The sequence below is a fragment of the Rhea pennata genome, chromosome 1 (genome assembly GCF_028389875.1).
Source record: "Rhea pennata isolate bPtePen1 chromosome 1, bPtePen1.pri, whole genome shotgun sequence".
Classification (NCBI taxonomy): Eukaryota; Metazoa; Chordata; class Aves; order Rheiformes; family Rheidae; genus Rhea; species Rhea pennata.
This window is the reverse complement of record NC_084663.1, coordinates 37,909,983-38,486,698: the sequence shown is the minus strand read 5'-3', so window position 1 is coordinate 38,486,698 and position 576,716 is coordinate 37,909,983. Positions and strand designations below refer to the sequence as shown.

Here is a 576,716-nt window from a genome sequence, read left to right as displayed (position 1 = left end):
AAACAACACTGCAAAACAAATCACTCGCAACCTTTGTAAAAAGGCGTAATTTTTCACTGTCCTCTCATTTCTCAGTTTCCTGCTTCCCTTTTTTCAGACGTTACTAGGCTTACCTTGCAAACTTCCTCCTTTTTAGCTAAATTCCATCCTTTAATTTTTCCACCTAACGCTACAAAAAAACAGCATTGCTTGTTTAAACCCATAAATTTTTGTTCAGTGGTAACAATCTAGCTGTTCTGCCAAAGTGCTCTTAAGGTTTCGATTGGTATTTACTCATACAAACCTCTCCACCGACAAGCTTGGGCACCAGCCCTGAGCCCTTGGCTCATGCATGCTCACGATGCATCAGCATTTCGGAAGGCACGAGCTATGCAGGCTTGCAGCTGCGAGGGGGGGGAGTGCTTGCTTAGCTAATCATTTTACCACTGGAGGATATGGATTTTTCAGTACGCTTATCTTGCTAAATAATCTTTAATGAAACCAGAATTGCCGCTACAAATAAAACTAGGAAATAAAAAGATTTACAGCCTTTCAAAAAGAAGGGGGAAAAAAAGGCCTTTCAAAGATCCTGTTTTCAGACCCAGTATGCTATCACAGTTTCAAGCAAAACCACAGGGTACTGCAGAGATCACGGCAATATGCAACATGAAATATGTAAAATTCTGCAAGTAGAAATGCTGAAAACTGTGCTTTACACTGTATGAAACTTCTTAAACACCACTATTTAGAGTCGGCCAACCAGTGCAGTGATTTCGTGGAAGTATAATGGTCTTTACAACTGTTCTTTTAAGTGCAATGACTGATCTAACAGAATGATCCTATAAAGCGCATCGCGTCATCTGAGGTCCAATGAGCCCAGACTCAGCTGTGCATCCAGTCCATTTGCAAGCTGTGGTGTTTTATGTCAGGGAGTTCACATATAAACTTTCCTCAGGTTTTCAGGAACTCTGAACTACTCGTCATTTACTTCTAATTCTATGTCATTACTTCGGATAAGACGCTGTAAGCATCCTTTCAGAGAAGACTGCATTTGACTCCTGTGATTTCAGCATTTTTAACAGATTTTCCTGCCAGAGCACAGAGGTGCTGGATCTTCCAAGAAGATTTTGCTCTCCCTGGGCTAGGCAGCCAGCAGGTCAGCATGACTCTGCTCGGTGGCATCATGGCACTTCAGTGACTGACTGTGAGGTGCCAAAGAACTGCTCTCAGGTTATGTCAGTATCTACCAAACAACCCAGCACCAGCTTTGCTGTATAGGGCTCAAAGCAATTGCCCACATATGATGAGCAGGAAGGGGACTGGCGATGTCCTGAGGTGTCCCAGCTACCACCAAAGGGCTAGAAGATGTGCTGCAGGATCAGTAGGAGGCTCAGACCCATCTGGAGCACCTCTGTGTAGGCAGCCAAACCTTAATCCACACAGTCAGGGGGCCCAGAGGGAGGTTCAGCTAAGTCAATATCACTCCTGAGCCACTTTGCTCTATGCAGGCTTCATGGCCGCCCACCTCCCTGCTCCTGCCAGTACCACCATGGTGTCTCATTTCCAAGACCTCTTTCATAGAATCACAGAATCACAGAATCAGTAAGGTTGGAAGGGACCTCTGGAGATCATCTAGTCCAACCCCCCTGCTCAGCAGGGTCACCTAGAGCATGTTAGACAGGGCTGCATCCAGGCAGGCCTTGAATATCTGCAGAGAAGGAGACTCCACAACCTCTCTGAGCAACCTGGTCCAGTGCTCCCTCACTCTCACAGGGAAGAAATTCCCCCTCACATTCAGGCAGAACTTCCTGTGCTTCAATTTCTGCCCTTTGCCTCTTGTCCTGTCACATGGGACAACTGAAAAGAGTTTGCCCCCATCCCCTTGACACCCTCCCTTCAGGCACTTGTACACATTGATAAGATCCCCCCTCAGGCTTCTCTGCCCCAGGCTGAAGAGGCCCAGCTCTCGCGCAGCCATTCCTCACAGGGCAGATGCTCCAGCCCTCTGATCATCTTCGTAGCCCTACGCTGGACTCTCTCCAGTAGCTCCATGTCTCTCTTGTTCTGGGGAGCCCAGAACTGGACACAGCACTCGAGATGAGGCCTCATGAGGGCTGAGTAGAGGGGGCAGGATCACCTCCCTTGAGCTGCTGGCAACACTCTTCCTAAGGCACCCCAGCAGACCATTGGCCTTCCTGGCCACAAGGGCACATTGCTGGCTCCTGGTCAACTTGTCATCCACCAGCACTCCCAGGTCCTTCTCTGCAGAGCTGCTCTCCACAAGGTCAGCCCCCAGCTTGTCCTGGTGCCTAGGGTTATTTCTCCCTAGGTGCAGGACTCTGCACTTGGCCTTGTTGAACCTCAGGAGGTTCCTCTCCGTGCAGCTCTCCAGCCTGTCCAGGTCTCTCTAAAAGGCAGCACAGCCCTCGGATGTGTCAGCCACTCCTCCCAGCTTGGCATCATTGGCAAACTTGCAGAGGAGGCACTCTGTCCCCTCATCCAGGTTATTAATGAAGAAGTTGAACAGGATGGGACCCAGTACTGAGCCCTGGGGGACACCACTAGCCACAGGCCTCCAGCTAGACTCCATGCCACCGATGACGACCCCCCGAGCTTTACCTTTCAGCCAGTTCTCAATCCACCTCACTGTCTACTCGTCTAACCCACATTTCCTGAGTCTCTCTAGGAGGATGTTATGGAGGACAGTATCAAAAGCCTTGCTGAAGTCAAGGTACACAACGTCCACTGCTCTCCCTTCATCTATCCAGCTGGTCATTCCATCCTAGAAGGCTATCAGATTGGTTGAGCAGGATTTCCCCTTGGTGAATCCATGCTGGCTACTCCTGGTCACCTTCTTTTCCTCCATATGCCTGGAGATGACATCCAGAACGAGCTGTTCCATCACCTTCCCAGGGATGGAGGTGAGGCTGACTGGCCTATAGTTTCCTGGGTCCTCCTCCTTGCCCTTTTTGAAGACTGGAGTGACATTGGCTTTCTTCCAGACCTCTCCAGTTCTCCATGACTTTTCAAAGATGATGGAGGGCGGCCTCGCAGCAACACCCGCCAGCTCCCTCAGTACCCGTGGGTGCATCCCATCCAGGCCCATAGATTTGTGGATGTATGGCCTGCCCAGAAGGTCTCTAATCCTATCCTCCTCAACCAAAGGAAAGTCTTCCCTTCTCCAGACTTTCTCCCTCACGTCCAGCCTGCAGGATTCCTGGGGGCTGCCCTTAGCAGTGAAGACTGAAGCACACAAGGCAATCGGTAATTCTGCCTTCCCTGTATCCCTTGTCACCAGAGCCCCTGCCCCATTCAGCAGTGGGCCCACATTTTCCCTAGTCCTCCTCTTGCTGCTGATGTATTTGAAGAAGCCCTTCCTGTTGTCCTTGACATCCCTTGCCAGACTCAATTCCAGCTGGGCCTCAGCCTTCCTCGCCACATCTCTACATACGCTGACTGCACTCCTATGATTCTCCCAAGTAGCCTGTCCCCTCTTCCACATTCTGTGTACTTTCTTCTTCTGTCTGAATTTGGCCAGGAGCTCCTTGCTCACCCATGCAGGTCTCCTGCCCCTTTTGCTGCACTTCTTACTCATAGGGATGCACCACTCTTGAGCTTGGAGGAAGTGATGTTTGAATACTAGCCAGCTCCTCCGGACCCCCCCCTTCCTTCTAGGGCCTTAACCCACGAGACTCCACCAATTAGGTCTCTGAAGAGCCCAAAGCCTGCTCTCCTGAAGTCCAGGGTTGTAATCCTGCTTGTTGCCTTACTTCTTTCCTGCAGGATCCTGATCTCCACCATCTCATGGTCACTGCAGCCAAGGCTGCCCCCAACCTTCACATCTCTAACCAGTCCCTCTCTGTTGGTAAGGACAAGATCCAGTAGGATGCCCTTCCTCATAGGCTCCTCCACCATTTGTGACAAGAAGTTATCATCGATGCATTGCAGGAGCCTCCTGGACTGTTGGTACCTAGCTGTGTAGTTCTCCCAGCAGATGTCAGGGAGGTTGAAGTCCCCCATGAGAACCAGGGTCTGTGATTGTGAGGCTACTTCCAGCTGCCTGTAGAAGGCCTCATCCACTTTCTCTTCCTGGTCAGGTGGCCTGTAGTAGACAGTGTCCCCCACAACAGTGTCCCCCATGCTCGCCTGTCCTTTGATCTTTACCCATAACCTCTCAGCTGCCTCCTCCTCCACCACCCCTAGGCAGAGTTCGATACATTCCGGTTGCTCTCTCACATAAAGAGCAACTCCACCACCTCGCCCTCCTGGCCTGTCTTTCCTAAAAAACACGTAGCCATCCATGGCAGCATTCCAGTCACGTGAGCTATCCCACCATGTCTCCGTGACTGCAATGAGATCACGGCCCTACGATGGCACACAGATCTCCAGCTCCTCCTGTTTGTTCCCCATGCTGCGTGCGTCGGTGTACAGGCATTTCAAAGAGGTAGTCATGCCTGCAGGTTTCCCAGGAAGGGTGTATGCCAGTGAAGTCTCATTAAGCCCTGTGGAAAATAAAAAACCAAAGGCTGCACTGTTCTGTAATGGCCACAGCATGATTGAATTAAAATGCAACAGCAGCTAAATAATTATCACTTTACTCCATTAGGCCGCATTCATAAAGCAGAGTTATCAGCACTCAGTGACTTTCAACAATTATTTTAAATGTTTTTTTAAATGTGTTAATGGGGAAAATTTATGGAGTGTTTCTAAAGCTGCCTGCTTCTGAAGGACTTATTCATCAACTGTTCGTTTATTCCTGTATTAACATTTGCAAGTCAGCTTCTAAGGAAATTTTGTATATTTCCATTCATAATAAATAGGCAGGGTTTTAAAACATAAACCTCTAATGACTAAATGTTGCATAGAAGCAAGAAACATTTTTGGTCATCATTCAAGAAAAATACCTCCGTCAAAAGGGGAACTTGGTTCTCTTTTTTCAGGGAAAACAGAACAAGGATTCAACTTTTTAGTGCTAGGGACAAATTCAAAAGCAACAGGCCATCCATGCCCAGACTTTTGTCAACCCATTCAGTTGTTCTTAGAGCGCCAAACCATCAGAGCTACTGATCTCTGTGTCTGAGCTGTAAGAAGACACTGCTCATGTCATTGCTGTTTTTAAAAATGTTCCTTCTGCTGCTCTGTTAGAGTATTGCAATGATTACGGTCTGTAAGAGATGGACAAAAAGGTTCTCCAGTCCTGTTCCTGAACACATTAAATGAAACTGAGGTCAATGAGAGAGTAAAATTTGAGGTTACTTGCAAAGCTGTACTTGCGCAGTATCACTGTTCCTGGGCCAAGATAAGCTGATGTTGACATCATGACTAGTCTCCAACTGCCGCATTAGAGGAAGATGCCAACTGTTCAGGAAGCACTTTCAAGCGTATTCAATGCCCGAGTGTCTGAAAGTGCACGGGCTGCAATATTTGATCCTCCATGGTGAATATCCCTAATGAACCAGTGAACTGTTAGAAAATGCCCTTAAATCAGAATGCATTAGAATAACAACAATTCAGCAGGCAGCACAGGTATGTAGAGAATTCATTTACAGCCACTTGGGGAGGGTAGAAGAACAAACACTGCAGTACTGAGGTATTAAGTCAATTCTAAGAGAACCTCCTAACCATTATTTCTTTGAAGATTACAGAGGACAAAGGAAGGGACACAACAGCCAGCAACTATCCATTGTAGAAATGCTCTCTCAGCAACTCATGAAATGAAACTTTAACAGCACTTAATCCACATTGGTAATCCCCTATGTCATATGCCTTATTATACTAATAACAGTCATTTGTGATCTGAGCAATGTAGAAGGCCTTCCGAGAGACTAAAATTATTTCTTTACTTCAATTGAGACATATCATATATCAGATCAACAATGTTTGAGGAATATTTCATTTCATAGGCAACACAATAAATTTAACCGGAAACTCCAGATTCTTAAAAAGATGTCTCCTTTCTGAAGTTAGAGCTGCAGTTCTTGCTGCAGCTTTAGTGGAAGCAGGGAAAATCCATGCTGCACAGAGCTGCTGTGTATTTGCACTAAAACTTTCTCAGGCTCAGGTTCTCCGAAAGAGCTGGAGGACTTCTGCTAACTTAAGGCACACAAAAGCACTTCATAATCCTTCAAAAATATCCTAAGATGCAAAGTGGATAGGAATTATTTTTGTTACATGTTCTGTAAAGCCAAAAGCCATCAAAGGATTGGCTTAAAATTAAGCATGTGCTTTAAAGAGGAAACATCAGAGAAGTTCATTCGCACACTAACAAAGCCAAGACACCCACGGAGACAGTGGTTAGAGAGAAAGCCTTCCACTGGTGCAAACTTCTCATGCACCACCCATCTCTGTCCTGGCTCTTCCTTCCTGATGCCCCAAACACAAATTCTAGCCTGGATCCCAAATCAACTACTGTAGAATAGCTCTACCGCTGTTTTTTTTACCCAGCCTCATGGTAACTGGAAAGATCGTGGGAAAACTTCTCTGTAGAAGGATCACAGGCAGCTTGAGGACGAGCTCCCATCACAGAGAACAGCCAACAGTGGGACAGAAAGGAAAGCACTTCAGGGAAGCTGAAACTTATTTCAAACCCCTCTGTGAGAAGAAATAACAAACATTTGCTCCTCCTTTCACACCTCATACCTAGCTTCCAGTATAAAACCACAGTTTTCTCCTTGCTTGTTGCCCTGTTACTCCTTGTGGCAGCACGTGCTACTAATGCTTCCTGATGGTCCATGCTGGTGCATGGGAAACGTTCTCCTACTCAAAGAATCCAAGGAAGGGAAAAACCAATCAAACAAAAGAACACCAGGACTGAAACCAATTCAGTGTGATTTTCACTAGATATTAAGTAAAACACTACGTATTCATAGATGCACTGCAAAGTTGTAAACAGGCAGACCTGGAACTGCAGCTTCACTATTAAACACTGCTGCTTCCCAAGATCCACTCAGTCTGCACTGCCCTCCAAAAAATACTCCCTTTTTTCTTAATAAAAAATACGGACACTCAATCCATACGCAGCACTTCCTGTAATTAACCCTGATTAATGCCGAACAAGAGGAGCGCATGCACTGTGAGTGTAAAAATGAACAGGAACCGTGTTGGTCACGGCTTAGACCAAGGTACCTCTCAACAGCCGCTTTCCCCTGATGATGCTGCAGAGCCAGCTCTGACTCACACCATCATACCACCTGCTCTGCTACTTCCTACTGCCTATTTCTGAAAGGGAGGGTTGCTAGTGAGGGAGGGACTGTTACCGCAGACTTTTTCCAGAGTCTGAGCCCTACCGCACTGGCGAACGGCACGGATGTGTTTCCCAGTTTGAATGGCCTTTGCCCGATATTTATCTTCCATCAAACTATCCTTGAAGTGAAGGGCTGCAGGCAGAGGGAGGCAATAGCTGCTGCTGCTTCCTGAACAAGTGAGATACAAACTTGTTCCAAACGAGCATTTTATTTGAGCAGCAAAACTACAATGACTAATCTAATTTTCTTTTTCCTTTTTATTAAGCATTTTCTTTTCAGCCAAAACATGTTTTAAAAGTGATAGAGGAATTTTTCATCTCATTTCTGCACAGATCAAATACAGTAAAGCTGTTTCTGGAAACTTAAACTCTTGCCTATTCAGATTTTCTGGCTCAAAAGCTGTCTTTATTCGATAAGCCAACAAATCTCTAATTAGATTTGACATATATTGCAACACTGTATTACTCTAAGGTCAGTGGAAGTCAAATCAACTAATTTTCATAAAATATGGAATCTTCACTTCTGAAAAAAATTTTCACATAAAGCATACTGCAACTATTCATAAGCGCAGTAACACTGCAAAATCCATTTTAGTTAAAGCTTTCGTAGAAACCTGTTCTACTCCCTTTCAATTTCTAATGGACCAAAAGTTTTGATCAAAATCTCAAAATAAAACGTCGAGGAGAAATTTTGATTTAGCTACTCTGAAGACCTAGAGTCCAATATCAACTATTGCTATTATGCTATTTGTGTTTTGCCTACAGTAGAAAACTTTGATTGTATTCAGCTGTCCTGTTGAGGCCACTGCAGAATCCCTATGGCTTCATCCACCCTTGAATAAATGTTACCCAACAGCTGCTGACTTGATGCAGCAACTCAGAAGCTGTTAGTTGTTGTCCATGTTCAGTATCTCTTCAGAAACTGTGGTTTGGTTCTGGTCACCCTGAAAGCATGTTTGTCACCTTTTTTTTGGCAAAGATAAAAGGCACGTTCTCTAGCGCGCTTTCATATTACCAGTGCTTCATTCTTTCTGCAAAATGCCCATCTCAAAATTGTGTGTTCTGTTGTGAAGGATTAGAGGAGTAATGCGCAGTAATAAATCATTTATCACATTAACAGTGTAGAAAGAAACTATAACAGGCTTAAAACTCAGCTAGTGTGATGTGAATAACTTCTGTATAACTGAAAATTTAGAGACACGGTGTGGATTTAGAAAAGCACTTTTGTAAAAATTTCTCTTATTCTATGGTGGATATTGCAAGGCATAAAAACAAAACACTTTTATCAATCTGAAAGAAGCCATGTGATACAGATTTGGATCAGACTATGCTCTTCTTTATCTGACAGCACCATGTACAAGCAGCACTGTGCAATGCTAACGTAGCCTCTGTGACCGGCTGGAAAAAGGCAAATACTGATTATGTGGTTTATGTCCTGCCTTTTTTGTAACTATTTCCAACATTGTAATCAAACATAATCGTCAGTGTCATTTACCCCTAACTAGTTGTATGCACCGTGTTCAAGTAAAGAGGTGGGCACTGGATATGCCATTAGTAGGTCTGAAAGCTCCGGGGCGCTTCTCCAGCGGACCCGGCATGGGCCTGTCCTCTCTGCCAGCCGGCAGGCACCCTTGAAGGGCTGCCAGCGACACGTGCCGTGGAGAGAGAGGCCACCCCGCAGGACCAACCAGCAGCTCACGTTAACAGCACGCTGGAAAAGATCTTAGATCAGGCAAAGCCAAGTCGTGTGCGGGACGGGTTTATCGCACATGTCCCGATAGCCACCCCCTTTCCTAGGGGCTCGAGGAGGACCACCACAGTCAGACCCTGGTGCGTTCCTGTGCCGCCTGAGGCCCAAATCTGTTCTCAAAAAATGGTCATGGATTTAGCAAGTGCTCGAGGCAAGACTCCCAACTTCCATGTTTGCTTTGAACTCCTTTTTCCTCTTAAGTTAGTCTATGTTCCTACTTTTAACAGAAATACTCGTTTTTTTCAGCAAACTGGGTGATCACTGCATGCCAGTGGTCCCAGTTCCTCATGGGAGAGCCGGCTGATACTGCCATCCCAGAAGGGATTTTTTTTTTAATATAACCCTCCGATTTATTTTGTCTGTTTTGAACAGTTCGACTTTGTAGGAGTGATTAATATCCACAGGGCAAAAGAGAGATTGCCCCTTCTTTCGCAGCATTCAGAGCCAAAGTTCAAGTCCCAGTTCCAGCAGATATTCAGTATTTAAGTATGAGCATCTAAACAAAGCAGCTTGAGGGAGACTCACTGCAGAGTAATCAACAGGTTTAGACCACTGGTCTGGGTTCCTGGTCTGAAACCAGGCTAAGAACGAAACTAGATTTCAGCTCTGCAGGATGAAGATGATGCTGTCACTACTGGCCTGCAAACTCTTTTTTGGAATGAAATATAAATGCAAAGTGCTTAGGAAATATAAGTATTACTGTAATTCATGAAGGTATGCGAACCCACAGAAAACTTCATTTTAACTCCTTGTCTTATAGAACTTCCAAGATTGTTCTGGGATTTTGTTTGTTTTTTAAAGAGTTTTCCAGCAGGAACAGTAAGACAGATCTTCTATCTGTTCTAATATTTCAAGAGTTTTTGTGCAATAAAACATTGAGCATATTTTCATTTAACTATTTTTACAATATTTAATCATTTTCCGTATGAGGGGAAATAGAAAATACGCCACAATTTGGAAAAACAAAATCAGGTAATTAAATGTGATAGAAGACTCTGTGCCACTGATATCTCATCCATTAGCAATATTGTAAAATAACTGACCTTTCCTTCTTTAGCACCCACACATGACCAGCAGCCATTCTCCTTGTTCAGCTGGGCATGGATAGGGAAGGGTTATATTTCATTCCCAAGTTTTCCCTTGTGGCCTTTAACATTTTAGTGAAGCACTTATAATATTATTTTAACTTCAAAAGTTTTTTTCCCCCACAAAGCACTAAAATCCAGCATTTTAAGGCTGACATTAAATCAGCGGTAGGATCCTGACATGGCAGATGCTGCAATATCTCTTATAGTGACACCTGAAGGAAAGGCTGGGCCCAGCATTCATAGTTTTCATAAAAGTGCAATTCGATAAATTCCTATCAATCAGCTCTTTGGATTTTAAAACAATAGTACTCCGAAGTGATTTTGCAGTATCATAGGAGAAACTGAGCAAGGAAATTACAGTAGTAGCTCTGCTGATATTTCCATCACGCTAAAGACAAAATAGACTTGTTTGATTTTTCTGTGGAAAGCAATTCTTCAGTTTAGCCAACACCATCACCTGCACGTGAATGCACCTCTGGATGGGACAGCTGGTTTCCACTTGCAGCCACACAAAGGGGCAGCTTGGCAGAAAAGGACCTGGGCATCTTGGTGGACAACAAATTGAACGTGAGCCAGCAACATGTCCTGAAGCAAAGGCAGCCTGGGGTACCCCGGGCTGGTCGAGGAAGATGATCCTTCCCCTCTGCTCAGCCCTGGTGAGACACACCTGGAGTGCTGGGTCCAGTGCTGGTCGCCCAGTATGAGAGAGGCATAGACTTACTGGAGCAAGTCCAGTGAAGGGTTATCGAGATGGTTAAGGGCTTGGAGCATCTGACGTATGAGGAGAGGCTGAGAGAACTGGGACTGTTCAGTCTGGAGAAGAGAAAGCTCAGGGGGGAGCTCAGCAATGTGCGTAAGTGCCTGGTGTAAAAAAATAGATAAAGCCAGACTGCTCTCAATGCCTTTTTGTTCGTTACTGGAAGGGTGATTGAGCCCTGGAACAGGTTGCCCAGAGAGGTAGTGGAGTCTCCATCTTTGGAGATATCCAAAACTTGCCTGCACATAGCTCTGAGTAACATGCTTTAGGTGACCTTGCTTAAGCAGCAGGATTGGACTAGATGATCTCCAGATGTCCCTTCCAACCTCAGTCATTCTGTGATTCTGTAAAAGTACATATATAAATAAGGGCTAAACACCCTCTCTACTGTAAAGTACCTCCTGCAATCCTAAGCACACCAGAAGCTTTGTGGTCTGCATCTTTTGCCAAAACTTCTAATTCCGTAACATAAATTCTCACAAGTAGTGGTGTCCCTGTGACTGGATATTTCTGCAGCCATTGACGATTCATGACATATCCTCCGGCTGTAGCTGCAGTGGGGCTCCAGTTGGGAAACTCTCAGCAGGAGTTTTTAATCAAAATTGTTTATTATGGGGAAAGAGCATCAATAATCTCCAAAATTTGATATTTTGGAGCCTGGTTTTTGACCACATCAGAAGATAAGCAATTGCTGTACGCACTAGCTGAACTTACCACAGACAACTGATAAAGCAGTGAAGCACCCACTTAGCAATAGGAGAATATTTTTCATGAAATAGTTGCTCCACCTCTGATCTGTCAGTCCTCCATTTCAGGGGCATCTACAACAGAGAGAAGCCAGAGTCACAAGTCTCCTGGATGCTAAACACCACCACCTCTGCAGTCAGTGATCCCATGGCACATCTCAGCATTTTGCAGGTGCACAGCTAAGTCCTCACCTCCTCCTGTTCCTTGAAGACAGCCATGAGCTCTCTTTTTGCTAACCCTCTACTCTGCTCTGCAGGTACCAACGACATTTTTTTTCTCAGTTTGGCTGCCCGGTCAGTATGACGGAGCTCAGAGCAACTCTCCTCAGCTGCAACTTAGCTTTAAGTCCACTTCTTAAGAAAGAAGGGTCTACATGCTCAAAAACTTGTCTCTTCCCTACGTTTTATCACCAGGTCTAATAAGATGTTACTTCTTTCCACAAGCCTTGCTTTGCATCAGAAACCTAGCAACAACAGAGAAAGAAAAAGATAAAATAAAGGTTAAAAAAAAAAAAAAAAAAAAAGAGGGAATTTTCCTTATTAACAATCAGCATTTCTGTAACGGTGTTCACAAACACAACTTTCATTAATAACTTCCAACGCCGCATGCCCACAACGCAGCCAGGCTGCCCAACCAGTAAAGCGGCACCGGTTCGGGGACATGGCTACGCTTGGTAGGAAACACCGTAAAGGCCTGGCAGCCCGCGGGGCCTCGGCTCGGCTCGAACTGCCCTTTCGGGGCATGCCACGGGGGATTGCTCTTTATATCCAGCTCCAAAGGGATTTTATACCATGGAGCTTTAGGCGTGGGGTCACTCCTCTACTGGCAATTCGTGGCCGGTTTGTAATCTGGATGGCTCAGAAAGAGTCCCACAGCCCTACATGCAAGTTTATAAAAACCCCTAAACCCTTAATCTACGGCTCTGTAGCTGCCCCATACAACCCCCTGGTCTGGTTTTCTACAGCTGCCTCTTTTCTGACAGTAACTTACTCCCTAATTCAGGGGAAACTTCCTCCCCCTTAAAAGATAGTCTTGACTGTCGAGTCAGTGCTGCATGGTTGATAAGTGGCCTGGGCTATAGTAACGGAGGGAGATAACCTCTGCAGGACGGAGAAGGGGAACGGTATTTTTGTTTCCAGCTTGCACAGTTCCTATAACTGCTCTGAGGGGGAAGCAAACGACTGATTTATAAAGTGCAAGATAACGTGAAAATTATGATTCTGAGAAATAACTAGCACGAGAGAATTGCAGAAGGCGTTAAGCTCTTTTGTTATCCATTAAGACATATCTCGTGTAAACCTCTGTGGCCCCACCGAGGCACACTACAGTTAAACCAAACATTGATAATGCCTGTCAATATATATTGAAATTAAATAAAGTAAAAAGAAAAAAAAAAGACCTTTAGATGTTTTGCTGCCTAGAGAAACCCATAGGATTACGCGTAGGGTAAACGAGGGCAGGCTTTTGCCCTCAGTTGTTCCCTAGAGCATTTATCATCATCCAACAGCCTGCCAGAGTTCACAACAAGTTCTCGCTTGCAGCCAAGAAACCACAATTCAGGCAGCAAGCTGTAAAAACAGCAAACGAAGGCCCCTTTTGGCTGTCACGATGCAGCAGAACCTAAAAACATGGTGATAAGGTGGGTTGTTTTTCTTTTTTTTGCATTGCCATCTCGGTGCAATTTTTTTTTAAATAAACCGGTTATACATATTCTAGTACATGCCCTGTCATATTGGATCTCCACAGTGAAAGGCTGCATTTGAAGCCTGAAAATGCTCTTTAGTGCTCACTTGTTCAGCTAAAACAGCCTGTTCAGTCCTTGCTAGTTGAGCACTCAATCATGGCATTTTTATTGCATCCCCATAGGCTTTGTTTCTCATAGAGGCATCACACACATGCTAATTAATCAAGACCTGGTGCATGATAAGTACAGACCAGTTAACTAATAAATATTTTAAAGTAAATATATTTTCCTTTTGAAATTTCTAAAGCCTGAAGATGTTCCAGTTAATCACATGTAGTTCACATGAGCCGAGGGACAGTGGGGGCGCAGCAGTGGGGTGACGAAGCTGGGCCGGTGGCAGTGAACGGAGCCCATTGCCGAGACAGTCCATTTTCATCTGTGTTTAGTTCAGTGAAATTTTAGAACCTTCTGATAATGAGACGACATTTAGAGAGAAGATATGCCTAAGAAAAAGACGTTTCAAAAACTTTGTCTTTGTAACTTAGAACTAGCATGATTTCAACAAAGTTTTAACTGACACTTAATTCAATGCCATAAAAGTCAACCTTGACAAGTTCCCATCAAAAATTTTTGTCATCATTTTAATAAACTTCATTGCTATTTGGATGCCTTAAATTCAGCCTCTTTCTGAAAGGTAAAACGTGTAGTTGAAACTACCCCCTTGCAAAAATACTGAGTTAATAGCCACTTAAATAAATTGTTACATCCAGGTGGTAGGACAGCCTAATATTGTATTTTGTAATTTTATTTTTTGAATATGTACAAATATTGTTTTTCCTTTTCTTTTTCCTTGCATACTCAACAAGTTTATGAATTACAGCCAGCTCCACGTGATAACTACTTAGGCCGCTGAACTGAGCCGTATGCGCTCGCTGAGCTGAACCACTCTGCAGGCTCTGCTGATTATTTTGAGTGGATCTCCACCAGCCGTAGTGGGAGGAATATGCCTGATTCACATGCTGAGCCTGCTTAACCCCCTCAATTTGGATGATTTAATCTGGAGGAGATTGCCCAAGTGGAGCTGACAACACAGCCCAAATCCTGGCTGAACATGTTCCAACAACACATGATCCACCTATTTTGAAAGGCTATGGCATACTTGCACATTTTGTTTGAAGCCTTTCCACACAAGACCTGGACTAAACAAGGAAGGTAGAAAATTCTGAGTGATCATCCACAGCTGTGTTGAAGTCAAGACTTGTGAGACAGCTGACATTTTCAGCATGGAAAGCTGTTCCCTGCATTAGACAGTGGAGGCAAAAAATATCCCAGTACACGAACCTCTTGATTTAGGTAGAATCCAGAAGAAGAAAGTGGAGCACAGAGACATCCTATCAGGGAAGAAAACTGTTGATCCATCATGAAAGCCTGACTGCCATCTGCTTTGTGAAAGAGGTAGGTAGCAACAGGGAACATCACCTCCATAAAGAAGTATGGAGCCATAGCAGAAGCTCCATGCTCAGTGAGACAGGCAGAAGAACAACAAATTTAGATCCTGCAGAGCTAAGGGATCCCTTTGCAGGTGAAGAGCATTAGCAGGTTGTGAATGAACAGTGCTGAGAAAGCTCTGAAGATGGCCAGCAGGAGGACAAGGGGCACAAAAGCTGCTGAGCCCTGTGGGTGAAACCAATTGGCAGTGCAGATCCTCACAGCTTAAACAGACACTCTAAAATAACCGAAGGACACCTGGAGCTGTGTGAGTGACAAAATGAGAATCTACTTCAGTCACCAAACTAGTCCTTCTGGGATGTGTCCTGTTCTAAGCAAAGGTCTCCATGACTGCAAAGGAACAAGCTCCTCCAAGCCTTTGAAATCTAATGATGAAGGTTCCCACGGGAAGCATTGAAGTCTGCTCCAAACACCAAGGCAGGCAGCCGTGGGGTCGGTATCAGTCCGTTCATAGCTCTGCCTCATCTTTGCTTTCCCTGAAACTTGGGTCAGATACTTGTACTCCTCTGCTTTTTTCACAAGTCCACACAAGGCGACATACATTGCCTTGGGACAGTCCTGGGACAGAATGCGCTCCGCAGCCAGACAAAGTGTTCAGAGCCTATTTAAAGCCTTTTTGGTCGGAGCCTGAGCCCTTGGCCCCAAGCACCCAAGTGACTGCAGCTTTCAGTCCTTGCCTGAGCACTGGGAATCCTCATCTGCGCCAGTGTTGAGGAGCTATTGAAGTGTGTGGACTAGAAAAAAAAAATTCCTGTTGTAAGGGCACCTGAAGGCCAGGGTATAGGCTGAAAGAAAAAAAAAAGACTAGAAATGCAAGTTAAAAGGGAAATAAAGTAGGCTTCAACTAGTTATCCAAATCGTTCCATCTCACACACCGGTGATTGAAAAGGACGTCTGTCACCAGCGGTGGGCTTTAGCCTCTGCTCATGCCCGCACTGGGCATGAGCAACATCTCCGGCTGCTTGCAAGGGAAAGCAAGCTCTGGCTGGCCCAGCTCACAGTACTAGAGCAGGGATGGACAGAGCAGTCAAAGCACAAATCACTCGATTTTAACTGTTCAACAGCAAGCCCAAAGACTTGCATGCTCTAGAAGGGCCAGCTTTGCTATAGCAACCCACACATTTGTATGGCACAATTTATTCTGAATGGATTCCCTTAATAAGGTATTCATTTTTTTTTAATAAAACTCTGGACACAAAAAGCAAGCCCATGCATTCTTAGCAAAACAACTCAATTTTTGCACTTCCAGAAAAGAAACTAATGCACTTCTGACAAAGGTAAACGCTACTGAGAGATCAGGGTCTGCCTACTGGGATCTGATGCCCCGTTTTGTCGGGCTTCCTGAGTTAAGGGCCACCATTCCCTTTACAACTGCCTACTAAAAGCATAGGAGAAGTGATTAGCGAGACAGAAAAAAATACATAATTATGCTACAGAATTTGTGCTTTTTTTTTCAACAAGGTATTCTTCATATCTTAGTTTACTTACTAAACTAAGGGTTTACTTAAAAAGACAATTCAGAGCCTCTCTAGGCACTTAACTGGAAAAAACACAGTGGTAGATCACAGCTGAGGGAGGCTAACGGAGACACGGAGTGAAACGTGCGGGACTGTCCAGTTTTTAACAAAACACAGCTTTCAAGACTTCCATGAGATCTTTCTGGAAAGAATGACTGAAAAACGTGGGAAATCCGGCCGAATTGAAGCAGAAAGGGCCCAGGGCAGAGCGTCGAGGCAGCAGCCCCCGGGTACCCTTCTTCGCCGCTGCGGGAGCGGAGGGCGGAAGCGGCCAGTCAAAGTTGGGAAACGACCCTCGAAGCGGGGCAGCCGCGGGGGGAAGCGTCGGTGCCCCGGGCCGGGCTGAGGCGGCCCCTCTGCCCGGCGGAGCAGCCCTGCGTGTCCCCCCAGCCCGGCCCGGCCCGGCCGCTCGGCGTTTTTAGCGAGGTTGCAGCACCATCTCCTGGAAGGAGGCGAGCGGCCGGAGCGGTTCGCGCTTCCCCTTCCCCTGCGTCCCCGCAGGCAGCTGGCGCCCCGGCGCCTGGCGCGGGGAAAGAGTTGGGCAGGAAAAGGGGGGAAGGGAAAAAAAAAAAAAAAAAAAAAAAAAGTGCATTAACTGCTGCTTTTTGCTCGGGAGGCGCATTGCAACGAGCACGGGGAACCACGGGCAAGGTGCGGAAACACTGCGGCGCCGGGACGGGCGGCTCCGGGCAGCTCGGCGCAGCGCTTCCCCCTAGCTGCTCCCCGGGGAAGGTTGAGGGCTCCTGATCAGGGGCTATAGGCACCAAAAAGCCTTGAGAAGATTGACACTGTTGTAGAATTGAAATGTCACTTATAATCAAATTATGTCTTGATTTATTTCTGATTTCTTTAAAGACGACTGAGAAATGTAGAGTAACCAAACCATTTTCATGTACAAAATGCTCTTGTCAGGAATCATTTGTATATAAAATATTACTATGTGTTTTTATTTAATGTTTAGCATTAGAGAAATATGAAAGCATCTTAATTTTTTGAGATGACTGAAGTTACTTCCACAACTATAACGCTGATTACTGGCATCCCCGAAGAACCATTGCTTCAAAAAATTTGAAGTGTTGAACAACTGAAAAAAACATTTTTTTAAAAAAATCATCCATTCTTGGCTGCACACATACACCTATGTGTACATATATAGCGGAAATATCAGTGTGTTAGATGGCCGTTATATACATACATATATATATATGTATATTATAAACAAACATATATAATGATTACCCTAAAGACAGAGAGAGAGTGTGTGTGTATAATATGTATATACACACACACACATATATACACACACACACACACACCCCTGCACACACATACATACACATACATACATAAAATCATAAGCCTTTAGGGTAATCAGCAAGCAGGTATTTTAATCCTACAGCTATATTGTCATGTTAAAATAGTCATAGGTACTTTGTTATATTCATAGCGTACTCTAAATACTTTATTATGTGGCATAATACTTTTATTATTTGGGATTACATAAGTTATCATGAAGAAACAACAACTGGTCTAAGAGAATTAAAATGATTTGCAGATTACCCCATTCAGTGGAATATTTCACCCAGTGTCTTAGTTACCATGTCCAACTCTACAAGAGTCAGAGGAAAAAAAAAAACTATATATATATTTTAAAAGATTAAAATACTTCAGTTATAAAAAACATTTCTCTGCATTAAAAGGTTTTAAGGCTTGATATTTAAGGCTCTTCCTGAGAAATATGAAAAAATGAAATCAAAATTATAGGTATTTTAATGATCCAACCAATGTAGTGTAATACTCTTGGGGAATCACGTCTCATTTGGGAAAATGGTAGTGTCTGCAACGATTACAAAATTTTATTTGTAAATCACTCTCAAATGGGAAGATGGAGCTATAGTAATAACTTTTACTTAGCGCAGCGTCTCGCTTTTGAACACAAAAATAACCTCTAGCCCTGTGCTGTGTTTACCAATATAGCCAGGCAGAAAGATTTGCGTTTTTCTTTAACAGAGACCGACAACCAAGGAAGCCAGACTTCACCCTGAATAGGCACTTCTTTAGCCACACAATCAACCAGCTGTAACAAGATATTTATCAAAGACGCTTCTGATGCTCTTCTCAGATGCTATACTTTTAATAAACCTATTTCCACGGCTTTGTCAAAGAAATAACTGGTCTACAAAACAGAGTGCATTAATTATGACATCTTTATAGTCAAACATATTATTCCGTATGCAGTCCTCAGACATTTCCTAGGGCTCTGTTTCTGTAAGTAATATTAGCTTTGTCAGAAATGAAATCTGTTTTCATTGCTATAGGCTGAACTCCAGAAAAACTACAGAAAAGTATGCAAGATTTCATCATTTCATCAAGGCAAGCAAGGCTAGTTTTTGTAGTGACATAAAGCAAACAAACATTCACAATAAAAAATCTCAGCAGATCACAATCTCAAAGTGCATGTGTGCGAACACTTGTCTACTAAGCAAACAGTACAGCAGCTCAGAAACAAAGATGTAACATCCGAGTTTAAGATAAACAATGTAAATAACTACTTAAATTTTGTATTATATTCTTTGTCTTTTCAAAGCATTATTCAGAGAGATTACTTTCCGATAGGTCCAAGCATTAGCCAGTCTACAGCGTTAGCAGCCCCCTTTATGAAAAGGGCAAAGTGGTCTATCTCTTTCAAAGCTGATTTAAACAACTTATCAGACAAGTCTGAAAATATATATATACATATATATAAAAATAAAGGATGCTTATATATATATATATAAAAAAATAAAGGATGCTTATATATATATATATATATAAAAATAAAGGATGCTTTTATATATATATATATATATATATATATATATATATATATATATATATATAAAGCATTCTTTATTTCAAATTGTATTTATCCACTGGACTGTGTTAAAACTCAAATTAAGGAGTTGAACAGAGTAACCTGTTCTTTGCTGTTGACAAAAGCAGGAAGTAGGAAGGACAGAACATCTGACTCAATTCCTGCCCAGCAGATTAGCTGATCTTGGGAACACCAGTAAGGTCTTGGGTGTGCATTTTGGTTGCTTGCTTTACTTGATTAGTTAACACAGCAGCATTTCAACATTTCCTTTATTGGAAAGATTAAGAGCATTACTATTACCTTTAGCTATTACATGCTATCAGGTGAAATCATTTAAAATTTTGTTATTTGATGTTTCTTTTCCAAAAGGAGATTGAGGGAAGCAAATTTGGGGAATGAAAATATAATTGTGTACTTATTAAAGTTATGATTAAAATGACACATCAAGAGTAAGAATATTGCATCCTTGGAGCAAAGTGCATTGAACTGATGTAGCCAGTGGCAAATGAACGTAAATTCACTATCTCAGGCTCCTCCACGTCTCCTTACCCGTTGCAAGGCAAAAGGAATAAGGGGAGAGTAGACATGATTGGACTCATTCTGCACCATCCAGGAAGATCGTCCTCATCTTACAACAACTGCATATCACACCTGGCATCCACACCACACGAAACCCTGGTTCCTCAGTGTACACATCTGACAGGTACTTTCCTAAGCAGCTTCCAAGTTCTCATCTTTCTGGAGTAGAGAGCGCACTTTGCTTCTGTGACCCAGCTAAGCATGTAAGTGACATCCGTATTGCAGTGGATTGTTCTGAAACAAGTCCATTTCTTCTGAGTCATTCCTCTCACCTCACGGTCTAGTCTCAAAGACATACAGAATTTTACCAGGTCTATTCAATTAGCCTTACAAGCCATTGTTAAAAAAATGGAAGCTTAAAAAAAAAAAAAAAAAAAAAAAAAAAAAAAAAAAAAAAAACTTTGACCAAGAAATTTATTTCATAATATTGTGCTGTATTCTTTTTCCTCTTTTTACAGAACTATCTAAACCTGATCGTAGAACTGTTATTCTTTGGCAGGTCAAAAGATTCATGGAAAAAAAACTAAACCCAGTCAGTTCCCAACTCTGTTTCTGTCCTCTTCCCAAACTATACATCAAACTCGTTTTCATGTAATAGAAGAGAACCTGGATACAATTTAAAATCTTCAGTTGATAGCTAAGGTGTTACAAATTGTGCAGCAATAAATGCCTAACGATAGGAGTATTAAAAAACAGACCAACAAATACTAATCATTTGCCAAACAGCAATATAATGCAGATTCACATATTTATGTCATGGTCCTCTCCTTTTAGCTTTATGTTTCCTGAACAAGCCATATTCAGCCTAACTTAACAGACCTGAAAAAAACCTCATTCATGGAAAACCAGAAATTCTACAATTTCAGATTTTTCTTTTCCCTTACACAGCCCTTGATGATATCCAACTGTTCAACGTGAATAAATCTATTCAAATCATTTATTGAAAAAAGTGTGAAAGTATAATTTCCTCTGCAGGTAAGAGCTGCTTAACCTCTCTTGATTTTTCTTAAAAAACTCTAAATAGATTGACTGGATGCACAAAGCTGAAAGTCATTCAACTTTATTCTTGACATTCCTGCCCACCCACACCCCAGGCACCCTGAAAAGAATAAAAAAAATTATGAAGGCTGTTTCTATAGAAATCAATATCAACAACACTACAGTACAGATTTATAGAACTGTGTTTTTCCTCTTATTTTAAAGAGCCAGAAGTAAAGGAGGGGAGAACTGAAAGAAATTGTTTAGTTTTAGAAAACGACCTGCAATTTAAGTCACTATGTCTACCTGTATATTCACTAAATATGAAGAGTGTATAATTTTCCAAGTCAAACAAGTAAACCACCAAGCCTGTAATCTTCTAACCAAGCCAGCACTTTCACGTCAGCCACTCAGAGGTACAAGTGCTCTTCTACCATTCAACCCACTTAATGTGCCAAGATCAGTACCAAGTGAGAAAGCAGCAGTTCAGAGTATTTTGCTTTGCTTTTTTCCCTGCCCCAGATACTGAACTCAACCATCTCGCCCACTGGCGACCTCAGTTCTACAGCTCTCTATAATTCCTATGATTAACCCATTTTGGTAAACTTGCCAAGGTCTAAACCACGAATATGAGTTTGCAACTCACCATGTTAAGAAAAAAAACAAAATTCAGTGCAATTCAATCACTTTTTATCTAGCATTCTTACCCTAATATGGGCTCAATCAGTCATGTTTATAGTTGGCAAAATTACGCTAAGTTGTTAGGCTACGTGGTTTGATTTCCAAAAAGAATTAGAGTTACTGGAAATAAAAGAGTTTTTCTCTGATTTCTTACCTGCCCAAATCTTATTGTTGTGTTCTATCCTGTGGTCAAAAATGGCAACAATTGGGCAGGGAAAAGACTCAAAGTAGCAGTACCCATAAATTTGCTCAATTAGAGGCAGAACTTAACCATTACACTGCTTTGCAGACACAAAAAACAAATAACAGCCTCCTACTGGCAAGCTGGTCTAGAGTTGCAGCGCACACAATTCTTTGCACAGTGCAAGCGTTCAGAGATTTAAGGGATAAGGGACAAATTTACAAGCCATTAGTCATGCTGCTCATGGAACACGTTGTTCCATTTTGTTCTTGAGTAAGTTTATTAGATTAAGTTGGAAACTTACACTATTTTCATATGATATTTTAAACTTCATTAAACTTTAAGTATGTTGGATGTTCACTGCAAGGGTGGAGTGGTTGAACTAGGAACTTCCTCAAAAATTGCTTTTGATTGCATTTAAGCATAGCATCTCCCAGAGATCCCTGAGTAAAACAGGCAATACATGCAATTTGTAAAAGAATTGTCTTCATACACAGGGGAAATGTAGTAAGGACAGAAGATGTAAGCAGACTTCCTGAGCATTCTAGAAAATAATCTTAGTAAGGCTTGCAGAAAGAGAAGAATGTCTTCTGGAGGACTCCTTTTGAGATTAAAAGTCAAAGGAAACATTCCTTTCTTCACTATAGCAAGAATGTCTAGAGAATCACATAGGAAAAACAGATCACTTCTATTCTTCATTCATAATGCATGGATAATATTTCCAGATTACAGAGCTAGAACAAAGATATAAACATTGTTTATCATGGGAAGGTCAATAAAAGCCCACAAGGGAAAAGCCCACTACAGGCACCATACTTTTCCATTTGCACACAAATAAGAGGCTGCTGAAATTAGTATGTGTTAGGCATAAGACATTTCATAGTTACATTAAACAAGTTATTTAATGGCATAAGTTCAAGTAAAGGAGTGATAATAAATCTTTTTTTTTCCATGAGATTCAAAAAGTAAAAAAAAAAAAAAAAAAAAAAAAACCCTACTGGCACAATCCAGCTCATGGCTCTAGTATTTTATTTGTACCATGAACCTGAATCTCTCCAAGTCTAGAAAAAGAACAACTCTTGATCACAATTAAGTTCTTTGATGGCTTATATTGAAATATTTTCCAGCAAAAATAGTAACCACAGGTGCTTTCTGGGCAGATGAGATACCTCATTTGTTGAATCAATGTAGTCAAGAGCAAGCATCAAATTTTGCTGTGCAGAAACAGTTACCCTCCAGTGCAATGATTTAGACAATGACTTTATAGTTCATCATGTAGCAAGCACGTACAAAAGAACTCCCTTTCCTTGCCAGAGAAACTTTAACGTGCAAACAGCAAATGTTTGGGGATCTCTTTAGGAAATATCTATCTGCTATGTGAGCCTGAGCCTACCTACCTCCTTACAGAGGGCTGCAGAAGAAAGCGGTAAGCATTTTCCTAGATTTCTTCTACACATGCAGAGGCCCAGGAAACAAATAGAGAACTTAAACTCTCATCTCTGCTAAGGTACTTGCATGTACACATTGATAAACTTTACTGATGCAACACTTGATCCGTTTGTCTAAAGAAGAGTTAGAGGCTTTCACTCTTGAGTTTTCAGATAAAACAAATGATTTTCCTGTTTTTCTTTTTCCTGTGGCCTACAAGAGTGATTGCATGCAGCAGGAGCAGTAAAAATAGTATTTAACAGAACCTAAATGCTCAAAAAATAAAAAAATCTCAGGCACAATGTTTATAGATTGTGATGCAGGAGCTGAATTATGGCTCAAGCTAGAAAAGATTTCAAAGGCTTCTTAGAGAGCATGTTGTTCTTAAAAGGAAATAAATAGAAGTAACTTAACCCTGATAACTAGTGACAAAATTATCACTTCTATTACAAACAAGTAGTATCTGTTCTTTATGGAATTCACAGACATACTAACACCATTGTCTGTCACAAACACTGTATTTCCCATCAGCACAGGAGGCAGCAGAAAAAGCCTCCAAAATTCATAGAAATATCCCAGCAACAGAGTAATACATTTGAAAACTTGAGATCTAACTTGCACGATTATAATCTTAAATTTCCCTATCAGTTTTTCCTTTTATATTCTAGTCACAATCAGAATCAATGTGAATGCTGAATAAGGGGGAAAAAATGTCAACAATAAGAAAGTTACCATATACAAATTTTTCATTCTCTTGCATAGATAACTCATTTTTCAGAAGTAGGAAGTTACAAGCAGCGATGCACTGAAAGGTAACAAACTTTAAGCTAAATAAGAGGTAAAACATGTATTTCCTTTATATGAAGCAAAAGCTCCAAAGTAGTTACTTGGAAGGCAATCCAGCAGTATTGCTTTACGAAAAGATGCATCTTCAGGGGGAAGCAATACCAGTTTTGCAAGTTTGACTCTAATGAGGTACAAGGTTTACTTTTTAGCAAGCAGCGAGAATGCACACATTCTTGTAGGAGAATTACTGCATGCAACTTCAGGCATGACCTACAGCTTCCAAACATCAGCGCAACTCAAAAATTTCATACCCTCACCCAACAAAATTTAGCACCTTTTGGAAATCAGGCATAGCTCCAAAGCCTCTGAAACAGTCTATTAAAAAACAGATATGTTTAGTAGCTGAACAGTAAATTTGCAGGACACTGGAAATACTTCCCAGGTAAGTTACACAGATATACAGATAGCATTTGTTCAAAACCAGTGGAATGTACATGGTTCAATTTTTGCAGGTAGGGTGTTTTTTTTTCTTTTTTTTCCTTTTCTTTCTTTTTTTTGGTTGTAATTCCTTCCCTTCTCCTGTTAAAAGGCATTAGGAGCCCACAGGAAGGGTAGCACCCTTCCTAAAGCAACAACACAATCAAGGGTTCAATACCTCTTTAGCTGAAGAGAAGATAAGCAAAGCTGGAAGCTGAAAGGAAGTCAATCACACAAGCAAGGGGGGGGGGGCTTATTAAAATGAAAATATTGTTCTATCCCAGGAATAGCTTTATTATGCTGAACCAAGTGGCACAACTGAGTTCTCAAAGCCTTCAGTAAGAGTACTGAACTGCCTCCAAGTTGTCATGAGAGACATTCACATATGAAGGGAAATAATTTATTCAGAATATGCATATATATGATTAAAAAATAAAACTAGTAATTTCTAAAACCTTCATAATAAAAGTCTCTTCAGGCTTATTTGTCAAAATAACTGCAATACTTTTTTTTTGGTCTATTTAAGGAAGCAGCAGGGAAGGATAGAAACTAAATACTCAGGGTCTAGGATCGCAGAAGTTCATAGCTTGCTAATCACTTCTTCCTTTGTTCTGTAATTCCCATTCTTCAAAAATATTATCAAAAGTAGAACACAAAAAGAAGAATTCTCTTTTGGTTTTATTTGATGAATGTCAGATTCCACTTTCTTTGTCTCTGTTACATTTCATCTAAAATCTGTATTCCACCCGCTCTGTGGTTCTCAAACACACTCATTTCTTCTCTGGCTCAGGGTTGTATTCTAAAACACTGTACATAGCCTAAAAATTAAAAACTCTTTAGCTTCTTTTGGGGAACAAATAATTTTTCTGAAAGGCAGTCCTCACCAAATGTTATGCCGAAGCGTTAAAGCTTCATGCCTGGAAAGACTCTAAGCAAGCATAACTCCCTACCAAGACAAACGGTCAGATGTTCACAAAAGCGCATCTTGCTGAGAACATCCCCCCTTTGCCCACACTGCTCCTGGAAAACTAACTCACCTTCAGAGTCAAAAGCTCTTTCTCCTCCCTCCAAACTCCGATACAATGAAAAATTTATAATCGATACTGATAAAAAGTTCGGTTTTAGTATAAAAGTCCATTTGGACTGTAACCCTACTACTGAGAAGCAACTCTAGAGCACTGAGGCAATGCTCAGGCAGAAAGTCTCCCTGCTCACCTTTAATAGTGCAACAAGGAAAGCTTGCCGTGTCACATCAAGGAGGAAGCAAGGACAAGAAGTAATGCAGAGACCAGTACAAAATTAATTTTAAAAAGCAGTAACAACAAAGAAGTACTTTTTATCTGAGGCTTAAAGTAGGCAACAGGGGAATAACAAAACCCAGGTTTCAGGTTTAATGGCTTGGTATTTGTGTGAAACAGGTGAAGAGTAAGCTTTCTGTCAGAATGATCAGTTTTGGTTTGGTTCTTAACTTCTAAGGCCACAGGTTAGCTTGCTTTTTAATGTTTTCCCAAGGTAAGGGAAAAGAGGGAAATACCACTAAATATAAGAAAGGGGGCTAAGTCACTACCACCAACCAGCTCACCAGAGCAGAGTGAACTTGTTCCTAACAGTATTTGGCTTAATATAACTCGGTCATACAAGTCACACACATGAACTTTTCATTCATAATTCTGATTTGATTTGACGTCAAAATAATCTTTTCATGAAAGAGAAGTGATGTTGCCTACCTGTGAAACAAATTTACTTCATACAAACAAGAGCTGTATTAGAATTGTTTAGTTCATATAAATACAACCTGAAATTAGTTCAGCTTTTTTTTTGTCAACTGCTCTGCTAGCTGCAACATTCTGAAGGAAAATGAGTCAACTCACGTGATTAAAGTGCAACATTCTTAATGTACCTGTAGTTTTCAATTTATAAGAGACTTTCCTTGCAAAGATGTCAAGGTTTTTCATGCAAGATCAGAGCACACTGGACAAACTTTCCTACTGAAGACATATATAACTTCTGAGATACAAAAACAACTAAAGGCAAGAATCTATACTATGAGGAATGGCCAATCATTTTTATACTATGTGCAAGTTCATTAAATTTTCTTAGTTGCCTCTATGCAAAATCACAAAGAGAAAGCTCTAATCATATTACAAGTCTTTGAGAGATCCTCAGAGAAATTGCATTTTGCTTAATGAGGATATTTTCATATTTTATTTTCAGACATTTACTCCTGGAAGGAGGAAAAAAAAAAAAAAAAAAAAAAAAAAAAAAAAACGAGTGGTATTTCTGGCATCATCCTTAATAGAATTACCTGAACCAAATTACACTAAAAACACAAGTACACCAGATTTCCATTTCCAAAATACTTAGATATACAGTGAGGAACACAAACCACCTCAAACTGGGCAATCCAGTGAAAGTCAGTTGAATGTGAGCTCCTAACCTAGTTAGATTTCAATCAAATAATTTCAGAAATTATGGTGCAGTTATGCCCTTTGTGAGCCTGTCTTCCTGCCTTAAGATTACTGAAATATCTGACAGCTACTTGGAGAGAATCATACTTTCAGAATTTTTGCAATTTACACGGAAGACTGGATTCTTATACTTCCATCTGCTTCATCAGTGGTCAAAGCAAGCACTGTTTTCTCCTGCAAGAGAACATGCACTATGCAATATATCTCAACCTTCCCTTTTCTCCTTAAGCTATTGCAAGGTATCATAGAACAAAATAAAAATTAGTAAGCATCTTGTTTACCATCATCATCTATTGCATTTATATCTTAGCCTCACATTTCATGTTTATCAAACCATTCTTACACTTCTATTCTATAAAACATCTAAATGCATTCTGAGAATGTAACACAAAAGTACCAAGATTAGTTTGACAACTAATTAGCACAGCAGATTCTTAATTAGGAGGATTGTATATTGCTGTAATTGAAGTAGATGAATTGTACAGCAGGGGAAAATGCACCTAATCCACAGTGCTTTTCTCACCATATGGTCTCTCTCTAGTCATTCATATTTTTCCATGACATTTAAATATATTGATACAGTTAATCTCATTTATTTCTACTACTAGAAGACAACTGTTACATTAGTTTGAAGACTTTGGAGACAGACAAAGCTACAATTTCAAAAATTTCTACAGCATTAAAATTGTTACTACGGAATGAGTTCATAAACATCTTAGTTCAGGTCCTTTTATTAAAATAAAATGCACCAATACCTCCTCTGTTTTCCCCAACCTGCAAGTAAGATGAAGAATTTGCCCCTAAAAACCCCAATGCTTACAGAAAACTATCTCAGAGGTCATAAAACTGCATGTTTTTGTTTAATCCTGTAGCAGCATATGCCACATATTTGTGTAATAGGGTTCCAAAATATCTAACTAATAAAATAGTTACCTAGATAAAAAAAACCCTCAGAGCTAATTAAAAAAGAAAAGCACTATGCACTGCATTAAACAAGTAATGGCAAGTCTTAATTTGAGGCAGTGGTTCCCAGTGGTTCTTCTACTATTAAGGGACATTGAGGGACTTACCAGCTATCACCTTCTGTTCCACATTTAACATACCTCAACATATTTATAGCAGATTTTGTCTTGTGGTATCTGTTTGCTGTCTAACACTTCTCCTTCTCTGCAGTCTTATGATCATTCCCTGTTTTGTATCTCACCAGGTCATAAGACATCTGCAGGACTACAACTTATTGGTGGCTCCCTGGGCCAAAAAACATTTTGATAAGCACAGAATGATGGTCTGACAATATTTGTCTAGGTAACACTGTACAGTGCCTTAATGAAAGCAGTAGAATGAGGAATAGGAGGCAGAAGCCACTTGAAACTCCTTTCCCACATTTAACAAAAGCAGTGTTGAATTCAGAGTTCAGCAGCCATCCAGCAGCTATTGTTCTTCTCTGCCCATTTTACCTCCATCTCATCTTATTTTCCTCTGATGTTCTGGTTTGTCCATCTCAATTCCAGGGGATCCAGCCTTCGAGTCTGAAATACCATGATACTGCAGTGGTTGTAATATTTACTATAAGTACATTTGCAGATTATACCACTGGCATTTTAAAAAGCCAATTTAAGACAGCCAGCCTACATTCATCCCCTCCTCTATGAAGGTTTTGTATGTCAAAATACCTGAAAACTGCACTGACACAGCAGCACTTATTTTAAACTGCATTACAAATAAACGGCACATGCTGTTTTACAGACAATATATATTCGTAAACTTGCTCATGCAAAATTAGTGTGCACAACAGGGATGTTTGTTTTCTAATCCCCACGCTTTCAAAAAACGACATTTGTCTGCTTTTTTGAACTGTGCCCAAACCTTCTCTTTAATATAAGAAATCTTGCACAGAATTTGTCTGCCAGCCTGATCAATTTATGAAGCTGAAACAAAAAAAGAATAAAAGTTATACAAAAACATGGTGCACCTGGAGGACTGATTCCCACCCATCTTCATTCTTTTTGCTTTACAAGTAGAAAGAGTGAAAAAAAGAAAAAAAATCATGGTCACAAAATTTTAACATTTTAATCCTAAACATTACAGGGCAAATGGATGTTGGAACCTATTTCCATACACCATGCGTCAACTTTTCATTCCCAAATGTGGCCAAATCCACTAAAACAAGAGTGGCTAACAAACTCTGGTTATGGAAATACATTTCTGGAATAAATGCTAGAAAAGCAACAATGGGAAAAGCCAACGGTCTCCGTAAAGGTAAATGAAGTGGAACAATGTGTAGATTAGATACTTTTCTGTTTCTTACTCATAACCTGTCAATTCAGTGCATCATATGGTTCAACATAATGGTCCCTGTTTTGGACAAACATTTAACTAGTGTCCATTGATTCCAAGTTAGTGGATGATGAATCTTTTTGGATACTTTCAAAGATGGCTGCCAGCTCAGGGTTAGAGCTTATCTGTGACTGAAATTCACTCATTAATGGGCTCTTCTCTGCTTCTGGAATGGTTAGAAGCGCTGCTACTGCCCTCATAGCAGATCGTTTCAGTTCATCTTGCTTTTCAAACTCCTGTTTCACTGAGTTTGCCTTTACCTAGGGGGAAAAGAAGTTAAAACACGTATGAGACTTTTGCTTAACCCTTTCTCTACACCCATCTTAAAAATCTATTTCCTTCTATATTGTCATTTTGGACAGCTTTCAAAACAGCCTAAACACTAAATCTAAGAAGGTCTTAATGGGGGGAAAATAATAATAAAACCAACTAATCAATCTACCTAAAAGACTCATTACCAGCAGTATACAAATTGACTGAAACCTGAATATTGCAAGTTAAGCAGAAAAGATGAGCTATCAAGCCAATTACCACATCAAAATAATTATAGTAGCCAACTTCCAATTAGCTAGGTCAGTAAACATTAAAATGTTGTCACAATACTAGGACTCCAGAGTACCAAAAATTCAAGAAAAATATTGACCTTTATTAAAATATCTGGTTAACCTTTTGTTATAAGTCTCAGACATGTTTCAATGATACAAACAATTTATTATTAAAAGCAGCCCAACTTCTTAATCTCAAATGTAAGAGAGATTACAGTAATGGATAAGAAAGGTAAACCAGGCATTAAATCACTATCAGAGAATGTAGGTGTATCTAGACATGAATAGCGAGGAAGGAACCAACTGTGTCTCAATCTCGTAATCATTTAAATGAAGGACAAAAACATTTAATACATGTATAAAGCTCCAAGTATTTACATTATACTGCCTATTGCAGCTTATAAAAAAACTGTTCAGACAACAATGCAATACAGTCAGTCTCAGCAATATTCTTCATACATAAGTTCATTTATACTTCTAAGAAACAACACACAAAAAAAATCATGAATAGAAGTTTAAATTTAAAACAATACCTTAGTTGTACACGTAGCACGCAAAGGTTCAACAAGCCTATCCAACCTCTGCAGCACTGCACTTGGACAAAGGGTAGATAGTCGAACCAACATTAAAAAGGTTAACATCTGTTTGAGAGAAAAAACATTTAATAGTCAGTTAAGCTCAGCACTTTGACAGATATTTCCTACAACATTATGCAACCTTTTTAATAGGAACATTTTAAGGAAAGGAGGTAAATATAGCAAAAAATGTAAGCATATGGAATACTCTTACCATTTCAGTCTATTCAATATTTAAAATATTTTGACTAATTTACTGCTGAGAGAGAGAAAAATGACACCTAACCTTAATGTCATAGTGATCCTTCAAGCCATCTTCAACGTGGTTTAAGAATTCAAAAATATCTAATCTATCCAAACAGCTATCCAAAAGGGTATACATGCACTCAAAAGCTGCTTTTCTTATGTCCAATCCATCATCAACTGTATGCTTAAATGGTCCCATTTCCACCTGTCAGCAAATAAAAATAGAAGTTAAAAAGCAATATAATAAGAAAAATCCAGAGTCTATTTACATGTATTTAGACCTGATTTTCTCAGTTAACATACCTCTCTGATTAGTTCCTTCCTGACTTTTGTTTCATTGTAAAGGTGAGGAAGCACAGTATCTAGCAGGTCCCTTATTAATGATGGTTTATTATGTGCAGCTGAGTTAAATGTCACTAGGGCTACTCTCCTGACATTGAGATCTGGGTCTTCCAGTGTTTTCAGAAAATCACCTACAATCATACACAGAAACAAATCAACCAATGGGGATTTTTCTTCCTACTTTGAAAAATATTCTTGCTTAGTTTTAACCTTTCAACAAGGTGTTTTTAATGCAAAAGTTATTTTGATGCAACAGAGACCAGTACCTGCTATTTAGCAAGGCTATGCAAATATATGTATTCAATTATACTCTTACGAAAAATACATATTTGAGTTATAGAATATTTCAAATAAGAAATAGAAAAACAGCTTCAAAATAAATCTGTATCATTTAATAATATTTAAACAGAGTGTTGGTTTTTAAGATAACAGTCAGCGAGTAGTGAAAATTATATTTAACAGCTACAAAAAAGTATCTTTTCTCCATTAAAGTGTCTCAAAACATGCTTTAGAAAACCAACATGAACTTACACTTTAAGAATTAAAGAGCCTCTCTCAAGAAAACTATCAATACTGCTTTTTTTTAACTCCTTAATTTGCTTACATTAAGAGTTCCTAAATTGCCAGAAGATAAGCCTACTCAACATATATTAACATACAAACACTTCTACCATTTCACACACAGCAAGTTTTCAAATCCCCTAGGGTTCTCCAACATTGCTATAGTAAAACAAACACCTGCAGGAATATATTGTATTTTTCCCCATGTCTGTTATGTTTTATTAGCAACTTTTACGACTAACAACATTTTTAAAGGGAGAAAAAAAGTGTTTAAACATCAAAATGACTACTTTACACACTGAGATACTGGGCAACAAAACTAAACGTGACTGAGACTTTTGAATTACTAAATGCTAATAGGCTCTTTGGTTAGAAAGCCAAAAAGTTTCTCTAGAAACCAAAGGGGCAACCCTGCTACAGCAGGTGGGAGGGTTAGGTGAAAAACTTAAAACATAGTTCATTCTTTAATACCATTAAAAAAATTGAAGCTTAGTGATTAAAAATAATGTATATGAACTAATGCCACCCCCCATAAATAAGGACTTTGCTCTCTACAAAAACTGTATTTTTAAAAGATTAATCTTTTCCCCCTCTTAGACTGAGCAGTATATACAAGTTTACAGATGTTTAAACCTATAATCAATCCACTATAATACACAGCATATTAGACAAATTTACAATACTGTTGTGTCATACAAATGAGAACATATGCATAGATCAAAAAGCCACAGCATTTCAATTCTGTCATACTAATGCTATACTGCAAGTTCTGATCACTGTATCCCTACACAAAAGTACACATGCCTCCAATAACTTTCAAACCACAAAGCATTACTGAATCACAAGCATTTAAACTTACAATTCATCACTTTGTATGTGAATTTTGTATTAATTTTGTATTACACTTACATTTTGAGTGACAGAATGTTACAGATATTCCTAAGACCACTGTTGTGAGTGAAGATAATACCTCCTTACGCCAAACTGATTGGAGCAAGAGCATGAGAGGAAGCGCAAGAGAGCGAGCCAAAAATAGCTTTTGGGCACCTTCTACCATCATAGCTTCAATACGCACTACTTTTTACCACACATTTTTTACTACTCAGAATTTAAACAAGCTAGAATTTCAGCAGAAATAATTGACTTTTGAAGAATCATTTTGTAACTGTTCCTACCAATAGCTACCACTAACAGCTATGCAATTCGGATATCTGCAAAGCACTTTTCTGAAAAAAACGATGAACAGATTTTAAATGTAATTCTATTGCCTGAAAACTTAGAAGTTGTTACGAAAAATAAAGATCTTACCTATGCAGTTCTTCAAGAGTGGGTCTATAGGTTGTGGATGATCAGAAATAGTGAATTTAACAGCAGTAACCACTGAACTTCGAGCATATGATGACCCTAATATGAAAAATAATTGTGAATGTTAAAACAGTACAATTAGAGAATTTAGACTATGTGCAACTTCTTTTCAAAATAAATACGGTATTCTTTAGGATCCTTAAGAGTGTTCATTACTACTAGCATTGCAGTATCTTTCCTCTATTTATGTAAGTGTGACATATTAAACAAAAAAAATTGAATGTTTATTTCAAACTTTTTGTAGAAGACGACATTGAAGTAATGCACCTATTAGGAAAGATTTTTTAATTCACCAAGAACAGGTCTACAAATTCCACTCTAAGTAGAAGCATACAAAGAAAATTATGTCAATATACTTCATGACATGAAACTGATTCACAAGTTACCCACAAAGATCCTTCAACCTTCCTAATCCTTACATGTTCCAATCCTTAGATTAAAATTCTGAAAATAGTACGATTTATTCCAGCATGTCAACATGTTGCAATGCATCTGTCAAGTAGTGCTGTCCCCTTGTTCCCCATGTTGATCCCCTTAATTTTACAGCTCTTTGCTAAATGGAACATTATTAGTTAAAATACCATAATCTCACAGGAAAACACAGAAACAATTCATGTTATGTATGGCTAACTTCCACAATGAAAAAGGGAAGTGCAATGGCTGGAAAGTATGTCCAGTAAAATACCACGTGGAAAACTCAAATTTTACTCTTGCCTAATTAAGCTTCACATTGTTATTGAGGGAAAAAATACTTCGTTTCTGACATATCACAAAATTTAAGCATAAATTTTATAAAACCAGATAAATTTGTTAATAGGGAACACCAGGTCACTTGCTACAATATATACATCAGTTACTACTCACCTGATGCCAAGTAACCCTTGAGTCGTGGAAGCAGAGTCTCTGGGTCTATTAAAGTAAGCTTGCCTAAGCATTCAGCAACAACATTCCTTGTACCCTCTTCCGCACATTCGCAGTGTTTCAGGAGTAAGGCCCAGATGTTCTCAACGTATGGTTTGAGACCAATCACTGATGCAGAGCTAATTATTTCTTTCAAGGAATGAAGAAGAAGGTATTGCCTCTTAGGTTGACTGGTTATTTCTTGTAAGACAAATGGCAAATACTCAGGAAGATTGCCAACACTAATACTGCCTAATGCATAAGATGCTGCCGACTTGACTTCTTCACTAGGAGAGGAGAATGCTTCTAGTATTACAGATTTCAGCTCAATTTGTCCACTTAAGTCAATGTGATGCCCAACTTCCCCAAGAGAAAGTAAAGCCAGAAGTCGAATGGAATCTGTGGACCTGGAGTTCTTGACATCTTGAATGAACTGACCTACAACAGCTGGTCCTTCCTTAGGGCAAGCTCGAGTAAGAGCAGCTACACATTTGGCAATAGAATAGTAAGACTGCTTGTGAGTAAGTGCTGTGCTCTGAGAGTACACTGGACCCGTTAACATGCGTAGTAAATCCATATAGCCTAAATTATTTGTCCCAGTCACAACCAAAGCTTGGAAAAATTCTAGCATGGCACTAAGTGCTCCACCCTGGAGTAGAGGTGATCTCACAAGCCCAATAAGTTCGTTGAGAATGGACCCACTGATCTTTGACAGGGAGGAGGGATATACTTTAGCCAGTGTCGTAAGAAAACTGATGGCCATCTGTGATACATGCATATCACTTTCACTAATGAGAGGTGGAAGCTCATCCAAGACAGCATCAATCATAGCAGCTGTCAAACTGTCACTGTAATTTTTAATTAAAATATCTAGAGCAGAAAGAGTGCCCAGTTTCAAAGCTCGCTGGTTTTTTCTCAAAAAAGAGGCAAGAATAGGAACTCCTTCTCCAAGTATTGGTCTCAAATCTATCTTCAAAGGAGAACCAGCAATCAGTGTCATGGCCTTCACTGTAGTTAATCGAGTGATCTCATTCTTCAGTCTCTCTAGGAAGATCTGAAGTGTACTGGGCAAGTCTGTGCCAAGGCTGTCACCAAGGCTACAAATGATTTGACCCATGCAAGATATTGCCCTCTCTTTTACCTCCTGATCAATGTCAGCAGCCTTTAACCTCTTGATTGTACAAGTAAATAAATCTTTGATGTAAGGAGTAGCATCAAAGGAAGAAGGCTGGTCTAAAGGACGAATGACCTTCACAAGTTGCTGTGTAACCAAAAGAGCCTCTGATGTTATCTTGTAAAATGGGTCTCCAACACAAGCAACAACTGGAGGTACCAGTGCTTGAACATGAGGATGAAAGACTTGGGGAGAATGATTACAGAGGATCACATACAAACAGGACAAAGCATCTATCTTCAGATTAGAAGAACTTGATTTGTCATTAAGTGAAAAAATTATTCCTGTAAGAGAAAAGAAAAAATTATTTTTAGGTTGTGTATTTATTCTTTCAGAACACTTTAAAATTTCTGAAGGACAGCAGCTATACTGTGCTGATGTTTTTTGCTCCTAGCCTTTCCTAAATGCCTCCCAGTCTTTTTCACTATTTTATTCAAACAATTAAGTCTTCAGTTTCCTCTACACTGAAGAGCTACAGAATAGACAAACTGATTCCTAACTCTAAAGGGATCCTGAACCCTGATTTTGTCAAAGTTTACTTTTCCTCGTTACTTCAGAATTCAGTATTTTGGTAAAAGGTAAAATATGGGCAATATTTTGCTCTGCTCAGACAAAAAAGAAGGCAGAGCTTGACCCTGCAATTAGAGGCAAATCAGCTTTTTTCAAACTTTGGGGGGGGGGGGAGTAGGAAAATCAATCTCAGAGCAATCCTCGTTTTCAAGATTAAAGGAAATACATCATTTAAATATCTATATGTATTCACACAGTAGTTAATTATTTTGCCAGTTTCTTTAAACAGTAGCAATACTTCAAACGTTTATAAAAACACAGTCAAGATTTAAAGATTGAGAAAATTCACATCCAAGTTACTAGTAAATGTTTTTAAGTTAATAGTATGTTTCTCATACCTGGTACAAGCACAGGAATATGTTGTGTTAGGGCTCCAGGTAACACATTTACCAGCTCAGTCAGCATGTTAAAGCAACACTGTCGAGTCTTCACACTTTTCTCCTTCATCTGTTTGTGCAACGCTTTAACTATGTTGGGAACCTGTAATCATCACACTTCCGTTAATGAGTTCAATACCTGACATTTCTCATTTCTTTCATCATACATCACTGGAATAGAGTTGGGGGGGGGGGGAGGAGAGACATATATCCTCTATTTCTGATTTCTCTGCAGAACTAGAAAACTTTGTGTAAGTATTGTGGAATGAAGGTTCAAATCAATTACTATCCCCCAAAGCACTAAAGCAATTTAATTTTAAAAGGCAAGATGAAAAAAGCAAAATTAGATTTGCATTAACAACACAACTGTACAGAACATCATTTGAAAAGTCATCATAATAATTCACTTACGAAAGGAAAATACTGTTTTTCAGCACTATCCATCTTTTTATTCTTTAAATAAAACACCTTGTAGCAAATCAAATTTTACCTTGAGCATTAGGTATTATTTCTATATTACTGAAAGCAAAAAAAAAAATATTTTGCTGTTAACTTGGTTAAATTATCTATGACATATAAGTTTTAGAGGTGAAAGTAAAGAACTAAAGTCAGAGTAGAGCTTCAGTGTGCCTTCTGAATGTATGAAATCTTAACAAATAACCTGACTCTGAAGCATCGTCAAAGGTGTTTCTCCTTGCTCCATTGCATCAGGATCACAAAGCCAACTCTGCACAGGTCGAGTTTGTTTTAAAAGAGAGAGATACGCATGAAAAACATCTGCTTTTACATTCTCTTCACGCTCTTTGAATCTGGCTATTAATGCAGGAGATACAGTTTTGTAGAATTCTGGAAGCATTTCATGTCGCGTGCTAACCACAGCATCCAGACATTTAGCAGCTGCACGTCTCACTTTCCAGCTCATGTCATCATCATCACTATATTCATCATCGCTCCCTTGAAAAAATAAATTATGCATATGTTCAAGTCTAGACAATCAAATCATCAAGTTTTATCTTAATTAAAAAAAAATACACTTGAATTCTTCGTGTAAGGCATACCAAATAAAGAAGCATAAGTACGTTAAGAAATACATACCTAAAAAGCCTTGTAAACTGCCTAAATCTTAAGGCTAATAATTTTCTCCGCTAATTTGCTCAAACTAACCCTAAACATCTACTAATTTAAACTGCAAAAAGAATAGAGTGTTTTTACATCATATTTACAACCTGACTACTGATTTAAAGCATATTCTTCTTTATTTACCATATAAGCAACAAGGCAGCAACAATTACTAGTTGATCAAGATTCCTCAATTTATTCTGTTTGTTTCTTTCTAGGAAGAAATCAAATCAAACCATTATACCCACTAAATAAAGCAAATGTTTTGTGTTGCTTACTCTGTATCTGCTGTTGTTATAAACTGAAGCAACAGTGTAGGGCTCACTGATTCTTAAAGTAACAAGAACATTACGCTTTGGGTTTAGATTGCTTGTGTGTCCAAGTTTTCATAGAGCTTACATATGACAAGGTATTTAGCAACAATAAACACCTTATTCTTTTCAGTCTAAAACATTTTTATCCTACAGGAAAATATTAAGAGTATTCTGCAATTCTAAATTGTTTCCAATTTTATGCATTAGGCAACGATATTTTCTAATAAAAAGCAGTAGAGAGCTCTTTCCCATGCTGAATATGCAGTTTCAATTCACTAACGTATTTTTTTTTCATTCTAGTTATACCATCCTACACGCTTCTGCCTTTTAACATCTCATTTTTTCAATTATTCAAAGTTAAAATATTTATTGTGTACTTTATATTGGAATTCATTGTCTCTAGTAGATACACTGCAGATACATGCTGAAAACTAAATCATCATCCTGTACTTCTATTCTGAGAAGTGAGCTCATAAAGTACGTTTAAAAGCAGTACAAGAATTGAACGCATAAGTATATAAGTCATTCAAATGCTGGTACTTAGTGGTGATACCAGGCATTTCAGTTTCCTCAAACCAGTGTAGGCTAACTTCATAAGCTCTTCCTGTCCTCAAAACCAAAAAAGATTATACCTTGATCATCATCATCACCACCATCAGCATCCATAGCATTTTCATCTTCATCTTCATCATCATAATTGTAATTTGGATCATAGGTAAGATATTTTAGACAAATGTTTATAATAGTAGATACATGAGGATAAACTTCTTTAGGACATCTGCATAACACAAAAATAAAAGTAATTGCAAGTTACCTTAAAGAGTTAGTATATTTCTGCCTAGAAGACTTCACATCATCACTTACTGTACTTCGAGGACGTTAACCAAAAAGTACTATCAGTGCATCCATAACTATGGATTTTGTGGGGTTTTATTTTCTTTTAGAATTCAACTTCATCAGAAATTCAGTTTACTCTCAAACTTAGGATACAAATAGATCAGGTCACAACGCATATGGATAAATATGTTAGAAATAAGAACCGGAAAACAGCATGAATTTTTACTGTAATAAACAAATAATAATCAATATAAACACAGTTTATTGGCTACCTGACAGTGATAAAATCCCTTTCTCCTCATAATAGTTTCCAAACTACTATCATAATTCTTGCCATTAGCAGCAAAGGTCAGAAGAAATGAAGTCTTAAGAAACAGAACCCCCTACACACACAACAGCAGAATGAAGCATACTCTGTCCTGTCTACAAGTTCATAAATTAAGGACAAAAAGGCAGAGTACAATGCTACCATGCAACCTGATCTGCCATAGAGAAAGCCTGCAGAAGCTCAAGATATGCCTTCAGATAACAAACTTTTGTCACCATAATTGGACAATAAATATTGTATTTATTAAAACATCTCCCCACTCCTGCCAGTGTGTACAAGCAACACTGGCACAGAAGAAATTTTCCAAAGCACAGACATAACAATGCTTAACAGTTAAATTAGAAGATAGGGTCAAGGAAACAGTTCCAGCTCAAAACTTCCAAAAATAATTGGTACAAAGGAGCCCACTTCTTCTATGAGGAAGTTATTCTAATCTCCCTTCAATTACTCAAAAAGCAGCAACGGCCATTTACATCCACATGGCACACTATCAGATCCTAAGAAAACCCAAACCAAGCATTTGAGAATAACTTACCTCCTAACAAAGGATTCAAAGGCTTGAATGCAATACTCTCTTAGCTCGTCATCATCTACATTACAAAACTTTACAACCAAAGGAATTATTTTCTCAAGATATTCACCTGATAAAAGAAAATTAGCAGAGTAATTACTCTATTCTAAAACCTTTTAGAGTTGCAGATAATTTATATATTTTTTTCTTACCTATTCTATGACCTGCTTGCCTACTGATAGCAGCAATACACTGTATATAGGTTCTAGTTGTTGACATGGAATCATTTTTAGACAGCTCTGTCAACAGATGTTCAATGAGGTCAACAAAAACTATATTGCCACAACTCATAACCAGGTGACCAAGAGCAATGATGGTTCTTTTCCTCACAGCAAGTCTGGGGCTAGTCAGCTGGGGGAGCAGACAGGTCAGAATTGAAGGATGGAAGTTAACAAGCAGTCCTCCTTGCCTTAAAACAGACAAAACACAAACTCAAACCAATTGAATCTAGATAACTTTGTTCATATACTCTACCAGTTTGTTTAAATATTCCCAAAGCATCACACAAATTCCAATCACAGTATTTAAGTTTTTAGAACTTTCAAAAAACAAGAAATGAGTTTATAATACATCTTCAAAGCAATAAACATTAAAATAAGCTTTAAAATACCATTCAAGAGGTAACAATAATCCTAACCAACTTATCTTCAGGATACTTACTTTTTTTTTTTCCCTTTAAAGTTTCATCTATACTTAAAACTTTACCATATCATTTCACATAATTTACAGAAAGTAACTCCAGTTTAGTATTTGGAGAATTAAAGTTCAAAGTTTATGGAGTATTTTCTACTTCATCAGCATTTTGCAAGATAGACATTTACCTGCTCAGCATATCAGCCATGATATCCAATGCCTCTAGCTGAACAGACACATCCTCCTGCTTGGCTATAGCACTAGTGAGACGCCCTGTGATCTTTTTGCAAACATTAGCCGCTAATGCAGAACCTGAAAGTGCAACAAAACCTCAGTATTGTCATGATAAAGAAGCACAATTTTAACACCAGAGATCATGTTTGCAACTATGGGAAGCTACCTGGTCTTTACTTGAAGGAATTTTCCACCCAAAGTAAGCTTGAACAATCAGTTCCTTTTGCTAATATAAAGCACACTCTACATCAGAACGAAAGACTGTCCGTGTGGAAACATACCAGGGAGGGCTTTTTTGTTTACAATGGCCTCGTAAGGTGTATCAAATGGAAAGGACACTGCTTTTGGCAAGGCAAGCAATAAGAAAAAAAGAAAAATGAAAAGCCAAGACAAGCCTAGAATAATAAATAAAGGGATTATAGGTAAAAGCAAATGAATAAGTAAATATTACAGGAAAGCACAGAAGTAGAGTCACCTCTAAAGAATCACTGCGTAATGAAGTAGCAAGATAAAGTGATGTCATACAAAAACTTACTTAAGTCTACCTGAAGTACTACTGAAACATTGGGGGGGGGGGGGGGAAAAGGGTATCTCTCCCTCTCAAACTATCTTAAAATTTAAGTATTAAGTAAAATGTCTTCACAACAACTGTACTAGTTTTTTTCCCTAGAACTGCCTAATATTGTTCAAGTAACTATGTGAATCAAAGCAACTCATCTGTCATGATAACTGTTACCCAAGGCTAACTTCATGTACACGATTACTTTTCAATAGCTGAAATTTTCTCAGTGATTTGATCATTTATAAAATCTTCAAATGAAAGATTCTCATGAATTTATTTATGCTTTAAGAGAGGTTTTTTGAGGTTTGAAAATCAGATCCAAAATTCATATCTGTTCTATCCTATAATAAAATAAATTTATGTTTATGGCATATTCCCAACTACATTTTTATTTTGCAATAAAAACTATATAGCAATTGGACAATACAAACATATTACTGTAGAGGCTAAGAAAAAAAAAAAGAGACAATCTAACATTCAGTTGAGGACAAGTAGTAATACATTCCTTTTGCATTATTGATTATATTGAAGATTTTGCTACAGTTATTATTGAGCTTTACATCCATCCTCAAGATCTACTTCTGTGTTGTGTAGGCAAAAAGAAAAGAATAAAAGCTTAATTTTTTTAAAAAAAACAACTCCTTTAATGCTTCCCACTACTGCTTTATATAAACATGACTTACTTGTGGTAAAGAAAGGATGTCAAAATCTGATTAGTTGGGTAACTTAAACTTCAGAGTCTCTAAAAACTCTGCATTCACAAAGCAGCCTTTTTAATCACTTTTCCATTCTCAATCATACTCTGTGCTACGATACTTGAATATCATTTTAGTAAAAAAGAAATCTCATTAACTGATGAGCTGTTCATCATTATTACCTCTCTTGGAAGAAAGACTGTCTTCATTTAAAAATTGCAGGTAAATATTTCAGTAATTCAATTGTTAGAAAAACAAGGTACATTCTAAAACACTTACCAGAAACTAAGACAAGAAATCAGATCATTAAAGAAAAATACCAGAGTTATAATTAATTTAAAAGCATAAATACCAGAGTTATAATTAATTTAAAAGCATACTATCAAAAAGCAAGATGAGATCTAGCTATTACTGCCGTCTAGAAATGCTCTACGAGACAACTACTAAAATAGGAGTCTTATACTCAATTTGTTACACCAATATTCCTATGCTGCAAGTGTTTTTCACATAAATGTGATGTTACAGTAAAAAAAAAAAAAAAAAGAAGAAAAAGTTAGTTAAATTAGTAAATCTGGAAGTACACTCACAGAAGTCACCAAAAGAATATTTCTACCATACAGTTTTCCTCTGACAGAAATTAATTTCAGTGTTAAATGAACTGAATCTCCTTCACTAAAGAACTCTGCTTTTGCATTTTTAAAATTAGCAACGGAAAGAGATAAAACTAACATTTGATACTTCAAGTAAAAAATGACTTACCACTGGAAGCCGGGGGAAGTTCTCCAATCACAGTTTTAAGGCCAATGCTTGAAATGTCACGTAACTGTTCCTTATCTGAAAGCATGTTTGTACAGAGGGTATCTACAATGGTTTCCACTTGATACTCCTTCACTTTACTCACCAAAGGGCCAAGACTGTAAACAAAACACAAGAGTATTAAACCTGCACTTTTAAATAAAATTCTTTGATTTCAATGCAAATATTGAAATAAAATGAACTTTTGGCAGCAAGAGCAATCAGAATTTTTCAATTTGAAAATCTTCAAAATATTAGGTTGATAGCTTCCTGGTAAATCTAGTGACAAAATACATCCGTTTTTTATTTCATAAAGGAAATAGTACTTGCATGGTTGTTATGCTTCACAGTCTCAAAACCTAAGTGCCTCCTCCTTCTCACTTAATACCAAGATTTCTAACAAAGTTAGACAGACACAAAAACTGGTTTACATGCTTTACCACCAGTGCCTGCTTAGTTCACAAAGCAAGTAAGTAGCCTTCTTTATTACTGAATCTTTATTCTAGACAAAGCTTGAGTCCAATATGATACACACCCAGATACTTATTCTGCACCTTAGAGTGCATTAAAATAAGTGGTAAAATATAAAACAATGAAATGGCATGCCCTCTTTCACACAGGCTCCAAGCACCACTATACACACAGCACAGACTAATGTTGCCTCTTTTCATCAGAACTGAGTTTTTAGTCACTCCAGCTGTTCTGAGGATTATAGCAATCTTGTATTGCCTTGTCACCTGCTCCTATTTGTTCAAAATACTGAAACTGCAGAATTTCCTAGTAGTTTCCAGTTCACTGGTACACTATCCTTTAGCATCCTCCTAGCCCTATCACTAATTTCCAGGGTCCCTCTATTGTTAATGCTCTGTTCCAAAAGGGGAATTTTGAAAAAACAGCAGCACCTTATTTTGTCCCTGTTTCCTCCCTTTCAATGGGTTAGACTAATAAGTCTTCTATTTCATTTTTTACACTCCAGGAAAAGACACAAGACACGAGCCTTGATTTTACTGACCTTCACAGTAAAGCATACACATCATATTTCAGCTACAAACCAAATGCTGTCCTGTTACAGATAAAGAGATCTAAAGGATCTTGCAGATTATATGTAATAATACATGGGACAAAAATTACAGCTTGACTTGCACATTCCACATTCAGTCTGTAGTGCTGAAACACTGGGTATCGTAATGACCAACATATGTCTCACCAGCCTCGGATGCCTACATCCATTTGTTGTTCTTTATACTAGTATTGAAAGTATGTTCAAGCATCAGTCATGTTTTTGCTGTGTTATATCTTATCGTGTTTAATTACTAAACAATGCATGACTAAGTATACTAGCTCCTGCACAATCAAGGTAGTTAGAAAAAAAGCTCATTATAAAAATATCTTTCGTACTGAAATAAAGTAATCAAAACTAAAACAAAAGAGCAATATCTTTTTCTCTACGCTGTAAGACTGATACTGGCAGCAGCTGGCCACAATCACCAAAGCTTTATCAGGAAAAATCAGAAATACTGCCTAGCAAGAAAAGGTTGCTTTAGAGCTCCATTCACCAGTGAAAAACCTCCAAAAGGCGAACTCAAATAACTTGCTTTTTCCCCTACTATTTCTCCAAATTTTCACTCTGTAGTTGCATAGTTGCTCCTCGCATTTTTAAAACGCTTCCCTTTAAAAAAAGCATCTCAGACAGGGGAAATTAATTTTGAGAGACTTTCTATTATCTGCTCTTTTAACCTAACTCAGCTCCTTCAAATATACTACACTAAGCACAAGTGTATGAAATTCTGGAGAATGAGTGTCACAAGCTGCATTTCTATCATTTCTCATAGAAAGAAACAGTACAGTAACCTACACATATATAGTAATGACTCAAAGACATAGATCCTTTGTTTTAAACATCTCTTTGGTGACATCCATAACATTACTACTACCTATCAATGAAGTATGCTTACTAATGAGACTTGCCAACACTAGAGGTGAGACGTAGCATGAAGCTAAAGTTAATAAGCTCTACCAGACTTCAATTCTGCACTGATCCTGACAGAATCAAGGGGAGGAGGACAAGAAGTTGGTAACAGCAAAATAGTAGAAAAAGCAATTGCCTAAGGCAAGAAAGGAGACAGCAACAGTGAGGATCGTCTACAGAAAAAAAACAGGAATTGTGAACTCAAAGTATAGCCCACCAACACAATTAACAAACATAGACACATCTCCAGCAAGCTACTATTTGTTCTTATTTCCATCTGAATTATAGGCATTATGGATACCATTCTGACTTGGTCTTGAGTTCAGACCTTCCCCTAGTTGTTTGGCAGCTGCTCCAAATGTCCCACCTTGGAAATTTTATGGTCTGATTTTCAACGGCATCTCAATGCTTTTCCTCTCATGACACAAACCTCAAGTTGTACATTTCACCACAAATTCAGCTTAGGCCAAAGTAAGAAAGCACAGAAGATTTTCCAAAAGATTCTACATATGTTCTCAGTGTAAGTTTTGAGGAGTAGTGAAGTATGAGGACTTTAAGCTAGCCCTTCATATAAAAATAATCCGGCTCACCAAGTAGATCACAGTATCACTTGTAAAACAGATTAGCATAGTTAACAATAAACGCTTCTAGTCTGAAAGTTGTTTTGTCTACTTCAACACCTTTGTCAAGTGTAAATAGGTCCAGGAGAGCTGGCTAGTATTCATGCATCACTTCCTCCAAGCTCAAGAGTGGTGCATCCCAAGAAGAAAGAAGTCCAACAAAGAGGGCAAGAGACCTGCATGGATGAACAAGGAGCTCCTAAAAAAACTCCAACAGAAGAGGAAAGTACACAGAATGTGGAAGAGGGGACAGACTACTTGGGAATACTATAAGAATGTTGTCAGAGTATGTAGAGATGTGACGAGGAAGGCTAAGGCAAATTTAGAATTAAATCTGGCAAGGGATGCCAAGGACAACAGGAAGGGCTTCTTCAAATACATCAGTAGCAAGAGGAGAACTAGGGAAAATGTGGGCCAGCTGCTGAATGGCATGGGGACCCTGCGGACAAAGAACACGGAGAAGGCAGAATTACTGAATGCCTTCTTTGCTTCAGTCTTCACTGCTAAGGGCAGCCCACAGGAATCCCAGAGCCTAGAGACAGGAGAGAAAGTCTGGAGAAAAGATGACTTTCCCTTGGACGAGTTGGATCAGGTTAGAGATCTTTTAGGCCACCCTGACATCCACAAATCCATGGGCCTGGATGGGATGCACCCATGAGTACTGAGGGAGCTGGCGGGTGTTGTTGCCAGACCGCTCTCCATCATCTTTGAAAGGTCCTGGAGATCTAGAGTGGCTTTCTTCCAGTCCTCAGGAACCTATGTCACTCCAGTCTTCAAGAAGGGCAAGAAGGAGGACCCAGGCAACTATAGGCCGGTCAGCCTCACCTCCATCCCTGGAAAGGTGATGGAACAGCTCGTTCTGAGTGTCATCTCCAGGCATATGGAGGAAAAGAAGGTGATCAGGAGTAGCCAGCATGGATTCACCAAAGGGAAAATCATGCTTAACCATTTCGATAGCCTTCAGGATCGCATGACTAGCTGGGTAAATGAGGGGAGAGCAGCGGATGTTGTCTACCTTGATGTCAGCAAGGCTTTTGACACTGTCTCCCATAGCACCCTCTTAGGCAAGGTCAGGAGGTGTGGGTTAGACAAGTGGATAGTGAGATAGATTGAGAACTGGCTGAAAGGCAGAGCTCAGAGGGTCGTCACCAGTGGTGCAGAGTCTAGTTAGAGGCCTGCAGCTAGTGGTGTCCCCCAGGGCTCAGTAGTGGGTCCCATCCTGTTCAACTTCTTCATCAATGACCTGGATGAGGGGACAGAGTGCCTCCTCTGCAAGTTTGCTGATGATCCCAAGCTGGGAGGAGTGGCTGACACACCCGAGGGCTGTGCTGCCATTCAGAGAGACCTGGACAGGCTGGAGAGCTGCACGGAGAGGAACCTCCTGAGGTTCAACAAGGCCAAGTGCAGAGTCCTGCACCTAGGGAGAAATAACCCTAGGCACCAGGACAAGCTGGGGGCTGACCTTGTGGAGAGCAGCTCTGCAGAGAAGGACCTGGGAGTGCTGGTGGATGACAAGTTGACCAGGAGCCAGCAATGTGCCCTTGTGGCCAGGAAGGCCAATGGTCTGCTGGCGTGCCTTAGGAAGAGTGTTGTCAGCAGCTCAAGGGAGGTGATCCTGCCCCCTCTACTCAGCCCTCATGAGGCCTCATCTCGAGTGCTGTGTCCAGTTCTGGGCTCCCCAGGACAAGAGAGACCTGGAGCTACTGGAGAGAGTCCAGCGTAGGGCTACGAAGATGATCAGAGGGCTGGAGCATCTGCCCTGTGAAGAATGGCTGCGCAAGAGCTGGGTGTCTTCAGCCTGGGGAAGAGAAGACTGAAGGGGGATCTTATCAATGTGTACAAGTACCTGAAGGGACGGTGTCAAGATGATGAGGCCGGACTCTTTTCAGTGGTGCCATGTAACAGGACAAAAGGTAATGGGCACAAACTCAAACACAGACAGTTCCATCTGAATTTGACAAAAAACTGAACAGGTTGCCCAGAGAGGTTGTGCAGTCTCCTTCCCTGGAGATATTCAAAATTTGCCTGGATGCAACCCTGTCTAACATGCTCTGGGTGCCCCTGCTTGAGGATGGGTGTTGGACTAGGTAATCTCCAGAGGTCCCTTCCAACTTCAACCATTCTGTAATTCTGTGATATTCTAACTGTATCAGATTACTGGAAGAAAACTATTTGGAGGCAAAGTATTTTCTTTCAGACCTTAGTGATTACACTGAAAAGAGAAAGTACTTGTTTTTATTTTATTCCATAAGATTCTGATAGTGACTCTGTGTTAAGGGTGAGCCTCACATTAAAAAAATAAATAAATAAAAGCAGCAGCACTGGAATTAAGTCCACCGCCCAAACAAGGAAAATCTATAGGTAAGCAGGAATTCTGTCTGACATAGTAAGATACTAAGTTGTCCACAAAGACTATTCTAAAAGTCCACAAAGACTACTATTCTAAAAGTAGATAGTCCAAAATCCAAAGTCGAGTTATACTACCTGGGCAAAAATTTACTTTCAGCTTAACACTATTTATTTAGATCTTTGCATTCGCACATTATTGTGTTAGAGAAATCAACAAGTATTTTAAGACAAAAAAAAAATCATTCTCAAGTCTTTACAGTTTAAAGTCTCTTTCTGGCCTTTGCTTACAATATGTAGACGGAGAAGCATAGGATGTACAAGGTGACATGCAAAGTGGTCTTCCTCATTTTACTAGAAACAGCTCTGCAGTTTATGTCTAATGAACACAGCTGACTCCTTGTTTCACTGCTTGCTAATAAAACTGTCATCCAGTTGCAATGGAACACACAGGTTACCATTCAGAAAGAAAGGCTTAAGGCTATGGCATACAGGATACAGGTACTAACATTATCTTAGGAGCGTGGTACTGTACTCACCAAGAATGACAGCAGAGACAGCTCCATGGTTTTACTGCCTTGCTGGTCTGCTGCAGAAAAAAACCCAGTTGCTGCATTGTTTTAGCAGTAATAATCTGAGGATGCACAGCTTAATTCCAAAGTGCTGTCAACAGGGAAATGTTACTTTGTATTAGTTTTATTCCTTGCCTTACCTGCCTGGTATCATCTAAATTTTTAAAGGTAACTTAGTAGTTAGGACTTTAATAAACTAGCTTCTGAATGAGAACTATAGCCAAATTCCACAGTGACTTTGTTCACTTTGAAGTTGTGATTCCTACTTCTAGACAGGGCTATTGTCCTTTCAGCTGTATATGAAAAAAAAAAAAAAAAAGGAATAATCTGGTCTGTAGAAGCATCTACAGGGTAACTTCAAATCCATGTGTCCATGTCAGTTTCTTGCCTTAGAGGTCCTCAGTTATTCCAAAGCTGTTCCTCTCCACCATACATATCACAGGACTACTGTAGACCTCCCAGGTCATTCCATCACTTCTACCATCCACTCCTGAAAAAAGGACAGCGTTCCAACAGCTGAAGCCGTTTGCCATGTACATGTACAAGCACATGTACAGCTAAGGAACTGCATTCATACAAACCGACATACACGGTTGTTGAAGGGAGTTAGTTTGGAGAACTAGGCTTAGACTCGGAAAACTGCAGGTCAGTGATTCAAGCAGGACTCTAAGGGCTGAGAGCTATGGCCAACACTGGGAGAACCGGCAGATATAGCTTTATATGGTGGGACAAAACCCACACATCCTAGCCACCACAAAACCTGCTATATGCAACCCAGTGCTGTTATCTTTCTTCCCCAAGTCCAAGAGTTAAGAGTAGTTAAAGCTAATTATCCTCTGGAAAAGTTCAGGAGAAACAAAAGACAGCAAGCAAGCAAGAGTGCAAACAGGAAAAGGATGTAGACAAAGGAGATTTATCTATCATCTAAAGCAAGCCTTTGAATTCAGCCACAAAATATAACTTACAATAATATATTAACAAGAATAAGACTCAGATTTTTAGTACCAACAGCCTGTCAGCAGGCAAAGTTGTGAACTTCTCTTTAAATGGCTAAGCCTGTAACGCCTTACCCTCATGAACTCAAAACAGTGTTTATGCTTGAGGCATAGCAATTAGATACATATCCAGGAATATGAAATTCCCAAGACAACCACACCTAACACTTTCAACACCTTTCTTCACAAACCACGACCTGCTTGGTTTCCTTCTCTCCTCACCCACCAAAATGCCCTAAACTCTGCTTAAAATAAGAGCACTTTGGGAATCTTTTAGAAAAACAAAGCATTGGAAGCAGAACATATTTACCAAGACAAGTATTGCAATATCACATGCAACTAATTCAGGTTTTTTAATGCACAAAACTTCTAACTAATCTGAGATGGAGGTCAACTCCCCAAATTAGGCCACAGACACCTCAAATTACAACATTATAACCCGAACTCCAATTCAAAAAGGCCACAATTTACTCCTTACTTTGCAGTGTATTTGACAAAACTGTTAAAAATAATTATATTTAAAAAAAAACTTCAGTACAACATTTCTAGAATATACTACATAGAGATAATCCAAAAAGACCTGTTAACTGAGGTACTGACTAGTCTCTGAAGAAAGGCAGAAGAGAAGCCCTTTAAGTCCACAGAAGCAAAGATGTAATGTTTCTTGCTTGTTCCAGCAGGTACATATGCACATGCAGATGCATAGAAATGAACGGCTCTAACAGAGCACACTTTAGTAAACACAGCCAAACCTCAGGTCCAAAACTGGCACTGCTCTTTAAGAAAGGGACACTGCACTAGAATCTAAAGCAAGCTGTCTCCCACAGCTACTAATCCTCCAAAAGCAAAGGCAGTAGATGACCGTAACAACAGTCCAAGCCTGATCTTGTTACTGTTTCAGTACTGTTACATTAAATTAATACTACAATCTTATTTAAGTATTTTGGGGGAAAGCACTGATACCAGTAAGGTGTATTTACCTACACAACTAAATTCATAATAAATTTTTACACAAGCATTTCCCAAGATGATTACCCACAATTATCCTCCAAATGAGATAGTATTTCAAATACCTCAAGTCATCTCCAGTTGCTTCCCTAAAAGTTAAAATGTTTTCTTCTGCTACTCAAAGTTCGCAAGTTTCTCCACAACCTGACTACAGCCAAACATTCCTCCTTCAGTGTTTCATTGACACTAGTTTCTCTTGAAATACACACCGCTGCTATTCAGTGGCCATTCACAGCACTGTTACACCATTTTGTTTAGTGTACAATAAACTTGTTTCCTAAGTGACAGAAGCGAAAGTCAGCAAGAACAGAAACGGCCATAATTCAACGGTAAAACAACAGTCTGTAATTCAAAGAGAAAAAATTCTTTGAGTGTTCTAGTCAACAGTCCAAGCTCTAGAAAGGTGTGAGGGCAGAAGCAACAGAAGCCACTGCACATTCATAATGCTGCACGCTCCAGCAGAAGCACTATAGACAGAAGCACTAGGAAACAGAAACAAGCACGTGTACAGTTAAGGAAGTGCATTCATACAAAACTGAAGTATCCTTTTAAAAGTAGGACAAGCCTTCAGAGTGGCAGTACTGAAAGTTAGTGAGCTCTGTTGCTATTAATCAGAAGCAATCTGGTTTAGTAAGTTTCTAGGTTGCAATGTCACCATGCTTTTCACTGCTAGACAGATTAAGTCTTTAACTTTGAGATTAGGAATGACTTGTGCAGCCCTAGAAAAATGTGCATCCTCCACATTCAACATGTCTGTGGCTGACACCCATCCCATCACACAGCAATGACTTTGACAGACTAGAAGTAGACCTCCACTAAAAAAAAAAAAAATTGATCCATAAGTAAAAGTATCTGAAATGCAAGTAAGGATTTTGTTTGTTTTAAAACTCAGCTATAACAACTAGTAATTTTTTTTTATTTAAATATTTTCTTTTTCCATGTGAAACCTATGAGTAACTGAAATAACTAGGCTGGTCAATTAGATTAATCTCAATTAAATGCAGAAATTCAGGATTTTGCTGAGATTTTAAAGACCAAAACACTGAAATGACAAAAATCACACAAACACCTGAAACTAGTTTCCAGAAAATCTTAATCCAGATGACTGTCCTATTCATTAAATTTATTAGTTCAATAAAGTTGATATATCAATTGTGGGAAGGGGAAGACAGCCTCAAGCTTTTTTGGCCTACCAGATTTTACAGCCAGTAAATATAACTCTTAGAGACTTCATTATTAGTCTTGGATTGTGAACTGAACTTATCAAAAGAAATGAACAAATTAAACCTTTTTTTTTAAATGAAATCAGTTCTGAATATCAAGGATCTGCACTTAAGTATGCATTGCTTATATTTGAAGACAGTTTTAGATATTGTTTCAAATGCTCTTTGATCTTTTTCTTTTCACTACTCAATTACATTTACTAGTAATTTGTGTCCAGTCCTCTTAAATCAAAATCACATTCAACTTTTTGTGGAAGTAGAAGTATAGAGCACCTATAACACACTTTAATTAGCTACATACACTCGAAAATAAAGATGTACACAGTATACTCTCCTTACTGGCAAGGGGATCAGAGAATCATAGAATGGTAGGGTTGGAAGGGACCCCTGGAGATCATCTAGTCCAACCCTCAGCATAGCCCTGCAGGCGGACTGAACCCATGACCTTGGCATTAGCAGCACCACGCTCTAACCAACTGAACTAAACCTGGACATCAATTCATCTTATAACTAAATATACCAATTAAATTATGCTGGTTTCAGCCTATCAAGCAAGCACATCTACTTCAATAGAAGAGCTAAAAATGTACAAGTGGAAAAAATATATTTGATTCAAATCACCAATACAGCGGGGTGTGCATCAGCATGTTACCACAGCATCCAAAACACTTTAAAGCTGCTGAACCAGATCAGTCACACAACTGCCAATATGCCCATCATCCTTTCACATTAATGACTCATCACAAAAACAAGCAGAGTTCTCCTTATTGAACTACGGCCCAGCAAAGTCACACCAATAAATACAGATAAACTACAGAACTGCAAGGGAGGAAACATGAAAATAGTTAATTCAACTCCACATTAAGAATTTTTCTAACAAGTATTTCACAGTGTGAAATAATAAAAATCTGTAGGCATAGATCTGAATGGCAGAGTATCACACCACAGGTAACTGTTCAGAATGACCGGCAGTTCATCCTTAAACTGCAGTGCTGAACATGTGAAATTATTAATGAGCAATTTGGATTGATGGAGTAAATACTCCACAAAACTACCAACAGTGAAGAACAATCCATTCAACAGGTATGTTTTGACAAACCATTCTGCTTGTCTAATCCAGATGCATGCAGTCCTGGATAGAGCAACAGGCAGCATAACTACTAACATAAGGAACACAGGATATCGTGACAGACTAGATGAATAGTCTTAAACTACAAGCGCTGAGAGAATGTCTGATAGCATTTTCTGAATTGGTTGAGTAAAACAGGCTATGACTGTCAGGTAGGGCAAAAAAAAAAAACTCCTCCAAACAACAAGAACACATTTAAAATTTTACACACTCTTTAAGAAAAACAAGGTAGACTGCAGTCACTGAGCTATTTTGCACTTATTGTCTGCAACAACAGAAGTTGGATGAATATACTCCTTTCTCTTCTTCAGGGTCAAAGCTCAGACCCAGTACGCTTTTATTCCAACCCTAACAAAGCAGTTCATTAATTTTCACTTTTATTCAGAACAGAATAGCACAACCATCTTGCAACGAGCTGCCAGAATATCCATAAACCCCAAGTTGACTTCTGCTAACCAAGAAAGAACATTTTATCCAATTCAGAAGTTGAATGATACAACTGAGAGATTCAAGAAAAAAAAAATATATCACTGGTGAATCTCTTCAAAGAGAGAGCAAGAAACAAGATCCTCCGCATTCTAACAAGCGGATCACTTCCTACCAAAAATGTGAAACTAAGTAGAGGGTAAGACAAAACTAGAGACATTACTTACTTGTTACACTTGCCCCAGATTCAACATTGTCTTTAGACTGCTCTGAGCTATTTTAAATTTGAAGTACAAATCATCCACTCTGTTCAGTTAACTCAAAAATCAAATCTTGAAAGAGTGATCCTTCCCCAAGAGATTCTCACCTGTTCAAGCAGTGATCGGTATTACTACCATAAAATATTAAAGATTTTTATGTACACACTGCGTCTATATGCATTTTGGGATGCTCCTTAATCTAAGCTTCAGGCTATATTAAAAATGAGTATTGCACATATGTTGCAACATAATTTTTCCACAAAATATTTTTTCACAGAAAGATAATTCTAGGCCTGACCCAAGTTTCATAAGTATCAACTTAATGCTTTTTATGCACGTCTCATCTGATTGAGCGGTAGCGATATTTTTCAAAGGCATAGAGCTTGATCTGTACCACAAACAGCACTGCCATTTCTAAAGCTTGAATGTAAAAGAAAGATGGTACTTTGTAACGCTTGTTAAAAAATAGAAAAAATAAAACCCCAAAACCTCAAACACATTTTAACACCATTGCAAATCTGGTAAGAGTAGTGAAAAAGTACTGATAATTATATTACTATACTGCCACTGAACATTAACTTTGGCTGCAAATGTCCTATTCCCAATACTAGCTTCTCTGTACTAGGTTTTAGTTACCCTCACTTAAAATAGTTCTGGTAAGTACTGATTGCTTCAGCTTCTGTACATAAGCAGATGTACACGCAGGCTTTAGTTCAGTGCTTTTTTGATTTGATACACCAAACCCTAAGGAATAACAAGCTGAAACAAACTAGTCACAATACGAAATCCCTCCTTAAAGCTGTCCCAAGCTCTTCTGTGGCAAGTTTACTTCAATCCATGCCTCAGGGGATACAAGATAAGAGTCAGACAGATAGCATGTTAAAAAAGCTGAGCTGAAGAACAACAAACATTTCTTGTGAGTTCTTGGAGCTCCTTAACAAAGAGGCTCTCCTCAGAGGGCACAAAAAAGTCAGAAGGGTGAAGTACAAAAGCTATATACTAAAAGGTGAATCAAAATAAATGTATCCCCTCTCCAAAGGGATAGGATACACCTAAGAAAGCCACAAAATGTGTAAAGTTTAATAAAGAAGAGAGATAGGACTGAAGCAACAGAAAACTCTGAAAGGTAAATAACTGCATCCGAATTGCATAAAACATTTATGGTTCATGTAAAGCATGTAAAATCTCAAAATACTACTTTGATGAAGAGAGAAGTTCCATATTTCATAACAATAATGTACATTTACCTTTTCAAGTTTTTATTTCTGTTTAAAAACTAGTCCAGTACTAGAATTCCTCACCTACATTTCATCTACCTTCTTGTGGTCAGACATCAGTGTGGCAACTATCACTAAACTGTAATCTTTTAAAATCTATTTAATATTTTAGAGTTATCACCAGGGAACAAGCATGTTCTTCATACAGCTTCAGGAAATACTGCATGTACTAACGTTCATCCACAACATAAACAAAAGTTACATAAGAGACCAGAACTAAGGCAAGTAATCCATATTAAGGTCCCTTTGCAGACATCAATGGCATATGTATTTTGCATAGCCATGGGTCCTTCACATTTTTCAAGAATGCTTTATGTTGTCAATCATTAGAAAACTGTTTATAACATGGAAAAAGAACACGTACCATTTGACAGCTAAGTTTTGCACCTCACCATTTTTATCTTCCAGTAACTTCAGAATCATCTTCACCACCTTTCTTTCACTGTCGTCATCCAACTTGATAGAATCTTTCTGTAGTTCAGTCATCAAGTCATTAGTAGCCATAAATCTGACAAAAGAGAGTCAGATAACAATTATTAAAAGGATATGGATTATTCATGGTGCTCTACAATTCCAGATTCCTGGTTTCCAACATTTGTGATCAAATAAATCACATTTAATGTCAGATTACTGTTACTTGCTTTGTGATTTTAATTTCACAATAAACAGGGAGAAAAGAATGCATTTGATAATTCTATTTAGGCCATTGTCTTTCCATGAGGAGAAGAACTACATATTTCATTTCCACTGTCTCATTATGTTAGAGCCAAGGTCTAAATTATTTCCACAAAGTAAAACTGACACCTTCCCAGACTCGGAGCAGTCCTTTCATTAGCCACGCTGATTTTGTAGGAAGCAGATTTCTGGGTAGGTTTTTGTGAGGGTGAAGAGGAGGGGGCAAACAAACCTAAAACCAGCAGAAGCCTTCCTCTAAGTTTATATAAAAGCAACTTCTAAGCAAGTATTTGTTTTTTCAAACTTTCTCCCACAAAACCTACAAGCCAAACAATAATAAAGGGAAAAATGAAGCTATATTGATGCCTTTTTCACATTTTCTTCCCCTGTGCAAACCAGTTTGTTTATAGTCCAGACAAACATTAATCATGCTTATCCAGCTCTCAGTCCAGGTGTGCCATATTAAAGACCAAGATTAACTCTTGCAGGATCAAGAGAATAAAATCAGCTTTCCTATCAATCAATTTAACATTTAATGCCACTGTCACATTCATCAATCCAAATCCAAAAAACAGTGAGAAATGACTTTCCAAAAACATTATTTTTATATTTTTCATTTCTTTTTCTTCCCAATCTGTTCCATTCTGTTGTTTTTTTTTCCTGAATGCCCTTTCTTCTCAGAAAAAGTAATACAGATTTATTACTCAATGAGAAGTCCCATGGGCTTCACTGCTAATCCCAACTCCCATTCGGGCACAGAAATGCTCTCTAATTAAACAGTTACGGCTGACATTTGGACTTCAGACACATCAGCCTCAAGCAGACATCACTTAAGTTCAGGTCATACTTGGAAGGTTCTCTCTACAGCCTGACACACTAGATGCTCTTTACTGAAAACAAAAGCTACGCCTCTGCCTACCCTCACACAATGGACCCCAACTTGGGCTACCTTTTAATACCTGTAATTCCAGTCTAATAAACTCAAGGTATTTCTAACTAAGGTAAGTTAAGGCCTCACTCATTTTTATTCACTCCAACAACCCAACTGAAGCAGGTCTGTTATCTGACAGGAAACAGATGTATGCATAGACAGATGATGAATGTGAACAGCATCAGCTTTAAACAGAGCAAGGAAAACTGCTACTTAATAAGTAAAGGTAATGGACAAATAGGATGGGCATAAGGACTTGCACAAAGTCATGCAGTATTAGAACATCTAAAAATTGTCTCGTTACAGCTATCTTTACCTTCTTTTCTTAAATCTGCTTAATATCCTCTGCTCGCTTTCTCAGTCAACAGCTCCCATTTCCTAGACTTAGCAGTCCACTGATCACCTATTTGCAGCAATTCTCTAAACCAAGCAGACATTGATTCTCAGCCCATCAGCAGCTTATGCATTCAACTACAACTGCCTCCTCCTGGCAGACTGCTCCATTAAGAAAAAAAAAGAAAAAAAGCAGGAAATTAGAACCATGGTTTTGACTAGTCTAGATGTGGTTGGTAGTTACAACTGCTTCCACCTCAAACACGCTGATCCTTATATGTTACAAAGCATCAGCGTATGGGTGGTGCATGTCAGTAGCTTTTAATACTTTACACTCAGAGTAGTCATCCTCTTTCTCCAGCAAGGAGTATAGCCTCAGTATAGACTGCAACCTGGCACTGAAGCCACATGACAAAAAAGAACAAACACACACCCCCACACACCAAAAAACTCTACTTCCCCCACAACCACAAACTAAATTGCCACCTTAACATTACTGCTCATTTTAGAATTGAGGGCTGAGCTTCCAGGCTATAACCACCACAAACAATAGCATCAGACAATTTAGCTTATCCACAAAAATGGAAGATAAGTTTTACTGTAAAATGCTTAAGATGTGACTTGTAGTTAGCTCCCTAGTATCAGGAAGTTCACTAAGCTATCTCTCTTCAGATATATGTGGTCTATGAAAAAAAGCACTTACTGTTACTGTTACTAATACTTCTTCACTGAGAAGAACTATTTTATTCATTATGCCAGAACATGATACATGTAAAGCTTTCACAAAAAACATTACTGTGTAATAATCAGTTTAGAGAGGCCTATCATCACCCATATTCTTATGATTTGTAAATTCACTTCTTAATCTACACTGAAAAGACTTTAAAATATTTGAGAATTTCAAAGCTCCTAAAAGAAGTAATTTCTAAAGTGCTTCCTAAAGCAATTTCCTAAAGCAATTACAAAATAAGTTTTAACTATGTACAGCTGAAGGAAAAAACGTGCTTGCTGCATCAGCTTCATTTGGCAGGTATGATCTCTCTCGTATGATCTCTCTCTTTTACATAGAGTTTTAAATTCATTAAAATCAGAATTAGAGCTTTTCGTAAGTATCCTCCCCATAAAGACAAATTGCAAACCTCACTTAACCACACAAACTGTTGAAACTTTTTTTTTTAAAAGAGTTCAATGACTTTCCCAATAAAAAGTTTGAATTCATTTCTAATACAACTTAAAATCAGTCTTTTTTCTAAAGTTCCTAGTCAAAAATCTGGAGGGAACATCAGGCTATTACATTCTGAAAGAGACTGAGGTAAAAAAGTCATGAAGTTCACACCTGTGTCCAGTGCTACAACAGCTTTGTCAAAAGCAAACAAGGTATTTGTTGACTGATTTGAATAATTATTTCTATTCTTTAGATTTTAATATATTAAAAAGAGTTTTTCCGATGTAAACGTGGTCTTCAATTACAAACGAAGCATTGTAGTGCTGCAACAAAGCAACAAAACGCAAGAGCATTTTATGCTTTTTCCCTTGTTAGTGCTGATGTACCTACTTTGACAGGTAAGACCTACAAATAAGAATTTCTGGATGCGCCAGGAATGCAAAGTAATTTTATTATTTTTAACCTAATGCACTGAGAAGCTTTTTCCTAGAACTATAGAAGCATATAATCTTAGCTTTCACTAGAAGATTGCTATGCCATTTTCATTTTTCTAATGCTCAATGTTTGCACTTTACCTGCTATTAATTTACTGCAAAATAAACAAATGATCCAAGGAAAAGTAGTGTTCCTGTGACAGACCCTAAACTTAAGGGGGGGGGGGGAGAGGGAAAGAAAGAGAAGTGGGGAGACAGAAACGTGGTTATATTAAATCAAGTCGCACAGGCTGCTAGAGACCGCACCAGACTCCGAGAGCCCCAGAGCACAAACCCCCTCCGCCCGCAGGACGCAGCATCCAGGATGCGTGCGAGCCCGGGACGCGGCGGCCCGCCGCGCCGGGCGGCCCTCCCCGCTACACCCGCACCACCGTTTTCTGAGGCGGGACGGGGCCCCCGGAGGTCACCTCGCCCCGGGGCGGCGCCCCGGGCGGCTCGGGGCCGCGGGCAGGCGCACGGACGGCGACCCAAGGCCAAGCGTGACCCCCTCGCCCCGCACGGCGCAGGCCAGCGGAGGCCGAGGCGCTCGGGGCGCCGCGTCCCCGCTTCGCGGGCAGGAGGAGGCCGAAAGCGGCGCCCAGCCGCGGAGCGCCGCCAGCACCTGCCGCCGCCCTGACGGCGGCGGCGCCAGGCCCGGGAGGGCGCGGGAGGCGGCGGCGGCGGGCGGGGAGGGGGGCGGGCGGCGGGGCCCAGGGCGGCCGCACCTGAAGTCCTTGTCGCTGGACGTCATCTTCTCCAGCAGGTTGGAGATGTGGTACGAGGCGCTCGCCATGTTGACGGACCGGGCCGCGGGGGGGAGGGGAGAGGAGGCGGAGGCGCAGGAGGCGGCGTCTTCTCGGCCTCGCCGGCTCCACCTCGCCCGCTTGGCTGGGGACGGCGCTCGGCGGCGCGGGCTGGGCGGCCGGTGGGGGCGGCGCGGGGCCAGGCGGGGGATGGAGAGGGGGGCGGGCGGGCGCGCGCCGCCGGCGGCTGCTGCGGCTGCTGCTGACACGGCGCGGCGGGGGGGAGGAGGGGCGGGGCGGAGCGAGCACCCGCGGCGGCGGCTCGCGCTCGGCGCCGGGTCAAAGGTCGGGGGGGGGGCCTTGGCGCCCGCCGCGCTACCGGCGTTCCTGATTGGCTCGCCGGGCGCGGCTCTCGTCGTGTGACGCCAGAGCGTACGTGGCTCAGAGCGTGCACGGGAAGTTCAGGGAGCCGTTGGAGAGTGGCGGGAGGAGGGGGAGGCGGAGGAGGAGAGCGGGGAGGCTACCGAGGACTACGAGTCCCGGCATGCGCTGCGCCGCTTTCCCGGCCGAGCCCGGTGGCGGTGCATATCGGGATTTGTAGTTGGGGTGATCGGAGTCCCCTGGTCGCGCGTTGCCTGCTGGGATGTGGAGCGTCGTTTTGATGCAAGCCGGGGGGAGGGAGGAGCCGTGAGGGGCGGTTGGGCCCGATTCCACAGAGAGGGCGGTGGCGCAGGACCCCTTCAGCTCTATAGCTGAATGGAAGTCGTCAATGGAGCTCCCTTGCAACGCGTTTGGCCTAAGTAAACGTCCATATCTAAAGTGTTTGGCAGCGCTGCGAGCATGCTGCAGCGCTCTGCCTGAGACATAGTGTGTCATGCCTTTGCTCCATGGCCGTTAGAGACCCATGGCCTGCCTGTCCTGGTATTTATGGAGCCCCTTCCCTTTCAAGCTCTCTTGTAATTGTGCAAAGTCTCCCATAGTAGCTGAAAACATCAGTTGGAAGGCAGAAGTGCTTATATCAAAAATATAATTTTCTTATGTAGAGAAAGGTATGTTTCTCTCTGTTACGGTTGCAGCAAGCAACTCAAAAATAATCTGAGTGCTGTCAGAGGTTTTGGAAGCCATCAGACAAATTTGGAGAATTTCTCTTGATTTTTTTTCCTTTATTTCTATTCACATGACTTTAAAACCCAGCTCATCAATGAGAAGAGCCTGGCAGCAACATCCAATTGACAGTTATCCAGGAAAAGGAAGTCTATCCGGAAGCAGGTGCAGATGCTTCCCCTCAGCTGTCTGCTTTGGCTCAGGCTGGGTGGTGAAGGCGCAATGCTTGAGTTATTGTGGTGTATGCCTGTTGTATGTGACTAGCATGTTTTATGACAGTCCTCCTGCATGTTGGAGGAAAGCAGAAGTTGTGATACCAATAGCCATGTAAAATAAACAGCCTTTGTTCGTTGCTTTTGTCTGTCTCATCATTGTTCATGTCAGTCTCATTACTTTCCAGGCGATCTGTGTAAGCCTGGATATGAAGTAGTAGAACTGGGGGAAATATTTTCACAGGCTGTCAAAACAGTCTACCAGGGTACAATCCACCTGAGGTACATTAAATATATATATATGTATATATATGTATATGTGTATATATATATATATATATAGTTTAATCCTCTCAGTTACATGAATATATAGAAAAACTCTTAAAGGCCTTTTGAGCCTTTTTTATATTAAAAAAGTTTTGAACCAAAAAGAACATTTCTTTAGAGTAAGCATGTGTTAGATGAAGCTTACAGGCAGCCTTTTGTGGCAGCTGAAGAAGAGCATGTCCTCTTTACCCAGTCCATGGATAGAAAGTATGTACATCTCTTATGCCATCTGTCACCACTCAGAACGTAGAAGCAAGTATTTTGGAAGCCACACATGCTGACCTGTTTGTTTCCCTTTATCACCTTTTTTATGATTGCTCATGTTGGAGTTTCAGGTTGTCATACCCATCTCTCTTTCTCTTAAAGGTTTTTCCAGGACAGAAGAAAGATAGAAGTTAATACACGGTATGATGGTCATGTCTTCCCTCTACTCAAAGGAAATCTTAGACTGGAATATATAATATATATAATTAGATGATATTAAAAGCAGGAACTTCTGTCTTTTCCTCTGTGTGCAAGATGTAAATATAACCAATGGTCTCTAGCGCATCCAAGATGCTATACAATCTTGAACACTTTTTAAATGGTTTTAGCATCTTTAACATCCTTCCCATGCTGTTTTTTTATAACTCAGCAACTGACAGCTTAGCCTGCCACTATTTAAACCTGGTTTCATATTACTAACAGAAACATAGGCTGTCATAGAGACAACCAAAGTATTTTTTCTTCAAGTACATTTATTATAGTTGGGAGTCAACTATAGTAGATGCAGTGTTCCAGAGGAAGTTAGATACAGACAGAGGCTAATTGAGAAGAGATTTTTTCCAGCTGATAGCAAACTTCACAGATGGAGTGGTACTCCTGATCTGTTCCCTGTAGACACACATATTAAAGGCTCTTCGTTCATTCACAAAGATAGCTGAAAGCTTAATTAAATGCTGGAACCTGAAAGGATTTATCTTGCAAATATATTCCCCAACTGCTGAAGATGAGAGAAGAATTGAGATGAGAATGAGATGAGAGAAGAACAGAGTCATTTTAGAGATGCATTCACAGCAGTAGCATTTGAACCCTTGTCAGTTTACCCTGTCACTTCACGGGGGAGTTCTGAGCCCACCTGCTCGCCTGATCAGGAGAGGAAGCCAGAAATGCGCTGCATGTTCATATATTGCAATGTAAAGAGCTATACCACACAGATTTACCAGGCTTAAAGGGAATCCTTTCGGATGACAAATTTTAAAGCTGATTATCAGTTTTTACAGCTGGTTTGGGGAAAATAAAAGGAAAACTGCTGTTCAAATGCAGCTCACTGCTGTAAACAGATATTTAGAGCCAAAGATCCTTATCAGCTTGGTTTATCTCTTACATAGGTGACTGACTTTGTAGCTCTGAATTTGAGTCTTGAAAAAGATACTTGGAAAGCAGGTCTTTAAAAGCTCTTAGCTAATTATAGTAACAAACTGCAGATGGTGTCAAAGAAATGATCTAGATTTAAATATGAAAAAACATAAAAATGAATAGTATGGCATCTTTAAATTAGAGCAAATAAAGTGAGAGAGCAAAATAACCTACAATACAACAGCTGTATGGGTAAATGTATGTTTTAAGGCATTAAAGTTAATCATGGAATCACAGAACCATAGAATCAGTAAGGTTGGAAGGGACCTCTGGAGATCATCTAGTCCAACCCCGCCTGCTCAGCAGGGTCACCTAGAGCATGTTAGACAGGGATGCATCCAGGTGGGCTTTGAATATCTCCAGAGAAGGAGACTCCACAACCTCTCTGGGCGACCTGGTCCAGTGCTCCCTCACTCTCACAGGCAAGAAATTCCTCCTAATTTTCAGGTAGAACTTCCTGTGCTTCAATTTCTGCCCTTTGCCTCTTGTCCTGTCACGTGGGACAACTGAAAAGAGTTTGTTCCCGTCCCCTTGACACCCTCCCTTCAGGTACTTATACACATTGATAAGATCCCCCCTCAGGCTTCCTTTCCCCAAGCTGAAGAGGTCCACCTCTCGCAGCGTTTCCTCGTAGGGCAGATGCTCCAGTCCTCTGATCATCTTCGTAGCCCTACGCTGGACTCTCTCCAGTAGCTCCATGTCTCTCTTGTCCTGGAGAGCCCAGAACTGGACACAGCACTCGAGATGAGGCCTCCCCAGGGCTGAGTAGAGGGGCAGGATCACCTCCCTTGAGCTGCTGGCAACACTCTTCCTAAGGCATCCCAGCAGACCATTGGCCTTCCTGGCCACAAGGGCACTTTGCTGGCTCCTGGTCAACTTGTCATCCACCAGCACTCCCAGGACCTTCTCTGCAGAGCTGCTCTCCACAAGGTCAGTCCCCAGCTTGTCCTGGTGCCTAGGGTTATTTCTCCCTAGGTGCAGGACTCTGCACTTGGCCTTGTTGAACCTCAGGAGGTTCCTCTCCGTGCAGCTCTCCAGCCTGTCCAGGTCTCTCTGAATGGCAGCACAGCCCTCAGGTGTGTCAGCCACTCCTCCCAGCTTGGCATCATTGGCAAACTTGCTGAGGAGGCACTCTGTCCCCTCATCCAGGTCATTGATGAAGAAGTTGAACAGGATGGGACCCACTACCGAACCCTGGGGGACACCACTAGCCACAGGCCTCCAACTAGACTCTGCACCACTAGTGACAACCCTCTGAGCTCTGCCTTTCAGCCAGTTCTCAATCTATCTCACTGTCCACTCGTCTAACCCATACTTCCTGAGCTTCTCTAGGAGGGTATTATGGAGGACAGTATCAAAAGCCTTGCTGAAGTCAAGGTACACAATGTCCACTGCTCTCCCCTCATCTACCCAGCTGGTCATTCCATCCTAGAAGGCTATCAGATTGGTTAAGCATGATTTCCCCTTGGTGAATCCATGCTGGCTACTCCTGATCACCTTCTTTTCCTCCATATGCCTGGAGATGACACTCAGAACGAGCTGTTCCATCACCTTTCCAGGGATGGAGGTGAGGCTGACCGGCCTATAGTTGCCTGGGTCCTCCTTCTTGCCCTTCTTGAAGACTGGAGTGACGCTGGCTTTCTTCCAGACCTCAGTCACCTCTCCAGTTCTCCAGGACCTTTCAAAGATGATGGAGGGCGGCCTGGCAGCAACATCCGCCAGCTCCCTCAGTACTCATGGGTGCATCCCATCCAGGCCCATAGATTTGTGGAAGTCTAGCCTGCCCAGAAGGTCTTTAATCCTGTCCTCCTCAACCAAAGGAAAGTCTTCCCTTCTCTGGACTTTCTCCCTCATGCCCAGGCTGCAGGATCCTGTGGGCTGCCCTTAGCAGTGAAGACTGAAGCACAGAAGGCATTCAGTAATTCTGCCTTCTCTGTATCCCTTGTCACCAGAGCCCCCACTCCATTCAGTAGCTGACCCACATTTATAATGTTATATTACATTATATAAAATATTATCAACCACAAGATGGAGTTGGGTTAGCTATAGAACGAAGACATTTGAGTTTCTTGACTTTGAAATCTTGATCTGTGTAGAGTTTTTTATTTCTCCTATTTTCCATTTTCCTTATTTTTAAAGTTAGGTGGTATTCCATAGCGAATAATAACAATTTTCAAACTAGGCCACATTTGGAACAAAATGATTCATCAGCGGTGTTTGAACCTATAAGCCAAAATACTTAGGTTTTTACTTAAAGCTGAAAATATATTTGTGTGAAAGTTAAGTGAGAATCCCAAAACATCTTTCCAAGTATGCTTTAAAGCATTGGTGTTACTGTGTTGATTCTTACTTAAGACTGCTTCATTTCAGGACAATAGCACATACCACCTATCTCATTTATGAGTAATTTCTACACATTTACAGAGAAGTAATACATACAACTGTAAATTAACCGACCTTTCCTTTCTAACCCAGATAAACCCTTTTGTAAAGCAAAGGAAACTGTTTCTGTGTATGATCGTTCCATGGGCTTTGTAAAGAGAAGGATCTGGAAAAGATTTGGAAAGATTTGGTACTGAAAATAATATATGCATCCAGTTGAGTAATGGACTGAGGCAATTGTCAAATGGGTTGAAATTGCCTCTCTAAAAGAACAGAGCTCCAATAGCATCCTCAACATAAGATTAAGTTTCAGGAAACTTGATATCTCGAAGAAACAAGTATAATAATCTTCTGATTACAAGCAAAGCTGAACCACAGGAAGTTCTGCCTGAGTATGAGGAGGAATTTCTTCCCTGTGAGAGTGACGGAGCACTGGCACAGGTTGCCCAGAGAGGTTGTGGAGTCTCCTTCTCTGGAGATATTCAAAGCCCACCTGGATGCAACCCTGTCTAACATGCTGTAGGTGACCCTGCTTGAGCAGGGGGGGTTGGACTAGATGATCTCCAGAGGTTCCTTCCAACCTTACTGATTCTGTGATTCTGTGATTCTAAACACAAAAATGCTTAAAAGAAATCTACGTTCTGGTTACTAAATGCTACACAGCTACCTGCAACATTCATGGTCAAAAGTTTTCAAATATATGGCATCCCCTCAAAATTAAAATGAATCTTTCAGATAAAGTCTAGTCTGAAATATGAGCCAGAAATCTATTTTCCAGATTTTTCTTGTTTTATTATTTTTATGTCAAATGAATTCAATTTACAGATGAAAGATCTTTTTCTTCATTAGTACCTCTTCTGAAAATCAAACCAGGGTGCTTTTCTTTTCAGTTGACCATTCCTTATCACAGCTCTAAAATTGAAATTCCCTCAGGACAAATGAAGTTTCCCTTCAGGTGAGCACACCCCAGCTTTCTTTATATAACAGCCTCAGCAACTTTTGTTTTAGAGACACTTGCCTCAGGTAAGCTTACAGGTGTCTCTTTAATTAGAACTTCAGATGCTGAACAATACTGTTTGTGTTTCAGAAGCAGTATAAACACAGTATTTTTAAGTGTTTTAACTACTCAGCCTTACTAGAACCAGAGGTAGCTGTGCTTTGGATTCTATTTATTCTGGATCCCACAAGTCAAGAGACCCTTGACCATATCAATAATACAAAAATTTCTATGTTAATGCATTGGGTAATTACAATATGAGCCAATATTCGTCAAAGTTGATGCAAGAGATAATCTGTTTAGCTCTGTAGCATTGTAGTACATTGGTGAATTTGTGTTGATTCTTGCTTAAGACTGTTTCATTTCAGGACAATAGATTGTACCATCTATCTCATGTAGGAGGCTATCAGTAACAGTCACTAAAGGTGACAACATATAAATTATTCTTTCACGAACCAAAGTGAATATAGAGGCTAAAACTAAATAGGAATGTGTAAATCTATGGAACACAGTGCACCTTTGTAGTCTGTCTTCTTGGAGCAAAATTGACTCATCCAGAGGATCGTCTAAGGTAAAGTGACTCAGTGACACTCTACTCTTGGAGCAGATGATGTCAGTTGCCAGCCAACATCACTCAGAGAATGCATGTTGTCCACTGCCTGTCAGGATGTGGCTCTGTTGGCTGCCACAAACTGACTCATATTTGGGGCTTTTTCATGCTCTGTGGACGTTTCACTAACAGTAAAAGGCTGTGTTAGTCTTTAATTCATATGCTAGAGCTGGAAAGCCTCTGAATGTGTTATATATTGTTTTCTTTTAAATTTGCTCCTTGAGAAATAAACTCTGATTAATAGTAGTAATTCATTATATGCTGTCATCCAGATTCTCGCATCAGAAGATCTAAAAATATCCTGATTTCCATACACACTCTGTAGATAAAACTTCTCCAAGAGTTTCCATACACAGTTCACATCAATTCGTAGATCCGATGTGTAATATCTGTTCTGTTTAGGTCCCCCCAACAGAAATATACACACTTGCCGTTCTTCATTAGATGTTCTTCTGAGACGAAGGACCTCTGCTCCTAATCAATTCAAAATTTCTTTGATTTTCTTAGCAAACTGAAGAAGTATGTATAATGCGTGGGAAATGGTTCTTATCCACACAATCTTGTCAGAGCAGTACTGAGTCCAGTGCTGATTAGAAGTCATCTATGTAGTTTCCTTTTGTTACTTACTTTTGCGAAGAGAACAATGACACAGCACTGTAACAGACTGAAAAATTGCTGTGAGCCTACTTTTGCCATTTCCACCCACAAAACTGCCACTTCTTCCTTCAAAATCTTTAATCATAGGATGCTTTGAATTTAAACCTTAAAAGGATGCCTGCTAAGATCTAACCTCCAGATCATATTAGTCTGCTAACTTGTGAGAAAGCTGCATAAATCCTTATCCTTGTTAGGGTTTCTACCCAGACTTGGATAACTAAGCCTAGCTCATCTGAGTCAAGAGCAAGTTTCTTTTCTTGTCCTGGAGACAATGCTGCTGCAGGGGATGGAGTTGCCAGAGTCTTCCAAGTTTTCTGACTAGGCTGCATATAGGTTGTGGTACCACAGAAGAGACAATGGTCCCTTCAGCTCCACACTGAAGGGCTTTGTGGAGGTCAGCCGCCACTTGGACAGAAACGAGAGTTGTTTTAAAATGTAAATATTCTGACCATAACCTATTGAACCTTGGGGTCTGGTTTATTTCAAAATGATTTTGCTTTTTGGTATAATTAAGTAACTACATGTTTGTGTGTTCAAATTAGTTAACACAGAGACACAGATGTGAAAGTTTTTTAAATGCATTTTAAAAGGCTATTCTTATCTCTCTAAGATTAGCAACCGTGCGTTATAATAGTAGGATATAATGTAACGTTAGGACAAATACTATAACATGTATGTTTGAACTTGTCAGAGCCACTGTTAGAATTTTTAAACCTTCCAGGGATGTACAATTTCTGTTCTATTCGTAATGAATTTGTATAAAATTGAATAGGATTGTCAAGTGTTGCTAGCTCATTTGTGAATTTATGTATAAGAATGGCAAGCACAAAACACAGTATCAAAAGAAGCAAAAATAGTGGCCAAGAATCTTATATAAGAGTAAGAGGCACTTAAAGAAAACATCTGCAAATAGTTATAGTACTTCTGAAATAATTACATGCCAGTTAGAAAGACATATATCGAAAAGAAGATGTTTAAATTTCAAAACAATGTTAGAAATGCCTCCTGTTGTTTCATTAACTCTCTGGGAGTTAATGATGCCAATAGTTCTCGCTGAGAGAATGTGTTTTTTAATAGCTTCTATCAAAAAGTCAACCCATACTGCTATAGTTTGATACAGAGGAATGTCATTACAAAAAAAAAAAAAAAAAAAAAAAAAAAAGTAGTTCTACAAAACTTTTCAGTCTTTTCATGAATTGAAATGTTGAGCTCTGTTATTTATGTCAGAAACAGCATCCCCTGCCTGTCACAGTCAAGGTGACCTATTTAATATTTTATTTTTTTTATCACTTCTGTGGTAGTGCCCATTTCCAGGCATAATTTTATCTCTGTATTCAGCGAGAATGATACAAGATCAAGACTTTGTTCTGTTGTCACGCACTAATGCCAAAATTAGACATTTCTGTAAGATTTTTATGTTACCAACCAGTTCTTCAGAGAGTCTGAAACTAATATATTGTAAAAGCAATGTCATTTGGAAGGATGAGATATAGAGAGACAATTGTCTGCTCGCATATCACAAGATAAAGATGATTTTGTCTTGCAGTGATTTGTAAGAATGTCCTCAAATTCTATTCTTACAATATTTCTGGAGGTGATGCTTTCTTTGCAATAGAAGGAAATAAGCTTGTTTCTTCATTGTCTTGTACCTGATGTTGTCATTTATGCCAGTGCATTCTCGGTGTGAAATGGGTGATACAGTGGCATTTTGCAGTCCTTTTTGTTTTCTGATGTGAATAACGGCACTGTCGGCAGCCACAACGGACATGGAGGGAAAGATGCTGCAGTTTTGCAATTCCTGCTCACTTGCACAGTTGTGAAAGTGTGATGTGAAGACAGAACCTCTGTGAATTAATGTCCCCTGCGCTCTCCTTCTAAGCCTGTCCTGCTAAGAAGCAAAGACACAGATCTAGAACCACTTACTGCAAGCTGCTCTCCTCACTTGCACTGTATGTGGCTAAAATCTGTTGTCTTTTTGAGATACAGGTTGCTTTTGGTTCCACATTTGCTGCTGTGAATAAACCACAGATGCTCACTGCTCTCAGTGCCTTTTCTCATGTTGCTCCCATTCCTTGCTATGGTATCTCTTTCCCTCTGCTTTTTTATGTGGTGTTCACAGTGTCATCCTGGGAATCCAGCAAAGGCCAAGAAGCAACATGAGATCTGTAATATGTTAAATTTACACAGCATCAGCAGCTGAGGCTGAAAGAGAACCTTGATTATCCCTTAGTGCAGAGTCTCAGACATCTAGCTGAGAAGCTGTGATACCATCTTGGAGGAAAAGTATGTACGTATTTCAAGGTCAGCTTGTAAATATAGCTATTTTATTGCAATGGAAATACCCAATTTTAGTAAAAGTTCAAGATCAGGACTTTACTAGAAGGGCAGGAATACCTGTAGGAGGCATTTTTTTCTGTTCAGAACTGTTTGTCCACAAAGCAAAGCAAAGAGTTCTTGTTTCAAGAAGCCAACTTCAAAATTATATTTCTCTCTGATGACTCATATAGTAGTGCAGTAGTGCAGTACCTGCAGGGCAATTCAAGTAGATTGGCAGTAATCCATGGTATTTCATCCTTGTGGGAGAATGGTGAATTGTGTAAGGTGGTTGGGATTTGCGAGCCATCTTCTTTTATTCAAGTCTGGCTTAAATACAGCAAAGCACATTGCTCAATTTTAAACCAGTTAGGTTATTCTTACGACCTCAAGTTAAGCATAAGTTTATGTACTTTGCTGGAACAAGACATTGTGTAATGCAGGGATATCAAGCAGGGAGAAAATTTGTTTCAATGTTCACTGTATAAGACCTGAGACATGTTTGCAAAACCAAGTTGAGCCAAAGATAAGGAATACATTTCCAGAAGTGTGAGGACTGATTGAATGCGACATCAGTTTGATTCTGTTTTATTAGCAACCTCCTGGATGTCCAAGTAGATAGTTCGGAGCAAATTTGCTCCTTTGAATGACTGGAAGCTGAACTGGAATGAAAATCCATTTTCACATCAATTGCTAGACGCTGACCAAAGGAGCAAATATTATGCTGAATCACATTCTAATTTGTGGGAGGATAGAAAATGACACTCTTTCAAGATAAAATATTGGGTTGTGTATGGTCCAGTGTTAGAAGCGACAAGAGCTACATGTTGCAATTATGCCTATATTTCCCACTAAGTAAAAAGTCTTGCGCAAAATTGCTCTGTAGTTTCAACCTTGGGGTATCTTTTGGACCTGCTGCTCAAAGCTTCAACTATGTTGAAAACAAACCAACTCTTGGGGTCACATTTGCTATCAAATGACATTTTTTGTTTATTTGTGTAGCTAGGGCTGTAGAATTAAAAAATCTTTCTCTTCATTTCAAGATTTACTGTGGATTCTCATCATAAAATAAAATTTCCTAGAGTCAGTGAAAATTCTGAGTCTTTAAGCTTTATTGCGGGAAAAAAAGAAAAAGCATAATTATTCCTAGATTCCCCTACAATAATATACCTATATTGCTAATACAACTGTATGAGTAATCTTGTATTCACCCAAAAGGCACTTAGGTACCCCAAAAAGGCCATGGCATGGCAATTCATTCTTTCATGGGCATCTGTTTTAACCACTTTACTCCCCCCTTTTAATGATGTTGTTACCTAGTCTTTGTGTCAAGTATCGATTCAGCATTCTTCAAGTTTGTGAAATGTATCATAAGAGCAATAAGAAAGTGAGAACAGTGGCTACTTTTGAAAAATAAGGTTTATACATGGCATGTGTAAACCAGCATGTACCCAGCATATCTTTTCTAGAATATTTGCAGAAGCTTTTAATACAGATATTCTTAATGTAGAATAATATTCCTACAGAGAGACATTTGATGAGATCTACAGTTCTTTAACTTTGTGCAGGTCATATTCCAGAATAATTTATGTAGATAAACTCAGTGACATTCAGAAGTAATAAACTGTAGAATTATCTACATTCATAGTTTTTACTTTAGCAGATTAGCCATTAGAAATATATCTGCATGGCTTGGAAATTTTAAAATAGGAAAAAGCTGACTAATCAGAGCCATTGACAAAAAGATAAAGGAATATTGGCTGAATATACATGACCATTTTCTACAAACTAATACGAACAAGGCAATCCCTAAGTGTTGCTTCCTTAGTGATACTTTTGGTTTTGACGTCTCAAGATCGTTTACCTAAGCTACTACATCCTCTTTGGCACTTACAATTGGTTGTATATAGAGTCAGGTAAGCTTCAGCTTTTTGTCCTTTTTTCCATCAAGGAGTAAAATTTCTATGTAAACATGATCAGATGATGATTCAAAATGGAACCTTCTAATTCCATTTTATATGTTGTTAGGCCCCTCAGTCTTGGTGTACATTCACAGTTACTTCTAACTGAAATCCACCAAATTTGCAATCTCATGAATATGCGTTTTGCTTACCAGCATTCTCAAGAAAATCTAATGTAAGAGGTTTAAAATGATTTTTTAGAATTATGTCAATTCACATGTCATCTTAACAGCCATCTCAAGTTATGTTTCGTATAAATGCCTAAAGAATAACAAGACTACAATTCTAGGAGTGGGAGCCAAATAGGGGATCAGCAGAAAACTATTCTCTAGTTGGGCCGGAGAAAGGACGTCAAATTGTATATTAGTTATCAGAGTATTTCCAGTGATTAGGGAATGTAAACAAATTGCAAAAGAAATGAATGTTGCCCTGAATACTGAATGATAGCAAGAACTAATGGAGGCAATCAGTCTCTCTTTCTTCCAAAGTCACCGTTTACAGTAGAGGCAGAAAAATGCAGCAATCATAACCTATAATACAATGATAGATGATGCAATGTGAGTGATATTCCATTACAGTTCATCTTCCATTTTTCAGTGATGATCAGCAAGTTCATATAGCTGAAATCAGATTGTTATAGGCAGCTGTTGTTTCAGCTGCCGTTACTTTTTCATTACATGCCATCAGTGAATATTTTCAAGCAGCTGATCCAGTCTTTACGTTAGCTGTGTTCACCTGGTCCACCAAGACTCATTTAGAAAGGAAATGCTGAAAAGAGGTTTAGTAAGCACTGATTTAAACATGGGGGAGAGTTAAAAGAAATAATAAAATTGTTGTGCACTGAATTACAAGCAGGATATGGTTTCATTTTGCTAGTAAGGCTACAAACAAATAAAGATTCATAGCAATGGATATATTTCAAGTCCAATTGATACTGACAGAGTTAAGGTTCCCAGTACATAAAGTTGAATCACACTATGCACCAGGTGTGGTAGTTTTTCTCTTGCCCATAAAAATCTTGTGATTCCAATAATAAAAACAGTTTCACTCAGCTGCTGCAGCTCTATTCTTATCCCTTCCAACGAAACCCAAGGAACTGATGGCACAGAAGATATGGAAATTATACATCACATCAGTGCAGAGTAATCTAATTTGCTCTGATGCAGAAGTCCTGAAGAAATACACTGTTAAGACAATCCAGTCAGTCAGGGTTTATTCTTTTCCTGTTCTAGTTCAGGAAGAAAAAAGTCATCCGAAAAATAGAGCTATGCCCTCCAGAGAGTTATCTTATCATAAAATCAGTCACAACTGGAATGTAGAAATCTTTCAGGGAAAATAGGCATTGAACCCACCCTGGTGGTGGTGGTTTCTTCATTTCAGAGCTACTGTAATGATGTTTTAGAGGAATTCATAATAAGCCTGCAAAAGGGAGTAATATGGAAGTCTCACTTCAATTTCATACATGAGCTTCAACAACAGCTCTCAGATGGAGACATTCTTCTCTAATGGTGGCAAGCAAACCTCTGCCTGAAGAACTGCATCAACAAAATCTTTTTGCCAATCATTTTGCCAAATGCAAAGGTACTGAAGTGTGTTGTCACTGTCTGATTCACGCAGTACAACCAAGTATGAAGGTGTAGAAGGCTCAGTGTGTTTGCGGTTGGGTATGGCCTCTTTTACATCTAGGACAGGGATTAACATTCAAAGGAAGTGAATACACATGACTCCGTGTGTTCACTGAATACAGAGATTCAATTCTGTATTTGCCCTCTCTGCTAGCGCAAACTTAGTGTCAGAGTTCCTGGTAGGCAGGTATATCACATACAAGATGTCTCACTGTGATTGCCACTCTTATAACCCCCAGAGAGGAAAAGATATAGTATAGACTGGAGCAGCTGTGTGAACAAAAAATCTCAGTAATTCTTTAGGCTGTTCCCCTTCGGGTAACAAATTTACATTGAGGAATTTGGCAAGAAATAGCAAAAGGAAGCTTGTAATGCTACTTCCCACGCAAGCTTTTAGGATCAGCTTTTTGCTTAGACAGACTTGGTTAGTTTTGTTTCAGTATTCTTCACAAACATTAGAAAGGTACTTTCAGGCTTGCACAGAATCATTAAATGTCAGCTAAAACCAGCAACTAAGGAAATTAAAGCAAGAAGTCTGTTTTTTCCTCTCAAGAAAATACTTTTCAGATTTGCATTCTACTTCATTTTCTCTTGGTAATAATTTATTCTTTAATCTTGTGCAACAGGTCATTACCCTGCTTAACAACGCTAAACCTAGATGTTTTTCCTTTAGAGAAATGTAGTGAAAATCAGGAGGGGAAAATGCCAGTTCTTTCTTCTGATAAATCTTCTCTGATAGTTCAGGAGACTATACGGGCTAGGATTTTTCTCTCGCTGTGTATACTGATAGTTTAACCATTAACTACGAGAGATCCAGATTTGAGACCCTTATTATGCTTCTGTATAGACTCATCTGATGAGTCTCATTATATTCTAATCAAGGTTATCTAAAGACTGTGAGTACAGGTGAGAAATGTAAACGATATTTCAGCTTTCATTGCCTTTTGAGACTAGGCAGAAAGTATCACTGCAAAATTTCTTTTCCATTTTGGTCTTTTACCTAATCAGAAACAACAGGAAAAACCTTGAGAGGAGAATTCAGTTTCTGGATCTCTGTCTCTCATGTTTTAGCTGCAACATGAAACATGTAGCTGTTTAAGAGACGGATCATACAAATACAGCAAAAGTTAGAGCTACTCCTAAAAGCCTAATGACAATTCAAAACCTCTCTTAAATTTTGCCTGTCTGTAATTTGCATTGCTACTTTACTAGGGGTTACTACTCTTCTATGTCTTTCTGCACATGTTCAGTCTTGTACTCGCCTGTATCAACGTTCTTTTTTCAAATGCATAGCCTGGAGGCTAAGACCAAAGTCTTCCTAGCTATAGAAGCAAATATATTACTGATTTTATTTGAAGTTATTATAAAACCCCATCTCTTTGTCAGAGATGCTCACTGAGAGAGATGTCAGCCAGTATGGTCTTCCAGGATTAATTAGAGAGTTTGTCTGCCAGACATTCTTTAAGTGTACTTTAGTCTTATTTTTACTTTTTGGCATGTAGTGGTATTTCCATACTTATTAAATCCACACTGATAATTATATGCAAAAGAGCAATTAGCAGCAGGCAATTTTATGGCAAAGAATTTATAATTTGAACCGTTTACCATTCAGAGATGACTGGAAGTGATGACAACCTGTTTCCAGTCCATTGGACTTCTCAGCTATTAGAGTGATGGGGCCCTATAAATAGATGCAGAACTACACGAACTGAAATGTAATTTCAGTGATATTGTTACTGTGGAGCTTCCAGCTGAAGTGGCCATTTTTAATTCTGTTTCTCCAGTCTAGCTTCATATTAAACATTAAATCATACCTGTACAGCAGATAGTTACCTAAATGGCAGGCAGTATATCAGATGTTTTCCTAAATCCCAAACTTAATTTCACTGCTAATCGCTATATGTGAATGACCTGCCTCCTATTTTTACTACGAAATAGTTCAAGTTCATGAATTAGACACAGAAACCCAGTGGAGACTGAGCTCAACAGAGGTTTTCTATGCTTCTTTTCTATACTTGTTTTAATAGAAACTTTAGTTCTCTATCTGCAGGAAAGTAGATTCTATGTTCCAAAAATAATATTGCATTTTCAAGTACAGTAATTGGACCAGTAAATGCAGAACCCCAATCATTTAATTCACACATTAAAAAAAAAAAAAACAGATGGGCATTGCAGAGCATATCCTGAATGAGAAGCTCAACCAAAGTGAATACCTGTCTGGTCATGAACTCACCAGGAACGAGAATCTCTCACTTTTTTGACAGCCATTTCAGCTTGAAATGTTTCAATCCATTTACATATGGACAAGAAGATGCACAGGCACTACCTTTTTTATAAGAATTATCATCAGCTTCCCTTGCCCACTCTGATATATATAAGAGAAAAGATTTGAAGCTAGTGCTAGATAACCAAAAAGAAGAGGAATGCCTGGAAAAGCAAGGACAGCCACAAAGGCTTTGAGGTGTGGTTTCCTTCTCATGTTCGGATGCTTTAGGCTCTTGCTCTTTTGCCTTGTTACATTGCACTTACACAAAGTAAGGTCTTCTGTGTAGACCTTGCTCACAGTCATGAGGTTTTTTGGTCAGCCAGCCGACCAAAAACTACAGAAAAGCCACTACACTGATGATGGAAAACTAGTCATCTCCTCAAAGAAATTTGGTTGCTGTTTGTATAGTAATACTACAAAAAGAAAAGACTGAAATAAGGAATGACATTCAGGGATCCCTTTAAGATGGGCAGATGACAAAATATAGCCATGACAGTTTTAATACTGTCACTCCTGTGAAAAGCCTCGTGGATTTCTACTGTCTTTGTCAACATAAAGACTTGCAGTGGCATAGTGCCCTTTCAAATACTGGTTTAGGGCTGATCTGAAAGGGAGTCTGCTCTCTACTGATGAACCATTTCCTTTCCGATGCACTTGCTATATCTTTCCAAACAGTATTGACCTAATCAAAACTCATTTAGCTTATGCGATCTGATGTGACTGCAGCCCAGCAGGTTTGTAATAGTTCAGAACTCCGCAGAAGAAAACATGCCCATTTTTTATTTTATATACACAGCCTTGAGCATGCATTTGATTCATTATGAGCTAGTGCACTGACGTTTTTAGCAGGAAATCAAGGAAGAGGATCTGTTTTGAGGCTATGGCATTTTCAGTGTTTATTTGCATTTGTAAGTACTTTTTCAATCCAACTGACATAACAGGAAATTCTTGTCTGCTTTACAGTGCAAGTACAAGTATAATGAAAAGCATCCTCCAGTCTTTATGAGTATGCACAACTATAGCTCCATAAGGAGCTTTCAAGTCAAAATACAGGAGCCTGGGAATCTTGTGAGTGGCTACTTGTTGCATCAGTCACATAGATCATTGCCTACATTGTCCTTACCAGGAGTTTTATAACTTCAAAAGTGTTTGTAGCCTTCACACATATGATCTGTTGCACATCTATAATTGTGGCCACTTGATTTTGTTCGTCAAAATCTATGTTCAATTTTAGTTTTGTAACCCCAGCATAAAACAGAATAATCCAGCAAGCTACTTAGACAAGTTTGTTCTAAAGAGAAAAGGTGTGTTTCTTTCGTAAAAAATAAGAGAGCACCATGCAATAAGACTGTTTAAAATGTTCACGCCTACACAAAGCATAGCTAGATGGAACTATTATTTATTTTATAATAGAGGCTCTTGATCTAGTGGATGGAGGGTCCCGTCTGGCAGAGATCTCTACCCCACAGAGCTTACAATCTGTGCATACAAAAAGGCACAAAACTTCTCAAAACAATAAAGGATGATTTGGACATTGAAATGTTATGACTTCTCTGTACAAGGCTGGGAAAAATCAGTCGCAGATAGATTGCGAGAGTGCATCTGGCATGTGTGGGGGCTAACAAACCTTTCCTTGCTGAGCGGGGAGATGCTTATCTCTCCCCAGAGCTCATTCTTCCCTGCCCGGCTGCCTGCACATTCATAACAAGGAACAGAATCCATTCAGAGATTGATACCAGCTTCTGCTAGACAATGTCCCCTCCTGTTTCCAATAAACATAGCTGTTCACCCCCCCAGCCTGCCTTAGATGTCCTTTAGCTGCTCCATTGTGATGGTAATGAAACCAAACAGCATTTCAAAGCAGGCTTTGATTAGCATGATAACCATGTAGTAGCTTGATGGCCGGCATGGAGTGGTTAGCCTTCCAGCACCAGCAGTTAAGAAGGAAAGTTATACAGTGTGTTCAAATGCATGCATGTATGTAGGTATGTGTAAGTGTTTGCATTTAAATAATATATGCAGATATAACTCTGGTATCATGGAAACCTGGTAATTGATATTCCCCATAGAACAGTGTTTTCTTGAGGCATAGGGTAATTGCACCAATTTACCACAATTTGCCTGGATATTGCATATGCATTCAAATAGGGGTGGGGAGGTGGGACTGTAGCAGAGCTCAGTAATTAGGCTTATCCTGAAGAGCATCATCACAAACTAGTCAAGCCACTGGTGATGGTACATTTGGAAATGGTGTACCTGAGGGGGACTAGAGAAAACGCAGTGTCTTGAGACCAGCGTAACACTGCCAGTACGAACACCAAGCCCTGAAATGACAGTGCCAGGGCGCCACTAAAATCGTCTTCCAAATCAGATGACTCTGTACTAGATCTTCAGCTGCAACAAAGAGGTAATGCCCTGTCAAAATCAACAGAGATGCACAAGCACGTGCTTCTTTCTCCTTTATAACATTCATTCCTTTCTTCTGAAAAATAAATGTAAGACAAAAGAGTATCTCTGGGCTGTAATTACCTGACAGGGGTGGGTCATAGTTTTAAGAAGTTACAACCACACCATGTGACAGGATGAGCAATTATGGAGTCTGCTGGCTATTTCACAGTACTCAGACTTTATGATGCATGACTGGTCTCCTCTTTTCTGTTTTAATTTAAACTTTCAGTTGTCCTTTTTTGATTCTTTGGAGCATGAGCATAAAAAATTGCCTTAATTAAAATATGTTTTCCCTGGAATTCATTTTTTGTAACGTCTGTATATATTTTGGCAGCACTTCAGGATGCTGCGTGTTAAGCAAATATATGACAAGTGGCATCTTGGTAATCCACAAATACTTAAATACCATAATGTGGAGAGGCACTAGGCCATCTGTGTTAGCAATATATGTGTGTGACAACTGAAGTAGAAAGTAAGAGGTGAGCAGACACGTTACAGAGGTAACATGAGATGGGTTCAGCAGCATCGTTATAAAACCAATCATTATAAAAAGCAATGTGTCTTATTTGAAAATGCATTCAGAGTGGGGGGCTATGGTTACTACAGAATATCAAAAAGCTTTATAAAGAGGTTTAACTTCTTTATCTCTAAAAGAAGTCAGTACACACTTTGCAAATGCTTTCTGATTTATTTCTTGTGTGACTTGTTACAAAATTCAGTAACCAGACATTAAAATAGCAGGTGAAGTTGAGGTGTACATAAACATAGGTCCATTTCCATGGGCTAAAACAGTCTTAACTTCACAGGTGAAATAATGGGCTTTGATCTGACCGTTACTACTCGGGAGTTAGACCTAGTGGTTATAGTACATATGCTTCAGACAATTACTTGCTAGATGCTCAAAACTCAGCAGGATACTAGGAGTTATTTGAAATACAGAAGAGAAAAGTGACTAGCTGAACGCTGCTGAGTAGAATGAATGTAGAGTGACCTAGATGAGCTGATGCATGACTGAAGGTGGGGACTGACTGTCAGGGGGCAGTTCTGCAGGAAAGGACAAGGGGATCCTGCCTGGAGTCAGCTAAAACATGAGCCTGCAGTAGGCCATGCTGGTGGTGAAGGCTTACAGCATGCTGGGCCAAATCACTAGAAGCGCAGTGATCAAGAGATTAACCCTTTTACTCAGCACTTTTTAGTCTACAGCTGGAATACTGTATCCAGTTTTGAGCTTCCCAATACAAGAAAGTGAGTTCAGCACAGGGCTACCACGATGGTCAGGGCTGGAGCACTTGTTCTGTGAGGAGAGGCTGAGGGTGCTGAGCTAGTTCAGCCTGGAAGAGAGATGGCTTCAGGGGACCTTCCAGCAGTAACTGCTAACCAATACTGGTACCTACAGGGCAGTTTTTGAGAAGACAGAGCCAGGCTCTTCCCTGCAGTGCACAGTGGGAGAGTAAGGGACAATGGTCATAAAGTGAAACATAGGTCAGACTAGAAGTAAAGAAAAACATTTTCCTTATGAAAATAACAAAATATTGGGATAGGAACCCATAGAGGATGCTGTTTCCGTCCGTAAAGGTTTTCAAGACCCAACTGGATAAAGCCCTGAGCAAGCCGGGCTGACCATATCCCTGACCCTGTTTTGAGTAGAGGGTTGCACTAAAGACCTCCTGAGAGCCCTTCCAATCTGATTTATCCTGTGATCCTGTTTTTCACATAATGCATAGATAGGCTATGCAACTGTAAAGTGCTGCAGATACCAAAGATCAGTGTGGTTTTAAGGAGAAGCTGGACAGGTTCACGAAAAGGAAATCCACTCAGGTTTACTAAATGTGCAGAAGCTGCCTAAACCACAAATGCTTGGAGGCTCAGAAAATATTAAGAGGAAAAATCCAGGTCTGCCATAATCTCATATTCTTCCTTGAGCAGCAGTTTATGGCCACTGCCAGAGACAGATTATTGGGCTAAATGAGCTGGCTGTCCATGTCCCAGATCATTACAGCTCTTCACAGGCTGAAGAGACGAGGGGAGAGAAATCTCATGAAGTTCAACAAAGGGAAGTGCAGAGTCCTGCACCTAGAGATGAATAACCTCATGCACCAGTACAGGCTAGGGGCTCACCTGCTAGAAAGCAGCTCTGTGGAGAAGGACCTGGGGGTTCTGCTGGACAGCAAGTTGACCATGAGCCAGCAATGTGCCCTTGTGGCCACGAAAGACAATGGTATCCTGGGGTGCATCAGGAAGTGATGCAATGGCCAGTGGTGATCCTCCCCCTCTACTCAGCCCTAGTGAGGGCACACTTTGAGTGCTAGGTTCCGTGTTGGGATCCAGAGTACAAAAGAGATACAGAGCTACTGGAGCAGGTCCAGCAAAGGCTACATAGGTGATGAAGGGACAGGAGCATCCCTCAGAAAGCTGGGATGGACATGAGAAGACTGAGGGGAGATCTTATCAATTAGATTAATATCTGATGGGAGTGTAGGGTATTAAGAGGATGGGGCCAGACACTTTTCAGTGATGCCCAGCAATAGGATGAAGGGCAACTGGTACAACCTGAAATTTGCTTTAGGGCAACTTGCTTTAGGTACCCCTGCTTAAGGAGGGGGGGTTGGACTAGATGATCTCCAGCAGTCCCTTTCAACCTCAACCATTCTGTGATTCTTACGTTCATATTTCTTTGAAATATGCCATCAGCATAATCAACCATTTCAAGCCAAAAATTTTGCATAGCCTCCAATTACAGAGAAGTGCAGTTTTTAGACTGTCATCCACACTCTTGGAAGGAGTATCAAAATAATGAGGTTTTCAGAATATTTTTCAGTCAATTTTCATAATGAGAGTATTTGGGGGGAAATTGAAGATTGTAGTTTGTTACCAAAAAGCACCAGAAATGCTGTAGAGATTTATTTTTATTTCATTTTTTTACATTTTCAAAAGTTCAACAAGTTCATTGCAGCTTGCCTCTCAAGGTCATCCATCTGAATCAATGATCTTCTTAGTTCCTCCAGTTCTGATTTTTGAATAAAATTGTAATTACCAGCCTTTTAAGTGCCAGCTGTTCCATTGAAACATGATACTGGTGGTGTACTCAGTCCTGGTGGAAAATATCTTTGTGCTGCTCTTCACTGAAGCCTCCTAGCTGATTGCAAGCAACTTTCACAGTCACAGAATTAAAGGGGCCACAACCAGATCCTTACTTTGGAACCCTTGATGGGCACAGTTATCTCTCTCCTGTGTATTATCCTGTTCAAACATACTGTTAAACCACCTCTGTACTCGTTTCTTTGAAAATTACAAGCCGAAATAAAATATAATACAATATGTAAAGGAATAATGTATTAGTTCATCTGCCAAACCCTAAGTGCCTATCACCGCATGCAAACAGAAACACTTTGGGGAAATACTTATCTCTGATTATTTAACAGCACCAGAAGTGTGTACAGTTTTATCAACAGAAGAACAAGATTAAAATCTAAGGTGAAGGTTACAGTCTACATGTGGTAGGACACAGTGCCAGAGAGGAAATCAGTGATGAAAAGGAAAGCTAAAGAAGTGCATTTAAGGCAGGATTTGAAGGAGAATTGAAAGGCTGATTGGCACAGGAAGTGGCATGGGAAAATAAAAGCAAGAAGTAGAATTTGTCTTGGCAGGAAAGTAATGTTCCACTATTAGAAATGCCTGCAGGCCAAAAAGAAAAAAAAATCCTATGCTGAGATTTAGCACAGATTTTCCAACCACTTTAAAGCTCAGACCTTATACAAAATATCTCACTAACACATATATAGTTTTAGCCATACAGAACATTTCTGCCGTGGTCAAAGAGTCCGGACTCCGGTGCTTGTTTAATCTTCCAGATTGGGACTGTAGCAGCCTCCAGTGTGGACGGCTGAGATGGGAGCTGGGTGCCGGGGTGCTCCCCCGAGTGCTGCAGCCTTGTCTCCCCGCCAGCAGCTCCTGCCAGGTCCCGGCACCGCTCAGGGCCGCTGGCGCTGGGAGGGAACCTGCCATGCCAGTCACAGCATCTGAAGCACTGCAGCAGTACTGGTTGATTAGTTATTGCTGTATTTTTCCTCATTAATTGCCTGGCCTCTGTTCTCTCCAACACCAGGAAAATACCCATGCTGTTACAAGTCTTTACTTACGGGGATGCTCATCCCTTCGCTGCACGCTCTCTGGGAACACAGGATCTGGCAAGTCCCTGCTCCCTGTAAATCTTTCACAACAGACCTTAAGCAAAATCGCTGTATTCAGCACTTGTGCCAGTCAGACCATTAACTCATAAGGTCCTGGTTCAAGAAGGTCTTTACTCACATAATGAAATACACCTTTTCCGAAGACAGCACTTAGCATGCAATTATTACACCTAAACATGGCCTGAAGGAGGGTTTCTTCCTGAGTTGGAGCCAAGTGGATATCTGCAGTAAAAAGGCAATACACGAGCAGGAATGCTAAGAACTGATTTATTTTTCCTTCTGTATCACATAGAAATTAATATTGAAAAGATGGGGAAAGTAATGCATGTACACTTCACTGGAAAATAGTAATGCAAGTGAAATGGTGCCAGCCGTATTATTTCTTTTGTCCCACCCCGTCCTATGCCTGACTGCAGATATTTGTGACTGGGATTGTATTTTACTACTTTTGTATACAGCACCTCCGACCGCAGCAGTGCTGATCCCCCCCCTTCAAGGCCGGGTGAAATAACTGGGAACAATTAGGGAACTCTGCATCTACCACGAGGACTCTCACGGCTCATCGCTAAGGCATTTCTGATGCGGAACGATGGGAAATTCATGAATGACCGCGTGAATTAATAAATAAAAGCATGCAGGCCAGAGAGCTCAGGCTGTTTCATAAAAGGTTGTGTGAAAGACAGAGGCTATTTTTATTTTCTAGGGATGGTCATTTTATCACTTCATTATTTGTTCTTGCTTTAAAGAGTATCTTCAGGGTGTTGCATGGCGATAACTGAGACTGCACGGACAGTCTTGATTTTAGACCCTGCAATTAGTGATTCACAGCACCAGAAGGAGCCGCTACGGAGCAGCCTGCGCTCTTCTGGTTCCCGTGTCTGCCCTGCGCCGGGCGCCAGCGCATTTAATCACGGTGTTTGATTGAATTGGTGCGTTAGTGAAGCACCAAGGACTACGTCTAAAGGAAATGCAATCACGAAATACAGTCATGGCATTTAAAGGCTATGCAAGAAAAAAAAATTGTCTGTTTACTCTAACTTAAAAAGGGAATCTGATCTCTGTACTTCCAGAAGTTCAAGGCTCCAGGCGCGGAGCAGGCGAAATGCACAGTGTGCATTTGGTGTTATGTGAATTTTAGAGTTGGTGACAGACATGCAATCCCAGTCTGTTGGCGGGGATTCACAAGCAGGCAAAGGCTGCTGCAACCATGTACGCTTCCATATGTTGCTGTGTCTCAAGACTGATCTGCAAGCAGGGAGAAAATAATTTGTCGTAGCCTGGCAAATTCTTGCCTTCACAGGCAGAAATGCTGGTAGGGTTTGCATTTAGCGTCAGATATGTGGTGCTAGCGTTTTCTCATATGGACACTGGACTGAGACCACCCAGTGGATCCTGTACAGGTCACCACTGGTCTTCAGTGGCTGGTGATCCGTGGCCACTGGTAACTAGTAGCTAGTGTTAGAAGCAGAGAGAGTTCAAGGAGAAAGATCTCCATATGCTGCTCTACCTGTGCTCTAGGCTATCCATCTGATGAAAATCAGATCTCAAATATACCAGAAAATTAAGATTCCCAAATTAGCAACATCGATAATTCATTAATTCCTATTGACAGAATAATATTTTTGCCTCATATGTCATTATTTGTTACCAGGAGTCCTTTTTTTTAAAAAAAAAATCTCTGAGACTGCAATCTTAGAGAAACAAAAAAGGTGTCAAAAGGTGATCACAGTTGTACTGTATGTTGATGTTTCTCCTTGAACAGATTTTCACACTTTTTTACCTCCTGTTCCAGTTAATCATTTGATACCTGAATGCATCGATCTCTCTGGCTTTCCCAGAGGTCTGGAAAAACTCTTTCCCCCAGCACCTCAGCCTATGCATTACTTACAGATGCAATACACACTGCTTCTTCCAAATGTGATCTATTAAGCTTGTGGAATGACTGATCAAGCTGTTGGCTCAATTTGCTATCTGGTCATTTAGTTGATAAGGTAAATCTTGACTCGCTCAGATTTTTTCCATGGTGGATTGACGAAGAGATGGAAGCTGAATACTATATTTTCTCCTGCTAAGATAACCAGAGAAAGGACATCACTAGACATCTCTTTCAGTAGGTAGCTTGAGTGATATTCTCAAGCTTGATTTTTATCATCTATTAACAGGTATGAAAAATAACTGCATATCAGAATGACAGCATTTATACTCACTCTTCCTTAGTAAATAACTGTTGTATATCTGTATATATATAAAAATATTTATATATGTAAATAGCTACAGAAAGTGCACAGGAGCTATGAATTGACCCCAGTGTCCCCCTAAGTGTGTTTTACTGGTGAATGATATTGCATGAGATTGGCTACAGATGACTAGCAAGTGAAATACTCTGTTCTAATAATAGAAATCTATAGTAGAATTGACCTACCCTAAGAATCACCTTTGACATTTTAAAATGAGTTCAATTTCCTCTGCTGGACTAATTCATTCTTCATTAGCAAGAAGACAATAGGAAATTTATTCTTGGAGGAACAAGAAGGAAAAAATCGAGTTAAACATAAAATATATCATTGGGCAAGGTTATAATTGATCTCTTAATAGTAAGGAAGTGATACAATTTTCAAATTCTCTTTAATTCATTAGAACTGAGTGGTACTCAAAACCACTGGATTCCATCTTAATACACCTTTATTCTCCCTTCATAGAGAAGGTACCATCCACTGTTGAAAATGGTGCATTGAATTCATTAAATATGCTACATGACATGACTTTTGTAACATATTTTTATTACATTTGGCTAGTTTACACATAATTCCTTTCCCTGTTCAAAAGTTTGCAAATGACTAAGAAATCCAGAGAACAGCTACTCTTAAATAACTTTTCCTTTTTTATTACAAATTATCAATAATCCTATGGATCATTGGAAATCCCAAGTCCCTTTTGAGGAAAAAAGTATAACATTCGGGAATATTTTAATTGAATGTAACAATTGAAAAATGAATGAGACCTTTTACATATTTTTGTTTAATGATAAAAGACTTTACAATTAATTTTAAATGTTTTCATGGAAAATGAAAGAACTTAAATGACTATAACATTCAATCCACTGGCTATTTGCTTCTTAATAAGGTTTAATTAGATATAATCACCTTCTTTCATTTCCACTTCTCCTGCCTTCTAAAAGAGTGACATTATAAAGAAATGGTTTACCTGTTCGGACAGGAATAATTTTCAATTAATCATAGGTGTGTTTATTCAATCTGAATTTCTGAATAATAAACATGCTGAATTATTCTGAAATAAAGGTGCTTGAACTACTGTTTATTCTGAAAACCACTGAGCTTCCTCTTTAGTAGAAATTTCTTCATTATTCTCTGTGACTTCTAATCTGAATGACTGTTACAGGACATTAAATCTATCAGCGTTAAAGTTGTTGCCAGTAACTTTTCTGCATGACATCTCAAAGTTACCAAAATGAATATACCTGCCAATCTCATGCATATTTGTTTTTGTTTACCTAAATGGCCAATTTTCTTGTATGCATCTTTATTAAGAAATTCCCATTAATTCAATGCAAATCATGCAATGGCAGGGCTTAGTTACAGGAGATTTACTATGGCCTGAATTTGAAAGACACTCTGCCTTTAGGCAGAATCAAAAAAAAATCTTTCTTATATCCAGTCTTCTGGTGTGATAATGCTCCAGCAAAACCTTACTCAACTCTATACAAGATTAATAGTTTCTATTATGAACTTTAGTCCTAGAAATGAAAAAAAAAAATCCACTCATATCATTTTTAGACCTTTATGGAAGTCTCTGTACCAAATGGAAAGGAACTCTCTTATCTGCTTAGGAGACAGATGTGAGAAAAAGCAATATTGCCTGTAGATATGTATTATCTAGATGAAATACCTGCTTTCCAATAATGTGAGAAGATGATGATAGTGGCTATGATATCCATATGCCTGTAAAGCTCTGTATTTTGCAGATATCTTTATTTAGACATCAAGCAGAAAGACGAATCTTCCAGTTTCTAAAAAAAAAAAAAAATGATGCTGTGAAGTGGTTGAGAACTGGTCGTGGCACATTTTTTTCCATCAGTCTCTTAAATTAGTACAAAAGTCTTATACCTGCTTGTTAGGCTTATAAATACAGACTGCTCCCATTTCTGCTCTGGCTGGTTTCCACAATGCTGGCTGGCTTGAAAGGATGGGAAAGAGAAAGCATGCTGTACTTTCTGTGAATGGATTTCTCTTAGTGCAGCCTTTAGATCATACAAATTTCGGCTCTGAAGCATTTACTTGTGTAGCAATCACATCACAGACAGCTTCTCTGTCTGCCTCAGATCCTTTCCAGCTCTTCCTTTATTTTAAGGCTGCTATTGCACCGTATCTTCTGGGTGAAAACGGACAAACAAAAATAAATGTTTATGCAATGTTTTCTGGATACAAAACAACTTAGCAGCTAAACCCTGAAGTTATCTGTTGGGAAAATGCTTGCCACATTCATTTAGCTCAGAAACGCCGAGTACCTTTTCTGTATTGGGGCCTTAAGTATCTCATAATTAATCAATAGAGGATTTGTGCACTTAATCCTTTTTGTGCTGAAACTGCTTGAGCCAATTTCCCATACATAAGTACTAGGGCTATCTGAGATGTGTCCGAGATAGCCACACCATGAAGGTGTATATGTCAAGGATCATCAAGCGGCCCGTGTCCTCCCAAAGCAGAAGTGGAAGGCCAGGAGGGACATGGTTAGTGCATCTCAGATAGCACTAGCCACCTCCCTTTTGCAGCTGCTTAACTTTATGCTCTGAAATGAGCTGAATTTCCCTCTCGCAGCTCCTCTGACTCCACTGACCGCCCTGTGAGCTTAGATACATAGCTCACCTGTGGACATGTATATGTAGGCATCTGCATCTAGGTATCACAATTTGGAGCTGAATCCCTCCATGAGACTCAGCACTGGCCTCCCACTTTAACCCCCTTGTGCTAGACTGGTATATATGGTCTGTTTTCAAAGGCTTGCGCTGTAGCAGTACCTGTAGAGCTGAGGGTTCTGGAGAGCTTCCTGACTAGTTGTAGTAATAGGAAACTGTGTTCATTAGGAAGCCTAGTAGAGGAGGCTGTTTGTGAAACATGCAGATTTAAAGCACCCCAAGCGCATAGCCACTGCTTTGGAGTATAATCAGGCCTTAGGACAGCTGAGCATAGATCAGACACGGGCAAATCCTCACAGACTGGAGACCTGCTGACACAAGCTAGGAGCATCCCTAATACAGCTTGTCCCTAAACATTTGCTAGGATTAATTAGTCACTTTCATCTGTTTTTTTTCCCATGTCACTCCTTAGTTCCTGCACTAAGTATAGCTTGCAGGATCTGAAGGGGCTCTGTCACCCAATACATTTTAAACTGTGTATCCTAAATTGGAAAGTATACATTGAATACTTCGGATAACTTTTGAGAATATATTTACATTTCCCTTTCATACAACTTACTGTCAAAAAAAAATGATGAGAGATAGCACCAAGGCTCATCCTGTGAGAAGAGTAAAGTCTCTGACCATCCCTCTCAGACACCCAGACTGGCTTTGTAGGAACTAACCTGATCAGGAAATGTGAGAGTCTGTTGTGTGGAAACACTCAAAGCCAGTTCAGATCTGGAATTGTGTAGCTGCATGGGCGTGACGCTGCCGCTGAGCTAATAAGCTCTGCAAACACATCCAGCTGCCAGGAGACTGGGGCTGCTATGTCAGTGCGGCGTTGAGCTGAGGCTCAGCAACTTGCTGGCTCCAACTCGCTGTAACTCAGGTGAGCCATTACATGGCAGAAATTTGCCCTTCATGCCTAAGGGTAAGCTTGTAGCTTGCAGACAAATTTAAAATACGAACTTCTGCTTTTCTTTACTTCAGCTCATCTGAGTATGTAATATACCCATGTAATAATACATTTCTTCGGGATAAACGTAACGTTTGCCCTAGTGCCAAACTGTACAAACTTCAACAAATTTCCTGGTTAAGTCATTTTTAGACACAGAAGGTTGCCTCCACTCTAATATCTGGATGCACAAAAGACTAGTGTAATCATAGTCACTCCCAACTATTTGGGTTTTTTTTTGTTCAACTCTCTTTTCTAGACCCAAGTTTCTTCTTCCACTGTTAACTGATGTAGCGTTAGTTCTGGGAAGGCTCTATCTCTCAGCATAGACTTGTGGGTTTTAAAATTCCTTACTTTGTGTGGCAGACTTAACTGATGTGGTCCATTTATTCCCCCTCCGGCACATTATCTCCAGTACGTAGAATGAATTATTACTTCTGCTCCAGCATAATGATACATTATGCTCAACAGGAAACAAAAGACTTACTTTTCCATGAAAATGTTCTTCCATAGTGTCTGGGTGTCTCTAATTATACTCACTACACTAATTGGTCATTGGTCACATTGTTCTACTACTATTACTAATTTTATACGCACATAAAAAACTTTATTGGACTGGTTTCCAAAGACTTTAGCTTTTGAGGGTGAAACTCATTCCCATGCAACTTATTTAATGGCCAAAGGAATACAGATTTTACACGTGATTTATTGATGTATGCCCAGCCGTTCAGTGTCTGTACAGGAGCTTTTCATCCTGATTGCATAAACCCTGTAAAAAACCTAGTTGCTGTCTCACAGAAGGAATCCCATCAATTTTGAATAATGCTATTTAAATGAGTAAAGTGAGCAGCTCGCGACATCTATGTGAGAATCAGTTTGCCCAGTGCTAGAGCAGGAACCACTTCTGACAAGAAATACAACGGCTATTTAACATCTCAAAAATACTCTAGAAAGTTTAAGATGAAGTTTGAAAAATATTGTAGTCCTCTGAAATTGCAGCAGTGTAATAGACAAGAATATAAGTAACCTGACTGAAAGTAAGACTTCATGATGTTAATTTGTAGTAAATATATCCAAGTCCCTCCTAAACTTATTTTGTGATCTACTCCTCTGAGTGAGTCAGCAGAGAGCCTTGTACCTACTGAATCATCAGCTGTGTTTCCAATAGCATATGGGTTCTTCCCCCCCCCCCCCCCCCAAGTAAGTACCAGTGCAGCCCAATCCTGCTTAGGTTGTGATATCTGATTAGAGCACAGCTTGAGGCTTACACTATAATTGCTATCAACTTAATTATTTTGCCTCATATTAAACACTCTACTGCTTTTCCACTGTTCCCTCTCCTACTATTCATTTCCTATGTTTCCAATTAGAAAACAAAATCATCCAAAACCTATCCAGCACTGGATAAAAGGCCATGAAACGACCTCTCTTGCCTATTTTTTCAGTTTCTGTTTTTGAAGAAAATAGAGGCTCACACATACCGGTTAACATATGGCTACCCTTAGATTAACACTCTTTTGTTTTGATGATGATGATAAGGCAGCTGAGAAGAACTTTTTCAAGTGTTTCCCTGGCTATTGTGTAGGTTCATTTGTAAACAGACTTGCTGTTAATCACATTATTGCACCTATTCAATTGGAAGAGCAATACACGTTTTGCAGAAGTCATCAACAGTTTGGGAAGGGTGGACAATTACAGCTATCTACCTGTCTATTCCATCTGCCCTCGCATCTGCTACATATCCCTTGCTTTGTCTTTTTCTTCTATGCTCCTTTCTCCTTTTTTTCTCCTCAATAATACTGTCTAAAATGGGAGCCTCTTTTGTACTAACAAAAAATCAAGGGAGAAAAGGTCAGAACAGCATTCTGGTCATGGAGACACATGCTAAATTGGAAACCATTAGCAGTGTGAGGCACATTAAGCCTAAATTATATGTCAAGATCCCTGATTTATGCAGCAGGACTGCACTGAACTTTACACTGACATTAATTGCTCACAAAACTACTTTATTTCCTTCAGTTTCGTAGGCACATTTGTAAATTCATACCAGAAATTAAAAATACCAGAAACTCTAAGCAATCACCTGCTATTTACTTGCGTTGTAACATAGCATGGGAATATCCTCCTTATGGGGCTTTGGACTTCTTCAGGAGAAGAGCCTGGCAATGCAGTGGGGTTAGGAGTCCCCAACCTGCAGCAGCAGCACTCTGCAATGATTAGCTGTGCGTGGGAGCAAGCTTTCTTTTTTCTACAGAAACTAAGTTATGGAGAAGTGTCCAGCTTTGCCCAGGAAAAGACCTTCCCTTTTCCAGCTGCATTTATCCTAGAGGCCTTGAGCTGAATGGCAAGAGAAGGCAGCTAACAGCCAAGGTAGGCATATAGACAGTGGAGAGTCATTTTCATCTTACTGAAGACATTTGCCAATTTTATTTCAACAGAAAATCCCATTCTTGCTTGAAGCTTGTCAAGGCAAGAGCTCTTGCCTTAATAAGCAAGAGCTGCAGGTGTGCATGGAGTCCCTATCAGCTGGCCTCACACCTGAGTACATAATGGAGGCTGTACAGACATTTGATTTGATTATTTTTCTAAGGTAAGAGATCACGGAGAGGTGGCCATTCTGATTATATGAGACCTATCTTCAGACTTTTAAATCTCTCGCCACTGAGTGTTACCCTATTTGAACGAGGTTGCAGCCTCGTAAACTGAGAGTGTATCCTGTTCCTATCAGTGATTACACATGAAAACGTCAAGCCTTTCTCTAAAACACTTTTACCTGCCAAATTACTCAGGCTAAAAGTTACTAAATCTTTTGAAATATACGCAAAAATGTATGAGATCAGGATAAACTGAGATATTTTGGAAGGCAAACTGTCTGCACACAGACGTAATTTTCTTCTATGGCTCCTTATGAAACTGGTTTTGCAAACCATGACCTACCCTTTAAAATCCATGCAGATGATCACTAGTTACTTGGTACTTGTGAACATATTCTACCTTGTCACTGGCACTGGCCAGTTAGCAAATCTTCCTCAGCATCAGTGTCAGATATTAAAAGATTCCTTAGTTTTTCCTTGGAGTTCTGCATTTCTGAGAAGGATTTTATTAGCCTATTTCTGGTTCTCCTTTTTGCTCCTTCTTTAGATCGTTATTTTGAACAATCTTGTCTTTTTAACGCTTATTCCAATGGAGTGGTATAAATATTTTATCTTAAATGTATTCCAGCAGAAGCTCAGTCAACATTAGCTGCCTGTAAGGGTTAACCCATTAGTGAAAAGGATGCCTGAAAAATTGAAAGTGTGGCTCTTAGCCAAGACAGATCAGTATATTCTGAGGATGCACTTCCTGCCTTGGGAGTGGCAAATCATGTTGCCTGTATCCAATGTGCAGCTTCTGAGATGCAATCTCAGAGGCAAATTCTGTACTTTGCTATTCAGAGCACTGAATATCCACTAACTGCAGATGTGAATTAAGGGCAGTACTTACTTACAAAGCTACACCACATCTGAAATCCTAAATTGTCCCTGGAAAACGGTAAAGAAAACAGTAAACCAGTAAAAAAGAAACAGTAAACTTTAAGACAAGTCAGCTTCCAGTTTCAAAATATCATATGGCATCTGTAAAACAGGTGTCTCTATTAATGTAAGCTTTTTTTAGAAGGCATTTATTAGACTAATATATTAAGCACTAGCTGTCATATTTTAAACATTTTCAGCCATTCTTTTTTTCTGTTCTGAATAGTAAAAGCCACAGTAAAGTCAGCAGTCAGATGCCTTGATGGAGTTGTTAATACTAAAGTATTCCAATAGCCTCAGTATGGCTAAGCACTGCTAATCAAGATGTTTGGAAGTGCATCTCTCATGCAACAATACATGTTTTAAGGATAATTAAACAGCAGTTAATCTTTTTTTTTTTTAAAAAAAAAAGATTCTCTGTATTTTTCTTTACAAACTGATTTTTCGTTATAATCTCTATCTACATATTGCACATTTTTCTACTTGCAAACTGCACTCTAATTAATTCACCAGCACTGTATATCCATTCTGTGTGTAGTTTACATTGGTATAAATGACTGCACAAGAGCAAGGAACTGAGAGTCAGTCTTTGCCAAAACCAGGCTATATTTAGCCTATATTCAGAATTCTTTGCAAGAAGAAACATTCAGAGCCCCATTGCTAATATTGCTTTGAGGTACAGCAATTTATGACAGATCACATTGCTCATGGACTGCTACCACAGGGAAGCTTTCCTGAGGCCTTTGTTTTCTCCTGGCATTAGGCAGATTATGCAGAAAGCAAAACACACCACTAATCCCTGACTCCTATACTGTGTAACATCCATGCACTGGCTTCCTATGTCACCCATTTTGTGTTAAATAAAACCCGCCTTGAGCCCTCCTGCATTACATGGGGATGCAACGCCAGTGCCTCCGGTCCCGCAGCTTTGGTTTAACATCAGCGCCGAGACTGATCCATTCCCAGCACCTGCGGTGCCCTTCAGCAGCACCAGAGAGCTGGGGGCACCGGCCCAGCGGCAGGCAGGGCTGAAGGGACAGATGCTGAAAGGCTGCCAGGCGCAAGAGCATCCTCGCAGAGACAGATGGAGCGAGAAGAGAGGAGAAGGAGGCAGAGGAAGTTGGGGAAGGCTACTGTAATCCTCCCAGTCCTTTCTGCTGAAAACCCCCTTCATGTACTTGCTCTAGCTCGTGAGTCCTTTGCCCTCTTCAGTTTCCAGACTGCTGCCTGGCTTTCCCAGAGCTTCCCTCCCATTTGTTCCCTGGGGGGCAGAAAATGCAACTCGCAAAATCAAACGTATCCAAAACCAGCAAGAGTTTGAGGGCCAGATTGACAGCAATAACAAAGACAGCATAATTTCAGGATGCTTAGGATTGTTTCTTCTAAACCTGCATCTTGCTGTAAACTCTGCCTACAATTCAGAAATTACTTTTTAAAATAGGAGGAAAATTTATACAGCACAAAGAAGATCTTGGTGCAGAATGAGAATGTCATATTCCTGAATGCTCTAGCACTATCCTGCAGTGGCCCCTTTCACTTGCTTTTACATTTTTTTTTTTTTTATAATCATTTAAAGGTGATTCATATTTAACCACATGCATTTGTCTTTCCTGATAAAAGACACTGAATTTGTCTTGCATATGAAATTACTTTTTTTTTTCTGTATAAAAGTATTTTATATATTCAAGCATTACAGAACAAGCTCACACATGAATATGGCAGGCTCTGAAACATTTAAACAGTGCATTCCTTCACTAGTTTGCAGCCTATTGCTCAAAAAGGAAAAAAATCAGTATATTTTAAAGAATGTGGAAAGTTCAGATTGGCATACAATTATGGGGGATGTGTTTATGTACACAACTTTCATGTATTTAAATTAAACACCTGTGTAAAATGCCAGTCATTCACTATCGATATACATTTTCAAAATTTTCTATGGATCCTATGAATTCTATGGATCAAGATTTTCTATGAATCTGTGGATATGTTTCCTCTTGTTCAAGTAAAGCAGGAGGAACCCATTTGTTGACACTTTGCAAAATACCCAATGATTTCCCAATAAATGTTATGTCTTTGTTCTGTTTTCCTCTCCCTTAAGTTTTCTGGCATAAAGAGAAGCATATAGGTAGTTCACATAGAGCTTGCAAGCACAATTTTATTTTTTTGAAATGTGATTATATACTCTTGATATATCAGCAGTCCGTGGAGAAACATCCTGTATATTCATGGATTGACTCAGGAAAATTATCATTTTTATTCGTTTCCAGCTGTTCAATAGCAGTATATACTTAACCACAAACAATTTGTAATCATTTTGGGCTTATAATTCATCATTCATTAGAACATAAATACAAACATTATGTTTTTCTTTCTCCTACACTGAAGGAAATTTGCAACTCTAGGAAATAGTAACAAAATAGTCTGAAAGAAACTGTACTCCAGTATGGAAATTAAACCTCTAGAAGTAAAATCCCAGCAACAACAGTTTTGCAAGATGCTTTACGTATGCCTCTATTTTCTCATTTACTTCATTTTCTCATGTATTCCAAGGATTGGAGCATTTTCTATGGAGTTCCTGGAGACTTGTGTTTCCTTTGCCATATGTAACAGGGCCCCAAAGTGGCCTGAAGTGCAAGAGCAAACCGTGCCCGTCTCCTCTTGAGACTGACCATCCCAAGTGCACCAGAACAGCTTTCAGCTTTTAAATGTAGCAATTTATTTGAACAGAAACCACAGCTGCGAAGTTTCTTAAAATAGCAAACTATTGCCTAAGACAAAATGTTGGTGCAGGGAGTTGTAACCAGTTTCCTTGTTTCTCCCACAAAGCACTTTTTTGCAGTGCGAGTTTAATCCTTCAGGCTTGCTCCAAGACAAGCAGACATGTCCTGGGCTGCAAGAAACCCTGTAAAACCTCCTCTGCTCCCTAGAAGAAGTTTTCCATCTGCCCCCTGGCATGTCCAGAGCTGCTGCAGACCTTCTGGCAGCTATGTGGAGGTCTTGGTGGGACTGCAGACTCGCTTGGCGTGGGCTGTGCCATCCTCTGCCTCCTGCTGCACCCTCCAACCCTCCCTCCCATATTGCCTTTAGGGAAGGGGAAGCTCTTCTCCCTGCAAAGAAAGTCGCTCACACCTGCAACATTGCGCTGCTGTGCATGTCTTTTTTATCAATCAGAAGTCTTTTTTTTATCAATCAGCCACCTCATTAAAGAGAGAGACCCCACTGCTGTGCGCGAGGGAACACAAGGACCATAAGCACGTCTTGAAACAAGCACAATGGTATGTTCAAGTCACAGGAGAAAGCAGAATTACACGTGTGCTAGACAGGCAACTACTTTCTGCCAGCTGCCTTTCATTCAAAACCAGAATTCGCAACTGGTATAAAATACCACAAAGAAAATATGATACACATAGCAAAGAAGAAGGTGGAGTAAGATGTACTCTGAACACTTACCATGCCAAAGTTTTTTTATCACGATGTTTACTTTTTTTCTTTCATGCAGTTACGGTTCCTGTGTGACTTAGGAATTGCAACCAGTTCTTTTACAGCAATACCTCAAAGAAAGATTCATTGTTTTAGTCACTGTAAAGCAGATCCAAAACTTCAGCCTTATTCCCAAATACCTCACAGCTTACCATTTAAGGCAAAAGATAGCACTGATTGTCTCAGTAGTGAATGGCAAGGCTCCCAAAAATTTATAGTGAGCTTGTATGCCCTGTATTTAAACATGAAACAGCAATATCCTTTGGAAACTTTCTGTATTTAAATGCAGACAGTGACTATTTACCCACTGACCACAGATGCTCCTCAGATGTCTAGGCACAGGAGCTGCCAGGTAGGCGTTAGTCTGAGATGCTCACATTTGCAAATTGATGTCCAGGTGTCACTGAGAGATGTCCAATGGAGAGAGGCAGTGAAAACAGTAATTATACTAGGTGCAGAGGATGTTTTTATGTAGGTTTTGATCCTGTGTGAAATAAGCCAAGCTGTGCTACAAATCACTTTTGCATGGTTTGGCACTTACTGGTCCTGCAAGAGATGGTCACTGGGCCAGTAGATCCCTGCTAGGCTCAGTACTGTGGCTCTTGCTAAACCAAGTGGAAGCTAGACACAGCCAGCCTCGAGGAAGTGATCCAGCAGCTCCTGCAATGACAGCAGCATTACTATTATTTCACTCTGTTAACCACAGCTTCTCCTGATTCTCTGCTGATCTTTCTCTCAGGATTGCAAGGGAGAGCTGGATCTTTGCTCCCCAGGCTCCAAAGAAGCATCTCTGTGTTAGCGTTCTACTGGGCCCAAAGGAACAAGAACATTGACACCTAAGCAGGCTGGGATCCTCTGCATGATGATGGCTGCTTCCTGCTGACCCCATGAATTTCCTTTTTGAAGCTAATAGTATGGCAGAGGCAATGCTTACATGCAAATCGTACAAGGGCAGCTCTGAGTTATCTGTCTCTGCACAGTAGCAAGCACTCAGATAGCATCATCTGCAATACCACTCAAGCTGATTTGAGTTAAAATACTGCTGTGCAAATAAAAAGGCATATCCTGCCTCTGCACTTTGGGAGCTGTCCAGGAAGATGTTACAGACCTTGTCAGGGCAGTTTGATCTGACAGTCTGTAGCAACTCTATGAGCCGTAGCAGTCATGGAAGAACAGTCGGAAATGCCCATGCGGTGCCTTGGCCTCCACAGGGATCTCCTGGGGTTTCCTGGCTTGCAGCATGGCTCTCCATGTACAGCTGGGAAAAGCTGTGGTGGGTTAAGGGGTGGTGGAAATGCTCTGCAAGAAGATCTCCTTCCTCAAAGGCCTTGTGCAGTGAACTGTAACGCAGGATTTGTCTCAGAGGCTTGAGAGTCAATAATATTCCTTTAGAAAATTCAAATTGGGGTAGAGTGTTTTCCCTCAGAAAATATCCAGTGAGATACAAGCAAGGGAGTCAGTGGTGTAGACTGAAACATTGTATTTGAATTGTTTTTAATTGCTTTTGTGGATCTATACATAGCCACAATGGATTAGTTGCAGTTTCTGAGCTGGTTCTATTAGCGTTTATCTAATGAGATATTGGGCTTCAATATAAACCTGCAGGCTCCCTTGTTTGAGAAGTCTCAGCTTCTCTTCATTGTCGCGACACTACCTTTACACAGTTTTGCTGTTATATGTTCTATGACTCACAGGTATGCCTCAAAGGATTTTTTTTTTTGAGCCAGTCTTTGTTGTTGTAAAGGGTTTGACAGAGTTTATGGAATTTTTGTACAGGAGCAGGAGCCTTGTATGACAGAAAGCAATGAATAGGCTCTTTCCCTGGTAGCAAAATATCATGCTACCCTCAAGTTGTATCACAGTGAAAATTACTAGCTAGGGAGTTTTATTAAAACATTGTTTGATATAGATATGCTTATTATATTATACAAAAGAAAGCTCAAAGCAATGTGCTTGCATTGACTGCCATAGAGGTGCCACTTTCTCTGACAACCATGTGTTACTTGATTATTGTTATCCTGCATTTCTTCTTTTTCCAGGCACTGTTAAAACAAAGAAATAATCAAACACCTAATGAGGTTTCTGGCACCCCAGGGCTGTGCTCTGCAGCTGGCTGGCTCTTCTCCTCCTCTCTGTTCTCATGGGGAACTGAGGACACTCGGCTCCTCGCAGGACTCACTCTCCATTGAGACACAAGCAAGTATTCCTCAGCAATTCCAGTTTCTCAAAAAACAGACTGCTATTTTAATGCTATTGGTGGTATTTTTTCCCCAAAACATTTATTCTCTCTCATGGCAACATCTACTTGTAGTTCCAGATTTGTTTTCCCACCCTTCCTTTCAAAAAGATGGCAAAAAGATGACAGAGGAAAGCTTAAATTTATTCCTTTTAAATGAAAGGTTCATATTTTTCCACTTTTAATGATTATAAATGGTTAAACCAGAAGTTGGTGAACCACTTTGTATTTGCTACCTGAGTGTAAATTATTATTTTATAATTCATACGGTCAACTGCTATTGCAACCATCTTTTTTAGCAATGAGTAAAAAAACTGAAGAAAGACGATTAAATTTTCAGTCAAAATCAAATTTACAATAAGTACAACATGTGTTATAAGCTTTTTAGCAGAGAAATGACAACAAGGAGAGGCACAGCAGAATTAGCGTTCCCAATACATATTTTAAAGTCAAGATGTACGCTAAAAATAATCATATTTAAATGGGTAACAGAGAAAATCAGTGGTCCAATTTTCTGTGACCAGTTAACTTTAGTAGGTTTGCATGAGTGCAAATGCATTTGAACAACAGAAAGTTCAAATTTTTGATATAAACAGTTGGATGTTTCATTGTCTGAGCCAGTGCTAATGGAAAGGTTAAGACCCTGAACAAATGTACCACAATTAATTGTTACTATCTTTTTATTATTATTATTATTTATTTGAGTTCAGAGATCTGCTTTACTATATTTGTACAATTCTGGAAGTAAAATGCTGTGGATTCAAAAATAGATACTTTCCAAGTGCAATCGGACGATTGCATACTTTGGTCATATTAAGAAAAGACTCAGCTCTGCAGTAATAATCCAACGTGCTTTTTCAGAGTGGTCTGATCACCAAGCAATTACAGTGAACCAAATTTAAGGAAGTCAAATAATAAGGAAAGCCAAATTGCTAGTACATGTTAGTCTTTTGCTTATGCAAGCAAAATGAGATCTTCACCTTTTTTATAAAGATGCTCAAACAAAAGTTTTGACTGCGAAGTGATCATTATAAATCTTTATTCAGCTTGCAAGTATTTGTAAGAAAATAGGACAGTGTGTATATGTATATATGTAAGTATGTATAAAAAACTGAACAATTAATTCATTTTACAAAGGAAACAAATATTCTTGTGACCTTTCTGGCACTTCCTAAAATTACCCCCACAGGGAAGGGAGGCCCCAGCTGCCTCCAGCCAGGGCTGTCGCAGGGCAGTGCCAGCCCCATGGTGGGGGGGAGCCTAGCACCATGAGGCCGCAGAGGTGGCCCTGGGCGCCTTTCGGAGGGTGGTGGGTCACAGCCAAGGGGTTTAGGGCCCAATGCGGGTTGCTGGGTAAGAGCATTTGGGGATTGTGCAAGCCTTAAGATAGGATGTTTAGGGGAGGAGCCAAAGGCAGGGATCTGGGTGATTTGGGGAAGAACAAACATGGGAAAAGAGAAGAATAAGGGGATCAAAAGGGTCCAGCTGCACACAAATGTGGCTTGTCAGCATGCCTGGCTGGCCATGCCCAGTGCCTGATCAGCACAGTCTGTCCTGTCGCATTAAACGCCTTTCTGACTGTTTCCCTGTGCGAGGGAATGTATATTCTCTGTACTGTGTGTGTGTGCATGTGTTACACGCTCAGCCTTCCTGCTGGGTGGCCCTAGTGTTGTGGAGCTGCAGCAGCCTTGCCCCAAGGGGTGAGCGGGTTGGCATCCTTACCTAACCTATAACACATTCCCCCCCCCCCCATTTTTTTTCCAAAATAGGAGCATGAATTTCTAAACAGCACTGTGAGTATTGCTCTACAGAGAACTTGCTGCATTTCCTGATCCAGTAAAGGACTTTTCACTCCATTGGTGGAATGAATCATATGGTTAAAATTATGGTTTGCCATACATCCTCTTCTGGATCAGGACTCCTAGCATTGGATAACAGTAATAATTAAAAATAAATGGTATATTTTTCTTTTAGAAAGCTCATGCCAAAATACCTATTATGTCTCTCTAATCCTAATATTCTTTGAATGTTTTAATAAATTTATGTAAGAAAACAATCTTTTCTGCTTTAAAGTATAATTGTAAGATTTTTTCCTTCATTGGTACAAGGGTTAATAACACAATCTCTAAGATCATAACTTTATCTCAAAACCCTGAGAAGAGCTGCTCTCTGATCAGCTCAATGTTATATGTATTGTAGGAATTTGAGACCTAACCAAGCATCAGCTTTGCGGCTGCTTGATAAAATAGGTAGAAAGTAACATCATTTTATTTAAGATTTGGGGTAAAATTTAGAAATTGTTCAGCTATCTATGAAGCTGAGGTCCCATTCTTCAAAGATACTTGGAGTATGTCTACTCTGTAACTTGTATTCACATAATTCATTAATACTCCCGGGCTTCTGCTTGTACACCAGCCTAATCTTTCATATCCCTAGCGGAGGGCTTGTTCGTACCTTTTGAGAGCTATGCTTCACTCATGTTACAGTTACAAAGATTTGGCGTTAGGGATGGTGGAGTGTTTAGTGTCTCAAAACTTGCATCCATTCCAGGAAATATTTCATACATTATTGTGTAAAACTGAGTCCATCTTTTCTGGCCCCTTAAAGTGTTAATGGCTTTAACTCAGCTATACCCTCACTTGAGGCACTTCAGAGTCTGCACATTGGTTGTTTTCCTTCCTTCCAGATCACTACTGTTTGCTCCAGCTGCCCAGAGCTCATGCAACATGGAAAACTTTGTGCGAGATGCCGGACACGATCACTAGTTTTTGAATTGTTGAAGGCAGTAGAAATCAGATCGAACAATACTGGTAGCAAATGAGAATTCACATGCTGCAATTGCTTTGGATCCCATACCAATGAGCGCTTCTGGTGTAAGGTGTATTCAGTGTGGGTCAGATCACATCGACATGGAGACCTGAGATGATGAGCAGTGGCTCCAGATCTTCCATCCTCACAAGCAGATTCATTTCATGAGCTTCCCCTAAACCTCCAGGAATGGGACACTTACGGCCTGCAGCAGAAACATGTGCCCCACAGAGCTAGTTACACCAAATTGCTGCCAGTTCATGACTAGTTCAATACTGGCAAGTCATTATTGTGGCTTATGTGTGAATAATGAGTATAACTAATGTCCCTGAAATAGCAGCTGGCTTTCCGATAATGGGCTTCCCAAAGTGTGCTGAGTGTCATTAACAGTATTCATGTCTGCAGGTCACTTGCCAGAAAAGACAAGTAGATACATTTACCAGAATTCAAAAGAGACAAGCATCAAAATGGAACATACAGGAAAGGCATGAACAAAGCATATCCACCTTGGGGCTGTCAGGAACTAAACTGAGTCTGTCTTGCATGGGGTGTTCTCTTGCACTGAGTGCTAGAAAGAGGAGAGACCTGAGTGAACACTGACAGACTGCTGAACTAGGAGCACAGACTTGCTGAAAGCACAACTGGCACCCTCTAAATCTCTGTGCCCCCACCCAGAGAGCATGCTGAGAACAGATAGAGCACGAACCTCAAGAAAAATCAGATTCACAGAGGAATTTACCACTTAATACGACCACTGGGGCTTGTAAACCATGCAGCCAGTGACAGCACTTTAATGATGTTCTTTGTATAAATCTAAATCATTCTACTAGTGCGACTATGCCACTATAGAAAACAATATTTGCAAAAATACATTCTCAGACTACCTGTAACTCATCTTTTTTTTTATGGAAAGATTGTCAGCTACATGTTTGGACTCTCTCTCATTCTCTTTGTCCCTCCACACAATCTATCTTCAGTGACTTGAGACCAGGGGAGAGAAAGGAAATACATAACTTTCTCTAAAACTGAAGCAAAACCTTGTTTCACTACCTGTTGTATCCTTGACAATAGCAATCTCATTGGTCACAATTTGGAAGTCATTCCCTGTAATTCCTGCAACAAAACAATGAGTGGCAGTCACCACAGTCCAGATTTGATTCCTATTGGTCCAGATCATCTTCAGTCTTTTCTCTAAGCCATTCTCAATTGATCTTCAGAAAATTATCCTGGGATGCCTCACACTCCACTCCTTTGTGGAGGCTGATCTTGAGCTTTAACCTCCTTGGGTTGTTCCCAAAACTGCATCCCCATTCTCCTGCAGGCTTTATTGTGCTCCCCTTCCCTGCAAAACACAGCATGCGGAGATGCATGCTTTAAAGGATAGAAGTCTTCTCTATGCTCACAACGAAAGTTAAATAGAATTCTGGTACCTTCCTCCACACAGGCAGCAGAGTGCTGGCTGCTGGGTATCAAGCTGTTTGGTGCAACTGAGATGGACTATACAGAAGGTTGTGAGCAGCAGCATGAAGCTGCTCACAGCAGCAGCAGCAGCTGGATGCCATTCTCTCTAGTGGTGTCCCCCGGAAGTGGATACTGGGGCCAGTACTGTTTAACATCTTCATTAAAGACTTGGATGATGGGACAGAGTGCAACCTCAGCAAGTTTGCAGATGATATAAAACTAGGAGGAGCATTTGATACACCAGCTGCTGGTGTTGCCATTCAGAGGGATCTCGACAAGCTTGAGAGGACAGAGAGGAACCTCATGAAGTTCAACAAAGAGAAATGCCAGCTCCTGCACTTGGCAAGGAATAAACCCCATGCACCAGTATAGGCTGGAGGCTGACTGCCTGGAAGGCAGGTCTGCAGAAAAAGACCGGGGGGTCCTGGTGGACACCAAGTTGGCCATTAACTGCAATGTGTCCTGGTGGCCAAGAAGGCCAATGGTCCTGAGCTGCATTAGAATGAATGTTGCCAGTACATTGAGATAGGCAATTCTTCCCCTCTATTCAGCCCTGGTGAGGCCACATCTGAGGTGTGGGGCCAGTGCTGGGTTCCCCAGTTCAAAAGAGACATGGACATACTGGAGTGAGTCCTGTGAAGGGTCATGAAGATGATTAAGGGCTTGGAGCACCTGACATACGAGGAGAGGCTGCAAGAGATGGGACTGTTCAGCCTGGAGAAGAGAAGGCTCAGAGAGGATGTGATCAGTGTATAAGTACCTGATGGTGGACATGAAGATGGAGCTAAACTTTTCTCAGTGGTATCCAATGAACGGACAAGAGGCAATGGGCACAAATTGAAAAGCAGGAAATTCCAGATACACATAAGAAAAATCTTTCTTACTATGAGGTTGCTTGAACACTGGAAGAACTTGTCCAGAGAGTTTATAGAGTCACCATCCTTGGAGGTATTCAAAACATGACTAGACAAGGCCCTGAGCAACTTGTTGTAGTTGATTCTGCTTCAAGCAGGGGGGTTGGACTAGACAGTCTCCAGCGGTCCCTTCCAACTGCAGCAATTCTGTCATTCTGTTTTTTCCTGGAACAGGATGTATAGAAAATATAGGTTAAATGCAAAGTAGTTGGCAAGGCCAGGGCTTACAGCACCACATATGCTACATCTCCATTACCAGAGGTGGGAGTGCCAGCAGATGTCAGTATGTGATATCATTTAAGGATTTTTAGTATTGTCAGTAATTCTGGCACATTGGAAATATAGATACATTGGTCAGGTTCTTCCAACAAAAATCTTGGGTACTTCCAGGTACTTTTCTCCGGATGTTTTTCTCTTTATCTCTTTCTCTTTATTTGTAGCAGCTACTTACTTATAGAGAGAGATTCTGCAAAGAAGAAAGCTTTAAGTACTTCATTTTTTAAAGCCTCTTTCTAGTTAATAACCTAGCTCTATTTATACTTCAAAAACAGCATAAAAAGCCAGCAATAGGTTGAATTGTTAATATTTATGTAATTCGCTTCTTTCCTTACATTAGTAATTCTGTAGTCCTTTGCAAATAATTTACAAAACTCATTCCTATGTAAACAAAACAGTTATGAGGGTCAATTAGAATATTTTATTTTAATATCACATGAAAAGCAAAATTTCAAACATGGGTACTTAGACCAGTCCAGATATTACAGTCTCAGTATGCTGGGAAACACTTTCTCTTTGGTTTTAGGGTGGCTTACAGAAACAGGAAAAGAAAAATAAGCAGCACCTTAAAGTCTGCTGTCTGTTGTGGCTTATATGTCTGTTTGGCATCAGGATGCTGGCAAGACCAAGACTTTACAAATTTTCTTCTGCTAACTAGAAGCTTGCTGTTACACTTCAAGACTCTGAGTTAAATGATGTTAAATTGTCTCTTCTAATGGAAATGAAGAAAAGCTTCCAGCTTTCTTAAGCATTAAATGCCCTAATGGCTAAATCCAAAGGCAAACAGACACCTAACATAGGCAACAGGTAGAATGCAAGCTCCTAAAACTGCAAATACAATCCATAAATCTCCCACCTAATCTTTTTGCTATTTGGGGGGATAGCTACCTAAGTTCTTATCCAGAATCACTTAGGTACCTAACTTTCTAATACTGAGCATACACAGAATTGCTGCCAACGTGAGGAACTAATTGTTTTCTTCTAACTCCTAAATATGTTTGGGGTGTACAGATAAGTAACCTGAGTCTTGGGCTCCTGAAGGGCCCAGCTGCATGGGCACTGGGCAAGAGCAGAAAAAGCAAGCAGAGGAAGCAGGTCCTCTGCACTGGCACTGGGAGGGTACTCCCCAAAGAGGCTGATCTTCTAGCAACAAATATCTACCAGTTGGCAACAGTGTGCTACACTAACAAAAACTATTTTGTTAACATTTGTTAATGAAGGTGTTAAAAGGCATCTAAAAACATCAGTTGTTGGCATACTCTTTATGTCTCATCTAGGAACTTTTGGATCTGATGTTAGGCAAACGTGACAAATAGCTTTCAAGATAAGCCACCTTTTTAATAAAAGGAAAATAAATAAAGAGAACATTCAAGAGCAGTGTGCAGGGAAGATAATGCTGCAGAGAAAGCATCTACACGTTGCCCAGTGCTCATGTCTGACAAGATTGGTATCACATTTTTAATGAAAGAACATCACATTTTAATATGATTTGTAAGCATTTATGAAACCCTCACTACAAATACGTCACCCTTAGGCATGTATTGGTGTCTGGCCCGTTTAAACAGATAAGCACTGACCCTTCCTTCCCCACAGAAAGCACAGGCAAATACCACTGAGTACCACCGGTAGGCTCAAGTATTTTGCATCTATTTGGAATGATATGGAAGTTTCTGGGACTGGAATGATCACAGAAGTTCCAAGACGCTATTATTACCAGAGTTATTCTAACAGATTCTTGTTTGCAGGAGAGATTCTCTCAGCACTTTCTTAAGTTTCTTTTGATCATGAATGTATATATGAACATGGATAGACAGTGTTAGTAGCTAAAGCTCAGGCATCTGTTGTAATTTAGAGGTATTTGTCAGCATACATCTGCAGTTACTGAAAAAAAAAAAAATCCAGATAGTCCCCCATAACTGAACTTTCAGTTCCATCCAACAGCATATTTCTCCTATCTCAATTTTAGAGAATAAGTAAGAACAGGAAATCAAGAAATGAATTTCTTTTTTAGAATGTTTCACAGACCAAAACCTTTCCTTGGGAAAATCTTACTTCTTTTGCTTTTGGTGAATTCTGGGATGTTATTATACGTGCTCCAGATGACCTCCATGCTGCAGTATTAAGCAAGAAAAAAAGATGTCTCCTGAAAAATCAAGATTCAATTCATTTAAAATTCTCTGGGGGAAGAAATGTAGACAGAAGACAACTGGCAGGAAGTTTATATGCTAGGGAGCGGTGTGATATATTCACAAACATACATCTAAATCGGGTGACTGCTTTTTTCCATTACTAGCATTTGGATACACAGAAGCAGTAACTGAATGCAATTAAATTACCTGAAGTGAGGCACCCATGCAAGCTTTTACTGTTAGCACATAAATGGAGAGTTGGAAAGAGGATCATTGCCTAGAAGAACTTATTTGTAGTCTTGCATATGACAGAGAGAAGCATACATAGTCCACTCAATGATACGAATATTGTCAGCTGTTTGATATGCAATACACATATTCCTGAAAAGTCAGTAACATTAAAAGAATAGCTCTTTCCCCTCTCTTTTTTAACACACTTTTGGAGCAAATCCAAAACAGCAAGTGGGGTTTTATGGCTCTTGCAGGACCTTGAAGAATCTTGCATTCAGTCCTACAGAGTCTCACTTTAAAAGTGATGGCACTATAAAAAAAAATAGCTAGAAAGTGGCTTATTGTCGGCTGAAGAGTACAGCAATCTACTATATTTCTCTGATCTGAAGTTTTGCTGAACACTAATGCTGGCAAAACGTCGATTGGAGGATCAGAACTACAATGTTATGGCTCAATGTTCTCTCATTCATAATGGAAAGACTAAGAGTAAAAGCTAGGCATCAGTGCTGTAGATAAGATTTAGTAAGAGAATGATATAAAATCATCTGAAGTTTTGTTTCATTCCATAACACTTAAAAGTCCAAGTTTGCTTTAAGAAATGGCATAGGTTAGGAGAGTAAGTGCCAAAGTAATTTTTAAAAGTAGCAATATGGCTTCTAAAACACTTCATTGCTTTGAAAAATGTTTTGCAGTCGTGTCTACTCCAAAAACTATTCCCAGAGCTTTTAGCTCCTGATCCTTCTGCAGGGCAACTGCTGCATGGGAGCAGGAGCGGTGGGTGCGCTGCACATTTGATTCCTGACACTGTCAGTTCCTGTGAATCTGCCTTGGGCATTTCAGTTGCTCTGGCTGCACTCCCTAAAGGCACCTTCTGGAAGCTTTGCCCTGCGAGCAAAGCAGCTGGCTACAGATCTTTATTGCAGAATGTGCAGGAATTCACACGCACACCCAGATTTTTCTTTAGAAATACCAATAAGAAAAATAACACTAGGTAAATAAAGGGAGTATGAAAGGAAGGAGAATCATGCCTCTCTTCCTGAACAAAGGATAAGAGACTCTGGTTCAAGGATACAGTAAATCCAAATTTAGCACCCCTAATAATGAAACAAAAATGCCAGCTGCCACATGACTCAAACTTCACATAAATTCAGCCTATCAGTTTTAATTTGTTAAAATATTGTTGTTTTGTTAACATCATGCCACCAGTTTTTGTTCTAGATGAGGTATCATCTGTCCTCTCACAGTCAGCAAGAGAGTCATCAGCAAAACCAACTCCTAATTCCGGCTAATGCAGCAGAAATCCAGAATATGCCTCCCCCCGCCTGGGATCAACGTGGCATTGCGCAGGGACTCAGCCATACATGAATACGCAAATTCAGTATTATCGATCACAGAACTGGCCTAAGTATGATCAAAGAAAAGCCAGCAGCGACAGCTCTCATCAATGGGAATTTAATCAAGGGGTTTTCACGAGTAGCAATAAACACACTGTGCTTTATGCACTGGCACAAAGTCAATACAGAAAAATGCTGTGTCAGGAAACTGTTGTTATGTTTACTACCAAAATTAAAGAGGGGAAATCCTTCAAGTTTTCCTCTAAATGAAGGGCTCATATGTAGCTGTCTGACCACATAAAGTTTCATAATTTCTATAAATACGAGGAAATGACAGACAATGCAAATCAATCACAACATAACCGTGAGGCGTAGTGAAGCTCATGTATTATTCCACCTCCAGAAGTGCCTTTAAAAAATAATGCTTCACATAGATTACTATCATTACTTAAAAATGACATTCAAACCTGACACTCTGAATTTTTATAAAGTGTTCTTTCCCCGAAAAAGAATATTTAACTGCTGAAGCAGTCTCCTATTAGAATATTGCTGCTTCAGAAACAATTTCAGTAGTGAGATTTGAGGCCTTTTGGTCAAAAGGCCGCAAGGAATTGGCTGTAATAGGGACGGAAATCTCATCTGTCACACCAGGGTCTGAGACTCTTTATGGTGCAAATCCTGTGTTATTTGATCGGAGGGAGGGGAGGAGGAAGGGGCTGTCAGTCCTAGTCCTTGCGGGGGTGGTGGTGGTGTTGTTCTAACTCATTTCCCGGTTGCCACACGCGAGCACTGGGAAACTTGTCAGTCTACAAGAGTAAAGGGAATGGCAGAAGCACGTTTTAATTCTGCATCAGTAAAACGTGCTTCACTGGCCGAACTGCAAGGCAAGACCGTGCGTCAGCACACAGCTGCAGGCACTTTGTCCAACGTTTGGTGCTGGAGCGACACCAAACTCTCCATTCCCTCAACAAGTGACAGGCTGGTGAAGTCCAGAGCAGTCCGGGGAGACCCCTTCCCCCAAGCCCACTCGCTCAGAGCAAGCCCCGGCGGGGATGTGTGTGTGCGCTGGGGGGAGGAAAGCGGGGGCACCCGCGGCTCTGCCCGCCGAGCTGTGCCCACCGGGGCCGGGCCTGCCTGCGCGCTGCGGCAGGACCCGCGGCGCGGGCCCGCGGCCTGTGCCCGCCTGCGGCGACACTGCGCCTCAGGGCGCGGCCCGCCGGCCCCGCACCTGGCGGCTCAGCGCGGGTGCAACCGCCGCCCGGCCGCGCGCGAGGAGGGGGGCAACGGCCGCGCGCGCGAAGAGGGGCAACGGCCGCCGCCGCGGCGCTCCATTGTGCTGCGGCGGCTCGGGCAGTCCCACCTGCAGGCGGCCGGGAAAGCCGGGCAGGCCACCCCCGCGCACCTCCCCCTCCCACAGCCCCTCCCCTCGCCCCTGTCCCTGGCTGAACCGGGCGAGCCCGTCCTGCTCTTTCTCTCCCGTCCCTCAAGCGTGGGGGAGCTCCGCCGCCACCTTCATTCCCTCCCTCCCTCCCGCGGCGAGGCCGCCGCCCCTTCGCCGCTGCCCGCCGCCGACTCCCCCCCCCGAGCGCCAGTCGCCACCGCCTCGCCCTGCCATGAGCCCCCCGCCGCCGCCGCAGCGCTGAAGGAGCGGGAGGCGTGCGGGAGCCATGCCGGGCTGGAAGAAGAACATCCCCATCTGCCTGCAAGCCGAGCAGGAGCGAGGTGAGCGCCGGGGCGGGCCGGCTCCGGCGCCCGCGGGCAAGGCAGGCGGGGCGCGGCACGGCACGGCACGGCACGGTGCGGCGCGGGCGGGGGCCGCCGCGCGGCCCGTTTCCCCCCTTCGCGCCCCTCGGCCGGCGGGGCGGAGGTGGCCGCCCCGCAGGGGCTCGGGCCCCCCGGCGCCTTCCATCTTGCTCCGCCGCCTCGGCAGGAGCGGGCGCGGCGGCGGCGGCGGGGAGCCGCCGGCTGGCGCCTCGGGGCGGGCAGGGCCTTCCCCGCGCCGGCGGCAACTAACTTTTCTCCCCGGTGCCGCCGCCGCAGCGGCCGCCGCCTCCCTCAGGCCTCGCTTGCGGCGGCCGAGGGACATCTGTGTGTGTGTGTGTGTGTGGGGAGAGCGTGGGTGTCGCGGGGGGTCACGGAGCCGAGGGCCGCGCGGCGGGTGGGCCCCGGCCAGCCTGCTCTGCCCCGCCGCCCGCGGGGCCACAGGTGTCCGGCGCGGCCCCCGGGGAAGGGAGAGCGCCGCGGCTGCAAGCTGCTGCCGGGAGAAGCAGCCGCGCACATACATCCTTCTCCCGCGCCCCTCTGGCACCCGGCGTCCGCCAAGGCAGTGATGCTTGTGGTTTAGAAATAGTGTAAGAAAAGGAAGCAGTGGATGCGTTCTGGTCACTTTCGAAAGTAAACAGTCTATTTATTTTAAATAAAACAGTAACTTTGTCATTTCCACTAAGAGGGCTTCCATCATCAGAGATTACTGTGTCATTGCTTTATGGGCATTTTGTAGGACAAAAGAATATAAAGCTAAGTACAGTGTTAACATTTGGGAACTTTAAGGTATACCAGTCATCTTAAATTTTTGCTATACCTGTTGTTAATTCAATGCTACAGTGTAGAATTACGCAGTTGCACTTCACTTTTAGGTTGACTTTCTCTGTGATATTCAGCTGTGTTGCTAGGACCAAAATTCACCATACGTTAAAAACAGGATTTGGTTTGCTCTTTGGAAAAGTATCCTACTCTTACATGGGAGATGGAGGTCTGTTTCAGTACTGCACTGCTTCTTACAAGTAAATCCTATTCTTAAGGCAAAGTTGTTCACAAACTTATGACATAAAAATAGTTACTGAAATAGAGCAGGTATTTCAGCTGTGAGACGCTTGAATTTTTAGTCTTTCCTCTCAGTGTATACAATCATTACTAAAAGCTGTGGTTATATATATTTTTTTTTTGTCAAAAATTTGCCTGTGTAATTGAGAAATCACAGAAATATGGTAGATTACAGTTGTCAAAGTGGATCATGCATTTAGAGATGGGGAACTTTAAAAACGATCTAATCTGGGTATGTCAGAAACTGGAAAGACTTTTTTCGTCTCATTCTTCATGAAGCTTGTGTCATGAGCTGTATCGTGCAGGCTTGTCTTTATTAGAAGTAAGCAATGGTGATGTTTTTGCTCTGATGGGTTTTAATGCCACTCTGAAATACTGATTTGTGAACAGTGTTGCTGTTTTCTCTCTGGCATCTTCATTATGAAGCTGGAATGATTTACATTTTAAAATTGTTATCACTGATGCTTTCCTTCTGTGTATTTCCACTGTATAAACGAAAAGCTCTTCTGCACCTAAAGAAACCATTTCTTTCAAAAGTGTGTTTCATTGTGTATTGTTCAAGTTTAGCTAGTAATTTAGTAGAATTCCAGTTTACTGGAACTTTTCTTCTTTAGACTTAAGAAAAATATTAAATGGTCAAAATAGTTACTCAATGTTGAATTGAATTGTCCTTGACTATGAGGAATAGATTAAATAAAGCTTTCAAAGTAGCCAGAAAAATGGCCAGTGCCATAATGAAATGAAAGTGAATCCTTAGCTAATGTAGGAGTTTAGTATGGCATTGAGTTAAAAGGCAATTACAGATACAGTTAAATTCTGGTTCAAAGCCAGTTGTGCTAACATCCCCCTCTGCTGTTTCTAGAAAATATTTCCATTCAATTTTTCTGCAGAATGTTTTACATACATTGTGCCATCAGAAGACCTTTGCGAATGTAAATGCTGCTGTTTTAAACTAACACTGAAGCCATCTTTTTATATAGTCAGGTTCTATAATTTGGATATGGAATAATATGGAATAATATTGAATATGATATATTTAATAATTGTATGTGTCACATATACATGCCCATACAGGATATTTAAAAGCCATTTATTTATTCATCCCAAATGTCTGTATGTATGTATTGGATATAATACATGCACAGATTATGAAATATTTAATAACATACAAGAAACATTTCATGCATGTGTATTTTTGTGTGATTTCTTTGTATTCTATGTCTCTGTAATCTGATTGGTTAGATCCAGTGTTTTCTTCTAGAGGGGGGAACTAATTTTTATTGTATCCTGTGAACACTATCAGTGTTCACAGAACTGGTGGTGATTTTGCTGTTCTGAATAACTTGGTACTGAAGTTTCTTGTTAGTGGATAATCCCAAAGCAGGCTATAAAAAAGCAAGCTTTCTCTCCCTACTCCCTTCCTGAAGAAGCAAGTAGTTAAATAATCCTGGTTCATCTGTGTGCCTCTTGCTGACTTGCCTCTTCAGTCCCAGCTTGAATATGTTCATGCCTCTTTCCTGTCATAGCAAACAGTTGGGGTACAGCCTGCATTGCAAGTCTAGATGGAGGTGTTATAGTAGCAGATTCAAACCAAAAAACAAGTGTGATGCTGGAGGAGGTGGGGAAAAGCGGGAAGGAAGAGATTTCCCTTTGATCTGTGTGTGGTTTATTACAGACCGTCTTACCCCAGGCTTTTCTTCCTCAAACCTCAGAGACTCCCTTTTCAGCATCTCCTTGGGAGCTTAGCTCACTGTACATGTGCATTTATAGAGTTGCTCAGGCCTCTTTGTCCTTAGCTGTGGAAGGAGGAAAATTGTAGGAGCTGAGAAGTGATGGCTTGAGAGGAAGGCGGGTTTGTTAGAGAGGGTCTGTTAGAGGGATTTGTGGGAGTCAAGTATATCCCTGAGGCACAGCTGCATGAAAGGTTCCCTTGGTACTACTGATATGCTTGTCTCCATCCAAGCAAATGTGGCATTGCTTTGGGAAGCATTTCAAATGTTGTTGTGTCACCCCGATGCTCAGTCCATCTAGTACATAAAAACTAGATATTGGAGCTAGTGCCAGCAGCATGTTTCTGGCATTTAAATTTGACTCTTAAAAATTTTCTGCAGAGCTTTATTGTCAGAACTTTATTGTTTTGATGCGAAGAGATGTCCTACAAACAGTGATATGTTGGTGTAGACACAATGGGTTTGCTCTAAGCGGAGTTATTTTAGTATATCAGTATTATCAGTATCCTTGTTTGCCCCTTCCTTGCTTTAGAGCCCCGCATCTGTGTTGAACAGCCCAACTCAAAATCCTTAGCTCAGCCTGTCTTTGTGGTCCCTACAAGTCAGTTACTGAAAACATGATGGTATGAGAGTAGAGGTTATCCAGAACCTTGACAAAACCAGCACCTTTGGATGGATGTTTGCAGTTTTTACTAAAATGATATACCAGGGACGTGAGCAGTGCTGTTGGTTCACCTTGGCAAAAATCGATACCCTCAGTGGAGGAGAGTAACATGGGTTAAATGTTTCAAGCTTTGCCAGTGTCAGAGAGAATGCATGCATACATCTGTGGTTTAGAATTTATGAGATAAATTCATTTTGTTACTGAGAAGGTTGTTGCACTTTGAAATGTCACTGACTCTCTTCCAAAAGAGTATTTTTAGATATCTTCACTGCAGAAATTATACAGAATACTCACGTCAAATTAAAAAATTGTATTGTGCCAGTTTTTAGAGACTAAAACTGTATTTAAAAATGAAAGGAATAGCATTTTTTTGTGTGTGTGTGTGCAAATTGTGGCACAGCCGTTGAGTTGCCACTGCTGCTTCCACAATCAAGCAGTATTCTGCGGTGGCTTTGGTGCTTCTGAATTCTACTGCCAAAATTATCACAGGGGATCTTCTCCTTTATGGGGCAGGAATTGTGCTCTGTGTTGAGTAATATAACTGTAGCATATGGCTGATGGAGTAAGCCCCGTCATTTCAGAAGTGGACATGTTAAGACTCACCAGTGTAAGACTGTGTTATTAAAATTCAGGGCATGTTTCTCCCCCCCCTCCCCACTAGATTTTCTGCCTAAGCTGCTAAATCAAATCTTGTTATAAACTACCTAAAACACTTTTTGAGGTGACATCTGAGCAAATACATTGAGAAGAAAAATGTTTCTGGAATTAATTTTATTCAATATCCCTTGCAATCAAGTTAAATGAAGGCATTTTATGGAACTGCTGTTTCAACTTTATAACTGATCAAGTTTGACAGGAGCACAGGAAAAAACCTATGTTTGTGTATCTTGTTTGTTCACTGCTAGGCTGCTTGGTATCCCTTAGTATAGGTAGTTATTAACTTTAAGAATATGTCCAAGTATATTTTCATCTTGATAAAAATAGATAAAAAGGTGTTATGGCTTCCACAGTTACTCTCTCTCTCGACTCAGCAGTGTAGCTCACTTATATTGAGAAAGAAGGAAAGACTGTATTTCTGTTTTCTGTTCTTCTGTCCATCTTCACAATTCTTGCAAGTCTGGGAAATTAGGTGAACTTTAAAAATTTAAACCTTGGACTTAATGAATAAGAAATACATAAATACAAAATTAGCATCTTCTCATGGAAGATGTTCTGGCAACAAGTATTTGTCTCTTAGGTTACTGCTGTGTAAACTTGTCTGTTGATTTTAAGCTAGGAGAGAATCAGTTTCTCAGATAAGTGAGAGATGTGGGCCCATAACTGAATTTGATCATGTTATTGTGGCCTAGTAATTCACATCTGATTAACCAAGAGGCCACTTTAACTGAGAGGACATGCTTCAGACTCTTTCCAATTGCAAGTTAAAACATATTAGTTTAAAATTCAACAAAAAGAGGATGACGATAACTGTTTACTGTCTTTAAGCTGGTCTTTCTCCATTTGATAAACTGAAAGCTAGTGAAGATAATTTGCTGCTCTGACCAGCTAGGATAAGATGAAATGATAAAGCTTGTTTTCATCAGCATGCAAAAGACAGACACTGTGGCAATTTCTTCATTCTTTCTCCTAAAACCAGATGGGATCAGGAGGGTTCTAACACATGAATGGAAGTGGCAACAATTGCTCCCTAGTGTCCTTTTAGCATGAAAAGAACCAAGAACAAGCAAACAGCCTCTATATCTCTTGTGATCTGCCAGAACCAACTTAATAGCATGTTATGATCTGCAGTATTAAAGTGATTTGACAACTGTCACAGAATCTTCACGATAATGTATCTTCACTAATTGACAAGAGATGATCACCTAGTGTGTCTGGGCCACAACCAAGTTTTTTCCTCATATAGAAAGAAGATGTGCAATACTGCTGCAAATAAACTATTTTCATTTTTGCAGAGGCAAACATCTTTTGCTAATGCTCATCAAAAATGGAGATTTGGTTTGGGAATTTGCCAGCAATGAGTGGTGATTTATTGAGCTGCCAGTAAACACTCTAGCTTCCCTCAAAGAAAAGCAATATGTTGAATTTGAAGCACTAACAATAGTTGTCACTAACAGGCCCGGTTGATTTGCAGCTGCCTATGAGCCATGAAGGAGATAAGCACTTAATATGAATTTTCAGTCAAAGAGTTTCCTAGGCACTGATAGTTTAGAGAAAGACATAAGACATGGAAGTTTCAGTGATAGATCCCTTAGTAATTTGGAAGTAGACTTTTTTTTTTTTTTTTTTTTGAATCTCAATGCATACCTGTTTATCCCTACTGTGTACAATTTTTGTATGAGTCAAGATTAATTGAGTTACCACTGCTCAAGATTCTCCATGAAGAACTGTCAAGACGGTTAGTTGCTTTAAAGAGGCTGAAGTAGACAAGCCTTGATGGTACCCATTTTCCAAATCTCTGATCCCTGTTCAGTTGTGCTAGTGTTTATCAGAAAGGCTACAGTAAGTTAGCCCTCTTTTGATCAAGTATGTGAAATCCTGCGGTATTTGAATTTTATTCTGAAGTCATTTGAAGTTATACATATTGAAATGTCCGAGCACCACCTATCCTGATGTGTGCAACTGCAGACTAATGAGATGCCTCAGCATCCTGTGTGGGGACAGGACAATCACTTGTTCAGTGTTTAAGTCTGGCAAGGTGAGCGTGACACTAAAAATCAGAGAAGAATAGTAACATTTCTGTTGGATGCAAATAATCATGATTACTGAATGACTCTGCTCATTTTGTTTTCCCCCCTCTCTTTTCTAATTGGCACATGTTGTATTAGGTAACTGGGCAATATAGACTGTTCTGACATTCCCTATGGTACAGGGTAGCCAGGTTTTCTTGTTCTGAATGATGCCAATCATCTAATGTTTTGAAAAAGTCATTATCAGTGCTAATTTTATTATTTACTGATTTTTGCATCCTTAGTTAGAAACAATGCCATACCAGTTTCTCTGCTTACTGCAGTATTATTTTATGAAATCACATGAAGTAAAAAAAAAAAAAAAAAAAAAAAAAAAACAGGTTAAGCAGAGACTGACCACTTTGGTACTGATACATATTTTACATGGAAGTTGGTTGTCTTGTCTCTTCTTGCAAATGACCACAGGAAAGGCAGGTATGACTGACACAATCTCAGTCTTTTTTGTGCAGAGTAGGAACATTCTTCCATTTGTTGCTTTCTGTGAAAATGACCTCTGGAAAGATTCTGTGACTGTACAGGGAAAGCTGCAAATAATATTTTAATAGTTTTACTGTCCTCTTTACATATTGGGACATCTAGAGAATTCCATAGTAGTCTTACTAAATTTTAACTTTTCACTTAAATATATTTCAGGGAGTTTTGAAATTACATTAAGAACACAACACAATGATGACTGTTAAAAATAAAATTCCGAAAAAATACATTCATAAATTGCTTTATCACTGGGAACAGACTGAATTTGCACTGCCACAGTTTTGTGGGGCACTTTCTGACTATTCTCTTAACTGAATGTGAACACTTTTCTTACTAGCAGACAGTACTTTGTATATGGTAAAGTATTGTCAGAACATGTTCTTTGAGTAACTATCTTAGGAGGAAAGACATGATGTAAAATACTTTCTTTTGTTTAGTGAGTTGCCTTAAGAAGATTCCTACTAGGTGAATATACAGTGAGACATGATCTCTCTGGCCCATGGTTTCAATGAGAACTGAAACCAATACAATTACATTTAACAAACAAAATGAAGAAGAACACAACAATTACTGGAGCATGTGTTTGAGCCAAATCTGAGATCAGTTTTTGTGTTTCAAGCTTTTTGTTTCTATGGATATCAATTAGCAAGATACAAACGATATCAGCTCTTCTACAGTTGCCTGTGATGGAGTCCAGATGTTCCATGGTCCAAAGCTTGTTTATTGTTTAGGCTCTTCTATAGCAGGAGAATAATAGTGAGAACATTTTTTTTTCAGGCAAACAAGTGAAAAACAGTAACCAGTGATTTATTTTTGTTTTGCATAGTAACAGTTAACAGTGTGTTGAAACCTTTTACAGTGGCCAGAAATGTCTGAAGAATAAATATGGCCTACACAGGCAGGAAGAGTTGAACTGGATTCTCCGTGGTACACAGTGACTATGTGTGTGATTCAGAGCAGTAGTGTTTGCTGAGAAGAGGCCTTACTGGAACTTGTCCAGAGTATGTAACTCATTTTTTAATAACTTGTTTCTTGTCTGTTTGGATTATCATGTCTGTGGACCAAATCTTGTGTCCTTTGTATTGTTATTGCAAAGATGAGTTCATTGCTGCTTCTGCCTTTTATGTCATTGCCAGCTCCTGCTCTCTAAGAATCAATAATAAGCTGGTGACTAGAGGTATCACCTCTGACCTGTGAAGTTTTTTGGCATCCGAGCTAAGCCAAGATGGTTTTGACAAGTGAACCTTGCTATACTTTGTATTCTCAAAATCTATCTTTAAAACACTGGTAACTGGCAGAACTAGAAGATCTTATTTTGTCCTCACTTGTGTCCACGCTTGTGCTGGGGCAGTCCCAGAACGTAAGTTTGAGGTAAGGCTATTTGGAATGAACAGAATATTTTGCTACTCAGACAAAAGCTTAATTTCAATGGCACTCAGTGAAGTCTTCAAGTTGTTTTTGTTTTAGGAATGGATTATTTGCACAACAGCTGGGCAGAAATTAGAGTGGCAGTTGCATAGAAAATACTGCCAGAGAATCAGGGAGTGAAATTCACTGTGAGTGTGCCAGGATGTAGCTACTGAGCTCTGGAGGTTGTTACTTGTGCTGGCAAATTTACCAAGCCCTTGTATTTGTCAGTGGAGACCATTCCTTAGTCCAAGGTCTCTTAAGAAAAGTCAAAAATACCCCAAAATACACTGCCTCCTTCACTTCTGTGCTGGTTTTATACTTACTTATTTTTAAACTATGTGGTGTTTTTATAGATAGTTTAATGTTTTGAATGTGGTGAGATTTGGGCATAAAGCCTTTCAAAATAACTGATATATTTGATAAAAGTTTCCATTTTTGTGGGAATAAACCTGTAAATTACTTGACATTTTTGTAATGTAGCCTTTTCCAAACAAAACAATATATAAGATGTAGGTTTTGACTAAACTTTATTATAAAAGGTTCTACATACATTATGATTTGGTAGGACCAATGAAATGAATCTCGTCTCTTACAAAAATTTATTTTGAAATTACAATTTGTAGTGCTTTTATCTTCACCTCTTACTAGTATTGATAAATTTGTTTACAAAATATGTAGGAGCCAGATAAACTTGTAGAATTTGCTTCTTAAAAGTAAAACAGTTGATTAAATGCTTTGGGCTGAGGCGTGTGTGCGTATGTGGAGAAGAGAGAGAAGTTTATGGGTATGAAAGAATAAGTTGGGTAAGAAGAAAAATTCAGTAATTTTATACTTGTAGCTCTTGTGAAGTCAATAACTTATTTAACAATTCAAGAATGCTTTAGTAACAAAAAACCTGAAACAGCCTCCACATACCTGAAGCAGTGTATGACATAGTTGACGATTTTTTTGTGTGTTTGTATTTGCTTATTGAAGATACAAATATTGTGACTAGGTTTCATATTGTCTTGATTTAAATTGTATTGTAGGCTTTAGTGTTCTCAAGTATTCCTGTAATTACTAATTATGACAAAAATGGGGCATTAACTCAGGCTTTCCTGTGGTCTCTAAAATGGTCTGCTTAGTCTCTTCCCTTTGTTTTATTTTAATATACAGACCATAAAGTTTTTGAAATCTCCTATCTACTGGAGTTGTTGCTTTGACTTGTTCACAGATTCAGACATGCAAGATATCTGTGTTTATGTGTTTGTAAAACAAAACAAAGCAAAAAGACTATGAAAATCAGGGATGCTGTATGTTGTGGAAGTTCATTGTTCTACCTAAATATATTCTAGATCTGTGTTCACTTTTATTTAAATACTTAAGGTGAAGTGATTCTCACTTTTGAGAAGATTTTAGTGTGAAAAGGAGCCTTAATTTTCAGATGATTTACCCTCTGCCATTAAATTTCAAGCCAAAGGAAAAGAAAAAGGTTCAGCTGCTGGCTGTATTATTCTGTTTTGGGGTTTTGACAAAGATCTGAGTAGGTAAGAAATGGCTGAGGACACATTTCTGTACATATGTTTCTTTTTTGAAACATAATTGAAGTATTTTTAAAAAAACCCATAATGTCTTAGACTTTCAAGATGACTTTTTCCAGTAGCTGGCTTAAATATAGAAAACATCCCTGTAGTTGAGTTATGGAGTTCTAGGTCATCTGAAAAACTTGTCTTAATTTCTCAGCTTGTAACAAACATCCAGCTGGTTTTGACATTATTTTCTACTTCCATCAAACCTTTTTTATTGATAGTGATCTTATTAGAGTGGAACATATTTTTTCTCCTTTTTTTTTTAAACTAGGCATTTTTTTTTTTTTTTTTTTTTAATATAAAGGAAGTCAGAAGTAATTGTATGATGGGCCTGTTTCCTGAAACTGAACTCCTTCTTGGTGTTTGGACTGATACTCTAGAGAAAAGTATTAAAAAGTAGTCTTTAAATGACTTGTCTCAAGTGTTGCTTATTATTTCCATAGTGCTAGCTGCTTGAAAACTTGTAAATGTTTTAATTGGCAAATTCTGAATTTACGCAATTACATGAATATATTATTTTCTGGGAAAAGTTTATACTGAAATAAATAGAATTATCTTTTTCATAATTTAGGCTGTGGGTTATTCCTATGTAATTATGATAGTGTGGTGAAGTTAAACATGTTTAAGCTTTTGCAAGGTTAAAGATAAGTATTTTCATTATTTTTAAAAATACATATCTTATGGTACACTGTACAAGCGAAGGACTATACGTAGGGAGTACAAGTGAAGGTCTCTTCTTAGAACTGTTCTGAAATTGTCGTTTCTGATAGTATTTTTAAAAAAAGAATAATTTTTAGTCTATTGTAATGAATCAGAGTGGGTGTTCTGTTTAAACAGATAAATTATCTTATTTGCATATCGACTCCAGTAAGTGGTGGTAATGAGGTAATCATCTTTTTGCCATTAGTCGACAGCCTATTAAGGATTAAAAGAAAAACAGAAACTTGACGTGAGTTGATAGTATGTCAGAAAGTGGTTTATCAGCAGGATATGAACATGAAAGGCTTGAGCCAGCAAAATGTCCTGCACTGAGGCTCTAATCCAGCAAAGTACTTAAACACACATACCTGCTTCTCTGGATCAGATCATGGCACTCAGTAATCTGTTAGACTCTAACGGTATGAATGGAAAAGCACATGGTGCAAGTTTATTTGATGCTGATTTTAAAGAGATCTCTTAGTCAAGGCCACTGATGCCCTTGGCAGGGTAAGTGTATAGATACTTGAGGATGAATATTACTTTTGAAGTCAACGTGCTTAAATTTAGGCATATGCTTAACTGGATCAAAGGAAACTTATAAAGAGAAACCACGTATTTTGTTTAATTAAAGATCACTCTTGTGATATGTGCTAATATCTTTTTTTTGGGGGGGGGGGAGGAAAGAGAAATCCAGTAAAAAGGATTTAAAATATTCATAAATTTCTCTTTTTAATTAAAAGCTTTTTTTTTTCCTAGAGAATATATTAAGATGCCTTTTCTTAGGTGTTATCCCTTTAGTTATTCCTCACATTCATTGTTGGAAGAAAAGTTAAATGTGTTTAACTGTGAGATGCTTTATGTTCATTGTTTTCTGGTGGAAAAACATCTTTTAGTTTCATTGATTGAAAATTGTTGCATCATGAATCAGTGTGATGTGCAAAAAATGTGTACCTAGAGCCAGCAGTTTTATTATCAGTGGTGACGCAAAAAAATTACAAGTCTGAGATCTCAGCGTGTTTTCAGATTTGCCTGGTTCATGATCACAAAAATACTGTTACCTGTCATAGCAGGAGGAAAAAATCTTCTGTGGAGTGAAGACTTTGCGAGTTGGGTTCCTTCTGCCCCCCTCAGATTATTATTTCTTTAGATCCTAAAAACCACAATTCCTCCCATTGCATACTTAACTTCTCCTGCTTCTAGAGCTATTAAACACCCTACAAATTAGGGTAAAATTCTGGGCAATTTTTACTTCATTCTTTGGAGAACTGGACTATTGTATTAGATTAAATGAGAGGATTAAATGTCGAAAAAGAAGAAAGAGGAATTTAACACTTGGGGGCTTTACCGTAGATTGATGTTGAAAGATATGTGGGGGAAGACTAGAAACAATTTTTGCTTTGTACCTTAGTTCCTGGGTAGTTTAAAATACCTATCCTTCTAGGTGATTCTTGCTACTTTGATTTTGTTTTCTAGTCTCTTAAAATGCTGTCAGACAAATTGTAATGTTCTCTGCTCTGTCCACTGGAGAGAACTTTGAGTTCTGTAGCACTTTTCATATTCAGTAGTGGAAGGAAGAACCTTCGTCTTCCTTCATTACAGCCAAGTAGGTATTAGCTTGTGAGGAAACAGACGCAAGTGTGGCTTCTGCAAGATCAGAGTAGATGTCCACTTTGCTATTTGAACTCTGATGTCTTGTTCTTGAGTCAGTTAACACTTAGGGAAGCTGTGGTTATTTTTATGTGCAGAAAATCTGTGAGATTTCTCTTTAATGATTGGTTAGAAAATATGAGTAGGAAAAAAAAACATTTTTTTTCTGTGGAAGAACCTGTGTCTGTGTGAATAAAATGCATAGGAAGGGTTTTAAATCCTTTTGCTTGTTGTTAGAACCAAGAGGCCAATGTCAAATGAAAATTCCATTCTGTGTTTTAATACATGGTGTAATCTGAATAACAATAAAAAACTCAATAAAAACAATAATATGCTGCAGTATGATGCTGTAGTAAATCTTTTCTAGTGCTCTATAGCTTTTCAGTCAATGAGAATAATGTTTTCTATAAGAGGTAGTACTCATATACATTTGTTTTTAAACAGACATCTGTATTGCAGTAGTAATGATCATTGGTATGTAAGTTATTAAAGCATGTGCATGTTTTTCTGTGCATGCTAGTTTCCTGCTCTACTGGTGCATCTTAATGTGTTGAAAATTTCCCTCAAAAAAGGTCCTGAAGGAGTGTCTTTTGAACATACGTGTCCGATCAGAGGAGAGACATTTGTTTTGTAAAGAAAATGTCATCTTTATCCTTGCGTTGAGGTGCTGCATAAAAAGCAGACAGGAATAAAAGCACTTTGCTTATTTGCTGTTCCAAGGAGCAGGTTTATGATCCACTGTTGCAAGGTTTCGGGGCTGATAATCTATGAGCCCAGGTGCGCAGAAGAGAGAGAGAGGAGACAAAGTTCTTCTTTGCATGTAAAACCAAGTGTTTGCGATCTTGTAAAGGTCTGTTCAGCTAATATTAGACATGTGAACAACAAAATAGATAAAGATGTACAGAAAAATAGTACCACGTTCATTTTTACCACAGTAATTTAGCCAGTGATGTTCACCCTTCTTCCTATCAACACTGTAATTTGGACAACACTGGAGGTGCTTTCTGGGATGGGTCTCAGGTAATTTTAGGTTTGATTGCTGGAGCTTACCTAAGATTTATGCTTTATTGAGCTTCTAGGGTTGTCTTTTCTATGGTGATGTGCTTAAATACCTCGGTTCTTTCTCAGTGCTGGGTAAGGCAAAGCATTTGCCATTCTTTTTTTCGTCTGATCTGAGCAGGTAGTACTCACTTTCCACATGACCGTCCTTTGGTTTTCTTTAGGCTATGTATATCATATGCTATATTAAAAAAAAAAAAAAAAAAGAGGTATTTTTATATTAGGCTCAGCATTCAGCTATCAGCATCGTGCTCTGCTTCTTTCTAAAACTGACTTAGTTTGGAGTGTGTTTTTATATAATAGAGCCTTTTTGTGATATTTCAAGGATTCAGTGATTAGGGAAGTTACGGGAATGATCTGGATCTGCAAGGCAAAGTGCAGCGACAGTGAAAAAGACACATAGATAAACAGAATACATTAGCAAGGAAGCCTTATTGAATTGGCCATTCTAGATTAATTTTTCATCGTATAATGTTTTTCAATAAAGTATGACAAAATCTAAAAATCACAAAAAATAAACAGTAAACAGGTATTGTACTGAGGTATGCAAAGATACGAGGTAATGCTTGCCAGGTCAAGGAAATATTAATAGAATATCACCTTGATTACAGAAAAGCATGTTTTAAAGGTCTAGCAATTCCTTCATCTGCTTCTTTACATACAATGTAGAATGTATAAACATAATTTGAGATTCAGAACGTGACTTGTTTTGAAGAAGTGTTCTTAATTTTTATTCATAACAAGTCAAATGAGAATGTTTAAATTTAAAGAATTAGTAAAAATTCCTGGGATGAAGTCATTTCAAACTGTGTTAATTATGTCTCATGTCATTTTGCAGATGTGTTTTGAGATTTGTTTTGTTGTGAAATATATTAATAAATATCAAGATACATGTTTTTGTGTTTGATTATTTCTAGCTATATTAAAATGAGGCATTTCTAAAAGCTGCATTTTTTTCCAGCAATGTAGGTAACTCTGATTAAGCCTCTGGCTTATCTGTAGTATCTTGTATTTCCATGTGTTCTGTTAACCTTGGTGTCTTCATATGGCAGTATGGTAGTTCTTTTTAGTGGTTTCATAATGTTTCATTTTTGGTTCCTTTATCATTTTTGTTTGTTTTTGTTTTAAAAAAGGGAATATGAGAATACTGTTCAGAGAGGAACATTCTGATTTCCGTATTTGTTGTGACAGGGGTCCTTCTGATCTACTGCCTTGACTTTGACTATGTTTGGTATTTGCTGTTTCAAAGCAACGGACTCTGTAACAGTAAAATGCAGGGTAAACTTCCTCTTAGGGATACTAGTTAGAAATTTATTTTTTTCCCCTGAAGTTTGAGAATCTGCATTACATTTAAAGCATCTGTTTATATTTTATTTCTTAGTATTATAAGGTGAATGTCCTTGTCATCCATATAAATGCCTGGTTTAATCCTACCATCTGATGTTTAAATAGTACTGAACGGGAGTGGAATTCACAGACTAATTATGCATTGTGTGGAAAACGAGTTCATGTTATTACCTGATACTTTTGTTTAATGTTTTCTTTTTCTTGAGCATTAGTAAACAGAATTACCCACTTGGGTATGGCCTCCCCTTTATTTCTTTGTTGCTGTTGTCAACGCTCTTTGTTGGAGAGGCCTTCCCTACTTCCGAGGCACCGCATTGCTTGTCTCTCACTTACATCTATGTAGTTAGTCTGTGTCTTTTCTGATGCTGGAAGTGTTGAACCAAAGACAGAGTTCCTGATTCAGATACACTTTTGTTATATGCTGGCAGTTCTCCATCCCCGTATTCATAAATCTAACCTCCTTCTAGCTTTTAAAGCAACTGTTGTTCTTTGAGGAGAGGTCTCCACAGAACTGTCCATAGGTCCTCTGCCATTGTATTAGCCTCCCATTCATTATCCCTAGATATCTTGACATTTCCCATAGTCTTCTCTTGTCTTCACTATCCTTTAGTAGTTTTTACGTTCTTCCACTATAGGGAAACATTTTCATCTCATTGAACATCCTTCTTTTGGTGTTCATCTTCAATGTTTTGCTGTACTACTTTTTCTTTTTTTCTTTCCTTTTCTCTCTCTCTCTCCCTCCCCCCTTTTTAAGATCACTTTCCTAGTTGAAACACATTTTCGGTCCTTCCTGGTTCATAAAAGTCACTGAAAACTGGTCATGAAGTTTTGGGAAGTCATATCTTGTCTAATTAACATTTCTTTGAATTCAGGTAATCCACGGATACTTCTGACTGTATCTGCTTTTTTTCCTACTGAGTTACGTATACCTGCTTGTGTGTGTACCTTGCAACCTTGTGTATCACAAGAAGATTATGATTTATTTTATGGGCTTACTATTTAAATCTAGAGGTCTAACTACAATGGCATTGTAGAGAGAAAAATGTAGTGATGAAAAATATCGTATGATTTTATGACAAAAGTGTACATTAATGACAGGAGCAGTAGCTCCCGGGAGGAAGATAAAGTATAAAAGATCATTGCCATTTTAGAAATTGGAATAGTCAGAGTTATCTGCTTCTGTGGTCTCTTCACTGGGAGTGGAGTATATAATTTGCTTTGCTTTGGAATGACTCCTGATCCTGAACAGATCTGGTTGCTATGGTCAGTGTCAGCAGATGCACATAATATGAATGGTGGAAGCAAAAGTGTGCACGACTTTTGTAAAGCTTTTTTTTTGTTTGGTTTTGTTGTTTTTGTTTTTTTGTTTTGGTCTTTAATTTCACGTTAATTGCTATGAAGACTTGTGGTCTGTGGTAGACGGAGCTGATGTGCTCTGGCAGTGTTCCTGGTTTTATGCTGCTTTGGAGCAGCAGGGTGGAAGTACTGTGGTAGCCACAGCGTTAAAAGTTTAAAAAACTTTTTCAGTAATTATTTATGGAAATGAATAATAAATCAAAGTATTAGCTTGTATTTATTGTGAATTTTACTCTGTAGTTTGTTTCCTCGCTGGTCTGGATTGTAGCATGAAGGAGCATGGTCAGTAGTTCTGAGCAGTGATCTTTGTGTTTCAGCAATTTAGTGGGGAAGGAGATCATGTTGTAGTTAGCTCCCAGAAACAGGAGGAATTTCCAGCAGTTGCTACAAAGCTGCTTGAACAATTGCAGCTGTTAGTTCATTTTATGTCAGAAAGATTTTTTCCAGCTGAGATGCTTTATCCCTGCTTTTTCCTTTCCTCTTCTTAATAGCAAAGGCCTCCTGAACTTTTTCCCCATCTTGCCTACCTGCCCTTGTCCTTTTTTTTTCTTCTCTGTCCCTCTTACCTTTTTTTTCCGTTTTCTGCCATCTTTTATCCTTGTTTCTTCAGATCTTTCTTGTTATCAAGTTGCCTCTTTAGATGTCATAAGCCAGTTTGTACTACAGTAATGGCAAAAACAAGCTAGCTAAGAAATAGAGATATTGTTATCTGGGTGTATAACTTCTGGCTTTTTTTCTGCCAGTACAGCAATGTATGGACACACAGCTGTAGCTACATAGAATCAAGAGAAAATAGACTGAAAAGGGATATGAAAAGGTCATTTTGTCCAGTGTTACTCAACCTGTGGTTCACGAATCATTGCTGATCCATAAATCATTACAAAATGGTCCATGAAACAATTATAAAGTGCTCCAGGCACAGACACAGTCCCACGCGTTTGGCAGGATTGTGTCAGAGTATGTGGGCGGGCGTAGTCAGCAGTTGGCTCCCAGCTGCTGTCTAAGCCTCATTACAATGTTTATTGCTGTACAATTCTGAATTGATCAAAGTTCTGTTGTTTCACCCAAATGTTAGGCATCTCTCCTCTCGACTTCTGGCGATCCTAAAACAGCAGTAAAGTGCAGTGTAATCCGTGCTTTTCTCAGGTGTTGTATTGCACTTCAGTGCGTCCCCTTTCTTCACTGGTGTTTATCCATCAGCTGTTTAGAAAAAAGTCTCTGAGTTAATTTTTATACATGCAGAAGTCCATTTGAGCAGATAATGGATTTAGGCAAGATCTAAAAGGATATGTAGGTATTTGTCAGGTGTCTGACTGCACTGGCACTCCACAGAGACTGCCCAGCCCTAATGGGCCCCAAAATCCTGAGACCTACTATGTTTCAACCTAAAGGACCTTCCTTGTAGGCAGATGCTTTCTTTCGCATGTGTAAAATCAAGTTGGAGTTTCATTAGGCACGTTATACAGTATCTTAACATCTTTAATGCTAAGAGTCTGCCATTTACAGTTCTTTAGTCTGCCTTTCACTTGCAGCTGTCTAGGTGCCCTGCACTAAACAACTGTCTGTCAGCTACTTACCAGTAAGATTTCAAGGCTGGAGTTGTTTTTCCCCTATACAGGTATAGTTCCTAAGACTAAATCCTTTGGCATGACTGAATATGAATAATTTATTTCAGGCAAAAGTGTATTTGCAGTTGTGATTTGTTTTGGTTTTTCCAACTACCCATAACAAGGAAGAACTAAAATATTTTGAGGAAGATTGTGGAAGGATAGGAGGTTTGATGAATGGAAAAGGAGTGTCTGAATTTTGGGGGTGCAGGAGCATATGAGAAGCAATTTAGAACTTTGTAAAGCTGTCACAGGATAATGTTTCTTTTAATGCCGTAAGACATTTAAAATAAACACTGATACTTAAGCTGTTGTACTTCAAATTCTAAGTCCTCCCTCCCCCATAAAAAAAGAGAAACCAACAATTCTTGGGCTAATATTTAGACCGAATGAAGATGTGAATCAATAGAAACTAATAATGTGATGTCTCAAGTTTTTGTGCCATTTCCATAGCTGTACTGTTTTTTAAAAAAGGTACATTTCTTCATCAGTTGTCTGTGAAGGCCATGGATGTAGAGTACCTGAGGTTTTCTCTGCATTTTGCTATCGAGAGGTCAGAATTTGCAGTATATATCTGTGATTGATGACCAGTGGCTTGGCATGTCAGTGAATTCCATTTTCAATAAATCCTTATAAAAAAGGTTCTCATCATGGTGATAAAGTGTTTACAATTGTTTATGGTGAAGTAGCTTTATCTGTTGTGTTCAGTCTCCTGCAAAGCAAAGAGACAGGTCAGGTTCAGAATGAGTCCCATCTAGAAACATGTCTGCTTGTAGTTACCGCACACAAAGTGCAGATATGTGTCAGGCAGAATTAATGTGCCCACCTCTTACATCTCTGCAGTATCTTTCTGTCACCTGCAGGGCAGACTGTGGCTGTTCAGAAGAACAGATTAATCATGTGATACTTTGCTGAGGATGCCATTACTCAGATGTTAGAAGATTATTGAGATTGGACAGTCGAGAACTCAGAAGTTAGGACATGTCAGAATTGAACAGTAAATTGCCTAAGTAAGTCTCCCTGTATACTTGCATTACCATAATTTTTCTATTGTAATTGTATTATTTTTCTTGTGAGTGTAAATTTATCCATAACAATAGTTTCTGATTCCCCTTATGTATTACATAGGCTGCCTCTTTCATGAGTAGAAGTCAACTACATTTTTTCCATATCCAACATGTACCAATGAGACTTTAAGAGTGGCCTACAGACACCTTTTTTCCCACAGCTGTAGAATTATCTGGTAGAGACAGATCCTTAGGGAAGAATTCAAGTTATTTACCAAGAGGAACAGGTTTTCCTCTTAAAAATCAATAAAAGATGGTTGCATTAACTTGTAGTTAAAGCAGGGTAAGAATATGCGCCCATACCTTAATAGCAGAAAGGTATTTCCTCCCATATGGCCCAACTTCTTGAGAGCAGGTGTCACATCAAGTGGTGAAACGTTGGAATTCAACTTGATTTTTGAAGGTACGTGTTATTGCCTGCTCCTGTAGTGTTGACTCCTGTCTTTTGAACTGAAACTTGCCCCAGCCTATACACTATTAATCGAGCATGTTTCCTCTACCATCTCATCTCCATTTCAGACTTCTCTTCAGTTTCCAGGGTTCCTTGATTAGCTCACCTCTAGTTCAGAAGGGAAGTCTATTTTTTTGAAGTCACTCCATTTCTCCTATTTCTTGATATCATCTTTCTTTTCTGACCTTTTATCTCCCTTCTCCCTCCCTTATCCTCTGACCACTGCTGCCTTTGCCCTCTTGTTTGTGTTTCCCAGCCTCTCTTCTGCCCCCACTCCATTCTTTTTCAGATTTACTTCCAGACTTTTTCCAACCCTGTTTTTGCTATTCCCAGTTCAGCTTCTTGTTTGATCAGGGACTTTTCCTTCCCCACAGCTGTAGGATCCCAGTCCCCAGCCTTACTTTCAGGTTCTTGTGCAATCCACAGGGTTCTTTGGTTGCCTTTGTCCTGCTTCCTAGCTTTCTTATTAAAGAAGATTACTGTCTTCTCTAACTTGCAGTCCAGTTTCTCGTGTCTGCTGTCTAACTGTCACTGGTGATTATAGTAGTTTAATGTCTGCTTTATGGTGACCAGTTACATCTGGATGTAAAGCTCTTGGCAGTAATCATCATCGGGAAGATCCAGTTCTGTCCCTGTAGCCTTGGAATGGACCATGATTCCATGATCCATTTCAGATCTGTAGATCAGGGCTATTACTTGATATAGGCACGCATCAGATCTCTGAGAAATTAGGTGCTAAATTGCTGTGTTTCGTATGAGTGAACCCAGATAGCTTGTTTTGTAGTTGGTTTTATGCTGTGCTAAAATTTGGGTAACTCTCCACAGACTACCCAGTGACACATTTGCGATGCAAGTTTGAAGTCTTTTCGTCTTTCCCTGAAGTGCGTAAGTGGGAGGATGTTAAGAAGAAAGACATTGGAAATTTTGGAAAATACGACTGAGTGTATATTCATTTCAAGCATGATATAATCCTTCCAAATATCTGACCTGTTTTGTTGAAACAACACCAGTAACAAGAACAGTCACCCAGAGGCATGTAATTAGCACAGAATTCAGTTCAGTTAAAATTTGTCAAGGAAATAGATACCTACAGAAGTCATACGCTGTGAGCAACTGGCAACTCTAATAGTAGATAGTACTGATAATGAAAGAATGGCAGTGGAAAGTAGTTCCTGCTGAGTAGCTGAAAGTTGATGTTCACTATATTGGAGGGGGATCATAGAGAATGTAGTTGACCAGTATAAATGCTGCTTTCTGCAGATTTTTTTTTCTACGTGGTAAGGAGTCTATCCTCTACTTCCAAGAAGAGGAAAAATTGAACAGTATTAAGAGAGAAACCGCCATGAACAAATCCAGGTATCCTTGCCTGTCTTTCTTATCAGGTATTCTTACCCTCCTTGAAGGACTGAGATTTATCTGATAGGGATGAAGTACTTTATGATAAAGACCAAAAATGTAATTAAAATTCTTGACATCCAAAATGAGCAGGAGATGATAAAGAGCCATTTTAGTATTTCCCCTTAGGACCACAGAGGAACCTGACATTACTTTCCATCCTGCTTTAGGAGGATGTAATTAAAGTAGGATGGGAGCTTCTGAATAGAACAGGCAATACATGAAACTTTACGGATTTGAAGAAGAAAAATCAATTTCTTATTCCATTCCCCAAAGTGTAGGGAGCAGAGGCTTTACTCACAAAAGAAACTGTTACACCAACTGTATGAACAGTGGAATATTTTTCTAGGAAATAAATAGACAGATAGAAGTTCTCAGGAGAAATCATGTGGTATCAGCTTCACTTCAAGCATCACTAGTTTCTGCATTTTTTTCAGGGCTCTACATCTGGAGTTCACAGCTACAGCTTATCAGAATGAGCATGTCTCTCAGCAGTACTGATACTATTCAGGTGTTTCACAAATTGGCCCTTTGTAAACCCATGTGCTCTTGGAAGCATATGCACCATGACAGTGCTCTCAGACATGTCAAGGTGTGCTCTAGAGCAGGACAGAATCTTACTGCTTGATCTCAGTCTAAAATCAGTAGTGTTCATTGGCAGTGAACTTGCATCATGACAGATGGTTGCATCTTGACATTGGCTTAACTGGAAGTAAAATCTGCCCTTAAAAGGGAGGGAGACTTTTATCTTGAAGAAAGAGAGCTTATTCAATGTAGCTGTGATTTCTTTTCTTTTCTAGACTTCCAGCCTATATTCAACCATGTTTTGGAAGAGAGATGGAAAACTCATAAAAGAGTTCCAACAAATTTCAGACAAAATGGAGAGAAACAGAGAGAGGCACAAATTTATACCCCATTAGGATAATCATGAGTATAACATGTTTTATTTGTCATGACTAACATTTTTGGCATGTGTGGGCTAGCAGTCTCCCTGTCCATAGCTCTAGGCTGCCTGCAGCACATGCCACTTTGCCCTGTGGAGGTTTTAAAAGGGACACACACAATCAGACACAGAATCACAGAATGGCTGAGGTTGGAAGGGACCTCTGGAGATCATCTAGTCCAAACCCCCTGCTCAAGAAGGGTCACCTAGAGCATGTTGCCCAGGATTGCGACCAGGTGGGTTTTTACTGTCTGCAGAGAAGGAGACTCCACAACCTCTCTGGGCACCCTGTTCCAGTGCTCTGTCACTCTCCCAGGAAAGAAGTTACTCTTTATATTCAGGTGGAACTGCCTGTGTTTCCGTCTGTGCCCATTGCCTTGTGTCCTGTCGCTTGGCACCACTGGAGAGAGTCTGGCCCCATCATCTTGACACCCACCCCTTGTAGACTCTTGTCTACAAATGTCATCAATTTCTAGACATTGATGAGATTTCCCCCCCCCCCCCCCCCAGTATTCTCCAGGCTAAACTGCCCCAGCTCTCGCAGCCTTTCCTCATAGGGCAGATGCTCCAGTCCTCTGATCATCTTTATTTCCCTATGCTGGACTCTCTCCAGCAGTACTGTCTCCAGGTCTCTCTTGTCCTGGGGAGCCCAGAACTGGACACAGCACTCGATGAGGCCTCCCCAGGGCTGAGTAGAGGGGCAGGATCACCTCCCTTGAGCTGCTGGCAACACTCTTCCTAATGCACCCCAGGATACCATTGGCCTTCTTGGCCACCAGGGCACCTTGCTGGCTCCTGGTCAACTTGTCATCCACCAGCACTCCCAGGACCTTCTCTGCAGAGCTGCTTTCCAGAGGGTCAGCCCCCAGCTTGTCCTGGTGCCTAGGGTTATTTCTCCCTAGGTGCAGGACTCTGCACTTGCCCTTGTTGAACCTCAGGAGGTTCCTCTCCGTGCAGCTCTCCAGCCTGTCCAGGTCTCTCTGAATGGCAGCACAGCCCTCAGGTGTGCCAGCCAGACACACGGTTGCGCTGGGGTATAATATGGTAGAGAGTATCAGTAATGAGGGAAGTCACAGAGGGAAGTGCGGGGATTTTGAGGAGAGGATTTCCCCATCAGTGGAATACCAAACACCCCTTGTTCTACGGCTCCTGGTGCCACTGACTGTGTTACCACCTGCAGCTGCTGTCCTGCTAGTTCTAGTTGTACTTTCGGATTTTCATGAAGGTCTCTGAGAGAGGAAATTTTTCTGTTTCTTGGTTTGAGTTTTGATCTTTTTTTTTATTACTGTTCTTCAGTGTAACACCAGTTTAAAAGCAAAGGATGAATTCAGCTACTAATTGATCATTGTGTTATATTTATTTCACATACGAAACTTGTGAAAAGAATGACAAAGGGAATAAAGTCAAACTTGCATTAGAAAGTGGCAGTAGTTAGATTGCACCAATGCATGTTACATGCATTCCTTAATCTCTGTAAATGTGTGTGTGGTGTGTGTGTGTGCATCTGTCTTCCCCCCCCCCACACACACACTATTCAGTGGACAGAATGAATAGTGATTACTTCCTGAGCAGTTACTTAACATATTTTTTTTTTCTTTTCATTGTTCAGGATGTGGCCAGTGCCTAATTCTCTACTGCAAAGTATTCAGATGCTCCTGTTTGAATTCAAAGAAGACTCTGGTCTCTGATTTTGTGTTCTGCTCTCCTTCTCACCTAAAATGCTTGCACATTCATTCTCAGTTTTCCCAGCTTTCTGCCCCTTAGCTTCTCTTGGTCACCTTGGTTCAGGCTGCACACCCAGTTTCTGTTTGTCTCGACTGCTGTGTATTTCAGTTGGTAGCTTTCCTTCCCTATTTTACATTGGTATTAAAGGAGTCATTGACAGAACAGTGAAAACTGCCTTAATTTCATGATTATTTTTAAATAGTTGTAAAATGTATTCTTTTTTAGATTACAATTTGTGATCTTTGTTTATTTCTTAAATCTTCTCTATTTTAAGTGCTTTCTTCCACTTGCTGGTATTGAGTATTGGAACACTTGAAAATTTGTTATAGTCCTGGGGAAGGGCACTGCTATGAAATACAGCAAATTTAGAGCATACATGAGTTTTTGTATGAGAGCTTGTCTGCTGGCTTTAGCTTTGGCTGTCATCTTTGCTTACTGCTGGCAGTTTGAGACTAGAAGAGCTGCAAACTCAGCTAGACTTAGGTTTGCTTTTATAGACTACAGTTGAATCACCATGTTCTTGAACTGGCAGCCAACGGTTCAGCTTGTGCTTAGTTTAAAAGGGAAGTTGTGTGTTTTTATTAGAATTTATTTTTGTAGTTGTTAAATAGCAGATCCTGTTCCTAACATTTAGATCTCTCCTCTAGGCAGGAGTTCTATTCTAAATCCTCTTACCCTTGCTTCTGCTGAGTTTTCTTTCACCTGTCAGTCTCTGCTTCTGCTAGAATTTGCTTCAGAAATTCAAATTTTGATTCTTTACTTTTGCTTCAGGAAAAATAGCTTTAAAGAAATCCATGTTTTTAAGCATCTTTAATTTTTGTAATTTCCATTTTATTATCAAAGAGACACTCGAGAACAATAACTTACCTAATTCTTCCTTATCTTTTGTAGTCTTCTTCTTATGGTAGGAGAAAGACTGATAATGTTGCTCTTCCGGTAGTTTTCAGTTTAAGAAACTGAAGGTAATCTATATGTCATCGAAAAATACAGATCGCAGGCTTTTAAGCATAATTGTGTGAGGGTGGGCTTGTTTCTAATCCTTTTTTTGTTGTTTTCTTTTACTGACTTTAACTGCTAACATGTGGCAGAAGTTCATGTAGACTGTTCTGTGGAAATGAGAGGCAGAAACATGTCTCATCAGTGGATGATTTCTTTATATTTTAATTCATGTGTAACAGTATGTTGAATGAATGGGTTTTAGTTGAGGCTAGGAAAAACTCATTGTTGCTTTTGCATTCTTTCTATGTAGTTTGAAAAGATGAAATACATATTTTCAGATGACTTGGAAAGAAGAGGTTTGTGTGGTATCAGCGAAGCTGAGCAGAAGTGATGCCATTTTCTTACTCATATGGAGCATTCATCAGGAGCAGTGACAGAGAGTAAAATCTTATTAAAGCACTAGCTAGTGCTCCATGCTGGTCTTACTCTTTTATCTTCTGAGACCAACGGCTTATCATTTGTAGAGACTGACCTAATCTCAAGGATAAAATGGTTCATTAATTCCTAGCTATTTCTGTCGTCACACTTATTATTGCTAGAAAATGCAATTGAAATTTTTCAATATTTTACTATCATGGTAGAATTTCCTGCTTCTGATCAATATTTGGTTACAGTGGTTGTAAGAAGAATATCCCCAGGTGTAACTTTTAAAATTCTTACTGTGCTTAGGCAATTTTTCTTCTTTTAATTTAGACATATTCTTAGTAATTTGGAAATTCTACGTCAGGAATCTACATCTGTGTTACAGAATGATGTGCACTTGCTATATCTTAAAGCAGTGAGACTGTACTAAGGCTTTAAATGAGATTTATTGGCTGGACCTCAGTGCTATGCTAACTGTAACAGCATGAGTTCCTACTGACCTCAAACATGACAGAACAAACTTGAGTCTTCCTGTAATATTCAGTGTAGGAATACATGTTATTATTGTGCATCATGGAGTTTGGAGTTCAGGTATTTTATGCCTATTCTTTTGTACAGGCTAGGCTTCCTAGCTGGCTATGTCTACAGTAGAGCCCTGTAATTTAACAATATTATGATATACGTGGAGGTTAATTCGTGAGACTGTAAAATATCAGGTGAAATGTAATCTACTTAGGATGTCTGCTAAAAAGTGGGGATGTGAGAAAAACAACTTACAGCTTTTCCTCAAGGTTTAACACTGTTCTTTCTCATTTTAAATTGAAAGAGAATGCAATTTTGGTTTTAAAAAACAAACAAATTTTGAGACCAGCTTTGATTATTTACTTAAATATTTTACTTTAGATAAAAGAAATTTTGTGATGGCAGATGTCAAGTGTTTGTCATGTTAGAAGGTGGAACCTTACCAAACCAATTACAGAGATAAAGTACTATAAATGGATCTTCTCAAATAATTGAGAGTGACGGTGATTTGAGGAGCTTTTATTTAACGATTTTTGGTGTTCTTTGTTTTCAATTAGATTAAATCCAGGAGATATTTAGATTGTGTTGTAATATAGGGTAGGCATTGTCACTAATTTCCCTAGTGTTGAAGCTCTGACTTGTTTACGTGCTTTACTTTCAGAGGTATACAGTCTCATATTGTTTCCTGCTTTTTTTCCTGTATGCATTGTAAAGCAATGAGTATCTCCACTGCTAGTTTATATGAAGTAAATATTTTGCTGCCCACAGCAACCTGCAGAAGAATTTGATTCTTCTTACATCATCTTTTATCTGAGCTTTAACAGATCGCCTACATTTTTTAACCAGTTGAGAAGAAATTGGAGGATTGAAAGTGGAAGTTTAGGTGAGGGTGATATAAAGAACACCCAAATTAATCTATGCTCCTTCAGGAGTTCAGGTGAAATGCTGTTGAGATCAGTATATACTGTTTTGTCATACAGAAAGTCCTATCGGTGACTACAGGAGAGTTATAAAACTTGATCACAACATGGCAAGATCTTGGGTTTCTATGTGTCTGCTGTGGTACATAGTAACTCTATTTTCCTGTTATCTCCTGAGTTTCCACTGAAGAACTCTTTGGAAGATGATTTGTCGCAGGAATGTACTGAAGGCTTGTAAATGTCAAGAGTTTCACAGAAGGAGGGCTGGAGAATCTGGACCTGCTGTGGAAATTAATTTTTTCCAATTGTCCTTCGGATCTTAAGTGTGGTGAGCTTCAGAGCTTGCCAGAGATCTTCAGAATCAGTCAAAGTTTTTTGAAGAGTAGATTATTAGCATGTATTTTAAATACATTTTAATGCTCCTTGGCCTTAACTTTTGCAGATTGGAATGTACTAAATTTATTGAGATCTATGATTATGTATGCTTATTACTGTCCTATGCACTAGAGTTCTTATTTTACCAGGCTTAATGTTCGTTTGTTGAAATGTATTGTGGATCAGTAATATCTGTCTTGCAGATTTGTTCTTTCAATACTATTATATTGACAGTGAGTTTTGTGAGTGCATGTTTTCTGTTTCAAATAGATTTGTTTCTTTATTGTGTGTTTATTTGCAGGCGTTTGAATTGTCTGGCTTATTGAAGTTGAGTTTGGAGTTACTGATTCTGTGTCTTTGGACTAGACTCTGTCCTTTTAAATAAGAGTAGTAGAGTGCTGTCATGACAACACTGTTGCTGTCTGCAGTATGAGAGAATAGTCTCTGCTGCTTCTGAAAGTTTTACCTGAGGTGGGATAGGTATAATTGTAACATTTTAGATAATTGTGTGAGGTTTTTGCTGCATTTCCCCCCTATTTTCCTACATATTGAGAACTGTTTAAAATTAACTGAATGAAATTCCATCTTACGAACTCCCCTTCTCTTCTTCGTCAGTGACACTGTGGTACGTGATTAGGATTTTCACTGTTTCTTGAAACAGATGCAGTTAGTGTCATCGTGTTTGACTAAGGTGACTATGTAGTGGAAAGCAAAGGAGGTAATCCCCCTACCTATCGATATGAGGAGGTGCAGGTTGAATCTATGAGATTGGTCTCATGCGAAACAGATGTTTTGATGGAATTAATTCATCAGGATTTTTAGTTTCACTACTAAAAAAGTCAACAGGTACACCTTCAGCTATCTATAGTGTTGATTTTCATCTTGCTGTCCAGTAGGAGCTACCCTGTAAGGGCTGTAGGCAGTGCTGAGGTTTCAAATCCCTCATAAGAAAGTTTAAGCTATCATATTACCATGTCGTTACTTTTGGAGGCCTCTCAGAGCTGGACCCTCTGCTCTGTAACTGGAGGTGCAAGAGGATCCGCAGGTATCTGCATCCTTTCTTGGCTTTTATCCACTGGCTGTGTACAGCAAGGCAATGCCACACTCTGGTTCCATGCTGTTGTACTCTCATCACGGGTCAGATTAAACTGGCACTGTTCTCCCATTTCTCTAGCAGCCCCTTCCTATTTTGCTCACTGAAGGGGGTTAGCCCTCCTTCTTGCAGTGTTTTTATGTAGGCACTTCCTCTAACCTTGGTTTGTGAAATGATCTGGGTTAAAAAGAAGCTGCTGCAAGACTGGAAAAGGGGAGAAACTTAAAACAGATCTATCCACAGAAAAACAAAAGCATCGGTGCTATGTGGAGCTGTCCTTTCTTTTTTTAATATAAATAAGAACAGAATGTAGGAGTTACTCATATTGAATCAGATCTATCTAACCCAATATCCTTTCTGGCAGTGGCCAAGAATGACTAGAGAAGATGATAGCAACAGGGCAAGCAGGTGGTGACCACCTACCCTTCTGTTTTGTTCTTTTTTCTGAATAACTCTTAATATCCTGGTGGCTTGTTTTCATTGGCACTGAGGATTTTGCTGATAGTTTCTTCAAAATATGTTCTAAATATAAAATATAATCTCTAAATGTTAAGAGTCACATCAGAGCCTCATATTTCATTTGTGACATTAAGACTGCTTTTCTGCCTGTGCAAGGCCTTTTTTAAATGTGACTTTTTAATTTTTTTGCAGTTAACTCATATCCTTACTTCCATAAAGAATTTAAATATCAGCATTAAACTTCGCACCTTACTGTCACCTTCTTTTCTCTGTTGAATGTTGAATTCTATAAATTTTCTATGAATATTTGTTTTCTATGAATGAATGTTGAATAATACACGTCTTAACACAGATCTCTGCTGAACCTCACTGATGATTTCTCTCTACTATACAAGTAGAGTTTTTCCTTCCTTGTGGTTTCTGCAAGTGTCCATCTTGAGAAAAACAGATTTAAAATGATTTGGTAAGCCTTTTGTCATTTTCTTCTTTATGAACATACCTAGTTCTGATCTTTCTCCTGTAATGATGTCTGTAAAACAGTTGTTTTCAATCACAGATATAAGAAAAATAAGCCTCTTCTCATTTTTTCATATGTTTTCCTCAAGCTTTAAGAATACTAATTGTCTTTTTTTTATTATTAATTTTTTTATTTATTTCTGTAGTATACCTGCGATTTCTGGTCAGTCCTTTCTAAAGTCCTGCTAATTCTATTACAGGAATAGGAATGGGCAGAGTAAATCACCCCATGAGTGATTGTGTTAGTGTGTTGTTTGTAGTGGCTGGTACCAAAGGTTCAAATGGGTTAAAGTCCTTTGGGTAGCTAAATATTCATATAGGAGATTTTTGTTTTTTTTTTTTTTTTCCTAACCTCAGGCTGCTGGTGATCAGTGTGTGTTCTAGAGCTTTTTGGCAGAGATGGAGAGGAAAATTCTTGCTCTTTGCCAGAATCAAGCTGGGGATTTAACACATTCTGGTACAGGGATCCTATTAAACTCTGCCTGGGGCTCTGGAAATAATTGCTGATTAAACTTAGTATAGGCATCCTGTGAGGATGGCTGAGTGTCTGCCCTTTTGTTTTGGCAACAGAAGCTTTGCAGCCCTCCCAATCTGATTACTGAAGTTGCAGCGTATGTCACGTAAGTGCTGCAAGTGCATGCTCATCTATTTATTTATTTCTAGTGGAGACAAAGAGTATGCCCTGATGTTATATGTGCTGTGCTATGTTTGTGACAGAAATGTTCAGACATAAAGAAACCTGCATCTCTGGTAATCAGTCTTCATATCTGCACCCAGTCCCTCAGAATTGTTATATTTTGATTTAGTAAGCAAGAACACTTCTTTCTGAGGTCATTGAGTGTTGGATTTTCTTCTTCTAAACTAAGCTTGTCTGCCGCCTCCTGCATCTTGCAAATACCAAATTTTTACTTGCACGCCTTTTAGAGCTCTGTTCAAAACAGGAAATATTTTGGTGTGAATGAAGATATTTGAAGATATTTGAAGATTTTTGAACAAAGTAGAATTTTTAAAATCAAAGTGTTTTTCTGAATAGGTTGATTTAATTAGCTCTTACAGACCTGCAAATAGATTTGCAGCCTACAGGCTGTCCTCATAGGTGGCTTCATGGGCCTAGGCAGCTAGAGAGTATCAGCTTAAAGCTTTTGGGCAGCTCTTCTTGTAGGTAGTGCTGAACCTGTGAATGCTGGAATTGAGGATCCTGATCTTCTATGTTCTGGTGAATTCAGTGAAAAATATTTGCTAGTATGGCAGTTACTGCTTGGAGGCTTTAAGCAAAACTGAAGCAAGACTGTTTGCTAAGCAGTGTGGCCTACCTGCAAAGAGAGCTTGTTCTTACAAACTGCTTATACAGGACAGGTAAAGAATAGGCAAAAAGAAGTTCTACTACTCCCTTTTCAAATATAGGTAATAAAAATAAAGGGTGGCCTAGCACTGTGCAACTTTAAACTAGGTGACCGTGGGAGGGGAGTGGATTAAGTCCAGATGTTCAGCACCTTTTTAGTACAAGGCTTAATCATATGCCTAGCCTTCCTTATAACTGACTCCATTATTCAAAAAAAGGTGTAAAATATTAGAATAACCTTTAACTAAAAGTTGCATCTTACTGCAATTAAAAAGGCAATAAAATACTAAATTTCACGCATCTCTTCAAAATATTTTAACAGAACTAGATGTTACCATGTTATGTTAAACATAAGACATTTACCAAATATAAATGTTTGTTACAGGCTAAATTAGAAAGAGCTTGCGGTGTTGTTGTACATCTCCAGGCTTGGTAGAAGAGCTGTACTTTATTCACAAGGCAGAAAGACTGCAGCTATGCAAGAGGTGGTATGATCTGTCTCTGGGGAAATTAGTCCACTCATCTCATCAGGAATTGATTCTGGCAAGCGACTGGTAAATGTTAAGACACATTATTGTCTTTCTAATACATGCTTTTCTCTTCTCTCGCTGTATGTGTGTATATATACATATATATAATGGTGGTGATTTGTGATTCTAAACATACTGCAAGCTGCTGGTGTAATTCAGAAATAAGGAACGTGCATCAGTTATAGAATTAAGCTGATCATTGCAGCAGTAGGAATTTAAGGTATAAAGCAACAATGTGAAAGTTGGAAAGGAAGAAATACATAGATGCAAAAGACACTTTGACAAATGATGAATACAATTACAGCAGTCTGAATGTAGTATAGACTAAGACTCTTTGCCTTGTTTTTAAAGTTTCCTGAACTGTGAAACTATCCTTCTGTTCTATGACTTTTGTACATCATAAATGCTTACATTTTTATTCTCTGGTTTAGGACATTGCCAAAAGCATTGAGAAAACTGTTCTTCTAAATTAATTACCTTTTGTTTGTTGAATCTGTAGTGTGGAATACAAATGTCAGTTTTATTCAGACATAAGGAAAGATTCTTCTCCAGGCTATAACTGATTTTACCCTGGCTTAACAAGTCATATATTTCCACTCAACCTGAAAGAGAATTTTAAAAAATGATTGCTTCAGGCCACATATAACCTCATCATTGCAGCACTGCAATTTAACAGATTTAATATAAACTACTTGAAGCTGTTTGATGATACATTTGACCTAAGCATAGGAGAAAAAAATGCTTGCCTGTCCCCCAATTAAAATAAAATATGAAATAGAAGTCAAAAGATATGAAATATCTTTAAATGGTCACTCATGCCTGCTGTCCACTGAGGACTTAGCTGCTCAGCTGCCCCCTCCTCTCGCTGTGTGCCTGCACCCTCACGCTCACCCTGCTTGGCCAAGATGATGCCTGCCATCTTGTTGAGAGGAAGCCTTGGAGCATCCCCCAGGACCAGGTGGGCTTAGCATATACTCCTTCCCCAAGGGAACTGAGGATCCTGAATGAGTGTATTGATACCAAACAGCTTTCTCTTACATCAGTTTTAAAGTAGCTTTTATTCCTTAGCAATAGGGATGCAGCATGTCAAAGACAGAAGGTTGGAGTCTATTTTTGTCCATTTTCTTTTTTCCTTAATAGTGTCTCTCAGTCAAATCTATTGTCCTTTCTTCCTCTCCTTTTGCCATCTGGGAAAGGTTTGTAGGAGTGGTGGAAGCCAAGACTGCTGTCCAGGTTGTTATCTACCTTCCTGCCTGTGTTTTCCAACATAGCTCCTCTCAACTAACTCAACGTACACACATGATAATCAGATGACATATTTGTACATTACAACAAGAGGTGTTGTGAATGCACAAGGTTTCTGGCAGACCCCAAATGTCTAACTTTAGTTGCTTGTTGTCATACAAAGCCTTACGAGCATCCTTAGGATTGTTAAAGCAGATTAATTCTGAAAATAAATGGATTGTGGGCAATGAAATGTTTTATTGCTGCAAGAGAGAGTGAAATCTTCATCAAGGTTTAGTTAAGATAGAATAACTGGGTGATGTGCTGGGATTGTCTTTGGGGAGCAGCAACTTCAATAACGTAGATGTTTGCAAGGAATGTGACCAAATTCTCTCTAATATCATTGTTTACATACTTTTTAGCATAGAGGAGAAGTGTTTTGATCCAGTTTTAGTCACACTGAGGTGGAGGTAGAAAGGAAGGAAAGAGGGGGGGAGAGAGAGAGAGAGATCAATATATTTGAAAAATCACATGATGAGCTGTGAACTTGTTATACTTATTTGTGATGTGACTTTGAATGCCTCATATGCCTTGCTCATTATTATGTCTCTTTAAGTCTTCATCATTTCATAGCATCTTTGAACATCTACTTTGTACAATCAGCCTGGAAGTGAAATGTTTTCCTCTACTATGAGTGAAATTTTTCTGCAAAATGAATTCCTTTGTTAGACAGGATAGGAATTTGTTTTCTGGGCTTTTGTTGTTGTGGTGGTTTTTGTTTTTTGATTTTTTTTTTAATAAGCAGTCTTAGAGGGCTAAGGGTCATCATTTTATATCATTTGGAGTAGGAGATATTCTTCTTCCAGTGGGACACACAATGTTTGCTTACCTTTGAAAGAGTCCAAATGTTAGATATAAAAGCTGCAGTCTTTTATATTCATAAAAGCAAAATAGCTTTTATATTCTAAGGATATTCTTAGAGGTTTTAAAAATGTATTATCTACGATTTTTCTTTCTTTGTGAATCCTGTACTGTTGAACTTGTAGTAGAGTGAAGTGCTTTGCTTCACAAGTGAAGAGAGAGGAAAATAGATGGTCTCAATAAAATATTGAAAGCTCTCTAAACCATTCCTCAAGTAGTTTTTCAGTAAAAATATGCAGTGTCCATAGAGTATGTGGTTTACTGGACTGTAAATTTTATTTATTTATTTATGGATCAAGGCTCAAGTGAGATGAACAGCATAGCTCACATGAACAATGAGGTCATACCGTCTTACTGTTAATTTGAAAAGGCTACTCAGCACAGCACCTAAGCATTCCTTGCACTTCAGCTTTCAGTCTCTGATTTTTCTAAATTTGTAGTTTAAAAAAATATTTTCATTTTGTGCTGTAACAACGATTCATTCTGCAGCGGTAAGCTGTGCATATATATTATTTATGACTTTAAAATGTTTGTTTAAATATTTTATTTTGTTAATAGTGCAACATACTCAGCTTTGTCTGAATTCTGTCCCTTCCTGGAATCTTTCATGGACTGAACACGAGTAGTAGAAGTTGTGGTACTTAGTAGGGTATGTTGGTTTTAGGTGAACTTTAATGATTTCTGTGGATTGCTTCTGTTTTCTCCTGAGTTGGCAGGATATCTAACAATTTAGCTACCTTAGGAAAAGTTAAGGTGATTTGCATGTCTGAACACTTGAGTTTTAATGGTGCTTTTGGAGCAATGAAAATATTAGACAATCTAAGTCAACATACCTCATCAAAAAAGGAGCATCGGTTGTATAACGCTGGAATGCCATCCATTTCTTCATATTTTGCAATGTGGAGGAATCAAATATGCAAACTTACTAGCTAATACATATTATGTTTTCCTGCATTATTTAACACAGGTTTTAAAAGGGTTTAGAATCCTGTAGTGTTTTTACTATTAAGACATATCTTTACAAAAATGGCAGAAATGGTGCAGCAAAGTATCCAAGCAAGGTGTGTTTTGTGTTGTTCCTCCTGCTTGCTTTCACTTGTTCACTTTGTCATTACTTAATTCAGAGTTTCTCAGTTTATTTGGATGAGATGAACTGTACATTACCTAGTGTGACTTAAGGTCTCTTTTTACTTGTACATAATTAACATGAAACCTCACACTGAAGGTATACAGTAAGTGTCTCATCACAAGAAGCAGTTAACTGTAAAAGCTGATAATGTGTGTAAAGCACGTTAAGCTCCTTGAGTGAAAGGTACCATAGAAATTCAAAGTATTAAGCCAGTAGTTTAATTATAAGATAAGAAGTAACTGAAATTTTCCAGTGCAGTGTGTAGGAGACAGTCTGGTGATTTGCTTTGTAATATTTAGGTCAGTGAATTGAGATGTTTTTATAAATCCTTTATGAATATTTTCTCAGCTGCATTGCTCGAAGGTGTCTGATATATTTATTTGGCTGACTGATACTGCAGTTTAAAAATACCACATTTCAAATAGGCAGAGAAGTGCTGTATAGAAACCTTTGAAATAACCAACCTTCATCCTTCAAAATGACAGTTATTGTGCTATAATAATTGTAGAAGTACTGAATTTGCTTCAATCGATTTTTGAATGGTATGCTGCTCATTTAATACGCAACGCTTTTGGAATTCTAATCTCCATGTCCCTCTTGTGGTTTATGATTTGGTGCAGATTTCCCTTGAGATCTTTTTCCTTGCCTTATGTATATCTATATAAAAAATGAGCATTTTATCATACACAGTAAATCCTATTTTGTGGCACTTACGGTGCTGTCAGATAGAACAATTCATAATTTGAAATCAGTATTTTTTTTATATGACATTAGATTGCCTTTTTTTCCTGAAAACATCTATACTACTTCCATTTACCAAAAAATATAGCCTGTAACAGTTATATGATATTTTTCACTTTGACTTGTCCAAGTCAGCTGTTGATTTAGTATTGTCGTTCTTCCTTCCCCGGTGCAGCAGTTGCGAAATTGGGAACCTGCGAGTTGGATGAAAAGTCAGACTGTCCCACTGGTCCTTTCCAGAGGTGTCCTCGTCGCCAGTAGTGCCGCTGCGGTGGGGGGCAGGGAGTGATTTGCGGAGGCAGCTGCTCTCCGGAGCGCAGAAGGGATCTTCCTGGCTGCCTGCAGCTTACTGGGTGCCATAGCCCTTCTCCAGCCCTCCGCTGCACCCCGCAGCCCAACCAAGCAGAGAGTCAGTGCCACATCCTGAATATGGGGAGCGGCATCTCTGTGACGTTGCTTTTGTCATCGCTTTGTATATAGGTATCTGTAGCTTTAATTAAAGAAAAATTTTGCTTTGAAATTGTTGATGAGACGACAGGATTCTTCTCCATTTTTATTTAAGCTGTATATCCCTCGCAATACACTTCTCTTGTAGTGTTTCTTTTTCAGGGGAAAAAAAGGCAGTGCCATTCTTCTTTCATGGTTTTCCTCTTAAAATTTAAGAATATGATGTTGATGTTAGAAGAAAAAAAATGGTTAAAATGTTGAAATACTTTTCCAATTTTTTTGTACAATAATTCTCTTCTTTGTAGGGGGAATTCTCTTCCCAAGTCTTTCCTGTAGTGTGTTTGATTTCCCCTGCTATTTTCGTGAGCTGCCATGGAGGAAGAGCTCCGTGCTGTGGTGTGTGGATGGGAAACTTGTTTTCAAAGGTAACCTGCATAGGTGTTGCTTTGAAAGATGCCTTTGCAAGAAGGCTGCCAAGTCTCTTGATTGGTTGTTGAGCAGTAAAAAACTCATCTTTAAGATGTTGCAACCTTGAATTCGAAGTATTCAGAATTTTAGGGGGACTTGAATTTGATAGAACTGCTTCCTGGAAGTAAGACTCTTGTGATTAGTAATGCAAAGACCATTCCTTTTTAAAAAATACAATCAGGAAAGAATATTCATATTCTAAAACTTAAATTTGATAACCAGGCCTCATTTGACTTCTTGGAGGTTATCTGTACAGTTATAGGGATTTAAAGATAAACTTAATTTTGAAATAGAATATTACTAAATCTTTGAACTTCTGAAGAGTTAAATAGATTTATTGTGTATTTCAGAAAGAGGAATCATAGGACTGAATGGTGTGGTCTTGTTTTGTATCTTTGTATTGTTGCAAAAGGCTTTAAAAATAAATAACTCTTGCCACGGAGCATTTTTGAAAACTAGGCCTGGTTGTTGCCATTTCTTTGTGTGGCTGCAAGGGAACAGTGGGGGAATACAGTGTCCTCTCCCTTTCTTGGTCATAAGAGGTACTGGTACTGCAAGGCTGGAGGCATGTTACACGGCGTTATTTTGTGTGTGTGCCTGTCTTGCCTGGGAATGGACTGTGGCCTCCATTTTCCCCAGTCATACCCTGATGTGCTTGTCCTGGGGAGCATATGCTGCAAAAGTACAAATGTGGCGGTTTGTTGCCTCTTGTTTGAAAGACTAAGTGGGATGTTAATTCTTTGAAATGTGGTGTGCAGTATAGGGGGCCCTCCAAGGGGTGGGGGACAGCTTGTCTCTGGGTTCATACAACTCTGATCCAAACTGATTCTAAACAGTGATCACAAGTGTGGTCACTTTTTGATGGAAAAACAACACCTCCACTGCAAAAGGCAAGGGGAAGTCTGAATGTTCCTCTTAATTTCTGTGGCTTTTTTCTCCCCTCATGCTAGTTTGGCATCATCTAAGCACCATTGGTCCCTTGCCGAGGCCGGCAGCCCTGCACCGACACCATTTCTATCGGTGCAGCAATTTTGGGGCCTTGCTGCCACTATTTGGCAGTCGCAGCTGCTCGCTCCTGAACCGAGGCACAGAGTGCTGGGGGCAAGTTAGTGCACCTTGGCCAGGCACTGACTAATGCAGATATTTTTGTGAGAATTTGGTAGCCTCAGCTCTAGGAAGGAAGGTGCATATCTTTGGCGGTAGGTACTCATTTTCCCAGTGTTTCAATAACGTGTGCTAAGAATTTGTAGAGTCAAAAGTAAGTTGTTTGTGCCTGGTAGTGGGATACTATGCTGCTTTGGCTAGCTGTGCTTCCTTGTGGCGTGTGCTAATGCTACACAAATTAAAATCCACTGCTCTCTAGCATATTATATGGAGAGCAGGTTACCTGTGTTACAGTGTATTTATAGTAGGGAGAACAAGGAGACCACACCGCTTATATTTTGTTGAATACTGTGTTTATCAATGATTTTTTTTTTGCCTTATGATATCGTAATGGATTGAAAAAATACTTAAATGATTAGCAAAGTGTATTCCTGCAAATTATTACAATTTTAAGACAGAATCAAGTGTAAAAACATGAACGAAGCTCACACTTTAAAGAGAAAATAGGTGAAACAAATATTTAAGTTCCAAATTCAGTCATGGTCAAAGAAAGAATGAGTTGACAGTGAGTTTTTTTTAAATTGTCATGGTAAAATTGCTTTGACTCTCTCTTCTGATTTCTTTTTCACCCCTGTATTTTACTTTGAATGACAAATAATCCATTATTGCCCATGTGTTTGAATTATTTGTTTAAATATTCATTTTTTTAATTTTGTGATGGTCTTATGTCAGCAGGAATTCAGGCAGGAGCTGAAATTTTAGTGCTAGTGTATACAAATTAATGCTATCATGTTTCATAGACCGTAAAGTTTGGATTGTATCTAGTAAATGAGTAGAAGGTTTTTATAAATAATTAGTCTTCTGATTAATTACAGTGCTAGATTCTTCAGCACATTTGTCATGTGGTATACGTATATGGTGATGCTGTTTAATTGAATGTGGGAAGTAATCAGCATTAAAAAAATTTTTAGTCAATACTGCCTCATCATGCAAACTGTAGCTGATGAATTTAATTTGCTATTTACAGAGTTATTGATTAAAAATCAGAATTTCTTGAGAGAGAGGAAGTTATTTGGAAGCTTACACTGCTGCTAAACTTGATTTTACTGTTGAAAACAGTTTTCTAAATGTTACTGTTGCTTAATAGTTCAGTTATAAGTAATAAAGCCAGTTTATATAACCTGGTCTTTCACTATTTTTAGTGGACCCTCTTGATTTTGACTTTACATTCAATTCACTTGCAAAGTAGCTTCTACTCTTTGGAGAATGCTGGCAACATGTAATGAAAAGTGTAATTATTATAGATGTCTCATCTCAAGTGTTTCATTTATTAAAATGAACTTTTCCTCCCAAATTTAAGAGTTCTTGCTGAAAGACCTGTAGACTGGAAAATGACCCAGTCTCAAAAGGATTACCATTTGTATCATGGAAGCTCATAAAAGATTTGCAATGACGTATGTATCTCTAAAAGGCAGGCAAAATTCAAGCTCTTTCTGCCGCAAGGAGGAACTGCCAGTGGTGTCCATGCTTATAAAGCATGCCAAAAGCCTCATGTGTCACACTCTCACTTGCTCATTCTCACTCACACACACTCCTTAGAGGCACTGGGTCCAGAACCCACCTAGGTTTCTCTGAAAGTATCAATTGTTTCGGTCACTCCATGTGGTACTGACTTCTGCATTACCATATGCTTTCTCCTGTTTCTTTTGTAGATAATCGAATTAAATTATTACATACCTTCTATATATTGCAGTCTGTTTTTCTAAATTTTTCCTCTCTGGATGATGGTAGAGTATAGGCCTTTTAGGTATCTGTTTACGTAAACCAACTAAACCATGTATTACTATTATTTAAAACTAAGTTCAATAGGTGCACCTACCATGTCTTGTAGTAAGGATAGAATCATACACAGAGTGGCTGAAGTTGGAAAGGACCTCTGGAGGTCATCTAGTCCAAACCCCCTGCTCAAGAAGGGTCACCTAGAGCATGTTGCCCAGGATTGCGACCAGGTAGGTTTTTACTGTCTGCAGAGAAGGAGACTCTACAACCTCTCTGGGCACCCTGTTCCAGTGCTCTGTCACTCTCCCAGGAAAGAAGTTACTCTTTATATTCAGGTGGAACTGCCTGTGTTTCCGTCTGTGCCCATTGCCTTGTGTCCTGTCGCTTGGCACCACTGGAGAGAGTCTGGCCCCATCATCTTGACACCCTTCCTTCAGATATTGTAGACATTGATGAGATCCCCCTTCAGTCTTCTCTTCTCCAGGCTAAACAGCCTCAGCTCTCACAGCCTTTCCTCATAGGGCAGATGCTCCAGTCCTCTGATCATCTTTATTTCCCTATGCTGGACTCTCTCCAGTAGCTCCAGGTCTCTCTTGTTCTGGGGAGCCCAGAACTGGACACAGCACTCGAGATGAGGCCTCCCCAGGGCTGAGTAGAGTGGTAGGATCACCTCCCTTGAGCTGCTGGCAACACTCTTCCTAATGCACCCCAGGATACCATTGGCCTTCTTGGCCACCAGGGCACCTTGCTGGCTCCTGGTCAACTTGTCACCCACCAGCGCTCCCAGGTCCTTCTCTGCAGAGCTGCTCTCCACAAGGTCAGCCCCCAGCTTGTCCTGGTGCCTAGGGTTATTTCTCCCTAGGTGCAGGACTCTGCACTTGCCCTTGTTGAACCTCAGGAGGTTCCTCCCTGCCCAACTCTGTTCAGCCTGTCCAGGTCTCTCTGAATGGCAGCACAGCCCTCAGGTGTGCCAGCCACTCCTCCCATCTTGGGATCATCAGCAAACTTGCTGAGGAGGCACTCTGTCCCCTCATCCAGGTCGCTGATGAAGAAGTTGAACAGGATGGGACCCAGTACTGGGCCCTGGGGAACTCCACTAGGTACAGGTCTCCAACTAGACTCCACGCCACTGATGACGACCCTCTGAGGTCTGTCTTTCAGCCAGTTCTCAATCCACCACACTGTGTACTCATCTAACCCACACTTCCTGAGCTTGCCTAGGAGGATGTTATGGGAGACACTAAAATACAGTCTTCTTTTCTGATGTGATCTCATTTAAAGGTGTATTTTTAAAGATTGTTCTATTAAGATGAAAGTTTGAAAATGTAACTTTATTTTGGGAATAATTCAGTTTTTCAGATCTTTTTTTCTTTTTCTTTCTTTCCTTTTTTATTTTTTTTTTTTTTTTTTTTTCCTTTTCCCTTCTTCTAAGTGCCACCTACTGGCAATAATGAAATTTTGCTTTGGTAAAATTTACTTTTCTTTAGAAAATGATACAGTATCATAGAATCATAGAATGGTAAGGTTTGAAGGGACCTCCAGAGATCATCTAGTCCAACCCTCAGCATAGCCCATACTGGATTGAACCCACAACCTTAGCATTAGCAGCACCACACTCTAACCAGCTGAGCTAAACCTAACAGCATATGTAGGTTTCTGTGAATTGAAACCCCAGTAAAGAAAAATGAAAAGAACCAAACTGAAACTAATATTTTTAGTTAATTATTTGGGTAAACTTGTGTCCTGTTATTGCTTTGTGTTTTTTCCCCTTGTTTTTTTTTTTTTTTTTTTTTTTTTTTTTTTTTTTAATTTTATGACAAGTTTATTCAAAGTACCTCTTCATATTTGTTCAGGTTGCTATATTCCTGTATGCAGTTTCTTTCTTTATTTGATGACTGTGCTGCTGATCTAATATGCATTTGATCATAAACTTTGGCTTAAAAAGAAAAACAGTTTTGTCTCAGTGCTGATGAAAGACATGTACGTAATATACTAGGAAAACATAGTCTTGGATATTGAAATAGCAAGTTTCCCTGAATACTTCAAACCGGATGTGCAGGAGATGTTTTTCTAGTGGTGGTATTTTCAGTGCTTCTTCAATAGTGTGTGGAGTTCTTTAGCCCTCTGAGTTTGCAAGTAGGTTAAAATGAAGTGGTTATTTTGTGGGGACTCTTATGAAAACCTTGGAAATATCCACAAGGTGAGAGGAATTCACAGGTCCCTGTTCCTCAGCCCTAGGCTCAAATGGGAGGTGTGCAGATGAGAGATTGCCGTAGTCAAAAGGCTGTATTTTATGCTTCTCTATTATTCTTTTTTTGGTTGACCATTATGGTTCTAGCATGTAAGGGAACCCTTTTCTTTTCCAGTGCTGTTATTCTGGCTTGCTGTTCACGTTCTTTTTTCCTACAGGAGCATGTGATTTAGGCAAACCTATGCTGTTTCTTTAATTAAAGAAAGGGGGAGGGGGAAATGATTTTTGCCCCCAAAGTTGACAGCATGCACAGCAAAGAAATAATAAAGTGAAGAAAAAAGACACATATGCATAAATCTACACTTCAGTTTTTTTCTTCAGAACTTCTGATATTTCCCCAGAACTTAGCAATACCACCATTCCTGACTCTCAAAAGGTGCTTGCTGTCATTTCTTCCTCCTTTTTCTTGCTAAGACCTCCCCTAGTTCTCAGCTTGTGATAAATTGCCATATTTCCATTAGTAAGTCTAGCAATGTTTTGATTTCAGTGTTTTTTTGCATCCTTCGTGTGCATCTGGGAGGAAAGAATTTTGCTGGCCTGGAGCAAGCTAGGAAGCGGCAGTTGTCCAGTGGCTGGGTGCCTTCATTGCCTTAAGGATTCTTCCAGTTGTTTGGGCTGTCTCTTTTCTCTTCCTCTTGCACAGCATCTTCCCTTGGTGTAACTTTTTGGAATGAAGAAGAATAAACAAACTGAAGTGCATATGGTATCTTTTTTAAAAAAATCAACAACAAAAAACCCCAAACCAACACATTTTACCTCTCCTATTGTCTTGAAGCTCCAAAGTATTGCATGTTCAGAGGCAGCCATTCTTTGGGGAATGGTAACACACTACAGCCTTACAAAGGAGACTTTTCCTTTATCAGTTTGGATATTAAATCAAAATCAAAAAATCTTCAGCAATTTCTTTTTGAAATTATATAGGTATCCATTTATTGCTCAGCGTTCTACTACCTTTTCCAAAAACACTTAATGCTCAGCTTTCATCACCCTGTTATTAAAATGTACCCATTAACAGGAATACAAGCAACACAATACAATAATAAAAGAACAAGACAGCTACAGTGTCATACCTGTCTTGCAGTGTAGAGCTGTTTGAGTGCTTTTTCCTCTCTGCTTACAGGCCCATTCCAGAGAAGCTTGTTGCCCCTTTTATGTTCTATTTACGGCCCACATAGTGTCCTGATAGAAAAATAGCCTGTTGGTTCGTCTGCTCTCAGCTTATCTGGAAACAATGCCAAGAATTTTTACCTGAAATCCTGCTCTGAGATGGTAGCTCTGTTTTCCACTGGAGTAGGTTTGGGGCAGGCTGTAGTTGAAGTGCTCTATTTGGAAAACCGTATGCATTTGCTTCCATAATACAGTGTTTGTGGATGTGAGGTACTGGTAGCGGCGCCTGACAGAGAAGGCTATCTGCATTGCAGTTTCAATTTAAGATCTCAAATATGGTTTCAGAAATTGACCTGCAAAGGGATGAATGTGTAAGAAGGAACGTGCTGGCAGAAAGAGCCGGGCACTTTGCTGAGGCTGGCAGCCAGCCTGGGAGGTGGTGTTAGGGGAAGCCTTGGCCGGGACTGGCAGGGCTGTGGTGGCAGTGTGCACTATTTGCCACTGCTCTTTTCATCTAGGTGATCATTCAGGTGAGTGATGTACTATGAGCATGTCCTGTATGTTTCATAGTAATAAGAAACTCAAATCTTCTAAAAACAGATGGAAAAGGCTCTCAGCAAATCTGGATAAGAGAAGGAGAACTGGACCGTAGTACAGTGACCTATGACTAGGAAAGTTTCCCTGGTTTTGATTAAGCTGCCATAATTTTTTTATTTCCTTGGTGGCATCCTTGGCACAAAGTCTTTTGCTGTTACATCCTTGGAGAAGCAGAATTAATATCCCAAGTTCCCTCAGATCCATGCTAGAAGAGTGCTGACTTTTCATGTTTCTTAGTATGTCATTTTCTGAAGCTCCAAACACCTGAATCCCTGAACGTTATTTTTTTTTTTTCTGGTGGATAAAGCTGACAGACACATTGAAACCGTCTCTGAACTCACATATTCTTTACTTGGTGCAAAAACATGCCCTTTCCAGCCAAAACAAGATGCACACTTACTGTTTAAGTGTCTTTACAACTTTTATTTCATCTTTTTTTTTTTTTTTTTTTGTGCATCAGCTTCCTTACAGCTCTAGGTCACATTTCTGTGAGTATCCAGAATCTTTGCCTGCAGAGTTAATGTGTTTTTTTTCTGTATTAAGTGTGTTTCCTCTTGTTCTCAGTTGCCCAAGATTCTTCTCTTTGTGTTCTTCTTAATATCTCCCCTAAATTTGTATGTCATAACACCAAAAAGAAAATCTTGGCTTTTCTTCTGGGGAATTTCCAATGTCCTCTGTTCTGCCAGCCTCTAGCTACACTGGAAAAAAACTCATTTTTCTCAGAACCTTATCACTGCATTTTTCAGCATAGAACTAGATTTAAAGCCTGTCAAAATCTATAAGGTAGCATTTACTAAATACCTCTTTCAGTGATACTGTCTAGTGATGCTGTTGGGCTCCTCAGTGCACACTCCCCCCCCCCCCCCCCCAAAGGAAAAAAAAAAAAAAAAAAACTCAAACCCCCAACAGTAGTTATAAGGTATAACAGTTGGTTCTCTGAGCATCAAAATCAATGCCCCCAGCTTCCTTAGTTGCCTACTGGCCCTTAAATCCCCTCTTGTCAGTAGCCTGTCCATAGCATGAACTCCTAATCTCCCTGCCATATTCTTAAAACACATCCCTTGGACCAGAGATAGCAGTTGCTTTGGTGAGTCAGGAGCATCACCTATGGTGACTGGCAGTCTGCTCCTGCCAACCTGAGTGTTTAGTGCTCTGCAGTTCCTCTTCTGCTCTCTGGAGGCACTATAGTTAATAGCATTTCCCAGCAGCTGATTTTCATTAAATTTGTAGAAGCATAAGTATTTTCAAGTTTTTTGTCCCTTTAAAGTTAGGCTGAATCAGCCAACAGACTTAACAAGTGAGTGGGCAGATAATATGATCAAATAAGCTTAATTTCCTTAGGAAGCTGTATGGATAATTTTAAAAAGTCTTTATATGGACTTTTTAAATTGAGTACAGTGACTGCAAAGAGTTACAGTACTTGAAGATGCAAACTCATGAGTGTAGTGGAAGATTACCTTTAACATGAAAGGTTTGATTCCTAAATGGGTAAGATGTGTTGGCCTCTTTTGTCCTTCTTCCTGTTTTCATTGCAAGTCTGAACAGCTAATGACACACCAAACAGTGGGAATGCTGTACTATATGATGGTAGAAAATTAAGTAACTTTTAAGAGTTGATGGATTGTAAAACCCAGCATCCAGCCAAATAACACCTTTTCTGTCAGTAAGAGGATATTGCTAATTTTTAGCGTATCTGTGCAGATACTATATAATTGAGTTTCTTCTAAACTGCATCAGTAGATAGAAATCTTAAGACTGGATGCATGCAGCAAAGCTTATCAGCAGAACTTGAGAAGCTTTGGGAGCAGGCTGGAGTGCAAACCTTCCAGGGTCTGTACAACTTGCACTTGAGAACAAAAGTCTTCTGTACTGTGTCTGATAGAAAATGACATAACCTTCCTTTCACCATCTGAAAGAAGTCAGCCACAATAAAAAATGTTTCCCTAGTGAAAGTTGTTTTGTAAAAACAGACTTGGGGGGGGGAATTGCTTTCATGTATATTTCTCTTCTACTATATCCTCAGTGTCCTGATTTGCTCAGTTCAGTAGTCACAAGAATTATTCTTTTACTTTGTTATTTAGGGTGAAGTTACTTTACAAATATAAATTGTTTAGTTTCATACTACTGTTGTCCTACCTGTATGGTGGGAGATATATAAAAAAGGCAACCATCCCCCCCCCCCCAAAGCTCTTGTGTGCGTATCTGCCTGTAAGGTAAGAGTTACTGCATACAGATTTATATTGGTTGTTTTTCTTATGTGGTCTTTCACTCATGATTCCATTCCCAGCTTCATGCAAATTCACTCTTTTCAGTGAAAGGCATGGCTGTACAAATAGCTGACTGATACAAGCTAGGTAAAGCTTTATGATATGGTGGTTACTTAATAGTAACTAAATAGCAATGGTCTGTGTGAATAAATTTGCCCCATCTGGTAAAATACAGGGTAACTTTATTTCAATTTCTGGGGGAATTACTGTGGTATATATCTTAGGTTGCAAATCACAGTCTAGTTTTCTTCATAGTAACTTGTTTTTGTAGCTCTAGTGCAAGTATATTTGAGAATATTCATGCCCTGAGATGCTTATGGTCTATGGGCTCTCTGTGACAGCGTGAACAAGCTGCCATGGGAAGCTTGGCTTCTTGGATGGAGATGGCAGCGAGTATACTTTATTTTGACCTTGTATGCCTGTGGACAATTTAACCTTGCTTGTTATTTCTTTCTTCTTTGAGGGTAAAGCTGTTTGCATCTCTTGGGACATGAGGTCAGCTTCCGAAAGCTTCCATTAACAGCCAAATCCAGACTATAGCTGAAGTGAAACAAAACATTTTATTTAGGAACTGCAGAGAACAAATGTAAAGAAAAAAAAACATTTTAAGCTTAAATTGCTTCTATTTTCTGTCTGGATAAGATCACCTTAGTAGTGTGTAGGGTATCAAGCTTGGCACTCATCTATCTATAAGAATGCTGATTACATATACAGTATAGTGTAAATTTAAGATGTGCTGGCTACATTAGCCAGCTACACTAGCTTTTCTCTGTGTGCTTCATTTCATTGTGAGTTAAAGCTGTGGATCTTTATTTGGGGAAATGAAGTTTGAGGCAGAAAACAGAACAGTTTATACTGTGGCAGCTGCATACAAATATTTAGCCTATGCCTTTTTAAAAATCAGAAACAAACAAGCAGTTCATTGAAAGGAAGGCACTTGAAAGAAAACATGAGAAAATTGCTCCTCATTTCCCAAAGGACAAGGTCCTAGGTCTCTTAGGAACAGTGCCGTCTGTTCACAGCTTTTTAAATGGAAGCGGTTGAATCTGCAATAGCTCAGCTGCTTGTGCCCATGCCAGAACAGTGCACGTATCCCAGTTTTGGCAGGGAGGAATCTACCTTGTCACTGAGCAGCTCTGCCTGCACTGCTCTGAAATGGGTGCCTCCTGAGTGCCCTTGGCCCAAGGGCATTGCACTGTTGTCTGGCCTGGGGGCGGCCTTGTGGAGGACCTGCCCCAGCAAGCCTGCAGCACAGCGCCTGGTGCTCGCAGAGCAGAGGCAGGGTGGCGGCGGGTGGGCAATCTGCCCCGGCCCCACAGAGGCTACGTGGGCAACATGGTGCACTCGGCCTGGGGAGTCTGTGCAGAGCAGCCAGTACCTGCGGGGTACGTTTGCGCTGTGGCTGGCTTATGTGCTTAGGTAAGCCCTCTGCTGCAGAAGTTTGAGGTAGGGAAAGGAGAGATTACAGCTGCTGTCAGGCTCTTGTTTTCTCACTACCCGTATCTGTCCCTTGGTCATTTCTTTTCTTCTCTTGGCTTCTTAGAGGAATAACTTCATAAGCTTTGACATATTGCCAATACAATTTCTTGATTAAATATTTTGTCTTTTTTAAAGCATTTTTAGCATTCATTCTGGATGTGTAACGACACTTGCGTTTGTGTACAATATCCCTGTTGTGTTACAATTTACATGTTTGTAGTTGCATTAGAGATTTGGCCTGCTTTAGATTTTATTTTTCCTTTTGGGTTGCAGAAAACTGTATTTTATCATTTAGTTCAATATTGTCATTGGGCAGAGCTTCCCTTGTGAAGAGACTTGGAAGGCTGGAGTCTGTCACTCTGGGCTGTAAGCTCAGTGTGAAGTACCCGCTGGTCCTTGCAAAGTGCACGTAGGCTCCGACATCCTTTGGAGGGCATCTGCTGCCCAGAGGTAACAATCTTGCAGAATTGCTAAACTTGGCAGAGAAAATTAAGCCAAGTGTGTTGAGGAGTAGCTCACCTGCAAAACTCTTACTTTCATCTTGTCCTCTAACTGTAGTCTTGAATTAGGCCATGAATGATTTTGAGATTGTCGACCATATGAACTTTAAACAAAAACCAGAAGTCTAAGAGACCATTTTAAAACTTCTTTTTGTAAACTCCTGTATCTCAAAAATATAACTTTGATTGTTTTGGTAAATTGGAGTTTAACTTCATTTGGTAGGGCAACTTGCTTAGGTTTGGGGAATTTGAAGCAGTATAATTACAGTCAGTGATGAACAAAAAGCCCAACCCTTCGTTGCTTTTCAGGCCACTTGGCCTGGAAATAAATTCTGTTCAAGGTGGGCATGTCAGAAAGCAGCTGATGATCCTGCTCTATCCACATGCACCTCTTGTTTCAGGATGGGTTACATACCTCACTGGACCAGAGTGAGAGTAATTCATGCTCTCTGTCTTTCCTCTAACATTTTGATAGCATAAGCACTTTTAGGAAGCCTTCACTAACTGACGTAATTTCAAGGAGGTGTGAAACTTGTTTAAATTGCATTCAGATGTACTAATGTTGGTTTGCCAAAAAGACAGCAGTACTGGTTTTCTCACTGGGTAGCAAGTACTCAAAGAGGAGGAGTTGGGGAACATGAGAGAAGACTATGGGATTTGAATACAAAGTATGTATGAAGTATCATTCAGTTCTGCTTGATACTTTTTATTGATATTATTTTTACATATCGTGTATTAAATATATGGTAATTACATATTTGTAAATACAATCTATTTTAATATTCTGTATGACATTTTCTTTGGAGAAAAAGAAAGAAGATCATATTGTTAACATTTTGCTGATTTGATTTCAGATCCAGGAGTTGGAGATACTGCCATAGAATCAGTGGTAATAAATAGTTTAGGCAATAATGAAACAAAACATTTGGGATTTTTGTATTGTGAGTTTCCTCTGGGAGTTCCCTTTGTGCAATAAATCTGAACAGAAATAAAAAGGAGCCTAAAACTTAATTATTTAACTAATGCAACCTGGTAGAGTCTAAGTTTATTAAGGTATTTAAGCCTGAGTCTGTGCTCAAGCATGAGGAAAATAATGACACTTTTGGTGTATGTAGTATAAACATAACATTTTGTTCAGTTGTTTATTTCATCTTAAACATAATTCAGTTTTCCAGTAGACAATCTAATTTTCCATTAGACAGAACTGTTCAAAGTTTTTTTTTTCCTTTTTTTTTTTTGGATTGGAAAAAATCTTCTTTCCTGTATGCCTCAAAAGGATGAAAATAGCATACATTTCATCAAGTCATTGCTCGTTTTAGAAAACTGTGGGATAATAAATCTTACCTACTCTTCTCCTTCACTTTATTTTTGCTGGTAGAGACTCATATGTGATGCCAGGCATTTTCCTTGTCTTGGCTGGCAAAGTCACTGATGATGCATCATTGGTACATTAATGACTGCAGCTGTGCCTTGGCAGGCCTTTGGGAATGTGAGCTTGCTCCTACTGGTTGCATTGCAGAATTGCAGCTCAGCAGTTTTCATAAATAAATGAATAAATATTAATTTTCCTTCAGTCCCACCAAGCTAGCCTTTTCATGCTTACAATTGCAACCTTAAAAGCTTAGGGAAAAACTAGCTGTGTTGGAAAGGTAGCCCTGCCTTCAGAGATTGTGTTGGAACCGCTATTATTGTCAGCTCTTGTGTTTTGATTGGTGCCTAGGAACTTACTATGTCTAACAAATATCAGATCATCTTCCAGGCAGTTGCCTAAAACTACAGTTCTCCCCCTCCATTTTCCTCTTTTAAGGTCTAGTCAACACATGAACACTTTTTTCATGTAAACTCTGCCCTCGTGTATGGAATCGGTATAAAGGTAAGCAACTAGAAGTTTAATTTATATAGCTGGTTAGAGGAAAGGACACTTTTTCAGTCCTGTCAATGTTTATCAGGATTCTCTTTTTTTACACCTAGGCTTTTGCTAGCCTGCAGTTGCCGCAAAATCTTGCATCTCTTCCCCTCATATCTCCACTTGAGTCTTGTATAAAATACAGTGGCACCCTTTGGTCATTTAATGTTATGTTATCGTGTATAATAAGTGCATCTAACTTCATTAGTCTGTTCTTTCTGCTGCAGTATGTTACATCATTTCTGCTATCACTGTTTGAATTATTACATAAATTTTACAGAAAAATGCCCATGCTCCTGTGTTACTGAGGTCTAAGCTGACCTGTTAATTCTTGCATTACTGAAACCTGCATTAAGTTCTTGTCATAATGGTAAGAAATCATCAGATGGCCTTATCATAGTTCATTATTATTTATAGTACAATAGCAAAGATTTAGCTCCTCTAAGAGAGCAAACACTGACATTAGTCAGAGAGATGAGGCATTGATGAAGCATACTTAGCCTGGGAGCTGTTTCCTTCTTGTAAGTTAAGTGTAATTGCTTGCTTCTTTGTATCTAGTTTTTTTTTTTTTTTTTTTTTTTTTTTTTTTACTTTATTTATGTAGATGGAAGAAACAACCATGGTGAGATATAGTGTGCATTAAGTAAATGGTTAATAGTAAGTAGATAAAAAAAAAAAAAAAAAAAAAAAAGCATATATATTTAGGCAAATCAGTGTTTTGCTAGCAAAGAACCTTGCAGTTTCATTTAGTGCAGTGAACATAGGTGTAAGATGTAAATAAGCTTTTAAGTCCTCATTGCCTTAGGTAGACAGGCACTAGAGAACCATATCCAGGGTTTGGAAGGGAGAAAATCCTGGGTACTGTTGATCAAAACCACCCATGACATGCCTAAGATTGCCTTTCAGTGCTTGGCCAGCTCAGTATTATCAGTGGAGTATCTGAAAGCAATAGGAAGCCTTCAGGTAATGTACCAGAGAAGGGAGTATGCCTTTTCAGCTTTCTCTTTAAAGTGGTGAAATATTGAAGATAAAACTCAATGCTTTCCCTTCATCCTCAAAAAGACAAATGATAACTTCATAGATATAAATGTAAATCATAATTCTGTGGTAAGATTATAAGGGGTTAATTAATACTGTGCTGTAGGGTACTGTAAATTATTTTCCATAGATAAGTGCAGAGTTATGAGCATAGGCACAAAATCCTAAGAAAAGCATTTTGTATATTGTGGTAAGTAAGAATAAAAATGGTGGAGAAAACTATAATATTTCCCCGCAAGAACAGCTGCTGCAGTTCGGGCCTGTGGTTGCTGACCTCACTTCTCCTAAAACACTACCCTGCATCCAGCTGCATCATCAGCACCATGTTACTAGAAAAACTCTGGGACGGGTTTCTCTGCTGCTGCTTTCTGTGCTTTGCTAGCTAGCACAGGTAGCTAGCTAGCTAGGTTTTACTTCTAAGGCGTCCTCTTCAGAGCCGTTGTGATGACTCCAGTCACTCCACCCTGGACAGCCCTGTCCTAGCAGGCTCTGCTAGTGCAGAGTTACAAAATGCACTGTCCCTTCATGCATTGCTACCCACAGTGAGTCCAGGGTTTTTTGAGAAAGGAGTTTGTGGGCCCCAAGTTTCAAAGGACCCATGTGTGTTTTGAAATCCTGCAGCTACTTGCGCTCCTTAGGCACCTTTTCTTCATAGTCAACTGCCAGAAGGATGAGGGAACAGAGGGATGGCCATGTTGGTCTTTGGAAGTGGCTCCTGGATGGGTGGTTGGAGAAGCAGACTTGGCTGCAGTTCCTTGTGCTACTTCCCCAAAATAGGGAGCAGGGCTGCAATGCCCCAGTGCTGCTGGAGAATGTGAGAGGCTGGTACGGCTGCAGCCTTCTGAGGAACAGCAGAAAAGCCTTTGCTCCCTCTGGGTGAGCATCCTGGTATGCAGGCTAACAGTGCTGTACTCGCAAGAGAAAGTCAAACCTAGCAGGCATGATTTTAGGTCTTCATTTTTTTCAGAGGCGATTCTTTTAGCTGATTTGCATATTCTTATGCAATTTTTTTGTTTGTCTGGGTTATCCTCCCTCCCATGTTTCCCTCAGATAATTGAGAAAGAGTTTTATGTCAGGTGAGGTGATGTGAGACCCACATTGAGAACTAGATGGGCATCTTTAAACTGTCCCATTCACTGTAAAGATTAATAGGGAAGATGGAGGATGTAAGAAAGACTTCCAAGTACTCCATCCAGCACTAGATGATACCATTTCAGCTTCACTGTATTGTTTTCTTTTTAGTAATCTCTTATGAAGGATCTTTTTCTGTTATGTTTGTGCATAATTTTCATTATTATCAGTGAAAGTGAAACCTGAATTGACAGGAAACTGAATCTCTAACCTAAGTAAGTCTATATCATGCATTTATGAATACATAAGGAAATTCATGTGCTTCACTGTATGATAATATATAAAATATATGTAGACGATATAGAAATTTATTTTTAAAGCAAGAAAGGCATTACGAGTGAATAAAATATATCTATTTGCCTCTAACTGTAAATTCCCTTAGAGGACTTTTTTTCTGAATCAAACTAAGTTAGTTTATACCATTTCTTACCAGATAATATGTTCTCCCTAAGCAGAAATTGTATCATGAAATCTCAAATTGGGATAATTTGCTAACCAGAAGTTGTCTGAGCAATGAATTAAACCTGACAAATCTGTCATAAAGTGTACGTTCTAATAGAAGCTTAATCTAAGCTTTCATGACTTTGTCAAAACCAATAATGTATCAACAGCTAGTTCTAAAGCTGGGCTGTATCATAATGCAGAATTACAAAGGTTAACAGAGTTTTTAAGACCTGGCTGTGAAGTTTTATACATTTCAAAATGGCTTTAGCATAAGGCATGTTTTTGATCGCTTAATGAGTAAAGGCTGTGTGTTAAAAAGTTTGCTAGAAAATGTTTTGCCACTAATTTCACAAGCAGCATATTTCAGTAAAGAAATTGATGTTTAACTGATGATTTCTTAGAATTTTGATGTGAAGAAAGGAAGAACCATACTGAGGTTTCTTTTTGCCTCAAGTATCTGTTGCACTCCTTTCAATTTGTGAGACATGTTTGTGCCTCTTATTTGACAGCCCTTGCTAAAATGCAGTAATTGTAACACAGGTTGGGAAGTCTAAATGAATTCCTAAGACTTTAATCAATCACGCTTTGTCTTTTTTCCTGGTTACCTGGCACTATGTTCAACTCTTTTCCCCAGTGCCAACACAGTCCCTTTCTTCTCTTCCTTGTGCACCTGTACCATCTATTTCCAATGAAATGTCAGTGCACCTTGACAATAGATAAAGCAGAAAAAGTGTAATTTTAGAAGAATGAGACTGTTTAAACATTGCTTCAGAATTCTTGTTTCATAGATGATAAGTATATAGAATAAAAGACATTCCTGATTGACAATTAGAGATGTTGGGGAGGTTGCAGCATTGTAACAATCAGATTATACAAATATTTTGTTAAAGGAATATTGTAGAATTGTGAAATAGTTTTATAAGAATCTTTGTTTCTTAAAATTCAATTATGTTTCTTGTCTGTACAATAGATTTGACTTCAGGGAGAATTGTGCTGAGTCAAGTTATAGGAATAAACTGTCCCAGGAAACATTTCCTTCCTTCTTTTCCTGTCCTCCCTTCCCCTCTCCTTCCTACCTCAGAAAATAAATAAAAAAAACCCCAACAAAACCAAAATAAAACTTTTCTCCAAAAAGAATAAGCAAGCAAAACTCCTATCTCATCATGATGCAAGAAAGAAGATTTGAAAGAAAAATGTAATAATTGAAATTTAGTACCAGGCTTAGTAAATTTGATGTGATTCTCTAACTACAGTGAAAGTATTGTTGGTACTCAGCTCTTGCATAAAGGAGGAATATTTTAAATTTAATGCAATCTTAATTTTAAAAAACTGTCCTGTGAATGTGGTTGTGTACAAGCTCCAGCTGTTGCCTTTTTTGTTAATTAAAAAAGGAAGTAGAAATAAAGTAGTAGAAGTTAACTTTTCTATCAAAGCAGAAGCTAAAAAAATGGTCCAGTTCTTCTCTTACTCTTGCGTACCTTAGGGAGTAGTGTTTATTTAGTTCTTTATACATCTTAACTTTGTGAATGTTTAAAACAGCATTTTTAGCAGTATAATTGCTAAACATGCTTATGATACATACTGAGGTAATTATTTCATGGTTTTAGTGATGCAGAGAATAAATGCACTATATCCATCTTGATTCCAAAATCAGTCTGTGCATATTGGAAAGCAACCCATATTATAAATTTATTTTCTAATAGAATTGTAAGCATTCTTGCCCTGCCTGCCATAAATCTTCAGAAAACTTTCATTTATTAACAGTGATCCGTTTGCTTAAGGTTGTAAGTAGCAGATATAGTTATCTCTGTTTTTGCAAAGTTCACTTCAGCTCTGGATAAGATTATCTTATGAGAGAGGTGCTTTTGTGTGTATGTTTTTTCCAGTTGATATTTAACCTGAAGCCATAATGACTTTTTTCTTTAAGAAAAAGTCTGAGCTTCCTCTGGCTAAAGATTGTTTGTAGCATATTAAAAGAGCCACATACAATTTTTTCTAGTGGTAGCCATGACTTGAGGTAATTCAACAAATCATAATGCCTTATTGATGATGGTGAAGAAAATAAATAAGTAGTTTTTTCTCTTTCCTCTCTTAAAAAACTAACAACCAAACTTTCAACTATAATCTCCATCCTCTTTGTCTTTCAACCTTCCACTCCCACTGGGTTGCAGCAACAAGGACCCCCCTTGCTGAAGCCCAGGCTTGAACCAGGGACCTGTAAATCTTCAGTCGATTGCTCTTCTAGCTGAGCTATTTCAGCCCCACTGGACCAAAGATAACTGTAAATACCAAAAGCCTCATTAAACTATGAATAAACAGATGTGTTACTTGTTTCGAGTATGCCTGTTCTGCAGATGCATGTGTTAAACTCTGGACTGTTGGCGAGGAAATGAAATTCTGCTGGCTTTAAACTGGCTTTGCAGTCTTGTGTTGTAGAGAGTGGCAAATTCCCAGAGCATTTCTGTCCTGGAGGGGTTCAATCTGGATTTCCCAGGGCTCTCAGCAGCCCTGCATGATGACTGTGCTGTGGCCCTGGCTCGGGGCTGCCTCCCAGGAGGCTTGAGAGCATCTCTTCGTAGAATCGTCACCATATGTTTGTCGAATACAATATCTGCGCTAGTTCTCTCCTCACACAACTGGTAAAGGATATGCTAGAATGTCATTATGTTATTATGTCATTAGCCCAGTTCCTGGTATGTAAGGCCAAGCTTGCATGAAGGTCACTCCTGACAGGTCGTATTTGTTGATATATATTTTATGGAATATTAAATGAGAATGTACTTATTTTCAGATTTTGGTAGCTCAAACAAATCTGATTTGTTATGTATTTCATATATATATGAAATATAACATATATGTTATATTTCGTAACAGGTATCATCATCTAAGCAGGGCTCTGAGCCCTGGGGCCGCTGCCCATATGTGGACTTACCTTGGATACTTTAAAATGATACGATGTCATTTGATTATGTGTCCTAATCAGGTGCCCTGCAGGAGCTGATGTGAAGTTTTCCTTGCCAGCTGGGCACCACAGCAGGCAGGAAGTGCCGGCAGTGCAGCAGGTAGAAGAGCGCTGTGGGGTTGCAGCTGTGCAAGGCTATGAGGAAAATCCAGAAAGCAGAGACAGGAGCAAGAGCCTCAGGTTCTTCAGGGGTGCTCTGTACTTCTTAAAATTGTTTTCTATGCTTAGTTAAGAAACACCAAAAGCTAAAAGCATGAGACTGGTATTTTTTTGGAGCAAGGTTTCATCTTCGTGGGCAGATAGGACCAACCCATTAGAACTGGATTTTTCTTTTTATTTGATGTCAACCAGTCATGCTTGGATAACAAAGTATTGGAGAAGCTTGTTTCAAAATTAACTAATATGATGTCGTTTGTGTCGCTAGATCCCTTCCTGCATGCCTGTCTGCTTTCCTGATGCTCTCCTCTTCCATTCTGTCCTGGGTCTGCACTCATCTCATCCATGGGAAAGCTGTCTCAGGGCTGACTGGGAGCGGTGGGTGCCATTCGGTCGGCAGGTACCCGCGAGGTTGATTGGGCGGCTACTGCCAGACATATCACATCACCTGCGCTGTTGGTTCGTCTGCCACCAGCAGCTGGTGTGAGTGACACTGAGAAAGGCATCTCATGAGGTTTGCTTTAAAGCATCACTACTTTTTGTTTCAACTTGCAGTTCAGCTTCACACTTGAGGGAAAAATGTATTAAAAACTACTGTGAATGAACTTCTGATTAAGTAGTATATGTGGTAAGATGTAGGACAAAATTGAGTGTAACAGGAGACAAAAACAAACTAAACAGTGCCTCCTATAGCACTGTGCTTGTGCTTTCTGTTGGTCAGGTGAACAAACACTTAAAACTAAATATATTTACTCTTGTGAGTTGGTGCAAATGCTGTTACTTTACAATAGCTGGTTACTTGACGAGTGTCTTTTTTCTAAAGTGGAAAACAAGATTTAAGTTAAGTCAAGAAATAGTGATGGGAACTCCAGGCTATAGTAAGAGATTTTGCAGCTCCAGAGTCAAAGGTTTGGGATTTCTGAGGGTAACGTGGTAGCTACTACTGTTGGTTTGATGGTTGACTGGTTTTCTTATGGTAAAGCTTAATGAAACACGCCCTCCCTATGTGCTGAGGAGGGGAAAGGATAATACATTACATACCAGTTGTAGTTACTTTACTGCAGCCAATGGAACAAGTCCATTTAAGAGTTGCATTTTTCTAATTCTAAAAAGGCAATAATACTTACTTCCTTTCAAATTGTAAATCCCAGTTATGGTGTGAGTAGAAGTAAGAATAAAAGGCAGTGCAGATGTTGGTTTTCTAATTAATACATAAGGATTTTTGCTGAAGTGCATAAATCTAGTCAGATGATTTGTGGAACTAACTGTGAAACTGATGTATGTCAGACATCTGGCATATGCTTAACTTTTACTTTGCACTTGGTATTTTATGCATAACAAGGAATAGGTGATCGTGATTGAAAGCCTTTCAAAGATGCAAGCGAAAATTACATGTTTCCAAAGTTCTAATGGTAAGGGGATGACTTATGTATCATAATTAGTGTTTTCTCCAACTCTGTAATGATCGTCATTTCTAACAGAGATATTTTACATTTTATTTCAGGCCCGTAAATCTGGTAATTGTGAGATAGGAGATTAAATGTTGGAAGTGAAAAGAGATTTGAGTGGCAATGGACTGCTTGATAGTTGTCCTGTTTTCCTATTTGAGAGCTTGTGAAATTCAGTGAAAATGTTACAGAAATTAATTTGATTTTTTTTTTTTGGTCACCTACTTTAATTACAGAGGGTTTCATCAAAATCTTTACAGTATCTGTTCGTAATATCAGTTGGTTCAGTGTTCAAGGATTGGCACAAGGTTGGTGGAATTTTTTATTTTACCTCTGCTGGTAGGGACATGAACCTGTAAATATCACAAATAACTTTTTTTAGCTGACATTGTTACTTTCACCAACTCCAAACATTGAATTTTGCAGTGTTTGAGAGGAGATCTGGTAAGAGAGGAAGGATGGATGCAAAAGTCTACTGAAGAGTAAGATCAGTTCTGATATTTTGAAAACATCCATTTTTTTAATATATATTTCATGAAATTCTAGTTCTAAGGACTGGAAATGATTTAGAGATTATTCTAAATTGTCTAACGATAATTTTCTCTTGTCTAAGACTGTTCTACTGTATACAAACTAATGAACATTGTAAAATGGACTTGGACAAGATTGTCGCAAGGATTATAGTACTAAGGTACTGCTCTTCACAAGACTAAAACAATTCAATTCTCTATATGAAGAATCATACATCATTGCTGTAGATTTTTTTCAATGGTTTTTGGAAACGTTGACATGAAAAGTTTGGGATGAAACCTCAGCCTATGGTTGGACTCCCATCAATAATAGCTTAATAAATGGTATTTAATGTAAGACAGTTTTGAAGGGATGAGCTTAGCGCTTCAGGCTTAACTATTAAAAAAGCAGAAATGAAAACAGCCTAGTATCAATCCAGGTAGAATACTGCTACTAATAACAGAATAAGAAAAGCAAATTGAGTTCGTAACTGGAAAACTTTATTTCATTTTTGGTTTAAACTCCATAACAATTTGACAAGTGGTTGTCTTGAAACATCGTTAGGTGAACTTTGAACTTTGCTTAGTAAGTCTTGTACAGTGTGAAAATGTAACAAAAATAAATCCCCCCAACCTCTATGAAAAAAATCCCTTAGAATTCCGATGAATATGCCAGCACATTTTTGATTGGATAAAAGAAGAAATAATGTATCTTGAGATGAAGAAGCAAAACAAATGTATAACTGGTCTGTTTGAAAATGTTCGGTAAATACTACTGATGAATGTAATAAGTAAATAACCTGGTAAAAATGAGTTAGATGCCACTAATCTAAGGCAAAATTAAGCAAGTGATTGAGGAACTCAGTAATTAGAGCCTCAACTGATGGCCTCATTAATGAATTTTTAAAAATCAAATGTAGATTTACTGGCTCTGCTGCTGCTAAACTTTTTAAATTTTTTCTTTGGCTAACTTAGATACACATCCATAATGTAACCTGATGATTGTACTAATTTGACAGTTGTAACAATAATTTGTTACCAGTTAATTATACCTCAAATAAGTTAATAATTATAATTTAAATAATAAATAAAATGGTATGTTAATACAAAAATTGGTGATTATTAAGAGAAATGATTGTAACATCCTGTAAAGGTTTGGGTTTGTCAGGAGTTTTCCAGGAGCAAGTTACTTTGTGCTGGAGGGCTATCCAAGAGAGAAGGAATGAATTGCTCTCATGAGTTGCCTTTTTGGTTTTTTTGGGGTGTGTGTGTGTGTGTCTGTGTCTGTGTCTGTGTGTGTGTGGACTACTAAAGAGGCTCTAGTGTTGACTCACTTAGCTGGATGTGTGACTAGGATGAATTGCACACCAGCTCTCCTGCAGCATGTCTCTTGAGGAACCTTATGTGGTCAGCTGACTTGCTCTGTAGTTAGCACACTGTCAGCACCGAATCCAACACAAACCACAGCAGCTGCAGCCATTTCCACTGAAAACTTAAATGATGGTAGGGCCATACTTATATATGATTTATATAATATAGTGATTAGACTGCTTGTTTTAAAAGGAGAAACTTTGATTCAGTGCCTTTGTGAACCTCTGAAGGGCTCATGAGAGTGATTTTACTCTTTAAGGTTAGATGCTAGATTGTAACAGTCATTTTCATCCCCTGCTGGTGGAGTTATGCTGAAAAGAAATGTATGAATGGAAGAGCATAACTCATCTAATGATTTAGAAAATTCAGTTGGAAGAAAAAAAAAGTCCCAGATTCTTATTTTTTCTTTAGGACTTCATTTATCTGATTTTAAATGGCAGCGAGGTGAGCTGTATAAGTAGTATTGAGAGCTTGGTATCAGGTATTCCTACTCCCAGAAGACTGTTTCTATCACTAAGCTAAAAATTAGAACAGGACCTTGCCTTGTATTGTCTCTTTGTCACCCCATAAATCTTGCATTCTTTGAAGTGGGCCTGGTTTCAGTAGAAAGGGCGAGGTGTGCCTGTTGCCTTGTCTTCTTTGCAGTCTCTTCTCCTTCCTTCCTTTTTTTTTTTTTTAGGCTATAACCTGGTGGTCACAACCGTCTTCTGGAGTACTGTTGTGCTAAGCAGGGAGTTGACCTGTGTCTTAGAAAGTGCTCTAACCATAGAATCACTAAGGTTGGAAGGGACCTCTGGAGATCATCTAGTCCAACCTCCCTGCTCAGCAGGGTCACCTAGAGCATGGTAGACAGGGTTGCATCCAGGCGGGCCTTGAAGATCTCCAGAGAAGGAGACTCCACAACCTCTCTGTGCAACCTGTGCCAGTGCTCCGTCACTCTCACAGGGAAGAAATTTCCCCTCATGGTCAGGCAGAACTTGCTGTGGCAGAACCCTTACACCATTGTGTGAAATGTGATGCCTTTCTTGTAGTTAAGAAACAAAAATCATTAGAAGTTACCCCAAGCTCCCAAAAGTGACCTGAGCACTTGAAAGCAGGAAGGATATGGGGTCATGAAGCCCAAGGGCACATGGATATCATACTCAAGGCTGCAGAGCAGCACCCGACCCAGCAACAGGAGCAGTTTCAGATGCCACGGGCAGTGGTGGCAGTGTACCCAGCTCCCTGTCACTTGCTGGATCCTGTGGTTTTCATGCCAAGACATCAAACTCATCTCACATATTGCTTAGGGAGCTTAAGCACGTAACACAAAGCTGCCTATTGTCTTCTTGGAGCCAGACTCTTCAGAGTTACGGATCTTCAGTACTGCTGTATCTATGTCTGGGGATACAGTCCAGTCCTTTATTTAAACTCCCATATTATTAAATGTGAATATTCCCATTTCTTTGTTTTTTAAACAAGCTCTTGGAGAGTTACTGCTGAAGAGGCAGCCTTGCTACAGCACTGCAGCTTGCTTATCTTTCTGGAAATCTCACTGTGGAGAACGAAGTGAAGTTTTTAGAATTAATGTGGTCTCTCTGTCTTGGTAAACTGGGATGTTAAGGTGATTGACAGTTGGTTTTAACATTTTAGAAGAACCAGCCCATCAGTTATTACAGTTAACCAGTAAAGGGGCTAATACATGTGTTGTGTATACATACTTATGTTTGCATGTATTTTAAAATTGTGACAATTTTCCTCTTTTGTCTTGTACAGAAAAGAAAATTCTGACACACTGATTCCTTTGGAAGATTTTCTCCCATTTTAATATCTACTGTATTGCATCTACTGACAAGTGTTCTCAGGAAAAAAACAGTGTTAGGAAATGTCTGATTGTGATGTTTCCATGACATGACAAGAAATCAGAACCTATACGGTCAACAGGCCTCAGTGTAGACCAGTTGTCAAATAGACAAACGCTAGTATCATCCTGATGGAAAAACAGAGTAAACTGGGTGCCCCCAAAAACAAAAATTTGGGTTAACTCTTTTGCATAATCTGAGGGGGGGGGGGGGTAGAAACAATCACGGTCCAGATGTGCTTTAGTTGCACTTTCAGCCTATTGTCTGCTTGATTGTGTCTGATTCTCAGCAGATCTGAGAAATGTAGTGCCAAAAGATGTCACCAGGCAGGATGATTTCCGTAATCTGACAGTCTTTCTCCCCTCTTTCCGCATTGTATGCAAAGGAACATGGGATCATTTTAATCCCAGTCTCCCAAGCTAAGAAAGTAAATAATAGAATAAATTCTTGGGTTCTTTGAGGCTCACAGGTTTAAACACCTTGTTGCCTTGAGTAATTTCCATGGCCATTTAATTTAAGTCTCCTGGTAAATCCAAAGTGGAATGTGGAAATTGAATTAATCTGTTCTGCATGATACATTGTAATTAGCAAACAAAAGTCTGCATTTGGGTAGTACTGGTGATGTGTAGCTGTCTTCATTGAGATTGTACCAGTTTTACTAGTTAAAGTGGAATTTAGTGTTACAACTAAATCTGTTGTGTGGCTGATGTGTATTGCAACAAAATCCATCCAGGTTTGGCTCAAAATGAGACTGCTGCTCTACTAATCAGAGTAAAAACACTCCTGTTATTGAATCAACAGGCAGCAGCTGACTACGCAGCTGAGGAAAATGTGATAAAATTTTTTTATGAACAAGTAGCTTTTGGTTACTCATTTCAGGATAGCGGGCAAAGCTCTCTAGCTCGAAATCATGAACTGCAGGACTGTGACTATGCAGAGTGCAGGGGAGTGTGCTGCGTTGCTGCTTGTATCGGGCTCTGCTCTGCTCTCGGCTTTTTAAAGCTGTCCCTTTCTTTTGCAAAATCACATTAGTGTGTTACTTTAAAGATGAAAACACGCTTTTGTGGTGTAACTGGCATTATTTTTGTATGATCTTTCATCGGTTACTCCATGCATTACAGTTTCTGTTATACTCCGTAATAGAGGGTAGACTACAGTCACATTTCAAAGTAGTAATATCCTTCTCCTAACTCTACTGGGAAAAACAGGAGTCTTTGGGGAACTAGGATTTAGTTTGTCTTGTTTTAGTGTCAGAAGTCATGAGTAGGTTAGCAGTTACTTGAATGTCTTTTATTTATGCCGATGTCTGACAGAATTGGAAATAGAAACTGTCAGCTTGCTGATTGGTTATGTAAAACCACCAGCAAAACCAAACTAGATATGCTTGGATTATGTATGTGTGTCTACTTTGCTTGAGGATATTTTTATAAGGTATACAGGGGAAGAAGTTCCCTTTGAGCTTTAGACCTTAGTATTTTGGAGATTGAGCTAAAAAGTAGCCTCTTCCAAAGATAGACCCATGTTCTTGATATCACAGGATGTGTGTGTGTGATGTTACAGGTTAGAAAGGTCAGTTTTGAGACTGATCAAAATACTTTAAAATGAAATGCCTTTAAGAAATAGACATCTTTGGCAAAATGGTTCAGTTTGCAATGAAAGAAGTTTTTCAGCATTTTGCCTGAATGAAAACAAAAAGAAACACTATTATTTTGGAATATTCTTTATTGACAGAATCTCTGTTTTTGGATCAGCTCTGATCTGTCTATACAAAATATGCATTAGAAACAGTTCATCCTATTGGTATTAGGAAAGTAGAAATCTATGTCACTGCCATTAACCTATAGTGCTAGGGACTCAAGATTCCAGTCCAACAGAGTGAGGAAATTATTGCAAGGCCTGCAAGTCAGTGCTATATGTAGAGTTAATATACATTTAAAGAATTTACAGTTAAAAAAAAAAAAAAAAAAAGTTACCAGTCAGAAATACCTTTGCACTTGGGGTATGAAATCACAGTTTTGCTTTTGCTATTTCCTACTGTTTAAAGTAAACGGCAAGCGTTTTCATCTTCTGCAGCTTTGTATTCTTGCCTTGGAGCATAGATTGGCAGCCTTGTTCCACAGGACTGTCTTTGAGAGGAATACTGTGGCAACAGGCTGGAACAAAAGCTCTCCCCGCTTAGCTTCTGAGGCAGCTTTGGGAAAGATGGCACACGATTGCCAGATTCATAACAACTGTCTGTGCGCTACTTTGAAAAGTGACTGCTAAAATTACATTTTATATGTATAACTAAAGAACACACAAAAGATGATGCCGACTTGGGCCTTTTTTTTTTTTTTTTGGCCCTTAAACTCAAGAAGAACCCTCTTTTGAGTTAACAGAATTTTTATTTATTTCTTACCTTTATTTCTTTAAGTTTGGTCAGGGTTTTTTTGGTACTTATTTTTCGCAATCCCCTTTCAAACTAATAGACTTGAGCATAGAATATTTTGTACAGTGAAGAATCATAAATCTTCAACTTTTGACCATTTTAGAACATTAAGTGAGAGATTAAGAGTGTAAAATCAAAGCAGCAGTTCAACTTACTCATAGACAATTTCCCTGAAAGTGCTGCACTGTCTCGCAAAGCTATTTCTGTATAATACAAAAGTACTGATTTAAATTCTTTTGATAACCTTCTCATGTGCATCTCCTGCCCTAATCACCAGTGATTTGTATGGAATTAGTTGGCCACATTGGGCTGAGTCTCCATTTCAGTGGGGAGCAACAGATGATATGGGAAGAATGGGAAACATAAGACATGAAACAAAAAACAGACTGTGATTACCTTGTTTGCAGAAGGACAAATGAAGTCATGTTAGAATTGCAGGAAATGACACTTTAGTTGCTGCTACTTTGTGCAAGCTGATGGTTTCATAGTAGATTCAGGGATGTTTTGCAGTCATGTCTGAGCTGAAGTGATCATTAAATATTATCTAAAATTGTTTTAGAGTTTTTCATTTATTGTTAGTGTATTCACTGAATCAGTGATGTAGGTATGGGATTAATATACTGCGCAAAGGATGTAAGTAAAAAACTTTCCAAATAAGCTGCCAGCAGAATTCTTCAACAATTTCCTCCATCACTTGAATTAAAGAAGTAATGTTATTTGTTGGCACTGGTGGTTAATTATCTACAAGCCATGAAAGGGAACAATTCAGATGGCTGAATAAACGCATTACTTCCAGGTTAATCTGTGTTACAATGTTTGCAGTTGTATTCTCTATCAGTAAAAGTATGACTTCTATACTTTGAGACTAGAGAGATTTTGGTGTGTCAAGTTACTGATTGAAATAAACTTCCTCTTTCAAGAGTGTGCGAGTCAGGATGAATTGCTGATTTTCAAATCTTCCTATTGTTCACATAGTTTTAGAAGACAAGCTGCAGTTAGTCCTGTTTTCCTGCAAAAATGAATGGGAAAGTAGAAGAAGTAAAAACATGACTACTGCAGAATGTAGGCTATACAAATTCAATGTTTACTATGTTTACCTTTGAAAATCTTATAAGCTGACTTTGGCTGTAAGTAGGGACAGCTCTGAATAACTGTCAGCAGAGCAAAGTGGGATCTGTACATGGAATCTGTATCTTGTGCTCACAGGCACTTTACACAGCCGGTGACTTTGAAGATAGGTAGGCCTAGAGAAATCATAGCTCGGATAGACATCTGTAAGAAATATATCTGTAGCTGCATGATGCAAATAAGAGTGATAAAAATCAGACTTCTTTTTTTATCCAAATCATAGTTTTATTAACAGAAAGTCAGGTGTCTGAATGGAAATGCATTTTAACAAATTTAATTGAAAAGTTATCTTCTCAAAGGAATGGAAGTGTATCACAATTAAAATTTATTGTGCACAAATCAGTTTAGTTTTCAAATTGATCTCCTAAAGTCCAAAATGGGTAGCAAGGCACAACTTGCTAAGTACATCTTTGCTCTTCATCGTTTCTATTTACTGGTTTTATAGATTTTCTGCATTTTCTGGAATGTTGTTAGTTTCTGGATTTGTTCAAAATTGGAAATGAGTTTCTTGTTGCTTTTGAAATTTATCTGTGTAACTCCTGTTTGAGAGAGGCCTTTGCTTCTTGCTGAGGCAATATACATCAATACTTTCAAGAAACAGAGACTTAACTGCAATATTTTCAACAGAATAATTTAGATTTATCTATTTTCCTTGATTAACTCACAAATTAGCTATTTGAAATGTTTGGCTGGTCCAAAATTCTCTCTGTAGAGAACATTAATTTGTAAGCAGCATCAGTAATTTAGTAGCATACATTTCACAGTTGGCAGGCTAGTATGACTTGGGAGAAATATTTGTACCCTTCTATAGTTATTTCTGCACATGTTCATTTTGTAATCGATGAAATACCACAGCAGGGCAAATCAAATACATTTAATAAGAGAGCAGCATCTTTTATCACTTCAAAGTTTTTTCTTTGTGCCTGCTGCATGCATTGCAGTGTAGGCTAGAGAATTCCAGCTTCCTCCTCTTTGCAAAGCTGAGTATTGATGGCATTGTTATTGTTCAGATAGTTGAGAGAGTTCAGCTGTAGTGTTATTAACCATCTGCAGCACTACCAAAAGCGAGTGTTCAAAAAATCACAACATCGTAAAATTATTTTGTTATTTGAAATTTACCTTCCAGTTTCTGAGTGGGAGCCATATTTTTCAGTGTTTTTGTGACCACAAGAATGAAAGCTTGAGGCTCACCTGATCAAAATAAGAATTTTGCCTATGGCGAAATTATAAGAAGCATCTGAAATACTAAGGCGCATAACCTCTTGTGCTACTCTTTGAGGGGTACATATATGTGGCACATTTCAGTTGATTTAAAAATGAAAGAAGCTGAATTTGCTTTATAGCAATATATTGTTAAATTCTCCATCCCTTTGAAGGAAAGTGTTAAGTTTCTAAGAACTAGTTTTCTATGTAAAAGAAAAAACTAATTTTCTTCTAGTTTTCTGTATTTAGCTCTTTCTATGACAGTAGATTCATACATATATTTTTAATAGAAAACAACATAAATACTGTTGTGGTACTTAGCTGCAGCAGTAAGAACATGTTGGAGAAAAGGGAGTATAACCACTATTTCCAAAAATTCTTTACGTTCTAGCCCAGTAGTAGAAAATACATCTGAGCGTTGCAGCACACCTTGCAGGTGCCTGTGCTTGCTGCGTGGGTGTGAGCCTCCCTTTGGCTACAGCCTGCTGCTTACGCCCTTGCAGGGCTGTATGGGGGCATTGCATTCAACAGCTGGCTGTATTTCCTTGGCCTCTGTTCAGAGACAGGGGGCTGAGAAGTACTGTAAGACCTCTGATATTTTTAATGTAGGCTTATATGAATAAGCAGTATCTGGAGAGTATTTTACTGTATTATGGGCTCTTGCTAGCCAATCCAATGGGCTCTCTAGTGGCAAATCAGAAGTAGCATATCTGTTCTCTAGACCAAAGTGAGCTTTGTAGCCACTTGAAAGGCTGCTCTGTTTAAGGTCTCCAAGGAAAGATAAAATTCTCATTGGAAATGAAAAGGAGACCTTGAGAGTCTGTTGAGGTTGTTTGGTAAGGGCAGGATGCAATAGGAATATGTACAAATAATGCAAGTTCCTCTCACTATGTGATTAGTTTCAGTAATTATACTGAGGTACATTATCCCAGAGATTTATTGTCAACATTTCATTGGCTCTCTTCAGGTCCCCAAGGACACCACTTTTTTATTTATTTATTTATTTTTTTTTTGCTTCCTGTTTTACTCTGAAAATGTATTAAAAAAATCAGCAGCAGGCCTGAGCTCTGAAAATTGGCAGCTTTCTTACAGTCTGTGGCATCATTTGTTGCTAATGAGGGAATGCAGTAAAAAGTGCGTATTAATATTTTATTGAAGAAGATTCATGTAAACTCCAGCTGTTACCACAAAAATCAGTTGGTTTTTTTTCAGTGAGAAATAAAAGCAATGGTTCCCTATGGTCTTATTTGATTTCTTTATTCAGCAGCCCCCCATATGTTAGCATACATCTGTGTAGTCTTTTGTATACTTACATAATAGAAAATGCAGTGCTCCATCTTATTTTTATATAAAATGTTAGTGATAAAATTGTTTATTGTAAGACTGCCTATGCTCAAAGTTTTTAAATAATCATCATGAAGTTTTGTTGTTTTGGAGGTTGCAACAACTGTACGTAAACAAATGTACAGCAGATGGCACTGTGCTGTAACCATAGCATGAGAGTTTTGGGTAGAAAAACATGTTCCTTTGCAATTTGTATGTATATTCTGAATCCATATTTTCTCGTAAAAATGATAGGAAAGTAGAAGGCCAAAGCAGAATTGTGCAAGTTTTTGTATCGTATATGTCAAGTAAAACATTGATCCTTCTTTAGTAATGGTGTTCCGTGCTATGTTTCCAACACTGATCTTTTTTGCTTTCAGTTTGATTCTTGTGTTCAACGTCTAAAAGCTTAGGTGTTATTGAGAAACAGTAAAAACCAAAATAAAGCAACACACAGAGCTTTGTTCCTCTGTTCTAAAGCAGATCAAAGAGCATAGAAGAAATTAAGAGAGTTTCCACATGAAATGCTTCAGCTGGTTAGGAATTGCCAGGAGACTGTGGAAAGTTTATGGTAAACGGGTAAAAATTGTGCTGAAACTACTTTTTGTGTGCAGTTCTGAATAGCTTGTTTTGTTTTTTTCTTTCTCCCTACAACTAGTAAAAATAATCATGAAGAAAGCTTGGTAGCATTCCTGGCTAACCCAGTGGTATGCTGATACTTTTATTCAGTACAAATTGTCTAAACCCCCCATAACAATTTGTAAAATGTAAACTAACCAGGATATTAACTACCTTCTGGCTTTGGGGTGGGACACTTGACAGCTAGACTGTAGTTTTAACAGTGTTAGTGACTTACTTACTAAATGCATCTAGCATATATTTTTTAAGATGAAAATATACAATAAATTAAAATCATACAGGGCAAGGATAAGATGAGATGCATGAAAAGCTGAGCTGAAATGCATGAAAAATTTCAGATAATCCAATGGGCTGTGGCAGAGCAGTAAGAGAAAATAATACCATGGTGATCTGCTGAAAATTTTCACCTCTGGAGGAAAGGCTCAGCTCTCCTCTCCTCCTTTGGCTCTAAGAACTGTCATAACAGTATGTGAAAAAGAAAAATGTTCTCATTATACATGTCTCAAATCATAGGAAACTTTACATATCAGTTTCTTGAATCTTAGCCAGAAATGAGGAAGGAGCCTGTACAGACTTTGAAGTATGTATTTCTGCTGCTAGCACGGTTAAGCAAACAAGACACCATGGTGTGTGGTTTCTGCATAACTTTCAGAAGGTTCCTGTGTTGTGCACAGTAGTACTTCTCTCTGACGGTCAGAAAATCAAAATCCACTCCATTAGAAAAACCTTTTGCTTTTGGTAGAAAGTGCACATGGCAAAAAGCTTGGCCAAAAGGCCATTTGGAGATCTAGGGTTACGAAGGAAATGTACTGTAAGCGTGAATTTTATCAAAAACAAGAAGCAAGCTCAGCCATGAGAAAAGACACCAGTTTGAGAAAGTAGTGTCGTTTGTTCTTCAGTCTCTTTCTTCCCACGCTTCCAATTTGTGGAGAAAAAACAGACTACCACTGACTGATCCCATTGAAAAGATCCCATTCAGAGCGAATGATAAATGCACTACGGATAGTTAAGGAATGACAACCCTCAAACTCTCCTTTCTTCTTTCTCCTCTTCCCCCCCATCATAGGTATGTATTGAAGAGGCTTGATAAACCTGGATAGCTTTTCACTGGGATTAGGAAGAAATTATTCAGTGTTGCTGTGTTCTGCAGTTCTGTTTTTTTATTGGAATTTGCGCCTTCAGCTAAGTGTACTGTTGCAGAGCTCTTGCAGTGTGTTGAGCTGACAGCATTTTGTGATCAGGAGCACTAGATAGCTTGTGAATGATCTGAAAGGCTCAGTACGTGTTTTCTTTGTTGTTCATGCCTCAAAATTGGGAAAATTAGGTTGATGTTATGTGTGTCCCATACAAAAGATGGAATGTAGAGGGTTTGGAGGCCTTAGAATGATTTCAGTTCAAGGCTTTCTGAGGAGCTACGGAGCTTAGAAAGCAAAATCAGAAGAGAAGAGTCATTGGCCCTTGCAGAATCTGTGCCCCCCCTCCCCCCCGAAGGCAGAGCCGATGTGAACGCTTTTAAATTTACCAATTCATATTGTTTTGGTGGGTCAGAAACAGGCTTCCTGCTTGTATCTCTGATTAGGGTGTAATCTATTGTGTAGGACTATAATCTGTAGTGTACTTCATAAAGTCCTGTATAGCTGTAATTCTTAAATTCACTTTAAAGTAGTAATTATTAAGTTTACTAATGTGCAAATCTGTTCATGTTCCTACCATCCTTATTTAGTTTTATAAGCAGAACTTTCAGCATGTCAACAGAAGGTATCTGATTTTTGTATGTTTAAATATGCAGGAGTTAAAGACATTAACAGATTTACTTGCTTTGTTGCCCTGCCATTATCAGAAGCAGAATTTTGAAGTGGGAATAAGGCCAACAATGTGATGAATGCAAGCAATTAACTACTCGTCAATAACCGTGGGGTGGTGCAGGTAAGAAATACCTGCCATACCTGGATGACTGTAAGAATGTTTTCTTCTAGGCATGGTAGGGTGTTGCTAAAGAGGTTGAATCAGGCTACATTTACAGCGAGCCTGATGGATTTTCTTGTTAGCTGAAGTTGTGTGTGATGTTAATTGTGAAGCACTTTTGAGAACCCTGCACTACAAAATGACAGTGATACACCAGGGTAACTTCCTATGTGTACGTCTATTAGTAAATTAATCAACTGTGCATGATCCTGACAAAAGCCACTAAAATGTTTTATTAGTTTCCTGTTCCTTAGATTGATTATTGAGACTCTTCTGAATAGAATCGTAGAATCAGTAAGGTTGGAAGGGACCTCTGGAGATCATCTAGTCTAACCTCCTTGCTCAGCAGGGTCACCTAGAGCATGTTAGACAAGGTTGCGTCCAGGCGGGCCTTGAGTATCTCCAGAGATGAGATTCCACAACCTCTCTGGGCAACCTGTGCCAGTGCTCCGTCACTCTCACAGGGAAGAAATTCCCCCTCACGGTCAGGCGGAACTTCCCGTGGTTCAATTTCTGCCCATTGCCTCTTGTCCTGTCACATGGGACAACTGAAAAGAGTTTAGCCCCGTCCCCTTGACACCCTCCCTTCAGGTGCTTGTACACATTGATAAGATCCCCCCTCAGTCTTCTCTTCCCTAGGCTGAAGAGGCCCAGCTCTCGCAGCCGTTCCTCTTAGGGCAGGTGCTCCAGCCCTCTGATCATCCTCATAGCCCTACGCTGGACTCTCTGCAATAGATTCCTCTGAGTTCTATTGCTTGCTAGTTTATTATGGTAGTAGTTAAATGACATTTTTTTCTAACTCAGCATTCTTTTCCACAGATGGTTTGTTGTAAAAGCTGAAGGTGGTTCCCTTTTACAAAATGGACAAAGCTTTCCAGAGAAGGAGGTGTGCTGATGGTGTGCAATATTTTCATAGTAAATCTGTTTTACTTGTGATTACTTCAGGCTTTAAGTCATGAATTCGGAATTTTACTGCATTCATAAAATTCTTGTAATAGTAACAGAAACTTTACATTTTTTGATGACTAAGCAAACTGTTGCAAACCAAAATCAGTTGGGTTTTGTATTCATTTGTATATATATATTTTGATTGTAGAACAAAGAATTTTTCAATAAGCACAATAATTTTGAATAAATACTTGTTCTAGATTTTTCTTATACCTTATAAAAGAAGAGGAGGGAGAGGAAAGAAAAACATGAAGAAAAACTACAAATTTATGTAAATGCTCCAATTATGAAACTTAAATGACTTTATTGCCCATTTGAATCCACAGAAATTCCAATCAAATAAAATTAACGGGAAACTTTGTCCAGTGCCTACAGTATCTATGGTGGGTTTCTAGTCAGGTTGTCTATACAGGATAAATCACTGGATGATTTTTCTGTCCTCTACTAATATTTAAATTGATTTATGGGTTACGAGGTGCTTTCTAAGACTGTTGCTTTGTCTTTGAATGTCCTAGATTATTTAAATTACAGGCTCTGTAGTGTATGTTCATGTAAATAAATGTTATAAATGATTTTTCAGGATTTTTTTCCTTTGAGTACATTCTTCACTGATGAATTAATACTTGGAAATCTTGTCCTCACACCACTTACAAAAATGAAGAGGGCTGATAAATTGCTTAAATGGAGACTTCCATTAATCTGATGTTGCTGCACGAGATCAATCTTTGTCATTTGTGTTCTTTACGAGGATCATTGCAGTAGCCAGATGATGCCCTCTTCGTGCATACTTGGTAAGGTGGCTCCTCTCTGAGGAGCAGTTCTGGTATCTCCGGCTCCGGGTGTTGTGCTGGCCTTGCACACATGTGGCTCCTTCGTCTGCTTTGTGCAAGTATATCTTTTCTCTTTAGTCTGCAGAGACTTCTTGGGGAGCAGAAAAAAAAAGAAAAGTACCTGTCTGCTGTCATTTGTTTAGATCTTCTCCATCTCCCACTGCTGCTTCTGGAAGAACTATATGGTGTTATTTTGGAGTTCCTCCTTGTACCAGTGCTGTAAGAAGGGCCAGACCCAGCTGAGGGGTTTCAAGGGCTTTGAGCAGTTAGCTGCAACCACTGATGCAACCCAAGAGCTCCTCTAGGCTTGTGGAGCCTCTCTAAAGTGAAGCCTCAGGGAGAGGACTTTCTTACCTTCCCCTTCCTTTTGCATTTAATATATGAGCAGGCAACCGCAACTGTTAACAAAATAACAGTATTTTATTAAGAGTAACATTCTTTGTTCACAGGAAGCAGTGAATATTGAATAGTGAGTTAAAAAATAGTAACTAGAATTATTTCTGTTAACCATTTAATGGAGACAGGTCATTTATACCCCTGTAACTCTGTATCTTTGTTCAGTGCTTTTCCCCTTTTGAAGTAGTAGTGATACATAATAAATTGGGTCAGTCACATTACAAATCATCTGTGAATCAAGGCACAGTTTGCTCAGGCTGGAAAACTGTGCTGGGGGCTGAAGATATTTCATGCTTGTTCTGACTGAAAAACAGGTGTTTTAGTGAGGTTTGATTTAAAAACTCCGTGGCCTTTCTGTCCCCCCTTCTTTCCCCCCCCCCCAAGCTATTCATAGCATTTTAATGGACATTTCAAGATAAAATGAGTGTTCAGATGGAAGCCATGTAGATGTATTATATATTGTAACATATAGTATGTAATATATATTTGAAAACTATGGAGTGATTCAGAGAATTCTGGCTCGCAACATCCTGGCAGTTATATTCACATAACTGTTATCTGCCCACCTTCATTTTCTTTTGATTTGAATTCAGGTTTGTGAGACTCGCATGACATTGATCCTTTCTGTGGGCAAGGCACAATTTCATAATTCAGGGGAGACAGCTGCTGTAACCATCACACCAGCTGTCCTTGCAGATGCTCAAAATTCTGCAGCTTCTCAATGATGTTTATACGTCCCCAGGGTAAACCATTTCTCCAAGAGGTGATGTATGAAGGGTCACTATGCTTGCAGTTCAGTGTATGTGCACTGCACACAGTGCTGCTTTACTAGACAAAAAGCAGTTTTATGTTTCAGATATTTGTTTTCTCATCCTATATGGCCCATGACAGTGAAGGACTCCTGTCCATCTGCTACAGCTATTAAATTAAGGAATAAAAAAAATGGCTCTAGAAACATATACAATAAAAATTGCCAAGCAGGGCTTAAAGTTCTGTGCCAGTTGCATGCTTACAGATTTGCTTTGCCTGTTCACTAACCTGCAGAGGAGTTACTTCATGTACAGGAGATTATGGGCAGCCTCTTGTGTTATCCCACAAGGGTTATCCCAAGAAAGGTCAGCCCCTAGGGGAAACAGCTACACTCCACTATGGATTGGTTGGTTAAATTAGCAGACTTAATTTTCCAGTCAAGCCATTTCGATCCTTGCATACAGGGCTTTGCCCAATGTGCTCTGATGCGCTCCGAGTTCAATCATTGGTCATGGTGGCTCTTTGGAGTATTTGTGGGTTATTAAAGAAGTCGAGACTTTTTGGCACTGAAGAGTCCCTGACATTCAAACTAGATCTGAGGACTTAAATGAGCTGTGTTACTTCAACTGGTTATTCTGTCTGTATTCAACAAATTATCTTTCCTGGTCTTAAACCAGCAATATCCAAAACCCAAGGAAGGCTCTAAAGCATTTGTTTTGCCATGGAAGAATAGCCTGGGAAGTAATAGATATCCTAAAATAAGAAAGCAGAAGTATTTTAAATCTGAATCCATAACCCACACATTTTACTGATGCTTTTTCCCTACAAAGAAAGTGTCAGTCATAAGGATCTATTAATAATGAATGTCTCTAGAGACTAACATTGTTTAAAATGAAGGCTTGAAACAACTCATAACTAGAATGATTTTTTTTTCTCCTCTACACCTGTGTACTGTGAGGTTGAAAAGAAATAATGGAGATTGTTTTTCAGTTGGTGACATTAGAAGTGAAGACAATAATTGTGGTAGTGAGGCTAAGCATAGGTTTTTAACAGCACCTTTTGCTATGATTTAGGATAGCCTTTCCCTTGTATCCTACTACTAATACTCTATGCATCTTCTTAGTATATCCACTTACCTTGTGAGGTCCTGGGAACAGCCAGAAATCATTTTGCTCTGCTGTCTGCCACCACTGCAGAATGATGCAGGCAGAAAGCAAGAAGGTGATTTGATAGTCTAGGTAACAGTCTGTCTGGAAACAATGGGAGAGGCGAGAGAGTCTTACTTCTGATCAGTCCCAAAATTGTGGAAAGGACTACTTTGGAAAAGTAACTAGAAAATTGATTGCCTTTTTTTTTTTTTTTTTTTTCCTAGGTGTTATATCTAGCCCCAATCATCCATGCTTTACAAATGTAGGTTTTTCACTTAGGCATTCTTGTAGCTGGAGAGATTGTTCACCTCCGTGACAGTTACAGAAATTTGTTGCCAAAATATATTTCTCCTTCAAAAGGAATTCTGGATCATTCATTTCTTCAGGAAAACGTATTTTCATTTTTTATTCTTGACTGAAATATTTCAGAATTCAAAAAAGTAGTAATTTTGCAGGAAAGAGGAGACAAAACTCAGACTAGAGTTTAATAAGATTTTTAAAAATATAGACTCTATTCGTAATTTTTAATGGAGGCAGAACTTGTTAGGCAGCACATAGTCTTTAATAAGTAAAGCTTTGATTTTCTTCTATATTTTATTAGTAAGTTATAACTGTCAGGTGAATTTTTTTGCTCATTTTAGGTGTAGACATTGATTCTAAATTCAGAAACAGCTTCTTAAGAGGAAAAAAATATCTAAGTGATGAGCAAAGGTTAAATTAAGATAGATAAGTTATGTCCTTAGAATGCTTTTCATCTTAACACCAATGCGGATTGAAGTGAAGTACCGTTTTGAAAGATGGTCATCCCAAAAGATGTTGTTTTATTAAGCAGACTTCATACATTTGTCAGTTCTACTGTTAGTGAGAGTAAAGTGTAAAACTAGGGTATGAAAAAACATATTATGTTCTCTTCTAGAAATAAAGCAAATTTTGCCTAGATCTATAAATGGCCTGGAGCGAGAGTGTTAATATACAGATCTAAGTCCCTGGAATCCATGCTGTTTAGCATCTCCTTTTGATGCATTATAGACCTAAGGCATGTGCCAGAAAGTTTGGCTATAGGAACGAATCCAAATTTTTCTTAAAGGCCTGTGACTCTTCTTGTCAAAAGTATTCTTTTTAAATGTATTTCAGATTATTATTATTATTCCAAGAATGGAAATAAGCAGTCTTTCATTGTAATGGGATGTGAAATGAGCTGCTTTTGAAAATAAACACCTCAATTTTGCTTCAGTAGATCTTAGTTCTCAGCAGCTGTTTGCGTCTCTAGGCAGAATTATTAAGATAATTCACTTTGATTTCCTATATAACACGTATTTTTAGAGTTACACCATTTGATTCCATCATTACCCTAGGACTCAATATGTCTGCATTGATACCCATCCACCATATGCTCGGAGCCATGATCTATGGGCCCGTGACCTTCTTTGCTGTTTGCACTTGTGGTTTTATGAGAGACGCATTGTGCTGCTTCAGGTTCGAGTACAGGGCTATGATCTGTGGGCCAGAGGGGCGAGAGGGTTTGGCTGTCTGCACAGAGCCGATGCTTGAACTTGAGCTGGAACCTTGGCATATGTCTGTCTGTCCTTGTATGTGTGCTAACTGGGGGTCTCTTTTTGCAAAATTATATCTGTGAGCAGACTGTCACTATGCATCTGCATCAGGCTCAGCACACAGGCTAAAGGCACTGAATCTCTTTGCAGACAGGCTTAGGACTTCAAATCTTTATGCATTACCCGAGATCAGGCGAATCAGAACAAAATTTAGAGGAGAATTTAAAGAAAAAAAATATAAATCTTTGTGAGTGTTGGATAATGATAACACACAAAATATTTTTAAGCTTACAGAAGTCATTGAACTAGCATTTTGGAAACAGATGCCAGCAACGCTGGCATGGGTCAACCACGAGAAGGGTGCAAGGTGCATTGAACTTATGTTTGCTTTATGAGACTAAGCTTGTCCTCTCGAAGACCAGCCTGAGCTCCCCTTCAGGCTGCTGTTTATGTACAGGACATAGCGCAGCTGCCAGATTTTCTGGCTGGCATCAGTAGGTTATCATCCATCTCCCTTACAAAGACAAACCTAGTTCGTCATGATAATAGATCCTAATCACTTATTACTGATGCTTATCAGTTCCTGCTTGCTGAAAGAACAAAATAATTATAGATATTGTCATTGAGAGTTAGATTTGTGGAGAGAGAGAATTTGTTACAGATTGATATTCACCTAATGGAGCAGCCTTGTGGCTGGACTAGGTTTCTTTTTATAGTTCACTTTCCTCAGATCAGATCTTTTTTTCTGCACTAAGCAGCATCTCAGTACAGGAGGGCTGCATTTTTGTTCAAATAAAGTCTCATAAATGGTGAAAACTATTTCTTAAACAAGTATTTTCTTCTTTGCTTTGCTCTTGGTGCTTGTTTTATGGCTGTAACTAACCTTTAACGGGATACTTAAGACAGTGGACAAAGCAGTTGTTGTATTACTGCCAGAGGGATAGAGAAAAAACCCTTTGACTCACTTGAGTTCTGTGTAAGGGAAGGGAAAGTGAAAAACCAGCAGAGCTGGATCTGCTTTCCTAACTCCATCTATTGACTTCTATAGGAGATATGACATAAAGTAAAGCGGACGCGTGTGTATTTGATCTTCATGCTGTGCAATGTGTGATGGAAGTGATAATGGCGTTCTTTTAAAATTTCCTAACATGACCACTTTAAGCAGAAAAGGGCGCACAATTCTGTCTTTGAGCAGTCCCCTGTTTGAGTGCCCTAGATTTGAGGAATTCTATGGACACTAAACAAACAGATTTTTGAAAAACTGATAGCGCTAACATCATGCTGCCTCTGCATCATGTGCTTTGACTGGATCCCTACCCAGGAGATGCGAGCACTCGTTGAGCACGTAGTCTCTAACGTTGTCATTCTCCTTAGCTGTTCAGTGCACATCAGCAGGCCTGTTGATACCTTTAGAGAAAATGTGGCTGAATAAATATACTGAGAATGCTGCCAACAAAGTCACATAATAATTCCAATTTTAATAATATGAAGGTAGTAGGCCCTAGAGATTAAGTTCTGTTGCTACTCTCCATGGCTTTAGCATACAACCACCTCTGTATTCACAGTGGCTTCACAGTTGCTTTAGTGTTACTTGCAAAGTTGTCCTTCAAATTTAGGAGTTAGCATGCTTCTCAGTGAAGTGAAGTTACCTCACTTCTCTAGAGTAATTTTCATCTCAATTCATCTCACCACTTTGGAGTTTGTATGTGTGAATCTTCCAGAGTTAACTAGAAGATTTCTGGCTAAATGTATACAGAGGTAAACTGTTTTGATACCCATGTTTTCCCTGACTCATGAAAAGCTGGTAGCACAGAGCTCCTTCGCCTGTGAAAAGCTCACTCAAAGTTGTGACAAAACAGCTTTCAAATGTGTCCTAAAGATTGTTTCCTGTGCATCACGTCACTGGGAGCCAGCTTTCTGTATGAGCTGCAGCTGAAGGGCTCTCAGTGTGGGCAGATGGGAGAGCGCGTCCTACATGAATACGGGCTGATTTTGTCATCTGAAAATTTAAAGACCTTGCCCCAAGATTTTCTACTTACAGTCTCTAAAAAGTACAGCAGGTGTGAGCAGGTGTGTACATATTAACATGGTCTGTTTGTGAGAGATGGACTGACATATGACCGGGTCACAACTGCAGTAAATACTTCTGGTTTGTGGTGTCCTTGCAAGTTGGTAATGAGCTGTGGCCTGCTGGCTTTAGGAGAGAGTGCAGGATTGCACTGTGGTTTTTTTAGTGTGCGGGGAGGGCTGGTACCTCACTATCTGAATTCTTGGCTCTGAGAGTATAAGATGCTGTACTTAAGCGCCTTAATTTTAAAAGTTTTAAACCCTTTTAAAACCCTCTATGTTAGTTATTTTCTTTACTGAGGGTTTTTTTTCCCAACACCTCCCCCAAATATTACAGGTACTCAAGAAATATACCAGATGTGAGGAGGAAGCAGAGAGAGGGAAGTCAGGTTGTTCATACATACTATAATAGCAAAATATCTGAGAAAAAAATAGGAGGATTGAGAAGAAGAGCTTTTATATTTTCGTTCTGTGAAATAAATTGAGTTAGCAGAGGCTGCTTCCAGTCACATAAAAATACTGCTTATGGCTGTGGAGCAGAAGGGGAGAATTGCTTCTGAGTACAGGATGGTGTAATGCAGCACTGTCAGCTGTTGGGTGCAAATGCAGATATCTGGGTTTAGAATGATGCAATATTTTATGTACACATGTATGTACACATGCATATTCAAGTATACTTACCTAACAACAACAACAACAAAAAAATTGAGAAATCCAGCACACTAACGTTGCCCATTCAGGGGCTCATTTTGCTTCTGTTCATGACAAATCCCAGGATCTGGCTTTCAGCAGCGTTGTGTGTGTCTTGTACTTACTGTGACAGCCTCCATCCAGACTTTTGGGGCAAAACTGTACTCTTAAGTTTTTATCACCTTTATTGTACTATTAGCAGGATTCTGCTTCTTTTGTAGATCTGTTCTGTGGTTTAATTGAGTTGTAACTTTTTTGAAATCCATGTTTTAGATGTATATAAAAGAGAAATTTCTAGAAGCAGACAAGATTGTTTGAAAACCTAAGAAAAAGACATATTTTCTTTCTTTGCATCCCACATAAATAATACAGCCCATAAAATCTTGAACAAGTTACCAATACATTTTTTTTTCTAGGAACTTTAAAAGCAGGGTGTGAGATTATTGATTTCTCCATCTACAAAGTTTAGTACTGATGCTGTGTTAGGTTTGGAGGGTAAAAAGTAAGGTATGACTGGTATTAACCTTGACCTTTCCTGTGGTGGCTTTGCAGCTGTGTACAGAAGACTGGATCTATTAAATAGATCCAATGTGTTGTGAAGAAATGTGGTTAAGAAAACAATTGAGGTGATAATTTGGGGTAAGCAAGTGGGATTTTCGATGCTGATATGAAGGTATGAAGTCTTTTCATGCAGATCTTCAGCCCTTCTCCCCCAACAGTTGATTTCTTCCTTAAGACAAGTTTCTGCTGCTTTGCCAAATGCTCGCTCCCTGGGTCTGTGTTGGATAGCATGTTCCTCCCATGCTGTATTTCCTTCACACATACATGCATGTGCCTGGCATGCTTGAGGCCTTGCTGTAACAGGGGAGTAGGCCAGGGCAGCTGGTCTGGGAAAGCCGGGTGTCACAGGGCAAAACCTTCCCAGAAAGTGGTAATGCTGGAGCCTCTCTTGTCTTTGCTCTCCTTTAACCGTCAAGGTGGGTTTCACCTCCTGAATCATTTGTGTCCCTTTAATGTATTTTGGCTAGTTCCTATGTTCTTCCACCTCTGTGCCATTTTTCTTTGTCTGTATGTGCAACTGCTTCCAGTCCCTACAGGGACGTATTTTTGTGTTCCATGCTGCTAGCCGGGCTCCGCATATATGCAGGTTCTTCCTCTTCCCTCTTTACCTCCCCTGTTTTATCCTTTCACTGCTCTGCTGACTGCGAAAATGAAGAAAGTGCCAGAGTCCAGAAGGGCATTAGGGATCACTAAGGCACAAACTCCTGTCTGCTTGCAAAGGGCTCTTGCAGTGACAGGGCTTTTATGTTTTTTTTTTTTTTTTTTTTTTTTTGAGCCAGCTGCTGTGATTTCCTTGATACTGCACTTAAAGCCCAATGCGTAGTCCTGACTGAGGGCTTTTGGCAAGTATGAACCAGAGGCAAAAAGGGTATGAAATGCTGAATATTTGTATTATGCAAGGTGGTGGCAGTCCACCAAAATTGTTTTGAATACAGCTCCTGTCACGGGGAATTCAATGCAAAAACATTGTACCCAGGAGACTCTCCAAAGACTCTGTCTTGGCCTCTTGCTTTCTGCTCTGAGGGGGACTGTGGAAATGACAGCAGCAACGTGCTTCTCCGCAGGCAACTGGCCATGTGATTTGCCAGGGCTGACAAAATGTGACTTGGCAAAATGTGACAGCTACAGATATTTGTATTGAGTTTGTCGCACAGTGCATTTTACCAGTAACTAGACCCACCACATCACACAGATAGATCTCAGTAGGTAAACAGAGTGAAAGGAGTATGAATAAAATATTTGTCATACAACGGTTTTGCTTACACATTACAGTGAAGTTACAGTATGTCATAGAGCACTGTTAACATGATGAAAGCAAGTTAATTTATAGATTTATAGATTAAAGTTCACATTTACAGATCCACACATGCAGTCCCACCCCCATTTTCCTTTTTTTTCTGCATTCTTGAAGAACTCTTCTGTTGTCTAACCCCAGTTTTTGAGGGAAACTTGGTCTCTAACTTTTTACTTGCATTTCTGTTATTGTCTTGTTACCCTGAAGCCTTTGATCCCCGATAAAGACACCCAAACTGGCAGACTAAATACTTCAGCTATACTTAGTAAGAGCAGCAGTGAAGTTCACTGGGTTAAAAGGCAAACATTGCCAAACTGGAGTACTCTGGGAATAATTGTACAGGCATTTTTGATCAATTTGAGCTGTGAAATCTGTGGATCAGACTACTGGTCTTCCTCGTATTGTGCAGTTTAACATCCAGTTTAGTATCAAGTGAGTCCCACAGTTGTGGTCTGTCATGGGAACGCTGCTAAAGGAAGGACAGGATGCGAAACGTTGGAACTACAGCTCCTGGTCTGTGTCTGGCCAACCTGTGTGGATCCTGTGCGGTGCTGAAGTACTTGAAGGGAAACGCCCAGTTTGGAGAAGGAGGTAAAGGCTGATGGACAGGAGGCAGAGTGGAGCCAGCAGAGCACTCGAGGTTCAGAGCCGACAAAGGAGACACCCATGCTGGTGTTAGGCCCACTGGGGGAATTTTTCCCTTTTCTTAGATTATATAGAAGACACTAAATTACTGCAGTTACCACTATTAAAGCTGTTGTTTGTAAATGCCACCCAAATGTCTCAGAATTTAAAATTGCTTTATGGAAAAAACTAATGTGTAGTCTTGATTTCAAATCTTAATATTGCATTTTCCTGTGGGATACACTTTGGTTTTTTATGTTTTGTTTTGTTTTTTGTTATCACCTCATTTTTCTGTTTTATGCTCTGTAGCTTTCAGAAAAGATGAGTCTTGATTTTTTTTTTTTCCCCTAGTATCTAAGCTAGCTTTCTGCAGAGCGCAACTATTTAATAGTTGGTTCTGATATCATTGCTTAGTATTTTTAATTTTGATTCTGTATTTACTTTTAAGTGCAGAAGCCTGTTTACACTTACAAATGAACTGTCAGTGTGCATTTTAGTTAATGCATTAATGGATGCTGCCTAAGAGGGATGATGGTTGGAACTTTTAGCCCTGTAAGAGAAACTGTAATTGGAATTTGTGCAAGAGATTTATTTTTGGGAGTGAATCTCTCCAACAGTGTTATAGTTAGTAACCTGTGGATGAAATAAATGTTTGAAATAGTCTGTTGATACAATCTGGAAGATGTCTTGCCTTGATTTTATTTTTATCCACATCATATTACTTCTGGTGGAGCTGGAAGATCTTTTAATTTAAAGCTTATTTTTAATTTGACAGTAATTTTAAGAAAGCATTTTTTTAGTATTTGTCACTTTTTTCAGTATCAGGAAGGGACAGACTGTTTCTTCTTTGTTTCTAGGCAGATCTGCTCCTGTCCAAGCAGATGATTAATTCTGTGTGTGGGCTAAGCAGATCTCTTGGCTGGCAGTGAATGAAGAGGCGGTTTGGTCCACCATTCAACAAATATTAAATATTTACATTTAGAGCTGTCTTGAGGGAATTAAGCTTGATATTTCTAAGTTTAATATTGAATATTTAGCTCTGAAGCAATTTCTGCTTGATAAGTTAGGCTGATGTTCATGGAGATATTGATGCGTAAGTTGTCCGGGCACTGTGCATTGTACAGGATAGTGGAGATGAGTGGAGAGCCGTACATTTTTCATGCTTGGTGTGTTGCTGGCATATGCTACATTTAACGGAGGCTAGTTCAATTTTGTCTTAGATTAATCTAAGGATTTCTGAACCAAGTCCATAACAAGATTGTCAACTGGTAGTATTGGTTAAAAGTGAAATTTTTATTTAAAAATTCCTTATAATCCAGCAAAAAATATTTTTACCCATTGAAAACTACCTGGTTTTGCGTGTTCCATCAGAAAAAACTTCTGTTGTTGGCACACTTGCTGCATTTACAGGACTGAGGTTTGGCTGAGGCTTTGACAAGCCTTAACCACAATAAATTACGTGTTAACCTATTTCATGTGAGCTCTGATTCTTTTGCATCTTTATTCTTGGTTAGACAACTGTTTGACTTTTGAGGATGAACTTTGTCTCTATTGTATTACAGTTTAATATACTTTTGCAAGTTAGTTAAGTGTGCTTTGGCTGAAAGCTTTTCTGCAGTAAGCCATCTGCTACTTTTTGCCATTGCTTTCTCTTTCAGTGCCAGTTTTTGAGGTCAGAAAAGTTAAATTTGCTCCTTTATGTGGTTACTAGAATTTGCAAGTTTATGTCGTCATTCTCGTCTATCCACTCCTGGTACCCAGGATAGCGCTTCCACACTGATTGAAAAGCTGCCCAAATAGTGGGCAGCTCATTCGTGCAATCCAGGTCAGTTCCAAACACTTAACTGCAGGACATCATTTTGTATTTGTACATTTTTTCTTTTCTTTTTAAACTCAATTACACCTGGAATCTCTCCAAATGAAATCTTTTTGACTTGGTATCTAGAGTTACATATGGCCTTGTTGGTTGGAGAGAGTTGTGACAGCTTCTGGCTCTGTTATCCAGGCAGTACTCTGTTCAGGTCATCATACGTTTAGCTACTACTTCATACAGACTTCTCTCTTCTGAATAGGCTGAAACTCCAGTCCATAAATTTATAAATTCAAGGTCTTTGAATATATTCTTTTGCCTGCTCTCAGCAATCACAAAGTTTTTTTTTTTTTTTTTTTTTTTTTTAATAAATACTGAGTATTTTTTAATCATACTTGGTATTATACTTTTTAAGGATATTTTTGTATAAGGACAAAAGATAGGAGGGATTTGCACATGTGGTACAGTTACATTTAACAAGATGAGAAGCAGCAAATCAAGATTGAAAGCTTGAAATAATCTATGGAGAAAAATAGCAGTATAACTTTCAAACAAATATTTTTCCTATACTATACACTCTTTTCTATGGCACATTAATTCTCTCTGACAGACTTGGCAAGCGAGCAAGTGTCTCCAAGGCAGACACTGAAGCTGCTCCATGAATTCATGTTATAGCTTCTCTGATGTAGTTGCTTTGCTCATGTGATATTTTTAGTTTTGTTCACACCTTGCTTTAACATTGTTGTGAGTAAAATCATTTTTGTTATCCAGTCCAAACCGAGGCGCAAGCTGTTTTTTTCCATCATTGTTGCTGTCATGTCCTTAAAAGAATGTTTGTAGGAATTAGGCTTCTTGCAAGGGAGAGGTCTCTTTGACTTCAAAAATATTTAGCCAAGAATCTAATTGCAAAATCCAGGTCTGTCACACTGAAATTTTATTTTTTTATTATTATTTTTTATTTTTTTAAGGTAATCCCTTGCTTGGAGATGTGTAAAATGTTTGAATTCCTAATAACAAATAAAACCCCTCTTAATTCAATATGTATTTATGTGATTGATATTTATTTAGACTGCATTTTTTATCACACAGCTTTCCTTGCAGAATGTAAGTTTTGACTAAACATTGTAAGTCGAAAGAATTAAGATCCTTCACGGATCTTTGCCTGTTTTAAATTTTGCTTCTTGTGTGTGGCACCATTAAAAGGCAAGTATTCTATTTCTGGAGGGTGCAAGATGGAAGTTTAGAAAAAAAATGAGGTTTTTTTTAAGTGCCTATAGCACAGTATTGTTCTTCCTATAATCAGTGTCATCCTAGGACCTGTAGGGACCTGTAGTCCATATTGGGCCACCAACTTGGTACCTCCAGTCCTTCTGCTGTTCTCTGAAAATTCCCAGCAAGGCTGAGTCACAGGCACAGTAACAGCTCAACAGAACATCCTGAAACTTCTCCTGAGACCACAGGGCATGTAAATGTTTTTAGGGAGTGTATTAGACATTAAAAGAAGGATCAGAATGTGAACTGGTAGGAGGTGAAGAGAAGAGTTCAGTGATGCAGATCCCAGCTTTCAAAGTTTTCGAAGTTTAGATGGTGGTCATTCAGATCCCTATCAAAGCCAAATAATTTAAAAAAAATCCAAGTATTCCATTTCAGTGCATCAAGTGTTCTCTCTGAGCAGTGGATGACTGATTGTGTCCTTAAGCAGCAGATGCCTGTAACTTGTTATTGAATAGTCATTTCTCCACTGAGCGGGTGCAGACAGTTTCAGCGACAGCCCATCCTCTCCTGGTAAAACCCTGGTCCGATCCTTACTTAGGCCTCCATCAGGCATGGCTGGTTGCCGCCTGGGCATCTATGGAGCTCAGCAGAGGTGTAATGATTTGCCTTATTTGTGCATGGTGGAAGCAAGAAGGCAATGTCTTCAGTCATACAAACTCCTTCCTGATTTTACCTGGAGTCATTCTTACAGAGCAAGAACTAGGGGAAATGAGAGGAAGAACCAGCTTCAAAGACTACTGTATATAAAGCCTGAGAGATTTGAGTAAGGCAGCTTTAATAGAGCTCTAAGGAAAAAAAATTACCCGGGAGGATGTGATAATAGTGAATTTCAGGTCTTTTTTCAAAGAGTAGGTTGAATTATCTGTGCCAGCTGCAATAGCAATAGAGAAGGAATAATGGAAAATTAATTTAATACTGTAGGTTTCAGTATTCCTTCCAAAATAAGGACAGGCTAATAATGGGAGAATGTCTTTTCAAGTGGCAGATGGCCACATTAAAACTACAGCTGAGCCACCATTTTAAAATTTCTATAAGGCATACAAGAGGAGAGGACAGCTGCCTCTGGTGTGGGTGCTAGCCCCCTCACAAGAGAGATTATTTTTAACCTGGACCAGGTCCCTGAGCTAGTCCATGGTGTGACATCTTAAAGGTTCAGTAGAGAGAGCAGTGTTGAGTGGTGGGGCAGCACATGGAGATGGGATGTAGAGCAAACTGAGGCTGCTTCGTGTCGCTTTTACACAGCCAGTGACGCTGGTGGAGTTTCAAAGCCGGATTCAGGAAGAGCCGGGAGCTGCCTCCTTGCACGGAGGCAAGACAGGGTGCTCAGCAGCATCTCCCAGCTCCTGCTGAGTTGTTATCAGCATGCCTAGCCTTTAACTTGGAAGACAAAAACATAGCTGCCTGCCACTCTGCTTTGAAAGACTGCTCATCTCTGCACTAAAGGACTTTGAACTGGAGACAGTTTTCTTGGGCTCAGAACAACTGTAATAGCTATTGCAGATGCAATGGTCTCTTCTAATGAGTACAGTTATTGCAGTATCTGGGATATTTACCCAGGCATTATTTTCTGCCTCTCCTGCACAGAGGCAACACAAGGTGTTCAGCAGCTCTTCTCAGTTCCTGCTGTGTTTCTTCTGGTATGTTTAACCTCTAAATGGATAAGAAAAGCAGTGTGCTGTAGCATCGCTGAAAATGGTATGGCCAATTGCAAGAGTAAACCTGAGGCTGAAAGAGAAGAAAGATTGTGGGAGGATCAGGAAAAGATGAGGATGATAGATGAAGTGGAAGATGGATGAAGAAATGGAAGAGAGAAAAAAGACATCTGTAGTCAAACAAAAAACAAGTGGCATGAGCAACCCAAGAAAGCACAAACAAACAGATTTAGTATATGAAATATACTAAAAATATTGGAAAGTTGAATAGAAAGAAGATTGGGAACTATGACAATTTAAATGTTCGTCTTTGAACATGATAAATGTGTATCTTACAACACAGGTTTTTACTTTTTATATTTGTATGTATGGTTGGTATTCCTTTTTGGATAGAGTTAACTTCTATTGCTTTATCTCGCAGGTAGCTTTAACTTTTTTGCCTTCTGAAGGCACCAAGTGGATAGGCATTTATTTTGATATTATTTGAACTTTTTATTGTTTTCAGTGCAGATAACTTTATACTTTCAACGTTGTTTGAAATATACTGTTCAATGATTTTGAAGTTGCAAGTGTTTGAAGTCTTCAAAATAGCACTGCAGAATACAAAAACTGATAGATCAAGATTCTTATGCCTGAAAAATGAGAACGACAACAAACCCTCTAATCTACCTCATACCTCTGCAATGCAGAGTTAGTCACAAAGTACCTTTGTCTGATGACACTTCTGTTTTTACACGCCCAAATATCTATTTAGTAATCCAGGCAGTTTCTCAGGATTTTTTTTTAATGTGCAAATAATCTACCTACATTTTACTGATGTTAATTTAATCCCATGACTCTTTTCATACCTCTCCTGGTTTAGCAGGAAATTTAGCCAAGACACAAAAGCGCGCTAATTAACAAGGATGTGTAATTAAAGAGTTTTAAATGCTGTGTTCAGAAGAGACGTGGTATTAGCTTAATCCCTTTTCTAAGTCACTGCATCAGAATTCTCTCTTGTATGTGTCTGAAACATTGCATTCTTTGGGATCAGGTTACACCAATTTTTACAGCAACAATTTTCTTGAATTTCTTATTCTCTAAGGAATATACTTAAAAATTAAGATAGTCATTGGTACCATCCATCTGCCACATCCATCTGAAAAACAAACTGATTTCACAAGAATGAGCAGTGTAAAATTTTAATTTTTCTTTTTGCCAGATGCACAATAATTTATTAATGTAAAGAAACCTTAAAAAAAAGCATCTGCACCTCGCCCCCCCCAACTCCCCCCCAAGATCAGCAATTTTGTAATAAGTCATTATTCACAAAGACTGGGTTGCCTGGCTTTTTGCATCATTATGTCAGTAAGTAAATGTCATGATCAAATAGTGCAGAAAAATTTTGTAACAATTTCTTCTTTTTAAGAGGCATTGATAGTACAAAGAAAAACACCTCTAGAATTTTACATCTGGAAGTAGTAGATTGAAGTTTTAGAACAAATTCCTCTTAGCAAACTATTCATGCTAGAGATAGCCTCTGCCAAACATCTTGCTACTCCCCTCAAATTGTAATGTTCTGAGTAATTTATTTTTCTATGACGTTCTGTGATTGTTACATAATTCTCTGAATTTGTTGCATCTTTAGTTTAAGACTTCTGTAACTGCTTTCCAGTGAACAGGTGAAATGAAAAGGAGGATGCAATTTCAGGACACATACTACTTATCAAGAGTAATGTTGACACACAATCCACCAAAATTTTGTCACAATCTGTCAGTGATTGATGGGGAAAAAAGCACAGCAAGCATAAAATAATAAATACTTAGCAGAATTGATTTTTTTTTTTTTTAATGAGGAAGCATTTGCTCTTCTTTTTTTTTTTTTACCATTAGATTTTATTACTGCTGTCATTAATACATGACTTACAGTAATGATGAAATCTTTGCCTCAGATGTAGGAGAGTGAGAGAAAAATGATTCATGTTTAGTGTAGTCTCAGCCAAGACTCCCAAATTTTGTATTTGGATTACGCATGCATTTGTTCTTGTTTCCTTGGTAGCAAACCTATTCATGTGTTACAAAGCAAACTTTTACCTTAGTAGAAGTAAAAAAGTTAACCTCAATTAAACATGAAACTATTAGAATCTTGCTACATCCTTATCTTTTAAAATGTAGATTTTGCATTTGAGCCAGATAACTGTGAAAGCACGCGGGGTGTGTGTATGGCTTTAGCCACTTGTATATAGGTTCTGAGGGTATATAGGCATATATTTGCTTAATTTTGAATTGCAGCTGAATTATTCATTTCTTTAAAGAAACGTATACACATGCATGTTTAAAGATTAGACCAGTTTCTGCCTTTATTCCACATGGATATTACGTGTATACACACATTTTATATAGTTGAATCACCAAAAATATTTATAATTACTGTATAAAGGAGACACAAAAATAGATGTTTATATGGAGACTGAGATTTCAGGCTTATCAAAAAATGAGCATTCTGTTGTTTTTTTATATGAAAATAAGATTTTATTGCCGGTATATGAGGGGCATCTAGAGAACTTACATCATCAGATTTGAGAATTATGCTGGAGAATTCAATGTAAATATAACTTTAATAATGAAAAGATTTTTACAAGTTTAGTCAGAGTAAATGGAATATTAGCTTTTTAAAATAAGTTAAGAAATAAAATGTCTGAAAATAAAAAGGCAGTGCTGGCCAACATTCCACCTATTTTTCATAGCCACTTAAAAAGTCTAGAAATTATGTTTGCAATAATCTGGTAATGGATTATTGAGAACGACACAGCCAGAATGGCAGCATGCATTAATTTTCCTCTTAATAGTACAAAAATTGTATTATTTATTTGTTTTGAATTTTACAGAAGTGGTCATGTGAAGTGGTAGTCATGTTTTTCCTTACACGAAATATGACAAAAAACAGTGACCTTGATCATTCAGGCAATATTTATTTTGGTAAACTGATAAAATAAGTGACATTAGATAACTGATGTTACTGTGGTCTCTCTCACAACTGATGGATGAATGAAAACAGTTCCAAGCACTTTCATTTTTTATTCATGGCAGTTTTTTTTTTTATCTTAGTATATTTGTCAACAAGTTATTTATGATATGGACAAAACATTACCTCTTCAACTTAATAGAAATAAAAAACCAGTGTTGCTCTGAAGTTTAAAGAAGCCTTTTTATTTTGCTTCTGAGCAGACAAAGCACTATCCAGATATAAGAGAGACTGTTAGAGAGCTTTCTGGCTTAGGGATATCCTCACTTTCTTTATTGAAAGATAGCAGCTTAGTGCTTAGTTTTCTATGCCTTGTTGCTGCCTCCATGTGTTATCCGTGCCCATTAGATTCTGAGAAATACAGTAAATAAGGCAGCACGTAGGCTTAATGGTCATACTTGAGTGTGAAATAGGTTTTAGAAAGCTCATAGGTGATCAACTGACGTGTTCTTTGTTTTCCTCCAGGAATCTTAGTGGAAGATCCCCAAGCTATGCAATACAGCCGCTCTTCCTTTGTCTTTTGTGCTGCTGAAGGCCCTCAAAGTTAAGAAGAGGTTTTAAAATTGCTTGCAATCACTGTGCCCTGTGTATTCCACTATCAGTGCTCACTTTAAGGCCAATATTCGGGGACGGTTCCAGCTCTGGCTGTCGGCAGAGCGTTTGTGAGCCTCTCTGGATGTTTCAGAGAGGACAAGCAAGTATTTGCAAATGTAATTTTATATGCTGACTCGGATAACTTTCTCCACTCTCTTATTTGCTGTTGCTGACATGTTTTAGCATCTAAAATTAATTTGTGAATTTATCAATAGTAAATTTCTAAGCATGTAATATTGTATATCTGTAGTTATAATATGTTAATTAAAATAAACTAGTGTACACAGACAAAAAAACATATTCTGTATGAAGATTTCCTAGCACCTTTCAGTTTTCAGAACTGCAGAACAAAAGGCTGGAATGAGCCCTGGGAGACTCTTTAGGCCAGCTCCTAGCCTAAGGCACTGTCTCTGTCATTCCTCACAAAGGTTGTATCACAAGAAGTTACAGATTATTTTAGGTTGCAAGGAACTGCTGGAGGTCATCTGGTTCAACCCACTGCCTGAGGCAGGACCAACTTCAAAGACAGATCCAGCTTCGAAGTAGATAAGGTTGCTCAGCGTACTACCCAGTTGTGTTTTGAATATCTCTAAGGATGGAGATTCTTCTCTGGCACTATTCAATGTTTTACCACCCTTATTGTGGATTGTTCCTACTCCCTCCACCCTATCTATTTGGAATAATTGGAATTTCACATGCTGCAAATTGTGTCCATTGCTTCTCATCCTTTCACAGTGCACCTCTGAGAAGAGTCTGGCTGTCTTCAGCATAACCTTGAAAACAGCAGTTACATTCCACCTATCTACCTTCTTTCTTAAGACTGAGCACAGCCAACGCCTTCAGCTCCTCCTTGTGCTTGGTGTACTGCAGCCCCTGGTTATGTTGGTGGCCTTCCTTGCTTCAGTATGGCCATCTCCTTTTCCGTACCAGGGAGCCCAAAGTGGGACTGCAGGTGGAGTCTCATAGGTGCTGAAAAGCATAGAATAATGACTTTGTTTTATCTGCTGCCTGTGCTTTTACTGATACAGCCCAGTATAGTGCTGATTTTCATTTCTACAAGGATGTGCCACTACTATTCAACTTATTGGCTACGAGGCCTCCTCAAGTCCTTTTCTGCAGAGCTGCTTTCCTTTGCAGTTGGTGCCCAGCCTGTACTGTTAAGTGGGATTATTCCATCCCAGGTGCAGGAGTTGGTGTTTGCCTTTGCTGAATTTCTTGGGATATTTGTCAGACTATTCCATGCTTCACTGCGCTTTTCTGCAGCATGTTTTACCTTATGTTCCACCTAAATCTTTGTGTCTGAGATGTAAGCCCATAATTTCTGTAGGTGTAGAAAACAGGTTTTCTCTTTCTTTCCTGCTGTCTTTGACATTTTTCTACTCTATTTTTTCTGTTTGTTCAGTCTTCTCCACTTTATCTAGACAATTCACTTAATTTTTTTTCAGAACAAATTTAAAAGATCTTCAGTCATTCTCTGTTCAGGTCTCTCTCCATTTAGTTCACTTTTGATGGAGAGAGGATAAATAGTGACATTTTAACTGGATAAGCTTCAGCTGAGATCAGTATAGAAGAGAGTGGAGAAATAAATTTGTGTCTGTCAGGCTATAATCAAATATACGTTTGCCTACATTGCTCATTTTGGGCATTATGGAGTTGGGTTCAGTTTCAGAATGACTGTGATCTCCTGATTTTCAGGGAACACCCACCTAACCACTTATTCCTCATCTGCAGTTTATATAGTTGAATATTACTACTTGATTGGAATATGTTGCATTTGTTTCTATTGAATGGCATCCTGCTTTGTTTCAGATGATTACTTCAGTTTGGTTATTTTATTTTCAAATCTGATAATCCAGAGTGCTTGCAGTCCTTCTAAGACTGGTGATGTCTCGAGATTTATTCATGGCTAGATATATATGTATTGAAATTGCACATACAGAGTTGAATATGTATAGTATATAATGTACAGAAGGTAAAATATTGAAGAGCAGTGGATCCCAAAATATCCAAGTTATTTGCTTTTCTGTTTGGATATTGGATCATTAATTAAAGATCGCGATATAGCTTTCCAGTTGATTTTTGTGTTCACCGTTCACCCTGAGACAGGCAAACCCTCTTCAAAAGAGCGTTATGTGAAATCTGTTGTGTCATGTCTGTCCATGTGGCCTGTTGTCTGGCTACTGATTTGGCATCAGAACTTTTCTTTTCTTTTCTTTTCTTTTTTTTTCCAGGTGCCTTCAAACTGTTTGTTTTATTTGTTTATTTTTTATTCCATTTTTTTCTTGAATGAAAGTTTAATACCAGCTGTATAAAGATGTCTCTTCTTCCTTCTCTCCCTCCTGCTTTGTTTCTTCTTTGAAGACTATAGTTGACCTTTTCTAGTTGCCTTATATCTCCCTGAGTTCTCAAAGATGTTTACTAATTACCTTTGAGATTGCTTATTACAAGCCATAGCTTCCCCATTTGCAATAGTGTGTGTGGGGGAAGATTTACTTATGCAAATGTAGTGTAATCACGAATGGTTGTTGATGTTTTTGACCAAGACATCAGGACTAGTCCCCTGTTTTATATGAAAGTGACATGGACTCTTGTAATGACTGTCCCTTTGGTTTTAGGTCCAGTTTTAAACTAACGTAAGAGCTTGAATGAGTTGTAGACCACAACTGTGAGGATGAAAATTAATTAGTTGTCTCTGTTTTTAAAGGATGTTGATGTGCTCTTTAAAAAAATAAATACACATGAGTTTGGAAGAAGGCCTGCATGTGGTTTGAATATTGCAATTGTTCACTTGTAGTCCAACCATTAATTTAATGCATTGTTCTGCATAAATTTTTATGTAAATTTATACATGCATTAGCATAACTGCTTCTAGACACCCCTTGTCATTCTGTGCTGCTGTTTTAATATTGTTTCAAATATTGTGACTTCATCTGTTGCAGCATTCACTGCAAATTAGCTTGCCAATAGTCAAAAAGTCTTTGAAACGAATATCTTCCTTTGGTGAATACTGGTTGGTTCTTGTATAACTCCTGATGGTAGTGATAATGGGCTGCTTGGTCCAAGCCTGTGGAGCTCAGACTCTTCATTGGGAAGAGAGAGTGGGTGGAAGAGCGAAAACCGGAAGGAATGAGACGTGCTGAGGCAGTGCCTCGGGCAGTGTTGCATCCATGGACATCGTTTTGTGGTTGCAGCGCCCTGGTGCCTGTGGGAAGGGTTGCCACCCCATGGGTCGCAGCGACCCACGGCTCTGATCGCTGACGCAGAAGCAAAATCTAGCTCTCGTGTCTCATTTCTGAGCTGCTGAAGAAAAAATTATTTCTCTCAGAAATCAGGAATGTTTATTCATTTTGCATTTTGTGAATGGGCATATATTTTGATTTTCCTGTGTTTTCTCGTCTGCTTAGAAATACAGCCTTATTTTAAACAGTGTCCCAATCTACAGGCTAACTTTTGTTGCACAAAGAATGTAGGACTCTAAACTCAAATTAGTTACTTGATGGATAGTACAGTGTTGCCAGCATCAGACTTAAAAATCTAAACACAGATTTCAAAATCCATACAAGTGGGGAAAAATCTGGGGGAAGGGAGGAAACTAAAAGAGTAGTAGTAGAGAAGGGTCTGGCTTTGTGCTGACTTTGCTTTTTGACTTGTAGAATGTCTTTACATAATATTTTCAAGCCTCTATCCTAAATTTTGAAGGCCTTAAACTTGTTGTTGAAATACAAGTTGAGATTCTAATTTACTTTGCTCCGTGAGCTGGTGTTAAAGCATCTTTTTAAATATTACCAGGCACACGATACGCTCTTGGAGCTGGTGGCAATGCCTCCAAGTTAATATTCAGTATCATGTTTTTCATTTCCCTTCTTGCAAGTGCCATCAGAAGGGACTCTGGGAAGATTGACTGCACTGATGTACAAGAGTTGTCTTATTAAATCTGATTTTAATCCTCATATGATAAACTTAAATGTGACTCATAATTTTTTATCTTTCCCTCAAGATGTTATTAAATATGCTATGTAAAATAAAAGACATGACTGCCCATGAATCATTAATGCGTGCATTAATATAGAATTTGATTTTCACCTAACCAGCATATGTTCTATTGAAGAATATAGAATAGTTTTCCTAAAACAGATGGCTATTCTTTCTCCAGAATTAGTGACAGAAATTCTTCCATTCTTATGGCTTTGTTACAAAAAAGTTGCTGTGACTGTCATGAGTTCTGTGACACATAAGAACCACATTACAGAGCTGTCAGTTCCTAAAGACAGAACTGCAACGTGTGTTTTCTCTTCCAACTCTGCGTTTTACTTTTCCCCTTACCTGTCAAATCTCAGCTTTTGGATTCTGTGCTAATTTTTAAGAATGGATGACACCAAGAACTTAGAAAGTAAAATAAGGGGTTTTTTTTCCCCCTCTTTCTCCTCTTTGCATGTATGTCATTTTCTTTAAGTATTCTTAGAGGAACCCATCAATTCTGAATTCAGGATCTGACAAAAAAAAATCTCCTTGAAAATAAGTGAAGGTTTTTCCATTGGCCTCAATGGATTGTAATGTTCAAAGAACTCATTTTCAAAGGAAAAAGTAATCATAATTGTAAATTTAAATCACTGTTTTTATTACTGAACAAGAGAGATCTTGCCCCAAAGATTTTGCCTTCTTGTCTAAAATCAAGCCATGGAAGCTATAGACGGATGGGAATGTCCTATGACTGTGGGTATAAGGGCAAGTGTAAGCCCACACGCTGGGCAGCAGTCTCGCTCTCTTAGGATGAGTTGCTCCGAATGAAAATGGAGACAGCAGTGTGAGGTGTCTGAAGGGATATAAAGTGGGTAGAAGAAACCGTTTCCAAACGTGTAGAATTAAGCTTATTTTTTTTGTCTGAACAGTCTCAATGATTTCAAGGTAGCTGTTTTCAGTATGTGAAATTAATCGTTATGTGCTTTTAGGATACAGACGGTAGGTGTTTGAGAATGGAATCATTTGGGACAAAAAAAACATGCTTAGCAACAACCAAGTACTACTTTAAATTAACATTAATTTGCTTTTTGTTTTCATTTTCCTGAAATATGTAAAATGTATATTTTCAAACATCCTTGTTTGTTTATAATAGTTTACAGCTCACTGGAGTTCTAAGTTCTTTTCAGTTTTGCAATTCGTATTTAATTAGACTTCGTATTTGGCATTTACACTAAAATGAATATTTATTCTCTGTGAAAATGTGATTAAATGTATTCACTGAGATTTGGAGTGGCAATGAATTATGATGTCTTGTAACTGAACAGAATTTTTAAGCTATCTAAATCATTAAAAAGTTAGAAGTTGTATATATTTGGTTATTTATTTTGTATTGCTACTCATGCAATGTTTCAAATGCAGTAGCAGTATCAGAAAATAATATATCCATTGAGTAAATAAGGTTGTGATTTTATCTTTTGATGTTTAGATGAACAGAATCTTATGTCTGTTTACTGTAACAGTCAACCTTTTGCACAAAGCCACAATTTTTCAGTGTCCTCATAAAATGAGAATTTCTTGTAGTTTTGTGGATTTATTAGAACGTCCATAAAAAATAATGCACAAGTTTTTGTTGTTATGTTTTTGCACTTGAATAATGCTAGGAATACTGATTATGAAGAAAATTATCTTTAGCTTCTGTATTATCTTGGCATTTTTAATTTTTAAACTTTTTTTGTGGTGTAGTTTGAACACCTGGTTTGTTAATACAGTTTTAGTGACTGTTACTGATGATGCAGTTTGTAAAGTCATTGTAAAGTGGTGAATAGTCATTCCCCCTGAAAGTAGAGCAAATCTGACCTAACTGCAGTTCTGCAAAATCAGTAACAAAGTGACTAGCAAATTAAGCCAATTCATCCATCTGTGAAATATTTCAAGGTCAAACCATTATTGGCTCCAAGATTTCTAACTAAAAAGACAGAGGATGACAGTACTTACAGTTTGGTAATGTTTGCTTACTGACCGTGAAATGAAATTTAACAGTGTGGCATGTCTACATTTGTAAATTTATTGTGGTTGTTTAGACTTCTTGGAAAATGAAATGTCAAACCATCACCCTTAGTTTCCAGAAGGCATTATTTTGGCCCAATAGATAAGTTTACTTTTTATACCAGTGTGGGATTATTTCCATTTTATTGGTATTTTTCTTAAGTAAAACAAAACTTGTGGCACAGTTATGTCTGAAGTTAGCGCCCGGCGGTACCGGTGCAGATGTAAGAGCCTGATGCAGCAATTGCTGATTGTCGTCGTGCTCGGTGCCACCGGAGTCATGCGCAGCTCAGCAGACAGCTTGTGAGGGTGGGCTCCTAGGAGTTTTTGCAAGTTGAGGCCTTAAATTATAGAAGTACAAAAAGGCTGTGATCACCAGTTGAGTAGGTAGTGCAGGGAAAAAATTTACAGGCAAACCAATTCCAAGAGTAGAGAGTAGGGTAGTATATTGTAAATATCTAAAAAGCCTCCTTGGTTAGAATATTGCAGCCAAAATTTTAAGAGTTAAAGTCAGACCTATTGTTTGTTTGTTTGTTTTTAGGAGAAAGAAGATTTGCAAATTCCAAAAGAGTTTATTAAAGAATCTTAAATGAAAGTCACTATTCCCTGATATTCTCTGCACAAAGGTGATATAAAACCTAGGGGGAATCTTTTCATTACCATCTATATACAGTTGTTTTAATGGCTTGTTCTGAACAAAATTCTACTGATTGAGTATTCAAAATACCAATATTTAACAAGTCAGTTTATAAAATCCACATGCAAGCTGAATGTTAGTGTTTTGGAAATGTTGTCTATGTATGTGTAATGAGCATCTAAAACAGTGAAAATGCTTCTCAGCTGGAATGTCTGCAATAAATTACAAAGCTCTTCTGGATAGTGAGGTTAGCTGTGTCTGCTTTGTACACTGCCTGTCAATAACTTCTCTGTCCTTATTTTTTTTTGTTTGTTTTATCCTTGGATTAATATTGGTAAAGGCCAAAGTCCTTGAATAGCTTGGTCTCTTATATTTTGAAGTAATTAATTATGAGCTCTGACACTCCATGTATGCATTAGGAAACAAGAAACTTGCTTTTGGAGCAGTGTATTGGTCTTTTATACCTTTCATAATTGACTAAGAGGAACACTGTATGCCTCTTGATAGGCACTTCTTGATTTAGAAGCCAAAATGCAGCGTAGGAAGCTCTGACTCCAATAGCTGCAGTAGCAGATTGCTGCAACGATAACCTGTAGACCAAGAAAGAAACAACACAGGGCAATAGCAGTCTGGTTGAAGAGAACAGGGAAGGGCGAGTGAGGGTGGAAACATGTGTTACACCAGGGAATAATGTGGATGCTTTAGGGAGCGCTTCCTGAGGGCACCTTTTTAAACATTTGTCCTTAGTAATGATGAAGAGGATCACAAGAAAGTAAAGAAGTCAGTTCTGAAATACAAAACAACACCAAAGGGAAGTTTGAAAAGTTAGAGTTTGACTTTGGAAAGTTACTACTAAGGACCCTAGGAGGTCAACTGTCAAATAATGTTTAATTTGAGAACTGTTAACTTTCAAACAGAAAAGTTATCCTATGATTTCTAGAATTTGTATTGAAGTCAGTGATCTCACAGTCTTTTACAAACAGAAGCAGTAGTTTTATGTCCTGTATTATCATGCTATGAAATGTGAAACACTGAGCAAGTCATCAATTTATATTTAGGCCCACAGTTTTATGTTGTGCAGTTGTTATTGCAACAGCAAACTGCCAGCAAATCTGAAATGCATCTGAAATGGCAAAATCCATGGCAGAACTGGTAGTTTTACAGGCTCAAAATGTAATGTTTCTTTTTCCTTTGGTTTTGCTCTTAACATTCGTAACCAAGAACACAGTCTCACTGAGAAGTGAACAGAAAATTTTGTAGTTTTTGCATTTACTTTGTCTTTATTTTCTTTCTTAAGCACATAGCAGCATTATAAGGCAGATTTTTCTTTTTCCTCTTGAATGCAGAGAATGTGGACTTGCAGTAGGAAACCAATTATGACCTGAACTGTAGAACCTGTTCTGTGCCCTTGGAACGGGGACAGAAGGAGGGAAGCCAAACCTCAATCACAAAGAGGTGTCAGTAACTCATGTTTGCCAAACTGCTGTTTGGCATGAGGGAGACGAAGTACCACAGTAATGTTCAATGGGCCTTGCTATTGCACAGAAGTCTTGTGGATGGCAAATGCGATCCTTCAGTTCTGTGGGCAGGTTTACTTAGGTCTCGTGAAGGCAGTGTTACATGTGAAGTTGTCCTTTTGCCTTTCAACTTTCTCTTCTGCTCTGTTCTCTTTTTACCCGATATGCTTCACAAGTGCGGATTGTGCAGAGAATCTACTTAGAAAAAGAAAGAGGCAACAGCTGGGTGTGGAGGGTATGTAGAGAAGAAGAGTTAATTTATCTGAACTATTGGATTTTTCATTACTATCCTGCTGTCCTGTGCCCCAGGCATCCAGATGATGGCCTAATATGCATGAAGATTTACATACACTTACGCTCAAATTCACATAATCATAATGCAGTATGTGCCTATAGTTGTCTTTTTTGACTGTTGAAGAGAATTTTCTTCTCGTCTCAGCTTACCTGCAGTAAAATCTTTCAATTTATCCACTCCTGACCATGATGTAATGGGGGGAGGGAGGGCTCAGTATACAAATCACCTTCCAGAATCTTTTTTTTTTCTTTTCTCTCTCTCTTTTTTTTTAATTCCCCAGAGAAGCTTTTCCATTGCTCTGATTTCCTAGCTTCAGTCTTCGCTGTTAGGTTTCTTTCCTGTTGCCTCTACAGCTCCTAACCACTCTTTCAGTTTATTGAACAAATGGCAGAAGTTTCTTGTAGCAATAATTGATTCTTTGATCAAACAAGTGCACAACGCGTCACTGGTGGATGTTCTTGGTAATGAAACTAAGTACTGAAAGTAAATGAAACTAAGGTTTTTACTGCCACCAAATAATTGCTCCTATTAAATATTAGTAAGAAGGGAGATGGAGCACCCATGATGGTGCTGCTGAGGGAGCACAGAAATGCCTCTGTACCAAAGAGTTTATAAATCTGAGTTTTCAGTATTTCTGATATAGAGAATTGATATCAGACAGAAGACGGGTAGAGAGGAGGATTTCTTTCAGATGGCATCTGGCAATTGCTTTAGTGTTACATATCATGCTAGCTCTTTGTGTTTTAAGATGAAATCTCTTTCCTCCTGTGGAACTGGAGTGGGATAATCTGCGGGAATATTCATATATTTGTACTTACAGCTCACTGCACTGTGAGGCTGTGGCCCTGGAAGACAGGGGAAGAGTCCCAATGACAGGAAGCATCTGCAGGAGGATGTATAGGAGGCCTGCATCTGCATATTGCTTTTACACAAACATTTTTGCTGATGCTATAAGGTAAAAAATGTTAAATATATTTAATGTTACATAATAAAAAGTTTCTTGCCTACACTTATCTGTGGGAAGGAACATGCAGTGATGGACTGTCACGTTCCTATGGCATGCCTGAATTCACAGCCATCAGATCGAGCACTTCCACTGCTAATTAACTAAAGAGGGATAAATCCTACATCCTGCCATCCTACTTGATGGCACAACATACCTCCCATAGGATGTGGAATATACTCCACAGGTGACAAAATATTTTGATGCTTTTATGTAAGGAGCTTCATTTTGTGTATGTGTTAAGTATTTTTGCTCTAGAGAGCTGTAATTTAAGTCATTCATTATTCTTCCTTTCCAGTGTTCTACATGCACTTTAATCATATTTCAAATTGGAAAGTGCAGTTTTTGAAAACTAAAAAATTAGGGAAATATGATGTTTTTTCTAAGTGAGGAGGATGCTTTGCTTCATCTGCATTTTGAGATATACTTTATGCATAAAATGGACACAAGCACAGTGTGCAAAATCATGGTAGTGTTTCCTTTGGCCATTTGCTACTTTTCTTTGGAAAGATGGAAATACCTTTACTTCAGACATCTCTAAGATTGTATTCTAGTTTCAGTATTTTAAAATATCAGTCCACTGTTTCAGCCCTTGGGGATTTTAAATATGGTTAGAGCAGTACTCTGTTTATCTTTGCTTTTAGAGTGACTATTGGTGTCACAACATGTTAAGCAAACTCAGACTTTTTTGTGTGCCTATTTTTATCCAAGCTGTGGGTATTTCTTTGATGCTGGTCAAGTTAACATTTGTTTCTGCATATTTCTGTATTATAACTAGTAGCTTATTTAAAGCCAAATATGTTAGGCAGCAGAGAGGAAAAAAATAGAATATGTAATAAATTGTTTCAGCTGAACTGAAGAGAAAAAAAAAAGAAAAAGAAAAGCTTCTTTTCCCTGAAGCATACATTCTGCATCAAATTCAACTTGACAACTGACCCTTTTAAAACAGTGCTACAAAAATTTCTCAGCCTTCTCAATATACAAGAGACAATGCTCTCGTATTAAACAAACCCCCCAATCCCCACTAAATGAATATAGCCTCTTCCTGTATCCTTTGTGTCTTTTTTTCTATCCTCATTCGTTGCATTGGCATTCACAGTTTTATTTACACACTTATTTGTGAGGGAGTCTTTGTGAAAAGCAAAATCTTTGAGAATGTTAAAATGAATAAATAATTCCTCTTTGGGAGTTGCAAGTCTCTTTTGAAAATCAATGTGTTCATTTGCTAAAAAAAATTTGCTAGTTGATTAACAATTAACAGCTGTCAGAAAAGCTGTAATCCTGCTTATGTCTTGCATTCTTTAACTCAGGAAAGCAAGAAACAATGCTGAAGTGACTTGGTGTGAGCAATGAATGACAAGTATGTAAAAGTGACCACTCGTGAAACTGAGTATAATGCATTAAAATCAGAACAGGCTGACAATTTAATGGATAAAAAGTATTCAATTTTAAAGATAATAGTAGTGGAGTAAGTGTTATTCTATCACCATCCAAATACTTCATTGCACTTCTTGTGCAGCAATATTCTAGAGATGCTAGTTGAGTTATTCTGTAGTGTTTTTCTGCTGTGAAATGAGAGAGAAGTGCAGTGTGGTGCTTTTAGGGCCCATGCTTACAATGGTCTCTCGTGCAAGAACATGTATTGAGAAGCTTGCTCTTTCTTGCTCTGAAAGCTGTTTTTTTAACTAGAGTAAACCGGTATGGTAAAGATGGAAGGGTTTCAGATGGTGCTACCATGCTTGGGGCATGGTAGGCTGCTAGTTTCTCCTCCCAGTATTGTATTTGTACGTGAAATTGCTTGTGCATATATGGACTACGTGTGCTTACAGTGCTTCTTGACAGATTGAGAACCACAGACATTCGATAATTTTCAAATAGATAAACTCATGATTTACACCAAGGTATTAGGGCAAATTCTGAGAGGAAAATTACAGCCTTAACATGAGGACTATGACACTGAAATGAACATCAGCTCTTGAAGAACTAGAAGGTCAGGCAAGATGACAGTAACCTGAATAAGGAGAACAGTTTTTGGAAGATCCTTTGTCTGTTGTTGTTGGTCTCCACAAACAACCACAGCAGACTATCAAAAACACATCCTACAGTGTAAAGAGAGGCAGAGAAGAAAAGGTCTGCTCTTTGCTCTTGAGGTTTGCAATATCTTTATCGGTTCTGGGGAGGAGAGAAGAGGGGAAAAAATCCCTACTTTCTGTGTTCAGACAACCTCCATAAGCTGTTTATATTCATCTTTATTTTGCATTTGTAGTTCTGTATTTTGTCCCAAGAGGTAACCTTTTGTGAGTTTCTGCCACTGTCTTTCTGCATTCCCTTGCATGCTTGCATCTTGCAGAGAGTCCTGCTTCCCAGCACGCAAAGCTCTTAGCGGCTGCCTGGAGAAGCAGGGGGAGATACAGCAGGGAACCTCCAGCTAAAGGGTTTTCTTTTAAACACTGAAACACAATATTGTATAGAATATAAAATATCTGCTTAAAGTTGTTAATACTTGGTGCCAATTCCCTTCTCTGTTTAGGGTACTAAACATTCTAGAGGCCTATTTCATACTTAGACTCTGATTTCAAAGTACCAGGTTTGCAAGCCCACTCAGATGGAAATCCCTGGTAAATATTTACTACCTTAATAGCTTATCCATGGATACCAAAATATTTTCCCTTTTCTTTCCCCCAAATACTGGAAAAAGTGCTGTAGAAAATAAGTATGTCTCTTGTGAAATTTTACCTACATACCCTCACACTTAATTTTGTGCAAGTAAGAAGTTGAACGTAAGCATTTTAAATGTACATGTAGATTTACATATAAAGCCAGTCTTTGCTATGGACGTAAAGATGAGTCTAAACACTAATATCTATCTTCTATAGAACTGACCTGATTTGGTTCTGCAAAAGCATTTGCCCTCCACCTTAACTATTTGAAAAGGACAGTGTCTTGATGGTATATTTGATTACTGCCATAAAGTCTTCTCTAGTAAGTCACTGACCGGGTCGAGTTTGATAGCAGTTCCTGGTAACTTATGTTAAACAAAATTATCAGAATGGAGAAAGCAAATATTATTATCTGCCTGATGTCACCTGGCAAAATTTTTTTTATCAGCAGGATGCTGGAGGGACTATCCTTGTGTTTCCTAAGCAAGCTGCCTTGGAAATATCCACAGAGCGGTTGCTTTGTTTGGAGTAGATGTATTCCTAGAGAAAGGATGAGCCAAAGAATTTTAATCATATTTAGTCATTGCAGCTTCTGTTGTGGCACTGACCACCAGAAAATCGAGTCCCCAAATTCAAACGCAGAGAGAGCCTCTGAATATCGACTGACACTTTATTTTATGCTCTTTGGGTGCAATTATCCTATTCCCTTTGTCACTAAGGGATGAAATGTGCTGTCATCTCTGATATTTTGCATGTTAAAAAATTCAGTGTCAATCTTTGTTTCTTCCTCTGCTCCTCCCATAAAATCAGTATGCCTTTCTAGAACTGCTACCTAGCATGTTCCTGCTTTCTGGCAGTCTCTCAGGATACTTTTTACTCATTTTCAAGCGGAGGGTTGCAAGAGCTGTGTTCATTTTTTTTGTCAAGAAGTTCACCATAAGGTGCTACAGAAGGGTGAATCCTGAGCTGAAAGCTGTTTTTTTAACTAGAGTAAACTGTGAAACTGAATGCTTATACATTTGTAAGTAGGACTATTATAAAATATTTACAGGTGTGGCATGAGGATTAGCTAATGAATGTCTCTAGTGTTCTCAACAAAGCAGTGAAGATAGTATGTAATGCATGTGAAACATAAGTTTTGTTCAGAAAGCTTTATAGTACGGTGAAACACATAATACTCATGACTTAATACATAGCAGTATTGTCCACAGTTGAGGTATATTCTTCTTTTTAGGTTACCCTAAATACGGAAATATTTTACAGAGGGGGAAATCCTATCAAGAGCTCATGTTATTCTAGGTTTAAAAAAATACAAAACAAACCCACAAATCCTGACATTCTTTATATCTGTAGTTTATGTTCAAGGAAAAGGAAACAGGTGTATAAAGGAGGTGCTGCTTAGGCTGACAGCTTGCGGGCTAGAAGTGATGGGTGACACCTGCTTCTGCCCCTCTGGGGTGAGAGATGTAGCTGCCCTTTGTCGGCAGTCGTAGTTGCTGGGATACAGCGAAGAGCAGCAGAGCATGAACTCCCCTGTGCCTGCGCAAAGAGTTGTGCTAGCGCTCCCTCTCAGGCCTTTCCTGCTTTACCAGGTATGTGGGGGCCGTTACCCTGACTGCTGGCAATAGTACAGTTTAGTGCATTTTACTAAAATTCTGCCTTTTTTAAAAACACTTATGCTGCTTTATTAAATTAGTGGCGTAAGCATGCACAGTGAATCCTCCCTTCACAGGCGTAGTCTGTGATGCACTTCACAGGCATAGGCGAGAGAGAGGGAGATGTATAGTGCAAGGTAAATATGTGTTTTTCCAAAAGCTCTGCCCCCCCCCCCAAAAAAAAAATGGTTTTCGTTTAGAAAATGGTGAGGCAATCGGAGTGCTACAACTGGTGCTTACTGTGGTAGTTGAAATCTTTTGATTTGTACTTTGCTTATTTAATTCATTTGTTTTGCAATGGAAAGGACTGAAATTGGTTTGGGGGCTGCCTGTCTTCGAGGTCTGTTTAGGACCGTGGAATCCACATCTCAAACAGAAGCTTCTGTTGCAACTGTGTGTTTAACAGCAGCAGTAGGGGAGAAAGGAGTGTTTACTTGGTGAAAGCTAAGCATATACCAGATTTCAGTTTTCAGCCCTCGTTTAGAGGGCAGTTTGAAACAAGAAAATTTTTCCACTTTTCTCCATTTTTTAAAGTAGCTGTGTCATTTTGACTTGACACTTATAATTTAACTTCAGCAAACATTGATGGCTGCAAGACTTCTGACTTAAAGATGATTGTTTCTGACCTACAGGTAACCTTCTTACCTGTAAGTAAATTTTCACAGAAGTGTCAGGGAGAATGCTTTATAGGAATAAACATGGCATCCATCTCCAGAGAGACTACTGTCTCTGCTATAGGCTAAGTTTTTGTTTTCAGTGTTTCACAATGCTAATTTAATGTTTTTGCTGCGTGGCAGCCGCGCACAAAAAAAGACAGCTGAATTGAAACCTTCAGAATATACAGCGATCCATACTTAAGGATCCATATAAAAAGTTGTGGCTTTTTGTGTGAAATATCCTTGTAAGTTCTTATCCTTTGAAAGTTGTAAGCTGTGTGATAAAAAGAGGCATGTAACAAAGCAGCTAACTTCCTTATAGAAGTTACCACATTAAAACTAATTGCGGTAGTGACCTCAGGGTGTGCATCAAGCAATGATCATGGCAGCATTTTCTCAGTGGAAAAATAGGGGCTGGTGAGGTAAGGATGTTTAGAGTATATTCCTGTGGAGAGCCTGCTAGGTACATTCAGAATTTTGTCAGCTTCACCAGCAGAAATGGGAGTTTTTCTGTGACTGTCTGTCTTTAAAATACCTGGGAAGCTGGAACAGGCCCAGAAGAGTTCAACTGCCTGCTTTCATTTGTGCGTGTGTTTAACACTCTCAGATAGCAGATCCAGCTTACTGTACTACCTCTGTATGATGCAAAAGTAGAAAATCCAGACTAAAATATGATTAATATCTGCATGCTTCTATTGAAACAGTGATAAATCACAATCCTACCTTTTGCTTTACTTTTTATGCCTTTTCCTAAGTTGCTTTGCCTTGCTTTTTGCAAACTAAAGAATCACCAGAAACTAATGCTACCTCTGCCTGCTGTTCATTTTCCAAGTGGTAGTCCTGTAAAATCACTTTTACAGGAAGATTCTGTAACTTTCTCATATTCACAGGTGGAAAATGGCATTCCCTGAGAGCATGGGTGCAGGTGACCAGGCTCAGCGCATGATTTGATGGAGGCAATTGATTGATTCTGGACTTCTGCCAGCTGACAGGAGATGTCCTGCTGGCAGAGACACCTCCCTTGGTTTGCTGGAGTGTGCAGTTACAAAGCAAACTCTGTAGTAAATGCCAGTGTGATAGGATTTGAGCAGATACTGCTTTTGTTCTTGCAAGGGAGGGAAACTTCTGCAGAAATGCATGTGAAATTCCAGTCTTATCTTTGAGAATGCTTGTGGAATTCGGACAAACAGTAAGAAAACATCCTGGGCACCTTTTCACTCTTTCTACTAGTGTCAGCCTGCGCAAAGGGTAATTTCCCTTGCTGTTGCTTAATTTTAAAGTTTTTGAAACTCCGCTAGGTTTTTAATGACTATTGCAGGGTGGGCTTAGGATGTTGCTTCCTTTGTTTGCCTATCACCATACAGCCTCGCCAGCTCTATAAGAAACCTGTCTGTGAAGTGCATTTTAATATTTAGATCTAACAGTGATTAGAATACACTAATGCCCAGTGGGTATATGTGTCATTTTTTTAGCAGCTGCCGAGCTTTCTCCCTGCTGCTCCAATTAACACATTCAGCACACACTTGCCGGTGAGTGGGCTGTGTGTATGGATTAAACCACTTTGCTATTTATTCATCTGGCACATGTGATGCCAAAAATGGATCAGTGTATTTCCTGTTCTTAGAACAAATGAACTCAAATGGGGCCCTGAGCCCGTGCCTCTATAAATACTAGGACAGCGTTTAACTGGCAACTGGAAGCCTATTTTGCCTAGAGATATGGTTCAGTCCATTGACTAACATGTATCCCCGCCTCCCAGCCCCTCTTCAAATGATGGAGACATAGGATAGGGAGATTTCAGTGCTGGGCTTTCTGTTGCTGGCAGGCAGATCTCCTCAACTTTGTTCTGTTTTGTTTCATAACTGCTTGAAATCTAGAGTTTTTCTTTTCACTACAGTATTTTTTTTTATTTATTTTCATATTGAAATATTCCAGCCAGATTTGATAAGCCCCCCCCCCTTTTTTAAGGGAAAAGAATATGCTTTCTAATTGTAGCTGAGATAAAGGAGGGATTTTTTCATAGCGCTGACACGGCTGGTGGCAGGGTGCAGCGCTGCCTGCGTGCTTGTGGTTCACTCGTGCTCGGACAGCTGCCCGTGGAGCCGAGGGCGAAGGGGCCGCGAGCTGGTGCTGCGGAGTACATGGAGCGCTTCTTGGGCTTTGTCAAGCAGATCAGAAGATCAAGAAGAAGGAAAGGCAAAAAGTACCGGCCGGAGGAGGATTACCATGAGGGTTATGAGGATGTCTATTATTATGCCTCGGAGCATTTTCGAAGTAAGTATTTTGCATAACCTCATTTCTCTTTGTCTATGAGAAATATTATGCTTTTAGGATTATTAAAAAAAAAAAAAAAAAAAAAGACAAACCCAAACAGTATTTCTCACATGGTGGAATCTGAGCCTGGTGCAAGTATTAAAACATTAGCTTTCCGTTGTAGATTTATCTGTCTGCGACTGCCAGTAAGAAATAAAAAAGAGCTGAAGAGGCACAGTCGCTCTCAAAGTAAGCGGGGTCTGTAGACCTGGTTAGTATTTCAGTGCAGTTAATTGAGTAGTGTTGTTACAAACCTTTTGTTGAAATGCTTTGTTTTGAAAACTGGTGTGATGACAGCCCTTGCTGAATGCCTTTGGAAAGCCGTGCTGCGGGTATTTCTAAAGCAATAGAAATGCAGTGACCACTCATTCCTAAGTTCAAGTTGACAACTGCTGTTGGCTGCTGAGTGAGAGAGAGTCGGACAGTCCATTCCTTGAGCCCATGCTGCGATGGGCTCTTTTCAGCAGAAAGTAACTCGAGGGGGCTGCTTCGGCACTGCACGTTTGGGTTGCTTACAAAGAATTAAGTAGCTGGGTTTGTTTTTTTGCAGTCGTAGGATTGCAGTAGTTTGTTATAAACAAAAATAAACGTGTTTTTAAGTCCTGTTGCAAAATGTGTATGGTAAATTGTGGCTCATCAGGGTTTACACCCTGTACCTGTTGGGGCGTGAGCACGTGGTCTGGTTTGACTTCTCCCTGGGGGTGGGAAATGCCCAGAAACGCCTGTAGGGACGGTGCATGGGAAGCTACGCTCGGACCTTGCCGAGTTTCTTACGCAGCTCTGTCAGTGCAAGGTGTTGACAGTAGAATCAGTCATGCACAAAAATTATCTTTTAAAAAGATTTCTGCTGCTCTGATGAGTGGGTTGGGAGCTTTGCAGTGAAGCTATGCCTTTCGTTCAGCAGCCAAAGTTTGATGTACGTTTCCTTGTATGTACCACCAGAGTGGCTGTCAGGTTCTTTTTGTATCATTTGGCTTTATTTCCATTTTGCTGAAATAAATCCTGAAAACCTCCCATTTGCTCTAAGACAATAAATGTGATTGTGCTTTAGAGCAACCGAGTACTGCCATTACATGGAAAATTATGAAGCAAGAGGTTTTTTTTAATTCATTTTCTCCAAGTGCATCATGCTTGCCTGTCTCCAAAAGTAACCTAATGTAGAGAGTTTGGTTGTTTACTGGGTGTCTCTATAATAAAATCCTTACTGTTTTACATTTTTAAGAAAATTTACTATGCTGATCATCTTAGAATTTATCTATGCTATTAAGACTGAGCTCTCATAAGGAAAGACCTATTTTGGGAGGTAATACTGTTCTAGCAGGTGATATATTACCATGGAATACTGTATACAGTACTGAAAAAATTATATCTACATAGCGCTGAAGAATGTGAAAATACTTTAAGTTAACAAAAGCATGCAACTTTTTTGCTTTAGTATGCAAATCAAATGAATGTGTTGAAGCCATCTGTCAAAATATTTCCCTAGCTGATTGTTTTTGAAGGTCTTTTTAAATAAGAAAGCAAAAACCCTCCAAAACCTGTCATATGTAATAAGGATTTCTTGAACGTTGATTAATAAATTATTGCCTTTGAGTTAATGTAAGTGCCTAAGGTTGACACAAATGTTTACTTTTTTAAAAAATCTTTATTCTACTTAGAAAATAAAAGGATATTTTTCTCTCACACTTGAGCCTGTGGCGGTCCTATGTGTGTTAAAGTGGATGAATCTGTGTTAGATTTTGTAATTGACCTTGAATGCTGCTTATATTAGTGATCATAGTCGTCAGACTAAATACTTAAAATAATATACAGCCCCACAGAGCTGGACACGCAAGTAGTTTGCAACTTCTAGCAGTTACTTAAACAAAATGTGTCACAAGAGATTGAGCCCTAGAGATTTGTCTGTTCATCAGTCATCAGGAAGAGAAGAGTCTTTTACTGAAATACCACATCAAATACAATTGCTCCTCAAATGCCTCTTTTGTCTGGCCTTTCTGTGTGCTATGAGCGTCACTGTTGTGGTTGGAGAGGTATGGTACCCACTTAAATTGACACAGTGTCAAAAGACGTTGCTGGTGCTCCTGTAAATGCACTCTTGAAACTGCATGGCACAGTGGGAACAATGAAATGTTTCACATTTAATTTAATTATGGCCTGATATTATGCTGCGTACAGTTCAAATTTAGAGCAGTTGCAGACTTCTTAATAGCTATTCCTTTTGCATTCATATGTTTCAAAGTTTGCATGCTTGAGAATATGATCCTCTTTATTGGTATGATTTTCAGAAACTAGACCTAATGAAATTAGAGACTTGTTGTTCACTCAACTGAACAGAGCAGGAGTTTTTTTAGGATGTTTGCTTTCCCTGTAGTGTTGCCCGTGCCTCCTCAAGGGTTGTCTTGTATATATGAGTTATATATTCAATTAGCTATTGCATTTGAAGATTTTCTGAGACAATCACTTTATGGGCTTGTTACTCTCTCTTTCCCCCCTTTTATAATACTGCTTAGAATGGAGATAGAATTAATGTGAGTGCAGAAACTACATTAGAACAACCAAAGGATCAAACAGAAAGAAAACTGTGTTAAAAATAGAATAGGCCTCTGGGGATCATAGGAAAAAGGTGACTTTATTGTGTCCTTAACCCAGTTGTGCTTGAATATTGTAGCTCATGTTGTAGGTATACTATATTCCCTCTTTTGAAGTTTTGTCATGGAAGACCAAATTAGCTGTAATACTAGGACACAACAAGATGAAGGAAAGGTGCAGTAATGCCTGAAGCTCCCTAGGTAAAAAAAGACTCCAGCTCTTGAGTCAGACCTCTTTTTTTGCTGGCCATTTGTTCATTTGGGTTCAGTTAAATGGATATCTTTTTTTTTGACATGCAACATCAGCTGTCTTACTTTTCCTGAGAGTTTATTTCCATGCTACATAATACTAGAATAACTAAAATATTCGTCATCTTACACAAAAATGCATTGGCATGAGTAGTGCAGGTGGCGTGTTCAGTTCCCTGAGACTTTACACTGTGAACATAACGGATAATGAAATTGTGGCTCAAGCTACTTAGACAAGCTGATGCTTACTGTATAAAATGCTTTAAAATGTTTATATTTATTTTTTGTACCATTATGGCCCTACCATTCAGCCCATTTCTTTTAATGAAGCTGCGAATGAATGGTAGGAATGTGTAGGAGAGCTGCCTGGAGTACTTTCAGAAATGACATATGTCCTTTCACTGAAATCATAATGTTTTGCCAAGACCTTTGAGTTTCAACCTAATCTTCAGCAGGAAGGTGTTTTGGAATACAGCCTGATGTGGTCGTCTCTGACCAGGATTATAAAACAAACAAAAACCTCCTCCTTCCCTTCTTTCCCCCAAATCTGATTTCAACATCAGGCTTTATTTCACAAAACTTTTAAAAGATTTTGATTTTTCTTCTAGTGGAATTAAAAGAGGTTTTGGAATCTCACAGGTTATAGCAAAATGTAATTGTTACAATCTGTCCATGCAGTTCCAGGGAGCATTACTTTGAACACTCACTGTTAAATTTAGTCTCGTTTATGTTGCTTCTGGTTTGTGTCATCCATTTTTTCCTGAAAGATGCTCAGTTTTCATCTGTCTTTCTTCCATCCTTTGTCTAGGTCTAGAACAAGTTTTTTGACAAGAACATTAATATTTTAGATAAAGTAATTCAACACAATATATTTTTGGTAAAAGTGTTTTAGCCCCCCTTTTTTAAATCACCGTATTAAATTATTTAGGTTTTTTCTTCAGTGTGTTTTGAAGTATATTGAGGTTATACCAATACAGCTCTGTTTCCTTACATCAGATTTTCATATTAGTTTACTTTTGTCTAGTTATGAGACTGTATCTGATGTAATAGATTTTTTTTAAAAAAAATCTTTTAAAATTTATTGCTAGAGCTGTTGCTCCTGGCATTAATTCTCCAGTATACTTGTATACTTGTATGTGAATCATTTAGTCCCTCAGTTTTAGGACATTCACCTCCTTGAGTTTGCCTCCAAAATGCATGTGATATGTTTTTTTTGCTTTTTTTCCATTCATTGCCCCATCACTGTCCCTGTGTCGTCATTGGAACATGAGGGTTAGATATTTGACTACCTTCATGGTCCCCTACTCTTCCTCTAGAAAAAATAAGGCCAAGGAAAAACTGAAAGTTTTGTATAGCTGGAAGTTGAAGATGTCCTCTTTATCGACTGAAATCTGGGTACAGTTAGTTAAAATAAATACTCAGTTTATGCTGCACCATTTGGGATTATGTCAGCAGAAAAACTTCACTTACTCAGATTGTGCATTATTCTTAAAGATGATGCAGAAATTCCCTCAGCTGCCAAAATCTTCCTAATAAATATCTTTGCATTTCATAACCTGAATTGCCTGAAAAGTGTATCAAACGTTAATAGAACAGACCTGTTACTGAACTAGTGCTAAGACAGAACACCAAGGGAAGTGATAAGCCTGTGACTTCGTAATATTGTGGTCAGTACTGGCATCGTTCTTATTTGTTGAGAGCTTCTATCCCTTTTTCTTTCATGGTTGGTACAAATAGCTCTGTTTGCTGTAGTCCTTTTTTTTTTTGTTTGTTTTTTTTTTGGACTTGATTGGAGTTGGTCTGTTGTACGGGATTGTAGAAGAGTTAATGGTTTTATGAATAATGTGATGACAAGAGGATTGAGCCTCTCTAGCTCAGACTGCATGGATGTTAATTGATCATACGGGTGACAGATGTGTGACAACCACTTCACATTTTAGAAACCATGCCTGTTGCCATCTTTGCAGTTTAATTGCCTGTCTCATGATACTTATGTGGGCGGAGGGGCTGTTTCTCCTTCTGTCACAGGTATTGTCATTTGAGTACAGCAGAATCTCAACTTTAATTTTCATTAGAGATAATGAATTTGTTGCAGACTACAAGAGAAAAGGCTTGAAAACCTGAGCAGAGAATGTGGTGGACCTTGAAACCACAATGGAAATGAATTCTTAAAATTATTTTAGATAACTAAAATTTAACAATAAATCTCCTTATTTTTCTTCTCTGTGCCTGTTTTATGGTTTTTGAACCCTCGAGATTTGCATTAGATTACAGTTAATCAGTGTTTCTGCCTGTTTTCTGCAAGTCATTTCTTTCTGAGGTCAGAAATGAGGGTGGAATATTCCTGGCAATACTAGTTTAGATGGAATGGGATGTGATCCCCATACCCATAGATACTCTGTCATCACATACTAGCTATCCTCTAGTTATCAGTTTGGAAACCAGGCATGATGGAAAAATAAGACCGCTGTATTTCAGTTCTGCTGCTAGGACAGACAGTATCAACTTCCCTGTTCCGAGATGTGTGAATGAAAGAAAAGTGGTAGCAGGTGACTGTGTTGTTGTCTCTCTGCATCTACTTGCATGCTAAAATTTCCTTTGTGCAGGTGCTGATGATCTATCTTTTTTCATTGGATAAAGTTCAGGCACTTTATTGATTCAAGTGTTGTGCTGATACTGGATTGCTTTTGCATCTTCAGGTGTGTTAAGTTCTAGTCTTTTTTTTTTTTTTTTTTTAGCACATGACTTCTGCATCAAGTGCAGTTTTGTATTTTATGACACTGTGCTCTTAACTTGCAAAGTGTTGTTTGACTCCTGGTGAACTGTGTGTGTGTGCTGAGGTGACCCCATTTATTTAGTCTTGAGTTTGTCACAGTCTATTGAATGTACCCTTACTAGAGGAACTTGAGTAGGGAAGAATTACCACTATTCTCGTTTTATAGACAGTGAACTTGTAGGAATGGGTTATAAAAGGGAAAATGCTGGAACTTTTGCGTACTTCTGAAAACATACCATGAAATTATTGAGTCTTCCAAGCCCTAAAGAAATGTGCATATAAAAATCTTACTTTACTCCTTTCATGTTTTATGTTAATTAAAAACTTGTAGCCCTTGGGATGGGGCTGATGTTTGTAGATGCTTAAGCTGTTTGAATAGTAACTTTAGCTGCATTATGTTGTTTATATAAATTCAAAGATAATGTAATTATTTTCTTTACTTGTGCACTATAGTAGTATTCAGTTACACAGTTCCTCAGTGAGGCACGTGAGAAGAACATGCAGTTACAGGACCAGAGCAGTGTGCTTGTTCTAGTCAGGAAGGTCTGTGCAGAAGTGCTTGTTTTGATGAAAGATTTTAGTTTTCTATGAAATAGGAAATAAAGAAATTATACATTTTTCTAAAGCAATGGTGCAACAGCCAGTTTAAGTTCATTGGCAAAAGGATGACATTTTACTTACCCTTTGTGGCTCTCCTGCAAGTGCCTCCTAGGCTCCTGGGGCAGAGCAAACCACAGCCTGCATAACATTGCTTTAGAGTTACTTGAGGGAAACTTATTATTTTTGTGACTTAGAATAAATAAAGAGACATGAATTGCAGACCTTTTTGCATGAATACTTCTCCCTGCTAGCAATTATGAATGTAGAATTTCTCTGTTCCTGTGCTTTCATTCCCTTTCGGGTCCTATTCTTTATGTTCTCTTAAAATAAAGATGTTGATTATCTGTGCTTGAGGAATGTGTTCACTGTAGGCCTTCCTCCTCTTCATATAATGGCTTCCGGTATTAGATTATACCTCTAGTGTTTTTGAGAGATGGGCACTGTTTATATTTTAGTATATCTAGAATACATGTTAGTCAGGTTTAAACAATGAAATTTAAAAAGACCTGGTCAGTCATTTAATTTCTTACTTCCTGAAATGTATGTGTAAGTTAATGTTTTTGTCATAGATGCATCAATTTACATCATGAATGTGTTGTGGTAAGGTTATTTTCTGTACTTGGATACTGCAAAGTGAGTAAGACATCAGGTTTTATGAGCTAAGATTAAAGAGGTAGGCAGAAGAACTACTAAGGACTCTATTTTAGTATTGGCCTCTGTTCCAATGGAAAACTTAAAATAATTGATGGAATTAAGATAGAAACAATAATATAGCCCCTTGCTGATGAGGTTATAAACATTATTGAATTATTGCTGTGTTTTTTCAGTAGGGCATACAGGCAACTCTAATTAATGATCAGCATGAGTAAAACCCTGTTTACCTTGAATAGTAGTTGTATAAGGCAAATTTTGTAGTCATCACCTATGCAGAAATTACTAGGCAATCTTTTTTTCTTAAGTGTTCCTCAGGAAAAAAAAAAAAAAAAAAAAGCCTGGGAGAGAGGTGCACCTTTAGAGGTGCAGACAGAAGGGTAATGCTGTGGTTGAATGGAGAAGTCTGTGAAGCACAGATCTTAGTTCCTGCTAAAGCCTGAGACCTGAGCTCTATCTTTCTCCTTTCCTCCTGAGAAATCCATGAAAACCTTGTTTTAGGAAATATTCCCAGTAAAAGGAAGCAATTTACTGTAGGTCTCACTTAACTCCCATGTCAGGGATTTGGGGCTGCTGGGGATCACAAGTTTGCAGCCTTGCTGATGGCCTGGTTGTTTGAACATAGCACAAATTTCTCAGAGAGTTTTCTAGTTTCTTTCTTAAACCTAGGAAATTATACACAAATCAGTGAAAACCACTGTTGCAGTTGTGAAGATGTACTCAGAATTTACAGGGCACTGGAATTAAGGTGCCTATAGAACCTTAAGTTGGCCTCTCATCAAGAAGGCCTTCATTACAAGACTATCTGCTAATTTTTCCTAATACTTCTGATTCATTCAGTGTCTAGAGCCAACTGTGCAGAGTTCCAGTGCAATGCAGCAAATGTTTGTATACATGTGCATATTTGTATACATAACACACAAAGCCCAAGTACTCTGAAAAAATCAGGTAAAAGGCATCTCAGGTCGCAACCTTTAAATTATTGCATTCTTTTAATCATAATCTCTCTGCTTTCTAGTTCACCACCTGTAAAATGTGGTTAATGGTACTACCTCTTCACAGATATGCTATGAAAGCAAATTATTGTTTGCTAAGGTCTCAAGTACTGAAGTTAGTACCCTGGAAAAGCCCAGGAAGAAATTAAGGTCTGGCCTGAGGAAGAACTTGAATGAGGTGTGGGATCTAAGGCATGGAATTACAGTTTAAGCAATGAGGAAGAAACAAGATCTTGTGTAATTTCTCATGCAGTTAAAATCATTTATTTTGGGCATTAAATGAGGCAAGGTCATGTAAAAATTAGGAGATAAAATTATTAAAGTTGTGTTGTAATGCATATGCAGAACACGTCAAATTAAGGATTGATAAGAATTTTTAAATCTGGCAGTGACCTTGCATTTTATATGACCTTTAGTGTTTTGTGTGTGTATGTGCACACGTGCGTGTGTATGTACCTCTGCAAAATACGGAGATTTTAATGTTGTGTGTGTGGTGGAAATATGGAACAGCAATTCTTGGGTTTCAGCATGCAATGGCAACTTCATTGCAGCAGGTCGTGGACATTCTCCCTGACCACAATGTTTGCTCCATTCCAGGCAAGAAGGCTGCAGAGGACTGTGTTCTCGAGCCCACTGTACCTCCAGCCAATTGCCAAGGGAAGTGGTGTGGCAGGGTACTGGAAGAGGCACGGAGCAATGAAATCCCTTTGAATGTTGGTGGTTACTCTTTTCCAGGTGTCAAAATTAGGCCTGTAAATTTAGCCCTAGTGCTTTTATGATCTTGGCTCCACACCCACACAGGAGGGCAAAGAAGAAAGAGAGGAAGATATTTATGGGACAGTGAGAAATCTCCTTGGAGATCTTCAAAACTTAACAGGGCAAGGCCGGGAGGAACCTGACATAACTTTGAAGTTAGATCCAGCTTCAAAGCTGGCCCTGCTCTGAGCGGGGGATTTGGGCCAGCTGGTCTCCTGAGAGCCCTTCCAACCTAAATTATTCTGTGATTTCACGAAAGGGAACTGTGGTTGGAGAAGAAAAAAAAATGCAAAAGGAGACTTAGAAAAGGCAAAACAAATGGAAAACGCCTCTGGGGAAAACACTGTTTGAGTGAAGCCACAAGAAAGAAAGTGAAACCAAAAGTAGACACATACTGTGTACCTCAATAAATGATGTTTTCGGACTTGTTTTCAAATGCTCCCTTTGGGTGTGCTTAACAAGCTCTGTGGTTGTTCAGGTCAATGTTATTTTGATAACACTGCCATACCCCAAGAGGGAGAAACTTCTCACCCAGCAGTACAGGTTATTCTAGCAGCTGGTAGTAACTTTATTTAAATACAAATGACTCGCATTCTATTACCAATAAATACAGTAAGCAATAGTGGTTGCTCAAATAGTTTCATATTTTAAAGTTGCAGTGGTATTAGCTTTTTTTTTTTTTTTACTTGGCTAACTTATTTTGCAAGTTAGAGTAGGAAATAGTTTTGAAGGCCTGATGGCATTACCTGCAGTCCATTTGTAGAAGCCCAGGTGAAATTGTACTGAAACAGAAGCCCTTTGCAGGGATGAGTCATAGCACAAGCTGGGGCTTGCGGTGCCAGCTGTGTTAGTGCCGAATGCTTAGAAATCAAAAGAGATGTTTACCACATTGCCTGATAGGGATGTTGAATCTGACAGCCCGTTTAGGGGGAAATGGGGAAATGGGGAGATGTCTGTGAAAGAAGTTGGGATGGAGCCTGGATCTGTGGCAGAGTGCTTCCAGCACAGCGAGTGCTCAGGTCAGTCATCAGGAAATCTGAATATGTCCAGTGGCATTTACAATTCAGAAAGCAAGAACACACATTTTCCGTTGGGTAGTGGTAGAATTTCATGTGACATGTCATTAAAGTGTTTAGTTTCGTTGCAAAAAGTAGGGGGTCACTTCTGCAATGGAGAGAGCGAAGCTGTTCAGACGGGTGGTTAGAAGTGTGCATGAATAATTAAATCGGGTGGAAGGCAGTGAGACTCGGGGAGCAATGGCCTTTTTGAAATCCCTATGAATTTAGTGGCAGTTCGGTAGTCCCTGAAATGCTCTGCTCTGACTTTGTAGTAGAACCAGATAGGTATCCTGTTTTCATTTTGCAAAACAACAAAGAACCTAGTAATACGTATTGTGAAAAAGATGCTTTGCCTAACCGGTTTAAAAGATTAAAGGAACTTTGGCCAATCACTTGGCTATACCCTAAAAGGTCAACGATCGACCTCCAACGAATGAGAAGAAACTAGAACCCTAGCAACAGGACTCACGTGCGCAGAATGCTGTTACAACAGGAAGACGGAATGATACAAAAAGAGGAACTGGGACCCACCCGGCGCAGCAGTTGGCAGAGCGAAGACTCCCCTGTCGCCCAGCGCTGATATTTGCCTATATCTTGCTTGCTGTAATTAATAAAATTCTTATATTGGCTACACTGATTGAGTGAAATTTATGACAATTTGGTGCCGTGACTCGGATGTAACCTGTGAGACGGGATCTTCTTTGGCCTACCAGGGAGGCGCCCCGCCTATCAATAGGCGGCCTTGGCAGTCCAATCTCCTGTCCCGGTTGCACCGACGAACCCAAATTTCAGGATACTAGGCAAAGGAGGCCGGCAGACCCTATAAACTTTGTGCACAAAGGTCCGGATGAAGACGCAGGATGCGTGAGTATTTTGTGAAAAAGGAGATCTGTTCGGTCTGGGTCAGGGATCCTGGAGGCGCAGCGAATGTATGCGTGAGAGGGGGACTGGTAGTCCGGATTCCCCAAGCGAGTGTGGACCCTCAGTAGTGCGGTTCTCATTGCCTGCGAGGGCGTGAGCCACGAACCAGGGGAAGCGAGTGGATACATTGACAATAGAAGGCGCTCCAGAAGATGGGACAGGGGAAAAGCAAGCCCCCGAGTTCCATAAAATTCCCTCGGATACCCAGGGATAGTCCACTGCGGTTTATGTTAGACAATTGGAAACACTACCTCACTACAAAGGATAAAGATAAGGCAAAGATGATTGTGAAAAGTAAAATCCCCTTCAGTAAGGAGGAGAGCGAGTATGCTGGCGTATGGGTGACTAGACCGGGCGTAGATGCTCTCCTTTCCTTGAGGGAAAAGGAGAACAGGAGAAAAGAAGAAATACCAATAGTTCCCCCCCCTTATGTACCACCCCAAGACGATCCCCTTCCTAATGCATCGCAAGATCCCTCTAGGGTCGATGAACTAAGTCAAGATCTCATAACTCCAGAGCGGACGCAGCAGCAGAATCTATACCCGCTCCGGGAAATGCCCAATGGAGGCCGGGGTCCAAACCCAGTTACAGGATTCATCTCTGTCCCATTGAGTTCCGGAGATGTGCGAGACTTTAAGAAAGAAATGGGGAACCTTCTGGAGGACCCACTAGGAGTATCAGAAAGATTAGATCAATTTTTGGGACCCAGCATTTATACCTGGGAGGAGTTGCAGGCTATAATGAATATCCTATTCACAGACGAGGAGAGGAATATGATTAGAAGGGCAGGAATGCGGATTTGGGATAACCAACACGCTCAGGGGCCTTTAGTGGACACCAAATGGCCACTTCAAAACCCCAATTGGAATCATCAACAGCAGGAGGTCAAGTTTCTGGTAGATACCGGAGCCGAACGATCGACTGTTCAGAAAATCCCAAAGGGATGTAAGATATCTAGAGAAATAGCTCAAGTAGTGGGAGCCAAAGGGGAACCCTTTGAGGTCCCCACAATTAAGAATGTATTAATTGAAGCAGAATCTAAAATGGGACTGGGGAACCTGCTATTAGTCCCAGAGGCAGATTTTAACTTGTTAGGGAGGGATCTGATTATGGAATTAGGTATTAATATGGAAGTAATAGACAAAGAAATAAGGATTAAACTCTGCCCTTTAAGGGTGGAAGATGGAGGACAGATTAACCCCGAAGTTTGGTACACTCCTAACAGTGTTGGGAAACTTGATATAGCGCCTTTCTCAGTTATTATTAGAAACCCAGAGATACCTGTAAGAATTAAACAATATCCCATCTCCCCTGAGGGCAGGAAAGGACTGCAACCCGAGATAAAGAGGTTACTGGAGAGAGGTCTCCTCGAACCTTGTATGTCTCCTTTTAACACCCCTATTTTGCCCGTGAGAAAGGCGGACGGGTCATATCGACTAGTGCACGATCTAAGGGAAATTAATAAAAGAACTGTGGCCCGCTTTCCGGTAGTGGCAAACCCCTATACTATATTGAGTAGATTGGGGCCTGAAAAACAATGCTATAGTGTGATAGATCTCAAAGATAAGATGCATTCTGGACATGTCCTGTGGACAAACAGAGTAGAGACTATTTTGCATTTGAGTGGGAAGACCCAGACACGCATAGAAGACAACAATTGAGGTGGACGGTACTTCCCCAGGGATTTACAGAATCCCCAAATATATTTGGACAAGCTCTAGAACAAATTTTGCAGGAGTATCAGACGGGGGAAGGAATCCCCCATCATCCAATATGTGGATGACCTCTTAATCGCAGGTGAGACTGAAGATAGAGTCCGTGAAGAAAGCATTAAGCTCCTGAACTTCCTCAATGAAAAAGGGCTAAAAGTGTCAAAAGCTAAGCTACAATTCGTTGAGGAAGAGGTAAAGTACCTGGGGCACTATCTTCGGAAGGGAGAGAAGAGAATAGACGCCGAAAGGGTAAGTGGGATCTTACCGCTGCCACCTCCTAGGAATAAGAAACAAATACACCAACTTCTAGGGCTTGTCGGGTATTGCCGACAATGGATAGAAAACTATAGCGCGAAAGTCAAATTCCTGTATGACAAATTGAGCCAGGAGGGACTATTAAAATGGAGCAATGAAGATGAGGAACGCTTAAAGGAATTGCGACATGACTTAGCCAATGCTCCGGTACTGAGCCTTCCTGACGTTAAGAGACCCTTTTATCGGTTCATCAACACAGATGACGGTACGGCTTATGGAGTATTGACGCAAGAATGGGCGGGTAAAAAGAAGCCCGTAGGATATCTGTCCAAATTGCTAGATCCAGTAAATCGGGGATGGCCTACTTGTCTGCAGGCTATAGTAGCCTGTGCGTTACTCGTTGAAGAGGCCAACAAGATCACCCTTACCGGGCAGCTGCACGTGTTATCCCCTCATAATATCAGGGGAGTATTACAACAAAAGGCCAAGAAGTGGATAACAGATGCCCGACTTTTAAGATATGAAGGCATTCTATTAGACTCCCCAAAATTATCCTTAGAGATAGCTAGCATGCAGAACCTAGCTCAATTTTTATATGGAGAACCAAATGAGAACAATTTGACGCATGACTGTTTGGCAGTCATAGAAGAGCAAACAAAGATACGGCCAGATTGGAAGAAGAAGAATTAGAGGTGGGAGACAGACTATTTGTGGACGGGTCCTCTAGGGTTGTTAATGGTGAAAGGGTGTCTGGATATGCAATAATTTCAGGAAAGGAGTTAACAGTCCTCGAGTCGGGGCCACTGCACAAGTCTTGGTCGGCACAGGCCTGCGAGCTTTATGCTTTACTACGAGCCCTGCAGATATTGCAGGGTAAAATAGGTACTATATATACCGACTCAAAATATGCATATGGGGTTGTGCATACTTTTGGCAAGATCTGGGAAGAGAGGGGACTGATGAACTCCCAGGGCAAGAGCCCGATACATCAGAATTTGATCAGAAGAGTATTGCTAGCTCTGAGGGGGCCTAAGGAAATTGCTGTGGTACATTTGAAAGGGCACCAGAGAGGAAAAGATTTCAGAAGTAGAGGGAATAATGCCGCAGACCAAGAAGCAAAGAGGGCCGCACTACTAACTTTGCGTATCTCCCAGGGAACACAATGTAAGATTTGTGGGAGAATATACCTGCAACCTCCTTGCCATGTTTATCGAGAAAATGGGAAGTTGCTTGTGACGGATTGCATCTGTAAGGATCGGAGGCCTGAGGAATCGGTCCATGACCCACCTTGGAGAGTGTACAGTTTTACCACGCGTGAGCAGGAAAGGCTAGAAAAGATGGGGCTGAGGCGAGACTCCCAGGGGCGGTGGAAACTTCCGGGGGAAAACAGAATAGTATTACCAAAATCAGTAGCTATGGAAATTAGGAGGAGGATACATGGTCGGACACATTGGGGGGCGCAGGCGCTAGTTCATCAATTTACTATACAATACATGTGTTTTGGGGCCGACGACCTGGCAAAACAGGTGGTACGAGGATGTGTCACCTGCCTGAAGGTGAATAAGGCCCATCTACGGCACCCCGTGCGAGGGGGACGACCGGCAGCGCGGCGGCCGTTTGCACATATTCAGGTAGATTTTACTGAACTGCCAAAGATTGGAAGGTATAAATACCTATTAGTAATGGTGGACCATTTGACCCATTATGTGGAGGCCTTTCCCACAGCAAGAGCCACTGCTCAGGTGGTAGTCAAAATCCTCTTAGAACAACTTATCCCCCGCTATGGGATTACAGAGACTATTGATTCTGATCGGGGCCCCCATTTCACGTCTAGAATTGTGACCAACACTATGACTGCATTAGGGGTTAGATGGGACCATCATATCCCCTGGCATCCTCAAAGTTCAGGGCGAGTAGAAAGAATGAATGGGGAAATAAAAAAACAGTTAACAAAGCTCATGATTGAGACCAAACTGTCATGGATAAAATGTCTGCCGTTAGCTCTACTAAATGTTAGGACACAACCCAGAACGGACATGGGGGTTTCCCCATTCGAAATGTTGTATGGAATGCCTTACAATATGGGAGAACCGCAGGATCACCCAATAGTCAGAGATCAGATCACGGCCAATTATGTTACTCAATTAATGAAATACAGGGAAGAGTTATGGAAAAAAGGAATCTTAGCGCAGAGACCACCGTTAGACCTAAAGTTGCATCGTATACGGCCGGGTGACTGGGTAATGATCAAAACATGGAAGGAAGCAACTTTGACCCCACAATGGGAGGGGCCTTACCTTTTGTTATTGACTACAGAAACTGCAGTTCGGACGGAGGAAAAAGGATGGACTCATGCCAGCAGAATTAAGGGACCGGTGGAAATCCAAGATCCTGGCCCCGAACTTGAATCAACTTCCGAGTGGCAAGTAATTGGAAGTCCCGGAGGATTGAAGTTAAAAATACAGAGGAAAGGGACTAGCAGAACTCAAACATCAAATGCCCAGAGGAACTGAATCTCCACTCGGGAGGAGGGAATGTATGAGGTACCCATGGTTGAATCTTTTCCTTTGTAAAATTTGCAGAGGTAAGTGGTAAGCCCATTGCGGCTAGAAAATTCCTGGCGAGAAAACTGGCGGAATCGCTTATATCTAGGGAACTTATCTGAGAGGTATCCTGTGCGGTTCCGCCTTGATGGACCACCAGAACTAAAATTTATATACAGAACTGCGGGTGTTGTCTAGGAGGGCTCCTGAAGAATATCCTTGCTGCCGAGAAGATGGTTCACCTCGTGGCTCGAAGCAACCGGGTCGACGAGCGAGGCAGAGGGGTAACAGCTAGTGGAGAACGAAACCTCCGGATTCAGACACCCATAGGACGTTCAGGATACAGCCCCGTGAAAGGAACTGGAATTGGTACCCCCTGTAGATCCACCGAAGCGCGCTCCCTCCTTCAACGCAGGACTTCCCCCTTGACTCTGCAAATTCTTGTGTTGATTGTACAATTAGCGGGTGCTGTTGGGTCCATATCTCACCAGATATAACCACCTGCCTGATATAGAGAGTTTGCAAATACTAGAACTAGCCGCGGAAGAATTACGCCAATATAATGAGCAAAATGAATCAGGATAAGAGAAATGGGGGAATTGTAGTAGAACCAGATAGGTATCCTGTTTTCATTTTGCAAAACAACAAAGAACCTAGTAATACGTATTGTGAAAAAGATGCTTTGCCTAACCGGTTTAAAAGATTAAAGGAACTTTGGCCAATCACTTGGCTATACCCTAAAAGGTCAACGATCGACCTCCAACGAATGAGAAGAAACTAGAACCCTAGCAACAGGACTCACATGCGCAGAATGCTGTTACAACAGGAAGACGGAATGATACAAAAAGAGGAACTGGGACCCACCCGGCGCGGCAGTTGGCAGAGCGAAGACTCCCCTGTCGCCCAGCGCTGATATTTGCCTATATCTTGCTTGCTGTAATTAATAAAATTCTTATATTGGCTACACTGATTGAGTGAAATTTATGACAACTTCACCCGCATTTCACCTGAAGTTCCCAGAGCACTCCCAGAGAAGATACTCAGGAGTTCCCAGCAATTTAAAATCCTCTGCCACATCCTGCTGGGGCTCTGGGGGCAAAAGCCTTCTAGAGCGAAGGATGTTAATACTTTGCCTACGGGTTTTTTGGTACTCTGCACCCTTAAAACATAATTTCAAAAATAACTTGCATCTTTGAATATCCGGTCTATTTTGATAATGTTCCTCTGCGCCCTCAGTCACCACATGCATCTGTGCTGGTTTATTCAGGCCTGGAGTCGCCGGTGCCACGTGGTGACGAACGGCGGAGAGCGAGGGGCTTGCTGGGCAGAGCCCAGCTGCCCCGTTAAAGTATTACTGCTCTGGACTGCAACACAAGGAATCTAGAAAGTCTTGAACAGTATCATTTTGTAACTGGTTTCTTGATTTGTGTTTTGCAATTTGCAGTTTGGGGTAAAAGGGAGATGGTGCCCCCTTCTAGTCTGGTTTGCTTTTTCACGACTTCCCCCCGCTTGGGCTGCCGTGAAGCGTCCGAAGGGCCGTGGGCGTGCGAGATGGATCGTGCCTCTGGCGGCGCTCCCGGGGCCTGAGGGAAACCGCCGGCGGCCGTTCCACTTACAGCCCAGGGGCTGGTGGTCCGGTGTGTTTTGCGGATAATTGGACTTTTTACAACCACGTGTCCATTTGGAGTAGATAGTTTTCTTCAAAATAGACGACAATAGAATTTTATAAGCTCTTGGATTTGGAGTCTTAAGGAAATGTAGTGTTGTTAGCGTAATTACTCAGAGGTTTACATCTATACAAGGAGGAAAGAAGGGTGAGGTAACACACTGTTCTGTTGTGTGAAAATAACTTAAATTTTATTTCTAAAAACTGCTCAAACCCTCTATTTTTTTCTCAGTGTTTCATTTTTAAGATGATATTTAAAATTCTGTGAAGACAATTCCTTGGAATTGCTTATTACCAAGCTTAAATATGTTGATGTTTTATGCACTGATAAATTGTCAGTGGATTTGCAGGTGAAGAAAATGTAGTTTTGGTTAGTGATCTCTCATTTTCGGATAAAATGAAGCGTCTTATATGATTAATTATTAATGGATGACAAGCAGCAGCAGCAGGTTTATGGCCTTAGGTAAATGAAACTACGACCAAGTGAAATGAGGATACATACACATAAGGAGACAAATTTAACCTGATTTTTGAGTAACTACAGAAGGTAATTAGTAAACGCTATCTTTTATGATCTTTCCTTCTCTACGTGGTTAGAACTGTTTCTATAAATACTGTTCATCTTCTGTTCATAGCAATTTATCTTTTTAAATGATGAACTAAATTAAACTTTAAAAAGAACCTGAGAAATCAGCACTGTCTAAAAATCTGCAATAGTTAGATGAACTGTCCTAAATTGTTCTTTTGGTTCCTGTAGTAGTGATTGGAAATACTGATCTTCTGAGAGGTGTCGACCACCTTGTTAGTCTGTCTGTTGAGCCCAGTTTTGGCTTGTGGCATTTGTCAATTTTTAAATGTAGTAACTGGGACTACTGCATGGAAGGAGGAGTTAGATGATAACATCAAAATGAGAAAATGCACGTTTTGGTATTACTTGCAGTCAGACAGAGCTTACTGTATACTGCTGTACTCTTCCCCCTACCATCCCCCATTTTTTTTTCGTTTACTTTACTTGATGTATTTAGTTTCTCAATTCTCTGCTTTTTGAACTGTGCCTTGGGCAATTGAATGACCTGGAGTTTTTTTGGTTTGGATTGTTTGTTTTCCTAAAGTGGAAATTTAATGAATTTTCTGAATTTCAACTCTGGAACCATTTTCTCTGCACATATTGTAAAGGCCTTTAAAATACTTGAAGTGCAGCATATGCTGTGCCCCATGAATTTGCAATTCAAGAAAGACTTGTGTCCTGCGTTTTTGTCATAAAATGATTAAGCAGTCATAAAGCAAAGGAGAGGGAAGTAGCACAGCCCATTTGCAGTCCCTTTTCTCCTCCCTTACTTGCATGGGGGTTTGTATTTTCACATTCTCACTTAAAAGAATGGATACATAGGTTTGTATGTGTTCCTTTGGAATTTTCCACCTGCTTTTGTATTACTACACACAGTATGACAGTATGTGTTTTTCTTTTAAGAAACACAGGTTTTAATTTAGGTTTTAATTTAAGGCTAAGACCAAAAAAAAAAAAAAAAAAAAAAGAAAAGAAAAAAAAAGGCAAAATTCAGAGAGTCTTCAGATCTGCATGCAAGCTCGTCTCTTATTCAGAGATTATGGCCTTGGATTTCAGTGTGTTTTTCAGTGCATCTCTGAATGCAGATTTATTTATTTGTAACTGCTGAGTGGAAAACAAAGGTAGCTCTCCCCAAAACCATGTCTGCAGTGTGTTCACCCTTTCTGCTGTCAATGACTTATCGAAAAGAGTTGTGCTTGCGGGGGGGCGGGTTGCAAGGTGTTGTGTTGCCTGAGTTGTGCCTTGCTGGAGGCCACCTAGGGACTTGATCTTGCAAACACTCAGCACATGAGTAGCTACACTTGCATGAGGGGTCCCAGGGACTACATGAGGTTAGTCCTGATCACAAGTGCACCCTAAAGATGATGATGCATGCAGGTGGAATAACATACAAGTTCTTAGCAGTTTGCAGTTTCTTCCAAATGCTTGCGTCATTTGTGTCGTGTTTCTGTACTCTCTGTTTCAGCATCTGGAAAGTTTAAAGAGGATATTTTGACTGAAAGATCGGCATCCTTGGATTGTTAAGCTCTATGGCAATTTGTAAGTGTGCACATTATTTTCATTTTACTTCACAGGTGAAATAGTTCAGACTCCAGAAACAAAGTGAGTTGATTAGTTTTGCATTGTATCGTTTCAGTGCCTTATTTCAACCTTGTTCATTAAAGCTGAAGTGGAAAACGCAGGCCTGAAGGACCTCTGTAGACAGCAAACATTAGCCTGGAGCACAGAATTCAATAATCATTGATGAATACAGTTTACTGCTGATTTATGTTATTTGAAAAAGTCAATTATACCTTGCCAATATCTTTTATGTACGTCTTCTCTACGAATTTAAATGTTTTAAACTGTAATAATACTTTAAACTATAATATTGAAAAAAAGAAAAAAAAAAGTAGCTTATTTAACACTGACCCCAAAACACTGATCCACTGAAGCAAAAGTGGATAGATATATTGTAGTAAATACTAAATGCATTAGATAGCCTGTCAAGTATAGTGATTATTTTGTTCACTTGGAGGCAAATGGGTTCAGGTGAAGCTTTAGAGAGAACTTTACTGCTTTTTTTTACTGTGTGGAATCCAATTATTTTTAAAGGATTCAAGAAAATGAATGCATGTTTCCTTTGTTATGGAGGCTCATGGTGAGACTGAAATTGGGGCTTGAAATTATTGCTAGTTCTTTTAGATGAGGGCTAAGCATGTCTGTGTGCATATGTGGAAATTGCATGTCCAGGTAAATAATGAGTTGAGGTTTTTGGTTGTAAAGATTGGAAGTGGGAAAAGAAACTGTATTTTTATTTTGATCTCGCAGTTATAGTGGCTCAGTATTTTTTTCTTTGGACATATGAAAAGACCTAAAGAACTTGCAGCAAAGTAGACTTCTGAGCTGTGGTTACTGTGGAATAAATAATTCAATTCTGGAGTTTATGGTTGCAACACAGAGGACAAAATATAAAGCTTTGGTCTCTGTATACGCAGTTAGACTTAAATTATTCCCGGAACTGAGTGACTGCTTTGGCTATGTGAGTGGTGCTCCAAAGGGAAGGTATTCATCATTCCTGCCTGTGAGTCTGTATTGTGAGAAGAATTATTAGAAAAAACACTTGATGAGTGTATGTGTGTGTAGTGATTTGGAAAACATAACTTTGGAGCAGAATCTTATTTCAAGAACTGCACATATGGAAGTGTCTCCTGTGTTAAAAACCCCACATGCTCTTCATGCATGGATGAGCTGCATTTCCAAAGCAACAAGTGTATTTAAAGTGCTGAAGAAAAAATGAATAACTTCTGTAACAGGCAAAATTCCTATATCCTCAAGGACTATGACCACGGCAAAGATCTTTGGTTTTGTGTCTATAAATTATTTACAATTTGCAATAAAGAATAAAAAATTATTTATTGTAAGGAATAAAAAAAATTACAATTTGCAATAAGGAATAAGAAAATAAGAACTTAATCAGCTTCAAAACCATCCATATTGCAGATGTTTGCAACTTCGCCCTCCCAGGCCTGTCTACCGCCAGCTGCCTATTTACCTCTTGTAATAAATGCTTATGTCCTAATAATCTGATGGACAGTACTTGACCTGTGTAGGTATCAGTAGTTTATTTTAGTAATATTGCTAATATATAATAAATAGTAATGCAAATCTTACCCTGTCAGTTCTTTAAGAATGATTTCAAGTGCTGGAGAAAGCAGATTCATTTTTTTAATTTAATTTACTGTCTTTATATTTCTGCTCTCTGGAGTTGTAGTCAGGAGTGCGAGCAGAGGTACTGTGCGAGTAAGGTGGAAGGTCCTTGTCCATGCTGCGCTCTGCTCTGGGGGGGTCCCTTCGTTCTCCTGTCTTTCCCTGCTCTTTGAGGGCTCAGCATGGAGGTAAGAGGAAACCCCTTGAAACACTTTCTTGGCAGTTTGCGCTGGGTATTGAAGGATGTCCTTCAAGGAGGCTTCTTCCATGCCCACCCCTGCTAACTAGCAGCACCCCGAAGTGGTGTTTTCCTAGATATACCTTAGTACCAAGTCTGCCCTCAGGACTTCTTGTCATCACAAAAAAATAATTTGTTCGCACTGCAGCGTAATAAGGAACTACAGGGTCATGAATGTCAGGAATAGTACTAGTGAGGACAAAACACTTTGTGGTTACAGTGTGCACTTTGGTTTATCTTGATGTGCATATGCATTTTGAAGGCTAAGAACAATTTTGTCCACATGAGGATTTTATGAAGCATTAATTAATACAGAGTGAAAATACTTTTCTTCCTCGTGAGGATGCTGCTTCAGAAAGTCTCTTTGCTGCAGGGCAGGAATGACTCTTTCCTTTGTTCCTTCCTTTTCAGGCTAGAAGAAGCCAAGATAGAGGTTAAGGTGCAGACCATATATGCAAGTAGCTTCAAATAGATGGGCTTTTTCCCCTCCGTATATTGTTTTCTGTAGAGACAAGCGTGTCTCAAGATTGTAAGTCTGCTTTGGGGAAAAGTTTGTGACTTTTGGATAACCTTTAACTCTAGAAGCCATTCAGATATGAGTAATTATGAATCTATTTTAAAATGTCACTCTCTACTGTTTGGTTTTCAAGTATGCTAAGGCATAAAGCTCTCTGAGAATACTGTCAGCATTTTTTAATGAAAAACTTACTTTTACTAAATCTCCATGGGGAAGAGGGAGCACCATTGCTCTAGAGGATGAAGAAGACTTGATTTTACATCTTTGCTGTATTTAATTGGAAACACAAAGAGCAGGGGGAAATATGAGAGGGCAGAATTTGTTCCTACCAAAATCAAACTAAGTGACTCAGATATGCCCTTAGGAAGACTGATGCATGGTATGAGATCAAATAATAGGGTTGGAGCATTACCATTGCAGGCATGAACAGTGCCCAGCAGAAGGACAGAGCTTCCCCTAATATTCCAGCCATCTCATACCTTGGTTCAGTCCCGGACTGTGTTGAGGCAAGGATCAGCCCTCTTTTTTTCTGGATTTCTATTGCTTAGTGCTCAAGATCTCTTGGCTGTCATCTTTCTGTGTGCATGGCCAAAGCTGAAAATTTTGGCCGTCTTCCGTTGTGCGTTTTGTCCCTGAAGGCTGTCCTCTGGCTCTCTCAAACTCTGGATTGGTGTGGTGTGAATAAACAGACCTTGTCTATTTTGAGGTATGTCGGAGTTGCAGCAGTTAAGGTGGTTGGAGGGCCGGGGGGCTTCCTTCCTTTGCTCTGGAGAAAGTGAACTCCTCAGCCCCGTGGTAGCTCCAGAGCGAAGTTATTTCCTTTACTTCTGTCCAGTCAAGGCTCTTGCTTGGTTCCTTTCCCAAACAGCTTTTTTTTGAAAGCTCCCATTAGATAGTGGGCACTGATAATGCTACAGCTCCCATTTTTATTCTTTTTGGATCAAATCAGATCCTATTCTTACTTAACAAGTTAGTAGCATTTTCTTGAAAACGAGGAAAGTTTGTATAAAATGTTGATAGGAAAAATAAAGTATCACTGAAAATAGTGAGGAAAACAAAAATACTCTTTTCTGCAAAACATATTTACTTCCTTACAATCATAAAATGCTCATATCTGTGAGCGTTTTTTTTTTGTTGTTGTTTTTGTTTTTTTTTTTTTTTGTCTTCTCTTGACATTGGTTAGTTATCTATCATTTCTGGAAAATTACTTTTGTTTTTCCCAACAGAGATGCTTGCTGAATTAAAGGAAACAAAAAATTTGCAATTACTGTATTTACCTCATTCAGCTATGTGCAGTGTTTTGATTTGCTACCTTTTCTGTTACTAGACTGTGCTGAGTGATTGACTAGCCTGAATAAATTGTATTCCTCTGGATGGATTTGTGCCTGAGTAGATTTTTTTGTTTGGTTGGTTAGTTGTTCTTAATATTTGAATTATCTTCTGAGCAGTCTTAATTCTTTTTAATTTTGAAAGTTGTTGGACGTATTGGTTGGAATTAAGTGTAGGTTCAGGGGCTGCATAAAACCAAGGCTCTGTTTTTGAAAATTTAATATCAGGCTATGTGGAGAACACTAAAAATTTGTAAATCTATTATACAGAGAATGACTTTATAACTCGAGGGGAAAACAGTTTAGGGGTGGGTGGATCAAGTGAAGTGTGTTTAGAAGCCTTAAATAATGTAATTGTTTCCAAGTAACCAGTGCCAACAGTCAAGAGTAAAGTTAATTTGCTAATGGGAATATTGGACCCTTTGAAAAGCCATTTCAAGTACCAAGTATGTTTTGGAGATTTAATAATTAATCAAGTGACTATATTAAATGTCAGTGAATACGCCCTTGCTTTGCTATCATACCTCTCTCTCAACATGCGTTTCCGGGCTCATTACGATAACGCAGTGAGAGCTGTAATGTAATAGTAATGCTCATGTGCCCGAAGCTACAGTCCCTCCTCACATTCTTGCTGCTAATTCTTAAGCTTGGACTTTACATATAAAAAGTGGCTAGGAGGAGTGTTTTAAATGGAATTACCTGTTAAGCCATACCACCTCTTGACTGGAGATTGCTTTATTTTTCTTTTCAGAGAACCCAAATACTTAGGGCCAGGCCTTCAACACCCGCTGTCACTTCCCCAGTGCTTCAGTGCACTGCTCTGATGGAAGAGCCAATGTTGCAGGGAAAATGGCTGGATTACAGAGCTGCCTTTAGCGTACTGAGGTTGGCTGGCAGAAATTAGACTGGTGGTTTCTGGCTGGGGGCATCTTGTACACTAGCCTCATATTGAACAATTTGTGAGCTGTTCAAATTGTGCTGTCTGGAACCAGCCCTGGTGAACTGCAGGGCCAGATTTGCTGTAGGGGGTGTAAAAATACTATTGTATCCTGTTTGAACACATGGGCACGTGCGTGCATTAGTTGTTTGAGGAAGGGCATCAGAGATAGCAACACAAGAAATTTCTGATAGCTACGCGTGATACAGAGAATATACTCTGAAACTGTAATTTGTAGCATGACTTTTCATGACCACAGTTATCAAAACAGAAGTAAATCTTTTGCACAAACAGAGGTTTCTTTACAGTTAGTGGTAGTTTTATATTCCAGAGAATTACATGGTGTGGGTGTATTGAGGTATTTTTTTAGAAGTCTTTCAGCGTTTTGGGAAGAAAAAAATCACTTAGCTGCAGACCAGTCTCCTCCCTGCAGGACAGTGTGCTGTCTAGAGTGGCTTGCCATGCTTTCTAGAGCAAGCAGGAAATCAGATGTTTATTCCAGCTTCTTTTGCATATCGTTTTGGGGAGAGGCAAGCATGTGCTGCGTTATGATGAAGCAATTATGTTAGCAGGCAGTATTTGCGTAATGGAGCAGGCTTCTCGTCATGCAACAGATAGGTGAGAAGGGGCTTTAGAAGATGGGAGTGGGTGGTGGGGGTCTCACCTGTGTGCAGATCATACCAATATGCAAGGCTGGGTGAAGATCCAGCCCGTAAGTGGCTGAAGAGGGCTATGAACTCACTCATGAAGGAAACAGCATTATTTCCTTAAGGACTGGAGTTGCTCAAGATAAAGTGTGTGTGTGGTGTGTTATTTTTCATAGTTTCACATGCCAGAAGTGGCAGTCACATGGCTTGAAAAGCTTCGAATAAAGAAAACCTGAAGTTCTATGTGAACAAAGTTACAGGAAGTCCAGCATCAGAAAAAGCAACAGCCTGCAAATAAAATAAATAATAAAAAAGGCAATTTATGAGGCAGTAGGATCTATGATGTCTGTGACTGTTTTTTGAGCTACCTTTTGACTTCTCACAGGCCGTATATCTTTTTGGAAAAAGTGTCTGCCTGTGAATTGTTGTCTGTAATCCCATATGAGTGGTATTTACTTACTAAGAAGAAAATAGTGTGTAGTTTATGTAGACGTGAACACAGTGAACAGCCAACAAGCCAGAAGGCAGTATGTGAAATACCAAAGAAAGATGAAGAAGAAGAAAAAAAAGAAAATGAATTTCTTTGTATTAACATGCCATAGATTGCAACAAATACATTTGAAGTTAAATTCTTATATTTAACTGGTTAGTAAAAGCAGTCATTTAAAAATTGTACCCAACACAACCATTAATTAGACTTAGTGGAAAGTGATGGAAATTAAGTAGGAAAACCTAGTTTTTCTATAAATATGACCTGAATCACATGCCTTTGAAGTATATAAGAGTTATTCCATTTACTTCTACAAAGATTATAGTTAATCCAGCTAGTCAATACACTACAACAATGGAAGAATTAGTTTTGTTGTACAGCAGTCTCCTGTCTCCCCACAAGATTTGTTCATAATGTTGGTTTTCTTGGGTTTCACAAAGTTACTTTATTTATAAAGAGTGCACATTACTTTGTAATTTTTATTAGACTTAAATAAAAATTTAACAGAAGTAGAGATAATACAGCTAAAGAGTTTATATGCGGTGTAAATATAAGCAGTATGAATTACAAATACATAAGCACAGTAGGGCAAGGGACTTTTTTAACAAAATGCTGATTAGCTCCCTGATTGAAGGTTGACTTCTTTCAGAAAGTGTATCTGAGAGACCCATTTTCTCAAAAGCGTGGATTTGGGGTTTTTTTAATGCCTCTTTCTGTGCAGGTATTTGCAGTATAGTAGCAATAGGTGTCCAGGGAGGTCTCATCCAGTGCACGGCTCAGTGCTGAGTGAATTCCTGTGGCTGTAATGGTGAGGTCCCACCTTTCCCTCTTCTGAGAGATCCGGGAGCTGCTTTTCCTCTGGACGTGGGCCCAGGATCTGCTGATGGAGGATGGGGACCAAACGTGGGCTGCTGTCATCGGGCGGGGCCAGTCTTTGCCCAAGACCCCGTTGGAAGTGGCAGCTAGAACACACCAGCTGGCTGGATGTATAGTTCTGCTGAGCTATGGATGAGGCAGTATTGAATGTAGGGCAGGATTTTAACAATACGCCTGTTGTGAAGAGCTAGTTTATAGCCCCAGAAATAAGAAGAAATGAGACCTTTTATTAACTTAGAAAGTGACATAAAAAAGAATATTACCATTCCTTTCACAGTATTCTTTATGGTCTTAAACTTTGGCTTTTATGTAGGTGAGCCATAGTGATGGACACTGTAAGCAGATTTGCAGAAATGAAGGCTTTTGTTGGTAATAAGAAGGCCTTTCTAGATGTAGGAGAAATTTTCAGTGGTGCTTCAAAACAAATCTAAATAAAATTATCCGATAAAGAGGGAAAACACTTTACTATGTGTATATATCACTCTAATTAAAAGCACACTCTGGAGAAGTTTATAAAAAAAAATAAGAACAATGTAGAGGGTGATAATAATGCCATAATTAATAGAATACAGTACAGTGTGTGCTACAAAACAATATTATCTCTGAAACGGTGCTTTTAACTTGAGGCTTGTAGAGTGTTCTCTCAATGCAGGAAATATTTTCCTCCTTTTACAGAGAAATATCTCAACTCTGAGTGTAGCAAAAAATACATCAAAATGATATAATTAAATAGAACAGTTTAACAAAACCTGAAATGAAAATAGTAGGGTTTTTTTGAAAGCAACCTTACTCTGCTTTGTTTCTCATAATACAAAGAATCTGTCATGCAGAATCTTTCTTCTTGGTCTGCTGAAATCTGTGAATAACATCAGATATTTGGACTCTATCTTATTTTTGTAGTGTAGTTTTAATCTGGAAGTAGTGATGTAAAAACAGACCTTCTTACTCCTGTTTTTTTTTACATTTGATTCTAAACTAATGGAATATAAAAAAGTAGTGTTTAGCTTTCCTGTAGGATTCAGTTTTACATTACTTGTTTTACTGCTATGAGGAGAACAGTAGATAGTTACAGATTCTATGAAATAAATTAAAGATTTGGAGGAAAAAAAAATGCCAGCTGCTAAGTTTGTTTCTTTGTATGTTTGTTTTTCCGTGTTCTTACCTGATTTCATTCCACATAATAGATATGTAATAGATGGTGGGAAAGCTCACTGATTTTTCTTCTCACTGCTTCAACGGTTGACATGTTGCCTCTACTCCTTTGTGAAGGCACTTGTGGAGCTCCTGGGTTTGTTCAGGATTAACTAAATTGCTCTACAGAAACAGGTTATTTTTTGTGTTTGTGGAATGTTATTTCATTGCCTTTTTGCTGACCTTCCCTTACTGCAATCCTACCAACCTAGGAACCGTGGAAACCAGCTCTCTTGTGAATGTGGTTGGGCTATCACAATCTGCAATTCACTCTCAGCTGTTGAAATATTTAAATTTTATATGGAATATTTTAAAACATTAGTAGCAATATTAGGCAAAAATTCAGTGAAAGGAGAAGCAGAACAAATAGCACTGTTCATGCTTAGGATCTGATTTTAGAAAAATGTGCCACATGTAATTTTCCTTCTGACTTATTAGGGGTCAGATATTAACCACTTAACAAAATGTAGACAAGATTTTTGGAGTAGTAAAGCAGGGATTCAAATACTGAAGAGCATTTTTTTTTTATTCTCACTATAATAGTTACTTTACATAGTTTTCTTTTATAATCACTTAAATAGTTGGTCTTGGTTTTGTCACCCTTTGCTGTGAAATTAGGAAAGAGTTGAAATACTTTTTAAAAATAGATAAAAAGGTGTCTGTAGAATTGGAAAATATGGAAGGCACACTAAAAGTAGATTTAGAATATCCAACTATTTTATTTTTAAATAATTGAGTTTAGATATGTCTGCTTGAGGAATGCAAGCACAAGAAATTTTATTCTGCCTGTATTACAGTGATGGTTACAGGTGAGCCATACAAAGTCCAGAGTGTATGGCCGTGGGAAGTTGTATGGCTTTTCAGCTCAGTTTTTCCCCAGGAAATCCTCTGGAGTTAATTTCATTCCCTCTTAGCATTTTTGCTTTCAGTCACCTTAGTTCCTGCTTCCCAAATTTCAGAGGGAGGAACAGAGACGGGGTATGAATTGCCAGGATTGTTCAACCTGCTGGTGAGCACGATACTTATCTGCGATCTAGAAACTGCGCTCTCGCCACAGCACATGTTAGCAGCCCCCTGCTCCACGGGGTCATATTTTTCATTTGCCAGGTCAAACTGTGCGGTAAACCTGTAAACAAAAAATTCCCAGCCTCTAGGTCCTCTTCCATGGAGTGTAAGAAGCTTTCAGAACATCCTTTCTCTCTTCATCTCCTTAAAGATCTTCAGAAATATTTACCTGATTTCATCCTAGCCTTGCTGAGCAGTGGTTTTAAAAGTGGTCCAAATCAGAGAAATGCTTCTAGAGGTGGTTGGTCCTGTGTGCTGTGCCCTGCTGGGAGTGTGCCTGCTGCTGCCCAAGCCTGTTTCAGCGGGGCAGAAAGCCACACACACTGGTGTGTGCATGAGATGGGTGTACACGTACGATACAGGTAGATGAATATGATACCAGTTCTTAATTCTCTAGACGATTGACATTGTTTTCAAAGTACTCCCCATAAAAATTACGAACTGTGCTATTCCAGCTTTGTTCTCCAGGTTTTACATCAGTTGCATATCCCTGTGAGAGCCAAACGCTGGGCTCCTGTCAGTCTGACAGTTGTTTTATAGGCTGTGGAGAGCATAATCTGTTTTGTAGGGACAATGCTTGCTAAAATGAAGATACTATATTACAGAAACATTGAAATTAAACAGAAAACTTCGTATGACATATAGACTACATCCTCCTAAAGGCTGCAGAGTATTGGTGTGTGCATTGAAAGGGGAGAATAAGTTACAGGTAGTAACACTGAACGTTTGTGACTTGCTTTTAAAATATAAATGCAAAAGTATAAATACTTTTAGAACATAACACAGAGAAATTCCTCCACAGTTACAAGGAGGGGGGTTTTGTTTGCTTTTTCCTGCTGTAGTCTTTGGATACCACAGCTGCCAAAACCTCAATTTGCCCGTGCTTGGAAGAACTGAATTCCCTCTTGAGCATCCTCCTCCTCCTCCAGTGACCTTTTGTTGTACTTGACCTACTTTTCAGGATTTTCTCCATCAGTAACAAACATCCTTCTGAACTTACCAACCTATGAAATATAGCTAAATTGGAATGACCACCCACTTTAAAGATAGTGTGTAGGTAGATACCATAGAAAGTAGGTCCCTGTAGTCCCTACTGAATATTAAGTAAGTAATAAGTAAATCTCCACTGAATAATAGATCATCTCCTATCCAAAATAATCGTAACAGCAGTATCCACAGAGGAGCTCTCTACAGTACTCTTCGGATAGAAGAACTTTCCTTAAACTGCACACTTACAGCTGCTAATATTGAAGATGATAAGGCCCTTTGGAAGGGGAAAGGGTGAGGAAACTATCAATTGAAATGATATCTTAGTAATTTTTATTTTCTTTCTGGAGGTATTATAGGCCTGTGCTTTGACAAGATGCCATGAGAAAAAACTGATAGTTGTGAACTCTAAATCAAAAGAAATGTTGACATTTTGGGTTGACATTGAGAATCAAAAGAAATGTCATTATGAGTAAACACAAAAGCCATTGTGAGCCAGAGCTCGGTTCTATAATAGGTTATTTATCTGTTTCTGTTGCATAATCGCTAGGCTAGTGCCTTGGTGAAGGGAGTATCAGTGGCCAGGTCAGATGGACAGGAAAGTCTGTCAGCAGCTCCTTGGTTTATGCCTGTAATAGACATGCTGTAGAAAATATTTATAGTGGAGTAAACAATCTTCTAATAATCAGATTTCAGAATTGCCAGAATTTTAATAAATACTGTCTCTCCTTTGAAAAATATCTCCCTATGTAAGAGGAATTTCATGAAATATAAACACAAGCAAAACCTTTCCAAGTACAGTTGATTATATATATATATATATATATATATATATATATATATATATATATATAAAGTAAGATTTTGGAGGGTTTTTTTTTTTTTTGTTTTTGTTACTTGTACTTCAGAAGAACAGATTGACTTAAATGGTACTGTAGAATTTATTCTGACGTAGTCACAAGCCTTTCTGGAAAACTGCTTCACCTGAATTCACTGAGAAAAACATTTCTGTCTCATCATTTAGGAAAGCATTGCTATACTTTCTGTAGAAGTGCACCTGAACTGTTTTCCCTCAGAATAGCTATTTCCTGTCAAATTGGAGACAAAAGCTTTGGCACCTCTTTATAATCATTCTGCTGCTGTGACAGCTGTGCTCTGCTTCATATGCTGTCTCTTTCTTTTCCTGGCTCCAGGATCATTCCTTTTTACTTACTTTTGTTTTAAGAGCAGGGAGCCTCAGTGAAGAGGCAATTAATAATGGGAATAAATAAAGTTCAAGACATGGTTACTCTTTCAGTAATGTATTTCCTACCTATTCCTTGCCATATGGAAGATGTTATGGTAATTCCCCATACTTTTCTCAGGAAGAGACTAAGAAATGGATGGACAGAGGATTTCTTGTTTTTTGTTTGTTTGTTTGTTCTTTGTTTTTTTCAAAGAAACTATCACACATGCACCTCCTACTGTGGGTTGTTGACCTGGAAATAAGGTTGGATCCGTTGCCCCATTGAAGTTTGCTCATTTTGTCAGAAAAGGCAAGCTTCTTCAACAGAGCTCTCTGTCTATTGAAATGACCTTCATACTCTCGATATATGTGGGACTTGGGAGCTGTTTTCATGGAATGAAAAAGACTTGGAATTTCTCCTAAATTAGCCAACCAGTAGACAGGTATGTGACTGAACTCAGAAAGTCCTTAAATAGATGAGCCCCTGAACAGAGCCTGGGTTTAGCGTATGGTCAGAGTTGCAGTAGATGAGCTGTGCTTCCCCAGTCGTCCCATTTGAGGCACTAGAATGCAGGTCAAAGAATAAACCTGCTATTGTAGAAAGAACTCTTGTTGGTTTGCTGTCCATGTACCTTAAACTTCAAGACAAAGCTGTTACAGCCCAATAGTTTAGTTTTATGTTAATCCCATGAGGAAAGATTGCTTAAGATATTTCCACTAGAATTGTTTTAGCTAACTCCAAGAAAGATAAGATTAAACTTAAACTTCTCGATATGGTTCGTGTGATGTGACACTTCTGGTTATCTGTCAAAGACACCAAGAAAGTATGTGGCTGAGAGAGTTAAAATATGAAAGCATGCAATTTTTGATTCAACTGTAGCAGGACCCTTTTTAGTCAGAATATTCATTTGGTCATGTATTAGAAGCCTTGCCAGTGAAGATGGGGCATTGTGTTGACTTCTACTGTGAATGACATCCAAGAGCATACACTCCTCCTAGTTATCGGATGCAGGAGAGGGTTATACTAATTAAATGCATTCTACAGCTGGTTGGCAAATGACAGCATATAGCAAACTATGCTGAAATCCACGGAGTTTCCAGAATCTCTGCCTGCTCTAAAAGCGTGAGTGATTTATGTTATTTTCTGTGTTGCCCAACAGTTGAGAGGGTCAGAATGGTTTGAATATTTTTAATGAGAAAGGGTCTGAGTCTGTTTGCATTTCTATCCAAAAACTTTCATGAAAAAGGTGAAATGCCACTCCAGGTACAGATAATGTCCCCCGTGTTCTCTTGGGGGATTCAAGTCACCAGCTGCAAACTGAGAGACACCTGAGTCAGGACTCTGGCAGACATCTCAGTGGTAGCTCACTAATTCTTTATACAAACTGCACCAGGAATGTGGCTTAGAAATTAGATATCAGAATATCAGAAATGGAAATGCCCACTAAAATAGAAATCATCTTTTTGAAATACAGAACAAGAGATTTTTTTTTCTCATTCCCCCTACACAGGTCATCCCTTGGCAGTTTGTTGCCCATAAGCTCTATGTTACTCAAACCCAGAAGATATTAAATGTTGAAAAATGAGGCTGACAGAGAAAGAAAAATATGATTTTGTACATAGGATTTCACTTTTACAATATCGTTTCTCAAAGACCAGTGAGAAGTGGGAACATGAGATTTGGAGTACAGAGTAGGCTGAGTGTTGTTATTTGTGATACAAAATAAAGTCTATCCTGACTTTCACAGGAGAAACAGAAAATAATTGGAAGACCTGTTGATGCAGTTACTATAACTATTTGCCAAATCCTCAAAATAGTTCTTATGTCCAGTTAGCAAATGCTACCTTGCTCTTGTCTGATACAAGGAGGGTGAGCTGCACCTCTAGATGACTATCTTTTTTTTGTTAGTCTTACAAGTTTTCATTTGATATTGAAGTGCTATTGCAACTCATTAAAGGCATTAGCCATGGTTCAGTTACTAATACAGAAGCATCTACTGGCATCACAGGGATGCTTGAAAATTGCTGATTTAGTAAGTGCTGTAGCTGAAACACCTCTAGAAATTAATTATTACTGGAGACATGATTATGCAGTTACAAATGGATTCAGGCCAGTAAGGTGAGGAGAGGCTTATGTGAGAGCAGCAGAAATGCAAGAAACTTTGCCTTGGGATGGGTGATGAGCTATTTGAGAATTTTGGGGTCAGGATTAGGGAGCAGACCAATGTCGGTGATATTGCGGTGGGTGTCTACTATATACTGCCCGATCAGGAAGAAGTAGCTGAGGCCTTCTTTAGACAAGTGGAAGAAGCCTCATGTTTGATGGCTGTGGTTCTTGTGGGGGACTTCAACCACACCAATATCAGCTGGAAGGGTAACAGAGCAGGGCACAAGCAATCCAGGAGGTTTCTGGAGCTTGTGTATGATAACATCCTAACTCAGGTGATCAATGATCTGATGAGGGGAGGCACTCTGCTGGACTTCATGCTAACAAACAAGGAAGGACTGATGAGGGATATGAAGGTTGTGGGCAGCCTTGGCTGCTATGACCTGGAGATGGTAGAGTTCAGGATCTTGAGAGGATTGAACAAGACAGATAGCAGGATCACAAACCTGGAATTCAGGAGAGCAGAATTCAGCCTGTTCAGGGACTTGCTTGGAAGAATTCCTGAGGATATGGTCCAGGAGAGAAGAGGGGATCAAGAGATACGGTTAATTTTTCAAGAATCATCTCTTCCAAGGTAAAGCATGATCTGTCTCAACATGCAAGAAATCAAGAAAAGGTGACAGGAGGCCTGCCTAGATGATGAAGAATCTCCTGACTAAACTCAAAAAGGAAGTGTACCAGAGGTGGAAGCAGGGACCTGGGAGAAATGTAGGCATATTGTCTGAGTGTACTAGAACAGAATTAGGAAAGCCAAAGTTTGTCTGGAGTTGAATTGACGAGGGACATGAAGGGCAACAAGGAAGGCTTCTGGAGGTATACTCAGAGCAAAAGGAAGTTGAGGGAAAATGGGGGCCCTCTGTTGAATGGAACAGAGAACCTGGTACAGAGGCACAGAAAATACCGAGATACTCAATACCTTCTTTCACTCAATTTTTGCTATTAGGAGTTGTCATGAGGACTTTGCAGCCCTTGAGGCCAGAGAAGAGTCTGAAGCAATGAAGACATACTCTTTGTAGAAGATAGAGAGGGAGCGTTTAAGTGAATTGGGCATATACAAGTCCACAGGAACCGAGGGGAGGCACCCATGTGTACTGAGGGAGCTGGCTGATACCATTGCAAGGCCACACTCTTGTCTTTGAAAGGTCACGACAATCAGGAGAGCTTCCTGAGGATTGAAAGAAAGCAAATGTCACCCCTATCTTCAAGAAGGGCAAGAAGCAGGATCTGGGAAAGAAAAGGCATCTCAGTCTCCTCACCTCAATTCCTGGAAAGGCGATGGAATGAATAATCCTGGAAGCGTTTTCCAAAGGTATAAAGGACAAGAAGGTGATTGGGAGTATGGATTTACAAAAGGGAAATCACACCTGTCCTGCCCTGAGAGCTTTCTATGATGAGATGACAGCTCGGTGGATGAGGAGAGAGGAGTGGATGTTCTTTATCTTGACTTTAGCAAAGCTTTTAACATTGTCTTCTCTAAAATCCTCATAGAGAAACTAAAGAAATATAGGTTAGCTAAAGAGACTAAGAGATGGATTGAAACTGGTTGAACTGTCAGGTTCAAAGGGTTGTTATTGGTAACATGATGTCCAGCTGGAGGCCACTCACTAGTTGTGTCCCTGAAGAGTGGATACTGGGGCCAGTACTATTTGACATATTCATTGATGACTTTGATGATGGGACAGAGTGCAACCTCAGCAAGTTTGCTGACAGAAGACTAGGAAAAGCGATTGATACACCATATGGCTGTGCTGCCATTCAGAAGGACTTTAACAGACTGGAGACATGGGCAGAAAAGAACCTTGTGGAGTTCAACAAAGAGAAATGCCAGCTTCTGCACCTGAGGAGGACTGATCCTTGGACAAGTATGCACTGGGGCCAACCAGCTGGAAAGCAGCTTTGCTGAAAAGGACCTGGGAGTCCTCAAGTACAGCAAATTGGCCGTGAGGCAACATTGCATCATCTTGGCAAAAAAAAAGGGCCAGCAGCCTCCTGGGCAGCATCAGGATGAGCATTACCAGCATCAGGTTGAGGGAGGTGATCCTTCCCCTCTGGTTAGCCCTGGTGAGGCCACATCTGGAGTACTAGGTTCAGTGCTGGGGTCCCCAGTATGAGAGAGACATGAACATATTGGAGTGAGTCCAGCGAAGAACTGCAAAGATGATTAAGGACTTGGAGCTTGTTCAGCCTGAAGAAGAGAGATTTGGAAGTCTGATCAGTGTGTTTAAGTATCTGATGGAGGGAGTAAAGAGGATGGAGAAAGACTTAGTGGTGCCCAATGAAAGAATAAGGACAATGTGCATAAATTGGCTATCAAGAAACTCCATTTAAGCATGAGAAAAAGCTTTTTTTCTTTTCTTTTCTTTTTTTCTTACTCTAAGGTTGATCGAATGAATGCAGAGATGATGGGTTGCCCAGAGAGGTTATGGAGTCTCCATCCTTGGAGATACCCAAAATCCAACTGGAGATGTCTGCTGTAGGTGACACTCCTTTGAGCAGGAGTTTGGACTAAGCAACCTCCAAAGGTTCCTTCCAGCCCCAACTATTCAGTGATTCTATCAAATGCTGCATTTTAATAATGCTGGGTGAATTTTCCAGGAAGAAAAGGTTGATAAAGAAAATTATTTTGGTAGGGAGGGGGAATGAATAACAGGCAGGGCTGGCAATGATCAGTAGCATGACTCAGCTAAGTCGTGATAAAATGTTACTTTCTGTAAAGTTCATCAGTGTACAACAGTGATGCTTTAAATAAGATCCATTAATTAAGTTCTCATTTCCATGTTTCATCACCACACCCCTGAGAATAAGTAGACCCAGAGTTGGATTGCCACAATAAGATACAAACAAATACACAGTGAGCAGACACATTAATAGTATTACTGCGTACTGTTGGGCTTGTAACAATTTATAGAACACCTTGTGAAGAACAAGGAGGTTGTTAATCATTGCAAGTAGCAAATTGATTTTGGTTTTTGCAAACAAACTGCAAATAAATGTTAGGCAGAAAAATAGGTTGATTTTTTTACATTTTGATGCCGTGCTGATTTGTGCTAAGCATGCTGTTGTTATTTTAGCAGTTTGTCAAAAAAGGAATGATTATATCTTAAATATTGTCTGGAAGAATATAAAATTCAGTAGTCTTGTGGCAGAAGAAAATAAAGATACCTTGTGCTAATGTGTGTTGCTAGCAGAAAAGACATACTAAGTTCTAGATGAAACTTACTTTTCAGTTGGCTTGTCTATAAATTACGTATGCTGGCTTGCTACCCTAATGGTGCAGTTTTTTTTGCTGATTATTTATTTTGGACTTACATAACCCTTTCTACTATATAGCATATATGTACGTTAAAATTATGATTGTATCATAATGTATAAATAGGAGTTTATAATCTTTATGGAGCAGAGGAAATAATTCTTAGGTCATGTGCAGCTAAAATGTAAAAAGAAAGGTGAATGGACATGCATATCTACAGACCAAAGAAAATGATTGTAGCAGTTTCTAAGCAGAGAGGTACAGGAGAAAGCAGTGCTCTGATTCAGATCATAAAGTGGATCATCTTTTTCTGGTTAATAAAAGTCTTCTACTGTGTCCATTCAGTAATTAAACCTTGTCTTATGTAGATCAAAAATCGAATGCAGGTGATAAACCCCCAGATAAAGCATAATATCAGTAAACGTTAACATTTCTGATGTTTTATTCTTCTGTATTGTGTTAGATCTTGTTTTTATGATTTCAGATTTCTAATTACATTTCTTTGGTAAAAAGCTCACTTAAAAGCTATCTGGTACTTGTCTTCATTTACCTTTTTCCATGGTATGAACTTCTCTAAAAAGATCAGAGTAGAAGAAATTATTTGTTTAAAATATTTGTGATTATGGTACTTTTATGTTTAGAATGTACATGAAATAGCGATTATAGAAACATGACATGTAAGGCATTCATGACTTGTAAGGCATTCAGAATAATACAACTAACCCAGGACTTTTTATGCCAAACTATTCTTGTCTGAAATTGAGAAGGTATAACTCATATATATTTATTGAATATGACTGTCCTCTATTTGAATTTTAGTGCAGGATCAGTGGTTAGAATGCGCATCAATGCAGAATTTAAGAAGTGACAGAAAAGATTGGAAAATTTGTAATGTGTTGTTATTGAATGTCTCAGAAAATGAAGACTGGGTGTTTGTTTCAACTTACAACTTTTTTCTGTGTTTTGGGAAATCAGAAAAGCAGAAATGCCATTTTCTGTTACCAGCCTCCCTTGCACATCTGCACCTTCATCTTGGCACAATGAGTAGTTAAAACTCGAAGTAGCAAGCTACCCATTCGAGCCAGAATTTGTCTTGGTAGGAAATGTAAGCGCCTGCTATGCTACTTTATAATTTATGTCACTTGAGTAGAAAAGAAGACTTAGCAAGTTGTGGAGAAAAATGTAAAACAAACCCTTTGGTAATCTGAGAGCATAATGCGTGCTTAGCAGATGGCAATGTCATTTTTGATTTGTATATAATTATTATTCAGTTTTAGGTGGTGCTTATGTTCCTTGCTTCTGATGAGAAGATTCATTTGTACACATCATTATTATCTCTTTTGACATGTGCATTAGTGACATTAATCTGTGTTTTATTTTCTGCAGCAGTAATAATGGGGTTGTCTTTCCCTAGCTTTATTATGTTGTCATGCCCTCTGAAGTTGTCTTCATAATACAAAAGAAAAGTAGAGCACAGGGATGTTTCGAACGAAGTAACATTTAGCATGAAGTGAGGCAATTTGTCATCTAATCTTTCATTCTTCCTCCTTGCCAAGTCATAATGTGCTTTGCTTATTGGTGGGAATGCAGACAAATAGTTCCTTTTCAAATAGTGCACTTGAAAAATAGCTTATTAAACCTATCTAAAAAGAGTGCTGTAATAGAAGCTTTATGCTTTTGATAGGAGTCTTTAAATCATTTTTGCAATTTATTCTAGAACTGCAAAAAGTTGTTGGGGACAGTTAAAGATTTATTCACTTTTAGGAGGACTAAAATAGCTTTGTTACTTTCAAAACATGATAAAATGACTCACTTATCTGGAATCATCCAAATGTTGGTTTCAGGAGTCTTGCGATACTGTTTACTTTACCAGAAGTTGCTAATTGGTGTTGTCAGCCAACTGAGGAAAGTTGGGGAACACTGAATGTATGATGTGTACTAGCAAGCACACTGGTGCCGGCGTAGTTTTTCTTTTTATTGTCTTCTGCTCGCTTTCCTATTTTTTTTTCTACATTGCATACTTTGGGTACTGAGAGCATGCTTCTCTCTCTAGTTAAAAGCTATTTTGAGAATTCCTGTAAATAAACAGTATTCAAACTTGTGCATCTGATTGTGACACCAATAATGCAAAATACTGCAAAACACCCAAAAGGAAACATAAATGGAGGATTGAAGTTTCACCTGGAGTATTTAAACTTCTTTAATTATGCTTTTTAACCTTCTATTTTGATAAATGCTGTATTTGAGCAGGATTTTGTGGTATATGTACAGTAGCTATATAAAATAAATACATCAGTATCAAAAGCTGAAGGATTAAAATTCATTCTTTTGTCTTTATTTCTAGTTACCTTGTTCTCTTTTTCCCCTAATCTCTTTTTGCCTCCATCTTATGTATCTAGAGTTTATTCTTCACCATAGAAAACCTCTAGTCTTTACGTGTGACTTGTTCTGAGTCATGGACAGTTATTTTGGGAGTAAATATTTGTGAGCAAGTATTTTGAGACTTTATTTGGGAAATAAAAGGGGGGGCTTTCCCTTTTGGTGAAGTGTTGCTGGAAACATTACGCTGGATTCAGAAAAATGAAGGCTCTGAGGTTGTGACTCTTGAATTTCATTCAGTGCTGAAGGTTTTCCATTCGTGTTGATAGTTTCAAGTCTGTGAGCAGAGGCCAAGCAAGGGGGAATCTAGCTCATTCATGGTCTCTGGTCATATTTTTTTTGCCTTCCTTTAGAGAAGGAGACCGCAGAGTGGTTTCTCTGTCCATATTCATTGGTATACTTACCTGAGTTGGCAAGGAAAAGATTTTGCCATTAGAATGGGATATGCCATACATTCTCTTTTCACAGAAGAAATTGAGGCGAAATCTCCTAAATTTAAATGATGCGTGAGATTATCCAGAGTTCAAATGAACTGAAAAAGTATTCCAGTATATTTTATGTTGTTTTGATAGCCTGCTTTTTGCTATTCTCTAGTAAGGTTCCCAAAGCCTCCAGGCATGGCTGTACTGGAAATTAAAATATAATCTCACTGTACTTTATTTTTTGCAGCACAGTGCAAACGTGAGAAAATGCCTTAGCTTTTTTTTCCTTTTCTCAGTCTGAACAAAAGCCTTTTACTTTGCAGGCATTTAATCTGCAAACAAATAAATCTAATTACTTGTTCATCCAAGTGTTAAACTGTGCAGCACTCTTTAATGTGTCTGCAGTTCTAAATGTACATGACTGTTTTAAGATTGTGATAAACACCCTTTTATACTGTGACTACTTAGGAGCAGAGATGCTGAGCCGTATCTGTCATAATCCACATAATCTTCACTTTAGTATTGTCACACCAGGGTAGATATCGCCTTACAGTATTGCATAACCTCAGTTAACGGAGTCTTTTCTAGACAACATTTATAGCAGCTGTTACTGCCTTTATTTACCTTTTATCACTAGTGTTTTGCTTTATTGGAACAATAAATGGATTTCTTGGTGGCATAAACAGTTCGTGTTTAGTGGAGTAACAGTTTCTAAAAAATGCTCAATAGCTTTCTAGTGTGTGAAAGAAAAATCTTCTCATTGCATAGAAAGCATCTATCAAAACCTTTCCCCCACGGAAAAAGAAAAGGAAAAAGAAAAGAAAAAGAAAACCACATTGTCAACCAACCAGAAACAAGAGTAGTAAGACTTTGTACTGAATTGAGTATTACATATTATGACTAAAAAGGTTAAAAAAAAAAATTAATGTCCCCTAGATGAAAGTAGGACTTTTGCTACTGCATAGCCAGAAACCTATTTTAAGAAATTGTCTTAATGATCATTCCATTATTTTTTCCTCCAGCATGCTTGGATAACTAACAGAATAACTGTTAACTTTTTTTGGTCTTTTGATAGGAAAAAATGCTGCTGTTATAAAGATCACAGCAGACCACAGTTATTTACCATATACTGAATGTCTACAAACAGTCAGGTATTGAAGACATTGTCAGAAATAGGAAATTATACGGGAGAGTCTTTCTCCTGCTAAATAAGTTGTATGTTAATATACTGTCATGTGAATGCAAATGAAGTATGTAATACTTAGAGAAAAATAATCATTGTGGGGAAACGAATAAACAGCAGGCAAAAGCCAAGTCTAAAAGTCTCCTCTTGGAAAAAAAGAGGGTGAGTGGCATTGCAAGAATAAATTTTCAGGTGCTAAAAGAACGCACGTGAATTCATCTGGGCGAAAGTACCTTGCAGTTGACCAAATGCTGGGAAGCTTAGTAGGGTGCATGTGTTGTGGGTGCAATGCTTGGTTGAAGTGTGTCCGTGTGGGGCAACTGGATGATGTAGTAGTCCTGGACATGTTCAGCTTATCACCTTTAGACTGTATGTGTAGGTGCCTGCATTTTTATGAGAAAGCCTGGACAGAAATGCAGTTGTGCACTGTCATCATTACTACTTCTAGTAAGTATTGCAGGAGAATATAGGTTCCAGTCAAGGGCCCCACTGTGATAAGCCCTATGTAGATAATAAAATCGGAATTTTATTATCCAATTCCTGACCTAAATGGATTCTTCATACAGAGTGTAGCACCAAGATAAAGAAGCAAATGTGGAAGGAGAGTGAATGACCGCTATTCTGATAGAGATACACAGTTCAAAGTTTTCATCTATGGTTTTGGAATAGTTCATAGTTCATCCTCACGGTGAGGACTGTGTTTCAGACTGTCATTCCATGCTTTTAGGGGATAGATTGCGTATGTTGTTACAGAATTGTACCCACTATCAACTTCTGTCAAATCTTTAATTTTTGTAGGAAAACTGTTGAGCAAGTTGTGCTAAAGCTGCTCAGATAGCATGAGATTCTATTACTAAAAGCTTTGATGGGAGACATCCCATTTGTGAACTAGCTCTTCGTAACAGTACTAGGAAAATATGTCCATTTTGGTAGATTTTCTCTCAGTGCATCAGCAGTTATTTTTTAATGCTGTAAATTCCCTAAATGCCTAATCCCCTACTGCAACCCAAATTCACAAATCAAGTACACGTAAACCTCAATAAGATCGGCGCTAACTGAAGATCCACTGTATCTTTGAAATTCAGGCCATTTTGATTTTGCCCACTAGAATTTAACACTCCAATGTTAGTTACCCAAGTCTTTGCAATCAATACTTTTGAATAAGAGCCATATTTTAATGTAAACTGATAAGAATAAAATGAAATCTTTTCTTGGCGTGTTATCCCCTGTACCCTGTTTCTCCCGCTGTTTTAAATCAGTGGCCTTCCTCTCAGCCCCTGCTGATTCACCCGTTGGCTCTGGCTCACTTCTTAGGGCTTACTTCAGCTAAAGGATGAATCAGAGGCACACTTTCCCTCAACGGTATCTCGGCAGAGTGTTAAAAGGTAACTGCTGAGAAAATAAGCTTCTTTTATGTCATTGATGATTTGTTCCATACACGCACACCTTCAGATGTGTAAACCAGACATAGCCAGAGTCAGTTTGCTCACTGAATCCAGTTCCCTGGGTAGTATGAAGCTTTAGTAGTAAAAGGTGGCCAAGCCAAATGCAGCAGTTGGTTTGTGTAAGCAGTGGCATGGGTGATGATCTGGCAGATTCATGAAACTTCTGGCATTCCTAACCTTTCCTGTTAAAGGATACAGGGTGAGTGGGAAGGGAGTGGATGAACAAGGTTGGTGCTGGTCTGAAGGTTATTCAGAGGGGGACAGTCCGGTCTTGGCTGGGATTGCACCATATAGAGAGCTGAAGAGCTTTGAAGACTTTTTGTTACAGCAGTTTTCCTGCTGGGGCTCCCTGCTGCAGTAGGGAGACACATACTGGAGTGAGGAGACCGTGGGCAGAGGTTTGCAGCTCACTACAGTATAGGGCTGAGGAGGGGTGGGGGGAATGTGCTACTGGGCTGGTTTGCATCTGTGTTTGAGCTGAGGATCACTGTCACTCCTTAGCAGTCTGGGTGAGGGATGCCTCCTGCGTTAGGAGTCACTAAGACACTACAGGCATGATATGCCTGGGCCATGCCCAAGAAAAGCATATGTAACGTGGGGGATGCACTCATTAACTCAAGAAAGATTAAAGGTAATATGTGAAAAACTAGGGGTTGTTTCATAAGACTAGCTGTGTTGTCTTACTTTCTTCTCTACACATGTGTGTGCTTTGTAAGCAGATGCCTATGGAAGAGCAAGATCAGAGCATGCAAGCCTAAATGATACTTCGCTTTCTCAGTCTCAACTTCTTTTTCCTGTTTTGGGGATCTTTGTGGAAGTGGTTTTGATCTTAGTCAAGGTATCTCTGTTCTGTGGGCTCATCCATTCTCCGCTTGTAGCAACTATTGTGTCCTTGGGCAATGAGTTGCTCTGGGCTGCTACCAGGCACAGGGAACCATGATGTGGTTATTTGTTGTTCTTTTTTTTTATTATTATTATTCTTGGAACAGAGGGCTAACTGCTTTGGGAGAGATGGGGAAGGATATATATACAGTGTAAACCTGCTTCTTAATCTGCCTTGAGGTCTCGCTAGCGTGTCAGAGTGATGGGCCAGTCTGCGCTTGAGCCCTTTGTGACCACCTCTCAGGAGCCAGCTTTGATCCAGCAGACTCTAACTGGTCCCGAGCTAGTCGACTCCAGTGACACCAGCCTGACTATCTGGAACCAAGCATTTCTGTGCTTTATTTCTTACCGGTATTTTGTATTAATCAGAATTTTTTACTGTTCAAGACATTTCCCTCTCTGCTCTCAATTACTTTCAGTTGTAAAACATCTCAATATATTGGTCTGGCTGCAGACAAAATAACCTGGCACCCAAATTGTGATATCCTAAATACAATTTATACAATTTCCTACATGGCCATGTACGAATGGGGGGTTTTATGGAAGGTATAAAGATGTAAAATGGATGTTGCATTTAATTCTATTTTCAGACTTTTGGTAGGTTCATTTTTGTAATGGATCAATATCCTCTCACACAATTAATTTTTAGAATGAAATTCAGTGATGACTGGATGTTTCTAAAGATGGTATGGGGATCCATAATGAAAAGAAAAGATGGAGCTAATAGAGAAATAAATATGGAGCATAGAAAGCCTCTAAATATTTTGGCTAACCAATCTTCAGGCTTAGAAGACCCTTCATAAAGCTTTGCTGTGCATAAAGCAAGGTTAAACATGGCTTTAATACAAAGCCATATGATAAGGTTTTTTACTTTTTATGTTTGTTCAGCACAGTAGAGTCATTTAAGCAACTGAAAATCATTTTAGCCTTAGCAACATGTTGAGACAAATGATAAAGTCTTCAAAAGCCTCATTTTACTGGAGAATAGCCATCCATAATAAGTAAAGATATATATCTATATATAAGGATATATATATATATATCCTTTTTATATATATATATATATATATATATATATATATATATATATATATATCCTTTATATATATATATATATATATATATATATATATATATATATATATAAAAAGCTTTAAGAGAGGCACAACAGAAATTCAGCTTACAAAATTGGTAATAAGTTATGATTTTTGTTTATATGCAGTTCTGCACTCAGGGTCTCACTGGAACTTAAAAATATAATTAAAATCAGATAGTATTGAAGAAGTCTGGCTTTTTTGTTTTGTTACTCTTCAGTTACTAGGTTGTCATTTCCCATATGATTTATATTTTGCTTTTGCTTTTCACTGTTGTTTTTCATAATCACTTGTGCATAAATGAATTTTATTTGGTTTTAATTTTGAATATTTTGTAACTCTTCATGGTTTTGGTTTTTGAAGAAAAAGAAGAAAATAACCCGACTCATTGAGTCATGTTGACTCCAAAGTGAGCCTAGAGATCAATGTATTGGGATCTGTAATCATGGTGCGTCTTGTACTCATTGATCAGGCCTGTGCTTTGCCCCATACCGTTTCTGTACTACATCTGTAATTGTTTTTATTGTTGTGTTAATTAACTGTTCATATACATACGGTTTTAAATTTTAATGAATTACTTCAGTTTTGGGGGTGCCCCACTAGGAATTCTAGTGGGGAGCAGGGATGGGGGGAACACCAGTGGGAACAGCCTGTCTCAGCTCAGCTACTTCCAAATAACCTCTCCTGTACCCAGCAGCAGCCACAAGGAGCTGTGGCCATTCTGCTTCATAGCTGATGCTAGTAGGAAAAGCCACTGTGATATATCATTGCATCTAGATAATAGCTTACATCAGAAACTACCTTGTCAGGGGAAAATGTATGGAAATGGTCATATTTTAGAAAATAAAACAAATTATATAAATGCTAACACATTTTATCTTACATGTTTCTTGAGGTTTTCACCATGCTTTCCAAAGTTTCTCTCAAATCCATATCTCTCCTTGGTCTTAGAGTTAATAGAAACTTTTCCAAATTCATCCTTGAGCAATGCTCATGCTTGCTAGTTAAAAGGTTTTATTACTTTGCTTTTACTCATAGCAAAATCAGTAGTCTTTATTACCTGGTCAAAAGTTGACTTCTTCCTGCATGAATTCACCCCAGGCTGAATTTGCAGTACCATCATAGTGATTATATATGACTGTCTACTTAATTTTTTGTTCTTGTTTAGCTATAGGTTCAGTGTGAATGGTGTGAATATAGATTTTGTATTGGTAAAAACTTTCTGAGTGAAGGATTATCTTGTAATATTAGTACAATTCAGTTTTCATTGATTTAATAATTCATCAAAGTTTAATTTCTCTTTTCCCTTTTCTTCCCCCACTCTCTCTGATTTTTAAAAACTCTTTAACGTCAGTTTCTTGTTTTCAGTATTTTGAGAATTATTGTTTCTATGAATAGTTTAGGGATATCTTTTCATATCTTCTTTCTCCACTTCTAAGATGTTTCCTGCTACATTTATGGAACTCCTACGCATCCTAACTGTATTTAGAAGTGTGATAATATGTATTCACAATTTTGATTTTTTTCATCTTTTCCACAGAGTGGTGGGAGAAAAATCCTTCTTGTTTACTCATCACATAATGTGGCTCTGTTCCCCTCTTCTCACAGTTCCTTGTAACATACTTGCTGGATTCGTAACTCCTTCTGTTTTCCATATGATTGGGTCACCTTGATGAAACGATTGAATTGATTTTTTTTAAGTATCTTGTCATTCACCTTGAAAAATATTCGCACATTAATGTTTTTTATTTCACTATCAGATCTGGAAAACTAACTATGCATATTGTAATGGTTTTCAGCACTCTCTACAAAATTTATTTTTTATCACAGTTATTGCTGAATATACTGTGCATCTTTTGTGTTTTATTTTGTTAGAGTCAAATTAATTCATTTTTCAAATCATCTAGTTTATTACTTAGACATTTGAAGACAGACTGAAAAGGACAAAGTTCTGTTTCGGTTTTTCAGAGTGCTTGATCATTATAAATAAGGCATTAATGCATTTTTTTCTCTCTTTGCAAGAGTCAACTTCTTTGATTTTATGTTTTAACTTTGGGAAGCCAAAGAGAGAAAAAATATGGAAAACATATCTCTTAAGAAAATGGATGTTTGGTAAGTTAGTTATGTTAGATTACAGAATTTTAAAAAAGATACAGCTTTTGAAAAAAAAGCTGTCTGATATACAGTATTACAATTAAACTCTGAAAATGATGAAAATCCAAGATGATAGGAATGAGTACACTATTACAGTTTCATAGAAAGATAGAAAAGTTTGCAGATGGAAATTTATCCTATATTCTAGAGCTCCAGAAATGTTTATCAACAGTATTTTTACTTAATTCACTTTAGCTTTAAGTAGCGTGTTAGAAAGAAGTAGAAACAGAAATTAAAACCTTGTTGTATTATGCTTCTGCAGGAGAACGCTCAGTATGTGATGGTTCAGGTGTAGCGAGCTTTCCAGCATATTTGGGCTATGAGTGAGCTCAGGCCAGAGTTCTGTGAGAGTTTCTTTGTTCTTTTCTTTCTGTCTGTATCTGTTTGTTGTCTTCTGTCTTGCATTACGCTGGCTCTTCAGGGCTTACACTCTGGACTACACTCACTGTATTCTTATTTTATATAAAACATAATATAATAGGTTCCAGAGAATAATTTGGCTTCTTAGATACTATGTTTAGTAATAATCAGTGTTTGAAAAGGGTAGTGGTGTACTTTAATCAAGTGTGCTCTACCTTGGGGTAAGGCTTTCCAGAGTTAACCTTCGTATGAATCCCAGCTCTCTTCTCTTCTGAGAAGCTATTTAGGAGCACTCATTTGGGAGCTCCATTGCTGCCAAGTTAGTGCTGTTGCCAGGTCGCTGGCATTCCTACTATGCCTGCTGTTCCAGAACCAGTGACCTGGTTTTCTGAGGTAATATTTTCATATAAACCCTGAAGGGAAAATTTAAGATCATCCGATCTGACCTCGTGCAGTAACAGAGGACACAGGTTTTCTTTGGAAGGAGTTTCAGGCAAAGGAGCCACCAGGTCTGGAGGTTATGGATGTCCTGGTGCTGGGGTGGTCTCTGTGCCCTGAGCTGTTGCCAGCGTGGTCACCCAGGCAGGCTACTGACTGAGCAGCCCCTTACGGGGTAGGATGAATGGAGATTTGGCAGGCAGGCTCCAAAAGCTTACTCTGTACTTTGCTGGAGGAGTCATTCAAGTTGAGATGCTTAATTTCCATAGATTGGCATTTTCTGATGGAATATATTCCCTCATGAAATTTCTTATCAAACATGTTATTACTACTTTATCCTTTCCTCATCTCACCTTTATAGAAAGTAGAGAGGACTGGCCTTGGAAGGAATACAAAAGTGCCAGTGTACCTAGTGCATGCCAGGCACAGTGGCAGAGCTATTACAAAATATACTATGTTTTTTTTCTCTCCTCCTGTCCTTTTCTCAAGAAAGCTCAAGAGAAGAAATTCCTTTTTAGTGACTGTGGTAGAAGATAATTCCTTCTTGACATTGGTACTGTTTTCAGCTCTCTCCCCACTTCATGCTGGCTTTGACTTGGCCATCCCACTGTATTTCCAAGCATGATTATTGAGGGAGGCGCAGGAGAGGTTTAGGGATAAGGCTGCACAATTTGAGATGGGATGATTTGGGATTAGGGAAGTAGAATAAGAGACCAGAAAGGAAAGGAGTTTCCATAGATGAGTGGCCATGATGAAGAGAACTGGTAAAAAGTAAAATGAGAACAACGCAGGAAAAGATATGGTATGGTTTAATAAGGAAGCTTGCAAGGGGGCAGACAGGAGAAGAAAATAACAGGAACAAAAGAAATATAATAAGTTGCGTTTACAAAAAGAAGAAAATAAGTTGCTGATGAATGTAATAATAGTACACTATTTTTAAATACAAGGCCTTGAAGAAATAGAATACATGTTTGGAGAACTAAATTTTATCGGTTATTATAATGATTTTGTTCAGCCCTATAAAAAATGATTTGACAAGTGAAAAGCTTCTTTCAGACTGAAATGTGTGCCAGGTTTCACCACTGCAAACACATTTTTAGAGCTGAGTTATAGATAGAATGAAAATGCTGACACAGCTTTAACCATGATAATGAGACTATGCCTCAAAAATCAAAGGAAAGGTTTTATTGCATTACATCTTAGGGATTCCAGCATATACAACTTAGACCCTCTAGGGTGAAGGTAAGATTTTGACTTCTTCCTTTATTAAAGGGGAGAAAAAGAGTAGTTCTTTACTGTATTATTACTGCTCATTGAATAATAAGTTCTCATTCATACTAGTTCTTCTCTTCCCTCCTCTTCCTCCTTTTCCTCCCAAACTGAGAGGAGTTAGGCAGCTCTGAAGGCTTCTATTTCATAAGCGTATCCTCCAGTGCACTTTATCATAATGGTGTTTCAGTTTCCAGGCTAATTGCTCTTGAGATGACATATAGGTCATCATCTAATCACTCGCTTTGTCTTCCTCTAGAAGTGCTGAAAAACGTACAGTGCTGTGCTGTGGGCTTTAAGTGTCTGTGGAAGGTTGGTAACAAATCAGTATTGTCTTTTGCACCTGCAGCACGGCTTTTTGCTCTTTGCTAGACAGAAATAGCAGGTGGTTCCCCTTATAGGAGTAATTTATGGAAATTAAGCTTTTATATTCTTAGTTTTGTTCCTGCCTCATAAACTCAGGTTGAGGCAATAATCAACTCTTTAAAACTTTGTGTTGAGAAGTACCTGCAGAAATATACATTGGAAAAACAGCTTTCCTCAACTGCTGAAGAGTTAAAATCATTGCTTGGCTCAAACAACAAAGAGCTTTGTGTATGTTGGGAACTAGAGCACAACTGAATCAGGGCATGTATAATTGAATATACTTTTTATTTCAACTTCATTCTTTCTCATTTGAGAGGAAAACTGAATCTATTTTCCCTAGGCCAGCATGAACACTTGTATGAATGAAGTGGAACAATGTAAGATTTCTTATTTTACAGGCTTTTAGGAAAATCAGTGCTGGCCACTAATGTTAGACCAACATTTCCTTTTTTATTACTAAAAGGAGCTTGCAGAATGATGTTACCCTCAGCACTATTTGCAACCTTGACAGCGTAAGGGCTGTGTGTATGTGAGGTTGCTGGTTCAGCTGTTCAGTCTTCTCCAGGAGTTTTACCTGGCTGCAGCTCCACTGACTGGACTTATTCTCATTCTCACCACACGCATGATGTGCTGATTCAGAGTTTACGGCTGCCTGTCCCAGCCCCAGCCCCACAGGCCGTTAGCAACATTTCCACTGCTGCCCTTCTCCAGAAGGGACTTCCCTGGAGTGACTCCAGGATGGCTCTGCAATGACCAGTGCCATATAGCTTCAGGGAAAATGCGCAAATCTCACCCACCCATCTTACCCACTGAGGTCTATTTGTGTCATTGCCACAAGATGTCTTCATAATTTTGCAAAGTAGAATGCTTCAACCATCAGGCTCAGCTCTAAAGATGTAGTTTTTATTAAACAAAACCAGAGTTTGTGGTAAGACACCATCTGTCAGCGTTGTAAAGCCTTTTACCTGCGGAAAAGGATATGAGGGAATGGAAGGAGAGAGATGAAGGGGAGGAGCTAACATGGCCAGTGTTTAGGACTTCTCAGTTGGTGTGTTTGCTGATGTGCCCTCTCTCAAAGCTAGTTAGGCCTGGTGAATTTTTGTTATCACACTCAACCTGCTTCCAAGTAATAGGAAGGAAAATAAAAGTGCGGGTGAGAATGAAAAGAAAAAAAAAAAAAGTTGAAGATGTAGATGATTTCAAGTCAGGAGTGTCTGTTGCAATTTACTTCAGAATACTTAAAAATTAGCTGAAGTAAATCATCAGTGTTTTATTTTAAAAAACTTGGGGAGAGAGATGGAGAGAGGGTCTGAGAGAACTAGAAAGGGGCAGAGATGGATGCCCTCTCTCACAGGGAAAGAGGAGATGTTCTTGACCGTTATAGACCAGACACTAACTAACAAGTCAGAATAGATAAATAAATAATAAGTAGCTAGAGAGTAACTAGAGAATACCTAAATGGATTTGTCAAGAGCAAATTGCATCAAACTAGTATGAATTCCAGCTTTGACAGAATAACTGTTGGAAAAGATAAGAAAAAAAAATTACATGTGATCCGTTGTGACATTAGGAAGTCTTTTGACACTATTTCATATGACATTGTACTATGTAAACTCAGGAGCTAGTCTAAATGAGGTCTCAATAAAGTGACTTCTGAAGTGGCTGAAAGGCTGCAATTAAGGCTGGATTATCAATAACTTGATAGTCCAAGTGGTGGGAGTCAGTTGTCTGACAGGGTGTCGTGTACCTTAATCTATTGAATATTTTTTTATAGTGATTTGGATGATGAACTTGCACACACTTAAAAAAAAAAAAATATGGATGACATTCAATTGAAAGGGCTTGTGAACATTTTAGAGACTGGAAACAATCAGAGTTTAAACTATTCTGGGTAAATTAGAATAAGAACCTGAAATTAGTAAGATTAGAATTCAGTTAAGTGAAATGTGGAACGCCTCAGATGGGAAAGAAAAATCAAAATGTACAGATGTAAAACAGGAAAGAGCAAGCTAAGCAGCTGTACTGCAGAATAGTATCAGTGTTCATTTTTAGGGGATGACAGATTCAGCTCTTCAATGGTGTGGTGCTATTGCAAAGAACATCAGTCTTGCTTTGAGTGTTTTAAAAAGAGTGTATGCCCAAGGTGAAGGCACTGTTGAATGCTGTGTTCAATTTTGGGGTGCCACAGTAAGAAAGAGGCAAGCAAAATGGCCGGACTACAGAGGAGCTAGAAGGAGGATTGCTTTAGAAAACACGATGTGAGACGAGATTGAAAGAATGACATTTTTTTTGAGGTGAGTTGAGGAATTCTCTTTTTTTCTGGACTCATCAAGTCACATAAAATTCCACTACTCAAATCAAATAATACAATATATCTAGATGCAAGTTGAGGCAGAATTAGCACCATCTGAAATTACAGGCTATGAAGCAGAACAAACTGCAAAATACCTCAAAAAGCTGTATAGTTCATGGGAAAACTTAAAAAAGCTTTGGGGCTTGACTGTGTTCTTAGCAAGGGAATTGAAATTCTTAATTCAACACTACTATTCCTACTACTTCTCCCCCAGTGGAATTAATAGCACTGTGCATAACTTTACTGTTTAAACAACCCCTAATTACATTGTCACAGGGAGAGTTTCTCTTCCATGCTCTCCCACAAGTTGATGTGGTGCCCTGTTTCCCATTCCTGCTGAAGAGCCAGTCCCAGCCTTTGCCTCACCAGTTATGCTTACTTCAGATACCTGCTTCTTTCCAACTTTCCTCTTTTAATCCTTCCTCTCCGCCTCTCCAGAAAATAATTGCAACTCAGATTCCCCCAAATTACCATTGTGTTCATGTTCTTTATAGTTCAGGTCTCATGTCATGAGTCCTGGTGCCACGAGTTGGCATAGGTGAGCCAAACTCAGGAGCTAAGGAAATTTTTGCATAAGAAGTTCCTCATCGAGCTGCAGCATGTTTGCAGCTAGGATCCCCAATGAGTCAGTTGCCGAGGTGTTTTCAGTCAGGACTGCTCTTAGGGTGTCCCCGATGCGCCTTCTTGGACAACTGCACTTGCTCTTTCCAGTCTGTCGCTCTCCATCAAGGATGTAGCCATCATCAGCCAGATCTGTGGCTCAAGTCTCTGGGCCAGAAGGCAGGAAACTGCCGACCTGATGTTGGTCAGCCTGCAAGGTCACCTCCGTTGCTGGAGGGGGTGAGGGCACAAGGTAGAAAGTCCCAAGCTGATATGTGTCCTTTCAGTCCCACCTGCAATTCCCTCTCTTGCAGGGCAGCATGGTAAGCACAGCAGCTCTGTGCGCTTCAGCTCTGCTATATGATGGGAGAATACTGTCATCTGATAATCACTGGGTATTAATTTGGTGGTATTAATTGGTTATGGTTTATACAGGAAGGATGAGCTAAACTTCTTGGGTTTTTTAATTCTGCTTGATCTCATTTCTCTCAGAGCATCTTTCCTTCAGATCTTGGAACCATAGTTTATCACATGTTGAAACTTCTGTATGCTGCTGTAATGCATTATAGTAACTACTGTGTTAATAAATAAAATGAAGAGTGTAGGGACAAAACCTATAAATACATCAAATAAGAGAGAGCGAGAGTGACTAATGATGTAAAAAGAGAAAGTGGAAATCTACCTACAGTATAATATCTAAGCAGATTTCTCGCCTCCTTATTCCATATAAAAATACTCTTACAGCATTTAATCTGTTTGTACAATTTCTGTTCTATTCCAAACTACCTGTCTGCATATGAAACAACTGTGGCAAGGTCCTGAGATGACTACAAACACTAGCCATGAGCTATAATAACAAGCATGTTCTTTAAGAGAGCGTAAGAGTTCATGAATGCTTTAAGTAGCCGTTTGCTGGACTCTTAAAGTGCTTCTGAGCCAGCTGTGATTGCAAACATTACAGTTTTGCTTTCTGAAAATTGATATCCGTTTCACCTACCTGAGTGTTAGGGTTTGATTCAGAATTTACTGAAGGCTGCTGCTGACCTACATAGGATAACACAAAAGTAAGAAATCTCTTGATCCTTTGAGTTATGAAATTAGAGTGCTCTCTTTTGTTGTGTGAAATTTTTTATTCACTCTAATCAGCCCTTTTTATTTAATAGCACACAGCTTGGTGGTTGTTGTTCTGTTATTTATTTATTTATTTTAGTCTCAGAGTTGGTAGCAGATTGCTGGCATACAGTGTGGTGTTGTATCAGGTAGTCATGTGAGCGAGGTCCTGCGGGAGCACTTGCAGTCCATGGGGGAGACGGGTTTAGTGTTGCTTTCCTGGCCCCGAATGCCACCAGTTCATTTCAGGCACTGGGCAGAAAGAGCAAGGAGGGGGAGATGGAGTCAGCTGAGGGTTTTCAAGAAGGGTTCTCTTGGCCTTTTCATCCAGGCGGCATTTGGCCATGCACAAAATGAAAGTGGCAGGTGAGTTTCCTTACATAGCAGGTCTGCCTGGGAGGCTGCGTTGTGCTCATTTCCCCCCCCCCCCCCCCGAAAAGAAGCTGCTTTTTTTGAAATGAACTTTGTGCAAACATTAGTAAACCAGTATAATACTGGTGAGGCTATGCAAACCCACCGACTGTGGAGGGGGTAAAGGGCATTTTGTGGGGCCTCCAGAATCTCATCCCTGACAGCGTAGGGCAGAAGGGAAGGGGGAAAGGCTGATAGGCGCAGCTGGAAATAAAGGCCAGTGATCATATCTGAGACAAAAATTGGGAGACAACAAGCAACGATTCCTTGTGATGCTATTCAGAGTCAGTTTCAGAATACAATTTATATTTAATATCGTATGGCAAATGTGTCCTGCTGAGTAAGCTGCCCTCGAGATAGTTGCTGTTCACCTGTGTAGTTTATTGCGGCTAATGGCAACGCAGGTGTTTTTCTAATAGAGCTGTAACATTGCACAGAAATTTTCTTTTAGTTCTCAGATCAGATTTCTTCAGATTATTAACTGCACGGTCGCGGTCCTGTTTCCCTGTGAGCTAATTGCCTGCACGTGCAGCTTCATCCCAGATATCTATCTCTAGAGCTCTGGCCCTCAGCATCCACCGCAGGCTCAGCTGAGCAGAGGCTGCAGTCCATGAAAGCTGCTGCAGCGCACAGTGAAAATCTCTTTTTCTGCTCTCTCTTACAAGCAGTTATTCTGGCTGCTTCCTGCTCATCCAGAGACGGCGTTAGTGCCCTCGGACGGGCAGCGACTTTGGGCGCTCACCTTTGCCTTTCCGTGCGTGCCCTGGGAGAGGCGGCGAGCCCAGCTGCGCAGGCTGTCTGCGGAGAGGCTGAACTTCCCCTGCTGAGGTTGTTTCTGCAGCAGCCAGTATTAAATGTAAAGCCTGAACTTTCAAGCTCCGTTTCCCGTGCTGGCAATGTCAAGTTGACGGACTGTCAGCTCTGGGAACGGCATGGTCTGACATGCGGAAAGTTCACTCCGTGTTGCCTTTGCAGAACTTTCTTCTTCTTTTTTTTTTTTTTTTTTTTTTTTTTGCTTTTTTTGTCAGTGTTCCTGGCTGAGAGTAACTGACTGTTTTAAAAGCTAAGTGAACTTATTTCAGGCCCATGTGGCCAAGTTCACTGTATCCCATAGCTTGTCTTGAAGTGGGGTGGGTGGTAGTTTTGTTCAAAATTCAATGTCACTATATTACATTTATACCTGGGCTGCGTGACTCTGTTGTGGTCTAATGGGGTGGCTTTCAGGACTAATCCTTGTGTACCTGTGAAAGGTGACGTCTTATGTTCTGTAAAATACTGAATTACTGATATCTAATAATATAATCCAGATTAGTTTGTACTTACTAAGTTACCTCCTTGAACTAAATTTAAATTTAGGGAAGCGTCTTATATCTTGGATCAGCTTACCTTCACCTTAAGCCTCCTTCCTTTAATCTTCCCCGCTGCCTCAACCTGCCTTTTTCTATTTATTAATAATCTTTTGCATGCTTGATGATGCCCCTAGAGTCCGGGGAGGTTTTGCAGTGCTGATGTGTCAAAATGAAAATGGTCTTTACTCTTTGTGAGCCAATGGGCTTTTCAAATCCTGGATAAAGCCATGTGAGAAATCACTTTGAATCGTTAGTCAAAGGGCAAAGCAGGGTTAATAATTTCATTTCCACCAGAGAGAATGGATTTCTTCTGCTCTTTGACAAGAGCAGAAAGAGGAGGGGAATTCTGGGGTAGCATGCCTTTCTCCTGATTTTAAAATCAATGGTCTCTTCTCTTCTCTTTCCCCCTGAACGGTGTGGACTTAATTACATTCTTCAATTAAGTACATAGGATTTATTTGCATTATCAGTTATAATTAAAGAAAAATTCTTGGTAATTACTGCTTGATACGCATTATCGTTATATGTAAATGTCGAACTCTTGCAGACGGCCGTACAGAGTCAATTAAAAAAAATGATCTGCTTAAGATTAAATTATTCAGACTTTCAGCTCCACAAGTATGAATCATTTTGGCAAAGTATTTCTTGGATTTAAAAGATGACTGAGCTTGATGAGACAAGTAATCATTTATAATGCATGTTCTGTTTTCCCCACACTTTGCTTTTCATCATTTCTGAGTGTTTCTTCTGCAAAGCTGCAGTGACATTTTGGTACAGATTTTTTATTGACTTGAGAAAATTAACATTTACTAGAACCACATCCTAATTTCTTTTATGCTACACAGGGTTGCCATCTGGAATAAAAGCACATTTTTGAAATCATGAATGTGTATGTAGTCAACTTCCTTTTTAAATGACTAAGTATCCTCACATTTAAGAGTCACCGTTACACAAAGATGTTGTTCTCATGCTGAGAATGAGATTTTAATTAAATCGTACATAGCATTGAGACAGCGTGGATGACTGGAGCATGCTGCCCTCTGCCTACAGAATTTAAGAAATATGTTTAGTTACTTTCTATCTTCAACATCTAAGACAAACCAGGGTGAAGCTCACATGCAGGTACCTCGGGGTATCTTGGGAATTCCTCCCTCTTGTTCAAGGCTCTTTGCAATACAGGTTGTAAAATCCCTACTTTTAAAGAGATTTAGGTTCTCGCCCAGTTGCTCATTGAAGTTCAATTGCTACTGAAATATTAGAGTCATAATTTCTGTGAGGAGTGCCATCTTTTGGTTGTGACAAATGAGAGTTCCCCTTGCCCACCTGCAGCATGTCTGTGTAGAAATCAAAGAGTACATTGTACTTTCTGAAAGGAATTTGAAAATAATCTCAGCACTGTAGTGGGTTTTTGTAGGTTTTGTAATTTTTTATTATAAAGCTTTCGGGGTGATGGACACTGTATAAAATCCGCTTTCTTTCTGTTTTTTTTTTCTAGTGAAATCTTTTATGAAGAAATGTACAGTGTTCAAAGAGTTTCAGTGAAAAAATAAATGTTTCTTTCTATAACTAAACTAGTAATCAAGCATAAAACCAAACACTGCCAACAAAGTGTCTTTCGCTCTAATTGTTTGGAAGGACAAGAAGTAATTCTTCATTTTCTCTGCTTGTATGCATGCTTTCTTGCTTCTTCATAATGGGATCTTAGGTTGTATACTTTTTTGTGACTACATAAAGAAAAGAAAATTACTTTTTTCCCTCTCTTTATCAAAGAGAGGAAAGCTTTTATTTTATTTTGTTTTATTTTATTTTATTTTATTTTATTTTATTTTATTTTATTTTTATTTTTATTTTTTCAGCCAAAACTGAGATTCTCATGTGATTTATAAGATCCAGGAACCCGATTTACCATGTTTTGTGAAACTGCGGTTCTTTTTTACTATAACTGTATATGCATACGTAAGACTATGAATTTATAAGACTCATGGCAAAAACTTCAGTTTGCTGAAAGTTTCAGACAATGTATGATAATGAAAATGTGGTTGTAGTTTCAAGTTCATCATTTGAAGCTGATAATATTAACATCTGAATACCATTTTTACCGTGTGTGCAGGTCATCAGAGTATGGATGAGTGTGTGCATTGTAATTGTAGCTGTAGTTGCAGATCAACACCATCTCACCAAGGCTTGTGCCCTGGCAGGGAGTTAGCAGGCTAACCTGTGCATTTTCAGAAGCGATTGACTTTCTCCACTGGATGAAGCCAACAAAAGGACTAAGCAAGGAGTCGCTCCATCTGACGTCATCTTCAGTGCCTTCAGGTGGGAGCTGGTGCAAATCTTGACCTCCAATAGAGTGTTTTGAAATCTGGTTCACTGATCGTGCTTATGGAAGCCTCTCCAAAAAAGACATCCCATCCCTCTACATCCCCACACATGCACAAGTATCATCTCATACCCCCTTTCAAGCTGTATGAAGTGTAGAGAGATTCCACTTTTTTCACTGCAGAAGTTTGATTTATTTTTATTTAAGAAACTCACGGCATCTTCTCTTTGTAATGCGTTTGTCTGATGGAGGGACTGAAGCTGTGCAGTACATTGGGGCCATGCAGGTGCTGGGGCTACGGAGCCCAGGATTTGTCCTTGAGCAGTGGTAACTGTTGTGATCACCGCTGTGAGCCCTGTTCACACTAACCTGCACAAGGATGGGATGAGAGGGCAAACATCAGAGAGGGCTTTACATGTGTAATGCCATTATTCGACTTACCTCCTCAGACTCACCTAAACTTCAATGCTTTGGTGGATGCTCACATTTCTGGAAATAGTACCAGGGCAGCCAATGCTTAAAATGCATTCATGTTTGTGTTTTATTTTACCGTAATATGACATTTCTAAGAATTTTATGGTGTCAGTCATCCCTCACAAAGTCTCCAAGAAATACTCATCCATCATTTACAGATGTGAAATGAGAGAGCACTTGTAAGATTTTTTTGTTTAACAGTGAATACGTAGGCTATCATTAACCCGTAATTCATGCAGCCAAAAATGCAGCAGGTTGGTCCACATCTCTCAGCTAGTCTTGCTGATGTCCCTTTTCCCCTCAATTCACATAGGGAAAGTGAAGGCAGACAGATAGCACAGCTGAAACTGCTTTATAGTGGTTCAGGCTCACTCATACATAACTGTCCTCTCCCTGTTAAAGTCTCCGAGGAAAGTGCTAGTAATGATTTTCTTTTTAGCGAATTCCATAAATACTTTAACTGAAACTCAATTTCATGAATCTTACATTATTTAAGACTGGCTTTAATGATAAAACGTGAAAGTTTTTTGTGAAAGGCAAAGACGACAAATGCAATTTCCTTTCTGTGAACACTAAGTGCAAACTGAAAACAGGTACTGGCCACTTACTCTAGGTGTCTCTTATCTGTGAAATTTGCTGGGAAACTTCTACTAGGTTCCACGTCGTTCGGAATTGCTAGGTAAAATTGGGCTCAATATACTTATGTAGATTTGATGAGTGTTTTTCATGTTCTGAAATGTCTTTTATGGAGTTGAAAAGTCTTACTGAATTTACTCGCTTTTTTTGTCTTTTTCATTGCCTTCCAAAGTGGCCGTGGGGGACTGAGGCTCTCCTTTCACAGGTCTGGTCAAACCATGTAAAGCCAGCAAAAATACTAGTTTTTAATAGGAAAATGCCAGCTCTTACCAGTAGAGGGAGTCAGTTAACATCGATTTGGGACTTTGCATCACTACAAGGGAAATGTCCTGAAGTGTGCAGTATTTGTAATTGCTTACTGTGGGTCTTTGTGCTCTGTTGTGTATGCGTGTGCCCTCGGCCGTCCATATTCTGAAGACGTTTGTTTTATGTTCCTAAAATCCTTATATGAAATGGTGGTTATGAATCAAAAAAGATGACTAAATACATCAGTATTACCATGTTATTCTCACTTTTTTATTTTATTTATTTATTTTTTTTAAGGAGAAGGAGAATTGACTAATTATCACCTCGTTGCTGATACATCAGTCAGGAAGGCTGTTTTCACTGTTTTGCAGTAATTTTGATAATATCTAAAGGTTTAGCAAAATCAGATCTGTTTTCTGTGTTGCTCATTTCTGTTCACATAAAATTTCCATTAAATAATCATAGAGTCATAGAATTGGTAAGGTTGGAAGGGACTTCTGGAGATCATCTAGTCCAACCCCCTGCTCAAGCAGGGTCACGTAGAGCATGTTAGACAGGGTTGCAGCAACAAGGACCCCCCTTGTTGAAGCCCAGGCTTGAACCAGAGACCTCTAGATCTTCAGCCTAACGCTCTTCTAGCTGAGCTATTTTGGCAAATAATAACCTCCCCAGATCTCTATTTAAAAAAAATAATTGTGCAGGTCCTGATCTTTGAAAGAATAATGTCACAGTAAGCCCTGATGCCAAACTTCTAGGTGTTAAAAGTTGCCTTCTTTAACAGTCACGCTAATTTTCGTCCCCCTAGTAATATGTGTAAACTTCTTGTGCAGCCATTACTGGTTGTTGTTTTATAAATCTGAAGCGCTTGCATCTCTGCTACTGCAGGTGACCTACATTGGTAGTGTGACAGATAAAGGAGAACAGCAGGTTCTGCTCTAGGACAAAACGTGTTCAGGCAGTTGCCGCTGAAGCTGCAAGTGTGGCTCAAGGCTGTGAGGCGCCTGGGAAGAGCAGCGTGCACCCGCCGGGCTGCTCCCGCTGAAGTGGCAAACCCAAGGGCAGCACTGCGCTGCCAGGTAGGGTACCAGGTCGGGGATCTGGCTGTTACTGATCGGTATCAGGAGGTGCATTTGCAGTAGGACCGGGATCCTGGGACCCAGGAGATTCTGCCGCAGCTTGTTTTTGGTTATTCCTGACACCTCGATTGAGTGTCTCTGGCTCCTCCAAAACGACGGATCGTTCTCAGGTTGAACAGCGGAGGGAGACTCTTGTTCCCAGGCTGCTATGCAAGGCTGGCTGTAACTGATGGATAGGATCACCTCTGTTCTACCTTTTAGTCTTAAGAGAAACATTCTGTTTTTAGAGAAATACCCCGTTAGCTGAAAGGTTGCAGTTGTTCCTTATTTCTGTTTTTATACTTTGTTTTCCAGTTACTTGGGTTTTTTCCTTGAGGTATTTGGGAACAAGCTGTCTCATTTCATAAAGAACCCCTTCATACTTCTTTGGCATAAATGAAACAGTCTTCCATATGCTTTATATGAAAATATTCCTACTTATGTTTAAATAATCCAAATTAATGCTTTTTGTTTCATGCAGTCTGTGTTCCAGTCAGTATGCTGGCATTGAATGTACCCCTTCAGATTCAGTGGTGCTCCCCTCAGGGCATGAAGCAGCCTGGATCCAAGGGAGCCGAAACGTGACTTTTGTGCAGTCTCCCACAAGAGTTTGGGAAATCTGTTCTGTGGAGGTAGTGGCCACATTTACAGTTAGAGAAAAACCTGTGTGTCTGCAATAGCAGAACCTACTCCTAGGTGGCTTTGAGAGCTGGCTCATGCTCACAGAGGATTTGAAGCATATCCAGACTTCTCACATTTCCTTTTTCAAACCTGAAGTAATTTGGGGGATTCAGTCTTACCTTTCCGATAAACACTCACTGCAGGAAGGTCCAGATGTATTTTCATCTTGTGTTCCATCAACAGACTGAAAGTGAGAAAGACGTGATCATAGAGGAAAGCTTCATTGAGGCATCTTGTAGAAGATGCTCAGAAGAGAGCACTAGACTAAAGTGAGGAAGTGTTCCCTCAGAGCTCATTCTGAGGCGTGAAATAAAATAGAGCTGACTTGCCTGAAAGGTTGCCTCTTACACCTTGCATTGAAGAGTGAAGGAAGCATAAGCTTTATCAGGGATTTTTATTTGCGACCATTTCACAATTGCTCTGATGCTGGGCATGTATACTGTAGAATATCTTGAGCTAAAGGTAAGAAGGGAAGCTTTTTAAACCACTTATGAAATCAAAGCCTTTCTTTATGGCGCTTGTTTCATAACCTAACATAGCAGAGGAGTATGGGAAACAGCTCTTAACCTTGAGAATCAGCTTGGAAAAAAAGGCTGTGAAGAGGATTTATAAGGTGACAAATTTAACAATCCACTGAATCCCTTTTTCTCCTGAGATGTGGACTGTGATTGCTGTTCAACAGAGAGACATAAACAATTGATCCAATAGAAGATGCCAAGCAATTTTTTTCATTAATAATTTTTAGAAAAAGGTATGCTTCTCTCTTAGTGGCCAAGTTTAGAAAATAGTGGGAGAGTTATTTTTGGTATAGTAAAATTTGCTGTAGTTTTTTAGTGTCCAAGTTTCCTATTGGGTTTGTTTTGTGTGCCTTTTTATTTCTTTTTCTTTTTTTTCCCCTCGTTCGTTATTGACTTAACTTGCACGTTTTTCCCCATTATGATTGAAAGTTCACATGGCTAAAAAGTAGGTGATAAAGAAGGGAAAGGAGGAATCACGTATTTTGTTACTCATGCCAGGGAGATATTTTAGATATTATGCAAAGAATAGAACAAAAAGAGCACGGATTTTAAAAGAGAAACAAGACCCTTTTTGTAATATTTCAAAAACTTAAAAAAAAAGAAAAGATTAGAACAAATTCCTGAAATACAGTACCTTTTTGTGAAGTGTATGTGTAAGTGAATGTAAGGATCAGAAACAGGTGCCCCCAAGGCAAGAGTTTGCAGTGTTTTTAAGCACTTTTAAGCACTTATACTGTGACTGAGGCAGAACTGGCAGGGAATAAAAAGAGGAGAAAGTTCTCCATGTGAGACTTCATATGGAGAAATCAGGGTAAATGCTATTGAGGGTATGTGATTCCTATCATCATGTATCATGCTACCAGTGCATGGAAGAGAAAGGGGAGAGAAAAACATTCTGCACTTCTCAGCCTCTTTGTTGGAGGTAACTCAAATGAGCTTGTTTGGGTCTCAGGATATAACACTAAATAGGGAGGAAAGAATGTCATACAAACCATCACTCAACTCCATTGCTAATGGCAGACTTTTCTTGCAGAGCCTGAGACCGGGCTCACTCAGCCTGAATAATCTTGCCCTTGGAGACAGGAGAACGTGAGATGTGCGCTAACAGCAGCTCAGTACAGTGAAGTGTTCCTTTGGGACTTCGGAAAACATAGAATCATAGACTCAGTAAGGTTGGAAGGGACCTCTGGAGATCATCTAGTCCAACCTCCCTGCTCAGCAGGGTCACCTAGAGCATGTTAGACGGGGTTGCATCCAGGCGGGCCTTGAATATCTCCGGAGAAGGAGACTCCAAAATGTAGCATATGATTGCACTTATCATAACTGGATTGATAGACTTGAACAGGAGTCTGTCCACCAAAGTGCTGTTTTAAATAAAAGGCGAGCGTTTTAATACTGACAATATTTTTGAGCTCACAAACTTTTGTTACATATAGCTATAATAAATGTCCCATTCCAGTACAAACATGTAACAGGTGTATTCAAGGATGCAGTAAGATACAGCTGTAAGCTGTTATTTATTACTACACTGAAGCTTAAAGTATTTGGTTCAGTTATAATCTTTTTCTGATATTCAGACAGAAATTTCCAATGGGCCTTATACAAAGTGTATAGAGTCGTTTCTTAATTAGTATTGTGCCTTTGGGGAAAGGACTGCTGACTCACTATACAACTCACTGTACAACTGCTTTGGCATTTGTCATATGCCACTAAGCAGCTCTTAGATATCAGAAACCATCCATCAGTGCTTAGCTCAGCTGGATCCAAACTGACAGCTTACGAATGCAAGCCTCCCGCTATCAAAGTCACTCTTCTGAGCTATTCAGTCCCTTGAAACAAATGTTTAATTTGGAATAAGCTGAGTATTAATGACACTGATAAGAAAACTTGCCTTTATTGTTCGCTTTACCATTTTCTCCTCTGTCTTTGTTTCTGTTCAGAATGGCTGGCTGCTCTTCTCTTCAGTCGGGGCTTTCTGTAGGGTTGAACTCCAGTCTCCATGCACTCATTTAACAAAATTTTACCCCTTTTCCAACTCCTCTTTGTCTAAAAGAGCTGGAACAGAGAAGAGGGGCCTGGGAGTCCTGGATCCAGCAAAGGACAAGAAAAACTGATATATATGTATGGTTTTTAGAGGGAGGGTGTACTGTGAACCACCATGGAAATTTTAGCACGATGTGCTGTTCACAGAGTGCTCACTGAGGAGGTTGCGTTTTAGGCAGGTTTCTCAGGGCTGCCTGGTTTCTACCAAAGGCTACTCCCCATCCCTCAGCTCTCCCCTCCCAGCAGCATGCAGAATCAGTTTAAAGCCCTTTACAGTCACTCTCTCCTCTATAATCTGGGAGCTCTGTGGGAACAGGTTTCTTTTGGTTTTTAAAAGCACCTCTTTAGGTTCACCCCAAGTCTCCTTAGTCATTATAACTTGGGCATGCTGAGAGCGTTAAATACAAAATCTGAATGAGACATCTGCTGTGGTTCTGATCATCCCAATGCTTTCCCTGTGCTTAAACCTATTACATTACAGCTGTAGTTCATAAATGCAACCCTTTAAGGGAAAATATCATTGAATATGTTTATTCATATAGGCTTCCAGATGTTAAACCAAATAGGACCGGTAGTTCCTATGGAAGTAAGTGACAGAAGGAACTTCAGCTTAACCTCACTCTGATCTTAAAGGAATAATCTCAGTATAAGTTTTTTTCCTCTGGGCTTTATTAAGAAAATAATTTAAAGCACGCAATGTTGATTGGGGACCCAACTGCTTTATTTAAAGGGTCTTGTATGCCTCACAGTTGAGGTTTGTAAGTGTATTTATTAGCAAGTGAAAACTGACTAGCAAAGAACTGGCAAATGAATATATACAAAATACTGCAAAAATCAGAGAATGAACAAAATAGAAATTATTTAGTTTTGCTCTCTGCTAGTGATAAGATTTTGAAGTAGTAAGTTCAATATTTTCAGAGTTCCAGGTGATTCTTCCAGTGTCTGCCCCATCTTCTTGCAAAAGGATAAAAAGGTTTCTATAACTCAGATACAGAGACATTCCAAATCTGTCAACTTTAAAGTAGACCGGGGAAAAGGACAGTGTAAATGGCCTGTGGCAAGTGCAGCACCACTCACTTGACAAAAAGTTGTTGCATGTGTATCTTTCAGGGATCCTCTAAGTGAAGAGCCTTTGATCATCATCTTTTCATAGAGTCACAGACTTAAAATGTGCAGCCTGAAATGAGTGTGTCAGTGGAAAATGTGCAGTGTCTCTGTGCGGCTATGTGTTTTGTTTGTGTTTTGTTTTGTTTTGTTTTGTTTTACAATTTTTATTTTTCTAAGTTGCTCACTTGTTTGAACAACATTTAGACTCCTCACTGTAGCCTCCTGTGAAATGACATCAGTATCTGTATACTTGTTTTAGCAGGAAGACATGAAGTGGCATAAATGAAACACCTCTTTCAGGAGATGCTGTGCTTCTAATTAAAAATAAAAAAAAAAAGGGGGGGGAAACAAGACTGTGACATGTCGTTGTGGCTGTACCAGGATGCGAGTGTGGTGACTACCTGCATTATGACCAGCAGGTTATTTCCTTTTCTGGAGGCATTTCATATTCAAAAGAATGCAAGGAGAGATCTGTTGTGTGTATATTCTTACACTTAAATTCCTTTAAACTATGCTAGCATTGTGCACCTTAGTGTCCTGTAGCTTCATCGTTTTCCTGCAGTGAACATTGAGCAGTACTGCGGGAGCCAGCAGCTGTGGTGCTGGGCTGCAGCAGCAGCAGCAGAGCTCTCCCCCACCAGCAGCAGCGTTTGCTCCAGAAACAGGGGCTGTCTCAGTTGCGTTTGCTCTCGGTAGGGCTTCTCCCTCCCAGCAGCAGATTTGCTGCTCACCCAACTCTCAGTGCCTGAATCGCATATTAACACCCTGCGCCCTGTATCGTAGGGGTTTTCCTCCGTGACCTAGCACATGAGTCCCAGGTGCAGGAGGCAATGTTGACATAAGCAGCTTGAGCCCCAGTGTTGGCCAAATGTAGGATGAATCTTTAATGCCTTATGCTTGAGCTGCATTGCGTTTTCATGCATCACAGAAAATGCTTCATTCAATCTTTATTTAGGTTTCCTCATCAGGTGTGAAATGTGCTGATGACAAAATCTACAGTTGAGATTTTTAAGTGATGGAGATAGATGGCTGTAATCTGCTGTTATCTGACAGGATTTTTACCCCTCTGTTTTTGTGTCCTGGCAAAAATGATGGGAATTCAAATGGTAATGAGATGGCATCCAGATGCACAGCACACACGCATATGCACAAAATATTGATTTAAATATGCCCTGACAAGCTGGTCAGGCAGCAATCTCAAGGAAAGGAAACTTCTGAAGTGAAAGAGAAATAATGATGATAATGAAGAGGCAGAACAGTGATTTTAATATATAGCAGCAGTATGAAGTTCTGGGTATGATGACTCAGAATGGGAAAGCTGGCACAAGAGCGGGCTGTGATTTGTTGCATACATTTGTTTCCATTTTTACCCATTAGTAGCAGTGTTAGCATTCAGCTGCAGCTGAGAGATGGGGAATGGGAAGAGGGGGAGGGGAACTTGAGTTTTTAAAGCTTTGATAGGTGGTGAATTTATATCAGCTAGCTTTCTAATTTCCTGCTAAAATGCCTGGGCCTCTTTCTCCTTGCCTTATTTTTAAAATAAATAAATAAATGGCACTGTTGCTGTTCAGTTTCTGCATTCCAAACAGCAGCTCAGGAGTGTTTCCATCACCTCAGCAGTTTTATGGAGCTTTCCTGTAAGGCAGCGGGTCTTAGAGGTTGGTGCAGTGCCATTAGCATATGCCTCTGCAAAATATTTCATCCTTTTGTGACTCCCTTTTGATCAATTAAGTTTATGTAGCTCTTTCCAAATAAGTTTGTAGAGGAAATCTGTACAAAGCCTTCTTTTTGTGGTACTAAGTTTATTTTTATTTCTGAAGTACAATAGCTGACATGATGCAGACTTAAATGCATGCTGAAAAGAAAAAGCAAGTATTTTACAGTGATTTCTGAACAAGCCTGTTTTCATAAAGGCTGTGACCCATAAGCAAAGACATTCAAGCATACACTGTTGCCAAATTTCTGTCTTTGCCTCAAAAACACTATTCTCTAATATCTTAGATAGTCTATTTGTGCTGTTCCAGGTAGAGTTTGACCTTTGTTTTGAACTGAAAACTAGCTCCATGCCATGGAATATGTTAATATGTGCGTTTAAGGGAGGAAGAGGAAAAAGTGCACTTGGCCACTGTCTTCTCTTGAATTTAATACTGGTTTCTAGAAAATTCAGTAATGAAATAAATGTTGAGTAAATATTAAAGAGGGAAAGGGATTTCAGTTTCTGAAGATAATGCAGCCAATGTTAATAAGCAGTATGGGTTTGTAAATAGTAAATTCTGCCACAGTGTGAAAAAATATGAAATTAATGGGAAAATATTAATACTAGATGCAATACTAGATGTTTGAGGCTTTTTTTTTAAGCATTTGGCTATTTTAAAATACTGATGATAAAACCTCAAAGTGACCTGGTTAAGAACAGCCCCAGGGATTGACTCAGGGATGGTAAAGGCAATAGTGACTTAACAGTCTCACTAACTGGTAGTAAAGTTAGCAGATGAAAAAAGATGAGGAGATCTAAATAGTAACAAGGGTGGAAAAATGCTTAACTTGTCCTTAAAGGAAACAGAAATATGTGTAGTACAGCACAATATGATTTGGCTTGGCAAATCAGTGCATCTGTGGGGAAATAATCCAAAATACAATGATACAGTGTGAAGGGAAAGGTGGGAAAGCAGCAGTGCAAAGAGGGACTGACAAATGTGGACAAATGATGCTAAAGTTTGCTATGCAAAAATAGCAATAAAATGTGCAAAGGAGTTACTACAGTGAGAAACAGCATGTCACTGGCACACAGAAGTAGCCCTCTCTACTTCTGAGTCTCTCTGTTAGATTGCACCAAGACTATATGATTAAGTTATGGCTGCTTCCCTTTCTGAGACATAAGAGCAAACACAAAGGCTTCAGTAAAAAACAGCAGATGGATTTCAGGCCTGGGTTATGAGAAAAGATAAAAATTCATGTGCATAGCATATTTGTATCTAACTGATAGTAGAAGAACTCAACAGTCTGGGAAGGATGGAGATAAAATTTAAAGGAAATGCTGAAAGGTTAAAATTGAAACTGCAAATTATGGAAATTAAGGGGAAATATAATATATGATCAACTTTTAAGAACATTTCCCATCACTGAGATTTATTGAACCTTGTGAAACATCTGCAAAATGAATAATTTTGACTGTTTGACAAGGTGAGCCAAAGTACTAGCTTTCAGAGCAGTCTTGTGGTGGCAGAATAGTTGGCTTTGGGTGGTAACACATCTTTCTCAGCTCTGAATGCAGACTGCTTATCTGTGTTTTCCCCTTTATGCAGCTTTTTTTTAGCTCTGTGAAGCCAGCATGAGAGCTTTAGAAATTGTCAGGAATTCTTCATGGTGGTTTGTTTTCTTTATTTCAAAAATATATGCAAATTCCAAAGCAAAACTACTATTGGTTACTGGAAATAAAATACAACACCTGAAGTTGGATATGTGTTGATAAAGTATTGCTTAATATGTGACAATGCAAGAGAAGTAACAGTGAGAGCTTTTTTCATATAAAATGCAAAAAGTGTTAGAAATAATTAAAACAATGGTTTGCTGCTATAAAGTGATAAGTTTACAATACTGGAAGAATTTGTTCCTTGTAGAAAGATATTCAGTGGTTAGTTTTATAAGTTATACTTTTAATTTTCTGAGAGGAACGTTTGTTTGGCTGCCTAGCAGATTTTAATTTTCTCTTGTGTTTTTCTGGGATGTATTGTTTTGCCTCTGAATTTAGCTGCTCACAGTTTGTTGCTGATCATTATTGTATAAGATGCCATGTTTGCCCTAGGAGGTGATAGGTTTGTTCTGAGAAAAAAGGAGGGTAAAAACTGACCCACCCATATGTATATAGACTTTTAAATGATAATGTTACCTGGCCAGACCTCAAGCTTTTTTGAAGAGTGTTTTAGATGGAGCTATTAAAAACGTGATGAATAGCAGTGGGACACCACTAAAGCACTAATGATCCATGGAGGAATGGTACTAAAACAAGCTTGAGGTTATCACCCTTTTGCTTTTTGACACTTACATTACAAATACTTCAACCCCTTTTCTAGGAATATTTCCATCATTTGTTTTGTTAACAGTTTCCTGATAGCAAAACATACTAAGTTTTTCCTAGTCAAACATGCAATAGATGTTTCCTTCTCTTGGTGTAAATGATATGCTTTGCACTACTTCATACATATATTTGTGCATTCTGTTGTAGGTCTTCCTACACAAGCCTCACAGAGAAGATCTTTCCCATGCTTCCGCTCAGGCTTCCGACTCTTACACAGGCAATGATTGTATTTAACCTTTTGCCACAGTTGCTGTTCATTTACTTACTCTAATGATCAGCTAAAACGGTTTTAGACTCATCATTTTGCAGGATATGCCCCCTGGCTCTGCAAGTATGGTTTATCTTTGTTGTTCTCAGGTTCCACATTTAGATGCCTTAAGAAGTAGTTTATTTGGATGAGCAATGTTCCCGGTGCTCGTACAGATTACATAGTGTGACTTCTCACAAATTATGATGATAAGGGCTTTTGGTAACAAACACTGTCTTTTTACAGTGTACAGCATTGGGAGTCACCCAAGCTAGCTCTAGTTTGGCTGCCAGACAGAGTCTGGTCATAGTAACACAGAATCTATTTAAAACCAGCTCACTTTATTTCTGAGCCTTGTGTTAGGCTGAATTCAGAGTACACTGGGTAGTACCTGCAGTGAAATACAATGTATTTCAGAAATGCAATGTGAGTCTTAACAGAATCTCTGTTCTTACTTTCTCTTGTGAGTGTAAGTGAGAGGTTTAAATAGCTTTTAAGTAGGTATAGTTCAACTGGTGATCCAAGAGGCCTTAGTTACGTTTTTAAATTCACGTGTCACCTAAAAGGAAGGCTTGAGTTTTAATGGCTGTGCAGGAGTGTGAGTGATATGGTGAAAACTGTACAATATGACACTCTTCCTCAAGATGTAACATCAATTTATTTTTGTGGAAATTTGAGAATTAAGCCTGCTTAAATAGTCATGTAGTTTCAAAAGTTGCCAAAGAAGACCTGGTATGGATGTTAGGCTTCAAATTTGAAGCCAACTAAAGCCAAGTTTTTGCTCCTAATTTTACTTCAGAGCACAGAACTAGAGGGAATAAATTGGTCATTCAATCAGGGACTGTCGTGCAATAGAAACTTAGCCCAGAGCAGTCTGTAGGACATCGACTCCGCACATCTCCATTCCCAGGAGGCCACACAATGAATTACACAAACATTGTAAAATACCAGCAACCAGAGCCATAATAAGATACTGGAAAGGTTTAGTAGTTCTCCCAGGGTAGCAGAATGTGTTTGCGCTGCAGAGGGATCCAGGGAGGCATAGAAGGATTTTCTTCTGACTTGGCAAAAAAATCTCCTTGACCCTAAGCGTACTGTGTCTTCCTGCTCCCTCTCTGTTTAATCAGACTACAGTAACAGACAACCATGCTTTTTATTCTTCTTTAATGGTGGCAGACTGTTGGTCCTCTGAAGATTGCAGATTTTCCAAAGGAGTGAATTTGTGTATCCCAGAATGAAAAAATCCTAGAAGATAAACAGCAGAAGTCCAGGATGCATTTAGTAGAATAGATATGCTGCAGATCAAAATGCAGTGATGGTGTCTTTTTGCACAAATCAACAAACTGGAAACTGCAAAGATTTGTATCACAAGCTGACATTATCATCAGTATCTTGTCTCATAGCTCCTCTTATGGAATTGTCAGGCTTTATCTTAACATTGCTCGGGGTCTGTCTGGTTGCTGCCAGTTCGGTATCTTCCCAGCTCCTGGCACATCTGTTGGTATTTGGTTAGTGGCCGTGATAGGGCCAGGGCAGCACTGCACAGCTTTGGGGACTGGAGTATAGCGTGGGTGTGCTGGCAAGGTAACACTCTCATCCCTCAGCTCTGTTGAACAAACACGTTGTAATCAGAAGAGTAAGCACCCAGTGTTTGAACTGGAGTCCTTTTCCCCCTGTTGCTTGTTTTCCCTATCCCATATACTGGATGACATTTTCTGGATTTTTTTCATTATCTTTGGTTTGCAGGCACACGGGTTCATCTTTTCAGATGACGTAGCGTGGCAGCCAATGTGGCTGGGGAAGACACAGCGGCCAGTGCCTGGGGGGCTGGCTATTGCCCAGGTGGCCACGAAATATCCAGTGTATGGCCTAATTTCAGTATAGAAACCTGCTTGCTTTTGGAAAAGGAATTAAAATGCTGCCATGTCTTCCTGCAGTTTGTGCACAGGTAGGAATATAACTGCTCTCAATGAATCAACATTTCCCTTCTGATATTGCCAGGGCTTTATGACTTGGTGGCCACAAGGTATTAGTAGCTTATGCCGTTTCTTACTTGTGCTGCATCTCTTTGGTTACAGTCTTTTATGGCCATCCTTTCTTGAGTATATCTTTACTATAAAGGCTTGCCTATTAAAACTTATTCAGTTAATTCTTAAAAGTCTCTTATAATAGATTGAATGACCTTGTGTTATATTCTGGTCTCATCTCTCCGAATTCACATTCTATTTTCTAATGTGATATTTCAATTTCATGGCTGCTAAATAAGTTGGTAAAAACATGGAAATAAAGCAATATAGCTAGAGGAAGGTGTAATTATTCCACTTTTTTTTTGAAGTAGTTTCAGTGGCATTAGCATAATCTTTTTATTTTTAAATGGGAGTAAAAACAAGCGTTTTCTGCTAAGTGTAAGAGGTTGTTGCTGCTACCAGTTGGTAATATTGAGGAAATGTTTAACTGTGTTTTCTTGAAGACTGTTGCAATAGGAAGGTCTTTGTGACTGATTGAAAAAGCCTCTGCAAAGTACAAAGCCCTATAGAAATTGTAATTACGGGAGTCTTTAACTATGTACTGTAGCACGTGGAAACTACTTGTAAGACAGAGCCATCCTTTAGTTTTGAGATTACATTAAATCCCAGAGACTGTAATTATATGCATGTTGCTGGCAGGAACCCAGCAACACTGGGTTGATTGTGTTCATTAAACGAAGTTGTTACTTGTTTTTGCTCTCCATAAGATCTGCAAGCGTACTGGAAAGAGCCACATGCTCTGGGATAACTATTCCTCTTATTAATTCTTCTCCTTGTAGGGCACACAGGCTATCTTGGTTGTGGTATATGTCATTATATTTTGAAAAATTATAGGTCCTTTATGAATTATGCATTCAGAAGATGCAAGGACATATTATTAGTAACATTTCTGAAAGAAAGTGCGCTTTTCTTTCATCATAAACCGAGCCAAAGAAATGATATGTTGACACACGCACTTACTGGAAATGGAGGTTCACAGACTCTAAGTTTCTTGAAGAGACTTCATTCTGACTTCTCAGCTAGTTGTGGATATACTTGAAATTACCTTTGAGAGACTGGAATATAAAAGTTTCTAATTTTTGTAGTACATGCAGTATCTTCATATTTTATAATTCCCTTAAGTCCTTTATTTTTAAACAAAGATTTGCAGTTAGGAAAGCCTTAGGAAAGCTGAACAGTCTGTTTTGCCAGCAACTGAAATGAGATTGGGAATGAAAAGTCTGAGCTGTGCTACATATCTCCAAGTCTTTTGAGGGTATCTCCATTAAGAGACATCTCTCAAGCTCTCTATATCAACACAGTTTTACTGAAAAGGACAGATTTAATTTTTGCCAGTAATTCATATGAACTGGTAAGATGTAGCATTTTTGTGAAGCTCTTGTGTAGGACTGCTGTAAAGGAATGCTGTTCTCTACATTACGCTAGAGGGTAGTGTGTCCTGGAGAGTCATTTTCATATGGAAAAATATTTTCTTTAATGCTATATTACACATTTTATAAAACATATTATAAAATCAAACTTTTATTTTTTAAATTAATGAAACCATGGTTCTTTGACTGCATTGTAAAATGCTTTTGCAAAAAGACATCTCAGAATATGGCAGTACTGACTGATTTTGCCACCAGTTGTTTAATAGCTACTGAACCAAAGATTCTTGCATTGCCTGGGGCTAATAAACTAGGAGTTTGCTATCCGGAAAGCCTCAAATTATTTTTTATGAGTTTGTTCATATGCAGTTTAGCTATCATATTTGTATAGTGCTGCAGCAGCAGTGTTTTGGCATTAACTCAGATCTTTAACAGCTTTATTCTTATCGTCTGTTATCAGCTTCAGCATAATATACCCTTGCTTCCCAACTTGCTGCACCTTGTACATGAAATGTCCTCCAAGAATGATCCTCTGAAGCCAGCTCACCTTTTACTTCTTTTTACAATCTGTAATTCCTTCTGCTGCACAGTCTGCGTGAAATTGCCAGTAGTATTCTAAAAGTGGTTAATATAGTTAGGCAGTAGCTGCTATCGTTGATTTAATGAAAGCGGAAATTTAAAATACTCTTCAAATTATTTGAAACTAGCAAGTTGCCCGTATTGAAAATCTGTGCACTGGGGAACAAGAAGATAGTTACTGCTTCCTTTTTATTCCCTCTCTCCACAGTGAAGTGGAAACTTTGTAATAAAACAGTATCCATTGCAAAATGCTTGCTTGACTACATCTACTGCTTCATGAGAATACATCTGTTTTCATTGTGATGAAAAATGTTAAGCTTTTGGTTGCTTCAGTGTTAGTTCTTCATTGATACAAGAATATATAACGAAAATTGTTGAAATGTTTCAGTTTTCAAAACAGAAGTATTCATATGGCCATTTATTATTTTCAGAACTAAATCAATTCATGTTTTGCATAAAAATCTTGACTTTTTATTTGAATAATGTGGTAGGTGCTTGTATATTTTAATAATGATAGAACAAAATATTCAGTTGTGCAAAATCTTAATAAAGAAATGATAAGACCAGAAAGTATTTTTGATCACCTGAGAATTCTGGGTATTTGAATGTGATTTGGAGGATTAAGATGAAAAAAGTTACTTTTCTTGTGTATAGAATAATGATCCAATTCTGGAAGCACGTTCTTGGCTTCTATGCATTTTATTTTCTTAAGTGTTTATAACTGTGAGTTACTCAGTTTTGTACGTAGGCACCAGCTTTGCATTATGTTGCGTTATGGCAAATCACTGCATTTACATAGACTCTGGCTGAGTTTTGCGGAGGCCCATTGCACTGTAGAGCATTTCCATTTTTTTAATGAATTTCTCTACATTCAAATATCAAATTGGAGTGAGGAATTACATGTGATTTGTGATTTCAGCATTCTGAATTCAGAATAATTTATCTGTATTTTCTTATCCACACAGAGCCCTTCGATATCAGTCTATCTTTCTGACACACTAACCTTTTGATATGTTTGTCTTTCTGGTTGCTATGATGAGGCAAGGTTTGAGTATATTATTGTCTTTGAGCTCCATGGATTGGCTTCCTAAAAGAGCAAACTCCTCAGCCTGTATCTCTTTGATCAAATAAAGCACAACATTGGGGTAGTCCGTAGTATATTCCCTACAGGGTGGTGACAGGCAGCCTTGACACTGTGAAGAAAAATATGGGCATGTAACATCTGAAAACAATTGTGAGTGGACAGTGAGGTGGATTGAGAACTGGCTGAAAGGCAGAGCTCAGAGGGTCGTCATCAGTGGTGTGGAGTCTAGTTGGAGACCTGTGGCTAGTGGCATCCCCCAGGGCTCAGTACTGGGTCCCATCCTGTCCAACTTTTTCATCAATGACCTGGATGAGGGGACAGAGTGCCTCCTCAGCAAGTTTGTGGATGATCCCAAGCTGGGAGGAGTGGCTGACACACCTGAGGGCTGTGCTGCCATTCAGAGAGACCTGGACAGGCTGGAGAGCTGCACGGAGAGGAACCTCCTGAGGTTCAACAAGGGCAAGTGCAGAGTCCTGCACCTAGGGAGAAATAATCCTAGGCACCAGGACAAGCTGGGGGCTGACCTTGTGGAGAGCAGCTCTGCAGAGAAGGACCTGGGAGTGCTGGTGGGTGACAAGTTGACCAGGAGCCAGCAATGTGCCCTTGTGGCCAAGAAAGCCAATGGTCTGCTGGGGTGCATTAGGAAGAGTGTTGCCAGCAGGTGGAGGGAGGTGATCCTGCCCCTCTACTCAGCCCTGGGGAGGCCTCATCTCAAGTACTGTGTCCAGTTCTGGGCTCCCCAGTACAGAATAGACCTGGAGCTACTGGGGAGAGTCCAGCATAGGCCTACAAAGATGATCAGAGGGCTGGAGCACCTGCCCTAAGAGGAACGGCTGTGAGAGCTGGGCCTCTTCAGCCTGGAGAAGAGAAGCCTGAGGGGGGGATCTGATCAATGTGTACAAGTACCTGAAGGGAGGGTGTCAAGGGGACGAGGACAAACTCTTTTCAGTTGTCCCATGTGACAGGACAAGAGGCAATGGGCAGAAACTGAAGCACAGGAAGTTCCGCCTGAACGTGAGTGGGAATTTCTTCCCTGTGAGAGTGATGGAGCACTGGCACAGGTTGCCCAGAGAGGTTGTGGAGTCTCCTTTTCTGGAGATATTCAAGGCCCGCCTGGATGCAGCCCTGTCTAACATGCTGTAGGTGACCCTGCTTGAGCAGGGAGGTTGGACTAGATGATCTCCAGAGGTCCCTTCCAACCTTACTGATTCTGTGATTCTGTGATTCCATGACTGCGGCAGCTCACATGGACAAAACCTGTCTAAAGTAAAAGGGCAGGGAGAAATCTAACTGATTTTGAGATGCTGCTCAGTTTGTGAAGGGAAATATATGATATAGCATGTGAGTGGACTTTGATAATGTCCTGGTTATATATTTCTGCTGAAAGAAATCCTTCTGTTTAACGTCTGTATTTCACTTATATTTTCTTGATAGAATATACATCTTTTTTGGCAAATTAAAATTTTTCCAAAACATAAATTTATAATGTGCAAAATACCTTCTACTGAGTATTTGTGAATATAAACTTAGTTGAGAAAATATTTGTATATTATATATATTTTAGATTTTATAAATAACCTTTCAGACTGCTAAAGAAAGGAATAAGTGCAGCAATAAAAGTGATATGAATTCACGCTATTTTCCAAAGGATAAAAAAGAATTTTTTGCAGAAATGCCATGAGAAAACAGTAGTAAAATTTGTTGATACGTGAATTAATAAGGAAGCAATGTAGTCAGTAAAGATTTTAAGGTATGTTATATAGACTATAAATAATCTTCCAGAATGTCTGAAGATTTCTATTGTCTCTTGATATTACATAACCTACACCTTTTTCCATTTCTTTTTTCTTTGTCCTCCTCCTTTCTTTTTCCTGAATGACCAATCAAGTCCATCTGCAAGACTGAATAACTAATATCTCAGAAAAACCTGGGTGACTTTTGGAGAGTTCAGACAAGAGTGGATATTTAATAATCACAAAATACTTAACTTGATAAAATACTCTGTATAGTTAAGAATATCAAAGATTTACTTAAATTCATTCCAGACTCAGGATTTTGGAAAAGAACAGTTCTGGCAATCCTGGCGATTGCTGTCCTGCAAGCAGGTGGTAAAACTATGAACAATATGAGTAAATAGCTTAAAAATTGTTCCAGTAAGTGGTTTATCTTTGCTGAACTATTAAAAATAGGAAAAAAAAATGCACAGTAGGTACAGTATATCATTCCCTTCAGTGAAGTACTTGAAGTATGAAATTTTTGTCGTATGAAATCTTGCTTGAGAAATTCAGATTTGCACATGACTTCCTTTGACAAGGACTGAAGAATTGTCTAAGGAAGCATAAACAACAGTAACGGTATTGGCTTGGTTGGAAGCAGCTATTGCTGTGCTTCAGAGGCTATTTAGCATATGCATCAGTAATCTAGGAGTAGTAGTAAACAATATAGTAAGGTTTTTGGATCAAGGACTATATGTTTTCTCTATTAGTAAAGGCTTATTGGACCAGGTCTGCTGCTGTTTTCCCCATATGCATTACTGTTTCCATATTGTTATTACAATTTTATATGATTTTTACATAATCAAATCGCAGAATGTACTTAAACACAGACATGTTTTTTTATCTTGTGTCTAAACTCTGTTTTTTGCCATCTCCTAGCTGCCTAAATGCCTCTACCAAGGTAGCTGAGCTGCAGATGCAACGTAAAGCATGGAGTGAGGCCCCAAAGGCAAGCAGTCAGCAGTTCCTGCTCATGCTGTAGATACGGCCTCTTGCAGCTCTCTGCACAGCAGAAATCCTGCTGAACTAGCAGGATAGCTGAACTATTATCTAGCAGTATGTTTTGGCTACTGCTGAGGTTATGGGAGGTGCTAAACCAGGTCCATCTATGCCTGTCAAGCTTTCTGGCATCAAGGGCACGCATCTGGCAGGTGAAAAAAAAAAAAAGATGCATATGGATGTTGGATACTAGTCCACACAAAAGGATCAGCAAGTTCAGGACAGCTTCTGCATCATACACTTGCAAGAGCCATGGCGGGATGGGCCTGCGTGCTGATGTTGTAGCCTTGTATTTGTCTCTGAATTAACTTTTCTGGAAGGAAAAAAAGGAGGAGAAAGGAAATTTGATACAGGTTGGTATTACTTGGTATTATTCATGTCAATGCTAAACGTGGCAAAAAAGAATGGTAGTAGGTTTTCCTCTTGAAAAATTGTGGTGGCAGTGTTAACTGGCAGTGAGCCAGCTATTCTTTTGTGATTTCATCTTTACAATGGGACAAGAGCGTATGACACCGCCCTTCCCACATACCCACGTGATAGCTCAGTATTTTCCATTTTCTTTCTGGACCGCGGCGTTACACTGGTTTAAACCTCTGTGTCCTTGCCCTGGTGCCACCTCTCCGTGCGTGCCCTGTCTGTCCCTTGTCAGGAGTCTGTAGTTACAGGGCTGGAGGGATCAGCCCTCCACTTCAGGCGGATCTGGTTTTCCACTAACTGGATTTTACAGCTGTTTGGAACCACAGACTCTGCGAGAGGGGATAACAAGGCTGGAAAACAGATGAGTGGATCGTCCCTATGTGGTTTTAATGACAATGAAATGAAATCAATTTTCACTGGGCCTGTCTAGGCAATTGCAATTATGCTGATGGCACATTTCACCTCTGCCTTTGAAATACAGCTATTGCTATAATCACTAAGACAAAAATAAGAAAAACAATTACTAAAATAGCGAGTTGGACTATGTTAAGAACAGTGATGCTCATTCAGTGTGGACAGGGCAGGGAGAGCAAAGTTGTTGCAAGTATTAGAGTAGTCCTTATCTTCTAACCTGAAGTTGCTGAAGGTAAAAAGTGTGCACCTTAACACTGGATGATAATATTTAATATAGTCATGGATAAAAGAAAATAAACTGACCAATTTTGAAGTAGGGTCAAGTGAATGAAACGTAGAATATAGGAAGACAGCATTAAATACGTCACCCAAAGAGAGCAGAAGTCTTAACAAATTATTACATATGTAACAATTTAAAGGAGATTATCTGACACAGCACCTGTTTTTTTTGCAAAAATTTGACCTAACAGACTTCATTTAGCTCATTTGTGTTTGTTGGCTCTTTTTTTTTAGCATCAGTGTGGAGTTTTGTCCATTAATAATTGTTGACTTTGTTAAGATGGGATGGAGCTCTTGTTAGGCAGTGCGTTCCACTTCATTATTTTCTGAATGAATTGTTAAAGGCAGGTTAATCTGGTGCATGAATAGAGATAAGAGAACCTAAGACTCCTGGCAAGCTTAAGAAATCTTACAAAATATTACAAATGGTGCAATGTTTGCATGGGTTAATTAAGAAGTACATTTTAAGATGCACAAAAACTGGGTCTCTAGTGTAGGGAGAAAACCTAATTCACTTGTGTGTTTTCTATGCAGCATTATTTTATTTATTTTGGTGTGATCAAATGTTTCATGGTCCTGCCCACACACAACTATCTATCACTTTCCTTCTACTCTCCCTCCCCCTGTGGTCTTTGCTTCAACTGCTGTAATTGTCAAAAAGCTTTTCTGATGATAAAATCAGTCTTTTCTCACTGTAAGATTAAATCTTAAATATACTTCGATTAGAATATTTTTCATTTTAAGTGGCCAGAACTGCCCAGAACTAAGCTTCCTAGTGCCTTGTCCTATTTATTCAGAGGGAACCGTAAGGCAAGTGAAAGATGTGAGAAAAAAGAGAGGAAAAAATCGCTCCGTTTGCTGCACCCTTTGCCTGGCACAGAAGCCGCAGCCCTGTGCTCGGCGGGGGAGTGGGGGAGGCCGTGGGATGGCTCCCCGAAACGCCGGTGCCTGTTCTGTGCCGTAGGGCGCTCTGCAGCTGTCAAAGACGTGCTGTTTTCTGAGCCGCTGGGTCGCGTAACGCAGGGGGTGCTGGTGGTAGTAGTGGTGAATGACACAGCTTTGCCAGGTGACACGGAGCTGATCTCTGCATCAGCCAAGAGGAATTAAGCTTTGTCACTTCCCCCTGGGGCTACCTTTCTCCTGGTATGCGCGGGAGGAATCCGTCCGCTTCTGCTGCATTCGCCGGAGCGGAGCCCAGAGCACGCTTTCGCAGCCCGGCGGCGAGCAAGCATGATAGCTGTCTCTTTTAAATGCCGCTGCCAGATTCTGCGGAGACTTGCGAAAGGTAATGCGCTTTCCTTGTTATTCATTCAGTGGCTCTGTGGCAGCGTTGCATAAAGACAGCTGATGTTTTTACTTTTAACGACGACTGTCCTCCCAGTTTACTGTGAGAGCTCCGAATGCGGAAAGGTGTAGGGGCTCTTGCAGTCAAAATCCTTAAGTGTCCCATGCTGCATTCATGTTAGAAAATCAGATAGGTTTGTGTTTTCTTTCTTCTTTCCTCGCTAAGAGGAGGATTGTTTTACGTCAGGGGCTAAAGTTATTATGGGGTACAATTGTTCCGTATTTGTGCTGACTGCTCAGAGGAGTCTGCACTAGCGGGTTAGTGCATGCTTTATGTTCCTAGGAGCAAGTGACAGGGATGTTCAAGACCTGTATTAAGGATGAGTTTCTGTTGTTTTGTGTGTAGTATCTGTAGTCTTTCATAAGCTATTTCTATGTATGCTTTAGATGCCAGAGCCAAAAAATATATGTGATGAAGTGCAGATAGCAGCATGTGTTTCTTCAGGGCTACACTAAGTATGTCACGCTTATGAAGTTAATTTGCCTGTTAGAGAAGTATGTATTTTATGTTACTGTAAATCTTTGTAGTCTCCAGTTTTATCACTCACAACTTGAAAATGCTACTTGAATCTTAGTGTGAGTCCTACCCTGATTATTAAAGCACCTGTGTAAAAACCTGTCTGGTAAGACACCATCCACCTTCAGAAATGAACATAATTTAGTTTTTTTAAAAAATACTTTAGCTTTAGAAATATCTGTTATTATTTTCTGATAGTTTTTTTCCTTCTCTCTTTAAAAAGGTTTTTTAGTTTGTTTTGAGGTTTGGACTTACAGTTTTATGGGGGAAACTTCCAACGTAGTAGCAGTGTGTGTCTGCAAATGAGAAGCTGCTATATTTTAGTGTTGGTGCTGTGAAACAGTTAATGGCCATTACTGTGGAGCTGTAAACACATCCCTATGTAAATGAAACTATTTATATCAGCCTAGCTTGAAAAATTGGAAATCTTTGATTATTCAGCATTATAACTCAAAATCAATTAGTATTTTATTTTGCACATGCAAGGAAGAGTGAGATGCTGAAACAATGAGCTCGAGGGTATAAAAAGAAAAAATATCATAATCAAACTTATATAATGCATATTCCTATTCTTTAGATTGCCATATGGGGCCACCTTGTTCAAAACATATCTGAAATTAAATATTTATGAATCCTCCTTTCCTCTGCAGATTTGCTTCTCTTTCAAATCTGTGCTGGGTAATGCCTGTTTTTATCACATGTGTTAAATATGTCTATTTTGGTAGCTTTATTATACATTTATTGGTTTGAAAGTCACTGTTTTCTCTTTTGCTGCTTTGAGTGGAGTAACCTCATCTGCTGGTGTCTAAGAGATTTGGGCACAACAATTTTGTGTCTCACTGATGAGAGTTGTTGTTCCACTTAGTACAGTTTCCTCTGGAATAATCAATATTCTTATATATCATAGCCATCTTAATTTTTTCGCACTTCCATCATTCAACAGAACTCCTTTTTTTTTTTCTTTGAAATAATCTCAACTTCCTTTGAGACTCCTCACTCCTATCATTCCCTCTCAGTAGGAATGGACATGAAACCATAGATTTTTTTATATTAGTGTGCCTTAAGCTTGTTTTACTATTAGCAGTCCACAAACAAACAAACAAACAAACAAACAAACAAACAAAACCTAGAGATATGCTTATACATTCTTCTGTAAGCCTTCTGCGTGCTGGATCTGAGTCGCTGGCCTAGTTCATGTGCTCCTGAATTTTCACTATTTTGGGTAAAACCTTTGTTCTCTCTGCTGACTCCTGTATTCTTTGGCCCTGGTTTCTTGGCCCCCAGTCGTCTCTTGCTATACCTGATGGCAGCTTCCTTTCTGTTCTAGATTTCATGTACTGTTGGGGTTGGTATTTTCATTTACTTCCTTTCTCTGAGAGTGATTTTCCTTTTTTAGTCCTTTTCCTCAAAACCCTGTCTCTGCTAGTGTCTTTTCTACCCTAATGCAGCACCTTTGTGTGGTCCCCCAAGATCAGCTCTTTACTGTCTTTCAGGTCTTTCCATGGTGAAAAGAAATGTTACACACTTGATTAATGTCTTATATTTTTAATAACTGCTATACATGTAGTTAACTGAACATCAAAAAGTGGAACTCTGTTTTCATTAATTTGTATATGTCATTCTTCATGCCTATCTTGACAAACTAAGCTTGTAACTTCATTTCTTGTTCTTTCAAATAAGGATATAAACTGAAACGCTCATCTGGGCGTCTGGAGACTCTCTAAAAGCAAATTTTCCCAACAGGCAGATGTTCAGGCAATATTATGCTTTAGAATGATTACATTCCTCTTCTTCATGTGCTTCAGCTTAACCTTTTAAAGCAAAAGACAGAACTATGTTTCTTTGGAATATTCACATGGTTAAATTTTTATCTGAAAATCTCTGAAAGTAGAATCTTGAAGTGTCCCCAGTGAATTTCAAAGTAAAAATACCACATAGTTGTGTGCACCACAGCGTTCACTCTAAAACCTACTCTCTGACCCACTGCTTCTCTTCTTTTCCATAGGCATTAAAGTCAGAACCCGATACACTAAAACACGTGATCTTGCACCTCTGTTGTCCTAAACTTCAGTATCAACTGCGGACATAAACACTTCTGTGCACAATATGTTCAAACTTCCGCCAATTCTAGGACACATCCACAATGCCTCAGTCTTAGTTTAATATACGAGGTTCTCATCTCCAGCCTTACCTCACTCTAGCTCCTTTTCCTGTCAGGTCCCTCCTTGAAGGCTGAGGGCTCCTTGATTCAGCAAGTGCGTGTTGCCACCGCCTGCCTTTGCACTTCTCAAGCGTGCTGACAGTATCCCCACCTCCCGAAATACAGCTCTTGATTTCCTCTATTTGATGCAACCTCTCCAGCTCAAAGTCACTTGGTCATCATACATATTAAAATCTGCCTGAGTTTTTCCATACCGTTTTCCACTGAATTAGTTTCACAGCTTCTCTTCCTGGTCCTTCTTCAGCTCTGCAGTTGGCCAGTGCATTCCTTTCATGCCGTGTTGGCTCTTTTGATACAACAGCCACTGTGTCCACTAAGGTTGCTGTAGATGAAAATCTTCTTCTGTATTTTCATTGTGTCACTTCTCCCTTCTTCTGGCAAAATATACGGCAAGCAAGAAGTGCACAATGATTATTCATGCAGGAAATTTGAAATACTACAGGATTAGTTCCCTTAATGTATATTACTCCTTTTAGTACCTCAATTGTGAGTGTCTTTATTTTGGAGGTCAGTACGCTTTCAACAATGAAGAGCATTACTGAGTGGATGTGAAGCTCCATATTTATATCAATTAATAAGCAAATGTGGAAGAAAATAATTATTTTATTTGATGATGCAACTTTCAAGAAGTATGCTGTGTAAAACTGTTGTCCCATACATGCTGAGGTGTGATACGATTTTAGATGTAGTCTGTTTATCTGGTTAAGAATCAAAAATGCATTTCTGTTTTCTGCACCAGTGTGTTTTTTCTATGATACTTTTCAGTTACAAGTTTTTTTAGTTACAGCTAAAATGGTTATGGTGAGTAGGAGTTTGTACTGTAGTTTTCATTCATGCATAAATCTCTGATGCTTTTATAGTTGAGCTGAAATACCTCAGGTTTAGTCCCTGTTTAGTTGTGATTATCTATATGTATTTGGGGTGGTATATATGTATAGGTTGTTTTAGCAACGTTGAAGTAAAAGTAGCTAAGCAGTTCTGAAGTGAAAAGGTATCTTCTTTACCATATCAGCTTCTAGGGTTTGCACTGAGAAGAGACGTTTTTCATTGTTATATATTCTTTTAATTTTTTATCTCTTTCCCATCCCAAAAGAGCAAGCTAAGCCAAATAACTGTTGTAGGGAATATGAAATACTAGCCATTTCTGTAGATCTTGCTTTGAGAAGACTGGGCTCACAGAATGCTGACTTGTATTTGGACCAGTTAAATATGAGGAAATGCCATATTTGAAGTTGTAACCACAGATCTGCTCTTTGTAAAGCTGCTTGAACAGCAGAATGTTGCATTGTACAGTGGAGAAATACTATTTTTTCCCTCTAAATTCATTTCTGTAGCACTTTGGGCACTGAGTGGTATGCTGTGCATACGAAGGAGTCTATGATAATCACTTAATTGAATTTACCTAGTAAATCAAATTTGAAAAATTTACAACAATAATAATGATAAGTATAACTGTGGTATAATAGTGAGAAGTTGCTGAAATATGTAAGCTAGTCATGTTTACAGCTAAATGAATCACTCTGTAGTTAAAAAATTGCCTTGCAAACAGTGCATTACAAAGCCTTGCCTCTTAATGTGTGTGTGGAGAAGTTATGTTTTTCCTTAATTAGCCCCAGGAACAGCTCTTTTAGGAAGTTGTGCTACTGAATTTGTCTATTGCATAAAGCTGCTTACAGAACTATTTTTCCTGTTAGAGGCAGGAATGCATGTTTTTATTTTGGATAGTATTTTAATGGAAACAAAATGAGAGCACTCAGATAAAGACATCAGCTGCTGTTCTGCAGTGTGTAGTATAAGGAGTTGCGTGGTTGGCCTTTCACTCATCACACCTTTATAGTATATCTTCATGATAACTTATCACCTGCTGCACATAAGGATCCTTTCTGCAGGCATAGATTTTTCTTTTCCCAATACGTTCCCAAGACTGTGAGATAAAGCAAACCTGAAAGGTAGCATGGAACACTCCAATTTATAAGATGGTCAGTAATCTAAAAACTCGTTAGGGAGCTAGAGTATCAAAGAATAAACTCTGAACGCAGTAGAGAGCTGGATTCAGGTTATGTTTGGCTTTCTGCGGAAGCAACTAAATCAGGAACAAACCTAGAAATTTTTTTTAAATCCTAGATTTAAAATAGTTTAAAGGGCTTAAAGAGACTATGTAGTATCTTATTCCAAAATTTCCATTGTTCCAGAGAATCAGGTTACTCTGTTAACAGCAAATTGTCAGCCAGTACCTTATTTTCAATAGAAATTCTAACTAGTCTTTTGTTATCATTAAGTTGTTTATACAAAAGCTAGTTTACAGAAGTAGGATCGAGTTAACAGCTTATTATGAATGAAGTAAAAACCTCAAATAACAATATCTCTAAGGACTTTTGAACATATGCTAAGTCTCTGTCTTTCTAAAATTAATCCTGAATATTCAGAAATTTTTTAAATGTGTTGATAGCTTTTATAAATAAATATTATATGCAATTTACTGACTTTGTGCATTTAGTTAGGGTTTTGGAAATATGTTTTGAGGTTTTTTGTTCACAGCATACATATATTCAAAGTATCCATGTTTCTTAATTTATTCCATTATAGTTCAAAAAATATCTTCTGGGTTTACTTGAACTTTGTAAACCAAGCTGTGGTGAAAGAATGAACAGTGGAAGCAAAATCTGGGAACTTCCTTTTCAGCTAGCATGTAGGTACTTTAGGGTCAGCTGAAGCGTTGCAGTCCTTCCTCAGCAACATCCACTGGCAGAAAATTCATAAGGAAATGCAAGAAAGTCCATGGAGAGAGTCATAGACAAGTCTATCAATAAAGGAAGTTTCCTTTTTAACCTCGCTCTTTATTTGCAGTAAAGTAAAATAAATAAATAAATAATAATAAAAAAAATTTAAAAAAAAATCCTTGGGAATTACATTTTTTTTTGTTTTTGTTTTGTGTTTAAAAATCATATCTTATTAAAAATCTGCTTTTATATAAAGAGACATAGCCAAAGACATAGCCAGAGATTGGCTGTGTCACCTACTGTGTGGCTCAACTGGTCAGTGGCAGCTTGGGTTAATACTCAGATATCCATGGTCCTGTCTCTGTGTGAATGGTTAGGAAAAGTTACTAAGGTTGGTGGAGACTATGGTAGAGGTGAGAAGACTGCGTGATTATTCCCCTTCTGGATTTTTTATTCCCCATCCAGTCCTTTTGATTTGCACTTAGAATGCCTTTAGCCTAGATTGTTTTAATAATTCTTTGAAATGGAAAGTCTCTACCTTATGAGAGCTGAAAGAGAGGGACAGAGATTAAATTTCCTTAAGAAGATATTCCTTCTGTAAATACTGTTTAGGATTTCCAGCACTGCATTGTGTATAGAACAAAAAGAAGCAGATTTATTATGTTTAATGAGTATTAGTCACTTGCAATATTGTCTTTTTGTTCAAAAGAATTCTATGATCATATTGTTGTAAGAAGTAATAAAGAGGAAAAAAAGATTTGCTCTTCCTCAGTAAGCTGATCGTAGTTCACAAGTTCAAGCAACAAGAACCACTAATATATTCAATAAATGGCAAACTGTTTATTAATTATTCAGGGCATTCTAACGTGCAGTGATATGGTGGCATACTAACCAGTCTGTGTGAAATGCAGATAGAAGGAAAGACATAAAAATACTTCCCAAATCACGCATGTAACACTTAAGTAGTAGAGCTGCTGCAGCCCTCACAACCTAAGAATGTGTGTGTGGCAGGAATTCTGGAGAGAAGTTTTATTTCTTGGTAGATAAGGGGGGAATAATTACTAGATTGTAGTTTGTAGGCTCTCCAAAAATTAAAGATGAAATGGAAGTTACTCAGAAAAGTTGTTTATTGATAAATGGTGCCAGTTTTCATATGAATGCGGGTGACCATTTGCACTGTAAATGATGGAACCCCAGTGCTGGCTTGGAGATGTGATCACACAAGCACAAGGGGGTAGATCCGGATAATTTCACCAGTGTGTCAGTATTACCCGTCCTTGCTGTTCTCCTAAGCCAGACTAGTGCTGAGTGAGAGCACTGGGTCTTTCTTCAACCCAAACTTGCTCTTTTTATTACTTCGAATGCCAGTTCCCACTGAAAGGTGTCCCCAAAGTTGCCCAAATGAAGGTGAAGCGTGGGAAAAAAGGGAAAGGGGACAGATGGCATGGAGCGAGAGGGGGAAAAGACTGATTTTCATTGGGCTTTGCTTTGTGGTCCTGCTGCCAACCAGGGGAGCAGGAGAGATGCAGCCAGGTGGGCACCTGGAGCTGGGAGGCCTCCCCTGCGAGGGGAGGGCAATGCGAACAGGAATGGGCAAGGGAAGAAAGAGTTAGGGGGAGGGAATGAGGGGGGTGGCAGCTGAGGGTGGCGGAGGGGAAGAAGGGGCATGAGGGAGAACCAAGGTAAAGCAGCCTGGGGGGGGAGGTGGCCGCCAGCAAGGCCCCGGGGTGGGGGTGATGTGATGCAAAGAAAAACAGTGACCCGAGCTGTTAAGGACCGAATGGTAGAGATTAAAAGCTGATCATTTTATGTTAATGCTTTATCCCCATGAAGTTAAAGTCTACAATTATTCAGTAGCACTTATTTAGAAATTTTTGGAGTGTACTGCAAGGGGAGGTAGAAGGTGGAAACAAGCCCTAACTCCTTGCGTTGCCTGGCATGGTAGGAAGGAAAGCTGAACTATTTATTGGGCTTCATAGCAAGCAATACTCAGTGTTGGGTTCTGCAGAATCTGAGATACTCTCTGGAGTAAGCACATACCTGCCTTTTGGGCAGAATGCAATGTTTCAGCTTAATCTGCCTTCTGTAATGCCTCTAGAGAGGGAAGGTCCATTGATGGCTGTGACGTTTCCATGCCCTGGTTCGCTGTGTGCAGTGGAGCTAGATGTGACACATGTAGCCAGCACTAACCATGTTGAAGACGATCCACAAATACCAGATTTGTTTGAGTTGCAAGCAAAAAGAAACTAGTGTTTTTTTTTTTTTCTTGGGACAAATTCTGGATGTTAACTTTGGAAGTAATTAAGAGTTTTGTATTCAGTTCTTGGAAAAGTATTAGGAATGTAAGTGGATGAGACCTTCTGCACCAGCAGATCAAGCCTCTTGTTCCCCCAGGAACCATGTCCTGTCACTCTCACAAGCGTATCCAGCACTATTTTAAGGATACCTTTTTTGTCTCCACTCTTGTGTTGGAGGATCGCTTTAGAATATAACTCCTCTCATATTTAGGAGCCTTTTAAAACTCTTATTGTGCACTTATTTTGCCCCAGGCAAAGTTTTTTAAAAAAAAAAAAAAAAAAAAAAAAAATCAGCCCAAAGTGAAGAAATTCAGAAAGTGATGATTACAGAGAAAGGGAAGGTATTATGTCTCTGTTACAACCTATATATCTTATCTCTTGGACCTATGTTTAGTTTTTATTAATGCTTGGGGGAATGGTGTATTTATTAGAAAAGGAGGCTTTCCAGGGATTGTATTGGGGCGTAAAAGCTGCTCGAGAGTGGACTGAATGCAAAGATGCAAGAGCAGGCATGATTTGTGGAGGGGATTAACATGTCATCTAACTGACTTACTCAGCTTCTCAGTGTAGGCTAGAGGAGGATATTTAGCAAAAAAATACCAGCTATTCAAGTGACTGAATTACTGTAACATGTTGATAAATATCAGAAGTAAAATTTAGTTTAAATCCACAATACCTTTATACTTTTAATGAACTAGGATTTGACAGCCATATCTGGCAGATGAAACCTTTTCCCACATTTAGATTTCTTTTTTGGACATCAAGCATGCGTTGTGATACATCAGAGCGCAGTGCAGATTTGCAAAGGTATTGGGAGCATGTTGTTCTCAGCTATATCACAAGCTGCTTATTAACAAAGATGAAATTTCCTGCCATCTTATAAGGCTTACATTAATATATCATTCTTCCCTTCAGCAGCTGAATGGAGTGCACATTTTGAATATTTTAAGTTTTTCAGGGACACAGTGAATGATTTTTTTCTTTAATAATACACTTGTATGCATATACATAAATTTATGTGTATCTAAGAGCTTTTGATGTTGTTGTAGCACCTGTAGTCGAGACTCCGTTTTACTGAACCTAAACATAAATTATCACAGTTTCTGTTCCATTGAGCTAAATCTAGTTGGTAATTGGGAGAAAACATAAAATGCTGAGTGAATAAGTATTATGAGTGTTTTTGTAAGTAAAATTGTGAGACAAAAAATTCTTGACAGTAAAAAGAAATTGTGCACTTCAAAAAGAAACAAATATAAATCTTAGAATTGATTGTTGTTTTCTTAGGGAATGAAAAAGAACAGAGAAAGCAGGAATTCCATGTTGGGTTTATTTTTCCAGTGTAAAAATATTGCAAAGAAGTGAACTTTTGGGGAGGGAGAAGAATTCCTTGGGATGCTTAGCAGTCCAGGAGATAGTCTTGTCATGTCATCTCCTTTTTCACTCTAGAGCTGTGTAACAGCGATAAATGTGCCTGACGGCCACTTTTGTGCAAGGCAGCAGGGAGGCATTCTAGGTGCCGGCAGGAGCAAGTGGAAGTTAGCTTATGCATTAAGAAACCTTTGAACTCGCTACAGTTCCCTCTTGTAGACTCCTATATCATGGTCTGTGTCAGGATGGTTCAGGTTCAGGCCACTAAGCCAGCAGCATCAGGAGTTTCTATGAATGTGAGTCTGAGATACACCTCTTATGCACATATGCTGTGTAATATTGAGGAGCAGCTGCTCTGTGTTGGCTGACAGCTGCATTGAGATAGAAACTCTAGCCTCAGGGGATGAGGCTGACTTCCCTTCTGTTGCATCTGTGGCAGTAAAACAGTGTGGAGATCTCCTTTGCCCAGTGACAGAAAACCTACATCTTCACTTAGCCTCTGCAGAAATATGGGCACTCTGCTCGTTCTGGTTAGGCTTTCAGCCTTGTCCTTCATGGGATTCACGATTTAAATGGACTGAGAGTTTTGACTGATTGAATTGGGATGCTGTACACTCTTGAGCTTCGCAGCTGCCTCCAAGGTTTTACTTTAGCCGTGGGTCAAATAATGGGTAATAGTTCTAGCCAAGTCAATTAGAATTACTTTTTTCAAATATGTCTTTCAAATCTGCTGTGTTCTGTACTGCTTCTCTTTGCTTTTTTTCCTTTCTTTTAGGGGGGATTGGGGGGATGGAGGGACTGCCAAAAGGAGCACTTGTAAATTTGCAAAGAAATATCTAGATAGAAGATACAAAAACAGTAATGAATCCAGATTGTCTGTTCTTCCTGGTTTCCCAACAGTTTAGCTAAATGACCTCCAAACTTTTTCTGGATTCTGTCGTTGGAGAGCAAGGGAGGCTGGAGGTTCTTGAATGGCAGTAGCCACATGGGCTACATACCATTTTGAAATGGTTTGCATGTTGTACAGATGCCACAGTCTGAGAACCCCAAATTGACGTGCTAAGACAATAGTTCAGTTTGGCAGTAGTTCCAGTGATAACATGGGTAGGTAAAATAAGGTGAGTTAAGCGCATCCAGGGAACAGCAGGGATGTACGAGGAAGAATTAATAAAGTAAAGGCAGGCATGTAAAAAGGAAAGGTATTCTAGCACTTACTTGCTAGCTGTATTTGGTGATTTTATCCATGGTGAAAGTTTGGAGCCCAGTAGTTGAATACCCATTATGAATAAAAGAGTCTTTTTTTTTTTTTTCCTATGAATTCTAAATTGTTGCAAGTTTAAACTTGCATGATCTTGATACTGCTAAAAGATGATGGATAGCTGCAATCTTGCTAGGAAGAAATGAGTCCATGGACTGTAATATTGCCATTCAGCACTGATGTGCTTTCTATTCATTCACTGATTGAGAAGTTTCTCTGCTTCAAGTACTGCTCAGGAATTACTCTGAAGCAAAAATATATGTGTATATTGTAATGAGCTTTTCTCCCCCCTTATATTTAATCATAATTGGTCATAGAGTAATGAAGTGAGCAAAATTTCCTCTGATACTTTCACTGCAAGTGCTGCTGTCCATGTTACCATAAAAAAGAAGCTAGGAAAGGAATGATATATTAGGAGGAAAGAGACTGCCTTTGCTTTGATTTGGAAAGAGGGCATAGGGCAAGCTAAACAGCAAAGAGGGGGAGTACAGCTCTGAGCACTGACGTTTCAGAAGGAAGAGGTTTTCATAGGCCAGTGATGTTGCTGAGCAAGTGTTAGATTCTGAAGTTTCCTTGAGGCTTCAGGAATATCTTCTTGTTTGAACGGCTTTAAATAAGATTTTTATTTCAGTGAGCTATTCTTTTTTTCTTTTTTTTTCTTCCTCATTAAAAGAATCCTTCCATTAAGGGACTTAATCAGAGGGCACGTAGATCAGTGAACTAGAGAAGTTTAATACAGCCTGGACAAATAAGCTCTCGAGCCTGTATTTACTACACTGTGTAAAATTGCAGTTCACAGCTGATCATGGGCTAGCTGCCCATTGGCAGCAATGGCAAAGTCATTCAGAGTTGTCTGTTCCTCACTGAAGAGTGACACTGGCTGACATTTACAGTGAATTCTCCTAATATGCCTAGTTCGCCCCACAGACACTTTTTTTGCATACTCATACTGTAAGTGATATATACCTATAAAATACTGTAATATGAGGAAATGTGTACCAGGACACATGAATAGTCTCAAAGTCCTGGGTTTTTTTGGTTGTTTTTGTTGTTTTTGTTGGGTTTTTTTTTGAGATCTAAAGTTTTGAGAATTAAGAAATAACCACGGTTTTTCAGATTTGGATGATAAAGTAGGTAAAGTAGTTTAGAAGGTGACTTCACAGTGTATATAAAGAGATTAATAAAATTGCATTCACTCCATAGACGTCTTAACAACTTTGAAAATGATCGTTAATGTTCCTTCTTCAAGACAATATTGTGCAAAACATATCCACTACATATTTTATAAAGCAGAGATCTAAACTATTTATCTAGAAAATTCAGTCATGTGTAAGGAACAGTTTCAAAAACTCATCTTTTCCTGAAAGAAATGGTGTGTGTGGGGGGGGAGAACAGAATGTGTCAGGGTTTTTTTTGATTTAGGCGTTAAGATAAGCAATATCAGTCCCACTAATTCAAAAGTAATGTTATCTTAAAAAGGAAGATTAAACCTAATTAGATTGTGTGAGTGAAAGAGAGTGAAATGGTCAGAGCGACGCCTGCTCGTCCTTGGGTACGATCCGAGCATCATCAGGATACCGAGGAATGTTCCAGTGCAGAGGGGGTGCAAGCTTATACCCACATTACTATCCATGCAGCTGACATACAAAGAATTTATGGTAATTTATTCTCTCTGCTGGTTTTCATTATAAGGATTTTTATTCTTGGTAAGTTTCTCCTGCAAAGGGGAATAGTTTTCCTGTAAATGTAGGTTTTGTGACATGAATCCACAGGGATTCTCTCTCTGACTTGGAGTTACTAATGGATTCAGCGTATTACTGGAGCAGTTGCTCATCTAATACCACCTCACTGAATTGTGAACTACATTAAGGTTTTGGCCTACTTCTCTTCGGCTGCTTTGTTTGCAGTATCTGTGCCAACGAGCACATTCCCTTTCTGATCTGATTCAGAGCTTGATTTTGAAAGCATTCTGTGTAATTTTTCAAAGTTTTTAAAGCAGAAATTTTAAGTGCAAAGCTGGGTATCTGAATCCATACTAAATCCAAGCCTCAGATATAAGACAGGAGAAAGAAAAGTGCTGAAGCACTGAAGTCTTCTAGTTAGGAAGAACCATCAAGGGTGTGACTGTAGAGCTTTTCATATGCTAGTTTATATATGTGCCATGGTGGGCCTATCATATCTGATCAGCAGCGTGGCTGTGCCGGGACAGGCACTGCTGGCTAATCTGAATCCCTTTTTGTAGGAACAAACAAGCACAGTTTACAGCAATCTGGGTCACCAAAATGCCCCAGGAACTAGCTCTCTGTGCTGCCTCAGCCCCATCTGTGCTGATGCAGCAGGACTCAGGGGAAGACAGTGTCATACCCCACCTGTGGACAGCCAATGTGTCCCTGCTTTCTTCTGGCCTCCAGTGTATGTGGTGATATGGTGGAATGACTATCCTCTTTATGAAGATCTTTCTTATGCAGGAGTTCGTCCAGGTAAGTTGGTTATCTCTGGTATAAAGACTTACTTTCATGACTTCGATAGATGTAGATGTTGACTACTGTTTGCTTTCATTGTTGGGAATCTTAGGTTTGTTTCAGGATTCAAATTTTGCCTTGAGTCATATTAGCAAGGAATCTGAAGATGAAATCAGAACCCTATTAAATTTATCTGTTGCCCAATCTTTACATGTTACTGTACTAGAAATCCCCACATTTTAAACATTATTGCTTTCCAAGCAAGAACAGTGGTCCATGTGATGAGGACAGTCAGGCCCAAGATAATTCCGTACTTATGTGGTCATTAATTGTTTTCCTGCATTGTTTTTAAAATTCATCTGCCCCTTCTATCCCTCTCAACACTTTCTTTTCTATAGTACCCTTTGCAAAAGCTGGCATAGTAATGAAAGCGTTAAAGAGAAGAAAAAAGCTCAGCTGGCCCTGCTTTGCTACCCATAGGCTGGCTGGTGAGGCTCAGAAATGGTCTAAGAGGGCAAAAGCTGAGGAGCATGTCTGGTCCAAACCTACTGTCTCACTTGAAGCTAAAGGAACCTTACCTGGGTGTGATGGCCTGTGACAGGACAAGTTGTGAAGCATCAGTGCGAATAAAATAGCAAACAGAAGAGATAATCTCGGTGCAGGGAGAGTAAGGGGAAATTCTCCTTAAACTGCAGAGACAGCAGAAGTAGCTAGAAAATACAGTGAAGAAGCAATCTGTGCAGCATTGCAAAAAATAGAAAAAGGGCAATGGAAGCTTTGGGAGGCCACCTAGTATGGAGATACTGAGGCTGCCCTCTTCACCTTTAAGGAGGTAGCTATGGGTCCAGAAATGTGGAGAAAACTGTGGACTGGATTAATTCCTGCAAGACCCTGTGGTGGAAGTCTTGATTTGGATCTGGTGACTTAAGCTGGAATCAGACTGAAACAACAGAAAGATGGGTGGTCTTTCTGGAGGCCAGTAGGGCTGGTGAGGATCAGAAGTGTTGACTTAGTGATTCTCCCCCGAAACGGGGCTGAACTTCTCCAGGAATTTGGCTCAAGAACCATATCATTATCTGCAGTGGAAGTAGGTGAGGGGCAGAGTAGCTACCCAACAGTTCATGCTGGGAGAACATTTTTCCTCCTCCTTCTATGAAACCTACTGCTCTCTGGACCGATTAGAAATACTAGCTTGGATTTGAGAGGTGGTAATTGACTTTCATTTTTTCTGGATGATCAAACTGTAATGCTACAAATAGTAGTATAATATAGACAAGATGGTTCACAATACAGCCTTACCTGGAAAATGCAATGGCTTTTGTGTTATATTCAATACTCTTAATTCCTTAAATGATCTGTTATCCTTTGTCTTTTTTTGACTCTCAATTCTCTAACATGTCAAATTATTGAAGGTCACAGGTATATAAGGCTGTAATTTGGCATCGCTCAATAATTTTTTAGTGGGTGTTTTAACAAGTTCTTAATGCATAGTTACATTGTCCAAGGGTCAGAAATTTGATTTATGATAATGGTTTGTAATGCTTTAAAACACTTTTCTGCCGATGTGAATAGCTATTTGACAGCTATTTAACTCTTGAAAAGTAAGTACAAATACTGCCATAATATAGGTACGACTTTAAATAAAGTGACTTATGCCTTGATCTTTTGTTTTGAACTGTTTGATTCTGTAAGATCTATTTGTGTGAAATTTTACAGTGTTTTTTTATTGGAAGCTGGTGGTACTGGACTGTTTTAGGAACTTAATTAAACTACTATTTGCTTGAGATATATTGGCCATAATTTATTTTCTGGTTTTATATTCTGGCAAATGATGGCTTGTTTCAACTGTTACTTGAATAATCATATTAGCATGACTATAGGGCAGTGTTCTCAGGACTGAAAGATACTGTGAAACAAAATAAGTGCCATACCTCTCTATATATATACATTTTCTTTTAATCTTTGTACTGTACACAAAACATATGCCTTTCTGACTAAACTCCTAAATGTCAATTTTTGAACCTTAGTAAATATTTTTTTCATAAATTTCCATTTAGAACATATTCCAACACTTTTAAGTAGCTGTATTTTAAATTATTAATGTTTTTACTAGGCAATAGCTTGGACAACCATTGAGAAGTTGCAGTCATTACTTTATGCATTGAAGTTACACATAAAGTTCATTCTTTCATTACAACAAGTTTTTGGGCTGTAAGATATGTATTTTTAACTGAAACTCTCTGATTATGGGAAACTGATAACTTGATTTTTTGGGAACTGTTCTAGATCTATACTCCTAATGCTCAACTGAATTGAATGTGTTTTCTATTTAGACTTACTCGTACAGCTTCCTTAATAAAGATGATTTTTCCTCTGTGTTACATCCTCTAATATGTTCTTCATTTTGTTCTTGTTTTTAACTGGCATTCCCTATCACATCTGAGAAAAAATTGGTAATAGAGAAAGATCCACTGGTGAGAGAATCTGGGCTTTGGACTTGCAAAAAATAAACTTTCACATTTTTTGCATGCCTAATAATAGAGAATTATTGCATTTTTTTTGAGAGGGACACAGCTAAGAGGTTTGAGAAAATATTTCATTTTAAAGATGGGCAACAATGTTCTGTTTTTCTCTGGAAGTACTTCTATGAATGCTTAGGTGTCACCAGGACTACAGAACGTATCTTAGCGCTGCACACTTTATTACTTCAAGTCAGTTATTTGGCAGAGAGTGATTGGGTTTGGTAAGCATTTAACACCTGGTAATTCTCTCTCTGCATGTCTTCTTTCTGTGGCTGAGATCTTCTCTGCTTAATTTAGGAAGGATTTTTTGAAAGTTACCTGCTATTTTGTTATTTGATGGTACTTCTTCAGAGTAAGATGTTCTTATAACTGATTTCCCAAATCCTAATGTAATGTCCTGGCAACAGTTAATTTAAGATAGGAGATTGCTTTGATTTTCGTGTGTATGCCAACAATAGTATTCTTCACATATATTTCTTTTCTTGGTTGCAATGCAGAAGATAGCTCATGTTAGCAGATTTTACTCTTATATTGTAAAACTGTTTGATATTTGTCCCTTAAGGCAAATGTGGTTATGTATTCAGGAAGTTAAAGGATAACAGTTTTTATATACATCACATACTTATTTCTTCTCTATAGTTATTTTTTCCCTACTCAAATTAACCTTGAATTGAGCAGGAGTGGGTCCTATTCCTCGTTTGCATATGTGAACTGTGAAGCCCTGTGTTTTGGACCAAAAACAGGGAAAGCGTGATTAAGTGCTGTGGGCAGGCCACGTCCTCACCCCGGTTCCCGGAGACTCACAGTTAATTTCTAGTCTCCTCTCTTCTTCCCTAGGGATGGTAGCGTAGAGATGTGGCTACAACTCCAGCTTAGGAGATGGGGGGGGAAAATCATTTCATGCTTGTCTTATTTCTATACTTTTTTGTTGCACATGTCATATTGGTCAATGACTGAAACAAGATGCTCGATGAACAGGCTGCTTTACCCCACACTTTTGTTTTTATGGCTAATTGGAAAGTGTAGCGTGATGCTTAGCTAGAACTTCTTCCTGAACTGGGTGGCTTTTAGAGTTTCTGAAAGAGCTGGTTTCTGTGCTAGGGAGCATTGCTTCCTCCCGAGACGTCACTTCCAGCCTGACCGCAAGCCTGTATGCAAGGTTATGGTTCCCGCCGATGGCATGTGTCAAGGTAGGAGCCTTGCCACCCTTCTGCCAAGGGGAGCTGGCGGGCTCTTTTTCACCCATTCGGAGATGAGGTCTTGCTAGAAGACTAGATTAATTCTCTTGAATGAAACTGAAGTTGGCTGGGTTCGGTTCTTGCTTGCCCTCTAAATTGAAGGAAAGATTTACACAAACATGGTAGTTGAAGAAATATAAAGATACTTCTGTTAGGTTTTTATTAGAGCATTATAAAGATCAGGGAGGAAATGTTACTCCATTGTACTTAATGGTAGATTGCTTTTGACCCAAAGAGCCATGATTTCACCTCAGGACTTGAATGTGAGTCATCTTTAAGGCAGAGGCTGGACCCTTGGTCAGTCATTCTCACCTGTTCCCTCTGAGACTTTCTAAATTTACTCCATCACAGGAAATAAAACAGGTAAGAATGAATCTCATGAGGATGGGCAGAGTCTCGTGTTGCCTGAGCATGCTGCTTGCTTAGCACTGTGATTTTGGGGAGCCAAGAAAGGGTGAGTAACCCTTGATCTTGACTTCAGGTCCCAACATTTCTTTATATATGCGTAAGCAAACAAGCCATGCAGCAGCAGCAGCTGTAAGGAGAGGGAATTTGAGTGACAGATGCTAACTGAGAACACACAGGTTTCTCCTGACTCATGTTTTTGTACTTTAACCGCTAGAATTTGTATCTTTATACAAATGCATCTTAGCCATTTAATTTGCTTCTTACATGCTTTGTTTCTATTTACTAGATATCTTATTCGTTGAAGATAAGTTAAAGAATAGCCATTCAATAGCCACATATCACACAGTATAAAATAATGACATTTTCACACATATTCTGAAAATATGTTTTTTCAAATATAAATTGTATAATTTTATTTTACTATATATGATCCAGGAGAAAACATTTCAAGATAAATGTTTTTCCAAGCAGAGAACAAACCAAAAGCCATATTAATGCTGTATCATTTTTCTAAATGCAACTTTAAGTGCTACTCTGGACTTCCAGTGCTTTTGGTCAAATTTAGATATAAGTGGACAACTCTATTAAGCAGTCAAGTAATTTGTTATGGTTTTACTTTCCTGGCAATGTATGCAGTTGTTCTTCTTTCACCCCAAAACTTTAAACTGTGTATTGCATTTATTTACTGTTTCCTAATTCTCTGCTCAGTGCATGGTCCCTATCTCATGTACTAACATTGTAAATTGTGTATTATACTTAAGCCAAGAGATGAAAGAATGGTGACTTCAAATAACAAATTGTTGCAATAATCTTTTTAAGGACAGATACAAAAAGGGAGATAAATGGAAATTAGGGTGATGGGAAAGATACACTGCATTAAATTACACTGTGCTGGTAGTTTTAGCATTTCTAAAAGGATACGTGCACAGATATATCAATTTAATAGAACAGCGCAAAGATGCACTTCTCTTCTCCTTTTGTACTAGTCACTTTGTTGTATTGCTATAATCGCCTCGGTCAATTTTCCATTCGTTTTTTGAAATACACTCAGAATGTGCTTCAATCTACTTCTTCAAAAATGCAAAGCCCCCCCCCCCCCTTTTTTTTTCTAGCTTGAAAGCAAGCTCAGTTTTTTTATACAGTCTAATCTGTAGTATATGGAGGGGAAATACGCCTGATGAATTCTTCCTAAAGATACAACCTCTTAATTAAAATACCGAGTGTAGTACTATAAGCTTCTAGAACTGATTTCAAGGAAATAGAAATACATGAAAGCAATTGAAAAGTAATGCTGATCGTTTTTATATTTTATGTAGTTTTATAAGTAACTTCATAAAAAGAAGCAATTATTTAATGGTCTAAATCCTGGAAAATTACTTTCTTTGTGGAAAAAAATTGATAGATGCTGAATACGCTCTTGCACTCTCTACGTCAGCACATTAAAATGTAAATTCTCACCTTGGATTATATAGAAAACTTTTAGTAGAACTAAATTAGATGTGACAGTTGATCATGATTAATCACTAGTTATTCACTGAAATAGCTTTGTTTTTAATGTGGTAAAATAGGATTCTGCATGAAATTATGCATGCAATCTTGGAAGGAGAAACATCAATTATTTTTTAAACAAAATCTGAAAAATAGAAAGTTAGTCATGTTAGCGGATGCCTTTATATTTTATTTGAAGCTTACAATGACCTTTCTTCTGTTACTAAAAAGTGTTTAGTGAGGTTGGGGCAGGAGGGTGTTTTGGAGTCACAGAATAATTGTGATTAAAAGACGACTGGCAAGTCCAACCACCCAGAAAGCACTAACTCCATGAGGGCGTTTTTTCGTAGCTTCCTAATGTTGCTGGGTATAGATACCAGGAGTGAAGGAGAATTATTAAGCTGGATAGAGATGTAATTGGATACAAGCTACTATGACAGGAACTGATAAACTCTCCCTGGACTTAACTTCAGAATGAACAAAATGCTAAGCGAAGGACTAAATGGATCAGTCTTTCGACTAGCTAGATCTTGGCATAGGACTTGACACTGGGAGAGTTTTCCTACTTCTGTGATTCTCATGTTTACAAGCATATAATAAGGAAGTGCAAAATATTTATTGTTTTCTTACATGCATAAGTAGATACACTACTACATATCTAAAGTATTGCATTCCTTTTTGAGGAAATTACTAGATTATGAAATTTAAAATTAGGACTTAAAATATGGAATTTAAAATTAGTTCAGTTTTAAGTAAAAATTGCCAACAATGTTTAACATGAGAGACTGTACTCTACAATGAGGAATGCTTCATATAATGCTTTCAGATGATATTCTAGTAACAGTTTAAGTAATTATCAGTCATACGAAGAGGCGGAGTTCCTTAGGATCAAGAAAAGGTTAAAATATTTAGATAAAATATTTTAAATGATCACATTTCAGTAGTTGGTCCTTAAAAAAATTCACTTAGTATGTCTATGTTTTCATTGTCTTCCATTCGTTAACAAGAGCAAATTAGCCATCCTGGATGGCTAATTCAAAAAATTCATTTTGGATGACTAATTGAAAAAGTTGATTTTGATATGTATAATATTGTCTGTATTTTACATATATTTGCCCTTTAAGGTTTGATCCTGAATGGGCCTGCGTAAGTATTTGCAAAATTGAACCATAGTGAAAATACTGCTGGAGCTTGGATCTTAATGGAAATGCTAGAACTCCTTGGAAAATCACATTAAAATGAGTGTTAAGAATGTTATTAATTTAAAGGATAAAGTTTTGAATTTTTTCAAGAACGCATATTGTTGTCTTTCCCACTTCGTGCCTTTAGAATTGTGTTGAAAGTGTGACTCCGATAACAGTGTTAACTGTGAAATGCAGGTCGTTATCCAGATTAGGCTGGCAGCCTGTTGCATCTTTATTGCCTGTCAATTTTAAGTGCTTGATAAATTATGGTACTGAGAAAGATGGAGCAGTGTGTTTTGGTATTTCTTGAAGCCTTCTTAAGGATATACTAATAAGCTAAAACAAACATGTCTAATCCTGCACATAGGGTTTTCAGTTTGATATTATATGTAACCATTCAACCATGAATTTCCATCACCAGAAATGATGAATGATGAAGTTGTTCTCATGCAAATGTGATTATGGGCAGCAAAAAGAAGCACTTTATTATGCATTCTGACTTTGTCTTTTCAGTGGCTTTGTAGCATTATGCTTACACACTATTATGACCATCCTTTGTATTTACTAAAAACCTGGGTATCATATTTATGGGAATTTTAAAAAAGTGGTCATGTACTTTTAGTAGAGTCATGTGGAGATGCATACGCACAGAGTGTACATATATATTAACTACTGTGTGTTTCTCAGCATCCTGAGAGATGAAACTTGGTAAAGGCAAAATCAGTCCCAAGACAGGTAAACTAAAATGAAAGAAACTTGAAGAAATTATTTTCTAACACCTCAGTTATACTCTGAGGTATCCTAAAAGTAGCATGTGCTGAGCCGTAAAATAACATTTGACAGATGGCAAGTGTCTTACTCCTCAGCCCTCACCAACCCCCTTCCTCTAGTTAGATGTGTATATCCAGTCCAACTGCAATAGCTTAGAAACCAGTACCTCTTCAAATTTTTCTAGGAAAAAAAAATATTAATACTGCATATAAATCATAGCTAAATTTGGCAAAATAATTTTAGTATAAGATTCAATAGAAGTTCCAATTTTGGTGCTTCTGCAAATCGTAATTCTACTTGCAAATATCTATTGTTATTAGCTTTTTCCCATTTTTTTGAAACAAACTCCTTTTTAAGCAAATGGTAGGAATTTTAATGTAATTTTAATGAATTCAGGTTTTCAGCTTTTCTACTCAAAAGGACTCAAGTTTCACACTTCTTTCTCCTACGCAAAACTTTAGGAGGATAGGGCATGTGGCACTTCAGATTTCTTGTTGCTTTTATTTGAGATTGATGGTTCTATGAAAGCAAAAGCTAGCCATGACCTAACCTCTTTTCTAATAATGTTACATTTTCATTCTTTCATTCTTCTTGAAGTCCTTTATGAGAATCTTCATCATGTATCCAGTGATCCCAAAAAGGAAGCTTTCTTGCAAGGACTATAGAGCTTTGGTGCCTGTGGCTCTAAATTTCTTTTAGTGCAACAATTTGGAAATTATAAAGAAATGTCAGTGATGAGAATTTTTGCATATTCTATCATATTAATAAATAATATATTTAATAACTAATTTAATTAAATTATTTTAACAGCTCTTAAATCAAGCCCATCTCTAAGTATACTTACATTTATTGTAGAATCATAGAATTGGTAAGGTTGGAAGGGACCTCTGGAGATCATTTAGTCCAACCCCACTGCTCATGTAGTTGACTTGTATAGTAGTAAGCAGACTTGTACTAAGTAGACTTATATTTAATCTAATAGATGTAATATTAGAAACCCACATCATATTTAGACATACTTAGACATAGACTTAGACATACTATGGCTGCTTTTTAACTGGAAGTTGTACATCAAAAATTTGTCTTTTAAAATGAATTAATCAAATACAATAATTGTTAGAGAAAAGTTCTCAAATAATGAATACTTCTCATATTTAACAAGAAGAGTATGAAGGCTGGCAAGTGAAATCTAAATGTTTTGTTTGAGATCTAGAAATGTGTCTATGTTACTATTAGAAGTGTTACTTCAGTCGTTTAGGGCTAAGTCTGCACTTAGATGACCAGAAAAGGGGTGCAGCTCTAACTGAACTGGAACACAGACTGTTGCATTAGATATCCGTTTTGCCTGAACTGTATATGAAGAGAATTGAACATCACAAGATGAGATCTCAGCCAGACAAGGAAGTAAGCAGGAGATGACACGACTGGCACACAGTTTGCATTTTTCTTGAATTAGCTCATAGGTAATGTTGAGAGTTGAGAGGTTCACATAGGTCTGCAGGAAAGGGTTTATTTCAGCTCTACAGTCTGTATATTCCTCTTCTGAAGGCACTGTGTTTCTTTTCAAAAACTTAAGCGGGGAAAGGAAGAAATCACTCTTTTCTCTGAAAACGTCTCTTCCCTTTCCCAGTATGACAGTTCCTTTCACCAGTGCATGGGAATTTAGGTGCCGCTCTTCCTTTAATCCTAGAAGTTTCAAACTCAATACTTTCCACCTCCACGTCACAGAGGAGATCCCTGACCCACACCATTACAAGCTTAGCTGCAGAAGGATATACTCTTTTTCTTCTCACAGAGATGCACAGTGGTTGCATCTGTACAGCAGAGAACTGAGAAGGTGCTGGAACAAAAAAGATGAGAGAAAGCAGAACAAGAAGGGATTGTACCGTTGTGTCTTGCAGAAACATGCCTTCTTCAGAAAGAGGATTCTTGGCATTCCCTCCTAGGAGTATTTCAATATTCAACATGAAAGAGGTTGCAGATGAAACCAAATTATGGAGCTGATACTATAAAATTCTGGGTGTCCTGTCCCTGAGATACTGCTCTAACAGTGGGTCACATTTTCCCTGGTGTGCAGTTTTCCAATCTGTGATATTCTTTAAAAATCCTTTAAAATCTACTTTAGCTAAGTTTCCAGGCAAGGAAAGCAAAACATCTCTGAGTAAACCAAAGGATGCAGTAGCCTTATTTAGGCAGAGGAATGCCTGATTTCTGAATTCTGATCAGAATGTCTCCAGCTGCTTAGTCCTGTCACAAACAAGGTACAGAAACCGTCCTCTCGGATATGCTGGGACCTCTCTTGACATGGAAGTTGTGCTCTGCTCTACGTGTGGAGTATGTCATGCCTTCAGAGGTAGGTGGCAGATGAGCAAGAATTTTTAGGATCACATTCAGGGAATCTGGAGACCTAAAGATTATCTTGAAGTCTCAACATAGATACCTAATGTCTTTATTCAGTCTAACCCTTAGGTTGTTTTGAATCTTACAACCGATACTTCATATTTTGGCACAATAGAAACAAACATGTTTGCAGTTGGCATTTGGCTTTATAGAACATGGCAGATGCAGAGTGCCTCTCTCAACAGTTTACAGTTTATCGTTGATCTTCTTTTTAAATGTTGTGTGGCAATTCAGCTGCCAACATTCAGCTGTCTGAGACAAGGTACAACAGAAATTGTGTCCTTGCCAATTTAAGAATGTCTGAAAGGCATTTCTGAGTATCTATTTGCATGATGAAACGTAAAGGAAATCTGTGGAACGGTTTTGAAAGAATTTGGTTGTAATACGTTAAGGTTGATAATTATACACTAAATTTAGACACCTCCCCAACTCAGAACAGCATTCGAGTACTCACTTAACCTAATGGATCTGTTTAAGTCTCACTGGTTTTGGTGTGGTTGAGTACTATGCTGAATTACGAAATTCTTCAGCTAGTTCTTTGGCGATACTGTTCAGGTTGTCACAGCAGTATTGTTCTGGTAAATTGTGGTGGGTTTCAGCAGTCGCTGGAAAAGTGAATTTAGGTTAGTAAAAGCTTTTTTAACCTCCTATCTTCTTAACTCTAAGTGTCAGACACTTTTTGTTACTACTTAGTTAAAATTTTCATTGTGATGGATTTTAGTAACGCACAATAATTGCAAGAAAGGACAAACCTAAGTGTTCTGTGTCAGAAAAAAAAGTGGTATTAAATGAAGTGCCCTAACAATCAGAACTTTTTAATGCATTTTATGCATATGTTTCTGGGTGTGAAATTGTCTCCTTGACCTCTTAGCATCTGTAAACAGATGGAACAATCAAACAACATTGGGAAAATCTTCTGAGTATTATCAGAATAGTATTTAGGTACCTGCGCCTATTGTAGATGGGACAATATACAAGCCGTAGAATCCAATATGTGAATTTATTGCCTAGCATTGCATTCTTAATCCAGAACTATCTACAGTATGTACATTTCTGATTATAACTATAAAGACTATTAGGAATAATCTCAAAACATTGTCATAAGTTCAGACCTAGTGAAAGGAAGAGGAAATTATGCATGTATTATAAATATACTTTTTTAGATACAATATATTTTCTTCTAGTACTTGTACCTATTATTTGGTTTTCCTTAGCTTTTAAACAAAGATGAATCAACAAAAGTGAGATTATGTTTTCTAAGGAGCAGTAATACTTTTGCCCCTTTCAGAGTTAGCAAATGACCTTATTGAATATAAAATAATCTCTCCATCCCTAAAAGTAGTAATTAACCCATTCTTGCACTTTTGCAAAGGCAAAAAGGGAGTGCTTGCAGCTTCCCTTCACTTTATTGGACACCACTGATACTCAGCATTTATGAGAACCATGCACACATTAGTAGTGATCATTTCAAACGAGACATCTGCGCGTATTATTTTCTGTAATCTTGGAAAGACTATGGAAAATTAAACTACCACTCAGTCACATCCCACCTGTTATCACTGATTAGGGCTTTATGCTGATTATCAGATTTTTAATAGGGTTGCAAGATTTAGCCCATGTGTTTTGTTGGTGCAAAGAGGTATTTTATTCCCTTTTCTCTGATATTTTGTGTGTCATGCATCATTTCCATTTGTTTCCTTTAGATTTGGGGGGAATATTGCTTCTACTGAAAGTGATGCTATAATACCATTTACAGTTCACTAGCATAATTGTTTGCAAGAGCTGTGCAAACTGCTTTGCACTTCTCATTCTCACTGGCTTGATAAGCAACACATTCACTCTTACACTGGCTGAAAAAGTGATAATTACCTCAGATATCAGGAATAAAATTGGGAAACTTTTTTCCTGACAAGTCATAAATGTGCTGAGAAGTAGAGCTTGATAGGGATCAGATTTATTTGCATTTTCAGGGATGATTGCTACCAGTAGTCTTGACTGAAAAAGAAAGATGATTTCCTCAGATGTTGGTTGCAGTGTCTTGTTCCAGCATTTTCAAAATTAGATCCTTGCTCTTATTTCAAAGTATTTGGAGCTTCTTACTTTAAATTTGATCTTACCTTAAAGAAAGGCTGCTCTTAAGGTTTAAAAAATAGAACGAAGCATTTTGTTTTGGATTGAAGGTAATGTTTCAGGTTAACCTAGAATGAGATTTATTCTTCTTATTATTATTGTATTATTTTGAAGGCGTATCTATTTAAGTTTGGACTGTATTCGCCCCCCTTTTTTATTTTGTTTAATTTGAATGCTTGAATCTCTGTCTTTAGCCCAGCATTATCCTAGAGTCTGTATGAAAAGTCACCTGAAAGTTTCCAACAAAATGTGTGTAATATATTTGTAAGAATATGTGTAATATCTCTACATAAAAGAGGCAGTCCCATCAAAATGTATTATGGGACTGCTATGCTTTACCAAACAGCTGTTTTATGTTGGCAGTTTTATAAACAAGTTCTATAAAAGTCAGATCTGAGGATTCATCACTGCCTACAGTTTTCTAAAGAGAGCTGCAAACCAAGAATTTGTGATCCCGGTCTAAATGTGCGTTTTTGGAAGCCGAAGGGAAGAGGCATGAGGTTTGCCCTGGAGGGGAGTGACTGCCCCCCACCGCTGTGCGAAGTGCGACCATCTGTCCTGGGCTCCGGGCTGGGCACCTGCGAGCTGCAGTGGCCGCAGAGCTCTAAATCAGGCGCAAAGGGAGACGTCTGAGAGACAGCGACAGCAGAGGATGTTGCAGCCGGGGTGGAGCTGAGCGCGGAAGACATTTACACTCTTGTCCCCCCCCCCCCTTTTTTTTCCCCAAACTGGCTTCCTAAAGGAAGCAAGTGTTATAATAGATGCTTTCTTTGGTCATAAAGCAATGAAAAGACTTATTTAAAGTCAAAATGCCAGGAAGGAGTTAAAGTTAAGGAGAGTTGTATCCATGTGCTATTGGTGTAAGCAGATGCGTGTTGCTATTAATACTCTAGTCTAAACAGGCCGTCCTCATGTTTCTTTAGCAGCCTGAGACATAGGTAAAGGCAAGGCGTAGGCACAGCCTCACGAGATGGTACACTTGAGTGCTTTTCATGCTGCGCTCCGTCAGGTGAGCCGGGATAGCTGTAGTCTTGGGGTTCAGAATCAAAAATGTGTTCAGAAAATAATGAAGTCTCTTAGGCTTTAGGGTCTTACAGAAAATGAGAATCAGCGACATCCATCTTGAGTGAAAGCTGAAGTAATGCTCTGAAAGGACAGATCAGTCTGTATTCATTCAACTGAGTAGTAATTCTGTAGGTTAAAATGATCACACTGAGTATCAGTTTCAACTGTATCCCTTCTGATCAGAGCACCTTTGAAGCAAGGAGGATTGTCAGATTATGTAGGTCTGTACAATGGCCTGCGAGTGTAACTTCATTGCATTACTGCATGCGTGCAAGTTTTCGATTTGGAGGCTATCAACTGAGTACTTCTTTCTCTGCTCTTACTTCAGCTCTTCCTATAAGTGACAACGTCCTCCGAGCTTTTCTGAGTAAGGAGTTGTTTAACCTGTTTGCTGTTGCCTGGTGAAATTACCAGCTTTTCTTCCAGCTGTTCGTTTAGGTGGACACAATTTCTGTTCTAGTAAGTAGAGGTTATTGTGCACCTAGCTAGCTCATGTAAAATGCTCCTAACCACACCATGTTAACAATAAATAATTTCCTGTTTAACAACCTCCACACAAATCAGTTCAGCTCTCCCTAGGGAACAGGCAAAGGAAGCTATTACTGAGTATAGTTGAGATGTATTTTGCTGTGTATGCTGCTTTCTTGTTGTCTCATATAATTTTTGTGCGTGCATGTGCTTGTCAGATTAAGTATTCTGCTACTGAGAGCGCATGAAAATCTTAGGAAAAGAAAGAAAAAGTGCCATAGTATACCAGTTAGGTATCTGCCTAATGACTGTATGCCAGCTGGATGTTTGGGAATGCCAATGAGCAACCTTGCGGGCAATGCATTTTCTGTTCTTGTCCATCTCCACGTTTGGTCTGCTTTTTCACATCCCAAAATGCAATAACCATGTTTTAAACTCCAGGTCTTCATTCTGAACACAAGGCACTGCATGCATGGAATACATACTTGAGAGGTGACATAGATTGTTTATTTCTTGCAGTTAAGAAAAACGAAAATGTAGTAAATACTTTACGATATTCCTGCCAGTGCAAGGAAATTCCTACCATCTACAGAAATAAATTTTATGAAACAGAAATAGTTGTGCGTCAAGATTTAACGTGCAAGTTTTGGACCTATCTCTCCCATGTATCTTTGTTGTACATGCCTGGAGTTGGACAACTTTGGACAACTTAATTATGTTGGAAACTGAATTGGCTTAGAAACTTTTGGAAAAAAATGTGGAATCACTCTGCTGTAGCATCTTGTAAAGTCATGTTTTGAAGCAATTATAGCAGTGGTTGTTCGATTTTGTAGCAAAAGATAAGCACATTCCAGGACACACAATCACTTGTGCAGCCCTTTTAGTATAAACAATTAGTCATTTCCAAGCACCGAAGGACATTTGGCTACTGCTCTGCCCTGCATTTTTCTTGAAGGTTGTAAGAAAAGACATTTATCTCTTTTGTGTTCCCAGCCAGGCTGCAAGAAATGGATAGTTCCCGATTTCCTCGAAGAAAGTGCAGCGAGCTCTTTTCACGTCCATTTGCCCTTGACTATACCAGTGTTTCCTTACCTGGGGGACACTGTATATTCCTAGGGGTGATTTAGTTGGATCTTGTTCCTGCTTGTTTCCAGAGGTGAAACACATTTCTTCTGGCCTGCCTCTCTCCTTCGGTCTTGGTCTGGTCTCTTTTGCTTATTTGTGGGCTCGTAGGGAAAAACATTGACAGTTCCTCTGTATCACTTCCCACATATTACACGAGAATTACACACAGAATCATTTGTATTCCACAGCAAGGTGTTATAGTTCTGTGTCTGCTTACAGCCTGGCAAGTGTAGTGTATGTAGCACAGAACAGCACTGGTTTCTTTATCGCGTTTCTGCCTTCCATGAAACTGGAGAAATCACTTGTTATGACTGTTGAGTTCCTGTCCTTAAAAGTGAACAGTTTTGCTATGGATTTTCTCCCAAAATCGTTTTGGAATTTTATGGGGAATTTGGAGATTTTTGTAGAGCCTCCTTCTGTGGAGGTCACTGTGCACCTGCTGTGAAATTGTGTATTTACTCATTTGAGTGTTGCTGACAGCTCTTTCCCATTCACACCATCATCTTGTAAATCTGCTGTGATAACTCCCATCACCTTCTAGCTAAATCTGATACTTTACACCCAGCGCCTCCACCTGCCTGGCAGCAGGTTTATAACCCTGTTATACGTACATACATACATATATATAAGGCACCAGCCCAGCATAGTGGGTCGTTCTTCTGTGCTGGGAGCACTGTTGGTCTGGTACTCTGTTGGCCTGGGTTGTGAGGGCCACGTGGCAGCCTGTGCTGCACCGCCGGCTCTGTGCCGAGGTTGTAGAGCCCGACGCAACTCACCTTCTTTCCAGAGGTGACCTGGTGGGATCATCGCACTCTAGGAGATGCAGCCGGGGCACCTTTTCTTTCTGCTCCTTTTTCTGCGCCTCTTGGAGATCTTGCAACAGATGTTATCAGCTGCTGGCTTTACCTCAGTGCTGCTTTCTGGCCTTAATATATCACAGTGTAGCTTTACCTGCTTTACAGTGCTTCGGGACTCATGCCTCACCTTAACATAACTTTCTTTGCTTTGGGGTCTGAATCTGGCTCTCTGGCTGTCCCTGCACTGCACCATTCTGCATCTGTGGCTTTCATAGCTCTGCAGTTCAACAGTGATAGTTACCTCTAGGTACCTTTAATTAAAATCACTTACTTTCATGGGTCATACCCACTGCAAATCTGTGGAACTAGCCACATGATTCCAGTTAATGCTGTTCTTTATCACTGCTTGCTGTAGTTTCTTTCAACAGACCAAAGACTGACATTAGAACATAAAAACTTACTGTGATCTTGTGGTATGACTTGTGTAACACAAACCTCTGATTTCCCTGAGTTAGAAAATTAACCCTGTTTAAATTTACACATCTTGTAGATAAATATTGATCTTGATTGAAAAAAAAATGTTTAGAAATGTTTAGGACCTATATTCTTACAAAAATGTTACTGAAAATCAATATTAATGATCCGGAGAGCTTCTTGGCTAGCTGTTGAATCAAACTCATCTGGATCTACTGATTTTAAATTGCCTGTCTTTGCTAACATTGTTTAACATCATTCTAGATTACTGTTGGATTAGAAGTACATTAGTATCGTCACAGCATACTGTTTCATCTAGCGTTTTCTCAACTATAGAACAGAAATACTGTGTTCACTGCTTCATTTTTGCTCTGTAGTAGTGAGCTATATGACAATTATGAATTTTTCCTAAAATACTGGAGAGACATTTTATTGTTTTTAATTCTGCTGATCATAGACTTTAACCTGAATCCTTTTACTTCTCATAGCAATTCTCTATGGCTGATAGTTTATGGTTTCTGGAGATTACCATCTACTTCCACTTTCGTCCATAGTAATGAAATATCACTGGCTCATCGAGCAGTGAGAGCATTCTAGATGGTCTGTCCCCCATTCCCTGCTCCCCCTCACATTTCCTTTCGCCAGATTGCTCTTTCCAAAGAAGTTATAATCACTCATTTTAATCCTCTAATCATGTTTGTCTTCCCTGATAATTTCTACTATTATCATCTTGATTTTTCCCAATGTGTGAATCATTCTGATATCTAGTGTCTACCTCACAGATTTCTAGTTTTGATGTAGACACAATTACTTCTCCCATCCTTAGGAATTTCAGTTAAATTTGTTCCCAAAATCTTGATTTTTTTGCTAGATGCTTGTTTGTTCTCTCTAGTCACTCTGCTTTTGTTAACACTTTTATCATCCTATCCTGTTGTTATCCTGACCAATCTATTTCTTACAAGGTTGGCTCCCTTTCTACTGAGAGGGAAGGCATCCCAGCTATCAGCCCTTCTCCCAGGATAAGATTGGTGATACTCCCACACAGCTAAACCCTCTGAGGGCTGCTGACACATCTGGTCACTGGCGTAACTTTGGACAAAGAGAAGCTGAATAGCATTTCAAGATCGTATGGCAATTTGGCAGGATGCGCAATAGGGAACAGATGTTGTATTTGGATATTCTTCCCAGTGCTTCCTTCTGCAAGCTGACATCATTTCCAGTTTAATCTGAGTTGGGCCCACACCAGCTGGCGTTCATCTCTGCCCAACGTTCCCTTAAGTACGCAGCGAAACAGCTGGGCACTTAGGAGAGTGACATGTCCATGAACACAGCCATCCCATCAGAGGCCTCCAGACCTTGCTGAGGGTGGTAGTTTGCAGGGACCGGCACTGGGAGCACAACAGGCGTGTTTGCAGCATCCCAGGGAGCCGTGCAGAGAGACAGCAGCCAGGGGTTAGCAGGTCCAGTGCCAGCACTGCCGCCTGCGAGCCCTGCGTGAGAAAGATCCTAACCTACGTCACCACTGTTGTGTTTGTCGACTCCCTTACAGAGGACCCCAAAAAAGGAAGTCCTAAGTCTGTCAGACTTTCCTCTCAAGCGATTAAGAGCAGCCCATGTGTTTCTGTCATAATTTTCAATTGCGCATAAATCTACTTTTTCAGATTGCAGAAAGGGTCTTACAGATCCTTCCTGTCCATTGGCCGCCTCTAGGCAACAGTGATAAGGTAGAGCAGAGCGTAAGCAAAGGAAAAGCTGGCTCAGCGTGGGTCTCTGCAGAGACAAAATCCTTGGCCGGAAGAGCTGGGAGTAACCTGCACAGGCTGGGGCTGGCAGGGGGCAGAAGCCCGGGGGGGGGGGGGGGGAGCATAGAAACATAAATTGCTCCCTATACATTGTTGTGTAAGGTACTGACTTGCAATTCCCAGGCTTTGCACCCTCTGAATTTGCAAGCAACCAGGTGCCGTGAGAGGTCCTGTTCACAATACGGGATATGGACCCATGCAGCTTAGTATAAGATTAGCTGTATTTGTTCGTGGTCGTGTTTCCTCTTCAAACTGAAATAATCTTGACTGCAGTAATCTCTGCACACTCAGAAACAGTGACTTTAGCACTTGGTGTCTGGAGCTCAAAAGGATGTGGTAGCAATTTAATTTCTTTTTACTTCAGAGAAGGAAATTTGAATGAATGACTAAAATTTCATTTAAAAATGATACTCCCTTAATATCATTCCTTGCCTGCTCTATTCTGTAATATACCTTCCTTGCTTTAATTTTATGATCTAATGCTCCTGAGGCTGAGCAATCGGTACAGCCTTTGGGAATGTGCATGTTGGCAGCCTTCCTGTCAGGCTCTGAAGCAAGCCTAAAGAGCATCCGTGTCCATGGGCAACATCAGATGCCTCCATCCCTATGGTTAGAGGGCAGAGGAGGTGACCTGCAGCTGTACAAGACGTAGCTTGAAATCTTACAGCACCTGAGAAGTCTGAATGTAGAGTTGCAGAGCTCGTGGGAAAGGGCCCCCTGAGGAATCACTGAGATTACTATGCAAAGAAAGGATCAGAGGAAAAAGAAGGAAAGCAGGAAGAGACTGTCTGTTACAGTGTGAATAGCCGTAGGATTTCTATTAATTTTTTTTTATTATTATTCCAACTAAGCCTCAGACTGCTTTTTCAATTAACCATGGAAGCATTTAGTTGTACCCCACAGTCACAGCAAGTGGAAGCTTTAATCTTAATAGCTTTGTAAAAAAGCCGATAGAGAAATTAGCAAATTGACTCTAACACCACAAGTCATCTTCCAGCACCTTCCGTTCTGCATTTTTCTCCAGGACAAGGACAGAGCTTGGCCTTGAATGATTTGAGGCGTGCATGCTTCATACTTGAAGACGCCGAAATCGCGTCTCTCCTCCTTTATCTACATCTGAAACTTTTGGTCCCCATTTCCTCTGAAGAAGAGCATGGTTCGAGTGCTTCACCCAAGGTCAGAGCCTACTGCGCAGCACCAAGCGCGGTGCTCAGCGTGCTGCTCACGGCCTCCCCTGGCAGGGCCTTGTGACCAGAGAGCTGAGGGGTTAGTGGTGTGTACTTTCACTGCCAGAGGTGAGCGGTGCTATCTGCCAAATTTCTTAATTCGTAGCTAACGTGCACGCTAGCACAAACACCAGCTAACTCTATCTGTGTTCGGGCTAGACTAAGGTCTTGCCTAGTTGTAAGGCTGTGGTAGATGAAAAGTGCGATAGACATATTCAGTCCTATTAAATAAGATCTAATAATGCAGATTTGTGAATAGTCTTTTTAGAGTTAGTTTGCGGTGACTTTACAGTTCACTCTGTGACTGTGCTTGTCTGGCATAAGAGTGGAGTGGTTGGTAAAGCAAGTTGGAAAAACACAAACTTCTGCATGGAAACTTGTTGGGATGGGCAGTTACACGACACTGGCCTATTCTCATGTTCCAAACTGAAAATGGTGTAGTTAGGAACCTTGAGCCCAAAGAAATCCTGAGCATCTGCAAGGCCTCTGTAGGTGAGAAGAGGCAGTGGTGCAGAGTTGTGGGGAGCCTGGAAGAACCAGCGGAGAAGGAAGAGGTGCTAAAGAATACCGGGAGCAGTTTGGCTTTTTCCAAGGAAATGCTAAGAGTGGAAACATGCATCAGCAAACTCCATTTTTTTTCAGGTATTTTCTCTAGGAGCTTTTGACTGTAAATAAATGTATTAACACTTAGGCCTTCTGAAAAAACAAACAAAAAAACAAAAAAAACAAAAAAACAAAAACGGTGGTTAGCCTGATGAACAGGGGAGCTGCATTCAAAGGCCAATGTAGAGAATTGGAGCAGTCTCCCTGCATCATGCTCTCGTTTCTTGGAAAAGGTGATACCTGGATGCCAGAGATGGAGGCAGGAATGAGGAATATATTGAAAAGATTGGGAGGAGGTCAGAGATACAGTTACCTCTCGTAACTTTAGCAGGAAAGTTTTAAACATACTGCTTTTTCCCCAAAACATTCTTTTCAGTGGAAATTATCTGCCTTTGTGGTGTCAAATTGTCCCTGCTGCCTTTTTTTAGTGAATGTTCCAGGTAGCTGTAATAGCAAATGTGCCCACAGCGGAGGCTGGGAAGGATAATGTCACCTGTCACTGGACAAAAAATGATGCCTCTGTTAAGTACTTGCAATTCTAGTCGCAGTAAGCCATAAACTCGATCTCTTGCCTGGGCTTATGTGGCTGCACACATTTTAGAAAAAAACTCTAGTGGCATAAAATGCAGCAATTCAGTTGAAACATGGGTCACTACGAAGACATGTTTTATTCTGCACAAGGTCTTCACTTTTGATACGGTTCAAGATCTCTGTCCTTCTTTGAAAGCCCTTCTGGGAGGAAGCTTGTAATTGGCTTTGGGATCGTTTCTTCTTCTCACTGTGACTCTTCCCGGCAGCTGCATTTGACAGCAGCAAAATGCTCAGTAATAAGGAGAGTCAAAAACAGCACCTGTACCTTTATGTACTGTAGACTGTTCTTTATTGTTTATCAGCTCTCAAATTCATTGTTTTTCATATTTAGCAAAAGATAAAATTTATGTGTGACTGGCAGTGAATTGCAAAGAACATGTGAATGGATAGGAAGTCTTTAAATGTTAGTGATGTTAGTGTAACTTAGGGTGAAGAAGTGAAAAAGCCACCACCATGGTGGGATTGATCTATAGCTTTCTATCTCTGCACATGTACTTGTGTGGATTGCAGTCTCTTCTCTTTCAGGATTTTTATGTACTTAAGTATACCTCAGTCTATTTTAACCTGTTTGTGAGCACACATTGGGTAAAATCTTCTAAGAGAAGGGATTATAGCCCACACATCTGGGCATTTCCAGCTGCTTCAAACATCTGTCATTATGCTGGATGATGTTTCACGACCTTTCTACATCAAGGTGCTATTATTCTGAATTTGGTATTGTCTTGTTTCATAAATTTCTATTCTAGGAGTATTTATTTTCATGAGCTTTATGAGAACAAACGTTGCAGAGTTCTGTTCAAAATTGACTAAAATAATGAATATGCAACTTTCAGAACCCATTTTTGGATTCAAAAATAAAAATTATCTGCTTTCACCCTTGCACAGAGCCATGCTCACTGCAATTTGCTGGTGCATTCAGTACCAGCTGGGGCTACAGCAGTGCCCTGTTTTGTCCTAGCTGTATTTAGGAGTTTAGTAATAAGTTCACAGGTTTTAGAAATTTGATAAGAAATGTCTGTCTATTTGTTATTTTTAAAGATATGCTTTATATATTGTGTATATATATATATATTATTATCTTGAGAAATGGTGATGTGATATAGCCCTGCAAAAAAAGGTACTCATGTTGAGTACATATCTTGATTTTCACAATGCACTTACAGAGCAAAAAGCTATCCGTATGCCTAAATACTGCCAAAAGCAGGGCATGCAATCCCACTTCAGAAGAGCAGCCCCCAACAGGACAGCACTTGGCCCATATTTAAATTTAAGGAACCCTTAAAATCTTTTGTCTTTTGTTGGACTTTTGTAGGCACAAATGATCCCTTAAATAGACCTACTTTCCAGAGAAGGGGCTTAAAGAAAAATATTACTTTTACTAAAGTTACAGTGTCCAATCTGACTGCACTGTAGATATTATCCTAGCAATGTCAATGGACTGAATAATCCTTTCGTGCTTTACTTCTTGTTTTAACTTCTAATGTACTTTGAATAAATCTATTGCTAAATGATAAGGGGAGCATTTTATTCTTCATTACCATTTTTATTGAAAAGAAGAACATAAAATAACTTATATTGTTTGCATGTATATGACTCTTGACATGAACTCAAGGAATAGACATTGTTTGATCTTTGTAGTCATTTTATTCAATTTTTAATTAACTTTTTACATGCAAGTCTCAATAGGCTTTTATTTTATTCTAGGGAACAATCATGAGGCTAATGTAGTCCCTGAAAAAAATCCTAACACTGGAAATGAAAAAATGTACAGAATAGCAGTGACTAAAGCAGTAATCTCCATGCCAAGACTTTTATGTTAACTTCCTTTTGTCTTTAGGTTCTCATTGACACTTTTACACTTTTTCCATCCTTATACCACTAGCTGTAATCACTGTCATTGTTATTTGTACTTCTCAGAAGAGAAGTACAACAATTCCTGCGTGTTTGAAAAAGTATTAAAAGTTTGTTGCCTTATTTTCCATTCTCACTCCACTTGTTTGGGCTAGTTGTTGTGATAGAAAATATATACAGCTTTTAGCAGCCCCCTTGCCCATTCGCATCTCACAAGGAGGTGCCTTAGTCAAGCAGCACAGGAGACAGCTTGGGGAGGGACTGAAGCAAGTTCATTAATTTCTGCTGAGCTACTGGTGCCTGGGTGTCTCTTTACTAATCAGCTTGTCCAGTGTTCTCAAATTTGGCCTTTTCTCTATGAGGAGTAACAATTCAAAACTGAGGACTTGTAACTTCTATCTGGTTTTAGATCAGGCTGCTGCAATTCATGTCATTATTGGATATGTCTTATTGTAATTAGCAAAGAAAATCTATTTTGATATAGATGCTTGGGAGGGGATTGGGACAAAGTTGAGGAAATAGATCCTGTCATCTGCATTTTCTTGATGATTTGGTCAATAAAATTCCAGCTATGCTTGCAGCTGGATCATCTTGGTGGTGGGGATGGTAGTGCTGACTATATAAGGAGTGGTGTCAGTCTTTTCCCCCACATCCTTCCATACTGTTCCTTCCTTTCTCTTTTATCTGCAACTTGATTCATTTTTCCTTGCTTCTATTCTTCCTCTTCTTCATGTGATGCACAGCATCCTATGGATAGCATACCTTTATTTTCTAGTATGTTTTCTTTCAGACCTCACCTTTTTTATTTTTCTCTTCTGTGCTGCACACACTGTTACAATGTAACATCCCTGTGAAGGAGAGGAGTCTGGACACAAGCAAGCAGACAGAGTTAATGGTGTTCTGTAACATGCAAAAAGGCACAGCTCTGTTTTCATCTTGTCTGGGCCTATGCAAGCACAACGAGTAGGAGCTGCTTTAATGGAGCTGTTCAGTGGAAACTTGTTTGAGGGGAGGAGCAACATTTTTAAAATTAACTCTGAGAAAGCACGGGTTCAAATCACCTACAGTCCATACCACTAGCTCAGCTGTCCTTCAGCTTCCCCAAGGACAACTCTGCTCAGGTTTATATTCTACATGGAAATGTCAGGTGATTGGAAAGTTTGAACACCCATAAACCTCCTAGACAAGAATGAACTTACTATGATTTATTATCTTAAGGCACTAAGACAGGAATAGTAATGGAATTTTTGTAGAGTATAGGAGACAAGAGAAGGGGAAGTGTTGGCAAAATGTTTTATGGGCCTGGAAAAGAATAATTTAAGCAGGTCCTATATTATGTATAGTGAAAGGTAGTTGTTTCTGGTGGAAAAAGTTTTTGGTATGTTTTAATGCTTGAAAGTGACTGATGGGAACCCAGGTTACTTTTTGAGATAAATCTGCCCAGTCCTATAACTTGAAGTGAGCAGACTGCATTTCCCCTAACAAGGAAGGTTTTCAGACTATACAGTCAGGTCTTATTTGGCCAGAAAATAGATTTTTTTTTTTATTCTTTTGCAGACAAAATTCCAAATCAATTGAGCAAAACAGAAAAATAAACCTCCCTTACTTACAGTGGGAATCCTTTCTATCAGGCTTGGCTGCAAACTAGCCTGCAAAGACTTTCCACGTTGCTGCCAACTTTGTAAGGGCTTCTCTGGATCCCAGGATCCTTCTGCCATCTGCTTGCACAGCACATTCCCTGGCTGACTCTCTTTAGCAGTCTTCGCTTCTTCCTTGTCTTCACCATGTGCTTCACCCTGCCTTGTTAATGCCTTCTTCCCTGCTGCCTGCTCAGTCACTTCCAGAGCAGATGCAATCCTCCCTCCAGAGGATTGCACCTCACCCCATTGCTCCCATTTTGGAAGAAGTGCCATGTAAACTGAGAGCACGTGAACTGGGCACTGTCCAGCGTGGTCATCAGAGCAGTTCAGAGCTCTTATTCTTGGCAGTCAGCAGTTGTGCTAATTCCTTTTATGAAATGTTTTCAGAAGCATTTACATTTCTAGCCAGCCATAAACACATGCATCCTCCTGACTTGGTAAGACCTAGAAGCCCGAATGCGTTGGCTGTGGAGTGCAGAAACATGCCACTTTTAGGCTCCCAGAGCAGCTCAGGACAGCTGGCTGTGCCCGCTAGGCTGAACGGCTTCAGTCTTTTTGTAAGTACCCAGTGGCAGTGCACACCTCGATAGGAATTTTCGACAGTCAGATTGCAGTACAGAGTAAAGTGATCATTTTTCTTCATGACCTTTCAAGAGGTGCCAGGCTGTAGTCTGTGATCTTTCAGGGTTTGATGGACAACAGGTAGAAACACAGCTTTTAACCAGTAATTCCTGTGTGTCTCAAGAGGCTTAGCTGGCTGTTCTTGCTATCTTGGTAGGAGTGTTTGACTCTGCAATAAAGTACCCTTTTCGTGCAATACAGAAATCCTAAGGTAGAATCATTGAACTCTTTTTAAAATACCAGTAATTGTTGGACAGGGCTTAAAGATCTAACTTCTCCTGTCACCTACCAGACATCATCTGCTGCTTATTGATATAGATCCTGTCATCTGTGTTTTCTCATTGATTTGGTCAATAAAATTCCAGCTGTGTCTGCAGCTGGATCTTTTTGTTGATGAGGATGGTAATGCTGACTATATGAATGTCACTTGGCATGGTTAATAAACTTTCTTCTAGATCTCAAAGCTGCAGGTAGTAACATTTTGCTCTGTTATTGCTTAAGAATTATAATTTTGATATTTTCTATCATTTCTAGATCTTTTGCATTTCTTTCTAATGCCAGATTACATCAATGTGTATTATATTCTGCACTAGACTATTTTTTAGAGAGTTCAGAAAAAGAAGAATGTAACATCTTTGTGAAATAATGGCCTACTTGGTTTAGTATTTGTTTTTCAGGCACATACTATAGATGTGTTCCATGGACTGCCTTGTTATGCAGATGTTAATGTATTTGGGATTTGTTTGGGTCCCAAGTTTCATTTGCTGCATCTTACCAATTGCCTGGTTTCTTTTAAGCCAGCTAAAATCTGCTTTGATTCCCTCAGCCCTTCATTATAAAAATCCAGATAGGGCACAGACTGTCTTTGATAGAATGATCTCTACTCTGACATTCATCATATTGTTGGTCTACCAAAACTTGTGCTTGTTTGACCTTCAAAATGTGTCAGGTCCCGTCAGTTTATTTGAGATTTTACCTTAAATGCTGTGTTTCTGTAGAATCCTTTATCTGATACTGTGTCAAGTTTGTTTGAATTATTTTTCATGCAAGAGGTTTGCTGTTATTTGTGTTTGGTTTTTGCTGACTATTTTGGAATTATTTTACAAATTGAATAAGCTTGTCATCAGAATTAAACATGTACATACACAAAATATCATGATGGATCTGGAAGTATTTGTAATAGACTGGTAATATAGAGAAAGATTTAATAATTACCTCATTAGTATTTGGACAGAAAGAATAAATAGAGTTTTCACACCAAGAAATAAAATAATCCATTTTTTTTTCTGTTGGCAGTTCTGGTAGGCCATATGTTGACACTGTCTTCATTTCTAGGAACTTCAGAATCAAGCAGATTGTGAGTCTCTATAGGAGAAACAACAATACTGGTTAAAAAGCTTGGAGGATTTGTTTGCATCAAAAGAACAGAAATTATTTGCTTGTCTTGAAGGTTATGGGAGTGATGAATATTAGACATCTGTCTGTACCTACTTTTTTCTTTGTTGTTGTATTTTCCGTAGGATTACACAAAGTTGACTTGAATATGGGTTAAGTAACATGTAGGCAAAAATGTGGGCAAGCACTTCTAATAATTACATTTTCCAAAATTTGAAGAATGCTGCAGAGAATCAACTACTTTCCCCAAGATTTAATAGGACTCTGGATGAATAGGCAAGTAAAGCATTTGACAGATTAAAAGGTTTGTCTTAGAGAACAGGATGCCTAGACGGATGCTGTCTGGAGCACTGGAAAATCACAGAATCATAGAATCAGTAAGGTTGGAAGGGACCTCTGGAGATCATCTAGTCCAACCTCCCTGCTCAGCAGGGTCACCTACAGCATGGTAGACAGGGTTGCATCCAGGCGGGCCCTAAATATCTCCAGTAAAGGAGACTCCACAATCTCTCTGGGCAACCTGTTCCAGTGCTCTGTCACTCTTACAATGAAGAAATTCCCCCCCAGGCGGAACTTCCTGTGCTTCAATTTCTGCCCATTGCCTCTTGTCCTGTCACACGGGACAACTGGAAAGAGTTTGTCCCCATCCCCTTGACACCCTCCCAGGTACTTGTACACATTGATCAGATCCCCCCTCAGTCTTCTCTTCCCCAGGCTGAAGACACCCAGCTCTCGCAGCCTTTCCTCACAGGGCAGGTGCTCCAGCCCTCTGATCATCTTTGTAGCCCTGCGCTGGACTCTCTCCAGTAGCTCCATGTCTCTCTTAAAATGCCTAGGCCTTTATATGAGCTTTAAGTAAAAAAAATATGCGTATACATTATTTCATTAAATTTAAATCCCGTTTGTTGCTGTGCTTTGTTCTTACTCCTAAAATTAGACAGGATTTTATTTCAAGGAATGGTATTCTACACTGTGTTCAGACTTCTTGCAGCTCCCAAAAGCAGGGAAGTTTTGCTGACAACCAACTTAGTCAAACTTATTACACAGTCTTTGCGGATATATAGAACAGGTTCTTCCAGAGTAGAGGCTGAAAGTAGGAGAGTATTTCACAAGGGCATGAGGGAGGTGACAGGTTTATAGCCTCACTCCTGGAAGAAATGCATTCTGAAAGACCAGTATTTTCACTAATCCTGAGCCATGCCAATTTGGACTAAGATGTGTCATTTAAACTATAAATAAAGTGGAACAATCCCACTAGTGTGCCAGCATAAATATGTTGGTAGAAGTATGATGTTTATACATCTCCTAGTGGCTGTGCTAGAATTATTTTATGTATCAAATAAAATCTTGTTAGTAGGATTAGAAAGGACACCTATAGTGCTATATATTTATACAACATATTACCAACATGCAAAAATATGCTTTACTCTTAATGTTGTCCACACTAGACTTGTACAAATTTTGGTTTAAAAAATAGTTTCTCTCCACATCAAAAGGATAAAGTGATGCAAAATCAGTGTGTAGACCATACCTCAGTGACAAGATCAGTCAATGCGTGTGGTAAGTCAGACCCAGCAAGAAAAACTGATAAAATCCTGGCCTAAAGCAGTAAGCAGAGTAATCTGTATTTTTTCTGGGAGAACAAACAGTATGTGAGAGAGTTTTCTTTTATATATATAAAATCTTCTGAAAAGGAAAAGGATGTTATTGCAAATAATAGAATGACAGTTAGAGCACAGGAAGAAAATTGTAGGCTGACTGAAGGAACTATTTTCCAGCTGTGAGATCTGATACATCCTGTGGAGCAATCTCCAAAGGAAAGCAATGGAGTTCTCATCAGTAGAAACACTTACAGGCACCAGTAAGCTGAAAAATACATGCTGTAATTTACTGTAAATAGCATTAGTACTGCACTGGAAGGAAGGCAGGTTAAAGAACCTAGAAAAAGAAAAAATGTGACTTCTTTGAAGCAAAGTCACAGCACTACTTTCCAAACTTACGACTTTGCTTATTCCTATTTTTTTTCTGAAGCAAACTGAATTCCTGTTTTCCATAAAGTTTAACATACTGTACTTACTTTTTATGCAACTTGAGTGACAGTCTCGCAGTCTGCTAGTGCCTCTGTCATTGCCCTCTCCCCAACACGCTATCACACAACTAGCTTCCGCTTTCCACACGGTACCGAAGGCAGTAGTTGGTATCATCTTTTCCCTGGACTCTGTCAACTGTAATAGCAGCAGCCTGAGCAGATGTTCTTGCTGCTTTTGTTTACTGTCTGTGCAGGTAGAAGATGGTAGGTGTCTTCCCCATGAGTGCTCCTGAAAGACCATTATCCATATATACCGGTAGGAGGGGAGAATACATAGTTTTATTTCCCTTGAGGGAAAATCAGAAAGCTTTAAAAGAATCTAACAGCACTTTCAAACACTGCTGCTAGTTTTTAAGCTTCAAGCAGTCGGTCTGCAGGGAGAAGCTCTGCAGAGACTACGCTAAGAAAGCACGGGAACACTTGGGGTATAAGGGAGTTCCCGTTAACGTCTCTTAGCACAGTAAAGGCGTCGTGCAGGATATGTACAGCTCAGGTGACCAGTAAATATTTCTCCTCTTGTATTTTAACCTCAGATGTAATAGCAGATCATTTCTTTTGTTAATATACTGCAAAGTTCTGCCTGCCAGGAAGCTGGTGGCCTTTCCTCCCACGTAGATATGGCAGCGGGCAGCCACAGCAGTCGGAAACATGGTTGCTTAGCTTGAGAGCCCTAGGATGTGCCTTGGCCCTTTCGTCTGATCACCTATTGCTGTCTTGCCAGCCCGGCAAAATGCCACCTGGAGGGGCTAGCTGAGGCAAGGGCGGGGAACAAAAGGTTGTATTAAGATCACTGAGATATTTAAAAAGGAAGTACCTATTCACAAAAGTATTTTTTCCTCAAGGTGTGGCATTAATGCAGTCGGCTGTGTACGTCTCCTTCCTCCTCTTTATCTGCTGTAGGAAAGCCAGCGTCCTCTCCTGCCTCTTGTGGCGACAGCGCCAGGGAGCAGAGGGCGCATGAAGCAGCCCTGAGCTTTGCCTGTCCTGGCCTGCCTGTCCCAGCCTTCGAGCCGCTGTGAGCAGGTGGCTGCAGCCTGACAGACGGTGTCTGACCAGGCGGGATCCGCCTGCCCGGCTCTGGGCCGCTGCCTTGGTTTGGGTCTCGCTCCCTCGCTCCGCTCCCTTCAGCGGAAGCTCGTGGGAATTTTGCACAGCTCTTTCTTGTTGGTGTTCCTCTACCAAGTTCAGCTGAAATTGTTTTGAGGGATGCTGGTTTAGCATTCGCTAACAATAAACAAGGTAATTGAATATCTCAATTATTAGAATTTTATAACGAAACTCATTTTCAGATTTTTTTTTTCCAAAAAGCTGGGGTAGGGCCCCTCACACGATGTCAGCATGCCGCATTGCATCAGAGCGATACAACGTTCCTAAACAAGCGGACAGAGAGAACAGCAAAACCTTCCTGCAGGTCGAGATGTAACTGTTAACGTGACAAGGCACAGGATGTTAAGACAGAGAACTGCAGCCTGAATATCTGCAAATGTTTCCTGTCAGTGAGATCTGTGTCGTTTAGGAATTTCCTTTTAAATTAGAAGGTTTAGAGCCCCATCGTTTAGAGTCAGATTGTCTACAAAAGTGTAAGTTTTATGCAGATAAAATCCTGAACTTTCTCCTAGAAAAAAAACAGTTTACATCTTTAGTTTCTTTAAGCTTTTTCAGCTTCCCACTTCTTGAGTTTCTAACTGCTCTGGTTAAGCCTCACGTATTGCACGTATGTGTGATGCCAGTATCATTCCCAAGAATAAGAAGCAGAAGCTTGAGACAATGGTGTGAAACTTGCTTTGAATCCTAAAATTATGGAATGATTCACTGATGATTCTGTTTTCTGACATTTGAGTTTAATCCCGTAACAAATATTTGATGCTTTATAAACAAAAAGACGTATATATCTCTATTTGAAGCAGTCTATATTTGGAGTATTTTTTAAATAGGATTACTTCTGTGTTAGATAATCCACTGAAGTGAATTTCACCATATGTTAGTATCTCCTGAGACATATTTTCAGCAGATACAGCATGTTTTAGATGGTCTTAGTCCTGAAAGTTCTTATTTTTCCTGTACAAAATAGCTTTGAGAGGAGATCTGCATACTTAGCCACCTAGGAAATCAAATACTTCTATTCAAGTGCCTAAATATGGGCTTAGAAATTAACTTTATACAAACATACTTAGATGATGTGGTGTGTATATTTTTATATATATATATATGTAAAATATATATATTCAGATCATTTTTCAAGTGGTTGAGCTTGCTGAGGTGTTGTGAATATCAGCAGGAAATGAGTTCACAGTTATGCATAATTACAGCATCCTAGTTCTCTTACTTCAAGATTAAAACTAAGCTGTTGCTGTAATAAGTAACCATATAATTTGGAAGACATGGGATTACATTTCCATGAAACATAATAAGATCAAATAAATTTTCATTTTAAACAAGGTATTTATTCATTGGATGCTTTAACTGTTAGAATTAAGTTTCTAGGAAAACAAAAGGATAGTTCTGCTAAATATGGAAAGGAAATTACCAGAGCAGCAATTTTAACTACTTGTTCTCTTAATTCTTATACATCCACACCAACAAATGTAACCTATGGAAGCGTTTGAAGCTGTATGTTTTCTTAATAAAAACTACCAGAGAGTACTGATCTCTGAGCTTGATAAGAAGAGATTAATATTAAATACATTCATGTTGTGTTACTTGGAGCAGAGTTCATTAATGACTGCTCTACATACACCTCTTAGGGAATTCTATAAATTTTGTTGCTCCTTTGAAGAGCAGCATTGCCATTTAAAAAATCAAAGTCTCATTTGAAGTGATTGAAGCCACAGCTGTAAGAAGAACATGTAAAATTGTAATTCCTTTGCACCAGTGGAAGAAATTGATGCTTTGTTTCATGGTTGGACCTCCCATAACAAGTCTGAAGGGTTAGCAGATGGACAAAGCAAATTGTTGACATTTTGTTGTTTCATAAAAGCATACACATTCAAAGTCTATACATTATACATCTGTTCAAAGTGCTTATCCAATTTTTTCTCTTTTTTTCTACTACTTCATCACACTCTGCAGCTGTGGTGACATTGTGGCAATCATGACTGTTCCAGGATGTTAATATTTCTCTAGGCTTTTAGAAGCAAATCTTTTAAAATATCCTTCTTTTTATGGAAAAACACCTTCTCCTAAATAATTTTCTCAACATTGTTCACAGTAAAAGTTATTGAGGCTACAACTACATCAAGCTGAAAACATTTGTTCCAAATCTCCCATCAACAGCCAAAATAATATTCCCACTATTCAACTCTTCTCAGCAAACTAGGAAATTTTGTGATGCTGTAACTTGTTTTTGCCAGTGTACTTCATACACTTCAAGTGTATTCAATTTACTATACACTTACAATTCAATTCAATATAGCACATATTAGAGTTTCAGAATTTCCTATGGCTTTTAGAAACTTCAGTTATACAGAAAAGAATTCTCTGAATGATATTATTCTTGCTAGGATTCAGTATCAGATAAAGTCAGTTAATTTGTCAGAGAAGTTATGTTGGCATCTATCTTCTCATTGCAACTGTTATTATTGACACTGTTGAGGGTGCTGCATCAGTATTTGGAAGTTATTTTAAGCAATTCTCATTCAGAATTATTTGATGTTTGAGCACAGGTAAAAAAATTGTCCATCATCTTTAATAGAACCTTTTAGGTGACAGCAGTAGGGCAGTGTGAACAGCAGAAGTGGATAACCAAGCTCCACCTTCCTTCTTGATAGGTTTTTTTCCCCCTTATTGTTTTAGACTAACCTTAAAATTACATTTTCTAGAATTTATAACAGTTCAGAGAAACATGTTGGAAAATTTGTACTAGAAACAAAGAACTGCAAATGAGATAAGCTTGTGTGGGAACATGGGTGGTTTTTTAGAGAATGGTCCTGATGACTTTGTCTGTCCTTTAGATTTGTTTAGTGGCTGCAGTACTTACAGGGCATTCTGAGTTCAGATTCTCTCTTCTGCCTGATCTAGTGCACATCTTTGAACTGAATGTAGAGGAGATAGCTTTAAACTCTGGTTTTAGTCACTCTTAACTCAACTTGGTATTGTTAACTAAAGATTAAAAAAAAAGTGTGAGAACCTGTGGTGCTTTATGCTGAACCAGTAGGATTCATAAAAATCTGTTGCTTGTGGCAAAAAATATTCTTCTTTGTAAGATTCAGAAATGCCAAAGTTCAATGAATGGGATATTTCAGATCTAGGAATGCCTGAAGGCAATAAACATGAGGATGCTGCTTCTAATTTTTGAGAAACTAATCTTCTTGGGGATGTTCTTCCTTCAGCAGTAGCTATCATCTTGACAACTCAGTATGTTATTATCCTCTCTCTGTGCATAGGTGTACAATTCTCTACTATTCTGAGCTATATGCTATCCCAAACAGTGTAAGCAGCAACATTTACAGTCAGTCTTACTCCTCCCATACTTTGGGCCAGTTGGAGGTATAGTATGCATCCTTGCGGAGTCTTGGGGCAAGTATTAGTTGGAGATGCTTTAAGAAAGACACAGTGAAGAGTATAAGACTTCAGATTTCACTTGCTTGGAATCTAAAGTCTACTCAAGAGCTGCACGGTTATATAAGGCTACATGGTTAAACTGCTAAAAAGGTTTAAGTTTAGTTCTCCTGTGGCCAAAGGATGGCTTATCATATCGTGAGGCATTAGAAAGGCAGTTTTAGTAGAAATCTGGAAGATGGAATTTTTCTGTCCTTACTCATAATGTTTCCACATACACTCTTGAAAAAATTTAGCTTCCAAGCTCCTGAATATTAAAAAAAAAAAAAAAAAAAGGAACAGACTCCCGAAGTTTGAAATGTGTCAATGCGTTTGGTGCCCTGTTATTTCCTGTGCTCCAGAGGGAGCATAGACTTTGCAGCAGAGAAGCAGGTGCAAGTGGTGAAGCAGAACTGAGAAGGAGCCATTGCGTGGGAGAGGCAAGATATGACAGTGAAGGATCTTCCCCTTGCCTCTGCATGTAGGAGGGCCACAGAAGTAGCTGCCGAGATGGCTCAGGAGCTGTTCCCAGTGGCGCGGGAAGAGGCTTCCCCTTCATACAGGATAGGACACAACTGTGCATAGTGGCATTCCTGATGCTGCTTTGGGTTTGGCTAGTTTACTGGGTTCAGTAGCTATTGCCTGGACGTGCTTCAGTAGCAGTAAAGGGAATGTTTCTCTTAAGCACTTGAGAAGATTTCCGAAGCAGGAGTGCTCTTATGCCTTACCATGTCTGTAGACAACATTCCTGTGTCAGTAACTTTCACAGCCAACTCTAGAGACACACAAATGGTTCAGTGGTCATAAACCACTTGATACTTTGAATACCAGACTTGACTGTAGAGGAAATATCTGTAGACTTTCCTTTTATTCGCTCTTATGTGTCCCCAGTTGGTATCTTTTAAAGGATATGAAATTGAATACAGCAAATATATAAAGATTTCATATGGCCATTTTGCTAGCACAGTACCAAGCACTTATATATATATATATATATATATATATATATATATATATATATATATATATATATATGTATGCATCATCCAGTGTATAATCTTTATAGGATTAGATTATTGTTTTTTGTTACAGAGTACAGAGCGCTTTTCCTTGGACCGAGGCGATCCTTTATATTATGAGCAACATACAGCCGTGTATATGTGTCACAGGATGGTCGCTGACTCAAAGAATGAATCATTCAATTACCAGATAGAGATCCCAGCTGGTTAGAAATAGGTAGGAAAGCACAAAAGAAAAAGGGTTATCTGCCTCACGGGCAATAGCTAAAAGCAAGAAGCCTACAGTAATAACTGTAAGCAATAAGACCACTAGTCTACTTGATCATTATCTTTACAATCTTTAATTAGGAGAACTGTTTGCAGAGCTTTGAAAGGATGATATGCTGGGCACTGTTATCATTATTTGGGGCTGTCGGTTTAGTGAGGAGAAGGAAAATGAGAAAACAGGAAGATAGTTTTGCTTCTCTGGTTAAGAACCTCCGTAATCTGCAAGACTTCTCCTCAGAGATTATTGCTGCCTTCTGGCAGGGAAGACGTGAATGAACACATCAGGCAACCTGCTCAATATTGTCCATTTGCAAGCACAAAAGATATGCAAACTGTGAATTTTCATACCTGGGGAAATGAACCCCTCCTGTTAATAGTGCCAAAGGGTTTGGTTCAGTGGTCACCGAGCTAAGAGATCTGCTGTCACAGCAGTCACCTTTATATGACCTAATGACTTGCTAGAAATTGTTTACCCTGAGCTGTCTGACCTCTCAGCCAGAGGAAATGAATTACATCACTGATTTTTTTTCCCTACCTAATGCAGTTCAAAGACTGTGTCCATGTAGCTATGCTGTTTACACTGGAGTAAACATGGACCATGATTCCTCCAGACGTAGGGAAAAAAATGGTGCATTAAGTGGCACATTTTGCAACTCCATGCGCGCATGTGTGTGTGTTCAGCCTGCAAATCCTTTATGGACTATGACTCTCACCCTGCTAATGATCAGACTGTGTTAGCAAGAGGGGTGTAACTAGATGAGATTATGCTTCTGAATCTAGCCTTTTTCTCTCTCTGCTCTGTTGTGTGGCTTCTAAAATACATCACATCTTTAACTGGTTTTGAATTATTGTCTCACATTAAGGGAATGCTTTATACCCTTTTACTCCTTAACGTTTTCAGGGTGTTGTCTGGCTGGGACAGGTTTCATTTCTAGGGAATCTATCAGCTTTGTGGAGAGAGAAGCTGATAATAAGAAACACTCAAATTCCTGAAGGTTATCACTACCATGAGATGTTTTTGCATGCATTAAGACCTTCTCTGCCAAATATAGAAAGAGGATAGTGGGGAAATCAATGAAGTGTTATTTGATTATTAAATTCTTGTGGCCACATACACAACTTTTATAATACAGACACACAGATTTTTCCTGTTTTTGAGAACATGAATGGTGTGTGACATTTTGGTGCTGTCAGGAGTTCCTTGTCTCTTTAGTTTACTCTGGGTTTAGGATGGCATCTCTTTCTGCATATCTCTGCTCTTTATACTATTTTTTTTGTTTTGAATAAGGATGATGTTAGCACTCTCTCTCCAGCTGGTTATATCTGCATTCCTTTGTTTCTAGGAATCCTTTGTACTGATTTCTAGTTATCTTTGAATGTGAATTTAGTGTACTGTTAAATGGGCATTGAAAAGGTAACTCTGGTCCTGTGAACTCCCAGCAGTGAAGCTTTTTGGTACCTGTACCCCTGATACAATGACTTGTTATTTCCCCGTAATAATTGGACATATCTGCATTAATAGAGGTTCAGAAGTTTATGAAGTAGCTTTCCGGTCCTCTTTGTTTGCTGTGAAAGTCTCTAGACTGATTAAGAAATGTGACACGATTGCATGACTACAGTACCTAAACAGCATAAACCGCATTACTCTCTGAAAAGTTTGAAATATTAATGTACTTAAAATAAAATAGTAGCTTACTGACATTTACAGTGTCGGTTACCTTTCGTATCTGCCATTTGTTATGTACAAAATGTTAGATACCTGCCCAGGCTCCCTATTAAGTAATTTGAATGTGCAGTCATCTTCCCTTGTTGGTGCAAGTAACTACTAAGATTTGCAGGATTCCCCTTTATTCTGAACTCAAGATACCACAGAATATAGTATGATATTGGGAAAATCCTATTCTAGCAAAAGATTGTAACTGTTTTATTACTTAGTTCAGTGACAAAGATTCAGTGAAAAAGATTTAGTTGTGGAAATCTTCCTTTCCTTTTTTGTCCTCCCTCCAATCTGATGAAAATAATTGATATGTAGTAAGTCTGCTTTGCCCCATTAATGGATACATTTTTCATTGGTAGGGCACACATTCAGGTATGGCCTAAATTGGTCATACCAAAAAGTCATCAGTGTCCGCTGGTATCTGAGAAAATATATTATGTTTCCTGCCCACTTTTTAATAGAAAAATGCGTATCTCACAATATTTGCTGTCATACTTGGCCCCTGCAAATAAGCAGTAACGGAAGGGACATCTTAGGCTGCCTGTTATTGATGAGTGCTATTTGCTGGTATCGTTAGGAGTCGGCAAGACTTTTTGGAAAGCCTTGTCTTTAGTTCTAGCTCCGCTGTGCCTCTTCTGTGAAAGAAAAAAATAACAATCCAGCTTCCTTCAGAAGCTCTGGTTCACTCTCTATTTTTTCCCCTTTAATGAGGGAACGTATGTCATGCTTTTGCAATAATACTAGCTTTTCCACTTTCTTTCGAGTGGAAGAATAAATGTTTAGATGTATACCTTTTTCTTAAATTGGGTTGCTGAATCTATGTCAGCGTTCTTCCGTGCTTCTGTATTTCCTGTAGCTGACAGCTTTATTTTCTTTGAGTCTGTGCTAGCATACAGTCCAGTCCAGCCTACTGTCTTTCTCGTCATAACAGTGCAGACCTAAAGCAATTGGAGTTCGCTTTACTGTAGAAAAAGCAATGATACCTGCTTGTTGAAATGTTTTACCAATATATGTTCCATGTTATTTGCTGCATTTTCTCCAAAGCGCATGGCTGTACAACAATCTTTTGCGCTTTTTTTTGTGTGTTCATTAAGCTTTTTTGTTACTTCATCTGGCTAACATAGCAGAGTTTGTTACAGAAGCATTGTTTTTAACAGCTGACAAGCTCTTCTAGTCATTTCTTTCTGAGACCTAGTTTTAAGTTATGTTGACCAAACTTGAATAAAATAGAGAGCGAGTTTCTAAAGGAGTCTGAGGCTTCACAAGTCATAAATAGTGTAATCAGCAAAGGGGGTGTATAATATCAAGAGGGTCAGCTGAAAAGAAAAAAAACGCTTCCCCTGAAATTTTATGAGATTCTTTCCGGATAACACAGTCTTTGATTCCTTCACTCACTGATCTGTATTTAAGCATGTCTGAGTGCATATGCTGAGTGGTCCTTCACAATCTAGTGAAACTGAGTGGTCCTTCACAATCTAAAGGACAAGTATCTGGTAAGCATTTGGAAGGATTTGATGGTACATTTAAGTGTTTGAGCACTTGATTAAGGCAAAGCAGAAGCCTCATTTCTTATGATTCCTTTCTTTTGACTGAAATAATAAAATACGTGATACTGTTTTTTGTCTCGTACTCACGTTTCTTTCCCAAGTCTAAAGCTTGTCATTTTTTAAGCTATTGTGTGGTTGATGTTTTTTCCTATCAGTCATGCTACTCCTAAGAAGGGAGTAGAAGTGACTTGCTTCTGCCTAATGCTGCCTTTAATTGATGACTCATTCGCTCATCCCACCAGGAGTGGTCTCTAATGCATTGAGATTGATCTGTAGGTGATCCACGTAGCGTCCTATTTAAACACAGACTGTCACAGTGCCATTATTTAATATAAATGTGCATGGCCAATTTGGCAATGGCTTTTTGATATTCTCTCTAATCAGTTATTATGACAGAAAAGGAACCACCCCCTGACAAATCTCAGATGAAAAGGAGTACATCTTTATAGTCAGAATATTCAAACACTCTGGAAGCTTTCCTCTGCTGAATGGTATCTCTCTCACTGGAGTCTTTGACATGAAGGTGAAGCTTCTTAACATAAGAAGAAGGAAAATTTCTATGATTATTTTGAAACTAAAAAGGCCTTTGTATAAGGAGACTGGCATCAAAGAAGCATCATCTGCAATCTTGAGTTTTACCCCTCCTTTTCTGTTCTGTTATTCAAGAGCCTGTGTCACTGAGTGTAAAAATCAGCTTTCAGAAGTGTCCATCCTAATCTACCATCCTCTATCTGTCATCCTAGCTCTTGTAGTCTGACTTGCTTGTTCAGGCAGTAACTAGGTAAAATTAGGTTGTTTTTAACATTCTGTTTAACAGTAACCAAAACTGTTTTTTGTTTCTGTTTAGATGAGAGTCCTTACACAAAATCTGCAAACCAGGCAAGGCCACCCGATGGAGCACTGTCCCTGAGAAGACAGAGTATTCCAGGTAAGAGTTGCTCTGCTTTTGATAGCATATAACTTGTTTTTGAATAGCAAGGAATCAAAACTTGTGGGTTATAGTTATTACCAAATAATTTGTAAGGGAGGTTCTATGAGAGCTGCGATGAATTTCTATAGTAAGGTGATCTAGTGCTTTTGTGCTCTATGTTTTGCTGCAGATTTCAGATATTTGGCTTACATTTTCAGGCACTATGAAATGTTGTTTTATCTGGTTTTGATGGTATAGAGACGTTGGCTCGTGTTTTCTAGTGCTGCCTCAGGCTCAGAAACTGAGCAAAGCCAAATTCTCTAAGAATTCTCATCTTCATGTGATTTTTCTGCAATATATATATGCCATACTTGTGTTTTCTGTCATACTGTCACACAAAGCTGGACTGCTAGATCAGTGGTCTGAAATCTGTATGCTTTGTAATTGCTTCAAAGGAGTCTTTAAAACTTGCCCGTGAAGAGCAAGTTTATATAAATTGCATAGAAATCTGAAGGGATTTTCACCTCAAATTAAATTTTAGAGATCTACTAATGAAAAAAAATGAATAGTGATTAAGGTTGTGCACAGGCAGAATAACTGATGTTGCCGTCTCACCTCAACCACAGTAACATCTGACCCAAAGAGAAGACGCATTGCAATAGAAATCAGAAACTGGAAGATCACATCACTCTTCTTCTAATGGCTATTGTTAATGTTCTGTTAATGTCCTTATTTTGAACAAAGTCATATATCTCACTGAGAGACTGTGGATACAGGAGATGGAATCCAGACATTGACTATTACCAGGCTCAGATCTCATCCTGATGACCATAGGGTTTCTGAGAGGCCAAAGTGCAGATTTTACAGATGCTTTGTGTGTGTGTGTGAGTAGAGAGTTGGATGGATGGTTTACTTTTGCTCATAATGAACATTTTTGTCTGTTTAAAGTATCCTAGATATTTAAAGATTGTATAGTCATGAAAATCATGACAGTTGCAAAATGATATAACTACAGTTTTTATTCCTCTATCCAGTAGGCAATTATTACTGTGAAGGAATCTATAATTATACAAATACCAACCATTTTTTTTCCCAAGCCAAAAAAATCAAGATTCACTGTTCTTCAAAGTGTATAGGGACTTCTGTATGGGTACCTCTTCAGGTAATGATTTAGCTCATGGCTCACTAACATTTAACATATCAAGAATATATACTTCTTTTTTTTTTTAATCTTTTGGAATTTTTCAGCATGAACTTGGTTTTGTTCTCCAATTTGTCTACAAATTGACATTCATTGTGGTCACTGTGTTTATGAAGTACTCACACTATAGTCTGAATGCAGGTGGAAGTTAACGGCTTCAGATAACATTATAAGAAGTCCTGAAGATTTTTAGTGGTATTCTTTAAAGTGAAGGATTGATGAAAGCTGATCCAGTTGAATTTTTCTTTGGATCATTTTGTAAGATTAGGAATATCAAGGGCTAAATGGTCATATGGGCGTTTATTATGAATTAAAAATAAAACCTTGCTGTATTTCTCTATATTCTGGAATATTTGAGGAGTATTACAGATAAATCTTTCCTGTGTTCGGTGTATGAGTCAAGGTTTCTTTAGAGAGAAAACATGGATAAGCATTTTATGAGATACACACTTTTTTAGTCCAAGTGTTCTGAAAAACTGATAAAAGCTTATGTATGCTTTTCAGCTTTTAATAATATGAAGACATTTATCTTAATGTATTCTTGCATTTCTGTTTAGACTTTAGGAGTTCCAGAGTGTAAGTCTGATGGAGGTGGTCTCTTTTTTGAAAAAACATTAATTATAACTTTATACTGTGACAAGTTTACATTCTAGCACATTGGATGCTGTGAGTTTAGAGACAGAAATACATTTATAAATCTAAGCATTATTTTGAGAAGGAACCTGAACATTTAGGAGTTGACTGAATTTTATGAAAACAGCCCCTGAGCTTTTATAGCACTTGGACATTTAAAATATTTAACCATGTATTTCACAGGTAGACTGGCAACTTGTGTGTATCTACTCTTACTTGTCTGTGGACAGTTTATCTGCATTATGAATTAGTCTTGTCACAGAAGCATTTGTGTCACAGTTAGAGCTTAGTGCTAGGAGAAGTATTAAATAGTTTGGGCTGGGAAGTAACAGGATCTGGCTTCTGACAATATATTGGTCAGCTCCAAATAGCTTTTGAAATGGAAGATTTGAAACTATGATTCTAAAAAGTTCTTCTAGACCTGGATGGAGAGATGTCAGCTGGAGTAAGAGTCAGTAAGGACATCTACTGCCTGTGTCTCAGGACTGTCAAAGACTGTCAAAGCTTCTGCCACCCTTCAAGAAAAAAACATAGCATTTCAGGAATATAATGTTTTTTCAAGTGTACCATCTCGGGGAAATAGAAAAGAATGCTTTGCATACAGTGTATGCTCTCCACTGTTGTGCTCCAGCCAGGCAGGCCTCTGAGACCCACAGGAGCTGTTCCACCTTTCCCAATCTCATTCCAGCAACCTGTCTACTCTACAGTAATATTTGATCTGCTGAACTGGCAAATTGTCTGTGTCTCTGGTGGGAGTCTGTGCCACCTCTTATGGAGCAGAGGAAAGACCAAACATGCCGAAACCTGGATGTTATGAATTCATGTGACAGATTTCTCCCCACCGGAGGGGAGAACCATTTTTTTAATACATCTTTTGCAAGTTTAGTATGCAGTTGCACAGATATATTAACAGGTCAGTTGTTAAATCAGGTCACCCTACTTTGAAGAAGAATTGTCAAGACTTTGACGTTTGAAATTAAACTGACCATATTTTTCAGTTCCTTTTGTACATGCATGAATATTGCACTTTTTTACAATTTACCTGATTCTTTGAAGCATGCTATAATACAGGTTTCCTAATTCAGCACATTGTTTGATCTCAGAAAACAGTTAGCCATTGAACTGGAGGGAAAATATATAATGAATGCACAGCCCTGAGTGCATCTTCCTCAGTGGCTCAAGTTCTGATATCACTGTTATTAGCAAGTTTGCAGCTTTATTTTTGAGGAGTTCGGTAACAGAATTTTAATACAAAAGTGAAATATTAAGCATAATTTTAGGGTAGGCTGAATTCTGGACCACTAAGCTCAAAGAGCACATGAAAGCTAAGAAATGTTCTTAAAATGTCTTGCAAGGAAAATAATTATGGAGCTGATAATAACAAAAAAAAATATTCTGTGGTGTAGCATCCTGAGTAATGGCTTAGGACAAAAAAAATCCTAGAAGAAATCATGAAATAATAAAGAACTGTAATAATAATAATACTTAATGTTTGCGGAATTTTCAGTCTCTGTAGTGTTAAACACCAGTGTAAATGTCAGATGAAAGGAGTTAGGCAATTTTCTTCAGGCCACTGGCTCTAAACATCTCCTGGTGCTATTTATCTGTTCACAAAATCACAAAAGTACACCTTTCTTTCACCTCCCTGACCCATAGCCTGCTGGGCAGAAAATGTTTGTATTGAGTCTCAGGGCGACACCAAATGTGACATTCCCAAGGGATAAGTCTGCTGCCCACAACTAATGAAGCAGAATGTAGGTCAGCTGGAAGCCCACAAATTTTAAAGGCCAATGTACTTTCTTCACTATCATTTGTGTTTTTTGTTACATGCAGAAATGTCTGTTTGATCTTGACAACAAAAACATGCTATTAGAAAGCAACCAAAGGCTATGAAGAATTGAGAATAATTACGAGTGCTAAAATATTTATAATGCCAGGATTCGATATAGATTACAGTTAGGGCTAGAACATGTGATCCAGCCTGTGACCTGTCTGAGTGGCTTATGTAAAATTGTATTAACCAAATTTAACATTTGTACATGATATGCTACGATTGAAATGAAAAAAAGGATTCAATAGCCCAGGATGATGTTAGAAAAACTATACTGCATTATTTTTCTTCTACAAGATAATCTTGGAAATGAAGGTGAAATATAGAAAGTAATACAAGGGACTGTAGGGATTGAGAAATAATCTGCATGGATTAAAAAAAAACGGTCTTCTGATGTGATCTGAGGATGAAGTTTCATCAAATGATATTGTTTAGGACAGAACATGGCTCACAGGTTATTCTTCTTGTAGCTCAGCTATTAAAATATGAACCAGTTTCACAATGACTGACAAATTCAATGGAGAGATGATCCTTGTTCATAGGTAGGTGTTTACCTATATGCAAACACATCTCCAGAGGGTGTTTTGTCTTCTTCTGAGGTTAGTATTGCAGTGGCAAGAGAGCGTGTGTGTATGCGCGTTCAGAAGTAGCAGTTCTCATACATTTACTTAACCTGGTTCAAAGCCTTCTAAAGACGTCCTTCCAACGCCAGTATCAGTAAAACTGCAGAAGACCTAAATGATGCTATCTTTTTTTTTAGATTGAGTTCTGTTTACTTCAGCAGGACCATTTACATGATTTACCATAAGACTGCTACCTTCTCAAGCAGCATTGCTTGACTTGTTTCTTATTCAACCTCCTCAAAAGAAGCCTGCCTTGCTTTTGACTCAGATTTCATGAATGCAGTGCTGTCTTGCCTTATACTTCATTCCTTACTAAAATGTTAAATAGTCTTCACTGAATAATTCTGTTGTTGCAAATTAAAAACATGATTTGCCTAAGGAAGCCTGGCACAAAATCATCTCCTTCCTTTTTCATTGTTCTCATTCTGGAAAAGAAAACCTGCGACAGAAGTAAAATTTGAAAATAATGTATATATCGGTAAATGCAGAATTAGAAAGTCAAAGTATGCATTGACAAAAACTATTTTTTTCTCAGTTTGTCTCATTGACACTTATTTTTATTGCATACTTTTTAAATCAGCATAGAATCCTCAGATCTGGCTCTGAAAAGATTTTTAGCATGTAGAAATCCATTAGCAATAACCTTTGCATTCACAGTTGTTATTCTAAGTATCTTGGGTGATTTCCTAGCAGAGGCAAGTGTTTTGACCTGTGAAATGCAGATCATAGACTGGTAAGCTTTTCTGCACTTCAGGTGTTTATTATATCTGCAGAGTCATTTGCTGATGTTCATGTTTGATGAGAGGCTGCATTTGCCGTATCACTTAGCAATCGTCCCAGTTTGCTGTGTGTTTGTTTAATCTGCTGGAGGCTTTTCAAAAGGTCTGTGAAGCATCTGCAGAGCTACATGGTTTTTATTTCCCTTCAACACTGGAAATTCCTGAATTTGCTTTCAGGTATTTAATATTAAAAGAAATAGAATTTCTCCCTCTTTCCACTCTCCCTTCCACCAAAAATAAGTTTGCTAGTACAATTTTATAAGTGTGTCATTCATGTAAACGTTTCATACGCAGATAAACCCAAAATAAATTTAGCTCTCACAGAAAATGAAAAAAAACCACTCTGAGTTCTTATATAACCAAGATTGCTGTTGATTTATTTATACATTTTATTTACAGAGCAACAATTACCCAAGAATGTCAGCGCTTAGGATTTAAGAACATGATACCTGCTCTGCTGCATTGTAGACATAGTCCCTATTCTATTTATACTGAAAAGGATTAGAAGAGAGAACAATCTAATTTCACTCCTTTCACCATAAATGAGGTGAAAATATGCATTAAAGGCAATACTGTACCCTGAGGAACTTGCACTTCTTGAAATATCCTTATGGCATGAGAAGGCCATGATGAGGTCTGAAATGTTTAATATCTTTAAAATGTTTTGTCCTTCATATAAAGGATGAATGTAGGCATAGACAATAGCAGTATTTGTTGCTATCAGTACCAAACACCTTCGTTTATGGAATCTGGATTTAGTTGCGTATAATTTTAACAAACTTCAGCACTTCAAAGCAAAACTTAAATAATTTCTGCTCTAGGTTTTCCCAGCAAAAAATAGCTGTATGTAGTATGATGAGGATAAAAAGCCACATACCAGTACCCATAACTTAAAAAAAACCTGTCACAGCTGTTCAGCCCTTGCACACACATACTTTGGGGCAGAGATGGCAATTTTAAGACAGTCGTGCAGTATTGAACGAGCAGGCCTGTAAATTTTAAGCTGTCATTTGCACCTACTCCGTTGGCCATTTGTTACTTGGAAGGACGAGTCCCCAGCGCTTGCCCCACAAGCTGTAGCACCACAGTGCTGCTGAACGGAGCCTGGGGAGCAGTAGGGCATCTCCTGCGGCTGGGAGCCCATCTCCTAGTTGTTGTCTTGTGCCAGTTCAGGGTGCTTTCTGAGCCTACAAGGGGAAAGCATTCTTCATCTTGTAACGGTTGGTTTCGTTCATTTTAATCACAGTGTTAGTGACATCAAATGAAAGATTTATTCTCCTCTAGAGGCCTCAATTAGAAAAGGAAGCAGGCTGCAGAGGCCATGTGAGGAGAGAAAAACCAGGGGAAGCCAAACAGGTAGAAGAAAAGATGGTAAAGACTAAGCTGAAAGAGGAATATGGAAACACAATGTTTGAAAAAGAAATTTATAGGCTGGGTGAGTTTTGAAATTGGGAGGAATCTCATACGCTTATTAAAAATCATGGTAATAGAGGACAAGCGGAGAGAGATCTGTAACCATGAAACAGTGTAACTGATCAAAGTCCTTTTCTTTTCTATCTGAACACAACTCATCAGTCCCAGTATTCTCTGCTGTCCTCCGAGAAGGTGTGAAACTCTCAGGACATGCATCTTTCCTAGCCTTTTCTGTGACTGTCCCCCATGGGGAAGTACAGCCTATTATAACTACTGCAATTGCCTTGTTTTAGGTAACTGAGCAGCTGAAGCTTGATGCTCATCTCTTGGAGACCAGTATTTTTCCGCATGGTAGGTTGGCTGGGTTTTCAGTGGGTGCGAGGTGAGGGGAATAGCTTCAGAAATACGGAGATTAGAATATGTAAGAGAAAAATCAGTAGAAGGAAGATAAGAGTCCCCAGCCTACTCAGAAGTGAGGAAATGTACTGAAAATTATCCCAAGACAGAACAGAGCTAGACAGATTGTTAGTCTGACCTAGCAGAGCGTTTCTTGTCTTTTTAAACCCTACGTCCCACGGTGAGGTAGGCAGAACCCTATAACTAGCAAAAGAAATTTGTGTGTATTTCTTTGTTTTGAGTAACTTGGTAATCTGAGAAGTTAAGGATACTATTAATCATTTGCCTACATGAGTCTTTCTGCATTTGATAAATTCTTATATCTTGAAAACAATTAACTTGCTTTTTTAATGGTGTTCCTAAGATATTTTTAATATCTCTTTAAAGGAGCTAATGCATCCTTTCCATCTGCTTTTTGAATCTCTGGTTCGATTTCTACAGTGATTGTAAATTTGGATCATGAGGATAGCAAGGGAATAATATTTCACCTACCAAGATAACAGCGCTGTCATACGAAAATACACTATTCCAGATCTGGATAATAGCTTGCCTCTTCTGTTCAGTTATATCAGTAGGTCAGAGCTACTAGCACTATCTGCCAACCTTGACCTTTACACCAAAAAGAGGTTTTTTAGGGGGCGAGATCACAAAACTGTATGTCTGTTTTGACAGTGTGAAGTGATTTAATGTTGATTTCATGGTGATGGAGAAAGAGTTGTTTATTTGCTGGTTTAATAAAAATCATTTTAAGGCTTTCTGTTCACTTTTTAGAACTAAAGGAGTAAAATACATTTTAGTGCATGTATATCTTCCTCATCACATCCCTGAGTGCGTGGGGCAGAGATAGGCGTTTGTGCCTCGTGGTGTGGAAGAGAAGAGTTGCACGTCTGTTTTACCTAAGAGCCATAAGACCACAAGTGAATTATAGCATCATCACAAACCAGCCTTCGTTACCTTTGGATTTAAATATGTGATGGTAAGAACAAAGAGCTCATCCTTTCAGTTTTAGCATAATCTTTGAATTTACATGCAGTTAATGGGCCAGAAGAGACCTTGGTGACCATCTAAAACAAACATATAACTTCCCTGAATTACTTGTATTTCAACTTGTATTTGAATTATACTTCAGAGGGTCATCCAATCTATTTAAAGTTGTCAGAGACAGAAAATCCATCACTGCCTTTTGTGGCTAATTAGTTGCACTGCTTTCATTTCTAGCTTGAATGTGTGTGTTTTCAACTTCCCCTCGTTTGTGATAAATTAGCCAGTCTTCTTTCATCAAAATTCAGTTCATCTCTGATAGGTACTTACATTGTTTTGAAGACACCTGTATCTTCCCTTTGCTGAAGGAAGCAGATTGTGCTTCTAGGGTGTCCTGCTCCCAGGCCTAGTCCTAACCTCTCTGATTCTTCTATCCTGTCTTTGGTTATTGATATTTCTATTGAACTGTGTCACAAGAATGGGGTGAAGTATCCAAGTGATGATCACTGTTTTGCTAAATACAAAGGTGTACTAAATCCTGTGCAAAACTGTCTTGTTTATATAATCGTGGGCTACATTAATTGCTTTGGTAATGAGAGTTTTGATCACTTACTGGGATTCTCAAATCCTTTTCTGTCCACATTCATTTCATAATAAATTTACCGGGCACCTTTTTTAATATATAGGTGCACACATTCTTTTACATCTCTATGTTACAAGGGTAGGAGACATTTATTAACTTCTTCAGTGAAATATAGGCTAGTAGAAAGCAGATGTTTATCTTTTTTATTTATTTTCCTTGTCCAAATTGCAGATATCATTCTCACTTCATATCCGCATGGTCTTGGGAATCCAATAATGCTGTGTAAAGAAACATATAAAAAGGGTCAATTCAGCAAAATCTTGCTTGTTAACAAAGCTGAAAAGACTGCAGGAAGAGAAAAATGAGCACTTTAATAGGAGGAAATAGCAACATGTTGAAATCAGGAGATTTCAGTGCTCTCATTCACAGAAAATGTTCCTGGAAGGACACTGTGAATATTGATCCAAGTAGGAACAAGTGCCAGCCTGCAGTGCTAGTTGATTTTATCAGTGGAGCAAAGCAAACCCAGCTTGATAGTTAACCGTGAGATAAGATCCTGCCAAGGCCACCGTCTTCCTGTATCAGATGACACTGTGACCCCAAATACTTGTAAGACAAATGCTACAGAAAATGAGCATTGACCTCTGTGATGGAACAAAACCAATGACCTAGAAAAGTGAAGAGCACATGCTACAGCCAGATTTTAGATATCTTTGACAAACCATAAGTGAACATACCTGGTAACATACTGTATATATTGGCTCCCCAAATATTTCTTTGTAAACAAAAGAGAGAAGTAAAAATTGATAGAGGTCATCCAGGAAAATCTCACCATTAGATCAAGACTGCAATAAAATGGATCACAGTTATCAAAAAATACCTAATGCTGCAATACAATTGAAATTAATAATGTTTTTCTAAATAAATCATTATTTATGTGACTGAAAATTTAAAAATGCAGCAAATGTATTTGAAAGATGTTACAAACTTCTGGCTACAAAATCAGATGCCTAGCAAGGAGTTTCTGTAATTTCATGATAAATATGGTACCAAACACTAATGAGACTATTAAAATCCAGGAGGTTTATTCCTTCGCTGCTAACAAAATGTAGTGGTACAACAGGAAGTAGATGGGAACATAGTAAAAATCATGGACCTTGACCTATTTAATTCTATAGCACAGTAAATAATAGGCAAAATGAAAGTTGAGAATACATTTTATAGTCCCTGGGTGCCATATGTAGAAGATGGAAGTAGAGTTTCAAACATTTTATATGCTGATCCAAAGCACATTTTAGTGTATCTGTAACCCCATTAAGAACCATTGCCCTGGAGTCAAGTTGAAAGACTTTGGGGCATCGTTTTATATTTATTTTTATAATTCATTAATGTTTGAAACATAAAACATAAACTCAAAACTATACAAAATATTGTTGTTAGCAATTCATTGGGCTGGTATCTCTGTAGCCATTGAAAGTTAGAAGAATTGGGAAGTAACGTGCGAGCTCTTTGGAAGTACAAGTCATCACCTGTCCAGGATCTTCACTGGGCAAAATCATGATGAGCCTACAGACCTTCTGTTGTGACCTGAAGATCACCTGCTCTAAGTAGTAAATCAAGGAGGTAATCAAATTACAGAGCAGAGACTCTCTGATTCTGAAAGATATATGAACTAGGTCTTTCCTGCAAAATGTTCTTGGTGAAGTTGTGTTGACTGGAAGTGTGAATTTTTTGGTATTTCTAAATGAGCAAAGCTTCAGTGTAGACAAAGTGACATCAGTGTGAAAGTGCTGTCTCTCCACCCTTATCAGATTGGTCTAATTTTTATTGGCTTTTTTTTTTCTTTCATGACTTCGTTTGTACCAGAAGAATTTGATATTTTATCCGTATTCATATAGCCGTATTGAGGATAGTTTTTTAATGTAAATTTGCTCTTAGTAGAAAAGGCTTTTTGAGGTGGACATAAACCTGCAACACATTTAGCAGAGTGAGCTTAGAAGAAAAATACATACAGTAGTTTGTATTGTAACATGTTTTACATGCCAAGGGAAAAAACAGGGCAGATGTGTTTATTGGGTGGTTGTATTCAGGCAGAGATCACCTTTCCCATCTGCTTTTAGTCAGAGAATTCCTGGAGGAGGTGACCTTCAGGATAAATTGAATTCTGGAAATTAAAAGTAGAGCCTATCTAGAAAGGTTAGTCTTTAACAGACTTTAACTCTTGTACCTCTCCAGCTGAGACAAATAGCTCTGTGCAGTGTTAGAGACCATCAGCATCTCTCCTGCTGAATCTCAAATTGTACCTATAGGTGATGCCAGCCCTTTTGTCTATTTTAATGAATTGAATAATGTGTATTTATGGATAAAAATAATTCATAGCATGCCTGATTCTGATGGCATAAATCTTAGCTCCATAAGGTATGCTAAAGCTGCTGTAATATGTTCCCCCTACTTGGGCTGTGGTAGGTGATGTTATGCAAACGGCAGAAATGCTGAACATGCCTACTACATGTTTGGAAATGGTATCCTTTGTATGTGTGTCCAAACTATAGGACGGATTATAGGTTAGAAGAAAAAACAAACTGTTAAATTTGAGTACTTGATACAAATTGAGGACTGGAGCCACATCCTCAAAGATCTCAGAAATCCTATGTGCAAAACTTTGGTCTGGAATCAGATCTCAGGTTAATTTATTTGCTCAGAACTAATGAGTTGAAAAGAAAAAAAAGCAAGACTTGCTACTGTCAAAGTGAAAAACGAAGAGAGAGGAAATTAGATTTTATATTTTTAAAGTCTAAATCATGGTTGTTTCTGTGCTTAAAATAGCTAAAATTGAGAAGTAAGGAGTCAAAAGCAGTTTAGGTTAATGCATTTGATGGCATATTTGGGACAGGCAAGCAATGTAGGGTTTACGTGCTAGTGTAAGCCACAGTAATGAGGTTGTTTTAGTCATGTGAATAAACGTAACACATTTTTCAAAGCCATCTAGCAGTACAGTAATACAAAGAAAATGGATTTGAGCACTAGTCTTTTCAAGTGAAATTAATGGCAATTGCAGATGCTCTGCACCTGATCCAGATGGAAATTTGCCAGTGATGCAGACCTCAGCTGAAAAGGGTCGATTTATTGAACTTGCGATGCTTCATGGATCCATTGATGATATATAACTGAATTCCCATGAAGTCTGGCCTGGGCACCTCAGCCTTGGCAGGTTCCTGAGTGGGCGGCATAGCACAGGAGTGGGAGCAGGCTGCTGTTAGCAGCAGCGAGACAGAAAGATGTGAGCCTCAGGGGGCCGCCACTGAAATACCAGGGAACGTACGGCACTCCACAAGCACCACACTTTGGTGTGTCTGGAGCAAAAAGCAGTCTCCGAGTGTTCTTGTTTGTGTAACCTTCAAAAGACTGTATTTTCTGCCAAACTAGAGGCTTACCAAATGTAAAACATTTTTTCCCATAGTTTTTCCTCTTATTTCTGGTTAGCAGGTCATATTGTAAACAATAATAAAATATCTTTGTGCCTTGAGAGAGGCCTTATAGGTTGCTTATGTTATTTCATAAATGTAAAATTATTTCGAATTTAAATATTTCATAAAAGGAAAGCAGAGCTGTCAGTATATCCTTTAACAGCAGAGGAAAGGAGAGATGGAGACAGTCATTCGCTGTGGAGGGTTTACATGGAGTTCAGCAGCCCAAGAAAACACTCACAGGCGGGCACTTCACTTCTGTTTAAGAATAGCCTTGGTGAAGTATCATATCCATCTCTGGCAACCTTACTCTAAAATGGCCAGATAAGTACTTTCAACGGGGATGCTTTCAGTTACGTTCGCAATACTTTTCCTGTATTTGCATCCTTGCTGAGATTCTGTACACTGCATGCAAGAGGGGTGAAAAATCCCTTTTGCTTCAATTAAAGGCATCGTTGTAGCGTCTGTGTAGCTTAGCTGAATCTTTTCAGCTGTTTCATTCTATTTGAAGATTTAAGGTATTTCTTCAGTTCCTAGACACACTTCTTTGTCTTTCTTTGTCTTACCCCTTGTTGTTAAGGGAAAGCCATTAAAATGGATACAATAAACAAGATGTGTATTTAGAGTAGGTATGAGCAAGAATATATAACTAGTATATCTTCATATTTTCAGAGAGGCAGGTAAGTGTAGTTACCTTTGTTCCTTTATATTTGAAGTTTCTATAGGGCAAGAAGGAATGATAAAAAGAAGTCTAGAAGATTTCCTGTGAAACATGCATCACATTGTAGAGTTTGACAGAGGAAAAGTCTAATAATATAAGCCTCTTGCATTGATTTCCTATGCAGATTTTTGATGCGAGCTGAATATAGCTTCTTAAAGTGACCTAAAGTTACAAAATGTTATTATTGTCCCGAAGGCTAGCACATGTGCTGCTAATATGTGCAAATTTGGTGCCACTTAAGTTTCCCTGATAATTCCATGGCACACACTGGCCATTTATATGTCAAAAAAAATCGCTTAGGTACATTCTTGCAGCTTTGCATTTTACAGTTTCATTGCAGTGATTTGTTCACCAAGCTTGACTGTGTAATAAGTTCATGCAAATGAATTCATCTGTCTTCATTCCTCTCTGCCATTAGTTCATTATGCATACCTTAATCCCTAGGGAATAAGTAGAGATTGATTAGAGAGGTGTTAGAGAGACAGAGCACATAGGTTAGCAGACAGAAATGCCTGGCTTACTCCTTTTTCTTTCCTTCTTTTTTTCCAGGTGGCAAACTTCTTTAACAGAAATAGTAAATCTTTGTGGATTTGAAATGCTTATGGCAGCTAAAGTCATCAGTATTCCTGTAATTCAGCAAATTTTAGTAGAAGCCCGTAGTTTAATTTGTAGTTCTTAAACCTGCCTTTCCTTTAGCCTTAACGGTGTCTTTTCAGTATTTTTTCTTCATACCGAATGTCAAATAAGTTGATGGTCCTTTTGTTGCAGGCATTTTCCCTACTGTAAACACCTAGAGGATTTTAGTGCATCCTCTTTCTCAGTAGTTGTTATACATGTATTCACCCCAAACCGTCTTTGTAACTTTAATTTTATGTGAGAATTAAGTATAGGAAAATGTGAAGTCATTATCCGATCACCATTTACTCTATAAAATATTCATATCTGTGCATTCCTTCAGCCTATTTTTGAGCTACCATCTTCCCAAAGTGGGCATTTTTGAGCTGTGGTTTCCCACAAAGCTAGAGGGTAAGCAAACCCTGAAAATGCTAGTGATCCCTAAGCAAGAAGGGCGATAGGTAACATTGGCAGGAAGTGTTCCCTCTCATCTCCGAAGGAGTCTCTAATCCTCTGCACCCAGATTTGATGAACACCATTATCATGCTCAATCTCGCTCAGTACTACAATAGAGAAAGAATGACAGTGGTGTGTATCATTCAAATGTGTATATCCTATAAACAAACAGGTGATTACCCCTAAAAACTTAAAATACCTGGTCGTGAATCCAAGTGCTAGGACAAGCCGCACTAGCCCATCCTTCCAGGCTGCGTGTTTGCTACTTAAAATTTCAATCTTTATAATATATGTTTGAAAATTCTCTATCAGTTGTTTGAATGGCTGTATAATAGTTTATCCAAAAATGTGTGACATTGTTGCTGTAATCTTTTCTGAGTCTTATTATTTTAATTCTGCCATGTTACTAATGATCGCTAGGTCATAAAAAGGAAAACTGGTGTTTTATATTGTCTATAATATTACGTAGTAACTGTAGACCGTTGTAGGGGATCCAAAATTATCTTCAGTAAAAATAAATAATGACTCAAATTGGAAGATGGAACATCATTGTGTATTGCTAAAACTTACCTGGTAACTGCATCAAAAGGATGTTGGAACATTGGAAAGAGCAGGGAAACATGTCTTACATGGGGAAAATATAAGCTGATTAGGCAATACTTAATCTAAAATGAAAAGAAGGTTAAAAGGCGATTTGATCACTGTTTGCAGGTATGTATCTGCAGGGAGATTCTGAATGTAATAGTGGTATTATAATGAGGTCTTGGGATTGAAAGCTTATCTGCTCAAATTCAGACAGAAATTACCAGTGCAGGCAGTAGATTTTCCATTGCCTAATGCTTTCAAAGCCGTGTTGGGTATCTTTGTAAAAGATATTCTGTAACTGCAGATACCACCAGATCATCTTTTCAATTTGTGTCCCTCAGGAGAGCAGGGAGAGTATTGTTCCTGATGGTTCATTCTTGCCTTGAAATACATGAATGTTATCAATCGTGGCTGATCTGTTTTGGTATCTGTAGAAAGCAGAAAAACTTGAATAGTCTGACCACATTTCTGTGAACAATATCATCTCAGTATGAATAAACATTAATGAGCAAGAGTTCTCCTCCTGCTAATATCTCAATAAAGGAAATAGAGGAGGTTGGAAGTGAATCCAGCAGAATTATGAGAATAAATCTTACAAATCAAAATGTCACGTCAGTGTCAAAGCTCTGTGCTATTATACAACAGAGTCCTGTCACCCATGCATAACTTTGCTTTCTCATTTAACAGTATTTCCTCTAGCAACAGAGGAAGATTACTGAACCCCTCCACACACCCAATTCAGACAAAAATGTAGAGAAACTAATGCTGTCGTGAAGCTTCACCCTTTCTTCACTGATAGAGTCCAACAGAGACATGTAAAGGTAAAATAGTGCTGAAGTACAGGTCATTCTTATTTGAGTTAAGACTTGGTTGTTTATAGCATGGAGTAAAATTTTCAAAGGGAGTCACTTGTTTCATGTAGCCTAATTTGTGAGGTACGTACTTGAGATACCTATGGATGTAAGATCCAACTTGGAAGTATCTTCTATCCATTTCACTCCTAAGCAGATGGACGTTGTGCAGGAGGAAAGATGTTTGAGCTTTGGAAAGTGTTACTGTGACACTTAAACATGTCTTGCCTCTGAATCCATTTTAATTAAAAATATGTTGATCGTTCTTCAATATACTTAAAAGAAGTGTGCATGGAATTTGTGAGGCTGAGACTATCAAGTCCTTCATCATAGTTTTTGTTGAGTCCTACCCACAATGTGCTTGCTTCAGAAAGCTCCTCCTTGACAGTTTAGTGGGCTGCTTTGGGCCAGTACATTTTCAGGAATTTAACTACCAGCACAGATTGCAGACAGTTGCCAGAAGCTTAGCTGGTGTCTCAGCTGGAGCGAGTCCTTATCTGAAAATAAGGCAATTGTTCATTACAGAGCCTCAGACTGTATAGGTAGAGCAGCCTGTATGTATATGTATGTATGTATGTTGATATTCTCTCAAAGAATCTCAAAGAATGCCATCAGTGAAAATGCTACAAATTCACAACAAGCTCAAAGAATGAATGTGCTGTAACTAGAATGCATCACTGAGTGAGTTTATAGTTCTCGCTGCATCTTTATTTCCACCAGCTTACAAAGTGGCTGTTCAGGGAAAAACAAACTTTTTTGTAGGAACCAAGGCAAAAAAAAAAAAAAAAAATTGTGTTTCCACTAAAACTGCATCTTCTTACCATAGTTTGTTAAAGTATTCGTATTTACTGAAGCCATATGTTTTAGTGTTTTATAATTTTATTAATAATTTTTCCTGTAACTTAATTTCTCTGCAGAGATTTGCTCAGGGATTATAAATAGTAATTTTGACATTCTAACACTTAAACGTATCTTGCCTTTTGAATCCATTTTAATTAAAATATGTTAATTGTTCTTCAATATACTTACAAGAATTCGCACTCGTAATTTCATTCCTTACCTATATTAAGAGATTATAAAACTTTGATCTTGCATGTTTCCAATTTCCTTTAAAATAGGTGTTCTGCATTGCATTATGTTCCATATTTATGGACAGCTGCAGAAATTCAGAAAACAGGAAGTATATGAGCTAAATATGATGAAAACAATTGTGAAAATAAGAAACTACCAAAATGGCAAAGGCAATTTTAAACAACATGTGTTTCTGTGTTTAGTTTCCTACTGTCACGCTTTCCCATACAGTCTAGAACTTGGTGAACTGAAAAAACAGTTCTGTTTTCACGTATTTCTGTACTGATTGCATTAATTTTATTACCCTACAGGCCTTTTTATCAGCCATCTCAAGAAAATATATAGAGAAAGAAGGGTTGATTATGATTCTGGCTGTGTGTGGCTTGATACTTTCGATCCTTGATGTTATGTGAAAAACAAACGATGAAGAGAATTATAAGTGATTACTGCCAAAAATTCATCGTAGCTCCAGCTGTTAGAAGAATCAGATGCCATCATTTGTACTGGTGTAACTCAGGTTAATCTCTTTGTATGCATATTATCTGCCAAAGTAATCTGATGAATAATTTTTGACTTCTAAGACTTGGAATTTCTGATTCTATTTTACATATTAACATGTATCTTCTATATGTTATTTTCTGACATTATTATGCAACCAAATCACATGAATGAAAGCAAACTGGAAAAAATATATTTGAAATTTGCATTTCCCTGTTAATTTCCATGAGCAGAACCACCCAGAGGACCAGAACCCTGTTGTTCCCTCACCAGTGCTGTCTTGGCTTGGAGGAGGTTCAAGCCTCAAGGCCATCCAGCTCCCACCCTAACCTGCATAACATCTGCACGTAGTCCTGGAAAAAACCTTCTACTTTTGAGGCAACTGTTTCCATGTGCTCCTTTTTCCCATAAACTCAAAGCAGCCTTTTCTCACATCCTCATATGACATCCTCCCTCTTAAGTTCTCTGGATAGCTACCATTCTTATAACTGCTGTGGGAATCTGCATCTCTATCAAAACTGATTTTATTCTATGCCAGGTCAGGCCACTTTTGCATTTTCTGGTAAATATTTTTACCACTCTCTTCTGGAGAGTTGAGTCAGAAAACAAGATGTTGACTCTTGAAGGTGTGCCTTTGGTCAGTCTGCTCGCTACCAAAAATGAAATGTAGTTCTACAACAGCTGACTGTGGGTTTATCCCTATCACAGTCAGGAAAACAGTTACTTGTGTAGACACGATCTTACTTGTACGTCCTGCTAAACATTTCACTCTTGAAACCTAGTTCCCGAAGTTACTGTGGTGTGCTTCAATAACCGTGGCATATACTGGATGTTTCTTCCAGTTGAAGGTTGCAAAACACTTCTGCTAACAAATTGTTTAGTTTCTTGTCATTAAGAATGAAGAGACCTTATCAGATGTATGAAATGTAGTGTTTATGTTTGATGTAAAAGTGAAGAAGTTCCCTGCTGTTTGCCTCAGTTTTGATTTAGAGGGAGTTGGCTGCCAAGGTATCTGTTTCTGTGCCCAAGACTTGGAAAAATGTAGCTAACAATAAATAATGCAAGAGCTAAGCTATTTTTGGACAGGAGAAAAACCAACCCTGATATAAGCTATACTGCCATGTCCTGTAGTCTTGGAATTTTCAGTGAATTATTTAATCACATCGTGTATATTGTGGCCTGTGGTTGCTTATAAAATATCATTGTTTGGTTTTCGAGGTCATATGCTTTGGCCAGGCGGTAGTCAAACGTTTTCCAGTTCATAAATGTTGGTGGAAGGCATTTTTTTAGATAACATTTCTGCAGTGGCAAAGTCATCTTGTAAATTCTCTTGTAAAAAATGAAAAAAAAAAAAGATTATCCAATGCACTCTATACTAAATGGTTATAGCATATACCACCAAAATAGCTGTCAATGTAAGCTATAAATCTGTGTTAGAAAGTTTTTTTGTGAGAGGTTGAGCCTTACTCATCTTCTTTGCTTTTACAGAAACGGTGTATCTGTATAAAATTTACCCGAGTTAGCAGTCACATTACCCTGGCACCCTACCCAAGGCAATTTGCCTTGGCATTGTGTTAAATTTACACTTCTGATGGTTACTGCAATATGTTGTGCCTTGTAGACATACCCTTACACAAATCATACTGGTTTGTATTCTGCAGTGAATTGTCAGGCTCTGACTTAGCCTTGGTTTGGAGCTGTCTGTCTGCAGGCTGGGGACGCTGCACAGGATAGGTTGCTGTCACTTTGTGTTTTCAGATTTTCTTCAACAATTTTATTTTGTTTGTTTATCCTTACTAACGGTTTAGATGTTTTAGAAGCTAGTGATACCTAGTCAGGAAAAGGGCAACAAGGAATCAGGTGTTCATGATCTCCTGACTTCCTTCTTTTCAGAGTCAGAAAAATATACACACCCACAGAATGTGAAACATTTAGTAGGTGTGATATCCCACTATAACAAATACTATCTGTTTCTTAAGAATTGACTTATCTTGATGTGGTTTCTTATTACGCTCAAAGGTGCCTACTGGAATGTAAAATAAAATGTCTCCTCTGCAGAATTTCTGCTGGCGTATGGGGAAAAACATACAAGGACTGCATTGACCGTATTTTCAACTGACTTAATGATTACGTACTTATTGATTAGATATGTCATTTGGTAGGAAATGATCAATAACAGCAAGTATTATTTTATTTTTAGGTTAAGTTTCGTTTATGCCCTGTCCCAGCAGCACTGATTGATTGTTCACTAGGTGGAAGACATAGATATTTAACCGGATCTTGTATGTCATGGTTACTTCCACACATAGATTTTAGATGTTTTTTTCTTTAAATTAAATTTTCAAAGAAGAGAATGCAGAGAATACACTAAACATCTGTGAGGAAGGCAAATGTTTTTATGAAGACGAATTTAAATTAAGATATAAAATTGTAGGAATATAGAAAATAAGTGATAACATTTTTGATTGGTTGCTCACTCAGCTTTTAAATGTTGTTCTGTGAAAAATTCCTCTGGATCCTAATTTTTAATTTTCTTTTTTTGAAGAAGTGAATATATTCCAGGTTCAGAAATCTCAAGAGCTGATTTATTTTCCGTGCATTTTATTCATTAAAGCATACTATTTATATACATCAAAAAGCAGGAAATTACAATATACCTGATTATATTTAAAATTCTAGCAGTTGAACAGTGCATTTATCTTCCTCATGATACTATCCTCCTTGAAGAAAAATTAAATTGACATAATATTTCTTGGGTTTCACTTACCTGCAATTTGTTCCATGTAGCCATCTTTTTACAGGAAGATTTACCCACTCTTGTAATTGAGCACCTGTTTTTCTCTGAAGTTTTCTAGAATTGAAAATTGAGAAAAAAGCAGCAGTGTAATGTTTTCATCAAAGTTCAGCAGCTGTGTACGCTCCACGTTGCAGGACAGGGGATCTAAACTAAGCTCTTTGGGTTGGAAACTTGCTTTTCTGTTTTATGTGTGCACGTATGTATATATGTGCATGTTTGGACTCCCCATAGTGAGCCGGTCTCCGGTGCTGAGCGGGATTCCTGAGCCCCATATTTGAGGCAGGTGGGTACCAGCAAGCCGTAAGCGATGGGGAGCTGCTGGCAGCCTGGAGGGCAGCTGCTGGGGCCGCAGGGGCCCCGGGGCAGCCTTGCCGGAGGATCCTGCCACGCTGCCGGGATGTGGCACTCTCTCCCGGCACAGGGAAGGCAGAGCCCTATCCCGGCGCAGGGAAGGCATGATATGAGCACTTCTCAAATGCATCTCAAAATGAAGTGAAAATGGTATGGTTTTGGGCTGTTTATAGACTTGGAGCCATCTTTTCTCCACACAGTTTCAGTTTAGAATGATCAATTTGGTTAATACCACAGAGCTGTATAGCAAGTGTAGTGTGCTAGTATTTGATAGGTAAGAAATTGTTATGGAGTAAGAGGACAATGTTCTTTAAGCTCTTGTTTTATATTCTGTTTGCCGTGAAGCAAAAGACTTGTAAATGCAATTCCTATGTTACTCATAAATTTTAAGATGTCTGGAAATAACTATCTGAAAGTAAATTCTTTGCCTTCCTTTCTGATGCCGACTATGCTAATGTTGTTAGCTATGTGGGAGTACATGTAGAAGCGAACAGGCCCCAGAGATGTCTAATTAATTAAGAGTTTGCTGCTTGGCGTAAGTAATGACTCATGAGTGAGGTAATACATGAAGTAGATTGATTTTTTTACCCACCAAGAGTAACATGGCTTTGTGTTAACTAGCGAATAGAGACTGACCTTGCATTAGGTGAGGAATAGAGCACGTAGATGTGATTGCTTGCTGGTCTGCAGTTTATAGAGATGAAGTCCCAGGATTGTTCTGATATTGGATATTTTGATAACACTCCAGTGCGATTAGTCTGTAACCATAATAGTATTGTAGAAGCAATGCAGATAAATAAACGTGTAATATATAGCATAAAAGAACAGTAACCATACTTAAGAAAGCAAAGATGAAAAATGGAGAGACTGGGCCATCAAATGGAAATTTTAAAGAGAATTCTAGGGGTAGCAGCCTGTAATATGTAAAACCAGGTCAGATTTTTTTTTTTTTTTTTTTTTATTATTCCTATTACGATCATGTACAGAAAAAACTACAAAATCTTCCAGGGGGATAACCCTCATGAAACTGTTGTGTACTCCTAGATTAACTCAGTTAGCCACGAACATTTCACATCACTACCCCCTTTTCAGCACTGGTACATCTTTTCCCTGCAGCCTACCTAGGAGGAGTGTTTAGGGGTCAGTGTTTTTGTTGGCAGACGAACACAGAAAACTGTCACGATAAAGGGCCAGAAGGAGCTAGCCTGGTCATTAACTTCCGTGCCAGCAATTGCAGGGAGCTGTATGATCATTAACTACTTTAAAACAGAGCATGGATCATCTGTTTCACGTGTCACTTCAGGCAGCAAAGTATTTCCCAACATCTGATTGCAAACTCCTAACCCACATAAAAGATCGCAACATTATTATGCTATGGGAAAAGATTAGGCATGCTCGGGACATTGTTTATGTCCTCTCTACCTGTGCTAGAAAAGTATTTGTTAAGAAGATTCCCAGGTGGTCCTTAGAAGCAGATTGTGCTACTGAGAAGTACAAGGGAAGGCCTCAATTTAAGGTGGTGGGGAGAGGATTTTCCTTCTAACTCCAGAACTCACAGTTGATTAAACCCTGGATGTACAAGGGAGACACACCAGCCGAGCACCTGCAAATGTAATGTGCATCACAGATGCAAATGTATGGTATTTTTGGTTCCAGTAAGTACCATGCCTAACTCTTGTAATCACTATGAGTACTTGCAGGATTGTATAAAAATGAAAGCAATGTTTCATTCCGTAGTGTCTCCTACAGCTCTACGTGTCCCCATCGTCAGATGCAGATAACAACATCTATTCTTCCTGAACTCTCAAAACAGCCAGATGTGAGCAAGTGTTATCTTGGAAGCTCTGTAACTTCCAAATGATGCTTGAAACAGATCTATTAGCTGGTAGAGTCATAACTGGTGTGCAGTCAGCCAAGTTGGAGACTGCACCAGGTAGCCATGTTACTGTCTCCATTTGATTGAATAGATGCATGTTTTGAACAGTCTCATAGTCTCTTGCAATTTTTCATATTAAAAATATACCTTCCACTTTCAAAATATTCATTTCAAAGTTTGGGAAAACCCTCATTGCTAGCCCAGTACTCTGCAGAATTTTGTCTTAGTAGAAGCTTGGTAAGCATAGGAGAATTCTCACCCAAGTACTTAAGTCATGCTGTGTAATGGTAAAAATGTGAATAACCAAAGTGAGGCCATCGTCAGACAGTGTGGAAGGAAGAGCCTGTTACCTAGAGAAGAGAGGGAATATTCATGCTATGTCTGCAAAAGATTCAGCAGTTAACCTTGCTGAAGTAGAGTGTTCGGATTAGGGGATGTTTCACCAGGGCTGAAAGCTCTTCTGAATGCCTTCCTCTGCCCACCACCATTACTGCTGTATTGCTCAGGTTTGGCAATTCTGGTTCAGTCCAGCTGTTCTTTATCTTGAGGTCAAGATGCATTCGGTCATCTTGCCAGTCACTTGGAAAGAGCCTTGACAGAGCCTTGCAGCCATTTGTATAGTGCTTATCTTAGACTCTGCTGCTTACTGGCAAACACAGGAATGTATGTAAGGAACTTGCTTATTTGGGTGGTTTCATGCCACAGTAGGATTGCTACTTCACTGCAGTGCGGTGCTGTTTTATTTGTATCTGACCAGTTCAACTAAGAACTGATTCAGCACGTCATCATTTTCTGGGTAAATCTGTAGAACCTCATGTATGTTCCCGAAATTTCTGGGTGACTTGGTGGTTTCAGTAGGTCTTCTCTAACTGGAAACACTGGACCTGAGATATGATCATCTCAAGGCTTTCCAAGCAGCTGGTGACCACACAGTAGCTATGCGTATGTAGATTGCCGTGTCCAACCATGTACAATAAGGGTAATTCTTTAAGAGAGCTCCAGGCTTCCTGTTGCAGATGCTCTTCATATATTGAGGTCTGTGAGATTAGGTTGTCATTTTCAGGGAATGCTAAATGGGCAAATTGCAAGAAAGGCTCTGTAAAGTACCATATATGCAGTAGATCTGGGATTTACCAGAAAGCTTGTGAGGGAAATTTTATATACCACTAGGACTATGAAAACCCTTCACTTATTTTAGACCTGGTTTGCAGAGATTTCAATAAGCTTCATAGTAGAGATCTATTTGTGTAAGAGAAAATTGTGAAAATCTGGTATGTTTAGCCTCTGTCTGGAATCTTGTTATGTTCAGGTGTTCTGATTAAAATTGACATCTACTATTGGCCTCCAAGCAAGTCAGAATCCAAAATTCTCTTGCACCATTTTATGTCTTTTACCCTCCTGTTTAGTTAAATAGTTGAACTACTTTGTAAAACATAGGCTTCAGAGGGAAAAGGCAGAAAATGAGGAAAGATAACTTTATAAAAATGTGAAACAACAACCTTCACTGTGAGTGTTGCTGAATTTTGTGTTTATTGGCCCTGTATAGTATACTAGCACATTGGTGTATTTTTTAATAACCTCTTACCGAACATATGTCTTAGATTTATCTACGTGCAGAGCCTTGTGGACGGGACTTGTGAATTGTAACATAAAGACTCTCCAGATGTACACATTATTCCTTATTAACGTACGGTGGTTTTCTTGGGAAGTAGCTGACATTGAAGTGATAACACAGCTGCTGCTTTTCTCCCATATTAATAATGCCAATAATTTTCTTGCAACAGAAGAATTCAAGGGCTCGACAGTAGTTGAATTAATGAAGAAGGAAGGCACCACCCTGGGGCTCACTGTGTCGGGTGGAATTGATAAGGACGGGAAACCCAGAGTGTCCAACCTTCGCCAAGGAGGAATCGCTGCAAGGTAACCACATCTCCAGCCACAAAATGCAGCGTAGTATGCGATCGCTTCAGAAATACATCCTGCACCAGAAAGGTCGCTAACAAATATTTGACAGGTAGCATCTGTAACGACAGCCCGTCGGACCGGAGAAGCTCAGAGAGAAATGTTTCAGCAGCAGCTGGTCCACCTCTTCCCTTGAGGCTATTTTGACAAAAAATAGAAATGTCCATAGTGTATTTGCAAATTATATTAAGACTAAATAAGTTTCTTCTAAGTGATTTAATTTTTATTCCTGTATTTTTTGTCCTTGAGCAAAAACTTAAGAGAAAGGGAAAAATATTGAGCAGAAAAATAAAATCAAAAACCTAACTGTAATACTACCATAATTTTATTTAAAAATCCATTAACTCCTTTTAAGATTAAATAAAATCTCAAATCATAGCTACCTTGCTCACTACAACAGTGGAAAATGAAAAGCAGTTACTCATGAGAGAAACAGGTCAAAAGATGAAGGTTAAACCAACTCGTTCTGAGTAACTGACTGGAACATGATATGGGGCCATGGCCTATCTTCTGTTGTGGTGTTAGCTGTGAAGGCAATGGTTGTCTAGAAAATAGTTCTGGCAACATCCCCAAAAGAGAGAAAGAGAGACAAAAACGTGCGGACATGAAGATGTTTCCCCAGTTCCTGTGCCAAACCAGTCGTATCATCCAAACCATGTATGCTATAGCTATTTTTGTACATCAGAAATTAATAATGCAAAAATATTCTTCTTTTAATATATTTAAGAAATTAGGTTAGGTTAAGATCCTAAAGAGACACTTCCTTCTTGAAAGATCAACTTGTTTTAAGGTGGTTGAAAAATTATGGTGATTGACAGGTTCCCCAGAGAGGTTGTGGAGTCTCCTTCTCTCTGGAGATATTCAAAGCCTGGCTAGATGCAACCCTGTCTAACACGCTCTAGGTGACCCTGCTTGAGCAGAGGGTTTGGACTAGATGATTTCCAGAGGTCCCTTCCAACCTTACTGATTCTATGATTCTATGAAAAATTATTTCTTGTCATCATTAATATGTAAAGGATTCTATTACTTTAGTCCAGTAGATCTTGTGTTTAACAGAAGAAAAGGAATGTATACCTTTTCCTAGGAGTGACCAGCTGGATGTAGGTGACTACATCAAGTCTGTGAATGGAATCAACCTGACCAAATTTCGCCACGATGAGATCATCAGCCTGCTCAAGAATGTTGGCGAGAGGGTTGTTTTAGAAGTGGAGTATGAGCTCCCTCCAGTCTGTAAGTAATAACAGAATAAACTGAAATCAGAATAGCAGATGTATGATATCAACAGTGAGATTGGAGTGTTTGATAGTGTCTGTTTTTGCTAGTGTTTTTTTTCTTACATGTTTTTCCTCTGGCTTATTGTTGAATGTGGAAGTGGTAAGAAGGATCTGGCAGTACAGGGTGATGCTCTCAGAGGAGCGTAAATCCAGCCAATGGAGGAGCTGAGTCTTGCCAACTTTCAGTATTTTTCATGATTTTGAATACTTGGAATTAGATTAGATAAATCCCCTTTCCCTATTTTTCATGATTTTGAATACTAAGAATTAGATTAGATAAATTCCAAGGCAGCAGAATTCTTCTTACTGTAAGAGGATTTTCTGAGATGCTAACGTGAGTTCTCCCTCTGCCTTTGCCTTCCTCCTCTCCTCTTGCAGCAGCCTTCCACCCTCCCAGATAAATAACATCCTTTGTTATTTTTCCAGTCTTTTCTGGCTTTAGTGTTAAGCCACATCTCATTTCTAGAGCAGAATATGCAGTGGGATGGATTCTGGCTTTTGTAAGACTGGAAGAATTGTGCAGCAGAAAGAAGGGCCTCTCACTGAGCAGGCTTGTCTTCAAGATACGAGTTTATGCTGACACCGAAGTCACACAGTGCTACTAAATGTTTTCCTCACATCTTTTTTTTTGTCCATTCACCTGTCCCCTTTCTTTTTATGTTCAAGTGTCTGTCAATGTGTGCCTGTAGGAGAAAATCAATGGGAATTTAGCTTTCAGATATGAAGTGGAAGCTGGAGTAACAGTGAGCTGGAAAGTTGGAGCCAAAAATAAAAGGAAAGGTGGCTCCCTGGCTGTTGGTGCTGCACCAGCCACCTTTTCAAAGAGTTCATGCTCCTACTGCTGCTCACTAGAGAGGAGGAGATGTGGTGCCCACTGGTATTTTCCACAAAAAACCTGTGGAGCCAGCTAGGAAGCTCTGATCTCCTTAAATAAAGCCTTTCATCACAGTAGGAGCCAAATGATCCCTCCACCTCTTCATATTTCCCAGCACTTTGATGGTGCTCAGGAGAACAGGATGAACTCCTTGTTTTCTAGCAGCTGGAGAGTTAGTCTAGTTACATATTTTGTTGTTTTTATGACCTTCTGACAACTGCCTTAATATGTTTTGAATGTTCTTTGCTGATTAATGTTTGCTTGTGATAAGGGAACTTCATGTTCAAAAGCACAATATTTGAGTGAATAAGGTCAGCTGGATTCAGAATTATTTTGATACAGATGTAGTTATTTTACTAGAATTATTTGTTTTACACTTAATCAAGTGTGCTTTCTTCAGTTTCACCACTGTTGGCATGTGTGCTGTGCTTGTCAACTGAAATAGGTTTTTGACAGGCTAGATTACTGTAAGTCATAACCTTATATTTAACTCCTTGGAGTTTCTGACCCTTTTGTACAAGCATAGCTAATAATGTTGTAGATTAAAAACAGTCTAGATATTCCCGTCAACTTCAAATGGACACTCTAAACAAAGAGTCTTGTAATACCTGAAGTGTTTCAGTATGTCATGTTTCTGTGTCCTGGTACCTCCTGCCCTGCTCCATAGCTAACGAAATTCCACTGTTGTTCCCACAGTTGTCTCCTCAGAGAGAAGACAGCTGTAGTTTCAGAGTGAGGAAATGGCAGTAAATTTAATAATGATGGATTAAATCTGGCTGAGAGCTAGTAATCTCACTTTCCCTAGTGTTTCCTTTTCTATCTGACAGTGTTCACAGAAGAAGGAGCACCTAGCTTCTATTTCAACATGAGCCACTTCAACATTTCAGACTAAAACTTGAGCCATGTCTCCACTGCGTCTGCCTCTTCAGGTTGTTCATGGTGAAGGACTTCTATCACCTCCCAGGCAGTAGTACAGCTGGGTGAATATTTATTGCCCAAGTGAATGAGACACTGCAGGACCACAAGCTTCCCCTGTCCCAAGTGGGCTATTACAAGCCACTTCAAGTAGATTAGCAAGCCACATGTTCATTTTGGGCTTGGCCACTTCCAGTTTATAGGAATGAAGGCAAGAGCTGAGCTCTCCTCCCTAAAGTTTGATCCTGTCTTGTCCAAGAAGAGTTTCTGGCCAAAAAGGAAGCATATGACCTTAAATAACACAGCCCTGATCTCTTGACTGTAGCAGAATCATTGCCAGTCTAGTACAATGCAGTGCTTTGGGGGGTCATCTTTAGCCCTTCTTCCTAAGGAAAGGGGATTTTTATGATTTCGCTGGTTGTTTGCCTGGTTGCCTACAGAAACTTTTAAACCTTAGGTCGTTGTCAGCCAGGTTTAATAGGGAATTAAAAGGCTTCAAAATAATTACATTCTTGCATGCCTTGTGGAAGGTGACATTGGGTGGAAGAGAGAGTCCCAAGCAGGACCTGCGCAGAGGGAAAAGCAGCCTGAACTGAGCTGGGACCTGTTGTGTTTGGGGCCAGGCATGGGGCAGTCAGCACGCGCCTCCCCAGCTGTGTAACATATGACTGCCCAGGCGAGTATCGTGACAGGGACTGGGGAAGCTGTGGTTATTGCAGGCAGGAGCTTTAAAAGGCACAAGTCTTCATTAGTTCTGCTGCTCACATAATGTATGTTTTATAAAGTTTTCTTATATGTGTTGTGCTGTTTTCGGTATCTTGCTGGAAGATTAGAAATGTGTTTGTGTGTGTGATTTTGTCCAGTGTCTTTTCCCCTTTGGAAAAGTGAGCTATTACACTCTGCCAAGGTTCTTCTGTAAAAGCTAATGGTAAACTAACTGCTGGTTTCTTAACAGCAATGTTTTCATATACAATAAAATGATTTCTCACACCCAAATATGTTGTTTTATGCATTATGCTTCTCACTTCATAACCCAGCCATGCACTACTCCTGTAGTGCTTACAGACAAAGACTTACTCCACTAGAAGCTGAAGATGTTTTAGCTAATTTACCATTGATGTGAAAGTGTATTGTGTTTTAAAAAAGGAAAAAAATAGCAGATCCTTAAGATCTTAATAGCAGATACAAAACACTGTTTTTCATCTTAATCTAGCAATCTGAGATTAAATACACACACACTAAAAATCTTGACTGTCTTGACTTTAAGCAATACAAATAAATATTTTTTTGGCTGAAGAGCCAATTCCACAGGTATCTTTGAGAATTTAATTTGTCATTTTTCTCTCTTATTGTATATTTGTCCTTTGCACACTTTCTAGCACTTTTCTGAAACTATATGAAAAATAAAATTATGCAAAAATTTAAACAGTAGGGCTCCAGTCTCTCAGCTGTGGTATTCTGTAGCTCGTTTTTGGAAACATTGACAATCTACTATCTACATCTGCAAAATATCTGGCACAAAATTTCCTCAAAAAGAACATAAGTTGTAGTTAATTACAGGTCTTTAATATGACTGTTCTGTAGTGGAGTCTTGCCAATTATTTGACCAGAAATACAATATCTAGTTTAGTTTAGAAATGGTGCAGATCTATGCATATAATTAGAAAAATAACTATAATTAGAATATAATTCATTTTTTTAAATCTTCTAGCTGTACAAGGATCAGGTGTCATCTTTAGAACAGTGGAAGTTACTTTACATAAAGAGGGAAACACTTTTGGATTTGTAATAAGAGGTGAGTTATCATTAAATGTTGAAGGGTCTCTATTTCTAAATCAGCAACTGAAATGATAAGTTTTATGGTACTAAGAAATCATATTTCAAGATTTATGGCTTGCAGTTTGTAAAAAACTATGTGATTTATGTGTTCTGTGCATTAGTGTACTACTTTTATGAATTACTCTAATTTTTGTTTATGGAACACCGGTAATTAATCTACTATGCAGAAAACATAACAAACTTTATTTCATGTAACACCAGATTCTGCTACCACTGAAGTCAACAGGAATCTGTGATATTCAATAGGGTTATAGCTTTTAGAAAATATATTCATATGTAGCATTTAGATAAATTAAATCCTGAAATTTGATTTATAGTTTAATAAAGCTGACAGTCTGAATTGCAGAACAGAAGTATTAGCACTGATTTAGAGACCAGAAGAAAACATGCAGCTGTTAAATAATATACCCAGGCGATGAATTACAGGAGGTGTACTAGGTTCCTCAGGGAAAACTGTACTGTTTTATTTAATGTATAAATTCTCTATTGGCCTCTGATTATTCTGAGTATGGACAAAATACAGGTTTTTTTTGGTTGCTGTGCAACAAACATTGCTGGATAGTTTTCACATTGAGATCAGATTTGGAGATAAGATGTTCTGAGAGAGGAATACATCTTTTATAAATATTACTCTGTAGAAATACTATGTTAGGAATTATCTGTACTACATAATAGGTCAAATTATGTCAAATATAAATCAATGGAAGTTAATTCTAGTGTCTGGTGCTTTTTGGTCTTTTCAGCCTGTCTATAAGCTTCAGACTTGCGTCTTGGAAATATGCTTTCATAAAAAGCATAAAATGAAGGTATGCTTTCTTTCACTTTTCCTTTTCTAGGTGGAGCACATGATGACAGAAATAAATCTCGTCCTGTTGTAATAACATGTGTTAGACCTGGAGGGCCTGCTGACAGGTACAATTCATCTTTCTCTGTAATGCAAATGAACGAAAAATGGAGAAAGGGGAATTATTTGGGATAGTAGTTCAGATCTGAAATGAAGTAAATATGTTCAAACATATTTGTTTGAAATTCATGATTCTTTCATTTAATTGTGCTGATAATAGTTGTAATAGACAACCATAGATCCTCAGCACATCATGAAGTGGGATGAATTAACAGACTAAATTACCTGCTTCAAAACTGCCCATTAAGCACTTCAAAAAATTAACCTGAAATGATTAAAAACAGAACAATCTATATAATAGGTCAGAGCACAATTTTTGTGCCCTTCAAGCAGGCAATGTAGCTTTGACTTACACTGTTTATACTCGAAATCTTTCTGTCTTGCACTGCATAGCTTCATGTGTTTGGGTGATAGTGTTGTGTTATTTTGAGACATTTGTTCATATCTCCTTGTGAGTTCACATGTAACTTCCCCCAGCAACTTGAGTACGAATTTATGATTGTATCAATGAATGTATTTTTAAATATTATCCTCTTCTATCTATATAAATAATGTTCAATTTGTTTATATATGTGAATTATAGTTTCAAAATGGCATTTGTGCCCTTAAAAGAAACTTAAAGAGCAGTTTCACTATAATAGGCTGATTTTCTCTAGCTTATGGCATTTTTGTCTTTGACAGCCTTAATTGAAAAGCAAATGTTCCAAACAGCTTTTATCTTTTGTCCTCCCCTTCTTCCCCATCCTCCTTCCCTCCTCAATTTTCTTCCTGATGTTTGAGCTGGCAATTTTAGTACTTTGTTTTCTGTTCTGATTGTGTTATGAAATATGCCTAGGAGACAGTGTGCGTTTATAGCTACATTGCTCTCAGATAGAAAGAAAGGAAAAAGACTATTATCCAAGGAAGGGATATTTTGAAGAAGGCCAGTAAGTGCTCATTCATAATTAGCAGTCTGTTTCTTCACCCATCTGTTTGTATCTTGTATTTGTTTTAAAGAAAATCTCAGTCTGGGAGGAGGTGTGTATGCATATGTGAAAGAGGAGGTGTGGGTGTCTGACAGGGCAGAAGCAAAGCATATGTTGTAGCAGAAGCTATACCTAGTTGTGATTTAACATAACTTGAATATTTAGCTATGTTAAGCTGTTTTCCAATCACTGACTTTGCAAATAAAGAAATGTTCTTTCCACTGTGCTCTCTGAATATTCCCAGTGTCATATTAAATGTTAAGAGGGATGGGCTGTGGGGAGGGTGTGAGAGAGTCACTTGGCATAAATGGTGTTATCTCCAAATCACTTTATCTTACATTAATAAAGACCATTTCTTTCATCTCTCTTCAGAGAGGGCACAATCAAACCCGGAGACAGGCTGCTGAGTGTTGATGGGATCCGACTCCTTGGAACAACACATGCGGAAGCTATGAGTATTCTCAAACAATGTGGACAGGAGGCAACTCTGTTGGTTGAATATGACGTCTCAGTAATGGGTATGTTGAGAAGTGGAGCTTTGGTTCTGGGAACCATCTGTTGAGGTGTTGCTGCCCACGTCTGATAAACTGTTTTAGAACTGATCGTGACCTGCTATGCTCCTAGTAGCACCAATATTCCCATCTGCACCATATCATTAATCTTCTGAGGTTCATAAAGAGGTGAGCAGTATTTTACTGTAATTTAGTGTCCTGGCATTTCATGGTTTGTAGCGTGAAACAATACTGTGGATTCTACCAAAGTAACTTTTCCAGTCACTAGTTTGCAGTAAAGGTTAATGAAGTGTAAGCACTTCTGTTTCACACGAAAGAGAGGTTTGCTTGCTCTAAGAAGAATCCTTGTGCCTTATGCCAGTGCTGCGAGGTGGTCAAGCCATTATGAAATATCACAAAACTGCCACATGGAAAAGAGTAGGGAGGACAAAAGATATTAAGAAATTTAGAGGTGACAAACCATGGCTTTAAAAATGAGTTTAGAGTTTGTATAAACTTTAGTTGAACTCACTGAAGGTATTGGAAGATTTTGGGAGAGTCAAGCAGAGCAGATCACAGCAGAGTTTCCATTTGCTTTTAAAAGATGTCTTTCTATTTTTGCAGGATAGTGAAAATTCGTGGCAGCAAGAAATAGGAATATTCACCAGTCTGACTGATGCATTTCTTCTCTGTTTGGAGCTCTTTCTCTTCTTATTCTTCCCAGTTCCAGTCAGATTTCTAGCCTAGCAAGAAAGCAGCCTCTTAAAAATTTGTCTAAATAGCACTATCAAACTTCAAATATTTGGAAAAGATTTACATTTAGAAGAAGAATGTCAGAAACCTTTTCATTCTGTAACAGTCCTCTTTCTTCTTTTCCAGGAGATAGATTTTTTTCCTACTGTAACATGCATCTTTGTTTACTTATGCTAGCAAGCATAAGTGATGAGTTTGCATTGTTTCTGGCAGTTCTGCTGGATGTTCGTGTAAGGCCCATGTCCAGAAATGTGGTAACAACTCAACATCTGGGCAGGAGCCTCACATGTAGAAAATGGAAATGAAGATGGTCCTGTGACTTGAGGAGGACTAGAATTTAAGTGTTTTTATTTCTTCTTTTTGATGGTGTTGGATAGCCAAATCCTATCTAACATCAACCTTTACACCAGATTCTTTATATTCCACTTTGGGAATGTTGGGAATGTACTTGCCTAAATCTCACTGGAAAGAACCCCCAGCTTTACACAACTGAAGTTTCCAGATGGGCTGTCATCTTGGAGAAAACCCCCCTCCCCGTTCTCCTATATACCCAAGGGAGTGACTCACCCTTCATTCCAACAAGGATCTTTTAGAAAGGACAAAGTAAGAAACTCTGTGGTGCTCTGAATTGTAGGTTGCTCAAGGCAGGAACTATTTTTTCCAAGGTGTCCGGTGTGAACTTAATGTAAGTCCCATAGACTTGCAACAATATAGGCAGTGCCTTCCGGTTGGACTCTTGATATTATCCTTTCTCTGAAAAAAACTCTGCTATCCCCTTTTTGCTGTCAGTATCAGGTCTGCCTTTGTTTTTCTTGCCTTCCTGGCACTGAACCCATTATCCTATGGAAGCATCAGACTAAGGAAGTGGAAAAACCTAAGACTTGTGTAATTGCAAGGAAAGCAGGGAAATGGAATCTAACACTGGGAAATGTGTGGGATGGTGATTCTGCAGTGCCAGTGAGAAGAACCGGAAGGAGGAATCCAGTGCATTTTCTTTCTAATATATTATGATTTTGTTAGATTTTTATCTAACCCCTATTATTTTTCAGCTTTTTCCAACTTGTATACCCTACAAAGTTTTCTGGTGATGGTTGCTCTGCTTTTTGCAATTCTGTTATGAGTAGACCGTGGCCCAAAGGTTGAAAATCACTTGGTTACTGGGCCAGGAAAATGGTGCTGATTTGGATCTTGGTTTACCTCTGGTCAAGAGCAGTGAAGTTAAAGTTGTGAATAATACAGAAGGAAGTCTATGAGCCATGAACAGAAATTTAAGAAATACAGAAATGTTACCCTGTTACTCACAAGACGAGCTATTTTTAATGTTACCTCAGAGTTGATGAAAATAGGCTGAAAGAGTAGGAACTGCTATGGGATAAGGTGCTTTATCACTACTGATGCCTGAAACTACTTCAGAAGTTTAGCCTTTTGAGAGTAAGGCAACAATATGGAAATTATATAAAAGTTGGGTTTTTTTTTAAAGGATCCTACTGGTATAAACTTTCAGTAGAATATCTTACTCCTAGAGATATAGTTGTACCATTACTTGCTTTAATATCTTGCCTTCTCCTAGCAGATGGTTATATCCTATAAAGTAGCATTTCACGTAACCAGAACTGGAAAGAATTATAAAATATATTCTGGTAGCATGAAATTGGGAATTAATTTGAAAAGTTTATACTAAATGAAGAAAATAATCCTGAGCTATTTTTTCAGCTAGAATTTCCACAGTCCTATAGTGTATAACTGACTATTTATACCCTTGTTAGCATAAGCCATTTCAAAGGTGCTGTATTTCTCCAAGTTTTGTTCTTTCACCTGAGATTTCAAGAGGTCACTTGGGAAACTTGCAAATTTTATTGGTTCTGGAACACAGATAAACTAAGGTAAAAAAAACATTAACAGGTTCTGCACAGGATACTTAAGTGTCTATGTAATGTAAGATATGGGACCAGTCCCATTAAACTCTCTGGAGTTACATTTGCACTTGCTTAGAAACATACTGAAGTATCAGCTCAGTATGGGTCCTAAGAAATGAACCTGCCAGTTCAGCCTCTTGGAAGTGATGTTGTTAGCTTGTGTGTTTTTGTGTGTGTTTTTTTTTTTTTTTTTTTTTTTTTTTTTCCTGCTGGAACTGTTTCTAACTGGGTGTTTGCAGTGTACTGCTATATAGTTTCAAAGAGACTTTGAAATAATAAGAGTTTGGCAATATCAAGATAATTGCTGAAGAAAAATAGGAAAACAGAATTTATGAAAAAATCTTTTATAGCTAGTTCTATTTTAAGCTGTGAAGGTAGCAGTTTTCCATGTTTTTCTCTTTCCAAAACACCCCCTCCAGTCATAAAGCAATATGTAGTTATAATTATTATAATATACAGAATGTATTTTATATTATAATGTAGTTTGATGGTGCTTATACTCCTGAGTGATTTTAGAGGAGACTACCTGTATTTTTTAATTTTGTGAGGCATTAATAATGCTGCATTTTGGTGGCTGCAGAGGAGTTGAGTGTGATGACTTGCCCTAAACACAGCTCTGTGGAAGTAACAAAAACTTTGTGGGCTTCATCACTTTTCTTTGTAATCCTTACAACTGCCACAGTCCAAGCACTGTTGTACCATTGATTTCTTATTTCCATGCAGCAGCAGGAAAGAGCTGCATATTGCAGCCCTTTCTGGGGCCTGGGAATATGCCTCCACCCCTCCCACTGTGCAGGGGAAGGAATATGGACAGGATGGTGGTTGGCAGTCAATTGCTGCCACCACCAGAGTAATTTTGCAGCCTGGGTTTTTCCTGTGGCAACCAACCTGCACATATTAATTTATAAGCTATAAATTTAGTTTGGGAAGAAGAGGTTTTCACTTTTTGGAGCAAGTAATGGGGTGGATGAAGTATCCTGATAAGCTGCTCACAGCCTGAAGGGTGTAGGTTTGGCATCCTGAGCATACATGAAGTTATGGACTGGGGGATTGATCACGCTGTCCCATCAGTGCTGATTTTAAAGTCTCTTTGGGAAAATGGAGAAGTATGAGGCAAGTCAATTGACTTTTGAGATAACAGACACAGGACATTTCCCCAAAGATGTGTACAATGAATCTTCTTTCTCTGAAATCTCTAAATCTTTTACAAGAAGACTTGTTTTCTGGTAGAAAGACTACTTCTAAACAGAAGATCACCATGTTAGACTGAAGTCACTGCTAGCATTGTTCAGGCTTAGACATCTTACACTGTAGTTAGCCAAATGAATTTTATAATGCCTTATTTCACAGGGCACATTAGCATTGTATCACATTTCCCTAAGGAATTGAGGCTTTCCAGTGAGAAATTATCTTTAAGGTACAGATGAAAAATCATATGAGAATGACTTAAGAATGTGAAATGAGGTGCTAATAAGTTTTAAACAGAGATTTGTACTGCCCTATCTAAAAGGAGGAACGAAAGTTTATCACTACATTTGTTTGGATCCAGAGAAGATACAGTTTCCCTTCAGGTTTTCCAGAAGCTCCCACTGGTGGTCTGTATATAAATACAGAAGTATTTTCTGGCTTTTGCCAGAAAAATCTTTGCCTCTCATCTCTTCACTGGGTGTTTCGTAGCAAAAGCTGCAGGGACCTGTAGACCTCCAGAATGAAGGAACATATTCCTCATTCTAATTACACATTTCTCTAGTTTATTTAACAATTATATCTTTAACAATTTATTAGGTCTGAAATAATTTTACCAGAATGTGGTACTCTGTAATTATTCTCTGTAAAGCAAAGATTGTCAGCTTGCTTTTCAGTTCCAAGACACCAAAGTCACTCTGACGTAGAACCACTCAACTTTAGCTACAGGAGCACCCTAAATTTGTTATACTTCACTTTTATCATCAATGCAGCTTTATAGACTGGGAATCATTCATGCAATTATTTGCTGGTAAATCTGACAGGACTTTGACAAACACTGTCCAGCTCTTTGCCTCTTGTAGGTCACCCATCCAAAAAAACTCGAAAGACAGTAACAATTTTATGAGAATGCATTTACAGAAATGCGCCTCACTCTTTCTACCTGACAAAAAGAGCACCAAAGAAAGAAAGCTTGCATACTTTCAGGTATCAGGTAGTATTGTGATCCAATGTACACTTTAAATAATTTGAGCAAACAAGAAATAGGAGAGAAAGAACCACATGGGCTGCCTTTTAAGTTTCATAAAGCAATATAAAGCAAGAGTATACAGAGAAGTGGAGACCTTTAAAAGCCACTGAGTTTTACGAGATCAGGGAAGAAGAACTCCAGAGACTTCAAGGACAAACTCAAGATCCTTATAAATCTTATAAATATTGCAAGACCTTAGAAGCTGAAAGTCAGGAAGCCTGTAGGACTTTATGCTACCTTTTTCTTTCAGTTTTTATAAACTTAAAATTAACATTTCTTTGGTCTGTTACAAGCCTTTGACAGAAAGGGTAGGCAGTGTACTCCAGCATTTGATTGAGACTTGCAAGTCTCTTGACTGTCACAGAGTAATAGACCTAGATCCCTTGAAATTCTAAATATGAATTAGTTACTTAAACCTTTAAAGAACATTTCCTCTTTTATGGTGCTTCAGAGACAGACCAAATCAAATTTGTGTGGAAAGCAAAAGTCATAGGTAATAGCTGTATTAGCTGAAGTATTACTCTGCTTTAAATACTGCTGCACAAAGATGTACACAAATTATACTAGAAGGAGTTATTAAAGTTAAGGAGTTCAGTATGCCAGCTAGGGAATGTCAGTCTGTCTGCTCAGTCTCTGTCCAGCAAGGTGCACTTGCAAATTGTGATACAGTCACGATCATATGATTTTCTTTCTACTAGACCCATCATTTAGTGCACAGGGGGCATAGTAACTGCTTCATGCAGCAATTCATTATGTATTTTCTTATCGTCAGTCAGTGTGTGACCACAGGCTATGGAACACACTGTTCAGATCCTTGTCTGAATGCAAAGTTAATAATTTCCTGGTGTTTTTTTCCTGAGGCCCTAATCATGCCAGTTTGAGTGTTTTAGGCAATATGTAGATCTCAAGAAGTAAACCTCAGTGTCTCAAAGTCACTCCAAATTTATCTTTCTCAAGACAGATGGCATACCTCTGACAGTTCCAGCAACCTCCACCAACAGACCTATCGCTAGGAAAACCACATTGGATTTTTCATCTTTCCTGCAGGCTGATACACGATTCACATTCACCCTGTGCGAGCTACATCTCTATGACGTGTTAGTCTCTGATCTTACTGTACAAGTTACTTGCTTATCAAACGTAGTCTTTATGCTTTCTGCCATCGCTGCCCAGATGTCTGCAGCAGGGACAGTCATAGGAACTGACGTTCAGACATGGATACGTACAATACGTAGCTTCTCTTATACTGTGCTAGCTTTATACGGTTTCATGTGGAGAAAGATACATGGTTTAGGATATGACTTGTCCTTGGCATCAAAAGAGGCTTTCCCCCCCAGGAGTGTCTAGAACTTGTGATTTCATTTTTGCTATCTAGTTTTCTGGTTTTCAGGACTGCCTTTTTACACTGGCAACTGAGTTAATCCATTTAGCTCTTCATCTCTCATGCTGCCACTAAATACAGTTTATACTGACTTCACTGAGTCTTGCCTTTGCCTATAAGTGGATTGATACATATCAGTGAGGCATCAGTTTTTACGTGCTTTTCTGCTTTATTCTACTCCATTTGCATACTTTAAAAGGGAGGTAATGCCTTTATAACACCTTTCTGACATGAAAGGATAGCGTGGAACCCTGAGGTAAACAGACATTATGATTTAAAAGAAAAGCCAGTATTTTGGGCTGGTGCATTCAAAAGCCAGTTCCTGATTTGTCAATACTTTGTGATCGAGATGCTCCCCCTGATTTCACTTGTAACTGATCAGTGGTTCTGCAGATCAGATCCCAGGTTATCAAGCTGAGTAGAAACACTAAAATGGTTGCGATTTAGTAACCAATTCAGCTTAAATGTCTTGTTCAGCCTTTACAGGAATTGTCACAGAGAGAAAGAGAATTTAGTGCTTCAGAGTAGCACTCAGTTGTCTTCTCCATGCTACACGACCTTCTTTCCTTTCTTGCAATTCCCTGTTAACCTGCTCCAAAACTCCCACTCAGCTTGTTTCCTCCTAGTTCCTACAAAACTTGTTATGTCTGTCTTATGGGTAGGACACTTGTTTTGCCATGAGTACTTTTGAGTACTGAAAGGTGTGGAATGGGGCCGTGTAAAAAAACATGTGTAACCATGTAGTGAACTGTATCACTGTATTGCACAAGCAACAGTCATTTTATTGTTCCCAAACATTTGTGTGAGCTTACAGCCTCAAAAATACTGACGTATTTTTAGGTACCATTACCTAGGTTTCTCTTTGGGAAAAGAGTAGGGGGAGGGAAAATATTACATAGTGGCATCATGTCCATACCCAAATAGCTCCTCAAAAGAGCAGGAGCCATTAAGCCCCCCAGTCAGCTGTCTGTAAGCTGCGTTGTGAGACCAGAACAGTACATAGTCCTCTCTAGGGACTAGGCAGAAGACACTTGAGAGCACATTTGTCCAGTGGATTTCAAAGATGTTTGCTGACAGTGTAGAAGTGTGGAGGTTCAGGATTCTGTGTTGCTTTCTGCCCTTTCCTGTTCTTCTCATGGAAAAATGACACCTTTTCCTCCATTTCTTTTTTTCTATCCTGATTCCTAGTTCCATTACTGTCTTTTTTTCCAATAGCTGCTTCAGCCTCCTTTTCCTTACTGACCTAGTTTGAGTCTTCTTTTTTAGAAAGTCCTAAATTCCCAGTGTGCTATTCTCTCCCCTTCCAGCCCATTCTTTTCTTCTGTCATTTGCCAAAAAAGGCTTAGGTAATTTTCTACCACATTTCTCTTTTTCCCACTGCTGCTGTCCAGTTTTCATGCCTGTCCTCTTTCGACCTTTCTCCTTGTCTCTGTCCTTCAGCAAACCATTCCCAATTTTCTTATACTCCAGCTTGTTTTCAAACCTGTCACCTGCTCGCCTTTTTTCTCCGAGTTCCTTCCCTTCTTGCCCAAGAATCCTATTCTCCCCTTATCCTGGCTCTTCTGTTGAGTCTCTGTGCCAGTTCTATCAGGGGATGATGATACACTTTAAAAATGAATTGGGATATCTACTGGTTCATAGTCCCTTCTTCCATCTCCCGTTTTCATTTTTTTTTACCCATTCATTCCCAGAATCCCTTTTCAACGCTTTTGTAATAAGACTTACAGAAAAGCTTGTTATACTTCCAGATGTAGATATTTCCCCTGATTTGCCTCCTAGATATGCCTTCAGCCCTTCCAATAAAAACTTGTCCAACCAAAAGCACAATCTTGGTTCCACAAAATATCATGTATAATTTCAAGCTCTGGCAGAACATAAGAGCTTTTCAGTATAAAGCCTACAGAATTTTTTATGTGGAGACAAAACAAGGTGATTTCCCCTAATGATGTTAGGGGACACACCTGACCTATTTCAACTAAAATAACTAAGAGAAGAAAAAAAAATACAGCCAGAGAGAGGTAATCATCATAAAAAAGTTCACACCAAATATTTAAAGTGTGGCCAAGTGTAGGCAATTAAGATCAAGATATTTTAATATGAAAAGTCAGACATCTGAAATGTTAAGCAAAACTATGATTCCCAGGCATGATATTTGCCTTATAGCATTTTTTGACTTTCTTTTGTCTGCCTGGTTATGATTTGTTGTACTAATTTGGTAGCCGTGTTGCTATCAGATGATTATAGAAATGGAGCGAGGAGTCATCGCATTTTACAAGTATTGCATAGATCTTATAGATATTTCTTTCTTTACAAACTTCTTGATTATCCCTAAAGAGAAATAAAGTGAGTTTAGCAGTACCATAAAAGTTATAAATGACTCTAACAGGTCCAATTAACATTTCTCTCTAGTGCTTTTGAAACTGTGGCATCATTAAAAGCAGCTTAATAAACATTGCCTTGTATGGGAGAAAAAAATGTAAAGATGAAATGAAATGTTCCTATAACTGAAAAATAACAATACAATTTCATTGTCAGAAATAACTAGAAAAAAAGGAGGATTAACTCTCTTCCAAGTACTACTTCTTATATAAGAATGTTCTGTTCTTAATGGTATTGGAAGTGATAGACAAATTCACCTTTGAATACTTTTCAAGAAAGTAGAACCTATGCTTCTATTTAGTTTGTCTAAGTAGTGTACAATTAAAAAATATCCATCTGAAATATCTACTGTATTACGTGATGGGCATACATTAAGGTACATTGCTAGCCTATCTTCCTATGTTCTCACAGAGTATGTGATCTGAAGTTTTTATATGTTAATTCAAGTTTTTGGATGTTCAAATGGACGCAGCTTCCACCTACAAAAATTATGGTACTCTCTTTCTCAAAGCAAACAGGGACAGGAGAGGAAGGCTGTCATAACTGGTTCTCTCTGTCCTCCACCCTCCAAGCAAGTGAAGGGAAGGAACCAATAACCCTTCAGTAGTATTTTTTTGAAAAGGAGATATCTTCCTTGTTTGTTTTAAAGAAGAGCTTTTTCCTCTGTATTTTGAAAAAGATGGAAAAAGGATTGATCAAATCTTTATACCTTGCACAAAGACTATCCAGATGTGCCATGAAGTACAACGTGAAAGAGAATTACCGTCTCTGCTGTGTGCACATACCTGTGGTCAGCTGGAAATTAGACAAGAGGTCCTTCATTAAGTTGGCACATCTGTTAGTTAGGGTGCTAGTCAAAAGCAAACTAATGAGGAAAATTTGTGCTGGTCTGAAAAAAAAAATGGCCAGGTGCTTGAAAAATTCAGGGTGCAAGTGTTAAAGTTTTACAGATAGGATGATAATCCAGTTAATTCGAATTTAAAATATCAGCCTTGGATTTGGCTTAGTGGCCTTGCAGTTGGCCAGGAGACTAAGGAATAAGAGAAAGATTTGGGTTTTTTTTGTATTAAAAACGGCTTAGACTATAACCCCAGAAGCTGCATCTAAAAGAGCCCATCTGTGAGGAAATAGCAGCCGCAAAGCTCTATTTCTTTCTGTGCTCCAGGGAGAAGAAAACACTAAATGTCTCCCAAGACTTTTTCTGAAGGAGGTGTGTTAGAAAATCCAAAACTGAACTTACCTATGCTCTTGGCTTTTCTTCATCAGTGTGACACAAAATGCAGACTGTGCATGATGGATTAGGCCAAGGGGAGAAAACCTAAGAATCATTTTGTTCATTTCCTGGAATGACTTTACTAGGCATAAACTATGAGGTTAAATATGGACAGAGTAGGACAATTTCATTTATTCATTATTTTGCCAGAACTTGAGTTGTCTCAATTAATGGCATCTTGATGTAAAACTACCATGAGTAAGATCTGAAGCAGATCCTGTGAGATGGTTTCGTCTAGTATTTAGCGTGTGGGAGATGTGTACTGTCCAGAGGGGGCAGAACTAAGGCTTGTCTCTCAGATTACAAGGGTTTTTGTGAACTGGAAATGTAGGTAGCAAAAAAAAAAAAACATCTAAGCTGCACAGGTATATGTTGAAAACAGCATAGGTACTCAAAGATAATTGTACCGGTGCCATTTCATAGAATCATAGAATCAGTAAGGTTGGAAGGGACCTCTGGAGATCATCTAGTCCAAACTCCCTGCTCAGCAGGGTCACCTACAGCATGGTAGACACGGTTGCATCCAGGCAGGCCTTGAATATCTCCAGAGAAGGAGACTCCACAACCTCTCTGGGCAACCTGTGCCAGTGCTCTGTCACTCTCACAGGGAAGAGATTCCCCCTCACGGTCAGGCGGAACTTCCTGTGCTTCAATTTCTGCCCATTGCCTCTTGTCCTGTCACATGGGACAACTGAAAAGAGTTTGTCCTTGTCCCCTTGACACCCTCCCTTCAGGTACTTGTACACACTGATAAGATCCCCCCTCAGTCTTCTCTTCCCCAGGCTGAAGAGGCCCAGCTCTCGCAGCCGTTCCTCTTAGGGCAGATGCTCCAGTCCTCTGATCATCTTCGTAGGCCTACGCTGGACTCTCTCCAGTAGCTCCAGGTCTCTCTTGTACTGCGGAGCCCAGAACTGGACACAGTACTAGAGATGAGGCCTCACGAGGGCTGAGTAGAGGGGCAGGATCACCTCCCTCCACCTGCTGGCAACACTCTTCCTAAGGCATCCCAGCAGACCATTGGCCTTCTTGGCCACAAGGGCACATTGCTGGCTCCTGGTCAACTTGTCACCCACCAGCACTCCCAGGTCCTTCTCTGCAGAGCTGCTCTCCACAAGGTCAGCCCCCAGCTTGTACTGGTGCCTAGGGTTATTTCTCCCTAGGTGCAGGACTCTGCACTTGCCCTTGTTGAACCTCAGGAGGTTCCTCTCTGCCCAACTCTGTTCAGCCTGTCCAGGTCTCTCTGAATGGCAGCACAGCCCTCAGGTGTGCCAGCCACTCCTCCCAGTCTGGTATCATCAGCAAACTTGCAGAGGAGGCACTCTGTCCCCTCATCCAGGTCATTGATGAAGAAGTTGAACAGGGTGGGACCCAGTACTGTGCCCTGGGGGATACCACTAGCCACAGGTCTCCAACTAGACTCCATGCCACTGATGACGACCCTCTGAGGTCTGCCTTTCAGTCAGTTCTCAATCCACCTCACTGTCCACTCGTCTAACCCACACTTCCTGAGCCTCTCTAGGAGGATGTTATGGGGGACAGTGTCAAAAGCCTTGCTGAAGTCAAGGTACACCACGTCCACTGCTCTCCCCTCATCTACCCAGCCAGTCATTCCATCCTTGAAGGCTATCGGAATGGTTAAGCAGGATTTCCTCTTGGTGAATCCATGCTGGCTACTCCTGATCACCTTCTTTTCCTCCATATGCCTGGAGATGACACTCAGAACGAGCTGTCCCATCACCTTACCTTTTTAGGGATGGAGGTGAGGCTAACTGGCCTATAGTTGCCTGGGTCCTCCTTCTCGCCCTTCTTGAAGACTGGAGTGACACTGGCTTTCTTCCAGACCTCAGACACCTCTCCAGTTCTCCAGGACCTTTCAAAGATGATGGAGAGCGGCCTGGCAACAACACCCGCCAGCTCCCTCAGTACCGGTGGGGGCATCCCATCCGGGCCCATGGGTTTGTGGATGTCTAGCCTGCCCAGAAGGTCTCTAATCCTGTCCTTCTCAACCAAAGGAAAGTCTTCCCTTCTCTGGACTTTCTCCCTCATGTCCAGGCTGCAGGATTCCTGAGGGCTGCCCTTTGCAGTGAAGACTGAAGCAAAGAAGGCATTCAGTAATTCTGCCTTCCCTGTATCCCTTGTCACCAGGGCCCCTGCCCCATTCAGCAGTGGGCCCACATTTTCCCTAGTCCTCCTCTTGCTGCTGATGTATTTGAAGAAGCCCTTCCTGTTGTCCTTGAGATCCCTTGCCAGACTCAATTCCAGCTGGGCCTTAGCCTTCCTTGCCGCATCTCTACATACTCTGACTGCATTCCTATAATTCTCCCAATCACATTTCTTACAATGTGATTTTATTATGTGGAATTGCACTTCTGAGGCTGTTATTCAGATACATGACAAGTGAAGTGTTATGATCTCTGTGCATTTCCTATTCAAACCATACTTGCCTACAGTAATTAAAAAAAAATAGCCTATGAACTCTATCAGAGTGGTCTGAGGAAATAGTGTTGATACTACATATTAGTCTATGTTCAGTCAAAGAGCGTTATTTTTTTCTTCTTCTAATCCGTTCATTGGTGACTCAGACTATTGGTGTTTGAGCCTCTGTGAGTCTTGTGCTTCTCATTTGTAGGGAAATCGCACAGCATATTCTGACAGCTGTTATTAATTTTTCATGTAGCTGTTACTGTGTAGACGCTGGAGGACCCTAACAAGACAACGTTTCTGTGATAATTGAACATGCTTTCAAAATAAACCAAAGGCAAGCGCCTGACTACAAGCTTCATTCTCTTCCTGGGGTTGGAAGGGAGTTTATGAGGAGTGTTTTTCTGGACCATTCTCAAGTATCATCTTGAACTGTGATTCTGACACTAGCAGAGTAAAGTCATGGCTCACTGCAGCCAGAAGCAAAGTGCTGACCCTTGCTGAAGAGATGAGCAACAGAGGACATGACAGCTTCCTAAGGTTGCAGTGGGTAGCGCTGTGGCAAGCTGAGGCTTTTTCCTCCCTCTTTGATACCTCCAGACCTTTCTTTCCTGACTGAACTAAAATTGCATGAATCCACATCACATGCAGAATCCACACCACTGTGAAAGAGCTTCTTGAAAATGGGTTATGTGATGACCCAGACATCCAGGTTACCTGTACGAGATTAGAAGCAGAGTAGGGCTTTGCTGATGGAAGAAGTTGGCATCAGGCAATGAGACTCGAGGGAGAAAGGAGACAGGCTATGGCGGGACAGAGGTGGAGATGCTAATGAGGAAAAAATGGTTTCCAGGCCAAGTTTCCTCTTGTACGGCACACAAGCTTATATAACCCGTATTACCTCTGAATTACAGGGTTGGTTTCTTTGTTCTCCTTCTGACAGATAATCCAGAGATAATACGCATGAAAAGATAGTGTATGTACAATTTAAGGCAGAGCTTTGGGAATTGTTTTGTGTGTCATAGAAAGTCCCTGCACACTTTAAAAACTTCTAGTTACTTTTTTCTTTATCCTTTATTTTATATCCAAAAGCTATTGCTGATTCAGATCATCTTGCCTGAGTTCTTAATTGATATCTGAAGGCCCCAAACAGCCTTGAAATAATAACCCAGACTGCAGAGACACTGAGAGACACGATTAAATGTGTCTAGCACGAATATTCCCCGTAGCTGCAAAGAAAATGTAAAAGAAACTATCTCTGCAATCTCTCCTGCCATTTCTTTGGCTCAGGAAGGCCGCCAGTAACATAATAACTAGCTATTCATATTCACATTTATTCGTATTAAAAGGTGTGCCTACTTTGAGTATTAAATGGCCTGGAAATTGCATTTTTAGCTAAGTGTTTTATCTTGATTGTTGAATACACTCTGCTAAGTGATTCTCTCTACTGAATGTAGTAGTTTTTGCATACCTATGAAACTGCATGAAATCCCTCGCTACTGCAGAGCAGTCCTCTATTCTCAGAAGCATTTTAGATGAGAACAGGATCTATTGATCTTTAGGTCAGCCATCTGTCCCCTTTCGTGAAATTAGCCAACACCTGATCCGAGCCTGCTTGTCTCAGGAGAAAGACTCACTGATTTCATCTGGGATTTAAAATAGGACTCAAAAGAGAAAAATCTAACTCATCCCTACATTAGAAGATCATCTTTCCTAGAAAATCTTAGAGAAATAAACAGCTGTACCTCTGTGCCCCCTCCAATTTGTTCTCACCAAATGGAGACCCAGTTTATACCAGCAAAAATGGCTCCTGCCAGTGTAACAGTCTTTGAGGCTAAGCACTGGTTGCACCACTAAAAGTGTTTTATTGCCAGCGTAAGCCTATCTACTTCAGGGATTCTACAACCAACTCAGCTCTGAAGTATAGGTAAGACCTATATTACGAAGACCTAACTCTGATACACATCACTTAAAAACAGTGCTGTTTATGGTGTATGAATTACATCCAGTTACTACACGGTTCTCTCCTTTCTGCTAATGTATAGAGAACATGCCAAACCCATTGATTTTATTTCGCTGTTTTATTTTTTCCCCCTTCACTCAGATCTTTCTTTTCTGAAACACAGCAAAAGTCTTCAGCCTAGAGTCAGCTAGAGAAACTGCTAGATTAACAAGCACCATGAATTTCGTTATTTTTTGGCTTTTGTGTAACAGGCTGTAGCTTTTGGTGTTATAAATTGATGGGAGGGATCAGTGCTGCTGGTCTGTCCCATTCAGTGCATTCTGCCGTTCTGTAGCGGGATAGGGAACTTAGGAGAAGTATCAGCAGCTATGTTTACACCAGAAAACAGCTGCAAAGGAAAAGAAGAAAAAAAAAAAAAGTTCTGTCCTTTCTGTGCTTCTTTATGATACCCATTGCAGGAGAAATGAGATCACAGGCTTCTTAGAGACTTCTGTAAACTGCCTCACAGTTAAATCCATTTTTTTGCAACTATAAAAACTTCACCAGTTTATGCTTAACTTTGTCCTATCCCACCTTAAGCCTTCTCCCAGCTGACTGCCTAAGTCTGAATTATTTTTTAGCATTTTCAATTGAATTGTTCTGTCATTTACAAGAATAAGTTTAGAGAAAGCTATTTTACCTGTGATGAGAAAGTGAAAAAGTTGTTTCTTTGTGAAGATGTGCCCTTCTGAAGCACTGGAACACAAACTTGCTATTTGGTAGGTAGTGGTTGGGGGAAAGCAAGCCCCTCTCCAGGGAAGTTTCTTTTGCTTGTCCCAGTGAAAAATCCACCCAGGCCTAGCTATATTTGAAAGTCTTTGAAAAGATAGATACAGCTCAGTGTGCTCAGAATAGATAGTCTTTTGTTATTACTTGCTCAGAAGATTTTGTGTGTCTTGGGAATGCTATTTCTTGACTTTGCAAAGTTTCCTTCAGTTCAACTCTTCTGAGATGGGAAATTCCACAGTTAAAGATGTCCATGCAACCTAACTCAGATTCTTTGGAGCATATGCTTTATGATACAGATTTTAACTGGAATGATTGAATACATTTTTCCTTCATCAGTCACCTTCTGCATCATAGTAAGTGATCAAATAGTCAACTGAAGAGTAATATTCTAAAGAATAGCTCATCTCATCCTGGTGTAGATGCCTGAAGTAGGGCTGATGAGACATGGTCTGTAAGTGCCAGCCTCTCTCTGATGATTGTAGAGGGATTTTAGACTTTTAGCTTGGGTGTAGCTACTTCAGGTCTATTCTGTAGATAGATGGCTGTATTTTGGTGCAGTAAATCTCAGCACAGGTGTCTCAGATTGGCCACTCAGGGCTCATGAATGCTCTTGACCTTTATTGTGTTGATCCTGATTTGTTAACCTATCCAGTGGGAGAACATCACACTTTCACTCCAAAGGGTGTTACAAGATAAAATCATTAATAAACTTGTGTTGTAGTGAATATTCAGAGGCTGCACCATACAATAGTCCCTCCCACTGTATGCTGAGATAAGGATGAGAATAGTGTTTGGTAGGTGAGGTATGAGCATGAACAACACAGAGAAAAGTGCTGCTGCTCATATAACATTGTCTACCTTCTCCATGGGACTCTAGAGGAAAGAAGAATATGTGATTATGTAACTTAAAAGATGGTGTTGTAAGAAGGGAGGTAAAAATAAATTAATCCAGGCAATCTTCATTCTGGGGTTCGGCAAGTTTGAAGAGCTCTATGCCTGCATAACAACCATAATCTTATTCTTTTGCAGTCATTCTGTTTATAAATAAAGGCTATTCTGTCCTCGCTTTTCATAAGCATGTAAACTTGTAGTGATTTATATGTGGTGTTCCCTTTATTTTAATCCTGTCCTAGCTCATTTGGGATTTCACAAACAGTTTGGATAAGCACAGACTTTCTGTTTCAGTCAGCTCAGCAGTGATAAGCTGAATAGCCACCTTCTGAGCACAGTGACCTCTAAGTTCTCAAAGGCTTGTAGCTTAGTGAAATTTGGGTGGATTTTCACTGGTCAAAAAAAAAAAAAGAAAAAAAGAAAAGAAAAAAAAGAAGAAAAGAAAAGAAAAGAGAAGAGAAGAGAAGAAAAGAAAAGAAAAGAGAAGAGAAGAGAAGAAAAAAGAGAAGAGAAGAGAAGAGAAGAGAAGAGAAGAGAAGAGAAGAGAAGAGAAGAGAAGAGAAGAAAAGAAAAGAAAAGAAAAGAAAAGAAAAGAAAAGAAAAGAAAAAAGAAAAGAAAAAAGAAAAAGAAAAAAAAGCATGCCTGGAAAAGGCTTTCTTCTTTCTCCCTAACTTCTGTCTACTGAAATGCAAGTCTGTGTACACACCTTGCAAGTGCTGGAGCATCTTCACAAAGAAACGGTGACCAGACAGTGGCATGAGAGGTCTGAGCGTTCGCCAGAGCCCACAACAGGAGCTAGTCTGGCAGGAAATAAATGGCTTGTGCAATGGCAAAGGAAGAGCCGTGAAGGAGCCTCGCCAAAGGTTAACATGGCAGCAAGCTGGGAGGGTAATGACAAAGGAAGCAGGTGAAATAATACGCATCTAGGTGCTGGAAAGCTGTCAGTTATGTGGTGCATGGATTTCTGGAGTTTATTACTTGCTTTGGATTTGGGGAAAAGAAAAAAGAGAGGAATTGTTTTTGCTGGAAATGGACACTGCAGAGAGCAGAGGTTGAGTGCTTCTTGTTTTGCTTTAAATATGTGAATACTCCCAGTGGTCTTGTTTTTGCATTACTTGGAACAAGGGCTGCAGTAATAGGGAAGGGAAGAGTTGGAAATATGTAGACAGAAGGCAACCAGTGCTGGGTTATTCATCCAATGTGGGATCAAAGACCTTATGTTCAGAACAAATTCCAAGAAGTATGACTTCTGTGTTCAGTTTGAGAGCAATTCACTTGAACTCTAAATTACTCTTTCTCTGTTTCCCCTTCTTTGAAATCTCTTTTTTTTTTTCCTTCTGCTGAACTGCTGCTTAAATAATACAAAAGCAGATAGAGAGGGCAATTAGTAGACTTGTTAGTATCCTACCAAAATCTCATTTTAGGAGTGGTTGGCATTCAATGGTGAAGTATTCAATGCCCTTTCTAGCAACCTCAGAGAGCTGCAAAACTCTCACTCTGCCCCTAGGTGCACAAATACCAAGATCATATCATGCCGCAGTCTTCTACATGGTATCACTTTATACAGCGGTTGTGCCAATGCACCAGTTATTTATAAGAAAGCTGCACAGATTAGATCACAGATTAGAGCACAGATTTTTGAAAAGAAACCAATGTTTTAGAAAGAAAATTATACTGATGGTACTAACTTGTAGCAACAGAAATTCATATTCTCTGTTATAGACAACAATAAAGAGGTCTCGCTCCAATTATTATTTTTTACTGGTTTATGCTCACCTAATCAGACCTGCTGAGGACTGTTTCAGACAAGTCTGAAACCTCCTGCTTGTTGACCAAATCAAATCTGTTGATTTTATTGATAGCGGAGGGCAAGACAGAGACTGTGCTTAGCTTGTATGTAGAGACCAGTAAATTGTGCAAATAATATGTAACCTTAAGCTTATGAGACCATACAGCTCACTACAGAGGACCTTTATCAAAGTCTCATCATGTACCTCAGGTACAGCAAGCAGCTCAGTGGCATCCACATGTGGCTGCACTTGAATCAGTTGCTTTCCTGAAAAGACACCTTTGCTCTGAAGCTTTTGGGGGTTATCCAATATGTCGTTATACTGGTAGAGCCCTCGGCAGATGAGAACTTTGTCAGCTCGACATGGACTGAAAGTTTGAGTGTTTGGTGCTCATTCCCATTTGTTCAGTGCTGGCAGCTATAGGGGCATTGTATTCTCTGGGCTTTTGAAGAGAATCCAGTCCCTCTCTAATTATTATAATTTCTGTTAAATGGAAACTTAGGGTCAGTACAGCAAATAGACATGATTTATGGGTACTGCAGCACTATATATTATCTGTAACAGTGTGTACTTAACAGGCATACTTTCAAGACTGGCAGACGTAAAATTTGACACACCAGCTGTGTCTTAGTTTGCAGGCAGAAATGAAAATTGTGTTGTCCTTTACCACTGCTTATTTGGTCTATTTGTTATGATCTGTCAGGTACAGAATCTTACAAGAACTGGGCTGATTTGAAGAGATCAGAATTCTTGTAAGAAAAAAATAAGTATTGGGAAGCTGTTTTATATGTTTATATATATATAGCTATACATACATATATGATTATTTCAGCAGAAGAGTTTATATATTATTTGCGCTGTCACTAGGATCTTTATTATTCGGGGGATGGTTTGCAAAAATTACAGTGTTCCTGAATCCATTTCTGTAATCAAATGCAAGCAGAATCCCATTGCTGCTGACTTCTGTAGACATTTCGAATCAGTCTAATAGTACATTGTGTTTTGGGGATGTTTGTGGGAGCCATTCCTCATTAAAAAGGTATCTGAGGCACAAGTTACCAAACTAACTGTGAAGCTGTACTTATACATTTGCAAGTTCTCTGCTGCCACATACTGCTATGTACCCATATGCATGGGTAGAGATTTGAGTTTGTAGTGGTTTTTTAAGTGCCACTTGAATTTACTCTGAAGTGTTCATTTTTCAGGGAGCAAAGGAAAGAGCCTGAGCTTCTTTGGAAATCGTTCAGACTAGCCTCGAAGAGGCAGATCCAGGATCTCCTACAAACACTCCATAAACTATATCCCCCCTCTGTTGTTAGTTCAGCAATAGATATACTGGGTTTTAGATTAACAGGGTACATGAAGAGAAAGATGTGGATTGGGAGAAATTGGGACGTAATGCAACTTTTGAGCAGAGGAGATGCCTAGTACAAAATGAAAGGTATCTGGGTATGGAAGAGTATTAGCAGAAGGAAAGAGTGTCCCAGGAATTGAGGAAAGTCCTTAAGCCTAAGGGGGCTAGGCAGGCTTTGTAATCTGAACATGAGAGAAGAGTCTGAGGCAAAAAGTCCACGAGAGGATTCTGAATACTCCCACTGACACTGTTTTTCAGCATTGGTAACAGACATTTCTGAGCTGAGAAGGATAATGGGGTTGAGATTGAAAGGTATGAAAGGTGGCAAAGATGGTTCGTGAGCTTTTGGTTTGAAGAACTTCGACTGAGTTAGAGACACATGAATGAATTGTCTCTAACTAATTAGATGAGAAGAGGAAAATGGAGAGATTATCCCACTTTGACACAAGTATGAAATTGTTTTTATATGGGGCAGGAGATGGGAGAGGTGTTCGTTTGGAGAATATCTCCATTTTCCATTCTGAGGTTGAGTAGTCCCTCTGATTTTACTTATCACCCATCCTGCTGGTATCCTCTTGAAATTATTCCTGTTTCTCATTTTTAAAATCTGATTATAGATAGGGGTGTAAAATGTTTTTTTTCTTAATGGCAATTACCTCCTTTTATTTGGACACTGTCAGTTTTCTTTCAGTTGCAAGTCCAGCTTAGTTCGAGCCTGTTCAGTAGCGGTGCCATGCTAATGCTTGCAGTAAGGAAAGAAAGACAGGATTGTTTTGTGTTGTTTTGGTTTTTGCTGTTCGTGCTGCTGTAATTCCAACTGTAGAGCTGGATAGAGTTAGAACAACTGTTGTTTCCTCTATAGCTTGCCTGAAACACACAGATACTCTGCAAACAAAGGAATGTAGGGAGCATGCATATTTTTTAATAGGCTTAAGTCAGGCCTCTGAGACTGCCACTGACCCGTTGAACAAGAATGCTATTTAATTCTTAAATAGTTGTTTTATTATTAAAGGAACTACCACCCTCACTCCCTGAACATTGCTTGCAATGTGTAATGCCAGCTTACTCCATTCCAAAATATATTTTTGGGTAAAGTCTCATGTGTCATTAAGCTTATTAATATTTTCTGTATTCTAACTCTTAAGAGAGAATTGGAAACACTGACAATGATTTTTAGCTTTTCAGCCATCGTTATCAGAGCTTGCTAGCTGGCATTGATTCTTGTTTTCTCATAAGCTCTGAAATGAAGAAAGGTTACTCGGCTAAATGAAGCACGAAGAAAGCCAGCGTGCAAGTGTTGTATGAGGTTAGTAGGACAGAATTTCAAGATCAGTACTGTACATCAGCCCTGTGTATGTTTTTTACTGATGACCTTTACAGATATTAAAGTATAAGGAATAAATAATAATACTCAGAATGAGTGCTAATGACCCTGCCCAACTGTAGGGCATCTTGAATGTTGTTCCTCTGCCTTTTACACACTGCAGAGGTTTTCTTCCTGCCTCTCCTCCTTACTGCTACTTTCACTCTTGAAACCATTGACCCACAATCCCAATTTCATTTTCTGATCAGATCATTTTTAAAAAAATCTGTAACTAATATTCCTTTTGCAAAATTAGGGATATGCTGAGATCAAATAATCTTTGAAATACAAGGAAAGGGAATTACATAAATAAGCATCCTCCCACCCGAAAAGTTTAGTATTTAAATAACCATCAGTCAGCCGTTCATGAGAAAGGGAGGCTTAGATAATCATCTAGTTGGTCTTAAATGCAAAGAAATCAAAAAGCCTCCACCAAGTTAAGTAAAAACATTAGCCAGGTAGAGTAAGGCAGATTTTAGGATGTGGTTGGTGTGGCTTGGTGCATCACATAAACCTGAAGAAGAAGAAAGGCATTAGCAGAGAGAGGTGTGGAGGAAGGACAGAGTTGAAGAAAAGCTTTGCCACTCTCAGCAGATCTTTCTCTTGCACGGTAAGAGTAACTATTTCTGTCTTAGGCTCTATTTTTGCTAGAGACCATGGAGAAGACAGATGACTTGAGGAGGCTGATCACCTCTCACTAGATTAGTCCTAGAAAAATGTGAGAAGGGGAAGAGTGGGGTCATGGCATGACAGGCAGATGATTGTGAGTGTCACTATGGCAGATAGGGTATGATGATACCATTAGGACTGTGAGAAGCTAGGACAACTTCTAGTGCATCGGTCTTATGATAGAGATTGTGTTTTAATGGTCATGATGAATGGTCTTTCTGGGGTGGCGTTCATTTTAAAACAATAATCCTTAAGAATATAATAAGCAAACTGCAGGAAAGATGTCCAGATTCATTGCGTGGTTCAAGGTACTGTCAGACAGTAATGAATGAATAGTCTGTAGGTTCATGAAAAGCAGATGTGAATGAGCATAGAATCCCTAAGTGTTTTTTATTTTGCTCCACTGTCAGCTGAGAAGTACCATAGAAGGCGTTACAAAATGGTCTGTGTGGACCTGCTGTAGTAGTAGTGTCACAGTGGTGTCACTGTTTGAGCCATGGGTCTTAGAAACATGATTCATCCAGTCTATTTGAAGCTCTGCTTACTCTTTCTCTGGATAGCTTACCTAGGCTCAAATTTGTACAACTGGCCATGGATTTTAAATGCCCAGTAAGAAATGTATTGACTCTGATTTTTGCATTTTAGCTCTCTAGCTTTCCAAAGAAATGTCAAATACTCAAAGCTCCCGATAGTAAACCTATGGTATCTCTGATGTTACACACTTGAAATCTTGTGCCATTTCTGACAGACCTGGTTTTAATATTTCAACTGCTGCTATTTAATACAGAAAACAGGGATACTGATGCCTAGCACTGATTCTGAATGGACTGACAGATCTATGCCTACTGCACTTTCCTCAGTCATCAGTTATTCTGTACATACTCTGTTGTGGCTGAGGAACTGCAGATGAAGGCCCAGACCTGGAAGCAGGAGCTGGGGCTACTGTTGTCTCATTCTGTACCTTATACACCATGCTTACCGTGGCAGTTTCTAAGTACCACTTATGCACTGAGTGTTGGTGGTGGCATGCTGGTTGTCTTAACTTTTCTAGAGACTGAGAACTGTGAACAATGGAGTGTTTTGATTTGGACGTTTTCTGTAGAACACATGGACAAACATGCTTATGTACACAGGCACATGCACACACTGCTATGTTTTTGTTAAAGAAAGCAAGTTCAAAGAAATGGCCTTGCGTTTCTGCATATAAGGACTTCCGATGGTCGTTATATGAGAGTTCAGTCAACAGGCTCTTTGGGGAGCAATCAGCGACTGTCCCATATGCATCAGAGCTGCAGTGTGTAGGATTGTTTGAGCTGCAGGCAGCAGAGCAAGGTGGTGCTGAAGAAGGATCATTGATTTTTGTGCATCCAAAAAGAGCGCAGCGAGGGCAGAGAAAAAAGCAAGAGTAAAGAGCAGGGAATGTGGAAGTCACTGGGCGATTCAAGCTGATTTCACCAAACTGGTTTGCTGCTCCTTCCTGTAAATGTTCCAATCTTTTGCTCTCAAAGGAGGGAGAGTCAAAGAATATTTCAGTTTTCCTTCCTGTTCTCCATCAGTCTCCCTTAACTTCATCAGAATACATCTCTGTGACACTCCCAGTTACCACTTGGTTTTGTGGAGGTGGAGATGAGTTGATTTGCTGGTTTACTTTGATAGCACAAACAGTCTGGAGGAGCATTGCCAGGAAATGCAGACTGCCACATCCATCTCCCATCATGTAGGTTTAGTGGTCATAGTAGTGATGGCAAGGAAGGGAGAATGCACGTTTATAGGAAGGAAGGAAAAATCTCACTATGCAATAATACCTTTAGAAAACTGGTGAGTGGTGTGGAGGGCAGATGCCGTTCCCAAGCAGGCATTTTTGTGGGTTTCTAACGTGCAGATGACATGGTGAGATGATTGTTAGCCTTTCTCTGAGAAAGTGCATGTCAAGGAAGCTCTCTTTTGGGCAGTATGTTGATAGTACTGTGCTGGTGCTTAGTGTCATATTCATAACAAATACCATGTAAATAAATGTGGTGTAGCCGTAACAAAAGGAATTGTTTCTGCTGCCGTCTCTCCTCTTTTTGTGATGCTTCCTGTCATTTATAAATGTGCAGCACTGTTTGTTTTGTGTTTTTCACCGTGTTTTGGATCTATCCAGTCTTTGTTTGGATATTGGTACTGGAAATTTTGGGTTAGATATAGGAGCTGTTTTTTCTTCTTTTAGGAGGGTTATAGAAAGTTACCCAGCACTTATAGCATGTGTGCTCTGAAAAGGTAATCTGGGTGTCCAATTGATCCAATTAACTTTTATGCTTTCTTGACCCGTCTGAACATGAGGCACACAGGTATAGGGTCCAAAAATTAGGGATACAGAAAGAGAGAGAAAGTAAATTTTCAGGTGTACTGAGAGGAACTAAATGGACAAAAGGAATTAACTGCTCCTACTATGAGAGAAATTGCTATACTTGCTGTCTGTGGGCTCCCTTGATATGATGGGAGCCAGCAAAGATGGGAGAAACAGAAGGGGAGACTTTTTTGATCAAGAAGAATTATTTCTGTGAAAACTTGACTTCTAGTATACGTGAATGAGATACATTTAGGTCTGTTAAAGCATTGCTACAAATGCATTAAAATTCCACATTGGGAGAACTGAAGGATTTGAGTCAATACATTTATTGACTAATCTGAACCAGCACAGACTTACTGTGTTTTTTTACTGCATTCAGTGACAGATTCACAGTAACAACAGAGAGCTACATGAGCCTGCTTTATACAGTTTTAAAGTGAACAAATTGTTAGCTTGTGGACATGTAATAGGGAAGAAGCTCAGCAACAGGAAAATTACTGTGAGACAGTAAAGTATCTACTTGCTTGTCACTCACACTATTGCTAGAAGATACATTAGCATCCAGGCAAGATCAATAGTAGTCTTTGTAGAGCTGTGTGTTTCAGCTGTTTCAGATGGGTTTTTAAGCTCAAAATCTGTTTTGGCATCCTTCCTCCTTGCTTGTCTCTTTTAAAAACATTCAAAAAATTATATGTACCTTGTTTTGCCTCTAAAATAGTAACTAAACACCCCAAACCTTCCAGTTAGAGAAGGGAGAAGGCACACACAGTAGCAGCAGGGCTCCAAGCTCCTGCAGGAAAATGCCCATAGTTCATTGGCACTTTCCAGCTTGCAGGACAAGGCTGTGGGGGGAGTAAGTAGCAGCATAAGCTAACAAAACCAGGTTTTCTATGGATTTAATGCCATTGTTGATTGGCAGCTATGGCTGAAGTTTTTCCCATTTTAGGGCATTTGTAAGCACCATTTCCCATGTAAATTCTCTGCTGTCTAATACAAGCAGCTCACTTTTTGGCCTTCCCCCGTGGGAATCCTAAAGAGGTTCTCTCTGCTCCGCCAGCCACCAGTCCTTGAACTGAGTTCAACGTTTAAGCGATGAGGAGAGGCATATATAAATAGATACATACATTTAGAAGTACATAAGCAGACACATATAATGTGATCACATATGCTTCATTTCCATTGGAACTAAATCAACTAGACTAAAAATTTTCTTTCAACTTGGAGAGTCATATGTGATTACTTTGTGGGGGTGGAGGTGACACAGCTTATTTTATCCACAACTTTTTGTGTATCATATAGTATATTTATACATTATAGTGTGTTCAGAATAAAAATCCCTGTTGCCAATGATCAGAGCTGTCAAGTAGAAAAAGTGCCCTGCCATATAACTGAAGAAATGTATCAGCATGCGGAAAGTAGTGCTGCTTCCTCTGGGAGGCTTTAATCAAGCCTTGTGTACTGATTGAGATGCAGTGCTCAAAAGTGAGAAAAATGATTAACAAAATCAAAAATCTAGAGCATTTTTCACACAAAGATTCATCAGTATATCTTATGTGATTACCTAGCCAATAAATCAACACAGTGTGTAAGTGCTTCAGTCACGACGGTGTAAATTTCTTAATGACTGAAACATCTTCACACATGAATAATTTATACCGATATGATTCATTTTTCATACCCATGCTTTACTCCAACATGATAAACCAATCCTTCTCTGTCAGGGAATATGTGCTTGATTATTGCTCTCTGATTTCTTTCTTGTGTGTATTTTCCACAGTTAGACACACTCCATTTCTTCTCTTCTAGCTCCTCTAATGTAGTTATCTTCCTTATTCCTCCTGTCTGCCTTGGTTTGCCTTCCCAGTGCATTTTAACAGGCACCTGGGAAATAATGCTAGGACATAAGCTGATAGTGCATTTCTTGAGGGACTTTGTATGCTTTGGAACTGCATCTTGAAAGATTGACTCATTCTCAACAGATTATATTTACATTTAGTTTCCCCTCCTTTTCTCAAAGCATTACAGAAGGAACTTGTGATGGGCCAGTGGAAAGTTTAACTATCATTTTCAGAATCCATGTAAGTTCAAACCTTTGTTACAGTGCTCATGACTAACATTGTTTGAGTCTTCTTCCCATACATCTGTAAATGTGAACTTCTTTGTAGCTCCAGAAATCACCGAAATATCCAGGACAAATATAATTGTTTTCTCAGCACAGGCGTGGGAATCAAGAATTCTTAAAATCTGCTCTACAGCACATGCTTATCTGGCTGCATGCAAGTCACTGCATTCATCTTGCCTAGCTTAGACGTTTAATCAAGACATCTAAGACAAGAATTTGAGTGCCATAACCACCCCCCATTAGCTGCTAGAGGAAAACAGGTAACTGCTGAGGGCAGGTCACCCAGCTTTAAATCCATTTACAGTATAATGCTGCAGGCAGAAATGTTTCTGGATGGCTTCCCTTTTGGGATTGCAGCTGAAGGCTCGGTTTGGATTTGCAGAGTGACTAAATTCAGTAATGGCTGTGGAAGTTCAGCCTTTAAAAATTCAGTCCCGGCTGGGCACAAAATTGAATCACTCAAAACTAAAGGGCACTTTCAAAAGTACCAAATTTCACTCTCAGACTCTGAAGTTTCTAACTCAAAAAAAAGACAACAAGGATATAAAAATGATTTCAAGTTGAGGGAAAAGAGGAATTCTATAATAAAAAATTTAAGCTTTATTGGCATTGTATCTTACTGCACCCAGCACCTTTTTCATTTCTTTTCTATATTCAGTTTTCCTATTCTTACTCCCTAACTAGGAAGAGAACCTTACCTACATGTCAATTCAGAGCTTTCATCAGTTATCAAAGTTCTCATTCCATTTGTGTTATCATCATATAGCTTGTTACTTTTGTATAATAATACGCTATTTCACCATCTTTCTCTTACGTAACAGAATTTCATGTTCTGACCAATTTTTCTCATATATACTGTGAAGCCCAGTTGCTGTTCTGCTACAACTTCAATCTCAGAGACTTTCGAGAGACATCACAGTCTAATGTTTTATTAGTACCCTTATAACAGGCTCCAGTATGCTGTGAATATGAATCTCCGCTATTCACTAGCAGGAGATTGGTAACTTGTCTCCAGCCTGTGGTTTCTCTATTCAGCTTTCTGATTGTAAGCACCTTTAAGGGTTTCTGATATCACTTTCTTTGTCTTAATCTTTTCTATATTCTTAAAACACACCGTCATTTATTGTATTTTATTCCACTGAGATCATTTGTTGATAGATGGGTATCAAATAGGAATTATCAGGTAGTCTGCAGGATGTATTTTGCTCTTGTTATTGCATGCTTTATTTTGTCACTAAGGAAGCAGGTGATCTTTTACTGTTTTTCCTTTGTTCTGTCTAGTACATGTCTGTCTTGGGCGTCATTCCTCAACACAGTCATCAGTCACGACTGTTGCTGCCTCCTTTTTTCTGCTTTCTGTTTTGAGGGTTTGGTCATTTGCTGTCTTTGACCTGTTCTGAGGCAATGCTTTATCCAGTGGCAGGATATTACTGGAATCCTCTGAACTGCCTCACACACATTTCTCTTCAGCTTTTGCTATTTCTAGCTGTCATGTACCATGCACTTCCCCATTTTCTCCTAATTTATCCTCTCTTTTTGTGAAGGATTTCTGGTAGACCCTTTCTTCACCTTTGTCATTTAATTGTTATAGCCACTGTTCACAAACCTTCCCCTTTTTTCTGGAAATGAATCTAAAATCTTTTTATAACCGATTCACCATGAGGTGAATAGTAACCTTCATTTTTCACATTTCAGATCATCTTCTACTTTTTTATTAGTTTTGTTTCTTCAGCATGCCTGTTTTAAATTCCAGGTGATTTTTAGCTTCAGATGTTCCTGGAGGTGGCTCCTTAACATACTCTGGTTCCCTGTCATGGTTTAGTTGTAATTCTGACCCACACAGAAGCTCTCAGACATCCCAGATTCACAAACTTCTTCTTGCTTTTTTCTGTTTCACTTTTAAGAGTTAATTCTGGAGACCTAAACTGATGCCATCCTGGAAGTTCTTTATGCTGCATGGTATCTGGCTGGAAAAATAAAAGATCCATGGATATTTTATGTGGGAAAATATGAAAATTGCATAAATACCATATTGGTATAATACTGATTTGTTGTTGTCTAATTTCAACAGACTCAGTAGCAACAGCATCTGGACCACTGCTAGTTGAAGTTGCCAAAACTCCTGGCGCTGCTCTTGGGGTTGCACTAACTACCTCGATGTGCTGCAACAAACAGGTCATTGTCATAGACAAAATCAAATCTGCAAGCATTGCAGACAGGTGAGTGTGACAGAAGGCTGACACTTGAGCTCCACACATCCATTTAATTTCTATTTTTTGTTTAGTTTGATTTTAAAGAAAATCTTCCCTTTACTTTCTAGATGTATTTGACTAAACCAGATGCTCTCAAGGTTGCTAGCACTTAAAACTAGCACTTTGTCAGATCATTGTTCCATACTGCAGAGTTTCAGGATTCCAGGACACCATTTACTTTTGCTTATTCACATACTATTCAATTATATAAGGCAGCCTCAATGTAATACGTGTCTTTCTGTTTGCACTATGCAGCTCAGAAATTTAGAGGTCTGCTCTGACTATTAAATTTAATGCTTCAGCAGAGATTAGTATTAAAAAAAAATCCCACTGGAATTCTTAAAGTAAGCCCACGATATGGAACAGCTGTCAAGGGAAGTAAATTTTGAGGCTTTTCAACCTTGAAGTGTTCTTTTAGGATACATCATTCATTCTTATGGCACAGAGAAATGGAACTCCTTGTATTTGGATTTTTTGTTAATATTTTAGAGTACAACTGAGGTATTAGGAAGACTGGCTTCTGTATTCTGAAGTGATTTTGCAGTACTTGATAAGGAAAATCCCCTTTTCAACTTAATTTGAATTTCATTGTACTATATTAAGATCAAATTATATTTAAAATTGAGGGAAAAAAAATAGATATTTTTCCCTGATAGTCTAAACCTCTTTACCAGAGCTGTGGGATCTTTTCCGGGATACATGTGTGTGCGTGCGTGTGTGTATACGCATATACACATGTCTATCTAAAAATTTCCTTAAATATTATGTTTCAGCAGCAATTTCTCCTGCATGTCCCCCAGTCACCCTACCTTATAACTCCTCTTTGGCAATGGTGCTTTTGGTAGCACCCACTTGTAGCAGTGAGTCTACAGCTCCTCTGTGGGCTTTTCCCTACAGTAGAACCTTTGAGAGTGACGGCCATTGATCCAGGGGTGTTCTCCAGTTCAATGGTGCAGGATGCTTTAATTTTCTCCCTCTGTTTTTTCCCATTTCGCAGGGAGTAACCAATTAAAGGAGCTGTCCACTTGACTGGTACGTCGGGATGCTGACTGCTGTGTTTGCATTTCTCAACTCATCCAGTAGCCAGTCTCTTTAGTGCAGCGAGATCTAGCAGATAGCCCCCTCCCCACCCCACTCCTCAAGTCACCATGCTAGCCCTGGTTTCATTATTTGTTTGACTATTGCATAATTTCATTGTCATTTACAGCTTTTGTACTAATAAATGTTTGAACTATAAATAACTCAAAAAATGATGAACTGGGTGCTTGTGTGAGGGATATGTGACCAAGTTACTCGAGTCTCCTTAAACTTCTCATTTTACTCTGCTGCCATTCACACGTATTTTAATAGTCAGCTACCCCATTCCAGTTCTGTGAGTGATGTCTTTGCATATACTGTATTAACTGAATTGTTTTTAAGGTTGGTACTAATAAATGTAAAGTCTGACCAGTGACAATGCTTACAAAACACAAATCTCTCTCTTGAAAAAAGAACAAACTCATAGTTGTCATGACCAGTTTGAAGGCAGTAAAACTTGTTTCCCAAGCAAAGAGCATTCCTGATCATACTGAGTTTTTCACCTTTTCTGTAGATGCGGTGCATTGCATGTAGGAGACCATATTCTGTCCATTGATGGCACCAGCATGGAGTACTGTACTTTGGCAGAAGCAACGCAGTTCTTGGCTAATGCAGCAGATAATGTCAAACTTGAGATCCTGCCTCACCACCAGACACGTCTTGCACTTAAAGGACCAGAACATGGTAAGATCTGTAGCACCAAATATACTTTCTTTTTCTGCTTTCTTTTTCTCTCTTTTACTTTGCATGCCCTTCTTGAATGTCCTGGAAAACTGATGCCAAGGCAATTCTATCTGTAAATGTTGTTTCAGCTCCCCAAGTTACACTTCTGAAATCATTCAGAAGCCTCAGTGTTTTCTTGGCCTTAATGTACCCTCAGAGATTCCTGTGATAAAGAGGGAAATGTTTTACTGAGAAAGGGCTCTGCACAGTTGCAAATGTACATAAAGACACCTGTTGGTTCTACTGTTGCGATCATTGGGGAACAGCCAGGTATTTCAGTAAATGACTCTGAATTGCTTCTTAAAATTAGAAGGGAGAGGAGGAAGGGATGCTGCTAACTTCTTTTAAGCATATTCACTTGATAATCTGTTATGACCACATCATTAATATACCTGTTTTCTCTTAAAATACTTTAACAAAACCTTATTTTCTTCTGCTAATGGCATTATTATTTATTGCCATCATCTTCTAAAATATTTTAGATAGCTTCACATGTTCGTTGTCTGTATTTTTGAAAAAAAGTATTCAGGGACAATTCCCTAGAACCCTGCCCTTCTGCTCTGTGTTATTTATTTCGTAACAACAGGCTTGAAGAGAGTGGCTTTCCATTTTCAAATCGAACATACATAAAATGTCTTAGTATTTGCAGATGAGGGCTTCCAGTCTTGTTTTCTAAATAATCTTGAAAAAGTACCTAATTTAAAGTACTCAAAAATTCCTTATAAAATTTAATGTGGTGATGAATGGCAAAGAAATAACAAAGGTAACCAAATACATACAGAACAAGTATCTGTGTACAGCATGAGTCAGTGGTGCCTTTTTATGCCCCTGTGATACTGTGATTCTGCCTCCTTTAGACCAAGACAAGATTTCAGAGACCTAGAAACTTGGGTGATAATAAATGTTCTTGGACATAAAGCTAAAATCCAGGCTGTCCCTGGATAAGCAACTGAGCTTTGCTCTATTCAGTTTGTCAGAATGGGGAATATTGAACTCTTGGCCAAGAAGACACTTGTTTCTCTTAGTTCACAGTGAACGAAAAGTAACTTTAAAAATATTCTTCACCTGAGTCTCTTTCACATTTCTACTAAAACTGTTCAGAGAGAAGATAGAGCAAGGAGTGATACTGCAGAAGTAGAATGAGCTGAAAATCAAAAGTTTGCAATTTACTTCCATACTTCTTAGCTATGTCAGTACGTTGCAAATGAAGAGTATTTCTGTTGGGAAGATGAGTTTGTGTGGGACCAAGGCCAAAGATTTCTCATGTAGATTATCGTGTTACTTCAAGCAGTTTTGTGCCCTTGTGGCCAGGAAGGCCAGTGGTATCCTGGGGTGCATTAGGAAGAGTGTTGCCAGCAGGTGGAGGGAGGTGATCCTGCCCCTCTACTCAGCCCTCGTGAGGCCTCGTCTCGAGTACTGTGTCCAGTTCTGGGCTCCTCAGTACAAGAAAGACCTGGAGCTACTGGAGAGAGTCCAGTGTAGGCCTACGAAGATGATCAGAGGACTGGAGCATCTGCCCTATGAGGAACAGCTGCGAGAGCTGGGTGTCTTCAGCCTGGGGAAGAGAAGACTGAGGGGGGATCTTATCAATGTGTATAAGTACCTGAAGGGAGGGTGTCAAGGGGACGGGGACAGACTCTTTTCAGTTGTCCCATGTGACAGGACAAGAGGCAATGGGCAGAAATTGAAGCACAGGAAGTTCCACCTGACCGTGAGGGGGAATTTCTTCCCTGTGAGAGTGACGGAGCACTGGCACAGGTTGCCCAGAGAGGTTGTGGAGCCTCATTCTCTGGAGATATTCAAGGCCTGCCTGGATGCAGCCCTGTCTACCATGCTGTAGGTGACCCTGCTGAGCAGGGAGTTTGGACTAGATGATCTCCAGAGGTCCCTTCCAACCTTACTGATTCTGTGGTTCTATTATTCTTAAACAAAATTTAAACCAAACTGATGCTGTTAATGTGCTAGTCATGTTCGCCCAGTATAGATGCTTTGATAAAACCAATGCTCTTGCCATGCTGGCGCTGGGAAATGGCTGTTATGATACAATATCATGAGTATTTTGTGAAAACAGAGTAAGTGCATCTTTTGGGGAGAACCCTCCTTAAAGTAATAAAGCTGCTTTCTTAAGCATACCAGAATAACCAGAATGTTTATAACCTTTCCTCAGATAGCCCCTCATCAGATAGTGCTGCTCAAAAATCGTGACCAATTCAAGATGTAACATGCTTTATGGAAGCAAATATACTCTTGGAAACAACCTTTCATCATGTGTTGCATGGCCTGGCTGCTACAAAATTTGAAAAGCTGTGAATGAGTCATTAAGGCTCTATCTCTTAAGCTCAGTTATTGGTCTTCCTGGAACATGTTATGAATTTAAAATGGTCAGAAAAGTCAGTATATAGAAGAAACAGAAATTTAAGCCCTAGAATAAAATAGAGAGCACTATAAGGAACCTGGGGGGAGGGGGAGTCATGCCTTTTTTTTTTTTTTTTTTTTTTTTTTGTCCTTTAGTCTGTGCTGCTACCATCCATTTCTCTTGCTGATCCATTAATTTTATGTTTGCTGTACACAACTCTGTGTTGAAATAACTTAACTTGCCAGTAAATTATTACTGTTACACATGATAGGATTTTCTTCTAGAGAACTTCTGTTGAATTGGGATTATTCTTCTACAAACTGAGTGAACTGAATTTGTGAGACTTCCTACTAGGACATTTTTATCCCTACCTTCTGTGTGAAAATAAAACATTAAAAAATCAAAGGCTACCAGATAATTTCCTGCTAGAAGCAGTCTTTTTAATTAAATAGTGCTCATAGCAACTAAAAAATAGTGCAAATCCACCTGGCCACATTATTTTTATCAGATTTTAATTTTTACACCAAAGTTAAAGAAATCTTGCCATCTGTATATGTAATCAAAGAGAACAGTTCATTTGAAAAGATATGATAAGTCTGCAAAGTACATACTGCTGTATCAGATTCCTACTTCTATTTCTGGGATATTTTTCTGGCTCCAGAGTCATGATTGACGCATAAGATTTTCTTAAGTCTTTGAGGTCACTCGTGCTGGTGTCTGGTACGTGAGGAGCTGAGATCCTTGCGTGGGCGCTGGCGTTGCGCGTCGCCATTCCCGCGTGGGTGACCCTCGCCTGGTTTCGGAAGCGCTTGAGAAAAAGAGGATGACACCAAGTTGGTTGCATTTGAGGCTGAGGCGGGGGCAGCAGGGGCGGCTGCAGCGCGGGACGGGACGAGGCGCCTGGGCTGCGAGCAGGGCCGGGGCGGCTGCGATGCAGCTGAGGCCCCCGGGGTCCTTGCAGCGTTTTCCTTGGCTTTCCCCTTCCCTCCCATGTCCTTTAGTGCAGTGAGAGGCTGATTTAGGCAGAGACGAATGAATGCGTTCGGATTAAAATGTTGCTTCTGTAGTACAAAAAAGAAGTAAAATGGCCCTACATAGTGCTTGGTGCAATGGCTACAGTTTTCTCCCTTTTTTGTCTCCTGGGGTCAGGCACGTGAGGCAGGTATAACCCAACCTACCAGAGTCCTGGCCGCTCTTTGAGAGCGGCACGTGGTCATCCCATGGCCACAGACATCACGAGTAGAGTAGGTAGAATAAATACATAGATATGCAGCTCACAGGCCGAAAGCAGTGAACTGTGTAAAGAAATACAATAAATTATTTTTCAGTAAACTAAAAAATATTTGATAGTAAAAGGTGAATCCCTCATGTTTTTAATACTAAAATCGAGTGGCTAGTTCCCGGCTTGTGTTCTTCTATGTTAAGCAAGGACAAGACTACACGGAATTTAATGAAGACTAGACTGTATTTAGTGAAGGGTGACTTCCCGCAGTTTCCCTTAATATTTCACACATCGACTGAAATGTTTCCCATTTGCTTGGTAGATACTGGTCTTCACTTTTGACATATTCCAAACTTCACATACTTAGGATTAGCAATCAAGGATGGTGTCAGCTTTTATCTAGAAAATGATCATTTTAAAAAATGTGGAATTGCATATCAAAATAATAAATAGGAACCCTAAATTTTTGCTTTTACTTTATTAATCAGGCTTCAAGATAGAGTTTTTCTGCTGCTGGTGCAGGGAAGTAGTCTATTGCACAGAATAGTATAATGCCAGCAATAGATGCGGGCAAAATTAAAATGTCAATGCAGTAAATTGAATTGACTGGAATGTAAATGTCTCCATTGTAGGCAGTGTGATGTATAGTACCCAATTTTATTTTTTAATGTAGCTGAATGCAAGCAGAAACTTACTAACTTTCAATTAGTAGTCATATAAAACATGTCAGTATTTTCAAAGAAAGTTTACAATCTTAGCTCCTAAAGCCAGAAGGAGATTAAAAATTGATTCAGTACTAATCTTTTAAAAATGAATAAAAGACAACAAAGAAGCAATCAGAAGCATTATTTCTGAAAGGGGTAGCATTTCTGCTCTTCGAGTTAGCATCCCCTGGTTAGAAGACAAGGTGAGGTTATTTATTATTTTATTTTATTTTATTTTATTTTCAATTTGTTTTCATTTTTTGATTTTTTTTAAATTATGCAATTCAATTCCCTTTCCCTCTTCTCTGGTCCTTTTGTTTTCTGATTTTCCATCATCCCTTCATGTGGGCAGTAAAGGTTCAAAGAAGAACAGGCAACTTACTTGGGATTTGTGTGCAAATCCTCATCTGCCTCTATTTTAACACCTACCACCCTGACCATGGGAGGATGCCAGCCTTCAAATTCCAGAATATGCTTCCTCAAAAACACCTTCGTAATGTTCCACACTTTCCAGCTTACAAAGCTTCTCTTCTTTTTCCTCCTCTTCTCTTTCCTCTTCTTTCACTCATGCTTTTCTCATTTCAGGCACTAAAACATTTTCAGTTTTATAGATGCTGCACTTTCTCATAACCACGTCAAGGTTATTTCTGACATTTTATGCCTTTTCCTTTCTATAATGAGACAGCCTTTGAAGAGAGGAAAAGGCTCAAAAATTCTCAATGAACCAGTTCGTCTCCCATTTGAATAGACCATTAGATTTGAGTAGGCATATAAAACAATCTTTGAATGCAAAGCAGTTTACAAAGCTTTTGTCAGAAATTACCTACTACAAAAAGACATTTCTAAAATCAGTGTATTTAGACATATTGTTCTGCATTGATTCATAGTTAAGTATCAAAAATTCAAATTTAACATGTTTTGCCTAAAGTAAGATGTATGTTATAAATGTAATTTTTGTATCTCCAGAATTTTGCTAGCTCCCAAAAGGTATTTTCATAAAATGCTGGCTATACTTTTATCTAGAGTCATCTATGTGGTTTAATGTCTTTGTTATCAGAAATGCACAAGTCATTCCTGTGCATCGTGCACGTTGTTTGATCCACTGATGAGTTACAGGCATGTGCCGCACTCTGCCGAAATGACCGAGTGCTGTGTGCCAAGTGTTCAATTTCTTGCAGCAGCTTTGGTGTCTTCATCCTTCTCTCCTACCTCCATGAGTGCATACAGCCTGAGTTCCCTGAACATGGGGACCTTACCTCGCAGCCTCTACTCCACCAGCCCGCGTGGGACAATGATGAGGCGGAGGATGAAAAAGAAGGACTTCAAAAGCTCCTGTAGGTGGTAACACCAACCGCTTCAAATTTGCAATGAATGGGTGGAGGAGGGGGAAGGTATAGCAGAAAGGTAGATGGTACCTTGCTGAATGTATACTTGTCAGAAGAGAGAATAATTGGAGTTTCTGTTAGATGTGGGGAAGGATCAGCATAAAAATGTTTATCCAATGCTAAAGTGAGATCAGTAGATCTCATACAGCTTAAAAATCTCATCTGAAACATATAATGCTATAATTTCTTCAGACAATCCTGCAAGGGTTTGTCATACTGTTACTACAATGATTTTCAAATTCCTTTTTCTACTTTTTTATATCAAGGAATAAAATTCGTAGTTGATTAGTCAAGAACAGATTATTGGTAGTCTCAGCTATCACATAAAAGAAGGAGAAGAGCTTGCCGCTTTGTAGTTTTAATGTTTGCATCTACACCATAATCTGTACTTCTTCTTTTTTTTTTTTTTTTTTTTTTTTTTTTTTTTTTTTTTTTTGGTCAGGTAGAGTGACAAATAACAGTGAAAACTAAGCAACCTTCTTTCTGGCCACTTTCCAGGGTTCAAAGTATGGATTTTCCATGCACTAGTAATTTCCCAAGCCAGAGTGGATCTATTTTAGTCTGTTCCACTTTATACATTATGTTTCCCTGGGCCAGAGAGCATGGTTGTACCAGTGCACTGTTTCCCAGACTCCATGGAAGTGCCATCTCTTCTTTTGGCTTGTCCATTTTCCTGTGATCACCAGGGTCATCCTGCTGAGCTCAGTTCCTCCAGAGCAGGCAGGTGAGAACTGGCTGTGTAGCCACCTGCTCCAGCTAATAATGCCCACAGATCCACTCTGGAAAAACTGAGTTGCTGCAAACTACGCAGCCACTGCCCCATATAAAAGATTTCCCATGGTCATAGCAAAATCGTAGCGAAATGGCAACCTCCAACCAAGGCCAGTCACTATGAAATCGAGAGGGAACATTTGAGAGGGGAACTGAGGTTTTACTTTCCTGCAGAAGTTTTTGTTGCTTGCTTGTTCTTGCTTATTTCTTTTGTAAAGCAAATATTTTTACGTAACTTTTGCCCGTAAGTACATTTTTGCTTTTAATCTGATCAGCCATCTATCACAACTCATCTGCTGACATGCTGGCTTCTAATACATTCTTATGTGTCACAGGGAGATAGTGTGCCATCCATGCTAGGGTATCAGTAGGGGTTCAGCTCTCACATATTCTCACGTGCACATGAGAAACAGTAGTAGTGTTACACTAATTGATTTGAATAGTAAAATAATGCGTGATGCAAAAATCACTCTTAAATTGTGGTGTATTATAAAACTATTCTAGACAGCAAAAGACTGTTAATCCTAGAAAGAATTCTAATACTGTTATAGATCTAGGAGAGAGCTGTTACTTGCGTTATTTTGTTTTTCAGCTATTTTTCGTTCAATGAAGCATAGCCATGCAATTTGCCGTCATGGAGAGCTTCAGATTTTGGGCCTTTAAGTCCAAAGATATATATTATTTAAGTGGGACAGTCACATAAGCACTGCAGCCCACCTAAAAGAGATTCCTAAAGGGAGAAGGCAGTAGGAATGATTATCTCCTGCAGAAGAATTATTAAACAAATCTCTAACTACAAGATATCAGGATGAGGCTTGGTAGTGGGTAGTTTATCTCACATTTAGCTGATCGTGAGGTATTGATACAGCTTTCCAAAACACGGGGGGCTGGCCCGATCCCTGAGTCTGCGTATGCTTTACTACCAGCAGTGACTACGTTAGCAACCCTGAATCAGAGCTAGCTTGAGAAGAATTGGCCACTAGCTGGCTAACCAGGTTTGCTTGCCCTTTTCCATGAGCTGGCTTGTCACCTCAGGTAAGGTTCCTCACTTCTGTTGCTAGACTTCTACCTCTGCTTGTGACTGTAGTAATCGTCAACTGAAAGACACCCAAGAGACTGAATGTTCGACAAGTAACTGTGATGCAGAACGGCTGCTGCTGTACCTTGGCACTGCCCAGCAGCAGGACTCGGCAAACTTTGCCCTCTCCCTCTTGGGAGACTTATGACAAGTGGATAGGACTGACTGTTGTCTTAATTTTAGTGATCCTTTTCTTAGCCCAGTTGGATAGTTTGAGGAGGGTTTTTTAATGTAACTTTTAAAAAAGCTTTTGGAATGTTATTTTGGAAGAAAAAGATGTGTCAGCAAAGGGTCCTATAAAGTTTTCATTGCCAGTTACTTAGAAAAACCTGCATAACTTAATGTGATCATCCCTGAACTCATACTGATGAAGTGTGATGATATAGGGGCTGTAAGCTTTTTATGGCCATGAGTCTGCAGTCATTGCATTACTTACGTAGATCTTTCCAAACCTGTGGCTGTAAATCTTAAAGGCATGCCCTACTGTCATGTGCTTTATTTATGCCATTTGTTCTCCATCTTTAATCTTCCTTTGCTTTTTCACTTCTGAAATGTAGTTCTTGTTATGGAAAAGCTTATATTATTTGGTTAACATTTAAATCCTGGAAGTATTTTGTAATAGGTCCATGTTAGTACTGGAAAGTGAGAGACATTTTTATGCCAACTTACATGATCATTATTATGGCTGCATGTCTGGTAGCAGTTAGAGAGTCGCAGACATGCATAGGTATGATTTTCTCAGCACATCTGAGTTAGCTGCTACCAGCAGGAACAGCAAACATTTAACATTTTCCAAGGTTCAGAGGGGAGGACTGCAGGCATAACAGCCCACATACTTACCTTTAAATACATTTTGTTCTGCTTCTCTCACATCTACAGGAATAAAACAAACAGATATATGACCTTCAAATTCAAGATTACAGATTTACATACTACAAAGGACATAGTACACTGGTCCCCGGGGTTGTTGCCATCTTACAGCTGGATGCAAAATTTACAAGGATGCTAAAATATACCCCTAGCATTAGCAAACAGGGTTCATTGGAGCCATACACATTTGTCTACATACCCCTTTTAATGCAATGAGATTCCTCGCAAAAGTTGCTTCCCCAATTGTAAAGCTTCAAACCCATCAAGCAGCCAGAAAATTCTGCAGCGTTTCTTGCTGCAATCATTGTTGAACTGGAAACCACAACAAGTTTTAAGTGATGTTTTGATGTCCCGTGACATTTTATATAGCCTTGGCAGAGAGCTCTTATTGCATAGTTTGGAAAGGATATTTTTATCTTTGCTTTTCATTCCTGTTCTATTTTTTTTTTTTTTTTTTTTTTTTTTTTTGGGGGGGGGGAGGGGATTGGAGTAGTTCCTAATGGTCACTGGTAAGTGCACACATAATCAAAATTTTTACTAGCTTAGTATTAAATCCCACAAATATTAACTTAATTTTACAATATGAATTAAAACCTTAACTATCCTAAAACTTAAAATAAATGTTGTAAGACGTTTGAGATTTCTGAATATGACATTAGAAAAGGGTAAGAAAGTTACAGAGTTATCTAGATGCCTGCTGCAGAGAAGGAATGGATGGCTAAGTGATGGGAGAAATGCAGCTAACAAGTAGAGTGATCATTGTATGACCTTAAAAAGGAGGGAGAATGGAACTTTTCTAAGCTTTGACACACTGAGCTTAGAAATTTCTGGAGGGTGGATTCTGATATTACTAGCTTTGAATTTATTGGATCTATTCATATTTTAAGCCTTTGCAGTGCTGAGAGCTGGAGAAACCTATTTCTCGCATGCAGCACTGGAACTAGTGGCCATATCTAAGAACAGATTATTAACATTTACCTCTGAGTATGAGCTTATCTTACTCAGTGCATATAGAGGAAACAGTAAGAATAAAGCTATTGAATAAGTACTCAGTTCTTATAAAGGAAAATGAAACAAAGAAATGAGTGAGAATTTACAATAATTCAGAAAAGATAATTGGTTTCAGAGTCAATTGCATTGCTGAATGAAGGTTTGCTGAGAGAAAACAAATTTGTGAGTTTTTCTTGACAGTGAAAGTTTTTGCAACAGAATTGTTATTGAATTGTTATCACTGAAAGTGCCACATGAATCTGATTTTAGACTACCCATGACAGAACAAAAGACCCAAAGTAAAGGAAATACTTACACAACCCCAAGGAAACCTCTGAGGTCTTTGTTACAGCTATGCTGATAATACCTGTAATGTAAAAGCAAGGACTGATTTTTCCCACATTTAAAATGTTCCACATTTAAACTACTACTTTAGATAAGCCATGAAAGTTTTATCTAATTCTTTGTAGCTACTGCAGGCAGAAACAAGTCTTCAAGGAATTTAAAGGTGCAGAAAGTAGTAAAATAGATTTTCAGAATCTTAGATGCTGGAGGAATATCATTATAATACTATACCATTACTTTCCTGGTCTGAATAGGAACTGAGAAAATTCTAGTTTTCTGTCTATGACATAATACTGTGTTTTACTGAGTGCATGTAAGTAATGATAAAATAGACTTTCAGGTAGAGGTCAAAGAACCAATGGTGCAATCTACTCCTTTCATAGGTGGTCGCACAGAGTCTCAAATGTTATTTTTGTCTTGCTCTGTAGTGCAGCCTCTTCAGAACAGAAGTGAGAATACAAGAATCTTGAAAATACAGAAGTAGCTGTCTGTATGTCTCATGGGAAGGGATTTTCAGTCTCTTTAAGCAAGCCCACAGAACTTTTTTCTTGCCATCTCTTTAGACATATGGGTTGATAAAACAAGGAAGTTAGTTTGACGTAAATTACCCAGTTAGCCTGACGTAATTGTTACCGGGTAGTAAACGTGTTCAAGTTGATGAGAGGAAGGCATCCTTCCTTCTTGTAAGCAAGCCTGGACATGCGCCTTGTTGCTAACAACAACACGTTGCTGTGAGATGTTCAAAAGAGCCCCCCGGGAATCAGCCTGAAAAACAGATGAGATTGTGCCCCCAGTTCCCTTAGTCCCTTTGAAAATTCTGCTTGTCTGTCCTAAAACTTAATGCAGGTAGAATTCAGGGGTGTTCTGAGGTTTTTGGAGTAGGGCTGGGGGGGTCAAGTAGATTTATTTTGCACAGTAAAGGAACTATCTTTTTGCATTATACTATGCAACCAGATGTTTTCTATTGTCTTACATGTTATAACTATTTATACATCATTTTTAAACTTTAGCCTAAACAGAATTTGAGAGAGATGTTTCCATGACTAGGTTTATTGTACAGATCAATTTTATTGAAGAGCAATGAAATTTCTGCTGTCTGTGTATGAATGTCTTTCCCCCGGTCTGCTCTCTTTTATAGTGTCTTTAGCCTCTAGCACTGTTGGTTTGGCTGGGCAGGTCGTCCACACAGAAACCACAGAAGTGGTGCTGACAGCTGACCCCATTGTAGGGTTTGGGATACAGCTCCAGGGTAGCGTGTTTGCTACAGAGACCTTGTCTTCTCCGCCTCTCATTTCCTATATTGAGTCTGACAGTCCGGCAGAAAGGTGAGGTTCTTTCAGACAACTGTTAAGTACATTTTGGTGAGCATTCCTCGGGGTACTTTGGGCTGGTTGCTTTGAATTGCTGATGAATTGCAGGGCCTTGTTCAATAGAAGGGTGGCATGCAATAAGCTATCTGTTCTGATAATAATATTTCATATTCCTGAAGAATGACAATCATTGGTGCCTTGATCATCCAGAGTCCTCCAGCAGGAGACTGGAAGCTATATTCATTAAAAAGGGAAAAAAAACCCACTGTCTCTGAAGTCAAAATAGTAATAATTCAGTGTGCCAGGGAGGAAGCCAGTCCTACTTAGCTTTAGTATATGTGAAACCTTAGGAAATACTAGAGTTTTGACTTGCTAGTTATTTCATTACGGCATTTCAGTTGTACCTATATGCTTGTGTATCTTTTCAATCATGGCGTGAGTTCATGTAGAGCAGCAGTAGTTGCACATGCAACTGCTAGTTGCCACTCCAGAGCTACAACATCTGTAGCTTGGGGTCAGAGACAGCAGCGATGTCCACAGGTGGGGTGGAGGCATGAAGGCTGGGCCCCTCTTCCCAGGTCTCACAACACACGCTGACAAGGGGCCTCTGTCACCCTTCTGGAAATCTGTGCCTGGATAAACTCTTGAACTGCCATGTTGCTCTTCTAAGGACAGGTTGGATGTGTTTGATAGTACCGGCTCAGATAACGTGCGTGTCTAACGGCTGTTTTGTACCATTGTGTTCCAAGGTGTGGGGTCCTGCAAATAGGAGACAGAATAGTGGCAATAAACGGTGTCCCGACAGAAGACAGCACGTTTGATGAGGCCAATCAGCTGCTCAGGGACTCCTCTATCACCAACAAGGTCACTCTGGAAATAGAGTTTGATGTTGCAGGTATGAGCATACTATTATTCTGTCTTAGAAGAGAAGGGAAGGAATAAATCCCAAATAGACTGTGCGTGTTAGGCATCCAAGGTGGGGACTGTGTTCTCACACGTACCAGTCAGCTGTCAAGTGAGCTGTTTGAAGACGGTGCCTTTTTGTGCCGCTTTCTCATTGCACTTAGCCCTGCAGTATGCTTCAGAACACAAATAGAAATGACAAGTCCTGTAGATAGAGCTGGTGACAGTCTCTCCTCTGAGTTATTTCTGGATGTATTTCTGCCCTGAGATGGGAATATTTTGCTGAGCCAAGACAAATCCTTTACAGGGAAGCTAATGAAATGTTTTACTATACAGAAGAGCATTATAAAAGAGTGGATAAGCAAAAAAATCTTCAGAGTTTTACTTACAGTACCTCAAACCAACAAGCTAAATAAAGCAATAGACATTGAGCCAATAAAAGCTAGAAAAAATCATTGTTAATGTTGCTGGTGAATCTTCGATATTACTAATGACTTTCCCCCATTTCCTCTATAATGTGTTTAAGTATATAGAATACACCTATAAAATCACAAAGTGTGTAAATTAAATGAGCACACAGTGTATATGCATTACCCAACCTACCATGTAAATAGTAAAAACATTTAAGACTTCTGTGCTGACCTGACAATAGCTCCTTCAAAGTCAGAACAGTGTCAGATATGTCATATTTTGCACAGTATAATTATTATTAATGGTATTTTAAGTCATGATGTCAAAAGCAGACAAAAGATTCTTAGTATAATAATTCTAAGTGATGTTTTAGTATGCAGATGTCTAGTATAATGTAAAAAAAATAGGCCAAACACCATACATGCATTTGTATAGTTAGGAAATGGACGATTAAAAAGTAAGAAAACAGAATAGTGAGAGCAGCATTTAAATATGCCTGAAGTCAGAAAGGACAATGAGGTTTGTATTTCAGTGTCTGGATTTGTTTGTGTTCCTCCTATTTGCTTCCTCAGAGCTGACTCATGCTCATGGTTAGACTCTCCTGCCAGGTGTGTATTTACATGTTTACATTGCTGTAATTTCAGCTGGGTCCTCTTCAGGCCAAGGCCCAAACCTTGGCTAGCAGCGATGCCAAATGTCGGGATTCAAATGCAGTATGCTGTATTCAAGTGTTTTTTTGCCTCAGCCAACACCAGACACTTCTTCATTAGTAATGTTTTGATTCCTTTTAATCCCAGGAGATGTAAAATCCATGGAAATTACCTTAATGGACATTTCAAAATGTATTAGACCTACAGCAACAAAGGCCTGAAATCCTTAAGATTTGATTTTCTGTCCTTTTAATTAAAAGCTATCTGCTGGTACTAAAATCTTCACAAGTGCTAACAGAAATTGTACATGAGCTAAAATCCTGCAGTCTCAGCTGGCTGGTGGCCCATGCAATCTCCATAAACTCTGTTAAGCCTTAAAAAAATTGAGTTACTGCAAAATTACCAATAGAAGTATAAATCATATTTCGTATGTCCTTCTTCTCTCACTTCAGCATTCATGTTTTGTCTGTAGCTATATTGCTGATATGATTTTATCAATTTACATGTACAGTTCCATGTACTTGGAATTGGTGTGTCTTATAAACTATCTAACATTTTAAATATTTTTTTATAGAATCAGTTATACCAAGCAGTGGAACATTTCATGTAAAGCTACCAAAGAAGCATAATGTGGAACTTGGCATCACCATAAGTTGTAAGTGAAAGTGCTTATTTTTAAGACCACATTTACAGGATAATCCACAGAGAAGTAGATCCTATAGTTATAGACTGTACATTCATTTTGGATTAAACTTCCTATTCTTTTTCTCTAGAATGAGATGGTTAGCAGTGCTCTGTCTCATAATTAAATGCTACCCTGTAACAGATTTATATTCCCTCTCTAGCTAGTTAAAGAAGCCAGAAGTTTACCAGGCCTAGAACTTGACTTATTCCTTCATGTGTAGCACATAGTTAACTACCATTGAAGATAATTTTTAAAAAGAAGTCAGTAGAAGTAGGTACATGCAAAAGTACTTCCATAACTAGGGAAGCTGCAAATAGTCCGTCATGGCCTCTCGCACCCTGTTCAGAGTGGGGCTCTGAGTTGAAGAATTGAAGAATTCGGGAGCCCTTATAGGCAGAAGGATCTGCTTATATGTTTGTTTTTTTTTTCTCTGCCAGAGCTTGAAAATACTTCTTCAGTCTGTATTTAACAATAACTCTTTCCAATTACTTTTTACATGTTCCTGGTCTTAATAGCAAAGAGCTGTGGAACTGCACAGCTGGAATTGTCACGTAATGCAGAAGCATGCGCTACACCAGTAGACCTGCACCTGCTGGGGCGGGCAATGAAACCAGCTCTTCCTACTCCCAACCTTCCCACTGATAAATCTCCTCTTGAAAACTATCGGTGTCCACCAAAAACTAGTAGGCAGTCTTAAATGTGCAAGTCACATAGGAATAGCCCCTTTCACTAAGGTTTTCAGATTGCTGAAGAAGGTAAGGACATGTATTTGTGTAAGGCTGGAATCTGGCCTTACTGAAATTAGCATTCTGTTATGGTTGTGGCCTTTCTTAGACTATTAGCCTTTCTTGGAATTATTTATGTGTCTTGGGGGGAGCTTGTGCTTTGACTTACAGTCTCAAAGCTTTTACCAGCAGAAAGAAATAAAATTAATCAAAAGTACAGCAGGCACTCAATGCTAAGAATTACATCTGAGGAATAAATGAGAGACACTGCAGACTTGTTTCCTTGTGTTACATACTTGAATGAGGAATTGTTGGACTCTGTAAAAAATGGTGCTTAAAACAAAATCATGGGTCTAGATATATTTGTGCAAATGAAAGTACTGGAAAATGAGAAAACCTGGGGAGAGGCTGTTCTATTTGAACAGTATTCTTAGAATCAGTAATGGTCTGTGAGATTATGGTAGAAATACTGTCTTCCTAGTAATTTAGTTAATAATGCTTTTTTGGAATTCAGACACCTCATACTTTTTTGTCTGGTGAGAATAAACTTTGAATGGAAAGCTAATGTGCTTGGTAGCACTCTTTCAAACTCTGCATACCTTTTTCACTTGCAACTTAATTTTCTTTGGTTACTGCCTTATGTTCAGAGGAATATCTAGCTGGTGTTAGCTCTGTTCTTTTGAATATACTGCAGTATATTTAATATGTAAATTAAACTATCTATTATATGTAATCATCCCACTTGTGAATAGTGTTTAATACATATGAACTGTTTCCAAGATTGTTTAACTCACTATTTGGTTTTAAGGAATTTACACTATTAATGGAAAGTTTGCAGATTTGCTTGGTGGAAGTCTTGAATTGCTTCTTTCATGCTTGCTTTTCAGTACTTTGCTCTGTTCTGTCCAATTTACTCCCTAAATGAGGCAGTGTGATTGGAAGAATATGGGTGGTTTTATATTCATTTTGTCAAATTTTTGTCAGGACATTTTATCACATTAGCATGCCTTTTATTATTACTGATATTGTCAAAGAGCTATATGATTTCTTTTAAAAAACAAATGGAATACTAAATTGTAACTCAGCAGAGTTGGTATGACCAGGCTTCAAGCAGAAATGATGCAAGAGCTCAGGTTAATTCACTATTGAGCTTGATCTGGGTAAGAGCTAGAGACCTGTTTCATCATCTCTCTTTTCAAGGTTGTAGAGTTAATAGTGAGAAAGTGCTATCTCTGTAAAAACATTGCAGAGAGCACCTGTTTTGTTTTCCATATCCCCAGTTTTGTTTGATATTTGGATGACAAAGTCGAGAGATGACCAAGACAGACACTTTTTGTCAGAAGGGAAATGCAAGTCTCACTTCAGGTCAGCACTTCAGCATATGCTTAATTTTAAGTCCGGGAGTTACTTGAGTCAGATATTAAGAGGCATGTATCCTCAAAGTAGAATTTCTTTCTTTCTTTGCATTGTTTTCCTTGATAGTAAACACAAAGTTGGCTTACATGGAATTACAGCCAGATGCTTGAAGGCATATATAACCAAAGCGACACCAAACAGTAAAGACAGTTAAGCTAATTCATGGTGTTTGAAAAACACAGAAGTTTCCTTTAATTTCAGATTTATTAATTCAGTCATCCCCCTCCCCCCAAAAAACAAACCAACAAAAAACTTAGATAGCAGAAACCACTAGAAGGTAAGACAGAAGAAAGTCTCGTGAGAGTCGTTGTAAATGTGGGGCGCTGAGTTTCGGCGCTCTCGCTCAGTGAAATGGCCTTGCCCAGGGCTGCCGTAAAACACACGCTGAGCTGCTGTCATTGTTCGGCCTTCCCTTATCCCTGCAATATCTGTCTAAGATTGACCCATCATCCCATTAATATCTGCTAACACTCAGTACAGAGCCTACTGCATAGTTTGCTAAGATAAGTGACTGTGTATTTCATGATGCAGCTACCACCATTTGCACCTGCAGTTACCTGGCTGGAGCAATTAGACTATCTCAGGTTTTAAGATTAGGTCATTCAAATAAAGCCTGACACAGCAGTGAGTGTTCATGTCATTACCTTTCCATAGGAGAACCATTTCATAGGAGGAGGATAGCTTTCTTGTAGATAAATGGTGTACAAATCTGTTACAATTTATTTGCCAGCTGTATTGATTTTAGACCATGTAATGGAATATAGATTTTTTTTTAAGACCAATTTTTGTGACACTGGCTACTTAATCATAGACTAATATTTTTAAATACATTAAATGATGTCCAAAAAAATTACTAATACAGTCTGGTAACTGTAGTTAACATCTCTTTTTTCCCCTTCTTTCTTTCTTTCTTTCTTTCTTAAGTAAGATTCTGATATCCTTACTGTAATGAACTGCAGCACCTTGCTTCATAAGTAATCTCTCTGAAGCTAATGGGACTACTCAAGGAATAGGAAGCTGTAAAGCTGGCAAGAATATCAGAATCTCACCCAACTATTATCCGTTTTTCCTAAGACATTTTGACTAGCACCTAAACTATACTCTGCTTTACTGCATTTGTATCTTATCAGAAAGAAACTTTGTAAATATCTGAAGATATTTAACATTGGCTCTGAGAGTTGACTTTCTAAAACTTGTCTCTGTATATTTGGGGATTTCATTTAGTAAAATTCATTTTGCAATGTTACAAGTAGCCATTTCCAAGACAGGGCCTGAAGACAGAACCAGCAGGTTTCTCAGCTGCTCCAGGTAAACCGCTGCTTAAAGTACAAAAGAACTACTTCAGTCTACTTTTAATAAGTTCTTCCCTCTATTTAATAAGCATACTATTAAAAAAAAAATCCAGTGGCTTTTGTGACTCAGTAGACTGGCTTTCTGTAAAAAGTGTTTTTTCATCCATGAGCATTTTCCTGTGAAGTTTGTTCAGTGTTTGATCAAACTCCAAAACTTGAAGCCAGAGCCCTGTAAGTGGGTTTTGGCTGCAAGGTGAGGTGTCCACCCAAAATCTGTTAAAGAATGGCTGTGTTTCAGTCATACTGTTTTTTAGTTTGAGTTAGCAATGAAATAAGAAAGTTTGATTTTTTGTTTTCCTAATAAACAGCTAATGTACAGAACTGACAACATGTCACTGAACTTGCTTTCCTTTGACAGGAATTTCCTTTACTAGTAGAAGTAGAGTGGAGGCCTGGGACTGAGACTTACAATCACAGGATAATTTAAAGAGGAACTGAAGGGGCCTCTGGAGGTAATTTGGCCTAATTCCCTGCTCAAAGCAGAGCCAACTTAGATCAGGTTGTTTGGGGCCTTTTTCAGTTGTATTTCGAAAATCTCCAAGGACAGACATTGCACGACATCTCTGGGCCCCTGCCCTTCCTGTATCCAGGATCTAAGTTATACCAGTTTTTAGTACCAGCAAATGCTGGAGAAGTATCTCCCATCTTCCTTCCCCCACTGCCCACAATGTGATTCTGTCACCTGGATCGATGTGGTGAAGCTCAGCGTTTTATGCGTGTTTGTGGTCTTTGCAAGTGTAGATTAGATGCTTGATAGGGACTGTTTTCTCAATTGCTTTTTAAAAACAAAAATAATGGAGAGTTAAGGCTGTACAGTGTCACTTCAATCATCTTGTGTTGAGTAATTAGGATATGTTTTTGAATTGCACAGTCAAATAGTACTTTCTCCCTGGAACTCTTGCTTCCCTGCTCTCTGGGGAGAGATGGAAATGGGCTGTGTAGCAAAGAGGACTGTTGTCTCCAGTGCTCCTGCTTCCTTTTTGGAATTGGATGGAGGTCGCATAATGAATGAGGTGGAGGACTGCAGTAAGCAAAAGGACGTGATTTCATGGTCAAGATAGTTTAATGCTACCCTGGAGAAATTAGTTTCATCCTTTTCTGTACAGTGAAGTTATGCTGAGATGCTAGTCATTCCACAGAGAAAAACAAACAAACAGATTTTCCATAGGTGGCTGCTTGATTTTGTGGGGAAGCATTGAGATCCTGGGGTCACATTTGCAGAAATGCTGAGCATTTGCAGCAATAGCTTAAAATGCCAGTAGTTGTACTTTGAACGTAGAAGGTATTATTTGTTACAAACAATTGTGAAAAAATAGGACATAGATATCTTATTGCTCACTCAAAATTGTCATACTTTGACCTAAATGCTCGCATATTTCATTTCCTTATCTGTAAAATAAGAATAATAGTGCTTAGTCTTCTTGTGGGGGACAGAGCCTGTTCACTAAAGTTTAGGAAGCAATCTTAATCTACGGTGATGTGCAGTAGGAAAACTCAGGAGGAAATTAATGATTTTTATCTCTGCAACAGAACTTGTATAATTGCAGTAAGTATGTCATGGACATTGAACAAGTATAAAACAAAGCGTGGACTATCTGCTTATTAAAGGCTTGTGAACATGCGGGGAGTTTATTTCACAGTGAGCGTTGTTTGGTGCCTACAAAAGGCTTTCACTCACCAGACACAATTAAAAGCACAGAGTAACTGACAAAAACTGAAACCACATGGACTTTACGGATGTCTCATTTTGGTCTGTGTATTTTGTCCCTTGATCCTTTTCTGTTCTAACACCTTTATTGCACTGTTCCTGTACTCAGTTTGTTTGCACCTCTGCTTTTGGAACAATGAAGAATTGTTTTCTTTAGTTTGGTTATTTTTTATGAAAGCAGCTTAATAAAATAGATCTGAGTATCCAAATTTCCAAGTGCAGGCATCGTACAGCAGGTGACTCGACAGCAGAGACTTAGGGGTAACCCAGAGGGTAAAAACAAAGGACTTAATAGAAAGTTCATCAAAACGATGCTTTAAAATTTTAGGAATATATTAATTGGTGAAACAAACCTGAACTTTTAGTAAATCTTGAAACTTGAATAATTTAGATGTATCCCATGTATGCAAGTATGAAAAACAAGCTGTGAAAACTGTACCGCTTGCACAAAGTTATTTTCTATCCTCTTAAGTTGCAACAGATGTGTTTTCTGAAAGCATATTTTTGGGGACAAAGCTCTCAAAGTTCTTGAAAGTCTTTGTAGCTCCGTCTTCTGGGTTTTCAAGATACTATGTTTGAAATACACCTATTCAGCAGTAGTTGAACAGTTCCTTTGTACATTCAGAAGCTTTCTTGGTCAGGACAGCCAAGATTAACCAGAGTCTGTTAGAGTATTGTTGGCAGTGTTGTCATTGTTAATGCTCTTCATGGTTGCTGTTGGAGAAGATCTGTCATTTTCCACCAAACAGAAGAATCATGAGCTGCTAAAGTAACTGACATAAAGATCTTGTAGGTGATCCTACCCAAGCCTGGAAGCTTTTTGGTGATTGTCCGTCAGGCATTGGAGCCTAATGGAGAAGGACTTTCTGTGCGTGTGTGCAGAGGCTTCAGTTGGCACAGCATAGAAATACGTCAGAGTAGCTGAAGAGTCCTACATGGGCAAAGCCTTTAGTACTTTCAGGAGAACTGAGAACTTACAGCACATAGCAACATTTTAATATCAGCATTCTCTTCTATAGCAGGACTCCTGAGAGTCAGTCTGCGTTCCCCGCATTGACTATCTCCTGATCATGGCAGCTGGAGGCAGTGTGCTTCCCAATGCCAGAGAGCAGGCGCTACACCTCTCTCTAAAAACATATCTTTTGACATCCTCAAGTTCTGTCCACTGCTTGCCATACCAAATCTTCAGTACAGTCTTCTGTCAGCAAGCACATGAAAGGTCCCCAAAATATTGTGCTAAATGAAGCTGCTCCAAGAAGTGTTCTTTTGGAAGCAATCAGTCCTTATCATCCTCTCCCTATGGTTTTCTGGAGTAGTAAACTGCTTCCCTTACAGCTGAAAGTCAAGCAAGATTGCTTAGTAGCGTTGTGAATGGCTTGCATAGTTTTCTCACAGAGATATATCAAATTCTTCTGCACAAATCATTAAATAATTGCAATGCAATGACTGGCATCGTAGAGCAAAGCCTCCTTTTAAGCATGACAAATAACAAATTGAAAATTATGTCAGGTTTCTCCCAAAAGAGCTGAGTTAGGCATGCAAGGAGAGGAATGACAAGGTTTTTAGTAATCTAACTGTTGCTGGCATTGCAGTGGGTCCAGTATGTCTATCCAGTACAGAGTGGGGGAAAGTCCACAATACTTAAGGCTCTGTGGTAGTATTAAAGGAGCAAGCTCCTCATCAAAAGGGCCACCAGTTTACTTCAGAAGAAGCAGTGAGTCATGCTGAGCAAGCATCCATATGATGTAAGCTACATCTGTGCAAATGCAATAACTGCATATCAACCACCGTGCCTCAGTTATCCGTATTATCTCATTTGTTGTAAAGTAGGTGTCTCCTTTCTCACCCAGGCAGCACTATCTTCATACCTCCGTCTTAAGCACTGGAGACAGGGGTGGATGTGAAGAATGAGGCCTAGCCTGCTCAGAAGAAATGTTGCCAGAAGAGCTCTGTTGGTCAGGCGATAGTAAAAATGTTTTATGTTTACAGAAATATTCTGGTAAAAGCTCCACGTCAGTAGTTGTGCTGAAAGTTTCTATTAACAAAAGTCTCCCTGTATGTGTTGTACCTACACAGTATGTGATATGTCACTGCAGCTGTATGATGATAGCTTTGCATTGTCCAGTCCTGGCCTAACCCAGGGCTCAAACATGTCAGGTTGAATCCATTTTACATCAGTCACCTTAATTCTAGCATTTTCTAATTTGTCAGAAATAGAATTTAAAATCTTACTGCTTTTTGTTTGTTTGTTTTTATTTATGCATGTTTAATGTAGGGGGAAGAAGTATAATACAGATATATAATATGTATGAAATATTGATTTCCATACATAATTAGCCCATGTGAATATATACAAATAAGAACAGATACTTGTCTGTATTCTTTATTGCAGCTCCATCCAGTAGAAAACCAGGAGACCCTCTGGTTATTTCTGATATCAAGAAAGGAAGTGTTGCTCACAGGTGAGACGTTCAAGCTCCCAGTAGACATGTGTTGCCATCATGTAGCCAGTCAGACTCAGCTCAAACAGAGGGAGCTTGCAGGAGACTTTTTTGCACCCTACTTAAAAGTGACATGGCTACTGAATTAAGGAAAAAAAATTTAGAAAAATCTGTCTAAAAGTTCTGTGCTAGTATTTGTATCTTCTGAAATACCTTACTTTAATTTTTAGTATTTCATGTAAGCCTGTTTGTTTGTTCACAGAACTGGGACACTAGAACTGGGTGATAAGTTGCTTGCAATAGATAACATTCGACTTGACAATTGCTCAATGGAGGACGCTGTCCAGATCCTTCAGCACTGTGAGGACCTTGTAAAGCTAAAGATCCGCAAAGATGAAGATAATTCTGGTATTAGCAGTGAGCCTATTACAAATTATGTGTATTTTCAAGTTTTTGGAATATGGGGTTATTTGTCTTCATTTAGACTTTACAGAAAGTTTTATTAAACATTACTGATTTTTGCCAATGCTAAATAAAACATGTCAAAGTAAAAAGCAAATTTAAAGGTTTATAAATTTTGAGATTACCTCAGTGGCCTGCAAGAGCAGTGCTGCAAAAGGAGATCTTTTGTTTTCTGGAAAGGCAATTTCCCTTCAGATGTAGCCTTATAAAGTTGATCTTTCTCTTGAAGGCATATTGAAATTTTCTCTGCTTTTAAGATTGCAGTCATGGATAGCAATGCATGGTCCATAGGCCTCAGTTCTCCAGCAGAGTGGTGAAGTGCATGCTTAATCCATAGTCATATAAAAATTGACTTTAGTGTGACTGTTCACATGCTTAAAGGTAAGTAGTACTTTACATGCTGTGCTGGATGGCTGATGGGAGAGCAATACATGACCAGCCTAGTGGATGTATTGAAGCTGCCATCATTTTGCACACTTACCACTATTAATATTCTTGGTTCGTCTCAATAACGGAATCCTCAGAAGCAAAATTTTACCTGGAGATAAAAAAACAAGTTCTGTTATGCATTCTAGCAGCAAAGGAGGTCAAATAATTATAACTGCTGTGATTACTGCTATTTATATTAGGGTATTACATAAAAGCATGAACTGTGGATTTGCTTGTCTTAAGCTGTACAGAGTCTCACAGCAAAAAGGCACTACGTGTTGCACCTCATTGTTTAAAAAGATTAATCAAGTATAGCTGTTGAAATGGTGGTTAGACTTGTACTAGAATGCTTTTAATTGATACGAATCTTTTCTGCTTCTGAAAGCAAACAGGTAATATCTCTTCGGTATAATCAATACAAAGCAAAGGTGGACTCATTTAGCATCTCGTGAAAATTGGCTTTCAGAAATAAGCTTTGATCCAGCAAGGTGAATGGTTGTTTTGGGTGTGGATATTGTAGTTGGGCCCCAGCAGGTGATGAGGTGGTATTTTGCTAAGTATAGCTGGGACATTTTGGGCAGAGGCCGGCCTCGCTGGCCATGGGCTGTGCATCCAAAGCACACCTGACTGACAGTTGCTTTATAAAAATGGGCAAAACAGGTGTCTTACAAAAGGAGCAAATTGCAACAACACTTGAGAGAAGTTTGACAGGAAAAATGCCTGTAGAAGGGAAGGTTTTTTTCCTGCATACGAGAGAGCGTCATTTAAATGTTCATGGCAGCCCGGGAGCCTCTTCCACCCTCTTCCCACCTTTTGGAAGCAACTACCCGTGTAGTACCTCTGCGGAGAAATGACCAGCAGCCTGTAGCAGAGGGGCATGAGCAGGGCTTTGTAGAAGAGACAGTAACTTCTCTCACACTTCTAAACACTGTTGTGGGTTTTTCTCAAATCATGGGCCTCTTTCCAGGACAGCTGTTGTTTCCGTTGAAGTTGGTACACATTTTCTGTTATCTCCACTGAAATACGGATTTTAGTCTTTTTATCCCCATAGAATAATATCTTTTGCCTCTTAGGTACTGCCCACTAGGGTAGACAGCGTAGATTTTAGTCTGTGTGGGATTCTTATTCCATGGAATATAAATGTATATTGCTTATTTTACAGTTATAATACATATGTATCAATACCTCTGTATCAAGTTCCCGTACAACTGCAGTGTCTTACCGGATAGGACTGATGTAACTGAACATATTCAAACGTAGATGGACAACTAATCAGGGACCTACTGAAGAAGATTCTCTATACAAATGGTTCTTATAACTGTTGAATGACTGACAAAGCATAATTAAAAATGTTTAAAGCAGATTTCAGACGTTTGAGGTCTAAAATGAATGTGCCTCCTGAAATGATAAAAAAATGAAAAACAGTGGCAAAGCAGTAGCAAAGGTGTAACAAAATGTGTACCTTAACTAAAATCAGTTTTAATTATATTTGTCAGTTATGAATCCCTGACTGATTTTTCTCACAAAGAACATCTGTGCGTCTTTAACTTAACTGTACAAATCTTTAATAAATTCCTCAAGAAAAGAAAAGCCTGATGCTAATAGATGGGTAGGCGTGGAGCACTCCAAAACAGTTTCTAAATTAGAGAATGAGATTAAGATTTTAACTTCTTTAACCTCTCATGCCATCTTTCTTTGAAGAGGGCAGGGCAGGGAGGAAGGGGTTCTGCCTCCCTAGGTTCTCATTCCCTCTCTATCTTTCAGACTCTCTCTTTTGATATTTATTTTAATGTGTTTTTAACTTGTTCTAGCTGCTCCTTTAGCCTTCTGTTTCTCCTTCCTCTGCTCTCTCTCCTGTTCTTCCCTGCACCCGACAGCTGGATATAGCTCGCAGCTGTGTTCCTCAGAGCCTAACCTGCAAGCAGAGTCAGTAGCAAGTGCTCCCTCAGGCTTTGCCCTTCAATCTATATTGGTGACATGTAACTCTGAAAAGCAAGAGACCAGTAGGCAGAACAGAGGCCTTGCAGTGCAGAGGATCTGCTTTTATTAAATGTGGTTTCAAAGAACTATCTACAATTACATTGCTATGAGAAAAGAAAAAAGGAAAATCTCACAAAATATGAGACCCTAAAACATGTGATGAATTGATTACATACCTTCTGCAGATGGAAATAATGTGTTCAGCAGAAGGTCCCGTTCTCCTTTTTTTTTCCTGACAGCTTCCCATTCTGAGGCTTATTTTATCTCCTGATTAACCTAATGGCTGCCACCCTTTTAAAAATACCAGAGTTCTTAACTTTCATGGCAAAACTGCCTTTCATTGTGAATTCAGGCTGCATATGTTCTTAAATAGCAAGCCTTCTTGCTGCCTGGCAAAAACACTGAAGATAATAATGTAGCAATTTGACCTTTGTTGCATTCTATGGTTGATTTTGTTAACTAGAGCTAACCAGAAACACAAAATGTACCAGTCTCCTTTTCAGCCATTCACTAAGATCTATAAACTTTCAATTTTAATTTGGCAGGGTTGCTGCATGATTAATACCTTCTTATTCACTTACTGTTGATAACAGAGAAATATCAGTATTGTGTCAACACTTAACGAATACCTACTATTGCATTTTCAATTAGTTTGGTGGTTTACTTTACATCATTCTGTTGAAGTGCTGCATTAGTGTTGAAGTGCATTAGTGTGAATGCCACCACTATGTATCTGTACTATTACTAGTATTAGAAGCTGAAGGATTTATCATTGATCCATAATTGGTCTAACAGGCAACGGAGATCAACCACTCTTTCTGCTGCGCAGCGGCAGCTTCTTTGCTAGCCCATTCTGTGTCCGTCAGTAGCTCCAGCAGGGTCTTGGACATAGATGATCTCCAGAGGTCCCTTCCAACCTTACCAATTCTATGATTTTATGATTTTTTTGGAAACAGCATATCGGATAAAGCATAGTCTGTGTAAACTGAGTCGAGGGCCAAGACCCTGTTGACAATGTCCCAAGTAGGAATCCAAGGCCAACACGAGATGTGAAAGACTTGCTGAATTAGTACTGCTGTAAGGAAGTTATAAACTTAAGTTCGCTGCAGATTGGAAAAAAGAGAAAATAGCTTAAAAGACAATCATGTCTCCCCACCTCTGCTAAAGTACCATGCTCAACATTAGAAGAAAGCAATTCTTTAAACCTTTGCTGGTGGTGCAGGTTTCTCTTTTTTCTTTTAAAATTATACTATCTGCTTGAGCAAAAATGAGAACATTTAGATTTCCTAACTTGTCTCAGGTTAGTGCTAGTAGCAATTGCTGTATAGTCATCCTAGATATTTTCCGCGCTCGTTGAGCCATTCAAAATGTCATACTCAAAGATCTAGGAAAAGTTGCCTTCCAGGCTGGACACCCTGGCTGAATGCCAATATCATAAGACAAGCAAAGGAGCATATGTTATTTTGATCTGAGGAGAAATCTGACATTTAAAACTTCAAAAATATCCCTTCACAACTAAAAAATATTACAGTTGTTTGCTTCCTGCTGTGATACTTCTAGGTAATTTGTAAAAAATATGCACTGTATTAATGCAACAGCCTTTCTTTCTGCTGCAACACCTGTTAAGGTATTGTTTAAGGAAACATAAATTGCATTTAGGTTGGACTTCCGTGCATGCATTCTTCTCCATTTCTGGTGGTGGTTTAATGAGACCAAGTTTTCAAAATAATGCAAATGAAATAAAAACTAATACAGTTATCCTTTAGCTTTGTTGATAAACACAGAATTCAGAAGCTATTTTTGATTACATCTGTTACGAAAATCAAAACTTGTCCATTAAGAAATACGGAATGTATTCCAGGTTTTCTCAGTAAAACAGCTGTTCATCATATGATGACTTTTGACTTCTCCCACTGTTGTTTTAAAAAAGTTTGGTTTTGAAACTTTCAAATTCTCCTTGGTTTTAAATGCCCTCCATTCAGGTCAAGGAACAAAAGAATAGTTGTATTTATACAATAGTAGTAACATGTCTTTTCTCTAATAAATTATCCTGAAGTTACCTTTTAATAGCAAGTAAGCTATCAAGATTTTGAGCAGAGTAAAATTCAGTCCTACTAGAATGAGGGGAGTTTTACTGTTGATTTCAATATGATCAGGTTTGGCAATAGAAAGAGATTGCATGAGAGAGATTTGTTTTTGAAAATAAACCAGTTTAATATGATTAAGAATTATATCTGAATTGTAATCCTTTGAAAATGTTGTTTGGATGCCAGTCACTAGTCTGAATGTGTTATTTTTTTCATTCCCTCTTTCATAAGAAACCAATTGCATCCCCTTGGCATTTATTGCAGATGAACAGGAGAGCTCTGGAGCAATTATTTATACTGTTGAGCTCAAGCGCTATGGTGGGCCTCTTGGAATTACGATTTCTGGTACTGAAGAGCCCTTTGATCCCATAATCATTTCCAGCCTTACAAAAGGAGGATTAGCTGAAAGGTAAATTGGAAAACAAATTATTATGAAGTATTCTTTTTGTCAAGATCAAGATTTCTTTTGTTCACATGAGCATCCTAATTTTCATGGTTTAGCAATATTTCTTATTATTCCTCCAAATACGAGTTTACAATCTTTTTTGTGTCATTTTATGATCACTGCCAAGTTCAGGAGCATGAGGGATATTTTAACGGGATGCTCTTAAACATGGTGTTCCAAGCACAGCGAAGGATTGTTGTCCTTACTATAAATCACCTAGGAGAGATCAGTCAGTCAAACTGCTCAGTCGCAGGAACATTTTAGCAGCCTTTTAAAATCTGTAGCCTTCTACAGTAGACTGTAGTAGAGAAAGGACTTTAGGTGTTTAAGCTTACCTGAAAACGTGCCACTCATCATATACACACACTTGCATCTATATGTAGACTTATATACACCATAAGTAGCATTACCCAAGGAGTAGAAATGCTCCTCACAGTAAGTGATAGAGTAATGCAACTATTAAGTTGTAGCTATCACCTGTCATTTTTAAATGTATAGAGTATATTGCAAATACTACCTTTGGTGGTGGTTTCAGAGAGAACGTGCAGAACGCAAAGCATGATAATGTGCACAGCCAGGATGAGCGGTACATTTACACAGTGTGTTGCTTTTCTTCCCTTGATACAATCCATCCTGAAAGCCACATTAGTGAAATGGCTGGTCACTTGCTCATGTTGCCATTATCTGTTCTGTTACAAGGCTTCTAAAAACATTATATTTATTTCAGATTTTATTGAGCTGTCTGAGATTACACTTAGAAAGATAGGAACAATGAATATCATCTATAGATGATTAACTCAACTACTGCAGTAAAGCAGAAATCTGCATCTCCGTGCCTCAGCACTGCTGTTGTCACTACAACAAAGGTGACTTGCTTTAAGTGTGGCTAACGGTAGAAGTACTCTGTAACACAGCTGTCAATGCAAAATGAAGGGAAGAAAGGAACACTTCATGTGGCCAAATATGCAAAGATACTGCCTTTGTTGCTTTTTATGCTCCTCTTTTCACTGTTTTACATTTCTCTTACTGTAGGACTGGGGCAATTCACATAGGAGACAGAATCCTAGCAATAAACAGCAGCAGCCTGAAAGGAAAACCGTTGAGTGAAGCCATTCATTTATTACAGATGGCAGGAGAAACTGTCACCTTGAAAATCAAGAAGCAGACAGATGGTGAGTATGGCCAAAGTAGCACGAGTGCTCTTTAATGAGTGTGTTTTTATACATTAACAAGCATTTAGGCCATTCTTGGACAAAATGTCATGTCAGTAGTAAAAAGCACATTCTTTGAACTGTAGTAAAGCTAAGAATACCCCCTTGATTCTTTTCTATAATCCTATTCAGCTACCAGTCCCAAGAAATTTTCTGTCCCTGGTCACATAAGTGAACTCAGTGATGCTGAAGATGAGACCTCAACTGCACAGAAATCTGGCAAACTCTCAGACATCTACTCCACTACAGTCCCAAGCGTTGACAGCGCAGTAGAGTCGTGGGATGGCTCTGGTATTGACACCAGCTTCGGAAGTCAAGGTACTACCAAGAATGTAATCAGTGTTTAGAGCAGAAATTACTGCCTTCATGGTTGACCTTCCTTTGCCTTAAAGAGAACCTTATATGTACCAGCTTTGAACTTTGTAAGGTGCTAGTGTCTCATTATGACCACGCACTTTGCCAGGCAACATAATTTCTTACACTTGGCTGATCTCAGATTCATTCTTTCATGACAATGTGATGTGTTTTGAAGCATTTATTAATACATTACAGACGTTAGCTTTACTGACATCCAAATAGCCCAGTCCCTAGCTCATCCCCAGCTAAATGAGTTTATCCTTCAAATGTAGATTAATGCAAGGCAGAGAACATACTGAAGATTTTCATGAATTGAGCATTTGATGACCATTTGCAGTAATTTTTAACTGACAACAGAAAAGATTTATTTTAAATTGCTGAAGGGGGAACATCGTACATTACTTAGGATTTGTTAATCTTTTGCTTCTTCCTCATTCCTGCAACATTAATGTATAACTCCCAGCCCTCAAAAGCTGTCCTTCTGTTTAAAGACATGATTTTAATTAACATTAACTTTTACGCTTCTGTTTGACTCTTGTTTAATGGGATTTTAAAATAATTTCATTTTAGTTCATAGAGGATAAGACAGATTTATTTAGACAGTGGGGAATACAGACGTCTTGTAATATTCTAGATAACAAGAAAAGTAGCTTCCAAACAGCTTAAGTGTTATTTAGCTCTTTTTAAAATGATTTTTTCCATAGTAATACAGATGTGTCCCATACCTCGTAGACATTTGACAGATAGATCCTTCCCTTAGATAATTTTTTCTCGCTCACTCTGGCTCCATGTATTCTTTCAGCTCTATCTTTATCTTTCCATTTCTGTCCATTGCCTTGCAGGAGCATGGGCTCGTGGTGGGCTGGGTTGAACCCTCACACAGAACTGAAGCTCTGCCCAGCAGATGCCCATATAGACTGAAGTTCTGTGCTGATTATGTTCATTCTGTTCTTTGACGTGTCTGCTCAGTGTAACACTGGCACTTATGGATATCCTCTGAAGCCTGCTGAGCTACATGAAGTCAGAAAACCATTGCTAATGACCAGCTTTTTTTTTTCAGTTGTTTAATTTTTAAAGATTTCTTACCCTTATTGCTTATATTTTGTCACCAGCTTTCCTTTAAACAAGACAATCTCAATACATTTAATTATAACTCCCTTCTTCTACATTTTACCTCTACCTTACTGTTACATTTTCTTTTACACTAAATGTGTTGAGTTAAATTCCCTGCCTGTATAATTTGTGTTTCAGTGGGCTTACAGTTGTGATGAATTTGCTGCCTTTTCTGTTTTTACCCATTTTAGTCTGCTTGTCAAAATAAATCAAGTTAGATTTTCTTCTGATTTTTAAAAGCTCTAAGGAGAAGTATTGCGGAGAAGGTGCCAGAATGATATGTCTGTTTCCTGTGTGAATCAATGATACTTGCAGCAAATCTGCTCAGCTCTGGAAATGGTTGAGGCCCAGAGAACTTCCCTAAGTCCTGATCATTCAGACTCTATGAGCAAACTACCAAAAATAAACCAGTATCTATCTCAAAACAGGTCTTTTCTAACTACGTTAAAAAATATCAGCCCAGACTTGGCTGAGTACATGTCACTTCTGTAAAACAGCCTGAGGGTAATCAAATTTGTGCCTTAGCCCTTGCCATAGTACTAATGTGACTCACATTTCTGTTAAAGTTCATTCTGTTTTGACCTGTCAAGTCAAGTTTTGCTCCTCTCCAAACCTTTCTTAGCATAAGCACAGCCTAAGCAAATTGAAGAGTGTGGGGGATGTTTCTGGAGCACAGATAATGCTTTACATTATTTTATAGATACTAATTTAATGCTGGTGAGCAATCTTTTCTCTCCCATTTGAATTAACACCATGTTTTGCACCTATGGCTGCCTTACCAATTGGGAGCCCTCTCCACACAGCATTCACATTTTCACAACCAAAACCCTTCCTAGAACTTGTGAGTTAGGATCTGCCGATTAACTGGGGAAAAGCATATAACTCTGTAGTTACATGGGATTTGAGGGAGATAGATAGGTTTCAACTGATTTATGGAAGTGAATTGCCCTCCTTAGAGAGGTGATGGTAGTGATATTTGTTAGTCATCAGCAAAATAGAGCTTCGTAATCCAACATGCACATCAGAGAACTCCTCCTACAGAGACTAGAAAAGGAATACATCAAGATCAAACAAATGTACAGCAGCTCCAAGGCACTTGGTTTTGCTTAGCAGAATTCCCCAGTATCAAGCCATGTAACAAGTCAATCCATATATTCTTCTTGGTATATCACTTAGAAACTAGACTGTGTCAGGCTCTTAGCTGGAGTCCAAAATGCACTTAATTAAGTTTAAATGTACTATTGAACTAATATCAAAGTCACTTGTATGATAACACCACCCAGTACTAAACCCTTCAGCTCTCAAGGCTGCCTGATGGTGCAGGGCTGCCTGATGGTGCTTACACAGCCTTGAAACATTTGGAAATGACTGACAGTGAAATTGCTTTCCACAAGGTGAACTTTCCACGGGTGTACATTGGTCCCAAGCGTGTGCGCTTTATCGTGAGCCAGGCCTTTCCTCATCTCTTAGATCCTGAGGGAAAAGCCTGGGGTTTGCAGTAGCCCTGCAAAGAGCAAGTCCCCCTTGCACAGAGGGGCCTGGGAATTCCCGTGTTGGCCTTTTGCAGGGCAGAGCAGCCACGCAGAGCAGTGCAGGGCTGTGACTGTACAGTCCTCACCTGTACAGGTGAGTCCTAGCCTCAGCAGCGCTGAGCTCCCTGCAGATGCCCTTTGCATAATCTCTGCATTAAGCTTTTGCATGATTGAGGCCAACTATTCTGATATTCTTGCTCCTGACCTAGATTGAAGATGACTGTATCATAGCAAAGTTGTTTTTATTTAGCTGTTAGATGACACTACTTTTTAGCTGCACTGCTTCCAAATTTGCATAAGTCACCAAGAGGCAGAAAAAACTGTTGTTAGTAACCTAGAAAGTCAAAATTTTGTTTTTTAGTACATCCTTGAAAACTCTCTTTTAATAGGTCTGAAACACATTTTCCTCAATAGATTATGTTTAATTTTGGACTGCTTAATTTCAGCTTACATGTTTTTTTCACTAATATTCAGTGTATGATGTCAAATTGGAAAAAGAAAATTCTGAAAATGTGCAGCACAAAACAAAACAGGAGCAGCTGAGATACAAAGAGTAGGGAAAACTGTTGGAGTTACTCAAGATTTGGTTTTTAAGTGGCTTTCACAGGAGAAGCTCTCAGAGCACAGCTAATTTAGGGCATGATTTAGGTCATTTATTCTTCTAAATATCTGACTGCTTCTGAAAAAAAAAAGTAACATTTATGAGTTGAAACACAAGTTCTAGAGAATCTAGTTCTGAAGATGTGACTTTCTGTCATTACAGCACATACAGTGTCATAAATATATAATTCATCTTTTTAGGAACCAGCTATCAGGCTTCGGGATACAACTTCAATGCCTATGAATGGAGGAGTCCTAAACAGAGGGGCAGTTTGTCCCCTCCAAATAGACCACGAAACCACCCATTTCATGACACGGGTTTGAGTGATGATGAATGGGATCGATCTACGGCAAGTGGGTAAGTTTATATATAATGTTTCCATTTTCTGATTTGCAGCTGCAGCTTTGCTTCAGAAGTGAACATTTGCTCTCTGGAATGAATTTATTGTTTTCCAAGCCAGCTATAACAGTTCTTCCTTTAAGTATGAGATATATAGCCTTTATAGTTCATAAAACTTATTAGGGTAGAGAGGTGACATTTATGTAAGATTATAATGCCAAAAGCAAGAAGTTTATTTATTTGAGTTACTGCAGATAAAAAAATACAGCATTAATTTCTTCAGAATAAATCAAAAAAAAAGGAACTTTCCTGTGGATAAGCTTCAAAAATATTTTTGCTCTATTTTCCACCCCCAAAAGATAACCGTACAGAGGTCAAAGATAGCTGGCATATTCATCTCTCATCTTCATTTTAGTCTGGACAAAGAAGCAGAAATTCTAGTCTTCTTCCATTTATGTTTGAAACCTCTGCAGCGATGCAGTTGAAAAGCAGAGCAAGCCAGGTAAAAGGGTCTTGTCCAATGCTGTAATAGTTTTCCATATGCTTCTCCTCTTCTGAGATGTAAATCTGCTCTTCAATGAATCTGTGTGCAGGCAAAAATAGGAACTTCCTGAGAGGAAAATGCTTGGAGATAATGAAAGAAACAAAAAGACCCAAATCCTTGTCCTAAAGATTATCCAACAGTGGAACACCTGTGGAGACCTGGGTATTGCTGCCAAAGAACAGTTCTTCCTCAGACAAGTGGAGATAGACATTGCATTTTGAAAGATTTCAGTACTTTCTGTACCTGTCCTCAGACCTTGCAGGCATGTGTCTGCTTCATTAGCACCACATTTTATTGGAGTAATGACCCAATGAGCCTGAATTCCCAGTCTGTGACAAATTTAAGTTTAATACTGAACAAAATCTTTCTGATTCCTGTAAAAATGTATTGGATAAGTATATCCATAAAGTCTGGTCTGTTGGGTTGGAAATGCAAATCGGGGAAGGGTTTAGATGACAATGCTGCTCTTCGGAAGCTGAATGACAAATCCTCTGATCCACCAGACTGCCCAGTGATATTTTTTCAGCAAAGTCTGGCAAGGTGTTAGCTGAAATGTGGGCAAGCGTCTGGGCTGAGTCCTTATCCAGCTCCTTTGGTCCGTAGTGATCAGAAGCACAGTAAAAATTTCACAAGCTAAGGTGGACAGTTGTTAATAAAGGAAATTATCATAGTTTTCCTCATACTTCCTATTCTTAATAAGTTAATATCTTTAATTTAACAGCGGTATTTTTATCCACAGTTCAAGTCCATTTTTAGCTTCTCAAACAAGATGCAGCCATAGATTCCAAAACACCAACTGTTTTGCAGCTACATAAGCTGTAGGCTGAAAAAGTTGATTAGCAATGAACCAAGGAGCTAAATAATAAAATACAGAATTTTCTGAAAATAAAATCATGTATTCTGCTACCCTTTCAAAGCAGAATTCAGTAGAAAGTATACTCATTAAAGAGTTTTGTTCTACTTCCCAGTGTGATTACACGAGGTGCACAGCATATATGAAAATGATGTCTATTTGAACACAGTATCTCTAAAATGGATTATGCGAAACACAACTGATGGTGTTGCTACACTAAGTGTTGGAGTATCTGAGAAGGGCATGCCTATTCTTGCAGGCTGTCAGAGAGATCTCCTGAGAACTGTCTCTTCTCTGCCTCCAGCTAAGCATCCTGTCTTCTTCTCCAGCACTAAAAAGTAATTTTCTTACCTTTATTTTGTGTAGCACAGCTTCCAAGAATATGTGGCAACAGAAAGAGACTGAAACATTGGCAGAGAATCAAGAAAACCATTTAAAGCAGACTTCTGTAGAAAGATCAGGGGGAGAAAGCATAAGGAGCGTGAAGAAAGAGAGCAAGCAGTGGAAAAGTGCCTCTGGCGGGCAAAGGAAAGGTGGGGGACAGCTGGAAGAGTGGAATACTTCCAGGTAAGCCGGTCAAGAACGCACGGGAGCAACACCCAACTGGGATGGGCTCGGGAGCAGGGAGGAGAGAAGGGAAGGAGAGAAAGGAAAAAGCAGTTGAGATGAGAAAAAGGAGAAAAACAGGGTACAGAAAATACCTCACTAGCATGCCAGTGAGTGACAATGAATTTTCAGCTGCCAGGTCAAGTATTTTGTTCCTTCAAGAATTTGAGTGAGATTTGCCCAGTAATTTCAAAAGGAGCTAGAAGCTATTTTTTTTCAGGGCCACATTCTCATGGTAGCCTAAGATGATAGTGTAAGGTCTCATTTTATAGCCAAAGGCTGGCAACTGTCATCCGGCTAAGGGGATCTTAGCCATCCTTTCTACTTGCCAGAGGTACACCCTAGCTGAAAGACTGCACAGCTGCAAACCCCAAACCTTCCTGCTGTGTATGAGTGAAACCAGAGAGCATAAACCACTCTGTAGCCTGGTGTTTACCTGCCCTTGGCAGGTAGGACAGGTGGCTTCTAGTTCCTGCTCCAGGGAAAATCTGTGCATGTTAAAACATTGCCAACAGGAAAGAATGAATCTGCCAGATCCTAGAGCATACTATAGCCTCCTGGTGAAAAAAATGGATTCAGAGTCTCTCATACAGCAGTAAGAATGAAATCATAGGCCCATATATCTCCAGATCTGCCCCACTAGCTCTCCTTTACAGTTTTGTGAACCTAAATTTCTGATGGCTTTTTCAATAAGCATCAGAAAGCCGAATATATTCACTACAGGTCAAACAGAATATTTCACATGACACAACATTTTGGAACTTCTTTTTCCTTTGATACAGTAGCTCAACTACAAATTGTTTTATTAATGTGGCTGTAGTGGAGATGCAAAAGTTGAGCATTTTACAGACCAACAGACACAATTTGAAGAAACAGGGAAAGAAGAGGTGAAGTCAGTAAGAGGAATTGTTCCAGCTATAAAGAGATTGAGACTTGCAGGCATCATGATTTCAGTTTTCATAGGAATCAGAGAAGGAATGGACCTCTTATCCTACGAAATTGATTCCTTGCTGTCACAGACAGTTGCCTCAAATAATCCTGTTCATTAACTCAAGCTCCATTTTATATTATTTTTTAATATTAGCATATAGTAGATAGAGAGGTATTGAATTAGATAAATTTGTCTCTGTTCAATATTGGCTATTAAAATAACTACCTCGGTTTACTGAAAGAGCTAATTTCAGAAGTCAAGGATCTTTCTAAAATCCTGTTTTACATACTTTCTTATCTTGCCTGGGAGGAATTGCATCTGTGATCTGAGTAGGTATTTTCACCATTGCTGTATCTATTGCAATATCTGAAAGGAGACACTGACACTAGATGGAGAATCATTGCAAAAAAAGATTGAAATGGCTGAGCATTGTCTGCTTGGCTGACTGTAACTGTAAGAAAGCATCTCTGAGGCAGCATATCATGCGTGAAACATCCAAGCTGTCTTTTGTTGTGCTGGGCAATTCCCCTATTTAAAAGCTTTTATGTTAACAGTGTTACATTCATGCTGTTCTCAGTAATACATCGTTTGTCAAGCAAGGCCTCATAGTGGTGTTTGCTCTATTTATATGTTGTTAAGCATATCTAGCTGCAGTCTATGGGCAGCTGCTCCAAAGTAACAGCTTGCTGCCACCCAAAAGGGTGAATTCTCATTCTTTCCTTGTCTTGTCCTTCCCCTTTGCTTTCCACATGATCGGCCCCCTCCCTTGCAGCAGCTCTGATGCTTACGTGAACCTTCATTGAGCTAATTCCCCTCGCTAAGACAGCAAAAAATTCCTGCTCTTCCCCACACATGCACTGTGATGGTGTCGTTTTGGGTTGTGTTTCTGCAGCCCATAATTGGCATTTTTTATCACACCTCTCTTGCTGGGCATCTTTCCTAAGACTCACGTCACTAACATTTGTCCAAAGTGCTAATAATTTTATGAAATATCAGGGACTTAAGTCTACACACAAGAGAGTTACATCCCTGAAAATTTCTCTGTATTTGTGTATAAAGTGACAGAAACAGTCTATATGATGGCAGTCAGATGTAGTTAAATTGATAATGATAAATGCAGCTTAGACTGAGGGAATGAGCTAAAAGATCTCTTTAGAGTAGACAAATTTGCAAGATGCTGTTTGTGAAAATGAGGGCTCTTTTCATGTTCCCTGGGAGAAATCCGTGAGGTTGAAAGGTGTAATTACAAATATTTCATCACACGGAGCAGCTCTGCACACTGCTACTCATTGATTCATTAATTTTCATAGAGATGTCCCAGTTTTAATCCAGTAAGAAATGTATATTAAATTGTTCTTGGAATCCATTTATCTCTGCACGGAATAAGACACGGCTCAAAATCCTGCCAGCTGCTAGCGACGGCCGGTTTCTGAGCAGTCCTTTCTGCCCCGCGCTCTGCATGTCCATCCAGTCTCCCCGGCCAGCGACTCTCCTGCCAACCTACCGTAATGTGCTGTCGTTCAAGTTGCAATCTCTGGCCAGGCACGTGTGTACGTTTTATCTTTCACGGCAAAAAAATATCCATCTCTTTTAACCTCTCATTGTAAATCTAGCTTTGCAGGTACCCATGATAACACCGAGGCTGACCAGGAGGAAAATTTCTGGTCTCAGGCTCTGGAGGATTTAGAGACCTGTGGCCAGTCAGGAATTCTGAGGGAACTAGAGGTAGAACAATCTTAACCTTTCTTTCCAATTATAGAGAAATACAATGGTTTTGGTTTCTTTTACATTCATTTTATTTTCTCCTTTTTTTCTTTTAATTTGCACTAATCACACCAATTCATTTAAAAGCTTTAACCCCTCTCCACAGGACAAGGCTGACAGGCGTCTGTGTTTGAGAAACATGACTCTCTTGGTACCTACCCTTTACGTTTATATTTTCGCTTGTGCAGCTGCCTCCCTTGCCCCTAACCAGAGCTATTTTCTTTTGTACAGTGTAGCTGAAATTATGTAAACTTGTTCACCCCAGAGCTTCTGACTGGCAGCTTCTGCTGTGCGTTGATGCTCTCTGCACAGGCAGCAAATGGCGCAGAACTTCCTAAGCGGGCGTAATTTTCCTGCAGCAATGCGTTTCATTGTCTTACAGCCGCTTTACGCAGCTTTTCTTAGCATGTTAGAGGTTGTCTCTTAAATAGAAACTTAATTTAATTAAGATGAACATAAAAGAAAATCCTCTTTTCAAAATGTTCAACCATAATTTTACCGCTCGGCAAAAAAGATGCCAATGTGAAAGATGTTCATTGTATAGCAATTTCTTCACTATGCAACAAATTTTCACATTTCATCCTGAAGTTAATTGCAGATTAACCACACTCAACATTAGATCACGGTGGGAAGAAGGGAACAGAGACAGAGAGTCTGCAAGTCTTTATTTTTCTCTGATCATGTTTTCTCTAAGTTCTTTAATCATAACAATTAAGACTATGCTGACACTTAAAGCTGTGAAATGGAAGGTCCTAAAAATATTTTCTTTTATGTTCTTTTAAATACTTAGAGCTGCAAAACTGGCAGAATCTCATTTTCATTTTTATGTTATATAAAGTCCTTTAGCAGCCAGGAGGAATGTGAATGGCCTAACTCGGTGAAACTTTTTCAGTTCAAATTAATTGTACATCCTCAGATTTATGGCTTCTGTATTGCATGTATGGGTAGCAAACTGTGATTCACGTGTATTTGTTGTTGCAAAACAGAGAAATGTAGGAGAAGAAATTGATGTTTTGCTGGCTTTATTCCATAGTTAGATATGGCAAAGTACCACAGGCTTTTCTTGCACTTTTCATTATTCAGAGCACAATAAAAGGATATGGAAACAGATAATTTAGGGTGACCAGAATTCAATCATTTCAACATGTTGAAATTTCCTCGGCTTTTTGTAGAAATGAAATGCAGAACTGTAGATGCTATGTCATTTATAGCATCACCTTGTAGCCTGAACCACAACACCGAGAAGAAAGCAGGACTCTCATTCAGTGTGGCAGTGCCTCTATTTTGTGAAGTACCATCGCATGGTTGAGGTCTGTTTCTCATTTTTCATTTCGAAGTTTTCAGCCAAACAGCGAAGAAACGACTGTTTGGCAAGTCCTCCTGCTGCTCCTGTTGATTTGTTCATTGATACCAGGGAAAATAAATAGGAAATTCCTTTCCTCAGTGTCCCCCAGTGGCAGCAGTCTGTACCACTGCACAGTGTCTGTACGGAAGCCCATTTACTCACATTCCCCAGGACCAAAATTCTTGGCAGTGCAGGTGTCTCTGTCCTGTGTACTGGTACTTTTTGTGTCAGTCCATTCCACCCAGTGGATGAAATGACTTGACTTTTTGTCAAGATTTTACCCTCCATGACTTCTCTTCTATAACTAAAAAGGTTTGTTCTTACTGAGTCTAAAACTGGTGGTGAGGCAAGGTTTATGTCTCTGAAGTATTGTCAGGACTAGCTGAGGCAAGTGTTCTTGCAACAGGAGTGTTATGCAGTTTCTTTTCCGGCAGTGTGATTATCTGCACTGAGTTTTCTCCTGACCTGGGAAGGTATCCAGCCACTGTCTCTGCTATTGCTGACTCTAGAGTTGCCTTCGTATCCTGCTAACTCACATTTTTTTACCTTGAACACTTACTCTGTGTTGTAAATGCCTTCATATAGATCCAATTCCAACGAATGCAAATATGCCACAACTTAGATGTCACTATATTTACATGCAAAATATTCTAAAAATACAGTCTTCAGCCTGCCAGGGGACTAGCTTACCGAGCATAGCTGCTTCAGTGATCAGCATTTTAGCTGAAAGTGCCATTTGGAAACTTTTGCCCATGGGGTTTTGTTGTTGTGGTTCTTTATTTTATAGTGATTTGCAAGCAGAGTGAACATCTATCCTCTTGCCTTTTGCTGTGCCCTGAGTGACTGTTTTAATAGAGAATAGAGAAGTTTTTCCTACTGTTATACATTAGCCATTTACTTAACCTATGTTCTGTGTTAAAAGATTAACCTATTCATTAATGTTCTAGGCAACAATTATGTCAGGAAGTACAATGAGTTTGAATCAGGAGAACCCACAACCTCGTAACCAGCTGGGAAGACAAGCCAGCTTCCAGGAAAGAAGTACTGTAAGGCCACATTACAGTCAAGCTACCCGTAGCAACACATTGCCATCAGATGTGGGGAGAAAGTCCGTGGTTCTGAAAAAAATTAAGCAAGAAATGAAAGAAATCATGTCACCAACTCCTGTGGAGTTACACAAGGTCTGTAGTTTTTCTTCTGCCAAGTTTGAAATATGCAGCATGGGGAATCTAATTATATGGCAGTACAGTAAGTACTTTTTATAATGATTCCACAGATGTAATTCTGGGGCCGTGTGTATTAGTTCTTACAAACACATTAATGATATAGTCTTAAGGGGGAAACAAACTGAATAAGATATATCCTCGTCTACTGTTTGCTTTTACAAGAAAACCTCAAAAGGGACTGCTCTTTTACAAGGAGGATCCACTGGTAATTTGAATTGACAATAGCAATAACTTATCTCTGCCAAATGTGTTCATTAAGAAAGCAAAGTATAATTTGTAGAAAATACATTTCTTTAGAAAATTGCTCGGGAGAGTTTGTAACTCCCTTTGGTCCTTTTTCAAATTAACACTCATTTTGAATCAAAAACATGATACGTGTATGTACATGTTATTTCAAATTAGCTATTTCTTCTCTTCTAATTCCTTTGCTCTAAATAGGATAAATAATTCTCAGTCTACACGTTTTATTGTTTAAGACTCTGTTGGAGTAACCTGGTGATATTAAGGAGGCTGTTCACCAAAAGGAAGTTACTGAATGAGTATTTCTAGATATGTACAGCATGTACCAATCTACATTTCTACATATGTACAAGTTATAGATAACTCCAGTGAGGCCGTAATGGCAACTAGTTTCCAAAACTTTGAGGAACATGATAATGCTGTTCTCCTTGATGGGAATGAACGTTCCATTTCCTGCACCCACCTTTCCTCCTAAAGGCTTGAGATCTTCCCTTCCATTGAGATACAGCTAAGATAAAAAGAGGAGCCAGAAGCATGGAGAAAATTCCTTTAAGAGGTCAAATGTCACCACTCTCAAGGGAGTTGCTTTGCTTTTTCATCTCTGTAGGTTTGATTCAGTTTAGTTCGTGCCTTGAAACTTAAGGCCTTATTGAGTATGAGCTAAGAGTGGATTTTCCATATGGAAGATGAATTAATTGCCAGTTAAACTATCAAGAGGATATGTCATGATCCTGTTTTAAGCTATTTGTATTTCCAGCTTTATGTGAAGTGACTAATGGAATTGGTTACCGTGGTGTTTTCCCGAGTGAGTAAATGTGAGATATACAATGAAACTCTGCTGGTAGGCATTTCAGGGTATGCTCACAGTCAGCAATGGCACTGTTTTCTCCTGTGGAATATAAAATCTGTCTTTCAGAATGGTTGTTAAAACAAATTCTTTGCTGGAAAGGAAGAGTATGATTTTTATTAATCTACCTTATCCTATCTATTCTATTATACTATCCTAGTTGCTAGTTCTTAAGAGTCCTGAATAGTAAAAAAACACCCTGTCCTTGAACTCTCTCTCTCTTTGATTGCCATTTTATGAGTGCTATGACCTCCTGTTTTAGAATTTTTCACTGTTTGTTCAGACAACGTATCCACATTCCTGCTGTCCACTGAACTGATGCTGTTTCCTTATACTGTCTGTTTTCTCATCAAGAGTCATTTTCTTCTCTAAAAATCTAAAAGCTGAACTTGCACCATATTTTCCAATTCTTATAGTCTTTAAAGACAAATGGAAGACGAGTGACTGGATCTCACGCTCTGATCCAGCACAGTATGCTTATATCTCTCTAATGACATATGCAGGATGAAGGCCTTAACACAAACAGCTTGTGCTAGTTTTTTATTCCTGTCCATGTTGGTAAATTCTTATTTATCTTGGTTTTCTTATCGGTTCTTGTGTAGCAACGTATCTGTTACTTTCTCCCACCATCCCTTAATTTTTGCTGTTAGACTATTTTTCATGAACAATTTATCCAGTCACAGTTTTCCAAAAGAGCTGCAGTTCCACAGGTAGGACTTCACTTCACCGTCACAGAAAAGCCTGGATTTAAGTGTTTTTCATAACAGATCTTTCTGGCAAATGGGCTCTGCCCCCGGCAGGCAGATGCCTTAATCAGTTGGACCACCAACATCAGGACATCTGATTAAATAATAACTGCTTTGGAAAACTATGGTAGTATAAGCACTTCTTGAAATGCAAACTAACACACAGCTTGCTTGTGATTTATTTTAGCAAGGCATTTAAGCATGTACTTAACTTTAAACTGCTGAGCATTCCCGGTTTCTCAAGTAGGACTGTGCATGGGAGTATTTACATGGTCGGTGGGATGAGTGTGAATGCTTGGTCAGTCAGGGCCTCTGCACCCTCCGGATCTCAGGTTGAACATGAGTTGAATTACAGCAAGATTTCATCAGTGGCATGGAGTCTAGTTGGAGGCCTGTGGCTAGTGGCATCCCCCAGGGCACAGTACTGGGTCCCATCCTGTTCAACTTCTTCATCAATGACCTGGATGAGGGGACAGAGTGCCTACTCTGCAAGTTTGCTGATGATCCCAAGCTGGGAGGAGTGGCTGACACACCTGAGGGCTGTGCTGCCATTCAGAGAGACCTGGACAGGCTGAACAGAGTTGGGCAGAGAGGAACCTTCTGAGGTTCAACAAGGGCAAGTGCCGAGTCCTGCACCTAGGGAGAAATAACTCCTTGCACCAGTACAAGCTGGGGGCTGACCTTGTGGAGAGCAGCTCTGCAGAGAAGGACCTGGGAGTGCTGGTGGATGACAAGTTGACCATGAGCCAGCAATGTGCCCTTGTGGCCAAGAAAGCCAATGGTCTGCTGGGGTGCCTTAGGAAGAGTGTTGCCAGCAGCTCAAGGGAGGTGATCCTGCCCCTCTACTCAGCCCTCGTGAGGCCTCATCTCTAGTACTGTGTCCAGTTCTGGGCTCCGCAGTACAAGAGAGACCTGGAGCTACTGGAGAGAGTCCAGCATAGGCCTACGAAGATGATCAGAGGACTGGAGCATCTGCCCTAAGAGGAACGGCTGCGAGAGCTGGGCCTCTTCAGCCTGGGGAAGAGAAGCCTGAGGGGGGATCTTATTAATGTGTATAAGTTCCCGAAGGGAGGGTGTCAAGGGGACGGGGACAGACTCTCTACAGTTGTCCCATGTGACAGGTCAAGAGGCAATGGGCAGAAATTGAAGCACAGAAGTTCCGCCTGACCATGAGGGGGAATCTCTTCCCTGTGAGAGTGATGGAGCACTGACACAGGTTGCCCAGAGAGATTGTGGAGTCTCCTTCTCTGGAGATATTCAAGGCCTGCCTGGATGCAGCCCTGTCTACCATGCTGTAGGTGACCCTGCTGAGCAGGGAGTTTGGACTAGATGATCTCCAGAGGTCCCTTCCAACCTTACTGATTCTGTGATTCTAAGATGTGCCAACAGGCGGAGATGTTCCACAGATGTTTCATGACCTGTTCATAAGAGAGAAAGGATCTGTGATTCTATTGAAGAAAGAGCCACACATTTGGAAAAAAAATGATTAATAATTGTTGCAAATATACAAGGAATGAGATACATAGGGAATGAGATTGGGTAAAACTGCTGAGGGCATAACTGCAAATGAGTAAGTCTAAGGGACCAGCGTGCTCAGCAGACTGTCCTTTCCAGATGCGCGCCTCTCAGAAAGGTAACCCAGCCCTGGGCATTACCTTGCTTAATGCTTAAACTTTGCCATAAGTTAATGTGTATTCTTCACTGCTATTTTGTATTTTACTGCATTCCTTTCATCAAATATTTGCTTCAACCCTCTTTTGTCCTGAGGAAGGTAGGATTGATATCTTAACAGGATCATATAAATGTTTTAAAACATTTTTTCTAGGCAGCTTAATAAGTAACATTTAATTTAACTGGATAGCGTATTGCCGTATCAGTACCCAAATCTAATTAATGCCTTTAATTGATTTTATCTACCAAGGTAAACGTATGGATTAATATTTTTCTAAAAATCATAGGGGACCATTTTTAAAAGTTTCGTACAATAAGCATTCCTCTGAGAGCAAAAATAAATACCAGGCATTAGATAATTTTTCAACATTTTTATTGCATATAGTCATTAACTTAAAATTACGAGTGGTTAAAATACCTGAATAGCTGATTTGTGCAAGATGTATGAATTTAGATTAAGCATTTTCTCATAAATTTGAGACGGCAGAAGCCATAGAAATAGGCTCAAAACTTGTAAACTTCCATTTAAAATTTGTGAATATTTAATTGCTTATGAAATACGATTTAAATTTTCATTGCAGCTTTTTTTGCCTTAGTCTCCTGATGCAAATTTGGAAGTCTGACAAATCTTCTACAATCTAACATTGAGATCAAAACATCCAAACAGTTACGATCAGAAAAAAACGTAGTATGATTTAGGTGTTAACATGAATTAGCTACAATCTCATACCCATCAGAAAGGCTGTGTCCACCGCAAGGAAGTACGAGCAACCTGTGTGAACAGGCTTTGCCCATATGCATTATTCAATAAAAAGCAGGGTATTTCTGATAGCAAGGCTTTTTATCTGAGATTGCCTTTTAAGAATATATGCTGCCATAAAAAATGATAGCCCCAAAATTATAGCCAGATCTATATAAAAGAAAGTTCTCAGCAGATGACTCACATCTAAAAAATGTGATGGCTGTCAAACATACAGCAATATTACAGCATCATTTCTTAAATTAATGAATGTCAGTTTCTTTAATTTCTGAGCTCTTCTTAAATAAACTAGAAGTCAAGAGATGATAGCCGTAAAGGGAAACAGTTTTTTTAAAATCTCTTATAATCTGTAGATTTTAAGAGACACAAGAAGGAGAATATATTTAATGATACGTAGAAGTTCTGATTGCCAGATAGTGACTGCTTCCCTTCCAGAATGCCCAGTCCACATCAGTCCAGAAAGTCCAATTTGGATGAGTGGGAAGGCGCTAAAAGCCTTTGGATGCTCACTCTCAGGTTGTGCTTCCCTTGCCCCCATCCTGCAGTACTTGCCACTCTCCTACAAATGCCCTTCCTCACTGCTATAGCCAAGTGCCACTTCGTGTCCCTTATCACACTGTTTTTGACTCCCCACCTGGACCTGTGTTTCCCCCGGCCGTTACAATAGACAAGATGGGCCCCAGCACTGATGTGGAATGACGCTTCCTATAGATCTGTAGGACAGAATTTGTATGTGTTTTGTTTGCTAATAGACCACTTCATAGAAATAGGGAAAAACACTGTCCTGGAACATACACATGGTACATGCAAAATCATTCTCTGCTTTAGCTTGGCTTTGATAAGGTCTTGACTGTTACAGAGTGTGCTGTTTGAGGTCTGAAAATTAAAGCAAGCTGTTCACCAACTGAACTGCATCCAGAGGAAAAGCAGTAAGACCAGTCTTTGTTCCACGTAACTGCAAAAAAGGAGGGAATAAAGGATCTGCTTGTTCACTGTGGATAGCAATGGGCTTAAATCTCAGCAAGGGAGATGATTTAGTTTAGACAAAAGGAAAACATCTGATGCACTGGAAGAGATTACTGTGGTAGACTCTGCTTTGGTAGAGCCTCCACTACTGGAGACTTTTAAGAAGCAAGAAACATAAAGGTCTCTTGGTAATGAGTTAGATACAGCTGATCCTGTCTTAGGCAAGGGATCGTTAGGGATTTGTTCTCTGACCACCTCAGAAACCTTCCCCTAAAGTAGTTCTATTAATTGCTATTTTGTGCTTTCAAATGCCCCGCTCTTGCTATAGCTGCGCCGATGTGGCGCAGCTGGTTTTCCTCAGCGGTTCCTTCTCGCACTTGTGCCTTCTTGAAGACCATGCAGTAGCTGCTGTGTGCCCACTTTGGAGCCTGGGCCTGGCCACCGCTTGGCCAAAAGCCCCAAGGGCCACTGGTGCCTGGTGCGGGAGCTGGCGCTTTGCCTCCGTACGTGGCCTCGGGCCCCTCGGTCTAATGTGAGTTAAACCTAGTGCATACAGAAGTGCTAACAACTTTTTTTTCTTTTTTCCTTATCGTGTCAAATTGCCTCCACAGGTAACTTTGTACAAGGACTCTGATGGAGAGGATTTTGGGTTCAGTGTCTCGGATGGTTTATTGGAAAAAGGAGTATATGTTAAAAATATTCGACCGGCTGGACCTGGGGATCTGGGCGGTTTAAAACCGTATGACAGACTTCTGCAGGTAATGGTCATGCCGCCACGCAGGGCTGGCGGGCCCAGCACGGCCCTGAGCGCCTGCGCCTGCAGGAAGCTGCGCTGCTGCTCCCGTGGAACAGCTCCGTTACAGCTGCCTTGCAGATCATGTTTTAGATGTCATAGAGTGTATGTGTATCTCTGCTAGGAAATATGGGGAGGTGGGCAGGGAAAGAGGGAAGATTACGCTGCACCACAGGCCACCTAAGAAAGAAGTCACTTGCTTACATCCTTGGTAAGAAAAGTTAAGACTTCATGATGATCTGGGGTTTTTGTGCACTGGTACTAGGCTAGATTTTTCTATAAAGTTTTATTTATAGAAACAAATTTCAGAACGTTAGATATTTCAGAACACCAAAGGAAGCACACAGATGCTCACTGGAAAGTTAGGATTTCCCATGGCATTTCCAGCCAGATTGGTAGAGACTTTAACATCATTGTTTTTGCAGTTTTAATCTGAGTTGATTGCCCTGCTTCTAATCACAGTAACCACTGAGCCCCAAAGTGACTGGTGGGGAAAAAAAAATTTTTTTTGTCAACTAGTCCAATAAAGTATTTTACATATTAAAACCACTAAAAATCTGCTGAAGTTTTTGCTATGATCTGTTGTACTTAGATTAATGAACATTGTGAAAGTGAGGAAGAACTACGTGCCGTTAAAAGTCATTTGTGGTAGCCACTGTGGCAGCTGACAGCAGCCATCCCCACGTGCTGCTCCACAGAATACTAACCATGGGCTTCAGACCTGACCCCACGCTTAAAACAGTCTGCACTGAACACTTCGCTGCCTGGTCTAGCTTAGGGAGGTTTCTGTCCTATTCCGGAGGACAGTCCTGTGCCCTTGGTTCATGCCACCTCGTTCTGCTTTCCTGAAACAGTTAACAGAAATGCATATTCTAATCTTCCAGGTAAACCATGTTCGGACCAGAGACTTTGACTGCTGCCTAGTTGTGCCCCTCATCGCTGAATCTGGCAATAAGCTGGAACTGGTTATTAGCAGAAACCCACTGGCATCTCAGCAAGGAAGCGCAGAACAACCAACTTCAGCAAGCGAGGACTGGAGCCATCAGACTAATGCCTTCCTTCAGCAGACGGGACACGCTGTCAACACAGAGACACGGGAGCCTACGAATACGTTATAGCAGTAAATCATTTCAGTGGGACATTTGGTAGTGAAAGACAATTATGGTGCTAAATCCCTTTAAGACTTTTCTGAGACTGAGGCTCAGATGTCATATGGCACTAAAAAGCACAGGAGGATCAGTCTGTCCGTCTCAAGGCTTATATTCATGGTCACTTTTGAAAGCCTTTAATTTGTAGTTTAGTCATTGCATTCTAAACAGTCTACCATTAGCAACAGTGAATAAAAAAACATAAAGGCCTGCCCCCACCCCCACACCCCAAATAAGAAAGCAGGGAGATAATTTAAATATGATTTAAATGTTCCTTTCCCTCAAACAGCTTCTGTGCTTTGAGGGAAAAGCATGGAGTTAATCTCTCATAATGGTGTCCAGGTTATACTGTTCTTATAAACACTTTTTAGCTGCCAACGACTGTCTGAGGATGAGCAAGGACAGCATGTTGCACCGTGTTTTCTTATAAATTGGTTAGAACAGGAATTTTGGGGAACATCATTATTCCACTGGCAGTTGTTGTCTTCAGACAAAGCACTGCTGAGACATTTTAACAAAATTCATGTAGGAAGCTGCAGTATGTGATGAACATTATCCCCCCACTGCAGTAAATTTTTATTAGAATATATGTTATTCCCTATGCAATGAATTATTTAATGATACATCTTGCAACCAGTTAGTTTTTTTTTTTTTTTTAAGCAGAGACCTTTTCAACATTGGGATAAAACATCTGAAGAATTACTGATGAGTAAAACTGAAATGAGTTTAGACAAATTAGAAAGGTTTTAAAGAAACATGATTTTTTAACTATATCCAAGATTGATGTAAAAGCTCTTTAATGATCGATGTTACATATGAGCTCTCTTTGTAAGTCAAACAATTTCTTGAGGGGACTAAAGTCCATTTAAATAAGCTTAGTTTTCAGCCTTCTTTATGATAAATGTATCCCCCACAACACATTTTTAGAATTTAAAAATTGTAAATACGTTTTACAAACACATCACACACCTTCTCTCCTACTCCCACTCCCCCACCCCAAAGCAATAAAATACTGCCAGTTGCTTTATAAGCTCACCAGCAGCTGCTGTGGTTTATTCCAGTATTCAAATTGTTATGGTAATTATTGTTATTGGTGAATATAAAGATACTGGATTTGTACATTTGTAGAGTCTCCATATCTAAGCAACCACCTTACAGAGTTTTCTGGTCAATTTAAACTGTCTAACTGTATCGGTATTGCTGTTTCCCATAAATGAACAAGCTCACTTGCCCTGCACACACAAGTACGTCTGATTTGTATTTCAGCACTGCTGGAAATGACATTCAATGCTGAATCATGTAAAAATAATGTTCATGAGTCACTTAAATATGTATTTTTATTTGTAACAAATAAGTATTAAACTGTAAAGTATTTTTGTACAAATTTAATACTTTAATAGCATGATATTTATCGTCTATGTATGTTTTTTTGAAATTCAAACTGTTGCAAATATTTGTATGGAAAAACTGTATAAATTGAAATAAACAGTGATTTAAAGACATTAACAATGAGGTAGTACTCTTCTACTTTAATTTTGTTCTACACACATATAATTACAGTTTTAATAAAAAAAATACCATCTTTACATTTGTGGTACACTTACCTACCTACCTACCTATAAAAAAATTTTTGTTATGGCAGGACAAAAAGCCATTCAGATTTCAGTAGCGCTGGTCTGAAGTCTGATTAAAACATTCAGGTTATTTAATCCTGAAAATTACAGTGCATCAAGTCAAGTAGCACAGAAGAAAAAATAGGGGGGGGGGGGGCAGAAAAGGTACATTATTTGAACTGTGACTTGGAATTTTGCTTTTCTTACCAAGATCATTAGCAGCATAAAACTTCATTGGGTGGAAACAGCAGTGGCAAGTTTTACATCTCCTAAGGTACCAAGGGGAAAATTTTTCTTTGCGGGTCAGTGATGATTGAAACTTGCTTGTTCTGTTCATAACAAGATTGAAATTCATGATCCTGCCAAGCTTCGTGCCCATAGTTCTGCCCTATCGGACACGGCTGAAGTCCCCTTTGGACACTGTCTAGCTTTTGACTCAAGAGCACACTGTAGTTTTTGGAAAGGCAACAACAGCTTCTAATCAATGCTGCAGCATTACAAGCTCTGTACAACTTGGCACAGATAGAATGTTTAAACCAAGAAATTCCAATGTATTATTCAAGGAAACATCTGGCTCATAATAGGCCTGTAAGTTGATTTTTTTGTGCAAATAAAAGAATGGTATGGTTTTGGTGACTAACACACCAACATATCTTCTACTAATAACAGATCACTGAAAATACGAAAGGCTAACTTTAAAACAAGCTGCCCTTCCAAAAAAATAGAAATACAAGAAAGTTGTTGAAAATCTCTGCATATCTAGTTTCTCCAGTCCAGAAACCTTATTTTAAAGCTGTAGAAAACAAGTATACTCATTAGGACAACAGCTGATTGCTTGTTAGCTTTTGAAAAGCTTCCTAGGAGTTATATGTTCCAAAGTTAGATTCTTGAGTCTGGAAGACGCGAGTGGGGAGTCTTCATTTGTCTGTCAAAACAAAACCAAAGCGTTACCAAAGAAGTTGACACCTGTGCAAAGAGACCAAGTTAATATAGTCTAAGTTAGTCAACAGAATGCTGACTGTGACAGGCATTATAATTTATTTTTTCCCATCAGCCATATATTACCCTGGGAAAGTATCTGCCAAACTTGATTGCTTCACAGATTACTGGTCAGCTTACTAATAACTTGAAAATCATTACATAAATAATAATAATAAAAAAATCCAGCACGTAATAGTATCCAGGCCATTTGCACTGCTGAAAAAGAGTGCAATGATTTGTTCCACACTTTCTCAGTAAAGAGATACTTACCACGGGTGTTTCCATAACATCCCCCGAGTTTGCCGTAAGACTCCTTTGTCTTTTATTTGGACTTATCTGCTGTGAACTACTGGTCCGCTCTTCACTAAGAACTGCAGACCCTTCTTGTTTAATCGAGTCAGTTACAGGATCAGATGAGCCAGGAGCCTCTGCAGTTACAGAAACAGACTGAATCTCAAATTCTTGATTTTGCCAGCTCTTCTTCAGGGGAGGAGAAGTTTGGTTTTTTTCACGGTTGTTTATTTCTGCAATGGTCTCTCTCAAATATTTCTGTAAGCGAGTTTTTCTGGGGATGTTCCTGTTAGTGACTGCTTTCTTGAGGTGCATCTCTTCAGCTATAACATAGACTCGGCAGCGTCCTCTGGTCACAGCCGTGTACACATGCTGCCAGTGCTGACGACCTGGATTCCCAACTACATAGACAACAGTTTTTTCCTCGGAACCCTGAAATACGTTCAAGAATTTCTTACCAAATTAAAATCGTCTCCAATAATGAAAAAACAAAGCTTACAAGAGAAAGGAAATCAGAGAGAACTGCGACACTGGAAAGTGTCTTCTGTTCTGCATTCATGGAATTTTAGTTTCAGGGGAGCCTCTGACACTTTCAGGTGAAAGTGCAATGCGTTACTGAGATATATAAAGTCATGGCAGAGTTTTACCAGCTCGTAATGCTTCCTACCTGAAATGTGTGAATAGTTCTGGCCCATGCATGTTTTATATGACATAGCTTCTTCAATGCCTTATACACCACAGTGAATGTGGAGCCATATGTGGTGCTGATGGTCAGTAAGCGCTGTTTATTAATTTCTACATCCTAAAGACATAGCACAGGAACACAGCAGTAAGCTCATATCAGCTGTTTGATCAATGTCTATACATCTACATAAGAAGTCTACATGCTATCTCTCCCTGAATTTAAAATAGCTTCAATGTCAACTAAGTGAAATAGTTTTGAAGATGCTAAACTCAAAGATTGCTGTCTTTCACTGACTAGATTTGAGGAAACTAGTTCCACAGCCTACCTGACTTTAAAAAGCTAAAAAAAAAAAAAAAAAAAAAAAAAAAAAAAAAAAGGAAGTTTTAACCCCAGAAAACTTACCTTACCTAAGATTATCTTAGGGCAATGTGACATATTACAAAAAAAGCCCATTTAACATTTTGTTGCTACAAATGGGGAAGAGTCTGCTCTCGTCCCACCAACTCTGTGCTTCCCCCTTGCCTAGCACAAATCCTGGTATTCACTGGACTCTTTGCTAAGTCAATTCAACTCAATCAAACCCAGCAGAAAAATAAAGGGTTGGGAGTTGGTTAAGTTTTTGTCAGCTTAGTTTTCTGCTGGGGAAGACTCTGGCTGTCACATTAGCTTTATTTAAAGACTGTATTTTTACCCATATCCAAAAGATACCGCATTTCAGTTGGAATTTGAGCAATAATTCACAACACAAAATAAAAGTAGACCAATTGAAACAGGTTTTACATGAACTCCCACGGACGTATTTTGTTCAATTCTCTGTTGTATTCTGCCTCTTTTTTTGTAATATGGTAGCCTTTCACACGACGGTTTTGGTAGAACTAAGCATCTATTGTGAACTAAACCTTCAAAATGTGAATTCTTTTAGTTGGGGATGCAGCAAGGATTGAAACAGCTACCACTAATTTTTGTGCAAGTTCCTGCACCAACTACTTACATCTGCTATGAAAAATATGTCTCCATTGCACAGTCGTTTGCTTTCCTCAATAGTCTCTGCAGCTAGTGGGGGTTTTCCACTTTTGTATTCACAGCAATCAGGATCAGGATTCCTGCTGAAACCACGGCCTGGCAAGAGATCCTTGAGATAGGTATTTCGCATGCAACAAATCTTGTCATCAGTTTGAAATACAAGTCGTCTTTTATGGTCTCTAGGTGAGGAAAAGAAAGAGAGAGAAATGGACACAAAGCATGCATTGTATAATCACACAGTATTTCTTCTTCCACTGAATGAATCCAGTATACTTGCGCCAGATTAAAAATATTCAAAACATAAAACATAACACACAAAACATAAAACAAAAAAATATTCAAAACACTTAAGACAACTCTTAAATTTAAAAGGTGTTTGTCTATGTTTTGTAAAATTTTTGGTAAAATCAGTAATATGGAGCAGTACTGAAATGCTGCTTTCAAAAATATTTCAGAATCTACTCAGAAATCATATAGTAGGAAAAATAATTAACCTTGGTTTAAAATCAACTTTAAATACTCAGCATAACTCAAAAACCTGAAATTCATATATTGACAAGTAATTTAAATTAAATGCAAACAGTTAGTTTATAATATTTCTATTCACAGTTCAGGCTGAAACTGAAGGACCCACCAAAGAAAGATTCCTTATAGTAAAAATGACCCACAACATAATCAATCAGATCTACATGATACTCTAAAACCAGTTCTACAATTTTATTTTAGGTTGCTGGCCTTTTGTATGACACTTCAAAAACCAAGAGAGACTGGTAAAGGGAAAAATTGCACAATACTGGCTTACCTGGTTAAATGGTTTGAATAGTACTGGCAACAAAGTTCATTTATTAGATCACAATCTTGCCTAAAACATACAAAATATGAACAAGAAAACAAAATCGATGCACTTAAAGAAAACAAGACATAAAACAATTACAATCAATGTCACATTAGCATTAATTGAAAAGTAATGGAAAAAGCATCTTTTAGTAATGATCTTCTACGAACAACTATAAACAATTTTTGGATTCAGAGTTTAAAAGACAGCAGTAAAGCTATAGTTTTGCTGAAATACTACTGTAGAAAGGCAGTGAGGTTTGTGATGCGTACCTAGATTATCCACATTAATCTTGAAGATAAACAGCAAATCTAGAGGAAAAACGGAAGCCTGGATATATATTTTTTTTCTGTCTATGGCTATATTAGAACTAGACACATGATTTGGTCATTTTATATATTTTTGTTTTAAAGACCAGGAATTTTAACCTTTGAAGACAGATTAAGTACCTGTAAACATGCAGAAAAATCTTAAATGGAAACTGTAAATAACAGTATAGTACCTGCAAGCAAGTTGAGAAATTAAACTGACTCTAGAGTTGCTCAGTGTTCACAACAAACACATAAACTTGCTAAAATTTATACATCAATTTATTTGCACACTAGCAACCTACAGTGTTTTTAACTGCTAAGAAGTTCTTCACAAATAAAAGCAGAAAGTTTTTCTTCTTTTCAGTACCCTTTTTGAAGGGTAAAGTGGAAGTGTAACGCTATGGACTCCGGTACAAGCAATACTTTCAGCATTTCTATGAGACCTCCCGTACTATTTATGTCCCTGTGACAGTTCACATCATTATCAGTGATAACCAACATTTCCTGCCCTTCTTGGAAGCCTGTTAGAGCCATACATCTCACCTCTTCCTTCTTAAATGACTGGTACTGTGCTTCCAAATACCCAGGATGTAGGCATCTACCACTAACAGGAGCACTAATGCACATGAGATTATACGACTAAATCTGGCCCTCATCAGATTATCAAAATGCACATATCTTCTGCCAGTGATGAACATCCATCTGCTCTGGTGACATAAGCACAAGCAGCAGGTTGTATGCGCCCACCAGGCTCCCTGGAATTCTCCCCTTCCAGGATGGGGAATATTGAATATTTGAATATTGACCACATAATCTCATCTCATGGGGTTAAGGTGCATTACTTTATTTTGTAGGTTCCTCCAAGCAGTCAAGTCCTCATCTTTCCCTTCCACAGAACTCTGCACTGTCCAGCAAATACCACAGCACAGGCTCTTGGAGAATCCAGTACAAAGACTGACCACTTATGTCCATTCTTTGTTTCCTTAATACAAACAATGCGGATGAACATGAATACAAAGGTAAAAAGGATGGTGCAAAATAACATTATGCTTACAGAAAAATAAAGTTACTCTCCATGGAGAAACAGGGGACAACCAGAAGCCACAGAAAAAGACACACGCCTGCTTTTCCCTCTAGCATTTTTAACAATACTGCCACTAGTTTCTCCAACTCGATGCATTCAGACATTTTTAGATCATGGCTGCTAGCAAGGATTTTTTCAATGTCTGCCTACATGCTCTGTTACCTTCTAAAAGCAATGAACTGTGATTGTCTGGCATCCTGCAATCCTGGTCCTTTTTTAAGTAAAGTCTTTATGGCAGTCTGCAAATCTGATTTAGAAGACATAAAAGATAAGGTATAAAAATATGCAGAACAAACAATTTAAGAGAGAAAAATATAACTCAGTATGAAATTGCCTTAGCTTATTTCTTGCTTCAATGTCATTTCAACTTGTTCAAAAAACACAAAACAAAACACCCCCACAAATAGCACAAATATACTTCCCCAAAAAAGCATCAAGCAGCTATCCTACAATTAAAATCTGGGAAGATAAAAGTCATATGGAAGGGCAGAAATTCTTATTTCTTTTTATTAAACAGCTGACTAGAATATATTTCATGTAAAAGAGTTTTGATAGAGCACATTAAAGAAGCAGATTATTTTTAAGCCATGGAACTATACATTTAGATTCTGCAAAATGAATTTCTTCTAAGTATTGCGTTTGCTGAATAAGTTACTTAAGTAAGGTAAAGTCATAATATTCACGCTTATTTTTTTCCACATTACACTGCAATGCATATATGTATTTTCAAAGCATATAAAGTGGAGGCACCTATCCAATAATGGTCAAAAGACTAACCTCAACTCCAAACATTTTGAAATAAATATTGGTGTCTCCTCTAGTAAGAGCCTTTCCCTGTTTCCATTTTCTTGATTCTTCAGGAGAGCACACTCCTGTCCCAACACTATCCTGTAAGAGCTGCCATTACCCAAAACCCCTCACCTCTCAAAAAGTTTAATCCTATAAGGATTGACAGCTCATTCGCAACAAAAAAGCTGATCTAAGCTGCAACTCTTCCCTTTCAAAATCTAACACAGTCATTTCAAAGATGGAACCCGACAGAGTATCCTCTGCCTTTACAGGTTTTGCTGTGTCCATTCACGTAAGGCAAAAGGTAAACTATGAATCTAATATTTATTTTTAAACTCAAAACAAACAACTGACTAAAACATTTCAAAATTGTTCATTCCATCCAAATAGTGTATGTTTTACAAAAGGGGAAGTCAAGATCACAGACTGAATATACACACATACTGTCACAGCCCCCACCAGAGGGCAAAGCAATAAAAATGAATTTCTTCTCAGGGCTTGGCATTTTCAGTTCTTCATTCCAACCAGCAACTTTTACCACTTCATCAAATTCAGGAAGCTTCCGATTAGAGATTCTTGACAACAGGAGTGGTGGGAAAACAGAAAAGAAAAATGATTTCCAGTTAAAGAATTCCAGTGTACCCTCTGCTTCAGCCTGAATTTTAGCATTTACAAGTGTTTGCTCAACTACTATAAATACATACACTGAAAATTCTTTTTCTGAGAATAACTTAAATTCACAGGGGAAAAATGGTAATTTATTCTCCAAACCTTTCAGCAGTACAGTAGATATTTAGTATCATCGGTATAGTCCTCCTCATAGGAGGAGTCTGGAGTAACACAGAAATGCTACCAAGAACAGAAGAGAGGTAGCAGACGGAAGGGGACTGTGTAACATTGATTGTAATTCTGGACATCTTGCAAGAATTCAGATTATACTAAAACTTCCACTGATATCAAAAGGTATTGAGCACTCAGACCTAGATTTTGCTGTATCATGTTTTATAAAGAACATGTGGACTGGATTACTTCCATACAGAAAGTAATGCAAGTACTGGGAACATTTAGAGGTTCTGTGTATTAACATCAGAAAAAATAAAGAGAGAAACTATCACTTTATGGCCTTTCACATCTAAATACTGGATGTATTTTAGCCTGTTTTAGCAGCAGTCACATTTATCAGCCACTTCTTAAAAACTTTTCATAGAGAACAAATTACAAATAATTTCTGAGTATCTAAAGTGTTCTGTGCACGCAGTCAGGTTCTGCACCACAGCTGAGCACCAATTAGACACAAAGCCCTCTCTTTGCAAGCTGATCTCCTGCACGCAAAATTCCACTATCACAAGCTGCACGATACATGACTTATGACATCTTAACTATTCATGTACTTAATGATTCACTAATCTTAACCTGGCTAACTCTTATTCTTGGACGAGGTCCAACTATCTCCACTGAAACAGATTGTGACAATTAGAAAACACAATTCACTTGGCCACAGCTAAAGGTATTTGACAGTGAAGGGCTTAATACCCCAATAAGACTCAAGAATATTCCAGCATATTTCAGGATTTTTTAAATATATTCTCCAATACAAATACTCCAGGCAAACCTTTTTTTTTTTTTTTAATCAATGCTATCAGTTTTGAGTAAGAACCTGCAACAGAAACAGTACTAGAAAGTTAAATCCTGATGCACTACTATTTTGCAGATAAAGGACCAGAACAACTAAAATAATGCTTCTTATGAGCATAAGGAAATCCTACCTCGTTGCATTGTCTACAATTAATTGCGATTCAGCTCTGTGATTAGTTCGCAGTTCCACAGATAGCCCTTTGGATTTTAGGCCCTCGAAGACATCAGCTAGCATGTTACCAGGATCTATGCTTGGGAGCTGTCTAATATCACCTAAAAAACCCACAAATTAATATTTGTGAGGAGCAACAGAGTATCTCTGAAAATATATCTTAAAAAGAATCACTGAAAATAATGAATACTCAATCTTCCTCAAGTGTAAAACAGCAATCATATGCTTCTCCAATATAATTTGTGAAATGAAACTTTCAAGAATCCTCAAGATTCTTAGAACCAAGCTGTAATGTAGTTTAATTCTTCACTCAATAATGTTCTGCTAGTAGCTGCAAATGATTCTGCATAACGAAGATACTGATCACCTTATCCAAACACACTTCAAAAGCTACATACCTAAAACTGAATGCTATAAATGGCATGTCCAAGATGCTAGAGGTTAAAGACCTGATTTTACATTCTTTTTTTTTCCCTTTCTATATTAAAAATAAGTTGATTCTAACAATAAGATCTTCCTGATATAATTTCTCTTCTAATATCTGATTCATACTGTAACACTAACTTCTTTTAAGCTTAAGGAAATCAGAAAAATTTCCGAGTCTCAAAACATAACATGAAGCTACTAAACAGAAGTCACAGTATTTTCCAGAATCAGACAAATCAGTAACAGAATCAGAATCACCAGTAACAAGTAACAGAATAATATCGCACTTACAGCTGAAGCACACTGGACTCTTCACATGAGCAGATATCCAAGAACAGAACAACGTGTGACATTCTCGAGATTTTAAAGACTCAGCAAGAGCAGTGGTAGCTCTGATGCTTACACTGTATATTGTGTATTATTAAATACTGTATAATCCTAATTGTATATTTTTCCACTTACCAAGAATAACAAGTTTCCACTTACCAAGAATAACAAGTTTGGCAAGCTGAGCATGCTCACATAAGAGCTTCAGCACTAAACTAAGAATATGTACAGACACCAAGCTTCCTTCATCCACAACCAGAATTGTCACAGTAGAAAACTTCCATGGCAGTTGTTGACTCTGCTTCCATGATTTAAAACTATAGATGATCTAGAAACAAATCAAAATAATTTGAGTTCTGAAACTAATCAACTGTAAACAATCATCTTAAAAAGGTAGCCAGAGTGTGTTTTCTTCTGATGTTGTATTTAGAGGTATTATCTGAAGTTCTGAACTTAAATCTGTAAAGAATCAGAAGACTCAACCATTCGGTCTTATTTGTTTCCTCAGTGAACACATTTCTAGCTGAGATTACCAACACTCACTTACACAAATGCAAAAGCATCCTCAAATTAGGTAGCCTTAATGTAGAAAGATCTGCATGGCCTCTTTGAGAATTTCTATGTATCAAATTCTGAAGCTTCTATGTAGTAGAAATATCACCATCCGATATGGAAAGAAATTGCTCTTATTCTAAATATGTAATGTCCTTTCTGTAAGTGGGAAACCCTTAGATCTACTGCAGTGGTTTCCCTAACTGTAAACTATCCAAGCTTCGTCTCCCCCTCCCAGCACTGCTCTGAACACATCAGGTCCTTGCTGCTCAAGTCATACCTTGCTCTGTTTGCTTTCACTTAAAGCTCCAGAAAACTATTTACAATGACTGCCCCACCAATTCTGAAAAACAACTGGCAGGCCACAGAGCAGGGCTACTTCACTTCTTTCCTCCAAGCATCTGAAAGGATACAAGATCAGCCATTAGGCTGCTCAATAACACAACATTTTCTTGCTACATCTGCTTGTTCGTACTAATAAACAGCCATCACTTCCCATGGAGGAGGTACAGGCAACTACTCAGTCCCCAACACAGATAAGACAAGCTTACAGGATCTTTTGTATTATTGCAACTTTTACTTACACAAGTTATTCCACAGCTCCACTCTCCACCGCACCTTCCATCACCCAGCATAAGGGAGACTTAAGTTTACTAACAAACAGTTTAATTTCTGCTTTTTTCTAAAAATTGTTGTAAAACATATGCTATGAAGATTTACAGTAGTTAGGAAAACAGTGCATGAATGAAATCCACCTCATTACTCAACCCCAGCCTACAGTCTCTTCATAAATGTGCTGGCATCAACAGGATTTCTACGCAACAGAGCACTAGAAAACAGCTCTGCTGTCTAGGGAAGATTTCTGCAGTTAATTTTAAATGCTGTAGATTACTCAGAGTACAAAAAATTGATACGATAAAAAGATCTGATGCTCTAGAAAGGCAGAAATTTGAGAAGTGCATAAGAAGTAGGGAAAAAAAAGATGCAGCAAATAACAGATTTTATATCATTAAGATTCCTGATGCTGATTTTCACCTACTGACAAGCTGTACCTTAAAATTATTAACAGCTATAAGTATCATAACAAAGGTCAATGATAAGCTTTATTCAAAACAAGAATAATATTGCCAAAATTTCTCTTAAAAGATAATTAAAAAAGAGAAATCCTTACCTGATGTAAGGTATACGCAGGAAACCTAGTTTTTTCACTCAAAAGGCTTGCTGCCCTCCCTGTAGGTGCAGTAAATAATACATTCAGAAGATTTTTTGTGCAAGTATTTTCTGACTCCCAATGATGATTAAATGTATTCCATTCCTCAGATGCATCCAGGTCTCCCTCAAAATCCTTAGAAGCAGCTTCCACTTCTTTTTCCATCAGCTTTAAGTGACGAAAAAGGCAGCTAACTATTGTACTCTTCCCACAACCTCCTTTTCCACTTATGATTGTGACAGGATTAGAGCAAATCTTTTCCATAGCAGTCACCTGATCTAGGTCTACCTCTGCTTTACTTTGGGAACCAGATGTAGACTCCACTTCCTTTTTAAGGAAGCTATTTTCACAATCATGATTTTCTGAACTATTTTCCTTAGCACACTCCATTTCATGAGCCTGGGTAACATTCATTTTAGTATCTACTATTTCTCTTGATGTCTCAGAAACATTAAGTACCTGTCTCACATCAACATCTAGTTGCCATGAATGGTTTGACAAAAGGTCACCTATGTGCATTGCTATGTTTTTTTCCGAGTTGTAAAGATGAGGCAGAAACACCATTTTTTTCTCCCTAATTACTATGTGCTGATCTTTCAAAAATTCAAGAGATTGCCAAGCATGCTCAATAGACATATCTTTAGATACAAAACGAGTTAATTCATCTTGATCTTCATAAGTATGTCCCATTTCTCTACATTGTTTCTTGAGCTGATCATATAGAATTAATGCATTCTTCTGCAATTCAGGAATCTTCCAGAGGACATGTTTGCACTGACAGAAGGCTGCCCATGCTGCTTCGCAATAAGGAAGGTTCAGTTCTCTATAGGTAATCTTCTCCCCAAAGAGAGTAAAAGCAAACACAGATTTATTTATTTCAGAAGATACTACTATCTTGCTGAATAACATTCCTGTCACTAAATACAAACTGCAGTTCACTGGGTAGAAGTCTACAAAATACATACATTTTTTATAACGTACAAAGTTATATTGCTTTTCAAACCATATGAAAGCAAAATATTTCAAAATGAGAGGGAACAATTTCCTGTTATTCTTCTGTACAAAACCAAAACTTTAAAACCAAAAACCTTGAACAGAAATTGGGTACTACAGACAACTTGTGTATCTGATTTGATGCACACCTAACTATCACAATTTCAAATACAGACACAACCTACCACAAAAGCAGAGCATAGGTAAGGTATCAGCCAGAATGCTGTATCCAGCTTTCAGACATGGCACTTCAAGGAACAGATGAAGTTTACCAAGACTGGAGGAATACTGTGAGAGACTGAGACGTACAGAGAAGATTAACTACTGTCGGGGGGGGCAGGGAGAAGAATTGGGCTTGCTCAGCCAAAGAGAGAAACGATTGTCTTCAAGTAGTAAAAAAAAACTGCAAGGAGAATACAGGGCTCGGTATAGGGAACAAGAGATAAAAAAGCTTAAATCGCAATGAAGAATAGGCAAACCAGATGTTAGGAAAAGCTTTCTAATGCAAAAGATCTGAAACACTAGAATAGAAAAGTCAGAACATCAGGCACTGTGATAATACTGGCAGGCTGAAGCAAAGGGATTAACTCACCGCAGTTCTGCACTACTGAGCTTTAGCTCATGTTTGAGTACTAAGTTGAGTCATGGCTGCACGGCAAGTGTGGTATCAGCAAATGAAAAAGAGAAGGAAAGCAGCAACTGCAAGTCTCATTATTAAAGAGAGAGAGAGAGAGAGAGAGAGAGAGAGAGAGAGAGAGAGAGAGAGAGAGAGAGAGAGAGAGAGAGAGAGAACGAACCACTAGACCAGATGACCTCTTACAAAATCACTAGGATTTATTTTGCTATGAAAACACACACACTACTTAGATACTAAAAATAGATTCCACTTGCTTATATATATAAAAAAAGCGTCATTTTAAATTAGCTTTTTTTGGTCTGATTACCTCTAATACATAATTTTCTATTCCTTATAAAAAAGACTAAACAAAGTTTGTAACATGATCACTTTTAAATCTTTTGACACTGAGTTATTCTAGACCAGCTGAAAAATAAACATTCTTAAGAGTAAGCACGGTCAATTATCCTTTTCAAATTAACTAAAGGTTATCTCCTACAAATGCCCAGCTCATACACTGAACATAACTGAAAGAACAGGATTATGGTCCAATGAAGATCAAATGTAATAAACGTCACATATCTTACCCTACTTAATATTACTTACCCTGCTGAATCCAAGTTTCCATGGCTCATTCTTTAATATATCCTTCAATTTTGTTAGAAAGACATCTTGGAAATGTTCTTTCTCAACATCTGCACCACTGTTACTTTCAGTCTCTTTTTGCCAACACACTTTCTCCAAAATACAGCAAAAATGGCGTGGCAGAAGAACTGGTAAGAACTCCATGATCACTGGAAAATTCATAGCTACCAATACTGCCTTTCCTGCAACTGAATGCACCATAAACCAAGAGAGTTTTAAACAATATACAAAATAATTTATAAAGGCACTTTTATAAATACACTTTCACTTTTATCCCTCTCACTCTTCCATATCCAAAGCATCCCTAATATCTGTTTCTTACTCTTTGTAACTCTTTTAAAAATATTTTTAAATGAACCCTGAACTGCCCTGGAAAAAAAAAAAGTAAACAGGTGACAGATAAAACCAGCAACTAAAATGCTCATTTGGAAAATAAATATTATAAAGGTGGTTTAAACCGCATATTTAATAGAATTTTGTAAAAAGTCAGTTCAGAATTCATCATGCCTGCTTCTCTTATCTAAAGGTAATTTGCATACAAATGTACAAAAGAACATTTGCAATCCAAAATAGGAAAGCAGACTTGTAATTCTGTAACATCAGATCAGCACTTAGGAAAACAGTGCTCTGCCCTGAATTCAGGCCATTATTTTCCCTCTGTGTGCATCAGTCTTGGAATCTGTAAAACAGGGAGGATGAAACTGATTTTTTCTATAAATCACTTTAGAAATGGATAGTTAAAAAAAAGTGAGAACTTTCAAAATTTTTATCTTTTAACATGCAAGAAAAAAACCACAATTTTTAATGAGGTGCTAAGGAAATTTCAGAAGTTCAAATTTAAAACATACACTTTTCTCAGCTAACTACATTTTCCTGTAACTGTATTAGCTACAGAAAGGCAAAAATGAAACCCGTGTTTTTCCATGGAAGCAAATGCTCAGTTTTAAAGAGAAGAACCAACACACACTACTACTAAATAAAAATAACATAAACTGCTTGACTCTAGAACAAATAATGACAAAAAAAATTAAAAGGCAACAACAGTAATAGCAGCAACAGGGCATACAGAAAGGTAATTGTTTCCATTGCCAATAAGAGAAAGGAGAAGAAGGATCAATTTGCAGTAAAGTCATTTAAGTTAGGCATTACAAAAAAAATCTTCAAAGTACAACAGTAGAGAACAGGATATCACAACATGCTGCGCAACCTTCTTCATAGGCAATTTTATGAACAGAATAAACAAGTCTCAATCAGAAGTGATCTATATATCCCATTAAAACTCAAGCAGAGAACTAGATCAGTATTTCAAACGCTACAGGTTGCAATCCCTTTGTAGTCATGAAAAGGTAGTTAAGAATTTTTTTAACGCTACAAAAACAACAAAAATGAAGTACAGAATTACGAAAACATACTTTTCCTCTCTTTATACATTTGATCTGGAGTAAAGTTGCCTCAACTCCAGCAGAAGCTACGAGCTCTGTCTCAGTGCCTTTCCTGTCAGATACCAATTGGCTCTAAAGGAGTCACTTCCATCTTTTAACCTCATGCTGCCCTGTAATCTAGGTATTGGAAGGCTTCATTTGCTTGCATGTAATACTAGACCCAACCTGGCTGTATGGATTTATGCACAGCTGCTGCCAAATTTAAAAGTGGAATTCAGAGTACTGCATCCCATGGTACTGATATCTAAGCACACACAGCGCCAACCTAGGACTGAACAAATCTACTCTAGGAAGCAATGTGGCATAACAGAAACAGATATTTAGAGCAAAACAGAATAGCTGGTGCTGTGGGCATGCCTCAGACATCCCGACTATACCTATTTCAGGGTGTTTTGTTTCAGACTAGCTATAGTTTGGTCCCATGGACTGAATGTCATCAGTCGTATGTTAGGTGTGCTACTAGAGCACATCTTTTAGTTAGATTCATCCAGAATCCAGTCCATACTCTCAGAGGATGCTCCACAACATGAATCAAAACACAACTGTGGACAAGAGGTTCAAAAGCACACCCCGGTCCAATCTGTAACATGAATGTAGTCATACCAACCAAGGCCAGCACAGGATCCTCAGTGGTTTCATATTAGCTCAACATGGGGACAGTGCTTGCACACCATGCTCCCTAGCCCTCTCAATACAATGAACAGGCTGCAAATACACTTAACCAATTCAACGTTGCTTGTTTGGATTGAGCTGAGCTCACTAGCCTATGCTCTGCACTGCAAAGAACTGGCTGCATCATTTCCGAACACTACTTGCCCTAAAATGCCATACTGCCTTGTTTAAGCGTTGAATCCATAAGCCTTCATTGCATCGCAGTAAACGATACAGTGCTAGCATCAGTGTCTTTGCATCTGTAGCACAGATAATTCTAGTTAGCAAACCCACAGACTTCAGTAACTCCTTATATGTCTGCAACTGTATTTGCACCTTTAATGCATTAGCAATCCCTCACTGCCCTCAAATTTAAGAGAGTCTTTGCACATTAAAAATTCATTTAAGTATACTCTTCACAAGAGGACATGTTAGCCTGAACATAATATCTTAAAAATACAACTCATCAGCTTATAAAACTTTCAAAATAGCACACAATATACCTACAAGATTTCAAAACATACTGAAAGATATCAAAATCCTTGGTATCTCCTTGCTTCTTCCTCTTCTCTAAGTATGAAAGTTGGAATTGTTTTAGTTTTTCTTCAAGTTTGCTAAAACTCAGCACAGACTGCCTAGGAAGCCAAGTAAAAAATTCTTGTTTAAAATAATCAGGAACAGCACATTCCTTAAGAAAGAGTGAAAAGACTTGTTGGTTGTTTTCCTCTATATCAGTCCGCAGAAAATACGATGGATATCCTTGCACAAAGTATTTTAATCCCATTTTTTTAATTTTAACATTAACTGTCCACCAAGGGCCCACTAACGGAAAACGTCCAACTACTTCATACTCCTTTTTGGATTCTTCATCTTGTATAATAACTGAAATTCAAAAAGAAAAATAAACCATTGTTACTGCTGACTGGAAAGCCAGTTGGTTTGATTAAAAAATTTTGGTTGTTCAAGCTTATTTTGATCATTTGTATTGTAAGTTATATCAATAAATAGTAAACAAGCAAAGGTTTTCATAAAATACCTAATGCAACTTTTCACAGTAGTATTTAAAAAACACAACCAATCACAGAAACAAGCATTACAACTGACTATGACTCTCAAAGCGTCAGATGTGCATAAATAATATGTGGTTATAACTATTTATCAAGAAAAATAAAGATACTGGCATGTGGTTTAATATCATACCATTTATGCCACATTACATTTTCAGCTACGTTTTTAAATGATTTTGTCGCACAGAGTATTGCACCCAGGTGCCTGCATGCTCCTCAGATACACATCTGCATAGAAAATATTTCATGCAACTGAAACAGCCAAGTTATAAGCAATTAACAGTTTCAAAATAATAATAATAATAAAAAAGCTTTTAACACTCTGCAAGGTCTGGTTTGCCTCTGCTTTTCCTTCCTCCCCGCCTCACACATTCAGTAACATCATGCTTCAGCCCAAACTTGGGGGCTGCACACACAAACCGGAGTAACAGCTAAAATTAGGCCTACACTACAGTTTTATCTTGGTTTTCCCCTAGTTACATAGTGGAGTTTAGCTGTTTCATAAGGGCTTTACAGATAAAATACTAGCTGCTCGAGAGTCACCTGCCTTTTTAGGTACCAAGCTACAGAAACTAAGGGATCAGTAAGCCTCACTGCCGTCACTCTTAACATGTCATAAAGGCTACATGTATTTATAAATGTGAAATATTATTTTATACATTATATGTTTCTAATACATGTTTTATAAATATATAACCCCCTTTGTACGAAATCAACTTGAATGGAAAACGTTTGTGCTGCCTCAGCTCTGACACGCCGCCGCCGGCGCGACCCGCGCTCGAGGCAGAGCCGCCTCGGAGAAGGGCGGCCCGCGGGGCGCCGGCGGCTGCCCGGGCCGCGGCCGCCGCGCAGGGGAGGGCAGCGGACGGCCAGGATGAGGACGACGACGAGGACGAAGAGCCCCCCGGCCCCGCTCCCGCCGCCCCTCACCGGCTCGGCGCGGGGGCAGCGCGGCGGCCAGCTCCGGCCCGCTGCCGGAAGCCGCCAGGAGCGCGGCCTCCCCGAAGCGCGGCTCCTCCTCGCCCTCCTCCTCGCCCTCCTCCTCGCCCTCATCGGCATCGGCCTCGGCCCGCCGCCGCGGCGGCAGCAGCACCCCCCGCAGCTCCAGCAGGGAAGCTCGCCGCCCACCGGGGCTCGCCATGGCGCCGCGGGCAACGCAGAGCGGGGCGAGGCGGCGCTCGCGGCCGAGAGACGGTCTGGGACGCGGGGCGGGTCCCGGTGTCGGCCGGGAGGGCGGGGCGTGCCGCCATGTCGCGGGGAGCGGGGAGCAGGGGGAGGGGCCGCCATGTCGCGGGGAGCCGCGGCTGGGGCGCCGCCATGTCGCGGGGAGCCGCGGCTGGGGCGTGGGGGGTGCCGCCATGTCGCGGGGAGCTGTGGCTCCCCCGGCGGCTCTTGAGAGGTGCTTGTTGATGGCGACGACAGGAAAAAAAAAAAAAAAAAAAAGTTGTGACGGAGGACTCGAGAAACTGGTTTTGTGTGCACCCAGGGGAAACCGAAAATTCAAGAGTTTGTATATACGCCTCCGTAGCCTCTCTGGCATAGGAAGGAAGTGCTAAAATCCTCAGCAGGTCTGAGCCCTCTCCTTATGACAGTTTATACTCTTACATTGATACCCTACTGCAAAACCTGTGCTTTTATAAATTTAGGTGATAGTTCCATGTCTTTATATAATTTATATTGCAGAACCATCAGATCATAAAATCATTTCTCCAATATGTCGTGTGTCATTCCACCTTGTTGCTCCCCCCTCCAAAAAATAGTGGAGCATTAAGCATGGCTTGCATTTAGGTAGACTTAAAACCGGTGATGGATCTTTTACTTACTTTAATTGCGATCCAGAAGCTGTCTAGTCTTCACAAAGGCTCACCTGAAACCCTCGACCAGTAGTTCAGTATTTTCTTGCAGACTATTGATGAAAATATACCAAAGTATTACGTATTAGTATTGATCTCTTCTGAAGCCCACCAGAAATTCTGCTAATATAAAAAATACCGGCAATATTTTTGGAATCTCTTTTAAACTTTCTTTAACCTATTAGTAGTTAATATGTTAGTATCTGCCTTGGTATTTTGTAGCACTATTTTTTTTTATCAAAACGTCAATTTATTTTTACATGCTTGCCCCGATCAGCTAGTACATATTTTTATCATAGAATTAAATCAAGTTTGTTTGACAACATTTATTTTCAAAAGATAAAGCTTTTAATTTGGAATTTTGATTACACTGCTGTGCCCGCTTAAGCCCATTTTTTAATTTTTTTAGCTGTTTTCAGTACCTCCTTTTTGCTTTGGACCACTGTCGCATTGTCTGAACTGCAGGTCATTAGGGATGTCTTGCTTTTCCTTTTGCATACTGACACGCAGGTTAAAGGAGAGGCCAAAGGAACAGGTACTGATGCAAAGGTCAGTAGATCTTTCTGTTTGAGAGTAACTGGGTGTTTCTGTACTCCAGACCAGAGTGCAATGTCAAAATACCTGATCTGACGTTAAATGATGTGCCAGTCTAGGTACAGCAGCAGGAAACTCCATCTAAGCTAATCTCTCCTGTTCGTGTCTGCAGTAAGTGCAGTGCTTGGAAACAGCAGTCCATGTGTTTTAGCATATGTGCTTTGAAACACTAATATGTAACAAATACATCAGTATGCAAGTAAAAAGTATATCAGTATATATAACAAATATATCAGTAAAATTTCATTTTTGTCTAAGCTGAAAAAGCAGCCCTTTTTCACATTGTTTCCTGATTCTTCGCTATATATGATGCAGCGTGCCGCACTCACACAACTATGTTAAAAAGAATGACTTTCTGTTCACCTTCATCTTTCCCTCAAAAATGACAAGAGGACCTCCAACTCCATCACACACAGGACTATGGACTCTCCTTCTGCCATGGAGTGGTTCCCTCCCTCTTCTCTATTTCTGGAAATGCTACCTACATTAATATGTCAAGTTATATACATAAAAAGGAAGAGACATGTAAATGTAACTTTTATGATTTTAAAGTCAGATACAAAGCATACAAACACAGAGTCTTGAAATAGTTGTTATCAGCCCCTGTGTGAATTGACTTCCAAGAATGGCATTCTTTCTCCAGCCTGAATTGACAAATAATAAAACAACTCCTTTATATGGCAGGCTGAAAATGCATACGACCTATAAAACGGAGACATGAGAGAGGACACATTCATACTAATTTAAAAATTTTTAAGTATTTATCACTGAAGTCTTTAGCATAGATACATTTGAAACAGTGCTTAAAGATTTTTTTTCACACAAAACACCTAGTTTCACATTAACTATGTATTTGTTTGAAACTGGAGTATTTTAGTCTCCCAGCCTGTTCTGAAAAGAATAGCTGGGATAGAAACATCATACAATATTTGGCAAGCTTGATTCTAGAATTTTCTAGTCTTTCTGCAGTCCATACTATAAATTCATGAATTCATGTATAGTGTCTTACATTTCCTTACCTTTCTGTCATTTCAGTGAGGAAATATATCCAGTTTTTAAAAGGTAAACTGAGGAACAGAGCTACTGAGGGTCAGATACTTAGAACTATCCTGATTATGAAAGTCTTCCCATGTGTCCAGCTTTAAATAGGTAGGCCTTGGGGTGCAAGTTGTGACTATTGGCTGTTTTTGTTAAGTAGGACCAATTTTCTAAAGCTAGATAATCAAACCCTGAGACATAGAAATTAGAGGATCCTTTTTCAGTATTTGAGACTAAATGATTTGTTCATGTCTGTAGCAAAGTCGAATTTAAAGTTCCCATCTGCCTGGTTTTCCTTCTTCCCATTTACTCCATTCTGCTGTTCATACATTTAGAGAGTAGAAGCTAAAGTAAATCCTTGATCCTATGAAGGCAAAAGCGAAACTGTTAACTTAAATACAAGAAGGATTATACTCATGAAAGTCATTTTATCAAAGTGAAAAATATAAAAATAAATGAGCAGTTCTATAGATTTAGAAATTTACAGCACATACGTGCAAGAAGAGATTGTTAGACATTAAAAAGCAGATGAATATAAGGCCAGGAGATTCAGTCAAAAATTACTCTGTCATGAAGGTTTTAAATCATAGTTGGAGAAACACTTTGAAATCTTATATCAGCTTTTGGGGACTGGCTTTCTATGCATCATATCTCACTTTAAATTCTGCACTAGAAGCCGAGAATGTGCAGCAGAAGGAAAATATACTTTGACAACCCTATGATTTTACCTCCTAATGCACTGTATTATCACTGCCATGATAATTCATGATTCTTAGAGTATAATCTGACATGACACTAAAGAAGTTATTGCTCTGATGTCCATGGGGAAAAATCTATTTCTAAACTTGAACTCAATATTGCTGCAATCAGCTGAAAAAAAATCTGAAGCCCCCAAAGCAAATAGTCACAATGAGCAAGGAGAGCTCATTCATGCTCTCTTACTACTTTGTGTCTTGACACACAGTAGCAAGATTTTCACTTAACAGAAAACGAACATAAATCTCGATGTTTTAAATGGATATTTGAAGTCCCACTCTGAAAACAATTTTCAGAACAGATCCCATTTATACTGAATGATTGCATTAATGCCAGTCTCTAGAATTAGCTGAGAAGACTTGCTACATTTGTTAGTGTTGTCTCATTGACAGACAACAGTGTTGTCCTGCCTTTTGAGGGAGACCTGACAGCTCCCAGTTTCAGCTGGCAAAAGTTGGAACTGTTTTAGGTAAGCTTGAGACAAAATTAGCCAGCAGCTTTTCTTAAAGTGCACTATCATAGCTTCCCACCTCGTGTCACTGAGGTACAACTGTCATGGGAAAGGAGCCCAAGCGTTTTGGTGTTCTAAACAATGAACTTGATAAGACTAAAAAAGGAACATCTCTGAACCTGACCAGGATAGGGAGGATCCCTCAATCTCAAATTCATTTGGGAGTTCACTGCTCCCCAATACTCTTGTCTTCCAAACTCCAAAGGTAGGCCTGTGCGATGACTCTTGGTGACCATTGCCTGGGAGCCCTCAGAGCATGAAAGTATTTAAGACTGCAGCAGACAGGAGTAGCAGAGGGAGGTTTAAACTCACATTCCTCTTGAGATGGAAGGGTTTAATTTTTCTCCCTTTGATTTTTCAGGATGCCACAGAGGAAATATCTCCACAGCAATACTAAAGAAGAAGGGAAATTACAGACAGCAGCACCCCTGCCTAGCTGACTTTTGAGGTGTGAAATGCAAGTGCAGGATCTGAACAACAGCGGTCCTCCTCACTGTTAGGAAGGAGCTTCCTGGAAGCATGAGGCCCAGAAGTTGACAGCCATCACTAGCATGGCCTAGCACTAGAAGATGGTGGTTTTGAAGGTCTAGGAATCCCATAAAGAGAAGCCAAGATACAGAAGCTTTTGTAGGGTGGTGGGTAGAGGAAAGGAGTTGTAAATTGTCTGCAGTAGATTAAGATTGTGACTTACCAGAGTTTCTCATGTGAAATCTCTTCTCTGGATAGCATTTCAGTAGATAAGGCAGAAAGCAGTAATTCTACAGATACTGTTTTTTCCCCAGGTAGTTAATTGCAGAAGGCATTAAAAAGTCCATGAATGAGATATATTTCCCTACAGGTTCTGTTAAGTACCAAACTAGCAGAGCTTGAGTCATATGTGAATATTATTAAAAAAAAAATGTTGGGGCTTTTATAGGAACTTTGTATTACATTATGTTTAATCATTGTTTCAAATGATTCTTTCAGAGGCTTTCTGAATACTTGAGGGTTGAAGGATAGATCCCCTTGGCCAGGACAGATGAAGTTGGAACTCTGCCCATATAAATCGTAACCTTTGCAATAATGTTGAACTGTGCTTGGAAAGCATGCTCAAAATTACCAGAGCATTTGGGAAACAAGACAAGCCCTTCGCATTTAATTTAAAGTTCTGACACAGGACTGCTCCCTGCTAAAGGCTACAAGAGTCTAAAAACTTACACAACCTTTTCATTAACCAAAAAACTGATGAACAGTTGATGCAGTATGCACGGGAAATGCCTTGAAATAAATGTCATAAAATCCTCCTTAAAAAGATCAATTTCTAAAAAGTAGATAAAAAGCAAAAGCAATGATAAGTAATGTCATAAAGCTTGTCCTCTATAGTGAAATCCCTTTATGAAAATGTTCAGCAGTGACTTTTTTTTGTGCCTTGTCTACTGGTTCTTGTTTTTATAGCTTTATTTAGTCTCTCAGCATTTCCTCATTGTTTTGTCTGTAAGATACATGCGACAGAAACTGTTACAGTGTTCCCTCAAGGCACATGGAATTTAAAATAGAAGCCAGAATCCCAGTGTCAAATAGCAGGTGATCAACTATTATTGCATTTAATCAACCCCTTAATGTGTATGGCTGTGCTCTTCACATGCCCAGGCTACTAATGCAATGTGTAGTGTAAGGCCACTTGTCTTGTTCCTTGATATCCTGAATTTCCTCTTGCTATTTAGAAGGGCTTTGTCAGCATGTCACAGCAGCATCAGTGTACTGTATCAAAATGCTAAGTACAGTGTGTTTGACAGATGATGGCATTACCTCTTTTGGTCAGATTTGAGAGAAGAACTTGATTCAAGGGCCTATGGATTTTAAGTAAGACTGAGTATTCCTGGTGGTGTTTTTGCTGAGTGTGTTGAGATTAGGTGCATTGCTGAGAATTTTCCTGTCCTCTTGCCTGAGATCTTGGAAACTTGCTTTTATAGAAATGTTTGGTTTTCATTTTAAAAGCAGTAAGTTTTTAGTCTCAAGATTGCCAAGATACTAAATATCCACTGACAAGCCCTTAGCTGTATTTTTGAAGGTAGTATTCTTTATAGCTGTTGATTTGCTATTCAAAGGCATAATGGATTTTTTTTAAAAGCAAATTGAAAAATACCTTCTTTGGCATTGCATTTTTAACCCCCCCCCCACCCCCCCCGCAAAGAAATGGTAGCAGGAAGAGTAATCTCTTTTCCCTTCCTTCCTAAGACCACAAAATGTTTGCAGTATCTGGCACCTCCTTCCATTTACAGAATGGTGTGACCTCATCTGTAGGATCAGGATTGTTTTAATTTACCTACATTGTTGCAGAGCATTAAAAATCTGGCCTTAAGCGTATCTTTGCTTTCTCTGTGTCTAAGGAAGACAAAGCAACCCAAACACAAAAATCTTTCTAAGTAGAATGGCTGCAGCTATAGGCTTTAGAAAGATAGAACTATTTTTATAATTAAATATATGTGTACAGAAAGTTCTGTTTGAATATATTACATTCATACAACAGGCTCCATGTCCTGCTTACAGGTTTGTATCTCTCACAAGAGAAATCGAGAACTGTTATATAATTCTCCAGCAACAGATAAACCTCCTTTAATAGTGTTTCATAGTGGATAACACTTGTCAGTGCTCTTTCTAAAAGACTCTATATCTTGATGAAGATCTTCTGTATCTATGAAAAGGACTACATTATCCCAATGTGTTTCATTAATGAAAAGTCTAAGGACAACGAGAAGCAAACAAACAAACAGAAAATCAAAGACCAGCCTTCCTGTGAAATCCTGAAATCCCACAGTGCTGTTTGTAATGAACGTCTGGGTATCTATAATGACCATGTTAATACTTTATTTTGCTTGTTTCTCCACTATCCTGTCACAGTTAATGAATTGGATGAGTAGTAGTTTGAGAATTGCAAAAGTCTGCATTTTTGCAGGAGAAACAGAGCTCTGTTAAATTATGTTTATAATTTAACAAGCTTTGTTGTTTTGCAACAATATAATCTCTATATTTCCGATGTCACCAAAAATCTGGTTAATAAACTCAAGATTGAAAGAAACCTCAGAAGAAGAAAATTCTTTATTTTTTGAGATAAAGGATATGGTAAATATGTTTTAAGTGTTATTGTGTACTCCCTCATCTTTGCTTTTTGAGATTATTTGTCTGTGATAACAGGGAGGTATAGTTGGGGGTATTTCCTTCAGGACTTCACTGAAGACATGTCCTGTGCTCATGTATTAGACATATATTCTATATATTCTCATAGTTCGTATTCTGTGTTTAGTAGTAGTCTTCCTATTTTTCCTGAACAGAAGGGTCACTGTACTGCCAGCTGTATGATACCATGTGACTGAGAGGATGTGATTCTAGATCCAATTATATCTATATTTGCAAACTAATCAGGGCCAGAATAAGGGCTCCAGCAGAGGCATAGTCATCCACCCAGCTCACCCTTGTGCGCATGCTGGCACGCTCTGGCCTGTGCCAACAAGCACCACTGCAGAAGATGCCCAGGCAGGCTGTGAGGGCAGTGCTTTCCTCTCCTTCCTGGAGGCACTCAAGGTTGGCTGCTCAAGGGCAGTTCATTGATGCAGCTGAGACAGGTGGAAGAGAGTTTAGCCATTCAGACACAAACTGGTCCAAGTCACTTGTCTTCAGGTGTAAAGATCAAATCCTGGCCATTTTCTTTTTAACTCAGAGGTAGGCAATAAAACGTCCCAGGAGTAGTCATTTACCCGTGTACAGTTTTGCTGCTTTCCATCTGTTTGCCACCAAAGGCCACTGCTCACATTAGCTACATCAAGCCTTGCTTGATACTCAGACCCAGAAAATATTTTTAGACATGTTCCCCCTGTTTAATTTTTAACTGGAGCTTTTTTCTTACTGAGGACTAAGTAAAAATGAGTAAGAATTTTTACAGTCTGAGGTTTGAGCCAGTTCCCACAGGGTCCTTTGAGAACCTTTCCAATTATTTCCCTTCAGCTGGGCTCCTGAGTTTAGCTATTAATCTTTCTTCATAAATAAATCACTGTTGTGCACTAACCCTTTTTTGTTACAGTTCCTCCATTTTTTCTGTATATTCCTGGGAATTTATTTAATGCAATATTCTTTATTCAGTCTCAACAGACTCAACAAATAATTAGCAGATGGAAATGCTAGGATTACAGATGAAAACTGCTTAAATGCAACTGTTTATCTTCTTTTATAACAACAAAATTGATGAACACAAAAATTAACCTCTCGTTAATTTTCATTCTCTTTTTCCTCAAATAGCGATTCCCAACAGATATTCCACAGAATGGAATGGGTCCCAAGGAGGATTTACAGAGAAGAAGGGACAGGGTGGGAGGAGAGAAGGGATAATAATTCAGCCCAGCATTACAGGAAAGAATGCCAGAGTCCTCTCATCCATCCCACAACTGTCTCCAGTTCCAGATAGATAACAAAAGACTAAAAAACATGCCTTTTGTGTGTGTGTGTCTAAAGCACTCAGATGTGAAGGTTTTGAAAACAATAGAAAAGCTGAGAAAAGTGGTGAGATCTCTTTAATTTGTGCTCTCAAGCAACAGCAGGTTTAGGGGTCAGGAGGATTTAAAACTCACTGAGATTTCATGGCAATATGCACCTTTTTCTGTGACCAGCTTCCATCCTACAAAAACAGCTGCAGAAGGCAAGTAGTTTTGACAACAGGGCTATTAGTTCTGGCAGCTCCAAGCTTACTAAAAAGGTATAATGCTAAAAAGATAGTATTACTGTGCTGCATCATACTTTTAGTATGGATTAGAAGATACTCATGGAAAATGAATGCTCAGCAACAGCTAAATTGCTCAAGAACTTCTAATAGCATGGGAGTGATAGAAAAAATAAAGCCTCCTTTGGAACCTTCAGACAGTGAAAACTGAGTTTTCCAGTTAAAAACGTAAGAGACAGTATGGTAGAAATGTACTATGTGTTATAAGACTGATAGAGCACCGCAGCTGATATTCTTTTGCTTTGGAAACATTAGATCTTTAGTGATCACTATAGACCAGAATTTTGTCATATCCGAGAAACGACATTATAATACAATTTTTCACTACTTCAAAGATTTTTTGGTTTTGACTGAATGTAGCAATTCTTTTGTGACTCTGAAACTAGAATCTCTTTTCTTTACTGATGTATTTGTTTCCCCTTTGCTGGTACACAGTGATCTTAACAGCTGCTGAGCTGCACACTCTGTTTTTTGTAGGTCTATTTCCTAGTTTTTGGTTGCTGTACTTTTCGCAGTGAGCTTTTTATTTCCTCTGAAGCATGAAATTTTACATGACATATGGCAAATAGATTGGGCTAAAGTGGAAAGGTGAGTCTACTGTAGAGCGCTAACATTCGCAACTTAGCCAAGATATCTCTCATAAATGATGGAAGAGTTTGCTCTGGTGGCCCCTCATGTAAGAGTCTCCTCCCTGCAGCTCCCACGACTTGGCGCTCCAGGGCAGGCATTGTAAAGCACCACAGAGCAACCCAGGCAAATTGGAGGGGGCTGCCTTCAACTGTATAATGAGCTATTCAAAAAGATGAAAATTATGGAAGACTTGGGGTGAAGACGCAAGCATTAAAAAGAAGAAAAGGTTCTTTCTGAGAGTGCAAAAGGAAGAAGCAGAATATCAAAATCTAACAAAGCAAAGAATGGCAGACTTTCCCTAACATTTCTTCAAGGGAAAAAAAAAAAAAAACAGCACTGGAAATCTCCAGCCTTAGTGGGCAACACTCTCCCACTGAAGCTTGTTTAGAAATTAGCTCCTGGAAAGAGTTTTGATTAATAATTAAGGGCAAGTTTTCTTTCACCTAAAGTTTTTCAGGAAGTAAGGCAAAACACTGAACAAAGGAAATGATAAATCCCACTTCTTATGAAGCTAGTAATGAATTATGGTTTTTCTCTTGTTAGCGCCACTCACAGAAAGTGTTCATAATGCTGCTAGTAGCAACGATGTGCATATTCTATAGAATGAGATCTTCACACTCAAACACTTTCTTCTGATAATAAGAAGGTCCCAGAAAAGCATGTTTTAAGCTGCAACACAGAGAAAATCATTTCTTAACATGACATACGGTGACAAAGAGTTTTTAAATAATAATGGAATAATTTTGCTCTTTTTGCCTCTGGGCTACTAAATCTGAAAAAAATAAACTGTTTTTAAAAAAGGATTGTTCCGTGGTGGTAAGACCAGTTTACTGGGATTCGGGATACTTCTCACATAATACAGGTCAGGAACAGAACAGATTTTTTTTTCTTCTTTATTAGAAATCATGATTCTTTCCCTAATTACTTGCATTAAGACCTTGAAATGGTAGTATTTTGCTTATATTGCTATTCTGCCTCATGGTGAACCACACTTTTGTCCCATTGCCATGGAAGAAAAATTGAGAAAATATTGGAGCTGTGGATTCGGACTGTAACCAGAAGTTATCACAGCTTGCTTGTTCTGCTGCTCTTTGGGTCTCCACCCCAACGAATCAGGAGAGCAAGCTGTCAGAGCACTCATGCACTCCCGTGCAGAGTGAGTCAGTCTAGTGCTGTATCTTTCATCAGTAGTTTAAGCTAAATTGCCTGTTTTCACAGTGACACAGATAAAGTGCAGCCATGCCAAATGCCATTAGGAGAGCTGACAGAAGAGTCTGGAGATGATACCTTCCTAAATTCTTTCACTTTGATTTAAAAGAGACTATCTGATCAGAGCCTGCATTCAGGACATTTTGGCTGTTTTCCTGACTTGTGATATAATTTAGGAGAGAGATCTAAGTTAATTTGAAACACCTCTGACAACAGCAGTTTTAAAATATTCCTTGACTGTACCCTATTTATATCTTCTGCTATGCAAGCATTACTTTCCTTCATTCTGATATCAGAGGTTTGAACTACCTTCACAAAATAAACTCTCACCTCAAGGTAAATCACACAGCTTCTTATTAGTGCCGCTCTTTCGGAGTATCAAAATCAGTGCTAAGCAATCTAGCAAGTAGAGGAAATGGTGAGTCATTATTAAATTTATTTTATTTATTATTAAGTTTATAAGGAGCTGATTCATAAATCCTATATAATCACTTTTTCTGAGCTGACTTGGAAAAATTCTTTAAAGCTGCTTCATTCTACTTGGCATCCACAGTAGCTCACTATGATAGAAAAGATTTACCTTTCTTCAGACAATTTCCCAGGGCCCTTGCTTTTCAACTGACAGCGAGGAAAGAGCTTGTAGCAGTGCATTTCAGATTAGAGCTAGATTAAAAACCTTCTAAGGCACCTGAATTTAAGTAGAAGTTAGATACCTGAATCCAAAATTACAAGTCTAAGCCCCTCTGTAATTCCCTCCCTCTGGAAGTATCTAAACTCCCGGAGTACCTAACTTATTTGCCTCAAAGCTTCCCAGGTTCCTGCACACGTGAACCGAATTTGAACAGCCTGAAACCTGATGAGGATGCAGGACTAGGGGGTTTTCCTCCTAAATTCCCCATGATCTCTGCTGTAGCAGACCTTCTGAGCTCAGGCTTAATATCCAGCTTAGCCTAGGGCCCCAGTAAAATTAATGATTCATGGGTGGAAAGGAAAAGAAAAGAAATAAGATCAAAGATTGATGTTGCCTGCTGAGTTAGTCCGGGGTATTGGGGGTCCAGGGGTCTTGTCCTGTGCCAGCAGGTCTTTGGGCATGTTCTCCAAAGGCTGTTTGATGCCAAAGAAATTCTTCATGCCTCTCCTGAGTCATAGGCTCCAGGTGGATGTGTGTGCCTAACTCCAGAGGTTTCCTCAGGGCTTCAGCCACCTGTGTCCCCTGCTGGGCTATACTGGCTGCTCCTTGCCCATTGCTGGTCAGGGCTCTCCTCTCCGTGTGTGGGCTGGCCATGATTCCCGGCCATAGTGCCTGCTTCAAAACCAGGCTGGGGCTGAGCACGGGGCTCAAGGTTTACTTTCTGTGCCAAAAATTCAAGGGCCCTGGGCCTTGCTCTAGCTCCTAGCAGGTTGCTCTTTGAAACGGCAGAAAGGTCTGAGGGCTCAGGAAGCCTTACTTCCGCCACTGAATTTCTTCTGAGCAGGAATCAAATTGTAGCCAGAAGCTGGAGAAGCAGTGTGCTGAGAGGAGTCTTCAAAACTACCTAAAGCAACTACTTTATGTACTCATTTTTGGAAGACTGAGATGCACTTTTTATCTTAGAATCACTAAGAGACCAGTGTGACATTTCTGAATTTCTCATAGCTTTGAAATACTTCTCACATTCAAGACAAGCAAGAAAATGTATTACCTTGCTAAGTTCTATATTTTTATCATTTTTTGATGACCATCCCTTATGTTTTTCTCTTTCACCGAGTAACAAATGACCATACAATGTTAGGGACAATGGGAAGACCCCTGTGGCAATACCAGGGAATAAGAGTACTAATGCCTCTGACATGATTTTGGCCTGGGCACAGCACTAACATCCTCACTTTTCAACAAAAATCATGGCTATTCCCCTAGGTCTGCATTAATCTGTAGACACAACAAACTGCGTATGCTCCTGAAATACCCTGTATGTATTTTTTACATTAGTGACTACTGTCGGGCAATCAAAAAGCCAAATGAGAAATAAATATTCATGTTAAATAGACAATAATGCAAACTACAGAAGCCTAAATGTGCTAGAATGATTTTTTTTTTTACCTAATATGCCTTGGTTCCGTTAGCGAACTCTGAAAACCACTTACCTCATTCATAAGTGATACATTCCTTCTTGTCTTCCTTTGCAATTTCTGCATGTTATTCTTTTAATTTGTTCTTATACTTGACGTTTAAAGATTATTACTTGTTACTGATTTCATATATATGTTTTTTCCTTTCTATGTTTTAAAATAGTGGTTGTAAGAACTCAGCAGTTGCCAAGGTTGTTCTTTTATTTAAGCCATCAGACTCACTTTGTTATATTAATAAATGAGAGGCAGTTTTCTTCAAAATGCTTTCCTCAGACTTCTGCTATCTCAGTGACAATTTCTCCCAAAATTTTCAGAGGTTGTGGAGATGAACAAAACTCACAATTGCTCAATTATCTGTAAGTAGAGCAGATCTTAGAGCAGATCTCTGTTTGAAACATGATGACCACCTATACCACATATTAAATGCAGTGCAATTTTTATTTTAAGGCACTTCAGACACATTTTATAGTCTTCTGAAAAAGTATTGCTAGAGAATAAGGTCTGGTAAGTTACTGTCTTCCAGTAGGAGAATGTATTACCCAAAGTTTCTTTTGTTTTCAGTGACATAACAAAGTAATGACTAGTAATTGGTGCCTAAGAAGAAAGTTACATTTAAAACTAGTGGACACAGAGCAATTTAAGAATAAAGTATCAAAAAGTAGCTCTGAGGTGTTTATTTATTTTTTTTTTTTTTTGTTTTGTTTTTTTGTTTTTTTTTCCCTCCCCTTGGTGAATAGAAGAAAATGCTATTATTTCTTCTTGATCAGAATTATTTTTATTTGGCTTTCTTTTGGGGGCATATCAATTTTATTTTTCAGCATTTTTTTTCCTTTTCTTTGTAGGAATTCCGAGGAATGTGTGTCCTTCAAAACAACTGGCAGGGCACAATACTAGCAGTGTGCAAGTATAGATCATTAGCACCTTAAATAACTTTCATGTTAAGTTCAGTGATCTGAATTTTCATCCTGTAGATGTAAATGCCATGTTCTATTTTATTTTTTTGCTTCCTTAATGCAAGTATGAATATTGCCATTACCTGTAAAGCCAAAAAGGTCTGGCAAGATAACACTGCTTCTGGGCTTAACAGTCATGGCAGTGTTTCAGCTTCCATTAAACAAACGGCAAGCAACTTAAAAAATTAAAAACAAAGTTGAATATTTCATAGTGGCTTTGTTAAATGGGACTGTTCTGTCTCTTTCATTAAACTATACAGAAAGTGACCCCTCGTGGCAGGCGCAGATGTGCTGTGTTGGAGAGATGTCCAGCTGCTGGCTTTCAGAAACCCTTGTGCTGCAGCGTTTCCCCAGTACTGGTACACCGAGCTGCCTACCCAAATGGAGTACAGCAGTGAAGAGGTGACATTGGGAAAGTGAAAGGATGGGGGTCATAAAAAGTTGAAGAACAACTGCTCTATTGCCTCAGCATCATATCTGTAATGAATTGTCATAAACCCACTAATTTCTCTTTGCTCCTGATTCAGCATATTCAGCATAGGAAGATCAAGCTACTCTGGACTGCTCAGTGTTTCAAGGAGATAACGTGTTTTCCCCAGGCGTTTTTCTGTGTTTAGAATAAATCTGACATGAATCCTGTTTTGCTAAAGAGCAGTTTCCCCTCCTGCAGCACTTGGTCATGTCACATGGCAGCAGTTTGGCTGTCTTGCTGGGATGACTATGCTCCCTCTGGAAATGAAGTGCAGGCAGGGCTGGTGGCTGCTGGTGGTGTGGGAGAGCATGGCTGCACTAGGTTCAAGCTAAGGAGTTTGTTTTAACTGATCTCCATGAGCAGCCCCTGCACTTTCTTCCCCTTTTCATAGCCTCCTAGAGTGTGGCATGGGGATATTTTATCTATTTCAGGTTCAGGTCCGTTCCTTCTCCTCCTCCAGTCAGAGAGGTGCTTCTGTGCCTAAGCATCAGGCCTTGCAAGGGGGTCTTCAGTTGTCCTCCCTTTCCCTCCCTAGACCTTGAGAAGCCAACGGGGATCTTACCATGGTCGTCATCATTGACATGGAGAATTATACTGGTTTAAATATGAAGTGCTGAGAGAATGGACAAATGCTGTTTTTTCTTTCCATTTTCATGACAAAAGAATTGCCACAGTTTTCAGGTGCCACTTCTCAATTTCTCCCCACTGTTGGGGGGCATTAATTGTTTGATGCCCTAGTCCCCGATGCAGTGAGCCTTTCTGGTACTCTAGGGAAGTCTGAAAGGTGGCAGGTCCCAGATGCAATGAGCCCATTTGGTACTTTGGGGATATCTGCCAGGTGGAGGGGTGATTGTGGCTTGCTGGTCAGTGGGGTCTGGCAGCATCTGTTTGTCTGACACAGTGGTGTGGTCACAAGCAAGACTTCAAGAGCAATGTTGCATATTTGGTGCTGGGGAAAACAAATAGTTTACAACAAGCAGAAAAGGAGCTGCAGGTGCACCAATACAGTCAGTCTGCAAACTGGAGGATGTGCCAGTGGCTGATAGACCAGGTAACAGAGGTGATACCTGTTTATGAAAGCAGAGGGGAGCCCAGTGAGGTGTGCAGCAATGCCGTTCAGCATCTGGCTCCTCCTGAGCTGCTCTGTAATGAGAGGGACACTGAATGAACTGAGGAGTCTCTGCTTTGTAAAGTGATAGCCACATTAGAGGAGTTGCTGTGCCTTAAATCCCATTTTATCTTCTTTGTGAACTGCACAAGCTCCATCATTAAATAAATAGCCCAGAAAAGATCTTCTGGTAGGTTAGGGATTAATGATGTTCTGAGAATGCTCCCATTCTCTGTGTGCACTTTCATATGCGTGCAAGCTCGTGCTGGAACTGCTACCCTATAAAAGAGCTTATTGCTAAAATAGTCTGCATCACATTTGATAAACACCTCACAAAATACAGCTCATAAAATGCTGCAGAATATGTCGTGTATGATACAAAACTGTGAACTGTATCTCATAAAATACTCTGAAACGTGTATCTTAAAGCAGAGAATAGATCAAACTCTGCAGCAAATGAATTTGGATGACACCTGGTTTTCACAGTGCTGGGTTTTATTATTGGAATCTGCTGTGCTGGTAGAGATGTGAGAAGGGGAGGGGTAGAGAGGGGTAAGGAAAGCATGGATTGCTATCCTGTGTGATGTTCCCAGCCAGAGAGTATTTATGTACACACAGGAACAGGGTGTTACTAGAAATGATTCTACTCCACCCATCACAGGCACAGTCACCATTTTGGGCAAGGAGTGAAAATGTAGGAATACTACCACCTCTCAGTTGTGCAAGGTGTTTATCAGCTCCGTGGAATGAGGCAAACACTATGCTTACCTTCTAGTCTTTCAATAATATATACATAGATTTGTCTTATTATAGGTAAAAGGTTCTGTCTTTGGGGCTGTCAGGATGGATGGATGCCTGCCATCAGGTTCATGGATGACTTTTGCTTGAGGGAAGATTCTGTTGTGTGGGCAAGATCTGCACCTTGCAGGATCATATATCCTGATATATTCTGTACCCCTACAGCCCTCAGTACTGACCATAGGAAAATTCAGTTCACTGTTGATATTAAGAATCCTATCTATAGGATTACTCTTATAATGAATGTACATCCAGAGAGCTCTGATTTGTGGTCTTGAGGTCTCAGCTCCTTTCAGCCATGGCCTTGGCCAGAGCTATTTATTCCAGTGCCTCAAGAAACTTTTGCAAATGTTCCAAGGAAGCAAACCTCTGGACTGAAGAGGCACTTCACATAAGTTTTATCCTCCACATCCTTCCCTCGCCTTCTACCACACTCCCCCTTGGTTTACTTTTTTCTGTCTCCTCTATCATACAAGCACACCCAAAACCAGGGCCCAAGACACTAAAGGCTTTTTGCCTGCAAGGTCTTTGCCTGCTTCCAGATACAAGACATCAGCGTAGCCAGATACCTGGATCTGCTGGCCAGCAGAACCCTGCATCCCTGCATGGAAAAGTTACACTGCTGGGAAAAAAAAAAAAAAAAAAAAAAAAAAAAAAAAAAAAAAAAAAGAAAGAAAGAAGAAGAAAAGAAAAGCAGAGAGGTGCCTCAAAGGGCATGGTGGCAGGCAGAAGTAGCCTGGCAGTGCAGCCCTCTCCACTTGCCTGCCCCATGCCCTTGCAAGGGACAGTGCAGTGATGCGCCACTACTGATGACTCCAGAAAGAGCCGCATGAAGCTTACCCTTCCGTGATGTCAAGTGATGCATTCAGAGATGCTTCATTTCCATGGTGTTTTACAAAACAAATCTCTGCAATGTCTCTTCTTGTAAGTGGGCATTGACTCTTCTCCCACACCTTAAAAAGAAAAATAATAACAAGGGATATATAAGTGCATTTTTAATCTACTCTGGACATATTTTAGTCACTCACAACAAAAAGAAGAGCCAGTATCATATGACAGTTGGGTGTTAAATGCACCAGTGATGACACATGACTTGAACATGACTGGCCTAAATTGTTCACCAACAACACATCATAGGTAGAAATCTTGATCCCTTATGCAGGACCTTCTGCATGCTCATCCCTCCTAATAACTCTAATGTTTATGTGGAAACCAAGACACTACCTGTCCAGAATTCTTTAATATAGCCTGTTATTGAGGCTGTTATAGAGATTTCAAGGCAAAGACAGGATATTAATCTATGATACACTTTTTCTGCAAAAAAAAAAAAAAAGAAAAAAAGAAAAAGAAAAAAGAAAAGAAAAGAAAATATCCATGAGGAGAAAATATTAACATGTAAATTGACTTCATTTTGGCCAGAGTGATGGCAGAGAAAAGGTAATTTATATATAGTTGGATAAAAAGTGGTTTTGAAATTCGAATGTGAACCTCAGGCAATACAAAGGGAAAATAACCACAGTTTTGGAAGTTTCCTTCTTTGAATACAGTAGCAACTGTCTCAGGGGAAATGGACAGATACTAACTTTCTTAAAGAGATCTTGCACCTGCACAACATTTAGAAGAGTTACTCAAATCCATGAGACAGCTAATTGCATTAGACTCTATGGCTAATATGGAAATGTAAGTGTCTGGTATTTCTTTCAGAATGAAGACAGGGACACTTTACTGAACTCATGACATCTAAGTCAAAGACTTACAGCCGCTCACTGAGAAGATGAGCTTCTGAGATGCACCATGACCGACAGCACAAGAAAAACAGAGGGCAAGATCCTCGATCCTCCCCTGAGTGCTAGTCTAGGAATATATCCAGGGCAGGTTAGTGGATAGTGAGCTGGGAAGGTAGGTGCATTTTGCCTCGAGATTAGGTGTAGTGGAACGTGTAAGCCAAGCTCTCTGCCGTATGTAGAGACTGTGTGACTCACAGCCTCTCTTGAATTCACCCCTTTCATTTGTTATACAGGCTACCCACTTTTGTGGAAGGCAGGGTGCAGATTTTCTGACAGCTAGCTCAGCTCTGGTTCTGCAAGTAAATGATTTTTCAGTCTCTTGCCTCTTTTATCAAGATATATTTTATTTTTTATTGACTCACTTTGACATCACACAGCTTGTAATATCATGTTTTGTTCTGTTTTTTCAGCTCTTCCTTGCTCTGAAAGGCCATCTTCTGTGACTTCTGTCCCAGGCAGACCCTCTAGGGCTTCATCAGAATCAGAGAATCAGAGTGACTGACTTCCCCAAGGGCTTTCTGAATCACAACCCCTGCACATGCAGGGCTAAAAGGTTACCAGGTAATTCCTTCCTGCACCCATTTTAATTTGACAAAAGAGATCTTTGGCACCTGGAACTGAAAAAGACTTTTGTTGGATTTTGCTATATTTCACCATTGATCACTTGGAGATATTGTAATCTTACAATGGTCTTCTGAGGTCTCAAGGATTAATGCAAAGCTGCAGCTTTTCCAGCTTTCTATCACTGAAGCGCAGAACTTGTCTTTGGCTCCTGACTTGGAGGATTACATCATGAATGCAAAGTGGACTTCAGAAAAAGAATACTTTCAACATTTTTTATTGTTAAAAAAGTGAATGGTATTAATGTAAAAATGTGGATTTCTATATGACACATGACCTAGCATGCCGTTTTGATTAAGCAGCTAGAGAGACACAAACATGTCATGCATTAAATGGATTAACCACTCAAGAGGGACTCAAGATGGACTGGGAACCTTTGTTAAGTAGGTCTATTTCTAAGGAAATTAGTGAGGTTTTTTACCACTAACAGTTTGGATATAAGAAATGCATATTTGTCTGAAAGATATGCTCTAGGTCAATAGCAGCTAATGGATTTTAAGTAATGGATTTAGGGAAAACCTAAATCTTGTATTAGGGAGAAGATAAGACTAGATAACATACTGATCTCATCTGGCCTTCAGATCTATTCAGCTTATTCTTACACTGTGTAGAAAGCCTTACTGATATTTACTGATATTTAGCCTCACTGAAATCAGTGCAAGATCTTGTGTTAGTTTCAATGACTGAAGATTTGATTTCTAACATCTGGTTTACGTTACTTAGGTTGTAAACTCTCTGGGGCACCAGGCTTTGAGAGCCTTTGTTCACAGTGTGCCTAGTACAGCCGTGTCCTGGCCAAGAGTTAGTATTACTATTGTATTCCCTTGGCTTTTGCAGTTAGTGAAAGCTTCATCGAGATGATAAGATTGTCTTAGCTTGCACTGCTGCATTGTACATTGAGATTTACATCTTGTCTTAGTTTACAGAATTTGTATGTCTGTCTAGGCAACATACTAACTGACTCTTTTTTGGCATAGGATATTGCTGTGCAGCTTCTTGTCCAGTTCTGTTCAACACTGCACACCAGTGTCACTGGGCAGCTTTAATTGCACCTATATGATGTGCTGTGCTGTGCATTGAACTGTGGATTTTACATCGCTGCTCTCTCTCTCTACAGCTTTTGAAAACTGCGTATTTTTTCCTGGTATTTTTCATATGGACAGCTCTCCCATAATTTGTGCTAGCTTGCAGTGATCTTTATGCTGTACTATTTTTTTGCTATTTTGTTTTTTCATCATGTCTAAACCCCTTTTAAAATCTTGATTTGCAAAGAATTTATGTGCAGCCTCACTGAAACCAGTGAAATTCTTGCACCTTTCATTGTAGACTCAGAGCCACAGACTTTCTACTTTTGTGTAACTCATTTGTTTCTCAGGGCTTCATTTCTGCAACTTTGCTGCTTCTCCATATGTGTATGAAAACTAAGTGCAAATATTGAAGCAAAGTGTATGTTCATGTGTTTGTGCACTGATTATCACTGCCTGTGCATAACTAATAAAATAACTATTATAAGCCCACATATCTCTGGAGAGCGTTGTCTCCTCCGAGGAGGAGGAAGGAAAGGAAAAATAGATCCTGTTAAACCACTTAGCTGTTCTGCCACTTCTGTCAAAATCAGTCATGTGAGAGATGCCAAGCTGTTGCAGTGCTGTGACACTGGCACACATTTAAAACGTTTGGAATATGAGTTATTTGAGAGGTCCTGCTGAAGTCAGAGGGAGTAGCTGCATGTTTGAAATTGCCCGTGCGGTTTATTGGACCATCTTGGCCTGAAGATTCATTTGCATTGTGCCTGTTGCCTTAAATATGTGCCGGTCATACATGAAACTCCTGGCAGTTCCTCCAGGGTCTCTAAGGCTTGTGCTTTCTCCATCAGGCAGCATGAAGTCTGTTTGCCCTAATTTTTTCATTTTAAGCTTCCCATCCCGGCAGCCCCACTAGTGGGAGCCCAGAACCAGACCTGACCTATTCGGGTTGCTGGGATGTGGGGACTTGGTCTGGACAGGTTCCCATGACACATTATAAAAGCACCTAAAGTCTGTCTGCAGCAGTTTGTGCCTTTTTAAGCACAAAGGCAGCTTCCACTTTACTAGAAACAACTCTAGAAGTTTCCACTGCAGAAAAGGCCTGAGGTGTTGATCTTCCTCACCCCTCTTTCCTATTGCTCATCACAAGAAAACAATCTTTCCCTTAGGCTCATGTTTTTACATTCATTTGCAACCTTGAAGTCCTCCCACAGTAAAACCGAAACCAATCCAGAACCCTGCCAGAACTAAATTTTAGTCATACACATCAGATGCACCTAGCCTTTTCCTCTCCTTTTGATTTTCTATTCAGTTTGACTTTCTTATCAGTTCAGTCCTTCCTCCATTTCCCAAATCCCCAAGCCTGTGCAGACTTGCTCATATTTTACTGATGCTTTACAGATGATTTATAGAACCCTTTGCTCTACATATGCAACACCAGTACTTTGGGCAGAGTGCATGAGAGCACCTTGCAAGAGACCAAAATTAAATAAAAGTGCCAATTTGCATGCCACTTTCAGCACAGACAGTCTGAAGATATTAGTTAGTGTATGACTAATATATTGATGAAAACTTCTCTAACAGGTTGCAGGATAACTATACAACTAGTGTAACTATAGCCTTATTGTGGTGATAGCTTTGCAATTACTGGAAGAAGTTATACAAGCTTAAACAAGCTTATACAAGCTGCAGACAATCAGTTAATGTAAAATATCGGTTAGGCTGTCCTAGGAAATCTTAGAATTCTTCTCAAAAATATAGTGAGTAAAAGCAATAGTTATGCAAGAATATGAAACTTGTGCTGAGGTCAATACAGAGTTTAAAATACTGTGCTTGGTGATAAAAGACATAAAGAAAAATGGGTAAATCAGGTGTTTAATAGTCCAGCAACTGTGCCTCAATTAGGCTGTGCATTTATAAAATGACATAAAATCATCTCCTATGAATAATTAATTTTTAAAGGGGCTATTTATATGTAATTACTTGGAAATAACTCTGAAGCTTTTAGCAAACTGTTACAATGGAGGTAAATGATACTATGAGGGTTTTTTTTTAACTCTTTACCCCATTCTTGCCAGGGTTGAAACAACCAGAATCTTTTAATACTTTACCTGCAATTCAAAATCTCCCACAATCTTGCCAAAAGAAAACATTGATATTTATTCTGTACCACAGTGATGGTCCAATTGAGAATGCCTCTGACCTAACTGAGAGGGTGCTGGGGGCGGATAAGCTCGGCAGATGGCGGTGGAGTTAGACTCCTGCTCCGTCTGCTCTGCATCAGGGTTCAGCAGAGCTTGTGCACGAGGCCCCCCCGATCGCAGTGCAGTGCTGCAGCGTGCCTAGCCCTGCTGCTGTCAAAGGCACCTCCACGGGCCAGAGCCAGGCTGATAAAGCAACAGGGATTCAAGCAGGATATGCTCAGGTACAACTTTAGCCTAGGTGGAGCATGAGAATACGCCTGTACTGCTGCCTGATAAGCAAAAGCACACCACGCAGTGTTTCAGCCGGCATACTCTGTTGGCATCATTTGTATCTCAGACAGTGCGGGAATCTGAGACTCGTGCCTTGCTCATCTATCCATCTGCTACATGATGTGATGCAGTGTTTGCAGGATGCCGACTTAGGAGACCAAGTTACTAAGATCACCCACAACCCTTAAAACACACCAGCTTTGAGATGCCACCTGCATCTCAGTGCTGTATGTCATCGTGCCCTCTTAATTTCTCTGCTTTCTGCATACATTCTGCAAATGGTGCTAAGCAGTAGCATTAACCCATACTTGGCAGCAGTCCCTGAAACCACAATGCCAGTGCATGCAGTCAGTCTACCATCACTTCCTTCCTGTTGTGAATCCCACACAGCAAAAGATGGTACATGTGGATGCAAACTATTCTCCTGTTTCTCATCCTACCACCGGGTAGAGAGAATATGCAACTCCTAGGGCTGTGGTTCTCCTCCGCATTTAGTTAAAATAAACAGCAGGGAGTGGGACTTCCCCTTACGCAGACTTTCAGTCACTTTGCATCCATGTGCTTCTCTGAATAACTGCTTACTTTACCTGTGTCTAAACCAGTTCAAGGCATCACATGAACAGATGCACACTGCAGCATCAAAGACAGTACTATAGTCACTATCAAATGTTGCAGATGTATGAGAAAATATGCTGAAGTCTATTAAAACAGCAGAAATTTGCCTTTTTTTATTTTCCAGAGCAGAAGGACTGAAGTCATTTGCTGTTTGTTCTTCACTCCCACAAAACCATAACAATCTTGTTTTAATGCTACGCTCAAGCTAGAGAAGATCAGAAGCTCTGGTGGGATCAGGAAGAACAGAGTTTTCAGATCCAGGTTGAAGAAATGACCTATTCCCAGTCCCTTTTCAATGAAAATTCTGTTATTTGACAATATGTTCTGCCAAACCCTTATTTTTTTTCTATCCTGTTGCAGGAAAGTGACTTCAAATACACTATACTCAAGAGGAGTGTTCTTTGCTCTCTTGTCTGTTTTCAGAGGAGAGAACAGGAAATCTTGAGCAATAGCTCATCGTTTTCCACAGGTCCACTTTAACAGCAGAAGTCTGAAAGAGGAAATGTCAATGATCTTGGCTGACTGTCAGCAAAACTCGAAGTATAGAGAGCAGTTTCTAGTGCCTTGTGCCTAAAAAAACAGTCAGATGTAGAGACAGAGTCACCGTAAGTGACAATAGCAGGAAACCACAGAGCTAATCTCCACCACCATTGTATGTTGAAATAGTGCAGGAAATCTGTAGTTGTTCAAGAGCCCAGGAAGGGAATGGCAGGAAACAACTCTTATTTCAATCAGGTTCACCCTTTTTCCTCCCTTATGCATACTCCCTCTGATATCCTACACCTCTCATGATGTTTCCTTTTAACTCCTTTTTTACTTGTTCTACTACAAAATTCCATCCTACTGCATTCTCTATTCACCCTTTAGTGATCCTTTGAACATCCTCTTCTCTCCTTTTTGGTCACATCATAGAAGAAATCAGCAAGTGGACAACTATTTAGCTTAAAAGAGACACAAAATCAGAGAGTGTTCTAAGAGGTTTGACTCAACTCACACACCCTATCAGCACAAAGTAATCAGCTACCATTAGGTCTAATCCCCATCAAGAGCCACTAGTAAGTTTTATGTATTCACGTTATTTACATGAATATATAAAAAATTGTATCATTTGCATGAATACATGAATACGGATGTTGAAGGACCTCCGGATGAGATATGCATGTCACTCAACCAGGCAAGAAAGAACACTTCCTCTTCAATAGGCTGATGATTTGCTAATATTGTTGTGAAGCTCAAAGGCCCATGTTAACAAATTCCAGAGACTGATGGCACAAGAAAGAATTTGCTAAGATCAGGACTGGTTACAAAAGCTATGATGCTGCTGCCATCTGAGGTTTTTCCCTGGAAATACAACCACAGTGTGGAAGGGGTTGTACAAAAATTGGGGTGTATTTAGACAAGGGAACCCAAACCTATCTTACTATTGCTGCCAGAAGAGCCTTGCCAATGAGGGAGAAGGGATGGTCCCCATTGGCAGCCCCAAGCTGGCAGAGTGACGCAGCCATCTTTTCCAACTCCGCAGAAGAGCTGTACCATGAACACTTACTGTTTTAAGTTGTCCTCAGCACACACTGCTGCCAAAAAGGGCAGTTCTTTAGAATTACAGGATTCTCCTAATGCCACTTGTGTCTTCATAGGTCTTTGTAGCTGTGTGATCTATCTAAACCCCATATGCAAAAATATTTTAGCTGCTTCTACCTTAATTTAATTTAAGAATAGCAGAACAACCAGCTGAGGTGGAGGTGTTCCACAGCAGTGGCAGTCTTTCTTTAAAGCCAGGAGTACTTGACAACTCCTGCAGAGCCCAGTATCCACACACACTGTTGCAGAGTATCTACAGTAAAGCAGGGAGCTCTTCCAGCCTCACACACCACCTCTGTGCTGAGCAGCATGTGAGCTGTACTGGTGTCTGAGTCCACAGAGTCCCAAGAGAGTATGTGAAAGAGGGGCAGTTGGGGAAAATAAATGGGGGTTTTGAAAAGACCAGTAAATATAAATGCTGATATTTAATTTTATATGTTTGATCATATCCCCCTCTCCTAGTGTTGGGGACCGATCATAATCTCTTAATGGCAGAAGCCATGCTGTCATGTGTGCTCAGCTTCTGATCCTGTTCTTGGCTTTCTCTCCCTGCTGTAAGATACTATTTTTATCATAAAAGTTACCCTCTGATACAGACTTCTCCTACTGTTGGCATCAGCTTTACATATGAGGTACATTGAAATGCTAGACTAAGCATTTGCAAGGCAGGGATCAAAGCTACTCTTCCTCATTACATCCACCATCACATCTCTATCTCTAGAAAAAGTATTAGTTACTTCAAAAAAAGAATTCTATCGTAATTAGAATTAGAAATGTAGCATGCCTTTTTGAACTGTGACTATCACCAACAGAGTGTGTTTTGAACTCTTTACCTCTGCTTCAAAGCCTGTCAAAACTTCCGTTATGTCCTGAAATATTTCAAAATTAAGTTAGACTACTTTTGGAGATCATAAAATATTAATAAACCATGACTACAATTATTAAATAGGTCACTTTTTTTTCAAATGATTTTGTTCTTTATTGCTTACATCTTTATAATGGTGACGTGTTCACACAATATTTAACATGAAATCAAATAATACTAAAAGATTTAAGTTCACCCCATCCAATCTGATGATTTGATCGGATAACAAGATTTGTTACTTGTTTTACAAAAGTTGATACATACTATTCCACAGCTGTTTTACCCTCTTTTAGTAACTCCTCTCACATCTATCTCCAGAACTTCTTAGCATCCATGCTTACAGTGCTGGTCTGAAGTACCACAGGGGTTGTTAGAGGTGACAGCAAAATCTGATAATTTTGCTCGATTGTGGTCAGCCCAAAGTATGTTTCCATTGAAATTCTCTATATATTTATTAAGAAAAGAAAGGGTGAGTAGAGAGAGGAGGGGGGAAGAGGGAGAAAAACTGGACAAAGAAAATTCAATGTTTACCTTTTCCTAATACATCAAATTCTTCTTATTCATCACATGCATATTCTATTGTGCATGTGCAGTGCAGCAAAGCCATTTATGTATGTACTGTAAGAACAAGCTGAATAAGTTTATCACATTCAGTGAGATTCCTTACATTTTTTGAAGTTGAACTCATGTTTACAATAAGCATACACTAAATCAGTGTATTTATTATTAGCAGTGCATTGCTAATGTACAGTAATAGTTGCTTCCATTCTAAATTCTCTCTTTGGCTGTTCATAACTTCCAATTCCTTTTGGCCTCAGATTCCATACACTTGGCCTCATATGAAACACTAATCTTACATATGAATTCCTGTCAAATCTATTCATCTGTATTTGGGATATGCAGAAAAAACAGACATTATTACTGTGAACTCTAGCTGAGTTTTTTAATTCATATAACTCAAAATAGCCATGAAATTTCAGCTATGGCTGAAATTGCAAAATTCAGCTGCTTATTTACAACAAATCATGTGTAGGTGCATTATTACTTCTACTCGCAGACTCACTGAGCTTTGCAAAAATTTGTGTAGGATCAAGGCTTCACCCTTACGAATCCCATGGAAGGGCTGAGCGTCCACACTGACGGCAGTTATTGAAAAACTGTAAGGTATCTAAAAAGGATACATTTCCCAAATTAAGCGAGGCACATAAGTGAGGCGGACTACTTAAGAAGAATAAGATTTACAAGCTTTTCTTGCTATAAGATCTGCTATACATACATCTGTTTCTGTAGTCAGTCCTATTATAAACCATTATGTAATTTCTAAATTCAGTTTTCCGGTATGTTGAACAGTCTAAGTGGCCACAGCTGACATAGGACCATCACAGCTGAGCTGTTCAAGTACTGGCTTCAAAACATTTCACGGATGCAATCCCCTGGGCAAAAAACACCATTTTCTTGTAGCTTCAGCCCAAGCTGGCAACCTCATAAATTACTGTAGCTGTCCATCTACAGTGATGCAGATGTCTGTGAATGCTACTGCAGGGCTTAGCCTGCTGCAGCATGGGCTGGGCTTGGCTGGGCTGGGGGAGTCCGGGGAAGGCAGGGATGGGGAATGCTGTAGGTGCCCTCAAGACCTGGACACCCCTAATGCTGCCCTGGGTCACTTTTTTATTGTCTCTGCATTAACTATGCTAAGAATGCTTCACGAAACTAGGCAATCAAGCAACACTAAGTCAGATATATTCTAGCCATCTGCTTGAAAAACAAAAATTTTCAACAGTATTAAACAGTTACACTCTACTGAGCAGCTGTTTTCCAAATACGTTTCATGCTGCGGTGGTTCCTACTGCTCCATGTCCATGTATACATTACTATACAGCATTACTATACTAAAACGCCATGTCTATGACTTACCTTGTTACACTGCTACGGATGACAGGACATGGCTGGATAGCATGTAAATACTCAATAACTTCATCTCTTCCTAATTAGATATTCATAACAGTTCATCAGTATTGCTGGAGATTGTCACTCTAAAAGTAGATACTGTAACTGCATCCTCTGTATAATACAAAACTTCTACTTCAAAAAGTCCAACAGTAAGTCACGATTCAAAAATCTCACACAATAATTGCTAACCTACTTTTTGAATGTAGACTAGATACTCCCCAGAGCACTTTGGAATACAGTCTACTATGCATTCCCTACTCCTAAATAGTCTATTTTGTTTTTCTTCATTGAATGTCCAACAAATGAACTTTGTGGTTAAAATTAACACTTAACCTTGTAACACAATCAAAGGGCTTAAGTTTATATCATTCTTTCTTAGTATAATATAATCACAATGTAATCAAGAAATACAAACATATTTGAAATACCAAGACTTTCAACACATTCTTTTTCTTATCTTTACAAAGAAGAAATATTTAAACCAGACACTGAAGAGACTAGTGGGTTTAAAGACCAAAGTATAATGCAGACATTTTACACTGAGTTATTTTGGAGGCTCTCAAAGCCCATTTAGTCTTAGAAAAAAGACTGTTCCTATTCCAGCTTTCAATTACTGGCAACAAGGGTTCCTCAACTGATGTTGACAGTGCAAATCCACTTGCCGTGCGGTTATAGGAAGATTGACAGAGACCTGGGAGGCTATGCACAGTCACACGTTTGCAAGGGTGCTGCACGTGCTCTTGTTCAGTACACACCAGGATTAAAGAAGGTTGCCTCCCTACTCCCCGCGGCTCCGCTCACCTCCGTAATTAGGATAAATGAGCTCCCATTTGACCCTCTTTAGTGGCTGCGGTACATAAACTGAGTGTATAAGATAACACAGATGTTACCTTTAATCCCCAGTTCAGCAAAGCACTTAAATGTGTATTTTGAGACCTGATTTAAAGGTATGTTAGAAAGAAGCAGTTCTTAATGGTGCTGGTGAGTTGGGGCCTTAACACATTTTCACGGTCATTGCGCAAGGAAATCGTGAGTTAATGTAACTCTTGTGAGAGCAGCACTTCCTCCATCCTGTGTTCAATAATACAACTGTATTAGAACTGAGCGGGTTCTGTTCGCTTTGGTTTTCCTAACACATGGGTATTGTTCCACAGAGGCTCTTATTCACTAACACACAACTGTTCTTCTTTTCTTCATGTCCCATGTTTCTTTAGGAGTGTAATTGGGTAATGTTAACCGAGAACCAGCTTCCACAGATTTCATTGTGCAGGATGGAAGTAATGTAACTTCCACATGCGTATTCAGCGCATGAGGAATACCACTGGTGTCCATGGCATGACAAGATGAACACAGCACTATAGCTTCAGATGAAAACAGAAAATCCTAACCAAAAGCTTGTATCAGATTCTTGGACCGAAAGTACATTAGTCAAATTTTACTAGACAAGCATTTTTTCCTTGGGAGTGTATTTTAATGTAGTTATCATTAAAATACCTCTTAATTAACTATAAGTAATTACCTATAAGTAAGATTATCTGTAAGTAAATATAGTGATAAAATCTGACACAAAGTGGAATTGCCAGTGTTTATTTGTAACTTGCACACTATTTTTTTCTTAATATAAGGCAGACTCACTATCAGCATGGTGTTCCCGTGTTATACAGCAGTGTGACTTACTGAATAAAGCTAGACCAAGCAGCACAGCCCGTTCTCTGAAAAATACCTATGCAGTTCAAGAAAGCCTGAGTGAAGAAACCTAGGCACAAGAAAGATTGAATCTGTGACTGCTCAGTAGAAGAAAAAGCCCAGTACTTTATATGTGCCACTCTGTTCTCAGGAAAATCACTTTTACCGACAATAGCTAGCAGCACAGACAGGAATTAAATGAAGCAAGCAATCATCTTAGGTAAATTTTTTATGAATTTGTTATGAATTTGAATATAACATCAGCTGAGGCAGTACAGAAAAAAGCTTAGCTTCAAACGTAATGGCTTTGGTCACTTTGTGTAGTGTGCCAAGTGCAAATTGCTCTTTTACCGTAAATAAATGTTTGGTGGATAAAGTCTGAAAGATTTGCTGGCAAAGATGCACAGCCATAGCTATAAATATGTGAGAAAATCTAACAGTTCAATTTTATTCCAAAGGTCATCTGGAGTATAAATATTCTCAGAAAAATTATTCAGAAATTTTATCATTCTCTTCTTCACATGGGCTAAGATTGCAGGAAATAAGTAAGTCCTCACAAAATATAATGACAGGAAGAGAAAAATGCCTGTGCTGTGACTGAATTCAGTTTCTTCTGACAAATTATTATGTGTTCTGTGACATAAATTCCAACCATTAACCACTTTCATAGGCATGAAGCCAGAAGAATAGCACTGTTAAGACTGGTTTCAGCTAACCCCTGGAATATTTTTCTCCGAAAAGGTTACATTTTCTAGACAAAGAAGGTTTACATGCAGCTTGGCAAGAAGGTAACGTGAAAGGGAAAAGCTAAAACATAAAATCTACTCACAACTGTAAAGCTTCAAGTTCTGAATGAAACCGTTTCCTTCCTTTCATCACAGGTTTCACCTACATATTAGCCAGAAAACATGTATAATTGGTATGTGAGTTGCAGCGCACATATGCACTCAAGACTTGTTAATCCCTCCGTAGTAAAGGGATGATGCAAAGTCACCTACCTCACTTCCATCAAATACCAGGGCCACAGAGCAATGCACAAGAAGTCGTGCTTTTGTCAGAGTAAAAGGTAAGAATGAACATATGCCAGGGAAGATACCAAAGAATTTTCCTTTTCCTCTGCTTGTAGACAGGTAAAAAGTCCCAGAAGCACGCTTGCATTCAGAGCATTTCTAGGACTGCTGTAAAAGACCCAGTATATGCTCTGTCCATAAGGAATGGAAATGGAATTTAAGGGAGTGGGCTGCACTCTAATTTTCTGTGTCGTAATAAGCAACTTTGTGGGAAAGCATATATGCTAATTCATACCATTTCTTGTGCAATTACATTGTAATTAGTACATAGTCTTTAGCAGAAATCAGACTGACAGCAAGTACCTCCCCCAAAAACAAGCATACAAAAAATCTGTGCCTCTTTAGCTTCAACAGCAGGGAGCTTGGTTTCTCAATCATGACCATAAAATTGCAATAGGCAGCATTGCACCAGAAAACCCAGGAAAATTATTACAATATTTCCATATGCACATAAATAAAAACATGTGCAGATATCTTCCATCATCTCTGATGTCTCAGTACCACCAGCCAATTCATAACATTCTTGACAGCCAAATGCCAGTTAATTATCCCTTCTTCTTCTGTTCAATTCTAAACATTTACCCTAGGGAGTGGAATTTCAGTTCATTTAGTTAGAATTTTCCTCCTATTAAAATCACACCACACCGGAACAAACAGATAAAATTAACACTTACAAAACTAAGGCTCTGTATAACACCACGTGCCATGCCTGCTAAAGTGTACTAGCACATACCAGCTCAAAGTGGCAGCCACGGTCCTCACCCAAAGGTTGCACAAACATACGACCGAGTACAAAGGCTGATTTCTACTGATTTCTGTGTACTTGTCTCAGCCCCCATCAGTACAGGCAGAGGAGGCTCCAAGTCCATTTCTTGATTTGTATCTATCCTTAAGGATATCCACCTAAAATTTCAGAAACTCTGTGTTATTTGATGGTGCCCTGTTCATGATGTTTCTTTTTGGCGGACCTTGGGGAAAACTGTTATTATTTAAAACATATTTGAATCAAACCTGACCAGGAGGTGTGAAAGAGTATAACTCAAACACACACTGCTTCCAAGATGTTCAAGCTCCTCCTTAAAGTACTTTGAATTACAAATGAGATGAGTTTCTAGGCTTCTGTACTTAAGCACTGGCAAATAAAGCAAGCTAGAAAAAAAAACTTCCTGAATGGAATTACGCAGAAGATGAACGTTTTGGACATTAAGGAGGGGAGACACTCTTCAATGATATGCACATACCCATTATTAACCCATGTAAGTGTCAATATTAAGCCTTATTTCAAGATTGTTTCTGTTATATGTAGTTGTTATTTTTCACACACTTTGGACTGTTTTGTCATAACCCAGTGTTAGATCTAGTCGAAGATTTCCATATGAAATCTTTGAAAATTGTACAGGTAATAGTCTTAAAACTAGTACAAATGAAAACGACTGCTGGAGATAATAGTTGGGAGAATATTTCATCAGTATCTTCAAGACCAAACTATTCTTTGGAAGCCCCAGTTTACCCATGTTCTACACACATTGCCTGAGAAAGTTAAGACTGTTTCAACTGAGAAAAAAGAAATAATGGACAAAACCTCAGTAGAGAAACAATATTGCTTTCCTGCAGTGGCAATATTTTTAGTCTACACCCTCTTCAAAATTTTGATTGCATATGTTTGATTCTGAGTATCTGTTTGTAGACTTCAGAGAACTTTTTCTCTCCAATCACAAAGTTTTTACTGAAATCTTCTATTGTCTTTGGCATTTTTGAGTTGATTTGAGGGTGCGAGTTTTTTCATAGAAATGTGAACACTCTATCGACCACTTTCAGAATTAAAAATCTTTATGTTTTTTACCTTCTTTTGGTTACCATGTAATACTCTTCTCACTGCTATGTCCACAGAAATCAAAAAAATAATCGAAAGCAGAGTGAGACAAGGATGCTGAATAATATCATACGGTCTCTAGGGCTATTAGACAGAGGGAGAAGTGAGCTTCTTCTGCGAGGGATTTTCCATCTCTCTAGATACCACAGTACTGAACAGTGATAGGGCGTTCCTGAGTCAGCACGGCTGGCGAGGGCTGGGAATTAATTCACGGCCTCCTTCCGCGCTGAATGCAGGAACGGCGTTGAAGACTTATGGGAATCTTGACACCTCTTCTGTATTATTCACATTTTGGAGCTCTCTAGCAACCCCCAGCACCAACAAGATCAGGTTCAAAGATGCTTTCCTTGTTTCTCATGGCCCTTTGTGGGCTCAAGCAAGCAGCGAGAAGCTGCTTCTAACACTCCTCCCTCTCCTTGCACAGTCCAACCGTGAGAAAAGCCTCCGGCTTTGGGAGTGGGAAAGCTTGGCATGGCTCCTGCCGTTCTGCTCAAAGAGGAGCGCTCTCTTCATTAGGGTCCAGTGCCTGGAGTATCCCCGGGAGTATTATTCTGAGTTTATTTCTGACCTCTTTAAAGGCCCCCAGATACCTCCAGAAATGATGGTGTCAGGCAACGCTCTGTCAAAAAGTGCCGAGGTCTAATAGCAAAATACCACTTCTTCGGTCTCTGCATTTGCAATCTCCAAAACAAGATTTATGACAAAAAGAAAAAGTAATAATGAAATGGTAATGCATTTTTAGAAGGAACCAAATGCTAAATTATAAACTGATGTAAGTAAAACAGCATTATTGCTTGCTGTGTAATTTTTATGTTGCCAGGGTATAGCGGATGATTTTCTGTCCTTTGGGTGTGAACGTCCATGATATTTCACAAGGACTTAAACTAACCCATTTTCTTGCCTGTGCTACCAGAGGTTAGGTTCATGGACCTGTCAAGAAAGTGAAAGCTTTTCTTTTCTTGTATATTTAAAAGTTACAATTTTTTAACATTAATTTAGAACATTTTCCATTAAAAAGCAATAAATATTTTTGGATATACGAAACCACTTTCTCTCCAGAAACTGAATGGAGTTTTATTAATCAAGAGCTTTTCATGTGAAAGATTTTTCTGTGACAGAAAAACACATTTCCAGAGATTTTTTTAAATTAAAATAGAAATTTTCTTCTTTGTTACTTCAGGTTAGTGTTATCAGTGGGATGGGACACAGTGATACAGCAGCTGAATGAATTTACTGTTTAGGCTGATAGGCTGAGTTCCACAACCAAAATAAAACTGTGCTAAAGCTAGTCTGTATTTAGAAATATATCTCTGATACCATAGATTGTATCTATGTATTGCTAGTTTGTTGATGCATTAAAACACCTATAAAATTACAAAGTGCAGCTGTTCTGCGTAGAAGTAACAAACCTCATAGATGCAAAATGACAGTAAGCTTCTGAAGGAAAAATCTACATTTGTATTCTGAGAACTAGAAGGCACTCAACATGAGTTTTGTAATTTATTGTCATCATGGGAAGCATAAATTTCAGGGAAGCATGTGAGCTGCTCAAGCTATGTTCCCAGCAACAACCTATTTACAGAAAGAATTTCAGTGAGAATTACAATTATATGTGGGCCTGAAAAAAGCATCTTTTCCCACATCGGTGCTGCTAGAAACTGTCAATCAAAGCATAAATATTTTGTACTTTAATGATGGTGAGCTCATGGGTGCATATTATCCTAATGCTCTCTTGAAAGAAAAGAGGAAGAAAAAAATGAGCTATATATTTTTTATCAGCACATCAGTAGAATTTCATAGCTTACCTTAGTGTATTAATTCCTCTATCAAATATAGCACCACACAGCTCAATTAAAAATAATATTAACATTAGATAAAAGAATGAGCATGTTATAAATTGGCCTCTGGAAAGTTCTTGCCGACAGGTAGTCATATTATCCTAACTATCATTAAAATAGGCACCTCAAATGGAACTAATATTTGCCCTAATCTCTGCTCCTACACATCTCCTTGAAAAAGCAACAAGATATTTGATGTGGCTTATGCAGGTACTATTTTTCCAGAGTGCATAGTAGACAGGACAATGTTCCCTAACAACTATTGCCCTAAAATGTCATTAACAGATGGATGATGCCCTCAATTTCCTGGAGTATTGGATACAAAGAATATTTAGGTAACATTTCAAGGTGGATTGAGAACTGGCTGAAAGGCAGAGCTCAGAGGGTTGTCACCAGTGGTGCAGAGTCTAGCTGGAGGCCTGTGACTAGTGGCATCCCCCAGAGCTCAGTACTGGATCCCATCCTGTTCAACTTCTTCATCAATGACCTGGATGAGGGGACAGAGTGCCTACTCAGCAAGTTTGCTGATGATCCCAAGCTGGGAGGAGTGGCTGACACACCTGAGGGCTGTGCTGCCATTCAGAGAGACCTGGACAGGCTGGAGAGCTGCACGGAGAGGAACCTCCTGAAGTTCAACAAGGGCAAGTGCCGAGTCCTGCACCTAGGGAAAAATAACCTTAGCACCAGTACCTGCTGGAGAGCAGCTCTGCAGAGAAGGACCTGGGAGTGCTGGTGGATGACTATGAGTCAGCAATGTGCCATTGTGGCCAGGAAGGCCAATGGTATCCTGGGGTGCCTTAGGAAGAGTGTTGCCAGCAGGTCAAGGGAGGTGATCCTGCCCCTCTACTCAGCCCTGGGGAGGCCTCATCTCGAGTGCTGTGTCTGGTTCTGGGCTCCCCAGGACAAGAGAGACATGGAGCTACTGGAGAGAGTCCAGAATAGGGCTACAAAGATGATCAGAGGGCTGGAGCACCTGCCCTATGAGGAACAGCTGCGAGCACTGGGCCTCTTCAGCCTGTGGAAGAGAAGCCTGAGGGGGGAATCTTATCAATGTGTATAAGTACCTGAAGGGAGGGTGTCAAGGGGACGAAGACAAACTCTTTTCAGTTGTCCCGTGTGACAGGACAAGAAGAAATGGGGAAAAACTGAACCACAGGAAGTTCCACCTGAATATGAGGAGGAATTTCTTCACTGTGAGAGTGACGGAGCACTGGCACAGGTTGCCCAGAGAAGTTGTGGAGTCTCCTTCTCTGGAGATATTCAAAGCCCACCTGAACGCAATCCTGTCTAACGTGCTGTAGGTGACCCTGCTTGAGCAGGGGTGTTGGACTAGATGATCTCCAGAGGTCCCTTCCAACCTTACCGATTCTGTGATTCTATGATTCTATGAACATTTTCCAGGCAATGCAACATCAACTCTGATTTTTTGGATTATAAAGACAAAAATATCATGAGGTCAGAAACTCTTGTTCTCTTTAGTTCTTCAGCAAAATCATATCCATCTGAAAATGTTATAGACATGTTTTAGATGGGTGAGGGGTTTGTATTGGGAGTCCTTCCCTCTTAATGATCTTTGATGGGATTGACACCATCAACTGCTTCCTATGTGCTTCCCTAGCATAACAGTATCAGTGCAGTTTCTCAGGTGCACAGAAATTTCAGAGAAACTTGACTAACAGAGCAACATATTTTTGGAGAAAGGTTAAGGGAGAATTCATAACCCAGATAATCCTATACCTCTGTCATCTACTCTGCACTAGACACACACTGGTACTTGATTGCTTACTAACACCATGGCATGTACCAGAGCTCCGGTTCTGCTGCAGAGGAATATTTTCTCTGACAGCATCTGGCCTAAACCCTGTTGAAAGACCATTTCTTGCTCCAAGCAATCCACAATCACAATCAAAGGAGCAATTTCTTGCTCCTTTGTGATACGTGCAAAGGAAATAGTTTGTGTCAAACATAGACTAAGACTATGACTTCATAACTGGTTTAAGAGGCTGCCACCTGAAAAAGAGATACCCTCTCCCTGCCCCATCCATTATGTTTCCATCCCCTTCCTCCAGTGAGCAGACACAGAAAGAAGATCAGTTCATACTAACAGTGATCGGCACATGAAGTTATCTTGTAGAGATTTAGGCCAAAACAATGGTGCCTTTTAAAAATTATCTTTGGAAGGGTCCACTTCATCCTGAAGCTCTTCAGGATGACCTGCTGCACTTTCAATACACACTTCTTCTGACCTAGAATAAAGGTTAGTTGTAAAAAAATTCTTACATAAAACTCAAGCAAGCAAAGCAGTTCAGGAGACAGCGAAGCCATAAATTCAGTCCTAAGTAATTACAAAATCTGGTGAGAGAACTGTTGAATGTTGATGATGAAAGCCTTTTTTTATAGGTGGAATTGTAAATCAAAACTTCTTATTCAAGCAATCGCAAATACGGACCTCAAATCCTATTCTATGTTCTCAAAAAAGCACAGAGAGCTTCAAAACAATCTGAGTAGGCATGTGTGCTGCAAAGCACTTCAAAAATATCAGCAGTTTAAGTATAAGGTAGACCCCGACCCACCAGCAAAGGCACAGCCACCCTGTTATAACACAGGTGGGTATGCCTTATGGAAGGAAATTTTCCATAGAGAATCTCTCCACTGACCTGGGAAACTCGCACAGAGTCTGCTCCGGTGCCTTGGGAGTTAAAGTTGATCCTGCGTGATTTGCTTGTGGAGAGTCTACTTGTATTTAAGGAACTATCCCAGAGGCACTGTAGAGGGTGAATAAAAGAACTATTTTAAATTATTTGTAAATACAGTTATTGTCTTCAGAGCTCTTTTTCCAAGCACAATTTTTGTTGAACTACTTTGGTGTAATTTTCTGCATATATGCAGCATTGCCTACAAACCTGGATTGTTATCTTACTCTCTCGCAAGCATTATTTAGGTCTGTCAAATTCCAATAGGCTACCATAATTCCCCTCTAGTTTTGATTCCCATATTTTTGTCTATTATCCAGTTCTTCCTGTTTCTCCAATCAGATTATGGTACCACATAATCATTTTTCCTCTGAATGATTCCCATTATCTTGTTTGGAAAGTAGAAAAATGAGAAGAATTTGGAATCAGAACTACATTAACACTTAGAAGCAAGCAGAGAAGACAGTATGCAGTCAGTTCTCCTTTGTTAGGTTTGCTGACCAAACAGTTACTTCAGAGCTATGTAAATATACTTGAAGTACTTGAAGACTGCTGCTCAGACTCGCCGCTGGTCACTGGGCTTCTGAGTAGCTCTCTAAGGGGCAGGGTACCCTTGCTTCAACATTGGCACCTGGTGCCCGTTATGAAACTCTTGGGTGTCTAAGGCATCTGCCAAGCTTTGCAGATATGACAGAGGAGCTACAGAAACCCAGTGCCTTTCTGAAGGAGCAGAAGTGAGGTAGATCCCCTCGGGGCCATAAAATGGCACCAGGCACCTGTGTAGAGGCAGCTGAATGCCATCCTTGTTTCCACTGACAGTCACGGTTGCGTAGACGCTTAGCACACACGTAGACACTCTTTCATAGACACCTAAATGTGGTTGCCTTCATCGTGAGCTCAATCCCACTCTTCAGTCTCTGCAGAGTAGATACGACAAACAGCTGCAAAGCCATTGCTATTTAAATTCAGGATTTTTTCCTTTGTCAGCATACAAACTATTACTGTTACACATGGGAGTTTTTATCAGGATCCTATTGCCCTAGATATTCAGAAACAGAAAATAAGCAAATCTGACCTCAGCCTTCCTAAATGCAAGGGAAAAAGGTTAAGAATTAAAAGTGTTAATGGGAAAATAAGCTTAAAGGTTTAGACCTGTTAATTCATATAAGAACACACAGATTTTAAATGATTATAGCCACTATATGTGATGTTGGCTCTCCAGTGAAAACAACTAAAGCACATTAGAATTTGTATAAAAAGAGTAGTTATTTTTTTTTATAAACAGACTCCATATGGCACTCCCAAAATTCAAGCAGCCTTTTCTGTTGAGTTGAAATTGAAAACAATATCTGACTCAAACCACAGTACGTTTTGATGCTTCACTGAAAGAAACAAATTCGAGAATGCTACCCCTTGTATTTCACAAGGCAGCACAGGCTATTGAATTGGTTTAGTTTGTAATGTTACCTCCAGGTTAAAAAAATAAAAAAGGAAGAAATTGTGCTGTCAGTGTAACACTCTATATTTACTGCAGGATTTGGTCTTACACATAGAATAAAATAGTAATGCTCTTTTTTCAACTTCAGCAGTTACTAGAATAACAAAGATGGGATAATAGGCAAAAGACAGCTTTCCGCCTGATCCTGACCTCAAAATATAAATACCTCAGCTTGTCAAAATAAAATTGTATCCTTGAAACATATGAAAGAGACCTACATAAAAGGACAAGTACCTTAGAAGAAGACTTTCAATGCTAGGATTAGATTATTAACTACTAGCACTAATCTATTAACTGCGGATACATTGAGCTTGAAGTCATGTTTACAGATGGAAACACGCTTACCCTGATCACAGAGAGTCTCACAAAAACATGTAATTCAAACTAACACATCTATTCGAGAGCTGTTCACAATCCTTAGAATAAATTATACAATCATTGCACCCAGTTAGCTCCCACATCGTGCTCTCTAGCAGGTAGGCTTGTAGCCCATGCATTGATAGTCCCATACCACTAGAAAGCTCAGTTCCCGGCTGCAGCCCATATCTGAGTGCATCTGAGACCTCTGGTGCATTGTGAGTCCAAGATCCAAACCCAGCCTGGCATGTATTATAAACAGTGTGCAAACATTAAAAAAAAAAGGGAGGGGGAGGTAATCAAGTTACAGTCCAGTCATGTACAAAGAAATATGCTATAATGTAGATGGGACTTAAAAGGATAAAGAATATATGTGCAAAGCTAAGGGATACAGGTAACTGAAGGAACACTGAGAGAATTAATTCATCCTGGAGTAATAAAAGGTCAGCCTGGCCAGCTGGTAGTGCCCTCTCATGAAACTGTGCGTATTAAAGAAGATAAACTCTCTTTCCTTGATTTGTGGATTTAAAAAATCACTAGCAGGGTCTCTAGAGCAACAGATGGCACATCTGTCCCTGAGTTTCTTTACATTATTCTCCTGCCCTGTAAGAACATTGTCACAATTTGGCAGCGACTCCGTCCAGTACATTTAGAGATATAATTTAGAAGAACTTTGCAATTGTGAGGTTGTTTCTGCCTCTCACAGACAACTTCTTATTTTGTGTGGGAGAATAATTTCACTGTACCTCTTGTTTCTTCAGATGAAGACTTCTCATGACCACACAACACAATTATCCTTCTAACTTACCTAGCCAGCTGTTCCGTAAATTCCACAATCTACTTTGGAATTAAATGGACAAAGTTCATTTTGGGATAAACCAGTGATTAACGGCTAGGTGGATGTGCCCATATAATCAGATCCCACACTGCTTCATGCCTGAACTGCGAACTGCGTGCACTATACTGTTTCGAACACAAATTGACTGGATGTCACCTCCTTGCCGAAATGCTGGCAGGTGCCCACGGGGTGCTGCTTGTGACTACACGCTCCCAGAGCTGCACACCCAGCTTTCCAGCAATATTATGGTAGCTGTGTCTCACGCACTCATTTGTACGGAGCCAGGCAGGCGTTCACGGGCTTTGTGATCTGGGAAGGGGAGATGCCTTAGTCCTGCCATAGTAGCAGCCACGCTTCTGCGAAGACACGCAGATGCACATCAGAGCAACGCTGCGAGGGGTCACTCTGGGGATGCTCCTCAAAGCTGCAGCAAACAAAGTGGTTCAGGCACAATTATTTAAAAACAAACCTCTGAACGGGAGCAGAAGCCTGGCAATGCTCCAAGTACCTTTTCCAAGCACCTCCGAGCACCAGATGGAATTTTTCCAGAAGGCCACTATCTATTTATATGGTAGACAAAAGGCGCGGAGGAGTCCACAGACCTTAACCGAGGCTCCAGTGAGAAAGAGCTTCTCCTCCCCACGCAGGAGCCCAGAGCAGAGCCCGGAGAACAGAAAGCTCTTTCAGCCCTGCAGGCGCTCAGAGCGGTGGTGTCTCCCTGGTTCTACGCACAGCACTGCAGCGGTTTCAAATAAAAATAGTGCGAGGGAGGTATGTTTATGGAAACATCAAATACAGAAAAGAAAGGCAATGTAAAACATACTTTGCTTTTTATAAGGCATATTTAGCATTTTATAAGGTATACTTTCTAAAGTGAGGAATGGAAAATTGCATAGACATTGAAAGCACTCAGCCAGGCAGAGAGACTCGGTGTTATTAAACCTCGGTTCAGTACAGTCACTCCAAAGCAGCATTCATCGTACAGTGCATTCTGTGTGTGCCTGCAAATCAGAGAAAAAAATCTTTAAGCAAGGATGATGCTCTCTTTTGGCATGAAAACTGCAGAGTTTATCAACACTGAAGCTGTAAATAAATTTCCCCTTCCCATTCTGTAGCCAACCTTGGCAGACTGTACTTGTGAGTAACCTCATTGAATCTTTTGCTGCCCTTGCTCTTGCCTTTCCAAATAAGCTCTTTGCCGCTTCTTAGTGCTTACACCAGGCTAACATCCTCCATGTGGAAGGCGAGTGCCCAGAAGTGTGTACATGGGCGCTCCTGTTTTCTACAGACGCCTATCTCCCAAAATGTGCCTAAGCCCAGGTAAACTATTCCACTGCTTTATGCTGCTTACTCTTAGAAAGTTTTCAACTTTTCACCTTGAATCTTCCTTACTATGGTTTAAGCCACACTGCCTCTCAATTAATACTCTCTCCAGAACTGGAGAATTGCAACAGCCTTTTGTAAAGTATTTGAAGGCTACTATATCTCTCTTTCAGCCTTCTCTTCCTTAAGCTAAACTATCCCAGTGTGTTGCTTGGTCATCACTGAATAATATCACAGAAAGGAAAAGAGAAAGCAGAGGGAAGGAGGTATATTCTTCCAGAAGAGAGACAGATGGCTGTAAGGAATAGCAAGAAGAACAAACTCTTCCTGTAAAGAGAAAGAAACCCAGACAGCTAAAGAGAGCTTAGCCTGAGAGCAGCTGCTGGAGCCAATGCGACGGCAGAGAGGCGCGCGGGAGGGAGCATTAGTGATCAGCTCCAGCCCTGCCGTGCCCTGCACCAACAGAGACGGATGGAGCTCCTTGCGATTCCCTCCAGGCCACTCACCAGCACCTCCACCTCTGCTCCTACCTCATGCAAATGAAGAAAACTTGGGGACTCTGCTTTTGGTGCTACCGGTGAAGCGGTATCTCTATTCTTTGCCATCCTAAAACCGAGACAAAGCTTTTAGGCAGAAATTCCACAGTGATACCCTTAAATCACAAACACATTCAATGCACATTTGTAGGCATGTGTTCCACATACACAGTGTGATACTGCAGAAAGCTTGCACTATGTGCACTGCTTTATGTAATGGGTAAACTTCCCTATGGGTAAAAATCAGTTCAGCTTTGTTAAGCAAATCTTTTTGTTATTTGTAATGTTTGTTGTTCACTAAGGTTGTATCTGAGAAGAATGCTAACATTTCTTGAAATGACATCTTCCTCTTAAGTACAATAAAGTTTGTTTTCAAATAAAATATTACAGATAAACTCAACTAGAACATGAAAGAACTACCACTGAACTCGCATACAGAAATTTATGATATCCTGCAAAGCATTAAAAATCTCAATTGTTTTCAGATCCTAGCTTTTTAAGTAGACACGCTCAGCAAAACTTACCCTACATTCAGACTATTTACAACAGTTTGCAGGAGTCTATTCTATTATAATGCTCTGAAAGTTTCAGTTTCTCACCCCAAAGTGAGAAATGGACTCTGCCAAATAGCTAGCAATTATCACAAGAGACAAATAGTGCACAGCAGTTTTCAGCTTCATTATAAAGTAGCACCTTTTTTCAGCTTTCCAAAAGCATCCTACCATGTCATGTAGCAGGTACTCAAGATACTGCTGAGCAAGTATTCCTTGCTATACAAATATGTTAAAAAGGCCTTTTTAAGTGACAGAAGCAGAGAATAAACAGCCTCTCAAATTAAAAGGGAGAACTGCAACTTCGATGAAGGTCATCATAGTCCTGATAGCAAAAATTCTGTTTTTTTTAATGAAAAAGAAAAAAGATACGATTTTCACAACAGCTTATCACTGCAGTTATTTTCAGCTCATTTTATGTTACTGCTCTCAGTCAGCCTTGGGAGCTATAAGGAAATTCATTCTTTTCTTCTAATCATCTCAAAGGCTTGAGGCCATGAATAAAGTTTGGAAGCCCCTAAAATATAAATCCGTCAGCAAAATCTTCTGCCCTACAAAATGTTCCAACCTGTAGCATGAAAACTTCCAGCAGTGTGCATCTGAGGCAACCTTCCTGGCAGCTGGGGTACAGACTACCATGCAATTAGCCAGTTGCTGGTGATGGCCAGTACCTGGGCTGGCAAAGTTAATACTTGACAGCTCCTATGTTGACTTGCACCAGGAACCACCGATTATGCTGACCAGCAACATCTAGCACTAACAAAAAAGTGGGGGAGCATCATCAAGATACCTCACCGGAAACATAAAGGTCTAGACTTAGCTGCTGGGGGCTGTGAACCTGAATGCTAATTTGGTGTTACCCTGCCACATGTGAGAACTGACACTCAGAATCTGTAGGCCTTTGTCATGTGGAAATTCTGTGAGCACCATGCTCTGGCTCCTTGCATGATCCTTTCTCTTGGATCAGAGCTCATTTCTAAATCCCCTAAAATGGTAATCCACTTTCTCTCCAGGAAACATTCATCACAAGTAGCTTGCAGCTTTCATCTTCATGCATACTGTCTCTGCACTACAGCTGCTGATGGCCGAAGTGCTGTGTGATTACAAACCTGTTTGCTTCAGTGTCTGGACATTAACAGCAATCAGGATCTCTGTATCCAGCAAGCGGCTATAAGCCATTTGAGTGAAAACAGCATTTGCTCCCAAACCCAACACAAAAATCTTGAGATGTCAGGACAATAGTCACGAGACTTTACTAGTTTAGGTACAGAATTAAGTGGATTATGGTAAGCTTTTTAAAGGAAATTGCACCATATGTATCAGGAGAAAGCATCACTGGAAGCTTGCCCAGAACTCTAAATGCTTGTTCTGAGAGAACATCACTAATGTTCTCTACAAAGGGATTCACAATGAAGCTGATAGTGTAATTTTTTCAACAGAGTTACTATCCAGCACTGTGAACAGTGCATAAATCTCAGAATGCCAAATAAAAGCTGGAAGATCCTGCTCTACAGCAGCTAAAACACAAAATGATGTTAGGCAAGCCATAAATATTTCCTAGAATATAAAATAATGTTCATATTTTTTGTATCTGTGACCAAAACGTAGCATCTTATGTCACCTCAGTGGAAGAACCTTGCTCAGAGTTATTTCATCACAGAATCATAAAATGTATTTACTTCTCCCTCGAGACTCTGAGTACATTAGAGGCCACAATTTTTCAATTTTCAAAATCACTTTATTTCAGTCGAATCTATTACATACACTTCTGAAGTGTCTATCACTTCAATTTCTTGGTATGAGTTTAAGAAATAACATTTTACGTTCCCCATCACATCACCCAGAACAGCATCTTTAGTGAATTCATGAACGGGAAATTACAATTTCAGGTAACTTTGCCGGGGGAAGGGGGGCAATTCCGAAATTACAAGGAAGCAGCTCTTATTGCTGGTCGTGCAAAGTGCTACGTGACTTCTGGGAAGCGCCGAGATCTTCGCGTCCTAGTCAATTCGGCGGAGTTTACCTCGAAGGATACGGCACACAACCAGCCCAGCTTCCCCCTCGGGGGAGGCCCTGCAGCGGCCCGCGGGCCGGTGGCGACCTGCTCGCCCGCCGCCCGGCCCGGCCCGGCCCGGCGCGCAGCCCCCGCCCCCCGCGGGCGCGGCCGCCGTCGCAGCGCCCTCGCGCCTCCCAACGGCCCGGCGGCGATCGATGAGCTCCGCCGATCGACTGCGGGGCCGGCTGGGCGCTGCGGAGCGCCGTTGCCTCGCCCGGAAGCGAGCGTCGGTGCCGTTGCTCGGCGAGGAGGCTGCGGCGATGGCGGGGGTGGATCAGCGCTACCCGCGGAGCTCCATCGAGGATGACTTCAACTACGGCAGCAACGTGGCCTCGGCCAGCGTCCACATCCGCATGGGTAGGCTGTGGGGTCGGGGGAGATGAGCGCGGCGCCGCCGGTCCCGTCGCGTCCCCGCGCTTGCAGCGAGGCCGCCGCTGCCTTCCCGTGCTCGGCCGTCAGCGGGCGCGGCGCGGCAGCGCATCCCAGCGGCTCCCCTCTCCCTGCCCCCTCGCCCTGGAGCCTTTCTAACCTTCTGTCTGAAGGCTGCCTGCGTGCGGGGGGAGCCTGGGCATCCTTTAATCCCCTCTGAGGCACAGAGCGGGAGAGATCAGTGGTCGGCAAAGGGCCGCGGTTTCTCGTTTTAGTGTGCGAAGGTCGGGGGTGGGTGGCTCTTTGCATCAGAGGAATTAACCCAATATACGGTTCAGGCTTGGTTTGCCTCAGCTTGGTTTGCTGATTCGCTTTAAACTTTGATGTGCAAGACGTGTAGACGTTAACACTGGTGCCCATAATTAGAATAATTCCCCCCAAGGCAGGAGGTTTCCAGTTTCTTCTGTGGAGGTTAAAAAGTCGTCTCTTCAGCTGAAGCATCTGGGTGCTAAAAGATTATGTTAGTGGCCATGGAATATGGCTCTGCTGCTAATACGTAGGCCTGAAATGTGTTACATACAGCAGGTGTCTACTCCATGCAGTCATGGAGTGTCCTGAACCACTCTTCCACTCAAAAATTAGCCTATTAGCTTAATTTTGAGATTTTGTAGCAGTCTGTGGAAATCTGTTCAGTGCAGTGAAAATTCTGAATTATTGTAAATGTCCAAGATGGCCAAATAGATGTTATTATAAATATAATTCTAAAGGTCCAATGAATGTTATTATAAAGTTTTTTTATTATTTAAGAAAAATATATAATTTGGAAGTTGCATGAGAGACAGCCAATCTTTCTTCATTTAGGTCCTTCATATGGACCTGGTAAAGTGACAGAAAAGGTGTACTTTTAGTAATTTCTTAATGAGATTATGTATATGTAGTTTTTAAAATAGTCTGAAGTAAATTTCTCTCAAATTCTGTTTTATTCCTTTTGTAATCTTTATTGTTTAGATAAAGACCCCCCGGAATGCATGAAATGTTTTGTGAAATATTGTATCAGAATTTTTGAAAAAATGGCTTTTTATGACTTTTCTCTGTGTTCTTTTTATCTTTTTTTAATAAGTAAACTGTTTCTTATAGTACCATAGCATAGAGCAAACTTGTATTTGGTTTACTGTTGAGGTTTATACGTGCAACTCAGAATTGATCTCGTTTTTATTTTCCTTATTCTAGCTTTTCTACGGAAAGTCTACAGCATTCTTTCAGTTCAAGTTCTTTTGACCACAGTCACATCTGCAATTTTTCTTTACAGTACTGGACTTCAGACATTTGTGCATGAAAGGTAGATACCAAACTGAAGTGGAACTATTTATTGGTGTGTAACATGTTGTTTCTGTAGTTACTCTGGAATACTTCTGTATTCCTAATCACTTTTATATACTCTGTTTTGATTCTATAATAGAGATTTTTGGAATTGATTAGAACATAGCTTTTCTTCTCTGACAATTCTTGTTTTTTCTGTAGCTAACAGAATTTATTTTAATTTTTTAATTAGTGATTAGCAACTTTAGTAATTACAGATTAATATTTATGCTGTGAAAACCCATACATCGGTTGCAGTACATCTCAGTGACATTTTATGGTCTTTCTAAATATCTACTCTTAGATTCTGTTTGGAATACTGTTGCTTTAGGCACTTGTTCCAAACTGACAAATCATTTTTTCCCCTATTCCATCCCCCACACACACTTTTTTTTCCTTCATAAACTAGTCTTCTAAAATTCCAGTGGACTTATTTCTTGCCTCTAAAATTGCCATGAGGAAAAAAAAAAAAGAGTTTGAGACTCGTTTTGAAGACTGGAAAGACTGTGGGAAAATAGAGAACAGAGTGCAGCTTCTGTTTTCATTTCAGTTTCCCAAGTGCACTTGTAGACTTTGCTTTTACTTTCACTTGCTTCGTAGCCCTAACAAAGGAGTGTCAAATGTTATATGAAAGTTTCTGTATTATTATATAAAATAGAGTTCATAGAACTACAGTTTATACTTAAATTTGACACTGAAGATCCTTCTGCTTACTTGAGACTTTTGTGTTTCGTGTTTGGTTTTGATCTTGTTTTTTTTCTTGGAGGGCTGCTTGTGTGATTTAATTGTAGCAGCAGTTACTGGTCAGTACTGATTTGCTTCAGTGATATTAGTGCCCATGCTTGTTGCATTCAGGTGCTTATTAAATAACGGTTCACTGAATATGGAGTTTTAAAATAGGCAGAATACTACATATGTATTTTAAAACTGTATGTTCAGTACAGGTATATTTTTCCTCTTCGTACAGGCTCATCTCCAGGCGATGGACTCTTGAACAATTTGTAACTTCAATATGAAAAAAATTACCTTTACCTGTAGCCATATAGTTTTTATCTGAGTACCTAAGGTGATGTGTTCAAGGGTGGTTTTACTTTAAAACCTTTTTCTATATTTACTTAGGTTATATAAAGCAGTATCTTTATCCAGATAATCACTTAAGAACTTGGTTTGATATAATACTTTCATTACTGTTTGAAATATTCTGATTATTGTATGAAAATTTACAGGCCTGCCTTACTTTTGATGTCTGCATTTGGATCCTTGGCTATAATCTTAGCATTGACACTCTACAGACACCAGCATCCTGTTAATTTATACCTCCTTTTTGGATTTGTAAGTATCTACATAAATTCATTTTTTTAACAGTCCTTAGAATACCTTTCACTTTGATCACTTCCTTAAATCAAACTAATGGTGGCTGATTTTTCTTGTATTTCTTGCAAGACCTTCTGTATACTTACAAAATATTAAATTATTGTTTGAATGTTCTGTCTACAGGTTGTTCCTAGATAGCCTCTAGCTCATTTTTCTAGGAAGAATATTAGAGTTGAATATTAGATTCAATGAGAGTTTGTTTTTTTAAAACATTTTGCTGCTCCCATTGGCTTACACAAATTATGGGTTGAAAGCTTTCTGACCTCTTGCTTCATGCCATAGATACTATTCTCATATTTTCTTGTAATGAAATTTAATTTGGAATTGCTTTTTAGGAAAAACTCATGGCTCTTACTAGCCTTGGGCCCAGACATTAATAGTATGTTTGATTTACAGCTCTGCTTCAAAAGAAGGGTGGATGGGAGAGTTGATGCAGGTACTTAGCTGTCTAATAAGAGTTTAAAAATGTTGGATGACAGTATTTCAAATACTGAGAAGTATATAGAAAGCTGAAAATAGTTCATTTCTAATAAAACCAGCTCTGAGAAAATTTTATTACCCTTGAATTGTTTGCAAGTGTAATAAGCACATTACTTAATGCTGTGTGCCTAATAAAAGACCAAAATGACAATTTTCTGTAGGGTGTGTTTCTTACTCATTTTTGATTTATGTCCTATTCTTTGTATATGCAACAACAACTTCAACATAGTAAGACAGTGGCATTATTTTGCTGAAAATTTAGCCCTCTTGTTAAATTTTTGTGTGTAATAACATGTTTATGTAATACATACTGAGATTGTAGGGTATAGGACTTAGGGTATATTAAGTTCCTATAATTTTTTTCTTTACTCCTTCCAATTTTTTATTTCTTCTTTTGTAGACCCTTTTGGAAGCACTGACAGTTGCTATTACAGGTAAATGATTGTCATCCTTGTATTGTCTTTTTTTTTTTTTTTTTTTTTAACAGAAGTTGGAAAAGTAATTCAATGTGTTATACTCATTGCCACCTGAGATTTCCAGATGTGACTAAAAGGATAATAAATCCACTAGTTGAAATTTTTAATGACAGTGATGTGAATTTAGCAAACACCTGGTAATCAAGGGAGGAAACTGGATTTTGAACGCCCTTTATCTATTAAATACAAATAGTAATTTCTGTAATTCCAGTGTATTACAACTGACTGGAGTGGCAGTAATAGGAGAAAAGATTCTTTTTAATATCCTTCCCCCTCACACACACTTTCTTTGTGCCAGTGCTGAATAGCTTTGTGCTTTTTCTATAACGATACCATGTCAATATTAGGATTCTGAATATATGTGAAAACAAGATTATTAGTTGCTGATTCAGGATGGTAATGCTAATCTTTCTGGCCTTCTTTGGCTTCATTCTATTTCACTTCCATCTCCTGTCTTTTTCCAGACCTGGATAGCTTCTGCAATCCAGAGCTGAAATTGTGCAAACCTGAAGTGAGCTGTGCTGTCCTTTTCTTTCAGTACAGCTGGCAGATGTGTCCTTTCTTATAAGGCACTTCTTACTAACATGCTGCAGCAGAGCAGAGCTGATCTGCAAGTGAAACATTTTCATATCTCCTCTCTTCTTACCCTAAGAGAACTGTGTTTAGTTGGAGAGTTTTGTAGCATCTGTTGAGGGAGGCAATGGCTCAAGGGCCAGCAGGATGTGGGGAGAGGGAAGACCTGGCGTCACCTTGTCCTGTAGTTATAGCATAAAATGAAACCTCTGTGTTGTGGTTTCTGGCCTCCTACAAAAAAAGAGTAATTTAGGGAAAGGAAGGTTGAGGAGGCAAGAAGGGAGGAAAAACTCCAACTACTTATCCCTTTCTACCCTCCTAGTCACAATTCTTCTGAGCTTTTTCCAAGGATTGCTTGTGTTGGGATTTTTATATTGTATCAGTATCATGAAAAATTTAAATTTTCTTTTTTATTTACAATCTTGCATGTCAATAATTAAAATACTGTTTTTATTATGAGTACAGAAGATCTGTTATCTCCTTTTAAAAGACTACAGCTACACCATAAATGTCAAACCTAGCTAAGGCAAGGGCCAGTGCATCCTGTGCATTCATCTTGAAGTGCAAAGATAAGTTCAGGCATAATTTTATTTCTTCGTTCACAAATAAAGATTGTTAAAGTCTGAACTTCTATTTCATTGACAGATAACAATTACATAGCATATTTCATTTAAATGGCAATTTACTTTTTTGTTTACAGTGAGTTTCTATGATGTATCCATCGTCTTCCAAGCTTTTATTCTTACTTCTGCTGTATTCCTTGGACTGACTGCATATACCTTGCAATCAAAGAGAGACTTCAGCAAATTTGGAGCAGGGTATGATGTTTTTGTTACAGTATTGTGTTTTGTGCAATTTTTTTGTTTATTTGTTTGGGTTTTTTTTTGAGGGGGAGGTAGCAAGTTTTGTAGTTATAAGAATGAGTGCAGATCAATAGAAACTACCCTGCTTCAAATGAATGTTGAGGGTGTTATTTATCTTAAATTATTATTTTTTTGCAGTGCTGCTCTCTTGATAAGAAATTCTTTTTACCATAGCAGTCCTTAGTGTGATTATGATTCTTAAAACTGTAGTACTACACTAAAGGACTAGTTTGTCTGGATTTGTTGCCGAGACTGAAGGGAGTTGATTCAAATATAAAGTCAATTTCTGCCATCAGTTCTGACTGCTCTCTGCAACAGAGTTTTACTGCTGAAACAGTGAACAATTGACATCTAAGCTTTTTGGACATTTTTATGGGCTAAATATTGTAAAATGGTTTATTAGGAAGGGAAGAAGTTTTAAGCAAAGTTAATACTGTTGCTCACAGTTTCTTTTTTTTTCAGGCTCTTTGCTTGTTTGTGGATTTTAATCATCTCAGGGTTCTTGAGGGTAAGATTAAAAATATTATTCAACTTAAATATTTTACTAACTTATCCTATAACAAAAAAAAATTGGACAGTTCAATGTACTTTCATGAAAAATTATTCCTAGCCAGGTTCATTACTGTCGTATTATACGGTGATCTTTTAACCATTCTTTTCAAATTCAAATTTGTTGGATACTGCTTTTGCTAATATAAGTGTTGTTTCAGTTGATTGGCAGAGTTTTTCACTTGACTGGGAGAATGGGGAAGATAGCAGGTTTTTAATTGGATAATTGGCTTCTGTTCTGGAGATCAGAACTTCCTCTTTCTTACAAAGATATACATTACCCAGTTAAAGAGGCTGTGTAACTGGAGGCTAGATGCAATAAGAACATTGAAATGTCATTGTAATGTTGTATCTGTATGTATTCAACAGTAAAAAGATTGTATATTTTATGTCTTGTACTGACACAAGACTTCTGTTTTACATTTGGCATATTTTTTCACAGAGATTTTTATATTAAAAAGAAAATGAAATTTACAAATGTCTTTTCATTCTTTTATTTGCCTCTAGCTGTTTTTTTATAGTGAGACAATGGAGTTGGTCTTTGCTGCTGCTGGAGCACTTCTGTTCTGTGGATTTATTATTTATGACACTCATTTGCTGATGCACAAATTATCCCCTGAAGAGTACATATTGGCTGCAATCAATCTCTACCTGGACATCATCAATCTGTTCTTACACCTGCTGCGTTTACTAGAGGCATTTAATAAAAAATAATCAAATGCAGGATGGTTTGAATATAGCATATATAAAGTTAAGTACCCTAATAGTGTTGGTGTGGGTGATCTACAAACTGTGTGGTTTTATCTTCTAGAGAGGCTGCATCTTTATTACTTTTTCATTCCATCAGTATTGATCTCTCCCTAGAAATAAAAGGCTTTTCATGTAGCTGAAAATTCTTTTCCAGAATATCTGTGTTAGTTAACAAGTTGTGGCCATTTCAGGCACTTTAATTACTTAACTTAATTTGCACTTTCTATAATTCATGATCAAAACATTTGACAGCATCTGGTTTCTCTAGAATAAGCTATCAGAAAGCCTCTATCTGCTATTCTGTAGCTGCTGGAAATGGTGCCCTTGGGGTTATATGTGTATAGCATAAAGGTACCCTCAGTTTATAATTGTGCAATGGTTTACTAAGCTAAGCATTTCTCTTGGTTTTGTTCGTTTGTTTGTTTGCTAAAATGGAACACCCTCTCTAAAAGAGAGGTCCTGTAGCAGGCTTCCAAATTGCTATGTAAGCAAGGAGAGTATTAAACTGCTTCAAGGGAATGTTCTTCTTTTATTAAGAGTAATTTATTGCCTATCTTTAAGTATTCTGAAAAATTTAAAGAGGGAATCTGGCATCTTACCAACTTGCGTATATGAAGATTAATCATCTGTCAATAAAAATTGCAAAATCTTTAGTCTTTTCTTGCAGCTCTGTGGAGAGGAGAACTTCAGGGGGCTGAGAATGAGAAATGAAAACCATCACTTGGCAGGCAAATGCTTGCTAATTGGGCAGGAGCACCATGATGTGGCTGCTTTCCAGGCTGTTGAAATTCTGAAATGGCAGGCAGCGTAAAAATTTTTTCAAATGATTGCTTGCTTAATATTTAATGTTGAAGTCAGTGATGAAGAGGCAGTGATACGTATTTCTGGCTTTTAAAAAAAAACAGTTTGTTTCTTGGCCATGTGTACTTTCCATGCTCTAAATTTTACTGGGGGATGCTGACAAAAGAAGTCTGCACTGTTTGTTTTGAGCCAGTGTGATGATTTCTCTTTTCTGTCTTAAGGTTTCTTTGAGAAATGTGTGGAAGTAGCCAAAAATAAAGCTTCACTTTTTCCTTGTGAGGGGATGTGTTCGTTTTCTCGTCCATCCCCGCAGCCCTGCGAAGGCAGAGAGCAGCGCCGGCGCGCAGGCGGGCTGGTGTGGAAATACGGCAGCGGGGCACGCCCCTGAAACGTTGGGGTGCCCACGCACTGGGAGGTTTACGGTAGAGCCTGCCGTTCCTTGGGGCGGGGCGGGGGGGAAGCTCTGTGGAAGCGAAGGCTTCGCCCGCCTCAGGTGACTGCCGTGACGTCGCGCGCGTGCGCCGGCCCGCGCATGCGCAGACCGCGGCGGCGCGCGGCGTGCGGGTGGGCGGCGGACCTCGTGCGCGGCGGCGGTGAGTGGGGGGTGGGGGAGCCTCGCGCCCCCCCCCCCCTTCCGCGCGGGCCGTTGGGGGGAGGGGGGAAGGGCGGCAGCGGCGCCCCGCGCGGCCTTAACGGCTTCTCGGGGGGGCTCCCCGCGGCGGGCGGCTCCGGGCCCTCACCTTCCCCCCCCCCCTCCCTTCCCCCCCCCCCCCCCAGGACATGGCGAAGAGCCTGAGGAGCAAATGGAAGAGGAAGATGCGGGCGGAGAAGAGGAAGAAGAACGCGCCCAAGGAGCTGGAGAGGCTGAAAAGCATCCTGCGAACCAACGCGGACGTGGTCATGGAGGAGGTCAAGGAGGTGGCGACCGTCCTCCCCCCGCGGAAGGTCCTCGAGCAGGGGGGTGAGTTGAGCTGTCGCTTGGCGGCGCTGAAGTTACGGGGCCCTGCGGAGAAACTAGCGCAGACCCCGAGGGGTGCTGCGTTGGCCCGGCGCGCCGTTGACTGCCGAGACCTGCCTTTTTCTGTGCCGGGGACGTCTTTTATCCTCCCTTTTCTGGGGTTGTTTTGCGTTGCCTCAGTTTTTCCTGTTGCTGCCCTCCTAATGCAGGGACATCCTGCAGTGTTGTTATTATTCCCCTGATTTTCACTCTCGTGACTAAAGTTGTTTGTTGGAGGTTTAGAGCAGTGATTTGAAAAGGAAAAATTTTAACTTTTAAAGACAAAGATATGCTACTAAATTGTTGAATCTGGCCACCTAGCAATTTAACTTTGGTATTCAGTCAGTTGTGGACTGAACTTACTAACATTTGGTTTAAAGCGTTTAGTCTCATCTGGATTGATATTCCTATGTGAGAACATCCGATGAATGAGAATTCATCACTTTCCTGAGCAACAATTTGCTCTAGTCATATCAGTATCTTGGCTGTTAAGCCAGAAATAGGACACAATTTCCTTTCCAGTCTAAGGAGGAAACCAAAAATTTAAAAGTTGGGCCTAAAGCTAAGATTACTTTGTAGAGATGTTATGAAAGATGGAGTGATTCTTCCTTTTTGAATGTAATATCTTACTGTTGGGGCAGCAGGGACCTGTTTTTGCAGGCTGATTAAGGCTGTGTTGCACATGGTGCTGGAGTGGATTTTTCTTTCTGCTCCTTGTATAGGATGTTGTCTATAAAGAAGTGATCCAGGTTAAGTGGAAACAAAGGTTTTAAATTGCTTCATAGAGGTTGGGAATCAGAAAAGATGCCTTCCCTTGCTGAAAGTGTAGTCCAAACTAAATCAGTCTGATTCTCTTCTCCAACTTAGCCACTTAAGCTGTTGTGATGTTGCTGATGTAGACTTTTTGTGTGGGATGCAGAGGTCTATTGAGACACTAGTTGCATCCTCTCAGCAAGGATTTGAAATAATGCTAGTAAAAGCTGTCAGTCGTGCAGCTAGTTTTGTCAGTGGCTTAGGAATTGGGAAAGATAGGGGAATATTGTGAGGTTGAATAGAAGAGCCTGTAAATAGTATTGGATGTGGAGATAGAAGACTGTGGTTCTGGTTTGTCTTCTAAACCAGATGTAAAAGTTGTTTTTTTACAGGATTGTTTCAAACGGAGTTCCAAAATGTTTTGGAATGTTATCAGCTTTTTGATACTGATGCTGGAGCCGGAAGAAATATCTTCATCTTTAAACTCAGTTTCTGAAGGAAATGCCTGTCTGTTTATTATTCCTATACCCCCTTCCACATCTGGTAGTTACTTTTGTACACAGTGGCCAATTTCACCCAGCCTTTGTAGGTGTTAGCAGCCTCAAAAATACTACACTTCTACATTTCATAAAGAATTGTGTCCTTTTTGAGAGGTATTTTCAGCACGAACTTTTTCTGGATAAAAGGGAATTCATGTTGTTGCAAAATGTTATAAAGGACCAAAGTATGGGAAAAGACTTGTCCAGATAGACTATCAGGTGATAGGTGAATATTTACCAGCCTAAGAAAGTATATAGGTGCATTAGGGATGTTTTCATGTGTTATTTAGGGTATTTTTCACAACATGATTTTTTTCAGTTTAGGTTATTAGGAAAAAATGATGGAAGATCTGGCTGGCCTTTAGTCAGAAAAAAATTTGTAGCTTTTTTAAAAAACTTTGTGGGAGATGCAGACATCTTTCAAGATAATCATACCTGAATCTGTTTTTAGTACCAGCTTTTTTGTCCCCTTCCCTTTCTTTCACTCCTTTGATAGATTTTTCTTTATGTCCTTGAGCCTCGTTTCTGTTCGGTGGGGTTTTTTCTGCTCCTGATTCCTACAGAATCTTTGAGATTGCAAAGTATGGTGAAAACATTGCACTATGTAAACACCGATACTCTTTGTTCCAGATTATTTCTTTGTCTAGTTAAATGTTGCAGCTGACAAGCTGATGTTGTGGATATACTTTTTTGCAGTCAAAAGCCAATTCCCTTAACAGCTTAATTGTGCTCATGTGATAGGACAGGAATCTGGAGAAGACGCTTATGTAAAGGCACTTAGGACAGTGTGTGTGCTTTATTTTGTTGATGGTGTTTTTTTTGTTTTTTATCTATTTTGTATTTGAGAATAGGATGACTTTGACAGAAATCCTTGTCCAACACACTAACTGTATATAAAGTTATGAATGAATTATTGAAGGCAAAGGGATCTAAAACAAACCGATATTTATATATCCTGGTTCATTACTATGGATTGTGTGGGGGTTTTTTTTGGTTGATTGTTGCTTTGTTTGGGAAGCCTCAATTTGGAAGAAAGAAGAGAGAAACTGGGGGGGAGAGAGAGAGAGAGAGAGAGAGATGACTTATTTCTTGTTATATAATGGAAAAACCTGTTGAATGTAAAATTCTTACTGATGCTTGCTATTCACACTTCTTGGTACTATGATCCTTTCTTTTAGCTACTCTTACTAGAGAAAGAAGTATGATAGTTTAGCTCTGAACTGCCAACTAATTGCACTTTATATGAGTAGTAGCAGTTTTCACTGCCTGTTTCTGCATTCTTTGCATCTACCCAAACTTCTCTCCCCTTTCCAAGTTAGCCCTGCTCTCAACATCTGGCACTTCGGTCTGGGGCAGGCCATCTCTCCTTCTATGACATTTGGAAAACAACACTGTTAAGAAGGCCTCATGTTGCGTTTTTCTGATGTCTCAGGAGGTCTCTGGAGCTGGGGCTCTTTTGCTGCCTCTATCCCTTGCCAGATCAGCCTTTGGTTGTGCCAGCTGGCAGTAGACCCCTGTGCTGATTCTCTGCTGACTAAAACTATTCATGTCTTGGCGTTAGGGCTCTCTAAACACATCTCTGGGGCGCAGATTTCTCTAGACTGCCTGCATGCTTCACTTTATGCTTCCTCTGTTGAAACAACATGTTGGCTGCATGTTGTTACCCTGATGAGCTTTGTCTCCCAACATCAGACAGGCATAACAGAATGTCTGTAAAAGCTCATGATTGAACTTTTGGGGCTGGACATGGAAGGTTTGGAAATAAGTTTGAAATGAAATAGTAGAGTATGGTTCAACTCTATTCTTACAAACAAGATTTTCCCTTTGTAGCCTTGTTTTACTGAGAGATGCAGTTCATATGGTGTTAGCTAGCTGGGGATAACACTCTCAGGTGTGACCATATCACATACAGTCTTCCTGGTCCTACAGATTAACCCTCTCTTTCTGCCTCTGGTTAGACTTGACTTTGTGCTTGCTTACTTGAGACAAATGTAGCATCACTGGCTCATGCTTTATACCTTCATTGTATTTCAGCTTTTCTCTCTAGTCTTCTGCTTACCTGTCTTCACTTTCCACTCAATTAATTTAGTTTTTCAGAACTTTCTTGGATCTTAAACATTACATCATAAAAAGTGTTTAATTGTACATATGTTTCAGTAAGCTTACGGCTTCCTGTATGGTTGCAGCTTTTGATGGAGACCACACACAATGTTTTTAGATGCACAGTACTGGAACAGATGTCAGACTGAAGAATAAGGTGCCTTGCCTAGACATGGGCCTTTAGGGTAAATTCTTCATATTTACTATCAGCTGTTGAAGTTCCTGGATGCAGTTGTATTCTTTTGGAAAGCACTTTTGAAGTATTAAGCCTTCAGCTCTTTCTGCACAAATAGTGTTGTGTGTAGAGATATTTTTATCATGCTTGTGAATCTAGTAATAAAATAGCTTCTATGAAGCTGATTCATGCGTTTTACTGACTATAAATACCTTTCTTTTTCAGATGACTGCAAAATGGACACAGATAATAAAAGAAACAAAAAAACTCTTCTAGACCAGCATGGACAGTACCCAATATGGATGAATTCCAGGCAGAAAAAGAAGCTCAAGGCACAGCGTGTTAAAGGGAAAAAAAAGTCAAAGTTGGCCAAAGGCTTAGCCTGGTAGACTCAAGGAATTTTGTAAAATGTGGATATTTTAATTACAGAATAAAGATCCCAAATAAGTACCTGATTCAGGGGAAGCTTAGCCATCACATATAATTTATCATCGTGTTGCTCTAATGACTGAGAGGACTATTCGGCCAACAAACAATGAAAGCAATATCAACTTGATACCTGGCTAATTCAAAAAAAAAAAAAAAGAAGAGAGAGAAGCTGAGTGCCTTTGAATAAATTTAAGTATCTGTGCTTATTTGCTTTCTTAGAGGTTGGGGGCGGGGGGTCCTTCATCTTTTATAATGTGTAAACTAAAAATGCTGAGGAAATCATAAAAATAATGAAGCTGTAAATGGTCTTTGTACTGCAGTCTTTGTTAATGTAATGTATTTTTTAGTAATTTTACCACAGGGTTCTGTAAACTGACTACATCTTTTAGTCCTCTGTAAAATGACTTTTGTTGTGCTGATCTGTGTTGCTTTTAACATCTGGTAATTAATGAAACAGACTCTTAATGTGTAACTTAAAAGAGATCATACACTGAAATCAACACCAAGGTTTCATGAAATTTTCTTTCTGTGAAACTAAAGATGAAGTGTCAGTATGATTTTGATTTCTTAATTCTCAGAAGGCTTTTTAAATGAAGATGCTTTTTGCGGCTTCTTGAAAGTGAAATATCATAGGAACGAAATAATTGAAAGTAAAAAAAAAACTTTTGTTACCCATCCGAGAGAGTGCTATTGCACAGATTGTAATAGGTAAATTTTGTTTAAAACATTTTCCAAACTTCAATAAAGTATATGAGAATTTATTTTGCCATGTGTATTTTCAGTAGCCTTATATTCCTTTTAAACTGGTACTCATTTACCATGTTTTATAATGTGGACATGGGATAAAATATTGCATGATTGCATAACAAATGCCATTTATATGTGATTAGCTACAGTTGGTTGCATATTACCTGGCAATAATGTGTGATGACAGATCCAAGAATTAGTTAATCCTGAAAGCCAGTGTTTTTAAAGTGCCTCTCATTTCAAGGATGGAAATAATTACAGTAGCAGCCCAGTTGTGTGTTGGCTGTTGAAGGTCCCTTTGTTAATACAGAGTATTTCCTATATATTTCATATATTCAACTTTATCCAAGAATGGAATCTACCTTGTGTAATTGCCCAGAAATGGCAATTGGTGGTATGTTTGTTGTGGTAACTTGGACATAGAAAATAGGATTTAGCCTTTTAAAAACAATTACGCTATCTTATACTGTACTAAAAAAACACTAGGAAAAAATCAACTTGATAGAAAATTTCTCTGGAAAAGCAGGATTTTTTAAATTGAGTGCTCAGGAAAGGATTCTTCTGTTGCTCGAGTAAAACAAAGAAGCTACAAAGATGTCAGAAAACACCAGTACATCTTCTGTTTTCACATACATCGAAAGTTAGTGAGACATGGTAAGATGTATAGATTAAAACTTACTAAATTACCTGCTATTAACAACTTATATTTGTACCTTAAAAGTATTTCCATTGGGTTGATAATACTCCTGGTAAAAATAGAAGATGCTGCTCTTGATCGATTTTGTTGTTGTTGTTATTTTATTAGAATAAACATCTAGATTTTAGTATCAAATATGAAATGTTAGTTTTCAGGTTAGTACTGCTTTAAAATTGATTAATATGGAGGAAAGCGTTCATTTAAGGATCATCATCTGTTTTTGCCCAGAAATTGAATGGAATAAACAGGCAATGTGTATTTCTTTACTTTTTTAATACAGTAGGCTGTATTTTGCTTAACTTGTATGCAGTACTTTTGGGAGTTGTGGAGGGGAGCTAGTTAGGAAAAAGTACTAACAGTTTGTTTTTTCCTGTGGAGTGAGTACTGTGCTATTTTGACATGCTTGTTTGGAAATTGGTTTCCCACAGGTCCTTGCTTGAAAGTAACCCAAACTGCTTTTCCTGAGGAGATAATCAAACTGGCAAAATGCTCCATGAATATACAGCTTCTCTCTCTTTCTCTCTTTCTCTTTCTCTCTCTCTCTCTCTCTCTCTCTCTCTCTCTCTCTCTCTCTCTTTTTTTTTTCTTTTTTCCCCCTTGAGGAAGAAGAAACTGCTTAGAATAGACATACTTTGTGAAAAACAGTAATCCTCTCTAGTCATTTAACTTCCTTTCGGTGCACAGCCGTGCTCTGTGCCTCATCTTAATCAAGCCCTCCACTGCTGTACTTGCCTTATCCCCTCCTCTGGAGTTGCTCCAGTTCTGCCTCTGCTCTTTCCACTAAAAGAGAAAATGATCTGGGCAACTGAATGCTTCTTAGTTTTCTGCTTTTATGATCTGTCACTGAACTTTCTTGCACAGATCTACTAATCCGTTACTTTGAGGCTAGGTTAGGGATTTGACTCCCAAATGACAGACAGCAGACTATTCTCTCGTATTTATCAGTTGCTTCCTACCAGCTGAAACAATACTAATTGTGTGAGGTATTTCCTTCATGGTGTTCAGGAAAGTCAAACAGGTTCACCTAAACTACAGATATTTTAAGACATCCTGTTTGATTTTGAGCTGAAGCAGAGGATAGGAAAGTGATAAACCCAGTATTTACTGAGAGTCAGCTACTAGTCTAGTATCCACGCTCTTCTCTGTGGGCCAGAGAGGATTCCCTGAGCCTGGCTGGCCAGGATCTATAAGCCAGGCCAAAGGCTCGCTGGGGACAGACTACAGGAACTTGGCTAAATATGCAGCATGGGTGCATCCTCAGAGAGTGGGTGAGGTACAGCAGAGAAATTTTCCCTTCTAGGATTTCATCCTATATATGAATATTGTAATTTCTTTGGAATTTGCTTTGGAATCTTCTCTGAGCAGTTATATTTTTGTATGTAAATACCAAATGTGTTTCCCATACTATTGAGTCTGTTCTATTTCAATTAATGAAAAAAAAACCCTTATTTAATAATAGAAGACAAATTTAAGTATGTGAGGTTTAGCTGTTTTAGATATATATTTTAAAAGTGCTTACAGTTTTTCTGAAATGTGAGTGAGCTGCTACTAAACAGCATTCTAATTATAACTTGTTTTCAAGAAAACTTGTAACTGGAAGGAAAAATGGTTGTAAGTAATTAAACAGACTGAATAAAGTCAAAAAATATATAACTAAAATGGCATTAGCAGAGCGTTTGTTACGGAACTGCCTTGTTAAAACTTCCAACTAGTATAACTGGCTCCAACCTGCTATGTGCCTTGGTAACTATCTTTCATGGAGCTAGAAAAGGCAGGAGAAATACTGTAGGCAGGTTTGAACTGCATGTGCAAATGCCAGAACTAAAAGAGTTAAATACTGACTTTTTTTGAAATGTTTATATGAATAAAATGTGTATGTGTATTCAGTATACAAACTGCATTAGCAAATTGCTAAATGTTCCATGAATTGTTGACAGTTTCCTGACAAAACACCCCGTGCACTTTTTGACATAGGATACAGGGCTTAGTTTATGAGTTCTTTTAGATACCTCACATGGTGTTAGTGGTAGCGTTGTTAGTGCAATCCCTGGGCTTTTCTGTTAACTCATTCCTGCTCTGTGACACCTCCTTTCCTGCATTGTCTAGTCAAAGGGATGGAGGAAGTGATCTAGCTGAAATATACTGAAAATACTGCTCTTCCCTCCCCCCCCCCATTGTTTTCCAGCTGCATCACTTTACAGCCTTGCTGTACAAAAAAAAGCCTTGTCAGTAGGAGGCAATATGAGACTGGGAACAAATGGCTGGCGAGAGTGGGACTACGGTGAGAAAACTGCTGTACAAAGAGCTACATGTTGAGCTACGTTCTCATGTGCCACCTTTTCTCCTGTTGCAGTAATGTCTCTTAAGGCAGCCACCGCACAATAGAGCATTTTGAAGACAGAGAGGTTCTGGTGGTGAAAAAATGCATTGCATAGTGGTTTTGAGGGTTTATTGCATATTTAAAATTAAAAGTTTTATAATGGAGGTTGTAATAATAGAATAGTTGAGGTCAGTGCTCTTTCCTACAGTCCTCCTTGTGTTTTGTGCATGTCATCAACTACGATCTCTAATGAATTCTTTCCCTTTACTTCATCTGTAGCTTTATTTGCAGCAGAAACTTAAGTTTTATAATAGAAAAAAAAATCTAGTTTTGGGATGTCTAGTATTGGAACAAAAATGTAATGATAACATGATGCAAAATGCTGCTCTGAAATTTTTTTAAACAAAAGTAGTCTTCCTTTTCTTAGACTTCAGTCCAAATATTGTAGTGCCAGTTAACTCTTCCTCCTGCAGCCTGAAGTGTCTCATGGGTTCTACTGAATTTGATGGAATTTAGATGTCTGATCTGTATAAGATTTGTAGTTTGAATTAATCTGGTGTTAAAGATCATAGAACCACACACAGCCTTCGTGTTGCAGAAATCTGAGAGGTGCAAAGCAATCTGTTCTTCCAAGTGGCAAGGTCTTAATTCAATTGCAGCAGTTGCAGGGATGATTGGAGCCTCAAACAATTGCTCTCTTCAGCCCAGGCTGGGGTTTGGCCATCAATTTAAACTAATCTGAGGGTGAAGTTCCAGGGGAAGACTGAGCCATCTAATAGCTCAGTGCAGCAGAGAAAAGCTCTTCTACTCTTCCCCCTCCCTTCTCCAGTCACCCAATCCTGTCCAATTAATTATTTACAACTTTGTGAGAAGCAGATACTGGGAATATTTCTCTCTTTCTCTCTCTCTCTCTCCCTGAGAGAGAAAATTGAGAGAACTGACAATCTTAATTTTGGTGAACGCTGTGCGGTTGTGACAATTCCCCTTTTTCTGTGGCACTTCTTTCCCCCTGATGCTCCTTCGTTGTTCGGATTTCAATTTGCCCTTGTCAAGAGCAGCAGTATTCAGAGGGCAGGAACAGGCAGAATAGGAGGAGAATAACTTTTGCACTGCTCCCCCTTCCCATTCCCTTTAGCATCACTCTCACCGATCTCTAAATTTTGATGCCCATATATAGATACGAAAGGTCTGAAATGTTGGGAACAGCGCATGGGATGCAGGTGGAGGAGTGTGTATCAAGGGCCTTGTTCAAGGTTGCATGAGGAGGATTGTTTATCAAGGGTTTGTACACTGAGAGATGCAATCGGTGACTCCTTGTGCTCTGACTGCAATCTAGTCAACTGTTCAGGAGGTTATGAAGATCATGAATTTCATTCTGGTTTGCTAAACTTATTTTTCATTTTTTCTATCTAATTGCAGTTAATTTTCTTGACAGGCTGCTAAAGTGTGTGCATAGATTTTACAACATTTTAAAACTACTTCCTTTAACCAGAAATTTTTTTTGGGGGGACAGTATTTCAGAAAGCAGAAGGTCATTTCTTGCCTGAGCGCTGCTCATTCAACCTATCCAATTATCCCCTCCATCACATATCTGTAGCTGGTATATTGAACATGTGTAAGGTCTTTTCTGAAAGATGCTAAATTCATAATATATAGGTGCAACAGATATTCCATGCTACCTTGAGTCTTTAAATTATTGTAACAACAAACATTCTGTAAATTTGGCTTTGGCAAAGTGGAACATACATAGTACAAAAAGAACTTTTTAGATCTATTAATTGCCTAGCATTATAAGCATTACTGTTCATTTCTGTCAGTATTGTTTCTGCAAAATGCGAGAGAAATCACGACAGTGGATGAGAGCTGCAATTTGTTTCAAGTTTAGATCATGATCGCTACTGCTAGTGCAAAATTCAAGTTAGTTCATGCAGACTATACACTAAGAGATGTTTAAGTACAAAGTGCTCATGAGATATAATTAAGAATGGCCCGATACTTTGCTTTTTCTTAACTTCGTGCTACTCCCTGGAGGGTGGTTTTGTCTGAGGACACACAGGAGGGAGCTGGAGACCAGAGTGCATCAGGTTGTGGAGGAAGCTGGTCGTGGAGCTGCAAACTGCCCCAGTCCAAACCCCAGCCTAGTGCCCTCTCACCCTTTGGTTATTTTTTTTTCTCTTCTAAATGTTCTTAGGCTGGTATGAATTCTTGTAGAAATGGTGCAAGATCATAGAAGAGCAATGGCTGCAAAACTATGTCCATATGCAAGTAGTTGCCTTGACTGCTCATCATAGCCTTGAAGACTGCTGAGTTGAACAGTAAAATTTATAAATCCCTTGAGTATAAGACAAGGGTGTAAGATGGTCCCTGGGGAAGATTAGAGGTTGTTCTGTTGACCCAAGAACTTTAGGAACGATTGTTCCAATATAGGGTATGGTGTGTGTACATATATATGTACACACATACATAGGTATGAACCTACATTTTTATCCATCTCTTTTAAAGACATTTCTTATTTTTATTATTTCACTTGAAATTTAAAGCGCATACTATTCTGCTAAGCCCTTAAAGCGCCTGATATTTTAGAATGACTGCTATAAAGATTTTTTTTTCCAGTCCTGCTCCCTGAGCACGATGCTAGCAACCGACGCGTGTTTTCTAAACCGCTGGGCCCGGGGCTCCTCTCCGGAACCGCCGTTCTAAGAAACCTCAGAAAAATATTCCCGGTATCTGCTTCTCCTCTCAGAAACTGGCCGTTTCTGGGTGCTCTGGGAAAGACGCTGCGGGCGCGGAGCGGCGCGGAGCGGCGGCGCGGAGCCCGGGCGCCGGCAGGGGGCGGCGCGGCTGCGAGGAGCCCGCCCCGGCGGCGCGCGCGAGCCTTCGTCACCATCACCACCATCACCACCACCATCACCACCACCATCACCACCATCACCACCACCACGTGTTGCTATTGTTATTTACTATTATTTCCTCGGGCCAGGTAGCAGTGCGAGAAGCCGCTTCCGTCGTGCTCCATACGCTCTTTTTGCACTATTACTACTAATAATAACAATAAATAAATAAACCCTAGCTTTCACTTTCCAGCAGCATGTCCGTTCGTTGCAGGAAGGGGCTGGATGCTGGGGGATGCTTTCCGACAGTTTTTGGTGCGGGGGGGGGGGGGGGGGGGGGAGGGAGCTCTAGCACTTTTAGGTCACCGTTTTCCCCGAGTGTCAGAAAAAGTGATAGAATTGTTTTAAGGTATTTTGTGCCGGTGAGGAACGTCAGCCAAAAATGTAAAATCACTTAATATAGTTGTTGATATTCAGGCAGCCTCTAAAAAATTATACTAAACCTGCTACTGAACGGGAATGCTCCCCAAATCAAATTCTTTTTCTTCTTCTTCTTCTTAAACATGTCACTTTTTCAGAGAAGAACATAAAGGGACCCAGGCGTCTTTCTTGCTATATAGTGTTTTAGTTTTTTAAATGCAGGTTCTTGAAAAAACTTTCCTCAATCAGCTGAAATTTTTAATGAAAATTTCAGAAGCTCAGGGGAAACAGAGTGCTTTTATATTATTTTCTTGTTTTATTTGGATTTTAAAATCTCCACATGGTGATTTCAAGTCATGTACTGTGGCAGGGAAACCAAAAAGTGAAGTTGAGCAGAGACAAGCAAAAATGTCTGTGTTGTTTTCATTGTCCAAACGTAATGATGTGCAATAATTTAAAACAGCAGTTTTATACGGTTAAAAAAAAAAAAAAAAAAAAAATCCCAAAGTAGTCTTTAGGAGCACCAAAAAGGATAACTTCTTTTCTTAGGTTAGACTTTGTTTAAAACTCCAATAACTGTTTTCTGTGCATTATTAAGAATTGTGCTTCTATTTTTAGAAATATATAAAAGACAATTTTATTATTCCTATACCAAAAAGCACTCTCACAACAAAAGCCTGCACTTCTGCAATTTTTATTGAGGAAAATTAAAAAATAGAAGACTTCAGCAGTAAGATACAAACAAGATGACATAAAATTAGAAATAATCATTGTACAAGATTCACTTTTCATTTAAGAAATGGAAAACAAATTTCCATTATCTAAACATCAATAATTAAAAGAAAAAAAACTAAACCAGTGATACAATTCATGTTTTAAATGTTTAACTTAAAATGTTTAAATTTTTGTTTAAATTCTTAATGCTTCAAAACAAAGAATATGAATTTAAATGTAAGAAAATAAATGTCGCTTAAGTTGGAAAATCAGATTCACACTTGGAAATAATTATAAGATAAATATAGATTTAATGTGCATGACTACAGAAGTAAATTTAATTTATGTTGTATCTAAATTTGTAACATTTCATTTAAAGGGAATTTTGCTACTGATTTGTATGGGAACAAAGATTAAAGCTTAAAATCAAACCAGATAAACCCTCTAGATTTGTTTTTGTTTGTTATTCTTTAATGAAAATGTGCTAATTAGTTTTTGCAAAACTTAGAAAATAAAAAATAAATTTTTAGATAAATTTGAAACAAAAAGATTTTAGATTATGTCCTCATTCATTTACAATCTGTACATTTTAGGACCTTATTTCTGTCAAAACCTTCACTAAAACAAAAATGCAAACTAACGAATTCAGCTTGTGGTCTGCCCTGATCTCTTTAGAAATTGTTGCATGAGAAACAGAGGACCCTGCAGCTTTCACTCCTTTTTAAATGTAATGTGAATTTGCCAAGGGGAGGAAATTAAATAATTTCCAAAATGCTCTTTCCCAAGTATCTTTTAGCATTAGACAGGGTTTGGATTCAGTGGCTCCTAATGAATTTGAATATGTTAACAGTGACTGGATCATATCCAAATATGACTTGATGGGAAAGCCATTAGCTCTCTTCCCTGAGGTTACACTGGGATCCCATCTGGTGATTGCTAATAAATCTGGATACATTCTGAAAAGAGCTTGCTTTGGATTCTAGCGTGGCTTGGTGGGAGTGCAATTCCTGCGAGTTTCGTTCATGTACTTCAGTGAAGCTGAATTTGCAGCATTTTAAAACTTGATGAAAAACAACACATCGCTCACATGACATACATACACTCTCAGTTAATTTGATGATTCTATTGCAATAGAATTGTTTGTCTGCAATCAGCAAAAATGTATTACTGTGTAAAAATACCCATGAGAAGATTAAAAACAAAACAAACCATTAAAAGCAATTTTATATTTGATTGCAGCTACTAAGTGCTTGCCTTAAAGTAACAACTTTAATTATCAAGAGAATGCCTGAATACCTTTCACCTTAGTAGGGCAAAATCTAATTTCTATTTATCTTTCCTCTGAGCCATTCAGAGCACTTAGGCAAGTAGTTTCATTTTCATATGCAGTTATAAGGACATAACCGGAACAGAAACTTATTGTTGTCTCAACAAAGAAGAAATGCTGATCTTCCCTTTCCAAAATCCTATAAATTCTTGGAAAATATAGCAGTGTTTTTAAAATAGTAAGGCTATTGGTTACATGCAGCCTACGTTATCTGAGAACACTGTAAGTGTTAATCACATACAGGCAAAGGCTGCTTTTTTTGTAAACAAAAATTTCCATTGTTCAAATTCTTTTTTTTTTTTTTGACAAAACATTTATTAGCTGTTGGAAATTGCCTCTATTTTTGATCAAAGGAGCAATTCATCTAGTGCTTGCAAACACTCTTGACTGCAAGCTATCTGTCATTGCAGCATTTCCAGTTCTTTTTTAGCTGCCAGCCCTAGCCAGCCATGAGAAAAGGGAGTGAGCAAAAACCTATAAAGCCCGAAATAAAACTGCAGATTCCTCTGGTTCATGTCAGTTTGGGTTTCAGTGGGATAGGAAGAGCAATAAATTCACTGAAGCCACATCAGATCAAAACAACTCTGTTAAAAATGTCATTCATACAAACCATGTGAGCGAGAAAGAGTCTGTCAGAGTAAAAGAAGGGAAAATAGATCTTCCACACTTCAAAAATTACAATGTTTTTATAGATCATAACATATAAAATTAGAACTTAACATATGTATGCCTACACATATGTGAATGCATGCATGTATATAGATACATACACAATAGTAATAATATCTAAATTCAAATGTTATAAATCCAAATATTTAACTTTAATAAAATATAGAGGTTTTATTAACTGTAGATAAACAAGTAGAATATAAATCTAGCAGAACAAGAGCTTTGAAAAAGCATTTCCTATTTTCCAGATGGGATGAGTCTCCTTGTCTCACCTGGCTTTTCAGCCAGTGAGTAGTTGGAGCTGTTGGGGTTATTAAAGGTGTTAGATGGGAAGGGGTGATCACCAAAGCCCTTGTTAATCTACATGGTTGGTAGAAGAAGGTTGTTTCCTATGTTTTCCAGATGTAATTAAAGTTATCAGCAAGAATCTTAATGACATAATATTTTTCTGAGTTGTATGTGCTTGATGGTAATGTGGTTTTTTTATGTTTTGAGACAACTTGACACTAATGCTGGAATAAGACCAGCATTTCGTTTACATGAAGTGGCTAGAAGTTGCCATTCAGTAACACATTTTAGCTCATTTCAAACCTCAGCCACGTCTTGAGCAGTAACACAGCAAGCAGAAGAGGTTAATACATATGTCAATTCGGTAAACCATAAATGAGAAAGCATGCTAGCAAAAGCGTTAAGCTTGTAATGATTACAGCTATACAAGAAGAGAAGAGAGATACATTAAGATAGTGAAAGTGTACTGTTGCCTTTTAACAGGGAATTAGCTCTGTTCCACAGGTTCACATTAGGTGAAGCTATGTACCGATTACATACCAGCTACCCAAACAAGTAAATCTGTTTCATTCTTAAAAAATGTCATCCTTTTGGTACATCATTAATTTAGAGTTTTAATATTTTTTTAAAACGAATTTCAGATCTTTTTTCTTTGCCATTGTCCATTGACTTCTTGCCCATGGGACCTGAGGCAGTTGAGTCCTACTGTCAGTGCCACGCAGTTCCTGTTATTCAGGATATTCAAGTGTGATAACGCATCCTTAAGCCCAGTCAAGAAACCAGTGGCATTTATTTACTACAATTTTAGGTCCTTTATGTTAGACACCTTAAAGCTGCTTACGCTTAACTCCCTGTTCAATAAGTGAAAGAAATAGGGGACAGCTCAAGGGGACCTTTTGCCTAACTTCTGCTATCTCTGCATCTGCTAATGCATTATCCTCTCCTAATTCCTGTCCATTAGCTACAGTGAAAGCCTAAGATGAATGACTAAGATTAGACCTCTCATGTATGTGTGCCTTATGTCCCCCCTCAATGTTTCCCATCTTCCTCCCTCCGTCCCTAACCTGTACAGTCCACAGCTTGGTAGTGGAAGCTGTAGGGTGATGGATGGAACGGTTTGACTCCCTATAAGTAGAATTTGTGCCTTGCTTTCCCTAGGTCAATGCATTAACTTCTAAACTCTTGCATTAATCGGACTACTCCTCTGGCTACACCTGAAGAAACAAGAGTATTTAGCTTTTCCAGAGGAAGGATGTGTGGAACAGCCAGCCATCTAGAGAGCTTTTGGGGCTGTGGATACCAGCTGAGCAGATATCACCTGGCAGTGACACTTTCAGGGAGGCATAAGATTCATATCTTGATGTGGGTCAGACTGATTTTAGACAGCTACCTGATCAGCATACTGACTCTTTTGCACCCCGTTCAGAGCTACTTATTACTCCTCATTTACTGGGAAGAGTCACCAAAGCCTAAGGATCCCTACTGAGGTCTGGATGCTGAATGCTGAGCAGTCCTCTTTTTTGGAGTTTGTCGTCTGTTGAGTGTTGCTGCAATGGCTCGAGTCAGTAACTTTTGCATATGCAGGCACATATAAACTCTCATATGTTCGAAGTTCGAGAGTTTCTGGCTCGGAGGCGAAGGATAGCAGCACTGGCCTCTGAAGCTGCTGCTGCTAATGCACTGGCAGGTCAGACCTAGTGCATGCGCAAGTGCACTACTGAAGAATAAAATCAGCTATCGCTCTCGCGTTTTAGGACTGAAGGAAAAGCAATACTGTTGATAGAGTTACCACTGCAGTGACCTCACTACTGCTAGGGTATCAGAAACACCTCCCTTCACTGCGAGATGTGCCTCCTGATCTGCCATGTGTTGGCTTGGAGGGGGCAAGATTATCATTAGCACAGCCAGAAATACGTTTCTGCTGGGTGGACACTCATCCAGAGGTGGAAGGTGCCGTGCGCAGAGTTCTCATAGCCTGTAGGAAGGATGCTCTGAGTATTGCTGATGTTTCAATGTATAGGCTTCTCGCTCCCTTTGTAAAGTAAGTTTCTGTGCCTCTTTCTGAGTACACATAATGAATGCTATTTTTTCTATACTGCTGCAGCTGCCTGTCCAGCCTTCTAAACTAAAACTATATAAGCTACTGCTATAAGTCACTAGGTGGAAGCATCTACCTTAATACTAGCAGCACAACTCCTTATTGGAGAGATAAACTCTCAATTCATTTCTCAACTTTAATTTCTTCATCACACTATTCAATGTCTTATCCTCTAATGCTGTGAAATGTGTACTGCTTTCGTTCTGGTCCAAAAAGCACACGCAAAAGCCCCTCCTAGGCCTTGACCCTGTAAAGCCCAGGAATGCACTTCATTTTATATAATGACTAACCCCAGAAGTACTTGCAGGATTGTGACTTCATTCAGTGAGACATGAAAGTTTTTGTTTAAATTGAACTCATAGGAGCAGATTTTTGAGCAGCTGAGCTGGAACAAACATGGGTCATTTTGCCTTGCAGACCCCTTTAGCAAAAATGCAGTATGATGCCCTCAGAGAAGGGCTTTCCCCAAGGCCCCTTCTTTCTACACCCATACTGCCCATTTTCTCCACGCTATAGGTTCAGTTCTCCCTTTCCTCTCTGTGCTCAGAATAATTGTTTGTCTTGGCAAAAAGTCAGGATGCCAGTTAGCTGGGAGCTGGGCAGAGCTGGGTGCTGTAGTCGCGATGGAACGTAGCACCGGTTTGATCAATAGGGCTTACACAGTGTAGCTCTGTTAAATGGATGGCCATGGTCAAGGCATCATGCTTTCTCCAGGATTTGATTTCCTGATTTTCTCCAGACCTGTTCCTTCCACTGAAGTCTAGAATATTTCCCAAAGTTCTGGAACTGGCCAGGCACGGGGAAGGTTATATAGTATATATAAACAGAAAAATGGAGAAGGGCTATCCAGATAGGTGTTGCCATCTCTCAGTAAGGCAATGCTAGACAATAAGGCTGAAGAGAGGTGGCTGCTAGATCTAGCCATGCCTGCCAAAAAGGCTGAGCTTCCCTAGCTGCTCACCACTAGCTCTTTCTGGCTGGAGAAATGATATAAGCATCTTCTAATCTATGTTAGGCAACAGCAGCAGGGCTAATGCAGTTTAAACTGCCTATGCTAACCTGGTAGATTTTGCATGAAAGTGGATTAGAGAGTGCTGAAATGACCACGTTGCCAGCAGAGCTCCATAGGTGACCACCTCATGGAAAGGGGCCGTCAGGAAGAGCTGGAGGTTGGCAGTGTGGAGCCAAAACTTGCCTGGCCCTGGCTTTACTCCAGCTGGATCCTAATCCAACTCTTCCTCCATCGGGGAACTCTCCACCGAGCCGCAACCTTGCTTTTATTATTGCAGAGAGGGTCTTTCAGAAATAAACAAAACGAAACCTGCTTGTTACTTGCTAAGTGCACAATTTTGATTTGAAAATCACTGACAGACGTTAAATGTGGAACCCCACAACGAAATGTTTACAGTGCCATTTCAGAGAGGGACCACACTTTGAAATTAAGTAAAAGTATATGGGAAGTTTGGAGAGGAGGGCATGTGTAGGGGTAGAAAATTAAAGCATGATGGAGCCACCAGCATTCAGTGTTTAGGGAAAAACTGGTATTCATATTCCTCATCTTTCTTCTCAATTGACAAGATGATCCCTTCCATTTGTGGTTGTTGGTCTAGCTTTTGTCTTGATTTCCCTGTATTTTCAGTATGCCAGCTTTCACTTTGTATTACTTTCCTTCACAAACAGCACTAGTGAGTTGTGGATCTCAGAATAATTTGTTGTGAAATGGGTAAAGAAACAATTTCGTTATGTTTTTCTTCCGTTTATTTTTCTTGTACAAACATGTGCAATGTGTTTCAGGCAAACTGACTGGTTATTTAGCACCAAGGCACTAATTATATTTTAATTTGATACAGAAATGCTTAATTTTCCTGCCACTCTTATTTCTATTTCATTTTCACTTAGAATTACTTTCTGTAACGTAAGTCAAGAATGCTAACTTCTAAAATCTGACACTCAGAATGACTTTTTTAATAGAATCTGACTAGTTTGTGGTTGGCAAACCCCAAATACGACAAAAAAAGGAAGTTACTCTGTTAGGCCTGTCATTATATTTATATACTCATACTTTTGCTTTATCTACGTAAGTTTCATTTGCTTCTCAGTTAACTGTTATTGAGAATAAAGGCATTATTAAATGACTTAATTTTTATTTTTAAAATTTAAAAATTATAAGCTACAGTGAGTTGGGAAAACCCAAGAACCTATACGTGGGCAGAAATAATCTGGAGCACATTCGATAGGCTGTAGGAATACAGAAAACAGGAACATCAAGAGACACTTTGTGGAGACAGTTGGCGGTAAATGAGATGTGAATCTATTGTGTGTTATGATGGCAAAAACCCCCTTTCAATTTTAGTTTGTACTTAAAGAGGCAGCATACGAGTGGAGAAAATAATTCTTTCCTTGTGCGATCACACCTGCAATATCGTTTTTGTGTTCCAGGCACGTCATTAAAAGAAAGTTAGGTACAAACTGGAGAACTGTTTGGAGAAGAGAGCATCAAAATGGTGAAAGGCAGCAGGGGGAGGAAGGATGTTCATTCGGGCAATCTGGTGGAGGAATATATGGGGTGTAGGGGCTGCGGTCACAGCACGTGCAGAGCTGTGGGCACCGTGGAGGGAGCACCATGCGTATGGTGGTGGGCAGCACTGTGGAAAAACTCACATCAAATAGGTATTATATTGTAAAATGGAAAGAAATGCATGAAGAGGGAGAATATGAGCTGAAGAAAATCAGGAGAAAACTTCCTGCTAGTAAGTGCTATTAGCCTGCAGACTGCTCTCCTTTGGGAAGTGGCAGAAACCTCATTGTTTGGAGCATGTGAAACTAGTCTAAACAAGGCCATAATAAATGTTTGATAGAGAACAACCCTGGGCTGGTGGCAGCACTGGATGACCTAATGGGTCGTTTCCATCTGTAGAGTCTATAAATAACAACAGAGGATGTGAAAAAAAAAAGTGTGAAACTTAAACATACATTTTTTTTTCAGAAAAGCAAATTGTTTCCATAAAACACAGAAAAGGCAATCTGAAATCATCCAAAGACATTTACTGAACCTTATCTAAGTCTGTTTTCATAAAATGTGTTAGCAAGTGACTCGCTGGGTGAGACATTGGGCTGATTGACATCGAATGGAGTCCTACCACGGACTTCAGCGGGGCCAAGATTTCCCCCGGGGAGCCCTCGACCACCTGGAAGCTCCCTAGAGAGGAGCTCTCCTCTCCACTTTGGCTTTCTCCTTGACCACAGTGGGGCCGGGATGGCACTTTGGGGGGTCTGCTTGTGCTTGTTCATACAGGGTATGACCGGGCCGGCACTTTGCAAGCAGCAGGGCTGGTGGCAGAGGTGAAGCCCCCATTGCGCACCACCACCCCTCGGCTCTCAACCCAGAGGGGCCGAGCCAGGAGCAACCCACCGCTTGCGCTGTTTATGTTAACTGTCTCGCTTTGACTGACAGAGGTTAGAGAGCACTCGTGTGAGCGGCCCCGGCGCAGATCTCCGGCAGCGATAACATCCGGGAGAAGGGCGATGACAAGCAGCGGGACGCAGCGGGGGTGACGGTCTCTTCCAGCAGCATAGCTGGATCCAGAATAGAGATTTTCTTGCAGCCTCACAAGGGATGAGCATCGCTCGGGGAATCAAGTTGTTCCCGACTCAGCTTTGGTGGCCCATCACGACTGTACTGATAAGCTCAGGCTGTAGCTGCTCTGGGCAAAGAGGAGTCCTTCCCACGTTGTCGGTGTGGGGAAATACCCTGGTCAGCCCTCTCTTAAAATCGTCTGATAGAAGAGCTGGTAAGAGAGTTGCACTTGTAGCCTGGCTGTTTCTTCCTCGCAAGCCTGCCTCTCCTCCCTGGCCTGTCACAGTAACCCTGCAGGGCTGTTTTGTTTGGTTTGCTTGTTTTGTTTGGATTGGAAAATTCCCACCAGTTGTAGCTCAAAAACTGTGGCAGCAAAACTAGAAAGTGAAACCAGCCAGATACATAAGTACAAATAAATGGCTCGCTTTCATTAGTTTCCCTTTGACTTCAGACAGGGCAGAAGTTCTTTCTTCTGCATTCCTGTGGCCCCTGGGGAATGTTCTGCCTTTGGTGAGGTTTCAACTCTACCTACCTTCCCTGTTGCACTGATGCTCCTTGGGTTTGGAAACATGAAGACTAAGGTGAGGAGAACTGGCAGGATGATCCTCTTGTGAGCTATAGCCAGTGTGAGCAAGCAGGCTGCGCGCACCAGTGTGCGAAGCCCCAGGTGGACAGGTAGGGAGACAGGTGGCAGCAGTACCCCATGCTGATCCCTCAGCTGAACTGGAGCCACTTGGTCATGACTCTGGGACACTTTGGCTCCAGCAGCCACCACTTTTGGGTAACGCAGGCAGTGAGTGCATCACCTGCAGGACACCTAGAACATCTAGAGAACATCTGGAGCCCATCATCTTGTGATAGGAGCGAGCCCTGTGGCCTGCTCCAGCCAGGACGTGTGGTTGCAATTAGCCCTTAGCTCAGTCAGGTGCCCATGTCGCACCCAGTCAGACTGCAATGCCCAGCTCCAGGCATCTTTTCCTGCACATTTCCTCCTGCTTGCTTCCCTGGGCAGACGGCCTCTCTAGCTGGCAGCCTGGTCTCATGCTCTTCCTCAGATCCTGCTTTCTGGGAGATTTTCCCTGGACCCAGGATGACCTCCCCTTGGTCCCTAGCAGGAGGTGAGCAGAGCTGGAGGACACTGTGCCTGCAGCCCTGCAGGGCTGGTTGCTGCCTCCTAGAGCTGTGCAAAACCAGGATGATCTAGAAAGCACAATAAAAAATAGGGCAGTGCTGAGCCATCAATCATCCTTGATTCATACTCAGTAACCACATGAGAGGATCCCATGCTTATAAAACTAAACTGCTTCAGCATTAAGAGAAATATTTATGAAGATGCTGCCAGCACAGCTGACCTGCTGATCTTCTGCAAACAGACTGATTTCCTGATGTCTCCTCCCTCCTGCAACATTCCTGTTTTTGCCAGGTTATTACATCTTTCTTTTATCAACATATGTGGTGGTGTACCTTTTGTGTCAGTGCACCAGAAATTCCTAGTCCCTGTAGCCCACAGTAGCCAGGCAAGCCTCCCTGGTAGCCCACTGCTCCTCTACTGCACCTGCCACTGCTGTACCACCCTTGGCCCTGCCGCGCTGTCGCTCTGGGTTCCCTCTGCCTTCCTTGCTTCATCTTGCATCTCTTTAGTTTTGCTGGTGCCCACTTCCCCTACCTCTCCAGCACCAAGGCAGGCGATGGCAGGTGCGACCTTTAAACCTGCCTTTATTTGTATGTTCATGTGTGCCGCCTGCCTGCCTGGTGGTACTCCCCATTTGGCTTTAGCATTACCTCCAGTACGGCCCTGAATCAGTAGCTGCTTCACTGGCGCTGTGTCCTACTGCTCCTTTGTCATTGCTTCATGGAGCTTTTGTGTTGTTGTCCTTTTAGTACCAAACTACTCACTGGTGTGTGGTGATCTCAATACTTCTTTGTTGCAGCTGAATGTCCAACCTGGCATCTTTCTAACTGCTTCCATGAACTGCCCATAATTTTGGGGCTACCACAGTCCACCTCATGGGAAGCACTGTCTTTGCTTCTGGCACTTCAGAGCCTGGGCTGAAAGGCAAGTAATAGTCTTCTGTGACCACAGAGTGCTCTTCTAGCCTTTCCCATCACTGGTTTGGGTTTTCATGATGCAGCAGAAGTTCCTATGATCGTTGGTTGCTGTATTTGTTACAAACTTCTCACCACGCTGTGTGAGCTCTCCATCACACCTGACAAGCAGACCCATGCTGTGGTTCACGTTGGGTTTGGTCCTCCCTATCCAGAAAGGTTCTCAGCCTGATTGCTGCTTCTGCCTTTTCTTCCTGGCCTTTTCCCCTGTGTGCTTGCCCTGCATCTCTGTCTCTCTCCTACCCACACAGCTACTTCCTCGCACATTTTGGAATAGAGGCTGGTAAAGTATTTGATAATAATTGTTCAAACCTATAATAATAATAATAGGAAATGGATAATAGCATTTGACTGTAAGCAACATGTGGATGGAACAAGCCTTCGGAAATAAATAGATAATAACAGTGTTGTAAGTTGATGAAGCAGGATTGCCCCCTTAATTTTACAATGAGAATATGCAAACAGTATTCAATGTCACAGAAAGGGAAACATCTAAAAATGTTTTTGAAGCGTGAATGCTGCAAGTATCCCAATCATGACATTTGGGTCTCTCTGCAGGAATAATTCTGTTGAAGAAGATCAACACAGTGTTTTGGTTCACAGAGAGCGCTCCAGTGCCTGCTCAGTGTTTTGCAGTTCCCCTCGTGTTTTACTATTGCAGAGATTTCAGCATTGGGTGTTAACGTACGCCCTTTTTCTACTGTTCGGTACACAGGGGCTCTGCACTGCTTGGGGGCATAGAGCACAGCTTTGGAGAGACCTGGGATGCTCTTAGCTCTGCTGGGACTCCCAGGCATTTCAAAGCAAGTTCCCTAACGAGATGTGTGCAGAACGCTGAGTGAAGACATCCAAACTCCAACTGATGGTTTTAGTTACTGCAAAACTAAGGATCGATCCAAAAGAGCTGCCAGAGTGAACACAGGTAACGTTTGTGGTATGCAGTCTTCAGGATGTTGCAGCGACCCCTCTGCGCTCACCCTGCAGAATCACCCCCCCCCAAAAAAAACATTGCAGGCAATGCTTGCTCCTCTAATGCCAACAGCGAAGCCCCTAGTGACTTGCTTGGGACCAGCTCTTTGCACATTACCTTTAGCCCCAGAATCCTGCCACCCATAGCAAAACATAGGCCAGAAATACAGGCACTTTTTCCTGCAAAATAATATCATGGCTCTTTTGCAGGAGGCCCCAGAAGCCCAGAAAAAATGGTTTCCACAGCATTGTGTGGGCTTCTACACGATGGAAGCCACACATATCTTTTGCTGACGTGTGCCCCAAGAGATTATGGTTTGGAATGTAAAATCATTTACAGTAATATACATTGAACAATCATTTTTTATTAGGAGGTTGAATGGTAGCGGTTAACAAATTAATCAGGGAACAGGGATGCAAACATTTGCCTTTATAGCTTATGGCACGGGTAGAACCCTTATTTTCTCCACTTAGTTAGTCTGTATGTTTTAACAGGAATAAATTACATGCTCATCATTTTTCTTGTTGTCCAAGATCCCAGCAACCAAACAGTAGGGAACTCCCATTACACATTTCGGCTCAGAAAGTATTCTTTTCTGCTCTCTGCAAAATGCGCGGGCCTACTGATCCAAGTTAAACATTACTGGAATTTCACCATAAGTCAAAAACAATATTAATTTTGAGCCCGCATATTTTTCTTCTGGTAGGGTATAAAAGTTTAAAATAAGTACACGCTCCAGACAATCTGTGGATGGTAGAGCACAACGGATAAAATGAGGAAAGGAAAACAAAACAACGCGCACTTTCAGCAGCCGCGTGAGAGAGATGCTTGGGTGGTATGACCTCTCGGGTAGGACAAGAGGACCGGGGCGACGTCCCCCTCCGCAGCGGGCAGCGGCTGCCCAGCCCCGAGGACAGCCCTGGCCATCTTTTTCAGATTAAAAAGGCAATGTAAAGTTTTGTAAATGTTAGTTCTCCTAATTGATGGAGGCTTGCATAATTAAAATGAAATCACTGATATTTTCTCTTGTTTTCTTTTTTATCAGTGAAGTTCATTTTTCAGTAACTCAGACAAGGTCTTCATTTTTATGAAGACCCATGCTGACCTCTGAATATCTGATTTTTTTCAGTGAGTGTTTATGCCCATCTGGTTTGAATTTAGCATTCTTATGAGTCATTTCACTTTGATAGGAACGCTACACTACAGAAAACTTCTTTTAATATTTTAACATTTTAAATCAAGCACTGTACAGTGCATTACCTAAGCCTTGCTACAATTATGGAAACCCCTGGGTTACTTTTCCTCATCAGACATTGTGTTTGCTCTTTTTGTTAAATAAATGGTGCTCAATGCACATGTGTTCAAGTGTTTTACCATCTTTTGCTGCCACATCCTTTCCCAGACTTAATAACAGCCTTTTTGGAAACAGCCTCAGTAGAGGAAGGATGAGTGATTCTATAGGAAGCAAGGATGCTCGGCACTTCCTTACATCTGACATTTAACCCAGGCAAAAGTGCTATATTTATTTTTCTATCAACACTGATTTTATTACTTATTATGTTCTTACTACATGCATTTCCTGATGTTAAAGATATAACCAATTCTTCTTGGTTTTCTTTCTTGTGGGGAGAAGATTTTCAGTAGATATTTTAAGAAACTCTAAGTGATTTGCAAAAAGAAAGGGAAGGAAAAAAGTCATAAGCAAGCCATTAAAAGTGCCATGTTGTAGAAACTGTTCTATTTCAAAACAAAATCTGAGTCTGCTGGTATGTTTTGTGAGTTATAACTGAATCATCACACAAAATAGAATGAAACAGTTCCAACTGGAAAACAAATGGAATATTTTAAAGTATTATTTGTTTGCATTAAGTGGAAATATGTTCTGGCAAGTTCAGACTCCACTTCCTTTACTGGCTATTTAAATACACCTAAACTCTTAAGCAAATACAAAATAAAACAAAAAAAACCTCATGTTTTCTCTGAGAACGCCAACTAATTTATGAGTAGTTATGAATGACTTGCTTTAGACTGCATGAAAATGTAGTTTAAAATGTGGATGTGATATGGGAAAACATAAGTAGGTTGGTTTTCCATTAACTCAAGATGTTCAAGCACTCACTTATTTTAAGCAAATGCTTACAGATTTTTAAACTTGTGTGTCTGGTGCATAGGAATGAATTAGCCTCCTACTTAAGGCTTTTGCTAGCTCAGGCTCCTGTAGTTTCCTTCTCTCAAGGGTCTGATTGTCCTCTCTTCTATCAGGATAAGTCAGGATTCAAGAAGGAAAAGAGGGAATTAATCTTAATTCCTTAAAGAGGATCTGTAGCAGCAAATGTGTAGCAACAGCATAGTGGAGCTTCATAAAGGCTCAAAGCATCCACTTGCTCGTACTCACGCGTCGCAGGTGTATTTTACGCTGAGCTGCGGCAGCAAGAAGCTAACAGGCTTTAGGCAAATCCTACTCGCTAGAACAACACAAGTTTTTAAGTAGGTGCTATGTGAATCAGGGTCATTATGTCTATTTTATTTTAGGTACGATTAAAAACCAACAGAGCTGCTAGTTACAGCCTCTTGGTTTAACCACTTATCTCCGGCTTGGACCATGAGGAATACTTCTGTAGTTCCCATTAGCCATGTTATCATGATGGAATAATGGAAGCAGAAAGGACTTTTTCTTAATTACAGTTTAGAGATGTAGTGTTGCATGAGTGATGTCAGAACAGTATACATTTTTGTAAATATTTAACTTTCATGAATTCGACAAATAGTTATAAACACTGAAGACCCTTTCTGATCCAGCTGGCATACTATATTATTCTTATCTTCTTCAGCATAGGTAATGGAATACTTTAGCTTGGTTAAGAAATCTGGGGCTATTATAATACTTAATTTTGCCAGTTTTCAATAATTTCAGTAATTCAGTAAAATTTCAGCGCTGGCTCAACTTTGTTTACTCCATTTGCAAAGATAAACAGCAAAATACTGCTTGTTCACTCAATAAGTATGTTTTCAGTGATTTTTCAGGTTTTTTGGAAGAGCTGTATTGAAGAATAGGCATCAGTGACATCCGTCAAATAATCATGCATGTGCTCTATTTTACCTGTGACGATTAGGGAGAGTTAGTGGAGATAACTGCACTTTTGGATGCACAGCATATGAGAGCAGCTAGGAAAAACACATTTTGAAGGACTGACATTATTTCAAAATGTTTGCAAGTATCCTAATCTGCTCCTTTGGACCTGCCAAGTTTATAGCAGTACCTAAGTGTCATTCACAATTCATGAAGCATAGAGAGGTGTCACTACAGAAAATCATTCCAATGCAGACTTTTTATTTATTTTCCAATGTGCAAAAACTGGAAATAATAGATGGGTTGCAGTTAAGGCATGGATGCCAAATTCTCGAGAGCAGCCTCAGTCCCTGATTCTGCCACAGGCACCTGCCGTGACTCTGAGCGTGCTATTCAGGATACAGCAATGTGGCACAGCAGATCCAGGTCTGGCGCCGAACCACTTTTGCATCTGCTTCACGTGAATGCAAGCCCATGCTCACGTGCAGACTTTAGTCCAAACCAAGGAGAAAGCTGGCACTGCTCCATGCGTGTGCTGCCTAGAGGTGGCGGTGAGCGGACATACCCCGTCCACCTGCCCAGATCCCAGCTGCCTTCGTGGTGGCAGCAGGTAGCCAGCCTCGGGCAGGGGTGGGTTGGCTGAGAGCACCTTTCCAAACGTGTCCCACGTGCAAAGGCGGCGGGGGACAGACAGAGGAAGGCAACAAATAACGTTTTGTCATTAAAAAATAAAAAGGTATTTGTGTGGAGGACTGATGGGCAGAGGGACAGTGAAGCTGCATAGATCTAGTTTGCCAAGGGAATGGGGTTAAAAAGGAGGATAATAGCACTTCCTGAGCACGTGAGGATGTTACGAGAATAAATACACGTATGAGCGTGGGGTGCCTGGGTGCTACGCTGGTGGGGACGATGCTAATACCTAAGCAGCCAGATTAATTTTAGTATCTTTCCTTCCTCTTCAAAGCTGTGACCTGTGAACAGTTACCCAGGCGTATATCTTTGGAGCCAGTGGCACTGCTAGTACAGACTGTACATTGCAAGAAGTGTCAGCAGTGAATGAGGTAGCAAGATTCATATTTCGTCTGCTGAGCTGCTAAAAGCATGTGGGGCAAAACATAAAAATTCCTATGTAGTTTTCCACAAAAAGAGTGTGTTTAGTTTAGCATTAATTCGTTTTACCAGAAAGTGCATCAACTGTAAGAAATCAAATACAATTTTTATATTTTTAATTGCAATGTATTTGCCTTCCTTGAAATCAGAAAAAAAAACCAAACAAACAAACAAGAGTTGCATGTAGCTGAAATTGCTTTACCATTTGAAGCAAGACCAGGTTTAAATCTCAGCAGTCCAGACCAGGCTGCTCATTACCCTTTTTGCATCAGTCACTCTGACTGGTTTTGACCAAGGAGCAGGAAATCACTAAATCCCCGAGTCAGAAAGGAGCTTTAGCACTTGCAACAGGAGACTGAAAGAATTTGGGAGCCCATCCCAGAGCAGCCCTCAACCGCCGGGTGCCCCAAGTGATGAAACGCTGGAAGTGCTTCAGCTTGAGAACCCTGGGCACTGGTAGCTCAGCTTCTGCGCATGGGGAAGGAGACCTCTGAGAGGGCACGGGTGCTCAAGCTTGGACTGTGGGGCTGGCAGGACCCCGAATTAGGTGTTCTTCCCTCACCTGCGGGCTTGTGCCGCTAAGTGTTTACATATCACACCTGCCAGAAAGGTCCCTCACAAACACAGGAGCAGCCACTGGGCTCTTTGAAGGCCGGATGGTAGGACGGGGAGAGAAACATCCTGCCCCGAGCTGGCTACAGAAGATGGGTTTAACTCTCCAGTCCATTGCAGAGGTTGGCCCAGTTTTCGGTGCACTGGGGCATGCTCCACTCTGCCTTCACTGAGGAGCTGTGCATAACCTTTTCACCCAAAGTTCTCCATCTTACATTAAAAAAAAAAAGTCGCAATGACTTGTTTAAAAAGAAGTAGGTATATCTTTGCACTCCTCAAGAGGGAGCACAGGCCCTCCACTCCAGCATCTTTTTACACATCCAGTCTAAGGCACCTCCTCCATGTACAGAGAGGTAAGAGCTTGTGTCCCTCCAGGTGCACGGGGAAATCAAATTTGGGTCTTTCACACGTGGGATGAATGTTTCTGCCACTGCACTACTGCAAGAAGGGACACAAAAAAAAGTATAAAGAACAGGCCTGCTATGCTTTTCAAGGTGACAGGTCAGCCTCCAAGCTTGGAGGAGAGGCACCCGCAGGACAGGGAGTCATGGCATGCATCTCTTAACTGCTCTTTCTCTTCAGTGTGAGGTTCTGGGTTTTCTGGAGTGTCTCCAAAGAAAGCTAAGTCATCGCTCAGCAGCCAGGCAAAGGGTCTAGCCTCCCCTGTCAATAACAGGCATATCATACTGGGTGGTGGGAGCCCTGGCACGTGATGATCCGGCCCTGAAAGGGCTCTGTTTGTTTAAAGAGCTATGTGCTGAGCCAGGTCAGTGCCTCGTGTATTAGTCATAACAAGCTTTCAAGATTATAAATGGAGAAAGTGCTGAGTAACTTGTGATTCAGCCTTATTATAATTTCTCAGTACATATTACTAATGCACTCCCTGCTATTACACTACTTCCGCTCTGACTCTACACCTACACCCATTTGCCACACAAAGCCAGAGCTGAGAAAGCTCCCCTTATTTTCAGTAGCTGGGAGGAAATGTGGAGTTTGCTCATCCTCCACTCAGAATTTCTATCAACATCAAACACTGCCCCATTTTAAACTGTTTACTCTGTGCTTCAGTGCTTTCTTTAGAAAACAGTAATGACAAAAACCAAAGCTGCAGGTTCTCTATCCTCTGTATGTAATATTCAGTATTTTTTGCCTTTGTATTTACCATGAGTTATCCACAGGATTTTTAAGGAAGAGTGAAAATTGAGCCATCAGGTGGTTTCTGTGGTAGAAGCTTGAATGTTTCATACAAAAAAAAAAAGACAACTTTATTTCTTTTGGCATTATCTTACATGAAGTTAATGGTGGGTGGAGGCTTCCCGGGAAGGAAATGTGTAGGGGTAAAAAATGAAATTGTGGTGGGCCACCACCCTGTAGGGCCTTGGTGGAAACCCTGAATACTTGTCTGAATGTTTTGGGTTATGGAAGTTCGGGCCCTCTTCAGCTGGAGCTTTGCAGAGGAGCGGAGTGGTGCAGAAAGGTTGTTTGCGCACCTTTCGGCTTGGTGAAAGAACATTATGTTTTCCCAAAGAAGGCAGACCCTTATTCAACGAGCATTGAATGTGATCAGCCTTATTTACAGCAAGGCATCTATTATTCCCTGCAGAGTCTCTTTTGAAGAAAGAAAGGCTATACATCTACCAACAGCCTTTGGGCCTGAAGCGTTGAGGGAGTTTGGGAGCAGAGATTACAGGCTCAGAGGGGTCCCCAACTTCAAATTCCCACTCCTTAACTTTAAACAGGGCTATGGTGGTTCCCAAACATGAAACATGGAGATTTCAGGCTCCCTTAAAATCAGTAGCAAGAGAAAGAAGCACCTCCAAATGCTCAGCTCATCGTCTTGCTCTCTCTCCAGGGGCTATCAAGGGAATCGGTAGTAACCAGGCTCCTAATCTGGGCACCTCAGTTAAGCACCTGAACTTAGAAGGGAGGAATAGTGCAGAGAATCATGGATTTCTCCAGAAACATTTGTGCTCTTTGAGAGAGTAGTGAGGAGGCTTGCTAAGGAAGGAGAGGGACCCTGGGACAGCCTGCTCTTTCCTCTGCCTTCCCTCTCTGCATTGCATGTCCTCGGCTGAACTCAACACTGACTTGAGGATGTTCAGCACAAGCCCTTCAGGCATCGAGGCACTGGGGCACCCCTTCTTGTCCCCAAGTCCAAACAGGAGAAAAGTACCTACACTGCTGGCTCAGCACCACCTTGAGCGCGTTAGGAAGACTTTTCCCAGCTACAGTCTTTGGGAATGTGGGGCAGTTGCTTGTCCTTGTCCTCTTTTTCTCTTTCTTCCAGTCACTCAAGAATTACATAGTCTTCTTCCAGATTTTATCCTGTGGTCCTCACCACACCACCTGACCTTCTCTTTCAGCAATCCAGTTATTCTAAATCTTAACCTCTAAGAGGTTAAGCAAGCAAGCTTACATTAAATCCAGATACATTCAGGTAAGTGTTTTCTAACAAAAACAGTTTTACATATTTGCTGTTCAGGGTCTGGTTGGACGTGAGGTTCATAGGAAACAGAATAGCACGAAATTCACATTTGGAAGTGGAAGATTCACAATTAAGGATAGAAAAAGGAAAATAATGTTAGCGGTGTTAAGCGTTACTGTTCAAAGAATGTTCTCTCCCACAGTCGGTGAGTTGTGCACTTGTGTGACATAACTTGACAATTTAAAAAATGCACCTGTAATCCTGGATGAGTTTAGTTTCTTCTTTATGGGAGTGGGTGGTAACTCCCATAATTCTTGTAATAGTAAAATTAAGCATGTGTGTATACACTTTTCCAGGATTGTGGCCAGAGTAGCTGTAGGAAGTGCATTGCAGGTCTTCAAAAAAGTTGTGTCCATAGCCTGCTTCCTTCTCTCCTTGGTTATCAGAGGGTAGGTTTAGCTCAGCTGGTTAGAGTGTGGTCCTGCTAATCCCAAGGTCGTGGGTTTAATCCCTGTATGGGGCTATGCTGAGGGTTGGACTAGATGACCACCAGAGGTCCCTTCCAATCTTACCATTCTATGATTTGGAGGAGATATCACAGGGCTCCCACCGCAGAAGGGATATCTACTTTTGAGGATGCAAATTGCAGCTGTGCTAGGTTTATGACACCCTTAGCTGCAAAACAATCAGAGACAACTCTCAGACTATGCTCTCAGCTGGGCACTAAGAGCTCATCCTGAAGACAAACTATCAATTTCGTCAAAGGGTCCATCCTGCTAATTGCATTGCTATTCATCTTACAACTTCACTTTCTCTAGCTTTTCTTCTCTATGGTAAAAAAAAGATAACAATAAAAATTAGAGCATTTTTTTGGACCTGTGCAGAGGTCACAGATCTAATTTGCTCCCTCTCCAGTGTTACACCTATAGCGTAATAGGAACTGCAGTCTTGTTTAAATTACCACTGTGTTGCGTTTGGATGCTGTTATTTCTGGTGGTCAAAGCACTGGGAGAAGTAGCTCATAACCTGTGAAACGCATGAACTACATTCCTGCGACATTTAGAAATACTTGGCAGAGGAAGAATGTTGTTACCTTCCCTTGTAGGTTGCTCAGTGTTGTGGTGGTTAAGAAGCCACAGCATAACAATGTTTAATTGTATTTGTTGTTGTTTAAGAGATTAATTGCCTTATTGTAACATCCATTTTTGTACAGGAAGAACATATTCACCACCAGTACGACACTGCTAATCTTCCAGTACATAATTGACAGCTTAAATGAAGAGAACAGCATGACACTCACTGTAGGTAAAGATGACAGATCCTCGACTAGAAAGATCATGACTGCTCTCTTAAGTTTTATTACCCATTACAGCATTTATCCTCCAGGGAATCAATTTCTTGAACCGACAAATGTAACAATAAAATGAGTGGCACTTCAGCTGTAAACATCTCTTTTCCTTGCTGAGGAAGGAGGAGAAAACCTTCCATGCTATACTAACGCCTACTAAAACAGTTTTAAATATGAAAAGGAAAAATAAATGGTGTGGGGGGAAATGGCAGAACTTAATGCTGGGTTGAATAATAGGGAGCCGTTTGTCACTGTGTCACTCTCTCAAGGATCCAGGTCCCAGTGAGTGCAGTTCCTGCTCGTTTCCAGCCTCAGTCAGCCCCTATCTCCTGGTTAAGGGGGATGCAGCTCACCTGCTGCTTGTGGTTCAGAGGTAGGATGGACCAGGAAAACTGAACATTTGTTCCTCCATCAACATTTTGTACTTATTCCGAGGCCACTATTTGTATGATAGGTAACACATCATATAAATATTAACATATAGTATATAATAGATATCATTTAAATATTAATATACCATAGGTACCCTATGTGTCCTTGCCAAAGCCAGAAGCAGAAAGCTTACTTATTCTTGTGGGAGAGAACATTCTTCCAAATGGCTTTTCTTGTCACCATTTTCTTGTAAGTGTTTAAACCTGTTCCTCCAAAGCACAATAATTTGCCTATGGTCCAGCTGGGAGGCAGCAATCTGCAGTCCTCAGGGAATCAGCTGGCAATCCTGACCCTACATACCTCCGGAAAATGGCCCTTGCAGCCACGGGTGTTAGAGCTGTCTGACAGATTTTATTGCCTGGGGTGAGATACAGGCTTGATCTGCAGGATGAGATTATGTTAGCACGCGCGATGAGGTGCCGCATGCGGAGCTGGTGGTGGGAGGGAGAGGGAAGGGACAGGGCTGCGGACTTCTCACCTTTCTTCTCCTTCCAAAGCACACAAATTATTCATACTGCTTTTGTGCTTTCAAACAAAGAAATGATTTTTTTTTAATGTTCTTAAGGAGGATATCAAGGATAGCTACCTTTAGGTAAAATAAATAAATAAACGTTTCATAATGTGACAGCGTACATTATTGTACATATTCAGCGCCGCCTTTAAACGATAAATTACTAAAAACAAACTCTGACTACCCTCATGCACCAGTTAAAGTCTCTGTATCACAGAGCTCCATAGCCATGAGCATCAGGGGCCAGATCTGGCAACAGAAATACCCTCCTTGCTGCCGCATTTAGGAGAGTCAGCTGCTGGGTACGAGAGGTTTCAGCAGGGAGCCCGGGTGGCGGAGCAGGACCCCATCATGCTCAGAGCTGCACGCACAGGTTGTACGGGTGTCTTTATAATGCTACAGCTTGATAAAAATACATATATATATATTTATAAAATAAAATTAAAAAAGGAAGTATGGGGGAGGAAGGTTTGTGTTGGCTGTAAACCAGCATCTGCACAGTTTGATAACATACATCTATGTTCAGCCATTTCAGCTCTTATCATTTAATTAGAAGCTATAGGACCCTAACCCAATTTTAAACAACTTACAAGTGCAGATTTTACAGTCTTACCTTTTATTTTCTTTTGCACAGAGGTGAAGTAGTGGGAAAAACATCATTAAAGAAAAAGCTCTTACTGTAACTATTACTCCTCAACAGATTTTAAGTTTTTCTCTTGGCTTTGATATTGCCATTTCCAGATCTCCCTTAATTAATCCTGGGAACAGAGTCATGTGACAAATGTGCGTTTTGCCAGTTTGAGAAGCCCTGTCCTCAGGAGGTCTTCAATTACATTAATTAATTAGTCTTATATAATTCAATTCACGCAGCTGAATAGGGCTAATTAAAAATAAGTGCATTTACAAGCCATCCTGTTTCAGCAGCACTAAGGGTAATGAGTTCATTAAGCTCTCTGCGAAGACGTTATCAGGCTCGGCGCGCAGGCTGCAACGTGTTGAGGACACTCACAGCCGGGGAGAGGAGGCTCTGCCGGCTGCGATAGCGTATCTGCCCCAAAAGCATTTACTTCAAAGACCGCAGATAACGCTGGGTGCCGTAATGAGGGCCTATTTTTAAAATGTAAATACGAGCATCCAGCGGGCACATAAATTACGTAATGCTTCGCTTATACCCTCTCTATTGGTTTGCAGATAGAGCTGATGCGAATAAAAGCTAGCAGGTTACGTCTTCTCCATCAAGCACTGTTAGCACAGGAGTCTGATCGTGCTTACGCACAGAGCTGGAGTAGCAACTCCGAACTAGCGCCTACTCACGCTTACAGTTTGTGTGAGCACTTACGTTTGTGAGGTCAGTCCCAAAATGTTTCGCTGGTAACTTAAATAAATAAAAAGCGGCTTGCAACTGTTGTGCTATTTTGCTTTTAAAGTTGTGAACTTTGGGAAAAGCTCTTTCAGACCGAAATAACATAAAAAGCTTTATGGTGATACTGAAAACAGGATTTATTTTATGATATGCAAGACTGATAATTGATTCTTTAAAAGTTCGCTGTGTTTTCACAGGAGACATTAAAATGTTGTGTGCTGACCTGGCAGACACAGGAAATTTTTAATATGCTGAAATAAAATGTGCTTAAATAACCCTCCACAATACTTGCACATTCTTTGCTTGCTTATATTGAGAACCAGACGTCACTTTTAAGTTTTAATAAGTTTCATATGTTTTGTAGTGGAGCTGTGTTTGGTTAATTCTAACCTTTAATTAGCAGCCTCTGGATTGGTGTATACCCCAGGCACGGGGATGTTATTAGTGTGAACTGAAAGCTATGCGTGTTACTCCATAACAGATCAAAACAAACCTTGTATGCTCTGACAGTATTAAACCCCGCTGAGACCTGGTGTAGGATATGGTTTTCCACTTGCAAAAGAAAATTGTAATTCACGAACCCGTGCCAGATGTTGTCCCCTCGATACTTCAGCTTTGTTACATACCTACTGAGTAGGTGGTCACCTAAGGTAAAGCTATGTCCTGGAGAGCCTTTACTAAGCTAAATGATTTCTCCTTTTTTTTTTTCTTTTTTTTTTTTTTTTTTTTTTTTTAGAACAGCAAGAACAACAGCAAATATTTCATAGACATGCTGGGAAAAGGTTGTATTTAATATGTGTGAGATGCTGCTCTTTTCTGAGAGGAAAGCAGACCCACGATCTCTTACAGAAGGACAACTTAAAGGATTAAAGGAATCTGCTAAGGACTTTGCTTCTGCTAAACAATGTCACTATAGAAATAGGCTCCACAGTAAGTCCTGTAGCAGCACAAAACTATGGTATGGACGGAGTGCTGCAAGAAAATACATTTAAAATTGATTTCAGAAGGCATTTTATGTTCAGATAGAAATATAACCATCATCTAAAAGAGAGAATAAAGCAGATCAATGTCTGCTAATCCCTGGAATTTTATTAGCACATAGATACCTGATACGAACCTGTACTACTGTGAGGTTGTTCTGATTTTAGCCCATCAGCCAACGTCAGTTTTATTATCTGTGCAAAATGAAGAAAAATTTGTTGGCAGAAAAAAGGTTGAAGCTTTCCATTGAAAGGAAAATTTGACCAAATATTGTGCTTAGCCTTTACCCAGATTCATGCTGGAAACAGCTTGAACGACTCTGCCTTGGTATCTTTACACACTCAACTGTAAACATATCATGGGAAAACATCATGGGAAAAGTGGAATAACTTTTTGATACAACTTTCTTCAGCAATTTTTTGTAAATTTACACAAGTAAAGGAGGATGTTTCTTTAGGATATGTGGAATGCTTTTACCTGTTCCATCAGATTTTATACATGTGGCAAGTACCAATTACGTTTCACGTGGTAGAGAGCATTAAGATGAATTTCAAAAGGAAATGCAGTTTTTCTTAGCTTCTGGAGTTTTGAAAAGAATTGGGTAAATGTTTGACTCTGAATGACCATGAGGAACTTACAGTATGATTGCTTGAAGTCCGAAATCTTATCTGTTACCACAGTAGAAACCAGCCTGTGAACGTCTGACATTCACCGACATACTTACACGGTCTATTTTTGCCCTGGCCTAATGTACACATAGTGATAACGGGGCAGGTCCTGCACACAGCGAGGGACGTACAGGAAGGTCAGTGCCGATGCTGGTGGTGCTACAAAGGGGTTGCTCCGTTTGCCTTGCAGGACGGGCACTGCCGAGTCCAGCGGAGCTCCGTCTGTACGCAAAGGTGCTGCTCTCCTGCAGGATCAGGTCTACCTAGATATAAATTGGATTGTTTTATGGATTGTTTGGGTCCTGCCTGAAATCATTCCGCGTGGAACGTATTGCGGTGAAGATATTCCTTTTCTTCCATAAAATGCTTCATGTAGCTTTAGTTCTATTGAGTAGCTCCTCTGCCAGGAAAGTCAATAGCTGTCATGGAAGTGATTTAAAATCGGCCATGCAGCAAGTACTTGCTCTTTTATTACTGTACACAGAGCGCGATGTTATTGCTTTGTCTAGGAACAGCATACTGGCGTCCCATTCTGAGAAACTGCACTCGATCTGTCTTTTCACACATTTTGAATTTAGTGGAACCACACCTTATATCCATGCAATCTTGGAAATGTCTCTCATCAGCAGCAAGCGCAAATTGCTTTGCTGAACCTGGATTTCAAGGGCTCGCAGTGCTAAATTTTGCGTGTGAACAAAGCAATAAAATCTGCAGACCAACCTGAGCTAAGCTCTGAGGTCTGAGAACAAGTCTGCAAGCTTGGAGTAGTTTCCCCCTCCTTGTTTCCCCTCCCTTCCCTTGCTCTTCCCTTTAACAGGCAGGCTGAAGCAAACCTACCCCTTTCTATCCAGGCAGCCTCTGCGACGCATGCCTCTCCGTGCAGGTAAACAGTGCGGGTCGCTTCCTCCATGCACGCTTCTCTTGCTGAGATTAGACCTGTATTAATCTCTTCTTTAGGTGGGCAACTTTCAACTCTCTGGGAAAAAACGGAGTAGCGTAAAAACGGTTCTGGTGGAGATTACAGCTGAGCTGTAAGTTCACATCCAATTGCCCAGGATTTCCTTTGCGAGGGAGGAATGAATGAGAGTCATTTTATTTGTCGATTACACTGTTTGCCTCCCGAGGATAATCGTCAAGCAAATTAATTAGGGAGGAATAAGCCACAAAACCATCAAAACATTCAGGCAAAGCTTCACTCAAGCGAACATGTTCAATGAAACAGAAACTCGGACTGGCAGCTCAGTGCTTTTACACTATTTGTTGATTCTACTGACAGCTTTAATCATTACTGGGCTGACACTCCAGTGGTACAAATGAGTAAATAAAATGTCAGTTTTGCTTACAGTGACACTGAACATAACTGTTCAACCTTGACAGGCCTATATTTGCAGACAACGGCATCACTTCTTTAGAGGCAAAGATTTCTCTGCAAGAATAACACAGCGAAAATGTGCACAGAAACCAGGCTACCACATCCCTGGGCTCGTGACCAGCGGCAGTCAGGAATTTTTATTTTCAATTCTTTGATTAATACTGATGGTTTAATTCTTTTTATTTTTTTTCTCCTGGTCAAATCGACAGAGCAGCTGCAACTTGCATCCAGTGCCGGCCCTAAGAGCAAAAGCCGCCCTCCCTGAAGCGATGGGAGGCTCGCTATCAGCTTCTGCGGGATAAGGACTGGCTCGAACCTCGCTTCGACGGATTATGTGGAACTGGACGTTTTCCTTTGAAAATGCTGTGTAAAAGGGGTTCTTTGTTTAAGGCACAACCTGAGTTGTCTATCAAACTTGGGCCCCGATCCAGCAAAGCACTTAAGCACATGTGTAACTCTGTCGAAACCAATGGGACTACCGCTCGCATGCTTAGAGTCACGCGTGCGTTTAAGTGCTTTGCCGGGCTGAAGCCTTGCAGAAGTCCTCTATATCATGTTGATTTCAAAGCGCGTTTCGCTATTACATCACCGTGCTGTTCTTGGCACCGAATGAATTAATAAAGGAGACAAGGAGAAGTTGAGCGGGAGCTGCCGGGGGAGCGGGACCCTGCCTTCCTTCCAAAACGGGGCCGTGGCACTCGCTTTTCGGGAGACATGAATCAGCCACGTAGGCAGTTATAAATAACAGGGAGCAGCCGGGCCGGGCGGCATTGCAAGGACGTACCGATACCGCGGCCTTTGCGTTTTTCATCTTCCCACATGCTTGGCGTGCACCCGCTGGCCGGGGCCGAGGGGAGCCCGGCCGGCTGAAGCGCTCGCTCAGGCTTCCTCTCCGCACGGGATTTGAGGCTGTTTCGTGGGCTGGGATCGTGCCACTGGGGGACAGCGCTGTCGTTCATACCCCGCTGTGGGCACGCAAGCGTGGGAGAAAGGTTGCGGTCGCCCTCGGCCGTGGCGGCTGCAGTTCGTGCTCCGTGCTGCGGGCAGAGGGACGCAGACACGGGAAACCTGGGGAGGGCGATTTGGTCCCGTGGAGAATCTGGCCGGTTCTTATCTACAAAACGTGTCAGTGCCCCTTTCATTAGGCCGCGATTTAGTTAAATAAAATTTGTATTGATCACACGAATGGGAGGGAAGAACAAAAGCAATGCAGCTTTCAACGTTATCTGCACATGCAGTAAAGGGTAGATAAGTAGCACAAGTCTAATGCTTTTTTCCTTGGAAAGTTTCTTTTAAAGAAGCCACTGTGCTGCCGACACAGGCAAGCAGCTGGAAGAAAAGCCTTCCAGTACGGCGGGGGCCAGCAGCGGAGAGGCCAAGCTTTCTGTCACAGAGACAGACTCAAACTCCACATGCCTTTTCCACTGAAATCTGCAAAAGTTTGATGGGAAGAACAAGAGATTTATTTACCGTTTCATCTCGGAATTCTAGCAGTTTGGCTCATTTTTTCATTTTCTCACACTTTTTTGATAAGTTTTCTTGCTATTGATAGATTATTTTTAATGTCATTTAGGATCTGAATACAAAGACTGATAAATCATGGATTCAATTAACACAGAGCAAAACCAACCATGCTTTTCTAGTCTGAAAGGTGGCATAATTTAGATTTTTTCCTTGAACTATGAGCCAACTTCCCATTTGATGGAAGTGACAGGAAAGCTCTCAGCAGCAGCTTAAACACACACTGCCGAGCTCACAGCAGAGCAAGAGTGCTTGCGCACTTTCAGAGGATGTTTTGTATCCTGTTATTCCAGCAGCACCCAGCATTGCTGCTAAGACGCAGGCCGAATTGATGCTTTTTGTGGCAAACTTCATCTCGCCATGGGTTATAACCATTCAGCTTTCTGGTGTGTACTTTGCACAGGGCTGGAAGTTGGTACAAACTGAGGACCCAATCCAAAGCCCATCGTATCCGATAGCAAACTTTCTTTGATTTATCTGGGATTTGGATGAATCTCTTTGCCTGTTATTGCTGATATAGGAGGGTTATTATTTTTGCTCTGGTGCTTGCCTGAAGAGTCAAAGCTATCCCTTGGTCAAGCTTGTTGCAATGTAAGCTAGCGCTAGATTTAATAAATACTTTGGTTATAAATCATCTGAAAAAGTAAAGATAACAGTTCAGTTTCGGCGGTACTTGGGCTGGAGAAGACACCACCATCCTGCAGCCTGGCCCCAGCCATGCATCACTGCCCCCCTGCTGCGGGCAACCGCGGCAGAGCTGCGTGTGCAGCTTGCCCTTATCTGGCTCTCAGCAAATGTGCTGGGCTTCAGTTCGAGCAATGGCAAGGTTTTTGCTACTGTGGGTTCGGCGCAGCCGAGGGAGAGCGCTCACACGAGCGGAGTTTGATGTGAGAACATCTCTTGGGATCCTTGCGGAGGTTTGAAACTTTCTGCACGGCTCAAGGCAAACGTCTTTATTAAAGAAGGATGCCAGGAAATGAAGGTTAGAGGAAGGAAGCGCTAATGTAGGCAGGGGATGTCAGCACACGGAGAGGCTGTGGGTAAAACTGACGGCACCTCCCAGGAAGAGACAGTTGCTGCATCGCGTTAGAAACTGGGGAGGGCAGAGGTCTCCCGCAGGAGCAGGGACGGAAATTTCTGCAGCCCACAAACTGTGCTGGGGCAGGGTGCCGGAGAGCACCCGCTCGTTATTTGCCACTTCGCTGTCCTCCAGCTCCATTTGGTTGTAAGCAGCAGTATTTCTCACTTTTCCAAGATGGCATTTCTTTCGCACGACACTGTTTGCTCTGAGCACACAGGTAGTGACCCACTGGTTACGCTAACGGACAGCGGTGGCAGAAAGTCAAGTTTCAGGCTCTTGCTATAACTTAAGAAACATGCAAGGCCTTTGCCTCTGGACATAATCAAGTCAGCGTGTTCAGTATTGGTTTATGCTTAAAAAGCAAAGTAAAAGCAGATGAAGTATATTTATAGGCTCATCAGCCAATGAATGGATGAAAGGGAAAAAGAAATTAATTGGAAAATGTCAGCCAGGAAAGAGGAGGGACTCACTGTGAAGTTCATGTCCAGACGAACAATTTGGAGTTAATTCCAAAGACTGGGGTATCTCTATTTACAGTAGAAGAAAAATTGACACTTTATCAACTCTAAATTTAAAAATAAACCAGTAAAATAGCTGAGCGCAAATGAGATTCGTTTACCAGACTACCTCAGAACGGGAAAGTCTTGGGGGCAGTTAGAGCTGGCCACTTGGAAACGTGTAGTTTTGATTTGAAGCGCAAAACCTTAAATAAAACCATGAACACAGCAAGCAATGTTGCAACAATGAACCTTAAGTTCATTCCCTCTTCCCATCCCCAGAAAAACCTGCGTATAGCTGTGAGGAGTGAAGAAGGAGTAAAAAAACTGGAGGAGTAAACTCTTGCCTTCCTCTGTGCCTTTCTGCTCTGTTGAAATTGCTGCTTTTGTGTAGGCAAAAAAAAAAATCTCATTTTAAAAAGCTATTTTTGGCAACATGAAATACAGGGATGAGCAGAAAGAAACAACATTGTTAATTGAAATGTGAGGGCAGGCTAGTAAGGAGAGATACCATCGCTGAACCGGCCTTCTTTTAGAAATGATTTAGGGAGTTGAGAAGAAGATTTACCTTTCATAAAACATCTCATTGTCTGATCTAGTCGTGAATATAAGAGATGGGGATATGAGGAGAGCAGCGTAATGAAACGCAGCCCAGGGAGGCCAGGCTGGAGCAAAGGAGCCGCTGTTGGTGTCGCATCAGGCTTCGCCATGGTTCAACGGGGTGAGCTGGAGCGAGTCCGTGATGCCAACCAGGGTGTGATCGCGGCTCAGATAGCCATGCCCTCTGGGGCTTTTTGCAGCAGTTGAGCCATCCGTACCAGAGCCATCGTACAATTTTGCCTTTTTTAAAGCCTGTAGAGCAGCTGACATAATTACTGTTTGCAAATGCTTTGCGGTCCTCTGACGGAAAGCGCATAAATGCAAGTTATTGCAATATTTCTGTTCTACTAAGAGAGAAGCATGTCCCTTGCCACTGGAGGGATCCTTCAAAAAAAAAATCCAGTCATCATCCACTTTCTTCTGGCTGCAAAAGTATTGCTATGAATTGACACAAGCTTAAAAATGTAGGCCAGAGCACAGAACTGAGCAACAATACGCATATATACATGTTTTTGGCAGCGTCTTGATGCAGATCATGACCACGATCTATTTAATGAATATATATCATTTAATGGTCTCATCCGGTGTTGATTTAAAAAAGAACAAATTGGAATATTTGTGCTCAAATGGCAAGTAAGGGAAGATGACTCAAAACCAAAGCATTCCCTTAATTCTGGTAGAACTCAATGCTAGAAACAGCCCCTTGAAATGGCTTTAAATGAGCCCAAGTGGAGTTAACACACTGGTGCTCATAACACAATTCAGGTTCCAGAAAAGCAATAACGGAGAACACACGCACAAAAGAGGCTCAGTGCACAAAGCCTATAATGTATTATTTGTGAGGAATATTTCTTTAAAAATGTAGAGCAGGAGTATCACTTATCGTTCCCACATGGAACAAGTGGTGAAAAGGTTGTGGAAATCATTTTTATTGTTATCATATGTTTTCCCTAAATGTTGCTTTAGGAGTAAACCTTTTTTTTTGGTATTACTTACAATATGCTATTGTTTGACATCCAACATTACACTTATGTTTGAGTAGCTTATCCTTGCAGCATCCTTCTTCTTCTTTGTTGATTAAATCTGAGATAAATATACCATTGTTTTCATGAAGTCTCGAAAAACTATTCAGCCTCCTGCAGGGTGACTGAATATTAAAAAAAGGGCAGGAGCTCCCTTGGCAGAATAACCCACTTTGCCAGTTGTTCTTCAGAGTGAGGGACCTGCGTTTGATGCTCTGATTCAGTTTCTTGCCGTTCCTGTGCTGCAGAACGGTACACCCAGCTCCTGGAGACACCTCCTGGTGTCTCCTGGCTTACGGTGTGTCTCTTCCTGCTGTCGCAGGAAGTTACCAAGGGGGAATCTGCAGCCTGAAAGAAAGTCTCCAGGACTTTGGGATGAGTAAAACTTCTTGAAGTTGGGATTACTTGGTCAGGATGAAACATCATGGGCCTACTTGAAAATTGACCAAGAAAGTTCGGCTGAAAAATGAGTCTGTAACTTTCTTACTCTCTTGCAGAACATAGTTCAGGTTTTTGGAAAAAGGTGACTTAAAGACATAGGGGAGAGAGTCATTTTCAGCGTCATTTTCAATGTTCCTTTTTTTTTGTTGTTTTTTGTTTTCAGGGGAACACCACGAAGTTTCAGAAGAATTAATACATATTTTTTTGATTTCCTTGTATGTTAGAAAATCTCAGTTTCTGACCACATACTGCCTCTTTCATAGGAAAGTCGTAGCAGGTCGCTTAGTTTTCATGCAGAGTAGCAACAGTAAGTGGGGCAAAGACATCTTTCACTGCATTTTAGCCACTGAGAAGTAGTCCAGTTCCCTTATTGTCAATGAAAGTATGATACCTAAGTATATCATACCCAACTGGTTTTAGATGCACTCACCTTTATCGAAAGTTAAGATGTCTGGAACCACCTGGCACAACTTTCCTTCACATTTTCTAATGTGACAGTGGAGCCAAAAGTGCTTTCCCTGTGCCCAAAGACATAAGACGGAGTAAGTGGCTGGGACACCAAAAGTACATTTACTAGCTGGCTCCGGCAGAAGCAATGCAACTCTGAGGATGGAGCGAGGATGGAGTTTCATATCCAGCTCTGTAGAAATCTGGATCGCTGCAGGAAGAGTTTGTCATTTGCAGTGAACTGTGCGCTGCTATGTGAGTTATTGTCTACAAAAAACAAGTGGCAAATCTGCCTGAGCCCCCAGTGGCACTACTATTGGACTCACCTGGATTCATGGCATGCCCTTGGAGGTGCACGATGGCTATTTTATCGGAAAAGAAGCCCACTGAATTTCAGGGCATTGATTCAATGAATGTACATCAGTCCTTAAAGGCCACTCATTTTTAAATAATGTGAGAAATTTATGTTGTGCAGCTTACGCAAAGTTTTCATCTCTTTTTCAGTAACTATTTAAACAGAAATGTTTCATTTTAGGTAAATGTTAACATTATGTTAAACTGTATTCTACTGCTGTGTACTAACAAAGGTCATGAATAGAGTAATAAGTGTTTGAGGTTTGCAGGATTGCTTTGATGTAAATGCTATTTGCCACTGGTATTCTCCATTTACCACATATATCCCTGGAGAATGGCTGCCTGCATAGCTCATAAATTTGTTATAAATCATAATGCTTCTATTACATCATTCCCAACCTATCCAAGCGAAAGGCACAATGTGATTTTTTTTTCCTATGTGAAATTTCCAGTTTGGTGGCATATCTGCTGCATAATAAATTCCAGACAGTCATTCCTTCATGGTATATCTAATGTCTGCATTTTGGACTCAATCTAGTTGATTATTGAAAACTGTGGGAGTTTTCCAGCAGTTACAGCAGGACCAGAATCGGGTGCTCTCGGTATCTAAACTTGTCTTTGTTGGAATAGCATGCTGCTTGGGAACCAGCTTCTAATGAACATGAGCCTGGGTTTCCAAACATCAGATATGCTAATTATCTGCCGAAATGCTGATTTTGGTATCAGCAGGATGCACTGGGTTTCTGATTCAGTGTTAGTCGTTTTTCCCTTCCCTTGTTTTAGCACCACAAAATTCATCTGTTACACTTGGTAACAACAGCAAATGAAGAAAATGTTGGCTTATAATGGACTATCTGCAATATGGTAAAACAGTGACAGTGATGCACCATATTTCGGTTATGTTTTTACTACGGGTATCTTCACCCCAAAATAGGGAAGGGAATAAAACTATGTAATTTTATGTTAAAAAATTAGCAATGCTAGATATGAAATCTTGTTGAAAGGTGAGGCTGATCAGCCAAGTAAACTGAAATGCATGAACTTCCACTTGCAAACATTTTTATACACAAGTTACTCTCCAGACATACATATGCCATTGAGTTTGATGGAATTATCCATGCGTATTCAGTTATTCAGAGTCATATGGGGACTTTGTTTGAAAGAAGCAGAAAAGCTGAGATAAAACTGAGATATGAATATTTTCTAAATATTCATAATCACTTTAGCCTAAGAATAGCAAATGCGTGAAAGTCATAGTAAAATATTCTATTTTTGACGAGCATTTAATTTGGTACATAAATGTGGGTCTACCTCTCTTTTTGACTCTGATAACAGTACAACATAGAATAAAACTGACTAAAACTATGCCTGAATGATGAAATCAAGTTAAGTTAATAAAACTTTCTCTAAAGCTGAATAGACTCAGCAAAACTTGCATCTTTCATCAAGATTTTTGTGTATCGCATTAAGAAGCAAAACTGGATTTGTTTTGGTTGATTGGGTGGTAAAATGGTAGAATTCTTTTCACAGGAATGTTTATGAAAAAGTGTTCTCTTTTTGACTGAAAAAAAGTTGAAGTATGATTTTTTCAAAAAATCTAGTACTAGTTGCTTTGCAGATACCTGTTTTGAATGTAGAGCCAGATTCTCCCCTCCACTTAAATCTCAGCGAACCCCAAGGAAGTCCCTAGAGCAACCAGCACCTGTATCCATCCTTGACGTTAGGGTGGCATTGGCAGCAGCATTGGTTAGTTACTGGTGGTATTTCTGCTCCTTTTGTCCTCCTGTCTCATGGACAATTGCTGCTGCAGACTGTGCACCATCAAGACATGTCCTGATGCCAGAGCAATTCCTCTCTGGACGTCCAAGGCCTTCAGCGAAAATGTAGCAGCTTTTTGAACTGTTGTTCAATCAAAAAGTAGGAAAGGCTGCCTCAGGTAGTGAAACTGGAGGGAAAAAATATGACTAAGGAACTGTAAGAGTGTAAAAAGCAAATCTTTCTGATGATCATTTTTGTCTTGTGGGATGGCCAGGAGTGTACAAGGGCAGGAAACTTTCTGGCTTTCAGGCTGAGCGAGGGCTTGCAGAGGGCTCTGTAGAGATGACCTGAAACCAACCAAATGCTGCCTACATGCAAGGGTTTTCTGGTGGACCCAGAGCAGCAATGCCATAATCCAAGGGCAATACTTGGCTCTCTGTGCTAAGCATTGAAAAGAGACAGGCAACCCAGTGCAGTCCTTTTTCAGCCCCCTAAATCACCCCCAAAGCAGGAATACTATCTTCTTACAAAGCTGAAATAAGAGTAAAAAGACATACACAGCAATGGGTCAATTAGGTACATTTTTGCTAGTGATTTCCCACATCTACCCGAGCTCCATTTAAAACAGAAGTCTCCTATCAAGCAATCCTTTGAAATTATTTATTCTTTTATGGTTGCAAAGTATGGCAACATAATACCTTTAATGGAAACCTTAATAAACGGCATATGCTGCAAAGTGTCTATGAATGAGTTTTATAGGCTGGAATTTTTACGTCACACACTGTTTACAATTATGATTCCAGTGAATGCCTCGGGGATGTAGAAGAGCATATATAGAGTTTTAATGAGGGTATAAACTGATAATGTTTATTTTAAAAGTATATGATCACACTGAGAGAGAAGGTGGGGGAAATGTCATAAATAATGAAAAGATCTGTTGTTGCAAAGTGCTTTACAAGTGCTGCAATATATTAAAAAACTAGTGGTCCCCAGTAAAGGCATTGGCTGCACTGGGCAATCCCACCAACTTGGTAGCAAACGTCACAGAGGCTGTTGTGAGTGGTGTGGGGTTAGGTGGCAAGGCGCCAACCTTCATGTTGATGTTTTCTACGAGTGAGCATCTGCCCTTGCATGGTCTGCTCCAAAAAGTCGACTCAGAAATTTTGGGGTTTGCAACAATTGTGGTTTATCCTTATACTTTACTGAGATAAACTGTTTTTATCTGTATTTATCCAGTCCTTGACATCCTCTCAAGTACGTTCAAGTGCCAGACTGTGATAGGCCTTTAGTTCTCAGTGGAAGATGTTTTCTGCAGATATTGCCAAGTTAAAGCAGCAGTATGTGGCTGTTTCAGCTGCAAATGTTTTAAAATCAACTCTGGTATAGCTCAGGATTCTCATCCTTTTCCTACCCCATACTAGGTTGATCTCCTTTTTTGCTTTAAAATGTTATTTTCACAGTACCAGAAACATGATTTATTTCTCTTATTAACAGTTGAGATGAAGTGCCTTTACGACATAATAACTATCCTATGCACAAGCTTCCTCTCCCCAAAACTTTCAGATTCCACAGTGTTATGAGACCTTTTCACAACTGACATATTTACGATCAAGCATTTCTTAGCTATATTTGGTGTCTGTTTAGATGTTTCAATATGTATTCAGTCTGGATCTATTCAGCAATCAAACTGTTGTTGGATGTGAAGAACATCCACTTTACAAACAAAACTTCACAAACTGAAACGCAGGAAGGTCCATCTGAACAGGAGGAAAAACTGCTTTGCTTTGGGGGTAGTCACTGAGCATGGGCACGGATTGCCCAGAGAGGTTGTGATGTCTCAGTCCTTGGAGATGTTCAAAAGCTATTTAGATAGGGTCCTGGGCAATATGCTCTAGGTGATCTTGCTTGAGCAAGCAAGGGGGTTGGACTAGATGATCTCCAGAGGTCCCTTCCAACCTCACCCATTCTGTGATTATGTGATTTAGTGGAGGTTTTCTGATGGTATAAGAGAGTCAGATCTTCAGCATGTTCTGCGTCTTCTCTGCAGCATCTTCTGGAGTTGTGGCACACTCTTGCTCAGCAGGAGATGTCAGGAAGCTGTGTAAGTAAGTGCTTGGGCACACTGAAATTTGGATTTGCAAAGTCTCCAGAGGAGAAACCAAGCAATCAGCAAGACATTTGGGGCACCAGAGCTCTCTTGCTTGATTTCAGTGGTTTTTTTTACATGGGATAAAAATAATCCAGGGATCTGAATCCAGGTCTACCCCATCCAGCTGAGTAGCATAACTTTGATACTCGGCAATTAAATCAGTGGGGGTCAGAAATGCCCCTGCCCCGAGCAAGCACAGGCTTGGGTGACAGGTCTCTTGCAGCATTTTCCTTCTCCTCCGAAAGAACAAGCTGCTTGTCCCTGGTTGGGAACTTGAAATCCTCAGTGCAGAGGGCCCTTAGACAAGGCGTTTAAGCTGCAGGAAAAGACGCAGGTCTGGACACCCGGGACTCGGCTCTGCTCACCATCCTGCCAGCCGTTCTGGTTCACATCAGTAACAATTTAAGATCATAAAGATCAGTGGCTTTGCCTGCACCGGGGGCTGCTAAATCATCCGAGGAAGGCACCTGACAGCTTTACCCTAACCCGCCACATGTGGGATACTGTACGTGTTTCCCCAACTAATATTTTGTAAGAAACACAAACCAGAAAATGTTGACCAAACCCTGCTTTGTGCTCCTCCCGCCGTCCCCCCAGGATAATGCTGCTGTCACGAGCAGTAATGCTGGCTTTGTACTTTGATTTAGCAGCTTTGCCTTCCTGCCACTCCGTCCGGCTACGCGCTCGAAATCCCAGACGAGCCCCGCTGAAGAGGCATCTCAGGTCTCGGAGGGCTGCGGCGAGCCCGTCGGCTCCGTCCCAGCCAGCGCTGCCCCTTCGGCCGAAAGGCCCCTTCATGCCAAATACTTTCCCCGCTCATGGGATATTTGGAGCCAGGCCAACGCTCCCTTATATATCGTAATAAGCACCCTTATATATCGTAGCGGCGGAGGAGATCCTGGCTCCCACAAACTTACAGGCAAAACTCGGAGGCATTTGTTTCACTGCTGCCACTAAAGTGCCGGACTGCCTTTCAATCTGCTCTGTGATGCGACTGCTAAAATATTACTAGATTAGCTTTGCTTACAAAGCCAAAATGTTAATATTTGTTAATAATGTGTCTATTGGGACAGTGCAACTCATTTTTTATTAGCAAGCTAGTGAAGCATTTTTCTGAATTGCTCTGAATAGGCTTCCCACCTAAAATGTGCTGTTCTTTTCCCTGACTTTTTTTTTTCCCAGTGCCTGGCTTTGATCTTTTGTTTGACTTGTGCTTCATGGAAAAATGCTCATAAACCATCACAGAAAGGTTTTCGTTGCTTCTAGCTTTATTCAAGAAATACGATGGGTCTGGAGCAAAACTGTTTTAAGAGTACTTAAGAAGAAGATTCTGCTTTATTTGCTCACCACCAGAATAAAAGGTTTGTTCCCACAAAGGTTTAGAAAGGTAGTTACAGAGAAGGGTATAGAGAAGGATATTATACAGAGAAGAGTATTCTGATTTTGCTTACAGAGCATACCATGATTTACAAAGCTTGGCCTTCTAAAGAATAAATGAGAGTTCATGTGGTTTAGTTCTTAAAAAGTTTTCAGGAATGCCATGGCAAGTGCATGCAAGTCTTTCAGAAGGCTTCTCCGCCTCAAAAAAACACAATTTCTGTGGCTATAAACAAGTTCCCACCTGCTGCCATTCCAGGGCTGGGACCGACCCTGGAGCATGAGGGCGAGAGCCAGCAATTTGCCAGAATCAAAGATTGCTACAGTTTTATTGCAGGTCTCCGCAAATTACAGATATTTGTGGAACTAACATTGTTTTCTAAGTGCTGATATGTACTCTGCTCAGAGATAGGGAACGAAAAAGATGCTGCACGTAGATGCAGGAGAAAGGCAGCAGGACCGCCCTGCAAGGCCGAAGGAGAAGCTGGGCAAGTTTTGTTTCGCTTTAATCCCGTCCCAAAGCCTGTGAAGCAAAGTTTGACCAGGGTCTTGGAAAGCTGAGGCCACTGTGCACGCTGATCGCAGACACGAGGTGCGAGAATCTCATTGCCCGGGCAAGGGGACCTGGATGCTGACGTGCTCTCAGCCCGGGGGCAGACGCCTCTGCCTGGGAACAGGCTGCTGGAAAGGGGCTGAGGAAAGAAAGGAAAGAGTATTTAAAATATGGACTTTTCTTTCACAGCTCTACAGGATGAAATAGGAAAACATGGTCCTTCTGGAGCTTCCTGGAGTTTAAATTCCTCCTCTAGAAATTAAGAGGCATACTCGTGCCTTCTGCTGAATTCACAGGCCCCTGGAAAATGCTCCTTTCTCTCTGACAGTCAGCAGCTTTGCAGGAACCAGCACTGGGACCACGTGGAGATGCTGCTATCAAATTTTATGGGATGCCAGCGCTGGCAACTTGAGGTACGTGCGCAGCTCCGTGTGCTCACGGGAGGTTTCCAGAGGGAGCTACGAGAGCATATGAAAGAGAGTGGGGGTGACCACAGTGCTCAGGTCCTTGCTGAGACAACCCTGCCCAGAGCACCCACCCCAGAGCCAGGGCGCTCGGACACTCACTTTGTATTCTTTCTCATTAAGGCAGGCGCCAGCTGCGATGCGCCTGGGCGCGTAGCGCGGAGACCCAGGGCAAGGGAAGTGTTTACAGAGGCTGGGACGTCTCCAAGGCCAAAAGCCCCGCGGGAACGACGCTAACAATCCTGTTGGCTCTCGGGCACCTCGACCTGGCCCCCGCTCAGCTCTGCCCCCAGCTCCCACCTCCAGCCGCTGTCCACCTGTCTCACATCTCTGTGGCTGTCCCCTGAACTGCTGCAGGGGCTGTAACTCTCTTTCTTTCTTTTTTCTTTATTTGTTTTAGTAGTATAATAAGAGCAAAATGGTAGAAATGACTGTGAGGAAAGGAGAGGAGAGATGGCCTGAGGCAGCAGCACAGATTTATTCCCGGTTATAGTGGCCGTGTGGCTCCAATCTCGTGTTCCTTCAAACCCTTTCTCTCCCTCTTCTATTTTTCCTTCCCTTTTCCCCGAAAGTTCAGCCCCTTTTTTTCCTCCCTCTCTCTCACCTGCTTCCTTTCTTCTGCAGCCTCCTTTGCTCACCCCCATTTGCTCCCCTTCTAGCGTCCTTTGCTCCGCGGATGCAAGGTAATGCATTTCTCGGCATACAGCCGAGTGTCCCAGCAAAGCCCTGTTCGGTGGCCGGGGCCCGGGGCCCTGGACGAGTTTTGGCCACATGCAGGCAGATGTGATGGATAACACAAAACAAGCTGGCCCGCCAGCAGCACATGAACCAAGCATGCCCTCAGCCTCTCCAGGCTTCGCAAAGAGAAGAGCTGAAGGAGAGAGAGGCAAGAGCCAGGCGAAGCGGCTCGTGCAATGCGTACCCTGAAGCGCACGGCGTTCAAGGCAAGCCTCTGGATTTCCTCCAACACACGCTGGCCTGAGAAGGACGAGTGAGACTCCAGCCCGAGAAACTCGTTGGAAGGGCTCTGGCGTTTGCCCCTGAGCCATTTCCCCCAAAAGGGAAGGGCTGTGAGCAGTAACACACGCCGAATACACGCAGGGCTGGCCAAGGCTTCCTCAAACCATGAGATCCAGGAGAAAGGAAGTATCTGGAGATCTAATAGGGATTTAAAAGAAATACTTCCTTTTTTATGCGCTGGAATTTTTAGCTGTGAAAGATTGCTCAGTGGGATAAAAATATTAAACTCATGGATAGCAGAAGTATCCACATTTATGTTAGCTGAATTGCTGGTCATTCCCATAAAGTTACAAAACCTTTAGCTGGACTCAGATGAAGTGTTTTCAGTATCTTGGAGCACAAATGCTGACCCTTTTCCCTCTTCCCCAGATACCCACAGCTGTGATCCTATAAAATTAATAAAATATATTTTAGATTTGCCTGGTTGCATTATCTTAACCTTCGGATGAGAAGCTGTGTTTATTTAACACAAGAACATCAGCAGCCAAGGCAGGACATCACGATCCATGGAGAACTGCACTTTTAAACTCAGGAAGTACAAATCAACCTATTTCTCATTAACCTTATCTGAAAAATCTGGTCGATGGCCCATACTCTCAAGTTTACTCCTTTTTTTTTCAGAGAGAGTTTCCCTCCTCCAGGACGGGTGGTGTTCACTGCTTAGAACAAACCGCCAAAGTTAGCAATCAGGCTGTCTGCTAGCGGCTCCTTGGATTAAGACGTTCTTCTCAAATTGTTTATAGGCTTCCCCCCACCCCCTTTTCTATTCAAGCCCGGACCTCTGTTTTCTAAATCACACACTGTGTTAGGCATCTTCCCCCATCAACTCCTGAGATCTCATCTCGGCTCTCCTGGTTTCCTTCTAGCCCAAAATAGATGTGTGCCCTATGACTAATCCCTCCACGCGATTCATCTCTTGCAAGCCTGCGTCGTTTTAGCGGTTATCTGCTGCACCGTTCCAGTCTCAGTGCTATCCCTGCCGTAGCGGGAGGATTAGGCTCTCCGCACAGTGCTCGGAAAGCGCTCCCATCCCCGTGTCGGACTCTGCTGGAATAGCTTCAGTGGATTTGACCGACGGCCCCGCGCACCCAGCGAGCTTCCTTGGCTTTCTGACAGCTGTCTAGCATGGTGCAGATGGTTTTAGTTTATTCCCCATTTACCACCAAATGATTTCCCCCTTAAAATTAATAGAAGAAAAATATTTGGAAAGTGATAGCTGGTTATTAGATATTACTTTTAGTGTTCCTGTTCATATTTTTCTTTTCTTTCTTATACGTGCTTGTTCCTGTGATCTTACAGAGCTGTGAAGTTATGATTCAGCAGAGCGCTGAAGGTGAAAGCGCGGCCGCGCTGACGCTTCTGGCATCGCCAGAGCTGGGATATCCACCCGGATGCTCCTGCCGGCTGCGCTGGGGGCAGCACCCAGCAGCACTGGGGCTTCAGAGACCCCACCCTGGTGGGGCAGAGCTCCCGGCAGCTCATCTCGCCTCTCTCTGCATGTTCATGGGGATGGGAGCAGCCCTGGGGGAAGGTGAGGGGCATGCAAAGACGTGGTCAGCGTCGCGTCTAGGTGCGGGAGCAGCTGCAAAGGTTTCACGTGCTTTTGCTTCTCTTAGAAAAACTAAGCACACGCTGAAGCACTGCTGTGGAAATGGCTTTGCGACTGCAGCCCGCAAGGGTGAGGATGAAGATGGAGCAGCCTGTGGGGCTGGCGCAGCCGCCCGGTAGACGGAGACGGGCTGGGGGCCCCAGCGGCCCTTCCTCATCCCTCTGGATCTGGAGGTGCAATCGCACCCTGGTGTGAAAGGTTTTCGCAGGTGTATAGAGAGAAAAACCCCTGCTGCCTGTGCATTATTTTCTGAGGGGGCATCCAGCCTTTCTACCCAGACCATCTCAAGGCTGGAGAGAAGAGGAGGCTTTTGATTCATTTAGAGTTGATAGCGTCTATTGAAATTAATCCCACATGGGGAAGCGAGTGTTTTCTTCGCCTGGTAAAACCCAGTGTGCAGTATACGACAGAGTTCAGCCTCTGACTGCTAAAACGCTTGAAGGCAGAACATATGTTTCAGGGGGTTTTGAAGATACCACAATCCATGAGGTATCTATGGCAGCATGAACATGTTTCATATAACACATGAATGCAAAATATATATATATATGTGTATATGTATATATATATATATATATATATATATATCTCTCAGAAGACTTGAAACTTCTCTCATACATACTGCACTAAATAAGTATAACTTTGTGATTTCTGGAGGGTTATTCCTGAGTCATACTAGAAAAATGAGAGTATGTCCTCGCTTTTTGACTGCATCTCGTTGGGACCTCTCTTAGGCGTGAGGAGCCTATGTGGCACCTGCCTCCCACCCCTGGGAAGCTGGACCTAGCTGGCTGCTAGGTATTACTGCTCCTGCTCCTGGAGCATCTCTTCTCTTCTCATCTCTTCTCGCCCCCTCTCAATCCAGAAGGCCCTACAAAGTGCTTAGGCCTGAGTTTGATGGGCCAATTTCTTCACTGCCATACGGCAGAGTGGTTTCATTGATTTCCCAGAGCTACACAGAATCACATGATCTGGGAATCTGACACAGAGGATTTACAGTGAAAAAGGTACATCATATTTTTATTATTTCCTGATGTTGTTTTATTGTTATGACATCACGTTCTGGACAACGATAATTCAAATGCCTCCTTTTATAGCCTTTTCACTGGGCTGCAGGTATGCAGCTTTAGGCGTGATTCAAAGGCTCGATGCTGTAGTTTTAACTCGAGCTGAACTCAGCAAGGGCCATCGATGGAGGCAAAGACGACACAGCAGGACTGAGCCCGGAGGCTCAGCTGGTAGAAATGAGCACGGGTTTCAGCACAGCAACAAGAACTGCAGGAAGCATCTGGCGTGTTTGGATGCATTTAATCGAGATATTATCTGCAGCTGAGGGAATCTGATCAGGTTTGGGCTTGCAGTTTGCTACGTCCTGATGCCCTCATCTGCTTCGCCTCAAGAAGAGCAGCACCAGTGAATGTTCAAAGTCTCAGAGAAGCTCTTGGCCCCTATTTGAAATGTTTGTCCCTGATATCTCTGCTATAAATGCACTCATAGAGTAGCAGGTCTCAACTGCAATGGTTGTTTTCCATCAAAACCAACAAAAGGTGAGCGTTTTTTCCTGTCTCTCACGCACATCCCCTAAAGGAGCATGAGTAGCCAGAAGGAGCCTGAAATTAAGCCATGTAGGTGCAACTAGCTATACTCACTGTAGTGAGTCTCTCTTTTATTTTAAGGGAAGATAAGGAAGTAGATCTTGTGTAGACATGTAGTTTGGCAGGATCACTTGCAACTGAGGATACCCGAATTTCTCCAGGATGTATCTCTTTCTATAGCTTTCCCTATTTAATGAATCATTCTAGGTGATTTTAGGCAGAAAGTGTTTGAAAAATCACAGAAATTAACTGAAGAAAGACAAGATGACCATTATTTTATGACATGCAAAATACTTTTCCTCTTTCTTCTTAAATATTGCTCTTTTAAATGAGTTTGAGTAACAGGTAGATCTAAATCTGAAAGAAGTACTTCATGTCTGTTTTCAGAGTAATTTTAACAACAGGGTAATTTTAAACAACATATAACAACCTTGATTGAACAAGATAATAAAAATGCTGGCTCATCTTCCTCTAGAGACACAAATGGTTAGAGCAATTGCTCTTGAGTTAGGGACCTCAGCTCAGTCAGATAGTTGAAAACAACATAAAATCTCTCGTTTTTTTGAAGCTAATTTAACATCACTGTCTCAACATCCTGAACAGTCAGTGGGGAGGGATCGGTGATTCATCCTACCCAGAGAAACCCATGTTTTAGGAAAGAAAGAATTGCCCTCTGGCTGATGAGACACCTAACTTTTCAATGACTAAAACTTGGTGACACAGACCTCCTCATAAATGCAGAAAAACACAGTTAAATTTGGCTACCCTTTTGATCTTAAGCTGGGGAAAACCATCTACTTTTCATCACACCCAACATGCAACTTTACTTTTTTATTCACTACCATCCCACTGCCTTCCTGGGCTCAGCCCTCCTGAAACAGAGGACCGCACACCGAAGACCTCTACAGGCTCATGTCTTCCCTGTGGTGTAAAATCGCACCCGTTCATCTTATTAACCTTTTGGGAATTTGTGGGACTGGCACAGGTGTCCTGAACTTACAAAAATAAGAAGTGTTGTGGGAGCTCCTCAGAGGACGGGCTCCTTCTCTACTGCTCGACCTGCAGCGCAGCAGCCTTAGTGGGGCAACTAATGTGAGGCCAAATTCAAGGCCAGGTCCTGCGCTAAGTGCTAAGTCCCTCAAGTCCCAGGGGCAGAATGATGAGTATCATCTAGGAGGAGGCCCGTAGACCGTACTGCACTTGGCAAGCTTTCAAGTGCACTTTAGCAAATGTCCTCATCTTGCCAGTAGGGGTATTTCAAAGCGAGCGCATTGCAGAGCGTAATGGAATTAGTGCATTAGCCCTGGTAATGTGAAACAGGCAGAGAGCAGTTACTCCTGAACGCTTTATTGATGTGTCCTCCTCATTTTTAGCTTTCTAGAGTAACTTGCAGTTACACTTAGGCAAATAACAGAGTCTAAATTTATTAGGTACTGTGCCCGAGCCTCTGAATTTCCATAAGGCATTTGAGAAGAAGGGAGGCAAGGTGTGTAAATGGCATTACAGCAGCAGCCTTCCCTGTGAGCGGGCGCAGTGGTCCCAGCCCGCTGCTAGGCTCTGGGACGCCGGCTGCTCCGCATGGCACGTGTGCGTGTGACTGGTCTTGAACACTTTCCCCTTTCCGAGCCAAGTGATCAGCCAGATCTCAGGGTCCTGGATGTCGTTTCATTTAGCAAGGCAAATCGATGGTCGAGTGCTGCTTGACATAAGCTTGCCTCGTTGCGAGGAACGCACGGCGTGTGGCGTCCTGCCCCTGCCAGACGCCGACTGAGGAGCCGTAGTTTCCTCGCTCGCAGTTTTCATCTTTCTGGTCTGCACCGGGGCCACAAGCGCTCTGCCTTGGGCCACGGACCCGGAGCTGCTTGCAGCGTGCTGCTGCTTCTTGCTTCTGTTTTCCCTCCTGCTTTTCTTCTCCTGTAATTTGTTGTAACAGCACTGAAATGTCGTTCACTAACTTTTGTCTCTCACACCCTATCTGCTGGGCGGAGGCTGAGACTTTAGCGGGTATCCACCTCCATAAAGGAGCTCAGTTTATTGCTAACACATACATAGTCATAAGTGATTTCAGTAAGATTTAACCCAGCTCCCCTGTACTGTTTTCTTCTCAGCTGCTATCATTTGTGTGCACCACATCTGTGTCTATTCAGCTTAATAATTTTATAAATAACGTATAAAGATACGTAATGCAGGTTTTGGTGTTACCAGAAAGGCCTTTACTTATCCAAGATGGTTTACTTTGCAAAACCTAGGGATGTATTTAAGACCTTGATGTTCTCCCTAATGTAGAGTTCAGAAAAGCACAAAAGTAAATCTGTGCGCTGCAAGCTGATGTAAGTCAAAACCTTGTGAGAAAAAGGCAATAGCAGAAGTCATCTTTTCCAGGTCAAGGCTAATTGCTGAAAAGAATGGAAACAGCCTTGAAGTTGTTCAGGGAAAGGGGATAGATGGAAGATTATGAAAACTTCCTGTGTTCCATTGGAAGCAAAAACTTCCTATTTTCCTTTCTTAGACCTACTTCCTATGGTAATAAGGACTTACACCATATAACTGTGCATCTTGATTAGTAAAGATCAAAACTGTTCTCATGTAAATTTTATAAACACACTCACACACCTACAACCAAGCAGAGGCGTTTTGTGTCTGTCTGACAGATGTAGCCAGCTTCCAGTCCAAGCAAAGACGATTAAGTGCTGATGGAGCAATTTTATTCTAAAGATATAATCATAAAATGTAGCTTCCCTCCCATAAGACTGGGAATAATGATGTACTAGAACAATTTTGAGTGCACAAATGTTCCTTTGTACTCGTTCGTTTGGATAATACAAGGCTTCTGATGTTAATTCTGATCTCCTTCTCCTATGCTGTGTCATTGCTGTATTGTTGTTTAATTGTAATTAGAATATAATATTTTGCTGAGTGCAAATGAAGTCAGAGGTGCATGTGATGGGGAGTCACCAGAAACCTTTGAAAAATTGAACAGATACATATTTTAAAAAGTGTTTATAAAGCCAGTCACAGTCATGGTCCTGTTGTACAAATTTGCACACACAAACATAGCCAAGGGCACGCAGAGTTGTGTCTTCTGATGGCAAAATGCTTGCTAAGGTGAGAGTGGGCCACCGCGGCTTTGCCATGTAGAGTGTTAGCAGAGGTAAGACCTCTTTCTCCCTGCAGACAAGTAAGATATCGCATCAACCCATTGTTGTGGTTCCTCTAGGAACTCCAGGGAATTTAACTGGGCAATGAGACACATCTCAAGTGCATCGCTAGTAGTAGCAAGGAGAGACGTATTTAGGTGGCCCTGCTGTTGTCTGACAGACAGAAAGTCTGGCGCGTGGGCGGGGAAGCGGCATGCGACATTCCCTCTGGCTTGGCTTTCATTGAAGTTACTGTGTGTTTCTTGGGATGTAAACGCCAAACCTAAACAATCCCAAATAAGCACGTTATGAACCTTTGGCAGAAATGGTCTTAGAACAGTGCTTCAGAAAGAGATTAATTTATCTTGGCCCTAAGTGCGGTTGTAGTCTAGGAGTGGTAATTCACTGTAAACACCTTGAGAACATATCAGGCCTCATAAAACCCCTGTCTTAGGCTATGATGGTAGCTTTAAAGACAGTACTCTGAAGTTACATAGGGCCAAAGTAACTCCTTCTATGCATCTGCTGAGTTGATTTGTTTTCCAATGTTGATTTAAATTTTAGGTTTTATTATGTGATATTGCTAAAACTATGGTTTTATGGTAACTGTGTTCCAGTGCAATAAAAATGTGCTTATTTTTCTGCCTACTCCCTGAACTAAGAATAAAATGCCTTAAGGGACTATATATATTTAATGGATTTTCTGAATTAAAAACTCTTATGATTAAATTCATAATCTTTGGTGGTCCTACATAATATTTCGTAGCTGATATTCATATATAATGTAATGTAATCTTGTTTTTTGGTGGGACTTCTGCTTTCCATAAGTTTCCTCTTTGGTTAATTAACATTTCTGCTTGCCGTTGATTTTTCAGATCCACCCAGGTTTCAGTTGTTATTTTCTTCCATTGATTATTTTAACAGCATGCCTTAATGCGGTGTATGTTTGGATTCCTGCTCTGGTTTTGCCCTAGCCATTGTTGACAATGTAAAGCTCCTCCTTTATGTGACAATGCTAATGGCTTTAGCTGTGCTTAATTATTCCCATCTTTGCAGGAGAGCATTGCTGAAGACTTCCATCTTATCTCCTAATGCTTCAGTTTCTCCTCTTGCCCATAGAGAGAAGCTGATGATAATCCCATGCTGCAGGTTTGGGGCACAACCATCTGCAGCCTTGTTAGGAGTACAAAAGGATTGCTCCTTAGACAGATACCATATTGGGCTGATATCTGAAGGCAAATCATAATTATGTCTGCATATCTTCAGAGCATCTCAGTTACAAGAAGATGTTGTCTTTTTCTTGAATACTGGAACAAGTGCACTGAAAGTCTAGAGCAAGAGTAGCCAGCCTTTAGCAGAGGAGCAAAAATGAATTAAATCACAGGGTGGTAGGAAAGAAAAGAGAAAAATACCCAACAGGAGAAAAAGTTGTTTGGATGGTGGAGGGTGCAGTGCAGCAAGTGGGCCAGGTAGTGATCGGTGTGTCCGTGGATGTCTGGGAGCCAGGTGGTATGCATGGCAAGGACCGTTTGCTCCTTGCATGTGTGTGGGCGGGACAGCTGGGTGGTGGTCAAAGAAGTAATAAAGCTGTCATTAGTACTATTTCTGAATCAAGAAGGCATACAGCAATCAGGCCTTCATTCATATCAAAAACTATGTGCCTAAGCATTTTTTATGTTTAAAAAAATTCATGTAATGAGGAGGATTGTGGGAGATAAAAAAGCAGATGAAAACTCTGAGAGACAGAAATTCTACGTCCAAGTATGCAAAGGCGCCAGGATGGGAGATATGATTTCATTCAGGTTTCACTTGAGGCTTGAAGAGTGCCAGATCTGACTCCCGTCCTACGATCACGGGAACAGAGCTGTTGTCGTTGTGTTGGATACTGTCTCTGATGGCGAACAGAGCAGATTTTTTGGTAAAAAATTATAGGTCACTAAACTGCTGTGCAAGGTAGTGACAGCATCAGCTTGGAGGAATCCTCTGCCTGTGTGCAAATGTGACATGATGAGAGCAGAAAGCAATGGCAGAAATTTAATATAACCCTTGGCACAGGCATTCAGAATAAAATAGTCTCGGAAACAGGGCCAGCCTGGTCCTCAAACCTGCAGAAACTGGTTAATTTTATACATGCGAATAGTCCCACTGTGGCATTAAGCAGGCATTCTTACAGAATATTTTATTATATGTTATTGGGAGATGTCTTGGAAAGGCAAGTGGGAGGGAAGCGAGCTGGAGGAATGAGTAATAAGGAGGAGAGGGGAGTGAGCAGAGAGTAGCAGGAGTTCAGCGAGCCGGCTAATCTGCCAGGTGGGCGGCTACAGCTGGAGCATCGCATCAGATAAAATAACAGGAAGAGTCGAGTGATGGCAGCCACGGGGAGGAAGACCACCAGGAAGACTGAACGGGCAGTGAGCCTTCAACGGCACCGAGCAGGGGGAGGCAGGAGAGGATGCATAACGCAACGTATGTAATTACTCACATCTCTGACTCAAGACTGAATGTGTTACTACTTAATGCTTGTTTTGCGATTACGCTTTGGTCATTTTACAAGTAACCAAGTCCAACGCGAACATGCCACAAAGCCCTTGGGAAAGCAGGGGTTACTAGGCCAAAACAGATTAGGTGGATAGTTTGCAAATGAGTTAATACAGAGAATGTCTAAAACTATCTGAGAAAATACTATTTGAACAATTACCTTTGGTAGAAGATACACGGTTGCAAATACGAATGAATGAATGTGCACCACAGTCTTTAAAACTCACTGGGACAGGCCAGAGGGACCATGAGGAGCCAGCAAAGGTGGGAATCAGAGGACCCTTGCCCAACCTGCCTGTGACAACTGTGAGGCTTTAACGTGCCCTTTCCTGGTCACAAGTGGTGCCAAACCAATGTCTGGCTGCATCCCTGCATCTGGGACCTCAGTAGCAGGTGGCTCTTTCCCATCTCAGCTATTTGGGGTGTGGAGAGAAGGCACCCAGGTCTGCAGAGAGGACCCGCTGCTCCGACGTGGCTCACTTTTTCTGTAATGCTAGATGGCAAGATGCTGCCGGAGTGGCCCTTCCTCCTTCTCCTGGGAGCAGGGACTAACTGGACTCCTCATTCCTCCCCCACAGGTTACTTCTGCTTTTAATCTTGCGGCTGCACCGCGTGAACTCCACGTCTTGGATGCAAGGCGCCATCCTGCCCAAACAGAGCGGGAAGGCTGGCGGTCACGGCTGCCCCCGAGAGGCAGGTCCAGGCCAGGCACCACCAACCGCTTCGGCCTCCCCCTCACGGCGGTGTCCCCGTCCGGGGGAGGATTGCCGCTCCTCGGCACGTGGATTTAGCCGCAAAGCCAGCTGCGATGCCGCCCTCCCTGCTGGACCCCCGCCAAGTGGTGGCCTCCCGGCTCCGCTTGGCACAGCAGCTCGCCCTTGCCCGTGGGGGCCCTCAGTGCACTTTTTCTCAGGTACTTGCCTACGGTATGGGACAAAAAAAGACTATTGTATGCAAGGCTTTTACAAATTTGGTCCACTGTGACCAAACTTTATTACCCATTTTATGGAACTGTGACAAAAGTCTAGGAATCAAACAACATGGGGATCACAGAGGCTATTATGTTTATTGTGCTGAACAGACTGTGATAATCCATTAAAGGAACATTTTCAACAAGCAAGCGATTCGAAGTACAATTATAGACAGCAACTCTACACGCAGAACAAAGCAAAAAGTTAGAAGACACTCAAAAGAAAAAGTAAACTGTAGTTAAACACCTTGAAGCATTTTTTTTTTTCTCCTGCAAACACACCTCTCTTGCAGAAATGGTAGAAGAGTTAAATGTCCAGTCTTATTTAGCAGTGACCAATGACAGCAAAGAACAGTCGTATAAAATTTATCTCCCACAAAAATAAACTATATATATAAAAAATTTTATGATGTTCTCACTGACTCAATGGCCACATGCAATTTTTCAGTCTGAAAAAATGAGGTATAGTAGGCCCTAAGAGGTAGTAATGTGTTTTGATTGTACTACAATATATAGAAAATACAAGATTCAGTTCATCAGAGCAGTAAGTCTCTAGGAGGTTGATGTGTGACACGCATCCAGCGATTACTTCCGTGTCATCCACTGAATACTGTGGTTTTACAAAAACGCAAAAAAAAAAAAAAACCCACCGACAAGGCAATTGCTAAGGCTTGATGCGGTGCCCTTTGAAGCCAGCAGAATTCCTCCTACTGACTTCAAGTGACACTGGATTTGGCCCATAGGAGCTGCTGTATAGCTAGGATTATTCCTCATTCACTTAATATTAACATGTCGAGTTGCAAGACTCCGATCAGCTCTTTCTCAGCGGTTTCCGCCAATGAACCCTCTGCGGTCTTTGAGGAGGTCCATATGTCTTGATACTGCCTCTTTGAAGAAGCCAGTAAGTAGTTATCTTTAACTGCATTTGGCTCAGTACTAAAGCCATACCAATAGATGCCTTCCTGAGAAACTACCCCTGGCCCAGTTATTAATACAATGTTACAAAGTACTGACTAGGAAAGAGAGGAAGAAGGGAAACAAAACAGAAAGAGAGGAAAGGAAATAGAAAGAGAGAGAGAAAGGAAAACAAAAGTGAGAGAGAGAAGAATAAAAAAAAAAACTCTACATAAGAAGCATTTAAAATAAATCTGGCTGAAACATATTACAAAATCACATTTGTGTAAAATACATGAAAATACTTAAGTATTTTCTTACAATCTACTAATTATTTTTTTTAAAACACATATTTGTGATTGCATTATGCAAAAGCTGAGCTTGTTGCTTCCCACCTACAAAGCTTCAAGTTTCTTTGAAGGTTTTTTTTTTTTTGTTCATTTTTTTTAATACGAAAGTAATTTAAAACGTGTTCATTTTCCACAAGTTATTTTACAAAAATAGTTTTGAATGAGGGATTATTTGCAGTCCTAACTGTTTCAAAAGTCTCAAAACTAATGCTGAAAGTAACAAGTTCATTCCATTTAAAGTCTGGAGGTAGGTCTTTGTCAATCAATTAGTCCATTTCTTTAAACAATTCATTTGAGGTACAAACTTGGACAGTAATATTTAAACATTACAGCTAAATTTTTTTTCTATGTCATGTAGTGTCATTGAGGAAAATTATCCTTACAAACCTATCAGCAATTCAGTACAAAAATATATTCAAGTTAACAGTACATTACACAGAAGTCTAGCAGAGAATAGGATAAGTACATTAAAAAAACAAGAGAAAGAAAAATACATAGTCATGCTGAAACACAATAAAGATATTGCTTCCTTAACTGCAATTAAGTGTTGAAGTAGAAATAAGGGGAAAATGCAGATATTCATGATTATCTACCCAGTAAAAATTTCCTGCATTGTATGTGTATAGCAGCATGTATTTATCAGTCTGTTGAGTTAATTGTAAAAATCGGAGGTAGCATTGAATAGTGGGGTAGTATTGCATCTGTTGCTAAAAGTGCTGCTTTGAATGAAAAGATGGAGAAATGCCACTGGCACGGAAGCGCTCAGTGAATCATCCTATGTCAAAATATATTGCTTAAAGTAATACACAAGCTTAGCTGAGGTACATGGTGTTCGTTCTTTACATCATGACTGATGAGTAGTGAGGAGAGATTCATTTCTTTTGAAATACCGGTACAGGGTGAGTGGAATTAGTTGAAACTAGCCAAACCATCTGGATTATTCTTGCTATTTTCCAATAAATTCATGATTAATTTTGAGGTACCTTTCTAAATGTTTTGAAACACTTTTCTTGATAAAGTCTTAGTCATTAATGGCATAAGAGGGCTTGATGTCAGTCATTTCTAAGTCCATAAGCAATGTCTGGCTCTACAGAAAGCCAACTCCATCTGACTTCCTAGCGTCCAGAAGATGA

The 576,716-nt window shown here is 39.6% G+C and overlaps 5 protein-coding genes across 9 annotated transcripts; 3 read left to right on the top strand and 2 right to left on the bottom strand.

Moving 5' to 3' along the window:
- Positions 1-28,551: 28,551 nt before the first annotated feature.
- On the bottom strand, positions 28,552-58,114 carry CAND1 (cullin associated and neddylation dissociated 1). 2 transcript variants are annotated; one of them, XM_062584288.1, is made up of 15 exons: positions 57,914-58,114; positions 53,976-54,119; positions 41,751-41,905; positions 39,689-39,812; positions 39,020-39,276; positions 38,832-38,937; positions 37,764-37,909; positions 36,360-36,652; positions 35,660-35,801; positions 33,542-35,035; positions 32,621-32,716; positions 30,713-30,882; positions 30,450-30,614; positions 30,122-30,229; positions 28,552-29,303 (listed from the first exon to the last, which is right to left on the bottom strand). In XM_062584288.1, exons 1-15 carry the CDS (start codon positions 57,979-57,981, stop codon positions 29,079-29,081), a joined length of 3,693 nt encoding a protein of 1,230 aa, XP_062440272.1. In that variant the 5' UTR covers positions 57,982-58,114; the 3' UTR covers positions 28,552-29,078. The 2 variants fall into 2 exon arrangements, with proteins under 2 accessions (XP_062440272.1, XP_062440273.1); XM_062584289.1 differs by lacking the exon at positions 57,914-58,114 and adding an exon at positions 57,291-57,357.
- Positions 58,115-106,248: 48,134 nt separating this feature from the next.
- On the top strand, positions 106,249-446,009 carry GRIP1 (glutamate receptor interacting protein 1). Of its 3 annotated transcripts, none has more exons than XM_062584272.1 (24): positions 106,249-106,394; positions 337,622-337,702; positions 361,197-361,332; positions 362,459-362,604; positions 366,149-366,232; positions 367,113-367,188; positions 368,518-368,663; positions 396,299-396,446; positions 398,071-398,240; positions 403,743-403,895; positions 409,139-409,325; positions 410,060-410,205; positions 411,849-411,929; positions 419,553-419,622; positions 419,864-420,009; positions 424,824-424,968; positions 426,037-426,176; positions 426,348-426,533; positions 430,019-430,175; positions 431,921-432,121; positions 434,705-434,816; positions 437,148-437,381; positions 443,268-443,414; positions 444,334-446,009. In XM_062584272.1, the coding sequence occupies exons 1-24, from the start codon at positions 106,340-106,342 to the stop codon at positions 444,565-444,567; spliced, it is 3,381 nt and encodes a 1,126-aa protein (XP_062440256.1). In that variant the 5' UTR covers positions 106,249-106,339; the 3' UTR covers positions 444,568-446,009. The 3 variants fall into 3 exon arrangements, with proteins under 3 accessions (XP_062440256.1, XP_062440239.1, XP_062440249.1); XM_062584255.1 differs by having other exon boundaries at positions 403,740-403,895; XM_062584265.1 differs by lacking the exon at positions 106,249-106,394 and adding an exon at positions 286,736-286,898 and having other exon boundaries at positions 403,740-403,895.
- A 97-nt stretch (positions 446,010-446,106) lies between these two features.
- HELB (DNA helicase B) lies at positions 446,107-463,132 on the bottom strand. Of its 2 annotated transcripts, XM_062584286.1 has the most exons (13): positions 462,876-463,132; positions 461,386-461,760; positions 458,747-458,973; positions 456,493-457,365; positions 454,929-455,097; positions 453,976-454,117; positions 452,654-452,784; positions 451,583-451,667; positions 449,993-450,052; positions 449,159-449,369; positions 448,150-448,284; positions 447,462-447,914; positions 446,107-447,135 (listed from the first exon to the last, which is right to left on the bottom strand). In XM_062584286.1, the coding sequence occupies exons 1-13, from the start codon at positions 463,084-463,086 to the stop codon at positions 447,049-447,051; spliced, it is 3,159 nt and encodes a 1,052-aa protein (XP_062440270.1). In that variant the 5' UTR covers positions 463,087-463,132; the 3' UTR covers positions 446,107-447,048. The 2 variants fall into 2 exon arrangements, with proteins under 2 accessions (XP_062440270.1, XP_062440271.1); XM_062584287.1 differs by lacking the exon at positions 446,107-447,135 and having other exon boundaries at positions 447,509-447,619.
- A 43,053-nt stretch (positions 463,133-506,185) lies between these two features.
- TMBIM4 (transmembrane BAX inhibitor motif containing 4) lies at positions 506,186-513,836 on the top strand. The gene is made up of 7 exons (XM_062567625.1): positions 506,186-506,320; positions 507,563-507,671; positions 508,918-509,023; positions 509,946-509,979; positions 511,295-511,412; positions 511,920-511,965; positions 512,514-513,836. The coding sequence occupies exons 1-7, from the start codon at positions 506,224-506,226 to the stop codon at positions 512,718-512,720; spliced, it is 717 nt and encodes a 238-aa protein (XP_062423609.1). The 5' UTR covers positions 506,186-506,223; the 3' UTR covers positions 512,721-513,836.
- A 251-nt stretch (positions 513,837-514,087) lies between these two features.
- LLPH (LLP homolog, long-term synaptic facilitation factor) lies at positions 514,088-520,072 on the top strand. The gene is made up of 3 exons (XM_062567617.1): positions 514,088-514,150; positions 514,335-514,518; positions 518,347-520,072. The coding sequence occupies exons 2-3, from the start codon at positions 514,338-514,340 to the stop codon at positions 518,508-518,510; spliced, it is 345 nt and encodes a 114-aa protein (XP_062423601.1). The 5' UTR covers positions 514,088-514,150; positions 514,335-514,337; the 3' UTR covers positions 518,511-520,072.
- The last annotated feature ends 56,644 nt before the right edge of the window (positions 520,073-576,716 follow it).

What these genes read in the sequence shown, in the direction of transcription:
- CAND1 (XM_062584288.1), bottom strand. Translation starts at nt 57,981, where the DNA reads ATGGCGAGCGCCTCGTACCACATCTCCAACCTGCTGGAGAAGATGACG. An exon ending in ACTTCCCCCGGCTTCCAGTG is followed by an intron (nt 39,813 to 41,750) that starts GTAAGTCATTTT and finishes TTGCACTTTCAG; the next exon opens with GTTCTGCATTAGCGGCTAAT. An exon ending in AGGATCACTATGACATTAAG is followed by an intron (nt 30,230 to 30,449) that starts GTTAGGTGTCAT and finishes TCTCTCAAACAG; the next exon opens with ATGTTAACCTTTTTAATGTT.
- HELB (XM_062584286.1), bottom strand. Translation starts at nt 463,086, where the DNA reads ATGGCGAGCCCCGGTGGGCGGCGAGCTTCCCTGCTGGAGCTGCGGGGG. An exon ending in GCTGCCCCCGCGCCGAGCCG is followed by an intron (nt 461,761 to 462,875) that starts GTGAGGGGCGGC and finishes TTTGAATTTCAG; the next exon opens with TTATTATACAAGATGAAGAA. An exon ending in GAACTATTCACACATTTCAG is followed by an intron (nt 447,915 to 448,149) that starts GTAGGAAGCATT and finishes AACGTATTTCAG; the next exon opens with GGTTCCGAGGAAAAAACTGT.
- GRIP1 (XM_062584255.1), top strand. Translation starts at nt 106,340, where the DNA reads ATGCCGGGCTGGAAGAAGAACATCCCCATCTGCCTGCAAGCCGAGCAG. An exon ending in TCTGCAAGCATTGCAGACAG is followed by an intron (nt 396,447 to 398,070) that starts GTGAGTGTGACA and finishes CCTTTTCTGTAG; the next exon opens with ATGCGGTGCATTGCATGTAG. An exon ending in CTCCTGTGGAGTTACACAAG is followed by an intron (nt 437,382 to 443,267) that starts GTCTGTAGTTTT and finishes TTGCCTCCACAG; the next exon opens with GTAACTTTGTACAAGGACTC.
- LLPH (XM_062567617.1), top strand. Translation starts at nt 514,338, where the DNA reads ATGGCGAAGAGCCTGAGGAGCAAATGGAAGAGGAAGATGCGGGCGGAG. An exon ending in GAAGGTCCTCGAGCAGGGGG is followed by an intron (nt 514,519 to 518,346) that starts GTGAGTTGAGCT and finishes TTTCTTTTTCAG; the next exon opens with ATGACTGCAAAATGGACACA.
- TMBIM4 (XM_062567625.1), top strand. Translation starts at nt 506,224, where the DNA reads ATGGCGGGGGTGGATCAGCGCTACCCGCGGAGCTCCATCGAGGATGAC. An exon ending in CAGCGTCCACATCCGCATGG is followed by an intron (nt 506,321 to 507,562) that starts GTAGGCTGTGGG and finishes TCCTTATTCTAG; the next exon opens with CTTTTCTACGGAAAGTCTAC. An exon ending in TTCAGCAAATTTGGAGCAGG is followed by an intron (nt 511,413 to 511,919) that starts GTATGATGTTTT and finishes TTTTTTTTTCAG; the next exon opens with GCTCTTTGCTTGTTTGTGGA.